The following is a 537,510-nucleotide window of genomic DNA, read 5'->3' as shown; positions in this document are numbered from 1 at the left end:
ACCTCTCCTTCTTACTCCCACCTCAAACTACTTCTTTCTCCTCTCTCGGTTTCCCCTCTCTCCACTGTCCTGGGACAGAGAACACGAATCACCACCAATGCAGCACTTTGCCGCCATTTCTTCATCCAACTCCGCATACCCAGTTGCCCTTCCTCCCAATGCAGCCAGAAAGCACCACATAATGGACCATGATGAATGATGCAGATCGCTGGTCCCATGACAAGCGCCTCTGGTCAGCAAGTGACCAGTCACCTAAAAGGAGAACAGACAATTTTGCTTTCTCTGATGACTTCACCTTAGCAGCCAGGAGCTAAGGAAGCTGTATCCTTGGAGTTATTGTCAGCCCAGCAGGCCAAGCATCTTTGGGGCTTTAGTTGGGACTTTGAGTTGGAGAACACAGGCCAAGAAGCAGTTTCTAATCAGCAGAATGGGGGCACTCTCTGTCCACCAGTTAAAAGGGAGGGGGAGGGGCTTAAACAACACTAATTCTCTCACAGTTCTGGAGTCCAGACATTCAAGACCAAGGATTAGTTTCTTCTGATATCTCTTGTCCCTGTACATGTCTATGTCTAAATTTCCTCTTCTTATGACTCAGACAAGGAAGGACATAGGTCATAATGGGTTAGGGCCCACCTTATGGACTTTGTTTTAACTTAATTATTTCTTTAAAGACTTTATGTCCAGCCCTGGCTGGTGTGGCTCAGTGGATGGAGTGCCAGCCTGCAAATTGAAAGCTTGCTGGTTCAATTCCTAGTCAGGGCACATGCTTGAGTTGTGGGCCAGGTCCCCAGTCCAGGGCATGGGAGAGGCAACCAAATGATGTCTCTCTCTCACATTGATGTTTGTCTCCCTCCCTTCCCCTCTCTATAAAAAATAAATACATAACTTAAAAAAAAAAGACTTTATCTCCAGATACAATCACATTCTGCACTGAGGGTTAGAATTTCAACATATGAATTTTAAGGGGGACACAATTCAGGCCCTCACCTGTGTAGTGAGATACTTATTTGCTCACCTACAATGTGCAGCCATAGAGACAAATAATGTTTGCATGTAATAATAAATGTGAGGGGCACACCATGGCCAACCACCGTATTATGGGCTTCACATGTCATTGAATCTTTATAGCCATCTGTAAGGTAGATAATATTAAGGAAGGTATTTGTACATATGAAGAAACTGAAGCTGAGGGAAGTTAAGGAAGCCATGCTCTACATTAAATGATATTGCAATGAAGCATGGAAAAATTGGAGTTCTATATCCTGCATTCTAGTCCTGCCACTTCCATCTCCTCCTGATTGTAGTATTGGAATTTTAATAGAGTGATCAGATTCTAGTTTACTGATACCATACTCCAAGTGCTTTCTATAGCATCATGCCACTTCTCTGTTAAACCAGACATTAACTGAAAACAATAATGGGACAGACAGTTTGAAGGGGAGGAAGTATTCACTACATGAGTAAGCTGGTTCAGAGCTAATAGGATAAGAAAAACCAACTAGAGGTCAAGTTCTGAGTTACACCTACTAGCCACCTCCCTTCTTCTCCACTCAAGGTTGAATTCTTCCCACAGTTGAAACAGTGCTAGTAGCTTCCAACCTGGTTTGAGGCTGCCTTTCCCACTCTCACTTCTCAACAGTTTCTCCATATTCTATCTGGTACCCTGAGCAGAGACCATTGTTTGTTTCCTGTATTGAAAATAGCCTTGGAAACCTGGGTATGAAATGTATTTACTCCATAGTTTCAGTTGGACTGCAATGCCTCAGTCCCTCCATCTCGCCCTGTCATTCTTGCCCACTCTGATCATCCACATTGTCATTCCAAAATTCACTCCCACTCAGGCTCCCCCTGCTGCTTTCCCAAAGACCCCTTTGACTGAACCCTCCTCCCAAACCAAAGTGCTATAGTCAATAAACTCCCTTAAACCGCAGCCTGTTCAGCAAGCCCTCCCTCCGTTTCCTGCTGTGGCTGAGAAGAAGCTGTGCCCCAGAATACCACTTCCCCCTCAGCTCTCTCTGATGGTGGCTGCTCATTGTCCCATGCACCCACACTTCTACAGGACAGGGTGGGTGGGTAAAGAATTGACAACATACTTGCCCTCATTGCATTAAACCTTGAGTTCTTATTCTCATATTAAAACCACTTGTCATCTGACTGAACCACCACAGGGCCTCCCTTGGTGGTGTAATTAACTCAGCTCCTGGTCTTATGTCTCAGTCCAGGCCTGGCTCCATTACATTATAAATCCTTGAGGGCAAGGCTTTCTGTTGCCTACCATATTACCTGGCAACAAATGTCTAGTCAGGGAAACTAATGGAGTAAATGAATGAATGAGCAAGTTGTATAAACAGTGGGAACTATAAATCGTCCAGTGGAGGTGAAATGATATAGCCTAGGTGAACTTTCAGCTTCTCCAGAGCCCAGATTTTCGAATCAGATGGTCCTGAGTTCAAATCACAGTTCCACAACAGGCTAGCTCTAAATACCTGGGACAAGTCCCTTCACCTACTGCTCAAGGATGTCTTGAGGAGGAAGTTAAATCATATATGTGCATGTTCCTTTGTGCGTGGCATAGAGTAAGTGTCCAATAGTTACTAATTCTCTTCCCTTCCTTCCTTTCCCACAGCTAAAAGCTGCTTGCTCTGCTTTTGCTGTCCCTTGAGAGACAGTGAGCTCAAGATCTCAGCTCAGTACCAGAGAAGGAAATAGAGCTGTCAGGGACTGAGCATGTTTGCACAAATCCTGTGCCTGAGCCACCTGGGGACAGGGACTTGGCTCACCCATCTGGGGGTGAGAGCCAGAACATGCTCAGTGAAGGTTTATGAATGGAACTGAACTTTTCCAATATGTCAATGCTCCCTAGATGGAGCCAAAAGAAGCCTTGTTAGTGGACACTGTGCCAGAAGGCAGGGCTCCAGCCAGCCACCCCACACTGTTTGTGACACTCCAGTGCTGTCTGGGCCACTGGTCTCTGCTGGTGTTTTGACTTCCCTGCCTCTCCTTATACTACTAACTTTCCACAAGTCTGGGACTTAGAAGTCAAGGAGGAACTTCTTTGCAGTTGATCAGCTGGGCCAGGGGCTTTCACTCTTCTTTAGCTGGGGAACCCCTTATTGAAACAAAAATCTTCAATGGGAGCTGAAGTGGAGCCACTCTGGCTGAGGAGGACAGAACTTGCATCGAACACTCCTGAACTAGACCAGTTCTGCCAAGACACACCACCTGGCATCCAAATGGAATTTCTTTCCACCTGTTCCTACTCCATCACCAGCCTTGCTCTTTTGCATTTTTTACTGACATAATTCACATATTATGAAACATATTTTAAAGTGTAAAATTCAGTGGTTTTTAGTGTAGTCATAAAGTTGTGCAATCATCACTACTATCTAATTTCAGAACATTTTTATGACTCCATAAAGAAACTCTGTGCCCGTTAGTAGACATTCCCTATTTCTTCTTCCCCCCAGTCCCTGGCAACCACTAATTTACTTTTTCTATCTCTGGATTTGCCTATTCTGGACATTTCATATACCTGGAATCATACAATATATGGTCTTTTATATCTAGTTTCTTCCAGTTGGTATAATGTTTTCAAGGTTCATCCATGCTGTAGCATGTTTCATTATTTTATTGCTTTTATAATTGAATCATATTTCATTGTATGTATAGACCATATTTTATTTACCCGTTAATTAGTGGATGGACACTAAGTTGTTACCACTTTTTGGTTATAATACTGCTGTTATGAACATTCATGTTCAAGTTTTTGTATGGGTATAAATTTTCAATTTATTTGTGTTTATACCTGTATTTGCTGGGTTATATAGTAACTATGTTTAACTTCTTGAGGAACTGTTTTCACTGTAGTTACATTATTTTATATTCCCATCAGCAATGTATGAGGGTTATAATTTCTCTACACTCTTGCCAATAGTTATTTCCAGATTTATTATAGCTGTCCTCATGGGTGTGATGGGGTATCTCACAGTGAATTTGGTTTGTATTTCCCTATGGACTAATGATGAATCTATTTATATTCCTGTTGGCCATTTGTATATCTTTGGAGAAATGTCTATTCAAATCCTCTGCCCCTTTTTAAATTGGGTAAATTTTATTTCTTATTATTGAGTTGTAAGAGTCCTTTATACCTTGTAGATATTAAGTCCCTTCTCAAAACCATGATTTGCAAAACCTTTCTCCCATATTGTGGGGTGTCATTTCACTTTCTTTATGGTGTTCTTTGAAGCACAAAAACTTTTAATTTAAGAGAAGTGCATTTTTTCTTTGATTACTTGTGCTTTTTTTGGTTATTATAACTAAGAGACCTAATCCAAAGTCATAAAGATTTATTTTTATGTTATCTTCTAAGCATTTTATAGTTTTAGCTCTTACCTTTAGGTTTTTGATCTACTTTGAGTTAACTTTTGTACATGGTGTGAGGGAGAGGTTCAAATTCATTCTTTTACATATGGATACCCAGTTGTCTAAGCACCATTTATTGAAGACCACTCTTTCCCCAAACAAATGGTCCAGCACCCTTGTCAAAATCGATCAGCTGTAAATGTAAGGGTTTAATTCTGGACTCTCAATTCTATTCTGTCAGTCTTGTGTCTGTTGTTATCAGTATCATACTGTCTTGATTATGGTAGCTTTGTAGTAAGTTTGAAATCAGGAAGTGTAAGTCCTCCAACTTTGTTCTTCTTTTTCAAGATTGTTTTGGTTATTCTGGGTCTCTAGAATTTGCATATAAACTTTAGGATCACTTTCTCTATTTCTTCAAAAAAATAAAAAGAAAAAAGGAGGCAGCTGGAATTTTGATAGGAATTGCTTTGAATTAATAGACCAGTTGGGGGAGTGTTGCCATCTTAACATTAAGTATTCAACCCATGAACACAGGATATATTCCATTTAGTTATGTCTTCTTTAATTTATTTTAACAATGTTTTGTAGTTTTCAGAGAACATATCTGACACCTCTTTGGTTAAATTTATTCCTAAGTATTTCATTCTTGGTGCTATTGTAGATAAAATTGTTTTTTAACTTCATTTTGGGATTGTTCAATTCAAATTATTTTTTATATTAATTTTGTTCCTTCAATCTTACTGAATTTGTTTATTACCTCTAGTATTTTAGTTGTATGTGTGTGGATTTTTTAGTGTTTTCTAAATATAAGATTCTGTTATCTGTAAATAGAGATAGTTTTACTCCTTCTTTTCCAGTATGGATGCCTTTTCTTTTATGTCCTCTCTTAATTACCCTCGCTAGAACCTCCAGTACAATGTCGAATACAAGAGGTTTCTTTTGCACTTTGCCAGCAGCTTTCTACATATTCATGGTCTAGGAGCCAGGGATAGAGAGACTTGGCAGCTATGTCTGATTTTGTCATTTCTGTCAATGAGATGGCATGGCCAGCAAGGAGGCTTTGACAAGCAAATCAATTGGTATGTCTGCTTTTACTTTCAGCCTTATTGTATATAGTACACTTTTAAGACAGAACAATTGATTTTTTTTCTCTCTTCTTCAAGACAAAATAAAGGAAATGAATTAGGGAATAAGATAAACCTGGACTCAAATTCCAATTATATATTCAAATTTCAATTATATAGGCCATGTGACATTGAGTAAATAACTTCACCTCCCAGATCCACAGCTCCCTCATCTGTAAAATGGAGATGACACTGATTGCTTCATAGGATTATGGATAAAATCAAAGATAATGAATGAAAAGCATCTACCAGTGCCTGGAACTTAGAAAAGGCTCAAAAAATGCCCAATCCTTTTGACTTTCTCCCCAGCCCTGGACAAATTTCCTTTATCTGTAGGTTGAGGAAAATAACTAAGTAAAAAAAAAAAAAACTTTTAATACTGAGAGTAATTCAGACAAGGAAGGTTCTCAGGAAGTAGTGAGCTCCAGGCTTTGAGAATGTTTGAGATAATGAAAAGGTAAGGTTAGATGACTCTTGTAGTTCCTTGTAATCTATTAAGTTATATGAAAACACTTATTGACTTATGTGTTATTTTATTTAGTCAGCAAGTGTTTATTGAGTACCTACCATGTGCCCAACCCTGTGCTAGATAACGGAGTACAAGAACCCAGAGAAGCAGGGTTCTTGTCTTCACTGAGTTCACAGTCTTTAAGTGAGACTAACAAAAAAGAGAAACTAAACCAAACCAAACCAAACAAAAAAGATAATTACAAATTGTGATGAGAGCTATAGAATAAATAAACAAAATTATGTAGAATACCTAGGGGAAGTAATCTCAGAAAAAGTAGAAAGGTATAGCCTCTCTGATAGAGCGACATTTGTGCTGAGAATTTTTGGTGGTTTCAAAACATGGCCACAAGTTCTTTGACATTTCACCCATTAAGAGGTGAGGTCTATAACCCTTCCCTTTGAATATGAGTAGGCTTGTGATCAATTTGACCAATAGGCAACTGCATAATTGATGCCATGTGATTTCCACAACTAGGTCATAAAAGGTCATGCAGTTTTTACCTTGCTGGCTGAAGCCTTCTCTGTGGGAGCCTAAGATGCCACATAAACAGTCTGACTACCCTGAGGTCACCATTTAGAGTGGCCAGGTGTGGGTACTCCAGATGACTGTCCAGCTAAGACTAGCTTTCCAGCTATTCCTGCTAAAGTGTCAGACTTGAGTAAAAAAGCCTCCAGATGATTCCTGCCACCACCCTTTGGGTCACCCCCATTTTTTTGAGTCTTGCTGAGCAGAGGCAAACCATTTCCACTATTCTTTTTCTGAATTCCTGACCCACAGAATCCATGATAATAATAATAAAATGGTCGTTTCTTTTTTAATTAAGATATAATTGACATATAACATATTAGTTTCATGTGTACATGATTTTGATATTTGTATATATTGTGAAATGATCACTACAATATGTCTAGTCAACATACATTACTACACATAGTTACAAATTTTTTTATTGTGATGAGCACTTTTTTAAAAAAGTTTATTTATTTATTTTTAGAGAGAGGGGAAGGGAGGGAGAAAGGGAGGAAGAGAAACATCAATGTGTGGTTGCCTCTTGTGCTCCCCCAACTGGGGACCTGGCCTGCAACCCAGGCATGTACCTGACTGGGAATCAAACCGGTGACCCTTTGTTTTGCAGGCTGGCACTCAATCCACTGAGCTACACCAGCCAGGGTGTGATGAGAACTTTTAAGATCTACTCTCTTAGCAACTTTCAAATATACAGCACAGTTTTATTAGCTATAGTCACCATGCTGTACGTTCCATCCCTAGGACTTACTTATTTTAGAACTAAAAGTTTTTAACTTTTGACCCCCTTCATTCATTTCACCCACCCCTCCCACCCTGCACCTCTGGTAAGCACCAATCTATTCTTTGTATATATGAGTTTGTTTAAATTCCACATATAAATGAGATCATACAACACTTGTCTTTTTCTGTCTGCCTTATTTTACTTTGCATAATGCATAATTCTCACAAATGGTAAAATTTCCTTCTTTTTAAAAAAATTTATTTTTTATTGTTTTTCTATTATGGTTGTCTCATTTCCCCCCTTTGCCCTCCCCTGCCCCACCCACCTCCCCCCGATTTCCTTCTTTTTAATGGGCTAAATAGCGTGCGTGTGTGTGTGTATGTGTGTGTAATCTCACATTTTATTTATCCATTCATCCATTGATGGACATAGGTTGCTTTAATGTCTTGACGAATATGAGTAATGCTGCAACAAATATAAGTGTGTGTATGCATATAGCTTTTTGAGTTAGTGTTTTTCTTTTCTTTGGCTAAATACCCGGAAGTGGAATTGCTGGATCATATGATAGTTCTTTTTTTAACTTTTTTTTTTTTTTTTAGGAACCTTCATACTGTTTTCTATAGTGGCTGCACCAATTTACATTCTCACCAATAGTGCACAATGTTTCCTTTCTTTTTTTATATTCTTGCCAATGCTCATTACAAAATGGTTGTTTCTTTATGCTGCCCAGCAATAGATAACAACAGATAAGTTTCTTTTCCTTTTCTTTCCCAATTCTTGATCTGCAGTCAAATGCACTACTGCTGAGCTATACCCCCACCTTCTTTCCCAATTCTTAATCTCCCTCCTGCAATTATAAGTGACTGAAGACATGAGTTAAAGATTGTAAAGAGAAGGAGTAAAAAGAAGGCAATGAAGAGAAATTGGAGCAGGTGGAGATGGAAAAGGTGGAGGAAGAGGTAGGTTGAGGAAGAGAACCATGAGAAGGAGAAGGAACAGAAGAAAGAGAAATGAGTTCCCCTGATACCAAATCAATGTGAGGTCTGGGGAGAAGACAATTAGATTCTTATCTCAAAGTTGTAGATAACAGAAAATCTTGAAGGCAGGGACCGTGCCTCATTTATTTCTGTATCCCTGATATTTAGTACCTAGCACAGGACCTTTGTACTTGTAGTCTGAGACAGTTAAGTCAAGCATCTACATTTGGCCTCTTCAGCATGGCAGCCTCAGAGTAATGAGACTTCATACATAGCTGGTCAGAGTTCCCAGAAAGTGTTCCAGTGAGCAAAGTGGAAACTTCATGGGCTTTTATGAGCTAGCCTCAGAGGTCATATTGTACCACTTTCACCATTTTATACTGATAAAAGCAGTAAGAAACCCACCGATATTCAAGGGTAGGGGGATGTGGACACTGCCTTTTAATGAAAGAGATGTCAAAAAAATTATTGCCATATTTTAAAGCCACCACAGTTGCTGTGGTTAAAAAGCTTGGAAGGAGAGAAAGAAGCCTTAAAACTGAATGCTAGGAGATTTGGAGACTTCAGTGCCTAGCTTTTCTTCTGGACAGCTTGTTTGGTAGAGGAAGATATTTTACTGAAGTTAGAGGGAAAGATAAAAAATTCTATTGCGAATCTGTTCAGTTTTAAATGCTTATTAATTATCTGAGAATGGCTGTCAAAGAGGCAATAGTAAGTCTGGAATTAAGAGGCCTTGTCTGGGCTGGAGTTATAAAGTTGGAAGCCAAGTTAAAGAGTATCATTTACTGAACATTTGTTAAAGACACCAGGGCAGATTTTATTCAAGAGTATTGCAACAGGGGAAAGAGCCTGAGTTCAACTCTGAATACAACAAAGGCAGCTGGGAATTTATAGCCAATGAGAAAAGTGAGGGAGTCAATTAAGGGAAAGATACTAAGAAGAGACACCAAGGATGGGGGCTTCTTGCTAAGCTGGCATAACAGGATTCTTGCTAAAGACAAGCCAAGGACTTAGACAACAAGGATGAGAGGACTCTTGCTAACCTGACTTAGAAGGATTTGTGCTGAAACTGACTAAGCAGGTAGAGAACAGGGCCCAAGGATGAAGCCTAGTCCAAAGAGGGTTCAGAGGAGTCTGTCTAAAGTTAGGTCTAGGAGAGAGTCTTTGTCAGCCATCAGGTGTTCAAAACTGCTAGAAGTAGGTGAGATCACCAAAGGAATGAGAAGACAAAAGTGTAGAAAATGGAGTCCTGAGTCACTCCAACATTTGGAGGCTGGCTTGTGAAGAAGCCAGCAAAAGAGACTGAGATGCATCAGTCAATGAAATGGAAAAAAACCAGGAAAGTGGTACACAATAGTCCCTCTCTATATCGCGGTTCACTTACTGCAGCCTCACTGTATCGTGAGATTTTTAAAAATATTATATTTAATTATTTATCGTGAATTTTTCACTCTATCACGGGGGTTTTGCGGTACTGTATACATATGTTGTTAAAGTTACGTAGGTTTAAGAGTGTAGACTATGTTTAAGAACATAAGTAGTGTTTATAAAAGTGTGGAAAAGGTTAATAAGGGAGTGGGAAAGGTTAATAAGGGACTGGGAATGGTTTATAAGTGTGTGGGAAGGGTTTATAAAGCCTTAAAATATATATAAATACTAAAATAAATATAAGGTTCCTACTGTGCAGATTTTCACCTATCGCGGCTGTGTGTGTGTGTGTCTAGAACATTATACCCGTGATAAGTGAGGGAATAATGTATTACTGAAGCTAACAAAATAAAATATTTCAAGAAGGAAGTGGTTAACCATGTTGAAAGTGTCCTAGAGGTCAAATAGATGAGAACAGAGAAGTGAATTTGGCAAGCTAGATGTCAATGGTAGCTTTGACAAGAGTAGTTCAGTGGAGCGAAGAGGTTGAAAGGCTGGTTGGAGCATGCTGAGATGATGCAAAGTTAAGTAGCAGAGAAAACAGATATAGACAATTTTTCCATAAGTTTTACTAAGAATAGGAGTAAGTAAATGGTAGCTGAAGAGAGATGTGTCAAGAAAGGGTTTTGCTTGGGTGTATATGTGTGTTTTAAGATGAGAGATACTAAGGTATGTATGTTTGGTGATGGAAATGATCCAGTAGCAAAGGAGAAATTGATGATGCAGCAGTGAGAAGAAATTCGATCTTTGGAAAGGCAGATGGAGACAGAATATAGTGCAGACCTAGGTAAAAAAGCAGAAAATATGGATTGGGGCGGTTCAGAGAAGTTGATAGATTAAGTGAGAGGAAGATGAATCTGAATGCCTCTATTTTCTCAATGAATTATAAATTAAGGTCATGTCAAAATGAAGTGGAGAAAGTATGTTGGAGCTTTGAAAGGAGAAGAAAGGGTCAGATTGGAAAGTGGGAAACTGAAACTACTGTGGGAGTATAGCAGGATTGCTGGGCAGTAGTGAGTGCTCATTTAAGCTGTGTAGTTGGAAATTTCAGTTAAGAATGTGATTCTCTCCAGCCATGTCCAGCTGCTTAGGTGCAGACACAGACTACTCATTTAATTGGGTGTGGGAGGATTTGGAATTTTGTCAGTGGGTATAATGAAAGGAAAGTGACAAGAGAATTATGAATATTTACAATATAGTGATTATGATGATGATGTACAATGAAATCTAGACCAAGAAGAAAAAATGAGAACACGAGAAGGGTGAGATAATTAGTGAAAAGTGATGATATTGATGGATTAGAGGAACCCATGAGGTTCTGATTCAACAGTAGGAGGTCTATTCATATCATTCCCTACAGTAGCAGAATAAAGGAGGAAAATCACACAATTCTCACTATAGATGCTGAAAAAGCATTCAAGAAAACTGCACATGCACTCTTGTTAACACACGCACACACACACACACACACACACAAATACAACTATTAGTAAGCTAATAGTTGGAAATGTTCTGAGTTAATAAATATAACTAAATGGGTTATATATAAAGTACTTTAACAGTAACTAGCACAAAGTAAATATGTAATAACTTTTGCTATTATTATTTTCATGATCACTATTATTATCATCATCATCATTTTTCCATGATGTGATAAAAAGCATCTACCAAAAACAAAAGGCAAACATTGTACTTATAGTGGAGGTTCCCCATCAAGGATGCCCACACTATGACTCCCATAAAGGCAATGATTCAGAGCTAAATATGTAAAAGTTATATACAGATGTGTTCTATTAAATTAAATATTTTATATTAAATACAGATGCACCCTGTTACATCGAACATGTTACTGTAATATGTATGAGATGTGCTACACATGCAAGGAAGGTGTATAAAGAGTTACTGAGAAAGTATTTGGGTGGCTACTTAGTTTCCATGAAACTCACCTTATATAAACTGTTAACATATTGGTCCCCTGGTCAGAACATTTGTATGGGACCAGGGGAGGTCAGCTACAGAAAATCTCTTCCATAATGTCTTGCTGTCTGCTGAATGAAGCAACTCTAAGAAAACAATTTGTTTAGATAATACATTTATGCTCCTGGTAATTGAGAGCTTATCCATTAAATTACTTGTTACAATAAAAATGGCAAACTACAAACCCCATGAAAATAAAAAACAAGAAAAAGCATGCCAATTATTATTTCTACTGGTCAATATCATATTGGAGTATTTAACTGTTGATGAGAGACAAAACAAGAGCTTATGTACAAATATTGTACCTAACCTGAAGATGAAGGATTGCCCTAGAAAATCTAAGTGAACCAACTGAAAAATTATTTGAATAAATAAGGCAGTTAATAAATTGGTTATATATAAAGTTACAATATTGAAATCAATAGCTTTTCTACAGGCCAGTGATAACTTATTAGAATATGTCATGGAAAAGAATCAATTCACAATTGCTGCAAAATCTATAAAGCAGCAAGAAATAAACTTAACAAGAAACACCAAAGTCCTATATGAATAAAATTATGGCATTTTACTCTAAGACATAAAAGAAGAGACAAATAAATAAAGACATGTGGGAGAACCATTTATTTTAAAGATGTTATTTCTACTCAAATTCATCTATTTTTAAATGAAAATTTGCAAGTTGACCCAAAAATATAAGAATAGCCAAGAATATTGACCAAGTAGGAGGAATGACTTACCCTATCAGATATCAAAATGTGCTCTAGAATACTATTGACCCAAAAATATGTGAGCATTAAAAGAAAAAAACAAAATAGAGAGTCCAAGGTCAGATTCTTTCTCTCTCTCTCCCTCTCATATCTCATCTCTCTCTCTCTATATATATATGTGTGTGTGTGTGTGTGTGTATATTTATATTCTGATATATATCAGATGTATATTCTGATAGATAAATATCTATCTATCAGAATTTAGTACATGAAAAAGGTAACATTTTAAATTAAAGAGAAAAATATGGTTAGAACAAATGTTGCTGAGACAACTGGATATCTATTTGGGAAAAATAATATATTCCAACCCCACAGTATTTGTCTTTCTCTGTCTGACTTGTTTCACTTAGCATAATACCCTCAATGTATCATGAGGTATTATCATAATATCTTCAACTTCTGTGCTGTTGCAAATGTCAAGATTTTGTTCCTTTTTATGGCTGAGTATTGCTTCATTTTGTATATACATATCTTTTTGAATTAGTATTTTCATTTTCTTCAGATAAATATCCAGAAGTGGAATTGCTGGATCATACGGTAGTTCTATTTTTAATTTTTTTGATGAACCTCCATACTGTTTTCCATAGTGGCTGTACCAATTTAGTTTCTCACCAAGAGTGTACAAGGGTTCCCTTTACTCTCATCCTTGTTATCTATTGCCTTTTTGGTGATAGCCATTCTAACAGGTGTGAGGTGATATCTCATTGTGGTTTGGAGTTTATAGGCTTTTCTTTTGACTTGTTCAGTTTTCCCTAGGAAAGATCTTCCAGTCTGCAAACTGGGACATGTAAACTTGGCTGCCAGTATTCTCAAAACTGAGTGAAAAAAGGAGGCAGAAGGTATCACCATTCGGTATACAGACTTCTACTTAATCTTATGTTGGAGCCTAGTTCGTGATAGGATTGCAAGAAACAGTAAGAAGAACAGTAAGCTGAAATTGATTGAATAAGGTGAGGGGTGAGAAATTAAGTCAGAGAGTAGGTGATGGGCATGCTGATAATTAGGCTTTGTAGACCATTTTAAGAACTGGTTCTTTTACTCTGAATGAGTTGGAAAACCATTAAAGGGTACTAAGCTGAAGTAATATAACCTTGAGCTTTAAAAGAATCACAGTAGACTGTGGGGGGGTGAGAGAGTTATGGGTTCAATTGTGTTCTGACTACCCACACAAAAAGATATGTTGAAATCCTAGTCCCCACCCCCAGTATCTCAGATTGTGAGTTTATTTGGAAATAGGGTATTTGCAGATGTAAAGTTAAGAGGAGGTTATTAGGACGACTCCTAATCCAATATGACTGATGTCCTTACAGAAAGGGGAAATTCGGACACACACAAACATGTGTGGAGGAGAGATTGTACAGTGACACAGGGAAAACAACGTGTAAAAATTGGAGTGATGTGTCTACAAGCTCAGGAACATCAAAGGTTGCCCACAAAACACCCAAAGCTAGGAAGAGGCAATGATGGCATCACCTACAGGTTTCAGAGGAACCAGGGCCCTGCTGATACCTTCTGGCCTCCAGAACTGTGAGACAATAAATTTCTGTTGTTTGAAGACACCCAGTTTTTGACACTTTGCTACAGTCACCCTAGGAAACTAATACAGGGAGCAAAGGTAGGAATTGGGAGAACAGGAAATAAGCTATTACAATGATCCAGGTGCATGCTGTTGGTGGCCTGGACAAAGGTAGTAGCTGTGGACTCTGAAAATGTTTTGAAGACAAAATCTGCTGATGGATTGAGTATGAAGATATTTTTTTTAAAAGGAGAGACATTAAAGATAATTCCAAAGTTGCAATGCTGTAACAACACATCCTTATTGGCTGCCTTCTCTCTTAACATTTTTTATTTTTTAATTGATTTGAGAATGGTGAGGGGGGAGAGAGAGAGAGAGAGAGAGAGAGAGAGAGAGAGAGAGAGATTTCGTTGTTCCACTACCTTATGCATTCATTGGTTGATTCTTGTATGTGCCCTGACCAGGAATCGAACCTGTAACCTTGGCATATCGGAGACAATGCTTTAACCAATTGAGCTACCCAGCCAGAGCTGCCTTTTCTTTCATATACAGTATTCCCTCACTTATTGTGGATATTACATTCTAGACGCCCCCCTGCAATAGGTGAACACCCGCGAAGTAGGAACCTTACATTTATTTTAGAATTTACAGTATCCCTCTCTATATCGCAGTTCATTTATCGCGGCTTCACTGTATCGCAGGATTTTTAAAAATATTGTATTTAATATTATTTATCGCGGATTTTTCGCTATATCGTGGGATTTTGTGGTACTGTATATGTATGTTGTTAAAGTTACATGGGTTTAAGAGTGTAGAATATGTTTAAGAACATAAGTAGTGCTTATAAAAGTATGGAAAAGGTTAATAAGTGAGTGGGAAAGCTTAATAAGGGACTGGGAATGGTTTATAAGTGTGTGGGAAGAGTTTCTAAAGCCTTAAAATATATATAAATACTAAAATAAATGTAAGATTCCTACTTCGCGGATTTTCACCTTTCGCGGGAAGGAGGGAGGGGCGTCTAGAACATAATACCCGCGATAAGTGAGGGAATACTGTATATATATTTTAAGGCTTTATAAACCCTTCCCACACACTTATAAACCATACCCAGTCCCTTATTAACCTTTCCCACTGCCTTATTAACCTTTTCCACACTTTTATAAACACTACTTATGTTCTTAAACATATTCTACACTCTTAAACCTATGTAACTTTAACAACATATGTATATAGTACCACATAATCCTGCGATATAGAGAAAAATCTGCAATAAATAATTAAATATAATATTTTTAAAAATCCTGCAATACAGTGAGGCCGCGATAAGTGAACCGCGATACGGAGAGGGACCGCTGTATCACGTCCCCACCCTCCTACTAGTAGCGGCCTCTGCTTCTTTAAAGTAGGCTGCTTGCACCTGAATCTTTATCTCAGAGTCTGCTTTTGGGGAACCCAAACTAATACACAAGGTTCTCAGCTTGAGCAACTGGAAAGACATTCATTAATATTTATTTACTCATTAATTGACATTATTAAGATGTGGAAGACTTTGGCAGGTGCACATTCTTGGGGAGAAGATCAGTAATACATTTTGAACACATTAGTTTTGGAGTACCTGTTAGGTGATCAAATGGAGAGGCTGAATAGGCATAGAGTTATACAGTTTGGAGTCAGGGGAGAGATTAGTATAGAAATATACATCTGAGCATCAAGAGCATACAGATAATATTTAAAGCCATGAGGTGGACAATATCACCAAAGGAGAGAGTGTAGATGAATTAGAAAAGAGGTCCTGGGATTGGTAGCGTCCAGGGCACTGTAACATTTCAAGGTCAAGAAAATGAGGACCATTCAGCAAAGAAGATTGAGAAGGACCGGGCAATGATTTAGGAGGAAATGAGAGTATGTGAAAGGAAGGCAAGTGTTTTGTTAGTCCCTTTTCTTTTTTTTTTGTTTTAGTCTCCCTCATTTATTTTGGAGGCATTCACCAAAAGTCTGGTGATTGTTTTTTGCTCGCTCACATTGAAGAGTTAGGTATTGAAAGGTTGATTTGAATTCTGGATCCATGTGTGGAGTTGTCATTGGTGGCTTTCATAACAGAAGCTACAACTTCAGGTCATTTTTCTGAGGCTCATCAATTTCTCCAGAGAAGAATCCCCCATTTTCATGCCTAGGGAGGGAATAGCCTAGCCACCAAATTAAGAGACTGCAGAATGGCTGAGAGTGGTTAGAGAAGTGTGCTTTCTCTTTGTTCGGCAGACAGACTTCCAATCAATCTCCCTTTTTCTAGTAAGGCACCTCTCTGGCTCCATTGCTCTACAGATTAAAATTCCAGACTCCTGCCAGCGAGTCATAATCCTCTGACAGGTACAAGATTGTAGAGGGGACCTGAAGGTTAATGAAACCTTATAGAGCTTTTTATCCAATCCTCTGTCACCATCCTGTTCTTTTCCCTGGGTCTTTCTTCCTGGGTTTCTGGGTCCTCAAGAAGTTGAGCTTAGCTGGAGTTCTGTGCAGGAAATGGCTTGCTTCTCATTAGCACCACCTCTGCGGACACTTGGTCTGCAGCTTTCTCAGATCTGCACATTTTTCCACTTGGCTTTCCATCTTCTCATCCTCTGGTATGTCCTCTCCCACTCTCTTTATCCTTGTGGGTTCGTTCACTTGCTCTTAATTTTGTGGGACTCCAACAAGGAAAACAGATAAACTTATGTGTTCAAACTACTATATTTCCTTCTCAAAAAATGAAAACAACAACAACAAAAAAAACCATTTTGAGACCACAAAATAATAGCACTATTCTAGGCTCTGGGACCAGAATTTCAGGAGAGATGTAAGTTCTTTGCTTGAGAAGCCACCTTCCTTAGAGTTCTAGGTGCCTCTGATCTTCCAGAGTATCTCCTGTTTTCTTTTTCCCAAAGGCTAGAAATTGGGCCAGCAGTATTTTTGCCTGATCCATCGATCCAATTTGCCAGCTACCTGACTGTGCCGGTTTCTTCTACTTGCCAAGGAATGAACTCAGGTTGACTCCTCCCTCTTGTGAAGCCTTACATGTCCATGATATCCACCCACACAGGAGGATATATGCTAAACTCTATTAAGTAGTTATAAAAAAGAATCTCTAAATTATATGGGAAAAATATTTGGAAACATTTGACTGAGAGTATGTATATGGAGTGGGTAGGGGTGATTTGGACCACCAATTATAATTTCTATCATTTTCCACACTTCCTGGTGTTTCTGAACCTGCCAAAGGTAGTGCTAATAGTAACTGAAAACATTTTAATATTGTTTGTTATGAGCCAGTACTATTCTATATTAATTTATAAAATAAATAATTATATATTAACTATATAATCCTCAGCAACCCTATGAGCTAGGTACTACCATTATCCCCAATTTACCATTAAAGAAACTGAAGCACGAAGGAGTTAAATACAAGGCTAAGATGAAGAGAAGTGAATCTAGGCATTCTAACTCAAGATCCTAAATGCTTAGCCACTAGGTATGCAACCTCTCTTAAAACCAGATTATATTTTGCTTTCTTTAACTCATTAGATGAACACTTTAGGATACCAAGCCTCGGAATCCAATCAAAGTCTTTCCATACTATTTATTTATTTATTATTATTATTACTTCTTGAGAGAGAGAGAGAGAGGCATCAATTAGTTGTTACACTTAGTTACGCATTCATTGGTTGCTCCTTGTATGTGTCCTTACTGGAGACTGAACCCACAACCTTGGTCTACCAGGATGATGCTCTAACCAACTGAGCTACCTGGCCAAGGCCTCCATACCATTTATTTACTATTATGTTTAACACCCAGACCATATCTTGATGGTAATAGCCTCATTGAGTTTATTCTTCTGTTTTAAAATAGAATTCTTCAACCATCTAAATAGTCTTGGACCCCGAGGTGGTATGGCTTCTCTATAATTGGGGTCAGTGATGAGATGCATGCCTGCAACCTTACAACAGAATCTCTGGGTACTGAAGTACTTGGTCTGGGTTGCAGTTCCAACAAGAAGGAAGGTCATTCTAATCATCTTCATTATTTTACCAGGCAGAGTTTGTGGGTCCATAGTGAAATTCAATTACAATTTCCTTTTTTCCTATTTGGGACATAGAGGGAAAATACTTTTATTAACCTATTTATGGATGTGTCCATTAAAATAAAAAGGTGAGCAGGGGCATAGCAGATGTTAATTAAGGATACCATAACCAGTTTGCAAAAGCTGGATCAGGGAAGCAGGGTGGAGAAAGATCTCCCAAGGCATAGAAAATCTGGCGTGAGGTTAAATCTCTAGTAACTTCCAAATCTAGCAGCCAAATTCTAAAGTAGAAAGAGATCTTTCACAGTTTAGAAATCTGGGAACTGGTTTAAAGCATAAAGTGTTTATCAAAATGTTGCTGATGCTCAGCATCCAAGCTCTGCTGAAGGGAAAGTCCTGATCCACCCTCAAAATATTTGAAACCAACGAACCAACCAACCAACCAAACAAACAAAAAACCCATTTGAAACCAGTAGTGAACTGATTCTAACTAGAGCTGCAACAAAGCTCAGACCCCATTCAGTTACAGGGTAGATTGACTAATTTCCACTGCCCTAATGACCTAACAAAAATGGGTTTGCTCTTTTCTATTTATGTTGGTTTCTACAGATCTTTTAACAAAAACATATAATTAAAAATTATGAGACACACAGAGAACTGAGCAAAGAACCATGGTTAAGAGTGGAAGTATTGCTAGAGGTAGATAAAGTGATAGCTCAGATTTAAAATGACCAAACTCTTCTTTCAAATTATTTTAAATTATATATTTATTGATTATACTGTTACAATTGTCCCAGTTTTTTCCTCTTTGCCCCTCTCCACCTGACACCCCCCCCCCAACTCCCTCCTGCAATCCCCATACCATTGTTTATGCCCATGGGTCACACATATAAAATGATCAAACTATTTAAAGCAGCTACGATAAATATGTAAAAGTTCTAGTGGAAAAGGTGAATGAAATGCATGAACAGATGGGAAATTTCTGCAGAGAGGTGGAAACTGTAAAAAAAAATCAAATACAAGTGCTAGGAGTGAAAAATAAAATATAAGAGATGAAGAATGATTTTCAGTGAGCTTAACAGCAGACTGAACCCTGCAGAGGCAGGAATCAGCTGCCTGAAGACAGATCAGTATAAATTATCCAAATTAAAATACAAAGAGAAAAAAAGAGTTAAAAGTGTAAAATAGAGTGTCTAAGAACTGAGACAATATTAAATGCTCTAACATATATTATAATTGGAGTCCCAGATGGAGAAAATCAACAAAAAAAAAGTATTTGAAAAGATAATAGCTGAGAGTTTTCTAAAATAGATGAAAGATAAAATACACAGATCAGGAAGTGTACTATAATCCTGCAAATCGCAAGCAGGATAAATATATATAAAACCATACTTAGATATAACGTTGTCAAACTACTGAAAACCAAAGATAAAGATAAAGATAAAGATAAAATTTTAAAAGCAGCCAACAGCGGAGCAACAATACAGAGGATGGATGACACCAGAAATGAAGGCCGAAGACAACAGATGTCAGCTTTAAAGTGACAGAAGAGAAAAACAAAAACATCCTTCGGAAATGAAGATAAAATAAAAACATTTGCAGGTAGACAAAAGCTGAGAGAATTTGTTTCAGGAAGACCTGCATTATAAGAAATGCTAAAAGAAATTCTAGAAGCTGATGTGAAGTGATACCAGAAGAAAATTCAGATCTGCTGGAAGAAATGAAGAGCACCAGAAATGGTAAATATCTGGATTCAGTATAAAAGACCTTTTCAGAAATGACCTCTAATTGTGTGTTGTTGTTTTTTAAAAATCTCTGGCAATAAAATTATTTTAATGACTGAGTTTTTACAAGTATTTTTTCAAGGTACTTTATTTTAATTTTTAAAAGATTTTATTTATTTATTTTTAGAGAGAGGAAAAGGGAGGGAGAAAGAAAGGGAGAGAAACATCAGTGTGTGGTTGCCTCTCACATGCCCGCCCCCAACTAGGGATCTGGCCTGCAACCCAGGCATGTACCCCGATTGAGAATCAAACCAGCAACCCTTTGATTTGCAGGCCAGCACTCAATCCTCGGAGCCACACAAGCCAGGGCTCTAATTATGTTTATAGATATATATGTTGTGTGTGTGTGTGTAATGTATTGTGGGATTTATAAATAAATAACAAGGATTCAAAGGGCAGAAGTGGGTAAATGAAATTATAATCTTGCAACGTTTTTTACATTATTCATAAATGAGTACAATATTGTTTGAAGATACACTGTGATAGTCATACCTTGATTAATGGTAATAATATATGTCTCATTTGCTTCCACGAGAAGGAAATATCATAGCATTGCTGTGCCAGATGTTTTCTTTTGTGATTTTTCCAAGTATTACTGGCAGCATCTGTCTCATTTATCAAATACATATCCTTATGTTGGGAACTCACATCTAATAGCCTCCTAAAAACTCAGCATTTCTAATAGAGTTGATATCTTTTAAGAAGATAACAAATCACACATATTTAAATATAGAAATGTAACATCCTGGAACAGTGGAAATAGTACTGGACTTGGAGTTAGAGAGACTAGATTTGAGTCCTAGCTAAACTATTAATTGGCTATGTGATCCTGAATATTAAACCCTTTTTCCTTCTTTGGGTCTTAGTTTCCATCTTTTAAAATGGGGATATAATAGTATCAACTTTGTAGGCTTCTTGGTTAATTAAATAATGTATAATAAAGGTCTAGTCTAGTGCCTGGCATACCAGTTCCTTCTCAAAGATAATAGCTGAATCTGATGCCAGCTATTGAGAAAACTAGAGGTAGCTCAGAGGGGGAACACTAAAGTATTAATAGATATAAAAAGAATATTAATTCTAGCCAAGATGGAGGACTAGACAGACATGCTGCATCTCTCCATAACTATGAAGGAATACAACTACCTCAAAACTAGAGACAACCAGAAGTTCCAGAAAATCTAGCTGCATGGAAGTCCAACAAACAAAGACGTAAAGAAGAAATACTCATCCAGACAGGTTGGAGGGGTGGAGCCAGTGTGGAGAGGACACGGTGTGGTGGCGACAGCAACAGCAACAGTGGCAGGCTGGCGAAAAGCATAGTTACACATTTTAAAAAGTTGGGAGGGACACCTGGGGAGCGTTCCCAGCACCAGACCAGACCGCGTAGCTCATGGTCCCAGCGCCAGGGAAAATAAAGCCTCATTGCTTATGACTGTGCAGACCAGCGAGGCTTGGGGTGGAGGAAGAAACTGCCAGTCTCTCAGTAGAGTCTGCTTATTTAAAGAGCCCCCACGGTCCTAGAATATCCACAGACCCACCCACTCTGGGAACGATGGTCAGGGCAACAGCTAGAGAGGTGCCAGCCCCATACGGGAAGTGGGAGAAGTGCCTAGAAAAGGGGCGAGTGCTGAGCAAGTGGCATTGTTCCCTCTCAGATCCCTCCCCCACATACAGCACTACAACATGGTGAAATGGTTGCCCATACTGATGAATACCTAAGACTCTGCCACTTACAATGCAACAGGTGCAACAGCTGTGCCTAAGACACACAGGCAAACAAACACAGGAGCCTGTCAAGATGAGGAGACAGAGAACTATGGCCCAAAAGAGGGAACGGATCAAGGTTCCACTGGGAGAACTAAGCGACGAGGAGATAGCCAACCTAACAGATGAGCAGATAGCTAACCTAACAGATGTAGAGTCCAAAACACTGGTAATAAAGATGCTCACAGGCTTGACAGATATGCTTAAGTACGGCAAAGGCATAAGGGAAAAAGTGAAGTATATGCTAAGTGAAAGGAAGGAAAATCCACACAAAACCAATGGTGAAGGGAAGGAAACCAGTGTTCAAATCAATGATTTGGAACATAAGGGAGAAAAAAAAACAGTCAACCAGTACAGAATGAGGAAACAAGAATTGAAAAAAATGAGGAGAGGCCTAGGAACCTCTGAGAAAACTTTAAATGTGCCAACATCCAAATCATAGGGGTGCCAGAAGGAGAAGAGTAAGAACAAGAAATTGAAAGCTTATTTGAAAAAAAAATGAAAGCAAACTTCCCTAATTTGGCAAAGGAAATAGACATACAAGTCCTAGAAGTACAGAGAGTCACAAACAAGATAGACCCAAAGAGGACCACACCAAGACACATCAGAATTAAGATTCTAAAGGTGAAGAGAGAATCTTGAAAGAAGCAAGAGAAAAGCAGAATATTATCTACAAAGGGGTACCTATAAGACTATCAGCTGATTTCTCAAAAGAAACTTTACAGGAAAGACGGGACTGGGAAGAAGTATTCAATGTGATGAAAAGCAAGGACCTACAACCAAGATTACTCTATCCGGCAAAGCTATCATTTAGAATGGAAGGACAGATAAAGTGCTTCCCAGACAAGGCAAAGCTAAAGGAGTTCATCATCACCAAGCCCTTATTACATGAAATGTTAAAAGGACTTAAGAAAAGAATCAAAATTATGAACATTAAAAGGTCAACAAATGCACAACTATCAACAACTGAATTTAAAAAATAAAAACAAAATCTAATTAAGTAAATCAGAATAGAAACAGAATCATAGATAGGTATGGGGATCATTTAGAGGGTTATCAGCTGGGAGGGGGAAGGGGGAGAAATGGGGAAATGGTGCAGGAATCAAGAGGCATAATTGGTTGGTACAAAATAGACAGGAGGACGTTAAAAATAGTAAAGGAAATGGAGGAGCCAAAGAATTTACATGCACAACCCGTGAACATTAAGGTGGGGTGGGATTGCTGGAGGGAATGGGAGTACTGGGCGGAGGGGAGCAAAGGGAAAATATTGGGACTACTGTAACAACATAACCAATAAAATATACTTAAAAAAAGAATATTAAGACTGGAGGCTCCTTGAAGACAGACATCTTTATTTCTTTGTCATCTCTGTTCTTTGAATATAACTAAATGTTCTGCTTAGAAAAAGTTTGTTGATTTGAAATTATCTTGTCAGGCAGGAAGAGCAAGAGAATTCTAGCAAATTGTAGCCCAAATGTTGCTTCTAGTGTTTGTTGACAGGAAGAGGTTAAGTCCTTGTTTAGGCTTAGACCAGTCTTTCTGCATCCGTTTCATCATTCCATCTACGGTTTAATGGTGGTGAAAGAAATTAGCACTTTTCTAGTGCTTACTGCACGCCAATCAGTGAGGTACCATCTCAATTAACCATTGTTTTGTTTGGGGAAAATTGAATCTGAGAATAGAGAACTGACTTCCCCACAGTTACATGACTGATTAACGGACCTCTCTGGCGCCAGTGCCCCAGCATGTTCCATTGCATCATGTTGCACCTCTGACTTTTGCCTCACCTGGGCAACAATCTCCTCACTGGTGTTCCTGTCTCCAGTGGTTCTCTTCCCAGCCTGTTCTCCAAACTGCAGTAAGCTAACTTCCTAAAACATTGCATTGTCTGCCTTGACTCAACATTGGTTAGCTTCTCTTTTTATTAATGTGGGTGCAAATGATTTGTTTTGCTCTTAAGGGTGGCAACAATCAATATGTTATGTGATCTTAGGAAATTATCTTCTGTTGCAAACTGACCCAAGCCAATTTGCTCATTTGTTAATCACTTATTAATTATTGAGTGGGGGTTTTTGAATTATTTTATTTTATTTTTTCCCATCACCATTTATCCTCTCTATACGCTCTTCCACCCACACCCACACCCACACCTCTCTCCCCCTGCAATCACCACACCGTTGTCCGTGTTCATGAGCTCTTTCTCTTTTTTCCTTTTTGCTCAATCCCTCTTCCCCTCCAGCCCCCACTGAGTGGGTTTTTATTTGGTTGTTGTTATAGCAGGGGTGAGGGGTAGATATCAGCAGCTTCCAAAGTGAGAGATGGGCCACATATTTCTTCCCCGAACCTTACTATCAAGCAGTGTGTTACAATGAAAGCAAGTCCCACACTGAAATCTGCCATATGCTCAAATATTTATGAACAAGCAGGCAAAACCAGTCATACAACTTGTAAGCTCAATGAAGTCCCAGCTCTTGATATTTTTAGACACGTTGCCAAGCACTTTGCATGAAAGGGTTTACTTTAGGTAAATAAGATAATATTCTAGCAGCAGGATTCTAGTCAGTATATTTGTAATGCATGTGCTATTTGGAATCAGGTAACAGGATCCTCCACTAAAGAAAAAGAAAAGGACTGAATAGATTCTAGCCAGAACATCACTCTGAAGAACCTAGTTGCTGGGCTCACTAGATTCTCATCTCTTGGTCAGACAAGGTTGGAGGTACATGCACAACACAATTCTTTTGGCCAAACCACATATCTCGATGCCACTCATTTCACCCATATCTAACATCTAACCATATTTAACAGCTTTCTAGTGTTGACTAGGGATAAAGATAGTTGAAGTTCTTGCTGTAGTTGCTACTGGAATATGGACTACTGATTAGAATTTCTCAGATACTAACAAACCATTCCTAGAGTGTATATTTCTTATTAGGTTACTTTAAACATTAACTAATAGCCTCGAAGGTTTACACTAAAACTAGTTAATAAACACGTATGTAAAACTTTTTAGTCCTACCCTGACCATTGTGGCTCAATTGGTTGGGCGTCATACTGCAAAGCAAAAGGTCCCCGGTTTGATTCCTGGTCAGGGCACATGCCTGGGTTGCAAGTTTGGTCCTGGTTGGTGCATGTGCACAAGGCAACCGATCAATGTCTCTCTCTCACATCAATGTTTTTCTCCCTCTCGTTCTTCTTCCCTTCCACTATCTAAAAATGAATAAATAAAAGCTTAAGAAAATTTTCTAGTCTGAACTATTTTAATATATATGCTTAACATATATTTTTAATATAAAATAATATTTAATATAAGTAAATTATAGACAATGTAACACCTCTCTGAGGTTATTTTATGTGAGGAGATAGGATGAGTTGACTTCTAAAGTTTCTTCCATGATCCTATAAATGGATATTAATTCAATTATAAGAATCTGAGTTAGGATCATGGAAAAACTTACTGATAGTTGCTGGAATGTCATCAAGCATAAAAATCACTTAAAAATATCTAATATTTTCTTTAAATAATTAATTTTTCTAAAATAGAAGCTCTTCTCTTTAGTCTGTAATCACAACTATCATCCTCTAAATTCTCTTTTGAAAGAAACATTTTTAAAATTATTGAGGTGTAGTTGACATATAACATATTAGTTTCAGGTATACAACATAATCACTCATTATTTGTATATATTGTGAAATGATCATTGCAATGTCTAGGTGACATCTGTTACCATATATAGTTACAGAATTTTTTTCTTGTGATGAGAACTTTTAAGATATACTCTCTTAGCAACTTTGAAATATGCAGTACAGTATTATTACTTACAGTCACCATGCTGTACAGTACATCCCCGTGACTTATTTTATAACTGAAAGTTTGTATCTTTTGAACCCCTTCTCCCATTTTGTCCACCCTCTGCCCCCTACCTCTGGCAACATCAATCTCTTTTCTGTGTCTATGTGCTCAGTTTGTTTATTAGATTCCACATATAAGTAAAATCACATGGTATTTGTTTTTATCTGCCCGACTTATTTAGTACAATGCCCTCAAGGTTCACCCCCATTGTTACAAGTGGGCAAGATTTCATTCCTATTTATGGTTGAAAAAATTATATACATATATATATATATGTGTGTATAATCTTCTTTATTCATTCATCTATTGATGAATAATTAGGTTGTTTACATAGCTTGGCTATTGTAAATAATACTGCAATGAACATAGGGGTGCATGTCTTTTCAAGTTAATGTTTTCATTGTCCTCGATAAATACCCAGAGATGAAATTGCTGGATCATGTGGTAGTTCTGTTTTTAGTTTTTTGAGAAACCTCCATACTGTTTTCCATAGTGGCTGTGCCAATTTACATTCCCATCAATGGTACATAAGTGTTCCCTTTTTTCCACCTCCTCACCAACACTTCTTAGTTATTGTCTTTTGATTATAGCCATTTTAACAGGTGTGAGGTGATATCTCATTGTGATTTTGATTTGCATTTTCCTGATGATTAGTGAATTTGAGCACTTTTTCAGGTAGGTACCTACTGACCATCTGTGTGTCTTCTTGGGAAAAAATTTCTGTTCACTTCCTCTACCCATTTTTAAATTAGATTTTATTTTGCTATTGAGTGGTACGAGTTCCTTATATATTTTGGATATTATTTAAAAATACTTTCTCCCATTAAATTGCTTTGCTTTTCATTTTGTTCATGGTTTCCTTCGCTTTGCAGATGCTTTTTAGTTTGATGTAGTTCCATGCATTTATTTTTGCTTTTGTTGCCTTTGCTTTAGGTGTCAGTTCCAAAAAAGCATTGCCAAGACTGATGACAAGGAGTTAACTGCTGGTTTTCTTCTAGGAATTTAATGGTTTCGGGTCTTACGTTCAACTCTTCAATCCATTTTGACTTAACTTTTTGGTAAGTCTTCGATCCATTCTGACTTTTGTTGTTGTTGTTGTTTTAGTGGTACAGTTATATTCTTTTGCATTTAGCTGTCCAGTTTTCCAAGTACTATTTATTGAAAAGACTGTTCTTTTCCCTTTGTATATTCCTAGTTAATTGACCCTCTATATATGAATTTATTTCTGGGCTCTCTATTCATTTTTAAAAAAACATTTATTTTCTTTAAAGAAAAAACCCTCACCCAAGGATATGTTCTTTCTATAATTGATTTTAGAGTGAGAGGAAGAGAGGGAGGGAAACAGTAATGTGAGAGAGAGAAACATTGATTGGTTGCCTCTTGTATGCACCCCAACCAGGGACTGAACCTGCAACCTAGGTATGTGTCCTGACCAAGGATTGGACACACAACCTTTTGGTGTACAGGACAATGCTCAACCAACTGAGCCATCTGGCTAGGGCTGGGCTCTCTATTCCTTTCCATTTATCTATGTGTGTCTTTATGCCAACACCAAACAAATATAGTTTGAAACCAGGGAGTGTTATGCCTCCAGCTTTGGTGTTCTTTCTCAAGATAGCTTTGGTTGTTTGGAGTCTACCCTTTAATCCCTTAACATCCTTTTTTTTTTTTTTCTTCAAAACACTTATCACTACAACATTACTTATTTACTTGCTTATTGTCTATCTTCTGCTACAAGAATATAATCTCCATAAGAGTAGAAACTCTGTTTAAAACCGCATCCTCTATGCCTGATTCATGGTAAGAGTTTGTTTCACTGGTATACTACTGCTTAGCAAACCACACTAAAATGTAGTGGCTCATTCATTTGCCCACAAGCCTATAATTTAGGTAGGCTTAGTTAGTCAGTTCTTCTCTTGGTCTCACCTTTGGTCACTCACATGGCTGCATTCATCTGGAGGCTCAGTGTGGCTGAATAGTCCAAGATGGTCAAGTTTGGCAGTTAGGTGTTGGCTTAAGTGCCTGAATCTCTTCTATGTGGCCTTCTCAACAAGATACCTTGGATTTCTTAAATAGTGGCAGCAGTGTTCTCAGGGTGAAAGCTGCTAAGGTCCATGAGACTTAGCCTCAGAAACTGGATATACAATGTTACTTTCACTGTGTTCTGTTGATCAATGCAAATAACAAGGGCAGCCCAGATTTAAGAGATTGAGAATTAGATGGCAGGTGTAGCAAAATCATAATGAAAATGGGAGAGGACACAGAGAGTTGTGATAATTCTAACAAGCTTTCACAATGTTCAATAAGGGTTTGCAGAGTGAATGTATGACTGTATTATGGGTATATCTTGTCTAAAGTTCCATACTTCATATTCAAGATCTGCTACACTTTTGCTTCCAGAGCATAGATCTTATATCTTTCCTCTAGCACTCATCAAAATCTGCTTTGTAATTTACTTATTTGTGTACATGTTCTCTCTATATATCCCATTACCTAGCAGTTATTCAGGTTCCAAAGAGCCACTGTAGATCCTTACTGAGTTAAATTTAATTGAACAACCTTGACATTTTATCCCCTACCTTCTATTCCATCATTATAAAGCTACTAGTTGAACAATTCCCTGAAAATCTTACCATCACTCATATCTCCATGCCTTTACTCATTTCCTTTTTCTCTGCTTAAAATATGCTCCCTCTTCTTCTGTGCTTATTTCAGTGTTTCTCACTGATGTTTAGCAAACTTGTCCCTGCCCCCTGAATTCCAATAGAGACAGGGTCATTATGACAATTGTGTTATATCCCCTGGTTGAATGCCTACAGTGGGAACAATATTGTTTTGTCTGTCTAGTATCATCTCCTGTTTTAGAAAGTGCTCTTTACCCCACTCCAGCTATACTGTGCTTGAAGAAATTACTGTATTGCTATAAGACTCTGCCCTTCTAGGTACAGCTAAATTATCTGGCATGTCCTGAAGGAGTTCAGGCACTAACATTCAATCAAAAAATTAATACAAAGTAGGAGTGGAGCAGGAATCTTCTGTCCTTTGATAGGATCCCCTGCTCCCAAACATACATACATGGGTAGAGTCTCCCTAGACTGGTTGAGGCATATGTAATTGAGACATAATTGACAAAGTTCTGAGGATGCTAAAATGTCTACATAAAAACCATTAAGTTTCTATAGGGCTTTTGGCAAAGGTTGGGTTATGAAAACATTTGGGTTTTTACAGAAACCAAATCAAAAAGCCTGGAGGGGAAAAAAAATGGAATAAAGCAGGGCAGAAGAAATTCTCTCAAACATTCTTCCCAGGATGTTAGTCAGAAAGGAAAAGGGAATTAAAGATAAAATATACAAATAAAATGTTTAGAGCTGCTAAATGAAAGTTTAGGGTGCTGAACATGTGGCAATTTGGAAATGGAATAGAGATGAGCCAATGCCTGAGAAACAGCTTTTTAGTCACCAGAAGAGCGGAGAGAGTTCCAATTTGGACTACAAGTGGACAGGGTTGAGCTAGGAAGGGAAAAGCTTTTATTCCACATATTAACTTGTACCAAGCTGAAGTGAGTCTGTGTTTGGAATTAGTGACCTATATTCTCAATTTTGGTGAATGGCACCATAACCTGTCATTCAACTAATCCTGAAACCTGAGAGTCACACCAACTCCACTGTTTTTTTGCCCCTCAAGGTGAGTCATCCAACAAACCCTGTCAATTTTGCTTCTTTTTTCCCAATCCATCTCCTCCTCTCCATTGTTACTATCATTGACCGAGTTCAGGTCCTTAAAATCTCCCACCTAGACAACTGGTCTTCCTGCCTCCAGTTTAATCCCTTTCCAAATCCATCCTTCAGATGTTACCAGAATAATCTTTCTCAAACATATATCTAACCATGTTGCTCTTCTTCTTAACAACCCTCCCACCCCCCAGCTGGCCAGTTCATAGTGTCTGAAAACTAAATTCTAAGCATAGTATTCTAGATTTTTTTTTCCTTCCTTGTTTAACATTCAGCCTTCGTTTTGGCCATCCCCACCCCCACCACACACATACACACCCTGTGCTCTAGTCATACTGACCTACTTTTAGTTTCCCAAACACAACATGCTTTATCAAGCCCCTACACATACCTGGAATGCTTTCTCACCCCTGTGCCAGCCAGGAGAACTTCAGTTCATCTTTGAAAATCAGTCCAGGAGTGATCATCTTCTCCTGACTTACCCCAGGCAAAGTCAGTTGCCCCTCTCTTGGGGCTCTGCAGCTACTTGTACACAATTCCACTACTACACAGGTTTACTTGCTTGCCTGTCTCCAGCCAGCAATAGATACCTCCCTGAGACTAAGACTGTATGTATTTATTTTTATATTATTTGTATATAGCATAGGCTTAAGGTTTGTTAAATGAGTGGATAAATATATTCTAGGAACTCTAAGTTACCAAAATCTGCAGTAAAGAAGATTCTGCATACAAGAAACCCACGGTACGTGCGTTGTCATGCCTTGGCAAAAGGCCCTAGTGTTTTTGTTTTTGTTTTTGTTTTTAGGTCATGGTATTTTAACCATTTATTCCACAATTATTTATTAAGTATCTACTATATGTTACGTCCTGTGCCATTTTTAAATGTCAGAGAGTACTACATTAAGCAAGAAAAACAGCCCTGGCCTTCAAGCAGTGCACTCTCCAAAAGAAACTTTATAACTGTACGGAATCACAATATAATTTTTTTAAAGCTCATTCTTGGAGGTGCAATTATTTAACTGTACCAAAAGAAAGTTTAAAGAACTCTTTGAGTAATTTTTAATTTAAAAAAAAAATTTTTTTTTTAAGGATAGGAACTGACATAACCAAACTCTGCCACAGGGTGGCAGTATTTCCCTAGGAATGAAGACTTAGTGGCCTACGACTTAAGAAAAGCAAGTAGTTCTCAAACCTTACTCCAGAGGAATGCTATTTACAAAAGGCTACATGGTAGCCTTTCTCAATTTTCAGAAAAGATGAACTAAAATGTATGATTTAATCAATGTTTTCCCTCCAAACTTTTGTAAGCCTTTGGAATCTGTTTCTGTTTGCCTTCAAGCAGATCTAAATAGAATTTTGGAATGAGCTGAGCATGTTAAGTTACATGCCTTATTATTTCATAGACATGTAACCTCAGAATTGCTTGTTTATATTGATTTTGGATGACATAATTAAAGATCCTACTAGTGAAAATGTTTCCTAATTTATATGACTAGATTGAATGTGTCAGTACTGCAAAGTATTTTCTATAAAGTACCTTACTTCCAGGTGCTCTGCCAACTAAACCCATTTGGAATCATGATCTAATCCAATGTTTTTGAATTTCAAGTGGAGAAAACAAGGCTCTGAGAAGCTAAATGACTTTCCTAAGGTCACAAAGCCATTTATGGGACAGGTTCAGGCTTATCCCTGCAGAGTGAACATTCCAAATCTTTCCCTTGCTGCCATCTATTAACTTCATAAACAGAACTTTCTGGATGATTAACCTTGAGAGTCAAGAGACAGAGAGGAGTCAAGGTGACTCCCAGGTTTCTGAATTGGTGAGTGATGGATTATGGTGCCATTCACCAAAATTGAGCATACAGACTTCTAATTCTAAATACAGACTCCCTTTAGCTTGGCACAAGTTAAAATATAGAATAAAAGGTTTTCCCTTCCTAGCTGACACCTTCCACTCATTGTCCAAATCAGAGCTCTCTCTCTTAGTTTCTCTGGTGACTGAAGAGGTGCTCTGTAAAGAGAGGAAAATGCTAATTACTTCTGAAAATGCTAATATCAGGAGTATTAACCTCCTTTATTCACTTCCAGAGGGGGTTTAAGAAGGATGATATAGTTGTCAAGTGACTGAATTAATTAGTTTGACAAATATTGATTGAATTCTCTATGATGAGCCAAATACGTTCTAAAATGTGGTTCTCAAAGGATAGTCTCCATTGCAGCAGCATTAGCACCACCTGGGGACTTGTTAGACATGAAAACTCTTAGGCCTCACATGAGACATACTGAATCAGAAACTCTGGGAGTGGGGTCCAACAATCTGTTTTTACTAGCCCTTTACATCATTTTGATGCACGCTCAAATCTGAGAAAAATTATTCTAGATAGTAAGAATATAGTGTAAAAGAAGGTGCTTGCCTTCTTGGAGCAAAAATATACAGATAGAAAATTTTAGGTAGAACAGGGGACAGGGAGAATGTCCAGGGTGCTCAGGGAAAGTCTTTCTGAGTAGTATGAGCTCTGGAGTCAGATTGAATATTGACTCCACCAGGTACTAGCCTTTTAAAGGTTTAGTCTCCTCATTTGCTAAAATTGAGATAGTAATATCACTTACCTTACAAAGTTCCTCTGAAGATTAAATAAGATAACGTTTGCAAAATTCTTGCAAGTGTTTCTGTCACAGGACAACTCCCCAATAAATGCAAGCCCTTAAAATATGAGGGAGGAGTGCTATAGATGTATATTTTGGAATCATCATTGTAGAAATTAATAGTAAAATGGGTGAAATGGTGGATAGACTGAGATGTGAAAGAGAAAGGATGACAGGCTCTTGGTGGTGGGGGCAGAAGTGGGTTGAGAAGTGGTGAGGAGATGAAGAAATGTAGGAGGAGAGAGGACTTTTATCTGAACCCAGCTAAAGGAGGAAACTTGGAAGAGGAGGCCATGGATAGGGTGACTAACCATCCTGGTTTGCCTAGGACTGAGAAGATTCCTGGGAGGTGAGTCTTCCAGTGCTAAAACCGAGGAAGTCCTGGGGAGACTGGGATGAGTTGGTCACCCTAACCGTGGATAGGGTCCTGAGGGTGCAGTGGGGTCGCAATACTGTGAACTTCCTTTCTTGGTGCCCTCCTCTCTCCTCCTTGTAAAGAACCTTCCAGTGGCTTGACTCCACTGGAAGCCAGCGGGCCAGGTAGCCCAGGAATGCAGTGGGGGAGAAGTCAGCCTTGCCTAAATAGAGCAAGATGAGGAAAGACAGAACGGACCTGGAGGGGCAAAAAGATAGCAACTAGCGCAGTGACAAGGGAGTAGAATTGTCTGGTATTGGTCTGATTGCTACCTTTTATTCTTTTTCCCTTCTTATCTAAAGAGCCTAGGAGTGGGATGAGTCGGTGTTTTCTGCATCATCGAATTAATCGTAAATAGAATTATAAAGATTATCCGAGGATATTCTTCAGTATCTGAGCTGCCCACAAAGTTTTTCTTTTCTTTTTCTTTTTTTTTTTCTTGATGTTCACTGGTATGTGCCATGTACAAGAAGAAGCAGGTAAGATGTAGCTGCTTCAGGGATGGAGGTCCTGGAGGAAATCCTCCCGGGCACTGGAATCTAGTACAGGACAAGGATGCCCTCTGGTGCTCAGGGGTTTTCTCACAGCTTCTTGCCTGAAGCAGAAACTTCTTAAATTGTTGCTTGATGGAAGCTATAGCGTTATGGCAAGGGTCAAAAGTCAAAGACCATCACTTAAAAGATACCGTCTTTCATGGCCAGAGGGCCCGACACCCCAGCGGCCAGAACACCTCTAGCCTCAAGCAAGTTCAGTTGACAAGAGGAGCCGCGACCCGCCAACCCAAACCACATTACACTTGTTGGACTGGCCGAAGACGCCTTGTGATTGGTAGGACGGCGTGGGGGTGTGGCCCTATGTAGAAAGCCGCTTCTGGATTGGTGCAAATCGTCGAGGGCCGGACCTCCACTCGGGGTAGGCGCGAAAGCTCCAAAGTCGCTGCTGCACTGGAGACGGCGGGAGCAGCTGAGCAGCGGTTGAAAAAACCGAGACGTGTTTCGTCCCGAGAGACGCGCTGGCGAGGCTGGAGTCATGACAGGCGAAGTGGCTTCTGAGGTGAGTTCGTGCACAGGGCTCCATCCGTGGTTGCGGAGGTCGGGCTCCGGGGGGTGAGGTGGGGCAGGGGTTGATCCCCTACTGAATGGGTTTCAGAGAGTCGAGGACTACAGCTCCCGGCATGCACCGGGCGGCTTGGCCTCACGGCTCAGAGAGACAGACCCACCAGCACCAACAACCCCGGCCCCGGGATCTCGCGGTCCAGTCTCAGTACTGGGCTTCCCGCGCCTCGGTCTCCTTAGCCGTCTTGCTCCTGGTTTTTGCGGCGCGCGCAGCGGGCAGACCAGCTCCTCCTCAGCGTGCCCCGCCCGCTCTTTCTTTGGCGCGTTTCCTGCCGTGCGAGTTCTTCCTCTTACAGCTTCCCAAAAGAGAGGAAGGCCCAAGCCAAGCCGGGCTGCTGGGATGCAGGGCAGTATTCTCTGTAAATGGACGGCGGGGTTTAAGGGAGTTCGTAACTGGGTCTGGAAGAGGCCTGTGAGGTCATCGCGTGGGGCCCTGAGAAGGGGATGTACCAGTCTCGGGGCCTCACGGATGGTGGCTTGCTAGGCTAGCTGGCGGAATGGGGCATAGAAACTATAATACTTCTGTTTCCAGCCCAGTGTTCTTGTCTGGGGGGGATAAGTGTGAGATACTTACTCTCCTTGGGAGCATAATTTAGGGAGATGCCAAAAAACTCAGTAATCAAGATGATATTTTAAAGCAACATTTAAAAAATAAAAATTAACACAAACTCCTATCCCCATGACTTGATATTGAATAAAATATCAAACTTTTAACTAAAGACAAGATTTGACCCTGCGGTTGCACTACTTAGCCTCACTCTCCTCACCCAAGTCCTGGCTCTGGTTTCAATAAAACTTTTATTTACAAAAGCAAGCCACTGCCCTCATGAACTTCAGTTTGCCAGTGTGAGTTTTAAGAAAAATATTGCATGTTTTTAAAAAATTATCTTGATTACTAAATATTTTGAGACCTTCTTTTCTCTCCTTGTTCCTGGTCCTGTCTTTTATCTGTTGTTGGTACTGCTGCAAACTGTCTAGAATAAAGTGATTAACAACATCTCGTATTTGAGCTGTGTCATAACCTACATACACTCAGTTTAGGGATCCACGAACAGAACTAATAGCCTTACTGCTTTGGATTGTTGGGAGGACCATCAGCACATACATGATTATCCTCAGCAATTATTCAGTACATGTTATCTTTGATTATTATTTTAATAATTATACCAAGTATTGAAATCAATTTAATAGTTGTTGGAGAAGCTGTTGGCATGAGGCCATGTGCCCTATTACATAACACATGTTAATATTTTCCCCCTTATTAAGTTGAGTCAGAGCCCTAAGAACACCAAGGAGGTTGGAGATCTGGCATCTGAGGCAACTTGGTCACTTAGATGTTTTTACTTGTGACTTTTTTGTTTGGAAATTTTCAAATATACAAATGTAGAAGGGCTGGTGACCCTGGCTGGTTTGGCTCAGTGGATTGAGCGTCGGCCTGCGAGCTAAGTGTCGCTGGTTCGATCTTCCAGTCAGGGCACATCAGAGAAGGAAAACTCTGACTCCAAAAATCCTCCGCTGCCTTGCGGCATACCTCTTCAGGGGAAAGGCTAAGGGAGTAAACCCCGACAGAAAATCCGGAGCCGGAGTCCCTAAGGCGGTTTGACGTTGTAGTCAACACTGGCAACTCCTGCGGCGCACCTGAAGCCAAGCTGTATTGACTCCGTCTTTCCCTTGGACCCTTCAGCTGCGAAGAGAGGGGGGGTCTGCTGCATGGGCAACAGCAGACCCTCCATATCACCCTGTCCAGGCTCTGTAGCTTCAGCTTCACTGGAGAGGACACTCCAGTGTCATCGCAAGATGTCGATTCAACACGGGAGGAGACAGATACCGTGTCACTCCCGAGTCGGACTGCACAGCCATTCTCGGCGGTGCAGATAGACTCTTAAGAAGCTACACCATCGTCTCTCGAGACAGACGGCTGCCGACGACGAGAAGGGCTGGTATAATAAACCCATATCTAACTTCAACATTTTCAAATCATGCCAATCTTATTTCATTTTTACCCCCACCCGTTCCCCCTCACTGGATTATTTGGAAGCAGTTCTAGACATTTCATCCACAAATATTTTATTATGCATCTCTAAAAGGTAATGGCTTTCCATAAAAGATAACCACAATATTATTACAACATCTAAAAAATTCAGAATTATTGTTTAATATTAAAATCTAGTCAGTATGCAGAAGTATTCAGATTTCCTTTACTCGTATATATACTTTCAGTTTGTTTGAATTAAGATCCAAAGAAAGTGTACACATTGCAATTGTTGACATGTGTTTGTATGTATATATCTTAACTTTATAAGTCCCCCTCCCTCTCTTGTTTTCTTCAGATTATTGTTAAAGAAACCACTTAGGGTGGGGACAGATAGAAGAGGGCAAAGGGGAGGGGGATAAATGATGACAGGAGGAGACTTGGCTTTGGGTAGTAACCACAATATTGCACAATATACATATAGTGTTTTACAGAATCGTACATTTGAAACCTACATAATTTTATTAACCAATGTCACTCCAATAAATTCAGTTTAAAAAAGAAACTACATCGGTTGTCTTACAGAGTGTCCCACAACTGTATTGCATCTCTATGATATTATTTAACATGTCATTTGAATACACTGAGTAACAGTTCATACCGAAAAAGAATAATAAATTCTTGATTGTTTTCATTTATTTACCATTACAGAAGTCCCTCCGTGGGTTATCAGCAGGGAAGGGGAAGGGGGAGAAGGGGGGGAAAGTACAGGGATTAAGAAGCCATAATTGGTAGGAACAAAATAGACGGGGATATTAAGAATAGTATAGGAAAGAGTAAAGCCAAAGAACTTCCATGCATGACATTAACTAAGAGAGGTGGGAGTGCTGGAGGGGAGCAAAGAAAAAAATTGGGACAACTGTAACAGTATAATCAATAAAATATACTTTTTAAAAAAGCCCTTCCTTATCTGCAGGGATATGTTCCAAGACCCCCAGTGGATGCTTGAAACTGCATATAGTACCTAACCCTATATATACTCTGTTTTTTCCCTATACATACCTATGATAAAGTTTAATTTATAAGTTATGCATAATAAGAGATTAACAACAACAATAATAAAATAGAACAATTACAACAACATACTATATTAAAAGTCATGTGAATGTGGTCTCTCTCAAAATATCTTACTTAACCAACCCTGGTTATATTGCAACAAATGGCTGGTTGTCACTTGTTTCAAGGGATCCCTTGCTGAAGTCTCCGTATGGGCTCAATGCTTTCTGGCACAACAGATTGCCATCAGTCAGAACACATTTTCTGTTCATGTCTTCCACCCACAAATTTAATGCCTTTTTCATCTTATCTAAGCACTTATGATGCCATGGCCATAACTTTTGCAATTTGAAGTACAACAGCAAAACTAACATGAATTTATTTTTCCTTCTTTGCTATTTCACAGATAGAAGATTCATTTTTACTGTAATCTTAGCAACCTCAGCATATAATTTTTTTCTTTCTCCTTATTAAGCAAAGAACTTTGACCTTTTCACTTAAAGGAAGCACTTTATGGCTCCTCTTTGTCATATCTGAATTGCCAGCATCAATACTCCTATGCCATTAAGTAAAATAAGGGTTACTTGAACCCAAGCATTGTGATACCATGCCAGTTGGTCTGATAACCGAGGCCGCTACTAAATGACTAACAACAGGTGGATAGTATATACAGCATGCATACACTGAGCAAAGGGATGATTCATGTCCTGAGTGTGACAAAGTGGGATGGTGTAAGATTTCATCATGCTACTCAGAATGGCATGCAATTTAAAACTTATGAATTGTTTATTGAATTGTTTACTTCTGGCATTTTCCATTTAATATTTTCTGACCATGGTTCGCCATGGGTAACTAAAATTATGGGAAGTGAAACTGTGGATAAGGGGGAACTACCGTACTCACTATACAGAGTTGGTCCTATAGAATCCTTCAAATGTGAACAATGATTTTTTTTTGTTTTTTGTTGTCCTGGAATTCCTTTTTTTTTCTTTTTTAAATATTTTATTTATTTATTTTTAGAGACGGGGAGAAAAGGAGAAAGAAAGGGAGAGAAATATCAATGTATGAGAAAAACAGATTGGTTGCCTCTCATATGCCCCGATCTGGGGACCTGGCTGGGAATCTAACAAGGGACCCTTCAGTTTGCAGGCCAACGCTCAATCCACTGAGCCACACCAGCCAGGGCTGTCCAGGAATTCTTAATGTCATCCCTTCATTGAACCATTGAATTTATTTTTTTCCTTATTTCAGCCTGATGATCCCATAATGATTTGTGTATCATTATATACTTAGAGCTTGTCACCTGTTGGTTAATGCAAAGTATATTCTTATTTTCTAGATTCACCTAGAAGTCAGTGATCCAAAACTTATCTTACAAGAAGTAGTAGATAGTCCTCCAGAGAGTGGACAGGACAGCTGTGAAACAACTGGGCTCTTGAGTGAAAGAGGTTTGTAATATTACTTTTGTTTTTAGGAATAGAATGTGGGGCCTGGAATGTAAGTAGATTGGATTAATTTCATTATTCTCTTGATTTATTAAATTATTAATGCCCAACTTTATTGTTTGTTTTATTCATTATAAAAGCAAAATAATAGTGCTTGTACCCTTTTGAAAATAATTATTTCTATAATATTATTGAAAGTGTAAAATGTCTAGAAGCTACCACATTGCATGGTTGAATACATTCATTATATAATAAAAGGATGTTTAACACCTGCCAGAAGGATTAAAACAACTTTTCCCACTGTAAAGATACATAATTACATTTCTTAGACATTTTTCCAGAGAAAATGTTTTTCAAATATATTTTTAGATGTGCTTTGCTACAATCAGTTCTTAGTGGTAGTTACATAATTTTCCAGGACATATATTACTTGGATAATCAGATATATTTAGTGGGACTAGGAGAAAGGCCAGATGACAGTGGACCTCTCAAAGACATTGTGTTTCCCTCAGATTCAGATGAGGAGATATTTGGGAGTAAGAAATTGAAAAGCAGGAAGGTGCTACAAGACAGTGATACTGAAAGAGAAGACACAGATGGCTCTCCAGAGAAAACTACCTATGACAGTGTGGAAGAGGAAAATAAAGAGAACTTTTATGCTGGAAGAAATGGGAAAGTCAGAAGGATTTACAAAACTCTGGCAGGCAGTGATGAAAGTGACATCGAGGAATCTTTGTACCAGGAGAATCTTGAAACCCAAGTGACATCTTCCTTAGAGCTGAGCCTCCAGCTTGAAAATTCTGTGGACTTTACAGCTGACAGAAAGATTTACAGAAAACCCATAAGTGATAAAGAAAGAACTGGAGGAAAAGCAAAAGTAAAATCAAAGAGAAGACTTGAGAAAGAGGAAAGAAAGATGGAAAAAATTAGGCGGCTAAAAAAGAAGGAAACAAAAAATGAGGTACATTTTAAAGACCAATTTGCTATTTCTAAGGCAGATTAACATTTTGGAAAAGGCTGATTTTAGTTCTTGAGGTTTTTCTGCACTCAGTATAGCTTTGAGTTGATTGTTTTTGCATTACTAGTAATGAGGTATGTGATTCAAAATTCAGTCTCATTCTCCTTTTCAGATACATGGAGGACACGTCCAAAAACTTGGGTTTCTGGTTTTCTTTGTGAGCATATGGGGTAATTCTCTGCTGCTTCTGATCTGATGAAATTTAAATTTCAAAGAAGGATTTTTCAGTGCCTTCATTAGTCAGAAGTCTTATTTGCTAATTAGAAAAGCCATCCTCAAGTTTTATAAATTAGTTGCTTAATATGTATTTAGTTGACTTTTTAAAAACATTTACTGTCTTTTAGTTAGTTTTGGACAGTTGCATAAAATCACAGCACAGACTTCAAGGGATGACTGTGGGTTAGGAACTAGTGAGTATGTTCTAGAATGTCACATTTGTCTGTTGATGAAACATGGGCTTTTTCTGGCCTGATCCAAATTGCTTTATGATGTTGTGAAATATTGGTTTTTGAAATGATTGTAATTTGCTTTTCCTTTATGGATTATCCAGGAAGAAATGAAACAGCCATTTAATGATAGTGGTTGTCTTCTTGTGGACGAAGACCTTTTTGAAACTGGGTTGGAGGAGGAAAATAACTCTCCATTGGAAGATGAAGAATCGTTAGAATCCATAAGAGCAGCTGTGAAAAACAAAGTAAAAAAGCACAAGGCAAGTAAAAGATTATTGCAATAAAAGCTAACCTGTTGCTCCTAACCTTTGCCTTATTTTCTGATACATTATTGGAACGTTACTTTTTTTTTCAACTGAAAAAAAACACATGTCAATTGATTTAAGTTTTTCAGCTGTTAACTTTGGAATCACAGTACAAGTGACAGACATGCTAGCTTGTTTGGAAACTAGTATTTTGATTGCCTTCTTGGAAATGCTGGGGAAAAAATAAGATACTTTATGTCGTGTAAGAAGAAGATAAATAATGGGGCAGAGATGTAAATTTTATAATCATGTGGCCTCTAAGAAAAGAACCAATAGGGTTTCAGGAAGGTTATCAAAGCATTGTTGTCCTGAGTATTTGGGAGCATAATTATTTTTCCTAAGATTATCTTTAGCTGCCTACTAGTCATTGTCTCTCCTTAGGGAAAGATGTAATACAGAGGTATAAGAAATGAGGGCCCAAACTCCATTTGAGACATCTAATTTGTTTTCTAGGCATTATAGTGTGCTATGTTTAAAATTTTCTATTTGATAATTATTGATATATTATTAATGTAATATGATGTAATGTTGGAGCACAAAAGCCATCTTTGAGTAAGCAACACTCTCTTATTTTAGTTTCATTTTTGTCCATATTAATTAGCTTATAATATTTTTTAGAAAAAGCAACTGTCTTTGGAGAGCGGGGTTTCTACATTTGAAGAAGAAAGTGAGTTATCAAAAGGCACCGGGAGGAAGGTAAGGTAGAGCCCTGTACTGTATAGTTCTCATGTTGGCCTCTCCCTAGGAGATTTTGAATTTCGCAGGGATAAATATTTTATCATGTTTATCATTTTTTCCTGGTACCCAAGATAATGCTTTGTACATAGTAAGGACATAAATATGGATTGGATTGAATTAATTCTATGTGACTTGCAAATACAAGTAAATGAACTCCTTGGGGTTTATATTGTGTTGAGTTTATTTGTGCTTGCTATTACCACTCCATCTTTGTTTGGAGAGAGCAAACTCTCTTTCTGAATATCTATAGCGTTAATGTAGTCTCACTTTTTGTTTTCTTTAAGGAAAGGAAGGCAGCCAAGTTAAGTAAGGAAGCATTAAAAAAACTGCATAGTGAGACTCAGCGCCTTATTCGAGGTAATGCAAATCAGTACAGTAAACTTTAAGGCAAATCACAGTATTTCTTTGTAAGCTCAATTTAGATGTTGGGGATTTTTGTTAACATTCCTAATATGAATTGGGTTATAATATCAAGTTTAAAATTGATCTTGGTTGATGGCTATTGTTCTGAAGCCCCTGGGACATTACTACAAAGTGAAGAAGTTTTCAGAGCTGTAGCAGTGATAAGGAGGGAGGGTTTTGTTTTGTTTTGTTTTAATTGTTTTCTATGAGCCAGCTGCATCAGGATCCCTTTGGGAACTTTACAAATATGTAAATTCTTAGGCTCCACAGAGAATCTGATTCAATAGGCTATTGAATGTGGCCCAAGGATCTGTATTTTTAGATTATTTACTTATTTTTGGAGAGAGGAGAAGGGATGGAGAAAGAAAGGGAGACAAACACCAATGTGTGGTTGCCTCTCATGCGCACCCAACCAGGGATCTGGCCTGCAACCCAGGCACATGCCCTGACTGGGAATTGAACTGGCGACCCTTTTGTTCAGAGGCTGGCACTCAGTCCACTGAGCCACACCAGCCAGGGCAAGAATCTGTATTCTTAAAAAACTTTCTGGACCAGTTTGATTTCACAGCTAGGTTAAAAGCCTCTGGTCTTCAGGGAGTTCTTTTTACATAGATCCTGTCTTTATTAAAGCCAGGATTGCTTTCTGTTTCTGGTGATGGTTTTGGCTGTACTGGTTAGTTAACTGAATATGAAGTGACATTTCAGAATATATAGTATATAGATTTGCTTGTTTTGTCTCATTTTATAGAGTCTGCACTTAATCTTCCATACCATGTGCCTGAGAATAAAACCATTCACGATTTCTACAAACGTAAACCCCGGCCCACTTGCCAGGGAAATGCCATGGCGCTACTGAAGTAAGATCCCTCTTTCCTGTGATTATAATTTTCATAAACATTGCATTTTGTAGTGAACAAGAAGTTCAGATTCCTTAAACTATTAAAACTGATTTAACTGATTTATTCTTTGCTAATGGATGAGACTATTTCCCATTTAGGATAATTTTCAACTCTAGCTCATTTCCCCTTTTCTAGGTCGTCGAAGTATCAGTTAAGCCATCACAAAGAAGTCATAGACACTGCAAAGACAAGTGAGATGAAGAGTGACCGTCACAGCAAAGATTCTGAGCCCACAACAGGTGCAGGATATGAAAGGGAAACTAATGCACTCCCTTCAGTTTCAAAGGAACCCCAGATAACCACTGGGTCAGATGAGTATAGTAGTAAAGATTTGATGGGAAGTGCAGAGCTAGAAGTTCAGGAGAAACACGAGCAGAGTGATGTTAGACTTTTACCTAGGGACAGCTCAGTGGCACAGCAGGAATCCAGCTTCCTTGGGGACAAGGACAATGACGAGCACCAAACTGGAGGGCTTGTGACACCTGAATCTGATGCCCTGGAAGGAGAAGAAGGCCTGCAAAAAACAGAAGAAGCAGATGAGAAGCTGGAAGAGACCAGGCAGCAAACTAAATCAGCAGCAGCTGTGCCATCTGAAAAAATGAGGAAGTTCACTCTGGATAGACTTAAGCAACTGGGAGTAGATGTTTCCGTTAAACCTCGGCTGGGTGCTGATGAAGACTCCTTTGTGATACTTGAAGAACCTGAAACCAACAGAGGTAATCTTTTGAATTGTGGAGAGCCTATCCAGAGTGATTTATTCTGGAAGCTTTCAATTATATGCCACTTTGGAGGACAGGGAACACAGGAAAAACCAATAACCCCACATGATTTATTCTATGGATATACAGGCACACCGCATTTTTTTGCATGTGGCCTTATTGCACTTCAGATGTTACATTTTTTTTTACAAATTGAAGGCAGGGTCCTCCACCAACAAAAAGATTATGACTCATTTTATTGCAACACTTACTATATCCCTGTGGTCTGGAACCAAACCTCACCTATGCCTGTACCAGAGATGGGTAGAATCCCATTTAGGTAAATTTGGCAGTGTGTCAGAATATTTGAAACCTTCTTTAAGATGGAAGCCTATTGATAGGTTAATATACAAAAGGGGTACATTGCTATTATAATGTGGTATGACATTCATAAAAGCATTACTATTCAGTTTTTCACAATTAAAGAGAAATATTTTGGTTCAGGAAATTGCCTGCAAAACTGATTTTATTTTTTTAAACTTATTCAACAAATATTAAACATGCAAGATGCTATATGGCATACCAAGGAAAATCTGACATTTATTCTACACTTAAGCTGCTTACACTGTAGTCGGGAAGATAAGTATGCAAGAGAGAAAGTAGCAAGTGACATCTTTTATAACAAACATTATTACTGATAATTGGAAAAAATTAAATAATGTGAAGAAAAGGGAAACGTTTTCTTTACTGAAAGAAACATTTAGAATGAAGTGCAATTGGAGTTCAGAGGAGGGATAAGTTTCTTCTAATAGGTAGTTAAAGGAAGGCTTGAAGAGAGGTGGATGCAATTTCTTGTTCACTGCCTTCCCCTTTATACTTCGAGTAGGGTCTTCTGGCTTGTTCCCTGCTCTATCCTTAGTGCTTCCACAGTGGATAATACATTGTAGGCATTCATATTTATTGAATGAATGAATGATTCTTCAAAACAGTATTACCACATTAGGTAAACTTCCTGGCTCATAGGATTGGGTGTCACCTCTGCATTGAAGCAGTGTGGAATGATAATTATAGCAAGACTAAAGTCTGAATCTAGATTATGCTACTTACTGTTTAACCTTGAGTATACTGTTGGCCTATCTAAGCCATCTTCAAAAAAATGAAAAAATAGCACTCTCTGGTTCACAAGGCTCTTATAAGGATTTGATGAAATTATGCATACAATTAGGTAGCATAAAGAAGCACTCAAATAGTGCCTGCTACTTTTACTAGTATTATTAGTGAAAATTAATACATCAAGACTTACTAAACAGTTTATGGTTGGCAAGTGCTGTCTGCCACAGTATTTGGTGTGTAAAATACGCTCAGTGAGTCTTTGTTGATTGAATGGGTGGACTTTGGAAGTGGAGAGGACATCTTTGGAAGGCACAGAAAAAATGCTACATATTGGGAGGTTGTGTAAATCAGTTTGACCAGAGCAGATGGTGGGGTGGAAAATTTGTGTAACAGAACTAGCATAGCTTCATTAGCCAAGAAGTGTAGGAATAAGCTGTTGCCTAGAACATGGAGGGAAAGTTTTGTTATGTTGGACTGGAAGTTATCTAAACAGTTCCAGACTAAGAGATGGGAAAGAAATATTTTTTGAGTACTTACTATACTAGACACTGTTAAATTTTGTTGTATGGGACCAGAAGTCAAACTAAACAGTCCTGTACAGGAAAGGAAAGAAACCTATTTTTGAGTATCTAATATGTAGATTTTGTATTAGTTGTCTTTATGCAAGTTGGCTGTGTGGTTCAGGAGCATCCCTATAAGTGGAATTTCCTTTCTCATTGTACTAAGAATAACAGCTTCATCAAAAAACTTTTCCAGGTCTGTTGCTGAGGTACATCACTTACTGGATTGTTATCATTTTCTTTTTTCTATTTTTTAATTTACCTGGCCCATATTTAGTAAGATTTCTAATAAATAAATGTTCAAAATAGGGCATTTTTTGAAGGGAGATTGAAACCAATGAAAAATGAAGCCCTTGAATAATATGAGTTATGGTATATTTTTTTCTGTCATTTGATACTTTTTTTTTAATCCAAAAATATGTTTATTGATGTTTAGTTTTATTTTTTTAGAAAGAGAGGAAAGGAAAGAGAAAAACATTGATGTGAGAGAGAAACATCTATCATTTGCTTCTCGTACATGCCCCTACTGGGGACTGAACCTGCAACCTAGGTATGTGCCCTGACCAGGAATCAAACCCGCAACCTTTTGGTGCACGGGAAGAGGGAAGACGCTCCAACCAACTGAGCCCCCCAGCCAGGGCCATTTGATACTTTTTTATAAAAGAATTGTACATATTTAGAAACTCCAGTTGTAAATTTCTACCCTAAAATGATTTTTAAAGTATATTAAGGAAGAACAGGCAGCAGTTCATTAGTTTGGGTTAAGTTACATAAAATAAAACAGTTGTTCATAGCAAAGGAGTGTTTGGTGTTTCTTTGTGTGTTTTTTTTCTCCCTACAACTTTGTTGAGCTTAAAAAACTTAGCTTATAATTCCTAACTCAAATCTTAAAGGAGAGTTTGAGCATGGCAAACTGACATACTGGTTGCCACTTGGGTTTAGAACTGGAAGCCTTGAAGCAGCGTTTCTGGAAGCATGCTAATCCAGCAGCCAAACCCAGGGCTGATCAGAAGGTAAACGTGAACATTGTCGTGAAAGATGTGGGCACTGATGGAAAGGAAGAGCTGAAGGCTGATGTGGTGCCTGTGACTTTGGCAGCTGAGAAGCTGGATGGAATAAGCCACACAAAACCAGGTATTTGAGTTTACTTTATTATTATTATTATTATTATTATTATTATTATTATTTTGCTTTGCGCTTTGTACTCTGGCAGGTCTTTATGGCTACTCACAACCCAATAGTGAAAGTTAGAGTCATTTTTCTTGGAGACTTTGGAGAGGGGACAGTAGTACCTCTAGTGTGATTCACATGTAACATTGCCTAGAGGTGTGGGATGGGTAAGATGACTTTAGTCCTTAACATAGCCTTTGTCTTATTTTAAAGCTTTTATTTTTATTTTTAGAGAGAGGGAAAGTGAGGTGAAAGAGAGGGAGAGAAACATCAATGTGAGAGAGAAACATTGATTGGTTTCCTCTCACACACCCCCAGCTGGGGACCTGGCCTGCAACCCAGGCATGTGCCCTGACCGGGAATCAAACCGGCCCTTTCAGTTTGCAGGCCAGTGCTCAATCCACTGAGCTGCACCAACAAGGGCCCTTTATCTTATTTGAAAAAGCTAACTATCCATTGTAGAAAATGTATGAAAAAATGAACAAAAACTTCTACAGTCCTCTCTCAAAGATAACTTCTATAACCATATTGTGTATCTGTCCTTTTAAACTCTTCTTACACATACACATGTATATATGTGTATGTTTTTTTTCTAAAGCAAAATAATGTGATTATACCATTCTGCTTTGTAATCTGCTTTTTTGTTTTAACAATGTGTTAGGGACAGGTCTGTTGTTTCCACTCCCACTTTGAAAATATGGGTAATGTGTCACATAGAAAAAATATAAAACACTGAAGAAAGAGTATAAAATGAAAAATTAGTCTTCCCAAGAGCAACTGTTAACAATTTTTTTTTTGTTCTAGAAAAATTCATATGCATATACCATTGTGTGTGTGTGTTAGAGAGAGAGAGAGAGAGACTAATACTTATTCTCTGCCAGGCATTGCTCTAGGTGCTTTAGAGTAAATAGCATTAGTATCCTTATTTCATATATGTGGACATGATATACAAAGCATGTAAATAACTTTCTCAAGTGCTAGAACCATTAACCTAATCCAGACTACCTAACTCCTAAATTCAGATACACAGTTATGTTGCTTTTGAGGGTTTCTTTAACAGCTGCATAATATTTCATTGTATGAGTATAACATGATTTGTTTAACCATACTACTATTAATGTACATATTGTTTGTTCCAGTTTTGGCATTTCATACATTGTACATCCTAGTATGAGATATATGTATGTTGGTATATCTGGTTGCAAAATTCCTTACAGTGGAATCAAGTTTTGATATATATCATTCCATTGTTCTTAAAAATAGTTGCACCAATTTATACTCAGTTACAGTGTATAAAAGTTCCTGTTTCCTCCTCTTAATTCATATTATCAAACCTAATCTTTGCCAAATATATCAAAAATGATGTCATTATTTTGATTTGTAGCTCTTTAATTAGAAGTAAGGTTAAATATTTTTAACTTGTTTATTAACAATATATTCAGTCCTGGCTGGTGTGGCTCAGTTGGTTGGAGTGTTGTCCTATGACCAAAAGGTTGCAGGTTTGATTCCTGGTCAGGGCACGTTATCTAGGTTGCTGGTTCGATCTCTGGTCTGGGTGCATCTGGAGGCAATCAATCAATACTTCTCTCTCACATTAATATTTCTCTTTCTCCTTTTCTCTCTCCCTTCCTGTCTCTCTAAAATCAATGAAAAAATGTCCTTGGGTGAGGATGAAAAACAAAAAACCCAATATATTCATTTTTCTGTGAACTCTCAGTTCATATCCTTTGTCCATATTCCTCTTGATTGTTTCTCTTTAAAAATAAAAAATAGATAAATCTATCAATGTTTTCCTTAATGCTTCTGAGCCAGAGATTTTTATTTTTAATTGATTTTTTTTTTAAGAGAAAGAGGAAGGGAGAAAGAAAGAAACATCAATTTGCTGTTCCCCTTATTGGTGCATTCATTGGTTGATTCTTGTATGTGCCCTGACCAGGGATCAAACAGGCAGCCTTGCTGTATCAGCACGATGCTGTAACCAACTGAGCTACTTGGCCAGGGCCTGCCTGGAGATTTTTGAAGTCCAACTCCTGCCCCCTTTTTTTGCCCTTTTAATCATTTTATAATCTCTGTGTGGTATATTATCCCAGGGTGTAGAACATAATTCTGCAAGTTCTTTTTTACACTTGAATTCATAATCCCCATTTGTTCAAGTAACAAAAGCATAGAGTACTAAGGTCTCTGCCTTTCCTTTTGGAATGTGACTAGAACACACTTCCATCATTGTTGTACACTTCCATTACCGTAGTGTGTAGTCAGTCATTCTGTCTAAAGCATGTCTTCATATTTCTGTTCAGGTGAAAAGCTTCAGATACTGAAAGCTAAACTGCAGGAAGCAATGAAACTCCGAAGGTTTGAGGAACGCCAAAAGCGCCTGGCATTGTTTAAATTAGATAATGAAGATGGATTTGAAGAAGAGGAGGAAGAGGAAGAAATGACTGATGAGTCTGAGGAAGATGGAGAAGGGGAGGAAGAGGAAGAAGAGGAGAAAGAGGAAGAAGAGAAAGGAGAAGAAGAGGAAGAGGAGGAAGAAGACAATCAAGAGGTTTCTGGCAATTATGTAATTTTGTTACTTGGGCATGATGAATAAGGCAAGGGCAAGAATCAGATTTGAATAGGAGTATAATAAGCGTGTTCAGTTGTCTAAGAGGTTTTAGTGGCAGAGATGAAAGTCGCTAGTTCATATGTCCCTCTATCTTAGTGCATTCAGTTCAGTTGGCACCATTGAGTACCTGCAGGTCACAGAGCCATGGCTTGTGTTAGTTTACAGAATGTAATATAGTGCTATAATGTGAAATGGCTTTGCATGAACAGGGACTTTTATCTTTGTTGTTTATTAGGTTTCTCTATTCAGAATAAAAAATGGTTTTAACCTTGGCCACGTTGAGACCTGGAATCACCTCTCAGGCAGGCAGAGACCTTCCTGAGTTAATTGCATTCTAAGTTGAGAAGGGTATTTGTAGAGGGGCCTCTTTCCCTTGTTCCGTGGTATTGTTTTCCATGAGGGAACATAGATGGTGATAGGATTTTTTGTATTAGAAAAAAGAAAAGCTTCCTGGTCAAGTGACTTTGCTGGAGTCCCTTGAAAGAGTTAGTTAATATTTAACCTGGGGAAAGAAAAAAATGAAAGCAATGGCTGAATGGGTAGCACGTCACAGTCTGTGGTAGGTTTGAGGTCAGTAGTTGTCCTGCAATCTCAGGCTAATCATTTTAACCTCTTGTTGCCTCAATAAATGATCATTCCAGTTATCTTTCATAGTCTTGTAGCAATTTTGGGAAGGTAAAAAATAAAACAAGTATGAAAGAGCTCTAAAAGTGTCATTGAAAATTATGCTATCAATAATGGTGGGATTGAACTTCCTTTAGGTTTACCTTTTCAGATACAAATTGTGACTAAGCCACCCATGTTTTAGGCTAACAATGTTTTTGCTTGGTGTTTGTTTTTTTTGACATATATTATTTCATTTTGGGGTGGTGTGATTGATAGAGTGCAGAATTCCTTCTCAGTAATGAAGAAATAGAAACTAAAGATGAGAAAGAAATGGACAAAGAAAATAATGATGACAGTAGTGAAATTGGCAAGTCTGTTGTCAAGCCTCTCTCATCAGATTCTTCCGTACTTCTATTTAAAGACAACTCTTCCAGGATGGGGTAAGTAATTCTCTCTAAAAGGGATAAGATACCCTTGGATTTGCCCCCTAGTAAGAAGCAGAGATACTCAAACAATTTACCTTCTTATTTTGTAGTTACTTTCCTAGTGAAGAAAAATCAGAAACAGATGAAAACTCAGGCAGAAGGCCTACCAAACTGGGTAAGTAGTGACTCTTAGGCAGAACTTGACTTTTCTTTGATCTTTCAGCTTTGATCCTTAAGGACTACGATTCTGTAACATTCCATTTTTTGAACCCTAGTGGGCTTTTGCAGTCCTACATGTCGCAATGAAAGCAATTTATGAATTAGTATATTCTACTTGGTCCAGTTTTTAAAAACTTATATGACGTCTCTTTATGGCTGACCATGGACATCTAATAGGTCTGTAGTGAGAATGTGTTGATTGTGTGAACCATGAAACATTTCTATGTAGATCAAAGGGAGATGTATAAGTGATCAGATAATGGAGAGAGTGATCAGAGGCATTAGTAGTGATAAGCCTTGATTATATAATGCTATCTTAGTACTGTAATTTACCTCTACCTTAATGTTCTGGAACATATAATTTGAGAGATTTGCCTATGAATGTTACACCACATCTTCATTCTCAATCTGTTTTTCCTAAACAAATCCACTTTATTTCTGGAATCACACACTTAAAAGTTACTTCTCTTTCTTTAGATGAAGATGATTCATGCTCATTGCTAACAAAGGAGAGCAGCCACAATAGCAGCTTTGAGTTGATTGGCTCCACAATTCCATCCTATCAGCCTTGCAACAGACAAATAGGCCTTGGGACTGGTTTTATCCCTACAGCAACAGGATTCAGATCTCCTTCTCCTGGGCTATTTCGAGCCAGTTTGGTTAGCTCAGCATCTAAGGTAAGATGGTAATGATTTCTGATCTCCTCCTCCTTTTGCTTCCCACAGTGCTAAAGAAAGTGTGTCTAAGCCAACCAACTCCTACCACATTATGGATGTTCAGTTTAAAAATCCATCTCCTTTGTGTATTAAAAACAAGCTTCATCCAATAGTCTTACTTTCTTGGAGATATTGTTCTTTATGCTTCTCTTGGTTATGCATCGTCCTCCTCAATTGCAATTGCCTGAGAGTAGATTAAATATTGCAAATAGTAGCTTCTGTTGTTGTCATGACAGTGAATGACATTTGTAAACTGTTATGTTTTTGTTTGATTTTATTTTGGTGCCAGAGTTCAGGAAAGCTGTCTGAGCCTTCACTTCCCATAGAGGATTCCCAGGATCTGTATAACGCCTCCCCAGAGCCTAAGACGCTTTTCCTAGGAGCAGGAGACTTCCAGTTCTGTTTAGAAGATGACACTCAAAGCCAACTGTTGGATGCAGATGGGTAGGTAGTTTTATGTTTCTGTGGGTGAGATGGTGCTGGGTTCTGCTTAATTTTGTTTAAAAATAAAGTGAGCTTCTGTCACTCCATCTGTGCTTTCTCTTCTGAGAAAGAAAAGGTGTACAGACCATTAGTATCACATTCTACAACTTTGAACCAAGTCTCTTCAGAAAATAAAATATAAATAGCCCTTGTTTATATCCTTCGATCTTTACCTTATTTGAAATGCATATGAGGGGGGACCCAAAAAAATTGAGTTTATTTATAAAAAGTGTGTATTCTTACATATTTAAACCTCAGTCACCTTTGAAGTACTTTCCATTTGATGTAAAACACCTATCTAGATGTTTTTTCCACTGTTCAAAACAGTTTTTGAACTTGCTGGTTTTGATGCCTTTTAGTGCTTCTGCCATGTTTTGTTTCACCTCTTTCACATCAGCAAAATGTTTCCCTTTAAGGACTTTTTCCATCCAGGGAAACAAAAAAAAAAGTCGCTCAGAGTGAGATCAGGTGAATAGGGAGGGTGGGACATGGGGTTCATGCTGTTTTTGGTCAAAAACTGCTGAGCTCTCAGAGTGGTGGGGGCAGATGTGTTCGTAAATCACCCATCATGAAATGGGCAAACACTTAAAGAGTCTTCAAAAAAAGTTCACTGAAGCTGAACACAGCTTCTCACAACACCACCAGTTGGTACACTGATAGAGATTGGTTTCCTAGAACACTCACCTAGTTGGGGAAGCCTGTACCACGAGAGGCCTTCCCTCAAGAAGATAATTCCGGTTTTTTGGGGGGTCCCCCCTTATAGCTCTTGTAAAAGCATCAAATTTCCATATATTCCTCCTTCTATGTTATGATTGTTGGGTGGAATTGAGAATTGACAGGCCTATCCTGGCTGGGTAGCTCAGTTGGTTAGAGCATCATCCTGATATGCCAGGGTTACAAGTTCAATCTCCAGCTAGGGCACATACAAGAATCAACCAATGAATGTATAAATAAGTGGAACAATAAATTGGCGTTTCTTTTTCTTTCTCTCTCTCAAACCGATAAATAAATTAAAAGAAAAAGAATCGATAGACCCATGGCACATTACATGGGACATAACACCAAGCCCTACTCTAGCTTCATCTGAAACCAAAATTATCCTTTACCTTTTACCTTTATTTATTTATTTTTTTAAAGAGAGTAAAGATTTTATTTACTCTCCATAAAGGAGAGGGGCATGGTTTGGAGAGATACACCAGCATTGAGGGGTGGGGGCTTTGAGCTCTTGTTAAATTATAATTGAATTATAAAAGGCTGGGGGGATGCTGTGGTGAGGCCCCTGGGCTGTTGGGGGTGTTATGTTATCTTCTGTCTGTGGCAGTAGGGGGTGGTTAGTCACATTCTCTTCTTGCTTTCAAGTAATTTCCAATCACATTGTTCTAGGGAAAAAAACAAGTTTTCTTATATCGATCATTGGCCATGCAGTGCGGTAAGGGGGATGCTATCCACAGAGTCTAGAGAGATGGAAAAGGATTAGAATCCTCTCTCCAAACCTCACAGAGACAGGGTTGGGGAGTTAAGCCTGGGTCAAGCTTCTGCTTCCCACTGCTCCCCTAGTTGCAAGTCTCGAGAGGCAGAGGAGAGGGAGAAATACAGAATGTCCCCATACGGGCCACCAAAATGTTAGGGTGGTTGGTGATGTGGGCTGTGAAAGAATTCACAAAGAGAAGAAAGTGTAGAGAGGAAAGATTTTATTCACTCTCCAAGAAAGGAGAGCGACATAGTGTGGAGAGATAAGACCAGCCTACCTTTTTTAAAAATTGAATTTATTGGGGTGAAATAGGTTAATAAAATCATATTGGTTTCTGGTATATAGTTCTGGAATACATCATCTGTATATTGTATTGTGTTCACCACCCCAAATCAAGTGTCCTTCCATCACCATTTATCCCCTCTTTACCCTGTTCTACTTCCCCCCACCCCCCTTTACCCTTTACCTTTTGAATTACATTAATTCTTTCGTAAAACCTCCCCCTCCCTCTTTAGATTATCACAAGGCAAAAGGTTGAATCTTTTTTCTTCTGGTTTGGGATTCAGCTTCTAACTTTGGTATTGGAAATGAGTTGAGTTTTCCCCTGACTACTTTCTTTTTTTCCCTAGAGCGTTTCTTACACTCTTTACTGTGCTTATAGGTTCTTAAATGTTAGAAACCACAGGAATCAGTACCAGGCTTTGAAGCCTCGATTGCCATTGGCCAGTATGGATGAGAATGCCATGGATGCCAACATGGATGAGCTGCTGGATTTGTGTACTGGGAAATTCACATCTCAGGCTGAGAAAGCTCTGCCCAGGAAAAGCGACAAGAAAGAGAACATGGAGGAACTTCTGAATCTTTGTTCAGGAAAATTCACCTCTCAGGGTAAATGTCCAACAAAGTGCATTAGGCTCACCACAGCCACATAAGTCAGTATCCTTGAAAAGAAGCCCCTTACTCTTGGGGGAAAAGTTTACAAAGAACAGGGTGTGATGGATTCTTGCATGTAGATTGAATTCACTGCTTAGTTCCCTGACATTTAGAGCCCTTACTTTCTTGGGGCGGTCAAGTGTCGACTTAAGATTGCTCTTAATATTTGTGCAAAGCTTTGAAAAATGTCTGGTGTGTAGTAAATTTCATGTAAGTGTTAATTTATTATTCCTACCTGTATACCCCCTCTCTTCCCTGAAACTCCTGCTAGAATGTAAGCTCTGTGGGAGTTGGGTTCTTTGTTTTGTTCACTGCTGTATCCCTGGCACATAGTAAGCACTCAGTAAGGATTTGTTGAATGAATGAATAGCTGGTGAGTTCTTTTTGGCAAGTGTACCTTAGAACTGTATGAAACTGGTATGTCTTTATTTTACTTTTTAAATAGTTTTAAAACTTTATTTTTAGAGGGGAAGGGAAGGGGAGAGAGAGGGAGAGAAACATCCATGTGTGAGACCAACATCAATTGGTTGCCCTTTGAACGCCCCCCGACTGGGGACTTGGCCCTCAATCCAGGCATGTGCCCTGACCCTTTGGTCTATGGAGCACCGCCCAACCCACTGAGTCACACTAGTGAGGGCAAGCTGGCATGTCTTTAGGTGGCTGGGAAAAGAGGATAAAGCCGTTACTTCTTCGTGACAAGTCTTTTTCTTTGTTGTGATGTAGATGACTCCATTCCGGCACCATCAGAGTTAAATAAGCAGGAGAAGGAGAGCAGTGTGGGTGATCCAATGGAAGAAGCGCTTGCTCTTTGTTCAGGTTCTTTCCCAACAGACCGGTAAGTCTCGGTGATTGGTGGAAACTTGGGAAGACCTGGTCTTCTGATAAAATTTTGGAGTCAGGTTCTCTGGGCTTAGCAATAACGGGCCGTCTTAGGGGCTTCATATCCTGTCTGAGAGCATTGCAATGGGCCTGAGTCTCATATTAGCATGTAAGTAAACTATCATTCTTTCATTTAGTTGGTGGGGAATAGGGTAAAAAAAAAAAAAAAAAGCCAAATATTAGCACATGAGAGTGCTCAGCATCACTAATAATTAGGGAAGTGCAAATCAAAATCACAATAAGATACTACTCCACACCCATTATAATGGCTACTATCGGTAACAGGAGCTACAGCTCTACCTGGGACGCAGAGGCAACCAAACACAGGAGCCTGTCAGAATGAGGAGACAGAAGTATGGCCCAAAATGGGGAACGGATCAAGGTTCCAGTGGGAGAACTAAGCGACGAGGAGATAGCCAACCTAACATACGCAGAATTCAAAACACTGGTGATAAAGATGATCACAGGCTTGACAGATATGCTTGGGTACGGCAAACGCATAAGGGAAGAAGTGAAGGCTATGCTAAGTGAAACAAAGGAAAATCCACACAAAACCAATGGTAAAGGGAAGGAAAGTGGGGTTCAAATCAATGATTTGGAACATAAAGAAGAAAAAAACAGTCAACCAATGCAGAATGAGGAAGCAAGAATTGAAAAAAATGAGGAAAACCTCCCAAATTTTGTGAAGGAGATGGACATACAGGTCCGGGAGGGACAGAGGGTCCCAGGCAAGCTGGACCCAGAGGGGACAACACCAGGACGCATCATGATTGAGATGCCAAAGGTGAAAGATAAAGAGAGAGTCCTGGGGGCAGCAAGAGAGAGGTGGAGAGTTACCTACAGGGGGGGTGCCTATAGGACTATCAGCTGATTTCTCAGAGGACACTTTGCAGACAGAAAGGGACTGGCAAGCAGTATTCAGTGTGATGAAAGGCAAAACCTGCAACCAGGATTACTCTATCCAGCAAAGCTATCATTTGGAATGGAAGAGCAGATGAAGTGCTTCCCAGACAAGGTGAAGCTAAAGGAGTTCATCATCACCAAGCCATTATTATATGAAATGTCAAAGTGACTTACTTAAGAAAAAGAAGATCAAAACTATGAACACTAAAATGACAACAAACTCACAACTATCAACAACTTAATCTAAAAAGTAAAAACAAAATCCAACTAAGCAAACCAGAATAGGAACAGAATCATAGGTATGGGGATCATTTGGAGGGTTACCAGCTGGGAGTGGAGAGGGAGAGAAATGAGGATATATGGTGCAGGGACTAAGAAGCATAATTGGTACATACAAAATAGACAGGGAAAAGTTAAGAAAATAAAGGAAAGGATGAAGCCGAAGAACTTATATGCGCGACCCATGGATATGAACTAAGGGGGATGGTATTGCTGGAGGGAAGGGGGGTACTGGGCAGAGGGGAGCAAAGGGGAAAAAATTGGAACTACTGTAACAACATAATAAAATATACTTAAAAAAAAGATTGGCTACTATCAAAAAAACAAAATAACAAGTGTTGGTGGGGATCTAGAGAAACTGGAATCTTTGTGCTTTGTTTGTAGGAATGTAAAAATAAGGTGCTATGGAAAACAAAATGGCAGTTTCTCAAAAAAATTCAAAACAATATGATTCAGCAGTTCCACTTTTGGTTTTATATACAAAGAAGGTAAAAACAGGGACTCAGATATTTGTATCCCATGTTCATCGCAGCATTATTTTTAATAGTCAAAAGATGGAAGCAACCCAAGTAGATACAAAATGTGTTGTCTATATGTATATCTACATACACCACGGAATATTATTCAGCCTTAAAAAGGAAGGAAATTGTGATAAATGCTAGAACATGAGGACATTGTGCCAAGTGAACTAAGCCAATCACAAAAATACAACTACTCCATGATTCCAGTGATATGAGGTACTTAGCACAGTAAAATTCATAGAGACAGAAAGTATAATAGAATGATGGTTGCCAGGGGCTGGGGGTAGGGAGGAATGAGGAGTCATTGTTTAAAGGATATAGAGTTTCAGTTTTGCGAGATGAAAAGAATTCTGGAGGTTAGTTGCACAGCAATGTGAATATATTTAGCACTAGTGAACTGTACTCTTAAAAATGGTTAATATGGTAAATTTTATGTTCTGTGTATTGTATCACAATTAAAAATTTTTTTTAAAGGCACGGTATCTTGTTTCCTGTTTCTTAAAGAGATTGTTGGTACAAATGAGATATTTCCAATTCCTGTAGCTTGTTTGCAACACCTTATCTATTGATTTGTGGATTTGTATTTAAGGGAAGAAGAAGGTGAAGAGGAGGAATTTGGAGACTTTCAGCTTGTCCAAAATGATGAGTTTGACAGCGATGAGGTGAGTTTGAAGGGAACAGAGTAATCATCACTGAACTTTGTGACTTGTTACTTTATGTTTTGTTTTCCTAGTTTGAGTTCTTGAAAATTTTAAGTTTGGCATCTTATCAAAAGCAGTTTCCTAGAATGAGATGTTTGGGCAGAAGTTTATAAATCCTGCTTTAATTGAGGACACAGTTTTATTCTGCTTAACTTTGGGCATGACCCTGTATGATTTTGCAGGGCGAACACAGTGATTCTGATAATGAACATGATATGCCGGAAGATCACGAAGATGATGATGAAGAAGAGCTCCTGAGGCAGTCTGAGAAGTTGAAAAGGCAAATGTAGGTGTTATGTCCATTCCTTCAGTTGCTAGAAAGTTCTGACAGTTGCATTGTAGCTTGTTACCTTTTTACCTAAATATGCTGGTTGTGGTTTTGCTTTCTGTGGTTAGCATGTATTAAATAAAATCCATTCACATGTTATCTCTTGAATATTCAGAGATGGTCATGTCCTCCTTAAGTGATTTCTATATTGAACATTTCTAGGTCTTTTTGCTGCAACCCACATGACATTGTTTCCATACTCCTCACATACTGGATATTCTCTTTACCTTCAGGTGTGGTCTGACTATTGCTGTATGTAGTGATGCAACCGTGTTCCTTGTTCTGGATGCATAACATACTACTTAGAATGTAGCCAAAGGTCATAAGAGCTGAGCCACTGTAGATCCTGAGTATCTAGTAGTCAACTACAATTCCCTGGATCTTTTTTCCTATGAATTACCGTCATTCCTGTTTTTATTTCATCCTAGTTTTGGGAAAAAGACCCCCATTTATTTTTAGTTGTATTTTTTTAATCTTTACCTGTTTATTATTTTAGAGAGAGGGGAGTCGGGAGAGAGAAACATCAATTGGCTGCCTCCTGTATGCACCCTGACTGGGGATCGAACCCACAACCATTTGGTGTACAGGACAATGCTCCAGCCAACTGAGCTACCCAGCCAGGGCCCCATTTACTTTTTTCAGTATTTCCTTGTACTGATAATGAAAGTGAACCACTTATTTTAGAATATTTAAAATAATATAGAAAGATTAAATTAAAAGTCATCTATGTTCATCATCCAGAATGTATGAAAGTGTTGGTGGTGGTTATTGCCTCATCATCTTTTTTATGCATATATTTTTATATATTTGGAATCTGTACAATTTTCTATATGTACAGTTTTGCTTTCTTTCCCACTTAGCATATCCATAACCAGTTTCCCATGATATTACAAGTTTTATTAAGAACATTTTAATAGATATTCAATATTATATTGTATGTGGGTGACTTTTGGAATTCACATATAGGACATTGTATTGATCCCTATTAGATTTATATTATTGTTTTTATCCTATTATTTATTCAATTAAAATCAATTTGGGGTTCTAATTTATCACCTGTCCAATTAACTATCTCATACAGTTTTTTTCTTTTTTAAGATTTTATTTATTTATTTTTAGAGAAAGGAGAAGGGAGAGAAAAATCTTTGATCAGTTGCCTCTCACATACTTCCAACCAGGAACCAGCCCACAACCCTGGCACATGCCCAGACTGGAAATCAACCAGTGACCTTCCAGTTTGTGGATGATGCCTAACCCACTGAGCCACACTAATCTGGGCTATCTCATACAGCTTTGGGTCATCTATAGATTTTTCTAAGGCAGTGGTTCTTAAACCTTATTTAACTACAGAGTCCAAATGAAATCTTATAAGGAATGACAGCTCAAGATTGAACTCCTCCAAGAGGGTGGATGGGAAGATTGGGAAACTTAGTGGCTAATACTCCCTGAAGGAATTCCCCATAAACCCTAGGATTTAGAGAAACTCAACTTTAAAAAAATAATATAAATCTTTGATAAAAATCAGCCTTTAAAAAAACATCCAACTTCTGCCACTTATGGCCATAGATATTAGGGCTTTGAACCCAGAGTGACAGCAGATTTGTTCTCCATTGGAAGTGAAGTCAGAAAAACTAGCAGTAATTTTGATTACCAGTAGCTCTGAGATTCAGTCATGCCTATAACTTGGGGGTCAAGATTTGGTGGACTATAAGGGATCCAAGTATTTTCTTTCTATATCATTCTGTCTCCTAAAGCTAATGAGCTTAAATACAAAACAAGATAGATTCAACCTTCTAGCAGGTATATCTCAAATGTATAGAGAAGATTGAGAATTCTGGCTTTGAAGTCATCAACCTAATTGAATTCAGTCTCTGCTACCTTCTAGCTGTGTGACCTTGGGTGAATTGTTTACTTTCTGCATCTCAGTTCCTTCAACTATAAATCGACTAGAATAATAGTGCCCCCTCCTGAGATAATCCAATGATGTCTGTAAAGAACAATTACTGGCACACAGTATTATGAAATGATAGACTTAGGTATTATCAAAATGTATTACTATAAAGTTAAACTTATTATATGTTCTGCTTTTCTCATTGCTCCCGTATTCTTTTTTGTTTTTATTGATTTTAGATAAAGAAGGGGGGAGGAGAGAAAAACATCAATTTTTTGTTCCACTTATTTATGTATTCATTGGCGGCTTCTTGTATGTACTCTGACTGGAGATCAAACCACAACCTTGGCACATCAGCCATGGTTTATTGGGTCAACATTAACCAATTAAGCTACCCGGCCAGGGCCTCATTGCTTCCATATTCTGTGCGTATATTCATTGTTGCATTTTCTGTTCTTCAAAATTATTTTCCAGGAGATTGAAGAAATACCTGGAGGATGAGGCAGAGGTGTCAGGGAGTGATGTGGGAAGTGAAGACGAGTATGATGGGGAAGAGATTGATGAATATGAAGAGGATGTAATTGATGAAGTACTTCCTTCTGATGAGGAACTACAAAATCAAATCAAGAAAATACACATGTTCGTATTCCAACAAGCCCTTCTGAGCAATGGGGTATGTTTAGGGTGGGCCTTATAACCAGCAAGAGTAGGGCTCGATTTGAACACCATACTTCTCCTGTTGTAGGAAAACAGTGCTGGATGATGATAAGCGACAGCTACGTTTATACCAAGAGAGGTACCTTGCTGATGGGGATCTGCACAGTGATGGTCCTGGACGAGTGAGGAAATTCCGATGGAAAAACATAGGTATCTTGGTTGTTGCCTTTATTATTTATTTATTTAGATTTTATTTATTTATAGTGAAAGGGAAAGGGGGGCAGAAAAGAGAAACATCGATAGCTTGCCTCTCGCACACCCCCAATCGTCACCTGGCCTACAACCCAGGTATGTGCCCTGAACAGGAATTGAATTGGCAACCCTTCACTCTACGGGAGGACAGCCAACCCACTGAGTTACGCTGGCCAGGGTGGTTGTTACCTTTAGAAGCAAATGGTATAATGTGCATGTTTGTCCAGTTTAAAATGACAAGTGGCAATCAAAACCATAGCAGGCTGTTATAGAGGACCTGGTTTTAACCATTATTTTCTATTAGTGGATGGGGAAAGTTTGTGTCAGTATACGGTAAATGATAAGAGCTCACTTGTGCCTGTCCAGGCATCCTCTCCTATGGGAATTGAAGAATGCTCATAGCCTTAACTCTTTGCTTTAGATGATGCTTCCCAGATGGACTTGTTCCACAGAGACTCTGATGATGAACAGATTGAGGAACAGCTTGATGAGACAGAAGCCAAATGGAGGAAGGAGCGAATTCAACGAGAGCAGTGGCTTCGGGACCAGGTAAGAATTTTGCAAGAAATTAATCTCTTTGACCGTAGTGTTGAGGAGAGGACCCAGACACCTATTATGTCACGCTAGTTTCGAAATCTTGGGCAACATATTGCTGTCCCTTTTAATCCTTGAATTTTCTTTGGTGCTTTGAAAAGGTTTACCTTGGGCATTTCTTCATGTTTGTCCAAAATAATTTTTTTTTTTTAATAAAGCAATAAAAGGTTGCAAAAAGGAAAACAAATGATAACCCAGGTTCCTTAGCTTCACAATCCAAGCTATGCCAACTACTTGGGGGATTGTAGACTTCTGTTAATGCTGTCTGATTTTTATTGTTTAGGCACAGCAAGGGAAAACTGCAACTGAAGAAGAAGAAGAAATTGGGGAAGACAGTCAGTTTATGATGCTGGCCAAGAAAGTTACAGCCAAAACGTTGCAGAAAAATGGTGAGCTCTTGGTCCTCCTCAGGGTCTAGTTCGCTAGATTCTTAGTGCTGGAGCCTTGGAGGTGACTCCAGCCTTCAGGGGCTATTGCAGCTTCGTCATGGGCCTGTGTCTAATATTGTCTTAGAGAGGTAGGGAAGGACATTGTTCTTGGATCTTGGTCTATTCGGCTGTGGATATTATGAGTATAGGTAGCTAGTTTTGCTTTATGTTCTAAGACAGTTCAAAGGAGTGAATTCTGTATTTTTTATTTAGTTGCCTAGGATTAAAAACCTAAGTGTTAGAGCTGGAATTTGAAACCAGATATATCTAACTCCAGGGCTGAAGCTCTGAAACAATACTCCACCCTTACACCATTCTTGTTTTTTCTTATTACTGTTAATGATTAGTCAATAAGTTTAACTTGGTTGTCTGTCTTCTTGTAGCCACTTGCTATAGTTTCAAGTCACCATTATAAAATAATCAGAATTCCTGTGGCTTTAGTTTATGGTTTAGTTAAAGGCTTCTTGACTTGTTTAGATTTAAAAGTATTCTACCCAGTTTGCTCAGAACAAGCCTCTCTGTCTTTTTTCTTTTTAGCCAATCGCACTGTGGTTATTCAAGAATCAGTATCTTTCCTCAGAAATCCTTTTGAAGCCATCAGACCGGGAAGCGCCCACCAGGTTGGTTGTAGACATTGTTAGCCTGACATCATGATCTGCAATGTTATAAAGGCCCAGGTCAAGCTAAGGGAATACTCTCGTTGTGGGAGGGGAGTGGCTGCAGGAAATGGAAGTAGATGGCAAAGGACCCTGCTATTTCTCTTCTACTCATGGGGTGGCACTATGTCCCCTCAGTACCTGGGGAGGCCGGGAGAGACCGACTTCGCATTCTTTCTTTGGCAATTAGAATTTGACACCAGATGACTCTTTCCTCAGCTGAAGACAGGCTCACTGCTAAACCAGCCCAAAGCTGTACTTCAGAAACTAGCTGCCCTCTCTGACCTCAACCCCAGTGCTCCCCGGAATTCAAGAAACTTTGTCTTCCATACACTTTCTCCTGTCAAGGCTGAGCCAGCAAAGGAATCTTCTCAGCCTCAGGTAGGGAATTTGAGAACTGATTCAATGGCTTTCCAAAGCAGAATTTATTTATTTATTTATGAATTTATTTATTTATTTATTTATTTTAAAAATATGTATTTCCGGCTTAAAGGCTTATGCTGCAGTGTTAATCTTGCACTCCTCAATAAGGCACAAGGGGATTGCTACCCCCAATAGGTAACTAGTTTTGAAACTTGCCTGGAAAGTTTCCATTTCTGTCTTCTCTTTTTTCTGACATGAATTGTCTGTGATTTAACTTTGAGTTGCTGAGGAGCTCATTGAAAGTAAGCACTTGTATGGGGTCTTGATCTGGCCTGACTCTCTCTCTCTGCTCTCTAGGTGAGGAGAAAGGGTCCATCTGTCATGAGAACTCCATCACCTAAGCGCCTCAAAACAGGTGATCGCACTTCAGAATTGAAGGAAAGCATCTTCAGATACCTGGAAAGCTAACTCCATCAGGGGTGCTAGCAGCTACTTTGAGTACTTCCAGCGCTGAAACTTGGAGTTGATGCTCGTGTGGATGGATCTTCCCGTCCTTCATAATCAATGCATTAAGATTGCCAACAGAGATTCCAGTTCTTTCCACTTCCTGGCTCTGGACATCTCTTTCCTTTCCCAGTATTATTTCCTGGGTGGACCACTAACCTTAACTCTGCAGTATTTACAACACTGAATCATGGGACACTTGGGTGAAGACTTTCTTCCCTCATGAAATACTTGGTATTTTATCCTAGCACCTTGCTGGGTTGATACCTCTTTGTGAAAGGAGTGGATAGAGGAGGAGGAGGAAAAAGGGTGGCATTACAGAAAGCGGTGAATGTCAATACCAGCATGACTCCTTCACACCCCTCAGATCTGTACCAGGGTGACCAGGGCTCAGTGAAAGGGATACCTAAGAGGGCCTAGGAGGCAAACAGTTGGTCTGTTCATTAGTCTTGCCCCTTCCATTTCCCTGTATGCCTCTTCCCAAGACAGCCCCAAGTGTCCAGTTAATCTTTACTTCCTTTATAGTAAGGACTCCAGCTGGAACCCAAGTTAGAAAGACCTTGGTCCCAATTTTCTGGTATATGAGGATGAAGCTAAAGGGTTACACCCAGTGCCTGTTCACATGACATATCCCGTGGAACAGGGAGAGCTGTCTCCTGGGACTAAATTCTCAAATTTGAAACACTGTTGCTCAAGGGTCTCCCTTCTCATCCTGACAAAAAGAAATGTAACCATGAGTTATTACATTCAACTGGATGGAGTGGGTTATCCAATCAGAGGGTAATTTAATACTTCATTACTTATTTTCAGAGAAGACCATCATGAATTTTAATCAAAATATTGTTAAGAGAATTGCCATCACTCCTGAGTTCCCCTAAACTACCATGAAGCACTCTCATTTTAGACAGATTTTTTTCAAAACTGAGCATCATTGCTGCTTTGGGAAAAACATTCCATATGAGTAATGTGGTTGCAGTTTCAGGAGCTGGGCTTGGGACGTTGGATGAATTGTGCCAGTGCTTTATTAACAGGTGGGGAACATGTGGCTTTCTCCAGTTGTTTCTAATACACAAGATGCTGACTTTGACAGAATTTATGTTTGTATATTTGTAATCTTGTAATGGGGAAAAGGTATGTAAAGATATTTTAATATGTATGTCATTTTCCAATAAATCTCAATGCCTTGAAGGCAGGATTTTCTGTCCAGATTGAATGCTCATTTTTAGGTCAGTGCCTGTCCGATGTTGAGGAGCATTTTGTTTTCAGGGTGTCTCCAAGGGAAGCCCTCTGGGTCTAGAGTGAGAGCCGCTGCACTTGTCCCTCACTGGCCTCTCAACCCCAGTGAATTGGTCAAATTAACTTGCCAAATGGTTTGGGTTCAGGGCAGGTGAGGAGAGTTGACATAAATGGTACCTCTTGTTACAGCCCTTTGATTGGCAGCCATAGGTCCAAGGTGAGAGTTATTACCGGTCCCTTTCAGATCCTCCATTTATAGCTCTAAAGTGAGGATGGTAATTCATGCTTGTCTGAGTTGCTGTGAAGCTTAAGTTGGAAAATGGATGTGAATTGCCAATGTCACAGCTGCAGCATGTTTTGCAGATCACTCCTTAAAGGTCTGTTGTCTCATACGATTCTCAAACTTAACATCTTTAAAAATGTGATTTTTTTCCTCTCCCTAAAAACCTGCTCTGTCTCCGTGTTTTCCATTTCAGTAAAAGGTACCTCCACACACCCAGTCACTCAGGCTGGAAACCTGAAGGCCATTCTTTTTTATTTCATTTTATTTCTTCAGATCTGAATTGAAAAGATTTCCTTTATTATTGTTGTTGAGGTATAACATTATATTAGTTTCAGGTGTATAACATAATGATTTGATATTTGTATATATTGTGGAATGAATGATCACCACAATAAGTCTAGATAACATCTGTGACCAGACTTAGTTACAACTTTTAAGATTACTCCATTAGCGACTTTTTTATAAAAAGATTTTATTCATTTTTTAGAGAGAGGGGAAGGGAGGGAGAAAGAGTGGGAAAGGAACATCAATCAGTTGCCTTGGGGACCTGGCCTGCAACCCAGGTGTGTGCCCTGACCAGGAATCAAACTACAACCTTTGGGTTCGCAAGCTGGCACTCAGTCCACTGATCCACACCAGCCAGGGCATGCTACTTGGAAATTACCATAGCGTATTATTAACTATAGTTGCCATGCTATATATTAGATCCCCATCACTTATTTATTTTATATCTGAAGGCATTCCTTTTTTTTTTTTTTTAATCCTCACCCGAGGACATACTTTCAATGCTTTTAGAGAGAGGAAGAGAGAGAGAAAAACATTGGTGTGAGAAACATTGTTGAGTTGACTCCTGTATGCAGACCGGGATTGTTCACACCCAGACCAGGATTGAACCTGCAACCTAAGTATGTGTCCTAACCAGGAATCGAACCCACAACCCTTTGGTTATGGGACTATGCCCCAACCAACTGAGCCACACCTGTCAGGGCTGAAAGGTATTCTTGACAACTCCTTGCTTAGTCTCATAATCAATCTCTTAAGTCCTGTTATTTGTACTTTCAAATTACACATTATTATTATTATTATTATTATTATTATTATTATTATTTAGAGTGAGGTGAAGGGAGGGAGAAAGAGAGGGAGAGAAACATCGATGTGCAAGGGAGACATCAATCACCCCCTCCCTCACACCCCCAACCAGGGACCTGGCCTTGCAACCCAGGCATGTGCCCTGACCGGGAATCAACCAGTGACCCACCTTGGTTTGCTGGACAATGCCCAATCAACTGAGCTACACCAGTAAAGGCTCAAATTACATCTTAAATCAGCTCACTTCTTCCAGCTCTACAGTCACTGCCCTTCTCCAAGATTCCATAACTTCTTGCCAGGATACTATAGTAGCCTCCAGATCTCCTCATACCTGTTTTTGCTTCCTTTCTGTACAATCTATGCACAGCTGCTAGAGGGTGACCTTTGTATGAACATAAATAAGAGGATGCCATTCCCCCACTTTAAAACCTTCCAATGTCTTCCATTGTGCTCAAAATTAAGTTCAAACTCCTCAATACCTACAAGGCCCTCTACAGTAGAGCTCTGCCTTTTAACCTCCTATCCACTCTTTCCGCTTACATTACACTCAGTTTTAGGGCCTTCCAGAGGGTCCTTTGTTTTCCTGGAATCCATTCTCCACTCTCCTTTGTCTGGCTAATGCGTACTTCCCCAGGTGTTAGCTTAGATCTAAGTTCCTCTAGATGACTTACTGCCATTACCACCCCTTTCTTAGCTAGGTCACCTATGTTAGTTTACTATTACTTTTTTTTAAATCACCATTTGCCACCTTAATGTTTGGTTATAGGTCTTTCTTCCCCATAAGACTTAATTCTGTGAAAGCAGAGATCATACCTATTTTGTTAAAAAATATATGCTTTGGGTAGTGCCATGCCTGGCACATAGCCAAATAAGTATTTATTGAGCAATGAGTGACCTGAAGCCTGAAAGAGCGAATAGTGAAAAGCTTGGAGCTGAATGGCCTACAAAGCAGTTTTCTTGTGTGAGATAGAATAGAGGTTGTTGCTGTGTGAGACCTTGCTCTGCAACATTCAAGTGACAGGACCGAGATGAGTCATTCTCTTTGGACTTCTTTCCTGAACTGGAAAACAAGGCTAACGGGAAATGGCTGGGTTTAGCTCACAGGGGTATGGTTAGGATCAAAGGAACAAACCAGTGTGAAATGATTGAGGCTGAGCCAATGCTGGCTAACCCACTGCCGGGGAAGGGTTGGTGCTGATGCCTCCTTGTGGACTGGCTCAGTGGGAAGGAGCGGCCGAGCCTCACCAGTCTCCACACCTGCCAGCCCATGGACCTACGTCAGGACCCGTGATGGCTAGCTAAGTGCTGGTGTTACAGAAGCCCTGGGCTGCTCCAATTGAAAATAAACCCACGGGCTCTTTAGTTAGGGGCCCGATTGCCCGTCGCCAAAATTATAACTCTCAATACCAGAGTTTAGTGAAAAGAAAAAGAATTGTTTATTTAACAGTTATATAGATTTAGTTATTTGCGGATTTCTGTTGTTAAGTTTTATATTCTTAAAAACACTCATAAACACATATCCTTGCCTCCCCTCTACCAAACCAGGCTAGTTTTAGAAAAGTCAGAGAAACCCTTTCCCTACTTTCCAAACATAGTTCAGCTTTACCAGTAGCTGCCAATCATTAAATCCTGATTGGGGAGACCTCGTCTGTGTTATGGGGTCCACCAGCTTTTAATCCAGAACCTCATGGATTCTCAGCCTCCTTGTAAACTGCATAGTTAGTCCTTTTGTAATCCACATGGTCAGTCTGTTCCTTTTCAAAGCAGCAAGGTATGTCCCTTCCTTAAAACTGCATCATCAGTCCCAGTTAAATTCACATAGTCAGCCTCAGCCTCAGTCAAATCCGCACAGTCAGCCTGGCTAAAATGTCTGCCGCTTATTTTTAAATCCCTGACTACGTCCTCTGATGCAGTGGGTGCGGTAACCAGTTCTGACCATTCACAGAACCTCACGCAGGATCTGTGTGCTTTCTCCATACCATCCCCCTGGTCCAAGTCCCCTCCCATCTACCTGAGGCTTTGGATGCATTAAAGCCATTTTGCATAAAAAAAAGACACTAGCCACCAGCCTCAGGCATGTGGAGGCATTCTAAAAGCTGCTTCCTTCTCCCCATCCCCCAGCCGCAAACTCTGGAGTTTTTTGGAACACCCCTGTTTCTGTAATACTGGGACTTCTGAGAGTGGTCAGGCTGGAGGACTGCTTGTGTGTACTGTGAGCTGGGGAGATAAGTGCAGCCTTATATATGGCTGATGTCACCTGGGATTTTACCTTTTGATACCTAGGTGCCAGATCTCTCTGTCCCTAGTAGTTGTATTGTCTTGGCCTATACTCTCCATGTCCTTTCCATTCTCCCTTTCTGTACTCTCTTCTCTCACCTTAAAGGTTTTTCATTTTCAGTTTATTGATCTACTTCCTCCCTGTGGTGGGATACCTAATGGAAAAGGGGATTTGAAGTAGCTACAGCCTAAGGGTGATTGGCAGAAACTATGGAGCTGGATGCCTGGGTTCTTTCCCTTTATTTTAGAAGGAGTCACAATCTAGCATTCTTGATGGCTGGCTGATGGGCTAGAGGTGAGGGGGAAGAGGGGACTCCCAGCTCCGGGCTGGAGAGTCAATGGGCCCTGTCAAGGGTGGAAAGTGCTGGGGCAGGATTGTTTGGGAATGAGTCATGATGCAGATTTTTTTATCCCCTGTCTCTTTTTCTCAGAGGCTGAGGGAAGGAAAAAAGCTGACTGCCCACCCCTCTCTTTGTTTGTCTTGTCTAATTTAACTTATGTTATTTATCAAATAGACAGGTTATTTGGAAACCAGATGGACCCAGGCAAAAAAATCATCTGGGTTTTCCAAATGTGAAAAATTAGGTCCTGGGGGCCTAGGAGGAAAGGCGCGGGTGGGGGGGGGGAGTTGGGGTTGAGAGGGGGTGAGGAGTATTGAGGGTACTTTATGTCTCTCTAGTCAGACCCAGAAATTGCTCCATGATATTCAAGCTTCCCCTCTCCTTTTTCCTTCAAGTTCTTTATGATTAAAATCTAAATGAGAAAACTAAAAACTTTATGCTGGTGGCTGGGAGTGCTGAAAGGTTTAATTGGCCAAGAATAAGAACACATCAGGGCTATAACAGAACAGCAGCAGACAGCTCTCTCTCTCCATCTCGCCTTCTACAGAACCAGTGCGTTAGCAAGAGGAGCAAGGTACAGAGAGGTTTCTGGAGCAAAACCTTCACCTCCGTCCCTTAAATGTTATCCCAAAATGACTGCAGCAATTATGGAGGTTACGCATTAGGGGAAGAACTTACCATTCTATAACTTTCTCGTGATCAGATGGCTAAAGAACACTGGGGATTCAGGATTGTCTTTCCCTTAAATATCCAGTGAAGGAGTTAGCTGTGTAGTTACAACCAGAAAGGTTTAAAGCCTGTGGTCCTGTTAACTCTGGGCAGCAACATTATTAGGAAGGAACTGAAGCAGGAGGCTGTGGAGGTACGACTCTTGGCTGCAAGAGAGGAAATGTTCTGGCTTAAAGCAGAGAAAGACCCATCTACATACACAGGCACACACAGAACAGAGCCAAGACCCTTTCTGGCCCGAGGAATCTGGAAGCAGCCATAGTACTTGTCCCATTGTGTCATTTCTTTTTAAAGTGTCATTGGACTGTGAAAGCCACTTAATAACTTGATCTCATCTGAATAATCTGAGTTAATACTAGCTCCACAGTGGTGAGGATTAAGTAAAAAAGAATTGTAAAGTGACTGCCTCCAGGCCTAGCACATAGTAAACCTTAATGAGTGCTTGCTGAATGAAAGGACCAGTTCCAAAGGTCGGTGTATAACAGCTTGAATAACCGAGACTTATGGGCTGTCTCATTGAGCCTGGAGCCTGAGACGTGATCTTACCCTACTGTTCATTTAACAGATGTTGAATGAGTATCTGTGCTGTGTGGGGTAGATCCGGAGTTATGCCGCCCATCCCCCTTGGATGAAGGCCTTGTTGACCCAGCTACTGGGAGCACTTTCTGCAGACAGCCTTCAGTAGTCAGCCCCTTTGGGGATTGCCTCAGCCACAGAGAATGCCTTGCCCAAGGTTTCCAGACAATTCAGATGGGCCATTCTAGCTTCAGAGCTCCCTTGAGGGTTCACCAAGGGTATCATGGGCCTGTCCCCTCCCTTCCACAAATATTGATCCAAAAGGCACTTCTTAATAAACATCCTGCATGCTAATCTGTCTGAGTCTGCTTCCCGGGGAATCCAGCCTGCAAGTGTGCTAGTCCTGGTGGCAAAGCCTTTAGGACAGGAAAGGACAGAGATCCCTTTGCAGTTTCCAATATTTGTTTCCAACACAGCAGGTGTTGGTGATGTCTTTTTGTGTCCACCAGAGGGCAGCAGTATCAAAGCAACTTGCTCTCCTGAGGCTCAGCAGACTGGGCTGGGGCCTTTTCCCGTCCCCAGTCATTTCCCTCCACCAGTATCAGTATTAGGCAGGCTGACCTCCCTTGGGGCTGTCCACCTTCCTAAGGGAAAAAGACTTTCTGAAACTGTCTAGGCCTTAGTTTTGTCAGTCTAGACCCCCTCCACCTGCAGCACCGAAGGCCAATCTGTCTTCTTACTGCAACCCCCTTCCCTCCCTTCAGCTGGGCAAACTCCTTACCCAGACTCTCCCCGCCCACCACACTTACCACCCACAATAGATTTGTTTTCTGTGTGACAAGGTAATTATAAGCTTGGGGCCAGGAGGCCCAGGGGCCAGTCGGAGGATAGTCACTTCAATCTGGTTCTCCCTGTTCTACTAACATTATTGATTTTTAGTTTTATTTATTACGATGATTTTTTTTGTGTGATCTGGCCCTGGTGACATGAGGTATGGAGGCAAGAGGGCAAAACACATTTATTCTTGTCACAATTCAGCTTCTTGAAACCACCTCCTCACCCGACATTTTTCTTTTAATCTGCGGGTTGTGGTACCTTCGTTTACCTGTCTTCGTTTTCTCCCCTAGTCCCAAAGTTCTCCCAAAGATTCCCCCAGAAGTTGGAGCCAGATGTGAGGACAACAAACTTGGCACCTTCTGTTAGCAGCCATGAAGCCAGCTAGCAAGACTTTACTGCATTCCAATTACCTGCCAGTTATTTCCAGGCTAAGTTCCCCAGCTCCCTGCTTTTCTCATTCCTTCCCCCAGGTAGTCCTGAGACAGGCCAAGCTCTGTCTCTCTCTCTCTTTTTTTTTTAAATATCAGTTTCCCTGGCTGTGAAATGGATGAGAGAAAAGCCTGATAAGGAAGCTTTCAGAGAGAGCGGGACTGAGAAGGGATGGACTCAATTTAAAGTTTGCCTGCCTGACCTTCAGGCTACTAAAGGCCTCCCATAATGTACTCCTACTTATGGGGAAGAGGAAGGGCAGGCTTTAGGCAATAAGTTACAAGTAGGAGGGGGCACTCTTAACTGGGATGTTTGCCATGGGAATCAGCTGAGGCCAAGGGCAATTTGTGGGGCCATGTTCCCCCAGCCTGTGTTCTCTGTGTGTGCCAGGAGAATGAATAAATCATTGTTCAGGGGCGGGATGCAGCTGCTGGGCTCCTCCCCTCGGCACATGCCCAGACTCCAGCTCCTCCATTGAAAGCTACTGGAGCAAAGCGGTTTATACACCCAGCTCCCCAAATCCTATTGAGGCCTTCCCCTCTGCACGAGCCACGGGCTCCAAGCCCATTCAGGCTGGCCCTTTGTGCTAGAGGTTAAATGGTTAAGTGTGAGGGGCACCCAGAAAGGACCTGTCAGGCCCTGAAATGCTGTGCTGATACTGAGCCCTCCTACTGATGAATGGGGTGGGTGGAGGAGAGGTGGGCGGTCAGAGGATGGGGTGGGGGGAGGGCATGGGGATTATGGAGCCCACAGAGGCAGCTGTTAGGAAGGGGGTGGAACAGGCACCCCTTCTCTCATTTCTCCTTCAGATCAGGTTTTCTATCTAGCTCACTCCCTTTGCTGTGGGCTCTGGGTGCTCACACAGCCTGGGGACATTGGATTTGGCTTTTCTGGTCTGGTGGAAGAGAGGTTTGGGAGACACCAGAAGCTCCAAAACACCACTCAGTTTCCCCTTTCTCCTTTCAGGAATGGGAGGGAAAGATTGGGGCAGGATTCATTTCCTAGGATCTAGTGGTGTAGTGTATCTGAACCTGTGTCCCACTAAGCTTTAAAAAGCTTCCTGGGAGCCCCCTCAGGAGCTATTTAGTGTGGAGGGTTTGGTAGAGAGGAGATCGCAAACTGGGCATATTGGAAATATTTGCCTGAAAATAAAAGATTCCAAGCCTTTAAAAAATTTTCTTTTAACTTCAAATTTGATGTTTCCTCATTTTATAGCTGAGGAAACAGCCATATTGGTGGTGGAGAATGGACGTCTTACCTAACATGATCACATAGCAATTTCTTGATAGACTAGAGTTGCACTTTACCTTTAAGAAGCAGAGGAGAAGGATGAACAAAACTATTAGGTCACCAGCTTTGTAGGCCTTTCTTCCCCAAGATGAGCAAATAATTCTAGGGAATGATCTTTCTAATCTGCCTTAAGGGCTCTCTGGTACATCAAAGGTCCTCCAGGGCTATGCCTGTTCTTGGGAGCCCAACTGAGGATGTTCACGTTATAATATTATTTAACAATGTTCAAAGCATATTATCTTTATTTAACCTAAAGAGGTTAAAATGATTTGATTTGCCTAAGTTCCCAAAGCCATGTTAGGAGGTTGACAGATGATATGAACTTAGGAAAAGAGAATAAAGCAGGTAGCAATGTGGCTTGTACTCCAGGATTAGGAGCCTGTGATTTGTTCTGATGCGGAACCTTTACGGGCTTCCTGTTATTTCTCTGCTGCCCCCAGATCCTGGGAATGGTGATCAAGACCTTTCACCTCTTGGCCCACTTTATCCTTCAGCTTCATCTCCTTCCTCTGTTGCTGCCCCTGTACCAGTCACACTGGCCTTGCCTGTGTTGTCACAACACACTAAACACACACACCATCTCCTCGGCCTTATGCTTTCTCTTATTCACCCCTCAAAGCCTGGCTCAAATATCACCTCAATAAAGCCTTCCTTCTTTACCCTATTTTGTGCTTATTACTTTTCCTCCTAGCCCTGTCGTAGGGCCCGTCCCATGGTGAGTTCCCCAAGGCCACCACCAGTTCTGATTCTGCCCCAGATCCCCAACACAGCACCTGGCACAGAGTAAGCATGCCATAACTGTGTCCTGGATGTGACTGAATGAATGGGAAGGGGCAAGTCTTTGATGTTGAAACACCTTGATCCTGCCTACCCCTTTCTTCCTGGGAGTCGTCGGCAGCCGTCCGTCTCGAGAGACGATGGTGTAGCTTCTTAAGAGTCTATCTGCACCGCCGAGAATGGCTGCGCAGTCTGACTCGGGAGTGACACGGTATCTGTCTCCTCCCGTGTTGAATCGACATCTTGCAATGACGCTGGAGTGTCCTCTCTAGTGAAGCTGAAGCTACAGAGCCTGGGCAGGGTGATATGGAGGGTCTGCTGTTGCCCATGCAGCAGACCCCCCCTCTCTTCGCAGCTGAAGGGTCCAAGGGAAAGACGGAGTCAATACAGCTTGGCTTCAGGTGCGCCGCAGGAGTTGCCGGTGTTGACTACAACGTCAAACCGCCTTAGGGACTCCGGCTCCGGATTTTCTGTCGGGTTTACTCCCTTAGCCTTTCCCCTGAAGAGGTATGCCGCAAGGCAGCGGAGGTTTTTTGGAGTCAGAGTTTTCCTTCTCTGATTCCTGGGAGTACTGACATTGAAAAATCACCCACCTGTGGAGGAACTCATGCCTGTCCTATTTCCTGGAGTAGAAATTCCTTTCATCTTCCCTTTCTCATTGCCTGACACCACAGGTCCCCAGGGCCTGGAGTTGGCTACTCGCTGCTAGCTTCTCTTGGTTTTGGCATCTGTCTGCTTGACAGGATATCTACTCACTGCCCACTGCTGGATCTTCGTGGTGGGCTGGCCTGCCACAGAGCCCTGTTCAGGCTGGTACTGACCATCTCCAGTGATTTCAGTGTCCCTGCCAATTAAATCCCTTCAATCTAAGTAGCTACAGATACCCCTTTCACCTAAGGTGACTGATTCCCTGACAAAGGATGCTTCTGGTGAATGAATAAGAAACATCTATACATTTGCTTTTTTGTGGTCATATAGACATGGATGCCTCTGCCTTCCTGGGTTCTTTTGTCCTCCAGGTTCACAGCTGTCTGAAAATTATGGAGTCCACAGGACCCTGTCTGAGTATTTACTGCATTAATTATACAGTGCTAGAGTATCCCATAAAGCATTGCCCTTGACTAAGAAAATAGGCTGAGCCCTGGCTGGTGTGGGTCAGTGAATTGAGTGCTGGCTTGTGAACCAAGGCATCGCCGGTTTGATTCCTGGTTGGGGCGCATGCCTGGATTGTGGGCCAGGTGCCCGGCTTGGGGCATGCAAGAGGCAATCACATATTGATGTTTCCCTCCCTCTCTTTCTCCCTCCTGTCCCTTCTCTCTAAAAATAAATAAATAAAATCTTAAAAAAAGAAAAAAGGCTGAGGCTAGCCCTTGTTGGTATGGCTCAGTTGGTTGGAGCATCATTCCATACACTAAAAGACTGGGGGTTCAATTCCCAGTTGGAGCACATACCTAGGTTACAGGTTCAATCCCTAGTCAGGTTGGGGCATGTATGTAACTGATCAATGTTTCTCTCTCATATTGATGTTTCTCTCTCTCTCAAATTAATAAACATATTTTTTAAAAATGAATAGACAATTTAAAAAGAAAGGAGAAGCTGCAGTCTGATGCCCTTGGAATTCACTTGACTGAACAGGTATCATGTTATTTATTTTACTTTTTTATCCTCACCCAAGGACATTTTTTTCATTGCTTTTGGAGAGAGAGCTTTTGGTTGCTTTCTCATATGCATCCCGATCAGGGATCAAATCCACAACCTGGGTATATGCCCTGACTGGGAATCAAACCTGTGACCTTTTGGTCTATGGGACAACACTCTGATCAACTGAACAACACCAGCTAGGGCTGAACAGGTATTATGTTGTTTAGAACAATTAGCTTTATAGAACAATGAAATGAACAATTGATGACTCAGCTATGCCAGGTTGGGTGCGCCTCTGCTGAGTACAATACAGACTCTAAATCGATAATCAATCTATAATTCTTTGTCTTTTGTAGCAAGACCACAAATAAAGAGATAGAGGTAGGTGTGGCACCTTACATGATTGTACCTAATGACTTTCTCAAAGAGTTTACTTCCCTGACATTCTAATTTCTGCAGATCAGGGAGGAATGTTTCAAACCAGGGACTACAAAGTTGATTCTACTGCATTTCAAACTCCTCATAATAGTAGAGTAATAGAAGAAAGGAGGTTACCATGTAGGTTGGACTGATAATGGCCATCAAGGGTAAATAGAGTTGCTACTATTTAATGAGGACTGAGAGGTGCATGAGTGGGACCCCGGGATGCTCTATCAATCATGGTTCTTTTGATTGCCAGAGAAAGAAATTCCACTTGGCAAAACAAGGGCCTTCTTGGAAGTTATACAAAGGCCTCAGGAAATGGGGGCTGGAACATCACCAGGACTCTGTCTTTTGTCTCCCCTTCTGTGTGTCAGCATCATTTTCTCCTCCTACAAACTGACTCTCACTTGCCAGGGAATGTGATTGCTACAGCCCTAGGCTCACATCTTCCCTGCTTTGTCTTGCTTTAATTTGATTTCAGAAAGTCCCAGAGAAGAACTCTGACTGACTCACCTGGAGTGGGCAGTCTTATCCTTGGACTCAGTAGGCTCCCGTTTAATCCACGTGGTTAGAGCTGGGGGAGACAGAGCTGAAGGAAAGGTGGGGAGGAGCTGTCCTGGGCCCACCAAACAATCAGATGACATTATGGCTGAATAGCATGGGAAGATCTGCATAATTCCAGACCACCAAATCTCAGAGCCTTTAGAAGTGAGAATTGGGTCACCTCATAAGAAAGAAAACTCTGTGGCTGAAGGCAAGGGGAGCTTGCAGTAGACAAAGAAAAAAGGAGGACCAATTTAGCCCAGGACGTGGTGTGCAATAGAAATGGGGCTGAGGTCTCTACCTATATATTCTAATCTGGGGGAGTAGCCCAGGTCTGAGTTACTTTTGTCTTCTCCCTTTATTTCCTTTGCCCTCTTAAAATAGGAGTTGTTGTAATCATAAAATGGCATTTTTTTCCTCTTCCATTTCCCTTATTTTTGTATATAGGATTGATTGGTGTGATTTAATTTGTATTTAGTCTCTAGGTTGCAGAATGGTGAGTTGGAATCAAGTTGAAACTGGAAGAGGATGCCCCAGCATGAAGATCACAGACTTAAATTCTTCCTCATTAAAAAAAGAAAAAGTCATGAAGGAAAGATAAGGTCTTTTAAATGTATCATGATTTGACAATGAATCCATGTTAGTTTAGTTTTGAAATGGAGGAAGGTGTAGCCAATTGAATAGCTTGTTCAGTAAAATGGGGGTGTGGAAGGGACAACTTATTTTAAGAAGCCTTAAGGTAACACCAGCCAGTGATTTTTTTATTTTATCATGAAAGCCAACAATTCCTCTGTTCTCTGTGACAACAAATTGTGCCCCCAAACCCTAGGTTTCCCTCAAGGAGGAAGGGAGTGAAGGGATCAGGCTTCAGCAAGTAAAAACTGAAGAGCTTGCTGCACTGGCCCCATGAGGTGTTTGTTCTCTGTCCTGTGGAAAGCCACCTGGGCCTGGCAGTAGCCCCATGCCTGTCCCAGAGCAGATTTTCTTTCTTCTCTTAAAAACATAGCCTTTATAAGTGACTTTAATAAATAAACACAAAATGAACACATAATTTTGGCCCTGGCCTGGTAATTCAATTGGTTAATGCACTGTCATCCCAATTAGACAATGTTGTGGTTTCCATCGCAGGTCAGGGCACATAAAAGAAGCAATTTAAAAAATGCATAAATAAGTGGAACAACAAATTGATGCTTCTCTCTTCTCTTCCTCTCTTAAAAAAATCAATTAAAAAAATTAATACATTATTTCAAACTGTGATAGAGGCTATGAAGAAAAGGAACAAAGTGTCCAGGGGTAATATAGAGGGGGTCAGAGAAGCTGATCTGAGAAGAGACCTAAAATAGGGGAGGGGAAAGGCACCGTTAGGCAGAGGGAACAGTGTGCAAACGCAGCGTGGCAGAGAGGAGCGCCGGCCCGACTGCAGAGATGGGGCGCAAAGGCTGCAGCAGGGGACAGAGCAGGATGCTCGGAGCCCTAAGGCTGTGGCCTCAAGGATTTACCCTGTAATGGGGAAGTCATTGGGAAGTCTGAGGCAGGAGGGTGGGGACATGATCAGAGTTTCATTTTGAAAATGTCACTGTATCTGCAGTGAGGCAAGCAGATTGGAGGGGCGCAGTGAAATGCAGTTAGGAAATAAAACTGGACCTGCAAGGCCTCGGTCAAGGCTGCAGAGGCCGGAAGGCAAAGGCAGGCGGGGCGGTTCCGGCGCGGGGTGCGGCGCGCCGCTCCTCCGAAAACCTAACCGGCCCACGTGGGCCAGGCCGCCACGCCCCACGCGCAGACGCCACTGGGCTCCGCAGTCGGCGCCGGGGGGCAAGGAGATCAGCTCCGGAGCCCCGCATCTCACGCCCCGGCCCGCGTGGACTCCCAGGCCAAGAGACCCTTCACCCAGCCCGGAGGGTCGAGGTTCTGCCGTGGGGCCCGTGGAACCAGAGCCGCGCCGGGGCGGGCGCCTCCAGGCCGTGAGTCGGGCCGTAGCGGGAGGGGTTGGGGCTCAGCCGCAGGGCTTTCATGGGCCTTGGGGGGAAATCGCAGCCTCCCGACAACTGCCTCCTATGGGGAGATTAGTGAAGGCTGGTCTCGAGCCTGTCCTGGGGGGGAGTCTCCCTCTCCCGCAAGGCTAGGCAGGAAGGGAGGCCGACTCCCTCCCACCCCCAAGCCCCGGAAGATTGCGGATTAACTTGGAGAGAAACCCCACCCTGGGGAGTTCCCATTTTACCGTCTCTGAGAACCCCGTGATTCGTAACAGCACCCGCACCCCATCCCAGCTCCCTTCACGGCCCCACCCAAGTTTATGTAAAAGAAAACATTTGGGCAGCGAAGATCGCCTGGCATACTGCGTAGTGGGGTTTGTAGGTTATAAAGGGACTGTCCACACACCATCCCCGACCCGCTGCCCGGACTTCTGCCCACTACTGAATGTGGGGAGGGTCCCTATCTCTTACACTCTCCCTTTGTCTTACTGATACCAGAGTTTTCTAATTCTAGTAATATGTGGTGAGTTGAAACCTCTTGTCAGTTGAACCCCTAATTTTGCTAGAAGCCAGTTATTGAGGAGGAAAGAGTTGTATTGTATGCCCTCCCTCCAGGACATCAAGATGGAGCAAACTAGGGGCAGGGACACGAGACAGTCTAATAAGTATGCGGAAGGGTGTAAGGGCATCTCTGGGCAGAGGAAGGAGCTGAAGCCGGCTCTTCCAGCCCTGGGCAGTCAGCACTAGCCTCCTGCTACTCTTCCTGAGCATAGATATCCCGCTGGAGCCTCCTTCCTCTCCCCTATTGACTACCCAGGTGCAGGTATGGACTGACACCTGCTAGTGCCCAGCTTCATGCTGGCTCCTGGGAAGATCATAGAGGATATATAGAGAAGGTTCACATTTAGTTAATGACCAAGCTTTATCAGCTGCTAGTACAAGAGAGTTTTTTAAAAAATTGAGTAGACGTTTACTGACCATCAGTTCTGTGCCAGGAACAAGAAACGAACATGAATTAGATAGTGTGTACCCAGGATAGTGTGGACCCAGAGAAAGCGGAGCTGTGTATGTTTGTGTATATTGAGGCAGCAGGGAGAATATCAAAATGGTTTTAGAGAAGCAGGGGGATATTAGAGCTAAGTTTTGAAGTATAAAAAGGAATTTGATAGGTGGAGAAGGGAGGACCTTACAGGGGAGAGGAGAGGAAGGGGATCATAGGCCAAGGGAATTGTATGAGGAGAATAGAGCACATTTCTGAGATCTCTGAGCAGTTTGGTGTGGCAGGAGGGGCAGAGGGGCAAGAAGCAAGTCTGGAGGTGTGAGCAGGGGCCAGGTGAAACACAGCCTTGTAGGCTATGTAGCAGTTTAGCAGGAGTTTAGGGACCTGTGATGAATTAAATTTTAATTTGTAAGTGGAGGCAGAGAGATCAGTGAAAAGGCTGTGGCTGTTAGTAATCCAGGTAAGAAATGACTTATATGTTCATGCACAGGTTTTTAAGAGGAAGAATTGTCAGAATTTGGTGGCCAATGCGATGGGGGAAGGAAGCAGAGTGAGCAGTCTAGGAGGGTCTCAGGTTTCTGACTTGAGTGACTGAATGGAGAGTGGGGCCATTTTGCTGAGGCCACTGAAGAGGGAGAGCTGGTTTGGACACGTACAATTTGTGGAGCCCGTGGTTGGTCGCAGAGTTAGATAGCAGTTGGATCTGGGCTGCAGGCAGCACTGAGAATTACCAACACGTGATGCTCCTTGAAGCTGCAGCAGAGGATGATGAGATCATCTGGGGAGAGGTGCAGAGAATGAGAGGACAGCCTGCCTCGGAGGGTGGAGGGAAAACCTGTGCAGGAGACTGAGAAGCAACAGACAGAAAGGGAGGAGGGAAACCATAAGGGAGGTGTTACCCAAGTGCAGGGAAAGAGACTGAGAAGGAGCAGCCAGGCTGGTACTTACAGCCTTGTCCCTGCAGCGATGTTGCCTCAACTCTGTCAGGGCACCCCCCCCCCTCTTCCTGCTCTGACTCATTCTTCTGCTTCCCCTTTACAGACCAGATGTTTGCCATCCAGCCAGGGATAGCCGAGGGGGGCCAGTTCCTGGGAGGCCCACCTCCTGGAATATGTCAGCCTGAGTTCCAATCAGACAGCAACTCCAACTTCATGGCGGGTGCCAAGGACGCCAATGAGAATTGGCATGGGATGCCAGACCAAGTGGAGCCCATGTTGATGAGGAGCTCCTCCAAGTTGCCCTCTGACAACCAGGCATTCCAGGCCGCTGGACTCCACGAAGGAGAGGTCCGCAGCCCACCAGAGGGGGCAGAGATCCCCAGAGCTGAGCCTGAGAAGATGGGTAGTGCCAGCACAGTGTGCTCCCCTCTGGAGGACAATGGCTATGCCAGCAGCTCCCTAAGCATTGACAGCCCTTGCAGCAGCCCGGAGCCTGCCTGTGGGACCCCTCCAGGCCCTGGCCCTTCAGATTCCCTTCTGCCCTCAGTGGCCCAAGCAGTGCAAAAATTGCACGCTCAAGAGCGCTACAAGGAGCAGGAGAAGGAGAAGCACCATGTGCACTTGGTGATGTATCGCCGCCTGGCCCTGCTCCAGTGGATCCGAGGCCTGCAGCACCAGCTGGTTGACCAGCAGGCCCGCCTGCAGGAGAGCTATGACACCATCCTAGACAACAGAAAGGAGCTTATCCGCTGTTTCCAACAGAGGGCAGCACCGTCCAGGCCCCAGGACCAGGGCTAAGAGTGTGCCTCTGGGGTGTATATATTTGCAGGCATGTGTGTGGTTGTACTCAAGTATATATTAACTGGTATGAGTGCAGGCAAGCATAAGTGAGTATGTATGTGCTAACATGTGCCAAGCATGTGTGAATCAGCACCTGTGCATCAGCTAGTGTGTGCTATGTGTACACAGGCTAACTTATGTGCAGGACTATGTGTGAGTGTGTCCATCTGTATGTATGGCATGTATGTAGGAGGGAGTAAATTTGTACATGCATACATGAACAGGTACCTGATAGTGTATGTATATGTGCACGAATGTATATGTGCAATAGCTGACCCTTGAACAACACAGGTTTAAACTGCACATGTCCCCTTATATGTGGGTTGTTTTTTTTTCAGTAAATATGTACAGTTCTGTAAATGTGTCTTCTCTTCCTTAAGGTTTTCTTAACATTTTCTTTAGCTTATTTATTGTAAGAATACAGTATATAATACATATAGTATACAAAATATGTGTTAATCGACTGTTTATGTTATCATTAAGGCTTCCAGTCAGCAGCAGGCTGTTAGTAGTTAAGTTTTTGGAGAGTAAAAAGTTAGACATGGATTTTTTACTATTTCAGGGGTTGTCACCCCTAACCCCTGCATTGTTCAAGGAGCAACTGTACATGCAAAAGATGTGTATACCTATGAGTGAGTTTGAATATGCAGGCTTATGTCAGGTGTATGTGAGTGAGCTCTTGTGTGTGTAGCCCTATAGGTAGGGGTGCCTGTGTGCAGGTGCAGGCATGGGAAGTGTATATTAGGAACATGTGTATTTGTAGGCAGATTCCCAATCAAGTGTGTGCAAATATATATTCAATTGCACATGTGGGGCATCCATCCACACCCTATATTACCCATGACCTGCTGTAGCCTCTTTTCTCCACAGGGTCCCACTGCTTCCTGGAAAGAGGGCTGCCTGCTGTCATTTATCTGAGGAAATTATTATCAGGGAGGGGAGCTGAGGATGGTGATGAACATTTGAACTCTGCCCCTGGGCACATGGGAGGTGGGGATGGAGAGATGATGATTGCAGAACCCTGTGAAGAATAGGAGTTTCGAATTCTGGAAAACCAGTTCCAAACAAACCACAAATCATCTCTCCTTTGCAAAGGAGCTCTTGCAGACCATGTTGATTTAAGCTTCTGGAGAACAAGAATGTGTGCTTGTAAGCTTACTGTTGGGTAAATCTCACTTCCCTCTCTGTGCCTCTACTTGCCATGCCTCTCTGGCTTTAGTGGCACTGGATGTTGAATTAGTTTGTTTCCCTGAAATCAGACTGTCTGTGCCAGGAGGAACCACAGTTCTGTTTTCAAGGGTGGGCAGGGGACAGTGTCAGCCCTGCCTCTGTAAACTCTTAGGATGCTGAGTCATATCCCCTTCCATCACGGAATGGCCCTTTAAATGTTGACAGGCTCCAGCGGAAGCATCTCTAGGAAGTGGAGAGCCAAGCTCTCTGTTTTGCTTCTGGGAGCCCACAGGTGGCAAGATCCTGATGGGTGAGCAGGGCCATACAGGTCACTGACGCTGTCTCTGGCCCTGAGTCTTCCTACCTGCAAAATGTGGGGGTTCTTTCTGACTATCCCTAAAGAGTTCCATCCATAATGGGTGGATGGGTGAAAGCAGTAGGGAGTGAGGCTGAAACAGTGACCCTGGGTCCTTTTGCATGTTGAGTGTGAACCAAGATGAATAAACTGGGGCACAGAAATGCATTTCTTGAGTTTCTGTTTCTATTCCATGGGTCATCTGGTGGCCTCTCTGCCATATTGTCTGAACTCCCCTTTTGAACAGGACGCTGAGCTGGGGTGTGGGGATGGGGGAAGGCCCTGGGGAGGAGGAATCCAGCCTGCTATGGTGGACACTCTGATGTAGGGTAGAGAGGTCTCTTCTCAGGGGCCTCTCAGATTGACAGGGGTGACTTGGGCTCTGTGAGAGCCCTGTTTGGGATTGTCTTTATCGTAAGGCACTTTTGGACCTGAAAGGGGGGGGGCACTGATTGCGAGGGACCCTCCCCCTCAACATATGCAAACACATTCTCAACCCTGCTCTAGAGCCACCACTTCCCTGAAAGCCCAACAGCAAAAGATTGGGGGGTCCTTAGATGGTTCTGACACAGGTGTTACAATGCTGTGCATCAGGGGTCTCCAACCCAATCTCTTCCTCCCAAGCCACACAGCAAATGGTGAGCGGGGGCAAGCGAGCAAAGCATCCTGGGGCTGCTCCCCATTGCTCCCAACACTGCCTGAGCTCCTTCCCATCCCGCTTCCATGGAAAAAAGAAAAATTGTATCTCACAAAACTGGTCCCTGGTGCCAAAAGAATTGGGGACCGCTGCTGTGCATGACTTCAGATATTTGTTGATGCCAATCAAATTAGATCTTCTATTTTATATTAGTTTGATGATCTATTGGTGTCTCAAAAATTCATGACTTTTATAAAGAAAGTATATTAATTACCTATTGCTGCATAACAAATTACCCTAAAACTTAGTGACTTAAAATAATACACATTTATCATCTCACCATTCCGTAGGTCAGGAATCTCTCTCAAGGCTGCAGTCAAGGCTGAATCAAGGCTGAGTCAGTCCAGGGTCTATGGTCTCACTTATTGGGAGCATTCAATTCTTCAAAGGCTGTTTGTTGGCTGGAGGTCACCTTCAGTTTCTTCTATTGTAGGCCCTTACAGCATGGCAGCTCAGTCCATCAAAGCATGAAAGCCAAGAAAGTTATAGAGTACTAGCAAGACAGAAGTCACAGTTTTCTGCAATCTAATCGTAGAAGTGTCATCCCCACTATGTTGTGATATTCTGTTGGTTAGAAGTACGTTACTCAAAGGGAGGATATTACACAAGGGTCTGAGTACCGGGAGGTGGGAAGCATCAGGGAGCATCTTAGAGGCTGCCTACCACAGACGGCATATTTTGATTGATTATATAAATCAAATATTGTATTGATTATTTTAAAATTACACAAAAATTATATTTCACTTACAAAAATGGAAACATTTTGATTTTTTCATTTAGGGAAAGAGAAATATCAGTTTGTTCCATTTATTTATGGATTTATCGGTTGATTTTTGTATGTGCCCTGACCAAGGATTGAACCCAAAACCTTGGCATATTGCAACACTGCTCTACCAACTGAGCGATCCAGCCAGGGCAAAACTGAAACATTTTAGAGAAATATAATGTCCGCTTTTACAATGATCCCAACAAGATACATATTTTTTAAATGTTACACAGTGTACCGCTCTGAAAGAGTGACTTAAGATATTAATAATTCTTGTCATCTTTACATTTGACATTTAGACAGAAACAGTATTGAACTAGTTTTGACAAATTTTACTTACTAAGATATGTTGTTCTAGCAAAGGACTATAGATAAATTTGAATAAGTTTAACCATGGGGATTTCTAACAATGAGATAACATCAAGCCTTCAGCCCACAAGAAGGAGAATTTTCAGAGGGTACCCCTTTCCCAAGTGTGTGAAGGCTCTTCTGAGCGCCACCAGCATTTAAGAGCACAGATTGTGAAGCAGACCCCTGGATTTGGATGTTAGCACCATTGCTCTCTGTCTCTGTGACCTTGGGCAAGTTAACTAACTTCCCTATACCTCAATATGCTCATCTTAAAATGGAGACAATAGTAGTATTTATTTCATAGGGTTGTCTCAAGGGTTAAATGAATATATAGCATGCAAAATACTTATAGCTCTCCCTGGCACATAGTAAACTACATTAATAAGAATTATGAATACTATTGTAAATAGTGCTTTTGTAAGGCGCACTTCACTTTTCCATAGGAAGAATTCAAATATTGTCTTTAGAAATTTGAATCTAAAATGAAATTCATCTTTAAAAAAAAGCTTTTTAAAGATAAAGTTGATTAATATTCCTTTCCATAAAAGAGCTTTCTGAGCTGAGAAAAAAATGAAAGCCAGACCAAGGAACCAATGTGGTGAATTGTTTACATACAGGACCCCTGCCAATCATCAAGGGTCTCAGGACAGGCCCAGCCCCTGGTGTGATGGTGGGTGAGGGAAGTAGTCGAGCAAGATCAGGGAGTCAGAGCCACAGCCAGGCCAGCCATTTAGGGCAGGGAAACTGGAGCAGGACTCTAGTGGATGAACCAACCCAGCCAAGAAATGCTGTTTCCCATCAGGTGCGCTGGCCATCGGGCCTGATCATGGGAAGAACTGAGGCCACTGCTGTACTTTCTGTGTGGGACAGACTTGTTCCTGGACTGTCTAGGCTGCCTCCACCTGTGGCAATTGCACAGGCTGAATGAGGAAATAGACCTGAAGATGCATTGTACGCATTAAAACAGATTGAGCACCTCCACACAAGGTCCTGCAGAGCCCGCCCTTGCCCTTGAGCAGGTCTTGCCTGCACCGATAGATGAGACTTTCATCCAAAAGATTAATGCACAGGCCACTCTGAGCCTAAGAGAGGGGAAGCTGGTCCTAGCCCTCTGTGTGGATCTCTGCCTGAGACTGGGTAACTTAGGAAGTTATTTTAAAGTCACCTGGTGGGAATTTATTAGTCTCTGGGACAGTAAGGGAAGTAGGGAAGGTTCATTTGCTGGACAGGGGGAATTAGCCAGTTAGCCACCTTTCCCTTCCTTCCAGAATGAAATCCCATGATCAGAAGCAGGGAAATCTAACTCAAGTTTCTGGGGCTAACTGAGGAGTCTTGCTTAGTAGGAGGAATGAGGAACGCTGTTGGGGCTGAGACCCAGAGACCCACAGGGGCAGGGCACACAGCAGGAGCCTGAACACACCCCAAGGACAGGACTGAAGCATGGAAGGGATTGGCAGGGAGGTCGTGCAGGGCTGGGTCCATGGAAAACTTTCTCTCCAGAGACCCCAAATAGGTCAGTTCCATCAAGCATGGTCTGAGGGGATGGCTTAAAGCCTGGCGTGCAGGGTGTGAACTGGGAACTGAGGAAGAAAGTAAAGAGTCAGGGGGATAAGGAGACTTCAGAATATGGTGGGCGGGCTCCCCAGGCTGGGGCCTGGAACATCAGGATTCTATGTAGATTGAATGCCCCCTGGTGGCAGTCTATGACCTGTCTACCAGCCTGTTTCCTACAAGCCTCACCCAAAACCCAGTGTTATTGTCTCCTAATCACAGCACGAACAAGTGACAGCAACAGGAAGCAACGAGATCACCTGTTCAGGGAGGGCTTCCTGGAGGAGTAGGAGCCTAGAGCATGAGTTGAAGTTAAGGCACTAAAGGATAACGATTTCAAATGTATTGGGGGTAATTGGTTCTTCTCTCATAGGGTTATGTGATAGTTTGCACATGCATGGACTTAAGACCTCAGCCTGACACAGTAAGTAGTGCATAAATGTTATTATCTGACTAGGAGAGGAGGCCGAGGCCATCAGAGGTAGGAGATGCCCTCGGGCAGTTGTGCTATATATTAAAAAGCGTTGCTAAAGGGCCTTGAGTCCCAGACTCATGGGTTTAATGGAAGTTGGTGGTGAGAAGAGCAGCGTGAGATGGGGATGCTCTGGGGTCTGAGCCAGGCCTCAAAGCCACACTCGTATACATGCCCACACCCGCCAGGCACCCACAGACAGGGGCGCCGGACACCACAGCTCTGCATGTGTGCACGCGCACACACACGCGCTCACACTCCTGGGCCCAGACCTGAGCGCGTGCTCCCTCCTCTCCCCCACCCCTCTCAGAAATACGACCGCACCTAGCTTGGGGAGGTTTTCACACCCCAGCAGCCCCCTGAGATTCTCGCAGCCCCAGCACGGCACAGCCAAATACGTGTCTGTGTCTCCTCTCCATGCCTGAAGGCTTCTTGTCCTGCCTGCACTCCTCTCCTCCACTCTGAGGGAGGTGGCGCGGGGTCAGGGCCGGGGAAGGGGCTAGGTCCCTGAGGGCCTGCATCCCCCACCCACCCGGGATGAAGGAGGTCTCGGGCCGTGGGATGGGAGCAGTAGGATGGGCTCCGGGCCGGGGACCGTGACCCTGACCCCATAAGGGAGCGCAAGGTGGAGCTCCAGTGCTCCCCGCCGGGAAGAAGAGGGCTGGATGGAGGCCGACGTTCAGCTGGTGTTCAGCGGTCTCTGGGCGGGGCTCGGCCCACGAAAGGCGCAGACAAAGGGGCGACCTCCTCGGAGCCGTGCGGACTGGGGGCTCCTCACAAAGCGGGGGCTGGGCGGGGCCGAGCCCGCCCCACGCGCCGGCGCGCCCCGGACTGCTGATCCGCAGGATTGTGAGCGACATTTCCTGAGCCTAATCCCAACAAGCATGAAAACGGCTCGGGGCGGTCCGCCAGCAGGCCCTTTGTACCGGCCCATGGCGGGACAGCTGCAGCCGGGATCCCTACCCCCCGTTTTGTGTTTCCTCCCCCAGTCCCTTGCGGCCCTCCCCACCTCAGCTGCTTGGAAGGCCAGCAGCTTCCCAGGGCTTTCGCCTCAGGCCCTTGCGCGCACAAAGGGAGGCAGCGCCCCTAATCTGTGGGCGGGCGGCGGGGGGTGGGGGGGGTGGGGATGGGGCGATTAACCCTAGGGTCTCCAGGGAGGGGTGGAGCCACAGAGGGAAGAGCAAAAGAGGGCTGCGGGGTGCGCCCTCCGCTGCGAGGGTAGGGGTGTGTGGGGTGCGCAGGTGAGGTGGGCCTGCAAGTGAGAATACAGATGTAGGACTGGACCTGTGGGTGCCCGTCTGAGTGGGTGCCAGTTAGCGCGCCGAGGGAACTCAGGTGGTTTCGCATGCTTTTGGGACTTCTCTAGGCAGCCCCTCACATCCAGTGTTCAGGCAGCTCTCGATAGGCCTTGACACTCCGGTGGCTGGCCTGGGACCTCTTCTCTCCACCCTCCTTCTGGGATCGCCTCCACTCTGTGCCTTTAGTCCCCTTTGTACTCAGGACCCCCCAGCCTCTGTCTCTAGCAGGGTCTCTGCCTCCCACCCCCACTGCATATCCACCCAGGTGACCCACAGCAACTCAAACTTCCCATGTCCGAAACTGAGCTCACATTCTCCCCACCCAGGAACCGGGTCATTTCACTCAGTCATTTGGGGTATGAGGTTCAGCCCTCCTAGTCACTCACTCCTCATGGCACTCAGTCACCAACTCCAGGCCCTTGCATCCCGAGAACTTTTCCACCTCATGTCTTCCCCTCTAATTCAATTCTCCCACCTTGGTTCAGGCCCTCATCATCTCTCACCCTGACATCTGGAAGGGCTCCTGGTCTGGCTCCCTCCCTTCCATTCACCACACTGCTCCAGAGCGGGCTCCTGTAACACCCCTCCAACTTAAGAGCGACCTTTCCAAGGCTTTGCAGTGGCTCTACTTGCTTTAGCTTTGCCTGCAAGACCTTCTCTGACTGGTTCCTGCATCTCACTGGGGTCTAGTGTTCCACACTTTTCTGTCGAGTCCACAAAGACCTTCCTTGAGACCTCTAGTGGAGATTTTCGCTTCTCAGGAAAGGAATGAAATATCTATCTGGCTGTGTTCCTCACAGAGCTGTCCTTCAGGACCCCAAGGTCCAGGGAACTACAGGGCAGTGGATGATTCATGGAAGCAAGACCCACCAAAGGTGGCGTGCCCTGGCCCAGCCTTGCCTACACTATGCCCGCCACATATAGGACAGCTGGGTTCCTCCCAGATTGGTAAGGTCCTGCCCTTCCTTGGACTCCCTTGGTCCATTGTGGCTACAGAGACCACTCCAGTGTCCTGAATCCCCTGGGATGCTGGACACCCTTGTCTGTCCTAAATCCCTCCAGATGGGCCACATCCCCAGAGGGCCCAGAACCACACAGTCTGCATGTATGTCTGTGTCACCCTCTTCCTATCACCATTGTCACCAGACACCTCCTCCCAGGCACTGCCAGGAAACTGTCACCAAGGTGCTCTTCACATTCTCATCTTCGTCACAGACAGGACTAAAACAGGATTATTTGTTCTTGCATCCAACAAATATTTATTATTGTCTACCATGTGCCAGACCCTTGGCTAGGCACTGAGGACCCAGATGAATCAAACAGTTCCAGCCTTAGACACTTCACAGTCTATCCAGGAAGACAGACCCAGACATGGGTAAAGAGAGCTTAATAAGTGCTGCTGGAAGTCTGTACATGGGCTATGGAAGCGCTTTCCAAAGCATGTTTCAATAGGTGGGAAGTAAAAGAGCTCCATGATCAAAGGGGCTTGGGAAACACGGGGTTTCAGGATGTTAACTGGACTTCTTTACCGCAGGACTCCTCAGGGCCTTTCTTGGGCCTGTCTGTGTTGTGAGTTCCTGCAAGGAGGGCAGAGTATGAATAGGGCTTCTCAAACCTGTCTGAGCATGTAACCCTCTTTTGAGGGTTCCAGGGATCACATTTAGGAAACACATTGCTGTGGGAACCTGAAGAATGGAGAGACTAATTCTATGTTTGGGGTAGGAACAGGAGTGAGGGAGGTGAGGGGCAATCAAGAAAGAGTTCACAGAGGTGCTGGTGTTGACCTGGAGAATGAGTAAAAGTAGGTGAGGAAAAGCACATACTAACCATGGCTGAGTAGCTCAGTTGGTGAGAGCATCATCCGGGAACAACAAATGAATGTTTCTCTCTCTCCTCAAGGTCAGTAAAAAGAGCATCTTAGGAAAAGTGAAGGGCACTTGCCCTGGAACCAGGGGTCTCCGAGGACTCAGAAGCAGGGCACTGTCCCAGAGACAGTCTTTTTGGAGCCAGCAACTGCAGTGGGGAGAGGGGCCTTAGATAAGATATTCAACCATTATGAATACTCTCTCTCATGAACTTGACCTGAAACATCACATCACTTCCTGGGATACTGGACAGTGTACTAAGGTCAGTAAAATGTCTTACTTGCCTGTGAACCAGACATACCTCTGTCTTTAGGTACATCCAGGACCCCCTTAGGAGCCAGTCTTCTGAAGAGAGGGGTTCTGTACTAGGACTTCATTATGGGAGCCAACGAGACTCCCTCAAAAGGCCTTTCTTGCTTTATGTCAGTTGACTTTGGTTCTTCGGTTCTTCAGGAACCATCATCATGCAGATGTATGCAGGTGTATAAGTGTGTGTGCAGACCCCTGTGAAGAAGTCCAAAGCTTCTTTCCTCTGGTGGGTTTCAGAACCATGCTCACTCCCATTTGTTATTCCTGTCCCCTCGGCCGGCCATCCTCTTCCCATCCTCAATACCATCTTCCCCAACTCCCGTCTCCATCTCCGCTGTAGCCCCTACCATCTCCCTAACACACCACCAGAGGAGAAGGAGAAGGAGCAGAGGGGGAGTGGGAGGAGAAGAGCTCGCCCACAGAATGCTTACTTCATGCAGGGCAGGCACTGTTCTTGGTGCTCAGCATGTGTTAACCTGTGCCTGCTTCCTGTGCCTGGAGTGCCTGACATCCTCATACACTCTCCTAGGCCTCACAAACCACTTTCTCCCTGAATTCACTCCTACCCCCAAACCCTTCTAAGTGATTGCCTAGCTCCCTGATTCCCCAATTTGTCTCAGGTACAATCACCACCTTGCTCTCTGTAATGAAATTGATTTGACATGAGCCACTTAGATCCTCCCCTAATCCTAATGAGATCTTCTAGTTTGTCTGTGTGTGCATGTGTGCATGTGTGCGTGCATGTGCGTATATGAGTCTTGGGGATGGGCAGTCAGAATGGTTATGCATGCACCTAACAGATGAGAAGAGGGAAGCAGGGAGAGGAGAAGGGAGATCTTTCTGGCTAATCTGGATATGACAGATCACCTTATAGTGTTCTAGTATCTTGCCTTTTCGTAATATGTAACATTTTCTGAATCACTTCCAGTTCTGTTATGTGGCTATAGAACTGGTGCAATCAACCCCATTTTTCAGTGGAGAAACTATAGTCACAGTCAAGCAGCGTTAACTGTGGAAGTTGATTTTGTGACTATGAGCCGCTCACCCAGTGAGGCAGGAATGATTAGGGTCTCCATGGCCTTATAAATCTTACCCAGGGAAGAACAATTTTAGAAGTCCCATAATAAATTGCTCTCCTCCCCATTATAATATCAAGGTGTGTGCTCACACTTTTCTTCTATTTTCCCATTGCTTTCTCTGATCACTCTGGGGTGTCGGCTCCAGTGTGCCTTTTTATAGAAGAGGAAATGGAGCTCAGAGAGGTTAAATGACCTGTACTTGTGATGGAGCAAGAACCTCATTTACCAACTAACTACATACTGAACCATGTAGGTCTCACCCAAGTCACTATTGAATCCCAGGACTGTAGTGTGGCAGGACTTAAAGGGAAGACTTGCACGTGCTTACAGGGAGGGTTGCTGGCTCAATGGGAGTGCCTTAGGCATTTGGCTAATTCTTTGAGTGGGACTGTCCTAGGCAATGCAGGGTCCCCATGTAGCATCCCTTTCCCCTAGACAGGAAATACCAATAGCCCTACCTACCCAATTATTGAGAAAACCAAAAGATCTCTCTCATTGTTTAAAAGCCCCCTATAGGGGTGGTATCTCCCCACACTCACCTCTCCACTCCCAGTTAGAAACACGAGGCTAGGGTCTCAGCTTTGGGCACTGGTTCCCTTTCTATTATCCCTGTTTCAAGAACTCTCTCTCTTGGGCTCTTTCAGAAAGAAAGTGTCAGGACTTATTGAGGCTTGAACCCCAACCTGAGGCCTGAAAGAGCTGGTCCTTTAAGGAGGCTGGTTCCCAGGACTGAGGGAGGGTGACAGGGAGGAGGGGGTTGGGGTGCAATGGTAGAAGGAAAGGAGGGAAAGGACCCTATCCCTAACCCCCTGCAGGCCTCACCTAATCGCCGCACTCTGCATTATTACCGACCTAATGTGGCATGCTTTTAAATAAAATATGCAAAGATTTCCCTCTCAAATTATCTCCCCAGGCAAACTAGCTCAACTCCAGCTTGTAAATGGAAAAAATGCAAATAGGCCCTCCTACCTCTCTCCCCCAGCCCCTAGGTTATGGGCTGCTAATGTGATTTCTTTCTTTTTGGGAATTTATGTTTCCATTTAAACCATTTTTTAGGGGGGCAGAAGTGGGTGTGTTTCCCAGGTGCCTTCCAAAGGGAGAGTCTTAGAAGGAGAGGGAACAGCTCAGGTAGATGTTTGAAAACAAACAAAAAAATCAATCTTATGGAGCCTGTCCCTTTCTGGGCCTCGTTTTCCTCATCTGGGTTCTGCACTAGTCCTTCCCAGGACTGCTGTGAGGCTGAGCGGAGGGCAAGGTACGGAGCCCAGCCCTGCGCAGCGCGCCTTTGCCGTTTACACCTGCTATGCTTGGCGGATGCAGAGATGGAGGAAACAGACTGGCTTCTGCCCTCATGAAGCTCACAGTCTAGATGGAAAAACCAGGTAATTTTAAAATTTAAAGCAATTATAGGACACCTTAATTAGCAATCAAAATCACTATCATCACAGACAAACAGCCATCTACTTCCTGGTGTGAAGCCCTGAGGATGCACTATCCTGCGGAAGAGGCAGCAGGACCTGAGGAATGCAGAACTGGGCTGGGGGTAGGGGGGCTGCCAGACAAACCTAAATTCAGGGTCAGCCTAAGGAACAGTGGCAGGGGCTCTTCAGAAATATTAATGTCATAAAAGAAGAATGAACTCTGCCAGACTAAAAGAGGTAAAGAGACAAGACGACAAAATGCAATGCCTGATTCTGAATCAGATACTGGATTGAAAAAAATTTCTGGAAAGGACAGCATTGGGACATTTGGCAAAATGTGACTGTGGATTGCTTTGTAGGTATTTTATTGTATCTATCTTAAATTTCCTGAATATGGTCATCATATTATGGTTACATAAAAAAAACCTCCTTGTTTTGGGGGAATTTATGTGGAAAGGCTTAGGAGTAAAAGATTATATTTGCAGCTTAGCCTCGGCTGGTTCAGAGAACCAATGTGGCAAATATTAACAACTGATGAATGAGGTGAGAAATTTAGTGCTGTTTGATGAATTAGTTTTGCAACTTTTTCATGGGTTTAAAGATACAAAGTTGAAAAAACACACAAACCCCAGACTGGCGTTGTAAAGCATGATAATGCTATTGTAACTATGTTGGGACATTTAAAAAATGTCATTTTTCAGAAAAACAATGACAAGAAAAGTGATGAGCGTCAGGAGAGAAGTACAGGTCCAGCAGGGAAACCCAATCCAGCTGAAGAGTTTGGTGCAGGCTTCTTAGAAGAGAGGTGTGGTTAAGCAGAGACTTAGAATGGGGCCAAAGTGGGGTAGGTAGGGCTGAGGTAAGAAAGTGCTCTCCAGGCCAAAGGTCCAACAGGTACAAGAGTGAGACAGCATGGTGAGGTTTGGAAGATCTGAATGTTAAGTGGCAAGGAGAGTGACGGGAACTAGAGAGGATGCCATGCCAGGTATGGGCCTGGGGGTTTTATACTGAGGGCAACAGAGCTTTAAGCAGGGAAGTGACAGGATCAGATTTGCATTTAAGGAAAGACCACCCCCTGCTTTGGCGGTTAACAGGAAGGTGCTTGGCTGAGGACAGTTAGAAGCTTCTGTCCTGTGTGTTGGATCTGAATTGTTTCCCTCTCCGGAGGCTTCCTGACTGACTGCTCACTCTCCCTCCCCACTCAGGGGTGGAGCTTGAGTGCCTGATTTCAAACATGAGAACAGCCCAACCCAAAGCCCTGAAGGCTGTCATCCCATCGCCAGTCCCTTTTGCCTCCATCATCACAGGGAAGCAAAAAAGCTGGAGGTTAAGTTTCAGAGCCTGGAACCAGGCTACCTGCATTTGGTTTCCACCTCTGCCCCTTACTAGCTGATGACCTTGAACAAATCTCTTTCTCCTTTTTTTATTTTACAGTTTATATTCAATATTATTTTGTATTAGTTTCAGGTGTACAGCATAGTGGTTAGACAATCATATACTTTACAAAGCGTCCCCCGTATATTTCCAGGACCTACCTGACACCATACACAGTTATTAGAATATCATTTAAAAATACTTATTTATTTAATTTTTTAGAGAGAGGGGGAGGGAGGGAGACAGAGAGGGAGAGAAAAATATCAATCCATTGCCTTTCACTCATGCCCTGATGGGAGTCCGCTGTAACCTAGGCACTTGCCCTAATCAAGATTGAACTGGTGCCTTTTTGGTTCATGGGCTGACACTCAACCAACTGAGCCACGCTGACCAGGCCAGAATATTATTGACTATATTTCCTGTGCGGCACTTTACATCCCCATGACTAGTTTGTAACTACCAATTTGTATTTCTTAATTCCATCGCCTTTTTCATCCAGTCCTTTAACCTCCCTCCCTTTTAGCAACCACCAATTTGACAAATTTTTTTACTTTAACGTTCTCATCTATAAAATAGGGATAATAATAATGATGATGATGATGATGATGACGATGATGATAATACATCACAGGGAAGTTGTGAGGATTAAATGCATTGATAAGCACCACGTGGTTAGAACAATGCCTGGCCCGTAAGGACTTAATAAGTCTACTCCGTACCAAGCACTATCTTGGAAGGATGTAGATGGATGGAAAGGGAGGAGAAGACAGGTTCTTCATCTTCAAAAATGTCAGCATGACTGGACAGATGGAACACAGAATCAAAAAGAGCAATATCAGAGCACTATATTATTGCGTCATTTACAATATTAAATACAGCTGGAAACAACCAAGTATCCATCAATAGGGGAATGGCTAAGGAAATTGTTACATCCAGTAATATTTAGAAAGAGGTTGGGAAAATTCCCATTTTATCATATTAGGTGAAAAGGCCAGAAGCAAAATTGCAAACATCATACAACTTCAGTCATATTTTTGAAAGAATAAGAAAAAAATTCAAGGGAAACACACGGAAATATTTACAGTGGTTACCTCTAGATGGTGCTATTTGGGTGTGGTTTAAATAAAATAATAAAAAAATAGACTGTTTCCAAAATATCTACTAATGATCATGGAAACCTTTCAACCTTACTTCACTTGTTTTTGGTTACAAATGAATAATGGGGAATATCACTAGCCATCAGGAAAATACAAATCAAACCATAGTGAGATACTGCTTCACACCTGCGAGGACGGCTATCACCAAACAACAGATAATAAGTGTTGGTGAGGATGTGGAGAAACTGTAATCTTCATGACCTGCTGGTGGGAATGTAAAATAATACAGCTGCTTGAGAAAACAATCTGGCAGTTTCTCAAAAGGTTAAATGTAGAGTTAGCATAATTCCACAACCGAGCAATTTCAGTCCTAGTACATATATACCCAAGCGAATTGAAAACATATATTCACACAAAGACTTGTGCATGAGTGTTAATAGTAGCCAAAAAATGGAAACAACCCAAATGTCTATCAAATGATAAATGGATAAACAAAATGTGGTATATCCATATAATGAAATATTACTTAAAAATAAAGAGCAATGAAGTACTGCTGCATTTTAATTTATTATACTATAATTATATTCCATACATATCATACTATAAAAGTAGCAAGGCTACCAACTGCAACTTTGAAAAATAGGGTGTGGGCTGGTGGTGACTCCATAATTATTGTGTAAGAGGGACTTGAGATAGCAATCTCATGGAAGGGGGTGGATCTTGAAGTGCATTTCCATAGCCTTTACAAACTAAGAAAATCAAGGAATGAGGGAAGCGGTTATGGTTGAGGGAGAGGGGCTAAATAGACCTGGGATGACTTCTTTTCTCTAATAAAAGGACTCTGAGCATGCTGGTGTATTTCCTTTGAGATTGTTTTCCCTGATCAAACTTTTTACATAGTTACAACTGTAATGCATAAGTGTGATGACTCTGAATGTTTTGACTTAATAATCATTTTCCATGCTTTTACATAGACTTTCTGACAATTTAAAAAATTATTTTATGTTACATAGAACAAACTACAGTGTACTTATTCATCCCCTATTGTTATATATTTAAGTTGCTTCTAAATGAATAATGCTATAATTAACATGTTTGTTCATATATTTCCTTATATTTTAAACTGTTTGGGGTAGATTCTTAGAATTAGAATTCTTGCAGCAAAGAGTCTCTATGGTTCTTGAGAATTATTGTAAAATCATTTTAAAAATACATCCTTGCAAATTTAATAAATACCAAATCAATTATTAGATATAATGAATATATAACAATTAACAAAGTATACTATATATTGTTACAGAGAATATTACAATGAACTATATATTATTAAAACTGTTATATTAATTTTCTTTGCTTGTTTGTTCGATCCTTCCTTCTTTCCCTTCTTCTTTTTTCCTTCTTTCTGATTTCTAATGAGGCTAAGTATATCTTTCTTTTTTTTTTTTTAAACAATACCCCAATAAACCTTTGTGTAACACCTATTCTGTGGTAAGTGGCTCTTTCTGTTGTGAACCAGTTGGGAGGTAATTAAAGTACGATGCCATAACAAGATTGTGAGGGCCTGAGCCAGGTCAGGTCAGTGTTGATGGGAAGGAAGCAAGGGGGATGCATTCAAGAAACTTCAGGCAAAGTCTAATACCCTCTATGGGATGAGGAATTAGTTGGATATAGGGTAAAGTAGAGGGAAGATAAATAACTCGGACTTAACAAGCCCAGCAGTTTGCTCATAACACTATTGAACTCACAAAAGGAACAGGTTTGGTTCAGTCTGAGGCATATTGAGTTTGAGACACCCAAGGACATCCTAGTGGTGCCTGGTTTAGTGGATACTGTAGTATAGCACTCAGACCCCTCTTTCAGGGCCAAAACACTCATTCTCTCATTTCTGGAAGTGTTAGTGGCTGAGAGCTCTCAGCTGAGGCCCTCATTGTGGTTGCCCTCAGCTGAAGAGTGGCCCAGGGTCACACTGCCTTCCCAGGCAGCCAAGATCCAAGACTGACCAAAATGGGCATATAAAGGCCAGGCACCTTTGCTGAAGGCAGGACAAATCTGAAAGCCATCCAGATTCCAGAGCTCACTATGAGGTTGGTTTTGGCTTTGGTTTTGACCCTTTATTCCTTCATTGGTCCAATTCTATCTCCTCTCTTCTTTCACTGATGTTGACCTCAGGAGAGCTCCGCAATAAACTTTCTGCCTGAAGAGCTCCATTTCAGAGTCTGTTACCAAAGAACCAATTTTAGACAGTTGGAAATACATATCTGGGTTTCAGAGAATAGTTTGTTTGAGAGACAGGGATTTGGGGACAGTTTGTCATACAGGCATGGTGAAGGTGCCGTGGTGTGTGATATGATGGGATTTGAGGGGCCAGAGAGCAGACATGGCATCTTAGGGAAGGAAGGCCTACACTGAAGGGGTGGAAAGAAGAAGAATAGACAGAGAAGGGAGCAGAGGTATGACAATGTAAGGTTGAGAAGGGTCTTTTCAGGAAGGACAGCCAGTCAGGGCCTCTCAGAGGCTGACAGAATCCAGGCTACTTTTGTTTATTTGAGGGTCAAAGGTACACTAAAAAAACAGTGTGCTTTTAAGTGTGCTACAGTTTAAACACTTTCATTAATAAATTATTTTAATCATGATACAAAAATACAAAGAATCTATGTACAATTTCATTGGAAATAAAAGTACAAATTTTAGGCTCTTTATGCAGAGGAAGCCTAGGCCAAAACTCTCTCCTGGCCACTGATTGTCCTGCCTTCCCCTGCATGAAGTCACTGCAGCCAGCAGGTACTGATCTGGTCAAAATTTGGAAAATAAAAGCTAACAACAACAACAAAATAACAAATGTTGGCGAGGATGTGGAAAAATTGGAACCTTTGTGCATTGCTGGCAGGAATGTAAAATGGGGCAGCTGCTGTGGAAAACCACATGGCAATTCCTCAAAAATTAAATGTAACTCTGGCTGGGTAGCTCAGCTGGTTAGAGCATCGTACTGATACACCCAGGTTGTGGGTTGGATCCCCACTCAGGGCACATACAGGAATCAACCAATGAATTCGTAAATAAGTGGAACAACAAATCTCTCTCCCTCTCTCAAATCAATAAATAAAAATAATTAAGTATAGATTCACCATACACTCCAGAGACTTCACTTCTGGGTAAATACCCCAAAGAATTGAAAGCCGGGACTCAAACACATTCATAGTCATATTATTCACAGTAGCCAAAAGATGGAAGCAACCCCAGTGTCCATCCATGATGAATGGATAAGCAAATGTGACATATATTCAGCCTTAAAAAAGAAGGAAATTCTAAAACATGCTACAACATGGAGGAATCCTGAGGACATTATGCCAAGTGAAATAAGCCAATCACAAAAGGACAAATTTTGTATGATTGCACTTATACGACAGACCTAGAACAGTCAAATTAAGAAAGACAGAAAGGAGAATGGTGGTTGCCAGGGACTGGGGGTGGGGAGGAAAGAATGAGGAATTATTGTTTAACAGGTACAGAGTCTCAGTTTTGCAAGATGAAAAGGGATCGCCACAGGCCCTGCTCTTGTGAGACTGCATCCATCACTGACTCGCCTGGACCATTGAGACCCAAGTGACTTCACGTAATCCACCCTCAGCAGCAGCAGCAGCGAGTAGCACACAAGTGACACCAGCCATTGGAGCCTTAGGAACTAAACCAAGTCCTTAGGTGATGTGGTGTTTTATACGTTGTAATTGAAAAATGAATTACTTGCTGTTGGTGACTAATAAAATAATTAGCTTAAACCCACTGCAAAAAAAATTGTTTACAAGAAACAAGCGCAGACAGCTTGAATCAGGTGTTGAAAAATAATTCAGATTCTGATTTTGGAAAGATTCACCTCTTTGACTTGAGTAATCTGTGCCTTTTGGAAAAAAAGAGAACTTGAAGGCACGTCAGTGGGTTTGATATCCATGATGACTGGATAGAAATACAAAGATGGTTATATTATCATCATGGTCTGTGTGAATGGTACCCTAGAGATGTACAGTCTACAACCTGCACAACCACACAGAGCTCCCTGGGTGGCAAGCAGTGAGTTAGAGGAACATGTAAACACCTCCTAGGATCTTCAGAAATACATGGGGGGCGGGGGGCTTCTGTGGTGACCAAAAACTATTGCTATTTGAGTATAGTCTCAAAGACACATTAAGGAGTCTCCGGTTTCTGTGTGGGCAGATGTGTGTTTACTGGACACGAAGGTCACCCCATCATAAGCAGGTGAGTCCAGAGAAAAGGCTTTCTTCTTAGTGGCTGGAGCTGGGTGCGATGACCTTGACTGTGACCATGGCATTAGTGTAACTCCCATAGATGTGAATTACTGTGGGCTGTGAGGGTTGAAATTGGGTCCTGAGATGCTGACCTTAGAGAGAGCCCAGCCCCTCCTGGCTCAGTGGTCCATCTTGGCTCTGCTCCCACTATCCCAATTCTAGAGTCGGGAAAGAGGACCCAGCACAGGAGTTAAGGGCTGTGGGCTTAGTGAGGGTCCTGTGACCCTAATGTGTTGGGGTAGGGGTAGGGGGCACTGAGAAACCCTTCCAGACCACAGTTATGCCTCTTCTGAGGGGTGAAGCTGGGGCTCTTGAGGCTTGGGGTTCCAGCCAAGTGCCTGCTCCAGTGCTGGACACCAATTCAGCCTCAAAACTATTCTTGGTTTTCCAATTCCACACCACTCCGCCCCTAGTGCATCAAAGACATGGCTGGCTGGGTCTCAACCAAGGCAGGTGTATAGAGAGTGGCAAAGCCCAAAGGAGAAAGCAATCCCATTCCTTCCCCAGGACCCTGTTTGCCCCTATTTACAATCCCTTCCACAGGGGTTCCTTTGTGGAAATGGAGTGAGAGCCAGAACTGAGAAACCATGTGGCTCTTAATTAAAGGTGTGTGTGTGTGGCCCTGGTCAGTGTGGTTTGGTTGGTTAGAGCATTGTCCGAAAGATGAAAGGTTATGGGTTTGATTCCCAATGAGGGCACATGCCTGGGTTACAGGTTCAGTCCCTGGGTCGGGAAGCATACAAGAGGCTACTGATAGATGTTTCTCTTCCTCTCTTTCTCTCTCTCTCCTCCTCTTCCTAAAATCAGTGAGCCTGTTCTTCAGTGAGGATAAAATAATAATAATAATAATAATAATAATAATAATAAAGGGGTGTGTGTGTGGAGAGAGAGAGAGAGAGGGAGAAAGTGTGCTGAAAAATGAACATGTCCCTTTTCCAATTTTCCCACAGCTCCCCTCTCCCAGGCCTGCTCATCTGTGCAGGTGGACTCCGGGCTTTTCATTAAGTCTCTGTCTCTGACACCTCTGCAGCTTCCATGCCTGGGGCACCTCTGCATCTCCATCCCCCACCCCTCCCCCTCTCAGCTTCAGCTGCATTCTGCCACCTAGCATCCCTGAAGCTGCTGCATCTCACCCCAGTGCCCTACCCCAGTGCCAGCCCTCAGAACCAGCCCTTCACAAAACAACGCCCCTCTCCAACTAGAAAGCTAGAGAAGGAGACAGAGAAAAGAAAAAGAGGAGGAATAAAAAGAACATACTGAGTGTAGAAAGATCAAGTTTAGGAAAGAGTCAGTCAGTCCAGCTATTTCATGCTCATCTATTCACTTAGCCATCTGCCCACTGCTTGTCTCCCTGACCTCTCTCTTTGTGTTTTCCTTTGACCTATTATTTATCACTCATTCATTCATTCATTCATTTATTCTTTATTTACTGATCAAGTCCCAATCAAATAGAACTACTGTACAAAGAAATATACATATAAGAAAAGTTTTCGAGGCTCTACTTTTGGGAACTTTTACCCAGTACTCCTTGCCTAAGGATGGTTTGTACCTAACCCCCTTTGAAACTTTACTTCACCCAGGAGCAGTTGTGGCAGCTCTACCTTCTCACTAGCACCCAAATCCCCTTACCCCAGGCCTCCTGCAGCACTTAATTTGACTGAAATCTACTTCAGGCGGAGTTATGGGAGGGATTCCCATAGCTTTTCTTGCCCAGAGGTCACTTGGTGATGCTCCCTCTCCTATGCCCACATCATCCCAAATGCTCAGACCTCCCCCACACCCCTACCTGTTCTGTTATTCCTTATCCTCTCAACCATGGCCAAGCTACTGACTCCATCTAGCCATGGATGTGAAACCCCTTCATTCGTCCCCTGACTCCAACTCAAATGGGGTTGGGATCTAAGCCTTGAGGCTGGCCTTTTAAACTAGATGCTGAGGTATGAGTCAAGAATACAGGCTGGAACTGTGCTCCCTGCATAAAGCTGGAGGCAGGAAAGGGCTGTGCTGTATGTTAATTTGGACTTAACAAAACTCTCTACCTGCCCATTATCTGGATGATATAGTCAGAGGTGGAAATGGACCACTTGGTCCAGAATAGGAGTGATATTAGTGTCAATCCTGAGAAACATGAACCCTTGGCCTGAGCAGTTTGTGATTAGAGGGCTACAATTCTGCATTATCTCCATGATATGGAAACCCCAACCTCAAAACAGCATCAGCCCAAGAAAAAAATGGACCCAGGGTCAATGAACCACATTGGTCAGACACAATCTACAACCTACTGCACAACCCAGGATTTTTCTAGAATTCTGTGGAAGAAAATTTCCCAGAAGGCATGTTCACAAATAAAAATTACAAGACAAGAAAGGAGGTCAAATATCATAAGATATAGTCTGCATAGATTATAATCTAATAAGGTTTTAATTGTTCAAAGAGAGAAAGAAAAGAAAATACACAAAGCAGAAATAAGACCTTAGAAAAATTAACAGGTGAATTTGAAATACATTCTAAAAATAAAAGTTTTAGTCTTCATAATATAATTCAATGAATGAGTTAAACATTGACTAGACATAACCGAAGAGAGAATTAATAAATTCTAACATAATGGTCAGTGGAAATAACCCAGGATGTAGCACAACAAGATAAATATTCAGGGGGAAAAAGTTAAGAGACTCAGATAATAGGATGGTATGCTTCAAAATACATCTAATAGGAATTCCAGAAGGAGAAAATGAGGGAAAGAAAGTTTAGGGGAGATAATGGCTAACAATTCTTTAGAACTGATAAATGATATAAATTATCAAATAGAAAATAATCTTGGGTTGAGGTCTATCCCGATGGGGCTTTTTCTGTAGACCCACATCATTGGAAACACCTTGTAGAGTAAATATGTTGCTTCCTTTATTCACAGAACTATGTATTAGATCTGTGGGAAGGAACTACAAGACAGAGTTGCTAAAATTGTGAAAGAGCCTAACAATCTAATTTATTTTTATCTTAGGTTTTTGTATATTCTGAAGTTCTGTACTATTCTTGAGAATGATAGCTTAGGACTGAATATGATTTGAGCTTACTAATGTTTAGAGGCTGTCAGAAACTGAGAAACCAGGCAGATTCATCTACTCTGACCCTAACTGTGGCCATAAAGTAAATTGCTAGAAGAAATTCTGCCCCAATGATTACAGGTGGGGAATTTTTGAAGTATGTCCATATTCAAGTGGAGATAAAAGAAGCTCAACTAAAAGAACTGAACTGACTGTCATGGCAGCTGGATTGAGCGAAAAAGGGATTAAGGCCCAATTTAGGAGGAACTAAGGACTCAGAACATGTGAAATTCTTTAAATAAAAATGTATTAACTTTAAATAATTGTGCCTATGTTACATATAATAAAAAACTCTACACTTTTTGTAAAAAAAAAAAAGAAAGAAAGAAAATAAAATAATCATGGTGTCCCAACCTGGATCAATCAATGGAGTGTCACACTCAGTACATTACAGTGAAACTACAAAATATTAAGGAAAAATAGAAAATCTTAAAAGCTACCAAGAAGAGGAGATAAGATATATTACATAAAAAGGAATGGCAATCAGACCATCAGTAGACTTCTTAACAGCAGCAATAGTTACTAGAAGGCAATGGAACAATGTCATCAAAGTGTGCGAGAAAATAACTATCTACTTAGAGTTCCATATATGGCTGAACTAGCACAGAGAGATGAGGACAACATAAAGTTATTTCAGTCACATGAAAACAAAGGCAGATCCTGCTAAAAGAATTATTAAAGGATGGACCTCAGTAAGAAAGACATTAAATCCAGAATGGATTGTTGAATGCAAGAATCAACAATGTTAAAAATGTATCCAAACATCAAAAAAAAAATTTTCTTTACAGGTTTTTTATTCTCTAGTCACCCCCTAAATATTGTTTTTCCCTTGAATTTTGTCCTCTTTTTTTCCTGACTCTATGTAGGCAATCATATCTATACAAATGCTTTCCACTACATTTCATAAACTGATGCCTCAAAAGACTCTTGACTTTGGGCTCATACATGTAACTATCTGATGGACTTCTCTATTAGAATGCCTCAAAGACAACACATCACGCTCAAACTAAATGTACCACCTTCTTTAAGCTCACTCCTCTTCCAGGTTCCCTCTCACAATAAATGGCACTAGTAGCTACCTACTCAGGCACTCAAGCTACACTTCTCTTTTTAAAAAATATTTTATTTATTTTTAGAGAGAGGGGAAGGGAGGGAGAAAGAGAGGAAGAGAAACACCAATGTGTGGTTGCCTCTGATGCACCCCCAGCTGGGGACCTGGCCTGCAACCCAGGCACGTGTCCTGACTGGGAATCAAACTGGCGACTCTTTGGTTCGCAGGCCAGTGCTCAGTCCACTGCGCCACACCAGCCAGGGCCCAAACTATACTTCTGATCATCATGCTCAACTCAGTCCCCTTGAATCCAATCAGCTACTGACTCCTAAACCGTTTCTTAAATCCATCTCTTCTTCCCTAAGCCATTGCTTTGATTTAGGCCACCATCATCCCTAGCCTTGACTACAGAGGCGAATAAGTTTTCACTTGTAAGTTTTGACTTAAACAAGGCAAGACAATTGGCACAGTGCCTGGCAGATGGTAACTGTTTAATAAATGATAGGTATTTAGGCTTTTAAAAATTAGATGAGCACAAACACTTCGTGAAGTAGGTTATTTTAGAGTTGAGGAAACTGATGCTCAGGGAAACTGTCACTTATCCAAAGCCACATAGCTTTCTGATTGAAGATCTTACTTAAGCTCTTAACCATTGTGCTGCACTGCTTCACTTACCACATGCTTTTTCCCCAGATATTTTATTTATTTATTTTTAGAGAGAGGGGAAAGGGGGGAGAAAGAGAGGGAGAGAAACACTGATAGGTTGCCTCCTGATGCCACCAACTGGGGGGCCTACCCGCAACCCAAGCATGTGCCCTGACCAGGAACAAAACTGGCAACCTTTTGGTCCGTAGGCTGGTGCTTGACCCACTGAACCACACCAGTGAAGGCCCACATGCTGTTTTAATCATAGACAGAGGTGTCTATTTCCCCCCAAAGATCAGGAGCTGTTTGAGGTCAGAGACTAGACTGAACTTGTTTCTGTGTTAATACATACTTGCTGGATTGAATCTGATTGAGATCTTTAAGGATGGAGTTGGCATTGGTGGGGGGTGCCCACAAGGATCAATGGTAGAGTTAGTGAAGACATTAGCAGGCAGGGAGTGGTGATTGTGGGCAAGAGGTACTTTGGGGGACTTATGGAAAGAGGGGCTTGATGAGTGAAGCCACTGAAGGACACTGTCTGGGAATTTGAGTGTCTGGCCCTATAGCTATTCCTCCTTGATGGTCCCCTGGCTTTATTTGGGGGGTTGGGCAAGGTAGGAATGCAGGGGGGCTGTGCTGGTGATGAAGGGGTCACATTGCAAGCATCCAAACTCTTCATTGATCCTCTCAATGAAGAAGAAAGAAATTTAGGGCTCATCTCCCAGGGAGAAAAAACTGCCTGATTTAAGTCCGGGTATAAAAAATTAGTTTCTTAGTTTTGGCAAATGTGCCATGATAATATGAAATGTTAACAATGGGGAAATTGAGTGAAAGATATACAGGAACTCTCTGTACTATCTTTGTAAATTTAAAGTTATTCCAAAAAAAATAAATTATTAAAAGCAGAAAAGAAAGTTATAGCTGAACCCTCGGCTGGAATCCCAGAAGAGCACAGTCTCTGAACAGAGGAAGGAAAACATCCCTTGTCCTTAGACAAGCTACTTTGCTGCTGTGAACTTCAGTTTGTTCTTCTGTGTAATGGAGGAATCTCCTTTGGCAGTGAACTTGCTGGGAATATTGGGCTAATGAAATGAGCAAGGGGACAGGAAAGAGGTCAGGATCCCAGCAGAACAGTGAGATTCAGGACCAGTAGAGAAACAATCCCAAGCCATGGGCAGGGGCAGTGATGGGGTTGGGTTCAGTTCATTCCAATACAGTGATACTGAGGCCGGCTAATTCAAGGCTCCTGCCCTGGGAGACAAGGCAGGGGTCTGCGCGATGGAGCAGGGGCAGCCAGAGACTAACACTTCCTCAGAGATGATGCCCAAAGCCCTGGGCCCTGGACGGCTTATCTCTGGCTCCTGTCCTCCTGGATCTCCTGGGAGAGATAGATAGTTCAGAGGAGGTTGAGGAGGCCAGAGCCCAGTAAGAGTAGTAGCCCAGGTTTTGGCCCCAGAGGACAGGTCCTCCCTTTCCCATCCACGGAGGTAGGCAGGCAGGTAGAAGCTCATGGTCTGAGGGACAAAGTGGCAAATTTGGGCTGGGGGCAATGAGAGGAGCTGGGCTCTGGCAGGTATAGGCTGAGCATTCTTGCTTGCCTGGGCCCTCCTTTGCGTTAATTACCCACGACGTGGTTTATGTGCTGTTCTCCGTTTGTGCTATTTTAATTAACAGAGATCTCCTCCGAGCAAACCAGCTGCTGTGTAAATTGTCAAACTGTGAGCACAGAGGACTGGTGCCACGGAAACTTGAAGAGTGGGAACCACCGATGGGTTCCCCATTCCCTGGGGCATTTGAACCTCCGCTAAACCCACCCCAGTAGTAATGATGGGCAGAAGGTTGTCAGTACCAGGAACTTGACTTTGGGTTCAGATAGACTTAGGTTTCAACTTTGACTCTAATTGGCTGTGAGAATTTGGGCAGATTACTTAACCTTTCTGAATCTTACTTTCCTCATCTGCAAAATGGGAATAATAATGCATATTTTATCATAAGGATCGTGGTAGATAATATGTATTACCTACTTCACCTTGTGCCTATAGTGCCCAATAAATATGGCTTTCTACGTCTATTTTTCTCATCACTATAGAGTTTTTCCTACAGGCCCTTTATAAGTTCATAATGACCACAGAGAAACTTTTAACTAAAACATACATGGAGAAATCCCGTAGTTCTTATTACTGACTTTCTATTTTTCTAGGTGCTGCCATTTTATGTTCAGAGAAACCTTGTTTTCCCTGTAGCTTTGCCTCCCCTCAAATCATTAGGACCTTATAATCCCCTCCTTCCAGTTTTTCTCTCTTCCCTAGCAGGTCCATGAGTGGACTGAGCATTCTCCTTGAGGCTCTTAAATTTTACATGCAACTACCCTCCCTGAATAACTGGAAAAATAAATAAATAGATGGATGCAAGCAGGAGTCTTTAAGGAGGAGCCTTGGCCAACTTGAGCCCTGAGGGACAAGTTATTTAGGTGAGAGGATGGATTGAGGGTGGGGGGGGTGTTGTAGGCAGAGAACATACTATGTTCAGGTGCCCAAAGGCAAGAGATAGCATGCTGTGTTTGAGGAGCTGAAAAGGGTTGAGTGGAACAGAAAAGGCATGTCGAAGGCAAGGGGGTAGCTGTGAGAGATGAGACCACAGAGGAAGGTGGGATCTGGACACGGAGGACCTTGTTAAGTCCTCTTTCAGAATTTGGATTTTATCCTATTGGCAATGAGAGGCCAATGAGGAATTTCGTGCAGCGGACAGATATAATCAGATGTGTATTTAAAAGGACCACTTAGATAACGTGTAGAGGATAAGTTAGAAAAGGCAGGAGAGGATCCGGAGCACCCAGTTAGGGTGGTGTAATCTGAATTCAGGTTAAAGCTGAGAGTGTCATAGGAGGATGAGAACTAGAGCTCTTTTCCTTTAGGAGATCTTTAGGAGGCAGAAGCTATGAAACTGCTATTGCTTGGACACGGGAAGTCAAAGAACAGGGCAGAGAAAAGAGGAGACCATACAGGGTGATCAGAGAGGTAAGAGGGAGACATGAAAGAGTCAAAACTTGCCAAGAAAGAAGCCCACCAAGGGGAGAGTTCCAAGGAGGGAATGGTCCGCAATAGCCAATGCTGCTCAGAGGTCCCAACTACAGGGACTGGGAACTGGACAAGGGGTTAGCTCAACAGAGGTGGCTGGTGCGGTCGGCGGGCAGCTGCGTACGGCTGGGCTGAAGTGCAGGAAACACAGCAGTGATTCGGGAAACGAAGGATTGGTAAGAAGAGGAGAGAATGAGTGAAGACAACTCTTTTAAGAAAACTGTCAATGAATGAAAAGAGAGAGACATAGTGGAAGATGGAAGGAAATGTAGAGAGTAATAATTTATTTTTAAGATGGAAGAGATTTGAGTATATTTACATGTGAAGGAAGGGTAGAGTAGAGAGTAACTGAGGATACAGGAAATGGGTGATAGTTAATGGAGGAAGGTTCTGGAAGAGGTGGGAGTGGTGGGATACAGAACACCAGTAAGAAACCAGCTGTGGACGGTCCTGAGATGGGAGGAGGTATGGCTGAGAACAAATGGAAGTAGGTTTCTTTTGTGGGGGGCAGGAAGGGTCTGCTTTTGATGACCCCTATTTTTTCATGTTCTCTGGAAAAAAGTGAGCTTATTATGTGTTGAGGGTGAAGCCTGGAGGTGGCGGAGATGTGGGCTTGGCAAGAGGAACTGACGCCGCTGTTTGGAGAAGGGCCAGCAGGGAACTGATCAGGAGTTCGTAAAAGGCCTGTGTGGGAGGCTGAGGCGCTGATGAAAGAAGAACCACGTGCTGCTCCTCAGATGTGGTTCCACAATGTTGTGTATATTTCCCTTAAGTACCTTCACATTGTTGCATAATCATCACCATCAACCAGCTCCAGAACTCTTTTTATCTTGAAAAAACATCTCTGTATCCATTAAACACTAATTTCCCATTCCCTACTCCTTCAGCCCCTGGCCACCACCATTCTACTCTCTTTCTCTATGGATCTGATGACTCTATGTATCTCATACAAGAAGAATTATACGGCCTTTTGTGACTGGCTTCTTTCACTTAGAACAGTGTCTTCAGGGTTGGTCTGTGCGGAATCATATGTCAGAATTTCCTCCCTTTGATTGGTTGAATAACATTCCATTGTATGAACATACTAAATGCACCTTATGTCTTATATTCTTACTTAATCTGCAAAACTCTATGCCATGGGGATTATTGTCCTCATTTTCCAAGTGAGGAAATTAAAATTTAGAAGGGATTTGGCCTGCCCTAAAGGCGGAATAGTGCTAGAACCCGGGTCCCCCCTCTTTCTCTCCTCACCTCTTATTATATGACAAGGTCGCCAGGTACAGGCCTCATGCTCACCTGTGACTGAGATTCTCTGATAGCTCACGGTGAGAAGTGTGCCCCATGTCCCTTCAACATGCAGGTTGCCATAGCTAGACTTTGTTATGTAGACAGACCAAGACAGGGCCTCACACCCCATACAGACCTCCACGGACAGAACAGGGAGAGTCCTTGGCTGTAGGTGAGGAAGGGGCTTGTTAGTCAGAGTCACTGGCTCTCGCAGAAGGTAGTATGACCTCGCTTTTACCTTAGGGATGAGATCCTCAAATAGAGGTGGAGTTTTTGGCATGGAATAGACGAGAAGAGAGGGTTTTGTACCATTGGGGCAGGAGGTTCCCTAGACATTTTCCAGACAGGCTAGCAAGATGCTCAGTTGCATTCCTCTGAAGCAAACTGTTCCAGATGGAACTTCAAAGGTGGGCGGGAGTAGGAGGAGGGACACACATAGAGAATAGTGTTCCATAGCCAAGCCTAGTGCGGTTAGGTGCAGGTGCGTGTGAGGGTGGACTCAGGTATGAACTACATGCCGGAAAGTGCAATGCCTTGTGCAGGGTCATACCCAAGTCCAGAGACGGGGAGGGGAGTCCCAAACCATCTCAGCCACTGGGCAAGGACTCTGTGTCTACTCCTACCCCCACCCCGGGCCCTGTGGAAGGAAGGCATCAAGAGGACAGATCACATCACGTTAGAACCTGGCCTGGCTTGGCTTGTGGCATCTTCCGGCTTGTCTCGCCCTGGTGTAGGTTGTCATAGAAGCCCTCTGGATGTTGCCTGGTGCCTCATCAATGGCATTGCCATGCTCATTAATTTGATCTTTCTCCTCTCCTTGGTCTCCCAGCTCTGAGCTGTTGCCTCAGTCACTCCCAACCTAGGGCAGGGTTAACCTTTGGTGGCTCCCACACAGAGGATTCTTTAGAGGTTGGGTTGCAATTGGTCCCATGACACAGATTCAGAAAGACTGACCAGCGCTCCCTTAGGGGGAAGATTATTTTGCTAGGGCTACTGTTACTAACTATCACAAGCTTCAACAACAGAATATTCTCTCACATGCCTGGAGGCTAGAAGTCTGAGATCCAGGTGTGGACAGGGTTGGTTCCTCCCAGGAACTGTGAGGGAGAATCTGTTCCAGACCTTCCCCCCAGCTCCTGGCGGGATGCTGTCAATCTGACGTTCCTTGGCTTGTCCAAGCATCTGCCCCATCTCTGCCTTCAGCTTCACATGGTATCCCCCTGTGTGTGTGTGTCTGCGTCTAAATTTCCCATTTTTATAAAGAATTAGTCTTATTGGATTCAGACCTACCCTAATGACCTCATTCTAACTTGATTACCTCTCTAAAGACCCCACCTCAAGAAAGGTGACATGGTGGCTAGGATTCCAACATATCTTTTTTGGGGAACAGAATTCAACCCATAACAGAGGACAGTTTTTTGCCTTTTGCTACCCCTCCTTCTAAACACCATGCGTCTTTAGGAAATCCCTAAGCCTTGGCATCCAGAATGACATGAACTACACTCAGAGATAACTTGCTAATAGGACATAGTGATAGGCAAGTCCAGAGCTGAGGGGAGAGAAGGCAGAGGCAGAAGAGGAGATAGAGGAGTAGAGGGAACAGAGGGAAAAAGTCACATCCTAACTTCTTTCAGGACAATACAAATAAGAAAGAAAATCTCTCTCGGACTGGAGTTTAATTTCTCAGCTGGACCCAAGCCAAAGCCTTGGCCAGGGAATGTCATTTGTAGTAAAGAACTTTTCCTCTGACAAAGTGTCGACTGAAAGACGTCACACATAAAAGAGGACAGGCACTATAGTTCCATTTAGATGTGAAGACTAGACAAAACAAATCTATGGTGACAGAGGTCAGAAGTGGTAACCTTGGGGAGGAAGTGGTTGGGAGGGCGCACATGGGAGTCTCTAAGGTACCTTGTTCTAAGTGGGTGACACCACTGAACTTTATATTTAAGATGATCTCACATTACTATAAATGACGCTATAGACAAATAAGTAAATTAACCCATTCTTTCCTTTTCTGCTCACCAGGCATCACCCTAGGCCACTGTCAGCTCTCAGGCTGTTCTCAGGCTCTTCGCGCTCACCCGTGCTCACCCGTGCTCACAAATGGGAAATGAGGTAAACATTCAGCATTGCGCCCAGCGCACAATAGGCACTCACAAAATACTAGTCACGTCGTGCTCCGTGCACATCACGATCTAGGGATACAGAAGGCGCAGTGTCCAGAGAAAATCTGGGCTCCCTCCTCACCTCCCATCCATGGAGCGTGGTTCTAGGTGCTGGAGAGGAAGGCGTTCAGGCCTTGGTGGTAGACTAGTAAAAAATCATGTCCTCTCTTCCCAGGAACAGAACGCAGCCCAGCAGAAACCCCAAATCATAATTAAAAGATGCCCTGCAACTCTCAGCAGCATACATTTTGAAGATGAAAGTAAATGATTAAAATAATTAAACACTTCAAGCTGACAAGCTGGAGCAGAATCTTGCCAGCGGACATTTGTCAGTAATTAGCTAATTAATCCTGGCGCAGATTATAAGTCGTAACAAACCAGTCAGGCTGAACAGAGCCGGCTGCTCAGAATTAGATTTTTTAAAAAGAGAGGAAGGGTGGCGGGGTGGGAGCAGGGTGGGGGAGTTGGGTGGATAAGCAGGAAGGAGGAAAAATAAGAAAAAGACACTGCATTTGTGGCCACCTGTCCTTAGCCTAGCTGGTAGAGTGGGCCCAGCCTCTGGGGGCCTTCCTGGAGAGTTCTGAGCCTGCATCTAAGCCTGTGCTGGGACTTTAAGCAGAATGGATACTGGGAAGGAGAAGAGGGAGTGCTCTGCCCCCACACCAGAAAGAACAGTGGGAAGAAGTCCGGGTAGGAGGTGATGTCCACATCAGGTGGGTACAGCATTATTCCACTCATTATTTTATTCAGCAACGAACCTCTACAGGGACAAGGATTCCATTTCTGTGAGGAAAACATGACAAGATCCAAGCAGGGGATCAGGGCCTAGCCAAGCAGTCTAGGATCTGGATAGGCTGTAGGCTAAAAATATAATGTGAGCCACAAATGTAATTAAATGATATAAAAAGAAACAGATGGAATTAATTTTAATAATGTATTTATTTTACCCAATATATCCCAAGGCTATCATTTCAGTATATATTAATAAAAAACATTTTTTTAGGTGATATTTTACTTTTGGTGGAGAGGGTACTAAATCTTTAAATTCTGTTACGTATTTTGTAATGGTAGCTCTCACCTCAATTTAGACTAGTCATAATTCAAGTGCTCAATAAGCCACATGTGGCCAGTGCTCCCACACTAAATGACAGCTCTAGACATAAAAAGAAGTTGGAAAGTGGGATCCCAAGCGCTGGGACAATCTGCAGCAGGACGGAGGCAGACCAGAGGGACATGACCTCCTCATTGTCTGTCTTTCTCTCCTTGGCTCTTCTCCTCCCTAGCTGCTCCTGCTGGCTATTTCCAGCCACATCAGCCTCAGTTTTAAGGGTCTCCAGGATGAAGGGTCTGGAAAGTATAGAGAAGAATACAGAGGGACTCGGTTTCGGCCCTGGTGCACACACACGGGATGCACACACACGGGACAGGGCGATGCTCCCACTGCACATAGAGTGGGGCCCCGCAGTCCTGGGGTGCGAATATGTCTGTGCACCACGTGTTTCAGAGGCGCTCCAATCCGTGAGTGAGCACTGACCTGCAGAAAGCTCCCTGCAGCTTCAGTCATTGGTTAAAGCTCAGATTCCTTCATAATAATCACATCAGCCAGGGGACAAGAAATGGCACATTTCTCCCTAGCAGAATGTTCTGTAAAGACTGTCAGATGGAATCTGTCTCTTGGATAATAATCAGGATCTTTATCCCCCAATTTTTTTTTTATTGTGGTAAAACACACATGACATAAAATTTACCAGCTTAACTAGTTTAAAATGTAGAGTTAAGGGGTATTAAGTCCATTCATATTGTTGTGCAACCATCACTACCACCCATTTTTCAAGAACCTTTTCATCTTGCAAAACTGAAACTCTGTACTCATTAGTTAATAACGCTCCATTTCCCCTGCCCCTGGCAACCACCATTCTACTTTCTGTATTTATGGATTTGACTCCTCTAGGTATTTTATATACATAAAATCATACAGATTTTGTCTTTTTTGTGACTGGCTTATTTTACTTAGCATAATGTCCTTCATTCATTCATGTTGTAGCATGTCAGAATTTCCTTCCTTTTTAAGGCTGAATAATGTTCCATTGTATGTGTATAGCACATTCTGCTTATCCGTTCATTGTCAATGGACATGTGACTTGTTTACACAGTTTAGCTGTTATGAATAATAGCCAATCAGTATCTTCTTGAGGTGGTGATCTACTGCTTCTAGCCAGAGACCAGGCCATTTTCCACCACCATCTTGGCTGAAGCTCTGTGTGGACATGAATTGAATCTCTCAGAACCCGGATCAAAGCTCTGGTAAGAGTGAGGGAGTGAACTGGTGGCACAGACCTGTGGGGGCAGCCACGTCACTGCCCCCACTGCCTGGAGAAGGGGTCTGGAGAGAGGAGAGGAGGCAAGAGGGGGGAGTTCAGAATGGGGGATAACAGAAGCCACTTTAACTCCTAAACTTACCACCAAAGAAACACAACACTCTTTCTCCTGTTCCCCAAACCTCATCCTTGTTTAGCCAAATATGTGTCTCCTGCCTGTAGGAGGAAGGAGGAAAGCTCCCTCACTGTTCACTGAAAGACCCACATTTGACTGTGCATCTCAGCCATGCTCCGTGCCTGCAATAGAATAAAGCAGCGTTGCTTAGGGTCAAGGGGGTATGCACAGAGAGCCCTGAGATGGCTCAAAGCTCAGGACCATCCCAAGTAGCTCGGTTGATCAGGAAGGCCTCTGAGGGGGAGATAAGCTTGAGCTGGACCTTGGAGATGGGTAGAATCAGAGAGCAGAGAGGAGGAAGGAGGGCACTTTGATAGGGGAATTTAACATAGACCCTCCCATTCACACAGCTCTTTCAAGTTAACAAAGTATGTTCACATGTGTAATCTCATTTCATCCTCCTTGGGCTGAAGGGTCCCAGAGGTACTGTCTCATTTGAGAGGCAATATAGCATAGCAGTGAAGAGTGAAGTCTTTGGATTTCTGGTTCAATGTGGCAGATGGAATGCATGAATTTATATCTTCTCCCTCTACAAACCTCACTAAAATAAAAGTAAAGGAATATAAAAGAGGCAACGGTGGACCACAGATGTCAACACATTTTTAGAAGACGGCAAGTGAATGGAGTTGGCAGAGTTGGGATAGCTGCCTACCAAGTGCTATAGCAAAGCATGCCAGAGAGGAGTCAGCCAACTGGAGACCCAGGACCAGGGAGAGAACAGATAGTGGAGACAGCAGTTACTGCAGAAGGTGCGAGTGAAGCATGGGGCAAAGAACAAAGTTGAAAATTTACATGAGAAGCAGCTCCCTTCCCTATGACACGTGGACAGCTGGCTACATCTTCATTACCCTGGCATGGACTGGAGGTTTTATTCCATTGAAAAAGTAAACCAGAAAGTCTCCAGCCAGGAATACTGAACCCAGTGGAAATCATGGTAGAATGTCGTAATGTAAGGAGGGGCATTAACAGAGATTCTGAAGAGGAGTTTCTAGGACCCCTGAGACATGGTTTCTAGAATGAATACCCATCCCCTCAGGAGGAGACTGGCGGATTCTTCACTGGAGCAACTGAGCAGAGAAAGTATTTTTGGATATAGAAAGAGCTATCAGATAAACTGGAGAGAAGAGATTCACAGGAATAATAGAATAAAATTAAGTTCCCAAAGGTGTGATGAATATAATAAATGAAAATAGGCCCATCCTAAATCTTATTAACATAAAATTTTAGATGGCCAGACATACAGATAAAAATCTTTTTCCACGTAACAGGGATAGGATACATGCAAAGAATAACACAGAATCAGGAATCACAAAAGATTCAACAGCCATACTAAAGCAATACCTTCAAAATTCTAAAGAATAAAAAATTTTCTGAAATTTGAGATTCCAAAAATATTACTTCTCATATATTCTTTCTCAGGAGCTTACTGAAGGATGTGTGCCATCAAAATGAAGAATTAAGCCAAGAAATATAAAGATGTGGGTCTAGGAAAAGGGGATCCATCCCAGGAAAATCATGAAAGAAATCCCCTGAACAACTGCTGCTCAGAAGGCCCAGAGGTAAGTACACACTGAAGGCTCCAAGAGGGAGGGCTGCAGAGGGAAAAAGTGAATTAATGAATTACCTGATGTGTTTCACCACATAGAAATTACTATTCTGAAGGTTTTTTCACTATGTTAAGGTGTTTGGGAGGAATTCATGTTATGGATATAGAAAACTTAAGAAAATAGGGGAAAGAGAGAAAAAAAGAACAAGGCCACTAACACAAGGAGAGACAAAAAATATGTACTGGAAAGGTAATGCAATATTAGTTTCAGCAGTGACCATGTGTGCAAAGTCAATAAAGGCAAACCCTAAATATTAATTTAACCAAAAATTGTGATACAATTACAATAGAATGATGCACAAGGGAGAGTTGTGGGGATGGAGTTCCATAGAATATTAAATTATCATCTTTCATAATAGATTAAGAACTAGCATAAAAGCATAATAGTTAGAGATAAATACCAGTAGACACAGCTAAAATGATTTTAAGTGGTTGTTGTGAGAAGTGAGACTTGGGGATGGGGTTTATATTATTGTTTGTGTGTGTGTGTGTGTGATAAAACTTATAGTACTAGTTGACTTTTTAAAACCATGTATGCATATTAATTTGCTTATAAAAAAGAATTATAAAATGGAATATTATTCATCCTTTATAAAGAAGAAAATTCAGACAATGCTACAATATGAATGAACCTTGAGGACATTATCCCAAGTGAAATAAGCCAGTTACAAAACAAACAAGCACTGTGTAATTTCACTTAGATGAGGTACCTAAAGTAGTCAAATTTAGAGAGACAGAAAGTAACAATGGTGGCTTCCAGGGGCTGGGGGAAGGAGAGAATGGGAATTATTGTTTAATGGGGATAGAATTTTAGTTTTGCAAGATAAAAAGAGTTCTAGGGATGGATGGTAGTGATGGTTACCTACCAATGTGAATGTACTTGTATAAATTACCCATAGACATGGACAACAGGGTGCGGATTGACTGTGAGAGCGGGGGTGTGCATTCCAAAACATAAACGAATGATTTAAAAATTGGTTAATATGGTAAATTTTGTCATATGAATGCCATCAAATTTAAACTTTTTAAATTAAAAAAACAAATGCAGCCTATGATTCAGATTTCTGGAAGATTAAATGTAGGGTTAGAACATAGGAATTGAATGTAGACTCCAAGAGGGCAGGAAGTTTTGCTGTCTGCTCATCATTACATCCCTGAAGTCTAGCATAGTAGTCACTAAACAAACATAGTGAGCACTCAATGAATGTTATCTATTATTATTCTTTGCATATGTCTTCAGGGTACATTCCTTCATGCTGGGGCATCAGCATTGTTTCTCACTGTGCATGTGCACATGTGTACACACATGCACACAAGTATGCAGGTAAACCTCAGGGTATATTCCTTCAGATACTTGCTGAATGAATTAAGGATGACTCTGCAAGGTAAGTATTATTACCCACTTTTCAGGTAAAGAGAGTGAGGCCATATAGTTGCAAGTCTGGTGTTTTTTTCTCAGCAGATGAAGAGTTGTACATGCACAGAGCTGATAAGTCAGGTAGATTTTATGGGAATAACAAATGGACCTGCTTGCCTGGAAAAGATTTGTGCAGGGGAGGAGTGGGTGATGACTCAGAAATGTGCATGCTTGTCACATGACTGGGGGCAGGGAAGCATCTTGAATGTCAGGGGAAGGGGTCTAGAAATTATTCAAAAGCTATGTAGATCCATTGAGAGTCTTCATATGAAACAGGCCTTTTAGGAAGCTTGACTTGGCAGCAGAATGCAGGGAGTACTGGAGTGGGAGGCTGGGGGGCATGTTCTTAAGCGGCTGCCACAATGAAATGATCATTTTCTAAAGGGGCACAATGGAGGCAGTGGCAAAAATACTGAAAAATCAATGAAATTTATAAACCTCTAGTCAGACTAATCAGAAAAAAAAAAAATGGAGAGAGTAGATAACATTACCAATATCAATATCAGGACCTGGAGGGGCATTATGACTACAGATCCTGCAAAATTTAAAAGAATAATAAGGGAATACCATGAACAACCTTACACCCATAAACTTGATAACTTGGATAAAAATACAAAGTTCTTAAATTACACAAAATAGATAAATTGAATAGCCCTACATTTGTTAAAGAAACCACATCTTGTTTTAAGGTAAAGGGGGTTACACCTCTAATTTCCCATTGCTCATTTCACCAAGTCTCGGCGTTCAGTGCCACCAAAAGCCCTATCTCATCTGATTCATCCAAGAGTAAGTTAGGCTAGTTTGAAGTAGGTTTTCCTCTGTTGGAGTCAGAAGAATCTTGACTAATCCAGGGTCTTAAAGACTGAACAGAGATAAGACAGCCCGTAGTGTCTGTCCATGGTGCTGACTCTGTGCCCCCATTCACTGCTTCAGTGTGGAGTCAGGGCCACTGAATACAGCCTCAGCCCCAGGCACGGGGTCCCCTGTGGGTTCTGTCCATGGTTCTGACCACAATCCTCTGCCGCAACAGCCCTAGGGGTTGCTATCAGAAGGTGCTCCCCTTTGGCCATGACATCAGAGAACTTCAATGGTCACACTGCCCAACTCAGGAGAAAAAACCGAGGAAGCCTGCCGTATAGACTATGTACAATTCAGGTAATGGAAGAGGTCACTGTTGGGCAGGCACAAGAATGTCCAGGGCATCCCTAGATACCATGTGACAAGCTTAGGAAAGAAACTCTAATGAGATTCTGATGAATCTGAGCCTGTCTGGTTCCTTTGCTGTAAACAGGCAGTTCACTCTCCCAAAGGCAACCCAATTCTATGGGCTGAGCTTCCTTGGAAGCAGAACTTCTCCAGGTCAGAGGAAACACTGCGGGTCTTGCTGCCACTTGCACATGACATTCAAATAATAAAAGAGAGATAGAAGTGGGATCTGCCTAGGAGGGCTCCCCAGAGTTTGGGTGCTTCTTGAGGAGAGTGGAGAGTCAATTTCCAACTAACATTTTTAGTTCTTACTGTGTGCCAGGGACTGCAAAAATACTCTTACACACACTTCCTTATTTAATCCAAACAATCCAGTGGGAAAGCTATTTTTAATTTCATGTGTATTAATCAAGTTTCTCCAGAGAACAGAACCACTATATATATACATATATAAGAGGAGACTTATTATAGTAATTGGCTCATGTGGTTATGGAGACTGAGAAGTACCACAACGTGCCATCTGCAAGCTAGAGAACCAGGAAACTGGTGGTGTAATTCAGCCCAAGTCTGAAGACCTGAGAACAAGAAGCTTTGATGTCCTGTGGCAGGAGAAAAATGAATGTCCCAGTTCAAGAAGAGAGAGAAAGAACTCACCCTTCCTCTGTCTTTTTGTTCTATTTGGACCCATCAACAGATTGAATGATGTCCACCCACACTGGTAAGGTGGATCATCTATACCTAGTCTACTGATTCATATGGTAATCTCTTCCTGAAACACCCTCACAGACATACTCAGGTATATTTTACCAGTTATCTGGTTATCCCGTAGCCCAGTCAAGTTGACACATAAAATTAACCATCACACATACACATAAGGAAACTGGAGCCCGGAGGGGCAAATGATTTGCCCAGTGTTACATAGGCAATATGGGTCAGAGCTCTTATTATTTTTCATTGCATGCTCTAAGCTCCAAGCTAAATCCTGTACTCACTTAGTCACCCTGGACCCTGCAAGCAGGCAGTGCCTTTCACAAAGGTCATATTTCCTTCTACCATCTGCACCTAGCATAGCTGAATGAGGGTACCCACTATGCCGTCCTCTCTTGGTCAGGAGCAGCGAGAGGAATTTTGAGTGCCCATTAGGCCTGGAAGTTGGAGGAGGTTTGAAGACTTCAGCTGGTAAGAAGGGAGAGAAAACCTCTTTGGAGGGAGGAAGCTGGTAGGGATGGAGGCGGGAGAGGGCAGGCTCCCTGCTGCTCCCAGAATGATTCTCACCTGTCAGTCGATGGCTGGAGACTCACGCAAGTGCTAATCAGCTCCATTGGCGCGTGCAGGCTGGGGCTACAATCCATTTTCACATGAAATGGCAGATCGATTCCTCATTCTCTATGTCCCAAACCCAGCCTCATCTTTGAGGGGCTGAGAAGCTGGTTAACTCTGCACCTCCAGCCACCTGCAAGCGCTGGTCTTCTCTGTATTCTCCCCAGATACAATCTTGCTTCCCAAACCATTGCCAGGCAGAGCAGTACAGTGGAACTCTGGGCTGGGTTCCAGTCTCAGATCAGCATCTAACTTTGTGAACTTGGACAAGTCACTTCATCGCTTCTAACCTCAATTTTCTCATTTGTGTTATGGAGATAAAAATTTCAGCTGTCTCTGCAAGGATCCCAATTACACATAGTAAATATAAAATTAGGAAATACTGCAAAATGTAGCTAATATAAAGCACAGACTGCTGCTCCTAGAAGAATAGGTTCTCTCCCCAAACCTGGTCCTCCCCTTTTACCTCAAACCCTATCCTTGAGGTCTGACAATCTGGGAGGGAAGTTCTGTTGACATAGGCCTAGGAGAGATTTTCTCCTCTCTTCAGTTATATTAAGTAGCCAAAACAATTTGAGTTTTGTTCTCCTGAGATGATCAGGCCTTTTGGAGAAGGCCTCTGGGTTCTGGAAACTGATCTCAGAAGCAGCAGAAACCAGGCAGGCAGGAGCTGGGCTCAGCCGAGCCAGGTGGAGTGTCCAGGGAAAGGGTGTTTCTAGGGCTCTGGGTAAATTTCTAGGCTTATTTCCTACTCTTATCCCACGTTGACAGATACTTGTACTTGTCGGTTTTGTTTAATTTCAGGAAAAAGGACCACGTTCTAGAGATGCCCCTCTTATTCTTCCAAAGGATATCCTCTTCCAAAAGGAGGAGTCCTCTGTATCCCTCAGTCCTACCTCCTGGTCATAGGTGATTAGACAGGGGTAGGGAACATTTGTCCTAGGCTGGGCCAATCAGATAATTTCTAACTTCATGTGCAAGGGGGCAGCCTTGATAGTATATGAATAGTATACGTGAGAACAGAGGAAGCCAGTGTGATGAGAGAAAAATGGAGCAGTCATGCAGAAAAACATAAAGGCTAATAATAATAATAATAATAATAATAATAATAATAATAATAACAATAACAGACAGCAAGGAGGAAATGCTGCCTGATGATTTTCTAGTTCCAAAACATATTGACACCATTTGTTGAGTGGGGTTCAGTGAGTTTCTCCTGTGTCCTTTCAATATCAATAATGTTTTGTTAAGGTGGCTTGGATGCATGTCTGTTCCTTGCTGCCAAATAACCCTCTACCTAGAACAAACTTCAAATGCACAACTGCTACTTTAACTTTTATTTTAAAACAAAACACCTAGTGTTAATATTGATATGTTAAGTGGGACAATTACCAAACACTGAATTAGAAGCTGTTTGGTCATGGGACAGGCCTTTCAAAGTGTTTCTGAATTAGCATCTGCATACTGCACATATCCTTGAGTTGGAATACCACTCATTCATTTATTCAAAAAACATTCAGTAAATATCAATTAATACTGTGTCCCAGGTACCATACTCTGTATAAGGATACAAAGGAACAATACAAACAAAGTCTGCTTATATGAGGCTTGCGTTCTATTGGGCTAACTTTTTCTCATATATAAAATAGACATAATAGTAGTATTAAATAATTAAAACAGATTTGATTTAAACACATTTATCGCATGGTTTAAGTACATAAATAAGACCTGATATGTCTTAGGAGCTGTTATACACTCTATCTATTAATGAATGTTTATTTACTACATCATTCTTATGAGGCAGACTATTATTATCTTTGTTTTATAGATTAGAAAATTGAGGCACAGAGAAGGTAATTAACCTGCCCAAGGTTACACAGTTGTTAAGTGGTAGAGCTGGAATTTGAGCCCAGGCTGTCTGGTGCCATTAATAACATCCTAAATCAGGGATGAATCTGCATCAGTTGCCTGATTTCATCTGGGCCTATTTTCCCAGGTGAGGGTCAGATCTAAATAGTTTTATCAAACACTTAGGTGGTACTATGTGTTACTATAGTGTTAGTGCTATATTCAAAGCATGTTACAAATAATAACGCATATAATTTTTATACAACAACCCCAGAAAACAACCCCAGAAGGGAAGTACTATTAACTTATTTTGTAGGCGGGGGAACTGAGGCATCAAGAAGTTAAGTAACATGACCAAAACCACACAGAGTTGATATTCAAACCCAGGCACTCTGGAAATAGACTCCATGCTCTTAGCCAGTACACGTTGCTGACTTTTCAGGTTTCAGAATACATCTCAAATGTGTCACTTCCTCTGGAAGCCTTCCTTGATGTCTTTTCCACATCGTTACTCTTTTCCCCACTCTGAGACCCCATAGCTTTTTGTTTGTTAATTAATTAATTAATTAATTCAATATTTATGAAAATATATTAATTGAGCACTCATTATGGCACACCGTTTCATAGGCACTGGGAATCTATCCATCTACAACAGTCTGTAGAATCCTATTTTAGAATTATTTGCTGCTCTTTCTCTCTCCCTGTGGTCTACTCCTTGAAGGTGTTAAACTTTGTCATTCCTTCAGAATCTTGCACAGAACCTGGCGTGCACTTTGTCCTCAATAAATGTGTTTTGCAGAATTAAATGAATAGTTAACAAGAATGGTGATGACAGTAATGATAACGTCAACCATTCAGATGAATCTGGTGTGCAACTGAGACAGTGTGGGCCAGGGGCCAGGTACATCGTCATAGTCAAGTCCCAGGCCAGGAAGCTCCTGGAGAGATGACAAGTACCTTCTGCATGTAGACCAAGCCGTTGTTGTCACTATTAGTGTTGGTGTTATGCTACAGTGTGGCAGGTGCCAGCAGAAAGCTGGCCCGCCACACTTCCTCGTGGCAGGAAAAGCATCAGGGAAGCAAATGCATTTAGAGGATGAGCAGCAAGGAGGACCAGGCTCAGGATGGGCTTTCCGCCTGGAGTCTCAGCATCCAAACATCAATTCTGAGTAGTGGGTCAGGACACATTTGCATTTTACTCCTGTCTCTAGGTATATCAGAGAGTGGGGATATAGTGGAGGAGTGTTAAGGAGCAGGAACCACTAGGTTAAAGGGCCCTAAGCCAGAGGACTCATCAGCTTTTTATTTATTTTTTGGATCAAAGCCTGAATGGGTAATGGTGTAATCAGGGGTGGTTTCAGGTGAAAATTGGATTTGGGGTGAGAATGGGAGGAGGACTGATAGGCAGGGCTTAACATGGTCCTGAATTTCTTTATAGTCCCAAGCCTTGGGAGGAGGCACACCAGGCTTCTTGGTTCTGTATAATCTCCTGAGGAACCAGAAGTCAAATGGCACAAATAATACTTCTGATGTTTTTGTAGGATTCTCCTAAGTCCTCCATGACTTTTCCTAAAGGACCCCAGAATCACTATCTTAAATTATCACAGGTTTCTTGGGCCACTGGAATTCTCTAAAGTCATTAGGTCCATTCCCCTGCCTCTGGGCAAGAGGTTAAGACAATTATAGATGGAAAATAGCAATTGTTTGCCAGTGATGTGCTTGGTGCTGTCCATTTCAGATGGTACAAGGCAGCAACAGATTTCTGATCATGGACCACTTCAGTTCTACTGGGGCTGAGTCAGCTGCTGTGGGACCTACGGGCAGAGTTGTGTTTTTGGCCATCAGCAGATGCAACAGCTCTATTCCCTGCGGGTAATGCAAGGAGCAGGAAGGTGTCATTTATCTGATAGTCTCTGAGATGCTAGAGCCTGCTGCTGAAGGCACCAGCCAGCCCTGGTGCCTGTGTTTTAGGCCAACCACACACCCAGGGATGATGGGGGTTAGGGGGATGGGAGATTTTCCACGGGGCAGTTTTCCTTTCCAGATGGAGAAATTAAATGCTGGAGTGCAAGACCCAGCCACAGAGTTTGTCTAATTTCTAAGTCCTGGTTTCAATGTTAACCTCTTCCCCAGGTTTGACTCCTTTCTAAAGCCTTCTAACTGAAAGCCAAACTTTTTCTCCTAGGTCAGTAGTGGGGAAGCACGAGAGAAAATCTGAAATTTGAGAAGGTTATTATCTGTCCTGGCTCTTTTTCTCTACTTCAGTTTCTATCACTTCAGGTATCTTGGGGCAGGAAGACTATTGCCTTTCAGGGTGTTTATTCCAAATTAGCACAGTTTACCCATCTGTACTTTAATCTCATCCATCCCTCACCTTCTTTCTTGCCCTGCCCCTTCATTGAGGCTTTGATGGGCTGGCTGCCTTCCCCCTTCCACACTTTGGTTTCGTACCCGGTGTTCTGTCCGGCCTAGTTCCCCTCTGGCTCAGCCTCTCCTGTACTGAACTTCCTTGTGGTACGGCCCTGGTACATCTACCTTCCACAGTGGTGGATGGCTGTGAGGGACACTTCTTACTGGGCATTGATTGGCCCTTTGCATAACTACTGGAAGGTAACTAATAATAATAAGAACAACAACAAGATCATTTATTATATGCACACTGTGTGATCTTGGATGGAGACTAGCTTTAGACTGACCCATGGGAAAACTCTAGAAGACAAACTATAGCATTTTAAGTTAAGGGAAATGACTTTTTACCCTGTGTCAATCCGGCATTGGCTGAGGGTGGCTATAGGTACGTGGTTGAGAGAAATTCTTTGATGAAAGAATTATTGACCTATTTATAACAGTTGGGGGATAGCAGCTATCACAGGTATGTAAAAGGGATATGGGCAAGGCATCAACTCTACCCATTAACATTCCTGAATATTTAGGGATGAACCTCTGATCTCCGGTTTAACACTGTCTCAGCCCTACTGTCTAAGCTCACAGGGTCTTGTGAGTGTGGGCTGCGCTTCCATGTCATGCTTGAGTTTGGGAGTCGTGACAAAGCTCCCATATTATGGCCATGTTCCTTAGATACACTACAGTCATTCTTCTTTAAGATGCTTTCAAACTCCCCAGAGTTCATGAAGGATTAGGATATGGTTCCTTATACTCACAAAACCAACCAAGAGAAATATAAAGCAAATCTCTCTTCTGAAAGTCCCTTTTATAAATAAGGGAATTGAGGCTTAATGGATTTTATACCAAGATTAGAAAAGGTAGAGCCAGAACTGAGTTAGGTGTTGAATTGCAGGCTTCCTACTACATTAGGGGTCAGCAAACAATAGCCCATGGACCAAATCCATCTCTCCCCTCCTCCCTCACCTGCTTTTGTTTTATTAGAACATAGCAATGATCGCTTGTTTATACTGGCTTTGGTTGCTTTTTCACTACAATGGCACCATTGGGTAGTTGTGACAGACATTGCATGGCCTGAAAAGCCAAAAATATGGCCCTTTACGGAAAAAGTTGGCTGTACCGTGCTGTTACTGGAACCTCCACAGATACTTTTTCTAATCCAAAGACTCAGTGATTTTAAGACTTTAAGTGGAAGAGGAATTCTCCCTGACTCCTAGTGAGATAGCACCAGTTCGGTCTTGAAAACCCGTTTTCTTCTATATTAACAAGAAGTTAAGAGAATCTCCAGTGTGACTTAGCTAGAGGGGATTTCAAAAAAAGTCCTAAAGAAGAAGAGGGAAGAACTAGCTTAAAAGATCCTTGGGTTCTTTTTTAAAAGATTGTGGATCTTCCAATTCAGAATTCTGCAGCCTTTGTGAATGACTGAATGAATATTGGTATGTTTGATGGGGAAAATGGTCTGGAAGGATCCAGATATCTGATGAGTGGTTACCTTTGGTGGAAGGAGGGGTATTGAACTCTTCAGTTCTGTGTTATTTGTATGTGTGTGTGTATAGTATAACTATGTACTCCTTGCAATAAAAAGAAATACAAACACACAATGACAGAGAAAGAGGGGGGCGGGGGGGCTTGAGAGACTTCTTTCCCATTGGTGTTTAAGAAAAGGATTTCTAAGATGATGGATGCATCTGTGTTCATAGTGGGATGGTTGACTTAATGACCTCCTTGCCCTTGGCATCCAACCTGTGATAGATGGGCTGTCCCAAACTCCTCAGGGTCTATGTTTCTTCGTGGGCAGAGAGTTGGAGGAAACATTCAGAATAGAGTAAGGACTGCAAATTTCTGCAGAAGCAAATGAATTGTGTAGTTGCATTTGAGATATAATTGCAACTGTGTTGGAAGCTAATAGGGTTAGTATGAAGACTGCATTGTGGATGTCAGAAACTAGTCGTGGAATATTTCAGCTCTTTCAGAATGGTTGCCAGATATAAAGAGGTGGCTGTGCATTTTCTAATTAAAAAAAAAAGAGTAATTCATAAACATTTTAAAACATTCAAAACAATACAGCTGTGTATAAAGTAAAAAGTGAAAGCCCTCCCTTTTAATCATTTTTACCAGAGGTAACAACTGCATGTAATGAGGTTGAAACATCTTTAATATACCTTCCCATTCATATTCATATATAAGTGGGGTTTAAAAAATGACATCATGCTACACATAGGAATGCATTTTCTTTTTTTAATTATATTTTATTGATTATGCTGTTACAGTTGTCCTGATTTTTTCCCCCTTTGCCCCCCTCCACCCAGCACTCCCCACTCCCTCAGGCAGTCCCCCCACCATTGTTCATGTCCATGGGTCATGTGTATAAGTTCTTCGGATGCTCCATTTCCTATACTGTACTTTACATTCCCATGGTTATTCTTTAACTACTTATTTGTACTTCTTTTTTTTTTTTTTTTTTTTTTTTTTGCTTTGGGTAACTTTTTTTTTTAATTTTATTTTTTGGTTATTCAATTATTTGTACTTCTTACTCCACCCACCTCTTACCATTCTCCCACAACCTCCTCCCATCTGGCAACCATCAGAATGTTTTCTGTACTCATGATTCTTTTTCTGTTCTTGTTTGCTTAGTTTATTTTTAGATTAAATTGTTGATAGATAATGTGTTTTTTTTGCCATTTTATTGTTCATAGTTTTGATCTTTTTTAAAAATAAGTCCCTTTAACATTTCATATAATAATGGTTTGGTGATGATGAATGCCTTTAGTTTTTTTTTTTGTTTTTTTTTTCTGGGAATCTTTTTATCTGCCCTTTGACTGTAAATGACAGCTTTGTTGGGTAGAGCAATCTTGGCTGTAAGTCCCTGCTTTTCATAACTTTGAATATTTCTAGCTAATCCCTTCTAGTCTGCAAGTTTCTTTTGAGAAATCAGCTGACCCTCTTATGGGAACTCCAATGTATGTAACTAACTTCTTTTCTCTTACTGCTTTTAAGATCTTTTCTTTATCTTTAACATTTAGCATTTTAATTATGGTGTATCTTGGAGAGGGCCTCTTTGCATCCATCTTGTTTGGGACTCTCTGTGCTTCCTGGACTTGCAGGTCTATTTCCTTCACCAAATTATGGAAGTTTTCTTTCACTATTTTTTCAAGTAGATTCCCAATTTCTTACTCTTTCTCTTCTTCTGGCACTCCATATGATGGGAATGTTGGACCTCTTGAAGTTGTCCCAGAGACTGCTTATACTAACCTCATTTTTTGTGGATTCTTTTTTCTTCTTGTTGTCTTGATTGATTGTTTTCTGCTTCCTTATGTTCCAAATCATTGATTTGATTCTCAGCTTCATCCACTCTACTGTTGTTTCCTTGTAAATTGTTCTTTATTTCAATTACTGTATCCTTCATTTCTAACTATGTTACAGAAACAGGGGTGTCCAAAAAGAAACCCCAGAGTTTGCGGCTGGGGGATGGGGAAAAGGAAGCAGCTTTTAAGACGCCTTTGCATGCATGGGGCTAGTTGCTAACGTCTTTGTTATGCAAAATGGCTTTGATACTTCCCAGGCCCAAGAAGACGGAAGGAGCCTACAGAGTCTGCATAGGGTTCTGTGAATGGTCAGAACTGGTTGCAACACCCACTGTGTCAGAGGACGTAGTCAGGGATCTATAAGCAGCTGCGGACATTTTAGCTAGCTCTTGCACTCTCCCTCTCTCTCGCTCTCACTCGCTCTCTTTCTCTCACTTGCTCTCTCTCTCTCTCTCTCGCGCCCCCTCCATGCAGCTTGGTGAAGGGGCCTTCTCCATGCGGATTAAAGAAGCTGAGTTCTCCATGTGGTTTTGAGAAGGCTCTCCAGGCTGCTTTAAGAGGCTCTTGTCATGCAGTTTTGAGAAGAGGAGATCCATGAGGTTTGCAGGAAGAAGGCAGTTTACAAGGAGGCTGAGAATCCAGGCGGTTCTGCATTGAGAGCTGGAGGGCACCACAGCACAGAAAGGACCTCTGCAATCAGATTTGAGTGATTGGCAGCTACTAGTAAAGCTGAACTGTGCCTAGGAAGTAGGGAAACAGTGTTTCCGACTTTTCTAAGGCTGGCCTGGTTTGGTAGGGGGAGGCAGAACTATGTGTTTGTGGGTGTTTTAAGGAAAATAAGACCTAACGGCAGAAATCCGCAAATAATCTAAATCTATTTAACTGTTAAATAAACAGTTCTTTTTCTTTTCACTAAACTCTAGTACTGAGAGTTGTAATTCTGGGGGCCAGCAATCAGGCCTGTGGGTTCTGTTTCAATCGGAGCAGCCCAGAGGTTCTGTTACAACTATATCTTTTTTATGCTATTGAGGTCCTCACTAAGTTCCCTGAACATCATTATAACCTGTGTTTTGAACTCTGCATCTGATAGATTGCTTATCTCCATTTTATTGAGTTCTTTTTCTGAGTTTTGATCTGTTTTTACATTTGGGCCATATTTCTTTGTCTCCTCATTTTAACAGCCTCCCTGTGTTTGCTTCTATGTATTAGATAGAGCTGCTTTGACTCTGTGTCTTGGTAGTGTGGCCTAATGTAATAGGTGTCCTGTAGGGTCCAGTGGCACAGCCTCCCCTATCACTCAAGCTGGGTACTAGAGGTGCACCCTTTGTGTGAGCTGAGCATACCCTCCTCTTGTAGTTGAGCCTTGGTTGCTGTGGCAGATCAATGGGTGGGATTTACCCAGGCCAGTCAGCTGCACAAGGACTGGCTGTGACCACTGACCATGAACCTCCACCCTCCCTGGAGGATCAGCTGTGCAGGGGCAGAATGGTGGGCTCCAACATGGTCTGTAGCTTTCCACTGGGTGCATTGGCCCTGGGGTTTCCCAGGTGGTGCAGGCCAAGTTCAACCCCTACTTGTGTTTGCCAGGGGCACCTTGCCTGAGCTATAGAGCAATCTGAGATGGCTGCTACTTGTGCTGGGCTTGGAGATCCCAGGTGAAGCCAAGATGTGAATCTAAACTGGCTGCTACTAGTGCCAGGCCTGAGGCTCACTGAAGCCAGCTGTTACTTGAGAGGATTTAGGAAATTGTGAAGCATGAGCCAAGACCAGCCATTCATATGGTAAAGCAGCTTGGTGGGCTTGGGTTGAGTGGAGTCTGGGGATCTCCAAGGCAGATCAAACAGTTTTAGCCAGGTTGATGGAGTTTCAGATATAGAACCAGCTCACAGGCTCTGGGTGAGGAGGGAGGGTTTAGAAAATGGACAATGGCCTCTGCTCACCTTGATGCTAGACACTTAAGTTTCTCCTTGTATGCCACTGGTGCCTTCCAAGCTGCTACCGTCATGCTGGAGCTCAGAGGGAGTGAGTCTGAGTAGGTGAGTCCATGTGTGGGTTCTTTAAGAGGAACTGCTTAGGGCTGTAGCAGTTTCTTCCATTGACTCAATCCCTGCTGGTTTTTGCAACCAGAAGTTATGGGGACTTATCTTCCTCGCACTCGAAACCTGGGCTGGGGGGCCTAGTGTGGGGGCTGGGACTCTTGCTCCCGAAGTATCCCTCCTGAATTTCTGTCCACCACACATAGGTGTGAGACGAGCCCATTCTGCATCTGTGCCCTTCCTACCGGTCTGGATGGATGTGGTTTCTTTAATTCCATAGTTGTCACACTTCCATTCAAGTGGATTTTGTATTTGTCAGACTTCCATTCAACTTGATTTCTGCCGGTTGCTCTATATTTTAGTTGTAATTTTGACATGGTTGTGGAAAGAGGTGAGCCATGGCTGCCTATGCTGCCATCTTTACCAGAAGTCAGGAATGCATTTTCCTTTTCATTTACTATACCTGGGCCATATGGAATATATAGTATATTTAGATTGATATTGTTCTTTTTGTTTGTTTTTGTTTTTATTTTTATTTATTGATTTTAGAGAGAAACATTGATTTGCTGCTCTACTTATTCATACATTCACTGGTTGCTTCTTGTACATGCCCTGACGGGGGATTGAACCCACAACCTTGGCATATTGAGATGATGTTCTAACCAATTGAGCTACCCAGCCAGGGCTATTGTTTTTTTAATGGCTGCATAATAATATTCCACTACATTAGTGCACAAAATTTATATAACAACTTCTTCACTTAAGGACATTTCAGTTGGTCCCTACCCCCTCTTTTTGCTGTTGCTGTGCTGCAATGAATATCTCTGCATTTAACTATCTGGGTATTTGTGCATACATTTGTTTAGGACACATAAAAATTTATGTAAATTTAAATTTTAATACATATCCAATTGTCCTCTATAAAAAGGTCTTTATAATCTTACCAATATTTTATAGTGTCTCGGTGTTTATTTCTCATATTCCTACTTAGCACTGAGGTTGCCAATCTTTTCATGTTTCTTGGCTATTTGTATTGCTTCTTTTGTGAATTGCTATTTAAAAACTGTGTTATCATTCCTCCATTGATTTGTAAGAATGTAAGTTACAGATATGAACTATTTTATATATTGAAACATATTCTCAATTTATACCCATGTTTGAACATTGTAACGACTTTCATCATCTTTTCCTGTGTTTCTGGGTACCCTGTCATGCTTAGAAACACAAAACCCTTCCAAGGATTATCAAATTATTCTTTTTCCTCCATTGTTTTTATGATTTTAGTCTTCATGCTTATACTTTTAACTTGACCATATTTTATTTTCGTGAAACAATTAAAATGGGCTCTTGCCAAGTTTATTTTTCTGCTACCTGGAGAGAAGGGGCTTGGGGAGATATTTTACGGAGCAACAGCCATCTAGGAACACAACTTTTTGACATTCACATGTGCTCGGCACTTTACCTATATTCTTGATTTCATCCTTAGGCGAGGTTTAAGCGCTCGATTGAGAGATAAAGAAACTGGGCATCACATAACAGGTAACGCCTGTTTGATGGGGGATTGGTTTGAGCCCAGTTTGACAGCCCGATCCCACGCCCACTTTCCAACCTCTCGCGACAGTTCACGTCATCAGCGAGCGCCGTTGGCCGGGGCAGTCGCGCTGCTTGCGTGAAGCGGAACTGCGGTCGGCGGTGCTGTCTCACCGGTGAGGTAGTGAAGCCGGCAGTCGCGCGCCCTGTCCGGCCTGCAGCCCCCGGCGTCCCGGCAGCATGGAGTACCTCATCGGCATTCAGGGCCCCGACTTTGTCCTCGTTGCCTCCGACCGGGTGGCCGCTAGCAATATTGTCCAGATGAAGGACGGTGAGAGGAAGCAGGGGGGGCCCTGCCGGGCCTGCGTTGTAGGGACAGCCCGGAGAAAGTTCGTGGGGCTTGGGTGAATACCTGGGAGGTCGGGGAGGTAGAACCAAGCTGGCCCTGATCGGCACTTGCTTACCTTTTTAGAATTAGGAGACTAATTTAGGGCCTTAACATTCGCTCTTCCCAGGCCGCCCAGGCCCGTGCTCCGCTCTGGCCTTCGCTAAACGCGTTCTTTGGGGAGTAGCCTAAGGGAATTCAGTTTTCAGTGTTTAAGCAGCTGCCACGCACCAGGCTCCCTAGACGCAGAATCTGATGAATTTCCTGATGTCGCTCGCTGCTAATGAGGTTACTTTGCTGGCAGCATAAGGTGGGATCCCGGGGAGAGTAAGGCTGGGGAACTAGAAACTCGGCGTTTCTCTTCCGCTGCCTGTAGCCTCCTTTGTCTCAGCTCTGACCCTCCGTTTCCAGTTTTCCAGGGCACTGGCTGTCGCGTTTTTCTTATATTTAAGCAGTTGGTGGAATTCGGAGACTAGAGCCTTGTCACTTATTTTGCTTTATGACTCTGTAAAAATTATTTCATACTGCCCCAATTTTCCTCATCTGTTACATCTGGGAGCATTTGAGGTCTTGCTTGCTGGCAATTGCCGTCAGTTAGGCTCAAATAAACTCATAAAAATTCTCTTTAAAAAATCTGTTAAATCACAAGCTTGTTGGGAGAGTTGAGTGAAAAACTTTTATGCAAATACATAGCATAGTTGCAAATATTAAGTAATAATACCAAGCACTTATGTATCAGGTGTCATTTTAAGCAATTTACATTCATCCTTTTAACCTTTTGAGATAAGCACTGTCCTATCGTCATTTTTCAAATGTTAGTTTTGAAGCTTAGAGGTTGAAAAATTTGCCTAAGACAGCAATCGCCGGAACCCAGGTTTGGACCTATGCAGTTTGATTCAATATCTTTTGCCCGTAACTACTACACATACTGTCTTCCTGTAGTCATGACTGACCGTAGACATGTTACTGTTGAAAAAGTATTATGCTTTTGCTCAGGTGATTTAATGTTCACTTGACAAATAGATTTTGGGCACCTCTCTGCCCTTTACAGTGCTAAGTACTGAAGGGATGCGAAGAGGAATAAGATGTGACCCCTATCTAAAAAAAGTTACAGTTTAACAACAGAGGACTCAGATATGTGTACAAACAATTAGAGCACAGGAAAAGTATGTTGCCTAAGAAAAGTACAATCAAACTTCTGAGGTAGTGCAGAGATAGAAGAGATTGTTTTTAGGTAATCCAGAGGAAGAAGAGATTCTTTCTGGTTGTAGAGATTAGGGAAAGCTTTGAGGGCAGATGGTAGTTTCTCTTGAGTTTAAAGAAAGAAAAATGATTGCATCTGGGGTTTCCTGTAGTGTGTGAACAAAGGGAAAAAAGTGTCCACCACTGCTTTTGTAAGTGACAGGCATCTGATGGTCAGGCTGTCATCACTGGGGGATATGGAAAGAACTCTGAGGGACTCTGCTTGATTTTTGTGCTCTCTGAAGAAGGAGAGACCTGAAAGTGGTGTGTCAAACATCTATGGTATAGCCAAATTACTATATGGAATTGCATAATTGGTTTGAAGTTCTACTTGTAAACCATGCCTCCCAAAGGAGTAAATTTATTTGGAGAGTAAATCTGTTCACTATTTCGACTACTAAGACCTTTGACATGCAAGTGATTCAGCATGAAGTAGTACCTAAATAGAGCAATAACGAAGTCAGCACCTTCAGAGGTTTGTTTCTTGTATGTTAAATCACTTTGAAAAGTAGAATGTGCTTTAACTACTTATGTATACAGTACTTCTAGGTGTTATAGGGGATGCGCCGTATTAGATATAATCCACAGAGTGGTCTAAGACATTGAGAAAACAAGGCAATAAATACTGCAAGGTGATTTTGTATGATAAAAGCAGTATCACTAATAAGTATTAGGTTAGTTTTTAAATTGACAATTTGGGGAATAAGTCTTAAGTGTATTCAGAGAAAAGAAAGATCACTATGGTGTGGAAGAGAAATGTATTTGAGTTCTTGAAAAATGCTTGGAAATAATTGCAGTCAACTCAGTGTCTAATTTTCCCTGTAGTCTTTTCTGGTATAAAAATTTTTGTGATAGGAGCTTTGGAATTGCACGAGAACCTTTTTCTACCTTTCATTTTGTGAAGGAACTTGGGTAGGCAAGAATGCCAAAAATGAGTGACCTTTTGGGATTATTTTTCTCCAGGAATAAAATGAGAATGATATTTCCATTCTTTTTTTTTTTTTTTTTTTTTGGATTTGTTATTTTGTAAGATTTCGGTACTTTAGAGAAGATAACCTCCCAGAGACTGCTTGCTTATTTAAGGGGCCAAACTCTTCAGTTTGGTTATAGGCCACATTTCACATCTGTCTCTTGGCCTTTATAGAATTGTTCAGAGTACTCCAATCCACACAGAATGTCTTTTTTTCCCCTCTCTGAATTCCTATAGCTTATGTAATCTGAAATACATTGTGTAACACTGGATCTAATATTGTACATATACAGTTTTTCCACCTATCAGTTAGGTAGCAGTAAGTGGTAGTATTACCATTTTATGTGTTTGGAAACGGGCTTAGAGAGTGCCAATCATTTGCCCAAACTCAGAGTGCTGAGCCCAGACTATAACTAAGGGCACTTGGGTTCTAGTCCGGTTTCCTTTCCACAGAATTGTACTTGATGATCATTTTTTGCCCATTTGTTTCTTGTATGTGGCTCTTGTAAGTTCTTGGATCAGAAATTCCCTAGTGCTACATAGACTGTTTCCTGCACAGCTCAGGAAACATGTATCACTTTTGTTTTTATTTCGCCCTTCACTGCTCACTGGACATGCAATAGATATTTAAAAAACAATTTTAGCCTTGTAGTAAGTTCATTTCAGAGTTGAACAGCTTGAGTATTAGCATTTCTTCGAAATATGACATAAATTCTTTGTAAACAAGCTGCCCTCCCCCCAAAATAAGAACAGCTTTTTTTCTCATTTTGAAAATAATGCAAACTTATAAGTAATGTTTTCTTACAATAATGATGCATGTTATATATAAACATTAGGAAATGCTGATAAGCAGAAAGAAGGAAATAAAAATTGCCCGTACTTTTGCCACTGGCAAGAACTTAGATCCTTTCTCTTTGCATAGATAATATAGCTATAGGTGAAATTTTTTTCTTTCTTAAAGAAGTTTGCAAACTAGCAGTCTTTAAATCTCCTGTAGTGTGTAACAAATGCAAATGTATTTGTTTAGGAGTTTCAAGTCAATTTGATACTATGTACAAGGGGTTGAGAGAGGGGGGGCGGGGAGAGAGAGAGAGAGAGAGATCGATCCACAACTCCCAAATACTTGTGAAGTATTTGACTGTAACATTTTGTTCTTTAAATCCTATTAAGGGATTTAGACATTTCAGAAGCTTTCAAACAGGAAACATGTCTCCCAGGGAAGATTATTCAGCACTATTTGAAAAATGAAAAGTGAAAGTGAGAGTAAGATAGGGAGATTTAAGCTTTTTCTGGAGCTGCAGACTGAATATCGGGTTTTCTTCCTAGGGCACTAATTGCTATCTGAACATTTATTTATCACTAATCTGAATGAGTCTGGTTCAGCTAGATAAGATTAGAGTATTGGGATTTTGAGGTGTTTTTAAATAGCTTAGTGTTGCAATATTCCTTAGCATTTTTGCTTTGGCAATCATTTTAATTTTCCCTTTGCTTTGGAAATGGAGGTGGTTTACTTTTTAAGGTGACTTGTATTTTCAGTTTATTATTTTCTTGAGATGGTTCCTTTGATTGTAGCACCAGTCCTTTTCATATATGCTTTTGTATGTATATAAATATAATGACTAACATTTGTGTTTGTGGAGACATTTCAGGGCTTTGTAATCATGAGCCTAAAGATAAATGTCCCTTGGCTTGGTTCCTTTTAGTTTCTTTTGATTGGTGCTGTTCTTTTCATTTCAAATGCCTTTAAATGTTTTTAGTTGTATTTTCAATTGCCAGCTTTCATATATGCTCTCCAACTGAAACTGACATTAATAAAATATGCTGATGGTTGTAACATGGAGAGGGAAAGATTAATTAATTAATACAGTTGCCCATTAAAGTCTTCTAAAAAGTGATTAGTCAAATTATTCAATGTAGTAATTGATAAATGGTTATAGTTGCCTATATAATAGTAAATTTGTGACAATGTAATTTCTGATATTGTGTTTTTTGTTTGTTTTTGTTTGTTTTTTGAGCAGATCATGACAAGATGTTTAAGATGAGTGAAAAAATCTTGCTCCTATGTGTTGGAGAGGCTGGAGACACTGTACAGTTTGCAGAATATATTCAGAAAAATGTGCAACTTTATAAGATGCGAAATGGTGGGTAATACTTAGAATGTAGCTTGGTTGGTTTGTTTTTAACTTTGAACTGAAAAAGAATATTTCCTACTGGCAGTTCTACCCTTAAGCACTCCAATATGGTCATATTTTTAATTGGGTCTTCCTATTCTTGAAACCTTACCTAAACCCCTCATCTGATTGTAAAGATTTTCTATAAAAATTCAGAAAAGAAGACCTGTTGTAACACCAATACTTGAGAGATAAAACTAATACCATTTTGGAGATGGGCATGGTAATATCAGACTTTTCAGGTAAGATATTTCAGAGGATGTGATTTGAGCTAAAGTATATCTGAATCTCAGAGTTAAAAGACCTAAGTGAAACTTGGTTTACTATTTTGTATGTGACAAATCATTTATCCTCTCTGGGCCTTTTGTTTTCCTTATCTCTAAAATGGAATTATAATATTAATGAATATGTATGAAAATGCTTTGTAAACTTAAAGCTCTGGGTAATTTTAGGAGATTTACTATGCCTTGCTTCTCCAGTATGTTCTTATCTAGGAAGATAATTAGGTTAAAACTGCCCTTTAAACCCCTTAAATGACATGTCAAGTATAGTTTTGTGTATTTAACCTTACACAGTAATTCGTATGCATATTAAAGTTTAAGAACTAAGCTAAAATAAGGGAAAGAGAAAAGTCTGTATGCAGATGGTCAGCCATCAGATAACTATCTGCCTTTAAGATAACTATCAAATCCTTAATTTTGTTTAGGAGATTAGATGGAGAATTGGAAAGCATTCCTGCTTGTCTAGAGTTGCTTCCATTATGATTTAATATGTACTAATAGACTTGTTCTGAGAATGAAATTTATTAATATATGTGAAAGCACCTAGTATAGACCCTGAAACATAACTGTTCAATAAATATTTGGTAGAATTTTAATCTAAATCTTATCTGATATGACACTGGTGCTTAAAATTTTGTAGGGAATAACTTAACTATGTTGTCTTTGCAAACTGGCATTTTCTGTGTGGGTCTGCTGAGTTGTCAGTCATTCTTGTCTCTTTTGGTACTAGTGCCGTTTTACTAGGGGTTAAGTTCCAAAGTGAGTGCACTGTTAAATGCACACCTGATGCCATTCCTCTGGGCTGTACTTTTATTGCATTACAGCCTTTTTTAAAGGTTTTATGCTTGAGATATTCTTTTAAAAATTGTTGTAGATAGCGATGGAAACATTTTCCCCCCTGTGACTTATACTTTTGAAAACCATATTATAGTTCTCAATAAAGTTACTTTTTAAAAAGAGAAAATCTCGTGAAGTATAACTGAGGCTCTTCTAACTCTCAGCCCCTCTTTCCCCAATAGCCTTTAAAAATAAACAAAAAATTGACATTTCAAGACCTCTTTCTTGGTTTTTTTTTTAACACCTGTATACTTGTATTTCTTTCTTTCTATAGAGGAAACCACAGTCTGTTGATGAATAAATAGCTTAAGCAAGGCTGTTAATTTTATTTCACCATAGAATAGTTAAATCTCACCTTGGTTTTGTTTTGTGGCCAGGAGCTACTGTCAGCACTAACTAGCTATTTCACAACCGTTAGATGGGGAAAGGGACAAGAAATAAGATTGTACTCCTTATTCTGTGTACTTTATATGCTCTTCAGTATACAAAGGGTGGTAGCCTGTAAGAATAGCAGTAGTGGAATGATTTGAGGTACTGCTATTCCTTCCGCTTTACTTTAAGCATGACATTTATCTCTTGTACCAGGTTATGAATTGTCTCCCACAGCAGCAGCTAATTTCACGCGCCGAAACCTGGCTGACTGTCTTCGAAGTCGGGTAAGCAATATAGTAGGCAGCCTTGGGTAAGAGCAAAAAAATCTTCTGTGCTGCTTTTATATTCCATTATACGTGAGTAGTATTTTTTCCATTTTTTGGCTTACCTGAGCCCTTCCCATTGGTACTTGGTCGTTATTTAGTCTCTTTGGGTTTGTTTTCTCTTTCTGTGTGGTTGCTAATTAAAGCCTGAAAGGCAAATATAGCCCTGAGAATTTGGATGGGCCACACCAACATGAAGGCCTGTGATAGCCTTAAAAAATTATTCTCAAAGTGTTTTCATAGAAAATCATGTTTTTTAACATTAGTGGTTGTGAAATCTTGAAAATAATAATGGAAATTTCATCTTGAGATTATCTGTGTTTTTCTATGGCTGTTCAAAGCACACAGAATTGTTCCTCCTCACTTATTCTGGTCTTGTGGCTGTTTTAGAGCTGTCTTTTTTCCATCAACAGCATGTTAAAAGATGCAACATTAAGTTAGGGATTGAATGTGTTAAAGATTGCAGGATGTGCCAAGAAAGTTCATATGATAGCTAAAGGTGTGTATTATTCCATTCTCACAGGGACTAAGGAAATGGAGCCTTACCATGTGACCTTACCCTTTGTGCGTCTTTACTCATCTATGAAATCAGGATAACTTCCTAATCCCACAAGAGTGCAAGGAAAACGAATGCTTGTAAATCATAATGTTTAACATTCATATGACTTTTGCCCAAAGTGTTTTGCTAAATAATTTAATCTACTCACTGTTCCCCTTGAGATACATAGTGGTTAATTCTCTATCACTGATGTACAGTGAAAGGCACCAAGTGGCAAAGGGACTAGCTCTAGGTTACATAGCCAGTCAGGCAAAGGCACGCTGATGGTGCCATAATTATTTGACTATTCTGCCTTATATTAGTTCCTTGGTTTTTCAGTAGTGTTCCTAGAACATTGGTGCTAATTGTATATTTTTATTATGGTTTTAGTTTCATCTGTACTTGCTTAAGCTGAAGTATGTCAAATCTAAACACATACTGATTTTTTTAAAGTTATTACAGATCTTTAAAGCAATTTATTTTCTAGTGCCTAATAATACTGGATTGAGAACTTCTCAATAAATAGAATCTCTCTTCTCAGTACTAGCTTTGACCAAGGGGCTTGTGTAATGTGAAGGATCACGAAGTATAAAGAGAAGCCAGAGACATGATGGATTGGGAGGAGGAGACAATTTTATATATTTCGTTTTATCTGGGTAAAAGGTCAATGGCCTTTTCTTGTTCACTCCTTCATGAGAGAAAAATGGGTCAGATATGACCTTTCTTGCTACCCAGAAGTTCCTATGGAATTCAGTAAAGATTATGCTATGGCTTTCAGTGTAAAATATTTCTCTGACTTGTCAGGCAAAACTGGAATAAGGAGTCCAGCTTTGGGCACAATAAATACTTTTTCATAAATCCTGCATTTTAAAGGAATTAAGCTCCTTTTAGAATTAAGACAAGAGTGACAGTGTGCTTCATGCAAATGTAGTGAATCCAGTTAATCTAGTGGAATTGTTTGATGTCTTAACAAATAAATATCCCATATAGACAGTGACATGGAACTCTAGTAGATATTGACTACCTCTGCCTTGTGTTTCTAGGTCCAGCCCCTGCTCCCCTACTCTTTTATCAAAATATGTTCTTAGTTCTAAAATATGAATTTACATTTTAGTAATATTATTCTGAGGATAAGTTTTTCAGTCTTCCTGGTAAGTGCAAAGTCACTAGATTTGGTACATTTATTTATGCAGTCACACCAGCTAGGTCATGAGATATATTCTGGGTTAACATGCCTAACTTTGGTTCTATGGCTCAAACTGTTTGTTTGCCAGTTAGCTCTGTGTGTGTGGATTGTGTCTGGTGGTGGTGTTTGGTTGGAAGGATATTATTTATTGCAGAGTACATAATCTTATGTAAACTGGTTCTTTAAGGTGAAGACAGGTTAGCATGGTGACTTAGTACAGTCTCTGGAATTGGACTGCCTGGGTTTAAATCTTTCCTCACTGACTTGCTAGTTGTGTGTCTTTGGACCAATTCTCAGCTTAATTTCCCTACTTAGAAAATAAGAGCACCTACTTCATAGAATTATTATAAAGATTAAATGAAGTAATCATGCAGAGCTGTTAATATAGTGTATAACATATACAGCCAGTTAATAAATCACTTGTTTTTATGCTGCTATTGCTATTTGGGTGATGAAGCTATTTAATAGCTATGAGTTAGTTCCCTATGGGAGATTCTTTGTTGTACTATTTTAGTTGAATGGATCTGCTCATAAAGGGGGTAATATAAAAAATTACTGACATTGATAGGGAAAGGATAAATAAACCAACATTGATCACTGTTTGTGGCAGGCTTTGTTCTAGATCAACACAGTCCAGTATGGTAGCCGTTAGTCATATGTGATTATTTAAATTTGAAATAATTAAAGTTAAACAAAATTTATAATTCAGTTCCTTGGTGAGGGTCTCTTGGATTTTGAATGAGAGGTAAAATGTTGTTTCAATAAAAAAAATTTGCTTCTTCAGTTATGTTAGCCATTTTTCAAGCCCAGTAGTCACATGTGGCTAATGGCTACCATTGTTGGATGTTGAAAACGTATAACATTTTTATCATTCTCTTAGTGCTATTCTAGATAGTTATATATGTGACCTTATTTAATGCTTATTATGACACCATAAAATGAATGTTATTCCCATTTTACTTACAAGGATACTAAGTCTGGTTAATAGAGGGGTTAAGTATTTCTCTTATGTGTCCAAGTATAACGAAGATACATACTGTATATAGCCTGTAAAAGGCTGAGGTAAGAGTCTAATTTTAAATACCATACTCTTTTATATTTTATTTTATATTATTTACTGGACTAATATACAAGTTTGTGCATTTGGGGAAGCATGAAATGTTCAGTTCTATTAAAATGCCAAACTTTCCACATAGGATTATATAGATAATGTACAAATATGTACCCATTATAGGTGTTTAATAAATTTGCTGAATAACTGTCATCCAATTAGTCCACATATACCACTGAAAATATTATTGTGCATTGATACACTGGAAGGGAATTTTATTAATGTGTTCTTAAGGAATGGATGTTACTTCTCCATGTAATAAAGATATGAGATCAGCAGGAAGAGATGAAAAAGACATAGATTGGGGTGGAGGGTATCAAGAGCCTTCAATTTAGTTTCTTTTAAATGCATGTGTACATGTAAGTTGCTGTGCTCCTGGTTAGACCCCAAAAGGCAGAAAAAAGGGCTTATTACCCTTTTGACTCCCCAATTTTGACTATTTATGAGGCTTTTTTGACCACAAGTTTTAAAGGCAAATATACCAGAGTTCTAGTCTGTTCTCTGATATGCACTGTTTGTATGATCTTGAATAATTACGTTTGCTGAACCTCACTTTTTTTGTCTGTTAAAAAGGAAGGAGTGATCAAATGTGGCGAATTAGAGAACTGAGAATTAACCATTGGTTTAATAAAATATATGTGGAATGAGTGAATGATACCTCCCTGGAAAGTAGTAGGTATTTAATAAGTGACTCCATCATTTAGGAACTGCTATTTTGATTTTTAACAGGATTTTGAGAATTTCGTGATGACTTACAGGTATAGTTCACGTGATGCTTGTTTAAATTGTCCTTATGATTTTATTAATGGGCTATAAAAGGGAGAGTAATAAGCAACAGGGCTATTTCCTGCTTGAAATGAATTATGTGGCCCCTCTGAATGCTCTTAAGGTTTTCTGTTATTCTCTGCCGAGATTTCTATTTTACATATGTGGAGACTGAGATATGAGCCAGTGAAATCCGATACCCTTAAGGACTGTTGAGCTGTGGCAAGGCTTAGAGCAGTGATTCGCAACCTTCTTCATCTCATGCACATAAACTAATTACTAAAATTCTGTGGCACAACAAAAAATATATTTTTTGCCAAGCTGACAAAAAAATAGGTATAATTTTGATTCATTCATACTGGATGGCTGTTGTTGTGTTGACTGTTGTCATTTTTTTTTTTTTTTTTTGACAACTAAGGGAAAGAAGTCATTGTCCCTGACTAAATAGTCAGGTACTGCATATTTTAAAAATTCTGACGGTACACGGGCTGAAAATCTCTGGCTTAGAGCAGAATACTGGCCTCCATGGTGTGTGATCTTCAGGACTTTACTACTGCTACTTCCTGGCCCAAGTATTTTCATAGCACTTTCTCTGAAGTGCTTGGTGAGTGCTAATTTTTTTTTTTTTTTTTTTGGACCTGGACATCTTGACAGAGCTCAGCAGTTAAATAATAGAAATAATAAGTTGGGAAAATAATCTAACCTGGTATAGTGGTTTTCAAACTTGATGCCAAGAAGCTGCCTCAGGAAACTCACTGAGGAAGGCCGGTGTGGCAAACCTTTAGCTCTGCTTAATATAGGTCAGCTCAACTTTTATCTAATTTATATACTAGGATTCTGTTTATGATTTTATTTGAAGAAGTAGCTGTACTGTCATCTCCTTCCCACCAAAGGTTGAAAACTAGTGGCACAGTTGAAAGAGCCCTGTTCTAGGTCAGTGTTAGCTCTCCTGCAAGCTAGAGGAAAGCTTTGGGGGAAAAAAAGAATTTTATTAAATAATATTTTATGATTTCTTCTACCCACTTCCCCAAACAGTATGATTTAAAGACCTGCTGTCAAGACCATAATCAAACCTGAATTTGTCTTTTTACTGAAAAGTAAAGAACATGTAGGGAAGAATTTTAAGTATAAGTCATTTCCAGAAGTGACCGTGACTTGTCCAGGACTCTGGCCTGAATTTGAGTATGTTTGGTATAGTTAATAGGCATGTGCAGTGTGCCCCTGTCCTAGAAGAATCCTGTTGCTTTGAGTCTTCTGTTCTGACCACTAATTATTGTCCTCTTGCCTTTGGTGGCTGGCACAAAGACATCATCTGTTTATATCGGTATTAGTGAGGTCATGTGACTTTATGAACAGATGGCCCAGGTGAGACCTTGACTTTTTGCAGCTCTTGTCCCCTAAACATGGCCAACCATTTGTTACATGTGATTAAAATATTTCTAACAAGGGTAATTTCACATGCGGTTTGGCAAATGTGGTTAGCAGGATGTGACATGACACAGCACTGCCTTCTTCCTCCATGTGCCATCTCCCTGGAGGCCTTATCTCCCCTGCTCGCCCTTGTCTCACCCATGCCCAAGCTTGCCTTCCAGCTCACCTGCTCCAGATGGGCGGCACAGTGGGAGGACACTGGCAAAGGCAGATGTGTTTATTTTCCGGAGACAAAAATGTTGTGCTGTCGCAGATGGCATTGCCTTGGAGCAAATGGCAGCCTTTGACACTGCTGCCACCAGCCTGGGCATCTTGACAGACAGAGCTGGCTTACTTTTGGTGATGGGGAAATTGAAAAAAGAAAATCAAGATGTTCATCATAAACTCATGGAATTTAGTATAAGTAGCATTTCTTTTAGTTCAGGAGAGCAGTTTTCTTTCCCACCAGATTGCAGTCAGCTAACTGGATTTTCACAATGGGCCGAACATTGTATGTCTGTTAATTTTTTGTCCCCTGGCCCTCATAGGACATAAAGTAAAAACTGGAAACATATGGCTGCATTTAGATGGATATTCGATGGTATTGCAAAACACATGTGTGTCCCGGGTCACATCTCACAGGAGTCTCTTAGGATTGGGGGTGGGTCATGTCTGCCCCATTGGAGATACTGTTCTATTTTTAGTGGTCATTTTGATTATCCAAAGGCGCAGAGACAGATGTGCCTTGAAATTGAGATGCCATAATTAAAATGACTATATTTTGTGCTTATACTGTTTTTCTATCAAGAATAGGAAGAATTCTGGCAGCTGCCCTTTTAAGCAGTTTGCTTATACTGTCATTAGGGCTTGACTGAGTCCATTAGAAAGACAAAGACTTAGATATTGAATCATTAAACTTACTAGTCTCCTAAGAAAAAAATGGCTTAAGAAGATTCTTCTTTGAAAGTTACAGGCTTTATTAGGAAACCTTTTATTTCCTTCTTTTTAAAAAATATGTGCTGTTTTTCCCAGCCCTAGTGCTGATAGAGTTAGGAGTTTGCAGGTGTAAAGTTCTCCCCCCTCCCCTTCCCCATCTCTCTCCAGGGGGTTGTATGTGAGAAGGTGTTGCTTTCTCACTCAGAGAGCATATATGTGCTACCCTGTTGGATGCCTGCTGTGAGCAGAGAGAACCCCTGTTCTGGTTGAGTGGAATGAGGCTATTGGATGGCTGGGGTTGTGCAACCCGTAATGCCAAGTTTTCACTTAAAGCATCTTTCTGATCCGTAATTAGGATGGAGCAATATACGTAATTGGTCTAAATGTGTATTCTTTTGAAACTTTGTCTTGAAAACTATGTGGTTTCCTGTCAAAGTTTGGTTTAAGCCAGGAGCAGCAGAGTACTGTGCCTGCTTAGTAAATACATGCTTTTATTTTCAAAATGTTTACCATTAGAAGTGCCCATTTACCCCAACTTTTAAAATTGCTTTATGCCAGTGCCCTGGCCTGTGTGGGCATGCCTTCACACACACTCACAGATACAAATACACATATGCTCTTCCATCTTGGTGCCTCTTTATCTGTCCTGGGACCCAGGATCATGCAGGGATATGAAGCCAAGGGCTAATCCTAGAAATTCTGCGAGATATTTTTCTTTATTCTCTCAAAAATAAAAGAAACCAATTATATAAAATGGAGGACAGTGCGAAGTCTTTGGATGGGGAAAGAGTTGACCTGTTTCTTGACCTGGGAAGTAGTTACATGCATATTCATTGTTTTTCATTAAGTTGTACATGTATATGCATGTGTTATTCTTAAAAAAATAAGTTTAATAAAAAGGAAGGGTAAAATGGCAGGAAAGCACAACATATTTTTTGAAAAAGTTAAAAATGGGAAAAGTAAGTTCATGGAATAATACTTGGCCATAAACCTTTTGTGACAGCATGGATGGACCTGGAAATTATTATGCTAAGTGAAATAAGCCAGTCAGAGAAAGACAAATGTCATATGATTTCGCATATATGTGGAATCTAATCAACAAAATAATTTTACCAACAAAAGAGAAACAGAGCATAGATACATAGAACAGATTGACAGCTGTCAGAGGGGATGGGGGTTGTGAGGCTGGGTGAAAAAGGTGAAGGGATTAAGCAAAAAATATACATATGTGACAGATAGACACAGACAACAGCGTGATGATAGCCAGAGGGAAAGGGGGGGGCGGGGAGAGGTGGAAGTGTGCAAAGGGGGATAAATGGGGACAGAAAGAGACTTTGGGTGGTGAGTGCATGATGCAGGGTGTAGGTAGGGTTTTATTGAGTTGTACACTTGAAACCTGTATGGTTTTATGAACCTGCGTCACTCCAATATATTCAATTAAAAATATTACATTTAATTAATGAAAAGAAAGGTAACACTTAAGTTTAGATTTACCATTACTTTTGAGTGTAGACAATAGAGCAAATAGGATTAACTAGACTGGAAAGAAAAAGGAAAGGGAGAGGAAATAATAATTTCTGATTCTTTTAAAATTGAAACAACCAGCCAGAATTTCATGTTTCCCTTTCTGATGCCTCCTAATATATGCCATTTCCAATAACTGAGAAGTTCCATAGGCGCTGATATTCGTTCATTCATTCAGCAGATCTACAGTCTGCATCTTCTTTAGGGCTGAGGAAGCAGAGGTGCAAAGTGCAGTTTGTGCCTTCAGTTGGGGAAATGGAGAAGTAAAGTCAAGCGCACTCCAGAGTGACGAGCGCTACAATAGCCAGACAGATAGAGCCTAACCTGAGCCTTGACAGATCAGCGGTCATTAAGGCAAAGTTGCAACAAAAGGGAAAACTGGAAGTGCAGACCAAGTAGAGAGTGTGTTAGGTTAGACACAGTGGGTTTCTAATGATGTTCAGGGCAGAAACAAATAGTTCTTCTCTGAGCCTAATTTTTATCTGTTTTAACTGGTGGGGTACTGTACACAAATTAGGACTTTACCAGTTGAATAACAAATATAAATAAATCTCTTTGTATAGCTTTTGCTACATACCTAAAATCCACAATCTAAAGTAGTTTAATTGCAGCTGAGGTTTTTAGGAGAATGGTAAGAGATTGAAATTAGAGAGGTAGTCCATATTATGAAAACTTTAATGAAAAAGCTTTATGCTAAAAGCAATGGGACTCTGGAAGCTTGTTGGCTAAGAGGGGTTAATATGATCAGATAAAATTTGTTGAGACCATTGGCTGCTCTTCGGTAGAGCGTCTGGAAAAGAAGCAAGGAGACTAATGAGGAGCTTCCCTGTCTACTGAACTGGCAGGAATAAGTTGTGTTGAACCAAGGCTGCTAATGGGAAGCACTGTGTTCTAAGAGAAGGGTTCCTACAGAGCTTTCTCCCCAGGATTCCCGTAGTACTCTATCTAGTTGCCATGGACATCCAAAAACATATACAGTCATACATAATCCTGTTCGTTTTTGTGTTTGTTTTTTTTTTCAGCAGATTTATTTATTAACTCAGGGAGATGCATCAGCTCTGATGTTCAACATTAATAGATACTCATGGGCATGTTTAGGATATATAACTTAATATATGCCTTGTGTACAAAGCATGGCTTCTGCACTTGAATTGTTGAGAACTGACTTAAAGATATATAGAGTCTTAAATTTTTCCTGGAAACTGCCAGTTCATTAAAAAAAAGATTCAAGTAGTCTTGTTGCAGACATGGTGTTGTTGGTTTTACCATTGCACAATCAGCAATTTTATTTTAATGTCATTTGGAGACGGCAGTATTTTTGATTAGCAAGTAAAATTAATGTAGAAAACAAATACTGTGTTAACTAGTTGGTATAATAAGGCATCTGTGCCATGTTGCATTTCAACTCATTAAATTTCTAAACTTCTAATTACGGTAAGATTACAACTTTAATAGGAGAACCATTCAAACTTGGGGTTAGTCATGGCTTTAGAGAAGTAAAATTTAGAGATATTTTGGAATTATTGAAGGGGAACTTTAAGATCTGGTTTTGCTAAAAGTTGAAATATATACAGTATTTATTTATTGATTAATTGATTTTTGTTCCTAAAATTTAGATTCCATTGACAATTATTGGGCACCTACTACTTAGTAGGACATCTTCCAGGAAACTAAACACAGTGAGCACTTTTCATTCCTCACAGCTGTCAGGCACGCAGTGCTATCCCTTCTATTCAGGTGGGGTGAGGTTCCAAGGCCAAGTGACTATCTCAGGTCACACAAACATAAAGCGATGAAGGCACATTTCATCTCAGGTCTTCATTACTTTTTTCACAAAAACATGTGCCTATACGGCATTTAGAATTATAATTTTTTCAAACAATAATTTAAAGGGTGCTTTAACTTTAAAGTTTGAAATGTTGGTTGTGAATGCAGGAACATTTCTGAGCTTAAGTTCAGAAACTTCAGCTATTATAAGAATTTTTGCCAGTGTGCTAAACAAAAACATTTGAACATAAGCTAATCATTATTAAAGGCAAATGTTTATATTATGATTTTTGCATCTGCCATCATCAAACAGGTATGCCAAATACACTGAGAGAATGACCTCAGGCAGGGAAAAGAAAAGGGAAAACTCGGTTAGACAGTCACTTTCAGAGTAATGTTCTTTTTTCTTGGGCTTCTGAAAATTAAAAGGTTTGCTTCATTTGAGGCACATTTGCTTCCTCTTTTTCTCAATTTAATGTGAGAATTTATAAACATGGCCCGGTTTGGCTTTTAGTTCTGCAAAATGTACCTGAAATGGGAGAGAAAGAGAAGTCAGGCAGTTTAATTTAACTTCCTTGTTGTGAAATTCAGCATAGTATTCCAATTTTGATCAGTTTAAACTCACAGTTTTTTTCCAGCCACAGGATTAATTGAAAACTGTTTTTACCTTCCAACTTCATAGCTCCTTTTTTTCCCCTCTGGCAGTTGTAGATGACAGAACTAGTCACATTTTGTAGTCATGAAGGAGAAAAAGTCCAGTTTCTTCTCAGCTCTCCACAACTGCTTCCTTAAACTTACAAGTTCACAGCCTTAGAGATCAGGCTCTGTGTTTCATCTGTCTTCTTTCACTTTGTCACCTGCTCTCTCTCCGGACCTTCCTCACCCTTTTTTCACTCACCTTCTTCTCTTCATTCAGAATCACTTGCACTTCCCTTACCTGCTGTGGTTCTCTCTTGCATTTCTGCCTTGCCCATTCCACCACTTTGCTGATCAGTCTCCTCTGAATGTACTTCCACATCCCCAAATGGCTAGCTCTTAATTGCTAGTTAGACTCAGTTCAGCATTCTTCCGGGAAACTCTTTGTACTTCCCCACACACATACATCACCTCAGCTTCTTTGTGCTCTCATGGCAGCCTAAGAATACCTCTGCCATGGTGTGCTGTTGTCACTGTTTTCTCTATTGCCGTCCACACGTAAATGTAGGAATGTGTGTTGATGTAAAGAAAGCCTTCTAATTGGGTGGCTCTTCATTCATTCTCAGATTTCAGCTGTACAGTGTATTCTTTCTCCAGCTGCCTCTGGACAGCCCAACTTAAGCTCACTGGGTCGAAATTGAGGTTTTTACATTTGCTCTACCACCTTTCCCCTTACTGAGATTCCTTTCTCCCTCATCCTCTAGTCTAGTAGTTATTAATTCCTGTCAGTTCTGCCTTCTAGATATTCCATATCGTCCCCTCTACTGCTTCTGCAAGGCTCTGAGACATGAAAAAGCTTTGGATTGGCAGGAGAGTGGGAGTAGTTTTCACTGACTCCTCCATGGATTATATACTGAAGTTTGTATTCTTTATTTATTTATTTATTTGCTCCTCAGCTGAAGACATGTTTATTGATTTTAGAGAGGGAGAGGGAGAGAAACATCGATCTGTTGCCTCTCACACACACCCTGACAAGGACTGAATCTGCAACCCAGGCATGTGCCCTGCCTGAGAATCAAACTCACGACCTTTCGGTTTACGGGACAGTGGAACCAACTGAGCCACCGGCCAGGGCTGAAGTTCATATTCTTTAGGAAGCCAATGACAGTATTCATCCCAGTTCCTGTGGTTCCACTTCCTTTCCGCTTGCTGCTGAAATCACCTAACTCATTAGGCATATATACATGTCCCATATCCACCACTAGCTAGACACTCCTTGTTCTTCTGTGTTTATTTGCCTTCACAAATGCTGTTTCCTCCATCCGGAATCCTTTGTACCCCTGTCTGCCTTGTGAGCTCCTTCCCGATTGAGGATTCCATCTTTATCACCTGGCATAATGCTTCTCACAGAGTAAATGCCAAATAACATTTATTGAATCTATAATATATTCACATTCCAAATGCAAAGTGAACTTGACGGGGACATCTATCCATTTCATAATTATCCTGTGTTATTGTCTTGGAGAATTCTCACAGTACTTGGTTAAAACTTTTATAAACTTTGTACATTTATAGTTAAGGCATGGCCATCATTGTTATTAGAAAAAAAATTAATGGATTTCCTTAAAAAATACTGTGCAGGCAGAGAAAGTGCTTCCAGGACAAAGTAAAACTGAAGGAGTTCATCAGATCCAAACCACTGTTATATGAGATGTTAAAGGGACTTGTTTAGGAGAAGGAGGATCAAAACTATGAACATTAAAATAAAAACTGTATCGCAACAACCAACAACAGAAGCTAGGGAATCAAAACAAAGGCAAACTAAGTAAGCAACGAGAGCGGAAAAAGAATTATAGGTACGGGGAACATATTGGGGGGAGGTCAGTGGGGAGAGGGAAGGGGGAAAAGGAGGGAGATGGTGCAGGAATTAAGAAGCATAGTAGGAGGGAGTGGAGTAGATAGGAAGATGTTGAGAAGAATTATATGCACAACCAATGGGCATGGACTAAGGGTGGGGGGACAGCTGGAGGGAAGGGGGTCACTGAGTGGAGGGGAGCAGAGGGAAAAGAGATCGGGACAACTGTAACAGCATAATCAATAAAACATATTTTTTTAAAAAATACTGTGTCAAAGAGGACCCAAGCCAGGATACAAATAATTCTATATTGCTTAGGCATTAGATTAGATAAGATCTTCCCCAGCTCCATCCCCATCCCCATCCATAGAACTATAATCTTTTAGATCATGAGGACAATTGGAAGTTGCTGAAATCTTTGTGGTATTTTTTGTTTGAAATAGTGAATATTGCAAGTTATACCACCAAACCTACCTAAACCAAGTAGCTAGTAAATTCTGTTGGTTATTGGAAAGAAGCTCTTTATTCAGAGCTCAGAGCACCAGTGTGAGAAAATAATTTTATTTGTTAACGAAGTTGAAAATTTGGGCATTGGCAAAGCAGTTAGGGTGTTAGTATCTATTTATTGTGTTTATTGAGTACCTACTATATGTCTTACATAGTTTAAGACTCTTTAGAGAAGCCATAATGGTCTGATGTTAAACCTGCCCTTTTAAAACTTAAAATATTATTGGTCATATGATATGTGATACATGAACTAGAGAACAATAGAGGCTGGTATGCAAAATAATACGTTATAAAATATTTGAGTGTGAAACTGACATTTACATATTGAATCATTTTCACATTAATTTCCATTTTGTGGAGGCAGCATGGTTTCCTAGAAAAGCACACAAGACTTGGACTCAGGAAGCCTGAATTCTGGTCCTGACTCGAACACTAATTAGCTGTGTGGTTTAGGGCAAGTCACTGCCTCCTCTTTGAACTGAGTCCCCACATTTGTGAAAGAGATGTTGGGTAAAGTAATTGAGCTTTTAGATCCCTTCTAACTCTATAGACTGCATTTTGGTGAAGTACTCTCAGTGGCAAAGATGGAATTTTATTTAGGCAGCTTTAACAATTGGTCGCACTAAAAGAAATAACAGGCACATCCCAGTTTTTGTTTAATGTATTTAGAGGTCTGTATTAAAACATTGTCATTACTAGACAAACTCCTTTATCCCACTGATGGTCTTGCATTGTCTTCCAAATTACTGACCCTCCACTGACCCTCCAGGAATGGAAGTATGCTTCACACACTGCTTAACGTTCCAAGATGCAGCACATTGCAAGACTGCACCGTCCTCCGAGGCACCTCTCATAGCCACGTTGTCCTATTCAATTAGAGGTGGCAAAGGCTGGCCAGGCTCCAAAGGGAGACTGTCAATTCCTCTCTTTTTCTGTGTCCACGCTCTGCAGGAAGCTTCCTCACGCCCACCTCTCTCCCCCTTGCTGTGACTTTGGCTTCCGCCAGATGTCACACTGCTGCTTGTCACCGCCCAAACTCATCACCGATTTTGTTGTTTCAGTGTATTTATCACAACTGTTTTGTTTAGCTGTAAAATTTATGGAATTTCACACTCCTAGTCACTACAGTGTTTCTTTTTCATGAGAGAGGAAATATACAAGGAGTTGCATGCACCAGAGTTGGAGGGAAGGAAATGTTCTACCTAACTTAAGGAAAGTTTGCATGTGTGTGCCATGTATACCTTCCATTCCTGAGTGTACAAGGGAATTGAGCTCAAGTGTACAAAGTAGAACTGAGCTCAGTTCTGCAGAGCTCAGAGGTACTTGGGAGGTCTATTTCAATCCCAGGGAGAAGTACATAAAAGATGTACTTGCCCTTGTCAGTTAGTTGGAGTGTCATCCTATACACCAAAAGGTTGTGGGATTGATTCCCGGTCGGGGCACATACCTAGCTTGCAGGTTCCATCCCTGGTCGGGGTGCATCCTGGTCAGTGGGGGGACCAGCTGGTCAATGTTTCTTAATCGGTGTTTCTCTCTCTCTCTCTCAAATCAGTATACATACCTTGGATGAAGATGGGGAAAAAAAAAAAGAAAAGACGTGTTTATTGCCTGATTTCCTCGGCTTAAATCTCATCCCTTTTAGCACCCAAAAAAGGTGGATAATTTTTTCGGCTCTCTGCGGAACATCTTCATAATATTTTTTTTAAGTTATTATTTTTGTAATCTTCACCTGAGGGTATGTTTATTGATTTGAGAGAGAGAGAGAGAAAGAGAAATACATCAATGTGAGAAAGAAACATCTACAAGGTGCCTCTCCTCTGCACCCCAACCAGGGATCAGACCTGCAACCTAGGTATGTGCCCAGACCTGGAATCACATCCGCAGCCTTTTGGTGCATGGGATGATGTTCCTACCAATTGAGCCACCCAGCCAGGGCCTTCATAATTTTTTTATTGTCTACTCAGATCTGTTAAATAATGTAATAAGATACTAAAAATGATAGTGGTGGTAGTAAATGATGGTGATAGTAACTAATCGGTATTATTAGAATGTAACAGGCATTACATTGAGTACTTTACATTTATTTAAACCTTGCCACCACCCTATAATGATGTACAGTGTTTTCTTTTTCTGTGTTTTACTGATTACTGATTGAATTTCATTAGTAGTTATCTGTTCAGATTTTCTGTTCTCTTATGATTTAGTCTTCGAAGATTGTATGTTTCTAGGAATTTATTCATTTCTTCCAGGTTGTCCAAGTTGTTGGCATATAATTTTTTTAATTTTATTTTTCTATTAAAGTTTACATTCAGTATTACAATATTTTGTATTAGTTTCAGATATACAGTATAGCGGTTAGACAGTCATATACTTTACATGGTGATCCCCCTGCTATTTCCAGTGCCCACCTGGCACCGTACAGAGTTATCACAATATCATTGACTATATTCCCTGTGCTGTACTTTACATCACCATGACTGTTTTGTAACTGCCCATTTGTACTTCTTAATCCCTTCACCTTTTTCACACATCCTTCCAACCCCTCTCCTTCTGGCTGTCATCTGATGTACCCTGTTTTTATCTTGTGTAGCTGAGGAAATCTCAAAATGACTTAAAGCTCACCACTTTTAAAATAAGTTTATGTTGTATATTTTTTTAAGAGAGGAAAAGATACCATGTTTGTCTAGGTCATCCCGCCTCCCCCCACACACACACACACCCACATGTAAAAAAAAAGAAAAGAGTCAAAATTTTGGTGATACCTTATTTTAGAAGCTAAAATTCATTTTTAGTTCCCGGATGGTTCTTTAAAAAAATTTTTTTTCTTAGTGTGTTAGCTAGATATTGCTTTAAGCATGTTGATGTTTGCACTGCCCATTGCATTGGACAGCATGTCTCAACTAAATGTTTGGATTTATTTACTGGCCATTTGGATGTTTAGGTTAGATCACAATTCTATATACTATTCAGCCCTGGCCTTTGTTGTAGAAGATGCTTAGACATGTAAGATACATTATAAGATAGAGTTTCTCCCCTTGGGGACTTAATAACTTTTTTTTATTACCTGTATTTGCTATCTAAACGATTAGAATAGTGGAGACAGGCAAAGACTAAATTATATCATGCACAGAATAAGGAATGCTTTGTAAAAGGGGATTTGGCAATTCGGTCATGATTAATTAGTGTTCCCATCTCCTGAATAATTGGCCAAGTCTCACATAATACTGATCAAGGGGAAGAAGGGGTCTGGCTAAAAAGTAGATACAAAGTGAGGCTCAGCACTCAGGATGAACATACCTATAAGGACATAGCTGTGAGGACAGAAACAGCATGAAGGTACTTAGTAAATGGTAATTTACTCTCCAAATCTGGATGTAGAATGTTTTTGGTTTTGTTTTTTTCAAAAAGGCTTCCAGAAAATCTGTGTCTCTCCATGCCTGTGCCAATTTCAAGATAGGTTAGGGTAGGTTGACTATAAAGCAGATGTGCTGTAAGTATTAATGCATGTGAATGTTTTTGACAATAAACACCTTAAGGTTGCTGAAAAGAAGGAAAATATGGAAAGTTATTTACTGCATTTACTACGTTTTGGGCATAGTAAAAGTGCTAGGCACTTTTAAAAATTTTTTTAATGATTTTGCTATTACAGTTGTCCCAATTTTCCCCACTTTGCCCTACTCTGCGGAGTACCCCCATTCCTTCCAGCAATCCCCCCTGCCTTTAGTTCGTGTCCATAGATTGTGCATTATAAGTTCTTTGGCTTCACATTTCCTTTACTAGTCTTAATGTCCACCTGTCTATTTTGTACCTACCAATTATGCTTCTTGATCCCTGCACCTTCCCCCCCCCCGTCCTTCCCCTTCCCCCTCCCAGCTGATAACCCTTCAAATGATCCCCATATCTATGATTCTGTTCCTGTTTTGGTTGTTTGCTTGTTGTTGTTGTGTTTTTTTTTTTCAGATTCAGTTGTTGATGTAATAGTTGTGAATTTGTTGCCATTTTAATGTTCATAGTTTTGATCTTTTTCTTAAATAAGTCCCTTTAATATAATCGCTTGGTGATAATGAACTCCATAGCTTTACCTTGTCTGGGAAGCACTATATCTGCCCTTCCATTCTAAATGATAGCTTTGCTGGACAGAGTAATCTAGGTTGTGGATCCTTGCTTGTCATCACTTTGAATACTTCTTGCCAGTCCCCTCTTGCCTGCAAAGTTTCTTTTGAGAAACCAGCTGACAGTCTTATGGGAACTCCTTTCCAGATAACGCTCCTCTTTTCTCTTGCTGCTTTTAACACACTCTTCACCACTGGTTTCGTGCGGCTTTTCTTTCATTTCACTTAGCATAGCCTTCATTTCTTCACTTATGCATTTGTCATACTTAACCTTGTCTGTCAAGTCTGAGCATCATTATCACCAGTGTTTTGAACTCTGCATGTTAGGTTGGCTATCTTCTCGTCACTCAGTTCTCCTACTAGAATCTTGATCTGCTCCCTCTTTTGGGCCATTCTTCTCTGTCTCCTCTACCTGACAACCTTCTGTGTTTTACCTGTGTGTCTTAGGTGGAGCTCTTGCACCTGTCTGGATGAATACTTCTTCTTTATTTCTTTGTTGGAGTTCTATGTAGTTCCATATTCTGGTACTTCTGGTTATTTTTAAAATTTTTAGGTAGTTGTATTCCTTCTTAATTGTGGAGGGAGACGTAGCATGTCTAACTATGCCTCCATCCTGGCCAGTGAATATAGCTTCTTTATATCCTTGGTTGTCAAGACTTCCATACAGCTCAATTTTCTGATGGTTCTGGGTGATATATTTTTTATAGTCTAGGTGTAATTTTTTATGTAGTTGTGCAAGAAGGCAAAGCATGTTTACCTACACCTCCATCTTCTCAATGGACATTTAGATTGCTTCCATTTTTTTTTTTTTCATTATAAAAGTAGTTGCCCTAATGAATATTATTGTATGTAATTTGGGGGGCTTATGTATGAAGATTTTATTTAAGTCAAAGGTCTCCAGAGTAGAACATATGTAATTCAGGGAGTGTATCATTTGGTCTGCTCTTTTTAAGCATTTTTCTCCTGTCTTTGGCCTCCTTCTACCATCTTCTCTGATTTTCTGGTGTCTCCTCTAAGTAGGTTACTGTTTCTCTCTTAAGGAGAGATTACAGTCCAATATAAGGGAGATGAAACATAGAATGACTACAACAGAACCTAGGCCTTTTTTGTAAACATCTCTCCATATCCCTTCATGAAGACATATGAGGAATTTATCTTGTATTTCAGTACCAGGAGTAGATGTGATTCTCCTGAGTACATGGACACTGTGAACTTCACAGATGATTGTGTTTCCCCAGTAGTAATTTTACCATTTTTTGAGCCTTTACCGTTTTCGGCACTATGCTTTTCATTTATATTCATTATCTGTTTGAATCTTTACCACAGCCCTTTTGTAGTAGATATTTTTCCATGTTCTTAATGAAAATACTAAACATAAGAGAGGTTAAGTGACTAACTTTTCTAAAACCATATATCTGGTAATAGAGTCAAATTTCAAGCTCAGGATTGTTAATTCTGCAGAGTAGCCCAACTATATCTTCTGAGATATTTATTTATGTGCTTGTTTAATTATAAATGCCTTACCTGTATCCTAAATTTTTCTTTACTTAGCCCATGTCTAAAGGGAGATAGAAACAGAAGACCTGGGAGTCTAGTAAAAAGCAACAACATATATGTATTCAGAGAGGGGCTGGCAGTTGATTTAAACTTGAACTAGTTCTCAGAAGTAGGACCTGTCACTTTCTGACCTTTGTTTAGTGGTTTTCTTAATCTTTCCTCTTGTGATAGTAGGCATTAGCTTCATACATATATTAGAACATATGTAATGCATTCTGGTATGATTATTATTCGTTCAACAAATATTTATTGAGTATATACATCATTGAACAAGCCAGATAGAGTGTTGACTTCATGGAGCTTATAACTGGTATAGGTCGGTTGTATCAAGTATTTCCTAAACATACCACAAGTGGTTACACATATGTGTGCTGTAAGACTGGCACAAAATTGAATGGTTTTGAATTTGTCTCATTCCAAGAAAACACTAATGAATCATGAATATGAAGGAATGTAACAGTCAAGAAACCCGTAACTATGGCTTAGTCACTTTAAATGCCATGATTCTTAGAGGAGCGAGAGAGTAACAGTACACAAAACTTTATTTGAAATTTTAAAAAACTAGTGTGAACCAGAGATCTTTGATGGAGCATTGTCAGAATTTCAGAAACTGCAAGTTGTTACACAGATGTATTGATTTAATTAGTCTAGATAACACCATTTATTTATGCTTAAGCATCTCACACATGTGAAAGTTGGTAATCTGAAGTCACACAATCATCTGTGAGTTGTCTTCTGTGCCACGTGTTGTAGCTTCTGACTCCCAACTTTGACAAGTGTGTGTGTTGTCAGATGTTTAAGCATAAATAAGAGATATTATATAGAGCAATTAAGCAATACAGTTTGCTTTTGTAATTCTGTTGACATAGTTTCATGTAAAATCTTTTGGTGGTGGCTTTTAAAATGATGTTAATTGTTTTAAACACAGTTTAATCTTATTGTATGGGCAAGATCCTCATTGGAGACAGAGCATATCTGGGCTCTGCTGGTTAGGCCTCTTTGAATATCTGGGTGGATTCTTAATGTACCATTGCAACTTGATAAAATTGTTCTGGTTAACCATACAGTGGATCTTTTGGTCAATGAATGAAGAAGAGTTATTTTCTTAGCAAAAAGATGAATTATCTTGTGATAGGTAAGAGACTGTGGTATTGAATGTCTTAAGGAAGTGCCAAGGAGGCAAACTTGTTAGAATCCCCATTTTTTTCTCTCTCTCCCTTTCTCTTTCTCTTTTTAACGATAAGAACACCAAGGTATTTTGCCTCATTTTACAGTACTGTTTGCACATTTTAAAAAATCTATCAAAAGGAGACAAGAGTGTAGCTAATGTACTAGGAGTTTAGGTAGCATCTTTTCTTCCAGAGTTTGGGATGCCTCACCTCTATTACTTTTTCTCACCATACTCCCTAGAAGATAGAAGGGGGAAGGATTAACTAACCCAGTTTTACACATAAGGAAGCAGAAGCTCATAGGGGTTAAGTGTCTTGCCTAAGATCAGACATACGAAGAACGTAGTCACAGAATGCAGCAGAGAATCCCAGAGCCTGGCAGAGTGTAGCATACTACCCACTGAGAAATGTGATAGGCAGGTAATTATTTTCTCAGAAGACTTGACTACTGCTGGTCAATTCTTATTCCTTGGAGTCTATCAACCATGTTATCCCCAAGGCAGAAACTTGTTTGCAGGTTAAATCTACTGTGTAATCTTGGGCAGATGTTACCTAGCACAGCAGACTTGGAATTTCAAGTGCGTATATAATATATTTTCATGTGTTCTAATATGGGTTTCTTCAGGGTGCCAAGTGCCCATGTTAACCAGTGTTCAAAGAATGTAGGATGTCACTTTTATGACCATTAGCTGTTATTACTTCATGCTGTATAATAGGGGGCATAAAGGTACTCAGTTTCATTTAATGTGCACTTAATTAAATATATAAATTTAGGGATGCACACATAACTTTGGGCAAGGCCTGCTTACCACCTGATTACTGAGGCAATGCAAGAGGAAAAACACATTTTACAGAGAAAAAGGAAGCCATATAAGATGGGACTCTTGCTGCTAATTCCTGGGGGCAAAGACAGACTGAATTTAATGTGGAAAGTGGCCCAGCTGGTGTAGAATAAAATATAATTGTTTGGACATGAAGAACAAGGCAGACTTAGGGTTCTCTGTAGGAACTTGCATTCTTAGACTTGCAGGTAAAACAAAGAAAGGACACCTGTAAATCCAAGTTATAATTATTTTTTATTTGTCTCATTGATAAAAATTACTTCTTGGTTATCTTAGGGGAACCTTGTTATATTAGAAAAATGTTAGCATTTCACCTCAATCTATAGTTCTTCTATGTTTGTTTTTTTAAATTTTATGGCCTTCCATTATTGTTGTCTATATTAAAAGTTTTCTGATTTGACTTAAATAGTTGAGATCTAATATCTTTCCCCAGCCCAAGAATTATTTAATAGTGGGACATATAGTTAACCACATAAAATTTTGTTTCAGGTGCTCAGCCTGAGCCTGTTTATTTAGGATGATGTGGTTGGTGCCTCTGCTTTCTTTAGTCTGTAGCTTGATAGTCTCAAAATTGTGTTTGTTGATTTCAGCAATTAGGAGAGACACAAGGACACCCATGCTTTACCTTTGAAATGCTTTTATAATAGGTTCTGCTCCATAGGCTTTAAGAAGAAAGCATCTTTTTCATGCACCTTAAAGTTCATTAAAGTGCTCCAAATGTTCTTCTATTCAAAGAAAATAGGCTGACCTCCCCTAAATTCTTACCACAATCAAAGTTCTTTAAATTTCTCTAATTTTTACTTTAATTATGATTTACTTAGTTGCTGCTATTTTTTTATTCATCAAGAGATAGAATGTTCCCATTTGCCATGGGAAGCGATGTCGGTGTTACTGTTTTGACAATCACTTTGCTGTGTCTTTCTTTTGTAGACCCCGTATCATGTCAACCTCCTCCTGGCTGGCTATGATGAGCATGAGGGTCCGGCACTCTACTACATGGACTACCTGGCAGCCTTGGCCAAGGCCCCGTTCGCAGCCCATGGCTATGGTGCCTTCCTGACTCTCAGTATCCTGGACCGGTACTACACACCAAGTAAGTTCCAGCAATCCAGGTGGGGAAAAGTAGCAGAGCTCCTTCCTCAGCTGCTTCGTGGTTTTGTGCACTACCACTGGGCGTTGGGCGTCCAGGGCTTGAGTGGAGCAGGGATTCTAAGAAGCACATTCAGGTACCCCTGGAAGCTGCTTCCTTCTGTGGGTCAGTAGGGTTATTGAGAAGTTGATAGAAGTCCCTCTTTTACCAGATAAAATGAGATATTGCATGTGTCCAGAGCTGGGGTTTGATTTGTTTTAAAGAGGGGTCGGAGTAGTGAATAAAACTATAATTCTTCAGTTACAAAAGTTTGTTTTTTTCACTCATTTTGCCCTGCCTAGATGATTATTAGTATCAAAGCTATAGAGAATGAGCAAATAAACCAAGTGGTCTGGGTTTGTTTTGAGCTTGTGAGGATGTTCATCCAGCATGACAACTAAGGATTTCTTTGCTTAAATGTCAAAGCTTTTGAAGGCCACAAGTCTGGGCCCTTCCCTTGGTTTTTATCACCTAATGGCTACCCGCTCCTGCAAGATAAAGCTGGCTCTCTACTTGTCAAGAAACTGTCAGCTTGGCAAAGCCTTCGGCACAGGGATGCTTTTGTGCCAAGTTCTGTCTTCTGACCCCAATTCCAACTTTGACATTAGCCACTATGAGCAATAGACACTTGGGGGTCATAGCTTTAACAGGCTATAGAGGCAGCACAGATAACCACCTCTCTCCTTACATTCTATTCTTCCCTGTAGGTGTTATAAGAATCTGGCTTATTCATTCTTTTTTGGTGCTGCCCTCTCACTCACCCTCAGCTTTGCCAGAGCTCCAGGCCACATCCTGAAAATAATTAGCCTGGCCTTCTAGTGACCGTTTCTGGATTTGGCATCTGTCAGTAATACAGCTGATTTGCTCACCAAAATAACCACCAACCACCCCTGAAGCCTAACTGCATAATATGTCATCCCAGTTTGACATGCCCATGGACAGTTCCTTTGGCTCCCATTTTATGAGTCTTGGCCCCATCCTATGAATTCTCTTTCCATTGTTAAACTGAGACCCAGCTGGGAAAGGGAGGCTAAAACTCTGGCCTTGTCTTCCCTTTCCCTGATTTGCAGCTGGCTAGGGCAGATGGAACTGGTTTAAGCCCTGGTCTAAAGGGGGTTTGGGAGTGAGGTGGGGGGGGTGGGCTATAGAAAAAGAGGCAGGCCGCTGGACTTCTCTAGAGGCAGGCCCCGGCATGGGAGGCAGAATTCCGTCATGCTTACCCTTCTCTGTAGCAAATCAATTTGCAATGGCTTGTGGCTGCCAGAGCATTGGGTCTGGGGCACCCTCTACTGCATATGGAATATGTTTGTTGCTAGCTGGAAGGCTAGGGCTTTTTTTCTTTTTTTCTCCTTTTCCGTTTATGTGACACGTTGACCTGAAAAAGTTGGGAATTTAATCAAAAGTTGCAGCGGAAAGTTGGATTTAATGGCAGTACCTTGAGCGCTTGGCCTCTGTGTTCTCTTTCAGCTCTCTCACGTGAGATGGCAGTGGAGCTTCTTAGGAAATGTCTAGAGGAGGTGAGTGGCTCCCTTGGGATTCTGAAAGGACTGAAAAGAATGTTTTGTCTCTCTCTTTGCCAGTACTGTTCTTGTTCTTCAGTTACATTTTTTCTGACTCTTGCCAGAAGGTGTAATAAGTACCCATTAACTAGATGTGAACTTGCTGCCAGAGATAGAGTTTGGTGGGTAATCTTATTTTTTTCCTCTTATGGGTCATTTTCTCATTGATGTTAGTTTTACAATTTAATTACTTTTCTTTTTTGTTTATCCAGACCGGTGGTCCTCAAATTTTAGCATGTATAAAAATCATCTGAGGAACTTGTTTTTAAAAATCAAACAGATTTGCCCCACCCCTACCCCCTCTGATTCACTTGTCCTGGTGTAGAGCCTGAGAATAGTTGAACTAGCAGTCCCGGGTGATTTTGCTGGGCCATACTTTTAAGAACTGCTGCCACCTGGAGTTGCCATACTATCTGCTCCCTTTTAACAGTGCACGAGTCCCGAGTCCTGGAGAGATGCCTCCCCTGAGAATTCAGGGGACCGAAGAAAGCAACTAGGAAGCTTTGGGCAGAAGAGGGGAGCAGCCTTTAGTTTATGAGGTCAGGAACATGGACCTGCCACCCAATCTAGTACTACTCCCAAGAGTTGGAGGCTTTGGGGTATGAATGGAGGATGAGGAGTAAAGGAAAGCAGTTCCCTTAGGCTTTTTCATTCTTTTACTGTTCTTGTGGCCTAAGGATTAATTTGAATTCATAGTCTAGTGAGAGAGTGGGAGGATGAGAAAAAGGGGCTGGAGGGCCTCTTAACACAGCCTGTCATTTTCAGTCCATTGTACCCCCTTCTTCCTCTTGTTTGTAAATCCCTGTTCCAACACAGAAGCTGAGAATAAACTCATGTACTTTTCTTACCTATTCAGCTGAGAGCCCATATTAGTCTGGCAGCCCCAAGTGTTGCAAGGGGCTGCCAGGAAGAAGCTACTGGAATATTAAGTGCTTTGAGACTTTATTCCTCATAGATCCAAAAGATGATCATAGTAGAAATCCACATTTCCTTGTTGTCACCTTTTCTCAGTCTTGAATCTTGTTTCTGGATAATAGGAATCATCAGCCAGAGCGGACTCTGAAAGTGAATTGATAGTTGCTTCCCAGTTCTCAGCACTGAAGGAAATGGGAGACATTGAGGGAGAGATAGCCTAGGCCTGGGAGGGTGGACCTTTCTGGGATATGCTCCTAAGGAAACAGGTAGAGAGCTTTGTGTCTTTTCTCTGGAGACTCTTAAGTGAGGTGTCCAGGAAGGGTAGCCACAGGAGCAAAACTTTCTTCCAGCTGTGTCCCTCGGTGATCTCCAGCCAGGTTATTGGGCTGTTTACTTCCATGCGGCTCCTTAGGAACAGCCTCCTCAGCAGAGTCTTAGGAGAGTGCAGAGATGTTACTGTGATGGTGGGTCAGCTTGTATTGGAGGAGACAGAAGCAGAGTTCGTTCCAAGAGCAGTTCTCCTGACATCCTCCCACCATCCCTCCAGTTACACACACAAACACACTCACACGTACCAGGTCCTGATAATATGGTGGGTGACTGTAGAGAGCTCTTTGGTCTGAAACTTAATTCTAAGGGCAATCACTCTTTTGTTGGCTTATCACCTTGAGACATTTTAAAAGAGGAGTCTGTTTACCAGGCTGATTGGTAGAAGACGGGGAACAGAGCATTGGATTGTCTCATTTTTTCATCAGCTGACTGACCAGAGGCAAGCTCCCAGCTGCAACTCCCAGTTCTTGCTCACTACCTTCCAGTCAGCTTTCAGCTGTAGTTTGGGCTTTCTTCACTCTTGTAGCACCAGTGACCCCCAATAGGATATAAGCTCCACAAAAGCGGAGATTTTTATCTGCTTGTACGCCCGGTGTCTCGATCAGCAGGCCCATAGATAGTGCTCATAAATATTTGTTGACTGCTTTCCTTCATGTCTCTGCAGCTCCAGAAACGGTTCATCCTGAATCTGCCAACCTTCAGTGTTCGAGTCATTGACAAAAACGGCATCCATGACCTGGACAACATTTCTTTCCCTAAACAGGGCTCCTAATGTCATGTGTCTCTCCCACGTGCCAGGGAACTTTTTGATGGGCTTTATTTTTTTCTACTCTTTTGATGTGCACTCTAAATAGATGGTTAATTCAGAATAAAGCTGAATATGGATAAATTGAGCTCTGTGGTTTGAGTTTCCTTTACGTGGCATCACCTCAGAAAGGAAGTGGAAAAAGGATTATTTGATTGGACTTTTTGGCCAAGTCTGTCTTTCGTCCTGCCCCTTTCCCTTCATTCATGCACTAACTGCCTGTTAGCCGCTGACAGCCCCACATTCTATTTCACTGCCCCGTTTCCTTCCCATCTAGCTCATTCACATATCATGCTTGCTAATGTCTCACTCCCCCAAAGCAGTGATTCTTTCCCCACTAAGCTAAAAAAATTTTAATTAATGTGAATAGGTATCACCTGCACTTAGTAAAAAATGCGCACAGTACAAAGACACATAGTAAAAAAATGTTTCTCCTCTCCCTATAATTTGATCACCTGCTTTCCCTCCCAGAGGAAACTTAAGCTGCTGATTTCTTATCGATCCTTTAAGAGACGTGCTGTTCCAGCTCTCCCTACCAGAGTGGCTCAGCTGGCTGGGTGTCGTACCGCAAAGCGAAGGGTTGCTGGTTTGATTCAGTTGGAATGCATGCAGGAGGCAACCCACTGATGTGTCTCTCACACACCAATGTTACTCTTCCTCTCTTTCTCCCTTCCCCTCTCTCTAAAAATAAATAATTAACAAAACAGATATGCTGTTCCTCTGTAAAATGTGCACACATACATCCCCTTTTAAAAATGTCTGCACTCATTCCCAGATTTCAACTAAATAGGTTTGGGACATAAGAATATTTCTTAAAGTTTCCCAGGTAATCCTTATCGTCAGTCTTGATAGAGAACCACCGGATTGAAGTTTCTTTGAAGCAGTGATCCTCAAACTTCGGCATGCATCCCAATCCTCTGGAGAGCTTATTGAAACTAAGCTTGCTGGGTCCTACTTCTAGTTTCTGCATGTTGGGGTGCAGCCTGAGATTTTGCATTTCTACCATTTCCAATTGTAAGATGAACCCTACTTTATCCAGTTCTGTGCTACTCAGTACTACATAAAGATAGGTTTCTGGTTTGTCTGAAGTGAAATATCTCTTAAGATACGACCTACAGATCAGAACATGTGTACTAATGGTGTTAACATCAGATTTAAATGTCATACACTTTAATACAACAATGATAAATGCTTTATATCCTAAGAAGAAAGTTAATTATTGGATAAACAAGGGAAAAGAGATGATTCGTACACTATAGCTGGTTCAACCACCAGTACAGTGAATATGTGTAGGTTTGGGCTTTTGACTAGATTCCTGAGTGTCTCTAAGGCATCTATTTTTAAAGCTCCACAGGTGATTAAGATACATGACCTAGCTGAGTACCACTGCTTCATAATTTTCTTATCTGTAAAAAAAGTCAAAATTGTACATTTTCCATGAGGCAATATAAAGCATATAGAACAGGGCCTGGCGTGCGGTAAGTGCTCAGTAGGTATATAATCGTTGGTAAGCTTGTTATTCTGCACCCAGGCCTAACCAAGAATGAAATGGTTCTCTGCCTTTGAATGTAAGTGTTCCTGGGGCAATCTAGGCAAGCCCACCAGCCCACCCTGACTGCCAGTCTCTTTTCTCCAACCCAGATCTCTTTCCGAGTTCCAGATCAATTTAAGTATCTCGCCCTCCAGCCACAGGAACATCGTATTCAACATGTCTAAAGCTGAGCATTAGCATCTGCCCCTGCTCTAACCCTCCTCTACAGCATTCCATCTTTGAGAATCAGAGCCACCTGGCTCCCAAGTGCCCAGGCCAAAATCCTAGACATTTATTTTTAATAAACTTGTTTTGGAGTAAATTTGGTTTTACAGAAAAGCTGCAAAGATAATAGTTTTCTTACACCCCTCACATAAGTTCCCCTTAACGTTAACATCTTACATAGCCACAGTACATTTGTCAAAACTAAGAAACCAATGTCAATTGGTAAATTAGTATTAACTAAACTCCAGCTTTTATTCAGATTTCACTAGTTTTCCCACTAACATCCTTTTTTCTGTTCTAGGATACAATCCAAGATACCACATTGCATTTAGCTAGATACCATTTTTGATGCCACCTTTTCCCCGTTCACACAGGCACCAAGCTCTGGCAGTTTAACTTCCTAAACCTCTTTCAATAAAAAATCTTCATTCCTACCATTCTGATTTATCTCCCACATTTCTTGGACTATTATAATAGCCCCCTAATTTCTCTACTTTCTTGTTCTTTCTTTGTACTCCAACAAACAAATTTGATAGTCCTTAAAACTCTTCTAATTTAAAATTTTCTGATGTTCCCATTGCTTAAAGAATAAAGCCCAATTCTTGGGTTTGATATGCTAGGCATTTCATAGTCCTCTCCCAACCAACCTCCTCACTTTTCCCCCTCTTCTATACCTCATGAAGCTCTTGCTCCAACTGAATTTTTCTGGTCTCAGCAAGCATTTATGTCCTCACACCTATATACCTACTGTAAGAAGGGTAAGCATTGTTTCATGGAACTTCCTTCTAGATATGTATATATGTGTGATTGAGTCATGATGCAGTACACTGATATTTTCTAATCTGTTCTACCGAATTTTATTTAATGCCAGCTATGATCTAAATTGATTTCCTGGAGTTTGATAAACACTGGGCATATACTGATTCTCTTAACACTCCTAGCTAACCAGAATAGTCTCAGTTTGTTCTCATCTGCTTTCAGGTTGTTAGTACACAGAAGGCAATTTATTCCTCCCAGCCTTGGGGTGAGAGGGAATAGGTTGGGGAGGCTGATAGGGAACTTCTAAGTGAGGTGGAAGAGGGCACTGAAATAGCTTGAGCTCTGTTGGCCAGCTGAACATCAGTGGCTGAATCTGCTCTGCCCGAATCCTGGTTAATGCCTTCGGCCCAGAGTCCTTTCGTTGTCTGTCTCCTTGTCTAGGCTCGTTGAGGAGCAGTTGTGCCCAAAAAGGAGAAGGAGAGACCGTTGGGATCCTTTCTAGACGTGTGCTGCTCACTTAGGTCCTGTGTGAGAGTTACAAGTACGTGTTTGGGAGGATAAAGGCCTGCATCTCAGCCTCACTCGCCTTTATGGGTTTGAAGGAGGTGTGGTTTTCAGTGGCTGCCCTTATTCCTCCTGAAGCACTATGATCCTTTAAAAGAAAATGGTGAAGCCTTTTCTTTAAATGAGTATAAACTCCAAAAATCGTGATGCTTACCTAGTCTAAATACTCTCCATTTAATGCATAGCTACTTGCTTTGCAAAGGAAGCCATGTAAAACCATCTGTATATACTTTTTCTTTCATCATCATCTACATTTCCTTAGGAGCAAACCCAGTTAGAGGCTAAAACACTTTTGCTATGGGGGAAAAAAGCAACAACCCACCCTACTGGAAAGAACCAAATGCTGAGACCTAATTAGAAGTTTCTTATGCTACTTAGGGCCTCCACACTGTATTGTTGCTTCTGCAGGACCTTGACCTTACACTGGAGGAGCAGAACCTTGGGGCCTGACAGGCTGGGAAGATCTACTTCCCCTTGCTGGGCTCTGGCCTGTGAGCCTCTGCAGGGGGCCTTGGGGTTCAACGGTACCGAAAGGACAGGCAGTGGATCAGAGAGATCTGTGTGAGTCCCCCTTACTCTGTGACTTTGGGCGAGTTGCTCTGAGTTATCATATCCTTCTCTCTAAAATAGAACCTGGTGAGGACTACATGGTTAACAGGGAATATTGTCCAGCACTGAAAAGTTTGTGATAAGCTAGTTTCTTCTTTGTTCACTGTTGAGATATTTACAACCTTTTATTGATTTGTTAGTATGTGCTGGGCATTGTTTAAGTGCTATAAGGTCTGTTATCTCATTTAATGCCCCCAATTTCCCATAGTCTAAGATAATTTTAGTGGTTAAATATCTTTCCAGGCCCAGGGCTTTTGTTAAAGCAGAGCATACTTCCAGCATTTCCTCCATTTTTTTCTTTCATATGGGTGGGTTGAGGCAATGAAGTTTTTTGAGAAAATAAATCACATCTTTGTACCTTTACCCTGGAAGATGATGCTTAGACCCTATGTTCCCTTCACTTGTGCTAAACATTCAACATGTGTCTCTGATAATACACATTATCTGCAAAGAACTCGGGGAAGAGCATTTTAGGCAAAGAATACAGTGAGTGCAATGGCCTCGATGCATAAAGAGTGGTAATTTGAGGAACAGAACGGAAACCAGTGTGGCTGGAGCAGAAAGTGATGGAAGGAATAGTTTACAGTAAGGATGAAGGAGGCAAAGTAGATCCTTAAAGGGCTTTGGTATGAAGGAGTACCAGTGAAAACAGGGAGAGGAGTTAGAAGACTTGCAGTGGTCCAGAGGCCTAGGCTGGTAGCAGAAGAGGTAAAAGAGGATAGACTTTCTGACGGAAAGAGGGTAGGGAAAGAATCAGATATGATTCCCCAGTTTCTGGCTTAAGTAACTGGGTTGAGGGTAGTGCTTTTTACTGAGAGGGCAAGTGCGGAGGAGATCGTGATTGGAGTACTTGAGTCAAGTACGTACTCCATTTCAGACATAGGTTTGGGATGCCTGTTAGAAGATCCAATGGAGACATCAGGCAGACAGTTGTGCATCCAAACCTAGAGTTCAGGGAGAAGGCCCCAAGGAAGGCCCACAGTTAGAGGCCAAGTCGAGAAGTAGCAAAAGTTGGAACCAGTGAGATTAGGAAACCAAAAGAAGTTGGGAGCCACAGAGAAGAGGGTTTAGAAAAGAGTAAGTAAGTGATCAAATATGTCAAATGCTGCCCTGACTGGTGTGGCTCAGTTGGTTGGGTGTCTTCCAGGAAAGTGAAAGATCCCCAGTTCAATTTCCAGTCAGGGCATGTGCTTGAGTTGCAGGTTCAGTTTGGGCTCATACAAGAGGCAACTGATCAATGTTTCTCTCCCTCCCTTCCCCTCGCTCTAAAAATAAATGAATAAAATCTTTTTAAAAATGGGCCAGATGCTGCTAAGTCCAGAAAAGGGGCCTTTGGATTTGACATTGTGGCCATCGATGACCTTGCTGAGTGGATTTCATAGACTGGTGGGATAGAAGCCAGATTGAAATGGGTTGAAGGGGGAGTTGGGGGTGAGGAAGTGAGGTTAGGGGTGTGACAATCTTTCAAAAACTTTACCACAAGGGAAATATATGGGGAAAGGATATATGTTCTGTAAGGTAAGAGGTCCTAGAAGATGTGCACTTTGAGGAGTGATTTAGCAAATTATTCAGTAAGAGAGGGAAAGATGCCTGAAGAGTGAAATCTTCAAGAAGGTAAGAGAGCTGGATGAGCTTTGGCTGAAAGCACAGTCACCAGCATTCACACTGACATACACAGACCCAACACCTATGACTGACACATTCACAAGTCATAATATACATACAGACCCAGGAGTCACTTCATGCACTCACACAGAACTAAAGCCACACTGACAAGCCGACAGACCCACCATCCGTACCTCCCCTCACACAGGTGCCCACAGCTCCGTCCTGTGACTCCCCCGTAGAGGCCCCTTCCCATTGCAACCCCTCTTTCTAAATCCTAGGGCCTCTTGGGAGGAAAATTCAGGCCTGGGCTGAAGAAGGACAGGGGAGGGCTTCACATCCAATGAAAAAGTTTTATTGTATTAAGAGAATGAGAAAGTATACTGAGAGTTGGGGAGGTACATTGGTCGGCAGGGTCAAGAGAAACAACGGCAAATACAAAACCCTAGTGACAACTTCAGGGTCCCTGACATATCCTTCTTCCCTCCTGATCCCCTACCCCCACCCCCTAATAGCCCTTTGCATCCTGGTTTGGCTGGACATCTTGGTGCGTAAGCAGAAAACAGTGAAGCTAGAGCCTCAACTTGTTGGGATAAATAAGTTGCACTGGACAGTTTTAAACTTTCAGGTTTAATTACAACACACATGAATAAATAGGGCAGGCAATGACAGAGCTGTGAGGTGCACCCTGGATTCCAGCTCTGCAATTTGTGCTTTGTCTTCTTTGTTCCTTGAGGGCCCCTCCTGTCTACTTCTTTCTGAGATGGGAGGGGTCCAAAGAGCCCATTGGGGTTTTCCTGCCAGCACCCATTTTTTGGGGGGGCGGGTAGCAATTCTGGGATGAAGGGTGCCGACTCCTCAGTAGCACCTCTGGTTTGTTACCAGTGTTTCTCCTGCCATCAGTAAAAACAGCCAAGCCTTGGACCCTAGGAGCACCTACCACTGCCAAGCCCCCTAATAGGCAGGGCTCAGCCCCCAGAACCAGGCTTTTCCAGGCCAAGTTCCTATTCAAGCACCTCTCAGCAATCCAGGGCCCAAAAATGGCAGACAACTGGACCCTCATCAACACACCGCTGCGAAGAGGCCACCCCCGCCCTTTCCAACCTAGGCCCCTAACTCAGGGGTTTCTGGATGAATGTTCTCTCCTGGCCTGACTCCAACCCCACCTTTTAATCCTTTCAGGTCCACCCCAGGAGCTAAGGCCTTCTTTCAGGGAGCCCCTTAGGGATGGGGCTGGGGAAGAGGTTATTTCCGATGCTTGGCCTCCTTCTCTGAAGCCTTGGTATCACCATGCCCACCGCCCGCACTGCTTAGAAACATCTTGTCCAGCCCCTTGAGTGACTCCAGCAAGTAGTTCTGGAAGGCTGTGAGGGCAGCACAGATGGCTGGCCCGCCGAAGCCGTGGGTGATGAGGCTGAAGTGTGTCAGGCAACTCTGCACTCCAGGCTCCAGGATGAGTGCAGGGCGGCTGTTTCCCAGTGGAGAGCGGTCCTGAGCCATCAAGTCTGCAAATTCCTTGCAGATCTGCCTGGTGAGGGAAGGAGAGTCAGAGGTTAGAGGTCAAAGGTCTGAGCTCAGAGAAGGACCCGCCACGTGCTGGGCACTATATATATATATTATATTTATGGTTGCTGAACCTGCCAATAGTCTGTAAATGATGATCATGCCCATTTTACAGAAAGGGAAACTAAGGTTCAGAGACATTAACTGAGTTCTCCCATATAACACAGCTAGTAAACAGAATATGTGCATATTCAAAGTCTAGCTCTACTACCAGAAAACTTTCCTTGATCAAAGCCTCTCCCAATCCTCTACCCGCACTCGAAATACCAGTGGCTCACAGAGATTTGTCTTTAAAATTATTAGGGAACAATCCAGAATCTGCCTTGAATAGCTGAAACAATAGCTTGAACATGAATTCAGGCCTAAATGCTGTGGCAAGTGTATCATCCAACTTAATCCTCACAACAAATCTATACTAGTATTACTGTAGTCCCTTGCTATATTGTGGTTCACTTATCATGGCCTCACTGTATCATGGGATTTTAAAAAATATATTTATTTATCGCAGATTTTTCGCTATATTGTGAGATTTTGCAGTACTGTATATGCATGTTGTTAAAGTTACGTAGGTTTAAGAGTGTAGAATAAATGTAAGGTTCCTATTTCGCGGGGGGGTCTGGAATGTAATACTCGCAATAAGTGAGGGAATACTGTATCCCCATCATATGATGAGGAAACTGGTTTCAAATAGGTTTGAGGATCTGCCCAAGTGGCTAAGCTCAGATTTGAATCCAACTCTATTTTGCAGCTATTTTATTTTAGAAAATTTTTTCAAAGATTTTATTTTTATTTATTTGTTTATTTATTTATTTATAAAGAGAGAGGGGAAGGGAGGGAGAAAGAGAGGGAGAGAGACATCAATGTGTGATGGTCTCTTGTGCATCCCCAACTGGGGACCTGGCCTGCAACCTAGGTATGTGCCCTGACCTGGAATTGAACTGGCGACCCTCTGGTTCACAAGCTGGCACTCAATCCACTGAGCCACAACAGCCAGGGCACGGCCATTTTTTGTTTCTTTGTATATCTGGTGTGTGGCTTGGGCAGGAAAATCCCTTATGTTTCACCTTGGTATCACCATGGAACACAGTCAGCATTTTAGACATGAGTCGGACCCAGGAAGTGCTTAATGAGTTAGCTGGTTAAGGAGTGAGGTGAGCCTTGCCCTAGATGTTTCTCCAGCTACAATATGAGCAGCCTCACAGGTTCCATGAGTCACAAAAGTCCCTTGAGTCTGTGATTCCACTTCTGCCTAGGGCACTCAAGAAAGACTCAAAGAGGGGAGCGTGGAGTTGCAATTTCAAAGACTGCATTTAGATGGGGGTACTGAATGCGTGTTCTAAGCATGACAGCAAGCCTGAGGATGGGCGGGGAGGGCAGGAGAGAGAGCAAGAAAGGTTTGTATGGGCCAGATTGTGGGGCCCTCAAAGGAGTCTGGACTTTACCCTACAGATTGGTGGTTTTTAATTTTTAATTTTTTTACTCCTTTCCTCTCTCTTTCCGTCTCACTCTGTCTCTTCTTGCAATGAGATTCTTCCTAAAAACTAAAATCTTAATGGAATACCAGTTCATTAAACAGACCCTGAAGCATCGCCACAGAACCTAGTTTGAAAACCAAGGCAGTGGCAGTGGGAGCCATTGAAGGTTCTTGGGCAGGGGAGCAGTGCTTGTGCAGGGAGTCTGAGGGGAGCAGTGCTTGTGCTGGAGTGAAGGAGACCAGAGCTGAGGTGGCAGCATGTGAACGGTGGTGAAGGAGGCACCAACAGGCGCTGCAGAGGGGCTAAATGTGAAGTAAGGACAAGGGGTGACCAACCTGGGGCTGGGGTGAGCATTGGTGCTCTCATGAAGTCACTGGAACAGAGGGGCTGATCGGTAAGCTCTCAAGCAGAGGGAGCAGACCACAGAACCTCAGCCCCACGATGGGACTAGGGCTGCTGGCGGCATGGGGCAGTGTAAGGGGCTGTGGCACAGACTGTGGAAGCCTGTCTGTGACACCACTTTTGCTGATTCGAACAACCTGGATTTGTTCACATATGCCCACGTGTGTGCTCTGTAGCATGCACAGCATTGAGTCTAGGTGTGCCGTGTGTGGTGCCACTTTTGCCCATGCTTGGTGTCCATGCATTGCACCTACATGTCCCTGCTCATGGCACCCATGACAGCCTGCACTTGGTGTCCAAAAGTGCCCATGCTGCACCCTCACTCACTTGGCAGCTAGCAGCATGTTCTTGTGGCTGTGCAGGTCCCCAGCGTCAGCGTGCTGTCGGCACAGGTGCTCCGCAGCCGCCCTGGCTGGGAACTCGGTCTCACAGATGTAGCCGAAGTCTCGGGCCAGGTGTACGGCCTCTCCTGGGGGCAGGAGAGGCAGACAGATGAGCTGTCCTTACAGTCAGGTGTACCTTTGAGCCTAGAGCACCACCTTGAACCTCTGACCCCTGGCCTGGGCACATCCTGCCCCATCTTGCTTCTGTAGATATCATCCTCTAATTTCCCACTCCAGCCTCCATCCCATTCCCCTCCCTAGGGGCCACCAGGGATGGGCGCCAAGTTCAGGGATGGGAGCCTGAGCTTGAGATGACTGAGCCCAGAGCCACCAACCTCCAGGGAAAGGACTCCAATCCCCCCATCCCTTTACCTCATCCAAACACTGGCTGCTCCTCCCCGCCACACAAACATGCACACACACATACATACACATATTCTCTACTGCATGGGTACGTACATGTGTGCATGCACATACACATAGAACATACAAAGACTATACGCATATCATACACAGCACTTACATATGACAAAGAGAACAAACACATGACTAAACACACACTCCTGCATTAGAGACAGTCACACATAGTCACACTGGGTGACACAGGTCCCCTCATGTTCACACTAATGCCCACCCTCAGGCCTCACTCACCCTCCACCAGCGAAGTTAGCAGTGTCACGTTGGCAGCCTTGCGACGGCCAGCCGGCAAGTTGAGCCCAATCTTCTCCAGCCGTTCCCGCAGGCACCGGCCTCCATTCTTGGACTTGGCCCTTCACGTGCACAGAGAGACACACACACACACATTATGAAGACAAGAGAGAAGCATGCAGGCTGTGACCTTGCTGTCTCCACCAACCCCTGCTGAGGGTATGGTCTGTCCCTGGGGACACGCTGGGGCCTCTTTCAGCCTGGTCTCAACCTCTTTCTAACCTCATTGGCTTTGTAGCCAAGAGGGAGGGTAGGAAGCCCAACATCCAGCTCCAGGAGCCCCTATTGCTCCCTAATCCTCTCAATAGCAGGACAGCCACGGTGGGGCAGGATAGGCCTTTTTCCCAAACTTAGCATGCCAGCCAAGCCATACACAGCTACCTAGGGACACCACGACCTTTATGCAGAGATACACTGGGACAAGCAGACACACACAGGTACACACAGACACATACACAGATGAGCACACACTGAGGGCCAAGAAGAACAACCCCCCCCCCAACATAGACAGACATATACAGAGACATGGAGACTCAGATACCCAGGGACACGTAGGGACACAGACAAATGTTCACACCAAGTCAGGACCCAGGGACATATGTAAAGACACTCACAGATTCACACAAGCCCCTCTTGGATGCTCAAAGAGACCAGGAATAAGGAGATAGCCCACACCTGCACAAATGCAGCCCCCACACAGAGGTATAGACATCTAAGCACACATATGTCTAGTCCCAGATGTACAGGCAACCACATACATACAGGGCAGGACACACTCTAGTCAACACATCCCACTGAAAGTAACACAAGAAACTCACATTCATGAAAACATATCCTCCTGGCCATCCCCTACACCACACACACACACACAAACATGCACTCATGCATGCACACACATGCACACACCATCCTCAGACACACCAAAACTCATAATCCTAAAGCACAAATACCCTATCCAGGCACAAAGATGTGCACAAAGAGAGACAGACACACAAGTAGAAGACGCCCCAAACACGCACACCAGAGAGGCCTATGCTCCACAGGCTTTGGGTCCTGGGGTCCGTTTCCTAGAGGAGGGGGTGAAGATGGCACTCGCTCCTCCCCAGACCCAGCCTTGTTCATCCTGCCCAGTTAGGGTGAGCCCTGTAAGCCTTGTCTGTGCCTAGGCTTCTTCCTCCACACCCCACCCCCAGGGCCACAGACCTGTGGTTGCTGCTGGGGACCTGGGCCCGCCCTAGGGCAGCACAATCCCCCAGGGAGACTGAGGTATAGATGGCCCTGTGGCTTGGGGTGAGGCAGGTCCCTGTCTGATCCCCTGAGGCGGTCTGAAATGACCAGGGATTTTGGCCCAGGCACTGTGCAGGGAGCTATGGGCTGGCCTTCCTACCTGCGAAGGACACCACCCAGGAGAGAGGCGTTGAGGCACTCGGGAGGTGAGAGTCGCCGCTGGACCTCCCCCACTGTCACCTTGTACTTGGATGTCGAGCTGAGCAGTGACAGCCGGCCTGGCACGGAGCAGAAGACCTCACTGGGGTTCGTGATGCCGCCAACCAGGCTGTCCTTGGCCAGTGAGAGAGCGGAGAGGCTGCTGGCTTTGGAGGAGATTGGGACTGTGGAGCAGAAGCAAGAGCAAGGAAGAGAGACAACACTGAGCCAGGAACCGCAGGACAGCAGGCCGCTGTGGAGTGAGTGCTCTGATGAAGCACCCGCTGTGTGCTGGGCACCATGCTGCATGCTGTGCACTCACAGGCACATCTAAGTGTCCCAGCATCTTTCAGAGGAAGGTTCTACGGAGGAAGAAGCTAAGGCATGTTGAGTTTCTGTGAGTCAACCAAGTTCACTCAACTAATGGGTGGTGGAAATTGAACCCAGAACTGTCTGGTTCTTGAACCTGTGTTCCTTTCACTAAGCCAGGCTGGATCCCTGTTAAAACTTAAACAGGTCCAGCCCTGGCTGGTCTGGCTCAGTGGACTGAGTGCTGGCCTGCAAACCAACAGGTTGCCAGTTCAATTCCCGGTCAGGGCACATGCCTGCATTGTGGGTAGGGTCACCAGTTGGGGGCATGCGAGAGGCAACTGATCCATGTTTCTCTTGCATATTGCTTCCCTCCCTCCCCCCTCTCTATAAATAAAAAAATTTTAAAGAAAAAACACACCCTCTAGCCACCTCTAATTATCTACTAATATCTATGAAGGGCACCGAAAGGAATCTGAGGTGATTTTCTAAAACACACTTGGATACCCTTGGCTGTAAAAGAAAGTTCTTCCTGCAGTCTAACCATCTTCAGGGGGAAGGGAGAATAACTGAGGCATTTATTTCCCCTGGAGCTTATCTTCTTTCAAAGAAGTGAGACCCTTGGTAGAGAAGGCAGGTCTTATGTGTGTGTTGGGTGCGGGGGATCAAGTGGGGAGTTCTGGGGCCAACAGTTACAGGACACTCACTATGTCATGTGCTTACACAGAACACCTCACTGAATCCTCGGAACAACCCACAAGGGGGCTGTGTTTATTATTCCCATTTTACAGATGAGAAAACTGAAGCCCAGAGAGGTGAAACATTGTGCCTAACATCACACAGCAGCAAGCCCTGGACTGTAGTCTCAAAGACAGCATGCTTAGCCCTCCAGCCATTCAGCAAATATTTGCTGAGAGTCTGTGTGTCAGGAGCTGTGCTAGGCCTCAGGACAAGGATGAGCAGGCCCTGGCCTGGCAGAACCCCTCCAGCTTTTCCCTCTTTGGATGAGTGCTTTCCCCTCCCGCACCTTCCCCAGCCAGAAACCTCAGTGATCTCTGCACACTACCATCTCCTGCCACATTCCATCCATCACCAGGTCCTATGATTTTCATTTCTCCACGTGCCCTGAATGTGGCCACTTCTCCACGTCTGCACAGACACTAACTTCCCGCCTGAATTTCAGCACAGCTCCTGTTCTGGTCCCCCTGCCCTGCTCCAGGGGGATCTTTCTGAAACATGCATTACTCTCCAGCCTAAAACCAGTCAGTGCCTGGTCAGTTCCCTGAGAAACAAATTCCAGCTCCATAGCTGAGCAAAATGATGTTGCCCACCCTTCAGGGAGTACCAACTCTATACCCAGTGCTTTACATTAACAGCTCTGTTGGGTGGATGACATTATCCATCTCCATTTCAAAATGAAGAAACTAAAAGTTTTGGCACTGCAATAAGGAGCATGAACTCTGACCATGGACTCCAGAATTCACATCCTTAACCATCATCATGTTTACTTCACCCTCCTCTGTGGTCTGGCCATGCCTACCCCTCTTGCCTGGTCCCCCCCTGAACCTTTAGTCTCTCAGCTCACACTGACCAACAGAAATATACTGTGGGCCATGTATATAAATTTACAGTTTCTTGTAGCCCCATTTAAAAAAAAGTAAAAAGAAACATGTACGATTAATTTTAATATATTTCATTTACCCCAATATATCAAAAGTATTATCATTAAAACATAGTCAGTGTTTTTAAAATTATTATGAGCTACTTTACATCATTTTCTTATACTTGGTCTTCAAAATTCAATGCATATTCTACACTGATGGCCTATCTTAATTCAGACTAGCCTCATTTCAAGTCCCCGGTAGCCCCAGGTGGCTAGTGGCTCCCACCTGGGACAGCACAGCTCCAGACTCCAGAGCGGGAAGCACAACAGGTAATGTGAGTCAGTGAGATGTGGGAGAAAGGTGACTAACAGTGCCCTGGGCAAGGCTGTTACTCGCTATACCACGCCGGACATACCAACGTGCCAGACATCCTGGTTTGTGTTTTGCTGGTGAGACGGGATTCTGGATTTCCATGTGAAAGCAATCTCTATTTTTAAACATTGGCAACTGATTCAAACACTTAAAAATCTTGCCCAGGCCAAATAGAACCCATGTGACGTGCCCCCCTGGGATGTGGGGACCCCAGCGTGTGAGAGCTTTGAGCCCCACAGAACTGCTCACTGTTGTCTCGGGAGCTCTTCCCCACTTCAGTGAAGCAGGGCCCCTCCTTCCCAAGCTTCATCAGTTGAGGCACCATCCCCGGTGCAAAACGTCCTGGGCCCTCCACCCCTGCTGCCTCTCCTTACACACTGAACTTTGTGTCCTTCCAGCTCCATCTTCCCACCAAGTAGGGGTGCCTGGAGGGAGGAGTCTTCGCACAAGTGGCTGTCAGTGAATGAGGAATAAATGAGTGAAGCAAGGGCCTTTGGAACCCGAAATAGGAAAAGGAATGAAGAGGGACGCTGGGGGCGCCCATTCCTTTGTTAGCACCAGACAGTAAAACTGCCCTTCCTCCTTGGGTCCCCATTCAGGCACCAGGGCGGGGCCCAAAGGTCACAGATGGGGGTAAGTGAGTGAAGCTGAGAGCTGGGGATTGGAGACAACAAGCAGCACACACACCCTGCCCCCAGGCCAGTCTCCTGTCCCCAGATCTGGACCAAAACTAGGGTGAGGTAAGAGAGGCACTCGCTTCGTGTGCAAAATTTAAGGAGGCACCAAAACTCCAGTAATCAAGATAAATAGTATTTTAATGCAATGTTTAAAATAATAAAATTAGTGAAAAAGTCCATGATGACCAATATCAACATTTTAATGAGATGGAGCTCTGATCTTGCTGTTGCTTGATCCGCCTCACTCACCTCACCTTAACTGCAGCCCTCTCCCAGAGTGAAGAGCAAAGATGTCCTGTCCGGACACACACTGACAGGTGACATGCAATAGGAGCCATCCCCACCTCTCACCCCAGTGTCTCCCAGGCCTGTGCAGGGCTTCCCTCTTCACCTGTGTCCCTCTGACTTGAGGGGACTTTTTAGGGTGATGGAACTATTCTATATCTTAATTCTTTTAATGGTTATAAGACTACATGTTTACATTTGTCAAAATTCATAGAAATGCATACCTAGAAAGGGTAAACTGTACTGTATGTAAATTATACCTCAAGTTTGACTTTCAAAAATAAAATGACAAATTGATAAATTAAAAATAAGCCCTGGCTGGTGTTGCTCAGTGGGTTGAGCATCAGCCTGTGATCCAAAGGGTCTCTGGTTTCATTTTCCTGGTCAGGGCACACGCTGGGCTGTGGGCCAGGTCCCCAGTTGGGGGTGCACAAGAGGCAACCAATCAATGTTTCTCTCCGTCTCTTTCTTCCTCCCTTCTCCTCTCTCTAAAATATAAAATAAAAATCTTAAAAAAATAAAAATAAGACTGTCCTTCCTCCCATGATGCCTAGCCAGAGGGAGTGGTCAAAGGAACAGAAAATTTTTCTGCCCTCCAGCAACCTCTCTCATCCAACTTCTGTTCAAACCTGGGCCACCCTATGGCCAGACCCTGTGAGAGGGGAGAGAGACCGAAGTTGCATGAGGCTATTTGTACATGTGCAAACAGGGACACAGTGACCACGTGTGTCTCAAAAATGACTGTGTACAAAATTATATTCCCCGTCATAGATAGAACAATGAGGGTGAGATTGCGCATGGGCATGTTTACCCATTCAGCAAATACTGCAGCCCAGTTGTACACAGACATAGTCTCTACCTTCCTGGAGTGTTGCAGGAATGTGGCATGCATATGGCTATCTGCAAGTGCTTTTGTTCCTGTTGATATAGTTAAACATAGTGTATCCTGGATTTATGGAAACAGATGCAGCGGAGTGTAGGTGCAGGACAGATGGATATGTGTGTATACGAATGAGAGACTTTGCTGCTTTTCCTACTTTCCTTCCCTTTTTCCTCAGAGCATCTTCCTTCCCAAATGTCAAGAGGGATGGAACCCAAGGCAAGGGAAGCAGGCAGCCTGGGAAAGGGAGAGTCATAGAGGTGGGAATTATGCTTGCACAGATTGCTAAGCAGGGACACACCACAGTGACTCCTGAGGCTGAAGTATTCTACTCATGGTGTCCTTGGTCATGCAAGCAGAAGCCATTCACAGTCCTACAGACTCCTACAGACACAAGAGCTCCTAGTTATTCATCCAGTCAGACAAGACTCGCATCTGTGTACACATTTTATCCACAGCTGGCAGAAAATGGTCTGATCACTGAATCTGGGGCATATGCAACAGATCATCCCAGAAAGCTGGTTAAAATGGAAATTCCCTCCAGAGGAAACACAGGAGGAAAATCTTTATAACCTTGGGTTGGGCAGAGTTCCTAGGTACAATATCAAAAGCATGATCCATAAACGAAAATAATGATAAATTGGACTCATCAAATGACAAGTTTTTGCAACTCAAAAGATATTACTATGAAAATTAAAAGACAAACCACAAACTTGAAGAAAATATCGGCAAATCATATATCTGATCAAGGAGGTGCATCCAAAATATATAAAGAACTCATATAACTCAAAGATAAGATAAATAACCCAATTAGAAAATGGTCAAAATATGTGAATAGACATTTCACTAGAAATGATATATGAATGGCTCATAAGCACATGGAAGAGTGATCAACATCCTTAGTCATTAGGAAATGCAAATTAAAACTATACTGAGATACTGCTAGGGTGGCTATAATAAAAATGATAGACAATATCAAGTGCAAGTGAGGATGTGGAGAAACTGGAACCCTTTCCCTTAACTAGTGGGAATATAAAGTAGAACAGCCACCTTAGAAAACAGCTTGGCATTTTCTTTAAAAATTAAACACAAACTTACCATAAATTCCAGCATTTCCACTCCTAGGAATTTACCTAAGAGCAATGAAAACATATGTCCACACAAAGACATGTATGTGAATGATTATAGCAGCATTATTCATAACAGCCAAAAAGTGGAAACACCAAGTGTTCTTCAACTAATGAATGATTAAACAAAATGTGTTACATCCATATAATCAAGTACTTACTCAGCAATAAAAAAAAAAGAACTACTTATATATACATATTACAACACAATGAGCCTCAAAACATTATGCTAAGGAAAAGAAGCTAGATGCAGAAGTCCACATATTTATATATTCCCTTTATATAACATCTAAAACATGCAAATTTATAGACAGAAAGCTGATCAGTTGTTGTCTAAGGCTTGGGGTGGGAACTGGGGATTAAGTACAAATGGGAATGAAGGAATTTTGGGGGGTGATGAAAATGCTGAAAACTGGATGTGGTTATGATTATACAACTATAAATTTATAATAATCATCAAATTATATAGTGGTGCAATGGGTGAATTTTAGGTATGTAAATTTTACTTCAATAAACTGGTAAAAAATGCAAGTTCCAGGGTGTTCCAGGGAGTCGCATTCGTAGATGTGGGGTGGTGCCCTGGAAATCTGCATTTTTAAACAAGTGCCCCAACAGGATTCTGATGCAGTACTTCCTTAGACCACACTTAGAGTCCCGCTGTCCAAAGCCTGAGGCGGGTGACAGCTGGAGGAAGGCTGACAGGAGGGGTAGTGACCCTCCTCCCCGCCCACCCAAGTTTTCTTATCTCCTCCAGCAGAACCTGCTGGTTAAGTTTCCTTCTCACCCACTGCCAGAGGGTTTGGCTCCTACCCTTCACTCCTCTGCTCTACACCGCCCTCAGCTTCCCTCCAAACGTTCTGCTTGGGTACTGGTTTGTCGGTCTCTTTTGGGGGCAGGCAGTGTCCTGTCTGGCAGGCAAGTGAGGCAGGGGTGTGCTAGTGCAGGGTCAGAGCCTGTCTTTGTTATGTAAAATGTTGATATTTTGCATTAGTTTTATTTTAAAATATTGCATTAAAATATATTATGTATCTAAATCTTGCCTCAGAGATGAGTACCTCACCCTAGGCCTGGCCCTGCCTGGGATTCTTTTGGAAGCCCAGACCTTCCCCATCTCCCATTTCCTTCCCCAGAGCCAAGGGGAACAGAGGAGAGGGTGACTATGGAGACCTCCTGAGATTGGACAATGGAGCCCAGCAGAGGGCGGGGTTCCCCACCCCCAACTAGACAACCCATTCTCTTCCTCTCTGGAGGGAAGGAGGACTATCTCAGTTCTCATCACCAAACCACTCCCCTCCAGCTGTGACTGTATAAACTGAAACCCACGAGACAGTTAACCTTTTTACCTTTTTAACAGAAAGGGCATCTGCACATGTGCTTCGTGCAGTGGAAGGAGCTGGGCCCTTTCTAAAGCTCCTCTCCCTATGCACTCAGACCTCAACATCCACCAATCATTCATTCAACAAACACAATCAGGTGCTTAGGGAGCTCCACCCTGATGCCTCCTCCAGGAAGCCTCCCAACCTCAGGCACTCACCACTCCTCTTCTGAGCTCCCACTGTGACCTGTCCAGGCCCTCTCACTGCCTTTCTCAGCTGGAAAGTATTCCTGTCCAGGTCTGTCTTCCTCGCTAGTCCTGCCTGCTTTCTTTTGTGTGTGTGTGTGTGTGTGGTTGCCTCTCACTCGTGTCCCCAACTGGGAACCTGACATGCAACCTAGTAATGTGCCCTGACTGGGAATCGAACCAGCGACACTTGGCTCGCAGGCCGATGCTCAATCCACTGAGCCACAGCAGCCAGGGCTGCTTTCTGTGCCCTTAGGATAGGTGGCAACACTGGAGGGGACAAAGGTGGGCAGAAAATGGAGGGCTCCCTTTTCCCCTCCAGTTGGACTGGGGCCCATGTGCCATCCTCTAACGCACAAGGAGTGTGTGGTGCGGTGGGGCTTAGCCCCCCCCCCCTTTCCAGGACAAGAGCCTGGAGTAGATAAGATTTTACAACCAAGGTCTGGGCCCAGAGGACTTCCAGGCTCTCCTCCCCGGAGGCACCTCACGGTGGGAAGATTGTAGGGCTTCTAGGATAGGGCGGCCTCCCTTCCGCACCCAGGACTCCAACAGGCTTCTGCTTAGTCGCCCCTCCCACCAGGGCCGGGAGAAGATGGAGGAACTGGATGCTTCGGCTAGCTAAGCATGACTTTACATAAATCCAGGGCCCAGGCCGGAATGAGGCCCCCACAGCTGCTGGCAAGTGCCAGAGGACTACAGGACTCGACCGGGGATCCTGATGTCCTTGGAAAGGCCTGAGGGCTAAGAAGGGAGCTAATTCACTGCCCCCAAGGAGCTGGTGGCCTGACTGGAGTCCCGCAGGGATAGCGGAGAACCCCTGCGAAAACTGCGCCTTGCGAGCAGGGCTCCAACCGAACCACCTGTTTAGCCAAAGCAATTCCGCTCCATCGCCCACCACACACACCCCGAGGTCGGGACCTTCGGGGACCAACAAGGCCTCGGCATTTGCAAAGTCTGAATGCACCCGCACTGCCTCTCCTCCACCAAAGGCCCGTTGGGCCAGTAGAAGGCCACGTTCTCGGCTCGGGAACCAGGCACTTCCTTTCTGCAGGGAGCTCTGGTTCTCAGACGTCCAGGGTGGGGTGCTCAGGGGACAGTACCCAGCTCAGGTCGCCCGCGCTCCACCTCTCTGCCGCTGCCGCCACTGCTGCCTCATTCACCCACCGACCCACTGACACCGCGGTCAGCGGCTGTGCACGCCTGCCCCCGCAACACCCTGCGCTCGCAGCAAAACCACATCTGCCTCCCCGCCCAACACTCTCCAACGACCCCCAGTACAGCAGGACTCCGGGCAGTGCTCGCCACACTCGCCGTGGTCTTGGGACTGCCTTTGGGGATTGCGGCGCATAGCTAGGACCCGGGATTTATGGAAGCTGAAGTCCCTTGAGAAGAACCAACTCCAGGGCAATTCCAGCCCCTCCTCACAGCCAGTACTCCTGTCCTTGCTCTGGTCTGGGGATTGGGGTTTAAGGTACTCAGAGTACCAGTTGATCTTCCTACTCTTCTCCAGGGCAGAGGTCCCTAAGCCCCTTCCCAAAATACAGGGGGCTGGCATCCTCCAAGAGTCAGTGAGCCTAGCTAGGGCCAGCCCCAGGAGGAGCCAGAATCTGGAAACTTCGGCCATGGGCCATGATCATATCTCCCCATTGACTGAGGCCTCCCTTCCAATGGGTTCAAAAAAAGCCCACTCAGCAAACGCAGCTCCTGCCCCAAAGAGCTGGGTGCGCAGCTCCATCCTGACTTCAGGCAGTGGGGTACTCAGGGTCCTCCCAAACTCCAGCTCCAGGTGACACAGCCCCAATACCTGGAGCCCTCCTCCCCCAAGTTCCAGGAAGCCTGTCCCCTCAGCTTCCCGTACACACTTTAGGAGGTCCAGCTAACTTTTAGCCCCTGGTAACACAGCCCCAGCTCCTGAAAGTCCAGCTCCCATCCCCACCTCCAGGTTCACCCCCAGCTTCTGCTGGGAACAAGTGGAGGGCAAACGGAGCCCAGCTTGAATTCACTAGTCAAGGAACAGGTATAAATGACCCATGAACATGGACAACAGGGTGGGGATTGACTGCGGGGTGGGGGGGGCAGGGGAGAGCAATGGGGGAAAATTGGGACAACTGTAATAGGACAACAATTAAAAAATGCAGAAAAGAATAAGAAAAACAACTCCAGTCAAATCCCACTGGAGTAGTGCCTGCCTCAGGCACCTCGGATTTGTCTGCAACTCCAGGTTCCTGCCCCGCATCTGCCCCAAATCTAAGGAGCCAGCCAGTCCAAAGCCTGGACCCCTCAGAATCTGTCTGTCATTCTCTGTCTCTTTCTCACCTTCTCCTGGCACGGCCAGACCTCAGTCCTCAAGCTGGAAAATCCACTCGAGTGCAGGTCTTAACCTCCTGGCTTTTACTAGAATAGAGACACAAACACGTCCCCAAAATACACAGGAATTGACCCTCGCATGCTTAGAGATCCTCATTACCAAAGATCAAGTTCTGGGACACAATAGAGACCCTGATACACATATAGAGACCCCCCCAACACACAGAAATGCACAACAATTTAATAGAAATGCATTATACACAGCAACAGAAACACGTACACCAAGAAAATACCAGAAAGGTGCCTAGGAAAGGAATATACAGACATGTACAGGACCCAAACTCACAGAGATACCCAGGAGCAGGCAGGCTCTCATCCTACTGCACACAGCCTAACATACGATAGTCACACTCTAGCTTCCCTGATCCTTAATGCCAAAAGAGGCTCCCGCATGGAGAGAAAATTTCTCAGGGGAACCCAAGATTCCCACCCCTATAGCCAATCATCCGCCAAGGCCCTGCTGGGAAGGAAGGGGCAGAAAACACTTACCAGGCTAGCAACTGGTAGTTTCTGTAATGTGGAAATCACTTAACAAAAGTCCTGGGAATAACACCCCCATTCTCACCTCTTAGGAAACAGGGAAGTGGTTTAACTTGTTCTGCAAATTAACTCCAGATACACAAGAGCGCCCTCCCTTCAGTGGTAGAGAGGGGCCAGGCTCTTATGTGGCTGGACAGGCCGGGGAGGCCAGGTGAGCGCTGATGGACTGGGCTCACCCTAGGTCGCAGGCTCTGGGGCCAACTTACCAACCTGCACTGCTGCCCAAGCTCTGGCCAGGCCCCCCATCCTCCACTGTCCCTATACTGGGCCAGGGAGAGTGCTCCGTGGTAACGGAGCCCGGTGACGCACAGGAGGCACGCTCCATAGGGGAAGAAAATGCGTCTGTGCGCTCAGGACCTGCACCATCTCACCCGGTTCCGTCCTGACAGACGCACGCCATTCCTTACCTTTCTTGATCACAGACTGGTCCAGGAGGCTCATTCCCGACTCATCCATGGCCTGAAAATAGGAGATGCAGCAGTAAGGGTGCTTATGGATCTAGTGTCCTGTGGCCCATGCCTCCTGCCCTGTCCGCTTCTCCCAACACGCACCGCGGTCCGTCCCCTGAGGCGGCCACGGGGCGGGACCAGTATTCTCCTAGGCTCAGCACCATCTGTGCGCCGATCTGGGCCACAGGTACCTTACCGTGCCCTAAGGAAATTTTGAATCTTACGCAACTCCTCGGCCTCTCTTCGCTCCAGGCACAGTCTGCCCCATCAGATCGGGACTGGGCATAGATGCCCTACACGGCCCAGCCAAGAGGGAGAGGAGTGGCTCAGTCCCTTCCTATTCACTCCGTTGAGGGTTGCCACCATCCAGGCACCGCGCACAGACTCAGTGCCAGGCTGCCTTATTGGCCAGGCAGCGTCTAACCCAGGCCGTGGGACGCATAATCGGAATCATGAGGAAGAAGTGGCAGGCTGGGAGAAGAGTCGGGTTCCTGTATTCGCCATTCTGTCTCCAGCCAGAGTCCTAAATCCTGGCCCATCCCGAACCGTTCCGGCCTCACCTGCAGGTCCTCCAGGCCAGGCGGCGCCACCAGCCCCGGAAGGCCAAGGGGCGCGTCCGCCAGGCTGTGCGCACCGTCGGTCAGGCTGTGCAGGAGCCGGGGCACCGTGGCGGCGTAGTCCCGGCGAGGGTCTAGGCTCAGGGCGCGGGCCGGCGGCGCCAACAAACCCGGCGGCTCGTCGTGGGCGCGGGCGGCAGCACGGGGCGCGGCCCAGGCGGCCTGTGGAGGCTGCGGCTGTGCCAGGGGCGCCAGACCGCCGTACGGGTCGCTGGCCAGGTGGGGAAAGGCGGTGGTGGCGTCGGGCGCCTGGCCGTAGGGCAGCGGCGGCTGCGGGTAGGGCGGAGGGAAGTAGGGCGGCTGGAAGTCGTTGGCGGCTGCGGCGGCCGGCGTGTGGCAGAGCGGCTGCGCTGGCCCGTAGGCCGCCGGAGGCAGAGATGACAGGCGGGCCCCTGCAGCCGCCGCACCCAGCCCGTCGGGGCGCTCCTGGGGAAGGAGAAGGGCGCGTTAGGTGACCCACCGGCAGCTGAAAGGAGTTCAGCCCTAGAGGACCTTCCTCCAGGACACCTCGCAAGGGTCCAGCTGCCGTCCTGCCCGCTTCCCGGAGCCGGAGGTTTATCTCTGAGTGGCCCGCGGGCGCAGGACCACGGTCTCCTCTGCTCACCGCTCTTAGCTGGAGGGGTCCCTGTGGCCCTCTCCCTCCGAGATTTCGTTGGAGGAGGAGGTTCGGAAGGTCCAGCGCTCAGGCGTACTGCTCTCCCCGCGCTCCCGGACCCGAGACTACTCACCATGGGGGAGTAAGTGTGCAGCAGCATGGGGCCGGCACCGTGGGCGCGAGGCGTGGCGGCGGCGGGGCCCTCGCCCGACGGCCAGCGCTGTGGGCAGCGGTGCGGGAACCTGCCCACTCCGCGGAGGTCACTTGACGGCGGCGGGGTGCAACCACGCGCGGAACCCAGCGGGCGTCGAGTCCTCAATTGTGGGCGCACCCGGGAGAGTCCATAGGGGCGGGACGTGGGCGGGATGGGCTCTGATCGCACTTGGAAAAGTCGGTGAACGGGTGCCCAGCACCCGCCCTTCTTCCTCTCAACGCTGCCTGCTCCATGCACTCCAGTTATAGTGGCGGGGGCGCGCCGGGCCTCCGGGGGCGCGCATTAAAGAGACACGCTGTGGCCGCTTTCTCCTTCTCACCAGGGACCGCTGTAGGGGAGGCGTGGCTTTGGTGCGCCCCTATGGGGTGGGTAACGGGGCATGAATCCAACTCCCGCCGGTCTCCCAGCTGCTGGGAAACAGAAAGATTCGAGGCTGGGACGTAGGGGCCCTAGGTTTCCATCTCGGCTTTATTGCTTCTTTGACTTGAAGCAAAGCTCCGCTCTTCCTCGACCTCAGCCTCCTTGTCTGTAAAACGGGTACCAGTCTTTTCTCTAACCTCCTCGCTGGACGATGGTTGAAGTGGGCGATTGTGAATGTGGAAGAAGTTTGTGAGACTCAAGCCCACTGGCTCATGTGCATACACGTGTCAGTGTGTGTGTGTCGGGGCCCAACGCAGTCTCTCTGAATGTTTCCAGATCAAAGGGCCTCTGAGGGCACACACTTACCTCAGGCTTCCCTGGAGTGGTAATTCCCAGCGCTAAGCCAGAATCTGTGGAGACACAATTTCAGCAGACAATTGCCTGGGACTGGGGCTGGGCATGAGTTCCACCTGAGAAGGGCTCAAGATGTTTCTGAGGCCAGGAGGCCATAGGCTGATTGATGGTGGGCCTGTTGAGTGAATCTGTGTATAACTGACGCTGTGCAGAGGGTGTGTGATCCTCACACTAGCATTTGAGCAGGCTGTGTTACCATGGCAGGCACTGACTGACTCTCAAGCATGTTCCAGTCTCTGAGGTCACTCCATCTTTCTCTTTCCCAAATCCCAATCCTGCCTTCCTGAGACAACAGGGACAGGGATTAAAGAAAGGGAAATGAGAGGACTGCTAAGGGGAATGAGAAGGAAGAAAGCAGAAGGAAGGCGTTTTTAAAAAGCTGAAAGATGTTCAGACCAGGGCATAGTAGAAATAGTCACAGCAAACACTTACTACAGAATGTGCCAGGCTCTGTGTTAAGTACCTGATGAATACTGAGCTGTTTAACCCTCACACAACAGCTCTGTGAGATAGAGAGCCTTATCGTCCTCATTCTCAGGTGAGGAAAATGAGGCACAGAAAAGTGAACTGACTTGGCCAAGGTCAAGCAGCTAGTTAAGTGGCAGAGCCGGGGTGGTTGGCCCCTAGCCCCTCTCTGTGCTCAGAAGCCCTATTCTGTGTTGTGTGAGACTCAGGTGCCTAGAATTTAGTCCTGACTTCAACTGACCTGTGATCCTGGGCAAATCTTTTTGCCTCGCTGATCTCAGTTTCTGCAATTTCAACAACAGCAGCGACAATAAAGTGGGGGAGGGCGGAGAGGACTAGATGTTTCCTTAGGTATCTTTCTAGTGAAGTGGAAGACGAGAATGTAAAGGTAAAATTACTGAGGTAGATTAGAGGAGAGGGGACGTAGAGGAGACACCATGGACCCATGAAATGCATGTGGAGACTTGAGGGGAGTATCCCGGGAGGTGTATGGTAGGTACAGAGCTTAGGTCTGGGCCATCTCAACCTGGGGTGGGGGTGGGGGGCTGTGGGGAAGGAGGAGGCTAACAGCAGTTGAAGATTCATCATTAAGAACTTTCCAGAGGTTGGAACCACCAGTTAGAATGATGGATAAAGTAGAATTGGGTAGCTCTGCCACCTTCATGCCTAGGACAGGTCAGAGGTCAGGAGTATGTTTGTGTATGTGTGTCTGTATATGTGGGTGTGAGTCTGTGGTGAGACCACGTCTACCCCCATCCTCAACAGCAGAGGACATTAGAAGTCAGGCTCCAGGACAGGTGTGTTGTGTCAGTGTGGGGCATGCAGGTTGGTGGACCCCTTTGGGAGAAGTCCAGCGCAGCAAGGCTGACAATGCCCCTGCCCAGCCGTGAGGATCCGCTGCTCTCTCCAGAAGAAAAGGTCAGAATGACTAGACGGGCTGGCTGCCTGTCCAGTGGTGTCCTTGGGTTTTTCCACTCAACTTCTCTGCAGCTTAAGACACTCCCTTTTTGCCTTATTCTCCTTTCTTCTCTGGCCACTTCTCAGTCTTCTTTTCTAGTTCCTCTTTTCACCCACACCCTTAATATCAGTTATTTATCCTCAGAATTGAAGCTTCTGCCTTTTCTTCCTATCTACAGTCTTCATGAGTGAGTTCATCCCCTCAAAACTTTAATGACTACCTGTCTGCCGTCATCGCCCAGCCTTGTTATCTCCAGTCTGTATCGCTCACTAGAAATCCAGGCCCATAGATGCAGCTGACAATGGGGTGTTTCCTCCAGACATGTTGTTGCTGCCATCTGAAACTTGCCAAGTCTGAAACTTGCCAAGTCTGAAACTGAACTCAACACCTCCTCCTCCCACCAGTAACCCCTACCTGCTTATCCTACTGAGTCTCCTAGTTCCATAAGTGGCACCACCATCCTTTGAATTAAAAATAGAATCATCCCAGGCTCTGACCTCCCCCGCACTCCCTAAGCTACTCCTCATAGTGTGTTCTCATTTCTAACCCTAAACAGATCTCTCTGTCCCTCTGGCAGCACCTTAAGCTGCCATACTCTATCTCATAGACCAGTTATTCTCAAAGTGTGGTCCCTGGACCCCAGCATCACCTGGGAAAGTGTGAGAAGTGCCAGTTCTTGGCTCCCACCCCAAACATTACTCTGGGGTGGGGCCTGGCAATCTGTGTTTTAATAAGCCCGCCAGGTGACTCAGAAGCTCAGTAAAGTCTGAGAACCACTGCCTAGACCATTGCAGACCCGATAACTGGTCTCCTGCCTTCAGCCATATCTCTTCTGATCCAATTTCAATTTCATTTAGCAACAAGAGTGACTAGACCATGTAGCCTCCCTACTGAAAACTCTGCTGGAGCTCCCTCCCCATGGCCCACCATCAGGGAAAGAAGTGTCAACACTCGAACCAGCATTCCAGGCTCTTCGCAGCTGCAACTAATGTTCCTTTCCTGCCTCATGAATTACTTCACAAGGTGAAAGGAGAAACAGAAAATGTCTCCTGCACTGGATTTGGCGAATGGCAGGTGCCCCATGAATGATAAAGAAACAATAAATGAACGGATGGGTGAGTTTATGAATCCTTCTGTCTATTGAGCATTCCTGTAGGAAGCCTCCATGTGAGCATGACCCTGGATGGCTATACATAGAACGCAGGTATGAGGAAGTCATCTGATAACAAATGATTTTGCCTGTGGCTGCTGAGGAGAGGAATGTTCTCCATCCTCTGCTACTAATTTGGCCGGGGGCTGGGGGTGGGGCGGGCTCCTAAAACCTGAAGGGTCCTATGGCTGCAGACTCTTTCAGGGCCAAGGGACTGCTCACTCTCTGAGGCATGGAGGGGGGACCTTGCTGGTTGCTTACTCCCTGAGATATGTGCACACATGTGGAGACCTGGGATATGCATGGGGCACACACGCAGACACCGCTAGGCAGATGGGACACAACATGCACAGAGACACTCATGGGAAAAGCACATACAACATAGGAACGCAGGACATGCGAGTATATTGACATATGGGTACACACATCCAAACATACAGACTCTTATTTTGCATATTTAACGTATTGCTCTTCCCCCAGGCTCAAAATTTTCCCTCTCTTTTCAAAAAGTGAGCTTACACTTGGACATTTATGTGAGGAAAACACGCTGGCCTGCCTCCTTTATCGTTGACACAGCCACCCTCTTCCCAGCCTTTCATAACCACCTGCTCTGGGCCTGGCTGAGTGCGGGGTGGGGGAAATCTGATACAAGGAGATGCTTAGGCTCCACCTTGTGGTAAAATCTTACAACCGCAGCTCAGGGCTCCCTTTCTCCTTGGAAGCTGAATTGCCAGGAGCAAGGTTGGCCTCTCCAAGTAAGACTAACCCTCTTCCTGTTCCGGAGCCCAGAATTCTCTGACCATCCCTCACTAAAGTACAGATTGAGCAGAGTCTGCTTTGTATTATGAGACTTTCTCCAACATTTGGCTCCCCCCACTGCATGAGTGCAGAGACCATGAGTGGTTGCCACTTGCTTTGGGGCCCTTCTCTTTGCCCCTCCCCAGATGATCTCGATGATCTCAATCACTCTTGTGGCTTTTAGGGCCCTCTCTAGTGACAACTTACATATCTTGCTCACCCAGGCCTGTCTCAACTCCAGAGTGCAGAAAGCAACTGCCCCCTGGATATACCACAAGTAGTACAAATGCACCATTTACATTTAGAGTGTATATTGTGTACAAATCTGTTTCCCAGTGTTTCCCATGACAGTGAATGGCCTTATCCACTCAGCCCAGATCAGGAATCTGGAAGTCATCCTTGGCTCTTCATCACTTTTCACTTCCAATTAATCACCAAGACCTAGTATATAATTCCTACCTATGTTTCCTTCATCCTCACTGTCACTGGCTAAGTTCAGACTTACTCTCTCCTCTCTGAGCTTTGTGCCTCAGTTGCCCCTCTTGCAGCCAGAACCATCTTGCTTAAATGCAAACTAGGTCACATTCAATCTGCTCAGAAGTCTGTGGTCTCTTCATGATCCCACACCTAAGCTTCTTAGCACAGCACACCAGGACTTGTAAGATCTGGCCTATGTCCACCGGTCTAACCTCACCTTCCACACTTCCTACTCATATTCCCCACGTAGCATTAATGACGTACGTGCAATTCCCAAGCTTGCATGCCTTTATACTTGCTGTTCCTCTGCTTGTCTAGCTGGCAAACCCTCTTCACTCTCAGGTTTCAGAGCAAACACATTTCCTGGACTTATTCAGCCAGGCTGAGGGGCTCTCAGGCTCCAGCCATACTTCGTTCAGGCCCCCTTAGGAGCAACTATTTATACCTTTATTGTTTATACCTTGTTGCTTTGTCTGTTTTCCCTCTAGATTTTAAGCTGCTTGAGGGCAGGGTATGTCTTTTCCTCTTTTTCAGGGATTTCAGGGAATCTATGCTGATAGCATGCCTTTCAGTAGATCCAATAAATAAGTGAATATTCCTCTCTTTCTGTGCATAGCCACCCATAAGTTGGCACTTAAGACACGCTCAGTGAATGCTCGTAGGCTTGAGGGCCCAGGTGGAGAAAAGTCTGCACAAAATGTGGGCCTGGGGCTGGTCTGGCTCGTCTGACAGCTTTGGTTCAGATCTGGTGAGGTAGTGGGTGCTCTCTGCTCATCTTCTGCTTAAGACTCTGGCCCTCCCCCTTCTCACTTGGAATAGATGTAGTCATTTAATTTAAAAAAATCATCAACATTTGAAAATCAGATTTCACATAAAAATTAGAATTTCTGGCCCTGGCTGGTGTGGCTCAGTGAATTGAATACCAGCCTGTGAACTGAAGGGTCATCGGTTTGATTCCCAGTCAGGGCACATGCCTGGGTTGTGGGCCAGGTCTCCAGTTGGGGGGGTGTGGAAGGCAACCGATTGATGCATCTCTTGCACATCACTTTATTTCCCTCTTTCTCCCTCCCTTCCCCTCTCTAAAGATAAATATATTTAAAAAAATTAGGATTTCTGAATTCTCTTTAAAAATTGGAGGATGTGGCAGTGCCACTTTGGCAACTACCTGCTGACATGGAGGGGCAGCACTTCATTTGTACAGAAGAGCACCTGGGGCCCCCATCAGGTCTGGTCATGTCAACGTGAGTTTGCAGCCCTGCTCTAGCGATGAAGGGTGTGGACCAAGAAGTTGGATGGCCTGTGTGGAGTCTTGGCTCTGGCACTTCCTAGCTGTTAACACTTTGAGAAAATCACCTACCCATGGCTAAGTTTCTTCACCTGTAAAATCAGGATAATAATGCTTGCTTCCTAGGATTCGTGGGTGGGCTGCATAACACTTGTGAAGTGTGGTTGACAAGGCTTGTGTTCAGCAAATGGTAGTTGTGAGCTGCTGGGGCCTTGGAGAGAGAAGGTGCTGGACAGACCATACAGGAGCCGTCTTCACCAATGAACATTTATTGAGTGTCCACATGTGCACAGCTTTGAACTTGGCGATCACAGAACATAACGGGGGAGGGGAGGGAGAAAAGAGGGGGAAGGGAAGCAAGGAATCAGATATGTGTGTGGGGAGGCCCCCTGGGTTCATAAGAATGGTAGTCCCTGCTGGAGCCGCCAGTCGCGTCTCTCTGCAGAGGAGTCATAAGCAGGGGTGGGATTTAAAGCCAGGCACCACGATGCGATGGGGTGCAATCACTAGGGAAACATGCGGTTTCTGGGAAAGTGTCCCTCCTGTTCCTGGCTCCAGCCAGGCCAGATGGCACCAGGAGTACAGAAATTAGATGCTCAGGTGTCCAAGCAGGGGTAAGGACTGGCAAAATAAATACCCCTCCCCCCAACCCTCATCGTCACTCTGCTGTAACACGACACAAAATCTTAGAGACCAGGGCCCAAGGGCTTCTGGGTCCCCTCAAGGAAGCTCAGGTGGAAGGTTCCTCCCACCCCACTGGGCCTGTCCGTCCCAGGTTCCCCTGGATGGATGGAGCATTTCAGACCCTGGGTCACTGAAGCTGATAGAAAGAACTGTGATGTCAATGGCCTGAGCCTGCTCTCTGCTCAAGAAGGCCAAGGACAAGAATCATGGCCAATTTAAAGGAAGCGGACCTGGAAGGCCAGAGGGGCACCACAGCCTAGGGGAGCCCACACCCTGGCCGGCAGGGCATATGGGCTGAAGCAGCCAGCTCCTGCCAGCTCTGTCCCACCCTGGGGACTCCCTCCTGTACGGGAGCCAGACATTGGCCACAATGACACTTAAAAGCCCCCCTCCCTGGGGGCTACTCCAATCTCCCCCGACCTGGCGGGGACAGCCATATTGATTTCCAAGACAATCCTTGCCCTGAGCAGCCCCAGGGGGCGGGACATAGTTCCTTACACTTGAAGGGTGGGCACCATGCCCTTGCTCTTGAATAAAGCCAGAAAGCTGGGGTGTTTGGGGGGTTGTTGGGGAGGGGGATCCAGTTTGGGGGCTTCAGGGAAGATGCCTCCTCCCTCCTTCCCTCAACTGCCCACCCCCGGGTCTGTCCCCAGTGGACAACCCCTCAGGGCTCCGACAGGCATTGCTCCAGAGCAGCCATGCGGTAGTGGCTGGCTGTCTCCTCACCTGCCTGCAGCCTCATGGCCTCCCGGCACAGCCGGTTGGCCCGTGCAAGCTCCACCAGGACACCCTGATAGGCGGCTACCATCTCAGGCTTGACAGAGTTGGGGCTGACGCTGCCTAGCAGCTGGAGCAGCTCCTGCGGCCAGCGGGAACGCAGGGCGGCAGGGGCCAGCCAGGGGAGCAGTGGCACGCAGCCTGTGAAGGCCTGCATGCCCAGGAACCAGAGCTCCTGCAGATCAGCCCAGATGCCCTCGTAGTCAGGGGACAGGGCCAGCACGGCCTGCTCGGTGCCGGGCGTGGCCCGCGCCACATGGGACTGCGACAGGAAGAGGATGGCGGCCGCAAAGAAACCTCTGGATGCTGGTGTTCCCTGAAGAGCTGGAAAGCAAGAAGGCAGTGGGTGCATGAACCAGATGGGTCAGCTGCTTTGCCAGGCCCTTATTTTCCCTTCCTGGGTGGGCCCCCAGGGGGCCGAAGCAGAGCCTGGAATCAGCCTTCCTGGGTTTACACCCCGCCTCTGATTTCATTGCGTCACCATGGGTATTTTCTGGGTCTCGTCTCTTCACTTAAAACAGGGCCTATAATAGTGCTATAATCTTAGAAATCTGCTATGAGAATAAAATGTAATAATCTCGGTACACTCAGCTTCATGGTTAGACCTTCCTATATAGTCCGAGTGGTGAGGGGAGCCCCTGCTGGGCCTAGGACTCCTCAACAGGCTGAGGAGGTTGCACCAATTTGATTCTTAGGCCAGAAGAGGGCGCCAGAGGGGACCTGGAGCTGGTGACCTAGCTTTGCTTAACCTACTGGGCTGGGGGTCACCCCTGCAATGCAAACTCACTCTCTCCTGGAGGCTGTTAAGCTAACCTGTTGGGATTTGTGGGTGAAACAGCACTGGAGTGCTACTCAGGACCTTTGGTAATGTTACTTGGGACTGAGGAAGTTTGGGGGCTAGAGAGCAGAGGTGCTCCTCTTCCTGCTGCTGGGTACTCCCCTGGGATCCTTAAAGGGAACAGAGGCAACTGAGGGTATGGGCTGTTACACCCTGTTCCCAGGCATCTGCTCACCAACTCCAACATGACAGATGGGGCAGAGGGAACAGGTGGGGACAGAGGGACCCAAGCAGACACCCATGGCCGAAGTGGGAGACACAAAGGGCTGGCAGGGGTGGGAGGGGACACCCCTCCCTCCTGCACACAGCTAGAGTAAAGCAGGGCTGGGGAGAGGGTTTGTGCAGAGGAGCTCCAAGCACTGAAGCCTGTCACAAGGGAGGTAAGGTGCTGAGCAGAGAAAAACCTCAATGGAGAGAAGTAAGGTTTCTGACTCAAGGCTGGGGGTGGCCCCACCTTGAAAACACTGGATTCAGATTCCTTGGGCTGCTGGATTTCCAGATGCCTGTGCCTGTGCTTCTGAGTAGGCCTGTACTTACACCCACCAGGCCTTGCCTTAGAAATCTTCAGGAGGAAGAGAATAATATAATTTGGGGAAGAAGGGTAGGGTGGGGTGGAAGATGGAGACATACTTCAGAGGGTTCCTCTGGGATCGGAATATTCTGTTAAACCATTTTCTGAAAATGGTGACATGCCCAGTGGCCAGCAGGTCACCCAAACTGTCTGCCCCCAGACATTAGGACTGGGTCCCCAGGGCTTACCTGGAGAGGTGCTAAGGAGCCGGGCCATGAGGAGGCCCAGGGTGGCCACGTTGGCAGCTAGAAGCAGCCTCCCCTGCTGCTGCACTAGTGCGGGCAGTGACGTCATCAAGGTGTTCATAAGAGATGTGAAGCATGCATCTCGCCTGGGGAGAAAGGGAGGTAAAGATGGGAGAAGGTGGGTGGAGGGGGTTGATAGAGCCACACCAAGCCCTGGGAAAACTGAAGATCCCGGGCTCCCAGCTTCATCCAGGCCTGGATTTGGCAAGTTAGGCAGCAGGGTGGAGAGTTAATTTTGGGCCCCACTCATGGCCTCTGGGGAGCAGAGACTGGGTTATGACTGGAACAGGGAGATGTGCCCAGAGGGGTCCCAAAGATGAGGGTGGTTCTGTCTAGTCTGTGACACTTTCACTCTAACACTAACAGGAACCCATGCGCACAGGGCAACAAAGCAGATGGATATTTGGGGCAACTATGAGCAGCACCCCCTTGCTTCCTCCAGCCTCCTCCCCAGCCTCACTTGATCAACCCTGGTGCAGTGACCACAAGGTTGAGGAAGATGTGGCAGCAGGTCTGCAGGCCGATCTCCACGCTGTCGGGCAGCACTGAAGTGTCATGGCCGGGAGAAGTGAGCTCCCACTGCTGGAGAAAATACTTGCACAGAAGTGAAGGTGCCCCCTCCTTGATCAGGATCTCCCGGGGCCCATCTTCGACTGTCAGGTGGCACCAGCCGGGCAGAAGGAGCCTGGAGGTGTGGAAGGGACAGATGTGTGAGGAGTGGGGAGAGGTTCACTTTTGGGGGGTGCACCACCTAAGAGAAATGGAAGTAGGGGAGGAGGCCACATCTTCAGGAAAAGTACAGCCCTAGGCTCAGACGTGGGCTCTGCCACATGGTGGGAGTGTGGGCACTCCCCTAGTCTCACTTTTCTCATCCTGAAGACAGGAGTGAGACTTGCATCACAGATTTGCTGTGTGGACCTAATGAGATCGTTTTGGTAAAGGGTATACAAAAATGCCTGGCATGGTATTCGATAAGCATGAGTTTTCTCACAGAGAAATCCGGGGTTGGCAGCCCAGGAGTCCTCTGGGAACAAGCCCTCCCAAACAAAAATAATTCTCAAGGCAATCTCATGCCCTAGTCAGGAAGTCTGACACAGCTCAGTTTTGAGCAGAGGAGGTATTTCTGGCTTACACTTTTCTTTAAAACAGTCTAACTGGACAGCCTGTAACTATAAACTCACCGGAGAGCATCCCCTGGCCAGGTGGGCCCTGGGGTTGTGGGGGAGATGGCCAGGGTGGCCACCTGCTGAGACAGGTCATTGGCTTCCTCAGCTTCCTCATAGAGGGTCTTGGCATAGCGAACGAGGAAGGGTAGCAGTTGGCAGACCTCCTTGCGCAGGGATGAGGTCTCTTCGGCCAGCCAAGCACCCAGGATTCGCACCGAAGCAAACACGAAGGGTTCCTTCTGCTTCTCTGGCCCCACCTGTTGCCACAGGACTCTACTGAGATGGAGCAGGACCAGAGCCCCTCCCCAGCCTAGACAGCACGCTGACCAGCCTTGGAATAAGAACTAGAAGGGAGTTCTGGCCTGGGAGCTCTTCAAAGGTAGGTCCTCAAGGCATGTCTGCTGAGCCAACTGAACTTCAGATGTCATGCCCCTGCAGCTGCTGGGACTCAACTAGGATTTCCTGTCCCACCACCTCTAAAGTATCTCAGGGTTAAAAGGAAACGCGGAGGTCTAGAGCTAAGTAAACAGTCCCTCTACAGCAGGTCTGACCTGGGAGGAGTTAGCTGAACCTCTACAGAGGCAGCTCTGCTCCTTTTCCCTACAGGGTTACAAGTTTGTATGCATATGTGTGTAAAACAATGCTATAGATTGAGCAGAACAGACAGCTTCGATTGTGTGTGTGTGTGTGTGTGTGCTGGGGGGAGGGATGTGAGTGGGAGATTATTGTGTTGTGTGCGCGTGTACGTACTGTGATATGAGTGCACATATGGTGTGTGGTATGGAGCTTGTGTGGAGGCACAAGGAGGAAGGGTGAGGGGGGCTGGGTCACACTCTGCTCCCAGGAGTGCTGCAGGATCAGTCCTCAGCAAGGGCATCTTCACTGTCTCCCCATCACACAGAGGTGCGGGAGTTTTACTTCTCCCTTCCCCTTGCCTTCTGACTCTCCCACCCTGGATCTCCCCTGTGCACCACTGCACCCTCACCTGCTGCAGGTAGTGGATGACAGCCCCGATGGCCTCCTTCATGATGCTCACAAGCTGCACCTTCTGCGGCTCCTTAAGCAGTGACTGCTCACAGCGGGTGCATTCCTGGATCCCCAACTCCATAAGGGCATAGCAGGCAGTCACCACATCCTCTTTTACCTCTGTGCCTGTCTCCTCCAGTGCCAGCCGTACCTCCACGCATGCCAGATTCACCAGCAGGGCCAGGAACTTGCTCCCAGAGCTGCCCGCCGGGATCCAGTTGGAGCCACAGGCGTGCGCCAGGCGGGCTGCCAGCTTTAGTGCGGGGTTGCGCTGCCAGGAGCTCAGCTTGCTGCCGAGGATGCGTGCCAGCCCGGCCTGCAGATCCCGGAGGCATTCAGAGGGCACAGTTGCCGGGGGCAGAAAGAGAGGCAGCAGCTGGCAGAGCTCAAACTTGCTGGCATCCTCAGCTTTCTGGAAATCTTCACTGAGGCCCCGCAACACGGCCAGCAGGTCAGGCTCTGCTTCCTTCCAGCACTGTGTTTCGGCAGCAGCCAGCAGCCCCACCAGAAGTGCTAGGGCCTGGTCAAAGCCATAGCCATGCCCCAGGTATGCCTGACACAGGGCAGACACAGTGCCACAAGCAATGAGGTGCCGGGGCCCGCGGGGTGTACCTGCCACAGCCGTCAGGCATTGGTAGGTGTCATCGATCATGGAACGGCGGGCAGCATCATCAGGGTCCCCCCGGGCTGTGAGGAAGGTGTTAAGGATGGGGACCTTGTTCAGGACCTGGGGATGGGCGGCCAGTTCAGGGTCACTGCAGAAGCAGGCCAGCAGGGCCACACCCAGGGCTCGGAGAACGTGGTCAGGGCAGCCATCCGGCGCCTCCTTGGTGGTCAGGAGACGATTGGGGAAGGTGAAGCCCACGGCATCAAAGATCCGCCGCCGAGTTTTGGCATCAATATCACCTGCTTTGACTGCTTTGGTCACCTGAAGGGGAGTATGTGCTATCAGCAGGATGAAAGGTGGCAAAGACTGTCCCTTGCACCCTGGGGCGTTGACTCTAGCAGGATTAGGTTATGTAATGGGACTCACTCTAGGGTCAGAAAGCTTCCCAGAGGTCATTTCATCCAGCTCTTTCCTTCTCCCTGGAGACAGATAGGTGTGACCTCTAGGATCCCTCATCCATGATTTTCTCTGGGGAAGGGAGGTCCAGACCTCCTCAACTACTCATTCTGCTGTTTCATCACCTGGTCAGTTGGGAAGTTCTTCCTGATGTCTAACTTACATGCCCACAACCTGGGATGGAAGGGGCTTAGAACTCAGTGTTTAAAATCCTCCAAGGACTTAAGGGTCCCTTCCTAATTGCTCCCTGCAGAGAAGTCTCTGATCCATTCCTGCCACCTTCTCAGGGGAAATGGCTCCTGTGTCTCGCTGCTCTGCCTGTCAAAACATTTCCCCTTACATTTCACCTAAACACATCCTCTGCTGCAGTGAGCCCTTGACTCCAGAGCCTTCTCCCTGTTGCCATGGCAAACAAGCAGCAGGCTGTACTCCCTCCTCCCTTCACCCCCACACACCAACACCCCCCCCCCCCCAGCACTGCAGCTTTTGCTCTGCTGTCCCCAGCTTGGGTTCCTCCAACAGGGTTAAGTCCAGAACCAGTTCCCTTACACCCAACCTACCTACTGCCATCCTGGTCATTCCCTGGGACCCCTTCCCAGTCACTTTCAGTCCTGCTATTCTTTCCACCCCCAGAACAACCCCAGAACAATCATCCCTGGCCTTCAAGTACTCTGCGCTAGTTACTACCTGCTGCTGTTACCCTATGAGTCAGCTCCCATCTGCTCTGGGACACCCCAGAGAGCAGACCCAGACAGTCTCCTCCAAGGCTCCTAGGGCCACAAGCATTATTCATCCCCATTCTCCCCTTTACCCCTATACTCAGGCCTGAGGTGTCTTGGGCCTACTTTGCTGACTCCAGGGTTGCCAGCACCACCTATATCCCTGGGGACTTGTTGACCCCATTCCTATGGGGCCGAACCACCCAGCCCCTCCCACCTCCCAATTTTCAGTCAGCTCCTTACTAGCAGCAGGGCTGCAAACTGCTCACTGTCATTCTTGGCCTCACGGAGGGCTCCCAGGTAGCGCTCCAGGGTGGGGTTTCGGCCCTCTGCCTGGTTCAGAGCTGGCTCACAATCCGAGGCCATGATGCCAGTCTTGCCCAACTGTGAACACAAGAGGGACTGAGCATCCCTCTGCAGAGGAGGGGCGGGGGTGGGGGTGGGAGTGGAAGATGGAAGGAGGGATTAGCACAAAGGGAGGGGAGGATCAGGAGGGATGGGCTCCTCAGGACTGACCTCCCTTTAAGGGGCTAGACCTTCAAATCTTTAGGGATGAAGGTACCCTGGCCCAAGGTCACCTCTAGAAAGTGAGAACCAAAGGACCATGCACACTGCTGCTCAGCTGGACAGGTCTCCTCACCAATCTCCTGGGGGCGGGAGAGGGCTGGCCCCACTGTTCAGCAGCCCCCTTGCACCAGAAGCCTAATTTTAACTCCCTCCACTAAGGCACACGGGGAGGGAGTGGTGAGGACAGACAGGTGGGAATGGAGACATACAGGGTGAAGTTCGATTATCCGCACACAGGCTGATACGAGGGAAAAGGGCATTCTAGGATTCCTTTCCCCTCCCCTCTTCAGAAGAGGCAGGACACAAGCCTCGGTCGAAGTGAGGATGCAGGGCACTGACCAGGAAAGGCTTGGAGGCCCCTCTGGGGACCCCACCTCTCCAGCCAGGGCTCTCAGTCGCCCCCGCAGCCTCCTGCCTCCTCTCCTTTCCCTCCCTTGGGCAGAAGCTGCAGCAGGAGCAGCAGCAGCAGCAGCAGCAGCAGCAGTAGAAGGAGCAGCAGAATTAACCCCTTGCTCTCCCTCTCCTTGCCCTCCTCGCCTCGCCACCAGCTTGTGGATGCAGGCAGGGGCTGGAGAAGCAAGAAAGGGTCCCGGGTAAGTCCCAGGACAACGGAGATTCCAAAAGCCGGATAATCGAAGCGGGGCTGCAGAGATGGGGAGATGAGAAAGGGAGGAGGGTTCCTGGCGGTCACCACCTGTCCCGCCGCGGCCAAGTCACAACACGACATTGATGAAGTCACGACAGGGCGGCGATGAGATCACACTTCACGATGGCGCGGTGATGTCACGGAGAGATCACGGCAAAATCACGACATGGGACAGCCCCAAAGATGACAGGGCATATTTAAAAAAAAAAAAAGGTGTATGTTGAGAAGAGCTGTGACAAAAATGGAGTCTCGACACGGCACGATGATGTCGCGATATGGCGCGATGGAGTCACGATAGGGTCCCCGGGGTGTGTCGGCGTCGATCAGCGCCGTCTCGGAGAGGCCCAGGCCGGGATGCAGGGGAGGGCCTCAAGGGGGCTGAGCTCACCAGGCTGCGGCCCCAAGCTGCGAGGTCTTCTCTGAGCGCGATGCTGCGGGAGCCTGAGGCCGCTGCTCACTCCGCTTTGCCCACTCCGGGCTCCGGGCTGCTTCAGCTCCACCCCCACCCCCGCAGCACTCTCGACCAATCCTGGGCGGCTTCACTCCAGGCTCTGGCCAATGACACGGCGGGGCGCTAAGCCACAGGGGGTGCTGCCGTTATCGCCATCTTGCTTGTGGGTATTGCCTGAGTCTGGGGCCCAAGGCTGGCGCAGGGCAGGCAGACTGCCTCTGGAGAGAGGGAGGCGACAGCCTGGAGGCTCAGGTTCCTTTGCCCGTAGGTAGTTCTGCTTCCCAGCACTGCCCCCCACCCCCCTTGTACTCGTGGCTGGAATTGAGCTTCCGGGGTGGTGGGGCAGGAGGGCTTCCTTAGCACGAAGAGCGTATTTCCGGGTTGAGCCCAGGGAGGTGGGAGGAGGCGGCGTTTCCGGCTGCTGTCGCTGTCCAGGGAGGCTGAGGCGAGAGGGAGCTGCCGGGTGGGAAATCCGCTCTACCTTCTTCTTCCTCCTCCTCCTCTTCCTCCTCCACGTGAGGGGAGTGGAGATTGGGGCCCTGACCCCATGGACCGGGAGGCGGAGACTCCCGACAGCCGGGGCCCTGCTGTGTGGCCCTGAGCCCCGGTAGGTGGCCGGAGGCGGCTGGCTGCCTGGCCGAGGACCACGAACTCAGGGGAGGGGCAAGCGGGACGGGCTATTTTGGGGGGTGCGCTGGCCGGGTGTTGGGACCCGGAGGTGGCGCTTCTGGCCCGGCTAGGGCAGTCAGCTACTTCTGGCTTTACAGGTGCGAAGCTCGAGTCCCAGGCTGTACCCCGCTTCTTTCAGGCCGGCACCTGGTCCAGCCGCTCCCTCCGTCCCCTGACAGACAGACAGACAGACCGGCTGGGATGCCGCTGTCTTGACTCCCCCGACTTCTGCAGCCTCGCCCTCAGCTGCCGTCTCGGCTGTTTAGTGTTTCCACCAAGATGAAAAGTTGATGCAGATTAAGGAGGGCGGGGCTGAGCACAAGGTGTAAATTACAGTGCGAAACCCGCCTCATCCAGTACTGGGAAAATTATGCTCCCCAGAGGGGTCCTGTGGTGGCTGCAGGGAGCACAAAGGTGACATGGAGGGAGCCAAAAGAGGACACTTAGGTGGGATTCCAGGACAGCTTTGCCTTCTCTCACCTCATGTTGGTTGTGCCCAGCCGACAGTAGATGCAGTAGGTGAAGAGCACTAGCTGACTCTTGTGCTTTCTAATGTGATTAACAGACTGGAAGCCAGGAACAAATTGGAAAGACGACCCCCCCCCCCATTCCCCGAACAATCTGTTCATTTTTCTAGCTATTTGGAAAACAGTGTCTGCAAATATAAGCAAAGCTACTCATGGCAGTCTGTTCTGTAACTTTCCCAAATATGAGACTTTTTTTTAAAGGGAGTTTTATTCTTGATTACTCACACCCTGTGAATAGGCTGTTTCAGACCTGCTCTGTCGTTGTTCAAACATCTTAACGCTGTGTACATAAATGGAGTTCCACGTATGCAGCTGACAGACTGAACTGTGATACATTCCCCGTCAACCTGAAATATTAAGTAAACACTACCCCCTGTCCTGTCTGAACAGCTGCCGCAACCGGGAGTGCTTTTGTTTCGGGTATACTTGTAACGCCCCAAATGCCAGAACTATTGCAAGCTTTCCTAGATTTTCATTTGTCAAGTATTGTGGGGGTGTGTGTTCTTTCACTGGGCTGTTGCCTTTGATTCTGTAACCACCCATTTGCATCTGGGTGATGTGTTGTTATTCCTGCCCTGGTCAGCAAGCCTTTGACTTGACCCTAGCAGTGATTTGTGCCCTTGGGCAGTTGTAGGTTTCATAGGACTGACTGGTTGGGTGTTCACAGGAAAATAGGTCTGCCTCTCTCTTATGCATGGTTTATAAGATATTGTACTTCTAATCAGTTTGCTAATCCAATGATGTTTATTACTCCCATTTTCAAAACCTATTCATTTCTTTAATGCTTCTATCGCCCACCTGCCACGCTGCTTATGACAGGTACTGAGTCACCTTGCATTTAAAATCCTTTTGTGGTAGAAATGTGTTGGGTAAGATCCATTCACACACACACGCATACGCACATACACATGCATGCTCACCCGTTATCTGAGAGGCTAGAGAAGTTGCCGGATGTACTTTCTAACTTAGGCTTTGTTTATTAATCTCTTCAGCATGTCTTAGCCCACACACTCTTCTACCCCCTGTTCCCTAACATACAACTACAGAACAACTAGAAACAGGAATGGGTGGAAGTGAATGAGAAAGATGAAGTCCTTCAGCTTCTTAAGGCTCAATGAAAGCCTTTTCTTGGTTGGGCAGTATCTCAGTTTTACAGCTTTGTGTGTGTGTGTGTTTCCTGGTATTAGTATTGATATCCAACCCATGCAATGCCAATCTCCCTGTATGTTAGCTGGTGGTGGTGGTTGTAAGTCTGTGCCATTTGCCAGATGTGTGGATGATAGGTGCACATTTAGGGCAGAAGATGTTGAATTGCTTCTTCAGAACTAGATCAACCCTCCTAGTGTTGCCAAGATTTATGTAATTATAAAATATATGGAAGTTGTATAAGAGAGAAGAAACTGATAGAAAATCATTCTTCATTTTGGAAGGATGTAAATCAAACAGCCCATAGATTCTAGATTAGCTCACACTTGTCTAGCACATAGTAGGGGCTGGGTAAATATTTGTTAAATGTATGTATGAATTCAAGTCAGGAATTACAAATGATTCTAGGGGTTAGGGAGGTGACATCAAAGTAGAGATTGAATAAATTTTTAAGCTAATAATGGTAGGGACAGTACCAAACTGGAGAGTGTATGCCCTGCCTAAAGACAATCACATTCTATTGAAAAGAAACAAAAAACAAAAACAAAACAAAACATGGCTACACAAAGCCTTCAGTTCCAAGCCTTTCTTTTCATAGCTAAGAAGGTGTGTTTGTTTAAAGTCACAAAGCTGTTAGCAGAACTGGAACTGAAACTCAGATATTTTTTTCCAGGCTGGTATTCTTTCCATTCTTCCACATAGATGATTTACTGTTAGACTAGAACATAATGGAATATAAGGTGTTTCGGTTTTATAGTGGATTCATTTCACATCCCTTGCTATGTTTTTATCCTGATAATTACAGGCTATGTCAAAGCTCAGGTTTAAAATTTATCGGCAGAGATGAGCAGTGAAAGACAAACTGGAAATTTTTCTTTCCCCTAATTTATCATGTTCTCTACTTAGCATGCCACATTTCTAGGAATCAATTATTAATTACTTGGCACATAATTTCTTCTCTTTCTCTCTTCCTAGTGGACTGATTGTGCCTATCTGGAAGGCCATGGAGAAGAGGCTGGGAGTCAAGCCAAGCTCTGCTTCCTGGATTTTATCAGGATTTTGTTGGCAGACATCTGTGAAGTGGTTGAGGAGCCTGTATCTGTTTTGTACTTATTTCTCCTTCAGTGTGCTGTGGTTGTCAACAGGTACCATTTGCTTTATAGATTGAAGATTTTTAAAAAGGGCATTTTGTGTGGGTCCTTCCATTCATTTTAAAGACTAGTAGGAGGCAGAAAAGCAGTGTGCTGAGTGACAGAAACAGGCTGTTGGTGGACACTTAGTTCAAATTACTTGTTTGTTTTGTTTTAGAACTAAAAAATTGAGTTCTTTCTCATATGGGAAAATTGGCATGATCATTTTGAGATTTGCTGAAGGTGTAATGAAAAGAGAAAGGTTTCAAAGTTGGACAGACATGGAACCTTGACCCGGAGCTGGCTGTTTCCACTTAATAATAATAAAACCTTGAGCAGGGAATGGGGTGGGCGCGGGGGGGTGGGGGAGAGCTGGGTGGAAGTGGGCAAAGTGTCAACAATAAAAGTAAAAAAAAAGAAAAACCTTGAGGAAATGGATTTGAGAAATGAGATGATCAAATAGTGTAGTACAGCACTCTGAACATAGTTGCTTAATAAATGATACTTTGCTTCCTTTCCTTTCCTAAAGGAATCAACATTACAGGGAGAACATGTGCCTTGCTTCTTCCATAGAAAGGGCTTATGCCGATAGATTTCATAAAGTATGTTTTCCTCCTAGAGATTATTTCACCGTGCTAGAGCCTCTTGCCAGAAAAGAGTGCCAAGAAGGCTAGATTTCAAAGAACAGACTTCCTTTCTGTCGTTTTTCCCTCCTTTCAGTTCTTTTGTTGACATTGTTTCTTTCAGAGTATCAAATGTGAAGAAACAGCAATTTGAGAAAGGCTTCTGAGTTTGCTATCATTCTGGGCAGTGACCGAAAGCCTTCTGTTGTAGAGACCACTGTCTGGGATAACTGATCAGCCTCTTGCTCCTATAATTACAAAGGTTTCTGTTGCTTTCCTGAAGGAATTGGCGGTCATGATCTTAAGACTCAATTACTGTATTTAGCAATTTTATTAACATCCGCTTTAGGGTTTTTGTTGTCTTGCAGTGGTGGTTGATGATTGCATAATTATAGCAGTGGAAATTGCAGTTGACAGAAAGTTGACCTAAATGTTTCTTACTCAGATGATGCTTTGCTGGGACAGCTATTTCAGGCCAAGATTTTATGTAAGATCACTTGAATTAAATAAGTTACTGATTTAGCACCATCAGAATAGGAAAACCACATTTTGTGAAGTGCACCTATAGCATACCAGACCCCTGGTTATAAACATTACATATCTTATCTCATTTATTTCTCATGATAAACTTAAAACAGATAGTTTTATTCTCAGAGGGGCAAAATGACTTGACCAAGGTCACATAAGAAGAACATGAGAGAGCCAGGTTTCTAAACCCAGGTTTGTCCGCTCTCAAGCTCTGCTATGCTGCCTTCCAGCCACAGGTGATCTTTGGGAGGACTGAAGACAGTGTTTGACCCTGAACCATGATAAGCAGCTTATTATTTGAGGTACCCCACGTACAGGGGAGGAAGAAGCATTTCCAAGTTTTTCCTGTTTTTTCAGCCTAACACTTGATTATACATAACACTGTGGGTTCATGGGGCTAGTCTTCGTATTCCTTGAGCTTGTTGCTTAAAAGCAGCATCCTAGTGAGCAGGTTGAGTCTAAAGGTGGAAAGGTGGTATTCTTAAGAGTTGGTTCTGGTAGAGATTAGATTGTACCATTTCTGTTTTAGGAGATTTTGGAGCTTTTACCGGGGGAGAACTGAGAGCTAGTTGTGTTACAACTGAGGGAGCATGACAAGCAACACATGACAGATTTGTTATATATTTTAGTTGATTAGCTCTCTTTCTCATCAGTTTCTTAAAAAACAATATTCTGATAGAAAAAATGAATAAAGGACATAAACAGAGAGTGCCATAAATAAGAAATTAAAATGATTTATAAATATTTTTAAAATGTGCATTCTCATTACTAACCAAAGAACTACAGATTAAAATGAGAAATCCTTTTTAATCCATCTTATTGATTAAGATTAATGTAAAAATGTCTAGTGCTGCCAAAGAGTGATGTGGTTGCTCTCATATTGTGCTGGGGAGTTTGAACAGAGAGCTCTTTGGCATAAATATCAAGATGTTTAAAAAGTTCGAGTTCTTTGACTTAGTAATTCCCCTTTTAGGAACTTATCTCAAGGACACATTTAGAAGGAGGGCATTATCAACGTTCACTTATTCTATTTTGCAAAATATTGCTACAACTTCCCTACAGATGAGGGTGGCGATTGTTGGGCAGTTGTATCCTCTGGCAACAGAGTGCAAGAACAAAGGCCCAAAAGTATGAAACAGCCTGGTATATAGTGGAAATTCTACAAGCAGTTTAGTGTTGCTGGAATATAAAGAGCACAGTTGGAATGGCAGCTCCTGAAGAGTAGAGAGTGGCCAGGTCACGAGGATCTTATACGCCATGCAAAGAAGCTTTGATTTTAGTCTTTTTAGTTAGGTGATCTACAAATATTCTTGCTTATGCTCTCTACTCCATAAAAAAAGTTGAGGATATATCCTAATATATATTTATTCATACATTATAACACGTACCATTGTGCTAATGTCTTATGTATATAGGAGATGCCAAAAACAAAAACTTAAAGGGATCAACTGAAAAACATACAAATAAGTGCTAATATTTCCTTTCCATACTCCAGTGATTTGTTTTGTGCACCTCTTATAAGCAAGCACTCTGGAGATAGGGAGCTATTGAAAATTTTAAGCAGAAGAATAATACTGGTAAATTTCTAGATAATTTGCCGGTAGAGATGAGAGTAAGGTGAAAAGGGGAGGCTTGTCAGGGGTAGAGGAGGATATCTATTAGAAAGTGAATACACAGAGAAGGACACAGAGGAACTGGAACCCTCATACATTGCTGGTGGAAATGTAAAATAGTGCAGCTACAAAAACAAAACGTTAAAGAGTTCTCATGTGATCCAACAATTCCACTCCTAGGTATTAAACGATATGTGGTACATCCATACAACAGAACATTATTTGGCTATAAAAAGGGATGAAGTACTGTTACATGGTTCAATATGAATGAATGTTGAAAACATTATGCTAAGTGAAAGAAGCCAGGCACAAAGGATCACATATTGTATAACTCCATTTATATGAAATGTTCAGAATAGACAAATCCAGAGTCAGAAAGTAGATTAGTGGTCTCCAAAAGCTAGTAGGGGAGAGGAATAGGGAATGACTGCTAATTAGAACACGGTTTCTTTTCGGTTGGGGAGTATTGGACAAGAAAAATGTTCTGAAATTAGATAGTTGTATTATATCTCAATTAAATAAGAATAACCTCCTCTAATCTCTTACTACAGAACTCCTAAATTCTACCCATTTATTTAGCACTACTTTGCACTGAGTGAAATTACTCCCTTCAGTGACAGAGAGATGCCTTGAAAACAGCATCATCAATTTTCTCCTGGACTGCTTCACTTTCTAATAGATATCCTCCTATACACCTGACAAGTCTCCCCTTTTCACCTTACTCCCATCTCCACCAGCAAAATTACCTAGAAATTTACCAGTATTATTCTTCTGCTTAAAATTTTCAATAGCTCCCAATCTCCAGAGTGCTTGCTTATAAGAGGTGCACAAAACAAATCACTGGAGTATGAAAAGGAAATATTAGCGCTGTTTATATGTTTTTCAGTTGTTATTGTCTGTCTTTTTTATTATAATAGAGGAGGTTTTTGGAGTTTAGAAAAATCAAGGAGGGCTTTGTGGAGAAAATGAAACATGGCTTATGCACAACACATATCCAATTTGCAGATAGACAAACACAGTAAAAAACAAGGACTGGTAAAACAACCAGATGGGTACAAATCATTCATGTCTTTATTTTCTTTTTAATTACATATTCATTCAGCAAATATTTATTGAGCCATGCATGTTCTTTGTGAGGACTCTCTAGCCAGGCTCCTGACTTAGTCTTCCCAGCCAGTGAAGCTTTCTGAGAGAGCAAACCATATGTGCTGTCCCCATTCTCCCACCTCTGTCCTCCTCTGAATCCAGAGAGGTCGGGCTTGTGCCCCAGGTAATCAGTGACCTTCCTAATTGGAGACCTTTAGTTTTTACCTTACTTAACATCTCTGCTGCGTTGGGTACCTTTGCATACTTCTTTCTTAAGACCCTTTCCACAGTTGCCTTAAGTTACACCAGGCTTTACTTTGTTCTCTTTCCTGCTGATTCATTAAGCTTTCTAATTATTCTTCATCATTCTCTTCTTAGCTTGTCCCTTAAATGTTTTGTTCTTCAGGGTTCTGTTTCTGTTCTTTTTTGTCTTGTGTGCCGTCTCTGGGCAATCTCATTTCCCCCCCATAATTACAGCTTGTGTGCCCAGTACTCCCATATCTATAACTGTTCATTCGCTTCTCTTTGGGTTAAAAACCACGTACCCACCTCTATGTTATACATCTTCAACTGGATGTCTCACAACTACTTCTAATTTAATATATCAGAAACGAACCCATCACTTCCAGCCAAGACACACTGCGTCTCTCTCCACAACTAAGAAGGAATACAACTACCTCAAAACTAGAGACAACTAGAAGTTCCAGAAAATCAAGCAGCATGAAGTCCAACAAACAAAGATATAAAGAAGAAATACTCATCCAGACAGGTAGGAGGGGCGGAGAGGACACAGGGTGGAGAGGACACGGTGTGGTGGCGGCAGTGGCGGCGGCAGTAGCAGGCCGGCGGAAAGCGCAGTCACACGTGTTAAAAACTAGGGAGGGACACCTGGGGAGTGTTCCCAGCCCCAGACCAGACCGCACAGCTCACAGTCCCAGCGCTGGGAAAAATAAAGCCTCATTGCTTCTGACTGTGCAAATCAGTGGGGGTTGGGGTGGAGGAAGAAACTGCCGATCTCTCAGCAGAGCCTGCTTGTTTAAAGGGCCCCCACGGTCCTAGAACGTCCGCAGACCAACCCACTCTCGGAACGATGGCCTGCACAACAGCTAGAGAGGTGCCAGTCTCATACGGAAAGGGGAGAAGTGCCTGGAAAGGTGCAAGTGCTGAGCAAGCAGCATTGTCCCCTCAGACCCCTCCCCCAATATAGCACCACAATGTGGTGAAACGGGTTGCCCGTACTGACTAATACCTAAGGTTCTGCCCCTTACAACATAATAGGAGCGACAGCTCTACCTAAGACACAGAGGCAGACAAACACAGGAGCCTGTCAAGATGAGGAGACAGAGAAGTATGCCCCAAAAGAGGGAACGGATCAAGGTTCCAGTGGGAAAACTAAGTGACGGGGAGATAGCCAAACTAATAAACGAGGAGATAGCTAACCTAACATACACAAGTTCAAAACATTGGTGATAAAGATGCTCACAGGCTTGACAGATATGCTTGAGAATGTAAATGCATAAGGGAAGAAGTGAAGGCTATGCTAAGTGAAACAAAGGAAAAGCCACACAAAACCAATGGTGAAAGGAAGGAAACCAGGGTTTCAATCACTGATTTGGAATATAAGGAAGAAAAAAAACAGTGAACCAATACAGAATGAGGAAACAAGAACTGAAAAAAATGAGAGGCTTAGGAACTTCTGGGACAACTTTAGATGTGCCAACATCTGAATCATAAGGGTGCCAGAAGGAGAAGAGGAAGAGCAAGAAATTGAAAGCTTATGTGAAAAAATAATGAAGGAAAACTTCCCAAATTTAGCGAAAGAAATAGATGTACAAGTCCAGGAAGCACAGAGAGTCCCAAACAAGTAATATCCAAAGAGGACCACACCAAGACTCATCATTATTAAAATGCCAAAGGTTAAGGATAAAGAGAGAATCTTAAAAGCAGCAAGAGAAAAGATGAGAGTTACCTACAAAGGGGTGCCTATAAGACTGTCAGCTGGTTTCTCAAAAGAAACTTTGCAGGCAAGAAGGGACTGGCAAGAAGTATTCAAAGTGATGAAAAGAAAGGACCTACAACCAAGTTTATTCTATCCAGCAAAGCTATCATTTGGAATGGAAGGGCAGATAAAGTGCTTCCCAGACAAGGTAAAGCTAAAGGAGTTCTTTATCGCCACACCATTATTGTATGAAATGTTAAAGGGACTTATTTAAGAAAAAAGATCAAAACTATGCACACTAAAATGACAAGCTCACAACTATCAACAACTGAATCTAAAAAAGAAGAACAAAATCCAACTAAGCACACCAGAATAGGAACAGAATCATAGGTATGGGGATCATTTGGAGGGTTATCAGCTGGGAGAGGGAAGAGGGAGAAATGAGGAAATGGTTCAGGGACTAAGAAGCATAATTGGTTGGTACAACATAGACAGGGGGAAGTTAAGAATGATATAGGAAAGGGTGAAGCCAAAGAACTTATATGCACGACCCATGGACATGAACTAAGTGGGGTGAGATTGCTGGAGGGAAGGGGGGTACTGGGCAGAGGGGAGCAAAGGGAAAAGAAATTGGGACTACTGTAACAACATAATCAATTAAATATACTAAAAAATAAAATAAATGCATGATCTTTTACCCCTGTTCCTCCTCTTTTAACCCTTATAATCATGAAAAAGACCACCTCCGCTCATATTCTGAGGTAGAGTCCCTGAGTCATTGTATACTCCTTTCTCTCCTCCACATTCTGATCACTGTGGGGTGCTAGCTATCTCAGGTTTCCAGGCAGAGTGCTCAAGTCCTCTTCATATGCTGTTACCATTCTACCTGATGTACTCTGGATCAGGTAAACATAAGCTCCTCTGTAACGCTTTCCCTGAGTCCCCTGATGTGAACCTGTTGTTCTTTAATGTTCTCATAGTGTCTATACATCTCCTTATTATTACACCCAATTATAATACTGTGGGGTTGGAGGCTTTGTGAGGAGAGGTTCTGAGTAGGACTTGCTCTAGAGTGTGACCTACTCTAAGGTGAAGCCTTTCTGGTGTTTGCTGATCTGCAGTGTTAAAGTGATCTTTCTGCTCTTGCAGAGGGGGAATTCCAAAATGCTCCTTCCCCCAGCACTGTTTGACCTCTGGTGATTTGTTTTTCTCTCAGCCTTGTAGCATCCACTACCTAATAAACCTCAGGCGGTCTTGCCCTGTGCCTTTATATCCTATCCCTCAGCCTGGCAGGGGATCCTCCCAATAGGCTTCTGGGGCTCTGCCCCCTCTTTTCACAGCTCCTTCCTCTTCAGTGTCCACCCAGATTTTAGCCAGACTCAGATCTCTGTTTCTCAGGCTCAGTGAGGCCCCTCTGTCCTGTTTGGGTTCCAGCTTTCTGTGCCCTGGCTGGGCAGCAGTTCAAGTTTCCTTTCTCTCAGGGGTTGTAGCCTTGCACTGCCTCTTAGTTCCTAAAAACAGTTGTCTTGTATATGCTGTCAAGTTTTATAGTTTTATAGCAGATGGTGAGTCTGGTACCTGTTACTCCATCATGGCTGGGAGCAGAAGTCTAATGTGATTACTTGCTTATGCGTCTGCTTCATGGAACTGTCTTACTCATAGTTATATACCTCGCATCTGGCACATAGTAGGTGACAGGAAAGGTTTGTTGAGTTAACCTAAAGATAATGCTGGAAATAGCACCGTGTTGGAATATACATGTTAGAGAAAATCGTTCTTTCCTACTCTGGTTTTCAATCTTACCCCATTAATGGGCACCCGACTTCCCAGGAGGGAATAATCTTTGGAAGGAAGTTTTTGCTCTGTTTTCCACCTTCACTCTGACTCTCTTCATGAATGGAGGACTGGTTTTTCTGATTGGTGAGGCTGGAAAAGGATCCTGTAGTGTGGAATGGCCAGTCTTCAGGACCTGCATGTGTTCTCTCCCTGCTGTGCTCTCACTGGTCTGCCCCTGCTAGGGCAGCCTGCAATTGTCCAGTTGGGGAAGTTTCATTCAGCACAGGAAAGTATTAGAAAGCCCATTTTGATTGTACATCTAAGCTATGTTCTCTAGTCACCTTATTGCTTCTTATAGATAATTTTTTGATCTCCACTTACCTCTAACTGCCATGTTTTATTTATTTATTTAATTAGTCCCACCCTCTGGGTAGGAGAGATTAATTATCACCCTTAAACCCCACAGAGACTATATATGGGGCCAAGACAGCTCCTGGTTGGGCAAGAGGTCTTTCCCCTACTATTCATTCTCTTTCTGATCTTATCAAAATACAACTGTTTGTATTTGCCCCTGGCAGACAGAAGGCACCGAACTTACTTTCCTCCATTGCCCTTACCCTTTGCTTGTACTTTGAGGTCTGTAGTCCCTCTTGTACCAGTCAGACGAAGTGGGACCTTATTCCTTTAAGAGAATGTATTTTGAACATGCATAGATCTTATCTTCAGGAGAAAAGCATTTTCAGGAGACTTTTTAGGTGGCATTGTATCCCTGCTCTTCTTGTATCTGCTGGGCACCTAATTTAAGGTGGATGACTAATGAAATATATCTCATAGCAATGAGCCTTCAGCAGGAACTTTCTCCTGCCAGACTGTCCTATATTCTTAACTACATTGCAGTACAGGAAGGTAATACATTATTAATCCTAAATCTGTCTCCTTGGATTATAGGACAGTGACTTGAGTACATGACAGCTGGGGGAAGGTAGAGTGTTCTGGCTGTTAACATAACCATGCAGGCTTTTTTATTCTAAAATTCAGCTAACATTGAGCAAGTCTGTGGTATCTTGTTATATCACAATTTAATTGAGCTAAAATAAAGCAATCAGAATCCTCTAAGTTAGCCTCTCTCCCAGTTCGTTGAAATAATTGTCTCTTGCTTACACACCTTTTAGAAAAATATAATCATCTTAAGTCCTTCTCTCTAACTTAGAAAACTATAATTTTGGTGGGTTCTTTTTGCCTTTTAGAAACATTATGCAAACAGTAACATTTCCTAACAAAGTGAAAAGGGATAAGAAAATGGCATAATTGGTTAAGAAATCCAGTTCAATTTAAAACTTCCTTAAACTGACTTTCCTCAGGAATTTCTCAAGGGAGGGAATAATAAGATAGTGGAGGAGTTTATAAAAACAAAATAACAGTGGCAGGGCCAAAGCAAGGCCTTTTGGCTTATTTTGGAGACTGTATAAAAATCTTACTAATTAGGCCCTAGTTGGTATGGCTCAGTTGATTGAGTTCCAGCCTGTGAACTGAAGGGTTGCTGGTTCGATTCCTGGTCAGGGCACATGCCTGGGTTGCAGGCAGGGTCCCAGTGGGAGGTGTGCTAGAGGCAACCCAATAAATGTTTTTCTCCCTCTCTCTTTCCTTTCTCCTCTCTCTGAAAATAACTAAATAAAATCTTTATAAAAAGACCTGGCTGGTGTGGCGCAGTGGATTGAATGCTGGCCTGCGAACCAAAGGGTCGCTGGTTTGATTCCCAGTCAGGGCACATGCCTGGGTTGTGGGCCAGGTCCACAGCTGGGGGCGTTCAAGAGGCCACCACACATCGATGTTTCTCTCCCTTTCTTTCTCCCTCCCTTTCCCTCTCTGTAAAAATAAATAACTAAAATCTTTTTTAAAAATCTTACTAATTGGAACAGCTTCCAATTCAAGCAAAGACAGTATGTGGAATTGGAAAGAATGTGACCAAGAACTATGTGTGTGCTTAGTGTTTGGACATTTTTTTTTTTTTTTTTTTTTAAAGATGAGTAGTATTGAAGAATTTGAGTCAAAATGCGTAGCTCTTAGTTTAAGGGGCTGCATTTTGAATTTTCTTTCTGATCCTTTACCCAAGAGCTTCCTTAAAAAACATCAGCCCATGTGGTTAAGATCCTTTAGGCACTTTTGGTTCCAGACAGTGCTGTTTTAAATTTTAGAGAGGAGTTAAGACTGAGTCTTGATCACCTGCCTACTCACCAAGTGAGCAGGAGACAGAAGGCAGAGTGGCCCAGTATACAGAGCATGCACCCGGGAGTCAGACAAGCCTGAATCTGAGTCCTGGTTCTAGTATAAACTGGTTGGTGTTCCTGAATCCCACCTTTCATCAGGTTCCTCATCTACAAAATGGGAAAGACAGGCGCTCTCATGGGATTGTTGTAAGGATTAAATAAAATATTCACGCAAAGTGCTTAACCTACTTCCAGGTGCATAAATAACAGTTCAGGAAATGTTAGCAATAGTCATTATAATATGATAACGTAAAATTCTGTTTGGTTAAACTCCTGTCTAATTCCAAGGTGACCCAGTGGGCAGCAGGTTTGAGGTCTTTGCTGGCTTCTTTAAAGTTTTGTCTAGTTGGGATATCAATCCCTACATTAAAAAAACATTTTATTTATTTATTTTTAGCGAGAAGGGAAGGGAGGGAGAGAGGGAGAGAAACATCGATATGTGAAACATCGATCTGTTGCCTCTCACACGTGCTGACTGGAGACCAAACCCACCATCCAGGCACGTGTCCTGACCAGGAATCCCATGGGCGACCTTGTGCTTTGTGGCACTGTGCCCAAACAACAGAGCCACACTGAGCCACAGAGGTCAGGACTGTCCCTACATTTTTTAAGTATAAGGTAGGTAACCTGGCCTTTCTGCATTGTCAGGAAAAGTAGACTCCATTCATACAGCTTTATAGGCCTGAGGTTCGTTGAAGCCCACAACAGGATGAGCTGTATTGTGCATTTTCCATGATTGTAACATGCCACTAAGGAGCTTGACTGGCTACGTGTTCCTCCTTCAGCCAAGGATACTTTTCCTCTGGGAGAGGGCTCTGTCCTGCTGCTAGGACACCACCTGGCCCTCAGCCCTGGCTCATTTCCTGCAACACTGATGATGTGCCCATGCCTGGCAAGTTCTCGTGCTTGGCCAGGTCAGCTCTGTCTTTTGGTCAGAACAGTATTTTGACTGAAGTTGATTCAATAACATTTTGGGGTTTTCTGTCAGAAGTAGCTTGCAGAGTTAGTCCCTTCCTTCCTTCCTTCAAAACATATTTATTGGATACTTACAATCATGGAGCTGGTAGTCTTTGATTCCTTTGTCATTCCTAGGGAACAGAAGTTCTCCCTGAGGGAGATGATCCTACTGGTATCAAGATTTCCTCCAAAGAGGCTGAGGCCTCTCTAGAGCCCCAAGGTAATTCAACAGCGGAGATCCTCCTTCCTTGCAGAAGCCTAGAAATGTGGAGACTAGGCAATTTGATGTCTCAAGCTGGTCTCACCCGAGTAACCTTCTGTTAAATATGTAGGTGAAGGCCTTGTCTACAGTATAGTATCTCTTCAGCTTTCCTTTCAATCCAGCCCACTCTCTCCACCACCAATAACCCAAATTCCTGAGTAAGCAGTGAGAGTGGTTATCTGAGATTTGGAAAAAGTGCTACAGCTGCAGCCTTTTGCCCCCATTTTGGAAGTATGTGTCCTCTGTTGACTTCATGGGTATTAGATCTATCCAGGCAGTCAGTTCTTGAAAATCTTTTCTGCATCAGTGTGCTCCTGCCTTTTTGGTATCAGGTTTGCCACTCAGGCCCTCAGGTGAACAGTTCCAATGCTTAGCATCTGGCACACACCAAATTATATAAATCCTGAACTCCTCTGGTCAGTCACAAAAGGAAACTGTAAAATACCCTAAGATAAGAAAGAATTATAATGTTCCTGAATGGTGCATTAACCATCACAGGCACTATCTTAGGAGATACAGAAGCAGAGAACAGTGCTGGCCAAGGCGTATCTGAAACTCCAACTGCAGACTCTGCCCCTAAAGACGGGTGCACAGTGCAGCTCACTCCAATTTCCCCCTTTAAACTCTCCCAGCAAATGACAGGATTTTAAAGAATGCTCTCTTTCTTCCACCTGGCTTAACATTGTGCTTTGATTCTAAACCAGGTAGCACATTTGAGTTTGAAATACATGTATGTTCATGGATTTTCTTTTTTAGGTAATGAGGGGAATGACTAGTATTATCAGACCTGGGAGATGGGGAGTTGATATTGGCTTTACTTCTGTAGGTCTAATTTGAACTTCAGGTTTAAAAATTTAAAGGACTGCTATTCTGCCTGTTAAGAAATGGCTTCTCTCCTCTCTCTCTCTTCCTCTCTCTCTCTCTCTCTTCTCTGTGTGTGTGTGTCTCTCTCTCTTTTTGATAACAGTGTTTATTTTTCTTAACTAAAGGGCAACCTGAGTCAGCTGGAGGCTTATGGAAGTGGGCTTGTATTATAGAATGAGTGAGTCTTAATCAGAACAAATGAGTAGAGAGAAGGTATGGAGTCATATTCCATTTCAGAAAGCTGAGTAATCTATATCCTGCTGGGTCAGTATGTGGCTTTTGGCCTGAATCTAAACAGCCCCCAGTGCAGAAGCAGTGCAGGCTTTTCTTCTCCCTGTGCTTTCCACTTCATCGGTCTTTTAACTGCTTGTTTTCTAAATCTCTCTCAGCTCAGCTCTCCAGAGTGTGCTTCTAAGCTGCACCCTGACATTTCTCACAGTGCATTGTTCAGATAACTGGGTGCATTTTCATATTACCCATTTGTGAAAGGTCGAAGGTTGGTGCTTGGCCTCTAAGCTCAGGTAAGCACACCTCAGACAGGGTTATTTGCCCAGGATGATCAAGGCAGAAACAAAAGTTTTCTGGCCTTTCCTGGAGACTTTGCTGACAAGCTTACCCTCCTTCCCTTTCCCAAGCTGTTTCAATTGAGCTGTTTCACCGCCACTCTCATATTTCACGTGGGGGCTGCTGCCTCAGCAGCATGGCTGTTTCTGTTCTTGGGGAGGAAGAGGTAAAGAGTGAAGGCCTTCTGCGCATTGATATGTTTTCGGGGCGATTTCTCTGTGCATACGGGGAGTGTGTGTGTGTGTGTGTGTGTGTGTGTGAGAGAGGCGCGTGCGTGCACCCGCACACACACACACCAAGACACCTTTCGATATCCTTATGTTCTGCCTATAATTAATGTCACTTTTGAAGCAGCAGAGAAATATTGCCATTTTATAGACAAGGATAAGGAAAGGCCAGTTTCTGTGTGGTTAGGAAGAGTCTATACCAGGTAATTTGATAGTCTGAAGTATTGACTATTTTGCCCAAATTTTTATTCCTGTCAGCAGAATGTGTGAATTACAATCCACTTGAAAATGGAGCTATAAAAGATAGCATATAGGTACCTGTCATAAAAATGAAGTCTACTAAAAGCCACACATCTGTAGTAAAGGAACCAAACAATACCTACCAGATTATCTGAATGCCAGTGCTGCAGTATATCAATGACTTTAGAGTACACATTTCTAATCGTGATCCCTTGTTCTTTATATGTGTTGTCTTACATTCAGTGCCTTAAAATATGCTTACTGAATTTTAATACCTTCTTTAGGATGCTTAATTCAAATCACTTAATGATAGATAGTTAATATGTAGGTGTTATGCACACATGGTAGATACATTCAATTCAGGTCAGCAAACCCTGTTCCCATCTAAATGAAACCTAGTTCCTGCCATCTGAGAGTTCACACTATGGAGGCAGAGGAAGATGTAAAAAACATAAAGTAGCAGGATAAATTCCCAGAAGCGCTACGGGAGCACGAAGAGTGGGGCAGGGCGGAGCTGAGCCCTGTTCTGTAGCAGTCTGGTGAGACAAGGGATATTCTTATCCCTTTGAACTTCCTTCTCCCAGATTTATTTGAAACAGTTTTTAACTGGCAGAGCTCTTTTCACTTCTGTAACTCAGAGGGAGGGGTAGAGGGGAGAGAATGTACATCTCTGTAAAGACTAGAGAATAAAAGCCCTAAAAATATTATTTCTGTATAGATACAGATTGACTTTGATTTCATTTAAATAAGCTGGCTCCCAAAAATGCTAAGAATACTAACTACTCACGCAGTTTTGCTTTCATTTACACACAGATGAGAGAGCATCTGTAGCTCTGCATTTTATTTGCTATAAGCAAAAAGTTGTTTGAGATATTTAAGTATTCGAAGCTTGGTTGTATTGAGTCCTCACATGTCCCAGTTCAGCCCACAGCAGGTTTTTTTTTTTTTTAATGACACTTACATAATGCTCCAAAAAGAGAGATTTTTAATGGATAAACTGACATAAACTTTTCCTCTGTTGGCCATATCTGCTGAAATAACATGTTATGATTTGCTGTATTACTTCTTCCCAATCTTACTTCTGTTTTATTTAATGTACATTATCTGCTGCAGCCCTCTAAGTGGCTGTATCTTTAGAAACAACAAAATCAGTCAGAAAAAAATAAAAGGAAAGAAAGAAAACCTTTGCAAAAGACAAAACAGCACTCTGATTCAAGGTTCACTGTGTGACAGGTTTCAAAAGAAGGTTGATATGATTGTGGTGAATGCAAATGATTTATTAGGCCTGCAGTCAGAGACAGCGATCAACTGCAGGTTGATAACTGTCACATCTACAGGGAGTTGTACAGGGAACTGCGAGATTCATGACATTATATCTAGATGCTTTTCTCTTTAGGAAAAAAGAATTTCTTTTTAGAACCATTTTTATGTACGGGCCAAAGTTTATCTGTTATCATTTGATACCTGTGATTTTTGAAATACAAAGAGTGTGACATAGAAAGCTGTGGGTTCCTTCCTACTGTGGCTTGGAGGCGTGCTCTCCTTGCTGACAGCATTCTCCGGAGCCTTTTAGTCATAGGTGGTGGGAGAAATAGCGGAGCAGGAGATTCTGAGTATGTCACATGTAGCAATGTAACCCCTAGTTACAGTTTTTTAAAAAAGTACATGGTTAAGTCATTTGCCTTCAATCTGGCTTTAAATATTATAAAGCCCTTGATGACTGGATCATTTCTGAGCAGGTGACTTTATGGTAGGAGAGCTATTTTCAGCTGTACCAGTGTTTTGATTAATATTCTCACTTATAACTCAGTTGTGAAAATGGCTTTGGACTAAACCTTAATAGATACGTCTTTTGAAACTTAACAGCAACTATATCCAGTTAATGCAAACTTTTGGCTAATATGTATCAATCAGGTAGATGCTAAGGGCATTGGAATTATGGTAGACTGGTTTCCATTTTGTCACGTAGGTGACTAGCATTTTGAGGGGTTTTTTTTTTTTTTTTTGGTCCCTTTTCCTTCTCCTCATTCATTACTCAGGAGAGGGAAACTGAATGGATGTAGATGTCATCAGTGATGGGTGAGTGATGGATGGCTCTTTGCTTAGGTGCAGTGGGAAGCTGTTCTCCACCCATCGTTGCATTGTTCTATGATGAAAGCCCATCTTGCTTGTGAGTGAAGTTGAGTGATCTGAAATAGATAGCTCAGGGAACCGAAATTTGGTTGGTCCTTTCTTGAGGGAAGATTGCTTTGAGATTTGAAAGGATTTTCGGTTTAATGTTTAGGCAGGAAAGGCTTTTTCCTAGCTGGTTACATTATTCAACTATCTCCTCTGAATCCACTTAGCTTTTCTTCAGTTTCTCTCGTTGCTCAACTCTCATCATACCTCCCATTCAGTACTCTCTGCAATATAATTTGAAAATAATTTTTTAGTGAACTGAGAACTTTGCTTTTCTCTCCTGTCCCTTCCTTCTTTTATTCAAATAAATTAATTAACATTAAGGATCTGACTCAGATGACTAAAATTCAAACAATTTCATATTGGAACTGACATCTTTTGTTAGAGTTTGTTAGTTAAAAAAAGGAATAATAACATAGCCCTGGCTGGGTGGCTCAGTTGGTCGGAGCGTTGGCCTGTACACCAAAAGGTTGCGGGTTTGATCCCCTGTCAGGGCACATATCTAGGCTGCAGTTCAATCCCTGGATTCAGTCACCCGGTTGGGGCGCATATGGGAGGCAACTGATCAATATTTCCCTCTCACGTTGATGTTTCTTTCCTTTTCCCTTCCTCTCTCAAAAATCAACTTAAAAATATCCTTTGATGAGATTAAAAGGAATTAACAAAAAATAACAAATGCATTTAAATATTGGATAAACTTTTAAAATTTACAAATAATTCTTTCAATGCCTACTCTGTGCTAGGTGTTTTGGTGGGCTTACCAATGCAGAAATGCAAGATACAACCCCAGCATTTAAGGAGGGCGGAGTGTGTGAAGTAGACAAATATGATCCAGTGAGAGAATACTATGGTAGAAACATATGTAAAATATACAGAAGAGAGGAATCTAGGGATGAAGGTTTTATTAAGGAAAACTTTGTGGAGGAAGTGGTGCCTGAGGTGAAATGAACTGTCATAACACAAAAGTAATGGCAGCTAATATTTACTGAGCTTTTACTACATACCAGTCATAGTGTTAAGCACTTTGCATAGCTTATCTCTTTTTTTTTCAAAGTATATTTTCTTATTTATGTTGTTATAGTTGTCCCAATTTTTTTTCCCTTTGCTCCGCTCCACCCAGTACCCCGATTCCCTCCAGCAATACCACCCCCTTTAGTTCATGTCCATGGGTCGTGCATGTAAGTTCTCTGGCTTCACCCTTTCCTATATTATTCTTAACTTCCCCCTGTCTATTTTGTACCAACTGATTATGCTTCTTAATCCCTGCATGTTTCCTCATTTCTCCCTCTTCCCCCTCCCAGCTGATAACCCTGCAAATGATCCCCATACCTATGATTCTGTTCCTATTCTGATTTACTTAGTTGGATTTTGTTTTTATTTTTTAGATTCAGTTGTTGATAGTTCTGAATTTGTTGCTATTTTAATGTTTATAGTTTTGATCTTCTTTTTTCTTAAATAAGTCCCTTTAACATTTCATATAATAATGGTTTGATGATGATGAACTTCTTCAGCTTTACCTTGTCTGGGAAGCATTTTATCTACCCTTCTATTCTAAATGATAGCTTTGCTGGATAAAGTAAACTTGGTGTAGGTACTTGCTTTTCATCACATTGAATACTTCTTGCCTAAAAAGTTTCTTTTGAGAAATCAGTTGATAATCTTATAGGCACCCTTTTGTAAGTAACTGTCTGTTTTTCTCTTGTTGGTTTTAAGATTCTCTCTTTATCTTTAACCTTTGGCATTTTAATTATGATGTATCTTGGTGTGGTCCTCTTTGGGTCTTGCTTGTTTGGGATTCTCTGTACTTGTATGTCTGTTTCCTTTGCCAAATTTGGAAAGTTTTTTCACATAAGCTTTCAATTTCTTGCTCTTCCTCTTCTCCTTCTAGCACCCCTATGATTCAGATGTTGGCACGCCTAAAGTTGTCCCAGAGGTTCCTAAGCCTCTCCTCATTTTTTTCAATTCTTGTTTTCTCATTTTGTACTGGTTGACTGTCTTTTCCTTCCTTATGTTTCAAATCATTGATTTGAACCCTGGTTTTCTTCCCTTCACCATTGGTTTTGTGTGGATTTTCCTTCGTTTCATTTAGCATAGCCTTCACTTCTTCCCTTATGTGTTTGCTGTACTTAAGCATATCTGTCAAGCCTGTGAGCGTCTTTATCACCAGTGTTTTGAACTCTACATCTGTTACTTTGGCTATCTTCTCGTCTGTTAGGCTGCTGTCTCCTCGTTGCTTAGTTCTCCCACAGGAACCTTGATTCGTTCCCTCTTTTGGGCCATACTTCTCTGTCTCCTCATCTTGACAGGCTCCTGTGTTTGTTTGCCTCTGTGTCTTAGGTATAGCTGTCACACCTGTTATGTTGTAAGGGGCGGAGCCTTAGGTATTCATCGTATGGGTGACCCGTTTCACCATGTTGTAGTGCTGTATGTGGGGGAAGCATCTGAGAGGGAACAATGCCGTTTTCCCAGCACTTCCCCCTTTTCCAGGCACCTCTCCCACTTCCCATATGGGACTGGCACCCCCTAGCTGTTGCCATGGCCCTGATTCCCAGAGTGGGTGGGTCTATGTATGTTCTAGGACTATGGAGGCCCTTTAAACAAGTGGACTCTACTGAGAGACAGGCAGTTTCTTCCTCCACCCCAACCCCTACTGGTTTGCACAGTCAGAAGCAATGAGTCTTTATTTTCCCCGGTGCTGGAACCATGGGCTCTGTGGTCTGGTCTGGTGCTGGAAGTGCTCCCCAGGTATCCTTCCCTACTTTTTAAAACATGTGACTGCGCTTTCACCAGCCTGCCGCTGCCACCACCACACCGCATCCTCTGCCCCAGCTCCGCCTCTCCTACCTGTCTGGATGAGTATTTCTTCTTTATATCTTTGTTTGTTGGACTTTCACGCAGCTCGATTTTCTGTAACTTCTGATTGTCTCTAATTCTGAGGTAGTTGTAGTCCTTCTTAGTTGTGGAGGGAGACACAGAGTGTCTGTCTAGGCCTCCATCTTGGCCGGAAGTCCCAGCTTATCTCTTTTAATATCTATAATAATCCCATGAGTTAGGTACTGTTTTGGTCACTTCTATGTTTTTACATATGAAGAAACCAGGAAATTTGACCCAAGATGATGCAGTTAGTAAATTGACTGGATGAGATTCAAATCCAGGCAGTCTTACTTCAGGATCCAAAGCCTTAGCCAGACTTGTGGGGTGGAGACCAGAAGATGGAGTAAGGGATTTTCTTTTGGAAACAAAACTGTAAGCTCAGTCTTCTGAAGGTTCTGTATGAATCTCAACTTGGAGACTGCATATATTTTCTCATTAAACCAAGGTTAAGTGAGGATGGTTTTCATAGTTCTTTTAACTGTGGAACTATAGTTATTCTGCCTTAAGTAGATAGATTAAGAGAACATTTCTCTCTTCTTTTGCTTGTAAATATTACCCTCTTTTTAGGAAATCATATTGTACTATTTTTCTCTTCGGCAATTTGCCACAATCTGGTACCTTTGAGTTTTCTTAGTGATAGTCTTATAGGAGAGCGCTTAAATCTTCTAAGTATTCTTAACTGGAGAAGTGCTGCAAGACTCAGGTTTTATGATCATTCATTGGAAGCTTTTTTTCCCATCTATCAGACAATGAAGAGTTAATGTGAATACTGTCTGAGAGGTAGCTGTTGAGCATCTAGTTCCATAGGGAGTTTGTCTTTGATCAGAATGGTTTTTTTGAAATATGGAAACATTACAGTAAAGGGAAAGAAGTCGGACTATGGGTACAAAGCCTACTTATTCTTGCTTATTAGCAAGTTTAGTTTCAGCAAATCACCTACACCATAACATTTAACAAACTGTACTCCCAAAGCTAGGCACACAGGAAGGCAATGAATAGTAATTGTTTTCTTTTGAAAGGACTGCTTTGTGAGGCTGCTGCCACCTTTCAATCTAACCTATGTGCAGTTGAGGAAAAAAGTGTTGGCCCTTTTGAAAAGGAGAGAGGGCAGTGGTTATTACCCTGGCTTTTTCCAAACCTCATAATACCCGATTGTGTGCTTTAAAGGATTTAGTTACCTCCTCTGCCTGGCTTTCTGAATATGCTAACCCCTGCAGGAGAGAATTGGTGCAGAGAGTAATATCGAACCATTTTTGTATTTGTTTATTAGTGGGTGTGCAGGTGACAGACAGGCTGACAGTCAAAAGGAAGGTGAAGGGTGCCCCCTGGGGTGGTTTGTTTTTGAACAGTTCCTGTGAGTTGTTTTGGGGGTTGGTAACATGCCTGCTTGCCTCATTTTCATGTGGCAGCCATCTTGGCCGAGACCTGCTGCTTCTGAGAGAGTGCATGCTTTTGATGATAGGGACAGGGAGACAGATGGGGCGGAGCCATAGTTCAGTCACTGGCTCCACCACATTTAAAGTTTCTGTCCTATTGCTTGATAATTGTTTATTATAGGAAAACTCTGAATGGATTTGTGACCATGTTATAAAATTATGAGATTTCAAGAAAATTTTAGTTTCAATGAATGTTAAAAGTAAGTACACATTTTGCCTATAAAATGTCCTAACCATGTATTGTTTTCCACAGAAAGTCAGTTCCCCATGCTGCACCCCCCGCCCCCGCCCCCTGCCACCCCAGGAAAGAATTTATCGGCTGCTCTTTTTCTTTTGAAATAATCCAGTGGGGCATTCTCTCTACTCTCTTTCCCACCATTTCAGCCCTTCTATTGGGATACAATTTGATGAAGTTGGTTAAAGTGTGAATTCTCAAGGACCTTAACAATATGGCTCCTAAGATAGGGGGCATTCTGTTTCTGCTTTCCTCTTGGTTGCCAGCCAGCACTGTTTCCAATTTAGCTGGAGAAGTCAAGCTTGTTACCTGAGATTTAAGAATGCCAGAGGCAACAGCGCTACTTCTAAATAATTCCAAAGTTTTTCACAACTTTCTAAAAGTATTTGGTGTATTTCCTTCTGGCCATAATTCATATATTCTATAGACTTTCCCACCCTGCTGCTTGGAATTATGAAACTTGGTCTAGATTTTGTGCCAGAGTTATTAGAATTCTGTTTTTTTGAGAGGAGATAATGATAAGTAAGCATTGCTAGTCCAGAGCCTCCTGTTTGGGGGATCCTCCATGTAATACATATGAGAGTCCTGTTGTTACTGGACAGGGTCCCTGGCCCTGAGAGGGTCTGCATAGGACCAGCGGGTAGTGTGTAGGTTCTTGACTGTGTGGGAAAGATTTCACATCATGAGAGGTGACTATGAGAGTACATTTATTAAAGCTGGGGACTGTGAAACAAAGAAGGGCTTGTCATAGAAGAAGAAGCAGGAGAGCCTAGGCTGGGCTGCCTAAGCTCACTGGGAAGTCAGAGAAAGGGGGACCCTGGGGACAGGTTCAGGGTGTTGTCCTGGGTCAAGCTGCCAGCTGCCCATTGCCTTAGAGTTTAGGAAATGTGTGCCTGTGGGGAAATGTGGAGAGCAGGGCTGGACTAAGGTGGCGTCTGTCCTGTCAACTCAGAAGCCATGTTTAGAGCATTCACAGCAGATCAATGACTCCGAGGAATGATGCAACCCCTTGGGCATGCTTAGTACAATGTGGTCAATATATGCCTATCTGAAGGGGAACACCATCCTCTCCGAGCATGTGCAGTAGGGCAACATAACACCACATGTACCTGTCGAGGGTGCACAAAACATGTGTTAGTCAGAAGCTGACTCAACACTGCATCATACCAAGAGAACATAAGCAGAGGACTCTAGACCATGGGCAATGCATCTGGAGAGTGAGTCACCTTGAGACGTGTGGCATGTTCCGCCTCTGGAGAAAGCTCCGCCATGATCCTGTCTTTCTGATTCTGCCTTGAAAGGCGTTGACTGCCCAGATGCTTCCCAGACTCGGACCTAATCTGGACTCTTGGGACCTCGGTTCGTTACTCCCCAATTCTGCTGTGTGATATTGTTACTGGTTGTTTCTGAGTGTTATCATTATTGACTAATTGTCGTTGACTGAGATTGAACCTGCATCAATAAAAGCTGAGTGAATAGCATAGTCACTTTTGTTGGCTCATGGTTATTCCTCGGGGCTGGTGTTGTCTGTAGGGCTGGTGGCCATATAGGTGGCCCAGTGCCTCTGGGTCATGACAAAGGTTGGAGTCTGACTTACAGGAAAGACTCTAGCGAGGACACTCATAAGGTTAGAGTGTTGCTGCTCGTGACAGGAAAGAAGAGGAAAAAGGGAATGGCTCAGGCTGCTCCCCATAGGGAGTTTGTCTTGAGGCTTTTATCTCTCTTGCAGGTCTTAGGTGAGGTGTCAGGGGAGGGTTTCAGTAGAATATTCATCAGTTTTTCAGGTGTGCTCTTTTAGGGATGTGGTCTTGTGGCGTCTGCTGATTGGTCAGTGCCAAGGGGCGATTAGTCATTGCAGTTGGTCCTGGTAACACCCTCCTGGTTTTGCTGCTTTTCTGGGCCTGGTGTTGAAATACAACTAAGGCCTACATGTTATCTCTAGAGAGGGAACCTTCTGTATCTGGCTGTAAATTGCTCAGCCATTGTGTTCAGCTATCTGTCCCAGTTTCCCTATTCTACTTGCCAAGGAATTTTCCTAGCTTCTTACCATCCTGTCTCACTGTAGTTTCTGCTTTGCCATGGTTTTAAAAGGAAAGGGAATGGCTCTGTTCCCTTTTCTCAACCTGGTAAGCTTCCTACTGTACATGCTTCTACCAACAGTGAGTTCCATGCTTTCCCATAGGGTTTTTAATCTAGGACCCACCAACTGTAAGCCCTTTTAATAAGGATTTAATATATATATATATATATTTTTAGACCCTTGGGAACAGAGCCAGATTATGGTGGTGTGGCCAGGGAGAGGAACTGATCTAAAATCGGGGCTTATTTTCATCTTACCTTTTATTCAAGTTACATCTGGAATCCAGTATTGACTCTATGGATTATTCCCTGCTTCCTCCTCTGGTGAACTCTTTTCTCAAGAGTAACAACAATGAAAGCAATGAAAATTAAATCTTGGAGAGGTTAAATTACTTTTCAAAGGTTAAAGTACTAGTAAATGATGGACCTAATCTAGAGCTGAAACTAGAACTTGTGTCCCTTAACTATTTAGGAGGGTTAACCATTTTTTAACCATCTAAAGGAAGAACTATGATTCACTGAATGGATGAAAAAGAACTGTTTTTCCCCCATATTTATATTATTGAACACAGAGTGGAGCAAACATTAAGTAATATTTAATAAAAATAACTCAGTCAAAATCCCACTAACTAAACGTGTGAACCAAGAGATCACAGTACCTCCTTCCCTTATTGTAAACTATTGGGATTAATTTTTTTAGCAGCACTGTAGCCAGCTAACCTCCCCCAGAACTCACAGTTTTTTTACTCCTGGTCATTAAGTACTTCTGACCATTTGTCCTCTCAGGCTCTGTTGTCCTGAGCTAAGACAAAGCATTAAAATTGTCAGATAAGATTCACTTGAGTTAAAGATCTTACCTGTAACTAAACTTTAGTAATAATTTTTAAAATTTTATTTATTTTTACTTTAAAAATCTATTTTATTGATAATGCTATTATAGTTGTCCCAATTTTTCCTCCTTTGCCCCCCTCCATCTGGTACCCACCTTCCCTACAGCAAACTGCCTCCCCCACCCCTTAGTTCATGTCCATGGGTCATGCATATAAATTCTTTGGCTTCACATTTTCTATACTATTCTTAACATCCCCTGTCTATTTTGTATCTACCAATAATGTTTCTTAATCTCTGCACCTTTTCCTCCATTCTCCCTCTTTCCCCTGCCAGCTGATAACCCTCCAAATGATCCCCATATCTCTGATTCTGTTCCTGTTTTTGTTGTTTGTTTGGTTTGTTTTTTTCAGATTCAGTTGTTGATAGTTGTGAATATGTTGCCATTTTAATGTACATAGTTTTGATCTTTTTCTTAAATAAGTCCCTTTAATATTTCATGTAATAATGGCTTGATGATAATGAACTTCTTTAGCTTTACCTTGTCTGGGAAGCACTTTATCTGCCCTTCCATTCTAAATGATAGCTTTGCTGGATAGAGTAATCTTGGTTGTAGGTCCTTGCTTTTCATCACCTTGAATACTTCTTGCCAGCCCCTTCTTGCCTGCAAAGTTTCTTTTGAGAAATCAGCTGACAGTCTTATGGGAACTCCTTTGTAGGTAACTCTCATCTTTCCTCTTATTGCTTATAAGATTCTCTCTTCATCTTTAACCTTTGGCATTTTAATATGATGTGTCTTGGTGTGGTCCTCTTTGGGTCCAACTTGTTTGGGGCTCTCTGTGCTTCCTGGCTTTGTATGCTTATTTCCTTTGCCAGATTAGGGAAATTTTCTTTCATTATTTTTTCAAACAAGTTTTCAATTTGTTGCTCTTCCTCTTTTCCTTCTGGCACTCCTATGATTCAGATGTTGGTACATTTAAGTTGTCCCAGAGGTTCCTAAGCCTCTCCTCATCTTTTTGAATTCTTTTTTCTTCCTGCTGTTCTGATTGAATGCTTTTTGATTCCTCATATTCCAAATTGTTTATTTGATTCTCAGCCTCATCTTCTCCACTCTTGGTTCCCTGTAGATTTTTCTTTATTTCACTTAGTGTAACCTTCCTATTGCTGTACTCAGTGAGTTCTTTGAGAATCCTGAGCACCGTGTTTTGACAGGTTGATGATCTCCATTTCATTTAGTTCTTTTTCTGGGGTTTTGTTCTGTTCTTTCATTTGGGCCATATTTCTTTGTCTCCTCATTTTAGCAGCCTCCCTGTGTTTGATTCAGTGTATTAGGTAGAGTTGCTTTGACTCCCTGTCTTAGAAAAGGCACCTGTAAATGGTGTGGGGTGGAGCCTCAGGTAATTAATTACCTGAGTGGGGCAACCTGCTCCACCACTCTGTGGCTCTGTGTGGGGAAGGGCTCAGAGAATGGACAGTACCACTGCCTGGCTTCTGGAGGTTTCCCGGGCACTCGCCCCATTTCCAGTCACTTCATCCACTTCCCATACATGACTGGCACCCTTCCAGCTGTTGCCCTGGTGGTGAATACCAGAGTGGGTAGGTTTGCATACATTCTAAGTTCGTGCAGGCCCTTTAAATGGACTCCTGAAAATCCGGCAGTTTCTTCCACCATCCCAATCCCCACTGGTGTTTATAGCCAGAAGTTATGGGGATCTGTCTTCCTGGCTCTGGAACCCTGGGCTGTGCAGTCTGGCCTGGGGCTGGGATTGCTCACTCCCAAGATATCCCTCCTGGGTTTTATTCGCACACATGAGTGTGGGACCACCTGTTACACTGCTGCCCCCTCTCCATGCCGCACCGCTTCTCTACACCCCTCTGCCCTCCCACCCGTCTGGATGAACGTGGCTTCTTTAAATCCTCGTTTGTCAGACTTCCATACAGCTCGGTTTTCTTTTTCTTTTTTTTTTTTTAATGTGTTTTATTGATTATAATGTTACATTTGTCCCAATTTCCCTTCCCTCTTCTCCCCTCCACCCGGTGGCCCCCCTCCCTCCAGTTGTCCCCCCCTTTTAGACCATGTCCATTAGTTGTGCATATAGTTCTTCTCAACCTCTCTCTGTCTATTCCATTCCCTCCTACCATACTCCTTAATTCCTATATCATCTCCCTCCCTCTCCCCCTCCCCCCTCCCTGCTGACCTCCCCCCAATATGCTCCCCATACCTATAGTTCTTTTTCCACTCTCGTTGCCTGTTTAGTTTGCCTTTGTTTCAATTCCCTAGCTTCTGCTGTTGGTGCTTGTGATGCAGTTTTCATTTTAGTGTTCATAGTTTTGATCCTCCTTTTTCTAAACAGTCCTTTTGACATCTCATATAACAGTGGTTTGGATCTAACAAACTCTTTCAGTTTTATTTTGTCCTGGAAACACTTGCTCTGCCCTTCTATCCTGAATGACAGCTTCGCTGGATAGAGTAATCGTGGTTGTAGGCTTTTGATTTTCATTATTTTGAATATTTCTTGCCAGTCCCTTCTCGCCTGCAGGGTCTCCCTTGAGAAGTCAGCTGATAGTCTGATTGGGACCCCTTTGTACATGATTCTTTTCTCTCTTGCTGCTTTTAAGATTCTCTCTTTAAGTTTTGACGTTTTGATTATAATGTGTCTTGGAGTGGTTCTCCCTGGGTCCAGTTGTTTTGGAATTCTCTGTGCTTCCTGGACCTGTAAGTCTATTTCCTTCCCCAAGTTTGGGAAGTTCTGCTTTATTATATTTTCACTTAATTTTTCAATTTCTAGTTCATCTTCTTCGCCCTCTGGCATACCAATGATTCTTATGTTGGGCCTTTTATAGCTGTCCCAGAGGTTTCTGATCCTCTCATCATTTTCCGTGCTTCCCGTTTTTTCTCTCTGCACTGGTTGACTGTTTGTTCCTTCTTTGTGTTCTGGTTTGTTGATTTGAATTCTGGATATTATTTCCTCACCATCCGTCTTGTATGTGGTTTTGTTCCTTTCAGTATGAGTGTTTTTCGATTCTTTCTCATCTTTTTCCAGATCTTTTGTTAACTCTGTAAGCCACCTGATAACAATGGCCCTGAACTGAGCCTCTGACAGGTTTCTTATTTGTTCATCTGTCAGATTCTTCATCTGTTGCCTGGTGAGCTGTGCCACCCGGATTTCTATAGTTGTCTGCCTCATTTTGACAGATGCATTTTGTTTTCTTGGGCTGGCTATAGGGGGCAGTGCCTGCGTACTCGTCACAACCCAGCGACCGGCAGCGATCCGCAACCTTTCTCGCCGGTGCTTTGTCCTCACTGCCCAGTGACCAGTGGCGATCCGCAACCTATTTCGCAGCCCTGTGGCGGTTTGTGTGGGGGCGGGGGGTCCAAGATGGATTCACACAGTTATTCTTCTAGGAGACCGGGATCCGTCCTTCCACCCCCTGGGCCTCACTGTTCGAGGCAATGTGGTGGCTGCTTCTGCCAGCGTTGGGGTCGCGAGCCACCGGGGTTTGACTGCAGCTGGGATTGTCCTCCCTGCCGCTGGAATTGTTCTCCCTGCCGCTGTCCCTGGTGCGACCGCAAACAGCACTATCCACTTTCGTTCTTACCTGCCCAAAGAGCACCGCTGGTTTATAACTTCATACGTTGGGCTTCCGTGTAGTTTTATTTTCTGGAATTTCTAGTTATCTTTTGTTTTGAAGTAGTTGTATTCCTCTCTAGTTGTAGAGGGAGGCCGAGCATGTCCGTCTAAGCCTCCATCTTGGCCGGAAGTCCTCCAGCTCGGTTTTCTGGTGGTTCTGGTTGTTATTTGTTTTGAGACATAGTTGTAATTTCCTCTACGATTGTGCGAGGAGGTGAAGCGTGTCTGCCTATGCCACCATCTTGACTGGAAGTCTATTTTTTAGAGAGAGGGAAGGGAGGAAGAAAGAAAGGGAGAGAAACACCAATGTGAGAGAGAAACAGCAATCAGTTGCCTCTCATACATTCGCTCTTCGACTGGGGACTGGACCCGTAACCCAGGCATGTGCCCCAGCTGAGAATCGAACCCAACCAACTAAGCCACTGGTCAGGACTAATAATAATTTTTAACATTACAGCAATCCAGATATACAAGTGAGCGCTGGCTGGTGTGGCTCAGTGGATTGAACACTGGCCTGCAGACTGAAACATCGCTGGTTCAGTTTGTACTCTGGGCATGTGTCTGGGTTGCAGGCCAGGTCCCTGGTTGGGGGCATGCAAGAGGCAACCAAGCAGTGTGCCTTTCGCACATCGATGTTTCTCTCCCCCTCTTCCCCTCTCTCTAAAAGTAAATAAATAAAATCTAAAAAAAATTTTTTTTTAAATAAAAGCAGGTACAAGTGAAGTGGGAGAGTCAGGAGTATGAATCCCCCAGCTCTTCTTTCCCTCACTGGACGTATTCTCTTCAGCCAGCCAGAGTAATGGGTGAGATCACTAACTGAGGCTCCTCCAGGTCACCTGATAAAGCAGGAAGTGTTTGGATTCTGAAGCGTTTCTTTTATACTACCAGGTATTTGTATAGCTTATGTGACATTCTTCAGGGATCCATGGAAGCAAAAGAAGGCTCGTGCAGGACAAACCAGTCTTGTAGCTCCCTGCTTTTATCTCCTTCTCTTTCAAAGATCAGGAGTTAACCAGAGCTATTAGCAACAGCCAGGGAGTTAGAATTTTTTGCTACCTTTCCTTCAGCCTTATAATCCCCATAAATCCCATTGACCATTTTCCCTAATTCTAAATCTGTTCCTTCCAAATTCCATTGTTAAGACATCTGCCGTGATTTGCCTCAAAACTTTCACTATTTTACACGAAAGATGGATAGGCAGCAATCATGTCATCTGTTCCTCACCATATTTTCCCACCCTCCCCTTTTTTCTCGCTATAAAGTACCTTAACCATGATGATCTGTGTGAGTCTGACTTGACATTGCTGTATAACTGTGCTTTTAAACTCACTCTCACTTATCACCTCTCCCTCCCCATCTTCTTCACTGTGACAAGAATCTGTGGAGTTCCTAAATCCCCTGTATACTCAGACTTGTTAGTAAAACGTGAGAGAGGGGAATATGCTGAGACCTGGCTTTTTCTTGGAGAAAGACGCTGTTTTCCCTCTAGCTGCAGGCAGTGGTTGCTCATTCTCCCATACTCCCTGTACCTATGAGTTTGGAGGTGGAGCTGATGTCCTTATTATTCCTTACTGTCACTTCTTGAACATTACTCCTCCACTTTCATGTAAAATTCCTGCTCTTTGAGGTTTTTACCACTAATCATTACTCATCTACCAACTGTCATTCAACCCCGCCCCCCCCCCCCTTGTTTGTTATGGCAAATGGGCCTCATCTCTTTTTAAAGTCTTGTCATCAGTCAGGATATCTTCAGTATGGTTGACCTACGTGATACCTGGTTGCCTGGTTTCGTGACTGTTCATTCTTTTGTTGTTGCATGTCTAAGAGTTTCTTTATTAGCAATAATTGGGTATCATTGCCAGATCATTACAATAGGAAAGAATTAAACAGAGACATTGGGGACTTCATGTAGAACATGGCCACTTCCCAGGTACTCTTCTCTTGGTGAGCAAAAAGATACCATTTTGTTTCTTCTCTCACTGGGATTTTTTTTTTTTTTTTTTCCGTAACCTCTGGAATTCTTCAACACTAACTCCTCTATTGCCATTCTTGTCTAGTTCTTTAAGGAGGTCCCCCAGGGTGCTTAGACCTTTTAGTAAGCTAGGAAATTCATTCTGAATCAGTAGCATCTCTGGCTATGTATTTTTCAAAAATGCCCTTGCCCTGGCCAGGTCTCTGAATTGGTTGGAGCCTTGTCCCCTACACCAAAGGTTGTGGATCTGATTTCAGTCAGGGCACATAGCAAGGTTACAGGTTTGATTCCTGGTTGGGGCATGTACGGGGTGGGGAGGGCATGGGCAACTGATAAATGCTTCTCACATAGATGTTTCTCTCTTTCTCTCCCCTCTCCTCTCTCTCTCAAATCAGTTTAAAAGATATATCCTTGGGTGGGGATTTTTAAAAAGTGAAAAATACTCTTCTGTTCTTTAGAAGACATTTGTTTTTCACTCATTTTGGTGTCCTGGTCGCTGAACCATGAAACAGTTGGCAAGAATAAAATAGGAGTATCTCTTCATTCCTTTAATACTTGATGCATATGCATATATGCCTTTATTTGTGCCTTCATTTGAAAAGACGTTTTGAGCACCTAAAGTCTAATGTGTCAAGTCTTATGCTAGAATCAGAGACACAGTGGTGAGAGGAAAAAAACCACAGACATGGTCCTGTCATCCTGGAGCTTACCGAGTTGTGAGAGTGGGAAAGACTGAACAAATAATTACACAAAGAAATGTTACTTGTATAAGTGTTATACTTGCTTGAAGGAAATATAAGGGGAGTGTGTAAGAGAGAGACCTAACTTAGCATGGAGGTTTCTCTGAGGAAAGGATGGTTGAATGAGACCTCATAATGAGGAGTAACTGGGTAAAGAAGGAAGGCAAAGGAGTTCCACATAGAGGGGACAGCATGCTCAGAGCCTCGCTAGGGGAGGGAGGCTGGTCCAATTAAGGAATGAAAGAGGACTGGTGGGTTGGAATTTAGTGAAGAAGGGAAAGCATCATACAAGATGTGGCCAGAAAAGTAGGCTGGGTCCAGACCATATGAGATCTCTTTAAATTAAGGCTTTTGGTGTTCATTCTAAGAGCCCTGGAAAGCCATAAAAAATCTTGTTTATTTACATTTTTAAAATTTATTTTTCAAAATACAATACATTTTACATTGTACAAATTCAGTAGTGTAAAAGGATACTTAATGAACAAACGAGTCTCTTACTTTAGTCTCCCAGCTTCCTAGTTTCCCTCCTAATGGTAGCCATGCCAATTTCTTGAATATTCTTCTGAGAATAGCCTATGCATAATATTCATAAACATTTTAATCCTTTCTTCCCCAAACACAAATTGTAGCGCACTATAAACACTGTGCTGCACCTTTCTTTTTCAGTGTAGTGTATACTGGATATCATTCCGTATCGGAAGATATAGAATGGTCTTATTCATTCCAGTAACTGTGTGGATCTTCCTTTGTTTAGTCAATTCTCTATTAATGGATGTATAAGTTACACCAAATATTTTTTTTTTGTCTCAAACAACATGCAGTGACTATCTTTGATATTATGTATGATGATATATCTGTTCAATAAATTCCAAATTTAGCTGCCTTTATTCTGTAAAGGCTGAATTTTTTTCCTTCAGACCACTTTAGTTTGCAGTCCTGCATTTATTATTATGCCTATTTCATCTCTATCCCTTCTTCCAAGTCATGAGCTCCATCAAAGCAATGCCTGGCATGAAACAGATGCTCAGTGATACATATTTGTTGAATGGATGAATGAATAAGGAGAAAAGGATAATACCTAGGTGGGAAATAAGGGTGCCTTATTAACTAAACCTTAGAGGTTATCTTTTATACCAGAAAGAAATAATTTACACCTCTATAAAAATTAAAATAATTTGCAAGTTATTAATCTTCTGTAAGTTAACATGTAAATTGAGGCTCTACTCAGTAGTAAATAGTAAGTCAAACTTTCTTAAAAGGCCAGATAGTAAACATTTTAGGCTTTGCCAGTCTTCAGATAACTCTGTTACAGCTACTTAACTCTGCCATCTTAAAGCAAAAGCAGCCCTAAACAATACATGAATAAGTGTGGTAATGTTCCAATAAAACTTTATTTACAATAATAGGCAGCATATGGACAATTCCAGGTAGGCTATAGTTTGCTGCCTCTGGTTTACTGAATCAGTAGTGGTATCCCTTCTTTCATTCCTTATACTGTTAATTTGTGATTACTGTCTTTTTTTCTGTCATCAGATTGACTAGAGCTTTGTCAGTTTCGTTGATCTTTCAAATAACCAGATTTTTGTTTCTGTGTTTACTTTCTGTTTTCTTGATTACTTTTATCTCTATCTTCTCCTTTCTCTACTTACTTTGGGTATAATTTACTCTTCCTTTTCTAGCTTTTAATGATGAAAGCATAGATCATTGATTTTTTAAATTTTTGCTGTTAAAGTTTGGTTTTTATTTTTCCAGATCTTTTGAATGCATATAATATATATGTACAAATAAAAAAGCTTCATTTAAAAATATAAAAATACAAGTAAGATCATAATATGTAAATTTTCTGCAACTTGCTTTTTTAACTTAAGGTATTGTGGAGATCTTTCTATGGCTGTACAGGTTGTGGCAAAAGTAGGTTTACAGTCGTTTTTATGGAAAGTAATACAATAATTAATAAATAATACAAGAATAAACTGTTTCATGTATTCACAACTATATACCTACTTTTACCTCGCCCTGTATATAGAATGCTACATCATTGTTTTTAATTGCACATACTATTCTTTAGTAGTTATTTCTATATTGATAGACATTGAGGTTCTTCAAATGTTTCAACTGTACTATAATAAAATCCTAAGGAGTGACATGTTCTCCAGGATAGAGCTATACAGAATATTTTTGATAAATGTGTAATTTATTTAATGTCTCCTCTTTGATGCTCTGGAAGAATAAACTACCTCTCTATATTTTGCCACACTAACTACAATGAATAGCCCTTTCTTTGTTATGAATTTCTTATGCTGCTTAAGAGCCAAACTTTGGGGAAACATCTTCCCACATCAGTTACATTTTCTCTAGTATGGATTCTCTGATGTTCAACAAGGCTTGAGCTGTACCTGAAGGCTTTCCCACATTTCTTACAGTGATAGAGTTTTTGTCCAGTATGAATTCTCTGATGTCCAATAAGAACTGAGCTCTTCATAAAGGGTTTCCCATTGTCATTACACCAGTAGGGTTTATTTCCACTAAGAGTTTTCTGATGTTCAGCAAAAGATGTATACCTGAAAGATTTTCCACATTTACTACAGAGATAGGGTTTGTCTCCTGTATGCATTCTTTACTGCCATTGAGAGTTGAGCTCTTCCTAAGGGGCCTGATGAAAAAGCTTCTGCCTCAATCCCGGTCCACCTGCCCGCCTGTGTTCTTTAGGATGTGGAGGTAGTGGTATTTTTGAATCAGTCCTGCCTCTTTCTACTTGTGTCTCATTAAACACATCTTTTTTCCCCAAGAGCATCTGTACCGAAATCTTGAGATCTGAGCTGCAGTATCTTAGTGCTACACCCTCAGCCCATTTCTCAAATTTATAAGAGCCTTTTCCTACATTTCCAGTGCCACTGGAGGCCAACTAGCTTCAATTAAAAAAGAAAAGAACTTTTGAAGTAATTCAATGCTGAAAGACTGATTAAACCCATGCTATCTTAAAATTGAAAAAAAAAATAAAAAGGATTTGAGCTCTTCCTAAAGGCTTTTCCACATTCATTATACTAGCATGGATTTTCTGATGTTCTAACACAGTTGAATTATCCCTGAAAGCTTTTCCAAATTCATACATTTAAAAGGCTTATCTGCCCTGACTGGTGTGGCTCAGTGGGTTGGGCATTGTCCCACAACCTAAAAGACCGTGGGTTTGATTCCCAGTCAGGGCACATGCCTGGATTGAGGGCTAGGACCCCATTTGGGGGTGTGCGAGAGGCAACTGATGGTTCTCTCTCAAACTGATGTTTGTCTCCCTCTCTCCTTCCCTTCCTCTCTCTTTAAAAATAAATAAATAAAATCTTAAAAAAAAATTTTTTTTAATAAAGAGCCTTTCTCCACTATGTATTCTCTCATAATGATTAACAGTTGCCTTCTGAGCAAAGGTGTTCCCACAGTGTTTACATTTGTAGAGTTTCTGACTGGTGTGAGTTTTCTGATGACTTAAAAGGGTAGTTCTTTTCAAGAGCTTTTGTCCATTCATTGCATGGGGTTTCTCTTTAGAGTGAATTCTGTGATGATTAGTAATTGCTGGGTGTTTCTTGAGAAACTTCCCACATTCAATATGTCTATTATAATTTTTCTTGTTTATATGAATTTTATGATTAAAAGAAATGAGCTACTAATATAGGCTATCCCACATTCTTTACATTTATGGGACTTCTCACCAGCATGATTTCTCTCATGGCTAATAAAGGAAGAATTCGATTTGAAGACTTACCCACATTATAGTAGTTTTTCTCTGTGGAGCTTCAGTCCTCCCAATCCAGACCAATATCAAACGTGGCACTTTTTGTTCATTCTTCTAGAGAGGATCCTTCAGAAGTATTTTGCTTTAGGACTGACATCTTTGTTTCAAACCAGTACTCCTAGACTGCACAGATACCTGGCAAAACTTCTTGTACCTCTACCCAGGGCTGTGGCCTTCGCTCCAGTTGAGCAATTAATTTTGGTTTGGAAGAGAGAATCCTCACAGACACCAGATTCCCAGAGTTTTCTACCATCATGTCCCTACACATGTCTCCTAAATAGCATCCAGTCATTTCCATCCAATCTGAATAAAGGCCATAGCCACATCCTCAGATGTCACTGGTCCCTGTATCTAGGCTCTTGGAAATCCCAGAACCACCTGTCTCCTGAACTGTTCTCCCAGGCGAGGGCAGAGAATCTTGCATAAGCCAGTAGTTCTGGAGGCTGGAAGTGCAGAATCAAGGTGTTGGCAGCGTCGGTCTTCTGAGACTCTAGATAGAATACTTCCTTGACTCTTCCTGGCTTCTCATGGTCACTGTCAGTCCTTGACATCCCATGGCTTGTAGCTGATTCACTCCAGTCTCTGCCTCTGTCATCACATGGCATTGTCCCTGTATGTCTCTCTAGATTATTGATCTTAGACTTCTTTGCTAAAATAAACATTTAAACCTATAAATGTCCCTCTAAACATTGCTTTAACTGCACCTCTTAAATTTTGATATGTTTTAATTTTTATTCAGTTCAAAATATTTTCTAATTTCACTCATGTAGTTTCAGCCTACACTTGGCATAAATTTGTATTCAATCAAAGACTGAAGGGGACCATTATCCAGATGTCTGGAGCTCTTTCTCTGAGGAGCTTTCTCCTTTCTGGTAGTTTGCTTCAAAATTCTATCACAGTCGCCTTGTTCTCTTTCCTCAGCGAGACCTCTCTTTTGCTTGGGATCTCCTTCCCAAGGTGAAGAAAAAGCCAAGGTGGTCATAGGGTCTGCGTTATTTGTTTCCTTTTTCTTTGTGACCACAGTCCTGGACTACCTGTGGTTCAATGTCTAAAAACAGTTGTTTCATGTATTTGGTCTGGTTTTCTAGCTGCTCATAGTGGGAGGGCAAGTCTTCTGGCAATTTCTCCCTTAAGTGTAGAAGTGGGGGGTCACAGTACATTTTAAAAAGTGAAATAAGATAGTGGCTTACAGAAAGGTGCAAGTTATTTTCATTTATGTGGACCTCTTCATTGTTAAATAGGAGAGAATTTTTCTGAGAAGAATGATGGAAAGTTGATATAAAGATAATACAGTGGTTACAGAACAATTTATTGATTTCAACAAAGTCTGTTGAACACTGTAACCAAGATTCATATCACCGGTTACTGTGTGGGAAGATGGATGAGGAGATGAGGGGTATTTTTTCATAGTTGCTATTTCTTCATTTTTTCATAAGGAATTCCTGTTTTTTATGGCCTTCCAGGTTGCCTTGCCTGATGTTAGGTTGGTGCCAATGTTTCTCTCTTTTCTTTTAAAGAACAATGGCAGGTTGGCTTTGCTAGCACTTGCTCAACTCAGTGACCCAGAGGCCGGCTTTTATTGTCCTCTTAGCTCTCAGTTGACTTGTGTCCACGTTTAGTCTGTTGGACATTTTTTGGGTATTTCCTGGGAGTCGGGTTGGCTTTGGATGATTTTCAGCTTGTTGCTTTAGCTAGTCGTGGCCCTTTTTCAGTTATGTGTACGTGCAGACATGATTATCCGTCTCTTCAATACTTTGGTTCTTATGCATATTTTCTATATGAACTTCTAAAATATACTCTTATGTTGTAACAACATGGCCAGGGCTAGGGTGAAGAAAGAGACACATATGGCACAAAATTTAAGGAGACATTCAATTCTCAAGGGTTGGGTAAACCAACCTTGCGCTTCCGTAACTCTTGCCTCACCCTGGTTCTGACCCTATATAACCCTGACCATAGTTGGTTACAGACACCTATATAACTAAGACCTTAAAATGAACTTTGCATAATAGCTTTTATTGAGAGTATGCTTTGACTTGACTGCATCTAAGAATACAGAAGTGAAAGTCAGTGCCATGCCTGAAGTAATGCAGCAACCCAAAAATTTCTCTATAAACATTAGCCAGAATTTTGGACCATGTTATCTGGGTTAACCACAGTAGGTCACTGTTTTTCCTGATGACATGGCTTGTCATTAAGAAGTTCATTATAGCCCTGGCTGGTGTGGCTCAGTGGATTGGGTGCCAGCCTGCTATCCAAAGGGTCCCCAGTTCGTTTCCCAGTCAGGGCACCTGCCTGGGCTGCAGGCCAGGTCCCTGGTTGGGGGCACGCAAGAAGCAACCACACATTAATGTTTCTCCTTCTCTCTTTCTCCCTCCCTTCCCTTCTCTCTAAATATAGATAAATGAAATCTTTAAGAAAAAGAAAATAAATAAAAATAAAGGCTCTATCCTTAAAAAAAAATAGTTCATTATAGCAGAATCTCTCTCATGATTAAAATTTTTGCTAAACTTGACTACTGCTCTGACAAACATTTGATTAGAACACAATCAACCTGTAACCTGCTAAAAGGCAAGCATTTTGCTCGGGTTGCTGCCAGTTCAGTAGGGGAAATATTCAAGCTTGTTTAGCTGTCTGCTCTCCTGGTCCCATAGTCCTCACACTGTTCCTGAGAAATACCTTAGAGGTGAGTGGGAGATCAGATGGTGGGACTGTGCCCCACTTTCCTCCATATACTGCCACCAGAATAGCTCTTTTAATTGTGGGTTTTTTTTTTTTTTTTCTCTTTCTCTTTCATGAACTGCATAGAGTTCTGTGTAAGAGGTCTACATGGAAGGGCCTTTCTGAGAGGGGAACCAGCCATGCAGGTGGAGCAGTACTCTGCAAGTTAAAATATCCTCAGCTAAAAACACTCTCTTTTGCTTCTTCTGCTCCTCTTACTAGATAGCTTTCTTACCCTCTTAAAAAGCAGTCTTCAAAATAGCCTTAAATATTGGTGTTTAGGGTTCTTTACAGAACAGTAGTCTCTGTTTTTATTTCATCTTAAAAATATTTTCATTCTTTGTTTTTAGATGCCAGTGAGAGCAGGTGCGAACAGGTGAAGACACAGTTTGGAGTTGGCCTGAGATCTGGGGGAGAAAATCACTTCCGGCTTCTTGAAGGAACCCCTTCTCTCCAGTCATGTTGGGATGCCTGCTGCCAGGACTCGGCCTGCCATGCCCTTTGGTGGTTAGAAGGGATGTGCATTCAGGCTGACTGCAGCAGGCCCCAGAGCTGCCAGGCTTTTAGGACAGACTCTTCTAATTCCATGCTGGTTTTTCTAAAAAAATTCCAAACTGCAGATGATTTAGGTTTTACACCTGAAGATGACGCACCACATATTCCGGGGCTAGGTTGGAGCAGGGCATCTGAGAGGAGGCAGAGCCCTCTCAGGGCTCCACTCAGACCCACTGTATCCTTTAGTAACCAGCAGAGCTTAATCCGGAAGCTTCAGAAGAGACAGATTCCCGATGAAGTTAAACCTGCAGTGACACAGCATTCTGAAGTGAATGACTCCAAGGAACTAGGCCATCTGAATGCCAATGGCTCTGAAGAGGTAAGCATATTATGAGTAAGGAGCAGAGAATCCCTTAAATCTGCTTTTCCGTTTGGCACACCTAGGCAATGAAGCAGTGCTCGTAGGCTGAGGAGTGTGTGTATGAAGCTGCTTAGTGTCATCTTCGTGGGTGCCTCCCAGATGGACAAGGGTAATTTGGCCTTAGAGATGTTCACTCCATACAAGGCTGACCATTGTTTTGGTAAAAGCAGAAAGCTGCTCATTATCTAGTCTAAGCTGGTTCTTGTCTATAGGTAAGTGCCATCGTGTGGGTGTTAGTCTCCACCAACGATTCTGCAGTGATTCCTGCCAGATTGCAAAACACTTGATTGATGTGGTTGCAGTCAAGTTCTTCTCTCCTCCTCCCCCACCTCTCGCTTGTAAACACATTCCTTATGAGGTAGTTTCTATTCCAGTCCGAAGTAACCATGTTTGGTACCACAGATTAATACCTCACCTGCTGGGCTAGGGAGCTGGCCATTAGCCAAGAGGCCTCTAGGGTGAATTTTCACCAGGCTTTGTATACCAAGGGAGATACCGCTAGTTGAGTTTATTCCGCTTCTTATGTTTCTTCATTGTTATTCTTCCTGGGCAAATGATTAAAAGGAATGACTCACTCTATGCTCAGTCTCCCTTGATTACTGTGACTTATTTTGGTATTTGTTTTGTCCTAGTTGTTTCTATCAAGTTGAAGTCAGAGTCGGGAGGCAGAACTGCATGCCAGGCACTGTGTGCGCCAATCATTTTACTGTGTCGTTTTGTTTCATTGTCATAGCAATGTCTCCAAGTCTGTGTTTAACCCCTGTTTTACTAGTGGGGAAACTGAGGCCTAAAGAGGTTAATCAGTTTGATCATGCAGCTTGCGAACAGCAAACCTAGAATTGGAACCTAGATTTAATATTAAGAAAAAAAGCCTTTCAGTGCAATATTAGAGGTGCAGTCTTAGGCTTAACATGCCCGTAGACATTTATAGACTCATACTATCAATGTCAGGTTCTTTTCTAAGCACTAGAGATATATAGGTAAACAAGACTTGATTTATACCCTCAGGGAGTTTATTTACAGTCTAGTGGAGGCTCAGGTATGAAGACAGATATTTACAGTAGGGTATAATTATTGGCATTAGTTGAGTTATGTACACAATACAGTAGGATCACAGAGGAAGTGATTCACTTGAGCAGGCATGTGGTGTGCAGGGAAGACTTTACAGAAAATGTTTAACTTACTTCCCGAAGGATGAGTAGAGTTTCACTAAGGGATTGAAGGTAGTAAAGAACATTCTGGAAAGAGGCACAGTGTATGCAAAGGCTCAGTCAGCCAGCAGATATCATTGCACATTGATTAGTACAAGGTGCTACACTAAGCTAGGCACTAGGAGTATTACAGTAAATAAGACGAATGTGATTTCTGCCCTAATAGAGCTTATACTCTGGCAAAGAAAACAGACATTACATTTATAATAATTAAATAATTATAAGTTTGTTGCAGGTTGTGAGAGGATTAGTGCAGAGTTCTGTGGAGCATCCAGAGGGGCCTAATCAAACTCGGGGGTAAGGTTAGACTACCCTAGGGAAGGAAAGTCTAACCTGAGACTTGAAGCAGAAGTAGGCATTAGAGAAAGAAACAGGCCAAGAGTGTTTCAGGCAGAGGGGATAGCAATTTCAAAGTCTGTCAGGTGGCAAGATCAAGAAGTTGGGGGAAAAAAAGTTGAGAGAGACTGGTCTTGTTTGCCAAACAGAACAGGAGAGCTAGTGGTGAAAGAAGAGGTGCTTCAGAGGTGTGCAGAGCCTTGAGGTCTTCTTAAAATACTGGTCTTTCTTTATGCAGGGAATGACATGATTAGATATGTTGCTGTGTGGTGAATAGACTGGAGAAGGGCAAGATTTTCCTCGTAGCAGCTCTTAGCAGCCCTGTCAAGGAAAGGCTGATAGTTTGATTCATCCAAGACTGTAACTTTGCCCATCTTGTTTAAAAGGAAATTGGGGCATGGAAATTGAGGTTGTTGTCAAGACAGTGGATGAAAGAGAGAGTGTAAGAAGATGACAGAGGAAATATGGTATTCAGAGGTTTTGCTGATAGGAAGCAGACATATGGGGCACAGGTAAATGTGAGTCCTGGGAGGATAGGAGATAGTAGTCAGGGATATTTGAAATTCAGTTTTTGGAGGTAAAGAAGTTCCCGTGATTACAGGATCTAGGGTGTAGCTGTGGAAGAAGGTTGCTGAGGTAGAGTGGAGAAGAAATTTATTAACAACAGGGAGCTCCAAGAATATGTTAAATGAGTTATTTGAATTAAACGAGTTAACAAGGTAGACATTGAAATAGACTTTAACAATGGTGATGATAATAGCAACAGCAGCTACTGTTTACTGAGTGAGCACTTACTATGTGCCAGGTACCATTCTGAACCTTTTACATGTATTGACTCTTTTAATCCATACAACAAATACTGTGAAATACTATCACCATCTCTATTTTATAAATGAGGAAGCTCAGGAAAAGAAAGGCTAAGGAGCATGGCCAAGGTAGCACAGCTATTATATGGTAGTATCAAGACTTGAACCCAGGCAGTCTGATTCTTTCCAGAGTCTCTTCTCTTAACTAGGCAAGGACTTGGGGTGAAGAGGAACTTTGAGAGCCAGATGTCAAAGCCATTAGTAAAGTACAAGGAGTAGTAACTAATAAGTTGGGAGACGACATCTATGATGAGAGTTGAAGTTGTAGTGTGGCAAGATGGCAAAGGAGATGGTTTTACAATGAAGAAAGAAGATTAATGGTTTGCAAAGAGCATTGGGAAGGAGAGCAGATAAAATAGCAACCCACCTAGAGTAGGTGGTCAGTGGCTTCATGTGGGTAGCTTGAAATTGGTTATGGTGGTAGTATTTGCACTATGAAATTGGCCAAGTCTACAATTCAGGGCTTGTTTTTGTTTTCTAGGGGGAAACTAGTTGTTAAACATTTACCACACTAAACTGTTATCTCTATATTCATCTATACTTCCTCTCCTGTGAGACTCAGCATCTTTTCTTTCTCCCAAAAATTCCATTGAATTGTCTTGGAATTTCTACGCCATGATCAAAAAGTCACTCATATGCTCAGTCATTTCATGTTTTGTTCCCTATACCTCCTGCAGGACAGGCGACATAATTTACAGGAGCTGGTGCAAAATGAGAGAGATGGGCACAGTCAGCACACTGCAGGATAATTATGATCAATAAAATGAGAAATAAATCAGTAAAATGAAGAGATATGGTATATTTAGGCCTGACAGTCTCCTGGATGATGGTGAAAACTCAAACTCAGACCTCAGAGACTGCAGGGGTGTGCTAGAAGGAAGATCCTGTGGTGGCTGGGGAGTTCTCTTCTTCTCGTTCACCAGCAGAGACCAGTGGCAATAAATTGCTGCCTGTGAATAGGGTATCAAATTTTATGGACTAACATTGAAAATGGGTGGAAGTGGGGGGGTGACATTGAATTTGAGCTCCAAGAGTGGGAGTGGGCCTTTGTGTACAGAGGCATTGTATAGTTTGGCATTACATATTGAGAACTTCAGGTGTTGCTAAAAATGGTGCAAAGTGAAGTCTTCAGATCCAGACTATATTTGATTTTATATTCCATGCTTAGGAAGGCCATGGATAGCTTTGGAAGGGTGGTAGGATCACCTTGTACATTCAGAATGGTTAACTGGTAGGCATTTCTTTTAGGAGAGGACTTGGGAGTTCAAACTTCTGCTTAATCCACTAGAGAAAGGAAGAGAAGTAGTATACACAGCAGATTGTCTCCTTCTAATTAGGAGTGACTGGCTAGCAGCACTAGTTTCTAGTTTGTGCTGTTTTCACTAAGGTAGGTCAAGCAACTCTGCATCCAAAGTGGGAAGAAAGTATATCATAAATTGCTCTTGTCTTGCCTGAAATGCCTGCAGAGCTGCAAAGGCCTTGTGCTGTCAGTGGCATTTTTCATTCTTTTGGAAATATACATACATTGTATACAAGGGCAGGTATTGTGGAGCTTTTGCAATTCCAAAAATGAAAAGGAATATCACCCATTTATTCCCTTTTCTCAGCTGAAAGAAGGAGAAGCTGATACTGCTTAGTTTAATTATTGCATCTGCTCTATGCCCTGAACCTCTGAATTGTTAGCAGGAGGAGCATGAAGGTGTGTTGATTGGGTGCTGGAACATTTGCAGCACTAGCATTTCAGCCACTGGCAGTTAATTGCCGCCAGTCCGCTTTGTGAAAGGAAAAGCAACATTCTCTTTGAGTCCAGGAGATGAAGGTCCAATTAGATATTCCTACATATAAGGTTTGACTTTAGGAAGACTGACGTCCTCCTCTCTCTACTGTCCACCTCCCTGTTTACAGTCAATAATCACAGCTTTTCAACCCCTACAAGCAAGTGGCTTTCTGTGGAACAAATGACTGAGTGGATAAATGAGCCAAGTCCTTGGACGCCTCTCTGCTGCCTTTTTTCACTGAAGAAAACAATTGCGCTGACTCTTCATAAGGCCAGAGCTTATCTCTTAGCAGGGAGATCAGGCATGGGGTGTGGGCTGCTACAGAGAAGAGCCTTGCATAACCAAGGACAGAAGCCTAAGCAGTTCTCTGCTTTTGTTTTGGTTTCGTTTGTTTATCAGGGATTTTTGCTTGGTTGCTTTCTTTTGCTTTTTAAATTTTTCCTTTAATCCTTTAGGCTTATAAAAATTTTGCCAAAGGTTTATTTATTCTTCTGGCTATTATTTCCTGGCAAATTTGGAATCCTTCGGGGCCTAGTTTTTCCTAGATTCTCATCCTTAGTTATCTGAGCAGCAGACACCAAAAACTTTTTAGCCCCAGGCCCCCTTTGGCTCTCTGGCCTATATACCATAAATTCTATGGTTTCTATCCCATCAGTGACCTAGGCCCTCCAGTATTGTCTGTGTGCGTATACTCACTAAGCACTCCCCTCACCCCACCTCCCCTCCCTTGCACTCTTGCCTGAGTGGCTTATTGCAGGGAGGGGAAACCTGGGCACTCTGTTACCTTGCGTAGGGTTGTGCAGAAATTCCTGCTATTGAACTCTTCCTTTTTCTACAGTATTAGTACCTGAACCATATGCCCTTTCTTTAGTTTTTTTTCACCATAGCTGCTCACTTTTTCCTGTATCTCCTAAGTGTTCTTTTTAAAGTATATTTTATTGACTGTGCTGTTACAGTTGTCCCAATTTTTCCCCCTCTGCCCCCCTGCACCTGGTACCCCCTTTCTCTCCAGCAATCCACCCCCATAGTTCATGTCCATGGGTCATGCATATAAGTTCTTTGGCTTCACATTTCCTATATTATTCTTAACATCCCCCTGTCTATTCTGTTCCTACCAATTATGCTTATTGATCCCTGCACCATTTCCCCATTTCTCCCCCTTCCCTCGCCTCTTAGCTGATAACCCTCCAAATGATCCCCAAACCTATGATTCTGTTCCTGTTCTGGTTGTTAGATTCAGTTGTTGATAGTTGTGAATTGATTGCCATTTTAATGTTCATAGTTTTGATCTTCTTTTTCTTAAATAAGTCCCTTTAACATTTCATATAATAAGGGCTTGATGATGATGAACTCCTTTAGCTTTACCTTGTCTGGGAAGCACTTTATCTGCCCTTCCATTCCAAATGATAGCTTTGCTGGATAGAGTAATCTTGGTTATAGGTCCTTGCTTTTCATCACTTTGGATACTTCTTGCCAGCCCCTTCTTGCCTGCAAAGTTTCTTTTGAGAAATCAACTGACAGTCTTATGGGAACTCCTTTGTAGGTAACTCTCATCTTTTCTCTTGCTGCTTTTAAGAAACTGTACTCTCTTCATCTTTAACCTTTGGCATTTTAATATGATGTGTCTTGGTTTGGTCTTCTTTGGGCCCAACTTGTTGGGGACTCTCTGTGCTTCCTGGACTTGTATATCTATTTTCTTCGCCAAATTAGGGAAGTTTTCTTTCAGTATTTTTTCAAATAAGTTTTCAATTTCTTGCTCTTCCTCTTTTCCTTCTGGCACTGCTATGAATCGAATGTTGGTACATTTAAGTTGTCCCAGAGGTTCCTACGCCTGTCTTTGTTTTTTTATTTGTTTTTTTTTTTTTAATTCTTGTTTCTTCTTTCTGTTCTGGTAGAATATTTATTTCTTTTTGTTCCAAATTGTTGATTTGAATCCCAGCTTCCTTCCCTTCACTGTTGGTCCCTTATATATTTTTCTTTATTTCACTTAGTGTATTCTTTTTTCTTTTCCTTTATTTTGTGGCTGTACTCAGTGAGTTCTCTGAGAATCCTGATCACCAGTGTTTTGGACTCTGCTTCTGATAGGTTGGCTATCTCCTATTCCTTTAGTTCTTTTTCTGTGGTTTTGTTCTATTCTTTCATCTGAGCTATATTTCTCTGCCTCCTCAATTTGACATCCTCCCTATGTTTGTTTCTTTGTATTAGGTAGAACTGCTTTTACTCTCTGTCTTAATAGAGTGGCCTATGTAGAAAAAAACTCGTCTGGATGAATGTGGCTTCTTTAAATCCTTGGTATTTGGACTTCCATACAGCTCAATTTCTGATGGTTCTGAGTGTTATTTGTTTTTGAGATCTGGTTGTAATTCTTTCTATGGTTGTGTGAGGAGGCAAAGCATATCTATCTACACCTCCATCTTGACTGGAAGTTCAGTTTATCAGTGCTTTTTTTAATGGATTATGCTTTTGGTGTTGTATCTACGAAAGATTTTCTCCTAAGTTTTCTTCTAAAAGCTTTATAGTTTTAGATTTTAAATTTAGGTCTAAGATTCTTTGTTTAATTTGTACATGGCAGGATCATATGAATATCCAATTGTGCTAGCACCATATATTTTCCATCCCTTCTCCATTGAATTGGTTTTCATTTTTACTGAGAACAAGTTAACTATTTATGAATCTATTTCTGGACTCTATTTGCTTCCATTGATTTATTTGTTTATATTGACACCAACATTACACTGTCTTGATAGCTTTGTAATAAGCCTTTAAATTGGATAATGTGAATTTTACAAGTTTGTATTTTGCTATCAAAAATGTTTTGGCTATTCTACGTCCTTTATATTTTCATATGAATTTTAGAATCATCTTCTAAAATTTCTTTTTAAAAAGCCCTCTGAGATTTTAAATGGGATTATGTTGGGGCTGTAGATCAATTTGGGGAGAACTGATAGCCTAATAGAATAGTGAGTCTACTGATCCATGAACACAGTATATTTTCCCTTTTATTTGTCATCTCTAATTCCTGTCAGCAGTGTGTTATATTTTTTATGGTACAGATTTTATTCTCTTTTATTAGATTTATCCCTAAGTATTTCACATTTTTGATGTTATTATAATTGGTATTTTAAAATTCAGTTTCCATTTGTTCTTAGTGTATAGAAACAGTTACTTTTTATATATTTATCTTGTATTCTGAAACCTTGGTAAATTCACTTATTCATTCTAGTAGCTTTTTTGTAGATTTCATAGAATTTCCTATGTGTGTAATCACATTGTCTGTGCCTACAGACCATTTTACTTCTTTTCCAGTCTGAATGCCTTTTCATTTTCTTGCCTATTGCCCTGGCTAGAACTTTCAATACATGTTGAATGGAAGTGGTGAAAGTGTACATCCTTGCCGTGTTCTTGATCTTAGAGGAAATCAGTCTTTCACCATTACGTATGATGTTAGCTTTAGGTTTTTTAAAGCTGTCTTTTATCAGATGGAGAAAGTTCTTTTCTATTCCTAGTTTGCTGTGAATTCGTAGCAGGAATAAATGTTGGATTTTGTCAAAAAGGTTTTCTACATCTATTGAGATTCATATAGGTCTTTATTTTTAGTGTGTTAATATGGTGAATAACTTGATTGATTTTCGATGTTAACCCACCCTTGCATTCCTGGGATAAACCACATTTAGTCATGATATATTATACTTTTTTTATAATGTCATATTTGATTTATTAAAATTTTGTTACAATTTTTGCATCTGGGTTCATCAGGGATATTAGTTTGTAGTTTTCTTTTATTACTTAAATGTTCAATATAATTCTCTAGAAGAGCCATCTGGACTTAAGAGTCCTCTGTAGGAAAATTTTAAACTCCAAATTCAATTTGTATAATACATATATAGCTATGTAGGTGATCTGTAATAGCTCTTTTTGAATGAGCTTTGACAGATTGTATCTTGCAAGGAATTTGTGTATTTTATCCCAGTAGTCAAATTTATTGGCATAAAGTTCACAATATTCCCTTATTGCCCTTTTAATATCTTACCTCTCTTATTCCTTATATTAGTAATTTGTGTTCTTCCTTTCTCCCTCCATCCCTCCATCTCCTCTCCTCTTGATCAAACTGGCTAGATTTTCTCAAAGACAGTCTTAGTTTCATTCATTTTTCTCTATTGCTTGTCTGTTTTCTATTTCATTGATAACTGCTCTACTCTTTATCATTTCAGTTTTCCTGCTAGTTTGACTTTTATTTGCTCTTCTTTTTCTAGTTTCTTAAATTGTAATCTGAGGTTGTTGATGTGAGACTTCTTTTCTAACATAGGTATTTTTAGTGCTATAAATTTCCCTCTAAATACTGCTTTAGCCACATCTTACAAATTTTGATATTTTGTGTTTAGTTTCATTTAGTTAAAAATGTTTTAAAATTTCCCTTTGAACTACTCCTTTTGACACTTGGGTTATTTAGAAGTATGTTATGTAGTTTTAAAATATTTGGGGGGATTTTCTAGATATTGGTGCATTATTGATTGGTAATTTAATGCCATTGTAGCCAGTGAACATTTTATGATGAATCCTTTTAAATTTATTGAGACCTGTTTTGTGGCTCAGAATATATATATATATTATTTTTGAAAGAGGGGAAGGAAGGGAGAAAGAGGGAGAGAAACATTGATGTGAGAGAAACTGATTGGTTGCCTCTTGTACGTGCCCCAACCGGGGACCAAACCTGCAGCCCAGGCATGTACCCTGACTGGGAATTGAACCAGTAACCTTTTGCTTTATGGGACAGTGCCCAACCAACTGAGTCATGCCAGTCAGGGTTTGTCTGATATTAATATAGCCACTCAGGCTTTCTTTTGGTTAGTATGTATTAGCATAATATATATTTTTTCCATCCTTCCTTCATTTTTCCTTTAGCTTATTTGTGTCTTTATGTTTTAAGTAAATTTCTTACAGGCTGCATGTAGCCAGGTGTTGCTTTTTATTCAGTTTGAAAGCCTCTGCTGGTTAATTGGAGTGATTATTGATATGATTGGATTCAAGTCTACCAATTTAGTATTATTTTGTTTGTCCCATGTGTTCTTTGTTTATTTTGTCTGTATTTTTATGCTTTCATTTGACTTAATTGGGTATTTTTTTATTCCATTTTACCTCCTTTTGTTGATTTCTTAGTTGTGCTAAGGAGAATAATACCCCCTCCCCTCATGGCTGCCAGTTTCCTAATCCAGGAACCTGTGACTGTGTTATGTTATATGGCAAAGAGAAATTAGGGTTGCAGATGGAATAAAAGTTGTTAAACAGCTAACCTTAAAATAGGGAGATTATCCTGCATTTTCCAGGTAGACCCAATTGAATCATAAGGGTTCTTAAAAGTGAAAGAGGAAGATATAACTATGAGAGAAACACACAGAAAGATGTAATGTTGCTTGCTTTGAAAATGGAGAAAGGGGATTATGAGCCAAGGAAAGTGAGTAGCTCCTAGAAACTAAAAAGGAATGGAAACCAACTCTATTGTAAAGCTTTCAGAAAAGGACACAACCCTGCCAACCCTTTGATTTTTAGCCTAGTGAAATTTGTGCTGGATTTCTGTTTTACAGAACTGTGAGATGATACATTTTTGTGGTTATTAGTATTCTAACTCATGCCCCATGAATTATGAAGTTTTATCCTGGCTTTTTGGAATAAGTATTATTCCTGGCCCATGTGAACTCGGGGTACTGTGCCCTGTAATCATTTTGGGTAGTTCTTTGGCCTTTGTCATTTCCACAGACGTGTGAGATGATCAATACTCAGTGGAATACGTTAGGGGGATCCTCTGCCGATCTTTAGCATTCTCTCTCTGTGTGGCTCTCTGCTCTCCCAGACTTCCAGCTACATCTCTTCAACTCAGGATTTCCTCTTCCTGTGTTGTGGCCTAGAAATTTACTCTTGACAGTTGGCTGAGGCAATCATAGGACTCATTTTATTATTATTATTTTTTCATTTCTTAGGAGTTGCTTTTCTTCATTGCCTAATGTCAGTGGCTTGAGTGCTTTTGTTTCATATATTTTGTCTGGCTTTTGAATTGTTGCAGATAGGATGATAAATCTGGTACCTGTTACTCCATCTTGACTGGAAGCAAAAGTCCACCATGTTTTTGTCTTTTTTTTTAATTAATTAATTTTAATTGCATTAATTAGGGTGACATTGGTTAATAAAATTATATAGGTTTCAGATATACAATTCAATAATAGATCATCTTGTCTTTCTTTTTAATTTTAATTTTTTTAGCATTCACCTGCTTAAGTACTACTTATTCTTCAAGACTCATCCCAGACTTTCCTTCTTCTAGGAAGCCTTCCCCGATATTCATTTCCCCAAACTGGGCCCCCATGCTCTCCTAAATGTTTGTGTAATAGCCTATCATTGTCCTTTCAGGCTGAGAACATGGTGCTTATTGTTCAAATTCAGTCCTTCCAAATATATCCTTGATCTTTTCTCCTTGCATCTTTAGTTACTATTACACTGTTCTCTCTTTTCATCCAAAAATTTGAAGGGTAGTCTACATTTGCTTTTCTTCATTTGCTTGTATTTAATCCTCAGCCTTGTGGAATCTTGTTTCCAACCTGCTCTTGCTGGGGTCACTGGTAACCTCACAATTGCCAAGTATAATGGTTTTTTTTTTTGAGTTTTTATCTGATTGAACCTCTCTGCATTATTTCATACAGGTTGCAATAGTCCCTTCCTTCTTGTTATAACACTTCCCTATTTTTCCTTCTCTCTGATTACTCATTTTTAGTCACTTTTGTGGGTCATTTTGTAACAGAACTCCTGGGCTTGTCCGATTGGAACAGAAACCACAGGCTGTTTAGTTAGGGGCCTGATTGCCCACCGCCAGAATTATAACTCTCAATACTAGTTTAGTGAAAAGAAAAAGAACTGTTTATTTAACAGTTACATAGATTTAGATTATTTGTGGATTTCTGCCGTTAGGTCTTATTTTCCTTAAAACACCCACAAACACATATTTCTGCCTCCCCCTCCCAAACCAGACTAGTTTTAGAAAAGTTAGAGATACTGTTTCCCTACTTCCTAGACATCCCCTGGCTGGTTTGGCTCAGTGGATTGAGCGTCGGCCTGCGAGCTAAGTGTCGCTGGTTCGATCTTCCAGTCAGGGCACATCAGAGAAGGAAAACTCTGACTCCAAAAAACCTCCGCTGCCTTGCGGCATACCTCTTCAGGGGAAAGGCTAAGGGAGTAAACCCCGACAGAAAATCCGGAGCCGGAGTCCCTAAGGCGGTTTGACGTTGTAGTCAACACCGGCAACTCCTGCGGCGCACCTGAAGCCAAGCTGTATTGACTCCGTCTTTCCCTTGGACCCTTCAGCTGCGAAGAGAGGGGGGGTCTGCTGCATGGGCAACAGCAGACCCTCCATATCACCCTGCCCAGGCTCTGTAGCTTCAGCTTCCCTGGAGAGGACACTCCAGCGTCATCGCAAGATGTCGATTCAACACGGGAGGAGACAGATACCGTGTCACTCCCGAGTCGGACTGCACAGCCATTCTCGGCGGTGCAGATAGACTCTTAAGAAGCTACACCATCGTCTCTTGAGACGGACGGCTGCCGACGACTTCCTAGACATAGTTCAGCTTTACCAGTAGCTGCCAATCATTCAATTCTGATTGGGGAGGCCTTTCTGTGCTGTGGTGCCTGCCAGCTTTCAATGCAGAACCATGTGGATTCTCAGCCTCCTTATACACTGCCTTCTCAAAGCCACATGGTGTTTCCTTCTCAAAACCGCATGGAGAACTCAGCTTCTTTAATCCACATGGGGAGAGAGAGCACCTTCTTCCTGCAAACTGCGTGGATTTCCTCTCCTCAAAACTGCATGGCGAGAGCCCCCTTCTTAAAGTAGCATGGAGAGCCCCCTCTAAAATGTCTGCAGCTGCTTTTTAAATCCCTGACTGCATCCTCTGACCCAGTGGGTGTGGCAACCAGTTCTGACCATTCAGAGAACCCTATGCAGGAGCTCTTTCAGTACCATCCCACAGTCTAAGACCCTTCCCATCTTCCTGGGCCTTGGAAATTTCAAAGCCATTTGTGCAACAAAGTTACTAGCCACTAGCCCCAGGCATGCAGAGGCATCCTAAAAGCTGCTTCCTTTTCCCTATCCCCCAGCCACAAGCTCTGGGGTTTTTTGGACACCCCCATTCTGTAACAATTTCATCTGCTCACATCTTAAACATTTGTATTTCCACATATTTCCACATGTTCTATTTTAAGCCTGTTTCCTTTATTTATATGTTCTTCTTGTGTAAGCTCATTTATTCCCATGGCTGTAGCTACTATCTTTGAGAACTTGATTCCAACTCTGGGGTCTCTATTTGAATTTCCCAGAGGTATTTCAGATTCAATATGTCTAAAACATAACCTACCTGTTATTTTCTTAGAACCAGTCTATCTTAGTTTTTGACACTGCTATAGTTAGTCCCTCACTCAAGCTAGAAACATGGGAGTCATCTTAAATTCTTTTCACCAAGCTCCAGATGCATTTCAGTTTCACAAATATAGGCCCTCAATATTTTAAAATCCTTCCCTCAGGGAAAATTTTTGGTAATGGTGGCAGAATAAAGTGGTCTCCTGAACCCTCCCACAGATAATAATTATGAAATATGTAAAAATTATATTTAAAGAAACTGGGAAGGATCCAAAAGGAGGCAGAAGCTAGAGGAGAGTTTACTCTTGAAAAACAGCAACTGGATGTGATAAGAATTGTGAATTTGCAGCTTAAAAATTTTTTGCCTGAGGGCATTAACCACCCCCCATAGCAGAGGAAAGTGGCAGTGGAAAACTCAGTCTTACTTTCTTATGGTGGCAAAGAACAGAGTTCAGGATAGAAAAATTACTTGGAAATATAAGGGAGGTGCCCTAGAAGGTAAGAGGGTGAGGCCTGTAACCTGACTATAAGCTCTACTAAAATTCCTGGCTGAACCTCTAAACATGAGGTGATTCCAGAGGGCCTGGTGAAAGAGCAGGCAGGAATCAGAGAGGCAGAGTTCTGGCTTTGAAAGCCTGGGCCCACACCAGGTGAACTCTGTGAGTTTTTTGCTCTTTTAACTGAGTGCATTCCCCAGCCATGTGCAGCTCAGGTGGCAGAAATCTGAAGTCTTACTGATTTGAGGTCCAGAGAACAGTCTAAGACTGAAAAATTAAAGAGCAATCTCCAGAATAAAGAAAGCACAGTGAAATCAGGCACCACCCAAATCTGAGTATAATCTGTGGCCAAAGTTTTAGACAATCATCAGATTATGCAGGAAGACCTGTAGGGAACCAGGGGCTGCACATGGCAGGGGAAGCAAAGTCTTCAGGTTAAATCTAGGTAAATTACTTGCCTACTAGAAAAAAAATACCCCAAACAATCTCAAGGAAAACACAGTAGAATCTAGAGTCACTACATGAATTAGATAGACTTTTCAGTACTCAAACTAAAATTATCAGACATGCAAAGGAATAGGAAAGAGTGACCCATACTCAGGGTAAAAAAAGCAGTCAGTAGGAACTAACTCCAGAATGACTCAGGTGTTTGAGTTAGTTGTCAAAGACTTCAAAGTATGTTCAGAGAACTAAAGGAAAATAGTTTTAGTGCGTGAACAGTTAAAGAATTTCAGGAGAGAAATGTAAACAATTTTTAAAATGGGAAAATAGAAACAAGAGAACATTCACTAAAGGCATCATAAAGGGTTCATAATTATTTCATTGTAAAAAATGTATATAACTGGACAAAATTGTCAAAAACAGATATTTCTTGGCTACTAGAAATATAATGGAGGCAAAAGCAAGTTGAGAAGAGTTTATTCTTGAAAAAGTATTTATTCTTTATTCTTGGTAATGCTTTGAACAAGTACAGTAGGAGTCTTGTCCCATCTGTCTCGACCTCCATCACCTCAGTTCGGGTGACAAGAAAATGTAGTTTTCCTTCTGGCTGCCTGAGCAGCAGCATGGCAGTTGGCAAGAACAAGCACCTTACAAAAGGTGGCAAAAAGGGAGCCAAGAAGAAAGTATTTGGTCCAGTTTCTAAGGAAGATTGATAGGATGTGAAAGCACCAGCTTTCCAATAAGAAATACTGGAAAAACATTATTCAGGAAGGACTCAAGGAACCAAAATCACATCTGATGGTATTATGGATTGTGTTTTTGAAGTGAGCCTAGCTGATCTGCAGAATGAAGAAGTTGCGTTTAGAAAATTCAGGCTAATTACTAGGGATGTTCAGGGTAAAAACCACCTAACTTCTGTGGCATGGATCTTACCTGTTACAAAATGTGCTTGCCCAGTGGTCAAAAAATGGCAGACCATGATTGAAGCTCATGTCAATGTCAAGACTACTGGTGGCTATTTGCTCCATCTATTCCATGTTGGTTTTACTAAAAAATGCAACAATCAAATTCAGAAGACCTCTTATGCTCAGCATCAGTGGGCCTGCCAAATCCAGAAGATGATGGAAATCATGGTCCAAGAAGTTCAAGCAAATTACTTGAAAGAAGTTGTCAATAAGTCAATGACAGATAGAACTGGACAAGGCATAGAAAAGGCTTGCCAGTCTAATTATCTGCTCCATGATGTCTTTGTTAGAAAAGCCAAAATGCTAAAGAAGGCCAAGTCTGAATTTGGAAAACTTGTGGAGCTTCATGGTGAAGGTAGCAGTTCTGGGAAAAGTACTGTGACGAGACAGGCGCTAAAGTTGAACCATCTGATGGATTTGAGGACCCAGTCCAAGAGTCTGTTTAAAACTCAGACATTTAAAAAATCCTATTTGTGATTTAAAAATAAAGAAATGTAGTTTTACCAGTGTGTGGCTGGACATAAAACTAGCAACTTTTCTGCAAGAGGGGGTGGACTTTATTTGGGGCAGAGGGTGAAATTTACAGTTTTGCCAACTAAAATCGGCAAACTTGTGTGGGAATGAATGAAGAGAATCCACAGCTTTGCTAGGCTGAGGTTGCAATGCCTGTTGGGGTGAGTGGAGGGCCTGCCAGAACTTAATGGGAAGATCCTGAAAATAAGAGAGCCATAGAGGGATTGAGATAAGCTCTCCACTTAGCCCTAGCTGACTGAGAAACTATTTGCATGTGTGAAAGAGACCCAAGAGAGCCTGGTAAAAAGTGAAAATCAAGGGAGATTTAAGAATTGGCTGAAATTTATAATGCAGACCTCGAGCAATACACAGATGGAAGGGCAGAGTGAAGCTTTATCGGCTTCAGGTGTTTGAGTGACCTTTACCCGAATCATTGGCTGATTGCTAAACTATGCAGATACAGGGTGATACCTAGGAACCTAAGCTAAAATAAGAATTAAAAAAACTGAGCAGACATCAATGACAACATACTGTGTGTATGTGTGCATGTGTGTCTATATATGAGAGAGAGATTCTCTAGTTTAAGTACAAGGAAGTATCTAAAAATAACAGCCCTTCAGAAAAATAAAACAGAATCCAGAGTTGCTACAATATATTATCTAAAATTTCCAGGTTTCAACCAGATGTTATGAGATATGCAAAAAGTATCAGGAAAATGTGGCTCATGCTCAGGGAAAAATAATAATAATGAACAGAAATGAATTCAGAGTGGACTCACCTGTTAATTTAGCGAATACTTCAAAGCAGCAGTTAAAATATGCTTAAAAAGTAAAGGAATCTATGTTCAAAGATCTAAAGGAAACTGAGATGACAATTACACAGCGAGGAACGGCTCTAACCACTTTATTCAGCATTGTTCTGGAGGCCCGAGCCACTGTTATAAGGCAAGAGAACGAATACAGATTGGAAACAAGCAAAACTGACTTTATTCACAGATGATATAATCATGTACCTAGAAAATTCCAAGGGGTGTACATAAAAGCTACTGGAATTCTTAAGTGAATTTGGCAAGGTTGCAGGATATAAGACCAATATACAAAATCAATTATGTTTGTATAATAGCAATCAATAATTGGGAATTAAAGTTATAAAATGTAGCATTCAAAAACATGAAATAAGGATAAATTTAACAAAATATGTGCAAAAGTTATATACAGGAAACTAGAAAACATTTCTGAGAGAAAATAAAGAATTAAATAAATGGAGAGAGATACCATTGTAAAGGGTTGAATAGTGTACCTCCCAAAATTATGTGCACTTGGAATCTCAGTATATGACCTTATTTGGGAGTAGGTTCTTTGCAGGATCTTGAGGTGAATCATCCTGTATTTAGGGTGGGCCCTAAATCCGATGACTGGCTTCTTTATAAGAAAAAGGAGAGGGAGCCCTGGCCGGGTGTCTTAGCTTGTTGGAGCGTTGTTGGGTACACCAAAAGGTTGCAGGTTTGATTCCCAGTCAGGGCATATGCCAGGGTTGCAGGTTTGATCCTTGGTGGGGGTGAGTGTGGTAGGCAACTGATTGATGTTTCTCTCTCACATCGATGTTTGTCTCTCTCTCTCCCCCTTTCTCCATCTAAAATCAATAACACATCCTGAAGTGAGGATTATTTAAAAAAAAAAAAAAAAAAAGAGGGTGATTTGGACCCACAGAGACAAGAAAGAAGCCTGGGTGCAGATGGAGACAGAGCCTGGCATTATGTTGCCAGAGGCCAAGGAATGCTAAAAGTCTCTGGGAACTGGAAGAGGCACAGAGGGTTCTTACCAGAAACCTTCAGAGGAAATGTGGTCATGCCAATGCCTTGATTTTGTACTTCTGGCCTCTAGAACTGTGAGAAAATAAATTTCCATTGTTTTAAGTCAGGGGTCGCCAACCCCCAGGCCACGGACTGGTACGCAGGCTTGGCCTGGTTCCCCAGGCCACACAGCAGGAGGTGAGCAGCAGGTGAGGGGTGGAAGCTTCATCTGTGCTTAGAGCTGCTCCCCAGTGCTTGCATTACCGTCTGAGCTCTGCCTCCCGTCAGAGTGTGAACTCTGCTGTGAACTGTGCATGTGAGGGATCTAGCCTGCACGCTCCTTGCGAGAATCTAATGCCTGATGATCTGAGATGGGGCTGAGGCTGTGATGCTAGCACTGAGGAGCAGCTGCAAATATAGATTATTACCCCCAGATGGGACCGTCTAGTTGCAGGTAAACAAGCTCAGGGCTCCCACTGATTCTGCATTATGGGGAGTTGTATAATTATTTCATTAGATATTACAAGGTAATAATAATAGAAATAAAGTGCACAATAAATGTAATGCACTTGAATGACCCAGAAACCATCCCCCAACCCCTAGTCCATGGAAAATTGTCTTCTGTGAAACTGGTCCCTGGTACTAAAAAAATTGGGGACTGCTGTTTTAAGTCACAAAGTTTGTGGTAATTTGTTATGGCAGCCCTAAGAAACTAATACAGCTCTGTTCATGGATTGGGACTTAGAACGATCAAAAATGATTTTGAAAATGAACAACAAAATTGGAAGACTTAAGCTGTGTAATTTTAAGGTTTACCATAAAGCTAGTAATGAAAGCAGTGGTATTGGCATAAAGGTAGACTAAATCAATGAAAAAGAATAGAATCCAGAAATAGACTCAACAAATATGGTCAATTCATGTGCCAGACCAATTCAGTGGGGGAAGAAGAGTGTTTTCAATAAATGGTGTTGGAATAATTGGATAGTTATAAGGAAAAAATATGAACCTTGACACCTCATACCATGCATAGAAATTAGCTCAAAGTGGACATAGACCCAAATTTAAGAGCCAAATCTATAAAATTTGTAGAAGAAAACACAGTAGGACATTGTTTTGATCTTGAATGAATAAGTCACTAAAAGCATGACATATAAATCAACGTTTTAACACCAGTTTGGACAGTGAGGTTAGTTTCTTTAATATTTTTGACAGCTGTGTATTAAAAAAAAATGTGCAATTATTTCATGAGACATAACCTAAAAACCAGGCTGTATAACTTTTGCCTACTTAATTGAATTTTTGCATTTCTTTAGGTCCACAAGGCAATTACAATTTCCAACCCCCTAACCACAGATCTGGCTGGGGACATTACTGTTTGGTCAAAGAATGTATCAGTCGAACCTGAGACGTCAGAGGATCTGGGTACTACGCCTAGCACTCAGCAAGTAAAAAGCCTTGGGAAAATCCAGATTGCTACCCCTCCGCCAGTGACTCCCTCCTACACCTATGCCACTCCCACGCCCCACACTTCTTTCCAGAGCACGTCATCACCATATCCAGGTGAGGCCCTTTGCTTGTGCCCATGGAGGTAGGATGGGGGAGTCGAACCTTTCATCAAAATGTTCCGTTTAGTGGAAAGAAAGGAGGGAGGAATGTCTTTTAATTCTGTAGGTAAGAGAAAAAATAATACTGTAAGTGTCCCTGTAATCATAGGATTTGAGGCTCTTCATCCTTTTTTCAACAGGCCCCAAACTATGGGAATTTATGAGGTTCATTTTCCAAGAGCCAGATTCCACTGTGCCTGGGACTAAAAGGCACATATTCAATTAAGTAATGTTCAAGGAATCAAGCAAACAGAGGCCACTGGGAAGAAAGAGTTGGATCTGTGCACCTATTGGCCTTCTGAATGGCTGAATTGTAGGTCAGATATTTATCTCTCTGATTTTCACAGCGTTTTTATTTTTTAAAGCTATCCATAAGAAGGAGATTTATACATATAATATTGCCTTAACAAGTCTGTGCTTCATGAGTGCTCTTCTAAGGTATTAGGAGGAAATGGTTAATCAAGGAAACTAAGTTGATCTTCAACTCCTGAAAAAGTCAACAGGGTTAAGCAAAGCCAGTGAAAATGACTTTTTTGCCAAATTTTAATTTCCAGGTGTCATTTTTTTTGGTGTAATATAACATGAAACTTTAGGGTTTCAATCTTGTGGCGCTAAAATAACTTTTCGTGCAGACAAAATGCCTATAATTTTTGTTGTGATTGAGAAAGTGTTTGACTGTACTGCATTTTTGTCCATTGTACTTTCTCTCTGACTATAGAGGTTTCTTCCTTCCTTCCTTCCTTCCTTCCTTCCTTCCTTCCTTCCTTCCTTCCTTCCTTCCTTCCTTCCTTTCTTTCTTTCTTTCTTTTTCTTTCTTTCTTTCTTTCTTTCTTTCTTTCTTTCTTTCTTTCTTTCTTTCTTTCTTTCTTTCTTTCTTTCTTTCTTTCTTTCTTTCTTTCTCTTTCTTCTTTCTCTCTCTCTTTCTTTCTTTTTTCTTGTTTTTTTTTTTTAAGTCGCTTAAGAGAATTTTTATTCCACCTCCTGGGGTGTCTAAATGGTGACGCTTTCATAATGGATGGTTTTATTTCTCCCCAAGTGCATGCAGTGTTCTTAAGCAAACAGATGAATCTCAAATTTCTTCTTTATCTAGGAAGCTTTCTCACCTCCAGGCTTGAAATGTAGGTGGACTAGCCAGTTGTTTGCTTTAAGTTCTCGAATTCCAAGGTCTCATACCAAATGAACAATTATTGTCAGATTTATATAATCAGTGTTTCTTAACAACCTGCAGACATTTTTGGTTGTTATAGCTATGGAGGAAGGGTGCTACTGACATCTATTGGATAGAGACCAGGAATCCTGCTGAACATCTTAAGAGGACACAACACAGTTTCCTCACAGCAAAGAATTATCTGGTCCAAAGCACCAAGGTTGAAAAACCCTAACATGTATGAAATAGCTCTTGAGTAGTATAAAGACAATATATTGCTATTAGCTGATGTGGTATTCTACTTGAACTACTTTAGCAAGTAGTTCAAGAAGTAGGTCAGGCCCTGACCAGCATGGCTTAGTTGGTTGAGCATCATCCTGCAAAGCAAAAGGGTGCTGGTTTGATTCCTGGTCAGGACACATGCCTGGGCTGTGGCCCGGTTCCTGGTTGGGATGCATGCAAAAGACATTTGTTTGATGTTTCTCTCACATTGCTGTTTCTCCCCCTCTCTTGCCCTCTTTCTAAAAATAAATAAATGAATAAATAATTTTTTAAAAAGTAGACCAGTTTAAATTGAAATGGTCTGGAAAGACTTCTTGGCAAGAAGAGTGGCTTTAAGCTAAAAGCAAAGCACTCTAATTAGGATAAAGAAAGCTCATATCCCAATTGAAGGAAATAGCTTTAGCAAAGTCCCCAAGAGTAGACTTCAATGGGAACACAAGGGGGAATATAACTAAAGACAGAATTGGATAGGAAGGGTGAAATGGTGTGATCAGATTATGGTGGTTCTCTAATAGCAGGTTGTGAGTTTGACCTTGAGTAGGGGAGTCTTGAGTAAGAGAGTAACATGGTGGGTGGGTATTTTAGAAAAACTAATGATGACGGGTGTTTTAGGAAGACAGAATGGATTAGAGTGGGAGAGCTAACAGAGGGAAGAACAATGAAGATTCTTGGAATGATCTACGTCTATGGTTGTAGCAATTGAAATGGAAAGAAAGGATGACCTTGTGATCAACCCTTGCCTTTTCTTCTAGGAACTTCATATATATATATATATTAAAAAAAAGATTTTAGAGGAATAGAGGCAGGTGGGTGGGAGGTGGGGGAGACAGACAGACATACATTGACTTTTGTTGCACTTAATTACACGTTAATTGGTTGATTCTTGTCTGTGCCCTGACTCGGGACTGAACCTGCAACCTTGGTGTATCAGGATGATGCACCAACCAACTGCTGCCTGAGCAGGGCCTTCATATATGCATTTTATTTAGAAAGTTATTTATCAACATGAAGATGATTCTTGAAACAGAGTTGAATTCTGTTTATTGAGCTCTATATAAAGAGAGCTTAAAGATCAACCATAGTGAAAATACAGTGCAGAAAAACTTAGAAAGAAAGAAAAGTAGAATAATATGGTGTCATGATAACCAAAAGTTTTAAGATGGTGGCAGTCAGCAGTGTTAGATGCCACAGAGGTGAAGGATGAGGGTTGAGAAACAGCTGTTAGATTTGCTAAGAAGCAGTTTGTTAATGACCTAAAAAGATCCTTTTCAGTGGAAAGGGGGGGGGGGGCAGAATCAAATTTCAGGTGATCAGAGTGGATGATTAATGAGGAAATGAAGGCAGTCACTGAATATTGTTTATAAAATAAATTTGGCCACAAAAGGAAGGAGATAAATGAGATAGTTTGGATCTAATTTCTTATCGCTTGTGTATTTTCTTTGTTTGCAGTTAAAAAGCAACTGGTGGTATCTGCTGGAGAGAGTGTCCAGATTACCCTGCCCAAGAATGAAGTTCAGTTAAATGCATATGTTCTCCAAGAACCACTTGAAGGTAAAACATCCTGTACATTTGGATAATGTTTTGATTTATAATGATATCTACTACCTTAACTCATTTACTCAATTCCAACAATACTGTGAGAATAGGATATAGCATACAAATGCACAAATATTTATGTGATACAAGAGGTAATATAATGTTTGAGATCATAGGCTTTAATGTCAAGCCTGGGTTCAAAGCCATCATTCAGTCATTAGCTGAATGATGTTAAGAAAGTTATGTAACTTCTCTACGTTTCTATTTCTTTCTCAGTAAAATCAGAATGATTCCTACATAACTATGTTAATTTAAGGGCAAAATGAAATAGTATATATAAGGCACCCACTTCAGTGCCTAGCATATAGCTGATGCTCATTAAATGTAGGTTGTATTTTACCCACTTAAAAGATGAAGAAACTGAGACTCAGGTTTACCTCTTTATCTTGACCAAACAACTAGTAAATAACAGATACAAAATTTGTAGAGAAGTTATTCAAGATTATTGCTACTATAAATTTGTTACTAAAAAAAAAGGACAGGCCCAATGTAATATATAAAACTCAAATTGGCAAACTATAAATTAAGGGATGATTAATTTATTATATAAGAAAACTTTGTAATGTGAGCATCTCTTTCACCTTTCAAGTATGCGTTAATATGCCAAAATTTGACTTATAAACACATACATGTTCTCTTAAGACTATCTGTGACATGTAGTGAAGCATAATTTGATGGAAAATGATTGCATCGGGTCTATATTACTGTCATTTGTAATGTTAGTCAAGTAGAATGTCATACTCAATTTAGGAAGAGGTACTCCCATTTTATTTTTTAAAAAATTTTATATATTAATTTTTAGAGAGAGGGGAAGGGAGAAAGAGAGGGAGAGAAACACTAATGTGTGAGAGAAACATTGATCAGTTGCCTCTCGCATGCCCCCACCCAGGCACATGCCCTGACTGGGAATCAAACCGGCAATATCTTTCTTTGGGGAGCAATGCGCAACCTACTGAGCCACCCTAGGCAGTGCAGAGGTACCTCCATTTTAGGTATACATATTAATGCATACTTGAGAGATGAAAGAGAATCATATTGCAGAAGTTTTCTTCAATAATAAATTAATCATCCCATAATTTATATAGTTTGTAAATTTGAGTTTTATATAGGTATACACATTTCCAATATAATATTGATACTTTCTGGGCCTGATATCAAGTAGTGTATTTATGCAAAAAGTACTTTTCCAGAACCTGAATGCTCTTTCTGTTCTACATTTGTGCCCTCAAATTGTGTTTTCCTTGTCAGTTTATTCCACCTTCCTATAGAGAAGCTTTTTCCTGGTAGGTAAGGAGAATGGATTTCATGGTCTTTGGAGATGGAGGTGAGGGAAGAACAGCGTTGAGCCGCCATCGCTTCCCCTCTTTGGTGAAGGATGTGCTGGGCTCTACTGTAGTGTTTTCCTTTCTAACCCCCGTTCGCATATACATTTTTGTGAGTTCATATCGCCCTGGAGATCGGTGTTCCCAAACACAGTTCAGAAACAGATTCTTTTCAACTCTCCACTCTCCAGGTTCTTCAGCCTTTAATAGATACATGAGGTGGGTGTTTTCAAAACTTTCAAAGGTTGAGGACACTGAGGCAGGACCAGCTCTGCCTGCTTTTCATCCCCCTCATCTCCTCTGCAGCCCCTGAAGCACCCCTCAGGATCCCTCAGGGTTTGGAGGCACAGTTCGAAAACCACTGCCCTAAATCATTAAAACCAGCGTTCTGTCTAACCGGCCTATACTCAAGTCATTCCTACCCTTGGGTAAATTTCTGGCTATAAGACATAATTTATCCCCTGAGCTCTCTGTCCTCGGAATATTGTTCTTTTTGGAAATTTGTGTTGTTAGCCTTGGATATTATAAAATTGTCAGTTCCCAAGCTAGTGTGGATCTGTCTTCTGTGTGAAAAAAATATCCAACTACAGTTGGAAGAAGTGTCATCTCTCAGCACCAGCCCTCCTTGGGCTGCTGCTTTCCTGCCCCTTACCTCATCTGACTCATGTGCGGACATGGGTGGGAGCCGGCCGGAAGAAAACGGGCAGTCTGGAGAGGATGGAGGGATACCGGATCTTGCATCTCAGGCTTATAAGAGAAAATCTGGTTTTAAGATGAAGGCTATCTTGGAATTAGGTTCTATGTGTTAACTTTAACTTTGTTGAACTTGTGAAATAAGAAAAAGATGATCATTCTCTGCTAAGCATTTGAGGTTTCTTACACTTGCTTTTATTTTTTACTTAAACTAAACCTTCCTACCAATCCCCACTCTTCCCTAGCCATACATGCATTTTTTGCTCCCCAAAATTTAAGACCCATTTTACTGGGGGGATTCCATTTAGATAAAGGCATTCTATCCTTGCCTTACCCAGTCATATAGTCTGAGCTACCAGTGAGGACCATTTAATGCTTCATTTGATCTTAATTAATTTCAGTGGGGCCTGTTTTAAGTGGGCCATCCCCACCACCTTCTGCACTGTGTTATTTAGCTCAGCAGGGATGAAGTAGCTCTTTTAACTCACCAGGGTGTGATGACCTCAGTGAGACCAGCATTGTTGGCACTCTGTAAAAAGTTATTTTTGAACCATGTTATTTAGAAGTTATTGCTGTTCTTTGTTGCAAAAGAAGTTTTGCAAGAAAATGGCCCCTGTGCCCAATGAGTTCATCTATAGTGGTTGGTAGCGAGGGCGTGCATTTTCATTGGGATGCCACACCATGAGAAACCTGGTATTTTGAGGGAGGATTGGCCCAGAATCAGGGTTTGGGGCAGGTTTGAGCATTGCTGGGAAAAAGTGGAAGAAGCCCTGACTGTAACTAAGTCAGCAGACTCTACCTTTTCTTTCAACACAATGTCTGGTTCCCTGTAGGTTTTGGGGTGAAATCTTAAGAACTAAGGCTTTGTCAAGATTTAGATGCGATTTCGCCCTGACCAGCATGTTCAGTTGGTTGGCTGTTGTCTCACAAAGCAAAAGGTTGCTGGTTTGATTCCTTGTCAGGGCACATACCTGGGTTGCAGTTGGACAAGAGGCAACCAATGGATGCTTCTTTCTCATATTGATGTTTCTCTTACTCTTTCTCCCTCCCTTCCCCTCTCTCTTAAAAAAAAAGGTTTAGATGAGATTTGTTATTGGCAGGCTGTGTGGCTGCCCTCTTTGTGTGTGGGTGTGTGTTTTGATGATTTTTATAACTGCCATTCTATAGGAGAAACCTACATCTATGACTGGCAGCTGATTACTCATCCTAAAGACTACAGTGGAGAAATGGAAGGGAAATATTCCAAGATCCTCAAACTATCCAAGGTGAATTTGCCTCCTATCATTTGCCAGGGCTGGGGTAGAGGTGTTGATCATTTTTTAAAAATTTATAATATAGAATTATCTGTCCACACTTAAATTGGGAGCAATCTTTTGGAAGTGAATCCTTCAAAAGTCTTGACTGGCTGACATCCAGTATTTGTTAGTGTATGATTCTCAGATTTTCATTTATGATGAGAAGACTGTATAAACATGGTGGTGATAGCTGCAAGTATACACTAAACAGCTTTGAAGGGTAACATAAGGATTTTAGAATTTGGGAGATAAGCTAGGTTATTTGTGGCCACATGACTGTATAAATTGGCTCAGTCTTTTTTTGAGACTCAGTGTAGTTATTAAGAGCCATAAAAATTTACATTTTCTTTGGTCAAGCAGTTAACTTCCTTCCTTCCTTCTTTCCTTCCTCCCTTCCTTCCTGCCTAATAATTGTTGATTGTACACTAGTTATATGGCAGGCATTGGGGATTTACCTGTGAGTTAATCATAATCTTAGCTTTCAAAGACAGTTGAGTCTAGTGGGTGATATTGACCAGAAACAGGTAATTAGAACATGGGATGCACTAGGTCAGCACAGGGGTTATTGAAACCCCGGGAAGTTAGAGTAGATTCCTTAGAATTTGCCTAGATGGGTTGTGAATGGTTGCTAACTTGCGGGGTAAAGGGCAGAGTGATAATACTGGAATCAGGGGAGGTGATATGTCCCCCGGGCCAAATATCAGAGAGAAAACGTGGGCAAAGGGGACTATGTGGGTCAGCCTGACAGACCCTCTGGTATCAGAAGAGCAATGGCACAAGTACGTTGGAGAAGGTGCAGAGGCCAGATTGCACGGAGCATTTGTAAGGACTTTGAATCCAATCTGGAGGGAATATGGAGCCTTTGAAAGGTTTTAAGCAGGAGAAAGACATGTTCAGATTTTCCGTTTAGTAAGATCACCCTGACTGCGGAGTGGAAGAGATTAAGACTCAGACTAGGGAGACCAATGAGGAATCTGTTGACAAAAGTAGGTATGAGATAATAATAACCTGAGTAAATAAAAGCTAAATAAATAAAATAAAACTTAAAAACCACCTATTGAGCTCCTACCATATGCTAGAAACTGTGCTAATTGTTTTATGCAATTATTTTATTTAATCTTCATAACAACCCCAAGATGTAAATATTAATATATGTTTTACAAACGACAAAACTAAAAATTGGAAAAATGAAGTGGTTTAGCCAAAGTTCACAAAGCTATTAAGTGGTAGATTGGAACTGGAATTTTCTGTCTCTAAAGCCTCTCCTATCCCCCGCCCTTGCTTTTAACAACTATGCTGTGATAAAGGGTTAAAAACCATTGTGATGGTAGTGTGAATGGAGAGAACTGATTGGATTAGAGAAATGTTATAGAGGTTGACTTGATGTTAAGACTTGGTGATCAGTTAATTGGCTGAAGGTGTTGAAGAGAAGCCTAGGATAATTCTAGACTTTGGTTTAGGCGCCTGGGTGGACGTTGGTGTGAATGTGGTGGTAGCCATTGAAATGAGGAGCACAGAAAGGGCAACTGGTTTGGGGGAGGTTTGCAGATAATTAATTCATATTTGGACGGAGTGAGTTGGAGGTACCCATGAACATTTGAGTGCAGGAGTCCAGTAAGGGGGAAGGGGGTGGAGATCAGGTTACATACAGGTCTGGGCTAAAGAGATAAATTTGCACACCAACCTTGAACAGATGACAGTTGAAGCTATGGTCATAGATGAGATCATCCAGAGAGAGTGTGTAGAATGAAGAAGTAAATGGGTTGTGATTGAAATCCTGGGGAGCACTGTTGTTAAAGGGAAGAGGAAACTGAAGAAAATAGGAGGGGCAGGGACGTGAAAGCCAAGGAAGGGGAGAGCATTACGGGAAGAAGGAAGTGGTCAAAACCACTACATGCAGTCAACTAGCATTTTCCCGAAGAAGATAGTTCAGAAGCCCAAAGGTGTCATCATAATATTAGTTATAATAGCAAAAATTTGGAAACAATTCAAGTACCCAGCAATGTGGAATGCTTATGAGAATTATGGCACATTTAGTCATATACTATTCTGCAACCATTAAAATAACTATTAAAAAGACTGTTACAATGGGAAAAGTGTTCATGCTAAATGAATGGAAGAAAGAATAATAAAAAGTTTAATACATACTTTGATTTCAGCTAGACCCCAAATACCATTTCCATACAAACTCCTTGAAGGCAGGGATCTTACCTTACTTATCTCCAAACCCCAGGCCGAGGACAGTGGCTGGTGCACAGTTGGTTCTTAGTAATGTTAGTTGAATGGATCAGCTGTTTAAAATGATTTTTTTTGTGCGGTTAATGATTGGGAGGAAATAAGAGAAATATGATTAATTGATGTGTTAGGACAGTGGGATTTTAGGTGATTATTTTTTCTTTTCTATTATGTTTATACAGCTAGTGAAAGTCAGGAGGGAAAAATAGTCAGATATTTGGGAGCTATTTGGTATTTTTACAAATTGTTTTTCTTTGCAGAGATGATTGTTTTAATTTCATAACTGTGAAGCAGGATGCCTGGGCCCTTAATGTTCTTCTTAAATGAAAATGGGAGTACAGAGATATTGAAATCCCTTCTGTTGTTCTGGAGTCAGCTAGTAATAAGGTTCACATTAAAAGCTATGATTTTTTAGTTTATAATTCCTCGTTTCATCTCTTCGGCTAGTTTACTTGCTCCATTTTGAAATAGTGCAAGAAGAGGAGAGTGCCAAGAATCAGCTTGGGAAAGTTCACACAGGTGTGATTTTGTATATAATTGCTGCTCTTTGTGGTTGACTGTGAGATCTTCTGTTCTTTCTGCAGCTCACTCCAGGCCTGTATGAATTCAAAGTGAGTGTAAGTGGTCAGAATTCCCAAGGGGAAGGCTTTGTGAACGTGACTGTAAAACCAGGTATGTTCTCAGCCCTCTGCAGGGTTCCCAGGGAGGTGGAGATCAGACCTTCAGGGTTTTTAATTCCCTTTCTTTATTTGTAATACATTTATTGGGCAATTCCTAATCCAATGTAGCAAAAGGTTAGGGTGGCAAAGTATACTCGTATACTTTGGTTCTAGTTGGAACACTTTGCCGGGCAGGGAACCATTAGTTACTTGACCCACCGTGCAGTGTGACCCGAGCAATAGCCTATCCACCTGAGAACCACTTCTCCAAGTGGATCATGCTGAGAGAGGACCATCTGTTGTAATTGAGAGACACAAGAAAGCCATAAGCCTAGGAGAAGCATGTAAGAGAACCAGCCAAGTGGCTGCCCTTTCTGATCTCTTTCTAGAAATGTGGGCCTTTTTGCAGACTTTCTCACTGAAACCCTGCCAGTTTTCTCTCACCTTGGACACCAAATTCCATCAGTCTTTTAAAGGAGATGGCAGTGCAATAGGAGCTATCTTGTTTTGCATTTTCATAGATTCTTAGGGGAAGTTGGCAAGTGGCACATACATTGGCACAGATTCTTAATACTGTTTTCTGACACAACCAGCTCATGGGTGGTTGAGAAATTACCTGTTATCTTTTCAGCACAGTCTTGTGGCAAGGGATAGTTTGCTTGCCAAGGCCTTTATTGCACAAAGCTTATTCATTGTCTGCCTCCGGTCAGCTTGCCTGAAAGCAGTCACTTGCTGCTTTAGTACTTTCCATGAATTACATAGCCCATGAGCATTGGAAGAATGCACAGGGCATAGTCTTAGGAATAGTCAGGTTTGGAAGAGGCTTTAACACTACCAGGTGTCTTGTGTTAGAATGCCAACCCGGTCTTGTGCCTTTTGGATCTGGTGATGCTTCAGCCACCAGTTATGTAATGGAAACATTTATAATCCAACCAGATATGGCCTGCTCCTCCTATAATTTACAAAGTCCCTCTTTTAATTTCTTCCCGATCGTTTTCTTGCAGAACCCCGTAAGAATCGGCCCCCCATTGCCGTTGTGTCACCACAGTTCCAGGAGATCTCTCTGCCGACCACCTCTACAGTCATCGATGGCAGCCGTGAGTACTTCCCCAGCGTGACGTCGGCGAGGAGCACTCGCCAGCTGCTCTGGCAGCAGGGTTGGCCGGCTACGTCTGCACTCTGTCTGGGCTTCCTGACCATGTTATGGGAAGGCCAGCCATGGGAAGCAACTGATTAGGAAGCAAAAACCAGACAGGCTCTATTTAAGACTCTCAATGTGGTTTGTTTGAAGTAATATTTCTATTTTGAGATAGTAAGAAAGTGGGATTATGTATGTATTTAGCATTATTTTAGTTGAAATTTGCTGGTTTTCAAATTTTCTTAGATGGACTTGCCATCCTCAGGTTTGGAAACAGCTCTTTCCTATCATGGCAAGATAAGCCACTGAGACTCTTAACTGAGGAGCTCTCCACCCAGCCTAGCAAGAACCTTGTCAGTGTTCTCCTGGAGAGATTCACAGAATGTGCTCCACACCACTGCCTGGGCTCACCCACATTTTCCCTTCAGAGGACATGAGAGGATTTCTCGGTCTTTGCCACTGATCCTGGCTGCACGTGTGCAGGAGGTTTCAGGCTGATCATCTCACCAGTACTTGCTTGTTGCTTTAGAAACCCATTAAGGCCCTGTTACCCTGACTGTCTTAGCAGCAATGGTGGTTTTTGGCAGAGGTAGTCCCTGCTTTAGCAGAGGAATCTCTAGTGGTGTTAAACATTTCATGTAGAGAGTTCTGACAAGACCAGGAGGCTAGAAGAATAGCAGGCCAAGAGAGAAGAGACGGATCAGGACGAAGCACTTGTGAGAGCGGTAGAAAGGTTCATACAGTACCATTTTATTTTATATTTTTGAATAGGTCAAAGTTAAATAATATATAAAGGTATACAACAAAAATAATCACTACCATCCCTGTCTTCCAACTTTCCAGTTTTGATCCAGACAATCAATGGTATATTTTATATATCTTTCCAGAGATATCTTATGCATATATAAGAAGAGGCATACCAGTTTTTATGATAAAATGTTATACATACTTATATACAATGCCTGTTTATATATGTTGGAGAATTTTTCTGAATCAATATATGAAATACTTCATTTTTTTTTCTTTTAATGATTACCTCGCCTTCCATTTTATGGATGTATAATTTCATTATTTGAGTATATACTTGTTTTCAATCTATCTCTACTGATCATCATTTAGATTATTTTTGGTCTCTCACTATTATAATGTTACCATGAATAATCTTGTAAGCATGACATTTAACACGTGCAAGGGTATCTGTAGGATAAATTCCTAAAAGAGGAATTTAAAGGTCAAGGGTAAATTTTGCCAAATTGCTCTTGGTTGAGGTATCGATTTATGCTTCCACCATGACTTGTGAAAGGGCCTCTTTCTCCACACCTTTACCCATTTAATGTGTTAATGAAACTTTGGTCATTACCAATCTGACAGGTTTAACGTGGTATCTGAAGTACATGCACTTTTTAAAAATGAGACTGAGTATCTTTTCATGAATTTAAGAGTGTTTGATTTTCCCTTTAGCATTTTAACCAGAGGTTGCCTATGTTGGAGCCCTTGGAAAACTATGCAGTGGAATATTCATAGAGAGGCAGAATGACCCGATATTCCTAGGAAAGAAACACTCTGGAGAGAGAGTCTGTAATTTCATGAAGTTTTCCTAGCCTCAAATCTCTAGGCAGTTGCCCTGGTTTATGTAGACTGGGTAAGTGCTGAGACCAGCGCTCTCATGTTGTAACCGATGTTTCTTTATGGTCAAGAAAGCACTGATGATGATAAAATCGTCAAGTACCATTGGGAAGAACTTAAGGGACCTCTGAGAGAAGAGAAGATTTCTGAAGATACGCCCATATTAAAACTAAGTAAGCTCGTCCCTGGAAACTACACTTTCAGGTAAATTAGGATCCTTCAAATTTACCATTGGCCCTCTTTTGCCCCTTGTGGGTTTTACATTCTTATAGGAGTAACAGACACCAAGTTCATTGTAGAGTTAGTTGAAAATGAAGCCTGTGGTTCCACTGGTTCTCTGAGCCCTGTGGTGATTGTGGTCACAACATTAATAGCTTTTGGGGGCAAAAGCCCTTGCATAAAAGATTAGGATCCACTCCAGTAAGTCTTTTTCAAAGCCTTACCTGGCAGAGCCCAAACTTATTTTTAGGATTTCTGTTTTTAAGTGAAAGGGTTCATCTTTTTTTGCCTTTTCTCAGGAAAAATCTAGACGGAACCTACAACCATCTTATCTCTTCCCTTTGGGAAATGCTTCTTAAACTCATGATATCTCAAAATCTTTACTTTTGACAAGTAGTTTATTTGAACATGAGTTGTAGGATCTTTCTCTACTAGGACTTTTTGGAGAATCTGGTCCTTTTGGGAACTAGTGTCAACATTCTAGAGTACGATTAATAAGTGTGAGGCTGAGTGTAGAGTCATTCTTACATCTGCATAATTCCGTATATGTTACAAAGCACTTGTATCATACAAACACCACGTGTACATGACACTGTCCTCACTTTGTAGCCGAGAAAAATGACACTCGGTGTATTTCCTAATTACTCTGAGGTTACACAGAACTGAAATGCAGATTTCCCAAACCCCGTGTCAGGGCTCATTCTACTCTGTTCCCTCACGTGGCCTGTATGGGTTATGTGATGCTTCCTTGAACGTTCTTCTCAATCTGTTGGAGTCCCGCCTATTCTTAGAACCTGCAGATTTCTCTGAGGCTCTCTGATCCCTCCAGAGATGTTGTACTCAGTGTTCTTATGTGGCACCTGCCAAGGTGCCACAGCTTATTCATGAGTGACTGTCTCTTTCGCTGGATCTGAGATTAATCAATTTTAGACACTACCAGAGACACCGCAATGAATGTCCTAGCACAACACCTACCATATAAATAAATATGCAAGTTCTGACTTACCAGAACTGTCCCTGACTCAAGACTCAGGAGAATGAAAGGTAGTTGCCATTCACTAAGGCTGGAGTCTTCTCATTGGCTTAACATGGAAATGTGAATTCATTTTTACCCTAGATTTCTAAATAAAAATTTTAACATTTATGGAATTTAGCCTGGGCTAGGTTGCTCTTTTTAAAAATAGTAACAATAATAACTGTTGTTTCTTGAACATTTACTATGTGTTTATTACTGTTCTGAGCTCTTTGTGTGCAGTAGCCCATTTAATCCTTGTAACAGGTATTATAATTACTCTTATTTTATAGATTAGGAAATTTAGGCACCAAGAGGTTAAGTAACTTGTCCAAGGTCACACAGGCAGCCTGAACTTTTAACTGTAATGTTAGCCTGCAGCAGTTCGGTTGGATATAGGATATTAGGAAGTGATTCCTTTTCTCTAAGCCTCAGTCTATGAAATGACGGGTTTGGGTTTGTTAGCATTAAGATTCAATCGGATTCCACTTACCTTTTCCTCTCCCCTGCTTTTACATGGCAGCCTCCTCTTTCCCCAGCCCCGTGGCCATCTGCTGTTCGGTTCCAAGATTCTTGCACGAAAGCCAGGGACTGAGGTGAAAGTCAGTAATGCAGAGCTGCCGTTTTGCCACCTGTCTGTAACTTGCTTTTATTCTAAAATAGGAGACAAGTAGTATATATTTAAAAACAAAAACAAACAACTGTGAAAACAACAGGCAAACTAGAAAAAGGAAAACTGTGGATTTTTCTCCTTCTGATGTTTGTTGCTTTGCCCATCTGTGTGTCTGATGTTTCTGTGCCCTTTTTCTCAGGGCTGTAATACCAACAGCCCTTTCAGACCGCAGGAAAAACCCCACAGATGTCTGGCTCTGTCTGTGGCTGGTGGTGAGATTTAAACAAACGACATGTCTTTTCTATGCTTTTCCTCTTTCTGTCAGCAAATGGAAGGAGCCCAAACCTCCTTGCTTGCTTATGCTCACATCTTGAGGTGGCAAGAGCAGCTTTAGGCTGTTCAGCTGGAAGGCATCATTTAGGTAAAAGCCTGTTTTTATAAATGAACGTTTTTTTCCTCTTTCCAATCCTATTTCACACTGGCACAAACTGTGGGACTGTTGCGTAGGAGAATTCATTTCCATCTTGGGCTCGTGTCTTACCACAGCCAGCCCTCCTAGCCCATCCCAGGGGCTGCCTGCCCAGGATGTCCATTCTTGACATGTACACCTCTGACGCAGGATGATGGGAGGAGAGCCTGCTGCTGTCAGAGCTTTAGTTAGCGTAGTGTCTTTGAACCCCACAGGAATAGGGGCCATGACTGTCCCTTCTGAAGACTTGGTTTCTGGGCTTGGGAGTCAGAGATCTGGGCTTGCCTTCTGGCTCCCGAGGGGCCCCGGGCAGGTTACTTAGCCTCTCTAAGCCACCTGTAAAGTGAGAGGGTCAGATCAGACCACGCCTGCACAGGTCCCAGCACACAGACACGTGCAGGCAGCACAGCAAAATGGCTCTGGGGACATGTTGCCTGGATTCAGATCCGACACCTCTGCTTTCAAGTGCGGGCAGGTTAATTGACCTCTCTCTGCCTCAGTCTCCTCATATGTGTAAGGAGTAAAATGGGGATAGGACTTCACAGAGCCATTGTGGGGATTTATTGAGTTCCAAATCACTTGGAACAGTGCCTGACACACAGTAAGCCCTCAGTCAGTGTTAACTTCTAGTATTACTCGGCCTTTCCCAAAGGAATGGTAGGAATCGGTTTCCAGCTGGTAATGCTGCCCCCGTTGTATTTCTTAGCCTTGATTTTCAGTCCTCTCATGTTTATTCCTCTGTACCAAAGCCCACCCCTGACTGCACACCGCTCTTTGCCCTGACAGCTTGACAGTGGTGGACTCCGATGGAGCTACCAACACCACCACAGCCAGCCTGACAGTGAACAAAGCTGTGGATTATCCCCCTGTGGCCAACGCAGGCCCCAACCAAGTGATCACCCTGCCCCAAAACTCCATCACCCTCTTCGGCAACCAGAGCACCGATGATCATGGCATCACCAGCTATGAGTGGTCACTCAGCCCCAGCAGCAAAGGGAAGGTGGTGGAGATGCAGGTAGGAGGGAGGAGTTTCTTTTCTTGCCCGGGGGAGTTAGAGTTGCTGGACTGGATCACCCATCCAAGGCTTATTTTTGCTGTATTTTAATTACTAAAGTCAGATTTGTGCATAGAATATATGAATTTTTTAAAAAATCCAGAAGGCTTAAGGAGCCTTAAATTAATATACTAGCAGAAACTTTATCTTAAATGTTTAGTATCAGAGGAAAAGACCAGGTGAGAAATGGTAGCTGTTCTAGGACGATTCCAGAGAATCAGACTATTTAGAAGCTACATGGTGCGGATCTTACAAACTGGAGTAGACCGCCTGACTAGGTGGTGAGTATCTTCTCTCTGGAGATATTTAAGCAGAAACGAGGTCTGTCACCACACGGGTAACAAAAGTGGATAAAGAAAACTAGATGAGCTGTGGGGAGCCAGAGAACTCCAGCCCAGACCAAAGGGTCAGCTGCTCCTCAGGCGCAGCTGGTTGGTGCCAGATGGAAGTATGGCCCCCGTACTGTTAGCATGTACAACTTCTCCGGAAAATACAGAAATTGAGGTCTTTATGTGAAATTTTACAACTCTTGAGACATACAGGCCAAACAAAATATCTACAAGCTGGACTCAGAGCAGAGGCTGCCAGTTTTTGTCCACTGTTCTCAAATTCCTGCACTGGAAGTTTGTTCTAAGTTATGTATAATGTTCCTTCTGACACTCAAGAGTCTATTGTTTCTAGATCTGAGGCAGGACTTACAGCTCCCATTTCACCTGGATTTAGTCTAAGCAGTATGTTGGGTTTCTCTGCTGTCGCAGAATCTGTACAGACCTGTAAGAGAACAGCATGGCGTTACGTAGCATCCTGAGTTCCCGCCGTGTTTTATGGAGGCAGCTTCGTTAGGGTCAGTGTGTGGCCTTCATAGGAAGAATAGTGTTTTTAAAATTGTGTTATTATATATTCATGGTCTTCTTTCTGCCTTGGGTCGTAGGGACTGATCTTGGTTAACTTTGTGTATTCTCCTGCACTCCTGTCCCTCGTGAGAGCTCCTGATTTTATTTGAAACTGCTGCTGTGTCAGGGATGGTTGTTCCCTGTAAGAGGGAAACTTTTTTCTTTTTAAGGTTTTATTTATTTGTTTTTAGAGAGCGGGGAAGGGAGGGAGAAAGAGGGGGAAAGAAACATCAATGTGTGGTTGCCTCTCATGCACCCCCAAATGGGGACCTGGCTACAACCCAGGCATGTGCCTTGACTGGGAATTGAACTGGTGATCCTTTGGCTCTCAGGCCAGCACTCAGTCCACTGAGCCACACCAGCCAGGGCTAATAGGGAAACTTTTAACAAGATGTTTCACAGCATCTGATCCAGCATTCACTAATTTTGCTGAACTTAGCCCAGTACCAGCTACGTTTAGAAGACTGGGTAGATCTCTTAGACCTGAGCAGGACTTACTGTTTGATATTGTGATTTTGGGATGCTGTTTTTTCACTGTCTGTATTTTTAAATCCAGGGTGTGAGAACACCAATCCTGCAGCTCTCTGCCATGCAAGAAGGAGACTACACTTACCAACTGACAGTGACTGACACAATAGGACAGCAAGCCACCGCTCAAGTGACTGTTATTGTGCAGCCTGGTAAGTTCCAACCTTGAGGTGCAGGCTCTTCAGCTGGCTGGTCCTTTTAACCTTGGGGAAGAAGAGAGTTTGGGCTCTGAGCTGATTGAGGGTCTAAGTGGGAGGCACCAATCCACAGAGCCAGTGGCAGCTTCTCTTGCCCTAGCAACTTCTGTTGTTCATTCCCTAGTGCTTTTTCTTCATAGCTAGAGAGAAAGAGTACTTCACAGCCTCCGCTTACACCGTTGCCCTCGGCTAGTGACAGTGCTGTCGAGGACGGGTAGCAGATAGTCTCTGCCATCCCCAGGCCTGTCATGTGTTCTTTGAGGACCAGCTTCAAGCCTCCTTCCTCAAGAAAGCCCTCTCTTACCACTCAGACACTTCCATTTGCACTCCTATAGCATAATATTTCACACGTACCATGGCATTATAACTTCTTTAAGTTCTGCTGCCATGTTTTTTTCAGAATTGTTATGTTTTAGTCTTACATTGTTCATTGTAAGCTCCCTGACCATACCAGTACATATCTGTCCCACAGTATCTGACAGTTCTGTGGGCGGAGAGGCAGGGTCCTCATGGCTTCCAGAATACATGTCCCCATTGGATCCTTTCCTTTCCCAGCTGCACTGCCTGCTTTTGACCTCCAAGTCTCTGTCTTCTAGAAAACAACAAGCCTCCACAGGCAGATGCAGGCCCAGACAAAGAGCTGACCCTTCCTGTGGATAGCACAACCCTGGATGGTAGCAAAAGCTCAGACGATCAGAAAATTATCTCATATCTCTGGGAAAAAACACAGTGAGTATTTACACAAACCCTTGTTTACGCAAAGGCTCCAGACCTTTGAAGAGCATGGTTTTACTTATTTTTTTAAAGTTTACTTGTTCTTTTTGGCTTATTCAAGGTGTGGGGAAGGGAGTGACTGAGAAAGAAACTTTGCAATGCCAAACTTCAACTCTAAGAAAATAATACAAAATAATTTTTGTAAGACGAAAAAAAATGCTTACCATCAGCTAGTCCCCAGGTAGTACTTTGTGATCCTGGTGCTTTTACAGGTATAATCCATCTGATGAAATGCATAGTTTAATTACACTTGAGAGACAGGATGGAAGGGGTAATGGAGTAGAAAAATACTGTTGCTCAAAATTAACTGGGAAGGCTGGCAGGGGGGATGGGGCAGAGCAGCTATTAAGGAGAATTGAAAATTCATCTATAAAATGAAAGCATTGCTCTGTTACTGTTCCCTTGAACAAGACTGCATTTACCAACTATGTTAGCCAGAGGCAAAGGCAGTAACCAAAATAATTCCAATTAAACTAGAATTATCTAATCAAACCATTCCTGGCTCTCACAGTTCCTTTTGGCTCCTTTAAACCATAACAACTGAAATTCAGATTATATGTGGGACCCCAGAAGCAGTGACAGAATTCCAAGGAAGAGTTAAAAGTTAAAAAGGAGTTAAATTTCTGTTTCCAAAGGTAGCAACCACAGGACAGACTAGCTGTTTTCTTTTTGGTCTCAGCCATTAGAGGATGGTGGGAGAGGGTTGTTTATTGGACTGTAGAAGCCACTTGACTTATGATTGGTGAATTGGATTCTAGAAATTATTTTTCTCGGCCCTGTTTCTATCTTTTTGAGAACCTAATCTTCCTCAGCCCAGGGTGTTGTTTTAGTTATAACTATTGAAGATACTAGTGATGAACCTTTTGGTTGAATAATATTAGTGTTTACAGCAGAAATAATGCTTAGCAAACTTCTTGGAGAATCTGTTTCAGGAGGGGCTACTAGGGTCAGAGGTCATAAATTTAAACAGTGAAACGAAATAAAAGCAGCAGGTCTGCAGATGCCTCTGGGCTTCCTGTAGTTTTAGGGCAAGCTCTGGGGCGTTTTGACTCTTGAGCAGAAGGGCTCTCTGGTGTGTGCAGTGTTGTGCTGGATGTCGGCACAGAGCAGGTGTCCTGCCCAGGTCCTCTGTGGCCCCTACCCAGTGGCTGGAGGGAGCTTTGCTTACAGAGCCGCTAAGAAGAGGATGGTTTGCCCTGAGAACTCCTCTGCAGCTTTGGCCCATTTCCTCCTCTTGACTTTTCAGCAAGAGTGAGTTTGGCATGTGATTAAGGAATGCATTTTGCTTTTTTGCTGGCAAGAGCTGAACCAACTACTGGGCCAGAAATACTTTTCAGAAACATCACTTGGAAGTCATTCTTTTGATCAGAGACCTCCTCAGAGCACTTTCTTCCCTTTACAAACTGGAACAGCAAAGAGTTGGAATGCTCTGGATGCTCATATAAAGGATAAGGCTAGATGTATTTGAAAGCTGGTGAATGGAATTTTCTGGTCAGCAGGTGGCCTGTATTTTGGGGCCAAATGACACCCTGTCCAAATGGAATACTTTAAAACTTGTCCTTTCAAGGGTTGGGAGACAATAGTTCATGTCTTCACAGAGGCAATAATTGTCTGCACCTGCTGAGTCAGGCAGGGCCAGGAGAGCAGCAGATGCAACTCTACCCTCTGGTTTCTCTCTCTGTCCAGGGGACCTGACGGGGTGCAGCTTGAGAACGCTAACAGCAGTGTTGCCACCGTGACCGGGCTGCAGGTGGGAACCTACGTGTTCACCTTGACTGTCAAAGATGAGAGGAACCTGCAAAGCCAGAGCTCTGTGAATGTCATTGTCAAAGAAGGTACCTCCCTGCCTCGGGTTGGTGCAGCCGCCTCTGGGCCAGATAACCAAGGAATTCATCATCTCTTGTTTGGCTGCAGAAATGGATCAGAGATAGGGTGTGGGGAAGAAAGTTGGGAAAGGGCAGCTGTTATTTGCTTTTCGAAAACAACCTTAATTGAGTGACTGTAAGGTGAATTTTAACTTCTTGTGTTCCCCTTCCTTCCTTCCTCCTTTTCTTCCTTCCAGTGACAAGGGAAAGGATTAAGGTTTTTTCTTTCTTTTTTAAAAATATATTTTATTGATTATGCTATTACAGTTGTCCCAATTTTCCCCCCTCTGCCCCCCTCCACCCAGTACCCCCCTTCCCTCGAGCAATCCCCCACTTAGTTCATGTCCATGGGTCGTGTATATAACTTTGGCTTCTCTCTTTCCTATACTATTCTTAACTTCTCCCTGTCTATCTTGTACCAACCAATTATGCTTCTTAATCCCTGCACCTTTTCCCCATTCTCCCTCTTCCGCCTCCCAGCTGCTAACCCTCCAAATGATTCCGATACCTATGATTCTGTTCCTGTTCTTCTTGTTTGCTTAGTTTGCTTTTTTAGATTTAGTTGTTGATAGTTCAAAACTATGAACCTTAAAATGGCAACAAATTCACAACTATCCACAACTGAATCTAAGAATTAAGGCTTTTTCCTTTGCATTTTTATTTTGCCTCTGTGCTGCTAAGACCTGGGGTTTCTGTGATTTTCCCACTAGCTGCAGTGACACCTGCTGTCAGACCTTAGAATGACTGTCCTGCACTGGAGCTTTCTGTGCTCATCCTAGGAACCTGCCTGCTGAAGCCACCGGAGCCAAGAGTAGATAGGCCTTGTTCGGGTTTGCAGGCACAATGATCAGCGATGGCCTCGGCAGAGGGCTATAAGCTGATAGTAGGAAAAAACATCAGCAATGCAGGCGACCTCCATTTGTAGTCTCCTGAGCTCAGCAAACACTGTGGAGAGTACACACCTGAGTAAACAGAGCTGCAGGTGCGGCCCTGGTTAAGAGTGATCTCTCCTTTTTCTCTATTAAAATACTAAGGAAGGAATCAAAAAAGATGTTCAGAGAATAACATTTTAATCCATATTTTTATTTTTTAAAGATTTTATTTGTTTTGGGTTTTTTTTTTTTTTTTGGTTGGTTTTTTTTTTTTTTGAGAGTGGGGGGAGGGAGAGAGAGAGGGAGAGAAACATCAGTCAGCTGCCTCTTGCATGCCCCCAACCAAGGACCTGGCCTGCAACCCAGGCATGTGTCCTGGCCAGGAATCGAGCTGGTGACCTTTTGGTTTGCAGGACGACATCCAAACCACTGAGTCGCACCAGCCAGGGCTTAACCCATATTTTAAATAGAATTTGTGGTGTCAGCTGGATGAAACCTAAATCCCAAGGCTTTAAATCAGTTGTGGGCCTTTGTTCCCAATGATCATGTACCTCCAAAGCACAGAAATGGATTCCTCCTGGGGAGGATGCTATGAGGACACAGGAGGAAACTGTGCTTGTCCCCTTCTTTGTATGGTTTCAGGAGGACGTTTCTGGGTGGGACTGGAGCCTCAGAACTTGTGGCAATGCTGGCTTTAAATCTACACTGTTAGTTGCTGGCATGGAAAAGTGTTTGAACCAGTTCTCCATTTAAGATGTATTTGATGTTTAACTTCCCCATAAATATCATGAAGAAGCATCTATTTTTTCCCCAGAATATATTATTTCAATGATTTCTCTTTGGTTAGAAATGAACAAACCACCTGTAGCCAAGATAAGTGGGAATGTGGTGATAACCTTGCCCACGAACACAGCAGAGCTGGATGGCTCCAAGTCCTCGGATGACAAGGGAATAGTCAGCTACCTCTGGACTCGAGATGAGGGGAGCCCAGCAGCAGGGGTGAGTGTGCCAGGAGCTGGAGAGCGGCACGGGGCCAAGGTGGTGAGGTGGGGAGAGGAGGCTGAGCCAAATATGCTAGTATGTTTTAACCAGGTGGTTTCTTCTATCAGACCTGGATTGCTCTCTGAAATCCAGGGAGGTTAGTGACTTACCGAGGGTCTCTCTGCAAGCCTGTGTGGTACGGGGTGTCTTTCGGCTCCCTGATACTAGCAGCCATGGCTGCAGTGCTGTGACAGGGCAGAAGCTGCCCGGAGTTGAAGAGTCCAGCTCCGAGGGGCATAGTTGCGATGGAAGCAGCAGCTGAGTCCACAGGAGTGTGGTTTTGTTCTGCGACATAGCCATGTTCTTCAACCCCACAGGTGGTATTAAATCACTCTGACCACCAACCTGTCCTCTTTCTCTCCAACCTGGTCGAGGGAACCTACACATTTCATCTGAAAGTGACTGATGCGAAGGGTGAGAGTAACGCAGACCAGACTACAGTGGAGGTGAGACCTGGTGAGTTTGTGGGACGATGAGCCTGAGTGGAATTGCTGGGTCAGCCAGGCAGGACCTCGATCCTTGGAGCCCTCCTCCCCAGCACGGACAGAGCCAGGTGGCATACCCAGCTGTAAAAAAAAAAACCCCTAGAAACCTCAAGCTGAAAAATCCTTAGAGTCTGTTCCAGCATTGCCCCTCCTACCCACACAGGAGTATGGGCCTCCCTTGCTCATCGCAGATGGAGAAACAAACTCAGGGCAGGGCTTGCTCAGCGTCACACAGCACTTGGGTCAGAGCCTGGCCTTTGTGCCCCTACCTGCACTTTCCGTGCTGCACGGGGCTGATGAGAAAGGGCTCAGGGCGCTCTGGGAAGCTGAGCACAGGAATAACTTGAGTCACGATGTCTCATCAGCACCCAGATGCAGAAAACAATTTATTTTTGTAAGTTGAGCCTCAGGCTTTTTCTGACAACCGAGGGAAGGTAAAGTAACTGGTGTCCTTTACATTTGCAGACTTGCTTTGAGGATTATTTGGTTTTAGAAAGGAAGTGAGTGTGGGGTGGGGGAGAGCTTTACAAATTCCTGAGCATCTGATGAGGAGGCATTAACTTTATTATCTGGGCTGAGCTCCTGTGTGATGTCTTAGATGGGAAGGGTCTTGGCAGGTCTTCCAGTCCTTGTCGCATCTCCCTGAGTTTAAAATTGGATCACAGATAGTCCACTAATTATGTAAATTATACATCAGAACAGGCAAATGGTGCATGGAAGGATGTGAATAAGGTATTCTGAATAATCATTGAACTTCCAAGGGCAGAACAGTCTTTAGGATGCAATCAAAAGTAAAGCACAATGACTTCCCTGCTCTAGAGCTGTAAAAACACCGTGTAGCTGTGATGCGGCTCTAAGGAAGTCCTTGCTTCGTGGCTGCCTGGATCTCCTTTCTATTACTGGTGTCAGACCTACAGGGCAGATACATTCACATTATTGATAAGATGATTGAGATGGGCATTTTCCCTCCCGTGTTGTAGACAGCACAGCAAGTCACTGAAAATCAGATGTGGATCAGGAAAGGTGGTTAGATAATGGCTGTCAGGCCTGGAGAGTCCAGCAAAGCCTTTTGGGGAGAGGCTTTTAGAACAAATGTCTCTCTTTCCCACTCCGTTCACTAAACCCTGTTGCCTCCCTAACTCCCAGCACGTGCTTGGTAATTCTCAGGGTGACGTAGGGACCAGGAGTCCTTTCAAAGCTCTCCAGGCCAACCCCAGATGCATTACTAAGAATTCATTATTGTCCTTTTCCATTTGAAGGTCAGTTGCATTTCTGAATGCCTTCATTACTTTCTCTCCTGCGCCCAAGTGCACACACAGTGGCAGGTGTGAGTTAACTCTTCTACTTCTAACGCCATGGCTGACCCACTTGCTTTCCAGATCCCAGGAAAAACCACCTGGTGGAGATCATCTTGGATGTCAACGTTAGTCAGCTCACTGAGAGGCTGAAGGGGATGTTCATCCGCCAGATTGGGGTCCTCCTGGGTGTGCTGGATTCCGACATCATTGTGCAAAGCATTCAGCCGTACACGGAGCAGAGGTAGCTGGGCAGTGAACGGGGCGTGGGGAGGAAAGGAAAGCCCAGGGGCCCCCTGGGCTTCGTGACTGGGCCGAGGAAGTAGTGTGGGGGCTAGAGAAGGGCGGGCTCTCTGACCAGGGGCCCCTCGTGGTGCCCATGTCTTTCATGGACCCTCTCTTCTGGGACAGCCTTCGTGCTCTGTGTCGTGGAGGCGCAGAGGCGAGGGCAATGGAGTTTTCCGGGAGGGTTGGGGGAGGGGATAGTCCAAGGATTTTCCACAAGCAGCAAAGCTTGCACGCACTGGTCAAGCATGGGAGGACTGGGAGGGAATTCAAAATGGGGGCACACTTTGCACAGTGGTCCTGTGGGATGAAAGGACAGCCATCCCTCCAGAAAAGTCACTTGGTTCAGAGAGCTCACTGGGCCGCAGAGCACAGAGGAAGAAAGGACTGGCTGTGCAGACCAAGAACAGTCATATGGAAGCCAAGGAGTTCAGTTTTAATCTTTTGGGTAGGGGGACTCAAGTAGTTTGTTTTGCATGTGTGAGGTTTATGTTTGTTTGTTTAAAGCAAGGAAATTGACATTATTTTTTAAGGGAGTTCAGTCGTATGAAGAAGGTTAGACTGAAATAGGGAGGGACTGAAGGCTGGGAGATTCATCGGGAGTCTTCTGGACTAGACTAGTAAAAAGGTGATAAAACCTGAATTAAGGTAGTGGTGGTGGAAATGGAAGAAGAGGAAAAGAAACTAAAATTCAGAGGTAAATCAATAGTGCTTGGAGACCCTTGGGAATAAGTGAGGTACCAAATACGGGGCTTCCGGTGTGGATGCTGGAATACATGGGGAATGCTGTTAACCGAGATCAGGGACACAGACAGAGCCCATTTCAAGGAAAAGATAATGAGTTCAGTTTTGACTTGTCAGCTTGAGGTGTCTTGGGGTGATGTTTTACCAGATTGTAGCAAATATAGGCTGGAACTTGGGGTGAAGAAAAAGCCAGAGATAGGGAGTCACTGCATGCGAACAGGAGTCAAAGCCACAAGAACAGATGAATCACACTGGGGCGTGTTGAGAGGGCTGAGGACAGAGCTCTGGAGAACACCCGTATTTGGGGAGGAAGCATGGAGAGAAGAGGCGGCAAAGGAAACTAAGACATAGCAGTCAGAGAGGTGGGGGGAAAGCAGGTGGGGCTGGTCTCCTGGAAGTTAAGGGGGTTTGGGCCGCCAAGGGATGCAGATGCTTCGAGAAATGCAGGTGCACAACAGGCTTTGGGGTTTGTGATAGAGAGAGCACTTAACTTAGATGCCAGGGGCAGAGGACAAATTCACTTCATGGTGTGAGGATACAGAGATGGTAAGTATAACACCTCTTTGAAGAGGCTGGTGCTGAAAATAACATGGGGGATAAGATCAAAAGAGCACCTTTTAAAGACAGGAAATACTCGAACATTTTTATAGACTGAGGGGCAGGTGCAGAGGAGAAGCAGGTGGAGGAGATAGAGGGCTGGATCATAAATGGACATAGGTCTGGGTGACTGGCCGTGGGCTGAGCAGGAGCACCACTCCGGAGACAGAGGACAGAAGGGAACATGTGCTAGCATGGCTGACTTCAGAGGTAGGGAGGATGAAATTTAAGACTGTGAGTACCAGCACATCCTGTGTTGTGACTCCGAAGCTGGAGACAAGGTCATCTGCTTTGAGGAGGTGGAGATGAGGTGTGCAGCCTAAGGAAAGTGGGGAAGGTTGGGGCGGAAGCTCCAGGAAAGGGGGCTGGCTTTGGGCAACACAGGAGTCTCAGCCAAGGTTAGAGACATGAGGTGAGATCAGTGGTTCCCGATTCGAGCTGCGTGAGAGAAGCGCCTGGAGCTTTTATGGACCTACCATTACCGGAGCCGCTTGGCTCGATCCGAGCTGGTGGGAGGTGGCCGGATTCGAGCAGTGCTGGTCGGAGCCGTGCGGAAGGGGTTGCTCGAAGACTTGCCGTCACTGCGTCGGCCCGAGGAAGAGGGAAGCATTGCGGTGGCTGGGTTTCTCTGGCTTGGATTGGGTTGGCTTAGTTGAGGAATTCTGGAGGGATTGGATCATTGGAGGAAGATAGTTGATATATTGTAGTGGGAAAAAAACATGGGCCTTCCCCAGACAGGTTACTTCACATCTCCAAACCTGTCACTGGTGAAATTAGTACCCATTTTATAGGGTTGTTATTGAGGTTCCAATAAGACAATGTGTGTATAGCCCTTAACACACACTGAGTGCTCAGGGCATGGTTATTATAAATTTATTTTGAGACATATTGGATTTGAGGTGCCTGTGGAAGTTCTGGGATAGGTATTCTAGCAAGTATTTGGTCATTCAGGAGAGATATGGGGAGAGGAGATAAAAATTTGAGATTTATTGGCATAGAGACAGAAGGCAAAACTGAAAGCAGGGATTAGATTAACTACAAGAAGATAATGAGAAAGGGATCACAAATCATTTATGTGAAGACTTGTTTCTTGGTTTTGGAATTTGTGATACCCATTGTTAGCCTTCTTGTGCAGCCAGCTTCTAGAATGTCTTTTATGCCAGTGCTTTCCCAAAGTTATATGTCATGCCACACAAAGAAAATGACGCTATCTCTATGGCATGCTGGGAATAAATAAACCTATACTGTAAGCAACTGGTCCCACCCAGCTATGCTGTGTGCTGAGGGGGCAATCAGTATCTCGGGCACCCCTATAAACCCCATGTGACCCAGTGGCTGGGAAGGTTTGGGCTGTGAGACTAACATGAAGTCAAGAAGCAGGGTACCCAAAATGGAGGCCAAGCCATAGAGAACAGGTTTAGTGCCACCCAGATGTGAGGTCAAACGTGGTTCACCTTGGACAGAAAGTGACTGTCAGAAAGCAAACAGATTCTCAGGATGGAACAACATAATCTTGCACCGGCCACACCACTGCATAGTCTTCCTTGTTGCTTTCATAGTAACCATCCTTTTGGCTAATTGGTAATTCTTGGATACTGTCTAGTAATTGACATTTTACAAAGTATTGTGGTTTGTCTTACAAGAAACCCAGACACAAAACCAACAGCACCACAGTCTTAGCTGATAAAAGACTGACAGGGTTGTGGTCACAGCCAAATCCCCATTTTCCTGACCTCCAGTTACCTGTTTGGAATGGGTTGTTTTGTGAGCTGGGGCAGCTTAGAGCATTTCTAAAAGCACAGGCTGTGGAATCAAGAGATGTCAGGGCTGGGATCTGGCTCTACCTTAACTCTGTGTGACCTTGGGCCAGTTACTGAGCCTCAGGGTCACGCTCTAAAGTGGAGCTGACGCTGGTACCACCTTTCTCACGGGCTTGCTGGGAGGGAATGCACAGAACTCTCAGCACAGGGTCTGGCACAAGCAGAAACTGCTTAGCTGCTGCTGCTGTTGGCGACAGCTCTGGCTCATTCATACGCACTGTTGCATGTCTCTACAGCACCAAGATGGTATTTTTTGTTCAAAATGAGCCTCCCCACCAGATCCTCAAAGGCTATGAGGTGGCAACGATGCTCAAGAATGAGCTGCGGAAGCAAAAGGCAGACTTTCTGGTATTCAGAGTCCTGGAAATCTACACAGTCAGTGAGTAAATCTGGGGTGTGGGGAACAAGAGCCTACCCAGTGCCCACTCTCACCTGTCAGTCCCCATAATCTTTGGGCTTCTTTCTGTTCCCCAGGAACAGGAAAAGAATCTCTTTCCTCCACTACCATTATCATGTGAGTCCTGACTTGCAGAAGTTCTTAACCTGGGTTCATGGGCCCCTGAGATAGCATTCAGAAAGGAAAAAATTTACATCGTTTTTTCATTAATCCCTAACTGAAATTTATTATTTACCTCAATTATGAAAGTAGGCAACAAACTACTGTTATTAATAGAGCCTGTGACTTTGAGGCAATAGAAATCACAGATGATTTCGTATCACACAACATGATGAAATATTCTTACTCATCATTCCCTCAGTTATCAGTTATTAGGCCCACTTCTAGAACTTGCTATTTTTTTTTTTAAATCCTCATTGGAGGACATGCTTACTGATTTTAGAGAAGGGGTAAAGGAGGGAGGGAGAGAAACATCAGTGGTTGCCCTGGTATGTGCCCTGACTCAGGGACCTAACCCAAAACCTAGGAATGTACCGGCTGGGAATTGAACCTGCAACCTTTCAGTTTATGGAATGATGCTCCAACCAACTGAGCCACACTGACCATGGTGCTGCTTCATATTTTAATAAAAGCACACCCATATTATCTTAAAAAATTATATTCTTAGGTATTTCAGACATGTTCGATGTAATTGCTTTCCTTTGTAATACTATGCATTTTACTTTGGCAGTTATTCAGATGGGGGTCCACGAGACATGAAATGTTAATACCTGCTGATATTAAAAAAAAAAAGTCAAGTGAAAACAGGCTGGAACCATGTTCTGGTGGCCTTTCTAACTGCTCCAGTTTTATTCAGCCATGATGATAATTATGGGCAACGTGCTCCAGCTGTAGCTCTCGGGGCAACTCTTCAGGAAACGTCACCCCAGGCCACTGAACAGGGTGCCTTCCTACCTTTATAGGCACTGGAAGCTGGTTGTCCTCTGGCTCTGACTCCTGTCGCCTTTTGTCTCTTTTCTGCTGTCAGCGTGCCAGCTGAACTGTTCTGACCACGGCCACTGTGATTCATTTACCAAACGCTGCATCTGTGACCCTTTTTGGATGGAGAATTTCATCAAGGTGCAGCTGAGGGATGGAGACAGCAACTGTGGTGAGTTTTCTGCTTGGCACTGTGCTGGCTGGTTTGGCACTGAGCGTGGTTCTGGGTTGAGTGGGTGGGTGTTGGTGTTTCCGAGACAGATGAGCAAGCGAGGAGAACTTTGTGTATTATCTGTTTGCAGAGGATTTTTACTTCTTTCTTCTGCACTTGCTCAGGGTTAGAGGAAAGCTCTGAAGCAGTTGTATAAGAACCAAACTTAAATCACCAACTGTAAATTGCAGCCTGCACCAGACCAGCCACAAGGCTGCCGTCTCTCTGGAGAGCCTCCATGCCACAGCCTCACGGAAGCCTTCTGCTTTCTGTCCCCTCCCTCCCCACTCACTCTGTTAAAGCTGTGAAAGCTCCTTACAGCTTACAGCTGCCCCACTGCCCCAGGGTCTCAGAGAAGAGACTGGAACAACACAAAAGGTTTACAGCTTCAGTTGCCTTCACCTCTGAGGTCACCCCTTCCCTGGGGAGCCCTGTGGTCATTCTTATCTACAGAATGAAGCCATCTCTCGCCTAAGGGGGGGTGCAGCCCAGACCTCCCTCCAGCCTCTCCCCACACCTGACCCTTTTGTTTTTCTTGGCAGAGTGGAGCGTGTTGTATGTTATCATTGCTTGCTTTGTCATTGTCGTTGCCTTGGGAACCCTGTCCTGGACTCTGATCTGTTGTTGTAAGAGGTAAGATGGAGTCTCCTTGGAAATTCATTCGTGCTCCTAGTCATGTAGTCATTCATCAGAGATCCACCCATTCCACACGGGAGACGCACAGTTCTGGCTTCCTCCCTTCCTGCCACTGCTCTAGTGATCTGGCCACGCAAGGCACGCGCAGAAAGGCTTTCCTCGCCCTCGGACGCTGCTGAGGGCAGCAGCACAGTCCTGCAGCCAGTGGCCAGCAGCAACGTGGGAAGCGTGGCCAGGGTGGGAGTGGGTGGCCCTGGGTGTGGGCCTCGCACCTTTAACATTCCAAACCTCAGCCCCACCACCTTAACACGTGAGCGCTCTTCATTTGTTCCCGCCTTCCTTCCTAGTTGGGATTCACGTGTAGACATGCTTTCACAGTTGTAGGCTTAGGTTAGTCATGGTTAAGTGTTATGGGTTTTTTCATTTGGCCTTTATATTTCATTATTAATAAGTATGATTTCTACATTTACTATGTGCCAAGCACCATGATAACATTTTATAGGTAGTATGTTTTAATATGCATGACAACCTTTTCTCATCTTACAAATAGGAAAATGACATCCCCTGTTGATGGACACACAGTAAGTGGCAGAGCTGAGAGTCAACCTGCAGCATAACCAGGCACAAAACTGAGAAAATTCAAAGAATTAAAAAAAATTCCCACCAGCCTAAGACAACCGCTGTTCACAACGTTTTTGGTTTAATGCTTGCCCCTCTCTACCCACACCCGTCAAGCAAAGGATTTTCAGTTTCTTTACATTTTTAACCAATCTGTACCTCAGTGCCACTTTGGACTGGTGAGTCCATGCTGAGCCATTCTATTTCCCTTGCCTCTTCCCAGCACTGGTGAGGGTTGTTTGAAGAACAAATTGCAGTTGCCACCTTCTGTCTCCTGTGGCGGGCCACCTGAATCTCACGGGCGACCTCTTTCCTGAGCTGGGGCGGGGATTGTGTTTTTCAGGCAAAAAGGAAAACCCAAGAGAAAAAGCAAGTACAAGATCCTGGACGCCACGGATCAGGAAAGCCTGGAACTGAAGCCCACCTCCCGAGCAGGTAGTGGCCGTGGGAGTGGGGGTCGGGGGCATCCAGATCTGTGCACACTCCCTGGGGAGAGCCACCATCACTAGTCCCCTCCTAAACGCATCACTAGCCACTGTTCGGGCTGGAAAAGCCTGCTGCCCGAGGAAGGCCAAGGGCCGACTGGGCCCCGTGCTGGTGGACGTGGCCTCGGGACCAGCTGTGATGCCGGGGCTCACTCCTCAGTGGTCCTGTCACTTTGCAGACATGCTAGACCTGCTCCATTCCTTTGCCTGCTCATCCCCCTCAGGATTTTGTCCTGGAGTTTAGCTCTTCGGGCTGCCCCCTGCAGTCAGGCTCAGGGACCACAGTGTCTCTTTTGGGCAACAAGGTGGGGCAGTGTCTGCCATCTGACCTTTCACCTTCTCCCCAGTTATAGATAGACCCACAGGCTCCATCACAGACTTAGAACAGGCAGAGGGCAGGTTCCCTGCTGGATCCAGGGACGAGCCTGGGAGTCAGGCTGGGAGACGGCCTCCCTCCCTCTGCTGGGCTCAGGCATTGGTTCCATCCGTCGTGGATGCCACCGGACAGACATCGTCTGTTTTGGGGGAACTGGAGTCTATGTAGAGCTATTTCTAATGTTTCTGCAAGTGGAGCTATATCTATACCAAGTATTTTATTCAACATTAGGAGAGGCTGTAGGGGGAATATAAGAGTTTTAAGATACACTTCCTCAGAATTTCAGTCAAGTGAGCGAGAAAAAGACTTATCAGAAGATAAATGCTCACAGGCCATCTGGGCTCTGCACCCAGGCAGCTCAGTGAGAGAACGCCGTGGGGCGGGGCGTGGAGGTGACGGGGCTGGTAAACCAGGGACGTGCAGCCAGGACACCCTACCTGCAGACGCTGTGAACGGAGGGCGGAGGTAAGAACGCGCACAAGGCACCCCCCCACGGCAGCCACGGTTGTTCTCATGCTACTCTGACAAGGTTTTTCTGCCCCTTGAAATCCTTCAGTGACTTCCTTTTGGATTGGTGGGCTTGGCCTTGGTGAGTTCCAGCAGTTTGCTTTTCTGAGCTTTTCCTTCTTTCTGATTTCCTTTTTGCTGGTTCCTATCTCTGTCCAGAAAGCTCCTTCTCAACCCTCCCTTAACCTGCTAGTCAAGGTGCTCATCTCTCTCCCACATCTGTTTTGGCATTTGACTGCATTTTATTAATGATGTATTTGTCTCTTTACCAGTCAGTGAAATCCTTGAGGGCAGGGACTGAATCTGTGAAAATGGATCAAGACAGACTGACTCACAAATACACACAAAGGTGATAATGGAAAGTCCTTATAAAGAGTAACAGCCAACCTGAGACCCAAGGGATGAGGAGTTACCCATGTAAGGACTGGGAAATAGCATTTTAGGCAAAGGAGCCATGTCTGTGATCGCTCAGCTGCTGGAAGGAGCAGAGGGCATTTGAGGAAGGGCAAATGGCCTGAGGCTGGACAGGGAGCAGACCTGCTGTGGGTTCCTTCTAAGAGCAATGGGGAGTCACAGATAGTTTTTAAGGGGCAAATGGCGCGGTATGATTTACATTTTAAAAAGACAGCTGTGGCTGCTGTGTGAAGGAATGGAGAGGGGCAGGATTAGGTGAGAGGAGAGTCAATAGAAGCCCTTGTGGGAGAGATGATGAGACAGAGAGGCAGGCAGATTCCAGAGTCTGGGGGAACACTTGATGAGGTTCATGGTATTGCTGGCTGAGGGGTGTGAGAGAAAAGGAAGTAGGGATGGTCCCCAGGCCACTTCTTTGAACACCTGTGAGTCAGGTGATGTTGCTCCCCAAGAGGAGACAGCCTGGAAGAAATGTTGGAGATCAAGCATTTGGTTCAGGACAGTAATGAATGGGGATGAGGGTGGAAGGTCGATGAGGACCATTGTGGAAAGATTTGAATTCCAGCCTAAGGAATTAAGCATTTATTTTTATGGTAATGAGAAGTGACATATTGAAAGTTCTGGCTTAGGAAATTCAGTCAAATGACATTTTAAAAAATCAATTGAAGGGGAGATTACAGGTGGATGCCAGCAAGATTGCTGCAGTGGTCCGAGGAGGAGGTAATGCCAGCTTAAACAGCATAGTGCTCTTGGGCTGGAGGGACAGGCAAGGTCAAGGCCGACTTCCGACCTGAGACAGAGAATGACAGCACTGTTGAAAGAATTAGGACATCTGGGTCAGTGCAGTTTGGGTAAGAGAAGATGAATTAAACTGAATTCAGCAGAACAGTTAGGACTAGAAGTATCACTATAGGAGTCTATACACTGGTGACAGCACCACGGAAGTGCATCAGATCCCTTCTGGGGAGAATGCTGAGGGACGGAGGGCGTCCAGGGCTGAGGAGCCTGAGGAGGGTCCTCGGTGAGGGCGAGGGCATCACTAGTGCATGGTCAGCAGGGTTTGCTGCCGTAGGAACCGACCATGCACTGGAGCAGTTTCTGGTCACCGACAGAGCCCAAGCCGTGGTGGATGACAGCAGAAATAAAAGTGCAGGTTATTTAGGAAGGAAGTAGGTGGTGAGGAAATTTAAAAGTCCTCGTAGAAGTTGAGCAATGAAAAGTGGAGAAGCAGTGGGGTGGGGATTGGAAAGCAAGGCTTACCGGATGGGTTTCTCTGAGGGACCAAGTCTCGGCAGAGATGCCAGGGATCCAGTGAGCTTCCTGAGGATGAAGGGAGGAGGGCAGACACCTCTTCTGAGGCTGGAGGAGGGAAAGCTGGCTGGCAGAGCCAAGAAGTGCCAGGTTGAAAAGGCAAAATGGGAAGGAAGCAGGGGAGGGTGGCAAGGGAGAGCCAGTGGCCCAGTCGCCCGCGTCTTTGTAACCAGGATGAAACTAGATGAGGCTCAGCAGGCCCTTCTCTGGACGGCAGCGTCCAGCGGAGGTAGCCATGGGAGTACTCCTGGATTTGGGGTGGGTCTGACCAGGCCAGAAGCCCTGGCTCTTGTTCTGGGCTCTCTGGATTAGTGGGTGCCACCCAGAGCAGATCACTAGTAGGATGAGGGGAATGGGATTTGAGACCATATTGTACAAGGTGTGGAACCAAGAAGTTCATCAAAGAAGTTGAGTGGGCATGTTGTGGAGGAAGGGGGCGTGTGTGGAAGCGCTGCTGGGAACCAGGGGAGCCTGGATGCGGAGTGGCCGTGCAAACAGAATGGCCCCGGCTGGAGCGAGCTGTTGAGCAGAGGCTGCCAGGTGGACTGGGGGGACGCCCACCTCGGGAGGTGCGGTTTACGTTTGTGCTTTTGTTTTGCTCTTTTGATTTTTTAAAAGCATTCTATTGAAGTACATTAGTTGAACCATGTGAAATTACTGGTATTTGGCCAATAAAAATGGCAGTTTTTTGTGGTTCAACCTAGTATGTACAGAAAACCATACACACAGCTTAATGGATTTTCACAAGTGAACAGGCCCATGTAATCAGCCCCCCAGAAGTGCCTCCTTTGTGCTTCTTTCCAGCCATTGCCCCCCATTTCTGATATTCTGGGGCAGTTTATGTAAATGGAATCAGTGTGTTTTGTTCCTTTCATTCCACATCACATTTATGACATTCACGTGTTGTTAGGCATAGCAGTTCGTTCACTCTCATGGCTGTATAAATTCCACTGTGTGAATATTTTTATTGGTCAGGGGTATTGTTGATAGTCGATTGCTTTCTTTCCATTTCTGGCTGTTAGGAGGAGTACTGCTGTAAATGTTCCTCTTCCATGTCCTTTAGTGGACACACGCATGGATTTCTGCTAGGCACAGAACTAGGAGTGGAACTGCTGAGTGACAGATGTGTCTTTTCAGCTCCCATGGATGTTAGCAGCTTCCCAGCTTATGCTGTTCAGTGGGTGAAGTCCACTCAGTTCTTCAAGCAGAGCAGGAGTCCGCGGTGGAGGGCCCTGGGCCGCGCAATGTACTGCAGAGCCAGGAGCATGTTCCCCCCTCGGAATCATGTCTTCTGCAGCTAAGCCCAAACAGGCTGTGGGGAGGAAGGGAAGCTTCGCGTGGGGACTGGCAGTTCTCCTCCCAGAGGTCAGGGAAGCAGGGGTATTTCCTCTAGACGGGCGAAAGAGGGGTTTCGGGGACCTTGAGCCTCCCCTGGGCCTCGTTCTTGTTGGCCGCTGTTGCCTCCGCATTGGAGAAGCCCTGGATGCTGGCGTTCTTCTTTGGCCCTGCTGCTCTGCCATCCTGCACCTCGGTGGGAGGCGTGGCTCTCTGCAGTCACATCCCAGAACTGTGCCCCCAAGATGGTCTGGAGGGTGTGGCCCCCGATCGATAGATGCAGTCAGTCTGGCTGCCCTCAGCATTCACCGCCTTCAGTTATGTCTGGCCAGGAAGGGGCACAATGGCTGAGAATCATCTCAGGACATTTGTTTTCTGAGGATCTGGGTGACCAGGGGAGGGAGAGTGACTGTCAGATGATGAGGGTTCAAACACACCTCACCTGAGTACTGGTCACCTGTTTAAGAAAGGACGTAGTTAGCTCCTGGGACCTGGGTTCTCGCTGGTGGCGATTCCCATTTCTAGTCCTGGTGCCTCAGCCTGCCTTTTGCTTTATCTGGAACAGTACTGGTACCAGCCAGAGGGCAGCCACCTTGCTGTGGGATGGGATCTGCCCTAAAGCCAGACCACATTGTAGGGTGTGGCCTCTGCAGCCATAGGGGCAGTACTAAAGGTGACCTCCAGGGCTTGCAGGATCTCAGACATCTTTTCTAACCTGAGGTGCTTCTTATGGGTACTTGTTTGTGTGTTCTGATGAGCTGACGGTGGGACTGTCTCTGAGAACCCCTACTTTAATGGGGGTCTCCCAGGAGAGACCTCCCGAGCTCTGTACCTGCTGTCCCACTTCCAGTCCCTGCTCAGTGAAGTCAGAGCAAACATCTCCTTAGAGTGAAGTCATGTCCTCACTCGGTGTCGGGAACTCTGGCGAACACTTCATAGCCACAAAGCTAGGACATGGTGAAAGCTTATTCTCTAGAGCTTCTGTTCTTCTTCGTTGTGATTTCCTAACTCCTAAGAACTCCACTCTATTCATAAAGGGCGATAAAACATTGCACATTTAAGAGAAAGAAAAGAGTATCATTGGATGGCACTAACCAAAGCTACTGGAGATAAACAATCAGCACTGGAACTGTTGGTCTCCAGTTTCCTCTCTCACTTCCTCTATGGGGCTGTTCCAGTGAGCAGGCACTAGCAGGACTCAGAAAGCTACCTTCCCATCCGCCCCTCCCAGCTGGCAGAGGGGAGCATGACTCTGTTCCTTGGCTCCTCTTTGGGCTGGGAGGAGGGTGCGGGGTGTGGCTCAAGCCAGCGAAGGTGTGTGCTCCTGATGCTGGGGTCCCTTATCTTCCTTGCAGGTATCAAACAGAAAGGCCCAGTGCTGAGCAGCAGCCTGATGCACTCCGAGTCGGAGCTGGACAGCGATGATGCCATCTTCACTTGGCCGGACAGAGAGAAGAGCAAGCCCCTGCATGGTCAGAATGGCTCCGTGCCCAATGGACAGACCCCGCTTAAGGCCAGGAGCCCACGGGAGGAGATCCTATAGCCAGCCACCTGGTCTGTCTCCTCAGGGTAGGGTTGGCCGTGCTGGGGTCCAGGCGTTTCCAGGCTGGTTCTCATACCTCCCATTTCAGTGGGCAGCTGTTCTCTCAGCATCTGCTGGTCGCTATCCCTGTCATCTCCAACCAGAGCTGCTGGCACCTGCACCCAGAGAGACGTTCTCCAGGAACCCCTGAACAAAGCTGTGAATGAAGAGGTTTCCTCTTTATACCTGTCTGGTAGCCACCCCCCTCCAAAATATCCTCACCTCAGGGCCTCCTTTTTTGCAAACCCCTCCCTGCTCCAAGGGAGGCACAGCCAGCTCCTGGCCGCCTCCTAGCTCCCACGGCAGTGTCGCTGCCCCCAGGGCACCTGCACAGCGAGGCACAGACTCCAAGGGCCTGCTCCACATTGTCTGTTCTCTTCTTTGGCGTGGAGCGGACTCTCGTGCGAGGTCCAGAGGAAGTGGTGCCCCTTCTCCTCACCACAGATGCCAGGCTGGCAGTGCAGATTGGGGGTGACCTGGCTGTTGTGTCAGAGCAGCTCGGCTGCACACAGGTTGCCTCCCCATCTCCTCCTGAACAGCGCTGGCTGCTTCTGGGCTCAGGCCACCACTCCCTGTGCCCGGAGGAGACAGCCACAGCTAGACTGGAATGTTACGGCATGAGTGCGCATGTGTGCGATTGCCCCACCATGTCCTCCTCCACGTCTGCCTGTGTGTCTTCTAGTCTCTTGCGTGTATGTGCGTGCGCGTGCATCACCTCCTCATAGTGCTCTCGGCTACTCATGAGGCAACCTTGACTTGGAAACTTTCAGCTCCTTGGAACAGAGACTTCCTGACTCCCTCCAGCCATCTCCTCAGCCTTCGTATCTGGGTGTTGAGGGATGGGAGCTTTGGGGGAGTGACTTTAAAAAGAAACTTACAGTTTATACTACTGCCTGTTGTGAGATGATTAAACATGCTATTTAATTGTATACGTGCCTGCCAAGTGTGCCACTTTGTGCTCTATCACTGACCTGTACCATGGGCGCAGCTACATGTGCATCGCTGTGAGGTAATGACCTCCAGCAGGGAAGTCGTGGGCCTGCCATCAGCACTGTGGCTGTTGGAGGAATGCGTCACTCCCGGCCCTGCTGCCAGCTGCTCTGGCTTTCAGGGAGGGGTTTTCTGTCCTTTCTTCCACACCTACAGCTATCCCTCACTCCAGGGCCTAATGCCCAGGCTGCGGGCCCTGCTAGAGGGAATGCCAAATAGAGGGCAGCCTCACATTTCTGGAACCCCACTAGCTACTGTGTGCATAGAGGAAACTTACCGGGAAGCAAAACTCAAAACCCCGAGGGCTGAAGGCTGCAGCCTCGGCCTTCCTGCTTGGAGAAACTGATCCTTGTTCTTCCAGCTTTCCTTTGGCCCATCTGGTCAGTGGAAGGAGTTGAAGGGGTGGTCACACACACAGTTAATCTCTGAAAACAGGTATGGAAAGAAGGTGCATGAAGTCGGGCCATCAGCCCCTGGAAAAGTGTGTTCCAGGAGCATGGATCAGGCCCTGGACTTGTGGAATTTCTGTTGATTGGTTTATGGGCCCCTATGCATTCTTTGGTTAAGTGCAGGCCACTGTTAGAACCCCTTCCACTTACCTAACCCCCCAGTTGTGGCTGGTGTTGGGGGTGGCTACCCAATTTCCAAGATTTCCAGCACCAGGGCTGTGGCTGCCATTCTTGTGCCTCCCCTTCCCCACCTCCAGCCCCGGGAAGGAAGAACTCTGAGTTGCTCAGGTTTGATTTTGAAAGGTACAGTGATACCTCGGCTAACGAGTGACCGTGCTAACAATTTTTCAGCTAATGAAGATTTTTTTCTGCTGTTTTCGGACTCAGGTAACGAATGTTTCAGTGGATGGGCGTGCTAACATAAAGCAGCAAATGTGAATGGTCAGGCCATTCCGGGAGCCTATCTTTCCCGTCTGTATGTGACAAAGAAATGTGCTGACCACATCACACAGGGCAGACCCACCAACCCAACTGGGTTGTTTACATTGGAGACAGTGAGAAGTGTGCCGCATGATAAATAAGCTGCTTCGGGTTTGATGACGATGTCCTATAACGTGTAAAGAGCGTCAGTTTTTCATTCTACTTTCTATTCTCCTTCATCCATTTGGGCAGCTGTTCATCTCAACCTTTGGCGAGTTTTAGCCCTTTTATAGTGTGCTTTTTACTATTTAATAAAACTTATCTTTAAATAGTGGGCAGCATCCAGAATGGATTAAATGATTTTCTATAGAAACCTACGAGAAATCACATTTCTACTAATGAAGATTTCGGCTAACGGATGTGATTCCAGAACAAGTTATCTTCATTAGCCGAGGTATCACTGTATTTATCAGGTGTTTTTGGTCACAAGGCAAAAAAGTAAAGTTACCTCCCATGGGAAGGTCAGGTCTTGCCCAGCTTTCCATCCAATTCACAGTATAGATGCAAAACTGCCCGAGTCTAACCTTCCTAACGACACTTCAGCTCACCCTCCCTCCTCAGTTCTAAACTAACCAACACATTCCTGTGCATCAACACCTGTGCTTCCCATGAGGGCTGCCTGTAAGAATCACCTGGGCAACTTTTAAACCAGGCAGATACCTGGAACCCACACCCAAGAGGTTTTGATTTTTGAATATTTAACTGATCTTTTATTAATTCCTCAGCCAAGTTATGCAGCCACACCATGCCCTTAATGAGGGGGGAATAACCCTTAGCAGCTCAACTCCAAGACTCCCAGGCCAGTTGGGTTTGGTAGACAAAGAGGGAAAGTACCCAGACACCACATACCTCTTAACCACCTCAGGGAGAGGCCCCTGAAGTTGGGTGTGGCAGAGATCAACTGTTCACCAAACCAGGGTCCTTTTCAGGACACACAGCTCATCTACATCTCCAGGCGCCTGCACAATATGGGCAGAACAGAAGTGTTTCATCTTCAGCCCTGGCCCATTACAATTTCTGTGTGACTCCCACTCCCTTCCTCCATCTGCTGGCCAGAGCAGAGATGCTCTCAGGAGACACTGAGGTCAGGTGGAGACACAAGATAGAGGGAGCCTCACCCTGAACCACTATCTGGGCTGCCCTATCAGGATGGCCATTGGATTGTTATGAGAGAAATAAACGTTCTTGTACTAGCCAATGCATTAAAAAAAACAAAAATTTATGTTAAGGTTATGGGCCCAGGCTCTCTTCTGTCACATGCCTCCCTGGTCTCAAGTCCATTACCAGGGTTGACAATGCCGCCTCAGCTCAGGCCCCCACAACAGCGACTTCAGACATCTGCCACCATAAGCAGCAGAGTGCTACTGACAGCCATTGCAGGCAGTGGGGCGGAGTTGTATACAGACTTGCCTCTGTGGCCCCACATATCCCAGCACAGCCTGGGAGAGGCAGTGGAGACACACATCACCCCCCCCCCCCCACACACACACACACAAAAGCAGGGACAGCAGCCGTTAGTGAATAGGAGGTAGCTCTAAAAGCTCACAAAACCCAGTTCTCCACCATCTGCCATGTTCCCCCACCACAGCGGAGATGTCCCATAACAGAGGTGAGTAGGTAAATGTCTCTGTCCTTAACCAAAGCAATGCTGCTCTACTGTGATATCAGAGGCACAAATACTGCAGGTAAAAAACCTCAAAAACTAGTGCTATAACACCATCTACTGGAAAATAAAAGTACCTATCAACCTGCTGAATTGTTGAAAACAAAGCAGTATCTAAACAAGAAAACAGTTCATGACCTCAAATGCACAGATAAGAGAAATGATCCATCAAACACCATGACCAACCAAGGTAACGGGAATACAGAAAGAAAATGAAGTCTCCAGAAACCAAAGTCAAAGTTACGGAAGACCGGAAGACAGTGATTTAAATGTCAGAGAATTTAAGATTGCAGCAATGAAGAAACTCAATAACAAACAACAAAGCTCAGAGAGGCAGCTCAATGAGCTAATGAAGAAAAGGAGTACTTTACTAAAGAGATTGAAACTATACAAAGAAACTCTGGAGCTGAAGAACTCAATAAATGAAACAGAATACATCAGAGAGCACTGGATATAGAGCAGACCAAACGGAAAGAGAAATAGAGAGCTCAGAGACAGCAATCTAGAAATGACCCAGAAGGAAGAAGAGAACTAAGAGTTTAAAATGAAAGAACTCTATGAAAATGATCTGACTACAATAGGAACAGCAAAATAAGGACAACAGGTATACCAGAAGAAGAGACAGAAAGGAACAAAGAGCCTACTCAAAGAAATAACTGAAAACACCACCTTCCAAGCCTATGGAAAGAACTGGGACTTTATATAATAGAGGAAGTAAACATAACACCTACTTATATCAATGAAAAAAGACCTCCATGACACATTTTCTTCAAACTGTCAAAAACCAAGGACACAGAATTCTCAAGGCAGCCAGGGAACAAAGAATAGCCTACAAACGAAACCCCATTAGATTATCAGACTTCACAGTAGAACATTATAAGACAGGAGCTAATGAAAGGAAATATTCAAAATATTGAAAGAGAGGAATCATCAGCCAAGGATAATCTAGCCAGCAAATTATTCTTTCAATATGAAAGAGAAATAAAGGCTTCACCAGGCAAAGGCTGAGAATTTACCACCGTAAGACCTGTATTACACAAATTGTTGAAAGGAGCTCTTTTATTGTAAACAAAGAGAAAAGTATACAAAACTGAGTAAGATGACTAACAGAAACAGGAAACTGGACATCTATGTACTTCAGAATTGGCTATTGAACAATTACAATAAAGGGTAAAGGAGGGGGAAGTGGATGCAGGTATGAAAAATATAATTGTGACTACTACAATTTGGTAATGAAAACACAACATAAAAGAGATAATTTGTGACCACAAAAATTTCATAGAAGGGGAGGGGGGAAATGACTTAAATGGGTATGAAGCATTTTACACAAACCTAATGGTAACCACAAAAAAATCCAGAGCTGAAATTTCAAACATAAAGAGGAAATGGAGAAAAAAAAAATCATAGAAAACCACCAAACTAAGACAGCAGACAGAATCACAAGGAGGAACAAATACAGAGATACAAAAGCGAACAGAAAAAAATGTCTGCAGTTAAGTTTCCTATATCAACAATCAACCTAAATGCAAATGGACTGAACTCACCAATCAAAAGGCACAGAATAGGACATAATAAAAACAAATCTCAATTATATGTTGCTTGCATGAGACAGATCCAAAGACAAACACAGGCTCAAAGTGAAGGGAAAGAAGATGAGACTTCAAGCAAATGGCATCCAGAGAAAAACTGGGTACTGACATCAGACAAAATACATTTCAAGATAAAAAGGTAACAAGAGAGAAAGATGGCTATTCTATTACAATAAAGGGGACAACTCATCAAGAAGACAATAACACATAAATATATATGCACCCAACATGATGACAGCACCAAAATACAAACTAACTTACTCACAGACAAAGGTTAAAGGAAGGAGAAAAACTGATAAAAATTCAATTCTAGCAGGGGACCTGCATACGCACTGACAGCAATGGATAGATCACCCTGACAGAAAGTCAATAAGGAAATATTGACCTTAAATGACACATAAGACCAAACAGTCTAGAACTTTCCCTCTCAAAACGACATTCTCAAGTGCACAAGGAAGTCTCAACATACCACCTTTCAAGGCTGAATCATGAGAAATTGGGAAACCTAAATAGACCAATCACTTGAGTAAGGAAATAGAAACACTAATGAAAAACCTCCCCCCAAAAGCAAAAATCCTGGAACAGATGGCTTCACTGGTGAATTCAACCAAACATTCGAAGATTTAACACCAACCTTCCTCAACTTCTTCTAAAAAAATTGAGGAGGAGGAAAACTTCCTAACTCATTTTACAAGGCCAACATTACCATGATACTAAAACCAGGCAATACAATACCCACCCACAAAAGTTACAGGCAAATATTTCTGATGAACAAGAAGCAAAAATCCTGAATAAAATACTAGCAAGTCAAGAGAGGTATGGATCAAGGTTCCAGTGGGAGAACTAAGTGATAAGGAGATAGCCAACCTTACAGATGTAGAGTTCAAAACACTGGTAATAAAGATGCTCACAGGATTGACAGATATGCTTAAGTATGGCAAATGCATAAGGGAAGAAGTGAAAGCTATGCTAAATGAAATGAAAGAAAATCCACACAAAACCAATGGTGAAGGGAAGGAAACCGGGGTTCAAATAAATGAGCTGGAACATAACGAAGAAAAAAACAGTCAACCAATACAGAATGAGGAAACAAGAACTGAAAAAAAAATGAGGAGAGGCTTAAGAATCTCTGGGACAACTTTAAACATGCCAACATCCTAATCATAGGGATGCCAGAAGGAGAAGAGGAAGAGCAAGAAATTGAAAGTTTATGTGAAAGATAATGAAGTAATACTCCCCAAATTTGGCAAAGGAAATAGACACACAAGTCCAGGAAGCACAGAGTCCCAAACAAGCTACCCAAAGAGGACCAAACCAAGACATATCATAATTAAAATGCCAAAGGTTCAAGATAAAGAGAGAATCTTAAAAGCAGCAAAAGGAAAGCAGAGAGTTACCTACAAAGGGGTGCCTATAAGATACCAGCTGATTTCTCAAAAGAAACTTTGCAGGCAAGAAGGGACTGGCAAGTATTCAATGTGATGAAAAGGAAGGACCTACAATCGAGATTACTATACCCAGCACAGCTATCATTTAAAATGGAAGGGCAGATAAAGTGCTTCCCAGACAAGGTAAAGCTAAAGCAGTTCATCATCACGAAGCCATTATATGAAATGTTAAAGGGACTTAAGAAAAAGAAGATCAAAGCTACAAACATTAAAATGACAACAAACTCAAAACTATAAACAACTGACTCTAAAAAATAAAAACAAAATCCAACTAAGCAAACCAAAATAGGAACAGAATCATAGGTATGGGGATCATTAGGAGGGTTATCAGCTGGGAGGGAAAAGGGGGAGAGAAATGGGGAAATGGTGCAGGAATTAAGAAGCATAATTGGTTGGTATAAAACATACAGGGAGATGTTCAGAATAATATAGGAAAGGGTGAAGCCAAAGAACTTATATGCACGACCCATGGACATGAACTAAGGGGGTGGGATTGCTGGAGGGAAGGTGGGTACTCGGTGGAGGGGAGCAAGGGGCAAAAAAATTGAGACTACCTGTACAGTAAAAACATAATCAATAAAATATACTTTAAAAATAACCCATCAAATACCATACGATATCACCTAATACAGAAAACTAATGAACAACACAAACAAAAGAGCAAAACTGAACCAGATTCATGTAAACGAGGAAGAGACTTAACAGTTACCGGGCGGGGGGGGGGGGGGGGTAGCAGGGAGAAAGAAAAGGCGGGTAAGTAAGGAAGGGTCTAGTCAAGGAACTACTAGTATAAACAACCCATGGCCATGGACAACAGGGTGGGGATTGACTGTGGGAGAGGGGGTGGACTGGGTAGGCGGGGGAAACAATGGGGTTGGGAGGGACCACTGTAATAGAAAAACAAGTAAATAAAAAGAAGAAAAAATACTAGCAAGTCAAATAGAATATATTAAAAGGATCATACATCACAGTAATGAGGGGTTCATTCCAAGGATGCAAATATGATTCATCACCCACAAATCAATGTGATGCACCATTTTAACAAAATAAAAGATAAAACATATGATCATATCAACAGATGCCAAAAAAAAACTTGAAAAGATATAACATCCACTTATGATAAAAACTCAGTAAAACGGGTATAGAAAGTACCTCAACATAATAAAGGTCTTATATGACAGTCCTCTTTTCCATTTATTTCTGATTTTATTACTATTTGTTGTCTCTTTTTCATGATGTTCATTCTTTAAATTATTGAACTGAATGATTGCCTTTTTCATTCTTAAATCTGTTTCCTGAAAATGCTTTCATGAAAATAAAACATGATTTCAAACCTAATTTTTTCACCTCAGTTCTGCTTTAGCTGTGTTCCCAAATTCAGACATAATGATTTTATCATTAGTCCATTGTAGGTGCTTCCTCATTTCCTTTTTTGACCCAAGGGTTAACCATCTTCCCTTTTGTCAAAAATTTTGTCAGTTTTCAGGCTGTTTATGAGCTATAGTAATATCCACATTTATATTTTTAATTCTTTCAGTATGTAATATGCCACTTTTCTTTTTTGCATTAAATCCTTTTTTTAATCAGATACTGTGACTATTCTTCCCCAGCTTTCTCTTAGAATTTGTCTAATGTTTTTATATCATTTTGCCCTTGTTAGATTTTTTAAAAATTTAGACTTTTAAATTTTTTACTCATTTATTTTATCAGCACTAACTCTTGAATTCCTATTTTATTCATTAGTTTATAATCTGATACTCTCGTTATTTATTTTGATACACAAATCCTCCTAGATTTGATCAATGGAAACCTTTCTGGCTGCCTCCTATTTCCTTCTGACATGTCCCCCCATCATTTTTTTTAAGCATTTACATCCTCAAAAGATGTTGCAGGATAATTTTGTACTTTTCCCAGTCTTTGAATCAGCCATAATCCCTAATACCTATCTCTTGGTATACTCATTGTTACTAAGGTAAAATTGTTTCTATACCCTGTCAGTGGACAGAATAAATCAATCCATTAAAGAAAATACATATATTCATATAACTATGTACAACTATGTATCTATCTGTCTGTCTAAACCTATAAATTCATATCAATTCTTCCAATTTCAATTCAACACCTCAGGGTTCTTTCTAGCCTCTTCCCTTTCCACATTCATTAATTCTTTCTCAAACAGTGAGAAATCTGGCTCCCATTATTCTCAATATATGAACTAAATCCCCAATGGTTTAACTTATTTACACAATGTAGCCAGTCTCCTATCCATTCCAGCCACCTACTGCCTCACTTGCTGTGATGCCGGGCTGCGTCACGGTGGCACCTCTCACCAGCGGGTTTCCATGGGCTCCAGGCACACACCAATTCCTCCACGCTTTTACTTCCTCAAACACTAATGCCTCTACGCAGGGAAGGGCAGGTGAAGATGGAAAAAAAGGGTGAGAATCTGTCTTTGGTTAAATTTAAGGTGTTTACATTCATTGTAACTTAGAACTTATTTCTGCTGTTATTTCACAATTTCCATTGAGTAGCAATGGACAATTTTCTTCTACCTGTTTAAAAGATAATACATTCTACTTTTATGTTTTATATGGCTGAGTAGTATTCCATTGTATATATGTACCACGTCTTCTTTAATTACCTGTTGAAAGACAATTTAGGTTCTTTACATGTACTAACTATTGTGAATAATGCTGCAATGAACATAGGGGTACATAAATCTTGATATTTGAAAGCCTACCATGTGCCAGGCACAAATTATAAGTTATTATTATTCTACTTTATGAGAAAACTGAGGCACAGAGAAGCTAAGTAATTTACCTAAAGCTATACAACCAGTAAGTGAAAAGACTAAGGTCCAAAACCTCAGCTCGTCCCACTTTGTAACAATTCCTCTTACTGTTTTTTTCAATGATGGTAATAACATACGATGATAGACAAGAGGAATGGGGGTATTATTGTTTCATTCTTTGTTAAAATTTTAACTCAGTACCATAGGAAACTTTCTATTCACATGAAAAATTAAATTCTGAATTTAATAGAAAATGGATTCCTTTACAAAAATTCATTTTACTTTAGTTTTTGGAAAACTCCTAATTTACAAAATTAGGGCAGGTAGATAAAGTTTATATAGAATTTAAAGGTATATTTGTACAATGTAAAGATAGCTCTAGAATCTAAGGGAAAATTCCACTTAGTCTCATATTCCCAAATTAAATATGTATATATACACTTAAAAATGGCTAGTCTTTGTTCCAATCCCACAGTTTCAAAACTGTGTAAACTGAATGTCATATGCAAGCTTTTTAAATCTCAAAAAAGTTTGCCTTATATGAAATAGAAGTTATATACAGTATACGTGATATTTCTAGTTTTAAGGGCTTTGAATGTAAGTTAATAAATTAACTAAAAATAGGAACAAGTCTTCTGATGGAAGAAAGAAAACAAATGAAAAGGCTGTAATGAAACAATATGCTTACTGGACTAAGTATCAAATAATTTATTTTCTGAAAACTGCTTTCTTTGTTATATACCATCTGTTGGATCATACCAATATGGTCAAACAGAAAAATATTTTAAGTTCTTTCCAGACACAAAGAAAAAGAGTAACTCACCCATCAAATACAAATATACTATTTTATTCTAAGGGAATATTTCTGTGGTTTCTGCAAGGGGAAAACCCAAAGTGGTTAAAAACAAAAAAGAACAGAAAGAATAACTTAAGATGTTTCTCTTGTGTGTTTGATGTTTTTTTTCTCCCCTGGAAAAAAAATGTAATTTTACATAATTTTAAAGAAGTTTTAAATGCAAATAACTGGAGACACATCAACAGCTATGCTTATAGAAAATGACCAGTATTTTCTTATACGAATTAATTTAGGGTCTGGACAACTCTGTAATCTAACACGCAATTTCAATTCTGATACAGTCATTTACTTGTGGTATTGGCTGTTCTCAGTTAAAAGATACAGATTTTTTTCTCTCTCTCCGGTCTTTTGTAACAATTTATCTACTGTGTCAAGAATATTTGTTTTTAATACAACTATAGAAGGGGAAATGTTAGTGTTATACAAAACGTAAAATGAATATAGTGGGGACTATTACACCTGAAGTTTCTGGACAGTTTATTGGCAGACTTATGAAACAATTCAATTGTTTTTCCTCCATAGCAAACAAGGTCTGGAAGTAGTAAGTCTTCCCATCAGAAATGACAAACACAGATGGAATTAAGTCATACAGAATTGGGCAGATTTACTTCTTTCACATAGTTCTCAGTAACAAAAATGAAGTTTGTTACAGGCAGAAGGACAGAACCATCAAGTACACAATGTCAAAAGGTCTATTTTTAAATTTTTATTGTAGTTAAATTATTTAAAAAAAAACAAAAAACAAAAAAACACCTGCCACTCCCATCTAAAAAAATGGGACATACTGAAAAGTCTTTCAAGGCTAAAATTTCTAAGAGGCTTTTGGACTTCTCTCATTTCTATTATAAGGTTAAATTAACCTCTGCTAAAGAAGTTTTACGATTAGCCAACATCATAAAAGCTTCGACTGAAAATTTTGTGGGGAAGAAACTGAGAATGGAGATAAGGGATATGGACTGATATGCCAAATATACCTATTACTTGCAGTCCTCAGAAAACCACTAAAACAGCTAGAGTCTGGAATAATGCTATAAGAAGACCTGCTTGTGAATATGCAAGACAGTCAAAGTCTTTGTATCCTAATCCCAGAAGCCCCATTTTCAAGTTTCTTAGGACAACATGGTCATCTTCCAAATGTTTTATATAGGAACATACTAGGATCTTTCCTACCATGATTCTGATAGCTAAGTAATACTGTGTCTTTGTGGAATCCTCCACAGGTTTGCCAGAGTTCCGGAGAGAGACTACCCTTTTTTAAACAACAAGGGCCTCCAGAAACTGGTGCAAAAGACAAATAAAGAGGAATTATTTAGGAAACAGGAAGATAAAAACAACAAAAGAAAAGCTGCCATTTGGGGATCAAATGAAAACAAAAGGAGAACCCCCATTTCTGTGTACCACAGCTCATGCCATGAGACAGCAGCAAGAAAGGCTGACGCCCACAGAAGTGGGCATTTTAGTGGGTTTTCTAAAAACATTTCAAGACACTTGGGGGTCTATTGGGCTCCACAGATCTTCTGTGTATATAACTGATCTGTAGAGTTCAGCCCCTTTAATTTACCCACATCCAGACCCACAGCTGAGAAGCTAGACCCAGAAAGTAACAGGGACACATTACTGTGTGAACAGCAGTGAAGGCCCTTTTACCTGATGTGAGGGGCCAATGGCAAAAGCACCAGAGGCTTCTATCCTTCACAGAATTGGCTTGGCAGTGAAAATCGAAAGACCACTTCACTCTCTACCTTTTAAGAAAAGCTGAGTATTTTTCTTAGGTCTTCAAGTCTGGGTCCCAGAGTCCTCGTCTGATGTCACACTTAGCTCTGTACTGATCCCCCCTTGACTTTCACACAGGGCTTGCCCAAGGAGCCTACTGCAGCCAAGGTTTCACTCCAAAGCTACCTCTCTAGGTCTAAGGTTACTATGGTAGAGTTTTATATAACAGTTTTCCTTAAAAATATTCCACAATTTGTTATTCCCAAACAAAATAAGATTATGCACCACTCAGAGAAATTGGTTAGTCATTCTGAAGACGTCTAAGAACTAGATCACTGCCAAAGAACATTTCTCAGTTCATATTTTTTCCTTCAGTTTTCATTTGTACATCCACACTGTGGTTCACGAGTCATCTGTTTTCCATTATCGTATAATCAAGTCAAGAGGACTTGGACTTAAACATCGTTTTCCAAAGCTGGATGCATTCACAGTTTGGTGCATACCAATGTGTATGAAAATAGGAACCCCACTTCTGCTTTAATCTGATAATTCAACATCAGAGTCTTCAGATTTGGCTTTAGCAAGTTCTTCGTGTACCTCCCTCACCATGAGAATACGTGTTAACATGGTGTCCAGGGTCCCAGGGTCTATCGGGAATGTGGAGTACCACATGGGGCTATTCGGAACACAGGAGCGCTCAGGTTGAAGGTAAAACACATCATTCCTCTGCTTCACACTTTCAGAACTATCCACAGGAAAAAGAGAAAAAAGAAAGAAAGGAAATTGGGGATCAGAGAGCAGAGGAAATACACAACTAGTCTTTAATGTAATGACTCTCTACTTTGCTCTACTGAAACTAGTATCACAGGTAAGCAATGCACCCACAGAGACACATAAGTTTATAAGCATCCCCCCCCCCCCCCCCGGAGGAGCAACCTATAACTCCACGTCTTTTTTCTCACACTCAGTAAATCATACTGGATTGGAAGTGAGTATAATGTTAACAGAAGACAAAGTGTAAATCCTTCACAAACGTTAGTACTTACAACACTTTTAGGAGCGACAGAAGTTCAACTCACATGTGACACTACGGCCGAGAACCACGTGTCCTCAGCACCCATTATCCGGAATAAACCCCAGAGCACTCAATACACGTTATCAAAGGGCAAACACAGTCATTACAGTTCTTTGAGAAAAAAGGTATTTCAGTGGGGATCTTACAACTCTAAAGTCATAAGAAAAAGACCACTTAAAAATCTTCAATTCCCTAAAAATAAATTGTTTTTATATTTGTAGGTTTGGCAGTATATAACCTCTTCTCTAAATATCTTTTCTATATAAATAATAAAATCACAGCAGTTTAGATATCATATAAAGGTTGAGTAACAGCTGTGCAGATCAAACAATGGCCGGGATTCTTATTCTTGCTTTTGAAGAGATTTTTGGAAAAAGATTAAAATATAAAGCAATCTGGTTTTCTCAGTTCAAAATCCAAGCAGGTACAAGAATGGGGAAATAATGAAATCTGAGGTAAATCCTTGTCTTTAGGCTTTGACTTGAGTCACATGTGAGCTACATTTCTGATATTCAAGCATCTAAAATCCAAAACATGTTAACTACCCTTTGAAGTGTACTACACCCAGTTCACAGGAAGATCACTTACCATTTTGATAGGTAAAACTCATAAAGTCGGACAGGGCATCTCAGTGGGTTCTCAGTATTCTCTGCCATCTCCACCCCCACTGGGACCTCATCATCTTCATTTCGTTTCCTCTTGCCAACACTTAGTTTATCTTGAGGCAGAAAAAAGAGATTATTTTCTTCAAGTCTCAAGACACCCAACAAGCTGCGCTTTCAGTCAGAACTGTCACTCCCTCCCCGTTCCTTTCACTTACTCGTTCAACAAAGATTTACTGACCGCCTACAGAGTGCTAGATATTATGTTAAGTGCAGGGTGAGCCGCCTTGAACACAACATCCCTGTCCTGTAAGTTACGTCCGCTGATCACCACGTGGGGGCAGCACGGCCAAAAGCAGGTTGCTCCAGAGCGGGTCTCGGTTCTCAGCCTGACTTTATGAGGTTTTATTAGGCAGAGGGTTCTTAGGGGTTCATGTGCTCTTCCTCTATGGCAGACACTGAGATGTAAGTTGTCACCTCTTTCTCTAAAAATAGTTCTGCTACGGGGCATCAGTGCCCACTGGGCCTTTGTTCAAGTTTCTTTTACTTGTCATAGTATTATAAGAAATGGAATCTCGGCTGGGAAAAGAAATTCTCAGTAAAGTGACCATTTGATAAGAAGAGAACAAATCCTTTTCCACCAACAGAATTCTGCAGAGGCCAAGGGTGAAGACATGGAGAGTGTGCTCTTTCTTTTACACTTTTCCATTCAATCTTCAAGAGAAGAGTACATGGAACTGAGAACCTGGGGGAAAAGATTTTCTTCTTTTCTTATATCTGTTCTTAACAACTGGTGCAAAACCTTCCCCAGCTTCCTGCAATAGTTATCACTCAAACACAAGTCACCCCAGTTTTCTATTTAGAGGCTATCTAAACAGAAAGACTTTGCTAGTTACTCATTCAGAAAAGCTGAACTTATTATGAATTTTGTTAATAAGCACCTACAATCAGAAAACGGGGAGATGTTACCTGATTGCCTTTCCTTCCCCCCACTAATATCAAGTCAGAGCACGAAGTGAAAGAAACAGGACAGGTGGTGAAAAAGCAAGATAATCTGTATTTTCTAAATTAAAGGAGCAGTTGAGGAAAAAAGCACGAAATTGAACATCACAACTCTACTCTTTAAGATTTTACTTTCAGTAATTTTAAATTCTCACATTCAAAATACATTTTTCACTCTTTTTTTTTTTTTTTTAATGTGTCCCTGGTATGAAACAGCTCTGGCCACCCAACACAGGCAACAAACTAGGATGAACTAAGGACTATACAACTGCTTTGCCCTTGACTGACAGAAGAGCACCACCACCAATCAGGTATGTCCTTGCCCACTGACAGGGGGTCATTTTTCACTCTTATCCCAAGAAAGAAACAACTTTATTTGGTGAATCTCAGAACTTACCATTTTGGTCAAGTATCAAAAAATTTAATTTCTAGTTTCTTAATAACAATATTGACTTTTTTAAACTTAAAAACAAACTATTATTTAATATACTGATTTTGAAATGTAACTGCTGGTATTATTCTACAGTGTACAAAAGCAGTACACACTCTAGGTCAGCTTTTAAGTTCCTTCAGAATTTGACAATTTATGTTAACTAAAAAGAGGTGGTCTAGTCAAAAATTTAGAAACAGTAGATTTAAAAGTTGAACACATTCCTTTTAACTAGCAACAGACCCATCTGTTGTCTTCTAAATCAGTGATTCTCAACCTGGCTATATATTTAAATTCCCTGGGTAGTTTTAAAATGAGGATTACTTGGGCTCTACCAATGAAATCAGAATTTCTAATTTAAAAGCCAGTAAAAGTCTACTAAAGCAAGTGATTTCTCTCATTTTGAGAAAAGCCTTGAACCTAGCCTTGACATAAAGAAAGCATTAAATGTTAAACTAAAGCTACACTCTTCCATGTCTAGAATCTACAATTACCCCCTCTGCAATCAGGTTCTATTTGAATACTAGTAAGACCCCAACAGAAACCTTACAAACTCCAACCGCACACCTGGTTCTGACTCTGGCTTTTGTACATGTGGAAAGAACCTCAGATATGTCATCTTGGTACTGTACTTCAAAATTCTGGTCCGTCTCATCACATGGGCGAAGGAAAGCTTCAAGTGTTCAGCAACATTCTTTAGTTGGAAGTATTTGGTATTGAAGAAAAGGAGGGTGTTCAAGAGGACTATCGGTGAGTAAGCACCCAGCTGTTTGCACTCCCACAGATGCTCTTCTTCAATGCGAGAGAACATGTAACCTGGACCAAAGCAGGGCAGGGGCACAACATTAAACTCTGACAAATAAGATTAATTTCTCAAATTCTGAGACAAGATGTAAAAAAAAAAAAAAAAAAAAGAACTGACTGTTCATGTCCTTCCCCCTTTTCCTTATACAGAAAAACAGAAAAGGATCCGCAACGAAAAGGTCAGGTAATTCCACTGAGGCAGACTCTGAGCACTCTCCTGAAACAGTTTTAATCTATTGTTATTTGAGACTAGGGGTTGGCAAACTTTGTAAAGAGCCATGTGATAAACATTTTAAGCACTGTGGTCCATACAGGCTCTGAACAATTTTGTTGTTGTAAAAGGAGCCATAGACAATATACTAATAGATATGGCTATAATATGCCAATAAAGTTTATTTATAGATATAATTTGAATTTCATATAATTTTCACATGCCACAGAATATATTCTTCTTTACATCTGTTTCCACAAATCATTTAATATCTATTTTAGTTCATGGACTATACATAGAAACAGACAGGTCTGGCCCATGGGTCAAAGTCTGCAGACTCCTATTCAAGATTAATACTCTTAACTGTTTCGGTTTTATTTAGCTAAGATCATTACAAGGCAGAAATACTTTCCCTCCTTCCTACTCCCTCTTATTTTAAATTTATATTGAATGATAAATTTATGATGACTTATCTAGGATTTTTCTTGAAAAGCAGAAGAGGTCTTGTGGAATAATTAAAACAAGTATATCTTTAAATGCACCTTCCCCAAGATACCCCTCAAGTTCAGGTCTTTCCTCATGTTCTCTCCATAATCTTCTCTTTGCTAATCCTGTATTCTATTTTTGGGCGACCAGCTATTCATAAACATGAATTCATTACTTGCATATATATGCCCCTAGTCTCCTCTTGGAATGCTAAGTGCACCAAGCCACCACGCTGCTCAGAGTGCTTCAAAGATGCTCTGTAGCACAGCAGAAGGGGGCACAAATTCCAGAGCATCACATTCAACCTCTCCATTCACAGCCAAGAAGCCTGAGACCAGGAGTGAATTAGCGATTTGTCCAATGACATATGGTCAAAGACAATGCGAGGATGTAGACTTAACTCTCAACACTCAGCTCGGGGCACTTTTTAGAAGTATAATATGTGGCAGTTATGGTGTACAGTGTACGACTTTACCAACACTACAATAATAAAAAGTTTCTAAAGAAGTAAATGGAAACTCCAGTAGTTTTTTTTTTTTTTATTTTCAGCAGTTAGTATGTATACACACACCGTTTGGAAGTTACAGTTTTACTAAAATAATCAATAATAAACCAAAGATTTTTTCCTCAGAAATCCAAATACATTATCAATCAGGACACAAATTAAAAAATGAACAATTTGTCATGATAATCTTACAACTAAAGCAATTTAAGAAGACATATCATGAAAAGAATAAAAATAAAAATAATCATCTTACCGTTAGGAAGTATTGTAGGTTCCCATATTTTCAAGAGTTTGGTAAGTTCAATCATAAATCTGGAATAGGGCTCTGTAAAAATGTTATCTATTCTACCATTTTCAAACAGGTACTACAAGAGAAAAAATGAAAACACATGTTGATACAAAGAAAACACAAGTTTTTAAAGCTGATTTTAAGTGAAAGATATAATGGTGTTAACCGATGACACCCCAATAGATTTTAATTTAAACAAATTTTTAAAATTATTTCAAGAAACTTACCCTTAATTTTTGCCCTTACAACCTTGTGAACCATTTTAAAGATACATATTAAAATATCAGGATTCAAGCTACAGGTCCCTTGAGCACTGAGCTTGCAAGGTAAAGTTTTCTATTTCCTTTGTAAAAACATGGATGATAGAGAAAATCTATAATAAATAGGTAGCTTTCCTCAGTCCATGAAATTAATACACTAAAAATCAGTCCTAAATTTTACTTCCCAAATCACTTTTCTAATTCTCAGTATATATCTGCAGATGTACTCTCAGAAATTGTTTTTCAAGCCTTGTTAGAAGATCACTTCCTGAAATAATACAGTTAGCAGCTAGTGTCAGGTGACCTGAGGAGGCCCAAATTCAAAAACTATTTGGAGCTTTCTAATCACAGCTCTCAACACTCTGCCCCACAACATAGCCTTCAAAAAGTCCAAGTCTAATTGCAGGATATAAAACTGTTAATTATAACCATCAAGAACCGTATCATGGGATAGGAAACAAGCAAGAGCTTGGGTAAAGTATTGTTAAAAAAACATTCTGAGGGTGCAGGTCAGGTCAGATAAAATCACTCAGGGAAATACAAGGAAAATTTACAGAGCAACACAAGGTAGTATATTATTAGATGCTAAAAATCTTTTGGTGTTTTTAAGATTTAGTATTTTAAGTTTTTCTATGGCTATCTTGGTTTTCTGTTTTTTTATCAATGTATGACATGGAGAAAACTTTTATTTCTACTTAAATTTATTCTAGTGAATAAAATTTAAACACCATTTCAATGTGCATTCTCATAGGTCGCCTTAAAGGCAACTGATAACTGTAATGCCACATTACAGTTTTGTTGCAGAAAGTATTATTCTTTTTCTTCTTTTAATAAAGTTGTCTTCCAAACTTAAAAATATATCCTCATTGTAAAAAAAGGTTCAAATACAAAAAAAAAAAAGTGGAAGAAAGACATATTCAAACTAACTATACAGAAAAAATTACCACTATCACTCAGGAGTGTTTCAGTCTTCAAAAAAATTTCCTTTTTAAATACATATGATTGAATTTTATAGATTTACTCAAATGTATGAATATATATAAAATACATGTTTGTCTTTTTTTAAATCGCTTCCCTCCTAGAACAGGAACAAGATAAAAACACCTATTCTTGCCACTTCTATTCAACATTGTAGTGGAAATTCTAACCAAAATGATCAGGCAAGAAAAAGAAGAAACATTCAATAGGAAAGAAAGAAGTAAAATGATCTATATTTGCAGATGACATGATCCAAAAAAACACCTAGTTATTAAAGAGCTCATAAATAAATTCAGTACACTTGCAGGATACAAGCAGCATGAAAATCAGTTGCAATGAACAATGCAAAAAGAAAATTAAGAAAAACAATTCCATTTACAATAGTATTAGAAAGAATAAATAAAAATTTAGGAATAAATTTAACCAAGACACAAATTAGATTTATGGTTGTCAGAGACAGGACGGAAGGGTTAATGAGGAGTCCTAACTGCTTAAATGGTAGGGGTTTTCCACACAGGGTGATAAAATTCTAGAACTAGATAGTGATGATGGTTACACATCATGAATGTACTTAATGCCACTGAATTATACATTTTACTTTATGCGTTTTTTTCCATAATATAAATATTGTGCTACACTTATAACTTTGCAGATTACTTTTACTTTTTATGATGCATGCCTCCAAGTTTCCCACATCAATATCAATCAAAGCAATTCATTCCTTTTTTTAACTATTGTATGGTATTCAATAGTATAGACATATTATTGATTGAAACATCATTCTTTTGATGAATACCTAGGGGGGGGTTCTATTTTTTTTGCTATTAAAAACAATATTACAATGAAAATATTAGTATATGTATCTGTATGCCTTTCTTTGGGGAGAGATAATGATCAATGATTTGTTAATTGAAGAATATATGCATTTAAAGATTTAATAGCCACTGGTAGGTAACTTGCCCTCTGAAAAGAGCCTCTAACAGCACACATATCTTCGCTAATACTTGGTATTATCAAATTTCTCAAATCTTTCAAATTTTCAATCCACCTAATAGATGAAAAATTTCCCTGATTACAGTTGAGCTCCTTCTTATATTAGAGAAGCAGTCCAACACAGTGTTTATAAGCAAAGACCCTGAAGCAGAACAACCTGGGTTCACATCCTGGCCCCCCCACTTACTAACTTTAAGCTCCTCAGCAGAAAATTGTTACGGTAATAATTCTTAAAACTTCACAGGGCCACACTACCAATTAAGTGACATAATATATGAACTGGGCTTATATTTAATAGATAGCATGCATAGAAAATGACTGTCAGGTGTTCCCAGTCCATTCTGTATATTAGCAATCTGTTGATTTTCTTCCATTACTTATTTGTTTCTTTTGCCAATTATCCCCTTCCCAGCTAATGTCAACAGCAGTGGTCAAGGTGTTAATTATAGCTGTGTATTTTTTCTTTGCATCTTTATTTTCAAAATTCTTTATAATTAGCATTATTTTTATAATCAAAATAAAAGAGGACACATATTTGACATGGCAACATAGGTAACCTTTTAAAATTCCTCACAATTAAAGGAAGTGCATTTCTTGTTAAAATAAATAAAAGGTTCATAATATTTACTTCCTATACCAATCATCTGACAATTTGTGAAATTATGGCCTCATTTTTAATAGTATTATATAAAGTCATTTATTAATATCAACAAATAACAGCATAAATATACTAGAAAAAACTTTCACAGGTTTATGATTTGTCTGAGTATTTTATATACAGAAGTGTATATGAAGTGTAAAGTACTCAAATGTTTTTGATTGAAATCATGAATGACCACATATGATCTGAATATATCCAAATTATTAGAATATTATTAACTGCCCCCAAACATGTTACTTTTTGCTATATGCACTGATAAAATTACAAAATGTTCTTTAGATCCAAAATATAAATTCCAAGAGGACAGGAAGCGTGCCAAGCATTTTAACAATTTCTACCTAAGTATAATGTATGGATGGCATACACTCGGTGCTCAATAAAATTTGCTGAGGAACGTATAAAAGTCCTCTCATATGGCAATTTAAAAAATATCATTTACAGTGTAGAAACTATAACAAAGGTGCCATTTCAATTCTATGTAAAAATAAATGCTGCTTGTGTAAGTAGCTACCCATCAGAATGTTACTCATCTAAATATACTTAAAACATGTACAAAAATAAATTTCAGATCCATTAAAGATGTCAATCTAAACAAAAAAAATCAATATTTTAAACAGAAATTTATGAGAATTTACATTTAAATATTCAAGTAGAAAGACTATACTAAGCCACAAGGAAAACCCAGGAACTGTAAAGTGAAATTGGACTATGTAAAAAGGACATATTCTTGCATGGCAAAACATAACATGAACAAAAACTGAAAGACCAAAATGCACTATAAAAATATATTTCAAATACTTATATTAAAGATAATATCCTTAATATAAAAGAGATTCTACAGCCAGAAAAATTCAAATAACCAACAATATAAAAAGACATTCCACTTTACAAAAGTTGGAAAAATATAAATTGGAGTCATTTTTTAAAACTCAGAATGATAAATTAAAAGAAAAGGGCACTCAGCTCTGGCTGATGAGGCTGAGTGGACTGAGTGCCAGCCTGTGAACCAAAGAGTTGCTGGTTCGATGTATAAATGACCCACGGACAAGGACAACCGGTGGGGACTGATGGTGGGCAGGGTGCGGGGAAGCAATAGGGAAAAAAGTGGGACAACTGTAATAGAAAAACGAACAAACAAAAATTTTAGTGGGGAAAAAATGAAAGCAAAATAAATTAATAAACGAGCCAGCAAATCACTGCCCTCCCCCTAAAAAACCTCACATGTAGGAGAGTGAACAAAAGAAAATGTAAAGTATGAAATGCAATTTTAGTGATTAGAAGGACAAGGATTTTCCTTCACACTGTATATTTTTCTCCCTACCTGATCCCTCCAGAATTTGGCTTTGTGAAAAAGTAAGTAATGATATCAGGTTCTTTGCATAAAACTAGTAAGACAAGTTGTTAACAGAGGTTTTGTTGACCATGACTTTGACTGGAATGTCATGCCTAAAGGAGACATGCCTGGGCTCTGGTTGTTACCAAAAAGCCCCGAGGAACTGGGATTGACTTTCGAAGGTAATAAAAGCCCACGAGAAAAAAGGCCTGGTACCTTGGTTGGTTGTGCGGTTCATGGCAATCATTCCAGGGAAGGAACGAAGGTTGCTTTCCTGAAAGATGGCTAGAAGGGACCTTAAGGCACAATGGAAAACCCAAAGGACTTGGAAAAGACAGGTGTTTACAGGCAAGGCTGAATGGCAGGTATGTGGCTCAGCTCCTGTGCCTTGAAGGGCAGACTAAAGGTCACCCTAAATGTTCCTTGTGTAAGTTCCAGCAAAGCAGACGTAAAGATCATATGTGATCATTTGCTGCTCTTGTTGTGTTTATACAAATGAACAGGATAAATTAAAACTGGACTTACTGCAGTCCCTTTAATGACAAGGAGGGTAATCTTGAGAAAAATTGTCATTCAAGAAAACTCACAATGCTCAGTGGTAGACTATAAAGTGGTGCAGTTAACTGTCATTAAAGTTTATTTTCATCTAAAGCTTTTCATTTGAAAGTTAAACTAGGTCTGTGACATCATCAAAGATGCTTAATTTACAGGCAAGAAGAATGTCAAATGCCTTGCAACTGGATGTCCTTCCAATAAGACAGTCTTGCAGATTTAGAGACAGGCTTGTTGGTTATGTTGCATAAATTAACATGTGTGTTCTGTTTTCATAGGGCATAAGTCTATGATCTCATTACCTGAGTGATTGTCTGTACATATAGGCCTCACTTAATCCTGTCTGCATCACTGCCTCCTGAGACTCAAGGGTTTGGCTGAACTAAGTGGCTGTGTTGTTGAAGAATGGGGTGGTCTGTGGGCTTCACTTTAAAACTGGTTTCTCTTTTCTATCCTAATGGCGTAGACAGAAAGGGCGCAGCAGTCTGAGAGAAGGGAAACCTAAAATATTTCCTTCAGCCCAAACTAAGTGTAGTGGACAAAAGGGTTTTGGACAGGTGTAACATGCCTTGTATACCTTCCTCCAAAGAAGCCCTTTTTTCCCCTAATGTGGGACATTGAAAAATTAATCCCTGCCTTTTGTCATCTAGTGGTTATGGATTGAATGATACCTTTTAACCCTGTGGTCAAATATGTTGCCCCCAGAATACAACAAGGATACCAGCCTGTTAAACCAAGCATGCCATGGTCCGGGGACAGCCAGATGACCTGCACTCTGCAAGATCCTTCCCCATGTGGAAAGGCCACCCTCCCCTCACACCCGCACTCTTATTAGAGATTTCTGGACCCAAGAGTAGGTAGGATGACAATCATGTCCAGTTTGAAGCAGCTAGAGGAGCACGAGACCTTTGCCCATTGTCCTTTATAAGATTATAAAGGGTCTTAAATCTGAGAGGGGAGAATTGTTACAGAATGGGGAACCCCCCCAAAATAAATAAAATATAAATAAATAAAATTTTTAAAAAAAGAGTTGCTGGTGCTATTCCTAGTCAGGGCACATGCCTGGGATGCGGGCCAGGTCCCCGGGGGGCAGGGGGGATGTGCAAGAGGCAACCACACATCGATGTTTCCCTTCCTCTATTTCATCCTCCATTTCCCTCTCTCTAAAATCAAATAAATAAAATGTTTAAAAAAAGAAAAAGGAACTCAGACACACTGCTAGTAAAAGTGTAAATTACTATGCCTATCTATGGGGACAAAGCTAACACTGTCTTAGAGCTAATCCACCATCTTGACATCTGGGTGAATCCGAACCCTTGACTTCTTCCCTTTCCCCAGTGTGAGCCCTGGAATATGTATACACAGCTCTGACTGACCACAGGATTTCCATTAGTTCTGTCTGGGATGAGTCACCCTCAACAATATCTCTCTCCTAACTGACTCTGGCACCAGAGCCTTCTGGACCTGATCCCTTTGATCAACCAAACCTTCTCACGGTATTCACGGTTTAGGAGATATAAGCACATGGTCTGGGGGGAGGGGGGTTGGAAGGTGCAGGTATCCATTTTGTCCCACTTCCACCTGAGACTGCATTTCTGTATGTAAGTTCCCTATTAAACTCATTTAACGGACAAGCTGGACTTGTCTGCCTCATTCTTTGACCACTCAGTTGATTCCGTGTTTGGGGGCCCACTTAGCATATATGGACCTTTCACAAAACGCCATTCTGAAAAGTAATCTGAAAATATCTTAAAACCGGAAAAATAACATATATGCTTTAACCTAGAAATAAAAGCACCAACTTATTAGGTACACAAAATATTTACTGAAGCATTATTCATAACAGTAAGGGGAGGGGGACAATCTGAATATATAAAAGAGGAAAGGCTGAATAATTGGTATATTTGTACTCTGCAATATTATGTAGCTTTCCTTTTTAAAGAAAAAGGTTTGATTTACATTCACCTAGAGTGATACACAGATTGAGAAAAGCAAACTGCAAAAATTATTTATGGTATGGGCCCCATTTTGCTAAAAACTAAGCAAAACAAAAACTATTAATAAATATGTATACACACATATAAATGTATCACACAGAAAGCAGAGGACGCTTATGTTGTAACCCTGATCTCCTTGGGGAGTGGGAATAAAGGGAGAGAAAATTTTCTTTATCTGCCTTCACTTACTGTTTTAACAGTTACACTGAGCACATATTAATTATGTAATTAAAAAACAAAACTTTAAGAATTAATGTTGAGATTTCTGGCCAAGATGGAAGCAAAGGTAGACACACTTCACCACCCTCCACAACAATAAGAAATGCAACCACCTCAAAACTAAAAACAACTAGAACTACAAGATACTGAACTGCATGGAAGTCCAACAAACAAAGATATAAAGAAGCAATACTCATCCAGACAGGTAGGAGGGGCAGACAAAAGGCAAAGAGCATGCAGTGTGGCAGCAGAAGAGGCAGCACCAGTGGCAGCAACAGGAAGACAGTAGCTGTGGCTGGCTGGCAGAAAGCGCAGTCACACGTTATAAAATTTGGGAGGGACATCCGGGGAGTGGTCCCAGCACCAGATGAGGCCATGTAGCTCACAGCTCCAATGCCAAGGAAAATAAAGCCTTATTGCTTCTGACCACAAAATCAGAGGGGGTTGGGGTGAAGGAAGAGTTCCATTTGTTTTAGAGGGCCCCCAAGGTCGCAGAACATCCATCTGCAAACCCACCCACTCTGGGAACCACCACCAGGGCAACAGATAGAGGGGCACCAGTCCCATATGAGAAGTAGAAGTGCCTGGAAAAGGGGTGAGTGCTAAGCAAGTGGTATTGTTCCCTCTCTGACCCCTCCCCCACATCTAGCACCACAACGTGGTGAAATAGGTCACCTGTAAGGCTCCACCCCTTACAACGTAACAGGTGCAACAGCTCTACCTAACACACAGAGGGAAACACAAGAGGTGGTCAAGTTGAGGAGACAGAGAAGTATGGTCCAAAAGAGGGAGCAGATCTATGTTCCAGTGGGAGAACTAAGCGATGAGGAGATAGCCAACCTATCATATGAAGAGTTCAAAACACTGGTGGTAACGATGCTCGCAGACTTGACAGACAAGATTAAGTACAACAAACGCATAAGGGAAGAAATGAAGGCTATGCTAACTGAAACAAAGGAAAACCCACATGAAATCAATGGTGAAGGGAAGGAAGCCGGGGTTCAAAACAACAATTTGAAACATAAGGAAGAAATCAACACTCAACCAGTACAGAATGAAAAAACAAGAACTGAAAAAAAAAATGAGGAGAGGCGTAGGAACCTCTGGGACAACTTTAAATGTGCCAACATCCTAATCATAGGGGTGCCAGAAGGAGAAGAGGAAGAACAAGAAATCGAAAGTTTATGTGAAAGATAATGAAGTAATACTTCCCAAATTTGGCGAAGGAAACAGACACACAAGTCCAAGATGCACAGAGAGTCCCAAACAAGCTACCCAAAGAGGACCACACCAAGACACACCCAAAGAGGACCACACCAAGACACATCATAATTAAAATGTCAAAGGTTAAAGATAAAAAGAGAATCTTAAAAGTAGCAAGAGAAAAGAAAGTTACCTATAAAGGGGTCCCTATAACACTATCAGCTTATTTCTCCAAAGAAAATTTGCAGGCAAGAAGGGACTGGCAAGAAGTATTCAATGTGATGAAAAGCAAGGACCTACAGCCTAGATTACTCTATCCAGCAAAGCTATCATTTAGAATGAAGAGCAGATAAAGTGTTTCCCAGACAAGGTAAAGCTAAAAGAGTTCATCATCACCAAGCCATTATTATACGAAATGTTAAAACGATTTAAGAAAAAGAAGATCATAACTATGAACATTAAAATGATGACAAACTCACAACTATCAACAACTGAATCTAAAAAATAAAAACAAGCCCTGGCTGCTGTGGCTCAGTGGATTGAGTGTCAGCCTGAGAGCCAAGTATCGCTGGTTTGATTCCTAGTCAGGGCACATGACTAGGGTCCACGTCAGGTCCCCAGTTGGGGGCGTGAGTGAGAGGCAACCACACAGTGATGTTTCTCTTCCTCTCTTTCTCCTTTCCCCTCTCTCTAAAATTAAAATAAATAAACAAATAAATTACTTAAAAAGAATTTATAAAATTTAAAAAATAAAAATAAATAAAAACAAAATCTAACTAAGCAAACCAGAACAGGACCAGTATCATAGGTATGGGGATCATTTGGAGGGTTATCAGCTGGGAGGTGAAAGGGGAAGAAATGGGGAAATAGTGCAGGGATTAAGAAGCCTAATTGGTAGAAACAAAATAGAGAGGGGGATATTAAGAGTAATATAGGAAAGGGAGAAATCAAAGAACACAGAGGCATGTCCCATGGACATGAACTAAGGGTGGGTGGGGTTGCTGGAGAAAAGCAGGGTACTGGGTAGAGGGGAGCAAAAGGAAAAAAAATTGGGACAACTGTAACAGCATAATTAATAAAATAGAATTTTAAAAAAGGAATTCATGTTTAAAAAAAATAACACCCCCCCCATACATGTGGAGGAAAGTTTGGTGAATAAAGAAAAGAAAAAATCAACAACATCCAGAGTTCTACCACCCCTGGAAGACAGCCATTATAAACATTTTTGATGCATTTCATTTTGTTACGTCTTTATTGTGACTGGTTTTTAAAGCAGTATTATGTTAATATACGTGATACACATTAAATTTGTACTCTTGTTCATTTTAATTCTTTAATATTAATATTTTTACATCATTAGAAGTTACTTTGTAAAAAAATTTTATTGGCTACATAATATACAATTTTATAAATATATCGTAAAAAACCATTACACTTTGGTGGACACTGAAGTTATTTCTAACTTTGTGCAATGGCATCTGAGTATTATTTGACAAGACTTCCAAAAGTGAATTACTGGCAAAAAGAGTATGAACATTCAAAAATACTCCCGTAACATATGCTCAAATCTGCTCTGTAGAAAGTATGTACTAATTACCAACAGCTATGAAGGTGACAGAAGTCATATCAACAAGGAGTTATAATTTTTTGATTTCTGTTAATGTGATAGGCAAATAATGGTGTAACTATTATTTTAATTAGCATTTTAAAAATATGTATATGTACAGTCTCCTGTGTCACTTCTTTTGTAAACTGCTATTTTGTCTTTTGCATTCATTTAACAATAAAATGCAGTGTCATCAATTTCTGCTATTCCAACACTCTCAATTTAGTTTCCAAAAGGCTATATGATCAAGGTTTTAAAATCAAGGTAAGTGGCTCACTAATAAGAGAGCATAAGAAATTATCAGGGCTGATACGCTGGGAAGTATATGATTGTCTAACCACCATGTTACACATCTGAAACAAATAAAAAATAATATTAAATGTAAACTGTAGTTGAAAAATATTTTTTAAGATTTAAAAAAACAAATTTAAAAAAAAGAGAAGAGTACAGGAACAACCAACATACACTACAATTTTCCATCTTAATTAACAAGTTCTATCAGAATTATTAAAAATGCAATATTTTATAACAATTATTGAATTTGATACCTGCTGAATTCCAAGGCACAAGTATAAGATACTGTCTGAATCATATTTTTCACCATTTGGTCTCCGCACCTCTTGAATAAACTGGCATAAGCCCAAACTCAACTCAGCAAAAGTGCAGGACAGAATATCTTCCTTCAGCTTGATAGTGCGGACTGTGGAAAGGAAGAAAACATCTGAATATTAACTTATAAGATATATAGTAATATCTACTTGATTCACTAAAATAAACACTGACTATTGTGCCCCAGACATTGTGGTGGACATTGGTAATAAATGGATTAAAGGCAGATCTTGATCTCAAGGCTTTTTTAGTGAAAGAAATAAAGACAATGCAGTACACATGGTTTAACAGGTGTTATGCCAGATGTTTATTTAAACAGGATTCTATGAAAGCAAACGAAGGACATATAATAAACAGAGAAGGGTCAGGTTAGATTCTGGAGGATGGGACACTAATGCTAGACCTTGAAAGAAGAGTTAAACAGGTAAATAAAAAATTTGAGCCACTTGTAAAGTATAAAGAAAAAAATTCCTTATATCAGCATAATAAACTCATAATCAGAAGATACAAACTTTATTTATAACAAACCTTTAAAACTGGTAGTATACCAATTTTTCTTTTAAAAATAACTGAAATTTCTAAATAATTTTAAATATCTCATTTATAATTTGAAATGAACAATGATATTACCAGTGCACACAAGGGGAAGAATGTGTTTTACCTCCACAGCCTGGCTCTGAGGACTCTTGGGAGAGTGCATGGTCCTGAGCACTTCCTAAGGGGTCAGAACATGGACTAGATGAGGCATGTTCAACTCCTAATGGAAGAAAAATGAGCAGTTTAAATAAAAATGGGGGAAATTTTGCCCTAGCTGGGCAGCACAGCTGGTTAAAACATCATCCTGAAATGCCATGGCTGTGAGTTTGATCCCCAGTCAGAGCACATACAAGGAGCAACCAATGAATGCATAGATAAATGGAACAACGAATTAATGTTTCTCTCCCTCTCTCTTCCCCCCTTCCTTTCTCTTTAAAACTTAATAAACAGTTTTTAAAAATGGGAAAAAAACAAGCAAAGCAAAAACCAAAGTTTTATAAGATTTTTGATCTAGTACTTATTCTTTTTAAGTAGACTCATAACTTTACTTATTTTTAAATATTTTATTTATTTATTTTTAGAGAGAGCAGAAGGGAGGGAGAGGGAGAGAAACATTAATGTGTGGTTGTCTCTTGTATGCCCCCAACCAGGAACCTGACCCACAACCCAGGCATGTGCCCTGACTGGTAATAGAGCCGGTGAACTTTTGGTTCACAAGCCGGCACTCAATCCACTGAGCCACACCAGCCAGGGTCATAGCTATTTATATTCCCCTTTCCCCTTAAGTCAAAACACAAATTCATTCTGTGTATTTACCGCCACATTTCAGATCCCCCTGCTCTTCCTTGGCATTTTTCCACTGAACCCAGTTCTTCCAGGCATTTACCCCATACATGTATTTCAGTGTCGTCCCAGACACTGAGCACCCTTGCAAGGCTCCTTGAATAAGACTCCTGGGCTCCACAGCCACTACAGACTTCTTCCGTCCCTGTTAGAATTCCAAAAATACAGAATATAAAGTTTAGTTTTGGATCTTTAAGAATCAGGTTTCTCAAAGCTATAACAGAAAAGGCATACATTTACAGAGTATGAAAATTAGTATTAGATCTGAAAGATTCAGAGTTCTTAGAATTGAAAAGACCTTTAGAGATTACAGTAGTCCCTCTCTACAGCGCGATTCACTTATCACGGCCTCACTATATCGCAGGATTTTAAAAAATACTGTATTTAATTAGTTATTGTGGATTTTTCGCTATATTGCGGGATTTTGCGGTACTGTATATATATGTTGTTAAAGTTACGTAGGTTTAAGAGTGCAGAATAAATGTAAGGTTCCTACTTTGCGGGGAGTCTAGAATGTAATACCTGTGATAAGTGAGGGAATACTGTATTTAATCCAATCCATACAAGAAATAAAAAAAAAAAAAGTTGAAATGCAGGAGATCATAAGTGATAATTACTAGCATTTCAGTATTTACTATGATCCAGTATCTGGCACCCCCCAATGTGGCATGAATAACAGTTATTACGACTATTTAATGGAACACAGGAACATAACATATTCTCAGTAAATTCTCTAACAGCAATGGAATTAAACTACAAACCAATAATAGAACAATGGTAAGAAAATACTCAAAAACTGGAAATTAAACAGCACATTTATAAATACCACATGGGTCAAAGAAGAAACCACAAATGCAGTTAGAAAAATATTTTGAACTTAAGTAAAAATGTAAACAAAGCTATCAAAATTTTTGTGATGGTGCTCAAGCAGTGCTTACAGGGACAGTTACACTATTAAAATGACTTATGAGAAATGAAAAAGTCTAAAATCAATAATTTAAGCTTCTATCTTAAGAAACCAGAAAAAGAAGACCACAATGAAACCCAAAGTAAGGGAATGAAGAACATAATAAAAATAAGAGCAAAAATCAAGAAAAAGAAAAAAAATCAGTAAAACTAAAATGAGGTTCTTTCAGAAGATAATTGATAAATCTTGAGCTATAATTATTTTTAAAAAGAGAATATACAAATTACTAATACCTAATCCTACAGACATTAAAAGAATAATAAAAGAACATCATTATGCCATTATTATGCCAATAAATTTGACATCTTAGATTAAAAAAAACAAGTTTCTTGGAAGACAAACTAACAAAGCTTGTTCTAGAAGAAATAGATAACCAAAATAGCCATAGAAATTGAATTAATAGTTTAAAAGCTTCCTACAGAAAAAAACCCAGACCCAACAGTTAAAACAATTATATAAATTGTACTTCAGAAAACAGATGAGGAGGAAGCACCAACTCACTTTATGATGACACTATTACCCTTATAGCAAAGCCAGAATCATTACAAGAAAACTACAGATCAATATTTCTCTCAAACAGAGACACTTAAAACCTTAACAAAATATGTACAAACTGAATTCAGAAATATACATGGGGGCAAAAAGTAGGTTTACAGCTGTGAATATGCAAGGTTATTCTTGTATTTTTATTTATTAATTATTGTATTATTTTTTGTACAGCTGTAAACCCATTTTTGTCCCACCCTATATAAAAGAATAAATATATCATTAAGTAAGTAGGGTTCATCCAATAATTACAAGGTTAGTTTATCCTTTGAAAGAATGGATTTTTACCCTTTTAATAGACAAAAAACAAAACAAAAATCATCCTAACAGATGCAAGAGATCAGTCTGATAAAGTTCAACACATCATGATTAAGACTTTCCAGCAAATTAGCAACAGATTACTTCCTCAGCCTGATAGAGGACATCGATGAAAAACCTACCGGTAACACCAGATCTAACGAGGCAAGACTGAACACTTGAGCTAAGATTCGGAACTAGCATGAAAGTCTGCTCTCACCACCAATATTCAATATTGTATTGAAGATCCTAACTAGTGCAATAAATCAAGCAAAAGAAAGAAAATATATTAGATTTCAAAAGAAAAAGTAAAACTATCTTTATTTATAGATAATATGCTTGTCTACGTAGAAAGTCCTAAGGGTTTTAGTTGTGCAAAACTACAGTGCATAAAGTCAATATACAAAAACTATCTTCATTTCTTTACACCAATGAAGAATACTAGAAAATAAAATTTTAAAATAGCACTATTCACAACAGGATCAAAAAAATTTTAAATGCTTATTAGATAAATTTAACAAGTATAAGACTTGTACGATGAAACATATAAAAGATTGTTGAGAGAACTTAAAGAAGATACCATTTTCATGGATTGGATGGCTCAAAATTGCTAAGATTTCAACTCTGTGCCAATTGAGCTTAGATACAGAACAGCCCCAGCAGGCCTTTTTGTAGAAATTAACAAGCTGATTCTAAAATTTATATGGAAATGCAAACGACAACTTGATAAAGAACAAAGAGGACTTAACACTCCTTATTTCAAGATTCACTGTAAAGCTACAATAATGGAAACAGTTGGTACTAGTATTAAAATAGACATAAATCAATGGACCAAAACAGAGTGTTTCAGAAATACACTAACACATATGAGTGTATAGGCGATTGACTTTTAACAAAGGTGCCAATGTAATTCAATAGGAAAAGGTAGTCTTTCAAGAGCAATACTGGAACTGGATATCCATACAAAAAAAATTAACATCGATACTTGCCTCAACTCATACATTACAAATTATCTCAAAATTGATTACAAACAAACACAAAAGTTAAAACTAAAAAACAAGAAGAAAATGTAAGAGAATATCTTTAATTATCAAATGTTAATAATCAAAGAATTTTTAGACAGATAGTAAAAGAATAAAAATTGATAAAAGTAGATAATCTCAAAATAAAAGTTTTGTTCACCAAAGAAAATAAAAAAGGGAATCACAGAATAGAAGCAAAAGTCATATTTGATAAAAGAATTATATCCATAATAGAGAGCACTTATCAACTCAGTAAGATTATAACAACTCAATTTTTAAAAATGTTCAATAGTTTTGAATAGTCTCGACAAATATAAAGGACGCCCAACATCATTAGTGATTAGGAAAATACAAATTAAAACCACGAGGTAACACTACACATTCACCAAAATGGCCAAAATTAAAAACCAACAATACCAAGTGCTGACAAGGTCATGGAGCAAATGGGACTCACATTGCTGGTGAGAATTCAAAATGTTACATCCACTTTAGAAAAAGTTCAGTAGCTTCTTTCAAACTTAAACATACCATTAGACCTAGCAATCTCACCCCTAGATATTCTTCCTCAAAAGAAAACATGTTAACACACAAATTTATAATAGAAGTTTCATAGCAGCTTTTAAAAAAATAGTCACAAACTGGAAACAACCCAAATTTCCATCTTCTGTTAAACAGTTAAACAAATTTCATTTGTCCATACAATGAAATACTACTCAGAAATAAAAAGGAATGAACTGCTGATAACGTGAAACAAATGGATGACTCTCTAAAACATTATGCTAAGTGAAGGTAGCCAGACACAGAAGACTACAAATTATATGAAAGTTTAGAAAAGGCAAAGCAGTACTATTATGCATAGATCTGCAAAGCAAATTGGTGATTATCAGGAGTTGGAGATGAAGACCGGTTACAAAAGGTCACAAGGAGACCTTCTGTGGCAGTTCAAGTGTTATGATTGTGATGGTAGTCCATAGTGAATGCATTCAAAGCTCACCAAATTGTAGACTTAAAATGTATAAAATTTTAAATATAATTGTAAAAATAGAGCTAAAAAGAAATAAGGCTATTATTCTCTTAATTTTGGTATGGGAAAGCCCTGTCAATATAAAAAACAGTCCATGTGGACTTCATTATTATACTCTATTATATATATGCTAGTGAGCCTCATTATAAAAAGCTTTTTAAATTAAACAACAACAAAAAAAACCCTTGATTACAGAAACAAAATTTAAAAGTCCTTGCTGAAAGAAATGTAAAATGTAAGATACAATTCGTTCTTTCTTTCTTTTTGGGGGGTGGGGAAGGGGGGGTAAGAGTTATAGTTGATCCCAAACTGACAATAGTTACAAGGAAGCCAAATCTCAAAGGCTCCCCAAGATATGGTTCTTGACTTTAAGAAACAAAAACAAAAGCACACACAGACACAAATAAAAACACTGGGCTGTAAAACAATGTATGTAAGTCTCCGATCCTAGCTGATACAGAATTTTGTAAACTGCAGGTACTAATCAACACTTACAGAATGAAGTAACAAAAATAAAAATTAAGCTTATTGCTTACTCTTCGTCTGGGCTGAGGGAAGCCATCTCTGTGTCGTCTTCTTGTTCGGGAACGTGCCTGGATTCCTTGTCCTTTATTCAATGGGTCAAAGGATTCTATAATAATCAGCACAAAGCATAATATGAGATAACTCACAGACTTAAAGACTAAGATTGAGGAAGAAAATAGCTGGTAACAGTCACTACACTGATTATTTTGTTTGTGTTAACAAGAATTTTACTTATATACTTAAAGAGAAATAATGGCTCAAATTTGCCATTAAATTAAGAGTTCATTAACAATCAAGAAAAACTCATTTATGGTTCCTGTGGAAAAGCTTTAAAAAAGACAACAAATTAACTACTTATAAATTAACACCTTCAAAGGCAGTGACCATTTATGCCCTAGATTATTATCACACCTTATAACTGCTTCATAATATCAACTGACAGTTGTATCAATCTTCTAAAACAAAGGACTTTCAGTAGACAAGTTATATTTCACAAACCTGATGGAAAATCTGCTTCCAGGTCCTGTTCAGTTTCCCCTTTTGAAAATTGCTTCAATTCTGAATCAGCTTCTTGCACAGCATTTGACTTTAAGGCATAATGATTCAATTCTTCCTCCCAGCTATGTGGAGTAGATACTGCCTCTGATTCAAGATCACCACTGTATGTGCTTCCTTGGTCTGAAATAGTTAGAAAATACAGCCACAAAATTAAACAGACTCTTAACATAGCCAGAAACCTTCCTGAAACACCAAAACACCAAAAACAGATAAGGTTGCTGGACAATTACCTAGGTATATTTAAGAATGAAGTAACCTAATTACTGGTCTCACAGAACTGGATTCATATTCTTGGTATGCACTTTAAAGTATTACCTCAATTAATCCTTAAAATCAATATTTGAGGTAACTTTTATTATTCTCATTACAAATCAGCACACAAACCATAGACATCCGGTGCCCCTACAAATAGCTAAAATTGCAAATATTTAATTCAAGGATGCTAATACTTTATGGGTCTGTATTACTAACAGAGGACAGTACATATTTCTAAGATCAAAAATATATTTTCAATTACAAACCTTTTTCAAATATCTTGGTGTCTAGAAAGAGTTCCTGTTCAGAAGTTTGGGATCCTAAAGAAAAATACATAATAAAACATTTTATAAGTATACACAAAGCAAACTACATCTCAAATAAAATGACTGCACTATAAATACATGAATTACATGAGGGAGTTCTAAGTAAACAGCCTTCATATGCAGAAAGAATGTTTCATTAATAGCCCTGGCTGGATAGTTCAATTAGTTAGAGCATCGTCCCAATATTCCCAGTTAGGGCAAACATAAGAAGTAACCAATAAACGCATGAATGAGTAAAACAACAAATCAATGTCTCTCTCTTTCCAACCCCCTCCCCTCCCTCTCTCTGAGATAAATTTTTTCTTTTAAAAAGAATGTTTCATTAATAAAAGTAGGCATTAGCAGTAAATGCACTTAAATTACGACATAACAGTGCTTACACGTCTAGATAGCAGTATGAAAGCAGTCATGGCAAGAGACACCTTGATTTTGGATTTTGCACTCCTGTGCTACCTGAAATTCATTTTTTGCCCATCACACACAGACACACACACATTTATTCAGACTGACAAATCTGTTTTAAATTGCTTTCGGCCCCCTAAAATATAATATGCTTAAGCACTGCATTGTAAAGCCAACAGACTCAGAACATAAATTACATGAGCAACCTACACATGGAACTAAACAGAACACAGTTCTATCAATTACAAACTGCTTCAAAAGTAAGAAACGTAAAGCGTCAAAGTATTAAAAACCATTTTTTAAAAACCCAAGAAAACGGCTTCTTTCCCTAATATCAAAGTTAGCCATATTCCTTCAGTTGAAATTCATTTTTCTCTCCTTTATGTTTTTAAACTATTAGATTTTACACTATAGTGACTATAACTATCTGTATTGAAGCTTAGTTTTGAAAGGTTTTCTGTCTGATTCAATTGTTTGCTAAGGCAAAGTCACAATATTTGTACAGAGAATGAACTGGATAAATGTTAACTATTAATGTGAACATAGAAGCCAATTAAAAAAAAAATGTATCATCAGTAATAGCTTGAACTTCCAAACTAAATATAGTATCAGAAAGTTAGAAGATCAAGCTAGGGACAATATTCCAGAACATTAAAATCCACATATAAGGGGTCAGAATTATGACACCATATACTGAAGATCAAAATGAGACCAGAAACACTGGAATAACAAAATTTTTACCCATCATTCAGAATATGTATGATTTAAAAATTTACTGGCAACAGAACAGGAAAGTTGACAGTTTTTCAAATGCTACAGTGTTCAAAAAACCACCTATCATTTATTATGCAAAATCAAATCCCAATGGTTGGCTTTGTAAGAGCTGACACTGAAAAAAAGAAAAACTTGTCAGGAAAGAATATTTTCTTGGCTCATCAATGATAAATGAAAAGGCCTTTGTGAATATTCACTGATATATTTCAACTACCTTAAACACCATTCTCTCTCTCTCTCTTTTTATCATTATATCTCAGCTTATATCCAAAAATCAGGGAGCTGCTAATTAAGGCTAGAAATCTTTTGGAAATATTTATTACTGAATTCTGGTTAAGATCATGTATTATTTGCTTTGGAGTTAGACACACCTGGATTCAACTTCTGGTTTATTTACTTCGTGATTGCATAACCTGGGAAGTAAAACATCCTATTTGCCAAATGAGGAATCTAAAGTAAACAGTAACCAACCCTCAAGAAGGTTGTTGTGATGATTAAATGAGGTGATGTACATAGTGTATTTGAAACAATGCCTAGAATATAGTAAGCACATAAATGTTAACTATTCTCCTTATTATTCTACACTCATAGAATGGGATTTATCTATAGGTTACTTAGAGCCAAATAGTTTTCCCTCCTTCTACCACCATTCTGATTATTACACAACAGGAATTCTTATATGGGGAACATGGCTTTGAATACAAGAATAAAATCAGAAAATGATCACGAAACTTGGATTTATAGGTTTTCTGGAATCATTAACATTAAAGACTGTATTGAATATCAGTACAAGTTTAACAAACCCAACCAACTAGACTTAGTATTTAAACACAATAAAGCGTTTAGAAACACCTTGACTGCCCAATACTTAAAATTACTTGAGCTACCTAAAAATGTGGGGGGTGGGGGGGCTGTTTTCCCTTTAATTTACTTTAAAATTATACCAACCTCCCTGGGATAGTGTCTTCTCCTTCTCTTCATCTTCTGCAATAATTTCTGCCATCTCAAGGAGATCAGCTTCAAATGGATGTGAAGGAAGCTTTTCCTTAATGTCTTCAATACTCTCAGTGGCTTTATCTTCGTTATCCATTGAGGATGGAATAAGCATAGGGACAGGCATCTGCAAGATCAAGGATGGACTGAAGAGTTTCTTCCACAATAGGTTCATCAAAAGTATTGTTTGTGAGATGATTTAAGTACTAAAATAATAAACAAATTCAATGCTGATAATTAAGTCTTGCTACATTGTTTTTATAAAAATACAGCCATTTAAATAAAATTCAGTAAGAGCTTTACTGCAAACTCAACAAAACGTGTCAATGAATTCTCCAAAAGGATAATTATCTAATGCACCATTGTTTTGCTTTTGATTATATTTCTTGCTTAACATTTTTACACAACTGTTAACCTTAAGAATTCAGTACTGAGGAAAAATAATTTCCGAATTTTAAAAAAATCAATACATTTGTCTTTAATAAAAGGTTCATGTAAATCACAGTATTCGTCTTTCACCCTTTCTAGAATCTCGTGTTCTACCACACACACATACACACACAGAGTTTCTGATCTTTTACTATCTGAGTCGTCTTACTGTTGCATGAAACATTATGAAAAAACCACCTCACAGTCTTCTCTCAGAAGGCAAGGTACAAACAGACGTTCTGTAGGTACTCCGTATTAAGTCATACAGTAATATGATAATAGCCAAGCAGAGTTGAGTATACTTTACCAACAAGTGAAATTTTTAATAAAACTATAAAATTTTAGTCCAGGAAGATGTGTACTAACTTAATCTTAGTCTCTGTGCGATTACTCACTGGAACTGGAATGCCGAATGGGACCGGTGCGTACTGCGTGTACAGGTGAAGAGGCACGGGCACGAACACTGGCACAGGGACCGGCACCACAACGACCTGGGGCGGGCTCAGAGTGTCTTCTAATGGAAGCGCCACCAAAAAAAGGGGATGAGAAAGGACATTTTAGTAAAATAACACTTTTAAAAAGCATACAGAGATTTATAGTTCAAAAGAACTGTAATTAGCTCTGGCTGGTGTGCTCAGTGAGTTGAATGCCGGCCTGTGAACTGAAAGGTTGCTGGTTCGATTCCCAGTCAGGGCATGTGCCTGGGTTGCAGGCCAGATCCCCAGTTGGGGGCATGTAAGAGGCAACCAATTGATGTCTCTCTCACTTTCTTTCTCCCTCCCTTCTCGTCTCTATAAAAAATAAAAATAAAATCTTAAAGAAAAAAAAGAACTGTAATCTATGATAATAGGAGTTCACAGAAAAGAAAGGTTTGAGAATAGCAATAACAAAAAAAGTAGGTAAAACAACGACTGTCAATGATATGAGGATAAAATTAATGAAAGATGTAATCTGGATAAATGAAGGGAGGAACTGAAACATTGATCTTAGATGAGGGGTATGGAAGGCTGTTAACATGAATAAGTATGTTAGAGCGAACAGGTAGAAGGTCCATTTTTGTCAAACTAAATCATTTCTAGTACATAGTGGGGAGCTTCTACAGATTCTTCAACAGAGAGTAATGTGATGAAAATAGCATTAAAAAGATTAATTTGGCCGCCATCTTAGCACAGAATAAAAGCATATAAAGTAGGAGGCAATTACAATATGTAGTGCTGACACGACAAAACCCTAAACCAGGGGTGACTGCAATACCTACAAAAAAGAATAAATATGGACCTTGGAAACTAATTCAGATATGAGTAGGAAAAAAGTGGGAACGGTGGAGGATTCATTCAATTATTTAACAAGTATCTACAGAGTCCTTTCTATGTGCCAGAAAAATATGCTAGATTACCATAAAATCAGGAATGTAGGAGAAAAGTAAGCTAGTCACAAAAAGTGGAAAGCTGATCATTTGAGTAGTTAGAGGTAGGAAATAACACAGGATCAATTTTGTCATGATGCAGCGGATGTAAAAAAGGTTACCAGACATAAAGATGTCTGATAACTAAGCTACATAATTAATACAAAATAAGTCATTATTGATACAATAAAAACATAAGACTAAGTCATTTATAGCCTTGCTATCCATTGTGGTCCATGGACCAGCAGTACTGATATTACACCGGAGCTTGTGAGAAATGTAAAGCCTTAGGACCCAATGAATCAGAATATACTTAATAAAACCCCCACATAATTAATATGCATACTAATGTTTTAAGAAACACTGGCCTACAGCATAACCTTCTAGATCTAGAAATCTAGGATTCCCTTCTAGTTTAAAAATTCTGGGGCTTTCATTTGGCAGGAGGAGGAGCTCCAGACTGATTCCCTAGTGAAACAAGCAAAGTGGTGAAAACTGTAAAAAACAACCATTTAAATTATTTGGAAACTGTAAATGGAGAAACATTTCCTCAGAGAAGTCTACTAAAATACAGTAAGAACAGTGGGAGTCTATGACAGGTGATCCACCACCTGCTTTATATTCCCAGCTCAGCCAGTTCTATGGACAGAAGCTGCACTCTGGGTATGTGTGGTCAGGAAGAATGGCTTCTCTTCAGTCGGCTCCCAATCAAGGAGACACAGGCCACCATCATTTCTCATCCCCTCCAAACAAAAGTTTAAGAGTTTAATTTCCTGGTGAGTGCACATAACAGGCAGAGGGACTCCCTTCCTCTACTCAGCTCCTACCCACAGGATAGAGGCCCTACCACAGGAATGGTAGACTAAGAATAGTGGGGACCAAATCACCCTCACCCCAGATCACTTGTAAGGCAGAGATTCCACGCCAGGAGAGGCAAACTGAGAAGATCAAAGACTAGCACCTGGCCCAACATTCAGAGAAGTGGCTCAGATTATGCCGGGATGGTGGGTGGAGGTGGGGTAAGGGGGTGGGAGAGGTAGTTCATAAGAAGCCCTGAAGCTCTCCTCAAAGGAACTGATTTATTTTTAAACAGAATATGTTCAAACTGAAGGGTAAAACCATAGTTCCTCTTAATTAAGACCATGTCTATATAATTCTAAAGCCTATACTTACTCCATAATATTACACTGTCATTAATTTTTAAGAAAACTAAATGAAATATTCACAGTAAGTTATGATCAATTAACTTATCTTCTCTTTGCCATAACTTCTTAAGTCTCAGATGTGAAAATACCTAACTCACAGGGATGTTTTGATAACTAAATTGAACAATGTATATAAGCAACCAAAGACAATGCCTAGGAAATAGCAGGTACTCAATGAATATAGGCAGATCCTACATTCCTTTCCCCTAAAAAAATTTAAATGAAGAAAATGCAAGAAATGTACCTGTCTGGCATTCTTTGTTTTGGGTATGTGGTTTGCATGAGGTGGCTTTAGTCTGTGTAATAGGTTTGCACAATAAAGCTTTATTCTTCAAAAGTCTTGGAGGCTGGGAAGGTGGCAGTTTCAGGGCATCTGTTTGTGTACTTGCCTAGTTAAAAACAAAAATCAAAAGAAGGAAATAATAAATCAATTAAACCAAAGAGATTTTCAAAAGCTTATCATTAATTACAGAAAATACTATAATTTCTAAAGAAATATATTGGAATTACATGGAAGATCTAGCACATAAATATTCAACTAAGGAATATATAATATTTGTAAAATAGCAATACAACAATAATTTGATAACTAGATATTGATTCTAAATATATCTAATTATCAGTTCTGTTACCAAGAAAAATGCTATTTCAATTGTAAGCCACTGCTGATCAAGAACAAAGTTAGCAGAGTTTAAAATGAGAACTACAATATTTCTACTTGACTAAGTTAAGTCTTTTAAAAGCCTTAGTTTCAAGATAACTAGAAATAAAAGAATCACTTATGATCATCCCAGGGACTTGAAAAAAAGATGATACGAATGTTACCCCAGAGACCAGGAAACACTTTAGAAATGCCACTGTTTTAGTCTTAAGTTTTTCTCAATATTTATTTTCTTCTTTTAAGAGAAAAGCAAAAAATGTTGAGTAAAAAAAAAAAAGGAATGCTTATATGCTTATTTGGGGCATAATCTGCACCAGGTAGAAAACAAACTACATTTTATAAGTATCTTATTTATGACTACATTACAAATGCCTCCAAAACATTTTGGGCCTGAATTCTGTACAATTAACTTTATAAATCTGTACAGTTAAAAAAAAAAAAAAAAAAAAAAAAAACTTCATTAACTACACAGATAGCAAGCATTCAAAAAAATTAAAGTATATAAAAGACCTAATTAAGTTACCAGAAAATCCTGAACAAAGATTAAATGAGCTCATGAAATTTATTTTATATAATAAACAAAAAAGGGCAAAGTAGCTTAGACATACTTATACTACATAAAGCAAAATAAATACATAGGCAATATCAATGAAAATAACTTACATCCCCAATGATTTTTGCCGTTACTGTTGGAACTGCACCTGGTATAAATTAAAATACATGTTTAGGATCTTATACAATCAAACATTTGCATTAAGAGGTCATTATTGGACAATAAACACAAAGTCTCTCATAATAAAAACATGTATTATCTTAATTTAATTCAGGAAAAGACTTAACATCTAAAGTATGAGAAAAAAAATCTGGAAATTATGAAAACATTAATGCCCTAGCAGCCCACAGGGAGCCACCATTCTTTATATGAATGTATCAAACATATGATAATGATCACTGACAGTAAAAAGATAGAGAACCACTATGTTCACCTCAAAAAGGCTAGATAAATGCTTTCAAATCAAGCCATACCTTGTAAAACGCTGTTAGAATTCACTGTGGGCTGAGCAGCAGGAGCACTTGCTAATGAGACTACATTAGCTATAACTGGAGTTGAATCTTTTCTTAGTGATGGGGGCCCAGCTGAAGTAGCTGACACCATGGAAATACTTGCTGATTAAAATAAACAAAAAATTTTAAAACCTTATATAATATATATGTACATACATCCATAAAAACCAACTTCTCAAGGAAGTTAAACAATGCTTTTAAGTTAGAGTAAATTCTGTTGAAGCAGAGTCACTTCAGGACTAACAAGGTATTTCTTCTATTTTTTAATTAATGAAACTAAAAGGTATTCCATGTATTTTATCTTGTGTAACTATGCAGATATTTTAAGAGGCCATGTGATATAGGCTATATGTCCTTTTTATAGTCTCAACTCCTTTTATAAGGAAGTCAAGGTGTATATATCCAACAACAATACATTAACTGCCATTCTTTCCCATAAAGTTCTTGAAGAGTTTGATTCAATATGCTCAGAGAAAAGTAAAAAACTCCCATTTTTACTGGGCTTTAATCTCAGGTGTTAAACAAAAAGGGATCTAAATGTTAATGTCATGTGAATAGAATGAAATTTATGTTTCATGACATTATTGACAATTGTTTAATGTTCCCAATTTGTAGAAGTAGTTAGTCCCCCACACTGATCAAAGACTCAAGTTTAATTCTACCTGCATTGTTCTGTGAAGGTGGGTCACACATACTTTGCTGATTACAGAACATCAAGATACAAAGCAGGTTACAGAAATGTTTCATTTCTCCTCGCCATTTCAAGGACTCACTGAGTTTACCCTGTCGCTTACAACCATCACATTTGGCCATCTGAAAAACAAATGGAAGACAGTAAAGGTGTAAGAAACAAATTACCTGTGGTCTGACAGAATAAAATCAGTATACATATAACAAGTGAGAAAACTGCCTTAGAATTTATGTCACAAAAATGAAGGTTAACTATCCTAAAGTGGTAAAAATACTTATTTATCTATCAATGATTTCATACAAAATGTAAAAAAGTCATATTATTGAGATGCCAATAAATATCTTATAGTAATTAAAAAACATAGCAAAATGAAATAAGACCTATCTTCCTTAAAGACTTCAGAAGACAAATTCATTTTAGTTAAATAATAAATGAATAAAATTATAACTTTAAATGCCTTAATGTCTTGAGACTATCACATCTTCTCCAAGGAAATTAAAAACAAAAGAAATGTAACTTCAGAGACATTAAAGTCTTCCAAAATCTTATTTTAATGCCAGAGAAGAACATAATACATTTAATTTTAAAATTTTAAATGGTTAAATTGTCCTTCATACTTCATCAAAGACTTAATGTATGCCCTAACTTGAAAAACCCCTAAACGTGAATTCTATTTACCTGATAGAACAAAACTGTATATTTGGACATGCATTCTTCACAGCAGAACTCTTCCACCTTTCCCCCCAAATTATTCTGTACCAATTTGGGAGATGTCTGTAAACAATAACTGCACATTTTACAGTGATTTCCCCAGAGTTTTGCTAAGTCATGTTTATAAAGCAATTTGCAACCTAAAAAAATCAGGAAAGATAAAATTAACATTAGGTAGAAATATTAAGTATCTCTATCTTTAATTTAAATGCTCTACAACAAAGTTTCCACACTTGGATCGTCACCAATTAAATCAAGAGATCAACACTGAGGATCAATGCTATCATTTAAAAAATATTACAGTGCATCACATATAGTAAAATTTGTTTAGTAAAACTTTTGTTTTGTTTGGGTATGTGATATCACAATGTAAAATGTATTTCTTTTTTCTGTGTTGGGGTCAAAAGGTTTGAAATCCACTAGTCTAGGAGGCTAATCTTGTGCAGTTTTAGAATAAGACAAAACACTGTAAATATGTAAGATAGTCATTTAAATAAAGAAGAAAGTCTACCTCATACTGATTTCTAAATTCAAATCATTTATATTCAGAAACATAATCGCTGTTTAAAACAATAAAAGCAGTATAATCTTAGGATGTTATCAAATTTAAGGACTTCTCCTTTAGAAGTGCTAGAACTAAAAGATCCCTGTCAACCTAATATCATTATATGTTTTTCACATTACCACCATCTTCTGCAACATACTTTGAGGATCTTTTCCTTCATTTTAACATTTATATAATACGAAGGATTATAGCAAAAATATTCAAACCAAGTATAAACAAAGCAAAAGGGTTTGGTGTTATATATAAAGGATAAAGTAGATAAATTTACACAGTAACAGCTTAAACGTTTGAGTGCCATGCGTAATTGCTAAAATTCGTGTGAGAAATGCCAAGCTATTTTACTGAGAAATGCAGTGTTTATGAAAAATGTCTATAAAAAAATTATTATTCATTTCATTGTTATTTACATTTATAGCCATCGAAAAAAGAGTCACTGGGAGCGACACTGGCACTTTTGGGAAAATCGGTCAGCGTCGCTCACAGCTACATTGGCACTCAAAGGGTTAAATCATGAACTACTTTGGAAACAATCAACATGCTCATTAGGTACAATAATCTTGTCTTTACCTTCACTACAGAATGACTTGTCAGCACCTGAGAATCTTACAGTCTCCTTTACAATTTTCTCAATTTTACAATATTCACACATTGCCATCACATGATTTATTTTCTTATATTCATCAGAACAATTCTTGCCACAGAACTGAAACATTTTACCCTGTAAAGAAATAATCATTAAGTACTAATTAAACATTTGGTTTATCTTATGGAAATCCTTACCCTTCTTACTTTCAAAACAAACAGTGTACTTTTGATATAAAAAGCCAAAAACAATTTTACAGATAGACCAGTTTATACTCAAACCCTTTATCATGATCCCAGACTTTACCTTATAGTCAAGAAGTTCTGGTTTTGTCCCAAAAAGACGGTTACAGTGCTGACACTTAAGTTTCACAACACTTCGTGCAAACCCAACATGCTGAGATTGGGCAGCAAGGCGCTGGAGACCAGCAGCAGCAGAGCTACTGATGGAGGTGGGAGAAACAGCAGAGGTGTTACTTCCTCCTGCTGACACTGTTGAACCTCTAGGGATGCTTACGATTACTTGGCCCTGAGACAAGGGCACTACTGAAGAATTCATTCCTGTTGGTTTGTTAAACAAATTCTGGGGGTAAAAAAAAAATCAATCTCATCATTTGTTCAAACAAGGAAGTACTGACTGTCTAAGTATACCAAGCACAACTCTAGGCACCTAAGATACATTTGAGAACAGACAAACATCCCTACCTTTGAGTGGCTTATACAGTATTCCCTCACTTATCATGGGTATTATGTTCTAGACGCCCGCCCCCCGCAAAGCAGGAACCTTACATTTATTCTACACTCAAACCTATGTAACTTTAACAGCATAGGTATACAGTACCGCAAAATCCCGCGATATAGCAGAAAATCCATGATAAATAATTAAATATAATATTTTTAAAAATCCCATGATACAGTGAGGCCGCCATAAGTGAACCGCAATATAGAAAGGGACTACTGTACTTAAATGGGGGGAGTGTCATTTATAGCCAAAAACTAAAATAATTTAACTAATAATTTTCAAAAACAGTATCTTTCCAATAGATAATCGAGGTCAGTGATTTTCTACCTTTTTCATCTCATGGCACACATAAACTAATTACTAAAATTCTGCAGCATACCAAAAAGTATATTTTTTGCTGATATAACAAAAAAAGATATAATTTTGATTCAGTCACCCTAGATGGCTATTGTTATGGTTGGTTGTTGTCATTTTTTAAATTTAACAATCTAAGGGAAAAGAGGGAAGTCAGTGTCCTTGACTAAATAGTCAGGTATTGCATGCTTTAAAAATTCTTGTGGCACACCTGCTGAAAATCGCTGATTTAGGTAATAACAGTACTATTTAATTTTACAGAAGGCAGTCTCCAAATACAGGATGAACCAAAGAATCCATGTTTAATAGAACTGAGATAGAAATTTAAGTAATCCGGGCACTAGCAAACAACATTACTACAGCAGGTGATTCACTAACCGGAGAAAGATCACTGAAGCCATACCTGGAAAGCTACCACACAGCTGTAGCTGCAGAAGTTGCGTATACTTCCATCTGACATGGCTAGGTGATACTGAGGGATTGCTGAGGTTTTACAACTGTTACACTGAACCTGTACACCTTAACAAATCAAAATAAAAACTAATGAGTAATATACACAAATGTACTTGAAGATAAATAAGTATTATATTAAGATACGAAAATTCACAGTCAGGGCAAGCTGTAGGAACTGAAACTAAATCACATCACATACACACAGAAACTAACTTAACGTTAAAAAGATTTTTAAGTTGGGACAACTAACAGCATAATCAACAGAGCATATTTAAAAAAATAAAAAAATAAAAAAACTAAGAAAAAATAAAAAAAAATAAAATAAAATAAAAAAAAAAGATTTTTAAGTTGTCAGTCTATCCTGAAACTAAGATGAATAAGTCTTGAAATACGTCAGGTGTGGATAAAGAAAATACATTAAAGAAGTCATATAAAATTCTTTTGGTAAGGACAAATGCACTAGTAATCAAGCAAGTAAACAAACATAAAATAAGCTATCAGGTAACAGCTGATGTTTTACAACACAGATATGAAATATTTTAAATTTGCCTTAGAAGTCAACTAAATTTGAACAAAAACCTGTACTTAAAAGCAAAGCAATAACCATAGTTTTTTCCAATGATTATATTTATATAGTTTACAAAACCAATATTACCTGCAGAAGTAACCATTTTAACTCTGTACGCAGATAAGCAATTAACAGAACAGAAAAGCTCTGTCTTTCCCAAGCTATTGGTATTTTCAATCATTTCTGCTGAGGATCTCAGAGATTTGCAAAGTGCACATGGTGTAATTTTGGCTGATTTCTATTAAGAGAATAAAATAACATTCATTTTTACCAATATACAAGTTAAAGATTAATTCTTTCAAATGTTTATACTTAACACCATTGAAATACTTTAAATTAGTGGCTTTCAAATTTTTGATTACAATCCTCGGAAATAAATTTTACAGAGACCCAGTACACACATATTTCTGAGGTTTTGTGTTTATGTTTTATACAATGTGTCAGGTTCTATACTAGGTGCCCTCTTGTTCTTACTTCATATAAACCCCAAAACATCGCAGGGACATAGATAGTATAATGCCCATTTACAGACAGAAAATGGACTCAAGGAGTTTTAACTGCTTTCCCCAAAGTAAAATTCTATTTGAAAAGAAAGTCTGGCAATCAAACTGCAATCTACCTTACTTCTAAATCCAATTTATTTTTCTACACTACAATATATATTAGTATGTGAGAAATTTAACAGGTATTGACTAAATTATAATAAAATAACTTGAAATTAATATGTTTCAGCCTATTGCACCTTCTCTTGTAGAATACTGAACCCAAGTAACTTTTAGTACTTGACATAATATCAGGAAGAAATTTAGATAAAGACAAAACATATGAAGATACTGTTAGGATTTTTTCCCATGAGAGCAAAAACAAGATGCTCCTAAAGGAAGCTAAGCCCTTTTAATGTATTTGTATACTAATCAGAAATAAATGGAAACACTATATGTTTAAAATTCCATAACCACTGAAAAATTTTAAGAACAAATTATCAAATTTCGGTTGACTGTATAAAAATTCACTATTTTTAGAAAAGAATCATCAGCAAATGTACTGAAACAGGAAGTGATTGTAAAACTTAAAATGTAAAAGGTTCTTACAATTCCTTTGAGTTTATCAATTTTAAAATCTTTTGATCAAAATTTACTAGCAAAATATAAATTGAGTACAAAACTGCATTAGACATCTGTCATACAAGAGTTCATTCAATTCATTCTCTACAAACCTCAAATTCACAAAATAATATATAACCCACATTTATTTTTTCTTATTTCATGAAGAGAAGAAAAAATCTTTTAACCAATTAATGGTGAGATTTTTATTTTCTGAATTGCAATTTCAATCATATGGACCTGATTTCAAAAATACACATGCATTGGGCCTTACCCTATCAAATAAAAAAGTGTGTGTATACAAATGTAAACCAAAATACATTTCAAAGACTAGAGGCTAATAACACCAAAAGGATAGAACTTGGGTATCTCTGAAAGATGTATTATGTTTCTTCTTTGTGCTCTTCTACATTTTCAAATTATTGTTCAAAAACATGAATCATAATATGAAATTAAAAAGTCATACCTAAAAACACGTATTTCAAATGCATAAACAGAAACATATGCTACATCTAAAACTCTTGTTATAAAGTTTTTAACAGGCATTATTTTGACAACTATTTATACGTAAACATACTAATTAAGCTAATAAGGTCTTAATATTTTGTGACATTTTCATAAATAATTACCACCCCAAAATTTAGATACTCTCTCAATAAGGATTAAATATGGTCATGTACCTGCTTATATGCTGTGACACATGTCGAGCTACAAAACTTCTTGGACTGTCCCTCTATCTGAAGCATGTGGCATTGTCCAGAGCCACTGTAACAGTAACCCCCACAGTTCTCACAACAGTTCATGGTGAGGTTGTTAGCAGAGCGAAACTTAGAGAAGCAGGCATCACTGCAAAGTTTATGTACCACATTTTGGTAATTAACTTCATGTCGAATCTAGGAATTCAAAAATAAAAATATACAAACAAGCAGAAACCATCAAAATGCTGCTCTTTAAGTACAAACATTAGACTCCCCCCGCTAATAAAGTAAGAAGATAACTTACAACAGCATTCTTCTGACACATGCTGCATTTGGTTGAAATGCTATTAGCATTTATGGTAACCACAGGTTTTCTTTTCAGTTCATATGTTGACAAACATGACTGACTGCAAAAATCTTTACTAACGGTGGTATTTTCAAACTGGGCACTGATCACATCCTTCGGATTTAAAATGTCTCTAAAAATGATAAAGATAAAATAAGCCACAGTGTAATTCATTTTTTTTCCTTTTTGTAAGCTAAGTAAAATAAAAGAGGCATTTACAGTATAGGAAAAGATCACTGATAATTTAAAATCAGAAAACCTGAGTTTTCTTGGATAAACTAATAGATCGCTTTGATCCTTCAGTTCTGTTCTATAAAATGGACCTAATAGAGACTTACTTTATAAAACTGTTGAGAGAATCAGTATACTAAGTTTCCAGATTAAAAGGATATATGCACCAGTTATCATTCATTACCTCTAGTAGGTAAAATTTTAGGAGATATTTTAATTTTCTTCTTTAGGCTCTTCTGTATTTTCAAAATATTCTTTAAAAATACTTTGAAAAAATTTGAAAACCACTACCGTTTAGTAGTAAAAACACATTTCAAACTAAAGTGTATATTGTAGCATGATTATATAAAATTGAACATTTCCATATCTAAATAATTACTTTGCAGGCATCAGCAGCAAAGGCAATAAAGATTAAAATCCTATTGATTAAGGCTCCTTACCACCCACCCATTATATCACCACAAACTAGTCTTTCTACATAGTAGTTTATCAGATAGTTTAAGTGCAAAGCATTTTAAAAACCAAATTTTAAAAATATCTTGATGAAATTTTCTAGATAGTGTCTTTTCCCATGAGTACACACTCACATATTAGTAAATAAATTGTGTTCTGCACTGACTGGTGGGTCTCAGTGGGTTGGGCATTGTCCTTCAAAGTAAAAGGTCACCAGTTCAATTACCAGTCAGGGCACATGCCTGGGTTGTGGGTCAGGTCCCCACTTGAGGACCTGCAAGAGGCAGCCAACTGATGTCTCTCCAACATCAATGTTTCTCTCCCTCTCCTTCTCCCTCCCTCTCTCTCTAAAACATAAATAAATTTTTAAAAAATTTTAACTGTGCTCTATTCAATCCTGAATCTTTATAGACTATATTAATAAAGTACTTTTTAGAAAGGATTACAATATCTCTGCTTCAATCGAAGATAATAGTAAACATAATGGGAATCCTCACAAGAAGCACCAGATACTACACTATGCTGTAGTACACAACTTCTTACTTCATCTTCTATACTTCCAGACTACGTTGCATTTTTTTTGTCTTTAAAATTTTATTTCAAATTAAGTTTTACTGTATTTCATTTATAGGGATATTTATCGAGCAGTTGTATTAAGTAGGAACTAGCTAAACTCTGTCAAGATATGATGCAATCATGCATTCAAGGAACTCTACTATATTGGGACAAATAGACAAATGATATATAAAATAATGTAGCAGAAGCATTCTTAAAATATAATAGTATAACATTTTTGAAAAGATATGTATAATGTACTATACAGAAACAGAAATAAAGAAACAGTTATTTCAGACAGTATGTATCATGAAAGGCCACCCAAAAGGTGACATTTGAGCTGGACCTTAAATAGAAATTTTCTAAAAGGTTAAGGAGATAATAAATGGGAAACAGTATGAATCAAGGCAACGAAAGTATAAAACATAACAAAAAAAAGGAAATTACTTTTCACTGCTCTCTAGTATGCTTAGCATCCAATTACATTACATCTTAATTATAGATTACATGTTATGCCAGAATGAGGAGCAAGCTCATTCAGACAGTAAAAATTCAGAAGTGGTATGGACAATCCCAAAACAGTTATTTCTTTGAGCACCATTATATCAAGAAATCTTAGCTTAACAGTATTACAAGATTACCCTACAATTTACTTTTATGTAGGATTTAAAATATATTTTCAAAAAATCATTAGGTCCCTATGACTAAGAAAACCTAAAAATTAATGATTAGCCAAAATATATTCAGTTTAGGTTAAATCCAAGGTGTTAAGAGATATGGTTAATAAAAATAAAAATGTTATTCCAAATGACTAATGAGTTTCTTTCAATTTAAGTGTGGCTGCTATAAAAACAGCAGTAACAGGAAGAAAATCTTTTCTATCTCCATTTATTCAAATTAAATTGAAATTCTTCTTAAAGGGATGGACTTACAAATTAAATTTGTTTAACTATATGGATTATTGAGGGGGGCGGGGACACGAAGGTGGTGCACATGCCAAAATTAATCAGCTATTTGACACTGAGCAAATCTTTCAAATTCTTTGAATAAAATTTCCTTATATTTAGGATACAATCCAATTCAACAAGTTTATAATCAGATAACCAGATTATCCCAAACTGTTGTAACAACTGTGTAAATAAGAAAGAAACAAAGGTAAAGTGGTGAAAAGGAGATGAAGGAGCAGTAGTTCAGGAACTGAAATGACATACAAAGAAAAACAAGAGTGATCAATGGTTGAGAACTGAGGCTTAGAAAAAGGTATTCTGTAAAATGAGAAGGGGAAAAGAAAGAAAGAGAAATGAAGAAAAGGCTGAGGCAATAGGCAGGTAGAGAACACCTGAACAAAGAAGTCAAAGGGGCAAATTAAAAAGAGTAAGGGATTTATAAAAAAGCATAAATGAGTAAGAGTCAAAGAATGATAGGTTGAAAAAACCGAAAAATGTAAGGATAAGACTAAACAACAAAAAACCAAAAATGTTATCTTAAAGAATAATTAATTATATAACATCAAGACAGATATGACACATATAGGTAAAAATGACCTGTCTCCAGATAACACTAGGCGAACACTGCAGATCCAAGGGTTATAATAAACTTAGATGAAAATAATATACAGGATAAGGCAAAAGTAGGTTTACAGTTGTGAGCATGAGAAACAAAGTTTATTTTTGTATTGTTATTTATTATTTTCCATACAAACTGTAAACCTACTTTTGCCCCACCCTACATGTAGTCAAGAAATAAGAAAACAAAAAAAAGAGGGCAAACATTTTAAAATTTCTCTGAGTTTTCTACGGTCATTTTGGAATTCACTCATAAATCTTTGATAAAAGTATCTAAGACTATTATTATAAAAAGAGGAATACTGTTGAAATTTTAGAAAGTGCTGATTCATAAAGAATTAAAGAAACACGAAAGTTATTATGTGAAATTATCTCATTGCAAAATAAGAAACAGAAAGAAAACTATAAAAATTATAATTTTCAAGTTGATTTAATTTTAGAATCAGATGATTAATATACCAGAATATAGATATTAGATATGTGGTATATTAAGTAGTCATTTTTAAAAGCATGCTTCATAATTCAAACAGTATAAAGAAATAAGCCTATTTTTCCTAAACTGTAAACATAAAGAGATGTGCATATGACTAACTTCCAGGAAAACACCTAACCATATTCAAGCTTCTTTTAAGCCTCTTGTCTATATGCTTTTTTCCAATTAAACCAGAAGAGGGAGCATCTTTTTCCCTTTCCAGACAGAGAAAAAGGGCTGCATCCATGGGAGGAACTATATACACAAATATCTAAACTAATAAATTATGGTTTGTGTAGCTTAATAATAGAAGTCAGAGTGTTTCAGAACAAGAGCATTACTCTTTTTATAACTTAAAGTTTCTATAAATTACCTTACAAAATTAGCCAAAATTAGTTCATATTATTCAAACACATCAGAATGGTCTTATTAGGTCTAAGTCATACATACATTTTTGTTGTTAAACACTGAGATGGAACCTCTGAGGTATTTTAGAGATATTGAAAAGATAAATATTTATATTTATATTTGAAGTATACACACACACACACACTTGAATCCATTTAAAAAGTATTAAATGAATTCAAATTACATAATAGTAAACATAAGTATTTGTTGGATTTAAGTATCTATTGCCTAAGTTACAGCCAAAATATTGTGGCCACATAATATACCTAAAATGTATAGTTTTTGTTTTATAAAGCATCTACCTAACACGGATGTAAAGACTGGTTTCAGAAACATTCCTAATATGTATATATAAAAGGCACATTATTTAAAGTTAAAAGAAAGCAGAGTACCTGGCATCCAGAAACACTGAAAGCAGCCAGTTATTTATTGGTACTAAATACTGTGATATTTCTCAAAAAAACATGAAAATGTAGAAAATTGAACAATATACAGATAAGAATGAAGTATCTTAGAAGAAAAAGGTAAAAAGAAGGTAATTTAGAATTCTGCTATACTTAGAGCAACTTGAACAAGTTTTCTTGGTGGGAGGAGGCAGTGGGCGGGCAGATGGAACCGTATATCCAGTGAGGCACAGTGTGGAGCAGAAAAGCTGTGTAGACCCTTTCCTCTGATAAGCAGTCTGCCCCTTCTGGAGGATTTTTTTACAACCAGAACAGGAAACTCGAACAGCTGTGGCTGGGACTGAAGGAAGCATTTTATTCATGCCAGATGATGCCAGAGGAGGCTGAAAGCCAGTAGTCAACTGTGGAGCTTAAAAAAAAAAAAATTGCAAGAAAAATGTTTTACTTTTACCATGAATTTTAAGGATGCATCTTTCTTTCTCTTCTAGAACTAGTCTTGAAATCAATACTAATTATGCAATACACAGTTAAAGCCATTGTAATAGGGCAGAGAGAACTGCCTAGTGTATTAATACAAGCAGATACTTCTTCTCACTCGTACTGGTCAGAATAAATAAATATAATTCATTCAGTTCTGTTTCTTACCGAGAGGACTGCCACTGACTGAAAACACAGCACTAATTTTCAGTTCCCCCTCTTGAGTTTTTTGCGGTTGGCCATGACTAAACTCCTTAAAAAAAATAAAAGAAAAGAAATAAGTAAGAAGAAGAAAGAATAAATACAATGTATCCAAAGAAGTCCAGATACTGAAGACTTTACTACAGCTATATAGGGGTGGAAAATGTTTATTTGCTACATTAACATTAATAAAAAATAACAGCAACAAAGTATAATTATAATAAGAGAATAAGTTCAAGGCAGCTAACTAATTAGCCTGTAGTACTACCAGATATTTACAAATTATTTTTAAAAATTCTTAATATTATTACAGCATTTTAAGTGGCTGGTTACCTATTATAAAAGTAATACACACTATATAAAATTTAGACGAGAAGAAATAAGAAAAACATTCTAATTATATTTCTTTCACCGCAAAACCACCACTGCTATTCTTTTGGTATATTTCTTTCCAATCTCTTCCCGTCCTGTATTCAGAGGTTTTATTTCTTTACACGGTTGTAATTATACTAAATATACTACTCTTATAAAATGATTTTTGGTCACTTTAATCAACCGAGCATTTGCATATTATTAAATATTACTCCAAAATAACTTCTAGTAGCTAAATATCAGTGTTTTTTAAACTGGAGTCCAAGAGTCCTTGAGGTCTATACAGATCCTGTAGGGAGTCTGAGAATTCTAAAAGGATATTTTAAAAAACTGTGTCTTTATTTCAATGACATGTTTAGTAAATTTAAACATATTTTAAATCATAAATAATCACATAAACTGAGTTATACTACAAGTTTTCAGTGCTGTTGTTTGCTTCAACACTTAATATTATTGCACTGTGAAACCCCAAAGTGGTAGATTAATTCACTGTTTATCACAACGAAATTTGCAAAACCCTGATATACTTCTTATTCTTGTAATTCGCAGGTTAACTCCAACATATCCCCTTTCCTTGTGGTGAGGGGTGTCTGCACATTACTCAAGTTCGAGAAATACTGATATATTTTAATAGACATAGCAGATTACACAGGAGAGAGACTGGGGTGAAGTGATTGAGGCATTTGCCTCAGGCATAAAATTAAAGCACTAAAAATCTCAGTAATCAAGATAAAAGAGTATGTTAATGCAATATTTTTAAAATCAAAAATGCAAAAATCCATGATGAACATAATACCAAAACTTCAAATAAATAAGGACAGAATCAATATTACTGATTTTTCCTTTGGACTCTGGCTTCATCCAATTTGATGGCCCTGTATGGCACTGAGATTATATAACCCCAACCCAATGTTGGTCCATTTGTTTCCATACATTTGATATAATCAGTAATTGCATGAAAAACATATTTGTGAATACTCATATTCACATTTTTAGGATTAACTCCTAAAGAAATGATCCTTATAGTGGAATTATTAGGTAAACAGGTACGCAGTAAAGATTCTTGATACACAGTAACAGACTGTTATTTTAAAAAAACTTAATTATATTTATTCTAGTAATTTATGAAAAAAGTCATTTAAGTCTTTTGCCCACTGGTGTTTCAATTTGCAATTCTTTTTTACTATCCATTTACAAAAAGGTATTATAATGTAACAATATCAGCCCTCTGTAATATGTTATCAACATTTTCTCAATATGTACTTTGAGTTAAAATTTTATGTACTCAAATATACATTTTCATGTCAAAAAGCTGACATTTTTACCTTTGTGATTCCATCTATTTCTAACAAAGTTCTCCTTACACAATAAAACAGTAAGACCATGGTTTCATTGTTTACAGTATAGTCCTTTAATCCAGAGGCCAACAAACTATCTGCAAAGGGCAGGATGTTAAATATTTTCAACTTTTCAGGCCATACTATCAGAATCACACCACTCTGCCCTAATAGAGCAAAAGCATCCAGAGATAATACATGTATGAATGAATTTGGCAGTGCTCCAATAAAATTTTACCTACAAAAACTGTGCAAAACAGACAAAAACAAACAAACAAACCCAGAAACACAAAGGGCAGGCTGGATTTGACCCATTACTGATATTTTGCCAAACCCTGCTTTAACTCCATCTGGGATTTATTTATTTTGATGTATAATAGGCATTTTCCTTTTTACTTCTCCAAATATAATAGCTGGTGAATTCCTTCCATTCACCAATAATATATCAAATTCCTTTAAAAATGTCTCTTTTGTGGCAATCTCTTTTGTATCATTAGTCTGACTAACCTTATGAAACCATACTATTCTAATGAAAATAACTGTGGGATGTTTAACCAATTAATAGAATATGCCTATTACTCAGCCTTTTATTTATTTATTTATTTATTTTTTTTTTTTTTACAATAAAAACCGGGACACAGGACTTGAGCAGTAAAGCGAGGCCTTTATTCACGAGTCTGCAGAGCAGGGCGCACCCTCACAGCCAGGAGAATGTGCACTAATCAGCCTATTTTTTATAACATATGTATAAGATGTGTTTCCATGCCTATTTATTCTTTTTCAAAACATGAGAACCTATTGATAATCTCATCAAAATTATATGAAAACCATACCTTAGTTAGGAAGTAACTGATATCTTTTTAAAAAAGTCTTACCATTCATTCAAATTATCTTTTATTTGACATAGTACATTTTAGTTGTCTTACTGTAGGAAACAGTGTATCTTCTCATCATATTATCTAATTGGGAAACAACTGATTTACAGAATATCGCTATCTTTTATTTAATTAACATTCAACTAACATTCAACTAGCTACTTCACTAAACTTTCATGAATTCTACCAATTCTCTAATAAAGATCCTTACCAGCAAATGATGATAATTTTGTCTCCCCTTTTCCATTATTTCTTCTAATTTCTTTAACATGTATTGGGTCGAAATCCAACAAGAGTTAAATAATAATGCAGAATCAGTAATTTGTGTTCTTTTAGTAATGATAAATAGTAGATTTCCATCATTTTAGTTTTAAGTTCAATGACTGTTATTGATCTGAAGTAGATATTTCCTTACCATGATCAAGAGAGTATCTATTATAAGAAATGCATAGTGAATTACATGAGATGTCTTCTGGCATCTATATATCTATGTATAATATTACTTGACCTGTTGGTGAAGCTATATATTAAAAGATTCTCTAATATTAACCAGTCCTGACATTCCTACGTTATATAGTATAATGCAAACTTAAAGTAAAAAAAAACGTTTTTTATCTCAGAAAAAAAATGGTATGCTTTAATGGTCTCCCATCAGCTCTCTTGCTCACTGTCAGTGACAATTATTCCAAACTTCTGATACATTCCTTAAGCATCAAGAATGTATTACTTACGTAAGATAGTAAAATAACTATACACCTTAGTACTCTGTTTATACACCCTACAATGCTTTCAAGGCAAAATCATGTTTATTAAGAATCCCCTGACAATAAGTTTACAAACATTAATAACAAATCAATGACTAATAATTTGAGAAGTGAAAATCTGATGACCCAAAAGCTTTCAGAAGCAGAAAAACAGGAGTCAAAACAAAACAAAAACTCTTTTACCAATATCTTTAACTTCCTTTTGTTTACCAAAAAGGAAGATCCATATCAGTTTCTCAAGAAAGTATTTTAGAAATGAAGGACCCAGTTCCTATAGCCAAGTAAACTTGGTTATGACTACAAATAGTCCCAACATTTAATTACTGCGTTCTGATTTCGAAAACTATATAACTTACTACTGTGACAATTAGCTTGCTTTCCCATTCTAATCCATTAATTGCAATGAAAGGTTGTAGATTAGCTCTTTTATTATGAGCAAAAAGAAAAGAAAAAATCATGATAGTAATGTAACATTTACTGAATTTCCAACTTTTAGAATGTATCAAAAAAGGGAAAAGGATAAATAAGTTATCTGACTCTTTGAAGTTTCTATTTTAAAAACTCCTCTAGGCTTTTTAGAAAAAATCAAACAACTTTTATTTACAGAAAGATTAGTAGACTAATAACAGTAAGAACTCGATTATGGCTCCAGACTGGCTCCTTGAGTCACTAACTTAAATTAACCTCTATGAACCTCGGTTTCATCCTCTACAAATGGAGTTAGTATCATCTACTCTGGCCTTCTGAAGAGGATGAAACAACATAGTTCACATAAAAGCACCTGTAACTGTAAAAGCACTACAGAAAATACTATGGTGACACGCAATGTGATTTGAATGAAGCAATGAAACTGGGAGGCCAAATGTTACGTCAGTAACAGAGACAGGAGGATGACAACTGACAAATTCAGAAAATCTTAATAGGAGAAATAATCAAGAGCAAATAAGTAGTGAAATTTATATACACACATTTCAGCACTTTAGTGATTTATACAGGAAAGTAAAGAAATTAAACCTAAAATGAATCGTGTAAGGAGAATTAGGGAGTGAGCTGAAAGCAAAACTACAAGTTAAAGAAAAAAGCCAAGACAAGTTTTTGATTCAGTGCCATGAGCTAAAGCTATGATCTTATTAAACCACAAGAAAAGCTACTACTAGTAATCAATGGTCAAAAGCAAAATCAATCTATTAGTATTTTATGAGCTTTAGGTTAATAGTACTGTTTTACTGTAAGAAAATAATACATGGGAACTCCTTTTCCAGTCTATGGGAAATGAATGAGTGGTAAAGTATTAGACAGTACTGAAAAGCAAGGAATAAAGATTTCCAATGGTCATGGGGAAGAAGTACCTAAAAGAACAAGACAATGAAGAAGGGAAAGGGAGGAGGGAAGAACAGGGAGAAGTGGGGAAGTAGAGAAGAGAAGGGGAGGAAAAGAAAAGAACCGTAGTTTAACATGAGGTCTCCTGAGAGATTTCTAGAAGAATTATCAAAGGTCAGTCCTACAGGATTGGTGTAGCTGATAGAGAGGACTTCTCAGAGAAAAAAGCTTTACCCACTCACATGCTGGGATGCCTTATGTAGGGTCAGGGTAAAGAATGCTTCTGGACCTTCTGTCCAGGACCTACACACATTCCTCCTTGGTTCTCAAGAGTCCAATCAATTAGGTGGTGAAAGCCTTTGGGGAAATTCTTTCCCATAATCATGATGAAATTTCATATTCAATGTTTCATAACACAGTATTACATTCTGAATAGAGTATAAATATGTAGGTGTTTCTTTGTCCTGACAGTTCCATCTTACAGTAGTCACCAGCCACCAAACCTCTGATTATTTTAATAGTAGTACAAATAATTCCTCCTGATGTCCTCTTCCCCAATGTATTAGCTCTTTGCTATAACTGTCTTTTCATCCCAAGAGCAGTGTCATTGACTCATGTACAGCGAAAACAGGATGCCTTTGGTACCCCACCATCATTATGTTTTCTTATGGATTTTCCATGTCCACACCAGGGTGTGCAAAGAGACAGAAGATGTGTCCTGTGTACATGTGTGGTTGTACTTTCCTGAGGCATACACTCCCACATACATTTTCTCTAGGTGTCAGGACATTTCTTTTTACTTAATTCAGATATCCAAGATCTCCATTTTGCCTGCTTTAGTTAAATATGCTTTCAATCTATCTTCTACTCAAATATTTTAATGTTCCTTCTCTACCGTCTTCTTTGTAGCCCTTTACAATCATACCTGTCCAGCTTCTACAACTTTATCACCACTATTCTATACAGCTACCTTCCACTGGGCATCATGAAATTCTTGCTTAAATGAGCAACAATCTAACCCTATAAATCACCTACATCTATAAATAAGCTATTCTTCTATCTCCTTAGTTTAAAACAGTGGCTCTCAATAACAGATGTTTCTCCTCCCACAAGGGACATTTGGTAACATCTAGAGACACTTGGAAGGGGATGGGGGGTAGGGGGAGTTGGGGTTTGCTACAGGCATCTAGTTAGAGGCCAAAGATATTGCTAAACATCCTGCACTGCACAGGACAGCTTCTCACAACAAAGAATTATCTGGTCCAAAATGTAATAGTGCTGAAGCTAAGAAACCCTGCTCAAATACAACTGAATGAAAAAAAAAATCTCTTACACAGAAGTCACATTCTCAAACCCTCTAGTATAACAGGAAGCTATGGAAAGACAAGCTTTCTCTGTATCAACTGCCATTTCAGAGAAATAGCTAATTCATATCATCTTTACATTCTCAGGCTCTGAATTAATGCAATCTGTATAAAACATAGATCACCCTCAAATAATTAATGCTACCATATATTCAACCCTTGTTCCCCTTCTTACACAAAAGTATTGATTTCAATACCTGATTTAATTTTTTTCTTCCATCTCAACTACTGTAACATCATTAACTGCATGAATAACTTCGCTGACTTACAGGATCTCTGACTTTTACATAGAGAGCTACACTAAAATAGCAGAGGTCTACCCTTACCTTTATTACTCATAGATCTCAAATTTGGTATCCCTATCATCCATCAAAGCCTCCTTTAACCTTCTACTCACTAACCCAATGAAGTGGTTCTTCAATCAATTAACCCTTCAAAAGATAATCTGTCCATTACTCCCTCCTGAAAAACACTTAAATCCATACATAGCCTGTATTTCATTAACACTAACTGCAAAGGCTTATTACCTTATATAAACTCAGTCACACCATAAACTCATAAACCTTCAGCCATGTCTTCTGTATCAAGCTCTAATACTTGAAGACTCACACCTTCCCTAATTCTGCACTGAAATTGTAAAAATCAGAGAACAATGGCATTTAGGAACAAAGTGGATTAAAAGCCTTAATTACTACTCAGAAAACATTTAATGTAACTCCTGTTGATTCCTTAGCATTATTCTCACAAGGTAATTCAAATTGCCTCAACCTTCATTAACAGTCTCCTCTCACCCTGTCAACAAATGACTTCACTTCTTAATCAACAACTTCCGCTCTCAAATGAGTAATTCATGTGTGAAAGGAAAAGAAGGGGAGAAAAAAAAGGTGAAATGTTTACTTGAGCATTGTCAGGTTCATCTTTAATTTTGTCTAGTAGTCCCTGCTGTGGTGCCATTGCTTTGTCATACTCATCATCCAAAGGTTCTTCTTTAATTCTAATATTTGATGCAAAGGAATTCCCCAGTTCCGAACCAATGGATTCTTTATTGGCAAATGGATAGCTGGAATCCTAAAACACAATATAAAGGATTAATAAATATTCAGATCTTAAAATTATTCCTCTTCAGGTTCAACACCCAAAGAAAAACTCACTGGAAATTAAGAATTCTACGGACAGTCATTAGAGTCCCTATGCCTAAAAGTAAATGTGAAATATGTCTAAATATCAAATACAAATAGAATCTAAAAGACTTCTTTGAACATCTCCAAAGATGTCCTTTCCAAATTAATAAAGTAAATTTAAAAAAAGATCAGCGCTCTTCCTACCACATATAGTTACAGTTTAGAAAGTGACATAAAGAAAATTTTGACACTTGCCACAGTTACAGCATTCTACATACACACTGAAAACTTACCCTAAAGTTTGTTTCTGGGGTTTGTGGTAAATGAGTATGTAATGTTTCTTCAACTTGATTAGCTATTGAAAGAAAAACAAAACAAAACAAACACATGTATATGAATAATAAATCTTATAAAGAGTGACCTAAAAAGCTATCATTTGATAATCACCTCTTTTCCAACAAAGATGCTCATTAGCATGAGATGGGTCCCCAAAAAACAATCTAAGGTACTTTCATTCAAACTAAACTATCCAGCCCCATCTAACTTTTAGCCTCACCTCACACTTTTCCTTGCTCAAACATAAATAAAGTGGTTACTTTACTCCCTATGCTCTGAAAATTACTTGCGTTGGTTATTCCCCATTCCTGCTTGTATCATTGCAAGTCCCCTCTATCTATCCTCATTTTTATAAAGTATTCCAGACTCAGCTCAGTTAAAAATTCACCTCTCCTCTATAAAATCATTTGTGGCCAGTAAGTTAAAAATCATCTCTAAGAATACTTAAAACACTGTTTGTTATTTGAAGGAAATCTTCATGTATTGACTTAGGACAAACTCTCCCACCACTGTCTTTAATTATAAATTAAATCTTAGCTATTCAACTGGTCACTGATACTTGTAATACTTGACTTGTCCTGTCCCTTCTATTACTAAGACATTATGATCCTTGAGGATAAGTACCCTCATAATAGTCAATATCCCTATAGAGAATACTAAAAATGTATACTTAATAATATAGTATACCCTTGCACAGCCTTCTACATAATGGATGCTTAAATTAATTGTTTTTAACAATACTGATTTGTTCTTTCTACTCTATTTTTTCCTGGTATTGTCAGAAGAAATTTAAGGGTTGGTAAATTACACCTTACTTTCCCTCACATGTACAGAACATTTATTGAAACATTACTATTTTCACTATACCCAAGAATACAAAGATGAATCAGATACAATCTGACCCTCAATAAACTCCTACACCAGTATATAAGGCAGAAACAAATACAGAACTATAATACTGTGTGATATGGACTATAAATAATGAGTTATGGACAAAATGCTATGGAAATACAGCTAAGGAAACAATTCATTCTTGATGTAGAAAGGTTAGGGATGATTGCAGAATAGAAGAGGTTTGAGTTAGGCATTGCTGGATAAAAAGTACTTTTACAGGCATATTCCAAAGAGAGGAAATGGCATGCAGGTAAATGGAACACTAAGAGGAAAAGGAGAAATGAGGAAAATATATGATACATTCAAGAATGGAACTAGAGCTAAAGTATAGGGTACACTGAGCAAAGAGGCTCAGGAACAGCCTCAAGAAACTTCTAAAACATCAAATAGAAATGTTATCAAAAAGAAAAATCCTCCCTAATTTGGTGGGGCAGCAGTTTGAATTAGTGTTTACAGCACGAAGAAGTTAAATTCAACTTCAGGTTCCAATGTTCAACCAAAGAAAATGAACAGGTGATGTTGAGTATCTTGCCTTCTCATCAAAATATTGCAGCCAGGGGAGGGAGAAATGAGGTTTAGAGCTATTTTTCAACCATTTATACCATTACCAAAAATTACGGGGAGAACTTCACTCCTCAAAGAACAAGGATACAAGAAAAATGACAAGCTTACAACGAATGTAATTGTTCCTACTTTGCTTAGCATCAGAAGTAATAAAAGCTGTATTATAAGTATGTTATTTATTGTTTTATTGCTCTATTCCAACAATTATTACCTGCTTTATCAAAAAAACTGCTTTTCAACCTCGAATCCAATTCTTTATGGGGTTTGTCCAACTGTTTTTCACGTTCATAAGTTAGGTCTCTATTTTTCTCCTTTCCAGAAAATGTCTCCTTGCTGTTTTCTCTTACTAGACTAAAATCTTTCGGTATTGATTTAAAGACAGAAACCTGATCAAACTGTTTGGGAAAGTCTTTTTTTAATTTATTTTGAATCTGTATTTCATTTTCATTGTCTGATTCATGCTGTGTGACTCTTCTCTCTACTTCCAAGCTATCATCAGTATGAACTGAAGAAACAAGATTGTCCTTTGAACTAAAATCCTGTTCATCCTCATTGTCACTACCAACGACTGGAATTCCTGCAAGATCCCCAGAGTTCAAAAAATAATCATCTTCATCCAGCAATGAATTTTCAGATCCTGTTTGATTCGGCATTCCATAAGACATGCTGTCAAGGGTAGGAGTTAAGTTGTGGTCTATATCTTCAGACATTTCTGTATCCATGATACCACCACCTTAAAAAGTAAAATACTGTTTAGACAAATGATAATGCTAAAGTTGACCATATTTATAAGGCCTGTCTGGTATTTAAACAAATATTTATACTTTTCTTTCCAAATAAAATATAGATAATATCGCAATATTCAGTTAACAGTTTGAGATAGGTGTGACAGATCTGACTATCCCTATTTGATAGATAAGGAAACAGGGACCTAAAACTTAAGAAATTATTTTTAGTTAGAAAGAAAGGCAATATGATATAGAAAATAGTACCTACTTCAGAATCAAACATACCAGTGTTAGAATCACAGCATGACCACTGAAAATCTGTGATTCCGAGAAGTAAACTCTCAGGTTTCTTAATCTATAAAGCAGTATAATACTGAGCCTGGAAATTAGTTTATGGTGAGGATTACTGATAGTGTATATATATGAAGGACCTACTAGCACAGTGACACATAAATGGGGATATAAAAGTGGTAGTTATAATTACTATAGTGATTATTCTAGGGACCTGATATTGGAACCCAGGTCTTTGGTCTGAGTCCCAATTTTTCTACATAAACTCTAATAAACACAGCAGTTAATGTTTACAATAACAATACTTAAACATGAAAATAAAATTTAACCAAGCTAGAATAAACTTAAAAACCTGTTTACTGTTTAAAACTATGTGCTCAAGTCGCTCTCATTCCAAAATATTCTTCTTATATTTCCCTCACTTGATTAACAGTATCACTAAGCCAGAAGTTTGATCAAGACAGAAAAAGAAAAGCACTCCAATTCTCCTTCCCCTTGGACAAATTCTCTAAACCATCTCCTCCATTTGGCATTATTTGAACACCCCACATCTCTTTCTGTTCACACTGTACTAAATCCATAGTTATCCAAGAAGCAACCATATTCTTACAAACCCTAATCCTGAACCACATTGAACTGGTCCACGAGCAGCCAAATTGGGACTGATACAAACAGTGAAAGGGAGGAAGCTGGAATTCAAATCAATGATTTGGAACAAAAGGAAGAATTCACCTGCAACAGAAAGAAGGCACAAGAATTGAAAAAAAAATGAGAAGATTAGGAAGCTCTGGGACAACTTTAAATGCACCAACATCTGAATCACAGAGGTGCCAGAAGGAGAAGAGGAAGAGCAATAAACTGCAAACTTATTTGAAAAAATAATGAAAGAAAACTTCCTTAATCTGGCGAAGGAAATAGACCTACAAGTCCAGGAAGCACAGCGTCCCAAACAAGATTGACACAAAGAGGACCACACCAAGACACATCACAATTAAAATGCCAAAGGTTAAAGATAAAGAGAATCTTAAAACCAGCAAGAGAAAAGAAGTGAGTTACCTACAAAGTTCCCATAAGACTGTCAGCTGATTTCTCAAAAGAAACTTTGCAGGCAAGAAGAGACTAGCAAGAAGTATTCAAAGTGATTAACAGCAAGACGCTATAACCTAGATTACTCTATCCAGCAAAGCTATCATTTAGAATGGAAGGGCAGATAAAGTGCTTCCCAAACAAGATAAAGCTAAAGGAATTCATCATCATCACCAAGCCCTTATTATATGACTGTTAAAGGGACTTATTTAAGAAAAAGAAGATCAAAACTATGAACATTAAAATGACAACAGACTCACAACTATCAACTGAATCTAAAAAATAAAAACAGAAACAAAAACAAACTAAGAAAACAAGCAGAACAGGAACAGAATCATAGATATGGCAATCATTTGGAGGGTTATCAGCTGGAAGGGGGAAGGGGAGAATTGGGGAAATGTTGCAGGGATTAAGAAGCATAATAAAAATTTTTAAAAAGAAACATAATTAGCAGAAACCCTCTGGGCGGTGTTGCTCAGTGTGATTCAGGGCCAGTCTGTGAACTGAAACGTTGCCAGTTCAAGTCTCAGGGCACATGCCTGAGTTGCGGGCTAGGTCCCCAGCTGGTGGCATGTGAGAGGCAACCAATCGATGTACCTCTCGCACATCAATGTTTCTCTCCCTCGCTTTCTCCCTCCCTTTCCCTCTCTCTAAAAATAAATAAAAATTTTTTAAGATAAAAGAGTAGTATAGGAAAGGGAGGAGCTAAAGAACTTACACATGCAACCCATAGACATGAACTAAGGGAGGGGTGGGATTCCTGGAGGAAAGGCAAGGTACCAGACAGAGGGCGGAAAAGGAGAAATAACTGGGACAACTGTAACAGCATAATTAATAAAATATACTTAAAAAGAAGAAGAGATGCTCAATATCACTAATTCTCAGGCAAATGCAAATTAAAACCACAATGAGATATCACTTCATACCTGTCAGAATGGCTATCATCAATAAATAACAAGTAACAAGTGCTGATGAAGATGTGGAGAAAAGGAAACCCTCATATATTATTGGTGGGATTGTAAATTTGTGCAGCCACTGTGGAAACCAGTATGGAAATTCCTCAATTAAAAATACACCTGCCCTACAATACAGGAATTACAATTCTGGATATTTATCCAAAGAAAACAAAAACACTAATTCAAAAAGATATATGCAGAGATCCAAGATGGCAGAGGAGTAAGTGGAAGAGAAACTAACCTCCTCCCAGGATCAATCTGGAATTACAACTTAATTGTGGAGAAATCATCCAGAATAACCAACTGAACACTAGCTGGAAAGAAGCCTTATAATCAAGGACAGACAGAAGAAACCTCTCCATCACAATGTGACTGGTACGGAGGGCAGAGGAGACCCAAGAGGGCCGGCTGGGCTCCCACAGGCAGCAGCTGGAGGTATGGGGAAATATTTCAGCAGCCGGCGGTTCCCTGTGAGAAGTGTGGGGTCTAAATTTGAAACTGGGCCCCCTAGCCTACAGTATCAGACCCAAGAGTAAAACAGATAACATCTGGCTGTGAAAAGCAAAAAGCTACAGGTTTGTCTTTTTATTTTTTGCTGACCTGAGAGAGATGACTGGAGGCACAGAAAGGTTCTTAAGAGGGGAAAATGCACAAAATTTCACGGGCTTCCACTTACCCTGGACTCCAGCAGAGGGAAGGCAGAGTGGACCAGTGACACTTGAGGAGAGTTTGGGGTGGTGGCTTTGGGGAGAGAGCTGAGGGAGCAGCCGACGGGACCCCAGTACTGACTCATCCCCCATACTGCAGGCACCGTCCTGCTCAGGCTGATCACTGTTCTGCCAGTGGCACCAGCCTGAGGGGAAGCTTTAGCCTCGCCTGCAGGAACTACCCCCCAATGAGCCGCGCTGAAGCTTGACTGCCGATTACAGACCGACGAGATTAAGAACCGAAGGAGACCGCCACAGACGGGAATCGCTGATAGTCTGGAACAGGACGCACAGGCCCAGACTGGGACACAATGTGATGTCACCAGAAGCAGATCCAGAAAGAGAATAAAGTGGTAAAAACCAGATTCTACTGAGACAAATTCCACCACAGGTCTTAATGCAGTAGTTCTCAACCTTCCTTAAGTCGCAACCCTTTAATACAGTTCCTCATGTTGTGGTGACCCCCAACCATAACTAAAGCATAGTGATTAATCACAAAAACAATACGTAATTATATATGTGTTTTCCGATGGTCCTAGGCGACCCTGTGAAAGGGTCGTTCGACCCCCATAGGGGTAGCGACCCACAGGTTGAGAACTGCTGTCTTAATGAGTTATTTTCTCTCCTGCATAGCTTTTTAACATTCTTTTCCTACCAGTTTGTGCATTTTAAGTCACTAATTTTTATATTATAGTTTATTTCAAATCTCAAATTTTGCTCCTCCCTTCTATCACTCCATTTTACCATCTTATTTCCTCTTATTTTAGTTTTAAATTCTATCTGCTTTCTTGATATTCTAAGCAATGAAAAGCGAAGGCCTAAAACTAAGACTACTCTACCCAGCAAGGCTCTCATTCAAAATGGAAGGTGAAATAAGGAGTTTCCCAGACAAAAGAAGGCTAAAAGAATACATCTCTACCACACAGGCACTGCAACAGAGGGGGAGTCTGGCTCACGGCCAGGGTTACAATTCCCAAAACACAAGGAGCGGTTCCCCACACTCACTGTAGGGGATTTTAACACTTCACTGTCAGCAATGGACAGACAGTTCTTCCAAGCAAAGAAACAACAAGGATATCGTTGCATTGAACAACACTCTAGATCAAGTGAATTTAATTGATATATAGAGAACCTTTCACCACAAAGAACATTTTCAAAGATAGCCTCAACAAATTCAAGAAAACTGAAATTATATCAAGCATCTCCTCAGATCACAACAGCTTGAAACTAGAAACCAACATCAAGGAAAAAGCTCAAAAACATTCAAATTCATGAAGACTGAATAACATGCTATTAAATAATAAATGGGTTAACAATGAGATCAAGGAAGGAATCAAAAAGTTTCTGGAAACAAATGAAAACAAACACACAATAGTCCAAAACCTAATAACACAGCGAAGGCAGTCCTGAGAGGGAAGTTCATAGCAATACAGGCCTACCTAAAAAGGATAGAAAATTTTCAAATAAACAACCTAACCCTACATCTACAAGAACTAAAGGAACAACAACAAACAAAGCCCAGAGCGAGTAGAACAAAGGAAATAATCAAGATCTGAGCAGAATTAAATGACACAGACTAAAAAAACAATTCAAAGAATCAAAAAACCCAGGAGTTGGTTCTTTGAAAAGATAAACAAAATCAACAAGCCTTTAACTAGACTCATCAAGATAAAAAGAGAGGACCCAAATAAATAAAATCAGAAATGAAAGAGGAGAAATCACAACCGATACCACAAAAATACAAAGGATTGTAAGAAATTACTATGAACAACTATATGGCAAGAAATTTGACAACCTGGATGAAATGGACAAATTTCTGAAAACATAATATTCTAAAACTGAAACAAGAAAAAGCAGAAAGCCTGACTAAACTGATAACAACTAGTGAAATTAAAGCAATAATCAAAAAACTCCTGGCACACAAAAGCCCTGGACCAGATGGCTTCCCAGGTGAATTTTACCAAACAGTTAGGGAAGAACTAACTCCTATCCTTCTCAAACTATTCCAAAAAACTCAAGAAGAGGGGAGGCTCCCAAACTCCTTCTATGAGGCCAATATTGTCCTAATTCCAAAATCAGGTCAAGACACAACAAAGAAAGAAAATTACAGGCCAATATTGTTGATGAACATAGATGCTAAAATCCTCAACAAAATATTGTCAAACTGGATCCAGCAACACATTAAAAAGATCATACAGCATGATCAAGTGGGATTCATCCCAGGGATGCAAAGACCGCATAATATTCGCAAATCAATAACCATAATATACCACATAAACAAAATATAAGACAAAACCCACATGATCATATCAATAATGATAAAAAATCATTTGATAAAGTACAGTGCCCATTTATGATAAAAACGCTCAGCAAAGTGGGAATAAAGAGAGCATACCTCAACATAACAAAGGCCATATACAAGAAACCTACAGCTAACATCATACTCAATGCACAAAAAACTAGAAGCTTTCCCCCTAAGATCAGGAATAAGACACGGGTGTCCATTTTCTCCGCTTCTGTTCAACATGTTTTTTTGGAAGTTCTAGCCACAACTATCAAACAAGAAAAAGAAATAAAAGGCATCCAAATTGGAAAGGAGGAAGTAAAACTGTCATTATTTGCAGATGACATGATAGTGTACATAGAAAACCCTATAAGCTCCACCAAAAAATTACCTGACCTCATAAGTGAATTTGACAAAATAGTGGGATACAAAGTCAATATTCAGAAACTGAAGGCATTTTTGTACACCAGCAATGAAATACCAGAGATTGAAACTAGGAAGAAAAATAAAAACCCATATACTATAGCAACAAGAAAAAGAAAGTACCTAGCAATAAACTTGACCAAGGAAGTAAAACACCTGTACTCGGAAAACTACAAAACACTGAAGAAAGATATTAAGGAAGATACAAATAATTGGAGGCATATACTGAGTTCATGGATTGGAGAATTAACACCATTAAAATGTCCATACTACCCAAGGCAATTTATAGATTCAAAGCAATCCCTATTAAAATACCAATAACCTACTTCACAGATCTAGAACACATATTTCAAAAATTTATATGGAACCAAAAACAACCCCAAATAGCCTCAGCAATCTTGAGAAAGAAAGTAGGGGGAATCACAGCACCTGATAACAAACTGTTCTACAAGGCCACTGTAATCAAAACAGCCTGGTACTGGCATAAAAACAGACACATAGATCAATGGCACAGTATAGAGAGCCCTGAAATAAACCCATGTCTCTATGTTCAACTAATGGGGGCAGGAGCATAAAAGGAGTAAAAATAGCTTCTTCAATACATGGTGTTGGGGGAACTGGACAGGGACATGCAAAAAAAAAATGACACTAGAACACCAACTTATACCACACACCAGAATAAACTCAAGATGGATAAAAGACTTAAATGTAAGCCGCGACACCATTAAAGTCCTAGAGGAAAACATAGGCAGTAAAAATTTAGTTAGCCTACATGGCAATATTTTCACCACTATATCTCCTAGGGCAAGGGAAGTAAAGGAAAGAATAAACAAATGGGACTACATCAAACTAAAAAGTTTCTGCTCAGCTAAAGAAAACATCAGCAAAATGAAAAGGGAACCATCTGTATGGGAAAACATATTTGCCAATGATACCTCGGACAAGGGTTTGATCTCCAAAATATATAAAGAACTTATACAACTCAACCCCAGAAAGACAAATAATCCAATTAAAAAATGGCCAAAGGAACTGAACAAAGACTTCTCCAAAGATGACATACAGAAGGTCCATAGGCACAAGAAAGGAAGCTCAACATCACTAGCCATCAGAGAGATGTGAATTAAAACCACAATGAGATACCACCTCACACCAGAGAGAATGGCCATCATCAACAAATCTACAAACAACCAGTGCTGGTGAGGATGTGGAGAAATGGGAGCCCTGGTGCACTGTTGGTGGGAATGCAGACTGGTGCAGCCACTGCGGAAAACAGTAGTGAACTTCCTCAAAAAACTAAAAATGCAACTGCCTTGTGATCCAGCAATTTTCCTGCTGGGATTATACCCAAAGAAATCTGAAACACCAATTCAAAAGAACCTATGTACCCTTATGTTCACAGAAGCATTGTTTACAATAGCAAAGTGCTAGAAACAGCATAAGTGCCCATCAGTAGATGAGTGGATCAAAAACATGTGGTACATTTAAACAATGGAATACTATGCAGCAGAAAGAAAGAAGGAACTGCTATCTTTTGCAACAGCATGGATGGAACTGGAGAGTATTATGCTTAGTGAAATACACCAGGCAGCGAAAGATAAATACCATATGATTTCACCTAATACAAGAACCTAATGAAAAGAACAAAACAAACAATCAAGCAGAACAGAACCAGAGGCATGGAAACAGGAACAGACTAATAGTGACTGGAGGGGAGTAGGGGAGGGGGACAAGGGCAGGGAAGAAGGGGAAGGGTCTAGTCAAGGAACTAGTATAAATGATCCATGGACATGGACAACCAGGACAGGGATTGGCTGTGGGAATTGGGGGTGGGTGGGGGGTGGAGGCGGGGCAGGGCAGTGGAGAGCTACAAGGGAAAAATTGGGATAACTATAATAGAACAACAATAAAAAATGAAAAAAAAAATATATATATACACCCCTATGTTCAGTACAGCTTTCTAATAATAGTCACGATACTGAAGCAACCTAATGTCCATCAATACATGAATCGATAAACAAGAGGTGGTATTCAATTATACATTGGAATATTATTCAGCAATTTAAAAAAATGAAATCTTACCATGTGGGACAACATGGGTGAACCTAGAGGGTATTATCTAAGTGAAATAAGTCAGACAAAGACAAAGACAAATACCATATGATTTCACTTCTATGTGTAATCTGAAAAATAACAAATGAATGAACAAAAAAATATACAAACAGACACACATACAGAGAACAAGCTGATGGTTGACCAAGGGAAGGGGATGAGGATGGAAATGAAAAAAACGAACAAACAAATCAAAACAAATAAAAACACACAAAAATATTAATTGTTCTTCTAAATATTTAACTGGATGTTGCAAACTCCTAATGTTTATAAAAATCAATGGGGTTGAATGTCTTCGAATTTCACAAATACTTGTAGAGAACAGAACTATCTCATCTCTGTATTCCCATCAAATAGTACAGTGCCTGGCATACTGTAGGCAGTCTATACATGCTTGTTGAATTAAACTGGAGAAGTTACTTCAAGCATTAAAACTTGAAACGGAATATTAAACTATGAAAAATAAAAAAATATATCTGGGCGCATAAATTACAAAAACAAAGCAACATGAAATATCTGATTTATGATTTTCATGTACTGCTATTTCCCTATTTAAAAAAAAGACAGAATTAATAAAAAGGATGCTAATAGTGAAAAGAAAATTCAAGCCCTGGGTGACTCAGCTGATTGGAGCATCACCCCATACACCAAAAGGCTGTGGGTTCAATCCCTAGTCAAGGTGCGCATGGGAGGCAACTAATCAATGTTTCTTTCTCACATCATTGTTTCTCTCAGTCTCTTTCTCTCTTCCTCTCTTTCTAAAATCAATAAACATATCCATGAGTGATTAAAAAAAACTAAAAATTAAAATTGAAAGATATAAAACAAATAATGTTTTATCACAAAGGATTTATCCTATGAATGCACGACTGTTCTTTCTGACTGATTTACCTTGATAATCAATTATCATCTGTATGTTTGGGTCTATTTCTGGATTCATTCTGTTCCATGGATCTATATGTCTATCAATGTTACTGCACCATCATAATTAGTTTTATATTAAATCAGATACTCTACATCACATTTTTCAAAGTTGCTTTGCTATTCTAGAGCTTTTGTATTTGCAATTTCTAAAAGGAGCTTGTCAATTTCAACCAAAAAGCTTCCTAGGGTTTTGACTGGGATTGTGTTGGGTCTATAGATTGTTTGTGGAGAACTCGTCGTCGGCAGCCGTCCGTCTCGAGAGACGATGGTGTAGCTTCTTAAGAGTCTATATGCACCGCCGAGAATGGCTGTGCAGTCCGACTCGGGGAGTGACACGGTATCTGTCTCCTCCCGTGTTGAATCGACATCTTGTGATGACGCTGAAGCTACAGAGCCTGGGCAGGGTGACATGGAGGGTCTGCTGTTGCCCATGCAGCAGACCCCCCCTCTCTTCGCAGCTGAAGGGTCCAAGGGAAAGACGGAGTCGATACAGCTTGGGTTCAGGTGCGCCGCAGGAGTTGCCGGTGTTGACTACAACGTCAAACCGCCTTAGGGACTCCGGCTCCGGATTTTCTGTCGGGGTTTACTCCCTTAGCCTTTCCCCTGAAGAGGTATGCCGCAAGGCAGCGGAGGTTTTTTGGAGTCAGAGTTTTCCTTCTCTGATGTACCCTGACTGGAAGATCGAACCAGCGACACTTAGCTCGCAGGCCGACGCTCAATCCACTGAGCTAAACCAGCCAGGGCTGTGGAGAACTAACATCTATAAAAGGTCAATGGAAATTTAACAATAATTTAGAAATTATTTGGAGGTTTAAAGTGGGACAAAATTAAAAATATACCATGCTCATGGATATGACGACTCAATATACTTAAAATGTTATTCTCCCCAAAATTAATCTACAGATTTAATCAATTTCAACCAAAGTCCCAGTGGCTTAGTTGTATAATTTAAACAATTTTCCTAAATTGTAGGTGTAAATGCAAAGGACCTGAGTACACAAAACAATTTTTAAGATTAATAAAATTGGATAGCTTACACTAAATTCATTTTATAAGTCTGTATTTTGCAAAAATTTTCCCACTTAAGTGGTCTTTTGTTTTTTTGAATTCATTATTTTAGTGGGAAGGACAGTGGAAAGTGGTTTTAACTTGCATTTTCCAGCTAACTAATGATGTTAAAATCATGTGTGTGTTGATCATTCTTTTTCTTTTGTAAAGCATCTGTTCAAATCTTTGCCCATTTTAAAAATTGTCTTTTTATTATTAAGTTGTAAGGATTATTCATATATTCTGGATACAAATCTTCTGTTGTATAGATCAACACATAGAAATAGATGAGGATATCTCTATATTTTCACTATCTGTATCTATGTATATTTTTCTTTCCATACCTATCCGTCTACCCATCCATCTATTCATATATTCATCCATCCATTTATTCTCTTGGTTTGCCTTTTATTTATCTTAGCGATGTCCTTTGAAAATCACAGGTTTTTAATTTTGATGAAGTTCCATTTTTTTACCATTCTATTTTTATGATCTGTGTTCTTTGTGTTCTAAAAAATTTTTCCCAAGATCATGAGTATTTTCACTTGCTTTTTCTTAGAAACTTTAGTTTTAGCCTTAGCTTTAAGATTAGGTTTATCATCCATCTCGTTATTTTTTGTAAATAGTGTAAGAGTTCAAGTAAATAATTTTTGTATTGAGATATCTAATTGTACCAGCAACACTTATTGAAAATAAAACTTAAATACAGTAAATTTTATTACCCATACATTATACCTCAAATTTAATTTTTGAATTTCATTTATAATTGCATAATTTAAAATATGTAGGGATAACAAAATATGTACAAGACCTGTATTCTGAAAATTGCAAAACATTGCTAAGAAAAATGAAAGAAAAACTAAATAAATTGAAAGACATTTCCAATAATATATACAAATAAAATCAATGGTACTGATATAGAAATAAATATATCTTGTATTAAGACATACACATAAATATATAAATTAATAGAATGTAACAGAAATTCCAAAAAGAGATTCCCACATATACAGAACTTAAATATATCTCAGTGGTGCCAATTTGGTGATGAAAACACCTATTATTTAAAAAGATTAATTATTTAACATGGTAGCACAATCAGCTATTCATCTTAAAAAAAAAAATTAGAACCCAATCTTATCCTAACTCCAAAAACATATTTCAAATTAAATACAACTTGAAGCTAAAATATAAAATAAAAAGCTTAGATTATAAAATTTTATTGAAAGGAATTAAATATCTAAATGAATGAAAAGACACACCAAGTTCATAGAGAGAAAAACTCAATGTCATAAACATGCCAATTCTCTTTCTTGATTTACAGATTCAAGACTCCAGTCAAATGCCCAACAAGATTTTGTTGTTAGGGACTTGGCGAAGTATTTCTAAAAATGAATAATGGCAAGAATAGGCAAAACATTCCTGAAGAACTTACAGAGATGTGAATCATCAGATTATCAAGATTTATTACGTAACGAAATTAAATAAGACAACATGGTACTGGCAGAGGAATAAACAAATAGTTCAATGAAACATCAACTGAGATCACAGAGGAAAAGACCACAGATAAAACTTTGTAGCTCGCTAGTAAAAGAAAGTAGTATTTGATAAATGGTAGTGAGACAATGGTAGCATTATGAAAAGAAATAAAATTAGTTTCTTAACCTAACCCATAAAATAGTCAAATCAAGGATAATTCAAGACTACATGTAAAATGTAAAACCAATAAACATTTTAGGAAATAGTATCAGGGGTCTTTCTGACCAACCTCAGCCTAGGAAAGATTTTCCTAAATATAATGGGAAAAAGAAAGCAAACCATAAAAGGAAAAGACTGATGTATTTTTTCAACACTCAACTACATTAATTTCTGCTTATGCAAAGACTTTATAAAAGCAAATCATAAATTAGAAGTTATTTTCAATATCTATAACTGACAAGTTCACTCTTCATAATTTAGAATTCCAACAATTAAGAGAAGACCAACAAACCAACAGTAAGTGGGCAACAGATTTAACTGAACAGTCATTTTTCAAAAGAGGAATGTGAAATGGCCAATAAACATAAAAATGTATTCAACTAAATCCAATTTTTAAAAAAAATGAATTCCATGTTCTACCTACCATATTCACAAAGTTTATAAGTCAAATAATATCAAATGTTGGCCAAATGCACAGTGATCAAAACTCTAACCAATGGTACAAGTATAAATGAAAAAAAATATTTAGAAAAGTAAGTTTTGTGTTTCTAGTAGAATGTAGACTCCCTAGGCCTGAGCAATCAGCTTCCCAAATATGGCAGTCCCTCTCTATATCGCGGTTCACTTATTGCGGTCTCACTGTTTTTGCGGGATTTTTTAAAATATTATATTTAATTATTTATCGCGGATTTTTCACTATATCGTGGGAATATGTATGTTGTTAAAGTGATGTAGGTTTAAGAGTGCAGAATATGTTTAAGAACATAAGTAGTGTTTATAAAAGTGTGGAAGAGGTTAATAAGGGAGTGGGAAAGGTTCATAAGGGACTGGGAACGGTTTATAAGTATGTGGGAAGGGTTTATAAAGCCTTAATATATATATAAATACTAAAAATAAATGTAAGGTTCCTACTTTGCGGATTTTCACCTATCGTGGGGGGCAGGGGTGTCTAGAACATAATGCCTGCGATACGTCAGGGAATACTGTATACTCAATATACCATCTAGATCAGGAACGGATAAACTATGTCTGCACACCAAACCCAGAAGCCAGCTGTTATTTTTGTATAAGCCATGCGCAAGGAGTAATTTTCACATTTTAAATGGTTTCAAAAAATCGAAATTTAGCCTCCATATAGTTTTACTGGAAAAATACACGTTAATCTCTTCAGGTATTGTCTATGGCTGCTTTCATGCTAAAAAAGCAGAGTTGAGCTGTTGCAACAGAGACAGTATGATCCAGAAAGCCTAACATATTTACTATCTGTCCAGAAAAAGGTTGCCAATCCCTGTCTTAAGCAATAGACTTGTTTTTTGACAAAGACCAGCCATAAAAATAGATTTTACAATATGCGTGGTACTTTCTTGTATGTATTAAAAAACAAAATGTTCATAGAGGAAAAGATCTGTAATAGAGAAACTAGAAACATCAGGAAGTACATAGACAGTAAAATAAAATTTTTAATTGTGATATATTTTTAAAATAAGGCCTAAAACTATAGGGGAAAGCTTCATGATATTGATTTTGGAAATGGTTTCTTGGATATTACTTCAAAAGCACAGGCAACAAAACAAATGGGACTACATTACATTTTTTAAAATGTGCATCAAAAGAATTCATCAACATAATGAAAAGGCAACATACAAAATAGGAGAAAATGCTCCAACAAAGGTTTAATATCCAAAATAAACAGAGAACTCATAAAACTCAACACCAAACAAACAATCAAATTTAAAACTGGGCAGAGGACCTGAATAGACACCTCTTCCAAGAAAAGATACAAATGGAAGCACATACATGAGAAGATGTTCAACCTCACTAGCTTTTAGGGAGATGCAAATCAAAACTACAATGAGATACCATTTCACACCTATTAAAATGGCTATCGTCAACAAGACACGTATCAACAAGTATTGGAGAGGTTGTAGAGAAAAGGGAACCCTCACTCACTGCTGGGAATGCAGACTGGTATGGCCACTATGGAAAACAGTCTGGCGGTTCTTCAAAAGATTAAGAATAGAGTTACCACATGACCCAGTAATCCCTCTCCTAGTTATCTAGATAAAATGTTTGAAAACACACAGTCGCAAAGATTTATATACCCCTATGTTCAGCAGCAATACTCACAGTGGCCAAGACATGAAGACAACCAAAGTGTCATTGGATAGAAGATTGGATAAAGAAGATGTAATATGTACACACAATGGAATAAGACTAAATACTGCCATTTGTGACAACACGGATAGGCCTTGAGAACATTATGCTAAGTGAAATAAGTCAGTCAGGAAAAGCTAAGAACCATATGATTTCACTCATGTGGAATATAAAACTGAAACTTGTGGACATAGACAGAAATGTGGTGATTGCCAGAGGGTTAGGGTTAGTGGGGTGGAGGGCGTGGGAGGTGCCTAACATATGGTGGTTGAAGATGGTCTGACTTTAGGTGGTGGGCACAAAGTGCAATATACACATCTAGTATTGTGGAGATAATACAGTGGAAACTTATATGATCCTACTGACCGCTGTCACCCCAATAAATTTAATAAAAATTATTTTTTTTAAAAAGACGTTATAAAGTAAAATCAAGCAAGCGAGCAAGCAAGCTATTGTTGGGTTTCCAAGAAGGGGGAAAATGGGAGAAAATACTTGTAAATCAACAACAAAAAACAAATAACCCAATTCAAAAACGGGCAAAGGACTAGAATATACATTTGTCCAAAGAAGATATACAAATGGTCAATAATTAAAAGATGCTCAACATCAGTAATCATTACAAAAATGCAAATCAAAACTACAATGAGATATCACCTCACCCCCATTAGAATGGCTATTATTAAAAACAAAGAAAGTAACAAGTGTTAGCAAGGACGTGGGCATCTTGGAATCCTTGTGCACTGCTGGTATGACGTAAAATGACGCAACTGCTACTGAAACATTATGGCATTCCTCAAGTTCTTCAAAAGATTTAAAATAGAATTACTATATGTACCATTTCTGGGTATATAGCAAGGACAAATGAAGTCTGGATCCTGAAGAGATACTTCTATGTTCACTGCAGCATTCTAAACAACAGCAAAGATGCAAAACCAACTAAAATGCCCATCAAGGGATAAATGGATAAACAAAATGTGGTATATCGACACAATAGAATATTATTCAGCAATAAGAAGTAAGGAGATTCTGACACGTTATAATATGGAAGAACCTTGAAGGGAATGTGAAATTTTGTCCAATGTGTATAGAAATTTCAGTTCTGCAAGATAAAAATGTTCTAGAGATCTGTTGTACAACAATGTAAATGTACTTAACACTAAAGACAGTTAAATGGTAAATTTTACATTATTGCTTTTACCACAATTTAAAATAAAGAAATAAAAATCGTAATGTTTACATAATAATTACTATATATTTGTGATAAATAAGAGCTACATGTATCACTACAGTTAAATACCAAAAATATATAAGAAAAAGGAAGGTGGTAACACATACAGTATGATTCAAAAAAATACAAAGTCCATAAACAAGGAAAACTAAACAATATATTAATAATGTAAATGTGGTAAAAACTATAAAAAGCAAATAAATAAGCAAAATTCAGTATAAATGCTATTTTTAGAGAAACAAAATTGGACTGAGGAACTGGCATCAAATGCATAATGATAATGTACATCTTTTAAAACCTGGGTGGAGAAGCAAAGGTGTTTTAGTTTTTTAAATATCTCACGTTATAAATATTTTGTTTATTTATAAAAAGTTTTCTAAATAGTCTAAGAAACTCCAAAATAGTATATAATCAAGGTATAAGAAAAACTTTTCCAAGCAAGAATGAAAACCCTGATGTTAAAATATCAAATTTCATGTTAAAAACATTTGTTTGGGAAAACATGACACAAAGAAAAGGAAACAAAGCAAGAGAAATCAAAACCCCTACACTATATTATCAAAAGAACTTTAAGCCCTGGCTGGTGTGGCTCAGTGGATTAAGTGCCAGCCTGTGAACAGAAAGGTTGCCAGTTCAATTCCCAGTCAGGGCACATGCCTGGGTCCCCAGTTGGGGGTATACGAGAGGTAACCTATCAATTTAACTCTCCCATATTGATATTTCTCTCTCTCCCATCCCCTCTCTAAAAGTAAATAAATAAAATCTTTTTTTGTTTTCTTTCTTTCTTTTTTAATGCAGAACTTTAGGTGATGCTATGACCAGTGTGGCTCAGTTGGTTGGGAGTCATCCCACAAAGTGAAGGGTCACCAATTTGATCCTTGCTCAAGGCATATGCCTAGGTTACAGGTTCAGTCCCTGGTTTGGGTGCTTACAAGAAGCAACTGATCTATGTTTATCTCTCACATCTTGTGTCTCTCCTTCTCTTTATCCCTCCCTTTCCCTCTCTTTAAAAATAAAAAAATATTTTTTATAAAGAAGAACTTTAGGCAATGCATCCTAAAAGTTAAATTTTCCTGAATGACCAAGTAATTTCCTATCTTTTTAAATGTATACCTGAATCTTCTTTTAGAATTTATCTTTACCATGCTGTGAATCACCTTAATGATTTATTGCTCTATAAAACACGCCTACAATTTGACATAAAAAATACTTTAAGAAATTGGGAAAGGACATTTATTTATTTATTTATGGCTACACAATACAGGAGCCAGTACAAATGTTAAACTTATTAAAAAGCTGCTTAAATTAAAATTCAATAGGAATTAACAACATGCAAATTAAAGTTAACACTTGTATTTCACATCCATCAGATAGCCAAACATAAAGAGCTACGATATACAGTAATAAGTATAGCTGTCCTTAGTAATTTCTGGTGGAAATGTGAAGTGTTAAAGATTTTTTGAAAAGCAGACCAGCGACACATTAAAATTACACATACCCTTTACTCCACCATCTCCACTTTATGTAACCCATCCACACATATAAAACTACTATATAAAGACACACATTAAAGGATTTTTAACTCATCATTGTTTATCATGGTGGCAAAAAAATTAAAACATGAATGCCTATAAACAAGGCAAAAAATTATTATTGTATATCTCAATCATGGAATGCTACACTGTAAGAGCTGGAGCTACCCCAGCTGAGGTAAGGGGTAATCAAGTACTCTTGAGTGAAAGAAGTGAAGTGGAGAAATGTATGTATATGATAATCTCATTTGTTAAACAAATGAAAAATAAAGACTCTCAAAATCCCTACATATATGCTTGTATATATAAGGATTTCATGACCACTGAAGAAAAACATGGACAGCTAATTACAAAGCTATTGACATGGGTTATGAGGTGCTGTACACAGGATCAATGATATAGAAAAGAGAGGCTAAGCCAAAAGAAAAATTAAAAAGTTCCATATAAAAAAATCATACATGATTCATACAGATTCATACATAAGTATTACAGGAAACAGTTAATGTTGTAAAGATCCAAATACAAACCTATAAAATGATTTTTTTAAAACATTTCTGGTTTAGAAAAAAATGTCCTGTGACAGGATTATATGCTGTGACAGCCGATTTCCAAATATGGCTGCATACCTCCCCCATCCACAGGCTTTTCTACAATGTGAGGTCTCTACCTTCTCCTGAATCTAGGCAGGCCTGGGATTTGCTTGTAGCGGGAAGAATGTGGGAGAGGTAACACTGTGTGGCTTCTAAAGCTAGGTCAAAAAGACGCAGCTTCTACCTTATTCACTGAATTACTCTTTTGCTTTTGAAGTCCTGAGATACCATAAAAAAGTCTGACTACCTGAGTCCACCGTGCTATGAGGAAGGCAAGGCAATAGGGAGACATGCCACCTAGGCCAGGCCAGACATGAGTGAATGAACTTTCAGAATATTCCACACCAAGCCATTAAGCTTTTCAAATCTTCTCTGCCAATACTCAAGACATTGTGAGGCAGTAACAAGGCATCTCCTACATACCACTTCTGAATGTATGAATCACAGAATCCAAGAGCATAATAAAATTGTATTTTTACACCACTAATACTGAGGTAGTTAGGTAAGCAGAGCATACCAGTCATCATAATGCAAATTCAAACTATGTTTTATCTTAAACAATTTAGACAGTAGGCTCTAGAAAGCTATGTTATCTGTCTCAAAACATGAAAACAGTAGGCAGCCCTGGCCAGGTAGCTCCCTTGGTTAGAGCATCCTCCTGATACGCCATTGTTGCAGGTTCAATCCCTGGGCAGTGCACATACAAGAATCAACCAATGTATGCATAATTAAGTGAAACCACAAATCGATGTTTCTCTCTTGATGTTTCTGTTTCTCTTGCGCGCTCTCTCTCACTCTCTCTCTCTCTCAGATCAGTAAATAATAAAAATAAAAATTTTAGTGCCTACAAAGTCACATTTCTAAAATATGCATATTAAGTGCTTAAAATTCTTCTGCAAAATAACTTGAAGAAAAGCAGTATTTCCTAAGTTAACATTATTTCACATAATTATGTTAATAAACAAGTGATCAGTAGACATCTGACTCTCATCCCTGTATCTAAAAGAACATGTCTTCTAGCTGGTAAAAATCTTAGTTTTTAGATCTTTTCATTGGAAAATGGGTGCGCACCCTGTATTTGGAATCATCTTATATTCAAAGATTTGCAATATACTTTCACCCTTTACCAGATTATTATACTACTGATTATCCTAAACTAAAATACACATACAACTTAGATCTTCTTTTCAGTGTCAAATTTTCCCTGCAACCACTCAATTTTAATGAAGATAATCTTAAAAAATATACAACTGCAAATTATTTGCATACCTATATACCTTCAGCAAGAGACAGAGCAAGAATTAGTTTAGTCCATTTCATTAATTCAAAACATTATATAATTTGTTTAATCCAAAAAGATTGTGTTTATTAAACTTAAAAATTATTGAGAAAGTTGAGGTATTTTTACTTAACGTCATCTCAATTTTGTACCTATATATACTCCTAAAGAAGACTTCAGGCTTTGGTTTCAACATTTTCATAAAAATGTTCTTTCACAATTTGGAAGGACCCAAATAATACTCAGCAATAGACCGTGTAAACAGAAATATGTAAGTAGTTCTAGAGTAAAAACAAAACAAAATCAGTGCTCAACTTACAGTTCTTTCAAAACTGAGCTGCATTAACACATTATAATTAAACACAAACTGCCGTTGATACTGAATAAGCAGACACAAAAATGTGTCATGGTAATTTATTTCTAAATTACTTTACCAATTATTCCTTTATTTCTAGCAAATAATTACTCTTAAAAACCTGTGATTCCAGTGAAGTAGGGGGGCAGTTCGGAAATACATAATGAAAGATTTAAAAGGAGGAGCTTTGGAGTTAGGCAAGCCTCCATTAAGATTCTGACTGCGCCACTTGAAAGTTAAAAGACGTCTCTAAGCCTTACTTTCCTCCTTAATAAAACAGACACGGTTGTATCATAGAATCTTCACCTAGAGAGCTGTTATGGAAGAGGCTGTGTACCTAGTAATAATTCTCCCCCTTCTCCTTACCTAGGATTTTATTGTCGGCAACAATGGACTCAGCTAAAGGACTACAATTCCAGTTTTCTTTAAGTCAGGGTAGCTAATAAGAGGTAAATGAAGTACGCAGGTAGAACTGCAAGGAAAGTTTTTTTAAGAGGCCGATTCTGTTGAGAAGTGGTCCTTTTTGCCCTTCTGTCTACCCCACAGCAGGCTGAAGATACAGTAGCCATCCTAAAACACTAGGGGATGCATGCCATGTGCTAATGATGTGGCAAAGAAAGCCAGAAGGCCCCTGGGTTTCTGATAACCAGAGCCATTTCATCATCTGGGCTTCTTTTATATAAAAAATAAGTATCTATTGTGTTTCTGTTACACATAGTTGAACCTGACCCACTACTTAATAAAATTATCGCTAGGAATTTTAAAAGATAATACAAGGAGGGGACCTAAAAACCAGTATTTATTAAAAAATTGTGTATTTATTCTTACATGTTGAAACTTCAGTCACCTTCAAAGTACTCTCAATTTTTTTTAGATTTTATTTATTTTCAGAGAAAGGGGAAGGAAGGGAGAAGGAAGGAGAGAAACATCAACTGGGTGCCTCTCACATGCCTTTAACTGAAAACCTGGCCCACACAACCCAGGCATGTGCCCTGACCAGAAATCGAACCAGCGACCTTTCAGTTTGCAGGCTGGCGCTCAGTCCACTGAGCCACACCAGCCAGGGTCAAAGTACTCTTCATCTGATGCAATACACCTATCGAGATGTTTTTCCACTGCTCCAGACAGTTTTTGAACTCAATGATTTTGATGCTTTTCATGCTTCTGCCATTTTTTGTTTTGCCTCTTCCACATCAGCAAAAGATTTCCCTTTGAGGACTTTTTTCATCCAGGGAAACAAAAAAGTCACTCGGGGTGAGATTGAGTGAATAGGAAGGGTGGGAAGAGGGTCATGTGTTTTTTGGTCAAAAACTGCTGAATATTCAGCATGGTGTGGGCAGGTACACTCATAAATCAGCCATCGTAAAATGGGCAAATGCACTGAATGAGTCTTCGAAAAAAACTCACTGAAGCCAAATGCAGCCTCTCACAACAACACCAGCTGGTACACTGATACAGATGGGTTCCTAGAACAATCACCTAGTGGGGGAAGCCTGTACTACAAGGGGCCTGCCCTCCAGAAGGTAATTCTGAGCTTGTTTGTTTGGTTTTTGTTTTTGTTTTGGAGTCCCCCCTCATACATGCAAAGTTTTCCACAAATAAACTCATACATTGCAAGTAATCAAATGTAAATAATTTAATTCAAATAACTATATTTCAACAAATCAGCAATGCTATTATTTTTCCCTTGAAGTTGTCAAGTCTGTTATGTCCAATGAATTTATTCTACCAGTGAGAAAATTAACCATAGATAAATGACTAGGTAGTTATTTTAGAGCCATTAAATAAATAAAAGTCCTTGATATAAGGAAGCAACTATCTGAATGCATTTAAAATTTTTTCTATTCTATCTGTATTTCTTTCAAACTTCACATTAACTAACAACAGTTAGGGTAACATAAGTTAGGATAATCCACAGTATCAGTCACTTCCTCTATCATCATGTATCTTATAAAATCCACAGCACAAATTCTCTTGACAAATGATGAAGTAGAAGTTGGACTAACCTATTTGACTTGCATAAAATGATGAAGCCTTTTTTCTTTCAAATCCCTTTCACTGAAAACACTACATCTTTGGAAGGTCAACTCAGCTTTTTCATGTTTGAACCAAATTTCCCATATTTCTCACTGATGGGGTTAAGCTCTGTTTCTGTGTGCCAACAATTAGATGATACTATAGTATTTTGCTGAAAATTTTGGAAGGGCTATACCATACGAGTGGTCTTGGATAATGAATACATGGTAGGTCTAATATTATACTAGATATTTTGACATGTTATTTGCCTGAAAGACAGTGAATCTCCTTTTCTCCAGATATAGACTTCAAGACAAAATATTAGGCCTTGAATGGCCATAGGAATACCATGTGTATAGCAGCCTGCCTTCACATCTCCTAAACAGGTCTCTATGTTCCTGAGTCCCCTTCATGGAGAGAGGCCAGTTTCCCCTTCCAAGCTGCCTCCAGAACTTTCAACAGCCCTTTTATGATAATCTACTAGAAAGGGGGAGATACAGGATAATCTTTACCACACTATTGGCACTCAACATTTGGTATAAAATCCCCTGATTGTATATTTCCAACCTAAAAATGTTTGCGGAGTTGTAGCAGAAAAACACGAAGCACTAGAAACACAAACCCCAGTGTTGGGTATTAGGGAACCAAGTACAGCAGCTTGGTTACTGCTACCACTTTAAGTCAGTTGTTATTCAACATCTTTAATAAACAAAGCCTCAAATTAAAACCTTCATTAGAAAGCTATTTGATTAATTTGTTACTAGTATACAGATTTGAGCAAAGGCATGTCCAGAAGAAGGTAATCAAAAAATATTTGATGAAAGTGAGTAGTAGAGGCTAAGGATATTAGGATATTTCATAATAGCCATGTTTTACTTTCTAACTCTATTTTCCCCGACCACAGATGATTGGTTCAAAGACAAACATCATATCTAAACTGGCACAATCATAAGCTTTTTCCTAGGAACTTGAAATTTAAAATGGATCTACAGAAAGAATAAGTCACTGGAGCATAAAGGCTCTCTGGCAGCACAGATAGAGCAGGCCTATCATCTCCTCTCACTGAGTTCCGGGAGGAAATTTGTTATTTACCTCCTCTCTAAATTCTGTGAAATACTCCAATATACTTCTGAAGTTTCTTCTCAATAAGCTAGCTGGAACCTAATTTACATTCTTTCATGCAAGAAAAAAAAATAACTAAATCCACTAAACGTCAGGAGCGCTGGCTACCTCTCAATATATAGTCTAAAAAACTGTTACCACTCAACAGTATTAACTAATTCCAAAGAGAAAGATGGTACTCACATATCCTACTGGGGGAAGTAAAGTTAAAAAACAAAAGAAATGCATATTTTCCCTGACTTAGTAATTCTATATGACAAAATTCATCCTTCAGAAACAAGTACACAAATATCCTGTGATGATTCATCAATTCTATTCTTAGAATTTATCCTACAGAAACATTTCAACAAGTAAACAAAGATGTGTACAGGAACACATACTCAATATTGCTTGTAACAGTGAAAAATCAAAAATAATATATACATATAAAAAGAGGAAACAGGTTAAATTATAATATAGTCATACAATAAAACAGAGTAGCCATTTCAAAGGATGCAATAGGTCCAAACCCACTGACATAGAAAGATGTCTAAGCAGTTGAATGAAAAAGCAAGAGCAGAATTCATAAAATTCCCTACACACATACATAAACCACATCCACATACACTCACAGAAAAAAAAGTTGGGTATCTTTGGAGAATGGTAGAGACAAAGGCTTTTATTTTCAGTTTTACTCATTTTTGTATTGTAAAACTGAATGTATTACTTTTATAATTACAAGAAATAGAGTTGCTTTTGTTTTTGTTTTGTTTTTTAAGAAAATGATGTATCATGGAAAAAATATAAAGAGAAAATTAAGAGACCCTGTAAACAAAGTAGAAACCTTTATTAAGTGGTATATAACACAAAGAATGGCTATATTTCAACCTTAATAACTTGAAAATAAAATATTTACTTAAAAAAAAGAGTAAAATTTAGAATTCAGATTAAATTGCAGAAAATACTTAGAAGGTGTGATGAGATCTAAACTAAATCAAATTGGATCATCACATTAATCTGCCCTGTTATAAATGTTCTATCTAGAATTATGTATTATCTATCTAAATACATGATTGGTTTTTTTCTAAAATGGTACTTACAGTTCTCTACAATTTCATCAAACACTGCACCAGTTTTCTGCTCAAACTGAAAAAAGGAAGAGAAAAGTAACATTATTATCACATTCTTCTAGCATATTTTTGGTAACCCTCCCAACTCCCCCAAGAGCTACAATTTTCCACCCAAAGTATACAAATACACAAAAAAATAAACAATGCCAAATAGGATAAAATAAAATATAGAATGAACAAAAGAAGTTCTCAGGCCAAAATCCACAAACCAAAAATGAAGAGATAAATAATGCCAATTATTTTTTAAAAACTTATTTTTAAAAAATCACTTTTATATTATAAAATATAGAGGATCATATATATTTATAATAATAAAAAACATAGCCAACAAGTGTTCTCAATAAACAATTACTGAGAACTTACTAACATCTCTTGAGGATTATGCAAAACTCTGCATTAAAACTGAACAGAACAATCGGCATCAATAGGTTTTGGTCTTGGGTTAAAACCAGAAATCTGCTGCTGTTTAAAGGAAAGTGAGCCATGCTACAAGGCATAAAAGACAGAAGAGAAGTCAAGTGTTAAATAATTTCAGACCTTTAAAACAGATACAGAGGAGGAAAAAAAGTAAAGCAGAGGCAACTCCACCCAGGAGCTAAAGACACTACCAAGTTCCATTCCTGGTCTTTAAAGGTCTCCTCACTTAGCAAGCTTGAGTCTTCCAACTTCCTGCTTCCCTGCCTACTACTCATCCACGAAGCAAGAACACAAGAAAAGCTGCTTTTTGATAAATCTTGCCTATTATAACCCAGAGTGTGTCCCCATTCAAGGAAGAAACGTTTAGGGGAAAACTACCTACACATCTGCAGAGGAAACAACAGTTATTCATAAGTGGAAAAGATATTTTATACGACATGGAAAACAGAACCAGTAGGTCTAACAGCAATTTCAGAGGCATCCCCTAAGGAAAGAACAATTGGGAGGTGAAATAATATAAGAAAATTTCCCTAAACTAAAAATATTAATATTTGAGATCAAATGGGCTCACCAAAGAGGAAATGGGAAAAAAAAGGATACATCCTGGTGAAATTTCAGAATTCCAAAATAAAACAAAAGAAGGAATAAAGAAAACTGCAGTGCAGATGATTCATAAAACACATTTAATGTAAGTGAATTCAACTATATAAACACTGAAAGGAAAGCAAAGTAAAGAAATAGTAAAGACCATTCTACCTACCAAACCATTCAAAGAGTTATGCTCCAGAAAGAAAGGAAATGGGAGATTAACTCTGCAAGGCCAATAATGAAAGCACTTGCTTGCACTGAGAGGGGTCCAAGTATTTAAAAATAATATACTTTTGTACAATATTGCTCCTAGACACTTTGCATGGTGTTCAACCAAAGAAACTACAATCTTACTCAACGTTTTAGGAGGGGAAATGGTATTGATGATATTACTAAGGGTGGTATGTCAATATAAGTGACTTAAAGAGATTTCCTTAGATAATTTGGACTATGGAACATTTCTTCTTGTGAGCTGATTATAAAACCTAACTCCTGACTAAGATAATACTATGTCCTATAAGAAACAAGAACCAGACTGATACCATACTTCTCTGCAAGCTGGAACACAAAAGATCAACGACTTCCATGTTCTAAAAGAAAAAAAATGATTTGGAATTTAAACCCTCAAATTGTATTATTAAAAATATTTAAGAAAACAAAAATGAAATACATAAAAATTATAATGACTACAACAAATAGGTGCAATGGTTATGACTCAGAAGAAATTAAAAAACCTAGATGAGAAGAATATCAGGCACTAATATATACTTCAGTAGACACTCTTTCAGGTGGCAAAAATTCCACAATTAAATTTCCTTTTAAAGTTTAAAACCAAATCCTGTTTTCCTACCCCACCCACCCTCTCTCTCAAACAGAAAACAAAATACAAAAGACTAAAATGTTGCCTCTTTATGCCAAATCATTTATATGCTTTTTTACAAATAGACACAATATCATCGAGCAAGTCTCTTTTGCTGACACTGGATACACATTTCAAAACCACAGGGACATGCCCTGGCTGGTGTGGCTCAGTGGATTGAGTGCCGGCCTGCGAACCAAAAGGTTGCCAGTTTGATTCCCAGTCAGGGCACATGCCTCGGTTGCAGGCCAGGTTCCCACTTGGGGGCCTGTGAGAGGAAATTGATCGCATCAATGTTTCTCTCCTTCTCTTTCTACCTTCCTTCCCCTCTCTCCAAAAATAAATAAATAAAATCTTTTTAAAAACTAGAATAAGCATTTTAAAAAAAACATAGGGACAAAATAGATTAGTGGCTGCTGACTGCTGGGGGTGGGAGAAAATGATTGCTAAGACACAAATAAATGGATATAGAAATTCTTTTTTTTTTTTAACTTAATGCATCTAGGAAATTTCTCATTATACAACTATCTAATTCACTCTTCATAGTGACTGCATCGTCTTTTATTGTATTGTATTATATTAATGGACACTTACTTCAAGCTTTTATTCAAATTATAGTTATCCTTGTACATATAAGTTGGTTTATATGTCAGTATATGTGTGTGAGCGTGTGTGATCATACATATATGATCAATCCCCAGAAGTGGAATCATGAAATTAAAGAGCATAGGCACTTAAATTTTTGGTAGATATTACCAAAATGCCCACCAAAAGTAATCCTCCAATATATATGTATGTACATATATCTCAATACAGGGAGTTCCTGCTGTTTCTCAAGAATTTCTATACCAATGTGGTATAAAGTTCTTTTTCCATCTTCCTCAATTTGATAAGCAAAAATGCTCATTGTTAAATTTCCATTTTGTTGTTTCATTCTTTAAATTTTGAATAAGAATCTTTCCACATAGTTATTAACCACCTGTGATTCTTAATTTCAATCAACTACCCCACTATGGAACTTTTTAGGTGACGTAAAGCAATGATTCTCAAACAATTATAATTAGAGATTTACACTTATCAAGAACCTTGCCCTCTACCTAGCACTGTTTTCAACTTTTAAACAGATTAAATTCTTTTTAGCCTTCCTAAAGTTTCATCAAGTAAGTACTGTTAACACCTCTACTTCATAAATGAAGAAATGAAGGTATTAAGAGGTTAAAGGGACACACACACACAGAGCTCTGAAAAAGGCTCCCCAGAAAAAAGTGCAAATTTATGACTCTCGAAAATCTGGCCTGTACTGCTTCGTTTCCTGCCTTCAAGTTCCCATTATATACCCATCCCAAAAGCAAACGTTCTAACTAATATGAATGACCTGTATGTAGTTCACCCAGTCTTGCAGGCTGTTTCATGCCTGTGGACCATTGTGCACAGAGCTCAAGCCTTTCCAGTCTTAATTCACTAGTAAACAACTACTCAGATTCTGTTACTGAGCTAGTTACGATGCCACCTCACACAACCTACACAGGCCCAACTTCCTAAACAAGGGAGATTTCACAACTATTTCTCAGCACTACTACAGCAGATGTGTCTATAATAGCCACTATAGAAATTTTATTCCGAAGTTGAGGGTGGTATAAGGCACTGATTTTCAACCTTTTTCATCTTATGGCACACATAAACTAATTACTAAAATTCTGTGGCACATCAAAAAATATTTTTTACTGATCTGACTAAAAAATAGGTATAACTGTGATTCATTGACACCAGACAGCTATTGTTGTTTGGCTGCTGTCATTTATTTGCCAAACTAAGAGGAAAGAGGTCAGTGCCCCTGAATAAATAGTCAGACATTGCATGTTTGAAAAAATTCTTGCAGCACACCCGTCAAATATCTTTAAGGAATCAAGTACCCAAACACATTTCTGAAGATGTACCATGAAATAGCCCATTCTGTTGGTAGATCTATCTCCTAACAAATAACTGGAATTATAAAAACAGACGTTTTAAAAAAATAAATAAAAACATGAAGTTTTAACTCCATTTTGGAGACTATCTAAAAAAGAAATTGGTAAAAAAAAATTTATACAAAAGCCATTAGTTACACAAAAATTAAAAATAATCTAGTTGCTCTCAACAGAACCCTAAGAAAATCAAAACTCTGTAAAGGATTAGAAATTCCATATTTCTCAAAGCAGAAGGCAGGTTAAGGTATATCCAAGTCTTGAGAATTTTCGTTTGCTCCTTATTGCTGCAAGCCTACCTAGTACCTACAACAATGCCCAACACATGACAGAAGTTCAATAAATATTTGCTAAATAGAAGAATTACTAAAATTAGTTAATAATTTAAAACTTGTCTATATTAAAAACTTAATCATCCTTGAGTGTACTTAAAATTTTCCAACAATCTCACCCTGGCTGGGCAGCTCAGTTGGACCGTCATCCAATACCTCAAAAAGGTTGCCGGTTTGATCCCCAGTCGGGGCACATACGAGAGGCAATGGATCGATGCTTCTCTCACATCGATGTTTCCCCGCCCCCCACCCCTTTCTGCTTCTCTCTAAAATCAATAAAAATATCCTTGGGTGAGGATTAAAATAATTTTTTGCAAGAATCTCAAAGATTAAGCAGAAGCTTCAAACAGTTTTAATGCCTGCAACAGACCACACCAAATTGAATATTCAATCCTCTTCCTCAATCCCACAACAGTAATGCTAATCTCTGCCTACTGCTCCTCCCATTCAAACATCCCCTACTCACACTTTCAAATTTATTCATACTAACGATCTTTGTAATCATTTTTATCAGGTTGGAAAATAAAATAAGTTGTTACAGAAAAAAAAATTATTTTATAAAGACAGCACTCACTTTGCACTGTAGTGCAGGGTGATAAAAATGACCTAGAAGCTGAAACTGACAGAGAAAAGCAATCTTAACAATCTAAGGGAAAAAACTGCAATTGTTCTGTGATCTTTAGATTTTTAACAAAACATTTTAAAACTCTTTTACTATCAGTTGTAAGTATATAAGAAAATAAAAATACTGTGTAATATTTTAAGTTTTATAATTAAAAACAAACTTTGAGAACCAAAGTGTTTTATTTCTTTGTAAAATACCTTAAGAGTGCACAGTGCTCGCCACCTTCTTTCCTCAGATAACTTATGATACAGAATTAAGTATCTCTTCCATGCCTTTGCAAACTGTCATAATTCTTTCAAAGTTTGGTTCAGCTTCCAACATTTTACCCTTTGGCCTTTGGATCTATTTCTACATTAGCATTAAAATTTTTGCCAGGAGTCAATTCCTCTAAAACATCTTCAGTCTTTTTGTCACAACCACTTTCCTCATTTATATTGACAAATTCACCTTTACTAGGTTCCTCAGACTTCTTATCTATAACTCTCCCCTTTGTAACTACTTCAGGATCCTATATCTTTCTATTAAAAATTATTGAATTTATTGAGGTGATATTTGATAAAATTATATAGATTTGTAGGTTGTTGTTTTTTTACTCTATATTTCTGCTCTGATATTATTCCTTTTATTCTACTCATTTTGGGCTTATGTTTGTTGGGGTTTTTTTCCTAGTTGTAATTAAGTGTAATTAAGTTGGATTATTTGTGGGGTTTTTGTTTCTTGAGACAGGAATAATGCTATGAATTTCCCTCTCAGGACTGCTTTCACTGTACCTCATAGATTTTGGGTTGTTGTGTTCTCATTTTCATTTGTTTCAAGACATCTTTTGAAAATATTATTCTTGATCTCACTGTTAACCTATTCATTGTTTAATGTTATTTAGCTTCCACATCTTTGTGTTTAATTTTTTTCTTGATTGATTTCTAGTTTCACACCATTAGAATCAGAGAAGATGCTTGATATGATTTCAATCTTATTCAATTTATTGAAACTTGTTTTGTATCCTAATATGTTGTTTATCCTAGATAATGTCCTATGTGCACTTAGGATGAAATGCTCTGAAGATGCCAATTAAATCATTCTGATCTAGTGTGGCCTTTAAAGTTGTTGTTTCCTTGTTGATTTTCTGTCTAGAAGATGCTCCTATGTAGGGTGCATAAATGCTTATAATGGTTATATCCTCTTGTTAGATTGAACCCTTTAGCATTATGTAATGTCCTCCTTTGTCTCGTGGTCTTTTTTTTTTTTTTTTTTTGCAGTCTACTTTGTCTGATACAAGTATTGCTATCCCAGCTTTTTTTTTTTTCTCATTTTCATGAAATATCTTTTCCCATCCCTTGACTTTTAATCTGTATCTTTCGTTCTGAAGTGTGTCTCTTAGACAGCATATATATGTGTCTTGTTTCCTTATACATTCTGCTACCCTAACTATTTTGATAGGGGATTTAAGACATTTGCATTTAAAGTGATTATTGATGGATACATATTTACTCACACTTCATTCTTTATAACTATGTAGCTGTTTTATTTTTTTCTTCTTCTTAAAGAATCTTTAACATTTCTTCTAATACTGGTTTGGTGGTATCAAACTCCTTCAGCTTTCACTTATCTGTGAAGTTCTTCATTTCTCCTTCAATTTTAAATGATAGCCTTACTGGAAAGAGTAGCCTGGACTGTAGGTTCTTGCTTTTCATCACTTGCAATATTTCATGCCAATCCCTTATGGCCTGAAATGTTTCTGTTGAGAAATCAGCTGACAGGCTTATGGGTGCTCCCTTGTAGGAAAGTAGCTGTTAGGATTCTCTCTCTGTATCCATAACCTTTGCCATTTTAATTATAAGGCGTCTTGGTTTAGGCCTATTTAGGTACATACTGTTTGGGACTCTCTGTGCTTCCTGAACTTATGTGTATTTTTTCTTTCACCAGGTTAGGGAAGTTTTCAGTCACTATTTCTTTAAGTAGGTTCTCAGTCCCTTGCTGCCTCTCTTCTTCTTGTACCCACTACGATAAGGATGTTGTTACGCTTCACTAAGTCCCAAAGGACCCTTAAAATGTCCTCATTTATTTATTTGCTGCTCTGATTAGATTTTTCTGCTACCTTGTCCTCCAAAACACTGATTTGATCCTCTCCTTCATTCAACCTGTTGATTCCTTCTACTGTAGTCTTCATTGCAGATAGTCTTCATTTCTGACTCATCCTTTTTATGGTTTCTATGTCCCTTTTCATGCTGTTGAGCATCCTTATAACCATTACTTTGAACTCCACATCTGATAAACTGCTTGCCTCCATTTCATTTAGCTTTTTCTGGAGAGTTCTCCAATTCCTTCATTTGAGACCTATTTATTTGTCTCCCCATTTCTGCTGCCTCTGTGTTTGTTTCTATGTATTATATAGATCTGCTAGGGCTCCCAGTCTTAACAGGGTGGTCCTACATAGTAGGCATCCTGTGAGACTCAGTGGTGCAGTCTCCTTGATCATCTGATCTGGGTGTTCCAGAAATGTCCCTTGTGTAGGTTATGTGGGTTCTCCTGTTGTAACTGAGTCTTCACTGCTATTGGCCCATTCACGTGTGAGGTCGACCCTCACGTTGACTGACTGTAAAAATCACAGTATACAAGCTGATGTGCAGGTGCTGACCTCACAAAGTGAAATTAGCCTCAGCAGGGTCTGGTGCATGCCAAGATTTCCCTTTGGACATGCAGCTTGTGAATACTGCTCTGATGTTGTCTGAAGCTGGTCACTGGGAGTGTTGGTTCTGGAGCCTCTTGGGAGTGATTATGGTGGAGGCCAACATCAAAGCCTGACTATGACAGGCCCTGGGCAACCTGTTTGAACTACAAAGCAATTCACAGTTTGTGGCTCTCTCTGCTGGGCCTGGGTATGCATGAGAAGGACCAAGCTAGGCCCACCAAGGCAGGCTTTTACCAGCACCAGTCCCAGAGGCAGGTCAGCAAAAGTCCCATGGTACCACAACATCCACCTCTGCCTGTCTCAACCTGTTGGCTGCCTGACAGGCTGTCACTAAAAAGCTTCTGGTGGTAATTGAGCTGCATAAGGTAGGTTCTTAGTGAATCACAAGGTAGGTAGGGGCAAGTGCTATTCACCAGAATGGTACAGGTTCAAATTCAGTTCCAGTGCTTGGTCTAAGGCCACTCAGCTAATGTCCCTGGGTATATCAAGTCTAGCTGCCACTGCCAGGTGCCCACAGACCTTTATGGTGGGGTGAGGTCTCAGGACATTGTCATGGTGAGGGGAGCAGAGTTTATCAGACCCAAAAAGATAAAGATTTGGCCCCGTGAAGGGAGGACTCTACAGTGGTTGAGCGTGCAATGGAAAACTGGCCCCCATCCTAGAGCCATACACAACTCAGTCTGTCCTAGATTCTGCCAGAAGCCCAAGCTCAACAGGACAGGACTGCCAGGGAGTCAGGAGGGTGGGGCTACTGGATCTCCATGAGGGAGAGGTCCCAGTCACAACTAAGTCTGTCCTGGATTCTGACTAGACCCTGGCAGAGCAGGGCCACCAGGAGTTAAGAGGGTGGGGCTAGAGGATTTCTCATGATGGAGAGGCAACAGTCAGGTTCACGAGGAAGTGGAGGGAATGACTCCCACCCGAAAGCCGCATCGCTCAGTCCTGACACCCCCCGTCTGCCCAGATCTCTATACCCCAGCCCAAAGAGCTGACTCATCAGCAGGGCACAAGCTCCACTGGGTGTGGCAACAGGGATTCCACAGGGTAGGTCTATTGCATTCCCCCAGGCTGATGCCATAGGAGAGGAGTGCTCGACTGAAGAAAATGACATCGGGGGTAAGGGAGAGTGACTCAGCTTGAGGGTCCTGGCAGTTAGACCCTCAGCTCTCTCCCCAAAGCCACAAACCCCAGTCTCTCCACATAAGACTCAATTACACTCCACCCTCCCTCCACCAGAACCCAGGGTGAATATCTGTGAACAAGATGTTGTGTGTTGGCCCTTCAAAAGGGCACCTATGTCTCTAGCTGACTTCCTTCTCTCCCTGTCAGACAGAATCCCAACTGATTTTTCTGAGCCAGATGTTATGTGGGCACCTCTTCCAGCTCTGGTGCTCTGGGATGGAAAGCCCAGCATGGGGCTGAGACTTTACACTCCTCAAGGAGAAACTCTACAGCTGAGATACCCCTCTGGAGCCTATCATGAGAGAGGGGCCAGCCCTTTTTGCTTCTCTACCCTTCCTACCAGTCTCAATGTGGCTTCTGTGAATACTTGGTTATAAGACTTCTATTCAACTACTCTTCAGTTGATTATTCACACTGACTGTTCTATATTTTAGCTGTAATTCCAGTTTAGTCCTGGCAGATGAGTATAACATCCACCTTGTCCACCGCCATCTTGGATCTGTCATGATTCTGTCTTTCATCACATAAGTTATGGATGGAATTGCCTTCCAAAACAGACCTAGCTAGCCTACATTAATTAGTTGATGATCATATAATTATTTGCTCAATTAATGTTTGGAATCCGGTGTAAGTTCACAGTAGCATCCCTATCTGCTCTAACAGCTTAATCCGTGGTGATTCTGAAAAAAAACTTTTCCGGTCTCCTTGAAAAAATTTTTTTTTCAATGCAGCAACTAAATTCAATGCTTTGCACAAATGCTAGCCAAACTGAGATCTATTCCTATTACAATTTAAACTAAATAATATTGAAAAGATTTTTCTTGTTTTTTATATTCATCTGACTTTTGTTTTGTTTTGTTTTTTTGTTCTATTACAGCTGTCCCTCATCTGACTTTTCAATACGGGTCAAACCATACCTTCATTTAGGCAAGCCCAGCTCTTGTCCTATCTTCATTTACCTGTGGCTATTTTCAAATCTGTGGCATTCAATTTTTCATATCTAGTTTTATCACTTTTCATTTCTTTGCTACACTTTCATCTTTGTAAGTCAATTCTCCCCTTCGATTACCCTGTTTTGAAAACTGCCACATGAATTTACCATTGGGAGAAAAGGAAGTTAACAAAACTACAGTTTTCTGTCTGTGCAAGAAATGCATAACAGACATATAGTGACCAATCTCCAACAGACTTAGAGAAGTAATTGGTCACTGATCATGTTAAATATCTGTTAATTACATGGTGACTTGTATACTGAAGAGCGAATATTGAAGTACACAGTACACAATCACAGTTAATATATCATGGTAAGTGACATCTGAATTTTGTTGTTTAGTGGACTGATGTGTTATTTAACTAAACTGTGATAACTGAAATTCAAGCATATTAGAAGCCTGCAAAGTGAGAACTGACTGTAAATAGAAAAACATTATGTGGAAAATATTTCCTGTCTAATATGTAATAGGTCTCAAGAAAAACTGTTAACACCAATACTGTTAGATTCTAGTCAATGTTCTGCTCCCAATTCACTCACAGACATGAAGGAAGAATCTTAACTCCTTGGGGGCTCAAATAAAATTAATAAAGTTGGCCTACAAAATTCTAAACCTCCTCTCCAAACTCTCAAACTTCAGGGCTCATGATTCACTTCAAGCTATACATAAACTAAGAATTCAAATTGGTTTAATCAAGACTGAAAACTTAAATAAAAAACTAAAAGAAAAAAAAAGACCAAAAACTTGATAAGGACATTATAAAAGCAGATCTCTTCATTACCTTTTTTTCCTAGCTAAATGGCTTTTAAAGATATTAACAACCCTTCCTTTAAATGGAATCAAATCCATCACCTTTTCACAATTTTATTCACTTCAAAATTTATGTGAAGTTACTTAAACAAAATAATTATTTCCACTGAAATTACTTTGACATGAACTAAAAATTAATAATCTTGATTTCTCCATCAAAACAAGAATGGCTATCCATCAGCTTACTGTAGGTATACTTAGTGTCTGTAATTCATATTTCATGTGCTGTCACACTATTTTATTAGTAATATTTTTTAAATGCTATGTAAAATAAAAAGCAAAGTTCTCACTAGGAACAGTTTAGATGAGTTGGATTGTACAAATCTGTAATTCTATAAAATGAAGCAACTTCATTAAGTTCAGAAGTACACCGAATAAAACCATTAGGAATGTATTATTAAAGACACACAGAAGTGTTAAATTTACATTATATACTACAATGGAAAAAAACTGCTCAAATAGCTACAAAAACCTAATAAACATAATAGAGTCAAAATTTATCACCAAGTGTAGTGTATATATGCTCAACCACTGCTGAGAAAATAGCTTCAAACAAAAATCAGATTCAACTGTGAAGCGACCAACCTAAAATGACTTCTTTTATTACTTTTCACAACAGCTGAAAAAAGAATTAAGCTAACCACACATAAAAATGAAAAAGAAGTCATCTTTGAATACATGGATAATGTTGCCCTTTCAATCTGAATGTGTAGAATGCTATATTTACCCTTAAATGTAAACTAAGAGAAAGAAGGAAAATACATGTTCCCATGATTCTTTAAATATGTTTGGGACTATTAAACTACACTTTTGTCGCCAAGTCTTCCATTCCAAAGTGATGTATAAATCTGGTTACTAGTTTGGAAAATCAGGAACATTTATAATAAATCCATAATGTTCCTTAAGAAAAATATTCTCATTTCTTCCTAAAATCTGTAGCAAATATAAACTGTAAATTATAAAACTTGTAACAAATTAGACTTCTTCCATTATTTAAGAGATGGAGAGAAAACTAGATATATAATCAGGGCCATGTATTCCCAGCCTTAAATGATTTCTGACTTTATCATATGGCTAATGGAAAGCCACTGAAGAATTCTGAAGTAGAGGAGTGAGATGATTCCATTAAAGATTTTAAAAGATCACCCTGGGAAAATGACCTTAGCGTCATCTTCTTAGAAATCCCCACACCATGAGAGCCAAGTGGAGGAAGAAGTAAATGCGCAAAAGAAGAAAGATGAAGCAACGATCCAAGTAAACTGCCTGCTTGTGTCCCCATGGAAGTCACAGGAGCAGAAATAAGGGAAGCCAGAGGCCAGCGACAGTGATGCAAATTGTTGGACTGCATTCCTGCTATCTAGAACTTCTCGGGGGATCTAGAACATACATTGCCATCTGACCATCACAACCACCTTTTGAGAGACCCACCCTGCTCCTAACAACAGCGGTCCCTTTTGGTCCTTTGCCCTTGACCTGTGCCATTCTGGTCTGGTTCTGTTCTCATTTGTGGCTTGGTCTACAAAACTCTAAGTAAACAAACTGATTGATATATTAAAAAGAAAGAAAAGAAACTAGATTAAAGAAGATCCCATGGGCTGAATATGGGATAATTTGGTCATCAAAATAAGTAATAGCAACAATGAATAATAATATACTGATTTAAGAATAAGTAAGGCCACACTGATACTAAAAAATAAGCGCACATAGAAGTAAAATATAAGACAAAGGCCTAAGACAGGGTGAGGGAAAGGAAGGAATTAAATAAAATACAGATTTGCCCAGAAGGTATCTAGCCATGTAATATGAAAAATAGAGACATTTATTTAAGAAGATACAAGATACAAGAAACATTGTACATAGGACAATGACAACTCAGTCCCCTTCAAAGTAAGCACCTGGGGACTCACACAGTTCACCCAAACGCCATTAACTGGCCCATCATATTCTCCTGAATCTCATGGATGGTCTGAAATCTCTTTCCTTTCAAAGGTGATTTTAGTTTTGGCAAAAGGGGTGAAAGGATTGAGAAGTGGAAACTGGTGGTTACAGAATGGTCACAGGAATGAGTACAACATAGGAAATAGAGTAGCCAAAGAACATATATGCATGACCCATGGACATGGACAATGGTGTAGGAATTCCCTGGGGAACTTGGGAGAATGAGTGAACGGGGACAAAGGAGGGAAAACTGCAACAACTGTAATAGCATAATCAATAATTTTTTTTTTTTTTTTTAAGAAATAAGTAGCACTAGCTGGTGTGGCTCAGTGGATTGAGTGCTGGCCTGAGATCCAAAAGGTCATTGGTTCAATTTCCAACAAGGGCACATGCCTGGGTTTTGGGCCAGGTCCCCAATTCGGGACACACGAAAGGCAACTGATTGAAGTGTTGTCTTTCGCACATCAACGTTCCTCTCCCTCTTTTTCTCCCTCCCTTCCTCAAATTCTTTGAAAAGAGTTAAGTAGAGAATATATTCACTGACCTCAGCAGTATTAAACTAAACATAAGTAACAAATAAAAACACCAAAATCTGTACATTAAGCATGCTTCTGAACAAACCATATATAAAATTTCTCTAAATCACAGATCCCTGGCCAGGAACTCAGTTGGTTAAGAGTGTTATCTTGATATGCCTAGGTTGCAAGTTTGATCCCTCGTCAGGGCACATACAAGAATCAACCAGCCCTGGTTGCTGTGGCTCAGTGGATTAAGCGTCGGCCTGTGAGCCACATGTCGCCGGTTTGATTCCCAGTCAGGGCACATGACTAGGTTGCACGTCAGGTCCCCAGTTGGGGGTGCAAATGAGAAGCAACCACACAGTGATGTTTCTCTCCCTCTCTTTTTCCTGTCCCCTCTCTCTAAAAATAAAATAAACAAATTATTTTTTTAAAAAAAGAATCAACCAATGAATACATAAGTGAACAAATCGATGTTTCTCTCTCCCTTCCTCTCTCTCTAAAATCAATTTTTTTTAAAGTTTTAAAAAATCACAAAGAAAATATTTTGAATTAAACGATAATGAAAACAAAAATTACCAAGAGTTCTGGGATACATTAAAAACAGTAATTAGAGATGTTTATAGCTTTACAACACTTGTATTTTCAAAAGGTTATCAAATCAAGAAGCGAGGGAAAGAGCACAGCAATCCCAAAAGAAGTAAGAGAAAATAATAAAGATATTTTAAAAATCAATTAAACAAAAAATGGAAAACAAAAGTTCAGCAAAATCAAAAGTTAATTCTTTCAAAATGTCAATATAATTAAAAAGCCTCTAGCTAGACTGATTAAAGAAAAAAATAAAGTCATAAACTGGCAATATCAGGAATCAAAGAAGGGATGCAAGTACAAATCTACAGGCATTAAAAGGATAAGAGAATATTATAAATAATTCGGACATTAAATTCAACTACCTAAGGTTAAATGAAGAATGCTTAGAAGACATAAAACACACCAAAAATAAAACAAAAAATTAAAATTCTTTATCTATCTTAAAACTCAATTAACTGACCTATCACAAAAAAAATTCCAAGTCTAGATGGGTTTACAGTAGTCCCTCGCTATATCACAGTACACTTATTGTGGCCTCACTGTATCGTGGGATTTTTAAAAATATTATATTTAAATATTTATCGTGGATTTTTTGCGGTACTGTATATGTATGTTGTTAAAGTTACATAGGTTTAAGAGTGTAGAATGTAAGGTTCTTACTTCGCACGGGGGTCTGGAACATAATATTCGCGATAAGTGAGGGAATACTGTACTGGCAAAACTATCCAACACTTTAGAAAGAAATATTTACAAACTCAATTTATAAGGCCAGCATTACCCTGGCAACAAAACCAGAGACAATAAAATAAAACAAAATTTCTAATCAATATTGCAGATGACCATATCTACTGAAAATTCTTATCAAACATTATAAACTTAATACAGGAACATTTGAAAAGTATTACCCATCATAATCATATGGGACTTACTACAGGAATTGATTTAACATTCAAAAAACAAATAAACAGACTGAAAAAGAAGAAACTGTACAATCTTCGCAATACATGCAGTAAAAAAGCATTTGATAAAATGTAACTCAATTATGTTAAAAATAATAAACTCTCAGCAAGCTAATAATAAAAGCGACTATGTAAACCTAAACCTGAGAAATGGAACCTATGAAAATTCTACAACTACCAAAAGCACCCGAAATGGAAAGGAAGAAGTAAAATTTTCTGTTTGCAGAGGATATAATCTTAAATGTGAAAAATGCTAGATTCCACCAAAAAAAAAAAGTTAGAATAAATAAATACAGCAAAGTAGCAGGATACAATGTCAACATAGAAAAATCAGTAATCGGTTGCATTTCTATACACTAGCAATGAACAATCTGAAAAGGAAATTACAAAAAAAATTGCACTTACAAGAGCATCAAAAAGAATAAATACCTAGATACTACTTTAACCAAGGAGGTGAAATACTTGTACAATGAAAACTATAAAACATTTCTGAAAGAAACTGAAGACATAAGTAAATGGAAAATATCCCACATTAATGAACTGGAAGACAATACTGTTAGGATGCCAATTCTACCCAAAGCAATCTACAAATTCAATGCAATCCCTATCAAAATTTGCAGAACTAGAATAACCTATCCTAAAATTCATACAGAATCTCAAGGGACCCTGAATAACCAAACAGGCCTGAAAAAGGATGAAGCTGGAAGGATTCTGACTTCATTTTTTTTTACTGATTTGAGAGAGAGACAGGTGGATAGAGAAACGCTAATTTGTGGTTCTACTTATTTATGCATTCATTGGTTCTTTCTTGCATGTGCCCTGATCATGGATTGAACCCACGACCTTGGCATACTAGGACAACGCTCTAACCAACTGAACAAGCTGGCCAGGGCCAGACTTCTTTATTTTAAAACTTATTAAAAAGGTACAGTAATCAAAAAAGTGCAATACAGGCATTAGGACAGACATACAAACCACTGGAAGAGAAAGTTCATAAAGAAACCTATACATGTATGGTCCAATGATTTTGACAAGGGTGTGCCAAGACCATTCAACAGGGAAAGGACAATCTTTTCAACAAATGATGTTGAAAAAACTGGATATCCACTTGCAAAGGAACAGCACTGGACCCTTATCTCACACCATACAGAAAAATTAACTTAAAAAGAATTAAAGACCTAAAACTATAAAACTCTTAGAAATAAACAAGGTAAAAACTTCATGACAATAGGATTTGGCAATGACTTAATGAATATGACAGCATGCACAGGCAACAAAAAACAGACAAGTTAGCTCTGGCAGGTGGCTCAGCTGGAGCACTGTCCCATGCACCAGAGGTTGTGGATTCGCTCTCAGCCTTCTCTCCCTCTCTCTATAGGAATCAATGAACACATCCTGAGGTGGGGATTTTTAAAAATATTTTTTAATAGACAAGTTAGACTTTATTAAAATGTTGTGCATTGCCCTGACAGGTGTGACTTGGTTGGGTATCATCCACCAAAGAGGTCACCAATTCGATTCCTGGTCAGGGCACATGCCTGGGTTGCGGGGCCTGGTCCTGGGTTGGAGTAGGTGTGAGAGGCAACCAACAGATGTTTCTTACACCTCAATGTCGCTCTCTTTCCCTTCCCCTCGCTCTAAAGATAATAAAATCTTTTTTAAAAAATTTGTGCATCAGAAAACAGTATCATCAGAATAAAAAGGCAACTCACAGAATGGGTTAAAATATTTACAAACCTACATCTGATAAGGGATTAATATCCAGAATATATACAGAACTCCTAAAACTCAACAATAAAAAAGCAATCACCGCAATTCAAAAACGGGGAAAGGACTTGAACAGACATTTCTCCAAAGATATACAAATGGCCAATAAGCACATGAAAAGATGCTCAATATCACTAATTATTCAGGAAACACAAATTAAAATGACAACAGAATACTACTTCATACTCAGTAGGATGGCTAATATCCAAAAAACAGAAAGGCTGTGGAGAAATTTTAAAACTCTTAGGCACCGGTGGTGGGAATGTAAAATAGAGCTGCTGTGGAAACAATATGGCGGTTCCTCAAAAAAATTAAAAATAGAATTACCATTTGATCCAGTAATTCCACTTCTGAGTATATATTCAAAATAACTGAAAACAGAGTCTTGAAGAGATACCTGCACGCCAGTGTTCATAGCAACATTTTTACAATGGCTAGAACAGGAAAGCAACCCAAGGATGCACTGACAGATGAGTAAATAAGCAAAATGTGGTATACACACACAATGGAATATTACCCAGCCTTTAACAGGAAAGGAATTTTGACACATGGTACAATATGGATAAAACTTGAGGACATTATACTAACAGAAATAGAGAAAGTAGAATGGTAGTTGCCAAAGACTGGGAATAGGGAGGAATGGGGAATTTTTATTTAATGGGTATAGTTTCAGTTTTACAAGACGACAAGAGAGCTATGCAGATGAATGGTGGTGATGGGTCCACAACATTATGAACGTATTTAATACCACTGAACTGTACACTTAAAAATGGGTACGATGATAAATTTTATGTGTATATTACTGTTATTCTCTTTTTTTGTAACAAAATTAAGTTTTTTTCAGATTACAAAAGCTGGAAGAATTCTGCAACAGCAGCACACCAGCAGGACAGGAAGTACTAAAGGTAAGTCCTTCAGGAGAAAGTAAAATTAGACACCACACGAGAAATCAGGGTTTACCCAAAGGAATGACAAGTACTAGAAATCTAAACATCTGAGTACCAGTTATAAATGCGTTGCCTCTCAACTCCAAATCAGCTCTTCCCTGACTTGCTTTCTGATAATGGAGCTGGCACCTATAAACATTTCTCTTTTGCCAGCTGGCACAGTGTTAACAACCTTTATCAGCAGATGGCACTAAAGGAGTACTACAGAAGGAAGGGGGTTTTCTTCTCATTAAACTGTGCTCTCAAGTGCTTGCTCCAGTGAAGGCTAGTGGCATGCAAGACAGCCAATGACTCTCTCACCAGGCACCAACTTCCCACAAGTCTCCAATGACACACACACATCCCTATGACTGGTTTCCTAGAAAGTTTTGCCAGCACCCCAGAGGGCAGGAGTCTTCCCAGAGAATTATGCCAGTGCCCAGGCTGTCTGCTTAGCCAGGTTCAGCAAGGGGCTTCCTAATGACTTTTGTCAGCACCCCAGAAGGGAGGTTTTCCACTTGCCAACAAAAATCTGCAGCACTTCAAACTTGTCCAGCACCCAGTGGGATACACTTTCCCCAACAAGATCTGAATCTCAGCCTTCAAGCTGAGAGATGGGGCATCTTTCATATTTGTTCCATCCCTGCTACTCTGCCTCAGCCCTAGAGTTAGTGCATATTCCTTCCACTGGCTATTCTATATACTTTCAAGTTCTCTTTCCCCTTAGGGTTAATTCTCTGTAACTGGTTAATAATTTTTTATATTAAACTTTCTCTATTCAAATCATTCAAATCACTGTGAGGTTTCTGACCTATGACTAATAAAGGACTGGTACTGGCAGTGATCACAATAGATATACCCACAAAGACAGGATTTGAAGATTGGCTTGGTTGTATCCTTGGGCTTAAGCATAGGCCTCAAGCAAGAAATAGGATGCTAACAATCCCTGGCATGCAGTGGCATCAGAGTTAATCAAGCTATCACCTGTAGCTGATTGTGATGAAGTGCCAAGTGAAGCAAGTGCCCTGGGAACCCAAATGGCTGGAGCACTTGACCGTTAAAGCAGTAATGATGACTACAAGATCTCTTATGTGAGATGGATTCTCCAAGTGCTCTTGAGCAGTTACAGAAAAAAAATAAGATCTGGTCCATTAACTCCCAAATTAAATCGCAGTCTGAGAAACAGAGCACTTTCATGACAGTATTTAAAATAATGTTCACCCTGGCCAGGTGGCGCAGTTGGTTGGAGCATCATCCCATGGTTGCAGGTTCCATTCCCGGTCAAGACAAATACCCAGGTTCCAAGTTCAATACCCAGTCATGTTGCATAAAAGAGTCAACTGATAAATGTTTCTCTCTCACATCAGTGTTTCTCTTCCTCTTTCTCTTCTTTCTCTCTCCTCCTCCCTCTCTCTCTAAAATCAATAAACATAACCTCAGGTGAGGACTTTAAAAAATTCTTAATTCTTATAACCTAACCACAGATGGCTATTACAAAATTTAATTGGATAAATAGCTGAATTACATCATTAGATGAATTCATAGTCTCACCAAGTTTCTCATAAGAGAGTAAGAGCAATAACTGGAGAAAAAAAATGGGCTCAAACTTAGAATGGGAATATCTGGTTTAACCAGAATGAAAGGGACAAGTGCAAACCTCCAATGGAAGTTAACTTACCCTTTTGTCTAAAGAGAGTAGCCTTCCTTTGCTTGAAAATCCTGTGATATCCTTATGTGCAGCAAATGACTTGCAGGAGGATATTCATTCTCCTCAAGATTAACCACAACCAAACCTGTTGCCACTAGACCCTTAAGTAAGTTCAAATTATGGCATGTTATAGAGGGATAGGTACAAATATGACTCAAGAGAAAATACTTTACAAACTAAAAAATGCCAGGATTTTGCTAATACATACATAAAAACCCCGGGGGATATGTGTACAATTAGATGCTAAGGGTATTAAAACAAGAAGGTTACAATTCATTGATATAGGTGAGCTTAGTACAGATTCTGAATTTAATGTTTTAGCTCATGCAGCTGAAAAAAACCTCTTAATGGCTCACTTGCTGATTGAAACTTACCGTCAACAATAGCTGATAATCATTAGGGAAATACAAATCAAAGCTACATGAACAGGCCTGGCCGGTGTGGCTCAGCTGGTTGGAGCATCATCCTGTACACCGAAAGGTCACAGGTTCAATTACTAGTCGGGCACATGCCTGGGTTACAGGTTCAGTCCCTGGTCTGGGTGTATGCGAGGCAACGAATTCATGTTTCTCTCTCATAATGGTGCTTCTCTCCCTCTCTCTCTCCTACCCTTCCCCTCTCTAAAATCAATAAGCATGTCCTTGGGTAAGGATTAAAAATAACAAAACACACAAACAATGAACATTTACTAAGGTTTGATAAAACTGAGCCACTAGAGTTTCACTGGCATTCCAAAGGCTTAGGGAGACAGGAATATTGCAGTGGACTTATCCTTCGCAACCTGCATACCAACTACTTTCCCTAAGAAAACCCAGGAGACACTGTATTAGTCCAGGGAGCTCTGCATATCTGAAAAGCCGTGTGGCTGCTCTCTTCTGTACATCAGTTATGACGATAGGGAATGTTATCACTAAGGTGGGCTCTCTGATTTCACGGAGGATAATGGGATCCCAAAGTAGCAGAGGCCAAGTGGCAGCACTTAACCCCAAAGACAAAAGACAAAGGCAGCAGGGACGTACAGGTAATCAGAATGCTTTGGCCCACAGGGATCTTCAGCAGTGGCTAACTGATCATGTTCCTGGGACCGAAACAGATAGGAAGTTTAATCTGTGTAACACGAAAATGCCTAAATCTGGTGGCCAAAAACCAACTTGAGTCATCACAGTGGAAGTCGCATACATTTACCCAGTTTCCAGACCTAGTCAAATCGCAAACCCCTAGCCTTTTGATGGAGGAGAATGGGTCATCCCGAAGGACTCCACACCACTACCACAAAAGTACACACCATATATCTTCCTCTCAGCCTTCCCCAAACGGACAGACACGTCATTTAGAAGAGCAGTGCTTTTCAATGAGGGCCAACTTTGCTCCCCAAATCTAGAAAATTTTGCAATGTTAGGAGGCATTTTTGGTTACGTTGTCGGGGAGTTCCACTGACATCTAGTGAACAGAGGCCAGGACAGAGGTCAACATGTAAAAACAGACAAAACAAAGTATTATCTTGACTTAAATGCCCCCATAGGATCTAGTTATCTCCCTGACCTCCTCTCCTATGACTCACCACCTTCTTGCTCGTTCACCTTCAGCTACCAGATCTTTGCTGTTCATAAAACATGCAGAGCATTCTGCTGCCTCACAACCCTTGTTCCCTCTGCCTTAATGTTCTTCCTCTTAAGATGGTGACATGGAGACTTCCGGCCAAAATGGAGGCATAGACCGACAAGCTCCATCTCCCTCCACAACTAAGAAGGACTATAACTACCGCAATTTCAAAAATAACCAGAAGTTCCAGAAAATAAAGCTACATGGAAGTCCAACATATGAAGTCATAAACATGTGGTGCTCGTCCAGATGAGAAGGAGGGGCAAACCCGCGGCTGAAAGATCGAGCTGTACTGGAGGCGAACAGCGGGACCCGGTAAGCAGACACCCGTATTTGGGGGGAGGAGAGAAGCGCCTGGGAACCAGCACAGGCTGCAGACCAGACCCGTCAGCTTGCGATTTCAACGCCAGGGAAGGCAGACCCCCATTGTCTCGGACTGTGAGGCCCGGAGGGCATGGGGACAGAGGAGGAGGCTACTGGTCTCTCAGCAGAGAGTAACAGCAGGAATCCATCTTGGACCGCCGCCCCCAAGCAAAGCGCCACAGTGCGGTGAGAAAGGTCGCCAGGTTGTGACGAGCACACGGGGCTCCGCCCAATATAGCGTAGGAGGTGTGACAGCGCCCCGCCCAAGAAGTAGAGATAAACAAAACGGTCAGAATGGCAGAATTAATGATTGAAATACCAATCACGCAGCTAACAAAAAAACAAATAAAGGACTCGACCAATGAACAAATAAAGAATCTTTCTGAGGCTCAGTTCAGAGCTATAGTCATAAGGCAGCTTACAGACCTAACAGCGGGGCTGAATCAAGACAGGGAAGGAATGAAGGCTAGTCCTGCTGAAATGAACAAAAATATATACAAGACAAGCGGTGAGGAAGGGAAAGCCAGGGATCAAATCAACAAATCGAAACATAGGGAGGGAACAAACAGTCAACCAGTGCAGAAACAGGAAACAAAAAGTGAGGGATATGAGGAGAGGCTCAGAAACCTCTGGGACAGCTATAATCGAATTATAGGATTTCCAGAGGGTGAAGAAGAAGAACTAGAAATAGAAAAATTATGTGAAAAAATAATGAAACAGAACTTCCCTAACTTGGGGAAGGAAATGAACTTACAGGTCCAGGAAGCACAGAGAGTTCCAGATAAACTGGACCCAGAGAGAACCACACCAAGACACATTATAATCAAATGTCTAAAATTAAAGATAAAGAGAGAATCTTAAAAGCAGCAAGAGAGAAGAAGAGAATTACATACAAAGGAGTCCCAATAAGACTCTCAGCTGATTTCTCAAAAGAAACTCTGCAGGCAAGAAGGGACTGGCAAGAAATATTCAAAGTAATGAAAAGCAAAAACCTACAGCCACGATTACTCTATCCAGCGAAGCTGTCGTTCAGGATAGAATGGCAGAGAAAGCGCTTCCAGGACAAAGTAAAACTGAAGGAGTTTGTTAGATCCAAACCACTGTTATATGAGATGTTAAAGGAACTTGTTTAGAAGGAGGATCAAAACTATGAACATTAAAATGAAAACTGTATCACAACAACCAACAGCAGAAGCTAGGGAATTGAAACAAAGGCAGACTAAGTCGGCAATGAGAGTGGGAAAAGAATTATAGGTACGGGGAACATATTGTGGGGAGGTCAAAGGGGAGGGGGGAGGGAGGAAAGGGAGGGAGATGGTACTGGAATTAAGGAGCACAGTAGCAGGTAGTGGAGTAGACAGGAAAATGCTGAGAAGAACTACATGCACAACCAATGGGCATGGACTAAGGGTGGGCAACTGGAGTGGGGGTGTCACTGGGTGGAGGGGAACAAAGGGAAAAGAAATTGGGACAACTGTAACAGCATAATCAATAAAATTTTTTAAAAAAAGAAGATAGTGACATGTCTCACTTTATTATCTCCTTCAGATTTTGCTTAAATGTTATTATTTAAAATTGCATGTCCTTTCAAACACAGCATATTATAAGTTCTTTTTCTGGTTTCTCTATAGAAAAGTTCCATTTTAGGACTTCCAGCCAAGATGGAGGTGTAGGTAGACACGATGTGCCTCCCTCCACAACTAAGAAGGACTACAACTACCTCAAAACTAGAGACAACCAGAAGTTCCAGAAAATTGAGGTGCATGAAAGTCCAACAAAGATATAAAGAAGAAATACTCATTCAGACAGCTAGGAGGGGTGGAGCTGAGGTGAAGACAAAGCGGTGTGGCACCAGCGGCAGCAGAGGCAGTGGCTGTGGCTGGCCAGCAGAAAACACAATCACACATTAAAGTAGGGAGGGAGGGACACCTGGGGAGTGCTCCCAGTCCCAGACAAGAACACACAGCTCATGGTTCCAACGGTCAGGAAAATAAAGCCCCACTGCTTCTGACTGTGAAAACCAGTGGAGGTTGGGGAAGAGGAAGAAACTGCTGGTCTCTCAGCAGAGTCCACTTCTTTAGAGGTCCCCATGGTCCTAGAATGTCTGCAGACCCACCCATTCTGTGAACCACAGCAACAGCTAGAGGGGCACCAGTCCCATACAGGAAGTGGGCGGAGTGCCTAGAAAAGGAGGCATTGATCCCTCTTGACCCTGCCCCCATATACAGCGCCACAATGTGGTGAAACGAGTCACCCTGTACTGACAAATACCTAAGCCTCCGCCCCTTACAACATAACAGGTGTGACAGCTCTACCTAAGAAACAGAGGTAAACACAGGAGGCTGTCAAGTTGAGGAGACAGAGAAGTATGGCCCAAAACAGGGAGCAGATCAAGGTTCCAGCGGGAGAACTAAGCGATGAGGTGATAGCCAACCTAACAGATACAGAGTTCAAAACACTGGTGATAAAGGTGCTCACAGGCTTGACAGATATGTTTAAGTACAGCAAACACAGAAAGGAGGGAGTGAAGGCTATGCTGTGAAACGAAGGAAAATCCACATAAAACCAATGGTGAAGGGAAGGAAATAGAGGTTCAAATCAATGATTTGGAACATAAGGAAGAAATAAACAGTCAACCAGTACAAAATGAAGAAACAAGAATTGAAAAAGTAAGGAGAGGCTTAGGAACCTCTGGGAAAACTTTAAATGGTCCAACATCCAAATCATAGGGGTGCCAGAAGAAAAAGAGGAAGAGCAGGAAATTGAAAACTTATGTGAAAAAATAATGAAGGAAAACTTCCTAAATTTGGCGAAGGAAATAGACATACAAGTCCAGGAAGCACAGAGAGTCCCAAACAAGCCAGACCCAAAGAGGACCACACCAAGACACATCACAATTAAAATGCCAAAGGTTAAAGATAAAGAGAGAATCTTAAAAGCAGCAAGAGAAAAGAAGTTACCTACAAAAGGGTTCCTATAAGACTATCAGCTGATTTCTCAAAAGAAACTTTACAGGCAAAAAGGGACTGGCAAGAAGTATTCAATGTGATGAAAAGCAAGAACCTACAACCGAGAATACTCTATCCAGCAAAGCTATCATTTAGAATGGAAGGAGAGATGAAATGCTTCCCAGACAAGACAAAGCTAAAGTAGTTCATCATCACCAAGCCATTATTATATGAAATGTTAAAGGAACTTATTTAAGAAAAAGAGGATCAAAACTACGAACATTAAAATGACAACAAACTGACAACTATCAACAATAGAATCTAAAAAAATTAAAACAAACTAAGCAAAAAACCAGAATAGGAACAAAATCATAGGTATGGGGATCATTGGTAGGGTTATCAGCTGGGAGGGGGAAAGGGAAGAAATGGGGAGATGGTGCAGGGACTAAGAAGCATAATTGGTTGGTACAAAATAGACAGGGGGAAGTTAAGAATAATACAGGAAAGGGTGAAGCCAACAAACTTATATGTTTGACCTATGGACATGAACTAAGGGAGGTGGAGTTGCTGGAGGGAAGGGGGGTACTGGGTTGAGGGGAGCAAAGGGAAAAGAAATTGGAACAACTGTAACATCATAATCAATAAAATATACAAAAAGAAAAAGAAAAATGTTCCATTTTAAACCCTCTACATTATTTAACCAGCATTTCTCTCTCCCATCACTAGACCATAAACTCTGTAAGAACAGATTTTCTTCACTTTATCATTCATTACTGTATCCTCAGTACCTACAATGGTTCCTCGGACAGACACTTGAACATTTGAATGAAAGCATGAATGGTGACTAGATGTGGAGCACTGAGGAATTCTAAGATAACTCCTAAAGTGGTTATCTGCTTTTATCTGCACAGTATCCCATTCTTCTGAAAACAATCACTTTGTCAGGTATTTCAAACAGTTTTTCCTTTTTAAAAATGTAATTAATAGCCCTGACCAGTGCAGCTCAGTTGGTTGGGCCTGGGTTGCAGTTTCAGTCTCTGGTTGGGGGGATACATTTGAGAGGCAGCCAATCAATGTTTCTCTCTATGATCTATGTTTCCCTTTCTCTTCCTCCCTTCACCCTCCCTAAAAATAAATAAATAAAATCTTTAAAAATGTGATAATTTTTCAATGTAGTCAAATCTAATCTATAATACTATTGAACTGTTTTTGTTTGTTTTGGTCTACGCTCAGAAAAACATTCCTCATATCAAAATATTTGTATTTTCTTTGGGTACTTTAATAGTTTCATTTTCTTAATTTATATATCCCATCTCTCTAGAATTTGTTTTGGCATCTGGAATAAGAAAAAGATTTAACTTATTTTTGCCCAAATAACTGGCAGATTGTCCAAACACTATTTAATGAATAATTAATAACTATATTTTTATATATAGACAATAACCACTTTATTTATAATAATTTGAGTATTCTTATACAGGTATTATATTCAAGATTCTGTAGATGGTACCTGCCCGCTCCCCTGCTTCTGCGTTCCCCCATTACTCCCCCCCCCAATTACTTTTCTAATTCAAAACTGTGTTGGCTATCTTCCACATATTTATAATTCCTAACGAACTTGATCAGTGTTTTCTCAAATTCTGTCCCCTTCGACCATCAAAATGAAAAACAAAACTCCACTGCAATACTGAAACAGTATTTTGATGGGACATATTTTTATAATATTGGGTTTCCCATCAGAAACATGGTATATCAGTCTATTTTTTTTCAAGAATCATCAAAGTTTAGGGGCTATATTCTCCTTTACACAGCCTGAATGGGTTTCCATCCCATTCTTCCTCATTCTAGCCAGATAAATAACCTTGACAAGGCACTTTTCCTATTACCCTCAGAATATTACAGGGTCATTTTGAGGATTAATGAGTTACAACATATGCTTAAAAAAATGCTCAATTAAAAATTAGTTGTTATGACTATTATTTTATTATCATGTCCTCAGGTAAAGTCTTATCATTTTCTTTAACTCTCACATATTTCTTATTAGGTTTCTGCCAAGGAATTTTAATTTGATTGCCTTGTGAATCAATCTCTTTTAAAAACATGTTTTCTAACTATGTATAGTAAAATTATTGAGCTTTGTGAGATTCTTTTTAAATATTTTTATTTTGTAACTAGGCTTTTTACTGTTCCCTGTTACAATCCTAATATATTTTTTTTTCCTCCAGATTGTTTTCATTTGTGCATTTTTACTTCTTAGCTATAAAATATTTTCTATTGATAAGGTTGAGATATACAGGTAAATTACTGTATCACTGAAAATAGTAATACTGTTCCCCAACTTCACACCTCTTATTTCCTTTTCTTATCTAACTATATTGCCTAGAACTTTCAGAACACTAATAACTAATTATGGTAATAGCAAGCATCCCTCCAAAATTTCTAGGGATGGTTGTTGGATTCTAATACAGATGAAGAAAATAACCCTCTATTCTTAGTTTTATACAATAGAATGTTATCAGAAATAAATACTAAACATACCAAGGTCGTTTCTGGCATCTTTATTTGGAATTTCTCTATTTTGGCAAGTAGGTTTCAAAACATGAAAATGAACTGCTCCTCAAAGGTTTCAATGAAAGAGTAGAAACTTGGCGTGTTGTTCACTGACATCATTTACCATTTCTTAAACAGTTATTGGCCCAGTCAGGTTTTTTACTTCCTGAATCATTCTGGTTAACTTATTTTAGAAAATGTTCCATTTCATCTAATTTATATTTGTATCAGCACTGAGTTAATTATACATAGAGTAGTTCAACATGTTATTCCACTGTATTTATGGTTATGCCTTTTCTTCTCCTTAATAGTTTTTTTTTCAATTAGACTTGTCAGAAACTTGTTTATTGATCTCTTCACACACAAAAAATCAGCTATTATTTTTATCCATCTATAGACTTTCTATTTATTAATTCATTTTTCTAACATTATTTTCAAATTTATTAATTATTCCCTTGTGCTTCCCCTTTCCTCAGGTTTATTTTACTATTCTAACATATAAAGTTGAATATGCAATTTATTTTTTTACACTAAAAGCATTTAATGCTAAATATTTTCTATTGAGTACAGCTCTGTATAGATCCCAAGTTGTGATATGGCATGCTCCCACTGTTATTTTTTTTTTTTTAAGATTTTATTTATTTATTTTTAGAGAGAAGGGCAGGAAGAAAGAGAGGGAAAGAAACATCAATGTGTGAGAGAAACATTGATCACTTGCATGTGCCCCAAGCCAGGCATGTGCCCCCACCAGGAAACGAACCAGTGACCCTTTGCTTTGAGAGCCAATACTCAACCCATTGAGCCATGCCAGCCAGGGCTCTTTTCTTTAAAAAATTAAGGCATAAATGACATGTAACTCATTGTTATATTCCTAAGAGTTTATAATTAAAATTAGTTTCAATTTCTTTAACCCAATAGCTGCTTACAAGTTTTAAAATTTCCAAATGGTTGGGTTGTTTTAATTGACATTTGACTCATTTCAGCTTTATTACATAGTGATCAACGAATGCAATCTCTAAATTTAAAGCCTGTAAAATGAAGTGTAAATTATGATTAATATCTGTAAATGTTCCATGGGAGTAAGAAGAAGGTAATATATTCCCCATAGTGTACCAAGCTCAATTAAACTTAGGTTCCTCTAAACAATTAAAATTTTTGTTTTATATACTTCAGTGTAAGGGTTTTTGGGGGGTCTTTGGGGGGTTATATAATGATTCATAGCAGTTATGACCTCAATGTGATTATATCTTTACAATCATAAAGTCAGAAATTTGTTTGTGGCAGTTAATTACTTTGGCATGAATACTTTTAATATTAAAATTCTAATTTTTCCTATATTGGCTTTATACATATTTGTATTTTTAACTTTCATTAGTTTCATTTTTTCTAAGTTTTTTTTTAATAATTGGTTTTTAGAAAGAAAGATGAAGAGAGAGAAAGAGAAACACAGATATGTTGTTCCACTTATTTATGCATTCATTGGTTGATTCTTGTATGTGCCCTGACCAGGGATCAACCCACAACCCTGGCATATCTGGACAATGTTCTAACCAACTATGCTATCCAGCCAGGGCCTAGTTTCCTTTCATTTTAGATTTCTCTTAAAAACAACAAAGTATAGATTACATTCAATCTAAGAATCTTTGTCACTTTACTTTTTTAAATAGTCTTCAAATGAGTCCAATTATAAACATGCAAAATTCTTAAAACAAGATTCCTACACTGGATAGAAACTTCTAAGAATCCTTCTAAATATAAAATTTTAAATCATATAACTTTAAAAACTTATCAAGTGTACAGTCTCTAAATACCATTTCCCACTAAAAGGAACCAGGGCTCCTGATTTCAGGTGTGGAGTAGGGATTGTAGATGAGCCTGATTCATGTTGCACCAGAAAGCAAGTTACCAAAGATTACAGGCATCATTAATAAAATTATTCAAGAGCTAACTTGAAGAGGTTTTTACTGATCAAAGATGATACAATAAACTGACACAAAATAAATATTTACAAATCCACTTAGAATGCTTTACATGATACTCCTCACATTCCCTGCCCTCCCAAGAAAACCTTCATTAGTCATTTGTGGAGGCTGCCAGGACTCATTCTTTAAAATTACTCCTTTGTATTAACATATTTCAATTAATGAGGAAAACAAATAGTTGGTAAGGAAAAATTCTCTATAAAACATATTTATTTATTTATTTTTAGAGAGAGGGGAAAGGAGAAAGAAGAGGGAGAGAAACATCACTGTGTGGTTCCCTCACACTCGCGCCCCCAACTGAGGACCTGACATGCAACCTAGTCATGTGCCCTGACTGGGAATCAAACCAGCGACACTTGGTTTGCAGGCCAACGCTCAATCCACTGAGCCACAGCAGCCAGGGCTTCTATAAAATATAAAAAGAATACCTAATAGATACTGGAGAAATAAAAGTATTTAGAAACCCATCATCCTTATTTGTTTTCATCTTTTTAAATAATTATCTTTTTGTAAACTGCCTCAAATTCATTGTGCAAAGTTAAATTTGAACAAATATATATAAAGAAATTAAACCTAACATAATAAGCTTTTTTCTTTTAATTCTTTTTTGGGATTAAAGTTTTTTTTTTCCTTTTGTATACTCTGCTTTAAATATTTTTTGAAATGAGTGGACTAAAAACCTGTGGTACATTTACACAATGGAATACTATGCAGCAGATAAAAAGAAGGAACTCCTGCCATTTGCGACAACCTGGATGGAACTAGAGAGAATATGCTTAGCAAAATAAGCCAGGCAATGAAAGGCAAATACCATAAGATATCACCTAATACAGGAAACTAATGAACAACAAAAACAAATGAACAAAATTGAACAAGGAACAGAGTAACAGTTATCAGCGGGGAGGGGGAAGGGAGGGAAGGGGGTAAGTAGGGGAAGGGTTTAGTAAAGGAACTAATATAAATAACTCATGAACATGGACAACAAGGTAGGGACTGACTGTGGGAGAAGGGGTGGGCTGGGTGGGGGGTAGCAATGAGGAAAAAAGTGGGACAATTGTAATAGAAAAACAATAAAAATAAAATTTTAAAAAATAAATAAATATTTTTGGAACTAGAAATTGTTAAAGGTAGTATGTTCTTGCTAAAATAAATACAGTACATTTTTTTAAAACCCTATAGGCAAATGTTTACAATGACTTTATTCAAAATCACCAAAAACTAGAAACAATACATACAATTGTCTTTAAAGTGGCAAAACAGCCCTGGCTGGCGTGGCTCAGTGGATTGAGCACCGGCCTGTGAACCAAGGGGTCGCCGGTTCGACTACCAGTCAGGCACATACCTGGTTTGCGGGCCAGGTACCCAGTGGGGGGTGTACGAGAGGCAATCAATCTTTCTCACATATCAATGTTTCTCTCCTCCCTTCCACTCTCTCTAAAAATAAATATTTAAGAAATAAAGTGGCAAGATGATAAACAAATTGTGGTACATCCATAAGATGGCATATTAGTTACCAATAAATGCAACAACATGAGTAATTTCCAAACAATTTGCCAAGTAAAAGAAGCAAAACTTAAAAGGCTGCATACTTTATAATATCATTTATATGATTTTCTGAAAAAGCAAAATTATAGAAAATAGATCAGGGGCTAGAGGTAGGGGAAAGGCGAAGCTCTAAAGGGACATGAAGGAATCTGGGGGATGATGCAACTGTTCTCTACTTTGACTATAGTGGCAGTTACCAAATTATATGCATTTGTCAAAACTCTGGACAAGTCGTTAGGATATATGGTTGAGTACCACTCATGTAGGTACAATTTTGCACCCCGCCCCCAGTCCCTTCCTCTCAGGAATCATTTGACAATGTCTGGAGATAGTTTTAGTTGTCACAAATAGGGAATCAGTGCTACTGGCACATAGCTGACAGATGGCAAATACGCTGTTAAACACCCACAATGCAAAGGACAACTCATGCCACCCCCAACAAATAATTATCTGGCCCAAAATGTCAATAGTACCAAGATAAAAAAACTCTGATACAGACACTACACTAAAGTCATTACATAATGATCAGCAAATCATATTAGGAGAGTAATCTAAAGTCAAGAAATAATAGTTTCCTCATTCATCTCCACCTCCATTTAATGTGCCACTATTTAGTTTTTGTTTGTTTCTTTTTATCTTCACCCAAAGGCATTTTTCCATTTCTCTTCAGAGAGAGAGGAAGGGAGGGAGTAAGATAGAGAAACATCGATGCAAGAGAGAAGCACTGATTGATTGCCCACCCACCCCACCAGCACCACCCCGTGTACACTAGGACCACCAGGGATCAAACGGCACCTTAGATATGTGCCCTGACTGGAAATCAAACTGGCAACCTTTCAGTTACAGGACAACGTGCCAACCAACCGAGCCACATCAGCCAGGGAAGTATCTAGTTTTTCAAGGTGAGAAACTGGGGGTCAGTGGTGTCCTTTATTTCTCTATAGTCACCAACAAGTCCAATGGACTCCACCTCCAAAATATGTAACAATCAATTCTCACCACTGCCACCTATCCAAACTATGATTATTTCACATGAGGATTACACCAACAGCCTCCTAACTGACCCTGTTTCCCATCTTGTTCTCTGAAGTTTGTCCTGTACACAGAATCAATCTAAAGGAATCTTTTAAATAAATCATATTTTAAAACCACACAATGGCTTCTCAGAGAAATATCTAACATCATTTCTTCCCACTCCAATCACTATCATATTATCGTATGCTATATTATTTTCTTCACTACATGAAATAATTTTACCTATTTATTTTTTACATTGCCCCCACCACTACCACAAACCTTTGTCTTTCTTGTTCATTACTATTTCTCCAGCACCTGAAACCATGCCTGACATGTCCTGAATATTCATTGAATAAACCACTCATACGGCTGAGGTTGGTCTATTTGCTCTATTGGGGCCAAAGAGTGACAAACAATACAACTTTGGAGGAGACAATCTCCTAAAGTCAACTGATATTCAATCAGCCAAAAAATAACACGTTATATGTCAGGACAGTAGATCATTAGAAGAAAGGGCAAAAAATGAATTCTTCCCCCCCCAGATTTTAACCTGTTTCTTAGTTCCAAAGAAAAGATGTCCTCTGCTCACAAGAAGACAGGCTGAAGGTTCAGCAAGTTAATGTTGTCCGTTTCTCTTTGATCAGCCATATGTAAGAGCCAATTATATGTATTTTATAATTCCTTCCTACTATATATTCTAAACTTTTAATAAAGTCTTGTTTAAAAGTCACAGACTGGTCTCAACTGTTCTGGATGGTATTAAGCAAAGATTCTGTCTCTACATTGGGCTGCAGGGCCAAAGTAGAACCCCTACCAAGACTAGCATGACAGTAGCAGAGAAAATCAGAAAGAAACTCTCCTGAAGGAAAAGTAAATTTCTAGGAGGAGAGCGAGAGCTGTGAGGCAACCTGCCTCTTGCCACAGGGAAAGAATACAAACAGTGCCTATCTTGGGGAATTGCAATAGTGGGGTTTTTTTGTGTGTAATGAATACATTTACTTTCCAACTGAAAAAATATAAAATCTTAAAACAATTTAACTACATTTATTCCCCTTGCGACTTTTATGCAATTGTTTTAAATTGTTTACATTTTTTAATTGAGTATATGACAATAACTTTAAATTAAAATACATGACAACAATTTCATAGAAGTCATGAATAAATGGAATTAAAGTGTTCTAAGATTTTTTTATTTTATTGTATTTTATTGCATTTTTTCATTACAATTTATATCCTCTATACCCTCTCCCACCTCCACCCACCCCTCTACCCACCCCCAATCACCACACTGTTGTCCCTAAGAGTTCTTTCTTTTTTCCTTTTTTGCTCAATCCCTCCACCCTCCCAACTACCCCCAGCCCCAAGCTGTCAGCCTGCTCTCTCTGAGTTGAATTGCAATAGTATTAAGGAAGCCAACTTGTTATCTTATAGATGAACAGTTTCTCATTTTCAAATATAAAGCAGTCTCCAGTGTATAAAATGAATGGGGTAGAAAAAACAATAGAAAAAGGAAAGGAAAAAGAAGAGTTGTTAAGGCACGAAAAGTAAGAAGACAAAGCAAGCAAAATGAGTACCAGAACTAGGGTAGCAGCAGTGCAAATCAAGGTTTTAAAATAATCTCTGAAGTAATCTCCACAAGACTTAACAATTAAAACTGAATAGGGGAAGAGGGAAAAGCAAGACTACTCAAGAGTTCCTAACTTGAGTGACTAAGACAATAATTAAAAGAGAGATGACAGAAGGAAAAACAGGTAGAGAAGGAATGGGGCACTATTTGGAAAAGCAAGTACTTAAGTAAGAGTTCAGTTAAAAAATAAATAAAAGGAGTTCCATTTTAGGCATACTGGATTAGTAATACTTGTAAGACATCAACATACAAGTAAAGCACTACTGCTGTAAAAGAGATTACCCGAGAAAAATATAGGCCAAGAAAACAATACTTATCGAGCAGCAAAGAGTCAAAGATGACCTAAAAGAAGCAATTTAAGAGAACCACCATGAAAATGCTATCTTATAAATAAGGGAGTAGTTTCAAGGAAGAAATGGGCAATAGAGTCAGAAATCTAAGAAAGATCAAATAAGAAAAGTTCTGCACTTAGCAGGGTAGCTCAGTTGGTTACAGCCTGCTCCCAATATGCCAAGGTTGTGGGTTTGAATCCCAGTCACCACATGTACAAGAATCAACTAATGACTACATAAGTGGAACAACACATTGATGTTTCTCTTTCTCTTTTCCTGGAAGGAAGGAAGGAAGGGAAAATTAGTTCTGAAAAGCAACTATTAGACTTGGTGATTCTTAGGTCACTTAGGTGATCTTAAGGAGAATTTCAGCGGCAAAACAGGAGAAAAGGGCAGATGTGAGCTGAGGAAAATATGAGAAATACACAACTGATACCATCTCAAAAAGACTAACATCAAAAAGCTTGTCTGAATTCAGATTGAGCTCTCTGCCATTTCCCACTGAAAGGTTCCAGGGCTACTTGGAATTAAATCCAAGCCTGAGATAGTAAGGTACAGGATAAGCCAAAAAGGAAGGAAACTTTCAAGGACTACTGGAGTTCAGGCAATAGGATACAGGAACACAAATGTTTTATTATTTTCCATACTAATATAAATGAAATCAGTTTCTTGATTTCCTCTGGGGATTATTCATTGCTAGTGTATATAAATACAACTAATTTTTTGTGTTGATATTTTAATCCTAAACTTTGCTGAATTTATTAACTCTCACAGGGTTTGGGTTTTTGTGGTTTTTTTGGGTGGATTTCTATGTAGGGTTTTCTACATATGTGATCATGCCATCTGTAACAGAGATAGTTTTACCTCTTTCTTTCCAATTTGGATGCCTTTTATTTCTTTCTTGCCTAACTGCGCTAACTAGAACTTTAAATACTACATTACATATCAGTGCCAAAAACTGACATCCTTGTCTTATTCCTGATCTAAGAGGAAAACTTCCCGTCTTTCACCATCAAATATGATGCTAGCTATGACTTTACATATGTGGCCTTCATCATGTTGAAGAAGTTCCCTTGTTTTCCTAGTTTACTAAGTGCTTTTATAGTATAAGGTTGTTGAATTTTTTTCAAATGCTTTTTCTACATCAACTAAGATGATCGTATGGTTTGTTTTACTCTATTAATCACATCCATTGATACTTAGGAAAAATTTAACCAAGGAGGTACAAGACTTCTACACTGAGAGACTTGTACAAAACATTACTGAAAGAAATTAAAGAACTAAATAAATGAAAAGACATCTCATGTTCATTGATTAGAAGACTTAATAGTGTTAGAATGACAATATTACTCCAGAGATTTACAAACTCGACTCAATCCCTACCAAAATCCCAATGGTATTTATTACTGAAAGGAGAAAAAAATATCCAAAATTTCAAATGGAATCATAAGGGATCCCAAATCCCCAAAAGAGTCTTGAAAAAGAAAAAAAAGTTGAAGGGCTCACGTTTCCTAATTTCAAACTTTTTACAAAGCTACAGTAATCAAAACAGTGTAGTGCTGCCTTGGCTGGTGAGGCTCAATGGATCAAGCGCTGGCCTGTGAACTGAAAGGTCTCTAGTTCAATTCCAGTCAGGGCACAGGCGTGGGCTGCGGGCCAAGTCCCCAGTTGGGGGCACGGGAGAGGCAATCAATTGATGTTTCTCACGCGCTCTTTCTCCCTGCCTTTTACTCTCTCTGAAAAATATACAGTAACAAAAAAGTGTAGTGCTGACACAAGGAGACATACAGACCAATGAATGAAACACAACTGAGAGTCCAGAAATATGTCCAGAGGGTATCCAGCCTTGTAATATGAAAAACAGAGATATTTATGGAAGAAGATACAAGATACAAGAAACATTGTACATAGGAAAATGACGCCTCAGTCCCCTTCAAAGTAGGCATCTCAGGACCCTACACAATTCACCCAATCGCCATCAGCTGCCCCACCTCATTTTCATGAATCTCATCAACAGTCTGAAATCTCTTTCCTTTCAAAGGTGATTTTAGATTTGGGAAAAGTCAGAAGTCGCAGGGTACCAAATGTGGGCTGTATAGGGGCTGAGTCACCTGGATGACTTAATGTTTCACCAAAACTCTGCACGAGACATGATGCATAAGCAGGCACATTGTCGTGATGAAGCTGCCAATCACCAGTTGCCCATAGCTGCAGCCTTCTGAATCATCCAAATAGTTTGTGCAGAGGAATGTGCAAGCTTAATGCAAAATCTGATGCAGATCCATTGCTCTACTAGCTCAGTCATTTTGAATGTGACAGCCACAGAGTACACATGCTCACTCAATGGTGTCTATCGCCCCACTAGTACAGTGAAGTCATCACTGTTCAAAGCGCACATTCAAGTCCACTCTCCCTGACTACCAGGTTACATCAATGTCACACAAACTGTTATATTAACAATGGCTGGAACATTTTTGAACAGACCTCGTATATTGTTGGTATGTCCTGAATGTGTTCCCAAAATTTCTATTTGAAAACTCCAGTATTTGGAGATGGGATCTTTGGAAAGTAAATAGTGTTTCATGAACTCATAGGGTAGGGCTCTCATAATAAGATTAGTACCCGTATTTTAAAAAAGGACACCAGAGAGCTTGCTCTAACACTGAGCACACACAAAAAGATCCTGAGAGCACACAGCAAGACAGGGGCTGCCAACAAGCAAGAGAAGAAGCCTCAGAGTAAAACCTACAACTTGCTAGCACCTTGACCTTGGACTTCTCAGCCTGCAGAACTATGAGAAATTTTTATGGTTTAAATCACCCAGTCTATGGTACTTTGTTATGGCAGCCCAAGCTGATTAATGCAAAGGTCAGCTGATTTTTGACAAGGGTGCTAGGATTATTCAACGGGGAAAAAACAGACTTCAACACTTGGTGCTGAAAAAACTGGGTATCCACATACAAAAGAGCAAAATCATACAATTACCTCATTCCATAAACAAAAATTAACTTAAAATGGATAACAGACCCAATTAAAGAGCTAAACTGTAAAACTCTTAGACGTAAACATATGGGAAAAACTACTGATCCTAGATTTGGCAATGGTTTCTTAAATGCGACAGCAAAATTACAAGCTACAAAAGGAAAACAAGCCCTGGCTGCTGTGGCTCAGTGGATTGAGTGTCAGCCTGCGAGCCAAGTGTCGCTGGTTCGATTCCCAGTCAGGGCACACGACTAGGTTGCACTTCAGGTCCCCAGCTGGGGGCGCAAGTGAGAGGCAACCACACAGTGATGTTTCTCTGCCTCTCTTTCTCCTTTCCCTTATCTCTAAAAATAAATCAATAAATTATTTTTAAAAAGGAAAACAGATAAATTGAACTTCGTCAAAACTGAAAACTAGGGGATCAGAGAACCCTATCAGGAGTAAAAAAAACAACCCACAGAATGGAAGAAAACATTTGCAAATCACATATCTGGTTAAGAATTCAATATCCATAATATATAAAGAATTCCTAAAACAAGACAAACTACACAATTTAAAAATGGGCAAAGGAGCCCTGACTGGTGTGGCTCGGTGGGTCGGGCATTGTCCCCCAAGAATGCCGATTCGATTCCCAGTCAGGGCACACTGCCTGAGTTGCAGGCCAGGTCCTCAGTCAGGGTGTATACAGGAGGCAACCAATCAAAGGTTTCTCCATCACATAAATGTTTCTCTCTCTGCTTTCTTCTCTCTCTCTCTCCCCATTCCTCCCTCTGTAAAATCAATAAACATATCCTCAGGTGAGGATTTAAATAAATAAATAAACAAAAAATGGGAAAAGAATTTAACTTTTTAAAGATTTTATTTATTTTTTTAAGAGAAAAGGGAAGGGAGGGAGAAAGTGAGGGAGAGAACATCAATGTAGGAGAGAAACATCAATCGGTTGTCTCTCGCACACTCGCAGCTCGTTCCCTAGCGCACAACCCAGGCCTGTGCCCTGACCGGGAATTGTACCTGAGACCTTTCGGTTCATATCACAGGCAGACACCCAACCCACTGAGAAACATCAGTTAGGGCAGGGCAAAGAATTTAAATAAACAATCCTCACCCTGGCTGGTGTGGCTCAGTAGACTGAACACTGGCCTGCGAATCAAAGAGTCGCTGGCTTGATCCCCAGTCAGGGCACATGCCTGGGTTGCAAGCCAGGTGCCCAGTTGGGGATGCACAAGAGGCAACCACACATTGGTGCTTCTCTCCTTTTCTTTCTCCCTCCCTCCTCCTCTCTCTAAAATTAAATAAATAGAATCTTTTAAAAAATAAAGTCTTCAAAGTAAAATAAAGACATTTCTCCAATGAAGATATACAAATCACCAATAAGTATAAGAAAACATATTCAATACCACCAGTCATTAAAAAAACATAAATTAAAACGAGGAGATACTACTTTCACATCCATTAGGATAGTTATTACCAAAAAGAGAAAGAAAAGAAAAAAGAGCAGTGCTGGAGAGGATATGGAAAAATCAGAACCCTCCAGCACTGCTCCTGGGGATGGAGACTGGTGCAGCCTCAGTGGAAATTTGGTGATTCCTCAGAAAGATAAACTTAGAACTCCCAGATGACTGTCAATTCCATTTCCAGTTATGCAGCCAAAAAAACCAAACAAAAGGACTCTAGTACTTGTATAGCAAGTTACAGCAGAATTTTTCATAATAGCCAGAGGGTAGAAACAACTCAAGTGTCCAACAACAGATGAATGAATAAATAAAACGTAGTATATACATATGATAGACTATTATTCAGCCATTAAAAGAGATGAATCTTGAAACAGGATGAACCTTGAAAACATTATGCTAAGTGAAAAAGCCCAAGGTCAATGGTCAAATAGTGTATGATTCAGCTTATATGAAATATCTGAATAGGCAAAATCATTGAAGCAGAAAGTAGATTAAAGCACACCAGCATCTGGAGGGAAGGGAAATGGGGAGTTATTCTTAAATGCATACAGAATTTGTTTGGGATTAAATAGACAGTGAGTGGTGATAGTTGCACAACACTGTTAATATACTTAATGCTATTGAATTATACATTTTAAATGGTTAAAATGGTAAATTTTGTGTTATATTTTATACATTAAAAAATTTAAGGTAATTATTTAAGTATAAAATAATAACAATTTTTAAAAAGGATTCAGGTGCTAACCTTAAAGACCCTGTTGAAGGCTGAACTGTGGCCCCCAAAGGGTATGTTCACCTGGAATGTCAGAATGTGACCTTTTTGGAATAAACTTCTTTCCAGATGAGATGAGATCACCCTAGATTACAATGGGCCCTAAATCCAATGAAGACTGTCCTTAGAAGAAACAGAAGAGACAGAGACAGAGAAAAGACCATGTGAACACAGGCAAAGACTGGATTTACACTGCTACAAATCAAGGTACATCTGAGACCACCAAAAGTTGGGAGAGAGAAAGAATTCTCCCTTTGAGCCCTCAAGAGACGGCATGGACCTCTGCACACCTTGATTTTGGACCTCTAACCTCCAGAACTGTGAGCAAATAAATTTCTGCTGTTTTAAGCCACCAAATTTGTGGTGATTTGTTATGGTAGCCTTAGATAGCCAGTGATCAAAAACGTGACAAATTTAAACATTAAAAAAAAAAAAAAAAACTTCCAGCCAAGATGGAGGTATAGGCAGACACTCCGCCTCCTCCCACAACCATAAGAAGGATCACAACTAATCTCAAAACAAAAAACCACCAGAACTGCCAGAGAATAGAACTGTATGGAAGTCTGAAAAAAACCAAGGATTTAAAGGAGAAATATTCATCCAGATGTGAAAGTGGGGTGAAGACGAGGAGCCAGAGCAGAGAGGATGTGACGTGGTGGTGGTGAGGCAGCAGCAGCCAGTGGAAGGGGCAGTCTCACATTCATATGTGGCAGATAAAAGTTGTGGGGGACACCTGGGGAGTGAGCCGAGCCCCAGGCCAGACCTTGCAGTCCAGGGTTCCAACGCCAGGGAAAATAAAGCCTCATAGTTTCTGCCTGTGAAAACCAGTGAGGGTTGGGGCGGCAGAAGAAACTGCCTGTCTCTCAAGAGAATCCATTTAGAGGGCACCACTGTCCTCAAATGCATGCAAACCCACCCACACTGGTAATTACCACCAGGGCAGCAGCTAGAGGGGCACCAGATGAATGTGGGAAGTGAGTGAAGTGACTGGGAAAGGGGTGAGTGCCTAGCAAGTGGTATTGTTTCCACTCTGACCTGTTCCCCGCATACAGCACCACAAAGTGATGAAACGAGTTACCCCACGCTGGGCAATACCTAAGCCTTACCCCTTACAACATAAAAGGTGCACCAAGACTGGGAGTCAAAGTAGCTCTACCTAATACACAGAAACAAACACAGGGAGGCTGCCAAATTGAGGAGACAAAAAAATATGACCCAAATGAAACAACAGTTCAAAACTCCAGAAAAAGAACTAAGCGAAACAGAGAGAGCCAACCTATTAGATGCAGAGTTCAAAAAACTGATAATAAGAATGCTCAGAGAACTCATTGAGTACAGGAAACACATAAGGGAAGAAATGAAGGCTGCACTAAGTGAAATAAGGAAAAATCCAAAGGAAATCAATAGTGAAGGGAAGGAAGTCAGAGTTCAAATCAAGTATCTGGGAAAAAAAAAAAAAGGAAAAAATAAACATCTAACCACAACAGAAAGAAGAAATAAGAATGGGAAGAAAAGCGGGAGAGGCTTAGGAACCTCTGGGACAACTTTAAATGTTCCAATATCCAAATCACAGAGGTGCCAGAAGGAGAAGAGAAAGAGCAAGAAATTGAAAACTTACTTGAAAGAATAATGAGAGAACTTTCCTAAGTTGGAGAAGGAAATAGACATACAAGTCCAGGAAGCATAGACAGTCCCAAACAAGTTGGACCCAAGGAGGAGGAACACACCAAGACACATCATAATTAAAATGCCAAAAGTTAAAGATAAAGAGACATTTTTAAAAGAAGCAAGAGAGTTACCTACAAAGGAGTTCCCATAAGACTGTTAGCTGATTTCTCAAAAGCTTTGCAGGCAAGAAGGGACTGGCAAGTATTCAAAGTAATAAGAAGAAGGACCTAAAACCAAGACTACTCTATCCAGCAAAGCTATCATTTAAATGGAAGGGCAGATAAAGTGCTTCCCAGACAAAGTAAAGCTAAAAGAAATCATCACCACCACCACGTCATTATTATATGAAATGTTAAAGGGACTTATTTAAGAAAAAGAAGACCAAAGCTATGAACAGTAAAATGACGACAAACTCACAACTGTCCACAACTGAATCTAAAAAACAAAACAAAAACAAACTAAGCAAACAACTAGGGCAGGAACAGAATCATAGATATGGATATCATATGGAGGGTTATCGGAGGGATGGAAAAGGGGGAGAATGGGGAAAAGATATAGGGACTAAGAAGCATAACTGGTTGGTACAAAATAGACAGGGGGAAGTTAAGAATAGTAAAGGAAGGGGCAAAACCAAAGAACTTATATGCACGACCCATGGACATGAACTAAGGGCAGTGGGATTGCTGGAGGGAAAGGGGGTACTGGGTGGAGGGGAGCAAAGGGAAAAAAATTGGGACTACTGTTAACAACATAATCAATAAAATATACCTGAAAAAAAAAAGTAAAGGAAATGCAGAAGTCAAAGAACTTACATGCACAACCCACGGACATGAACTAAGGGAGGAGGATTGCTGGAGGGAAGTAGGGTACCAGGCAGAGGGGAGCAAAGGGAAAAAACTGGGACAACTGTAACAGCATAATCAATAAAATAGAGTTAAAAAAAATACTGACAAGCCCTGGCTGGTGTAGGTCAGTGGACTTAGCACCAGCCTGCGAACCAAAGGGTTGCCAGATCAATTCCCAGTCAGGCCAAATGCCTGGGTTACAGGCCAGGTCCCCAGTTGGGAATACACAAGAGGCAATCACACATTGATGTTTCTCTCCCTCCCTACCCCTTCTCTAAAATTAAATAAAATCTTTAAAAAAATTTTTTATATAAGTAAAAATACTGCCAATTAATTTAAATATAACAAATATATTAAAACACATGAGTTCACCATAATATCCCCTCCCAAACATCACCTTTAGGATTTGGTAAGGGATCAATTCACTCTGCTTTTCTTGTACAAATGGTATTACAGGGCAAACAAATAATTGATGAAGGAATTCTTTATGGAAGAATTCCAGTGAATAAATATAGGAGAATACATAGAAAAATCGCTCTTCTAATGAAATAAATGTAGGCAATAATCATCAATGGCTGATAAATTCATTAGGTACAAAGTTAAAAAACTATAGTATCTGGATCCCACTGACACAACCTAAACTGATCAATTTTAATAGCACTAGAAGTGCAACAACCATTTACATATTCCTAGAATGATGCAACAAGAATTCACAATATCATCTAACAGGATAACTATACACCCTAATTTGTCCAGGACAGTCAGTTTATGGCTACTGTCCCAGTGTAATTATTAAATAGCATTCGCTTTCATTCTTAAAATTGTCTGACTGGAAATAAATTATATGTAATCAATCTATTTATGAATTTTTCTTTCTAAAGAAACGGAACCTAAATTTCATCAAGCTCTACTAATTCCTCAACCTTGGTAGCAGACTGAAGTCACTTAGGAAAAAAAGTTTTTTAAACTATCGATGCCTACAATTCACTCCATGAATTCTGATTTAATTGATCTGAGATGTGACCTGACAATCAGGATACTTAAAAGCTTTCTAGGTGCCCTGGCCAGTATGGCTCGGTTGGTTAGAGTGCTGTTCTGTGGACCGAAAGGTCAGTTGTTCAATTCCTAGTCAGGGCACATACCTAGGTTGCGGGTTCAATCCCGTGGTCAAGGCGCGTATGGGAAGGAAGGAAGCAATCGATGTATCTCTCTCACATCGATGTTTCTCTCTCTCTCTTAAAAACAAAACAAAACAAACAAAAAAAACTACTTTATAAAAGCTCTCCAGGTACCACTACTAAAGTTTCAGCCAAAGTTGAGGACTACTGCCCTATATATCTAACTACTACTGTGTGGGGAATATGAAGGGCAATTGAACATGTCTGACACCACAAGAATTCAATCAACCAAATCCAGAATGTGGAAAATTCTCCTGGACAAATGACGTAGTTTTTCCAACAAATAAATAGCATGGGAAAAAGTGCAGGAGGTACAGGATATAAAGTGGGGTGGTTAAAGGTGAGAGAAACATAAGAAACATATAAATCAAATGAGATGGTAAACCTTATAAGGATTGTGATTTAAGCAAACCAAAAGTAAAAAGATATTTAAAGGATCAGAGAAATTTGAACAGATTAGAAAAAAGAAGTCTTAATTTTGTTAGCCATAACAGCATTGTGATTGTATTTTTTTCATTCTTACCTGTTAGAAACACATACAGAAATATTTACAGATTAAGATGATGTGATGCCTGAGATTATTTCAACAACAAAAAAAAAAAAAAAGAGAAAGAAAAAAAAGGAAGGAAAGAATGAATTAGATGAGACAAGAAAGTGGCAAAACGTTGATTCAGTTGACAAAATTGGGCAACAGAAACATGCAGTTTTATTGTACCAATCTATATCTTATATCCTATACTGATAAGGAATTATGAAACATTAAGTTTTTTTTAATTTTTGCCTATAAATGTGTAGCATGTGAGCATACACATAAAACATTTAAATTTATAAGACAGTCCTGGCCAATGTGGCTCAATGGATTGAGTGCTGGCCTGTGAACTGAAAGGTCACCGGTTCCATTCCCGGTCAGGGCACATGCCTGGGTTGAGGGTCGGGTCCCGGTTGGGGGCGCACAAGAGACAACGGATCAATGTTTCTCTCCCTCCCTTTCTCCCTTTCTTCCCTTCTCTCTAAAAATAAATAGATATTTTTTAAACTATATAAGACAACATATTGGGAGATGTAAAGAAAGATAAACACATGTTATCCCTGACCTCAAAGAGCTTATATTAGTAGCCAGTCTATCTGTTGGATAGAAAAGTTTCTTGGGTACTATATTTGGTCGAAGGCAAGAAGACAGCTAGCCCAAGCTCCTGGGAAGCCAGAAAAACAGTAAGAATGAAATTAAAATATTAAGTATTCCTTAAGTATAAGAAAGTATGTAGGGGTGCTACTATCCCAATATTGCTAAATACCAAAGACTGTACCATAACCTGACTTTGAAAAGCCCATGCCCTCCCTGACTGGTGTGGTTCAGTTGGCTGGGATAGTGTGAATTCATTTACAATTAGTTATACCCAATAAAATATGGAATTCAGGAACTTTTTAAGTTAAAAAATATCTTCTAGGCCCTGGCCAGGTAGTTCAGTTAGAGCATTGTCCAGGTGTGCCAAGGTTGTGAGTTTCATCTCTCCCACATACGGGAAGCAAGCAATGAATGTATAAATAAGTGGAACAACAAATCATTATTTTTCTCTCTCCCTCTCTCTCAAATAAATAAGTTTTTTAAAAAATCTTCTAAATATCCACAGAAATTGCAATTTTACATTTATCTAATTTTTTTTTGTAAATAAGAGAATCATTCCATTTTCAAAGGAAGCAACAAATGGTAGCTTTAAAAATCAATCACAGATTTAAAATATTTAATGTATTTTTTATGTTCAATTTTTACATACTTACAATAATAATACAGATAACTTTTGACAGTCTACACTTTCACTACTATACCAGAAAAATTTCTGCAAAATTTTCCCCTTTAATCTCCATTTCCTTTTTCATCCCACCCCTGAAGGTGATCTATGGTAAGAGCCTGACCTGTATCCTCCCCAACTTTCTCCAAATTCATACATACACAGGTATAGACACATACATGGAGAAGGGAGGAAGAACAATTTGTTTTTACAAAAATGGAAGTATACTAGGTATAAATATTCCTTCTCTTTCTTTTAAGCATACCAAATCAAATTTAATATACAGAGTAGTTCAAATACAAAAATAGATACAACTTACTAGACCAGATAATAACATATACATTTACAAAGTTATTATTTTCTACATCATCTTTGAAGACATCGATTTCACAAAAAAGTATGGCCACCAGATTTAGTGAGATCCCATACTTTATAAGTTTATTATAATATCCAAGCATAAAATAATTTCACTACTTACAACAAGCCTACAAATAAATTTTAAAACTTAGTTTACGGCCCTGGCTGGGTAGCTCAGTTGGTTAAGTGTCCTCCTGATACACCAAGGTTTTGGGTTTTATCCCAGTCAGTCCACATGCAAAAAGCAACCATGGAATCCATGGATGGGTGGAACAACAAAATCCAATGTTTCTCCCCCCACCATCTTCCTTTCTCTAAAACAAACAAAAATCAATAAATTTTTAAAAATTAACTTATTTTATAAAATAAATTTGTACAAAATATTCATATCTCAAAAATATCCTGAATTAAATGAAAGAGAATGCAGGAAACTAATGAACAACACAAACAAACAAGCAAAACTGAACCAGAGGCATGTAAACAAGGAACAGACTAACAGTTAGCAAGAAGGAGGAGGGGGGAGGGAGAGAAGCAGGACAGGTAGGGGAAGGGTTTAATAAAGGAACTAATATAAATAACCCATGGACATGTACAATGAGGTGGGGACTGACGGTGGGAGAAGGGGTGGGTTGGGTAGGGGGAACAATGAGGGGAAAAGTGGGACAACTGTAATAGAAAAACAATAAATCAATCAAAAATTTTTAAAAAAGAGAAAGGGTGTGCATATTTGACACCTTCAAGTGAATTTGTTCTTTCTATAGCAGAGATGATAGACAGATATAGTATGATCCACTCATACTCTGCTTCTTCACGTTCACAAATTGAGAGAATGGCATTCAGATGTTGTCTGAGTACAATCATATTAATCTTATCTAATTAATACCTATTATTCTAATTGCCCACAAGCATGAAAATAAGACTTCGGGCAGGTCTACAAAGAACTTTAAGGTTATTAACCCAAAGGTCTTTTTTTTTTTAATTATTTTTTAGAGACACAGAGGAAGGGGGGGGCGAGAAACATCGCTTTGTTGTTCCACTTTATGCATTTGTTGGTTGATTCTTGTATGTGCTCTGACCAGGAACCTTGGCATTATCTGGACGACACTCTACAATCAGCTGAGCCCTCGACCAGGGCACTCCAACAGTTTTAAAATATACTCTCCCAGCCCTGACCGGGTTGCTCTGTTGGTTGGAGCATCATCCCATACACCAAAATATTGTGGGTACAATCCCTGGTCAGGGCACATACCTAAATTGCGGGTTCAATCACCATTCGGGGTACATATGGGAGGCAACCAATCGATGATTCTTACATTGATGTTTTTCCTCTGTTTCTGTTTCTTTCTCTCTCCCTCTCAACTTCTCTCCCTCTCCCCCTCCTCTCTCTCTAAAATCAATAAATATATCCTAGACAGAGGATTAAAAATTATAATAATAAGATAAAATACACTCTCCCACCTAACCATAACCCAGAAAAATCAGAAGATCCCTAAATCTGGATCCACAGAAAAAGAACTTTGGGATGTAGAGGATAAGAAAAATTTACAGAAGCATCCAAAAATACAAAGCAGATAACTTGGTACCCAAGCCATAGAACCTCTACTATAATACATAAACTTTTCTTACCAAAAATCAATGTGTTTTGAGTTTCTATTATGTGAAGGTCATAGGTGTTAAGAGATGGAAAAATGCAAATGAAATTGGCTCTACCATAAAGGAATTCAAAATTTAGCAGGAGTCAGAATATAGTATCCTAAATGATCACAAATACTGTAGCAGAATGCCTAGCATATAGCTCATCAACTACCATGTGTTCAACAACTTTTTGCAATGTGTGATTATAAAGGTCAAAGGTTGTATCATAAATACAATACCATGTCATCGATGCAATTTCAGATTAAATTACATAAAGTTATTATCTATGCCTATTTATTTTAACTTACCTCAAGGCAAACGGTCACATTATTTTTAAAGATACTGTACTACATAGTCCTTACTAATCTCCTTGGAGTATACAAATAAAATCCATGTGGAGTTTATCACGCAGACCCGAGATGGAATCCACATGGAGTTCATCAAGTGCATGCGCGTGCACACACACACAAAGAAAAAACCACACACGTACCACATGTACCATTTGGAACTATACTGAACATTCTAAACAAATATCAAGAACAAAATGGATTATGGAGTCCAAAAGATACTGAATGTAACCTTCCACCACCATGAAACAAGTAAAATGGGGAAACCTATACAAAAGCTGTGTATATTACACGTTGTTAAAAGTTTAGACAACTCTACCAATGTAACACCTTTTAAATGTATTAAAAGAAAGAATATATTTAAAATCTACTTGAATTTGTTACCAAAGTGCATAGATGTTTTCTGGAACATTCTATCTTAGTAGATGAATTCAGAGATCTCCTTAAATGACCATTACACATCTAAAGTAATTTACCCTATTTTAATTGGTGACTATATGTCATATGCCTTCACTCAAGCCTAATGAGGGAGGATCCAGGTAAAACTCAGCTTGAAGAAAAATTTTAAATTTCAAATCATGCATTTCACAACCAATATTTATATTAAATGGACTATTTGGACACACTATTATACAGTTTAACCTGTTCTCTCTATGACTTATTATTGCATGAGGAGGATCTAAAATTTTATAAACCTAAGACTATAAACATTAAAGTTTAATTACTCAAAATACAATGAAATGCAATGATAACCAATGAATGGATAAAGGATAGTTATAAAGATAAACGTGACAAAACAAGTATCGTAAAATGCTAATGGTAAATCTAGGTTGTGAATATACAGAGATGCTCCCTGTAAACTCAATTTTGCTGTGTAGTTGAACATATTTTCCTGGTAAATTGTAAAAAAAAAAAAATACCACTTGACATTTCTTTGATTGTTTATAATTCAAGCTTCTGAGAGGAACATAGACTAAAGAAACTCCTATGTAGCGTCCAGCACAAGCACTGTAGTTGCAACAGACCTGGATTCGAATCTCAGCTCACTGTCCTAACTACCTATCTGATCTTAATTATTAACCCCTCTATGGCTACATTTCCTCATCTGAAAAATGCGTTTTACGTAGAATTAATGTGAAGATAAAATCTTCCCAGAAAGCTCAGTGCTAGGCACATAATAAGCACTCACTCAAAATATGAGCTGTAGTATCATATACGAGATTGCTAATTTTGTGCTAAATCGAAAGGGCATTCTCAATAAAGTACTAATTTTTTCCACCAATGGCTTAAAACTAATTTGATCACTTTGAGACCATTCCTAAAAGGAATATTCCTGATAGGAAACTCACTGCTTAATGTGCTATGCGGGGAGGAAGTAAAAGTCTGGAAAATATTGCTCAATCGATGGTACTTTAATGTTCTGCGTTTGAAAAAAATCATTCAGAATTAAATTTTAAAAGTTTCAAGACAAACTTTAAAAGGCATTCTAAACAGCATTCAACATCTGTATAGAATTGGCTTCACCTCTGCAGGCTGGTTGGGTATATCCTTGTGATAACAAAACTTATCATACTCTCCCATGTTCTTAATTGTTGGTAAAAAGGCTAGACTAGAACATGACGTTTACAGTTGCCAAAATCTTTCTCCTAAATCAGGACATGCCAATGACCCCACTTCTTCACAGGTAACAGCACCACCTCCACCTTGCTCTATAACGGTTATGGGGGAAGGAGGTAAAGGAGGCAGGAAAATGAATTAGCGATGGCGTTACTTAAGAACCTTCTGGTTATCCCTCATGAGACCCCCCCCCGCCCCACGACTTATTCCCGCCACCACCACCCCCACCGGACCTCTCCCCACCTAAACTTCCAGACTCTGCCTTACTAAAGATGTACTTAAGAATCTGACACCTTCCCTCCCCTGACTCAAGTAACCGACCCCCGAGGACTGGAAAAAAATTTAAAAGCAAACAACAGCCCCCGCCCCTCCCCCTCCAAACCAGCAGCAAATCTTTGTCCCACCTGCCGAAGGACCACTCTCCAGCGCGTTTCGGACCCAAGGCTGCCTCAGTCCTGACCGCAACCTTCCCCCCACCGGGACCCGGCGACCCCTCCACGAGCTTGCGCTTGGCCATTCTCGGCCCCAGCCCCGGCCCCGGGACGCAGCTCCCGCCCCGCCCCCCGCCGCCCGAGTTCTGCCTCACCTCACCTACCCTCTTTCGGGGGCCGGACTCCACCTCTCTCTCCGCCATGTTGGGCCCCGCTTGGAACCGCTGTGGCTCCCGGCGCGGTGGCGGTGAAAGCTCTCGGGCCCCCGGCCCCCGCCCACACTGCAGGCACAGCCACCTCGCGGCAGCTTCCCGGGACCCAGCCGAGTCCTACGCTGAAAGTGGGGAGGGGGCGGATGTCGCGCGCTGGGTCGGAGATCTTGAGATCCCACGCGTGCGCGCGTGGGCGTTAGGGCCTGCCCAAGAAAGGGGGGCTGGGACTCGGGGGGTTAATGGCCTCCAAGGGGCCCCGTGAGTAGGATTATTTTCTCTCAGAGAAATTCCTCCGCCTGTGGTTTCTTAAAGGGATCACTAAACCAACCCCTTGCGCGCGCCCCTGGTGCGCAGGCGCACCCTAAGCCCCGCCTTTCTTTCCCACCAAGCCCCCGGTCCTGAGCCTGCGCGGTGACTGGCCCAGTGTAGGCCAAATCCTGCAAGTCTGCTTCCAGCAGCTACTCCCACCACTCAACTATGGCCGCTGCCTTAAAGGGACCATGATGCAGTGATGAAGGAGGAATGAAAGAAATTAGTGAAAGGGCTACCTGGAGAATTGGATGAAATGTTTGTTGAGGGGTCCAGATGACCATCTTGCACCTGTCTGCAGAGATACCATTGTAAAGAGAAAATGATGGTGAACTGAAGTTCTCAGTGGACCTCTGATCATGAAGAATCCCAGCCACTGAGTGAATGGCCAGTCATTTGAAGGAGACACAGCTTTCCTGCCTTTAGACAGCATGGTCTGAAGCACAGGGCGTAAAACATTAAGGGTCAACTCTGATTGCCTAACCTCATAATCAGATCCTTTGTTGATTCTGAAGACTGAACAAACAGCTGCAGATAATTTCCTCAATAGTAATTTGTCCTTAGAATATCTAAATCAAGAGAATTTTGGGAACCATCTACTCCAATGCTCCCAATGGTAAAATTGCAGCCTGGTCAAGGAAAGTATTGAAAGTTGTCCCAAGGAACCTAGAAGCTGGTGTGAAATTAGACTCAAGATTTCAGTGACATTCATCCAGGCTTTTCAATGTACCAAACTATCTTGAAAGCAAAAGATAAATTTTTCATCTAGAAGATTTAAGTTCCATGATACTTTAAGAAAATTGTAATTCTTCACTGAAGACGTGTGATGATTTGCAGATATGTGTCCTCAGTCACCACCATGGAAGCAGTTTTGAGAATTTGACTTAAAGGATAAGCACCTTAATCTCTAAAGCAGAAAACTGGACAATAAATTTGGGTCTATCTTGCCCTGAAATGGAAGCTGAGGGTAACTGAAGAGAATAGGTGCGTGATTGAGTCCTCTTTAGTTATTTATTAAGATTTTATCTATTTATTTTTAGAGAAGAGGGAAGAAAGGGAGAGAAGCATCAATGTGTATTTGCTTCTTGTGTGCTCACAACTGGGGACCTGGCCTGAAACCCAGGCATGTGCCCTGACTGGGAATCAAACTGGTGACCCTTTGGTTTGCAGACTGGTGCTCAATCCACTGAGCCACACCAGCCAGGGCTGAAAGATTCCTCTATCCATTCCAGTCCCCCAGCTTTGGGTGGAGAAAAGTACCCTAATGGAATTCATGATGATAGCTTAGGAAGATCATGTAAGCGAGAAACACACAAAAAAGTTGCCTCTGAAGATCATTTCCCATGATTTAAAAGGAAAAGAAAAGAAAACATTTAAAGCAACTTCCAAAATCACAGAATAATGAGACGTAAACTTCTGTATGTCACTTTAACTTTTGTGTGTCACTAGGTAGTTGTTTTGAAACAGAACTTCATTAACCCATCACATTTTGTTAAAAACTATCTGTGAAATTGCTGGATGTTTCCATGCTGGTTCTTACTTAGGCCTGTTCATCTTTAATTTCATTTCTGGGTAGGAAAGAGGAGAGAAGAACCAAAAGAAAAAATGTATATTTCAGCCAGAATTTTACAAACCTGTCAAGCCCTTTCGTTCCATGTCCAGGACAAGAAGGAAATAAAAAGAGAAGTCAAGAAAAGATAGTTCCAGGGAATGGGTGTACATGAAAAGTCTAGAAGTTTCCACCTGTTTTTTCAGTAGTGGAATATTCCCTTATAATAAAATCTGCTGACTTAAAATGAAGTTTTAAATTTGAAGTGGAAACAGGGTACCCATAAACCTACTCACCAGAACTCCCCCTTGCCCTCTCTCTTCTCCTTTTCATGCCCCCTCCCACCATTAAAGAAATGTTTCATTTTTCAGAACACAGTTTAAAGCCAGGTTTCATCTAATTCCACATTTTAAAGATGGAGACACAGAGGCCCGGAAGGATGTGACTTGCTTGAAATCACCCAAAGGATTAGTAATAGCATCAGGGCTGAAATAGGCATCTTGACCTGCAACCTAAGGCTGTCTCCTATATCAGGTTGTTTCTAGAAGTACCGAGAATGTATTGAGACTTGAACAATTGGCACAATTTGTGCATTCCAGATAATATACAAGCACACTGATTGTTCAGTACAATCATCCATATAGGGAAGGAGAAAAGAGAAAACCAACATTAGTGAACGCTGCAAGGTTAATCATCCTAACTTTTCAGAGGGATTTATATAGATTAAGTGACCAGGCCAAGGTCATTTAGCAGAGAAGCCAAGCCAAAATGCAAAGCCTTTTTCTCCCTGGGCTATTCAAATATATCATAAACTGGATATCACAAATTCATGGCCTTCCAGACAAATCTGTCCCACAGACACGTATTTGGTTTGCACCAAGCATAGTTATGTGATCTTGGTCAATTAACTTCCCCTGTACATCAATTCCCTCAAATGTAAAATGGATTGTTGAGAAATTAGTTAATATCTCTGAATCTCTTAGACCACTTTTGGTTGCTAGCACCATTAAGAGCAAATTGTTTTTTATATATTTTTAAGTTTTTGAATTATATGTCAACATTTAAAATGGGATATTTCACATACAAATCTAATTTTCTGACTTCTATTTTAAAAAGCAGAATATAATGGCATAATGTTTTGCAAATATCAAACTGGATCATCTTAATTTTCTTCTTTAAATCATGTTTCATTATAGATGCTTGTTTGAAATATAGCTTGGAGACTTATTTCCTTATTCAGCAAATAAGTACTAGAACAGGATTCATAGAAAGTGAAAGAATTTGCTCAATTTTCTTAATTCCATTTAACCTATGAAGTTCAGCATACAGTGAGAATCTTATAGAGTTCTGTACTCCAAAGGAGATGCTCTTCCCATCTATCCTTACTCAATTAAAGGGTAGAGGGAAGAAGGAAGAGATAAGAGAAGCAGCAATTGAGAGACGTGTGTCACTATCTTCCCACTCCAGCTCTTCAAAATAGAAAGCAGCCCTGGCCAGGTTAGTTCAGTTGGTTAGAGCCTTGTCCCCATACACTAAGGTTGTGGGTTCAATCCCTGGTCAGGGCACCTATAGGAGTCAACCAATGAGTGCATAAATAAGTAGAACCACAAATCAATGTTTCTCTCTCTCCCCTTTCCTCTCTTTCTTTCTAAAATTAGTAAATAATTTTTTTAAATAGCATTTTTGCTTTGCTTCTGTTTGGAATTCCAAGTAGAGATGACTTGCAGACTATGTATACCCACAACAACAAGCAAACAGTACATATAAGTAAAAGCGATGCCCTGGTATTGTTGAGAAGAAGGAGAAAGCCTGCATTTAGCAACTCAGAGTGTCTTTTAGCACACTCAGAGGGGTGAATCCAAGTTTATGGGTCTTGAGGCTTATGTGATGGGGTGTGGAGGAAGTTTTAAAATACACAGAATGCAAAGTTCACTATTCAAAATTAGCTACAGGATCTTGGAAGGAGTTCTGCAGGTGAGTGGCCCTTAGCTCGGGTGTGATATAAAATCTATTCAGAGGGCTGAATGAAGAGAGCAAGGAGAGTGGCAGAGCGGCCCTGAAGCGACCATGAAGAAATTAGCACAGTGGCTTTGGGTGCTGGCTCTCCTGGGCTCTGGCTGGAAGGCCCCAACCATGGGGACCCTGGACCTGGAGCTGCCTTCATCATGCCAGGAAGTCTTATGGCCGTTGCCCATCTCCTTGCTGGTATGTCATGGCTGCTATGCCCTGGACACTGTGGAGTAATTCATGACCACTTTTCATAGGCTACGGAGCCAGATCCAGGAGGCCAGAGCCAATTCATCCCACAGCGGGATGTGATTCTGACACCCTAACCCCATTCCTGCCCAGACAGCCCTGCCTTACCATCCCCCATTAAAAAGCAAGTTTACTTTAAATCAATCAATCAATCAATAACATGTATCCGAAAGTTTCCACATACCCTGTGGAAGAACAGGAAAGGTAGCCAAGAAAACTGACTGGCAAGTATAAGGGGAAGTAGCTTTGTACAACAGATTTCACTGGGCAGGGAACAAAATGTAGTAACAGCCAAGCTCAGGAAGAGCTGTGGTTGGCTTCTTGGCTCTTAACAAGCTTAGAGAGGCCAGGCTATGAGACAGATACACCACTCACTGACCAACAAATTGCTGAACACCCAGAGAAGTAAAAGAATAGTACAAGGAGACCAAATGTATTCAAGGTCTCAGGCTTCCTCAACACCAAAACACTTCACACACACAGGCACCATCTTAGGCACAAGCACACAGGGAGAGAGCAGCTATATAAGAGTCTTGGCATTTCTTCCCCAAAGAGGTTACTACTTAAAGAAACTATATCCATTAGGTTCAAATGTATTTTAAACAAATGGGACATTTAGATGTATTAGATAAATTCAGAAAATGTTAACAAGAAGAAAGTAACTCAGAGTACTAGGATGAAAAGTGGTTGGAGTAGGGCTACTTTAAACATGGTAGCTAGAATTTTTTTTTTTCTGAGGAGGTGACATTTGAGTTGATAGTTAAATAATTAGCAAGAGGAGCTGTATGCAAATAAATGGAGGAACAGAGTAATCAGCAAGTGTAAAGTTCCTCAACAGGAACAAACTTGAAATGTTCAAGAACAGCAAGGTGCCAATATTACTAGAATTGAATGAGAGGGGCAGGAGATGATATCAGAGATGTAGAGCCTTGGTAAACGCTTTTCATTTTATTTTGTATAAGAGAGAAAACTGCCAAAGACATTTTTTAAAAAGAGTGATATGAACCTTATAGATATCATGTGCAGAATGAATCATAACGGAGCAAGAGTGGGCATAAAAGGCTTTGCAGTAGTCCAGGTGAAAAATGCAATGGTTTGGCCTAGGGCATTTAGAGTCGAAATAGTGAAAAGTAGTTGAATTCAGGATATGTTTTGGAGGTTTAATCAATAGGATTGCTGCTAATAAATTGGATGCTGGGGATGAGTGAAAAAGATGCTGTAAGGATGACTCTTGGCTTTTCAGCCTGAACAACTAGATTAACGGTGTTGTCCATTATCTGCAATTGAAAAGAGCAGAGCAGAAGATTTGAGGGAGTGGGGCAAAGGAGTAAAAATAACGTCTTAGACATGAGATATCTCTTACATGTCCAAGTGAAAACGTCAAATGAGCAGTTGGACATTTGAATCTGAAGCTCAGGACAGATAACAGGGCTAGAGAAAGAAATGTGGAAATCAGTATAAACCATAAGACTGGATAGAATTACCCAGAGAGTATAAATTAAACTGAGCCATGAGGCAGCCTAACATTGTAACTCAGAAAGAGAAAGAAGATCAGCAAAGTAGCAAGAAAACCAGGAGAGAGTACAGTCTCAGAAGATATTTGGGTTGCTTCCACTTTTCAAATATGTGAATAATGCTGTTATAAATACAAATGTACAAAAATGTATTTGAGACCCTGCTTTCAATTCTTTCGGAAATATACTCAGAACTCAATGTTTTAAACAGCTTTACTAAGATGTCACTTACACACCATACATTTAAAGAATACAACTCAATGCTTTTTACTATATTTACAGATATATGCAAGGATCATCAGTCACTTTTAGAACACTTGCATTACCTCAAAAAAATACTCTTTAGCTATCACTCCCTTATCTGCCCCTATCGACCCCCAACACAAACCCTAAACAAATACTAATATTCTTCCTGTCAAGATAGATTTTCCTATTCTGGACATTTCATATGAATGGAATCATATAACATGTATGATCTTTGTGCTGGGCTTCTTTCATTTAGCATACTCTTGTCAAGATTCATCCATGTTATAACATATGAGGTCTGTCCAGAAAGTATACAGCCACGTAATATGAAAAATAGAGACATTTATTGAAGAAGATACAAAAAACATTGTACGTAGGACAATGACACCTCAGTCCCCTTCAAAGTAGGCAATTTGGGACCTCACACAATTCTCTTAATTGCCACCAGCTGCCCCGTTGTATTTTCCTGAATTTCATTGATGGTATGAAATCTCTTCCCTTTCAAAGGTAATTTTAGTTGTGAGAAAAGCCATAAGTCTCAGAGTGCCAAATCTGGGCTGTAGCAGGGCTGAGTCACCTGGGTAGTTTGATGTTTCACCAAAAATTTCTGCATGAGACATGATGCATGAGTGAGCATGTTGCCATGATGAAGCTGCCAATCACCAGTTGCTCGTAGCTGCGGCCTTCTGAGTCATCCAAATAGTTTGTGCAGAGGAATGTGCAAGCTTAATGCAAAATCTGATGCAGATCCATTGCTCTACTTGGTCAGTCATTTTGATTGCAACAGCCCCATAATACACATTCCCCCTCAACAGCGTCTACTGCCCCTACTGACTAGTACTGTGACGTCATCAGTGTGCACATTCCAGTCCATTCTCCTTGGCTGCCAGGTTACATCAATTTCATGCAAACCATATTAACAATGGTTTTTCTGGACAGATTTTGTATATCAGCTATAACTGCTACAGTATTTCATTCTTTTTATGAATGAATAATATACCATTGTATGGATAGACCACAAAATTTCCAGGTATTTGAGTGCTGTCTATTAAGTCAAATAGTTTTAAATTTCCCACATATGTCAACAAGAAGTGCCTGCAAAGCCCCCAGTTTGCAATGTCTCTGTAAGCTACAAATAAATATCACCTAACAACTGTAAAGTGAAGGATAATGATCAGCAGTAAGGGAAGGCGTACAGGCAAATTTTGAAAAAAAAAATTGAAAACACAGAAAGGCACAGACGGACCTGACAGATCAACATAGTTCACTCTCTTTGTAGCCTCACCTGAACAGTAGGAGACACAGCAGGATCCAACTCCTGGGCTGAGAAAGAGGAAATCACATGGGAAGAACATTTATTTTCTCCTAGGCCCTGAATGTCAGTTTTCCTCAGTTTCAATCGTTCTAATCTTGTGCATTTGCCCATGAGATCAATCCTAAAGTGGGCGCTTCCTAGAGTGAAGCAAACAACCAAATGTTATGCAGTTTGTGAAAACTTTAACTAAAGCGAATTGAAAGAGCTTTGGAGCATGCTGGCTTCCACACAGAAAGTCCATGTCACCTGGAAATACTCAATTGGCCCAGAGAGCTAAGTCTTTCTTTTCCTCAACCTCTCACCAGGTGCCCACAGCCAAGACTCATAGAACGGTAATGTCATGGTTAATTGTATGTCAACTTGACTCAGTCATGATGCCCAGATATTTGGTCAAACATTATTCTGAATATTTCTTTGGGAGTGTTTTTTGGATGAGATTAACATTTAAATCAATGGATTATGAGTAAGAAGATTCTCCTCCATAATTTCAGTAGGCTTCATTCAACCAGTCAAAGGCCTTAATAGAACAAAGACAGACACCCCCCTCACCCTGCCCAAAGGAAGAAATTTTGCCAACTGGCAGCCTTGAACTACAACATTGGCTCTTCCTTGGATTTCCAGACTGCTGACCCACCCTGCAGATTTTGGATTTGTCAGCCTCCATAATCCTTAAATTGCATGTGTGTGTATATATATAAATATATATATTTTTTCTATTGATTCTCTTTCTCTGGAGAACTGTAACTAATGCAAGTAATGAACAATTACTTTTCCAAAGGAAGAAACAGTCACTATCTTTTTAAAGCACCTACTGTGTGCCAAGCACTATTTTTTCTAGTTGCTAATAACTTGTAGGCAATAACATATTCCTTAAAGAAAATTTAAGACCCAGACAAGCAAAAAGAAAGAAAATTAAAAGCCAACACATTGCCCAAGTTAATGATCATTGACAAATTTTTGTTGTTCTTTATATCTTTCATATTTAAGTCTAACTTTTTCATTTATATAGCATAAACATATTACCATGCTGATAAAGGTTAACCTACAACATTTTTGACAGCTTCATAGATTTCATTGTGTGGCTATAGGACATATTTTTCTGGGTCTCCCTCCTTTTTGTTTTGTTTTGTTATCAAACAGTTTTTAATTGAAATACTTTCCTTTGTAGTTCTTAACTAGCTGGACATTCCACTGCACCACTCTTGATGTCATCAGTGATGTCACGAGGGCGGTAACCATCAGCATTACAGCCCACAGACTGGGAAGTCCCTAGAATCTCTTTAATGGTTCCAGAAAGTTCACTAGCTAGAGATTGGTGGCACATCTGTTGAGCAATGTTAATCTCATCAAAAATGGTATTTCAAAAAAAAAAAATGGTATTTCAGTGTGCTTAATGTTTTCTTGCTTCTTTCTGCCTTTTGGCAGTTCTTTGAGGACTGTGATGATGAGAGCAGAGGCAGAAGGTACTACCTCACCCTGGGCCTGTCTGTACTGAATGGTCAGTTTCACTGGAATTCTCAGAACCTTCCAACCACTGGTTGCTTTCAGCAAAGTCAATCGTGGGGGCCGGGGCAGATGAGGCTCTGACTTCCTCACTGGTGCACCCCGGGTATGCAACTTTGATCTCGTTGCAGTCGAACTTTGGTGGCATGGTGGATGGAGGTGGCTGGTGTCAGATGGACCCCGATTCAAGACAACCAGAAAAGTTGTACCCAGGCCTCATTCCAAGCTGAAAAGCATGGGTCCCCTTTTATAGGACATTTAGTTGTTTTTCAGTTTTTTGCTGTTAACACCATTATAATAAACAACATTATAGTAAATGTCCTTTACACACAGCTTTGCAAACATCTTAAATATTTCCTTGGGATAAATGCTGAGTCAAATGTTATGGCTTTTGATACTTGCTTCCAGACTGCCTTCCAGAAAGGTATTATTTATACATGCATCAGCAGTGTCAGCTTACTACAAGCAAATAACCTAGGTACTACATTTTTAATAATTAAAATATAACTTACACACAGAAAAGTGTACAAATTATAAGTACTATATTGCTCAATGCTTTTTAAAATTTGTTGTTAAATACATATAATGTAAAACTACTATCTTACCATTTTTAAGTGTGCAATTCATTGGCATCAAGTACATTTACATTGTTCTACAACCATCACAAGCATCCAAGTCAGAAATTCGTTTCATCTTGTAAAACTATAACTCTGTACCAAGTAAACAATAACTCCCCATTGTTTGATGAATTTTTAAAACATAAAACCAGCTCACAGATCAATAAATAAAATATTACCAACTTCCCTAAAGCTTCCTAACTATCTCCTTCTAGTCTCTGAACCCACACACAAAGGGATGAATTCCAGCTGAGTTCTGTTTTTAGCAATGCCAATTTGCTAAAATAATTCTATCTTATTGTTAATTTATTTGAATTATTTAAGGAAGCCGAACTCTTTAAAATATGACTTTGACCATTTGTATTTCTTTTTTAGAAATGTTAAATATTATTTAGCCCTCAAAAACCCAGGAAGAGAAAATCAACAAAACCAAGAGTTGGTTCTTTGAAAAGATCAATAAAATTGACAAAAATTTAGCTAGATTGACAAAGAAAAAAAGAAGATTCAAGTAAAATCAGAAATAAAAATGGGGCCATTACTACCAATTCTATAAAAATAAAAAGGATCATAAGTGATTACTATGAAAAATTATACGCTAACGAATTGGAGAACCTAGATAAAATTGACAAATTCCTAAAGACACATAACCCACAAACACTGAATAATTAAGAATAGAAAATCTGAAGAAATCTAACTAGTAAAGAGATTTAATCAATATTTAAAACTTTCCAACAAAGAAAGGCCCAGGACCAGATGTACTCACTGATGAATTCCACCAAACATTTACAGAATTAACATCAATCCTGCTCAAACTCTCCCAAAAATTGAAGAGTAGAGAATACTTCCTAACTCATTCTAAAAGGTCAACATGACACTATGTCAAAGGCAGACAAGTAAACAACAAGAAAAAACTGTACAGTAGTAACCCTTATCAATATTGAAGCAAAAGTTCTCAATCAAATACTAGCAAAACAAAGTTCAGCAGCATATGAAAAGGATTATTCATATAACCAAGTGAAATTTATTCCTAGAATGCAAGGACGGTTCAACATATAAAAATCAATCTAGGTGATACATTGTATTAACAGAATTAAGGAAAAAAACACCTATTGTCTCAATTGATACAGAAAATAAACATTTGACAAAATATAATACCTTTTCATAATAAAAACAACCAACAATCTAGGGATAGGACACTATCTCAACATAATAGAGGCCACATAAAACCCACAGCAAAGATCATACTCAGTAGTGAAAGACTGAAAGCTTTTTCTTTAAGATCAAGAACAAGGCAAGAATGCCCACTTTCACTACTTATCTACAATGTATTAATGGAAATTCTAGACAGAGCAATTAGGCAAGGGAAAAAAATAAAAGCATCCAAATTAAAAAGGAAGTAGTAAAATTTCTCTGTTTAGAGATGATATGATCTTATTTGTAGAAACCCCTAGAACTGTTAGAACTAATAAATGAGTTCAGCAAAGAAGCAAGATACAGTGCCATCGCACAAAAATTAGTAATCAGTTGCATTTCTACACTATGAAAATCTGAAAACTACAAAAATAATTATATTTACAGTAGCATTGAAAAGAATACAATAGCTCTTGCTAGTGCGGCTCAGTGGGTTGAACACCAGCCTGCCTGCGAACCAAAGGGTTGCTGGTTTGATTCTCAGTCAGGGCACATGTCTAGGTTGTGGGCCAGGTCCCCAGTTGTGGGCATGAGAGAGGCAACCACACATTGATGTCTCTGCTTATCTTTCTCCCTCCCTTCCCCTCTCTCTAAAAATAAATAAATAAAATCTTTTTATAAAAATGATTACAATAAATACCCAGAAATTAATTTAATCAAGAGGTGGAACACTTGTAAATGAAAACTACAAAAATAGTCTGAAACATGGAAACACATTTCACGTTTACGGGTTGGAAGACTTAAAGTTGTTAAGATGTCAATACTACCCAAAGTGATCTACAGATTCAATGCAATCTCTATGAAAATCCTTATGAGGTTGTTTGCAGAACTAGAATAATCCATCCTAAAATTCATATAGAATCTCAAGGGAACCTAAATAGCCAAAACTTCTGAAAAAGAAGAGCAAAGCTACCCTGGCCAGTGTGGTTCACTTGGAGCACTGTCCCATAGCTGAAAGGCTGCAGGTTCAATATTTGGTCAGGGCACATGCCTAGGTTGCTGGTTCCATCCCGTTTGGTGGTGTACAGTCTCTGGTCCTGGCACGTACAGGAGGCAACCAATAGATGGTTTTCTCTCACATTGATGTTTATCTTTCTTCCTCACTGTCTCTAAGGAAAAAAAAAAAGGTAAAACTGAAGGACTCACTTCCTGGTTATAAAAGTTATTACAAAGCTAAAGTTATCAAAACAGTATAGTACTAACATAAAAACAAACATACATAAACAATAAAATATAATTAAAAAAAAGACAAACATACAGACCAATGGAATAGAATAGAGTGTACAGAAAAAATCCCTTGCATATATGGTTAAATGATTTTGACAAGGTTGTGCCAAGGCCATCTAATGAGAAAAGGATAGTCTTTTCAACAAACAGTGTTGGAAAAACTGGATATCTACATGAATAAGAATGAAGTTGGCCCTGGCTGTGTGGCTCAGTTGGTTGGAGCGTCATCCCATACACGAAAAGGTTGCAGGCTTGATCCCTGGTCAGGGCACATAACTAGGTTGTGGGTTCAATCCCCAGTTGGGGAAGGTATGGGAAGCAATTGATTGATGATTCTCTCTCACATTGATGTTTCTCTCTCCTTCTCTCTCTCTCTCTCTCTCTCTCCCTCCCCGCATTCCCTCTCTCTCTCTCATCAATAAATATATCCTTGGGTGAGGATTAAATTTTTTTTAAAGAATGAAGTTGGACCTTAGCTTATACCATATACAAAAATTAACGCAAAATTGTTCAAAGACCCAAACATAAGCTAAAACTATAAAACTCTTAGACAAAAATATAAGGGAAACTTCATGACATTGAATTTTGGCAACCATGTCTTGAATATGACATCAAAAGCATAGACAACAAAAGAAGAAAAAAAGTTGAATTTCATCAAAAATAAAATTCTTGTACACCAAAGGATACTATCACAGAGTGAAAAGATAACCCACAGAAAGAGATAAAATATTAGCAAATTATATATCTGGTAAGAGATTGATATCCAGAATATATAAGGAACTTGTACAACTCAACAACAACAAAAAACAAATAATTAAAAAATAATACCTGACAGGTGTGGCTCAGCAGATTGAGTGCCAATCTGCAACCAAAAGGTTGCCAGTTTGATTCCCTATCAGGGCACATGCCTGGGTTGCTGGCCAGGTCCCCAGTGGGGAGTGTGTGAGAGGCAACCAATGAATGTATCTCTCGTTCATTGATGTTTCTCTCCTTTCCTTTCTCCCTCCTTTCCCTTCTCTCTAAAAGTAAATAAATAAATAAATAAATAAATAAATAAATAATCTTTTAAAATATGAGCAAAGTTTGAATAAACATTTCTCCAGTGAAGACATACAAATGGTTGATAAGCATAAGAAAAGATGCTTAGCATCACTAGTCATTAAGAAAATGCAAATCAAAGCCAAGATAAGATACCACTTCACACACATTAGGATAGCTATTATAAAAAGAGAAGCAAATAAACAGAAAATAACAAATATTGGTGAGCATGTGGAGAAATTGGAACCCAGGTGCATTGTTGGTGGGAATGTAAATGGCGCAGCCACTGTGGAAATGGTATAGCAACTCTTCAAAGTTTGAACATAGAATTACTATATGACTTACCATATCTACTTCTGGATATATACCCAAAATAAGTGAAAGCAGAGACTTGAACAGATATTTGTATACACGTGTGTTTGGCAATATTATTCATAATAAACAAAAGGTGGACATAACCCAAGTGTCAGTCAACAGATGAATGGATAAACAAAATGTGGTATATCCATACAATGGAATATTATTCAACCTTAAAAAATGAATTTTAATACATGGTACAGCATAGGTGAACCTTGAAGAATTATGCTGTGTAAAATAAATCAGTCACAAAAAAAAGACAAATATTGTATTATTCCACTAATAATAAATATCTAGAGTAATCCAATTCACAGTAACAGGAAGCAGAAGCATGGTTGTCAGGGGCTTGGGAAAAAGAGAAATGGAGATTTAGTGTGTAAGGGGTACAAAGTTTCAGTTGGTAAGGTGAAAGGTTTAAGGAGATGGATGATAGTGATGGTTGCAAAACAATAAATGTACTTAATGCCAGAGAACTGTACACTTAAAATGGTTGAAATAGTAAATTTATGTTAAGTGTATTATTCCACAATAAAATAAAATGAGGTAAACAACTTTCCTATTTTGTTGGTAAAAAACAGATTAGGTCTCTAATGAATATGTGACTTTACACAGCTAGTAAGTAGAAATGGTATTCAAGCCCAAAGCTTTTTACACCAACACATGTTCTTTCCACTACATCATTTTTTGTTTATTTGGGGATTTTTAGGTAAAATTTAGAAACAGTGAAATGCATGGATCTAAAGTGTATAATTTAATGAGTTTTGATAAATTTATATGCCCATGTAACCACCACCCCAATCAAGATAAAGCACAAACCAGCCCTGGCCGGGTAGCTCAGTTGGTTAGAATGTTACCCCAATACACCAAGGTTGTGGTTTTGATCCTTGGTCCAGGCACATACAAGAATCAACCAATAAATGCATAAGTAAAGATAAAGCACAGCCCTGGCTGTTGTGGTTCAATGGATTTGAGTGTCAGCCTGCAAACCGGAAGGTCACAGGTTTGATTCTAGTCAGGGCACACACCTGGATTGTGGGCAAGGTCCCCAGTTGAGGGTGGGCAAGAGTCATCCCATACACCAAAAGGTTGCAGGCTTGATCCCTGGTCAGTGCATATATATAGGTTGAGGGTTCCGTCCCTAGTTGGGGTGTGTATGGAAGGCAATTGATTGATGTTTCTCTCACATGTCGATGTTTCTTTCCCCCTCCTTCTCCCTCCCTTCCCATCTCTCTAAAAATAAGTAAAAAAAATATTTTCTAAAAAAGATAAAGCACATATCCATGAATCCAGAAAGTACCCTCATGCCCCCTTTCACTTAATCACTATTACCCTTTAGGCAACTATTATCCTGATTCTATTACAATATATTAGTTTTACCTGTTCTTCAACTGCATATAAATGGAATCATTCAGTTGTACTCTTCTGTGTCTGACCTCTTTGGGTCAACAAAATGTTTTTGATGTTCATTCACATTGATGCTTCTATCAGTAGTTCATTCTTTTATTGCTATTATTTCATTTTGTCAGTATACCACAACTTGTTTATTCTTTATTTTATTGATACACATTTGGATTGTTATCAGTTGTTGGTTCTTTTGAATAAAGCTACTATAAGCATCTTTTTCATAAGTCTTTTTATGGATATATTTTAATTTCTCTTTTCATGCGACTTGCTTCAGCCAATGGAACAGTACCAAACTTGATGTAAGCAATTGAAAAAGTGCTTGTGTGTTTTCTCTTCCTCTTGCTAATTTTGTCACTAACATAAGAATAAACACAGACTAGCCTGCTGGAAAATGAGAGACCATGTGGAGTGGGGCCAAGTCATCTCAGTTGAGGTAATTCTAGACTAGCTAATCCACCAGGTGTTTATGGATTCATAAACAAGTACAAGTGAAATTAGCCTAGACCAGCCCAGGTCAACAGAACTGCCCAGGTGACCCATTTAGTCATGACAAATAATAAATGACAGTTCCTGTAAGCCACTGAGTTTGGGGGTGATTTGTTTTATAGAATTATTGTGGCAATAGATAATTTATACACATTTGTACCCATTTCCTATTGCTGCATAACAAATTGTTAGAAAGGTAGGGGATTAAAAGAACATGAATTTGTTATTTCATAGTTTTTATGGGGCAGATATCTGGGCATGGGTTATGGTTTAGTTGGGATATGGGTTAGTTGGGTCTTCTGCTCTGTTCATATTAAGCTAAAATCAAGATGTTAGCCAGAACTTTGATCTCATCTAAGGCTCAGGGGTCCTCTTCCAAGCTCATTAGTTGTTGGCTAAATTCAATCCCTTCCAGTCCTAGGACTGAAGCCCTCAGTTCCTAAGGGCCGCCTACCATTTTATGCTTCACTGCCCTCTCTACGACATAGCAGATTGCTTTTTTAAGGCCAACGTGTGAGCAAATGTGGTGCTTCAGATTCCTGTAACTTCTTCCATCTCTGACCTCTAGACCCCATTTGAAAATGCCCAGCTGCTGTAAAAAAAAGAAGGAAATCTTACCCTTTGTGACAGTATGGATAGACTTGGAGAACACTATGCTAAATGAAATAAGCCAGTCAGAGAAAGACAATATCATATGATTTCATCATATGTAGAATCTAATGAATAAACTGAACTAATAAGTAGAATAGAGACAGACTCATAGATAGAAAGCAGGATGACAGCTAAGGGGGGCATTTAAGCGTGTGGAAGGATCAAGCAAAAAGAAAAAAGGACTCATGGACATGGACAAGAGTGTGGTGATTGCAGTGGGGGATGAGGTTATAAGGGAAATAAATGGCAACGGAAGAAAATACTATTTTAAAAAAGCCCAGCTGATTAGGTCAGGCCCACATAGGATAATCTCTCTTTTAATTTCCTTAAAGTCAACAGATTAGGGACCTTATTACATCTCCAAAATGCCCTCATTTGTTCCATATAAGATAATCTAATCACAAAATTATATCTCATTATATTTACATGTCCACCTGTGCCTTAAGAAGAAGAGATTTTATAGAGTGCGTACACTAGAGTGTGGAAATCTTGGAAGTCAACTTAGAATCCTTCTTACCACAATGCCAAAATACACAAACAATTTTTAAAAATAAAAAAATGTGTTAGACAATGAAAAGAAATAGAAAACAATAAAAACAGAATTATATAATATATAATGACATAATTATAATATATACCATATTACATATTTTAATTATATATGGTATACATTATATATATAATTATAAATATATGTCATGGTTATATAATGACATATTTAATTATAATATATAATATAATTATAAATATATTATTATATTGTATATTAGATGGTATACATTATATAATGTTACATGATATATAATATAACGAATACATATTATATAACATATGTGATGTATATTATGTAACATACCATATTAGCCTTCAAATAAATAGCTATTTGGAGGTTATTATCTTTTGTATATAACATGTAATTCAATTAGTTTTTAAAACTCATCAAAGGAACAGGAGATGTGTTTCTGAGAGGTGACAAAGAGGTGCAAGGAAGTTGTTCTTTCATTGGCCATTTTCACCAGTTTTTCAATCTTTTAGGGCTTCATGGTTATCTTACAATTAAATGTACTTAAAAATAAATTGTGCCCCAGCCCATGTGGCTCAGTTGGTTGAACGTTATCCCACAAACTGAAAGGTCTCTGGTTTGATTCCTGGTCAGGGCAAGTGCCCCGGTTTTGGGTTTGGTCCCCAGTCAGTGCACATACAGAAGGCAGTTAATCGATGTCTCTCACTTACATTGATGTTTTTCTCCCTCTTTCTCCCTTCCCCTCTCTTTAAAATAAGTAAATAAATAAATAAATACCTTTTAAATATGGAAAACCACCTATAGAGCAAAATAAAGGCTAAATATAAAAGTACTTCAAAAAATGGAAATGACATATACACAGAACTGATAGAAGTCACTTTCTCACTTAGCCTATATATACAAAACAAAACATTTGTGTTCATCTAAATCTAGAGCACAACTCAAATTTGTTCATATGATAGCTTCTGGTTAAAACTCTTGTGCCAGGAAAAGTGTTTGGCTTGCCTAAAACTACAATATTGAAATATTATAAAAATATAGCATATTTTAAATATGTTTTTAAGCAAAAATGTAATGGGGAAAAATGAGTAATTGACTGAAAAAAATGGAACAATTTTTCAAGAGCTATCATGGCAAAAACTGAATGATATTATGTGAGGTAAATCTATACTCCTACCTTAACCCCAAATCTAAAGTTCTTATTTTCAATTTACTGATCTGATGTGTCCCATATATAATCAATATAACAGTTGAGCTGCCAAAGGTTTTAGATGTACCACCTAATTTATTTTTTCAAGTTTTAAATAGATTTTTAGAGAGGGATAGAGAGAGAAAATTATCAATTTGTTGTTCTACCTATTTATGTACTCATTAGTTGATTTTTGTCTGTGTCTAAACCAGGGATAAAACCTGCAACCTTGGTGTATCGGGACAATGTTCTAACCAACTAAGCTACCTGGCCAGGGCCTGTATCATCTCACTTAAATCTTATTACTAGACACTAAAGATGAAAATAAGGTTTAGAACTGGAAATTAACTTGCTCAAGGTCATACAGCTAGAAATTAGCAGAGACAGGATTTGAAACCAAGCTTGTTCAAGTCCAAAGACTGTTCTCTTAGCCTTTTCTTTTGCCAGTCTAATGCCAGTTTGGTATGCAGGTGGGAGGGAGATGTTCTCGAAGAACAAGACCAGCTTTCTTTCGAAAAGGGCTTCTGCCACTTAATAACTGTTCAGGTTTATGCAAGTTTTTAACCTCAATATGGCTATTTTGTCACCTATAAAATGGGGGTAGTAATTCCTACTTTGTATGGTTGTTTTGCTTGTGGGTTTTTTTTTTTCCCTGTATGAATTAAAGAGACTATGTTGAATGTTAGCAGCATTTAGTAAATTATAGGTGCATCCTTCACAACTGGTAGAAATATCTGGGCCTGAAACTCATGATCGCTCATCCCCCTTCCCACCATCATCTGCTCCTCCTTTTGTGTTTCTTTCAGGGTTATGACATCAGCCACTTTGTCTGGAAAACTAATCATCTTTAATTCCTATTTGTCCTTCCTGTTAACCCTATCACCACCTACACTTTCAAAATCAAGTCAGTTATCAAAACCAATCAATTCTATTTTTGCCATGTCCGTAGTATCTGTCTCTGTCTATTTCACTACATCAACCATAGATAAGACCTTCACCAAATGTTGTTGGAAATATTTTACTTTTCTTAATTAAGTAAAAAATTTGAATATAATAGATATAACTGACATGAAATTTTAAAAAGATATAAAGCCCTGGCTGGTGTGGCTCAGTGGATTGAGCGCTGGCCTGCAAACCAAAGGTTCACTGGTTTGATTCCTAGTCAGGACACATGCCTCGGTTGCAGGCCAGGTCCCCACTTAGGGGCTTGCAAGAGGCAGCCACATATTGAAGCTTCTCTCCTTCTTTCTCCTTCCATTCTCCTCTAAAAATAAACAAAATCTTTTTTTTTAAGTTGTTTTAAATAAATAAATAAAAACAGTTATATAGTGAAAAGTAAATCTCCCTTCCATTATTGTCTTGCAGCCATCTAATTCTCCTCCTCAGGGGCAGACACTGTTATTCTTACATAGCTCTCCAGAGGCTACACATCTACAATGCATATTCACTCTCATATATTTTTCATAGAGGGATGGCATCTTATACCTATTATTCTCACCCTTGTGTTTTCACTAACAATATTTTTTGGAGATAATTCTATATTAGTCCCATAAAATTGACTCATTCTTTTCAAAGGCTTCATTCTATGCCATTGTGTGGATAACTTAACTTGTTTAACCTTTCTCTATAAACATTTAGAGTCCATTTTGTTAATATGTATGCATTTATATATATATATGTATATATACATATATATTTAATTCTGAACATTTTTAGTATAAATTCCTAAATGTCGAATTTCTGAGTCTACACACATGCATATTTTAATCATTGATAGATAATAATGTTTAGTAAAGGTCTGTTTATCCATCAGCTATGTATGAAAGTTATTGTTTGTCTGTACCTTCACCAACTAAATATATTACCAGGTTTCTTGAGCATTGCCAGTCACACTTAAAATGGTATTTTTTTGATAGTTTTGAGTATTCTTTTTTCATTGTTTTTTTATTACATTGTCTCATCTTCCTCCCATTGTTCTCCCCTCCCCTGCCCTCCCCCACCCACAGTCAATCCCCACCCTGTTGTCCATATCCCTGGGTGATTTATACTAGTTCCTTGACTAGACTCTTCCCCTTCTTTCCCCCTTTTACCCCCTTTCCCTTCCTCCCTGGTCATAGTTTCTACTGCATTGAAACCTTTTCCCTGTACATTTGCTCTTCTTTCCATCAAGATTATAGACTGTTCATTATAACTACTGTATTCTAATAGCTTCCTCACTGGTTGCCCTACCTCCAATTTTTCACTTTTTCAAGCTTTCCATATACAGTGGTTCCTTTCTATATCGAGGTTCACTTATCATGGCCTCACTGTATCGCGGGATTTTTAAAAATATTGTATTTAATTATTTATAGCGAATTTTTCACTATATCGCAGGATTTTGCGGTACTGTATACATATGTTGTTAAAGTTACGTAGGTTTAAGAGTGTAGAATATGTTTAACAACATAAGAAGTGTTTATAAAAGTGTGGAAAATGTTAATAAGGGAGTGGGGAAGGTTCATAAGGGACTGGGAACGATTTATAAGTATGTGGGAAAGGTTTATAAAGCCTTAAAAAATATATAAATACTAAAATAAATGTAAGGTTCCTACTTCGTAGATTTTCACCTATCGAGGGGGGTGTCTAGGATGTAATACCTGCGATAAGTAAGGGAATACTGTACCATCTTAAGCATTATAATCTTTTTAAAAAAAGATTTTATTTATTTGTTTTTGAGAGATGGGGGGAGAAAGAGAGGAAGAGAAACATTGATGCACGAGAGAAACATCACCTGATTGCCTCTCCTACCTGCCCACAACCCAGGCATGTTCCCTGATTGAGAATCAAATCTGTGACCTTTCACTTTGAGGGATGATGCCCAACCAAGCCATACCATTCAGAGCAGCATTATATTCATAAAACTGTTCTAATCAAGTTGCATTCAGCCTCTAAATCACCGATTCTCAAGCTCTTTGTATCAGGACCCCTTTACACTACTAAGAATGGAACTTCATATATATACATGTATGTACACACACAATATTTAGAATTAAAACAAAGTTTTAAAATATTTAACAATGCACTTAAAATTATAACAATAAACCCATTGTGTACTAATAAAAATAATATATTTTATTAAAAGTAACTATACTGTGCAGAACAAAAAAATTAGTAAAGAAAGTGGAATGTTTTACATTTTTGTAAACCTCTTTTATGTCTGGCTTAATAGAAAACAGCTGGATTCTCATATCTTCTGCATTCAATCTACTGAGATATGCTGTTTTGGTTGAAGTCTGAAGAAAATCTGGCCTCACACAGATTATATAATGGGAAAAAAGAGCAGTATTTTAAAATATACTTTTCTTTGGTATTACACCAATAATCAACATATAGTAGTTTCAATGACTCTGAAACTGTATCAATGAGTTCTGTATTCTGTTACATTAAAATACATTTGTCCATCTTCTACCTTGAATGGATGTTCTCTCTATGATTAATTTTATAGCACCTTGCATTGATCATTTGGAAAATACTGGTACACTATGTTATGCTGATCTTCCAAATACTGACACATTTCATTATAAAATACCAACAATCTCATTCACTAATGTTACCACCAATCTTATCATAAAAGTCTTCAGATACAGTAGTCCCCCATTATGGTGGCTTCAGTTTCCATGTCTTCAGTTACTTGAAGTCAAGTCTGGTTCAAAAATATTGAATGGAAAATTCCAGAAATAAATACTTTATAAGTTTAAAAATATGCGCCATTTTGAGTATTGTGATGAAAGCTCATGCCATCCCGCTCCATCCTACCTGAGAAGTGAATCATCTTTGTCCAGCTCACTTTATCTCATCACATAGGCATCATATTATCTCTATTATCACAGGAAGAAAAAGGGTGAGTACACTACAATAAGATATTTTGAGAGAGACATAGAAACCACATTCACATAACTTTTACTACAGTAGATTATTATAGTTGTTCTGTCTTATTATTAATTATTTTTAATCTCTTACTGTGCCTAATTTATAAATTAAACTTTATCATAGGTATGTATGTATAGAAAAAAACACAGTACTATATATGTGTATATAGGGTTAGGAACTATCTGAGGTTTTAGGCATCCACTGAGGTATTCAGAACATATCCCCCAAATAAGTGGGATCTACTGTATTGGCAGATACAAGGTTTCCAAAATTCTAATTTCACATAAAATCTTGAATTTTATAATTGGCGACAAATACTGTCAATTATTTTCCTTGAAGTAAGAGTCTCATTTCATTCCATTTTGAGAAAACATCTGCCACATACCCAAGTCTGCATAACCATAGTTTGTCAATCATTCTTTCAAGAAAAAAGGTCTTCTGTGAAAACGGCAGCTAAATCTGCTCACAGCGCAAACAACTCCACAAGTGCTTTTCCTTAAAACAGACTTCATAGTTTGAGATATGCAGCTTAACTGCTTTATGGCTTTATCACATTTCATCACACATAATATTAAAAAGATATTTACTGGAGCCCTGGCTGGTGTGGCTCAGTGAATTGAGCACCAGCCTGCAAACTGAAAGGTCGCCAGCTTGATTTCCAGTCAGAGGACATGCCTGGGTTGCAGGTCAGGTCCCCAGTTGGGGTGTGCAAGAGGCAACTGATCAGTGTTTCTTTCACACATCGATGTTTCTCTCACTCTCTTCCTCTATCCCTTTCCCTCTCTCTAAAAATAAAATAAAAAATAAAATAAAATATTTTCTTTTAGAAAGATATGTACTCAGGAGTCAAGATTTAATAAAATTAAAATTAATAATTGTTACTGCTTCATCAAGAACATTTGTTTTACTGTGATTGCGTGGCAGCAAAATATACAGATTCAGTTTGGGGCCACTGGCTATGTGAGAGGAAATTAAAACATTATTGATCTGCAATTTCAATTGAAATGTCAATATAGATAAAGCAAATAACAGAATGTAAAATAGTGAAGCCAGTATGGAAACCAGTATAATGGCCCCTCAAAAAATTAAAAATAGAACTGACATGTTATATATCAACCCCAATTCTAATTATATATCCAAAAGAATTGAAAGTAGAATCTATTTTATTTTATTTTATTTATTTATTTTTAGGGAGAGTGAAAGGGAGGGAGAAAGAGAGGGAGAGAAACATCAATATCCTAAAAATATATCAATTGGTTGCCTCTCGCATGCCCCCAACTGGGAACCTGGTCTGCAACCCAGGCAAGTGCCCTGACTGGGAATTGAATCAGCGACCCTTAGGTTCACAGGCCAGTACTCAATCCACTGAGCCACACAAGCCAGGACCATTTTTAAGTTTATGTTTCAGTAGTGTTAATTATGTTCACATTGTTGTGCTACCATCACCATCATTCATTTCCAGAACTTTTTCATCTGGCAAAACTGAAACTCTGTACCCATTAAACAATAACTCCCCATTTCCCCCTTCTATTAGCCCCTGAAAACTACCATTTTACTTCCTGTTTCTATAAATTGGATATCTTTAGATACCTCTTATAAGTGGACTAATACAGTACCATATTTGTCTTTTTGTTACTGGCCTATTTTACTTAGTGTAATTCTTTCTTTTTTTAAGTATATTTTATTGATTATGTTGTTACAGTAGTTCCAATTTTTCTTCCCTTTGCTCCCCTCTGCCCAGAACCCCCCTTCCCTCCAGCAATCCCACCCCCCTTAGTCAATATCCATGGGTCGTGCATATATGTTCCCTGGCTTCACACTTTCCTATATTATTCTTAACTTCTCCCTGTCTATTCTGCACCTACCAATTATGCTTCTTAATCCCTGCACCATTCCCCCGATTTCTCCTCCTTCCCCCTCCCAGCTGATAACCCTCAAAATGATCCCCATGCTATGATTCTGTTCCTATTCTGGTTTGCTTATTTGGATTTTGTTTTTCTTTTTTAGATTCAGTTGCTGATAGTTGTGAGTTTGTTGTCATTTTAGTGTTCACAATTTTGATCTTCTTTTCCTTAAGTAAGTTCCTTTGACATTCCATATAATAATAGCTTGGTGATGACGAGCTCCTTTAGCTTTACGTTGTCTGGGAAGTACTTCATCTGCCCTTCCATTTTAAATGATAGCTTTGCTGGATAGAGTAATCTTGCTTGTAGGTCCTTGCTTTTCATCACCTTGAATACTTCTTGCCAGTCCCTTCTTGCCTGCAAAGTTTCTTTTGAGAAATCAGCTGAGAGTCTTATGGGAACTCCTTTTTAAGTAACTCTCTGCTTTTCTCTTCTGCTTTTAAGATTCTCCCTTTATCTTTAACCTTTGGCATTTTAATTATTATTTTTTTTTTTTTTTTTTTTTTTTTTTTTTTGGTTGCATTTTTTTTATTACTTCTCCATTATGAATCCATTTATTGTTTTGGCATTTTAATTATGATGTGTCTTGGTGTGGTTCTCCTTGGGCCTAGCTTGTTTGGGACTCCCTGTGCTTCCTGGACTTGTATGTCTATTTCCTTTGCCAAATTTGGGGAGTTTTCCTTCATTATTTTTTCACATAAGTTTTCAATGTCTTCCTCTTCTCCTTTAGGCACCCCTATGATTCAGATGTTGGCATGTTTAAAGTAGTTCCAGAGGTTCCTAAGCCTCTCCTCATTTTTTTCAATTCTTGCTTCCTCATTCTGTACTGGTTGACTGTCTTTTTCTCCCTTATGTTCCAAACCATTGATTGGAACCCTGGTTTTCTTCCCTTCATCATTGGTTTTGTGTGGATTTTCCTTCATTTCATTGATAGCATAGTCTTCGCTTAGTGCCTTAGGTATTTGCCGTATTTAAGCATATCTGTCAAGCCTTCGAGCATCTTTATCACCAGTGTTTTGAACTCTTCATCTGTTAGGTTGTCTATCTCCTCATCAGTTAGGTTGGCTATCTCCTCGTCGCTTAGTTCTCCCACTGGAACCTTAACCCATTCCCTCTTTTGGGCCATACTTCTCTGTCTCCTCATCTTGACGGGCTCCTGTGTTTGTTTGCCTCTGCGTCTTAGGTAGAGCTGTCGCTCCTGTTATGTTTGTAAGGGGACAGAGCCTTAGGTATTCATTGGAACAAGGCAACCCATTTCACCACACTGTGGTGCTGTGTGTGGGGGAGGGGTCTGAGAGCAAACAATGCCACTTGCTCAGCACTCACCCCTTTTCCAGGTACTTCTCCCACTTACATATGGGACTGGTGCCTCTCTAGCTATTGCCCTGGCCATCGTTCCCAGGGTGGGACCCAGAGTGGGTGGGTCTGCAGACATTCTAGGACCATGGGGTCTTTAAACAAGCAGAGTGCTGAGAGACCGGCAGTTTCTTTCTCCACCCCAACCCCCACTGGTTTTCACAGTCAGAAGCAATGAGGTTTTATTATCCCTGGCGCTAGGACTCTGAGCTGTGTGGTCTGGTCTGGTGCCAGGAGCACTCCCCAGGTGTCCCTCCCGACTTTTTAAAACATGTGACTGCGCTTTTTGCTTGCCTGCCGCTGCTGCCACTGCTGCCGCCACCACATCGTGTCCTCTCCGCCCTGGCTCCACCCCTCCTACCTGTCTGGATGAGTATTTCTCCTTTATATTTTTGTTTGTTGGACTTCCATGCAGCTCGGTTTTCTGGAACTCTGGTTCTCTCTAGTTTTGAGGTAGTTGTATCCCTTCTTAGTTTGAAAGGAGACGCAACGTGGCTATCTAGGCCTCCATCTTGGCTGGAAGTCCCTAGTGTAATTCTTTAAGGTTCATTCATGTTATAGCATGTGTCAGAATTTCCTCCCTTTTTAAGACTAAATAAAATTCCATTGTATAGATGTATCACATTTTGTTTATCCATTCATCTATTGATAGACGTTTGGGTTTCTTCCACCTCTTAGCTATTGTGCATAATACTGCTATGAACATGGGTCTTCAAACATCTCTTTAAGATTCTGCCCTGGCTGGTGTGGCTCAGTGGATTGAGCGCCAGCCTGTCAACCAAAGGTTGCTGGGTTTGATTATCAGTCAGGACACATGCCTGGATTGCAGGCCAGATCCTCAGTTGGAGGTATGCAAGAGGCAATCAATGGGTGCTTCACACATCTATGTTTTCATCCCTCTCTTTCTCCCTACCTTCCCCTCTCTCTAAAAATAAATAAATCAAGTCTTTTAAAAAATGATTAAGGAAAAAAAATGATTAAAATAAGAGCTCTTACGTGATTTTTATCACAAAATTTTAAAGGCAAATAACATCATCATCATCATTATCATTACTATTATTATTATTTTGTTTTTAAATAGGTGAATCTGGGCAAGTTAGCTGCCCTCCTAACTTCAGTTTCCACTTCTGTAAAACAGGGATAATGACACCCATCTTGCAAGTTCCTCGGAAGATTCAATAAAGTCACGTCTGTGGATAACTAGCTTAGTGCTGAGCATATTGTAGGCCCTTGATAAATGGAAAGACCCTTTCTTCTTTTAGTGGGTGTTGAATTAACAGGTGAATCAACAGATTTGAAGAGGGGAGTATTGTCAAATTTATAACCAAGGAATTTAGAGAAACATTTTGAATCTTGGTCATAGTTACAGTATTAATAATTAACACTAGGATTATGAAGTCCTAACAATTGTTGTTAGAACACCTGGAGCAAATGCTTTGTTTCGAAGAAAATCTAATCTTCTTCCATGGTACTCTTACTTTTCTCATGCAAGTTTGGGCTCATAATTCTTTTTAGGCTTCCCCAAAGAACCCTGGCCACTCAAAAGTTGGTAGGATGATCTTTTAAGCTATAGCTTGAAATCAGACAAAGTCTATGAGATATTCAAAATTAAATGAGATATCATTTATTTATTTTTAAAAGATTTTATGTATTTACTTTTAGAGAGAGGGGGAGAGAAGGAGAAACAAAGGGACGGAAACATCAATGTGCAAGAGATACACCGATCAGTTGTCTCTTGCACACCCCCAACTGGAAACCTGGCCCACAGCCCAGGCATTGGCCCTGACCAGGAATCAAACCTGTAACCTTTTGGTTCACAGGCTGGTGCTCAATCCACTGAGCCACACCAGGCAGGGTGAGATATCATTTAAAATATTCAAAATAATTAATTGTCTCACTCTAGGAATATGTATGAATGCAAGATTCTTTTTAAAATTATTTTTATTCATTGATTTTAGAGAGAGAAAGAAAGAGGACAGGGGAGAAAGAGAAAGAAACAGAAACATCAACACTGCTCCACCTATTTACACATCCATTGGTTGATTCCTGCGTGTACCATCACCGAGGACTGAACCTTCAATCTTAGCGTATTGGGACAGTGCTCTAACCAATTGAGCTACCCAGCCAGGACGAGAATGCAATATTCTAATATTTCTTCAAGTTCTGAAGTCTTTAAAACTCATAATTTTAAATGGAAGACATTAATATATTCTAGGACCCCATCAAATGTAATGGTTTTAAGAACTAGAAACAATGACATAGACATATCTGAAGAACCAAGAAATACAAAATTCTATCAATTAATTAACATAAATAGACTTGAGAAAAAGTAAAATTTAGAAAACGTGTATATTTAACATGAGCTGTGTTATACTTCACTTGAAGTTAATGTCATTGATATAATTTTAAATGGAGTTCAATATTCTCTGGTCATTCATAATCTCAGCAAACATTTCTCTTCCTGGTCTGCATCTTGTAACTCTGGGAAGCTTTATAATTTAATTGAGAAAAGTTTAAGAGAATTAAATTATATTATTAATGTTTTGTGTTAAGAAGGAATCCATGCACAATTAGTATTTTATATACTTCTATGTTAAGAGAAATTACAGATTGGAAAAGCCTACTAAATTGTCTAACAATAAATGAAAATGTGCTCACCTGAAGGCACATTCTCTTAAAATTACAAAGTACAAAAAGAAAATCCTGGAAGTTTTCAGAGATAGGAAAACCAGATGACATTCTAAAATTAGAATATAACACTGGAAGCTGGAAGACAATGGGGCATTTCCAAATTCTGGGGGGGTGGGGAGTGGAAATGGGTTATCAGCCTAGCTTTCTTCATCCAGCCATACTATTGAGTATCAGAATAGAATTAAGATATCTCCAATCTAGAAGGATTCAGTAGATTTACCTTATATGTCTCCTCAATAGAGAAACTACTGGAGGCTGTACTCCAGTAAAACAAGGTAACAAATATAGAAAGAAAATGAAATATGATGGAAGAAACTAAGACACAACACAGGAAAATAGTGAAAAGGAATCCTGTGGTAATAGCTTATGGCAAACCTAGAAATCCAGCTCTTACTCCAGAGTAGAGCAAGAGAAGGCTCTGGAACAGAGATGTCTGGAGGGGAAATGAAATTGATTGAATATCTGATATTTGACCAGTTGAAAAATAATATTGCAAAACACATAGTAGATCTCATGAAACACATAAGGTTAACTTAATGAATATTGAAAACTAAGCAAATGGACTTCTGGTCAAGATGAAAGAGTAGTTAGACACGCTACACTTTCTTGCACAACCATAAGAAGGATCACAACTAACCTCAAAACAAAAAACACCTAGAATTTCCAGAAAATCGAACTGTATGGAAGTTCAACAACCAACAATTTAAAGAAGCTACATTCATCCAGACAGGTAGGAGGGGTGGATCTGGGGAGCTGGGATGGAAAGGATGTGGTGTGGCAGAGGTGAGGTGGCAGTGGTGACGGCCGGCGGAAAGGGTGGTCCCACATTCACATGTGGTGGATAAAGATTGGGAAGGGTACTTCGGGAGCAAGTGATCCCAACCTCAAGCCAGGCCACACAGCCAAGGGTTCCAGTACTGGGAAAATAAAACCTCATAACTTCTGGCTATAAAAACTAGTGGGAGTTGGGGTGACAGAAGAAACTACCAGTCTCCCAGGGGAGTTCGTTTAAAGGGCCAACAGGGTCCTAGAACTTACGCAAACCCACACACTCTGAGAAACACCACCAGGACTACAGTTAGAAGGGTGCCAGTCGCATATGGAAAAAAGATTAAGTGACTGGAAACAGGGTGAGTGCTGAGTAAGCCTCCAGCAGCCAGGTAGCAGCATAATCCTCTCTCCAACCCCTCCCCCACATTCAAGCCACAAAGCAGTGAAGCAGGTTACCACACCCTGGTGAATACCTAAGTTTCCACCCCACGCAATTTACAGGTGTGCTAAGACAGGGAGTCAAAGCAGCTCTAATTAATACACAGGTACAAACACAAGAAGACTTCCAAATTGAGGAGACAAAGAAATATGGCCCAAATGAAAGAACAGAACAAAATTCCAGAAAAAAAACTAAATGAAACAGAGATAGCCAACCTATCAGATGCAGAGTTCAGAGCATTGGTGATAAGGATGCTCAGAGAACTCACTGAGTACTGCAAAAGCATAAGGGAAGAAATGAAGACTACACTAAGTGAGATAAAGAAAGATCCATAGGGAACCAGTAGTGAAGGGAAAGAAGCTGATGTTCAAATCAACAATTTGAAACACAAGGAAGGAGAAAGCATTCAATCAGAACAACAGAAATGAAAAGGAATTTAAAAAAAAAATTGAGGAGAGGCTTAGGAGCCTTTGGGACTACTTTAAACATACCAAAATCCAGGTGATAGGGGTGCCAAAATGAAAATAGGAAAAGCAAGAAATTTAAAACTTATTTGAAAAAATGAAAGAAAACTTCCCTAATTTGGTCAAGAAAATGGACATACAAGTCCAGGAAGCACAGAGAGTCCCAAACAAGCTAGGCCCAAAGAGGACCACACCAAGACACATCATAATTAAAATGCCAAAGGTTAAAGATAAAGGAAGAATCTTAAAAGCAGAAGAGAAAAGCAGAGAGTTATGTACAAAGGAGTTCCCATAAGACTCTCAGCTGATTTCTCAAAAGAACCTTTGCAGGCAAGAAAGGGCTGGCAAGAAGTATTCCAAGTGATGACAAAGAAGGACCTACAAGCAAGATTACTATATTCAGCAAAGCTATCATTTAGAATGGAAGGGCAGATAAAGTGCTTCCTGACAAGGTAAAACTAAAGGAGTTCATCATCACCAAGACTTTATTATACAAAATGCTAAACGGACTTATTTAAAAAGAAAAAGAAGATAACAATTATGAACAATTAAAATGACAACAAACTCACAACTATCAACAACTGAACCTAAAAAACAAAAACAAACTAAGGAAACAACTAAAACAGAAACAAATCATAGATATGGAGATCATTTGGAGGGTTATCAGCATGGTGGGGGAACGGGGAGAATGGGGGAAAAGATATAGGGACTAAGAAGCATAATTGGTAGGTGCAAAACAGACAAGGGGATGTTAAGGATAGTTTAGGAAATGGAAAAACCAAAGAATTTGTATGCACAACCCATAGACATGAACTCAGCAGTGGGGGGGATTGCTGGAGGGAATGGGGACACCAGGTGGAAGGGGGCAAAGGGCAAAAGTTGGGATAACTGTAATAGCATAATCAATAAAATATACTTAAAAAAAGAAAAAAGAAAACTAAGCAAATGTAAAAGTGAAGCAATAATTGTAGAGAAAACCAACAACAAAATGACAAACACTAAAGTATGATCATAGTATATATTCCACATAACATGTGAATAATGCTTATGAAATCATAATAATGTAAATACTAATTTAACAAACGATTGTAATACTGGTGTAAGGGACAAAGAAGCCAGTGACTCTCAAACCAGTAAGAGATAATTAACAGATGAATCACGGAAAAGGGGTGAGGAAATGACATTCCACAGCTCCTCACACATATCTCTGGGATCAAAAGGAGGAAGATTGTCATCACCAAACACAGAGAAATGGGAAGATGTAGCTAGATAACTTGGCAAATAAATTGTAGATAGACCTATAACTAGATTACCCTGAGTTAAGTAATTAATTGCATTAGATTGTGAACCCAAATTAACCAGTAATGGAGAAACAGGGGAGAAGGAGAGGGGAGCGGGAGCTAATCGCATTAGTATAAAACTAGTTTACTTTGTCTATTTCACGTGCACATGCTCCTGGCTGGCAGTGCACACAACTCTGCAGACTCGTGAATAAATGCCTCGCTTTTCCTGCTCAAGTCCTCTGTCCTCGTGTTTTATTGTGAGCATTTCTCACACTACTAGGAGGATTTTCACTTTTCTCAGCAGAGAACTAGCCTGGCCCATCACTTTACCACCAGGTTGCCACAGCTCCAAATCCAATTTAACAGGAAGTTATTGTTGTTCGCCTCCTGAGTCATTCCTCTGCCATCTATTAGAAACCAAGATTTTGAGTGGGAAGGTTGTTTGATCAAAGAGAAGCCTGAACCAGAAGTTCTATTTTGGTTCTGTTACTGCCTGCCTATCTAGTTTTGAACATATCTTTTTCTCTGGCCTCAGTTTTAGCATCTGTAAAATAAGTAGCTTGCGCCAAAACATTACTTCTTAGCACTTTTACTACTAAGGCCACTCCCTTGTATACCAGTTTTTATCTACTAAACAAATTGCCTTTACTATGGAATTATTAAGCCCTGGCTGGTGTGGCTCAGTGAATTGAGCACCAGCCAGCAAACCAAAGGGTCACCAGTTCAATTCCCAGTCAGGGCACATGCCTGGGTTGCAGGCCAGATCCCCAGTTGGGGGTGTGTGAGAGACAACTATACACTGATGTTTCTCTCCCTCTCTTTCTCCCTTCCTTTCCCTCTCTCTAACAATAAATAAATAGAATTTTTTAAAAAGAAAAAATATTATTTATTCTCTTTTGTGATGTGTATTACTTATACAAGGTGACAGTCAGTAAGAATTTTTGAATACTGTAGCTGGGGAGAGATACCTCTGATAAGATAAGTAAATTAATAAATTCAAGCCAAAACAATTTTGTTATCCAGCTTGCACTGCCAGGCTGAAGTAAATACAGAACTCTGTTGGAATCCTCCCAGGCCCCTTGTTGTTTCCACATTCTCTAAGGTAAATGGGTTGGGATAACTCTCTCAAGCCCCAAAATCCATTTTCTCTCCCTACACACCACCATCATCAGAATTTATTCTGTCAGATTTGTTCCCCACCTAAATCAGTGTACCACCTGACCTTGTGCATATTTACTGAGCTAGGTTACAACAAAGGCAACTGGAGCAAAGATTAGCACTTTGCCCTGTGAGGCAAGAAGGAAGGAAGGAGGATTTATTGTGAAGTTAATGAAGCTTATGTTTCAGGGCCCTTTACAGGGGCCCCTGTGTGAGGTGGGAATTGCTGGAAACTGTAATCTGGGAGCTGAGGAGAGGAAGCAGTTTGCAATCCAGAAACATTTCTGTGTAAGCATTTCTGGAAAACTGCCTCAGTATCTCAGAAAAGGGAGATCTGAGTCTCTGAGTCTTCAATAATTTGTCTTAATTTCTTTTCTTATTCTAAACAAGTGTCCACATTTACACTTAATATTGTACTCAAAATCCTGTATTTTCTTTCTTGAAGAGGGCCTCCAGAATTGTAAAAGCTAAGGTCCTACAAAACCTGGATTTGCTGCGCATATAGACACATTGAACTCCCCAGCAAGATCAAAGCTAGTGACCTGGCTTCTCCACTGGAAGCAGAGGAGAAATGGCTCTCATACTTCTCCATCTTTGACCAGCATATCTGGAGAAGCATATTCCACTCCTATAACTTGAAAGCCCGAGCACACAGGAAACTAGCAACTCCTATGAAGACCCAGATTATCGCAGCTACTTCTCTGGAGACACTGAGAGTCCATGTGAGTGATCTACCAAATACTTTCTCAATTCCTTCTTGACCACTGCTTGCAAATCTCCCTTTCCCAGTTTTATGTTCTCCCTCCTAACACATTTCAAAAGCAATGTATTTGCTTTTCTATGCCTGGCACATTTGAAAGTATGCAATACATAATTGTTATATGAATAATTTGGAAGAATGAATCCTAACATTTCTCTTTCCCAGCCTCTGACAAGAGTGCTAACAAGCTATAAAATTACAAAAGTATGGGCAGTAATTGGGAAGATGACAGCTCTTTTTTTTCTGTTTATTCATTAAACCAGTGATTTACAAACTCAGTATGCTTTGGAGAGTCTTATTTAAAAGGCAGATTCCAGGACTGTGTCCGTGGAGGTTACAAGCAGTAGTTTGGGAAGGAATTTAGAAGGCTACATTTTGATTAAGGCCCCTGATGATTCTGATGTAGGCTGCTTCTTGAGAAACAGCATAAAAAGGACTGAGTCTGTCTGGGAACAGAATTTACCCATCTCCTGCAACCACTATATTGCTAATTTACACACAAGGTCTGTCTAAGGATAGTTACAGAGAAGATTTGGCCCCTTGAGACAGAGGCAATCCTTAACTTTCTTTGCTTCAGGCCAATAGTCACAGCTGCTATTGTGGAAACAGTGCAGATTTCGGAATTCAGACAGATCTGGATTCAAATTGTTACATCTGTCTCAGTCTCAATTTTTCCATAAAATAGGGATTATAGTGTTAGAATTATATGCAAGGTCTGTCCAGAAAAAGACCAACCACTGTTAATATAACAAGAATGGTTTGCACGACATCAGTGTAACCTGGTAGCCAAGGAGAGTGGATTGGAATGCACATGCATGAACAATGAGGACTTCACTGTACTAGTCAGTGAGGGCTGTGGACACATTGAGTGAGCATGTGTACTATGTAGCTGTTACATTCAAAATGACTGAATGAGGAGAGTAATGATCTGCATCAAATTTTGTGTTAAGCTTGAATATTCTTCCATGGAAACTATTTGGATGATTCAGTAGGCTGCAGTTACAGGCAACTGGTGATTGGCAGCTTCATCACAACAAGGCACTTGCTCATGTATCATGTCTCATGCAGAGTGTTTTGGTGAAACATCAAATCATCCAGGTGGTTCAAGCCCCCTACAGCCCAGATTTGACACCCTGAGACTTCTGGCTTTTCTCAAAACTAAAATCACCTTTGAAAGGGAAAGGAAGGGATTTTAGACCATCAATAAGATTCAGGAAAATATGACGGGGCAGCTGATGGCGATTAGAAAAAAAATTGTGTGAGGTCCAGAGATGTGTTTGAAAGGGACTGAGGTATCATTGTCCTATGTACAATGTTTTTTGTCTCTTGTATCTTCTTCAATGAACGTCTTTATTTTTTATAGTGTGTGGATGGATACTTTCTGGACAGACCTCATACACTAACTTATGTAAAAGAATTGAATGCAATTCATTGAGGATGAAGAGTTTCCCCAGAGAAAGATGAGATACTTGAAATTCTCCCATTTATATATTCACATCTTAGGCTTCAACCTCTAGTCCCTGTTAAAATGTAAATGGAGTAACTCTGTGACCCACTGTTGTTTATGCCTTAGTCAAATGTGGTTCATAAATTGTTCAGAGAAAGCAAAGGCAGGAAGATAGCTTGAGAATGACATGAAGGGGGAAAAAAAGGAGAAGACAGGCTAAGGAAAAAAGGGAAGACTGTAGGGAAAAACCAAAGGCACCTGAAAACAAACTTTTCTAATGTTATAATCTTACATGGGGCCAGGGAGTCTGGTGTAAACAATGGTTTTCAGCTTATGTTCCTGGTTCCCATGTGCAGAAATGTTTAAGGAAAGCCATACAGAGGAAAAACTTACCATCTCTGTTAGCGAGAAAGTTGTTCTTGGTGTAAAAGTTCCTGAAATTTTTAATAATTTTTCTAAAGGAAAGTCTATCTTTGGGAGAGTATCTTGCTAATCCTTTTGAAGTAGAAGGTAAACCCTTAGGGGCATGACTGTAGCTAATAAACCACTTCTAGTGAATTGAGTAGTTTGGTTTTGCTCCTGAGAAGAGCAGGAAAGGAGAATGAAATAGAATAGAGAAAAGTGGAAATGGCATGAGGTTAGGGACTCTGTGGAGGGAAAGTGGTTGGTGTAAACTTCTTAGCAGTGGGGTAGCCAAATGACATTAGTGAAAAGAAAAAGTCTGGTGTTCACATTGAAATTTTGATGGTAATATAATAAAGGAAAACTCTGATTCCAAAAAACCTCCGCTGCCTTGCGGCATACCTCTTCAGGAGAAAGGCTAAGGGAGTAAACCCTGACAGAAAATCCGGAGCCGGAGTCCCTAAGGCGGTTTGACATTGTAGTCAACACCGGCAACTCCTGCGGCGCACCTGAAGCCAAGCTGTATTGACTCCGTCTTTCCCTTGGATCCTTCAGCTGCGAAGAGAGGGGGGGGTCTGCTGCATGGGCAACAGCAGACCTTCCATATCACCCTGCCCAGGCTCTGTAGCTTCAGCTTCACTGGAGAGGACACTCCAGCGTCATCGCAAGATGTCGATTCAACACGGGAGGAGACAGATACGGTGTCACTCCCGAGTCGGACTGCACAGCCATTCTCGGCGGTGCAGATAGACTCTTAAGAAGATACACCATCGTCTCTCGAGACGGGCGGCTGCTGACGACGATAATAAAGGTAATGATTAATAGTCATTAAGTGTTGGATTTTCTTTTTTTTCCCTAATCCCCTCCCCTGGATTTTTACCCTAAGGATATTCACATTCCAGCTTTGGCAGAGAATGCTGATCATCTCCCCAAAATCCCAACTTCTCTTCTTTATTTTTTTTCTTTTTTATTGTTGTCCTATTACAGTTGTCCCATTTTCCCCCTGTTGCTCTCCCCTGCCCCACCTACCCCTGCCTCTCTCCCACAGTCAATCCCCACCCTGTTGTCCATGTCCATGGGTCATCTATACTTGCTCCTTGACCAGACCCTTCCCCTTCTTTCCCCCATTCTCCCCTTCTGCCCTCCCCTCTGGTCACTGTCAGTCTGTTCCTTGTTTCCATGCCTCTGGTTCTATTTTGCTCATTTGTTCATGAGGTTCCTGTATTCGATGAGATCATACAATATTTGTCTTTTGCTGTCTGGCTTATTCCACTAAGCATAATACTCTCCAGTTCCATCCATGTTGTCACAAAAGGCAGGATTTCCTTCTTTCTTTCTGCTGCATAGTATTCCATTGTGTACCGGCTCCCCTTCTTTAATTGTTATAGAAGTTTTTAGCTGAGCACAGAACTAGCTACAGTTCCCAGCCTTCCTTGCAGCTAGGTGTGGCCATGTGACTAGTTTCTGGCCAATGGAATATGAGCAGAATGAATGGAATGTGCAGCTTCCAGGTGTGTCTTTATTTTTTTAAAAGATGTTTTTAATTTATTTTCAGACAGAGGGCAAGGGAGGGAGAAAGAGAGGGAAAGAAACATCGATGTGCAAGAGATACATCGATCAGCTGCTTCTTGCATGCCCCCAACTAGGGTCGTGGCCTGCAAACCAGGCATATGCCATGACTAGGAATTGAACTGATGACCATTTGGTTCTCAAATTGGCACTCAATCCACTGAGCCACACCAGCCAGGGCAATAAATTTTTAAAAATGTTTTTAAAAATTAAGGAAATATGGGGAGCCTGCAGTGGCCGAGTATTGGGGGCCCGCGCCGCCGCTGTAGGCCTAGCCATGGCGCGGCAGTTCTCCCGGGAGCAGGGCATCACACTGCGCAGCAGTGCCGAGATCGTGGCCGAGTTCTTCTCGTTTGGCATCAACAGCATCTTATACCAGCGCGGCATCTATCCCTCCGAGACCTTTACTCACGTGCACAAATACGGACTCACCTTGCTCATCACTACTGATCCTGAGCTCACGAAATACCTAAACGTGGTAGAACAACTAAAAGACTGCTTATACAAATGTTCAGTTCAGAAACTGAGAGTGGTGAGGTCCTCAAAAGATGGCAGTTTGATATCGAGTGCAACAAAACTGCAAGATGACAGTACGCCCAGAGAAAAATCCCAGAAAGCCACCCAGGATGAAATCCGCTCAGTGATCAGACAGATCACAGCCACGGTGACATTTCTGCCCCTGCTGGAAGTCTCTTGCTCATTTGACCTGCTGATCTACACAGACAAAGATCTGGTCGTTCCCGAAAAGTGGGAGGAGTTGGGACCACAGTTCATCATCAATTCTGAGCAGGTCCGCCTGCGGTCTTGCACTACAATCCACAAAGTAAACAGCGTGGTGGCCTACAAAGTCCCTGTCCTTGACTGAAGAGGAGCCAGGGACAAACCTAATTCTCACGTGTGTTTCCTGAGTCAGATTGACTATAGCTCGTGATGTATTTCATTGCTGTTTAGTTGGGGAAAAGTTAACATGATACTTTACTGAACTGTGCGTAATTGTCCCATGTTCTGGTACCTGTTTGACTTTCTGTAGAGCTCACCTAGTTTTTTGTATACTGTCTGAAAGGGACCCAACAGGTGACATGAATGCTGTCACATCATTTTCTTTGAAGGTGGTAACGAGATGGGAAAACGTTTGCTATAAAGCTAGACACCTTTGTAATCAGACCTTTAGGTCAAGTTGCATTAGGTCCTTTTGCCCTTTATTTCATTTGTATAGTTTCCATATTGAAAGAAATCACCAATTATTTGATTTAATGTATATAATTTACACTTACAAAGCTATCACTATTTCTACTGTTTAAATTTTGGTGATAGAGAATTTTTGAAGATGCCTTTTTGTGTTTTATAAAATCAAGCTTTAGGTGACAATGATAATAAAGTCGAGTGTGTATGTTAAAAAAAATTAAGGAGATCCGAATAAAGTATGGACTTTCATTCATAATGATATATTAATATTGGCCCATTAATTGTGGCAAAAAACATTAATAATAAAGGAAACTGAGTGTTGGGCATAAGAGAAATATATTTGTTCATTAATTGTGACAAAAAATGTTAATAATGCAGTATACAGAGAGGGTGTTAAGAGAACTCTCTTCTATGTTTATAACTTTTTTGTAATTAAATCTACTCTAAAATAAAAAGTTTATTGGAAAAGTTATAAAAAATAACATACCTCATTTCAGAAAACTTAGAATACAAATTAAAATTAAAAAGCCCCCACCACAAATGCCATCATTAAGCACTTTGCTATATCTATCTGTGTTCATATGTGTGTGTTTAATAAAAACTACCATACTGTATGAGAAGGGACTCCTCAAAAAACAGAATTATCTTCTGGACGGTGGGTCCTTGTGATACAGGCTTCCCCCATGAGGTGAGTTCTTTAGAAACCCATCTGTATCAGTGTACCAGCTGGCATTGTTGTGAGAGGCTGTGTTTGGCTTCAGTGAACTTTTTTTGAAAATTTTTTCAACACATTTGTCCATTTCATGATGACTGATTTATGAGTGCACACACCATGCTGAGTGTCTAGCGGTTTTTTGGTCCAAAAATGGCATGACCCCTATACCCCACCCTCCCTATTCATCCAATCTTGCCCTAAGTGGGTTTTTTTGTTTTTTTTTTTCCCCAGATTTAAAAAAGTCCTCAAAGGGAAACATTTTGCCAATGTGGCAGAGGTGAAACAAACAAACAAAAAAAGGCAGAAGCTCTAAAAGGCATCAATGTCAATGAGTTCAAAAACTGTTTTGAGCAGTGGAAAAAAGGTCTTGATAGGTGTATTGCATCAAATGGAGAGTACTTTGAAGTGACTGAAGTTTAAACGTAATAAAAAATACACAATTTTTAATAAATAAATTCCATTTTGGGGGGTCCCTCCCTTGTATATACAATTTTCTGTCTGAAATATTTTTATTTATCATTAAGCACTTTTACATACATTCATTTTCTAGCCCTTCAAGAGTACGTAAAAGCAATGACACTAAATATATTTGGTTTCTACAGGAAACCAGGGCCCCTTAGAAAAATGACTGATTACAGAGCAGAGACAGAATGAGCCTGTAAATAAATATGTTTTTGTGCCAGAAAATAAGTTGTGCTCAAAGAATGATGGGACATGTCAAAAGGATACATGAACCTGCTTGAAGGGACTCCCATTGGTCAAATCTGGAACAATTTGAGAATCCACACTCATTGATTAATCAATCATTAGAGTAACGAAAAATGACCCATTGAATTAAATAAGAAAATGGTTTTAGCCATGATTGGATACTTCAGTTGGTTAGAGTGTTGCCTCAAAATTCCAAGGTTGCAGGTTTGATCTCTGGTCAGGGAAGATGCAAGAATCAACCAGTGAATGCATATATAAGTGGAACAACAAATTGATGTTTCTCTCTCTCAATATGAATAAATAAAAATTTAAAAAGGAAAAAAAGAAAGTGGTTTTACTGGTTTACTCTATTTCCCCATATCCTTACTATTACTGGATATTAGCAATATTTTACTTTCTGTCAATCTAAAGGGTAAAAAGTAGTGACTCACCGTCGTTATAGTTTTAGGAATTACTCCTTACTAGAGAGAGATATTTATTAACCATATGTGTTTATTTCTTCAATGAATTTTTTATTCATATTCTTTGCCAATATTTTAACTGGATTATCTGTATGATTCTTATTGAAATGTAGAACTAGACTGCATTAGTTCAATTCCAGACTCTATCACTTAATAGCTGTTTGATCTTGAGCAAAGTATTTAATCTCATTGTGCTTCAGTGTCCTTATCTGTAAAAGGGAGATGATAATATCAGTACCTGCATCATAATGATTATTCGGATGTTTGAATCAGTTAAGACATGTAAACTGCTTAGAACAGAAACTGGCACATATAAAATAATTAATAATTATTGTTTATTATTATTCATTAGGCAGAAAAATTTATTTTTATGTAGTCAGATCCATTTGTTTTCTTCATGGCTTTTTGATTTTCTCTCACATTCAGGAAGGTTTTATAGACCCCGAAGAATATAAAAATAATGTTTCCTAGTATTTCCTTTTAGTATTTTCATAGTTTGTTTTCTATGTTAAAATCTATAGCATATCCCAGACATTGTGTTGGTTGCTGAGGATACAAGAATAAGCAAGACCGAGGGCCTATTCCTTGCCCTCCTGGAGCTTACAAGGTAGTGGGATAACAGACAATCACCAAGAAACCAACTAATAAAATGATAAATTAGGTACGTGCCATGAAAGAAACAAAACATTATTAACTTTACTACATAACTATGATCTATTACCTCCTCCCAAGAAAAGTCTCTCCTCCTTGTGATGTGTTATACTTAGCATTAAGAAAACAAATAGAAAAGAAAAAGGGGGGGGAAGTAATCTTTCTTCCAGCAGGTTTTGGTATGGTTGTCCATTTTCCTCTATCTTTTCTACTCTATGTATTCTCTCCACTGTTTTTTTGTTTGTTTGTTTTTTTTAGAGAGAGAGACATAGATTTGTTGTTCCATTTATTTATGCATTCATTGTATATGCCCTGACTGGGGATCAAACCCACAACCTTAGCATATTAAGACAATGCTCTAACCAACTGAGTTACCCGGCCAGGGCCTCAATGTTTCTATTTTATAGTGGAGGCTCCTTGTAGCCTTTTGACTGTACCCTTGCCCCTGTCTCCTGAACATTCCTCTTTGGAGATTGAAGGCTTTGGTGTACAGCCAAGGAAAAATTACCAAGTTTCAATAAGGATTGAGGGCTGAAGCCTGGACTGGCTCAAAGGGTGTCCACATTAGCAACCTTTCAAAGTAAAATTGTAGTTGTGTGCTTGTAACAGGAGCTAAATTTCATGGCATTAAAACTTGTCATCTGCTGTCTATGATTATGGACTCTACTGACCCTTCCAACCCACAGGTTAGTCCCAGATGTCCTTTTTAAAGGCTGCTCTTCCTGCATTCAACTCTGTAAACAATCTTATTTCCATGAGTTGAAATCTCTTTAAACCTAGAAATTGAGCCACTGATGTTTCACCAAAGCAGACTTTCTGACTAGATGGATTCATTTCTCTTTTTTAAAGGATGAAAGTTAATTTATTCTTGTAAGAACAAGCATTCAAATATCCAAGTGGGAGAAAGGTACAAGGTTGAAACATGGTTTGAATGGACTGGGCATTGTGGCTTCTCAGAATGTACCAGGGTGGCTGAGCTGTTAAAGACCTGGGATATAAATTTCAGTTGCATATAGTATTGTACACCTGAAACCTATATAATTTTATTAACCAATGTCATCCCAATAAATTCAGTAATAAAAAAGTGTAAACTCAGGTACCATAGGAAGAAAAAATATAAAATTACAAACATAAAATCAAAGAATTTTTAATATCCTAGGGAAAAGGAGTTATTGGTTTAGATTGTGTGTTTTTCTTTTCTGGTAAGGCAAAACAAATCTTTAGATAATCAATTGTTACAAACCTGAGTTGCTTGTTTCTTTAAACTCAAAGATGCAATAAGTTATATTTAATTTTAAAAATTCCAGTTGCAATTATATATTAAAGCTCAAATCTATATTCTAGTAAAATAATAGCATATGTTTTACAGCAAGTCTCATGTACTAGGTGCTGTTCTATGTGTTTTAAATACTCATTTAATTCTTCTAATGCTAAAAGTAAGTACTGTTATTATCAACCCCGTATTACAAATGAAGACATCTCTCTCAAGGGCCAGAGAGGATAAGGGACTTAGGCAAAGCCATATAACTAGTAAGCGACCAACCCAGGATTCAAACCCAGACATTCTAGTTCTAGAGTCTATGTCCTTCCCAAGAGCTATACTTAACTACCACTCCTCTTGAGAGTGAGATTATCTGTATTTCTTGAAACATTTTTTATTTTGTTGTTGCTGCTTTTACTTTATAAAAAAGAAACTGAGCCCTGGCTGCTATGGCTCAGTGGATTGAGTGTTGGTCTGTGAACCAAAAGGTTGCTGGTTCAATTCCCAGTCAGGGCACATGCCTAGGTTGCAGGCCAGGTCCCAGTTGAATGCAAGAGACAGCCAATCAATGTTTCTCTCCCTCCTTTCCCCTCTCTCTGAAAATAAATAAAATATTTTTTAAAAGAAAGAAACTGATTTAAGACATCTTGGGGTAGAGAGGTAATGCCTTGAAAATTATGAGAGGATCAGAAACATAGCATAAGGCAATTTTCATTGGAGTTGGATAAAACATCCCAAGAAAAGAGGTTGGAGGTGCTAATGTTTTAGAACTGAGGGTTTTGAGCTTTTTCAAAATCATGATTTTAGGCTTATGAGGCAGAGGTAATTTTCCTAAAAATTTTCTTAACTCAGGGAAGACAGTGGAGGCAGAAGAGGTCATTCTTCACCAAGCAGGCCACAGTTGGAAGGCAGTGGGAAAGGGAAAGGAGGCAGAGGGCAGTGGTGAAAGAGTGCTGAATTAAGTCAGAAGGGCTGGGGGTGCGTCATGGATTTAATCCAGTTTGCGAATCTGCTGTTCAGAATTTTAGGCCATTGATTCCTACAGTCATCTTTTGTGTGATCGCAGCTTTTCCTCCCAAATAATTGGGGCCAACTGTAGAACACAGAAGGGGCAGCCTGCCCTGACTTTGCGTTGGATCCCCCAGCTGCTCGAGAAGCATAAGATTTTCATTCCCAGGAGGGCTCTGAAGAAGCAGCATGCACGTGGTTCCTGGTCTAAATGCAGCGAGCAGTGAAAAGGCAGTGGGGGAGGGATGGAGGTGGGTAATCAGGCTTTGGGGGAGGAGCTACCACGCAACCTTGGAATCTGGTTTACGTGGGCCTTGGTAGGAAAATCTCTGTATTTACCCCTTTGGTTTACCTCCGCTTCTCATGGTCTTTTTCCTTCTGTTCAATCGGATTTGTGTTTATTTAAAACCCAACCCCCTCTGTCAGACTCAGTTCCTGCTGTCAGCCATCCACCAGGCCTGATGTATCCCGAGTCATGTTTTTAGCCTTGGTCTGGATTGGGGTGATGCACAAAAGTCCCAGAGGTGGGGGTGGGGAGCACTTAGCAGGATTTATTAGTGTATATGAAGAGGGCTGGGAAAACATGCTGTTGCCCAAAGTGGAGAAGAGGAGCCTGGCCTCCCTGATGAACCCTGCTCCCAACTTTCCCTCCTGTTAGTAGTGTTCCTTGAATTAACCCCAAGGAGAATGTATTTTCCTTCCAGTACTGTAGATATCAAAGAAGACAATTAAGCTTAGGGATAACACATTAGACTTTACCTTCAACTAACACAGCCATTGCTTAGTCAAAGACATCCTAGTACTTTACATTGTTCTCATGTATTCTTACTCCATGAGAATTTTACAAATGAAGGAAACTTAGACCTCAAGAGACTTGTATTATTGGTATAAATTTCTTGAGGGTGAAGGGGACTCATTTCCTGAGCACCAAATTGGCCAGGTCCATGGGCTACATTCTTTCCTACACTAGCCTATTTAATCCTCAAAAATGTTAGGAGTTATTTTCATCCCTGTTTTCAGAGAAGTAAATTGCTAGGGACACAGCTTCAGTACTGAGGTTGGGATTCAAATCTGGGTCTATAAAGATTCCAAAATGCATACTTTTTTCAATGTACTTTGCTTTATTTAACAGTCATGAAACATTAATTAAGCACCAAAGATAGGAATTCACAAAGGATGTGGTCTCTGTCTTCAAAGAACTCACTGCCTTGTGGAGGAAACATGGAAATTAGCAGACAGTAGAAATGTAATGTACTGTGATAAGCACAATGGCAGGCCAAGAACAGGAAATGAGGAGCTCAAAGGAGCAAGTGACAGGCCCTGCTTAAGAAAGCCCAGGGAAGAAGACCAATAATCAACCAATGCTTTCTGCATTCCAGGTCATGTGAAACATGGAGGTACAGAGGAATAACACCCAGTAATTTGTGGTGGGCAATGTCCTAAATATACATTACCTGATTTAAGCTTTACTATGCATTACCTGATTTAAGCTTTACAATCTTGATCCAGAGTTGAACTTTGAAAGATGAGAAAGGGATTTCAAGGTATGCTGCCTCCCATGTTGTGCCCCTATTCCTATGGTACTATGTCCATGAGCCTCTAGGCATGTTATGGGATGATAATGAGAGCCTTGGAGCTTAGGCTCTATTCTGAGCCTGTGAGGGGAGGCAGATGAGACAAAGGCTCTTTTACTGCTCTTGCTGCAGTCCCTGTGATTATTTGGAGGGGATAGTGGAATGCCCAAACAGTCTTTCTTCGTTGTGGTGCTCAGAGTGCAGGAAGCCTATCCCCTTTGTGGTCTGAAGGATATTAAAATTCAATCCAGTTTGGCCCAGATACCCTCCTGCAGGACCGAGCATGCCTACCAAAAACCAACCAACATTGATGATCTTGCCTGCTCTGCCCCGCCAGTCTCAATTGTTTCCTTATGTCCTCTGGGGAAGTGTCACTCAAATTGAGCTTCCATTGTGTGTTTCCTTGCTCAAGCCAGTGAGGTTATTTTCAAATCTTACCCCATCCAACCAGACCCACCACATAAGTGCTCCAGTTGGGTTCCCAGAAATTGAATGCCACAATAATAATAATTATTAACTTTATTTATTTTTTAACATTTTATTTATTTTTAACTTTTAGAGAGAGAGGAAGGGAGGGAGAAAGAGAAATATCGATTGGACCGCAAACCAGGCATGTGGACCGCAAACCAGGCATGTGTCCTGGTTCCCCACCTTTTGGTTCACAGACCGGTGCTCGATCCACTGAGCCACACCAGCTTGGGAATAACTAACTTTAATTGAGAATTTACTAGAAGCCAGACTATGTTAGGTGCTTGATGCCACCCATTTCACTTAATTCTCAAGCCAATACTAGGACGTGTTATTATTTTATTATTTTACAAATGAGGAAAACAAAACTTAGGAAAGTTCAGAAACTTGCCAAGAGACAATGGCCTGAGATGGAGGTGGGATGGAAACCTGAATCTGTTTCATTTCTTAGCCAACCTAAGCTGCTTCCAGTGTCTGAGAATGAAATTAGGAAATGTCAACACTTAATGGATAAGACATCTATAGCTAAACGTCAATATGATTTGTGAATCTATGGCCCAGGAGACTTGGGAACACTTAAGCCCGTTAAAAAGAACTTAAGCCCTGGTTGCTGTGGCTCAGTGGATTGAGCATCAGCCTGAGAGCCAAGTGTTGTGGTTTGATTCCCAGTCAGGGCACATGACTAGGTTGCACATCAGGTCCCCAGTTAGGGGCACAAGTGAGAAGCAACCGCACAGTGATATTTCTCTTTCTCTCTTTCTCCTTTCCCCTCTCTCTAAAAATAAATAAATTAACTAACGAACAAACATAAATAAATAAATCATTTTTTAAAAAAAGAGAGAATTTAATTGATTTGTCCCCGCATAGTATGATTCAGACTGATGATTCTTGAACATACCAGAGTCCCATTTAAGGAGATAATTTAAATTTTGTTCTTCTGAAATGTATAATAAAAAAGTGATTTTTAAAGTTTATTTTAGATTAACATAATTAAAGGTAGCATTATACAGTTGTTTCTATAAATCTTTAATAACAGTCATAAATCTACGTAATTTTTTACATTTCCTTATTTTAATAGTAATGCATATTGTTTAATTTACTTTAATCATGTAAGATAAACATTATTTGTCCACCAACATGTTTAAAACAGATATTTTTATTGTGTGTAGTTGATGTACATTAAAATTTAAACAGAAATATAACCATATATCAGAAAGATACTTATGACTTGATGTTTAGGATTCTTATAGTTTGCTTATTATTTTATAAATTTTTGCATCTTATGTTTTTAAAAAATCAACTATATTTTAAATGTGTTTTGTTTCTAATTAGTGAATTTAAAAGAAGATTTTAAATATTTCTAAGAAATAAAGAGAAATCTTTTGGGGCTATTATTTGTAAACACTTTTCAAATAACGTTCATGAGCATAGGTAATCTTTGTTCCCCATAAATGAAAAACAAGCCCAATTGGTTATAATTGTTCCTATGGGCAGGCTACCTTAGTGTTTAAAGGTCTGGAGATAGACTGTTTGGGTGTGAATCTTGGTTCCATCACTTAATAACAATGCGACTGTAGGTAAGTAACTTAATCTCTCGGTACTTCAATTTTCTTATCTTTTGAGAACAGCGAAGCAAGGCCCTGGCAGGCTAGCTCAGTTGCTCGGAGCACTGACTGGATGTGCTGAGGTTGAGGATTCCATCCCTGGTCAGGGCACATGCAGGAATCAACCAATGAATACATCAATGGGTGAACAACAAATTGATGTTTCTCCCTCTTCCTCCTCACTCTCTCAAATCAATAACTTGAAATGTTTTCAAATTAAAAAACCAGTGAAATTAAAAAAGAAATAATTATAGGGTTATGAAAATGTAATGAGTTAATTCTTATAAAGCCTATATGCATATAAAGTCTATTTTAGAAAATTTGGGAATTATAAAAATATAGAGAGAAAACCAGAAGTCACATACGTTCAGTAACTCCGTGGGCAGTGGTTAATTCCAATGGTGCTTTTGTACAAATTAGAAAAGCTGGCCCTTTCTCAAGACAACTGACTGCCATCAGCCAGAAAATTGTTTTAATAGGGGGCACCATTTAATAATTATTTACACTAGTAATGGGGGACTCAAATGTTGGAAAATTTTAGTTTCAGGTAACAGCTAATAAACTTAGTAATCAATGTATGTAAAAAGCTATTGTTTCAGGAACTGGAGGTATGATCCACCTTGACTCCAGGAAACCATAAGCAGTCCCACCTTTGTGCTCAGGAGGACTGCAAGCAATCAGGATGGTATCTGAGCCATTGTACTCCAGAGCGAGACTGCCCAGGATATAGATAAAGACCACCTGCCAAGGACAGAGAAGAAAGAATGCCGTAGCTTTTATCTGATTAACTTTTTCCCCGAATTCCAAACCCCTTACCTACAAAAAGGGTCTGTTTATAATGGAATTTAAGACGGTCCGTTAGGGTACAAACCCACCATCTTCTCAGATCGCAGACCACCTGAATAAAGCGCCCATAAAGACTCAATCCCTGTCTCTGCTTATTGCGTCTGGTAGATGACAGGCTGCCGGAACACCAGCTTTTCCAATTTCACTAGGACATTGACATAAACCAAGATTGTCTTGAGTAAAATAGGACATTTGGTCACCTTGTCTATGGATGACAATGCAGGAGGTTTTCAACTTGAGGCTATTACTGATTATGTTGAGATGAATAAATTTGTACACAAAGTTTTTTCTGAGCTTAGAGTTTAGGCTAGATTCCAGCACCTAGCAGGCATACAGAGGGTATTTATTGAATGAAAAATGATGAGTGAAAAAGGCGAAGAATGAGTTGAAGGGAGAGGGAGACTAAAAAGGAGGAAGGAGAGAAAGAAAGAGAGAAAAAGAATACATTTACTCAAAGGTATGCTGAATTGTTTTCCAAAAGGGTCATATCAGTAGTGGCTGTTTAAATTTGTGTTAACTTAGATGAAAAATAATTATTTCATTTTATTTTGCATTTCTGAAACTAATAGTGAAAACAAATATTTTTCATATTATATTTATTTTGGTTGTTTATTGGGATCTAGTGATTTTTCTTATAGAATTGTATAAATTTTTTATATGTTAAAGGTATTAACCATTTATAATTTTTCTTTGTAATTATTTTTTTCAGTTTGACTTTTAATTTTTGCTACTGATATTTTGTTTTGTAACTTAAATTAATCTTAGAAATTTCTCTTTCTGACAAAGATCTGATATTCATTTCTATTTTTTTCTCATCCTTTCAGGATTTGATTTAAAATGTATTTATATTTTTAATCCTTCTGGAATTACTTTGATAATTATTTTGATAAACTAGTTATTCTAATATAGTACCATTTGTTGACTATTTATTTTTTATCTCATTGATTTCTGATGTTCCCTTATGGTAAAAATTCATATATGTCCAATCTGTCTTTATGTTATCTTACTCCATTTGGTGATTCTTTAAGTTCTCTTTTTGACCTTTTAAATCAGCTCACGTGGCTAATTTAGCTACAAAGAGTGATAAATGCCTTTAAGACTATATAGTACCAGTGTGGAGAAAGCCTGGAAGGACATTCAGTTAACTGTAGGGGTGAGAGGTGATCAAAATCAGGTAGAACACCATAATCACTTCAGGCTAAGACTCCTCCCCTCCCTTATAAATAAATAGATAAAGATATAATTAAATAAATAAATGTACTACAAACACAGCATCTTATCTCTAAACAAAGGAAAGCAATAACAGTGAGAAACTAAGGTTAATCCAATGTTTCTGTTATTGAGAGAGGCAATGTAGGTACTGATTAGATCTGCTGGAAATTTTGAAACCAACCCTTCGGGAAGGTTATTTGTTTGGAGGCTCAAAACAATGGCGTAATGGAGTGTGTGCAGCTAGCTATTTTCCAAGAAGATGGAGGCAGTGGCATGGCCACTGAGACACCTGGTGGTGCGGATCTTTACTGCACCCTTAGAGTTTGCCAGTTGGGTGGATCTAGGAACTACTTTAAATTAAAGGGCAGTGTGTGCATTTTGGAAGTTTAGGTACCCTCTTTCCTGCTCCCAAACAAAATACTTTGAGGTCTTTATTGTGTACATGAAGCTATAGAGACAAGTGTTGATCGATCTGGAAACTGAACAGTTCCTTCGAGGGTGGAACTATGAAGCAAAATTAACTCAAATTAAATGGAGCAACATGGTTTCTTAGGCCCTGGGATACATTGAAGATGTAAATTTAGTCAGTACAATTAATATTCATTGAGGATTAGCAATATATTTTATCAAGAATATTATCTCCATCCTTTAACCTTCTAGGCCTCATAAAAAGTCAAACCAGAGGATTATTATACTTTTCATTTATTGTAATTATAGTTTTGAATCATAAGTTCATCCAATTCAGAGTGTTGAAGCTAAAGATTGTTCACACATACCACCCAGTATAGCTTACCACACATTTGAACTATGGAGTTGTTTAATATCTGAAATTAGTCATTCATGACTAGGGACATTTTTTAATGGCTCAGAAAATGAAAGATAATGGATTCATTCATTTATTCAAATACCTATTGAGTAACCCAGCACCAGGCTCTGGGGACTTGATGGTTGAAAGAGAATCTCAGTCACTGTCCTCAAGATCTTCCAGTCAAGAGGGTACAATTTAGAAAGTCTCTACAATAAAATGGGATGAGTATTATAAGAGTGAACGTAGGCCCTGGCTGCTGTGGCTCACTGGATTGAGCGTCAGCCTGCAAACCAAGAGTGACCGTAGAGGGTGCCAATCAAATGAAGCAACTTGATCTTTGGGGTCGCAGAAGGCCTTCTGAGAATGGCAGGTATAAGTCAAGTCCTCAAAGATGCATAGGAGCTAACCAAAAAAGTGGAGAGAGGTTAATTTCAGAAGAGTGTAAAATAACTTAAAAGAACCAAAAGGCAGTCAGTGTGACTGCAGCAAAGAATGCAAGAGGGAGAAATAACTGGAGAGGAAAGTGATGGACAGAGAATGGAGGGCCATCTTTATACTTTTCCCCTAAGGGCATTGTGAAGACAACAAGAGGTTTTAAAGAAGATATTATCCCTGGCTGGTGTGGCTCAGTGGATGGAGTGCCGGCCTGCAAACCAAGGAGTTGCCAGTTCTATTCTTAGAGCACATGCCTGGGATGTGGGCTAGGTCCCCAGTTGGGGGTGTGCAAGAGGCAACCACACATTAATGTTTCTTTCCCTCTCTTTCTCCTTCCTTTCCACTCTCTCTAAAAATAAATAAATAAATAAAATCTTAAAAAAATAAAATAAGAGGCATCAGATTTGCTTTTTAAAAAAGATAATTTTGGCCCTCACTGGTGTGGCTCAGTAGATTGAGCGCTGGCCTGCGAACCAAAATTCATTGGTTCAATTCCCACTCAGGGCACATGCCTGGGTTGCAGGCCAGCTCCCCAGTTGGGGGCATGCAAAAGGCGACCAATTGATGTATCTCTCGCACATTGATGCTGTTCTCCCTCTTTTTTCCCCTCCCTTCCCCCTCTCTAAAAAGTAAATATATAAAAATATTTAAAAAACACATTTTAAAAAAACAAATAAAAATAAAAGGATTTTCATTTTGGTACACATATGAAATTTTTAACAATAAGGGAAGAGTGAGTAAAGGAGGTTGGATTTAACTACACAAATGTATTCACTATCTGAATCTTTTACAGAAAACATGTAAGTAGTGTACTACTCATGTAATTTGAAAAAAATGTATAACTAAACCTACAACTGGACCTAAGCATCAACATCTAGAATGGAAGAGGAGAAAGTATAGCAGAATGGTTAAGAGCTTGTAATTTAAAGTCAAAGAGATCTAAATTCAAATTCCAGCTCTATCGTTCATTAACTATGTAACATTAGAAAAGGTTATTAGGTTCTGTAAGCCTGTTTCCACATCTGTAAAATGGGAATAATCATAGTATCTAGTTCATAGCATTGTTGTGAACATTGATTGAGATAATGGGCTGTCTGGTACAAAGTACCAAATGGCCACTAAGTGGCAGCTCTTTCCATTATGTAGAATGGAGGAAATCAGCAATTTTCCATTTCCAGATGCAATTGGTATTATCTGAACATTTTTTCACCCAACAAAATAATAAAGATTTTTAAAAGAAAAATTATCCTCCTGTTCCAAACTAAAAAATTTTTAAACTCAGTGGATGTTGAATTTTATCAAATGCCTTTTGAGATTCTACATGCTTTTTCTTATATTTTTTTCTTTCTTTGATATTTTATTTATTGAGAGAGACAGACAGATAGACAGGGACATCAGCCTGTTGTTCCACTTATTTATGCATTCATTGGTTGATTCCTGTATGTGCCATGATCAGGATGGAACCTGCAACATTGCTGTATTGGGGAAAACACTAACCAACTGAGCTATTTGGCAGAACTCCCTTCTTTGATTTATTGATGGGATGTATTAGCTTAATAATTTTCTTCTAATATCATAATAGCTTTCCTAATATTATAGACATCCTACTATTCCTAAGAAAAACCTACTTAGTTGTGGTGGATCATTCTTTAATCTACTGTTAAATTCAAGGATAGATTTTCTTCTAAAATGCATTTTAAACTTCCTTGCCTCTTCAAGAAGAAAATACTAACCAAACTTTTATTACTTAACTCCATTTGTCTTCTGGGTTCTAACACTCAAGTCCCTTTAGAGGTCTCTGGTTTTTCCATAACAATAAGTAGTATTTACTGAGTAGTTAGTACTAAGCACTTCACACATCATGACTTCCCTAAGGAGTGTGTACCCATTAGGTAGTGTGTCAGAAATGTGAAGGACCTTGGTACAAGGCGCTGGAGATGGAACTAAAAACTGTTCTTCATTGTTATGCTTTCATTCATTCATTTATTCATTCAACACATATTTATTAAGCTTCTCAGGGCTACTCTCCGTATTACGTACCAGTGATGCTGCCTTAAATAAGAACTCAGACAGAATCCCAGTCTAACAAAGGAGACAGACAATAAACAAATGAAGAAATAAACAAGATAAATACAAATTGTAAAAAGAGCTATCATATACCTTACATCACATACAGGGTGGTATGACAGAGAGGAGAGGCTTACTTTAAATGTGGTAATTGGCAGGGAAGGCTTTTTTGAGGTGGCGTTCAAGCTGACACAGACGAATGAAGAAGCAAAAACTGCAGAAAGTTGGGGGGAGAGCACTTTGGACTGAGTAAGCAGCAAGTCCAAGTATGCCAAGGCAAAAAGCATGCAAAGTAACTTCATAAATCCTAAAAATCAGATTGGGGCTTCCTGTGGATATGGTTAGGGAACTTGAGAGAAAAGGTGTCAAAGCAACAGAGGTCAGATTGAGTCAGGTCTTGTAGATCTTGCTTGCTAAGGCGTTCGGATTTTATTCTAAATGGAAGCTACTTTAAATATGGGAGAGAAGTGACATCTGAATTATATATTTTTGAAAGATCACTCTACCTGCCATATGGAAAATGGATTGGAGAGGAGCCAGAAAGAGAGCAAGGAAACAAGTTAAATAATGGCTGCACTAATTTAGGTGAGAGGTGAAGGTGAAAAAGATTAGGTTACAGTGACAGAGATGGAGAGAAGTAAATGGAATCGAGATATACTTTGGAGGTAGAACCAATATTTGGGATTTTATAAAGAGGATGAATCCTTGTTTTATCAAGGAGGTTACACTATTTACTATGCTGAGGAAAAATTAGGGGAAGGAACAGATTAAGTTGACACAATGGAGAGCTCCAGTTTGGACACATTAAATTGATATGCCACTAAAACTCCAAGTGGAGATACCTAATAAGTAGTTAGACACATGAGGTAGGAACTCAAATGAGAGATCTACCCTATCATGAAAATATAACAGTGAAGATTATTAACATTTAGGTGGTATTTGAAGTCTTGAAGATGGCCCAGACATAAGCCCTGAAAGATCCCAGCATTTAGAAGTCTACAAGGGAGGAGTCAGCGGAGAAGACAGATCCCTGAGGCAGGAGGGAAGTTGTGAGAATGTGGTTTCACAGAGGCCAGTGAGAAAAGTGTTTCATGAAAGACCGAGTGCCATCTATGTTGTATGTTGCTGTTGCTAGCAGGTAAAAAGAGGTGAGTATAGAGTTTTTATTGGATTTGGCAACATATAGATCATTGGTATCCTTGACAAGTTTAAAAGCAGGTTAAACAGATTGGGGTGGAAATGGGGACCTATAGTTGTAGACAACTTGTTTTAGTTTTGTTGCAAAGAGGAGTGAAGAAATGAAATAACAGGAAGGTTTTTGTTTATTTTTAAGATAGTAATGATCCAGTAGAAGTAATTGATGATACAAGGAAAAGTCCTAGAAAAGGCAGGAGATGGGTGGGGAGTGCCCTTTGTTAGGGGCAAAGACACATCTTTCACGGTATCAGATGGATAAGAAGATGGGTAGTTGCGGGGGGCAAAGTTTTACCACCCCAAAATGTGTCTTTTGGAATATTGATTTTAAAATGGTTAGTAATAAACAAAAGACAAAAAAACAACAACAAAAAAAACCTTAGCTCTCTCTCCCTTCTGTCTAAAGCAGTGGTTCTCAACCTTCCTAATACCATGACCCTTTAATACAGTTCCTCATGTTGTGGTGACCCCCGACCATAAAATTATTTTCATTGCTACTTCATAACTGTAATTTTGCTACTGTTATGAATCGTAATGTAAATATCTGATATGCAGGATGTATTTTCATTGTTACAAATTGAACATAATTAAAGCATAGTGATTAATCACAAAACAATATGTAATTATATATGTGTTTTCCGATGGTCCCAGGTGACCCCTGTGAAAGGGTCATTCAACCCCCAAAGGGGTCGCGACCTACAGGTTGAGAACTGCTGGTCTAAAGGAATTCAGATAGAAAAACCTGCTTGGAGGAAGTAAGCATCATAACATTAAGTAAATGTGGCAGACAGGGAAAAACCTAGCAAAGCCTGTTTGTTGAACTTCCTTTTGTGTCTCATTATTTCTGGCCCAGAAAGAATTTTACATGTTTGATCTATCAACCTGTGAACTACAACTTTTTCTAAATCCCAGACCCGTGCCCCCTTCTCCTTTGTCCAAAATAACATACAAACCTCAACTGCCCAATGCGTCTTTGGGTCCCTATCTTATGGCACCCCAAAATGTACATCTATAATAAATTTTGGACATTTTCTTCTGTTAATCTATCTCATATTAATTGGATTAGCCCAGTTAGAAGATCTTAGAATGTGGGAGGAAAGTTAATTTTTAAGCCCCACAGTATAAATTATCTCATGACTTTCCAGTTGTTAGGGATAAAAAAGCAAGCCAGTGATTCTCAAACCAGTAGGAGATAATTAACAGATGAATCATGGAAAAGGGGTGAGGAAATGACATTCCGAATTTCCTCACACATATCTCTGGGATCAACAGGAGGAAGATTGTTGTCACCAAACAGAGAAATGGGAAGATGTAGCTAGATAAGTTTGCAAGTAAGTCGGAGATACTGTAGACCTATAACTAGATTACCCTTAAGTGCACCCTGAGTTAAGTAGTTAATCACGTTAGATTGTGAACCTGGGTTAACCAGTAATGGAGAAACGGGAGAGAAGGAGAGGGGAGGGGGAGCTAATTGCATTAGTATAAAACCAGTTTTCTTCGTCTACTTTGCGAGCACATTCTTTGGGCTGGTGGTGTGCCTGACTCTGCAGATTCGTGAATAAACGCCTCGCTTTGCTGCTCAAGTCCTGTGTCCCGGTTTTTATTGTGAACATTTCTCACACAGTTGGATGAGAATGTTCCTCCCTGATGATTTTTGTTCAGATATGAGCAGTCATTAGTTATGGTGAAGTGAAAGAAGAATGTGTAGGAGTTTGAACAGAGAAGGCATGAAATACACTCTCTCTGGAAGTGGGAAAGTGAACTTACTCGGAAAATTCAGTAAGAGTGCCAGGAAAAGGCTTGTGGTCAAGAATTTAAACTGAAAGCCTCAGCCCTTGTTAAAGAAGGTAAATTGTTGGGTCCAACTAGAATGGGGTTTTACCAGGTGATTGTAATGGAGAAAGAGGAAAACAAGAGTTGTGTTTGTAGGTGAACTTAACTTCTAAACTGTGTGACACAAGTTATAAGAATGTGAGAGATATTGAAAAAGTCATATTTAATGGTTTGGAGGTTTTGACGAAGCAAAAGAATCAGTTACTATGATCAAACAGTTGGGTTTTTTAAAAAAAGATTTTTATAATTTTTACTTATTTTTAGCGACAGGGCAGGGAGGAAGAAGGAAGGAGGAGAAACATCAACTGGTTGCCTCTTGCATTTGGGATTCAAACCAGCGGACTTTCCGTTCACAGGCTGACGCTCAAAATCCACTGAGCCACACCAGCCAGGGCAGTTGGGATTCTTGAAATAGATTTTAGAGATGGAATACTTACTGGCAATAACAAACACAGGGATGATCTGTGGGGCAGACATGGGGCTGGAGCAGCTGATATAGGATGGAAGGAAAGTTTGTTGGAGGTGAGGAGGTAAAGAATTAACGAGAGTATTGGGTGGTCACCCACATAGATGTTGAATGATGAACAGAAATAGAGGTGGAAAGGATGACAATAAACCATGAGCTCATATTACTGGAGGGAGGAATGATCCACCAAAAGTTCCATAGATGACAGTAACTAGGATGGGTATTAAGTGTTATGGCTAGTGCACTTCACAGAAGTTGGAGATTTTGAAGAGGATACTGCCTATTGATGCCATATAGATATTTTAACATTATAATTTTAAGGTATCTTAACCTGTTCAAAAATTGAATGGTAGTGGGATTAAAAAAAAGTTGTAGTCCCCATTATTTGTGTTTGTAATGCACTCACTTAAGCCTATTGCGAAGGCTATACTGATAGACAAACCTGTAGTCCAGTGGGGTTCCAAAATGAAATCAGTAAGATCGTGTGTGTGAAATCGACAAGACTTTATTTCTCTAATTTCACTGGCCCCAGTGCAAGGTAGAGTAGATAGCAGGCACTTAATCTATGAATTTGAACCACAGAACGTTATGTTCTTTCTGGGCAAGGACAACAGCCGACTGCTTCAGGAGCAATCAAGAAAGAAAAAGGCTCTTTCATCTGTTTCCCTCGGAACTGATAGAGCCCTTGTAATTCGCTTTCCTGAAAAAAATTGGTCTGGTGAACCCATTCAAATTTCTCCCAGCAAATCACAGCGGCCTACAGCCAACCCCTTTTCCGCTTATTGGCCAACTGGAAACTTCAGCCCCCTCACTCCTCCCGCCTCTCACCCAGGAGCCAATAGAAAAGATTAGCGCTTCGTTACTTAGTGTCATCAAGTACGGCACTTGTAACTGGCTATTGGAGCTACCGATCAAGAAGTGGGCGGGACCAGCCTGCAGGCCTATATAAGAAAAGGACAAAGGCGGCGCGCAGCCTGTGTCATCCGCCATTTTGTGCGAAGCAAGGTGGCATCCACGTTCCCTGAGCGTCTTCTCCGCTTCTGTCTCGACCGCCCCTTGATCACGGACATGTCTCGGGATCGGTTCCGGAGCCGCGGCGGTGGCGGTTTCCATCGGCGAGGAGGAGGCGGTGGCCGTGGCGGCCTCCACGACTTTCGCTCGCCGCCGCCGGGCATGGGCCTCAATCAGAACCGCGGACCCATGGGTCCCGGTCCAGGCCAGGGTGGCCCCAAACCGCCGATCCCGCCACCGCCTCCACACCAACAGCAGCAGCAGCCACCGCCGCAACAGCAGCCGCCACCACAGCAGCCGCCGCCGCCGCCGCTTCAGCAGCCACATCAACAGCCGCCACCGCATCAGCAGCCGCCACCGCCACAGGACTCGTCCAAACCCGTCGTTCCTCAGGGACCCGGCCCCGCTCCTGGAGTAAGCAGCGCTCCGCCGGCCTCTGGCTCGGCACCGCCCGCCACTCCTCCGACCTCTGGGGCCACCACCGGGCCAGGCCCCATTCCGACCCCGCCGCCCGCTGTCACCACGGCGCCGCCCGGGGCGCCCCCGCCTGCGCCGCCGAGCAGCGTGGTCCCCACCACCCCACCTCAGGCTGGGGGTCCGCCGCCTCCACCCACGGGGGTCCCGGTCCCCGGGCCTAAGCAGGGCCCAGGACCCGGCGGCCCCAAAGGCGGCAAAATGCCAGGCGGGCCGAAGCCTGGCGGTGGCCCGGGCCTAACTCCTGGTGGCCACCCCAAGCCGCCGCACCGAGGAGGCGGTGAGCCCCGCGGAGGCCGGCAGCACCACCCACCCTACCACCAGCAGCACCACCAGGGACCCCCGCCCGGTGGGCCTGGCGGCCGCAGCGAAGAAAGGATTTCCGACTCTGAGGTGAGTGTTTCACGGAGGTACGCGTCGGTTTTCCTAAGATGGCCGCGGCCCCCTCCCCGTCCCCTTCCCCCCCCACGCCAGCCTCCATTTTGTCAGAGTCCGGAAAGGCGCCTGCGCGCTAGCGGCGGAGGGCGGGGCTGGCCGCCGGAGCGGGAGGCGACAGTTTGTGTCCGCTGTCCGGCTCGGGGTTTGGTCTCACTGCTGCCAGGGGCAGAGGGAGGGTCGCTGAGAGGAAAGAGGCGCTGAGAAGCCACGAGGGGCCCTGATAAAGCCAGAAGATCCTGAAAATCCGAGTAGAATTCGGGAGATCGGGAGACTTACGGTTTGAAAAGTGCAGGTCCAAGTCCTGTCGGTGACGACGGGATTTTGGTCTTTTTCTTTTTTTCATTTAATATTTGACCATCATTTTAACTTTTGTGTGCTACGAATTAGAATAGGGACGCTCAGCATATAGGAATGACGAGATTGCTGATGGAGTCATCTCTGTAAAGAGTTCTAAATGTCAATTCTCGAGTATTTTTAGTGATTTGGGTCGTTTGATGTTAGGATAGTTATTATGTTGGAAATCCCACAAATATAGTGGGGACCTTCCTTGCTTTGACTTGAAACAAGAGCAACCCAATCGGTAACATCTAGTTTGGGCAAAACAAAAATTAGTGGGTTTCCCTCTTTGCAGAGGTCACTGGTGTCTGAAAATTCCCTTTCTTTTTCATTAGGGTTTTAAAGCTAACTTGTCTCTGTTGAGGAGACCTGGAGAGAAAACTTACACCCAGCGTTGTCGGTTGTTTGTTGGGAATCTACCTGCTGATATTACGGAGGATGAATTCAAAAGACTGTTTGCTAAATATGGAGAACCAGGAGAAGTTTTCATCAACAAAGGCAAAGGATTCGGGTTTATTAAACTTGTGAGTTTGTTGGGTTTTTATGTATAATTGATTTAAAGCCCCCCCCCTTTTTTTTGCAGCTGCAAATGTATTGGTTTTTCAGTGAACAAGAATAAATTGGTCCTTAAAATTTTCATCATTCTTGCAGAAAAGATGCACCTGCTATACAGTGTATAATTGTTGGTATCTAAGACCAGGGAAGTGGGTGGGTAAGGAAGGCATTTTACTATTGTGTGAATGGTGTTAGGGAGACTGCGTGAAGTTACTTTGAGCTGGAGGAAGAACAGGAATGGGAGTTAGGCTTATAACTTTCAGAGTGGGCAGTAGGCTGTTTTTGAGGTCACTAACATGAGTGCGTCTGATACCTTTCAGGAATCTAGAGCATTGGCTGAAATTGCCAAAGCTGAACTTGATGATACACCCATGAGAGGTAGACAGCTTCGGGTTCGCTTTGCCACACATGCTGCTGCCCTTTCTGTTCGGAATCTTTCACCTTATGTTTCCAATGAACTGTTGGAAGAAGCCTTTAGTCAGTTTGGTCCCATTGAAAGGGCCGTGGTAATTGTGGATGATCGTGGAAGATCTACAGGGAAAGGCATTGTTGAATTTGCTTCTAAACCAGCAGCAAGAAAAGCATTTGAAAGATGCAGTGAAGGTGTTTTCTTACTGACAACGTAAGTTCTTGTGCTTATTTTAATAATTTCTGTTTATAATTTTGTATGAGGAAGTGGCAGTAAAACTGGGAAATAAGATGGAACCTTTTTTGTTATTAGAACTCCTCGTCCAGTCATTGTGGAACCACTTGAACAATTAGATGACGAAGATGGTCTTCCTGAAAAACTTGCACAGAAGAATCCAATGTATCAAAAGTAAGATCAATTAAACTTTTGGGCAGCTTTTTTAAGTGTAAGAGATAATGTGTAGTAATTTTTCAGTTTTGTTTAAAATAGGCAAAATTCTAAGTGAACATGCTTAATGAAGACATCAGCCTCAGAAAGCTTGAGGTTTTGAAGCAGTTACTCAGATACCTAGATTTGGTTTCCGAGATAGGTATATTTCACATACAGTCATGTCTTGTTCTTAAAAGAATTGCATGATGTATAAGAATCCTCATTTTTATCATTTATAAATTTTTTTAAAAGATATTTTTTAGAGAGAGGGGGAGGGAAGGAGAGAAACATCAATGTGTGATTGTATTCTGCCCCCCCCTTTCCCCGCAACGGAGGCATGTGCCCTGAGTGGGAATTGAACCAGTGACCCTTTGGTTCGCAGGCCGGCGCCCAGTCCACCGAGCCACACCCGCCAGGGCAGAATCTTCATTTTTTAAAAAACTTTGTGAAATTTTATTTATTTATTTTTTAAGGGTTTGTTTGTTTGTTTATAGAGGGGAAGGGAGGGAGAGAAACCTCAAGGTGTGGTTGCCCCTTGCGCACCCCCAACTAGGGATTTGGCCCGTAACCCTTTGGTTTGCAGGCTGGTGCTCAATCAACTGAGCTGCACCAGTCAGGGTGAATCCTCATTTTTCTTTTAAATTTTTTTTAACATTTTATTTATTTTTTAGAGAGAGGGGAAGGGAGGGAGAAAGAGAGGGAGAGAAACATAATTGTGTGGTTGCCTCTCACATGCCCCCAACTGGAGGCCTGGCCTGCAACCCAGGCATGTGCCCTGACTGGGAATCAAACCATTGACCCTTTGATTCACAGACTGGTACACAATCCACTTAGCTATACCAGCCAGGGCTGAATCTTCATTTTTAAGGATAGGAACATTTTCCTTGAATAGGAATTTGGCTAGAGGAAACAATTAGGAAATAAGGCAGTTAGGATTTATCTTCAATGTCCATGTTCTCTGTTACTGTAGCATTCTGAGACATAACATTGTTTTTGCTGTGAAGATATTTTATATGACCCAAAGTGGTCTTTGCCCCATGGTTTTCCTTGCAAGTGATAGGCCAGGGGGAAAGACCAGTGATTTTAAGGGAGTCAGGTAGTATTTCTTGTGTGCATCCCCAAATTGATTCATATTTAAATATTGTCAGGGAGAGAGAAACCCCTCCTCGTTTTGCTCAGCATGGCACATTTGAGTATGAATATTCTCAGAGATGGAAGTCCTTAGATGAAATGGAGAAACAACAAAGGGAACAAGTTGAAAAAAACATGAAAGATGCAAAAGACAAATTGGAAAGTGAAATGGAAGATGCCTATCATGAACATCAGGCAAATCTTTTGCGTCAAGGTAAATGACCCTCTGAGTTTTGCTGATGGGATTGTTGCTTTTTTGACTTATCAGAATCTCATTAAAGTTATTCTAAAACAATATTTTCCAATGTTCAGATCTGATGAGACGCCAGGAGGAACTAAGGCGAATGGAGGAACTTCACAATCAAGAAATGCAGAAACGTAAAGAAATGCAGTTAAGGTAAAATTTTGTTAAACTTAAGCTTTTTTCTTTCATTAACATTTAGAGAAAAGATGAACCTAAATTTTGCAGGTGAGTCAGATGAAGTACAGAGAGTTAGTGTTGGTTTAACACTTAAATTGGAATTATGTGTAAGATTATTGTAAGTAAATGCTTATTTTCTTTGCCAGAATGCCTCTAGGGCAACTCCCTTTCCCCAGCTTTCTTTTTTTTAATTATTATTTTTTATTGAGTTTAGGGAGAGTGAGTGAGACACATTGACTTTTTGTTCCACCTATTCATACACTTATTGGTTGCTTCTTGTAGGTGCCCTTACTGGGGATCAAATCATCAACCTTGGTATATTGGGGCAATACTCCAACCAATAAACTATTAGTTCTAAAAAACTATCCCCTTTTCCATCTTTTAAAATTCCTCTTCTCTGGGCCCTTAAAAATTAATTAATTAATTAATTAATTTTTTTTTTTTAGAGAGGGGAAGGGAGAAAAAGAGAGGGAGAGAAACATCACTGTGTGGTTGCCTCTCACTCACACCCCCAACTGGGGACCTGACGTGCAACCTAGTCATGTGCCCTCACTGGGAATCAAACCAGTGACACTTGGTTCGCAGGCTGACGCTCAACCCACTAGCCACAGCAGCCAGGGCTCTCTGGGCCTTATGTGTTTGCTCTACTCTTTGTAAAGCTGTTAGGCAAACTACTAGCTTTTTCAAACTGAATTTGAAAAGATGTGCATAACACTTTGGTTTATGAGCTTGATGGACCTTTCCAGGCAAGAGGAGGAACGACGCAGAAGGGAAGAAGAGATGATGATTCGTCAGCGTGAGATGGAAGAACAAATGAGACGCCAAAGAGAGGAAAGTTACAGTCGAATGGGCTACATGGATCCAGTAAGTAAACTTCTAGTGCAATCTAATTGGAGTAGTCTACAAAACTTGTAGGTACCTAGAATGAAATTTTAATCAGTTAAATACAGCATTTCACATTATAACCACTTTTTTTTTTTTAACAAAGGTATTATGATTGATACACTGTAGAATTTGAGTTTTATCTTTTTGGTTTGGCCAAAGATTGGTTGGGAGGAAGCTTTTAGGTCTTTGGATAATTGAGTCTCAGTAACTGGTTTCAGAAATTGATTTTTTAAATTGCCTTAACCCTTTTTTACATGAAAAACAAATTAAGATTGGGGGGTTTTTGGTGCTCTCAAAAATGGTATTGTACAGATGTATGATTTTTTTTCTTTCAGAGAGAAAGAGACATGAGAATGGGTGGTGGAGGAGCAATGAACATGGGAGGTAAGCATGAAAATTAAATTAGCAATACCATTGGAGAGCGATACTATGGTTGAGTTGTAACCAGTATTTTTGTTTTCTAGATCCCTATGGTTCAGGAGGCCAGAAATTTCCACCTCTAGGTGGTGGTGGTGGAATAGGTTATGAAGCTAATCCTGGAGTTCCACCAGCAACCATGAGTGGTTCCATGATGGGAAGCGACATGGTAATGTATCCTGTGGGACGTAGTACAAAGGAAGTTTTCATTTTCACAACTTACGTGTTTGTTTTTTTTTTAAAGTAGGTGACTGGACTTCTTTTAGTTCCCCTATCATGTAAATCATAATACTGAGGAATACTTTGGCAACATAGAAGAATTCAGTGTGTGGTAACCTAAACAGATACGGTTGCCAATGGGAAGTCAATGCTGTTAGTATGTTGGGGTTTCTTTGGCAATAAGTAGACTTAGGAGCTTTCCATTATATTGCTTGTGTACTTTGGCACTCCAGCGCATGGCAAATCCAAATTCTAAGTGTTAGCTAATGTACATGATTATTCTACATCCAAGTGAGAGTAATCAAATGGCAAACTGTTGTTCATTCAGTTGGTATTTGCCATAAGTATGAATTAGACTAGTAGTTTGCAGCTTCTAGGCATGTTTCAGTGATGTGTAGGACTTCTACCTATATTTGGTGTGGCTTCTAGCCGATAAAAGGGAATTGTTTAATGTTTTGACTCGTCGTTTCCCACCTATTGGGCTGTCGTCTATAGGTACACCTTCTAAAATAAACTGACATCCTCTTTTGCTACACAGTAGCAAAAAAATCAATAATTTTAAGCATACTAGTTGTGTGCATTTGAGCTGAACCTTCTTGATGCTATCATATTTCAGCTGTGCAGATAGCCTATCTGAATGCTTTAGAACACTAGTGAATTGGTCTGAGTGGCTGTATTTAGGGCTTCGCAAATTTTTAGAATGATATTGACTTCAGAAGTGGGTTTAGAGAAGAGTGCATTTTCAAAACTGAATTGAATCTGATTAGTTCACCTGTAGGATTTTGGCAAAGAAGGAAGCTTCAGCATGTAACTCCCTAGATAAATTTTACAAATAGGAACATAAGGACTTAGTATGGGACCTCGCCTATTAAAAATCCACTAATGGCTTTTTGGGAACTAGAACCATAAATGGCTGATGAGTTAAATGTGCTATTAGCTTCCTTCAAATTGAATTTTAAAAATAATGTGGGTAACATTTTGGCTTATGTGCTTCCTTAAGGCAGATTGTAGGTATGTAAGCAAATTTGTTAGAAGTCTAACTTGACTTGATGTTCCCACAGTTACGTTTCTATAGTCCATGTATCAGGTAGCTCCTTCGGGTTCTAATATGTTGTAATAACATAATTATGAAACCCCTAACTTTTCCTTTTTAGCTTTTTGAAATATATAGTATAGTGTGCTGAAACCCTAAAATTTTTAGGATTTAAAAAAATAGTTTAAAGGATTGAGATTCAGTATTTTCAAATAGCACCTATAGTATTTTGTAAGAAGCATGTCAAAATTATGGTGTATAGGAACAATTAAACCCTGATGCCATTTTTGTTTTTGTTTACTGTGTTTTTTGGAGTAATACTTAGTAACTGATGTATTTAAAATGGAATTTGAAAGATAGTTCAGGCTGCTGTGCTTGCATATCTATAGGGTCTTTCTGTTTGGGTACATAGCTTTCTAAGACTTAGAAAGTACCTAAAACTAGATGGAATAATGAACTCCTGTTTTATTGCAGTCACTTAAGCTTGGTGTTAGGCTGTTTGGGAGATACCCAAAACATGGAATTGTAGCTAAGTGCCAGTGGACTTTGCAAAGACCTAAGGGAAGAGTTGGGCTGTTATAGGGGTGGGCTGTATATTTAGTCAATTTGCAATAATACAGACTAGTGCTGTGAACATAATTGTCTCTGGTTATATAGTGATGGCTCTGAAAGTGGTATACCTGTGAGAATATGGCAACATGTTTTTTTAATGAAGTTACTGTGCCGGTTAAGTGACTAAATCTACTAGTCTTTTATGCTTTTTTTGTAGTCTGGTAGCATTTTATTAAAACTTTGAACCTTTTAAGGTTTCTGCAACTTAGCAGATGTGTCTTAAGATCTTGAAAAGCTCAAGGTTTCTTATGCAGCACATGCCACTAACTGGTGAGTAGGTCTTTGTCACTTCATTGAGTGAATTGAATCTGTCTGGTTGGGCTTGTTAGGCTTACTTGGAAATCAAATTTCCTGCTAAGACCTTGAAAGTGAGAAGTTCGCAAGCCTTTCAGTGGGTTATTCTGATGTGAAATTTCTTAAACTCATTTTGGAATGGGTTTTCACATCTACACTAATTCTTAAATTTTTTAGCACTACAGGGAAGATCTGTTCTTTGAAACAGGTGTATGAGAATGGCTCAAGTGGGAACATACCACAAGGCATGTATTATCGTAAACTAATTTTCAAATTACCCTTTTTTCCTTTCTATGTTCCCGGTACCTGTGGATCGACTCATTGGTGATTGTATCGACGAACGTTGACTACGGAACCTTCTAAAATATTTACTTAACACACATGGACATCAACTACATATAATGAACTGTTGATTACTGTTCCATAGCGTACTGAGCGCTTTGGGCAGGGAGGTGCGGGACCTGTGGGTGGACAGGGTCCTAGAGGAATGGGGCCTGGAACTCCAGCAGGATATGGTAGAGGGAGAGAAGAGTATGAAGGCCCAAACAAAAAACCCCGATTTTAGATGTGACATCTAGGCTTTCATTCCAGTTTGTTTTTGTCCTTTCTTGTTTAGATACCTATCTTTTAAATTCTTGCATTTTAGTAAGAAAGCTACCTTTTTATGGATGTTAGCAGTTTATTGACCTAATATTTGTAAATGGTCTGTTTGGGCAGGTAAAATTATGTAATGCAGTGTTTTGAAACGGAATTTTTTTTCCTTTTTCCTTTTTTTTTAACTGTATAATGTCCCTCAAGTTATGGCAGTGTACCTTGTGCCACTGAATTTCCAAAGTGTACCATTTTTTTTTTACTGTGCTTCAAATAAATAGATAAAATAGTTATAATATTGACTTTCAACTTTGCCATTCATGCTTCTGTGCACATTAGGCTAGGTATTCCACTTTGAAAGCATGAGAATCTAGACCTTCAAATGGCATATGCCATTTCTTGGAAATGTATTTGTAGGCTAAGTAGTCCTTACTACAGATAAGGACCCCCTTGTTTTAAAAAGAAGAAATGCACATTGAAGTAGTTTTTCATGATTTGATTTGTTTGGCATTATAGGAAGCAAGTGGTGCTAAGTACTTTTAAATGGTTATATAAGCAAAGCTGAATTGTAAATCTTCATTCAGGAATGTCTATTAAGATAATGGAATGGGTGTAAGATTATTGGTAGGGGGAGAAAGTGCGTATGACTAAATGGATCTTTTATGGCCCTATGATCTATCCTTTCCTTGGAAGTTTCTGAAGAAAAAGTGGAAAGATCATTTTGTTGCATTCCTCCATTCTTGTTTTTAAAAGAGTAAGTCCCAAGCCCTACAAATGGCTTGTATTGAACTTTCACATTTGAATTAAAGATTGTTAAACATGAAATCTTTTCATGTATTAATTTAAGCGAGTTACAAAGGTGGGGTTTAGTCTGAAAAATTCAACTTGAAAGTAATAAGTATAGTAACCATAAACTAGGTATAGCTATATATGCTTTTGTACTCTGAACTTTTACATCTCCTTATGCTGCTTACTTGGGCAAAATCTGTAGGACTAAAAATCTACTTGCTCTCTTCTAAGAGTTAGTGGTGACTGTTAACAAAGAGGGTTGCAGATAGCCATTCTTAATTGTAAAATACTTGTTAATATGTTTTTCCATAGTTCCATTTGATGCAGCACTAAATCTGGAGAAGGGTTGCTTACGCTACACAGTACAATTATAAATGTCCCTCCCACCATAAAGCTTTGGAGTGTTTTGATGGTGTTGTCAATTTATTGTCAACTTCATTGAATCTCCTCTCAGAGTAAGATATTTTGACTTAATATTAAAGTACATTGTTACTGTTGTCTGTTAGTACAACAGTGGGAACCTGCTTTCCCAGTGTACATATGTTAGCAGAGGGAACAGCTTCCTAAAAGTAGGCAAAGCAATTGAATGGTTTGGCTTGTTCTTAGTTACGGTTCCCTTCAAATTTGTCCATTATAGAACTCTTACTATGGAATGTGTCTTCCTTTTCACCTCAGTTCTTGGTGCTAATTGGCAAAAGTAAAATTCTAAATCAAATCTTTGTTAAAATGCTGAAGTTTAGAATTGTGCCTGAGTACAAAGGGAAATCCATTGTTGGAACAATTGAGCACTTTTTGCTTGGGAAACTGGGTAGTACTAAAAGTAAAACACGTGGAGTATAAAGGCATGTCACCCAATTCTGTTTGTGTGACTGACAGGTACATAGTGTGCTAATTAAGGGACTCGTTAGAAAATGTTGATTATTTCTCTTCACCAAGACACCTGGAAATGGGTGGTAGTTCTACCATAATTATATCAATGAGGAAGTTTTGTCCCCAGTCAAGTTATGAATTGGTGATATGTATGAGATTTTTCTATATAGAAACCAGGGTCTTGATGTGAAAGGAGTCCATTACAATTTGATTGAATTGTGTGGTAGGGACTCCACTAATAAAATAAGGGGTGTTCATGGGACACCCATGGAGGGTGAACTTGTATGTGTGTGGGTGGGGGCTGGTGGGGAAATGGGAAAATCTGCCTATAAAATTAATGTTTCAGTTTATTTTTCAGATTACATGCCTTTCTTTATAAGGGATGCTGGCACAGACCCCTAAAATAAGCTTTTGGTAGTACTGTACCTTTGAAGAGTGGTGAAGGATGCTAATGGATAATCTGCTGAAAGTTGTGGTTTTGATGGCCTTAACTGTGGGCTGTAGAATTGCTAAACGTTGTTTAGCAAATAATGTTGCTTAGTTTCAACTAAGTTTTTTACTTTTATCACTGAAGTAGCAGTGTACCAAGGGTTGTAAGCTACTCAAATAGACTTTCTGTAAGTCTTGCAATGTATATGATAGTTTTTAGCCAAATGTGAATTTAAGTAATCTTAAAAAGTAGTTGCCTAAAAGCTGATGAAACTTGGGTGGGAAAGGGAAGGTAGTACTTTTGAAGTAGTTAGCCATTTTTCTCATTTAAAGAAATCACCTGGCCCCATTTTCCTCTTCTCTCCTTTCCCTCATAATTTTGTTTTAAGAGGAACACTGATCATTTTTAAACTTACTACTACTAATCTTCAAAAACTGCATTCTCTTAAGAGACCTCAGTATATTTAATAGGTATCTTAAAAGCTTAACCCATTTGGCTCTTATTTAGTGAAATCACAATCCTCTTTTCTTAGAACACTAATTACATTCCTTAAGAAGTACTATAAACCCCACAACTCTATAGATGTATTATACCACTAATATAAACAATATAACTTGGGAAATTGTAATGTTACGCTTGTGCAATTTTTATAAGTGGCATATTATGGCAGATAAAAATTTAGATACTTGGCTTTTCTTGGGCAAGCCACTAAGTTTTGGCGGAATATTTTCTGGTGTTCTTGGACTGCAATTATGCACTATTAAAGTAGTGGCCTGCTACATAACTGCATTTAGCCAGCATTTCTGCAGTGCGTAACTGTGAGGAACGTAGTACCGCAAATGGCAATGGACATTAGGACCCGGATGTAGTATTCCTGCTTGCTCCAAGATTCTCATTGCCGACTGCATACAGGTAGGTAACAAGCAATATAATCTAACTTGGTGACTTGCTATGTACTTTTATTCCGTGGGCATTCTGACATCACACTTCTGACAATGAAATAACAGTGCAGCACCTAACACCTGTACGGTAAAGCTAGCTTATCAAAACTGCGTGGGTTTGGGTTTAGAGCTGTAATTTGTCAGGCAGAATTCAGTGCTGTTGGCAGTTCTCAGATAAGTGCAAACTTGATTCTTTGGTATATGATTCAGTTGTGTGGTCTTTAGTTGCATTGTAACTGAAGATAACATGGAACACATCAGTGCTGTGGGGGAAAGGGAACCAAACCATACTTGGGAGATAGACTGCTTTTAGCATCTTGACAATGGACTGTAGCATGTGATAATTAGTCTCTGTTGAAGCAAACTGACCTGCCCATAGGTCAGCAATATCAATAATTTCAGACTGCAATTTTAGAGGTAATTATTCTGCAGGTTGAGTGAATTAACAAAAATTACAGTTGGTTTTTTTTTTTTTTTTTTTTTTTGGTAATGTGATTTATGTTTTTAAAAAATGAGCTCCATGGAAACACCTTTTAACTAACTTGGGCTTAGATGGGAAACTAATGTGAATAGTTCAAGTTCCGTGATTTTACTCAGTACCTTTATACTCTAAACCTGGGGGATGTTGGTGTGGCACATTGACTTGCCTACAGTTAGTTGAATATATGTTGGGAATCATTTCCCAATCATAAGACTTCGTCGTATTTTGTAGGGAAACTGCAAATGTTCAGAGTAGCTTTTGGAATTTGGTTCCCTTAGCTCTAGGGATGTGATGTTGTAATCCAAAATGTTTTAATTACCAAGAGTCTTCAGAAACACCTTTTGTTGCTTAGGACGTAAGCTTTGCATCAACTATTGTTCCAGACCTCAACTCAACTTTGGTCTCTGAACTGGTTTTTAGCTAGCGTGCATGACAAATAGCTTTCATGTATAATGCTTTCTGCTCTGTAACTGGAAAGTTTGGTTTACTTTTCATAAATGTGTGAAACTGCTTCATGACTAAGACTTTTCTTCCGTTGTATCAAGAAAAAATGGCTTGCTCTTTGGCAAGCAATTCACAAGGTGGGGACAAATTTGTACTTTAATATGTAGTCCATTCAAGCAAATAACTTGACTCCTGCTAGATGAAAGCTCAAATGGTGATTAGTTTAGCTCTCTATGAATATAATGCAAAGCAAACCATGCTAGGTATTAGTGACAAGACTCACTAAATTGGCATACAGTCCTAATGGGGTTTTCCTCTGGCATTATCCATTTAAATCGGTGGCCAACGCTTGCTACCGTGATTTAGGGGTTGTTTAGAAATAAAAGCTCTGGTTCATTTCTTAGCAGTCAATAACAATTTTGAGAGAATGTATTTGTAATATGGACTTCAGGAACATTATTGGGGTGGGGGGTTAATTTTGCTTTATTCTGCTTAAGATGAATAGGCTTTTGCACTTTCAAATGAGAAATCTGTGACTTAGGTCGATTCTTACTAGTTTTGTATATAGCTATAATTTGTGAATCTTAGTGTACAGGGTCTTAAAAAAACCACTCAGTCAAAAAGCTGGGAGTAAATGGGTTTCAGTAATAACACTATTGAGGTGCTTGCATTGTGTTTCATAATCTTTTCTTGCTACAAATGAAAATTATTCTTTTTAATGAGAATGGTGTGATGTTCAGAGGTGTGATGCCAGAATGCATTTTCGTACTGTTAGGCCCTTGGAACAGATACAGGTGCTTTCTGAAAGATGAAAGAAATGCAATGGGTGCTCTTCATACAAGGTGCAAAACCTACAACGAATACATAATAGTCTCACTTTCCCCCAATAGAGATAGATGCGTGTGACTAGTTTTGGACTTTTAACCTTAATGGGGGTTGCATGTCTTCTATTGTTAATCATTGTCAGCTGCAGTGACACGATCCACAGTCCTGCATTTACTGTCTTGCCCTTAATGATTTTGGACAGGTTTTAGAGAGCCGGGATGTTTGTTCTGGACCTTTATTTGGTTTTGGCTTTAGCTGATAATGTTCAGTTCTCTTGTCAGCTAGTGCAGTTCTCAAATGGCTGCCTATTAGGGAAAGAACTCAAGAGGATTTGACTGTTCCTAATCATCTGTCATTGCTGCTAGATAATGATTGGCAATTTTTTAAAGACTCAACTGTGAAAGATCTCACAGTTGTTGGTAAACCATCAACCATAAAAGTGTTGCTTTTTGAACACCAGTGCTGAAGATTTTATTAAAAGGGTGAAAAGGGGGGCTGGATGCAGAATAGGATAATCTGGAGAATGGGAAGAATGCAAAACGATATAGTATCCCTTATGGATGGTACATGTGCAACAGGGAGCTTTCATATACCTTTGGCAGTAAGTGATAATTAGGGAGGAAGGGAGGAAGAAAAACCTGGAACTTGAATTAAGGCTGATCTTTCTGGTTTTTGTGCAGTGGCCCTGCAGGTATATACAATGAAGATGAATGTCTTCTCCCTCCGAAAAAACTCAGGTTCCTTGCTGTCCCGATTAGGCTTAGCTTCCCTGCCCTAACTTAAAACTCAGTGAGGACTTAGAGGGAAAGAGAGGCAAATATGTAGGATTGCAGGATAACAACTGCATAGTTGTGTACTAGGAAATGGGGAGGGGTACTCTTGGAGGACTCCTGCTGAAGGTGGTCAGTCCACCTGAGAATGGAAGGCATACTTGGATGGGGCACAGGGTATGTGCTTTATGAAAAGAGAGCCGATGTTAAAACTCATTTGGTAAGGTAAACGTTGTCACATACCTTCACATAAGGGATAGTATATTTTGGGTTGCAGTCAAACTTTATTGTACTCAGACTGGTGAAAATAGCAGTTAGGCTTTTGTATTTTAAAGAAGATACAGTTTTCATTCTAATTCAGGTGTCTACTTTTATTTTATGTAAGAATAATTTTAGATCTCCCCTCCATGAAGTTTCTTCCTATTTTTTTATGCTGTAACTTGCCCCTAATCTTGGTCTCTGAAGTTAACTAGCATTTTCACACCTTATACCCTTGTCTTTTATAATAACTTTTTCTTATTATTCTTTAGGTACGAATGGTTGATGTTGGCTGATATTGGAGTTCTCATTCACTTGAAGTAAGTGTCCTTATAAATCTTAACCTTAGAAGTAGAGGACTTTGGGATTTGATTTTTCTATTTAATGGTAAAATAATTTGATTTACCTAAGTGGGGTAAAACATGTTTGAATTTTTTTTTCTTAGTGAATTTTACAGAGAGAGATGTCAGTTGGTTGTTCATCTTATGCATTCATTGGTTGATTCTTTTTAGATTTTACTTATTTTTAGAGAGGGGAAGAGGGAGGGAGAAAGAGGGAAAGAAACATAAACATCAATTGGTTGTCTCTCACATACACGCTCCCAACTGGGGGCCTGGCCAGGAATCAACCCCGTCACCTTTTGGTTTGCAGGCCAGTGCTCAATCCACTGAGCTACACCAGCTGGGATCCTTGGTTGATTCTTTTATGTGCCCTGACCAGGGATCAAAACCTGTGCAAACTTTGGCATATTGGAATAATGCTCTAACCACCTGAGCTACCTGGACAGGGCAAGTTGTTTGATTTTTAAGATGTTTGTTTCACTTAGGATAATATTCCTGTATTTTTGTTTTTGAAATAGGTGTGTACATGTCTGTGAGTTGGAAAGTGATGATGGGGAATGTTACAAAAATGTTAAATAGTAGAAGAATTGAAAAAAAAAAACATAGTTATGTAGAGAAAACAATCAGAAGAGTAGAAAAGGCTTGACTTAGTGGAGAAATGCTGTATTTTCGGTGCCTTAAATTCACCTTAGGACCCGTTCAGAATTTCCTTAAGATTCTTTTTCCTTATCCAGTAAGTAGTAGGGGAACAACTGTCTAGTCATTGGTAGGAGGAAAAATTTCTTGTATACTAATGAAAAAGTTTACAGAATATGATATTGGTGTAACAATAATATAGTCAAATAAAACAACCACTGATTGGAACCCAAACATAAAGTACAGCCATTAAATATTAGTTAGAATGTAATATGTTGAGCATTTATTTTAATAAAATTAAAATTTTAAAAACAGGTGGATAATTGTTGTGAAGACATCACACAGCATGAGTCAACCAAGAAGGAAAGCAAGCCAAAACTTGCTAGACTGAGGAAGCGTTGAGGTAAGCTAAGTGATTCTTATTCTGTAAACTGTCTTCAGAAAAAAGGACTCTTGGTACAAAAATAATTACTTATGTGTGACTATCTTGTTTTAATTTCTTCTACCTTAAAACTTTCTTGTAGGAAATAGGTTTTATACTACTTAAATAGTGAATTGTTTTAACGGCCTTCTGAGGTGGTAGGCTTTGTCTCTTGCTTTGGCTCAAGCCTCAGAAAAACAGGGACTTCAATTTTTAATTTTAAAAGAAATGTGTGTATGTATGTATTTACTTCTGCCCGTAGCACTATGCAGAGGAGGGTTTGGAAGTTTTGAAGTTCCCTGTTTTATTTTTCATCTATATAGGTATATGGTGGGGTCCTCTATAGTTGAGAATAGATGGCAAACAAAATGATATAAATGATTTGTTAGAATGGTTGGCAATTTCAAAGGGTAAACTTTTTGTTGTGATAGCTGGAAAGCAATCATAGACAATGTGTAAACAGTGGACATGGGTCTGTCCAATAAAAGTATTTTATGAAAAGGTGGCTGTGGATAGTAGCCTACTATCTCCTCATCTAATGAATTAAATGTATAGATAAGTCTCGCTCAGCTTTAAAGGGCCCTCATAAATTTGAAATTTCAACAATCTCTACATCTAAAGAAACGTTAGACTATTATATATTATTGATACCATGTTCCTTGATTGATATTTCTCTGGTATTAGGAATTTTACTTGGTTGGTGCTAACAGACTTGATAACGGATTTTTACATCTTTTGGGAGTAATTGTTTCCTTTGATTGGCAGGATCAGGTGAACTGTGTCCAGGAAACCAGTGAGGAGGAGGGCAAAGAGGAATGAGCAACCTAATTGTTGTTAATAAAGACATTTTAAAATCAGATTGTCCTTTTAGTCTGTTTTTAAGTAGTGCTCTTTCATTTTCTAGAATTTTCCTATGTCATCAACTTGTTTCTAGGTTACTTTTTAAAAAATACATTCCATATTCTAGACATAGAACAGATTATTCAGGACTTATATTTCTTGAGGTTTTTTTGGTGGAGCTGCTTCAGCCTCTTAATTACTAATCAATTAGATGGCCCATCTTTCCTAACCTGATTTGGACATCAAAATTTTAAAATTGCCTTCACTCTATAGGTTTTTTACCCAAAGTGCTAATTTATGAGCTTGCTGTGATTTCAGGAGATGAAAGTTGGAATTCATAAGAGTTTATTTTAGATTAAAGTATCCACAAAGAAAGAGTTGAAAGTCACAGCAGTCACTGGTGCAGTGGAATTTGCTTTGAAAAACTGTCTAGTCAGTACTAGGGATGGAGACCAAGGTCTCGCTCTTTTCTTCATGACCATAGTCATTCTACTTAATCTGTGGTTGCCATATTTAAAAAAAAAAACTGGGAGGCCAGCCATCCCAAATCAAAGATCTTAGTCCATGTCCTGGTTCAACTTCTCTTACTCCTTTCTGATTGCCAACTGATCTGAAGCTTTTATGGATCTCAAGGCAAAAACAATCTGCAGTGTAATTAATAAGATAGTGAGGAGCATAATGGGGTCTTAACTACTAGAGTACAAGTATTTTGCAATGTGCCCAGCTGCATTATCTAGCAAGTTGCAGTTTGCTTACTGGTAAAATGAACATTACTACCTTCTTAATTGGGTCCCTTGGATAAAAGATGATGCACAAAGCATTTAGCATATTTTCTGGCACAAAAGGGGAGAACATGGTATTTTCAAATATGGTCCATCGGGGTTGACGGTCAACAGGTTGAGGACTCTCTCCCTAGATTATGTAATCAGAAGATCTGATACACAGATTTATATTTGATAGCAGAGTAGAGAAATAATGTTAATTTTGGTAATCTTTTAGACCACAGAGTCTTTAGGAGAAAATAATAGATTTTTTAGTAGTGAAGGGATTGGGGGCCCTGGGCAAGAGCATTTAGCTATAACAAGTTACTAAACCTCAAATGTTAAAATAAGATTAAATAATCCCTGCCTTGCAGGGTTGAGTGTTGACTAGTAGTTGGTTTTAAGTACTTGGCACAATGCCTGACAGATGTCACTGTGAGGACAAAGTGTAGGGGGAGGGCAAGCCTAAGAAGCTCAGAATTTAGGACATGGTGAAGTCCACAAGATTTTAACACATATTTGGGGCATGTAATGTTTTGCACCAAAAATAGGTTGAGCTCCAAACATGCCTGAGGAAAAACATCTGTTCATGGGTTGAAAGAGTTGTTAATGTGGCAGTATTCTCCAAACTGATTTATAGAATCAACATGATCCCAGCTGATTGTAAGATTCATATAGCCCCTTAACTCACACCATGTACAAAAATTTCCAAAAGTGGTCCAGATAACTAAATATAGCAATGAAAACTATGAAACTTGGGAGAAAACAGGTAAATCTTAATGACCTTGAGTTTGGCAAAGGAGTCTTAGAAAAGACCAAAAACATGCAAGAACAAAACAATAGGCAAATTGGAAATAACCAAATTAAAACTTTTGTGCTTCAAAGGACACCAAGCAAGTGTTAAGACCACCCAAAAAAGGAGGGAATATTTGCAAATCATGTAACAAATTAGGGACTTATAACCAGAATATGTAGATGACACAATTTTTTAAAAAAATTAAAAATAGTACATGAGGGCCCTGGCTGGTTAGCTCAGTTGGTGAGTTGTCTTGATACACCAGGGTGAGTTGGATCCCCGGTTCAGTCCATACAAGAAGCAACCAATGAATGCATACAAATAAGTGGTACAACAAGTTGACCTCCCCCACTTTCCAAAATCAATAAATTAAAAAAAAATTAATAAGCCAAGGGTTTGAATAGAAATTTCTTCAGTGAAGATAATGGCCAATAGGACATGAAAAGATGACATTGATCAATAGAGAATTGCAAACCAAAACTATGAGATAGCACTTCAAAACAGCTATAAAATAAAAGGTCTAAGGATCTAACAAATAACATGGTGACTGACTACATTAACAGTGCATTGTAGAATTGAAATTTGCTTAGAACTTGAATGGTCTAAAAAAAAATTTGAGGTGATGGATGCTTTCACAATGTATGTGTACACACATGCCGCCTAATGTTTCATCCAGCAATGGACTGCATGTACAGTGGTCTAGAGCTGAAAACTATCTAGTGACATAACAATGTATATTACCTGCTTGTGGTGATGCTGGTATAAGCAAACCTGCGCTGCCATTTGTATAATAGTATAGAACATACAGTTATGTACGTTGCAAAATATTTCATAATAAATGACTTGCTGGTTTATGCATTTACTTTTTATTGCTATTTTAGAGTACTCTTTCTACTTATAAAAAATGTTTACTGTCAATATGCCATGTTACACCAGCAGCAGCCTCACCTTGTGTTTACTGTGTCTTGAATGCATCATTTTTCTTGTGCTTGATTTAATCTCCTGTTTTGTACAGTAATAGGCTCTACCATCTAGGCTTGGGTAAATACATTGATGTTCGTACAACCGTGGAATCACCTAATGGTGCATTTCTCAGAGTGTGTCCCTGCCATTAAGCAGCATATGACTACATCAAATTATAATGTAGACTTTAAAATACTTCGCAATTATGTCAGTTAAACCTCAGTCAAGCTCAGGGGAGGGGGAAGATAGCCCTCCACACCTACTAGAATATCTACAATCAAAAAAGTTTTGGCAAGGATGCAGATAAATTGGAATCCATCACACGCTACTGGTAGGATTTAAAATGGTGCAGCCACCTTGAGAAAGTCTTAGTAGTTGCTCAAACCATTACCCTGTGACTCAGCAAGTCTAACACCTGAAGAAAAAGCGTTCATACAAAATTTTGTACATGAATGTTTAGCATCATTCATAATAATGAAAACACGGAAGGATAAATTGCTTAAATGGAATATTACTCAGCCATAAAAAAGGGATGAAATAGTCATGTGCTACAACATAGATGAACCTTGAAAAACACTTCAGTGAAGCCAGCTATAAAATACAACCTAGATGATTCTATTGGGTTGGCCCAAAAGACAAGACCAGCCCCACAGCAAAAAATCCTTTGCCCAAAATGTCAATAGTACCAAGAAATCCCACAAACCACTCTTGATACGTTCAATCAATTACCTCCATACACATTGCACAAATCTTTTTGCAGTATGTTTTTACTTTTCATGAAATAAAGCATAATGCACTGAAAATGTTGCGTATCTCCCATCTTCAGTATTAAAATGGCTGCACAAAATTTTCACCAATGTTTTTTGTTTTTAAGTATTTATTGAGAGGGAAAGGGAGGGAGAAGGAAACTGAGGGAAACATCAACGTGTGAGAAATATCAATCGGTTTCCTCTCGCACACCCCCAACCGGGACCTGTCCTGCACCCCAGGCATGTGCTTCAACAGGGTCTCGGTTCACAGCTGGCACTCAATCCACTGAGTCATACCTGCCAGGGCTAATAAACTTTAAAATGCATGCTGGTAATGACAGCTGTCAAAATACAGTCTTAACAAAATTGTTTCTAATGAAGTTGAAGTACTAGAGCCACCGTAAGAAAAAATATTACGGGCTATATTGCCAACCCAATGTTTATATGAAATGGTCAGAATAGGGAATATATAGTAGATTTTGGGTTGTTTAGGACTCGGGGTCGGGATTGAGAAAGGGGAGTATGATGAATAGGGTTGTGATTGCTGAAAGATACAGGGTTTCTTTTTGAGGTAATGGAAGTATTCTGAAGTTAGTGGTGACAGATGTACATATCTAAATATACTAAAAATTATTACATTATATACTTTGGGAGGATTGTTTGTTGTGTGAATTTTCATTAAAAAAAAAAAAAAGACCATGGGAGTTGGGTAATAAGAAGCCAGAAGTCAGATGATGGAGTGCCTAGACTATGTTAAGGATTTTGATCTCTATCCTAAGCTTTCCCTTGTTTTTGATAACCACTTGAACAAGAGGCACTGAAAACACCTAGATTAAAACTGCCTCCTAACTTGCCTTATTCCTTGGCCCCATGATCAATTTTCAGCACAGCAACAATTTGTTATCTAATGCTTGGTAGCTTAGGACAACAAACGGTCCACTGGGCTCAACGAGGCAAATAGAGGCTGGAGCTGGAGACTTCTGAAGACTGTTGGGGTGGATAGATATTGTCTAAGATGGCTGTTTCACTCAAATAGCTGATGGCTTCAGCTGAGATGGTTGGAATATTTATACTGTTTCCATAAAATAATTAAGGAATGTCTATATTTCTAAGAGGAAAAGGGACTGGTGATTTGAGGCCAGTAAGGAAGAGGGGGACTTTGGAGAAGGACTCAGCCTATGGTATGGAGGAAGACACCCAAACGAAAGATGCTGGAGAGTAATCCCAACAGGTTGGAAAGCAGCCCTACCTTGAACAAGGGGGAAGGCGTAGTGTCTCTAAGGGTTTTGGGCCATGGCTGGTGTGGCTCACTTAGTTGGGCATCATCCCAAAAACCAGGTCGTCATCAAATTTACTTCTAAGTCAGGGCACGTACCTGGATTGTGGGTTCAGACCCCAGTTGGGACATGTGTGGGAGACAGAAAACATTGATGTTCTCTCCCTTTCTCCCTTCCCTTAAGTCAATAAGCATTAAAAGATTTAAAAAAGGGGGAATTTGCCCTAGGCAATAATAGACCTAAAGGGATTTCTTTTCATCAAATATTAAATCTTAGAATGGTGAAGTTAACAAAGCAATTGGTAGTACCATAAAGACTGCTATATTTTCATCATTCTTTTCCATTGCTTTGTATTTGAGGATTTTATAGACATACCAGATGTTCTATATTCAGTATGCTTTCTCTTGAATCCTTTTTTCTCTTTTTTTGTATATATTTTATTATTGGGTAACATTGGTTAACTATATAGGTTTCAAGTGTACAATCTTGTAATACATAATCTATATTGTAGTGTTCACCACCCCAAGTCTCCTTCCATCACTTTTTTTTCCCCAAAGATTGTATTCAGTTCTTTAGGGAAGGAAGAGGGAGAGAAACATCTGTGTGGTTGCCTCTTGCATGCCCCCCAGCTGGGGACCTGGTCTGCAGCCCAAACACATGCCCTGACTGGGAATCAGACCGGTGACCCTTTTGTTCACAGGCTGGTGCTCAACCCACTGAGCCACACCAGCCAGGGCTCCTTCCATCACTATCCCCCCTGTACTTTCTACCTCCCCCCACTCACATTTCCCTTGGTAATCACTGTACTGTTCTTATTTTTTGCTTAATCCCTTTAACAATTTCACCAAGCTCTGTAACATCCCCCTCTGACAGCTGTCAGTCTGTTTCTATTTTATCTTGCTCATTAGATTCCACATGAGGGAAATCATAGGGTACATACTACTTGTTCTCTGGCTTAACATAATGCTCGCCACATCATTATATGCTGTTGCAAAGGGTAAGATTTCCTTTATGGCCAAGTAGTATTCCATAAGTCTTTTGACTGAAAACATATTCTTTGTGTCCTCTATGTCTCTAGGGATCAATTGTTTACTCACTTGTGCGTTCCTTGTAGTTTCCAGTGATTTTTATTCCTTTTAATGTCTAACATTTCTTGAATTGTCACTTTTCAAGTCTTTTTATCTATTCATCTGAGTTCTGATTTAATATTGTTTTATAGCTGTCATTGAAATATACATGTTCTGTAAGGACTCACTACTACTGTTCTATATTCTAATTTTGTACTATATTTCACAGTTCTTTTCTGCTGCTCACTCCTATGTGGAATCCACTTTCCTTTTAGGAGGGAGAGAAGAATGTTTCTAGCATCAAGGCTCTTGAAATCCCGTTATCTTTACTGAGTCTGCTTCTTTTGCTTCTCTCCCTCACTTCAATCTGCAGTCTTTCCTTTGTCCCTGTTCACAACTTGGTAATCTACAGCCAGCAGTTTCTCCTTAAATGAATTTTGTTTTAGAATGAAGCTTAGGTTTGTTTCAAGATTCCTAAGGACCTAGCCTACTTGAATATCTTCAGAATTTAGCACAACCCCCTTACACTCACCTGCAAATTGGCATCTTCAGGAGTCTTTCTTGTTTTGGCTGTTTTCAAACTGGCCTGCATGCTTTCCAGTGGGACCCTGTTGATTTTGGAGATCTATTCTCAAGGCCATCAGACATCTCCTTACTTTTTCCTTCATGACCTATACAGATAGCTAATACCATTCAGGTCTTATACCTGCTTTTGAGTTTGTCACTACCTAATCTCATTGTGGGACCACGGATTACTTGGTCAACAAGATTTGTTGTAAATGCCGAACATGCGTTTTTGCTTTTTAAAACCTACACTTTTATTTCTGCCATGTTTATTCTTGAATGCACTTCTGGTAATCTTATAACTAGAAATACCTGTGAAAAGTTTGTATAAAAGGTGGTAGAGCAGAATGATTGAGGGAATGGGCTTTGGAGTCACACTGCCTGGGTATACAAATCATAGATTCACAATAATGAATTGTGACCTATAATATCTGTCTTTGTTTCCTCTATAGAGGAATAAGTTGTGAGAACTAAATGAAATAAAGCACAGAAAAGTACTAGGTCACATAGGTATTCAACAGATACGGCTTTTCCTTTTGTTTCCTTTTTCAGGCCTAGGTCTTATATTACTGACTTTATAGTCTACTAAGGTAAAAAAATTTTTGAAAATTAAAAAAAAAAAAAAAAAGCTTCTTTAACTTAACTCATTCCACAAGATAGAAATGCAACTGTAAATAGCTAGAAAATAAGGAAAATGAGAAAAATACATGGTAGACAACGGTGACTTTAGAGAAAAGTTCTGTTATAATGATACAAAAAAAAAAAATGAAAATACATGCAGTAGGCACTCAGAATTAAAAAAAAAATTTAGAGAGGAAGGGAAATATTGACTTAGCTTTGCACAACTTGGCACATCAGGACAGCACTCTAACCAGTGGAGCTACCTGACCAGGGAAGATTTAACTGCTGTGAGTGTTTTAAAAAATGAAAGTTGAGCCCTGGCTGGTGTGGCTCAGTATATTGAGCGCTGGCCTAAGAATCCAAAGGCCACTGGTTCGATTCCCAGTCAGGGAACATGACAGGGTTGCAGGCCAGGTCCCCAGTTGGGGGCATGTGAGAGGCAACCTACTGATGGCATTTCTCAAATGTGTGTCTCCCTCCATCTCCCTCCTGTTCCCCATAAAAGTAGAAAAACCTTTTTAAAAATAAAGTCTAAATCAATGAATTTTTTAGAAAGAATAAAGTGAGAATACCAAATGTTGGCAAGGATGTGGAATAGATGAGACACTGATACTGTTGGTGGGAAAGAAAAAATGGTATGACTGTGAGGTCTAATTCAAGTGAAAAGATGCATATAGCTTTGGCTGATCAAGTCCACTCCTAGGCAAGCACCCTAGAGCAAATCTTCCAAACTGTTGTGCCAGGGATGAGTGGTTGGGTATGGCCTTAAGATGGCCACATCTTCTAGTCTCTTTTATCCTAGTACAGCATACAAATACTCTCTTCTGTATTATCGTCCATCTACATGAAAATAGGTGGTAAGCAACTTCTTCTAGTATCTTTCTTGTATTTCCATATTAAAAAGCTTAAGTTTCATTGGAGTCAGGTTCTCATTGTATTCTCTGCAGGATCTCCAGCAGCTTGAATAATTCTGCTCTATAGTGTTTCAATAGATACTTGTTGAACGTACAAGTGCAAATGACATATAAAAATGATCCTTGGGGTATTGTAAAAGTGCAAAATCATAACATATTATCCATTTAAATGAAGGATGAACTTGCATACTCATAATGGCTTATTATTCAGCAGTTAAAATAAATGAACAAGAAATCCAAGTAAGTCTCAAAAACATTGAGTAAAAAATGGAAACTCCAGAAAGTTATGTACAACGCAACTTCAAAAGTTTTATGTAAAATTTATAAACGTGGCTGTATACTAAGCATAAAATTATATATCCATGGAATGATGAACACCAAATAATTGCTGTCACTTCTCTAGAGAAAATAGAAATGTTATCAGGAAAATATTTTTAAGGGAGCTTTATATTTTATTCCAGAAATAAAATTTGGGAGCATGGAAAAATGTTAGGGTTTAATAGGACTAAATGTTACCTTTGTTCTTCATATTTGTATGTTAAAATCAACCAGAATTAAGAAAAATAAAGTAGGATTAATAAATCTAAGAATGCATGAAAAACATCACTAGTTGATATAATTAAGAAAGAAAACATGTAAAGAAAGATCAATGAACAAAGTATAAATATATAATAAAAATTATGAGAATACTCTTTACAACTCTAAGCAAATACTTATGAAAGGAAACCTCCATGAAATTGATGGTCTTTTAAGACAAATTGTAGATTATAAAAACTGATGAAAGAAACAGCAAGGGAAAAGTGGCAGAGAAATATTTCCCCAAGAAGGAAAAGAATTCCAGGCCCAGCTATATCTACCACTAAATTCTTTCAGATCTTCAAGGAACAGATTTCTTTTGTTACCTAACTTTTACAAAGTATAAAGGTAGATAGTCTTTTGGGGGTTACTTGAAAAATAGTCATATTTTCATAAAGTAGGTTGAGAAGTCCTATTGTATCATCCGGCTATTGTTTCATGCAAAAACACAGCAATATTTGGTCTTAATGTTTAACTGTTATAATTCACAGTAAAGGATATACAAATGGCTCAAGCAGACACTCATCCTTACTCTTAAGTGTGAAAGTACAAAATTCCCCTGAGATTTAATCTCCATAGAGATCAAAATACCATTATCTAACAGATCAGCAAAAATAAAAATACTTGACTCACATATTGTCGGTGGGACTATAAATTTACACAATCCTTGTAGAAAGCAATGTGCCAATCAAAAATAAAAATGCACAAATCTTTTGACCTAGTAATTCTAACTTAAAATTTTATCTTACTACTGTGCCATATGGCTTATGTGCAAAGTTATTAAATGAAGCATTATTTATACTCGCAAAAAAGAATTTAAATGTTTAGTAGAGATTATCCCACTATATTATGGTATATCCATACAATTAAATCTTATGCAGTTTTATAAAAAAGAATCAAGAAACTATACTGATGTGGGACAGTCTCAAAAATACAATGTAAAGTGAAAAAGGCAAGTTGAAGATAAAAAATTTAAGAGACAAAAATTTGATATAAAAGTTTACATTCCAATAGAAATACAAAATTCTTTCAGGTAAATTCAAATTAACAAGGACTACATTTCTTTCATCTGACTTATAAACTTCTCCATGATTCCATTGAGTCTTTCAGGCTCCAGCAGTTTATTTACCAGTTCCTGCTCAATAGCCATTAGGGCCAAGCCACTAAGCTTCTCTTGTCCCATGGTATGACATAAATATGTTTTAAGACGAGGCAGTATAGAAAATGAGTTTTCAACACTTGCTGAAGTAACCGGCCAAGACAAAGCAATATATAATAGCTTTGATAAGCAAGGAATATTACTATGAAGATCATGCTGAATAAACAAATAGCCAAGATTGATGAAGTTGATATGATCATTATCTATGACAAAGTTGAGCTTTGCATATTGCCGATAAAATCTAAGTTCGGGGATGATGTCTGCATCAAGTTTATAAAATTCTTGGACATGTTTGGCTGTTGCTTCATTTAAGGGTTCATTCCACTTAAATAATAGTTCTGAAATTTGCTTCACTTTGCAGTAATCAAATTCTGAAAAACATAGTTTTAAATTCTGTAATATAGTATCTAATCCTTGGTAATAAATATTAATTTTATACTGTTCTTCTGTTGAGGTAGGAAAAATCATACTGTGTGAATTTCCAAGATCTATGGTTTTCTGAATTTTTCTTCTTTTATGAAAAGAAGGTCTTTCAACTTCAAAACCTTTACAGGTTATTTTTTGACATATTTCTTCTGCTCCATCCCAGACAGTTTTGAAACAGATATCATTTCTTTCAGATGATAAACATTCCAAAATTGCTTCTATTTTTGAAGACAAAGAAAAAATATTTATGGTTTCACTTTGAAGCTCTTTGGAAATAATTCCTATAACACTTAATACTCGATAAAGAAACTTCAAACAAAAGATAAATTCAAATTTGGAAACCAATGTCAACAAATCACTCAATTCATCAGCCAAACTTATGTTAGAAGAATGGCTTGATTCAGCTTCCAGTGTTTCAATAATCTCTGGAAGACCCTCAATCACAGATAGTAATGTATGGTCATGGACCGCCCAACATGCTTGTGACACATGTTTCTTGCATGCTTTATTCTGACTCAGCTTATAAATCTTTTGAAAATTTCCAGACATTTCCCCAGACATATGAATAGTGTTGAACAAAGAACCAAGAGTATTTAGAGCACTTCGGAGTTCTTTTACTTCTTTACAAAACCTAACCACTGCTAAATCCAAAAAATGGGCATAACAATGTATGTATAAAGCTCTTGGTTCTCCTTTCTTGAATTCTGCTGCACTTTCATTGAATATTATCCTCAAATTACTGGTACTGTCATAGGACTGGCCTCGTATTTTATTCAAATCAATTCCAATTTGCTGCAGGTAAGTTGTGATGGTCCTGTGTAAGTTGGTCCCAGTTATCTCTTCAACATCTATGAAACCCAAGAATCGTTCTTTAATTAAGATGGCCTTTGATGTTTTTTGCGGGTACCTTATACAAATTGAAAGCTGTTCTTTACTGGTACTATAAGTTGCCTCATCACATATTAATGAAAAAGCTGAGGCAACATTGATCTCACTCACAATATCATACAACATTTCAGTCTTTATTATTTCAATAATATCATTTTGAATTTGTGTACTATTATAGAAGTCAACTTGTGAACTCATAAGTCTAAATATTTCTTCTTTATCTTTTGCTCTCATTTCTAACAATTCTAAAAAATGGCCTTTATTCACAGATGAAATAGACGGGTCATTTCCTCTTAAGGGTAAACATTGCTTTCCAAGAAATAGAATATTTTCAATTATAAGCTTTAGGTACGTTTTATTTCCTTCGATCTCTTTGGAATGAATAGATGAATTGTCATTGACAGTGTCATTACAAAACTGGTATTCCCTCCAAAATTGCAATGACCTCAAATGCATTTTACTTTTTTCATGCTTTCTGAAATTTTTCAGAGTTTTTTTCCAATTAGAAATTCCTTGGGTTGTAAATGAGTCTCTTCCATAGTTATATTTTTTTTGGCAAAACAACTGGCATGAGTAACAGAATGTTGGATCTCTTTTAACACTGGTTTCTAACTTCTGAAAAGTTGAACACTGAAATTTAATGCTTTTTGATTTACCTTTAACTTTTTGTACTTTAGACATAAGTTTTGGGTGACATAGCCTATCACTTATTTTCAAAGATTTCTTATTGTGTGTAGCATCTTGGTTTGAGACTTGGTCTTTTTGTACTTCGGTACCAGAGCCCGTTGTATGCTGAATGAGTACTGATGGAGATGGCGAGAGGCTTGGCTGCTCCATGCGGTTAGTAACACCACTACATGACTCACTGGGTGAACTCCTAGACACCTTTAGGAGAAAATTAGAAAATCATTTTGTTTTAAGTTTCCAAGTAATCAATTAAAATAGCAAATGCACCTATTCTAATAACACAATAAAGTGAATGGGTGAATTATAGTGTGATCTCCACTAGAGGGAAACATTAACAATTATTTATAATTTATCTCTATTTGCAATCTAGATTCAACATTAATTTTCAAGAGTCTTTTGGTAATTATAATAAAAATACTTTTTATTGCTCAGGTGAGCAGAATTGCTTAATATTAAGAAAAATAATGCAAAGGACAAAGCTATGACTAATACTTCTGTTAAAATATTCTTACTAATAATATAAAGTTGAGATTTGGGAAACTGAATATAAATACCGAAAGGTGTTTATTGCTCTACTCTTTTGAGTTCTAGGATCAAAATAGGAATTAATATAAACAGATACACACATACACATGTTTAATAAAGAAAAGCTTAAGAAATAAAAATAAAAAGCTTACATCTGATAGGACATTTCCACTTTCTGAAGAAACTGTACCTGTTAAAGCATAAATTCAAGATCTTATACCATAATCTATAAAACAGCATCATAAACTATAATTGCTTTTATATCAGGCAACACAAAGAACATTTAGAATATAGATTCATCAAGTATGGCAAAACAGTATAAATGTCAAATATCACAGCAGTTTTTACCTTGTAAGACATCAGAATTCACGACGGGTGGGTCAGCATGCATATCTGCCAATGACATTATATTGCTAATAACTGGAGTTGTATCTTTCTTTGGAGAAAACTGCTTCTCTGGAGAAAGATGCTCCGCAGAAGTATCATGCACCACGGAAATATTTACTAATAAAAATAAAAAGATTTTCTATAAATCAGGCAGAATCAATCATGAATAATGCAAATATCTAATAACTTTAGGCGCTGCTGGGTAGTGGAGTAATTTTTCTTGGGCTTAGTGTATAGTAGGGTTTTTTAGGATAACATCAATAACAATGTTAAACCAATGATTTACATTTCCTATCATTTTATATCTTTTACCTTTGCACACAGTTTTTCAGTCTTTTATATTATTTGCTTGAAATTTCAAGCAGATCTCTATGAAATTACCATGAAGAACAAAAAAGAGACTCCTATAGGATTTCCTAATGGGCATCACTTCTAACTCTTCCAGGATTCACAAACCTCAACACAAATGGAGCTGGGTTGCTATCTAAGCTAGGTTTGTAGAGATTTCTATAATATGTCAGTTTGCAAGTCCCAGAGGCGTCATTCACTGCACTGTATGTAAACAGCACCACTGGCCCTCTATGTGGATCTTTGAGGGAATGTATAGTTGGCCCTGGATTATCTGTGCTTTTCTATTAGTGAACTTCAAATTATTTCCGACTGGCTCTACTTTATGTGAAAATAAAGCAGGGCAAAGTACAGGATTCTATTCTAATACAACAAGCTTTACAAACATTGAATGTCTGGTGAAGTATCCTTCCTTTTATACAAAAATACTGGAAGCCATTTCTTTGCAACAAGTTTTTAATGGTTTTGACTTTTAAATCTAATTTGGAAATGAATCAAGATTATAAGTTAAAGGAAGTAGTAATATTCTTCAGGAGTTACTAACCCTCTGATTACTAAGCAAATATTACCTGTAGAAGATTCCATCTTAGCTTTACTGTAAGCAGAGAAACAATTAACAGAGCAGAAGAGCTCTGTCTTCCCCAGGTCATTGGTAATCTCAATCATTTCATCTGTGGGCTTCAATGATTTGCAAAGACCAGACATAAGTGTTCTGGCTGGTTTCTGTTAGAGATTAAAATAATATATTCCTGGTATATGACAAATTATTAACATGCTATCATAAAAATATACCCAATACCATTGGCTCTACAAATGACAGGGAAGCCACATTTTTACTTTCTTAAAAACCAGAAAAGGCAGCACTGAGTTACAAAGATTAATATGCAGGAAACTGATCAATCTGTTAGATAACTATTTGTATTATTTGTTGGATATATTAATAGCAATTATAATAAATATGCAAGCGATGAAGAAAGTGGTCATAAAATATGTTCACCATGCCAGGTAATCAAACCAATTTTATGAATAAAGAAAAGACTTAAGACTATAGGCTTTTCCTCAATGCCTAGTTAGTTGCACATCAACTCAGGAAAGCCTTCTATTGGTGCTAAGGAGGAGCTAAAAAAGGGCTTAACATACTGTACAAGATGCTGAGGGAGTCACTTTTTCTAGGCAAACTTACATGGTAAAAACTGCAAGCACATTGAAAGGAAGTATACAAGCAGTAAGAGGTATAGAACATACTGTGCTCAATAAGCAGTAAATGTGCAAAGGAAAAGGATAGAAACTGAGATTCATCACCTATTCTAATAAAACAAGAACCATCATTCCTGGATTTAGGAAGTTAACAATGATGGCTTTGGGGGGCATAAAGTACAAAGACAAAACACCCTATACAAATTTTCTTTTTTCTGTGAAAGAACAGGATATTGGCAAAGAAGGGAATAAAAAGCAGAGCATAATTTTGAAAATTTGTACTTTTATCTTATTATAAATTTTTATATTTTGAGAAACCACTAATAATTCACCAGTATTTAGCATTAACCAACAATAGTGGTATAGTTTAAAATTAATTAGTCATATGGGAATACTAATACTTAATATACTCTCAAGAAGACCTAGCCAAGATCATTACATTTCTACCAAACAATCTACTCTTTAAAAAGCCAATCCATTTTTAGATTCAGAGTTGAACATTTTCTAATTCTTGATCATAGTTAACTAATAATTTGGGTTTTCTCTATTAGCACTGTCTTAAATGCTGTGCATAGTATTAGGTGGTACTGTTTAAAAAATAATTTAAAACTTTTTATTTATTGATTTTAGAGAAGAGAGAAACATCTATTTGTTGGTCCACTTACTGATGCATTAATTGGCTGATTTTTGTATGTGCCTTGACCAGGGATGTTACCCACAACCTTGGCATATTGGACAGTGCTCTAACCAACTGAGCTACCCAGCCATAGCCTAGGTGGTGGTGGTGGTGTTTTTTTTCCCAGTGTTTTTAAAAAATCCTCACTAGGGGATGTTTACTGATTATTTTTAGAGAGCAGAAAGGGGTAGGGGAGTGGGGTGGGGAGAGACAGAGACAGAGACATCGATCGGTTGTCTCCCACAACTTTTTGGTGTATGGGATGATGCTCCAACCAACTGAGCTCCCTGGCCAGGGCCACCTAAGTGGTGCTTTTTAACACATCTACCCAAATCAGCCCTGCCCCATCCCACAGGTTGAATAAGTACTCAATACAAGTTCTTAAAAACAGGACAAGGCCTATTTATTGAGTGTGAGGAGTAAAGAAGGAAAACCAGGAATGGCATTCGTTGCCTTTGCAGGAAGGCTTCCAGGCCTTCCACTCTCCTATTTCTAGTCCCAAGACATGATACTCTGGTGTGGGCAGCTGCCATAAAAAGGATGTGGCTCACAAATGACCTATTTGAACTGTGGTTTGTTAAGACTCTCATGTTCAGTTGCTTGATTTTAAGAAAGAATTTATAGGGAGAGAATTGGGTCTCAAAGCATCATCTAAACAAGCAAGATATGTGACAGTCCCACCTCATGAAAGGGGCTCAGACCACTGTGTCATCTCAGTCTACCAAAGCAGGGCCAGCTTCTCTACTCAGAATCACCCACCCTAGGCTCTCCTGGCAACAGTAAGGGATTATTTTTCATTGGTTTATTTCCTCCTATGACTGATTCAGAAAAAATATGACATTCTGAATTCAGGTTAACCATGCTTAGGTGTAAAAAAAGAAATGGAATTAAAAATATAAAAACACTTTTGTGGCTGAGTCTTACCTGTAGACTGCTGCTATTTTTGCTATCTTTATTTGTAGTTTATAAACAAGTTTCTATCTGCTTGCCTTTCTTCAAGGTCAGATGATCACCCCAAGATTCTTTAGGAAGATCACCATATAGCACCTATTAATTATTATACTACAAGGAACTATCAGAAGTCTTTACTTCATCTGCTTTATCATCTTACCAATTAAAACTGTTCCTAATAGTACTAAAATCTGTATTCCCACATTTTCCTAAAGTGAAACCATTCACAAGCCAATTAATGGAAGGAACTCAAATCTTCAATTTTTCATTTGAGTCCTATTTAGTCAATTTGAGATGGAGTGGTCCTCACTTTAGACAACAGACCTTTATTCATACCTGCTTACATGCTGAAATACTCTTTGAACTATTTAAGTAATGGAACTGTCCTTCCATCTGAAGTATATGGAACAGATCAGAGGTAGTGTAACAGTAAGTTCCACAGTTCTCACAACATTTCATGATGAGGTGGTTAGTGGAGTGAAACTTTGAGAAACAGGCATTACTGCAAAGAGTATGTTTCACATTCTGGTATTTTACTTCATACTGAATCTAGGAGAAAAAATATAAAAGATCAAGTAAAAATTCTGTTGTTTAAGCAGAGCAGAGTTCCTAAAGGTTTTTAAAAAAATGCAACTTACAAAAGTAGTCTTCTGACACATGCTGCATTTTGTTGAAATGCTGTCAGTATATAGGATAACAGAGAGTTTTCTTAGACAAGATTGGCCGCAAAAAGTTTTGCTAGAGGTAGTATCTTCCAGCGGGACACTGATCACATCCTTTAGATTTAAAATTTCTCTAATAAAAATAAATAACAAGGGCACCATTAAACACTTTTACCATAATTATAGTTTCTCTTCACAAGCTAAAATTACTCCCTCAATCCTCCCCCCTGTTGTTTCATTCACCTGAAGAACGGTGAAACAGTAATAACATCAGCCTATTTCACATTAAGATGTTATTTGCCTTTTTCACTGTACATTTTACCTGATGATCCAAAAGCAATGGTGGGACCCTGTAATTCCATGTCTAGGTTTGTATTCCAAAGAACTGAAAACAAGTACTTTAAAAAAGTACATGTACAAGCATGTTCATAACAGCACAATTCACTATAGTTAGATTAAAAACAGCCCAAATGTTAATCAATGAATGAAAGGATAAACAAATTGTGGTATATTCATACAGTGGAATATTTAGTTATAAAAATGAACAAAGTACTGATATCCATGCTACAACACGGATGAACCTCAAAAACATGCTAAGGGAAAGAAGCCAGGCACAAAAGGTCACATGCAGGATTCCATTTATATAAACTATCCAGAACAGGTAAAACCCACAGATAGAACACAGGTTGGTGGTTGCCAGGGGCTGAGGGGAAAGGAGAGGGAAATGGGGAGAAACTACTTAATGAATAAAGGCATTTTACTTAGAGGTGGTAGTTGTACACCGCTATCAATGTACTAAATGCTACTGAAATGGCCTTTTGTTATGTGAATTTTACCTCAGTAAGTTGGGAGGAACTTAAAGCAATGGTGGGTAAAACTGCCAGAACCTTAGCACAAATCAAGGCAGTGGCACAAAAATGTGCTAGTACTAGTGTTACTCACTGCCAAGCATTTGCTGTAAAAATTATTCGCTTTATGAAACTTGATCCTTGAATACATCAAATCTTTTTAATATTCTGTGTGATGAAATGGGATATAGGTAAAAAATGTTATCCCTGTGCACCCAAGTATGACGGCTGTCTCAAGAAAAACCACACGTGGGAATGTTGAGTTACAACCTAAGCTACCTACATTTTCCATGAAACACGTTTTTACTGTTAAGACAAACTATTATCAAGAAGTGGACACCTGGCAGGTATTTTCTCAATAATGAATACAGTAAGACTGTTACTTCAAGGAAAACAACTGGCAGTATTCCAACATTGGCAGTATTGCTAATGATAAAATTTGAGCTTTCACTGAAAATAAGAATTCTGGAAAACATTATCTGCTACCTCCAGCTTAAGCGTTCCCTATCACTGTGAGACTTTCTTGATGAGATGAGTGATTTTTTTAAATGTGATTTTAAAAATATTGCATAATGAAATATGTCAACATTTGGAAGACCTGCATAATTCAGTGACCAGTATTTTTCAATGATTGCACATAACAAAAATCATTTGTGGTTAAAAGAACCAAAATACAGATAGACTGATGAATTTTAGTTTACACAGTAGAAAAACTTCATTGCTCTGGTTTCAGATTACACATTACAATTAACAGTTGTTTTCTGATATATCAAAGAAGAGTATCCACAATTATCTGAAAGGCTAGTAGAATAGCCCTCCCTTTTCCAATTACATATTTTGTGAAGGCCAGATTTTCTTTAGACTTCAGCCAAATTATTATTTTTTAACAAACTGCATACAAAAGCAGATATGAAAACCCAGCCAGTTTTGTAAAACTGATAGTCACTAAATTTTTCTTAGAATTTCTCAATAAATTTTAAAAATATGGCTAGTTTCCATAAAAATATATGTCAACATGCACTGAATTTATTATTTTAAATGAGTTAAGTAGTTTTAAAATTTCTCAGTTTAAATTTCTAACACAATATATATTGGTAGATACAACCTATCTGAAACTCTTTGGGTCTTCAATAATTTTCAAGACTGTAAAGAGATCTAGAGACCAGAAAATCTGAGAACTGCTGTTACAAGAAATACCAAGATATCTGGCTACCTAGATAGAACCCCCAGAATACCAATATTTCAGGATAAGAGTTTTTCAGAGGAAAATACCCCTAAAATCAGCGCTATTTTCACACTTTAAGATTTACAAAGTCATAGTGTGCTATGTATGATTTTTCTACTCTTAAACAGTACCAAAATGAACAGGTTCATTTCATTATCACATCATCAGTCATTTTACTGGTTTAAAGTACAGCTCTAAATGCAGTTTGAGTTGTGCTATCCTTGTACTTCATGAAAAAAATTCTAGGATTCACTGTGCCACGCAGTGTTTAGGCCTTGGGGATATAAAGATAATAATAATACAGTCCCTACTATTAAGAAGTTCAGTGTCTAAACTGGACAGTGTGTGTGTGGGTGGGGGGGTAAGGGTAAAGGGAAAAAAACAATAAAATATTTTAAAAATAAATACTTGTTGCTAGGAAAAAAAAACTTGAGTAGTGTCATTCTTTAAAAACATTACTTTTATGACCAATGCTTTGGGAGTTATGAACACTATGAAAACAGACCAGGGAGCAATTAGTCTGGGTGGGTGGAGGATAGTAAAAGAGGAAGGAACGATGTGGGAATAGACAAGAGGTAAAGATATTTGAGGCAGACCTTAAGACACAAAATTGGCCAGATGGGAAAAGAAGCAGATGACAAAGTATGGAACTCTAGAAATGCTTACTGGTTTATGCTATTAGTGTACTACATCGCTGGCTTTTAATCTACCAAGGCCTTATAAGTAAAAACTCAAAAAGTGAATTTTGGCCCTGGCCAATGTGGCTCAGTTGGTTGGAGCATCATCCCATGGACCAAAGGGTTGAGGGTTTGATTCCCAGCCAGGGCACATACCCAGGTTGCGGATGGGTACATGAAGGCAAACAATCGACGTTTCTTTCTCCTCTCAATATATCTTTCTCTCTCTACCCCTTTACTCCCCCACTTCCTCTCTCTGAAAGCAATGAAAAAAAAAAAATCCTCTGGTGAGGATTTAAAAAAAAGTGAATTTTGTTACAAGTGCCAAAATTAGCTTAAACAAACTGAGCATAGGTCTGAACAACTTCCCTACAAATAAGTGTCATCAGCATTAGTACATGGGCTTATTTTGAACTCTACTGATTGCTCTCAGGATCTCTCATTGGTTTCAACTGGGACACTAAAGGGCAGAAATGACACTCCTTACATATATGACTGTCAAAGAGCCTTATTAACACCGTTTAAAATGTCACTTTCAAAGCTATTTTTCATCTATTCATGAAAGAACTTCATAAACTCAGGATTTTAAACCACTGCTACAAAACCTCAACAATAACAATAGTTAGCTAAAATCTTGAGAACTATATACTAATATAAGAGGTTAATGAATGTGGAATAAAAAAAAAGGTTTTGAAAATAGCACAGGTTCCTCTGAACAATGGATGGCCTCTCCTAGCCTAGGCACTACCATCACCTATAAAATAGTATTTTATATCAAAAAAATTTATTCCAAAGGAAGCAAAACTTGTTTCATCTTTTTGCTCATATTCAATTTCTTTCCCTTAGAAAACAACTTACACACTAAATCTTTCCTGCTTCAGCCTTTTCATTTTGTTTGGGAGATCTGCTAAAGATGTATTAATGGACTGGTTGATCTCTAAGGTCCGTTCCAGTTTTATGCTTCTGCAGAAGAAGCAAACAGGCTAGAAAGAGTGCCGTAGAGCCCATAGCAAAAAAGAAAAAAGACAAAGTATAGTATTAAAGTGTTGAAAAAAGACAAGAGAAAGGTACGTCAAGCTCCAGGGAGTAAGACTTGAAGTAATGGATAAGATCTGAAGCAGCAGCAAAATGAGGAACTGAAACAACCATTAAAGAGTTTGTGAGTTAAGAGAATAACAGTGTTACCTGACATTTATGAGTTCTTATTTCATGCCAGTATTGTGCTGATCACAAAGTATATTATTTAATAATCATAATTCTTATGTACATTTAACAAAACAGATCGGACTATTAACAAATTCTTGATACTTTTCAAACTTCAGCATGTATAGCAGTCCCCTCTTAGGCAAGGTTTTGCTTCCTACAGTGTGATTACCCGGGGTCACTGCATCATCACAAGGATGAGTACAGTTCAATAAGATATTTTGAAACACTTTCCATGAATTCATTATGAAATTACTACTACTTTCTTTCTCTGCATCTAAAATGACTTACATATGTAAAAAAAAAGTAACCAATTAAGACCACAACAATAGTTCACAGAAATGCTGAAAAGATTATATCCATCCATCTATGTTTACCTATGGCTATTCAATTTTTAACTTTATTACTGCTGCAAAAGAAACATAATTTTTATATCCTGGAAGATCCAAAATACTTGTTTTATGATTATTTTTTAGTAGGTTGCTCCATACACAGTTAAATGATAAAATAAAGTGGGCATACAATAATCCCACTGATAAGAGAATTCAAATGAATAAGAAAATAAGCTTTGGAGGTCACTTTGTGTTTAAAGTTGAAGAGAAATAGAACTCACTTTTTTTTTTTTTTTACTGTGTGGTTGCCTCTCACTCATGCCCCCAACTGGGGACCTGACGTGCAACCAGAACTCACATTTTTAATTCAGTAAATCTCTCAAACAATAAAAAAAACTATTTCTAAAGAATCTATTAGAGGAACTGAAAGCTAAAGCAGCTTCTTTCCCTAAACCAAAGTGATACTTCTTCAGAATAAAAATGAAGATATACAAAACTATAGTCAGGACTCTAACCAAGATCTAGGTAGAAGAGTGCAAAAGGAGGCATGATTTAGAATTACATACTTTGAGCAGTTAGCACAAGTTCTCTTGGGAAGAGCTGGTGAACTGAGAGATGAAATGTATTTAGTGACACATGGTGTGGAGCAAAAAAGCTGAGAGGACCCTATCCTCTGATAAGCAGTCTGCCCCTTCTGGAGAGCTTTCTTACAACCAGAACAGGAAACCTGAATAGCTGTAGTTGAAACTGAAGGAAGCATTTTATTCATGCCAGATGATGCCAGAGAAGGCTGAGTGTCTGTAGACGACTGTGAAGCTAAAAACACAAAACAAGAAGGAAAAGAATTAGTATTTACATAAAATTAAGTGTTCATTCATTTTATTTTAGAGGTTACTTCTGGACTTAAAACTCAATACAATGAACTATTCAAAGGCATTCTAAAAAAGGAGAATTGGCTATCATATTGGTCAGAATAAATATAATTATCTTAAATAATTCTATTACCACTGTCTGAAAATGCAGTGTTTATTTTTTGTTCATTCTCCTTAGTTTGGGACTGTTGCGCTTGACAATGCTCCTAAAAAAAAAGAAAACAATACAGTGTGTTTTAATCAACTACTTATTTGATCGAAAATGATAAAATTATGTTCAAGTCTATTCAGTGAATTGTATAACTGAATCGAACCATAGTACACAGGTAAGCACTGGTCTTTTGGTGACGTTTTGCTAATAACACCCATCAATTACTACATTACTTTCTATATATCTAAATGGGACTTCGGCCTTGAACATAAAAATTGTTAGATTGGGATGAATAAGTTTTACAAGGGAGGATTTTTTTTTTTTAAAGCAGCAGGCAATCTACCTTAACTTGATCTATGCTTTTGAAAGCGTATGGATTGAAAAAACAACAGATAGTTCCTAGGTGAACAACATTCCACACTATCACCAACTGAAAGGTTGCTGGTTTGATTCCTGGTCAGGGCACATGCCTGGGTTGTGGGCCAGGTCCCGGGGTTGGGGGCATGAGAGAGGCAACGAATAGATGTTTCTCTCACACATCAATGTTTCTCTCCCTCTCTTCCTCCCTACCATTCTCTAAAAAAGAAAGAAAATCTTAAAAAAAAGAAAAAGACTGGTAGAAGGGGCAGAAATGCAGAATGGGCTGTTCCCACATTGTGGCAGATAAAAATCAGAAGGAATATCTTGGCTGCAGAGGTACCCCCTGATGAGTGAGGGCTTCCAGCCCCACACCAGGCCCCCCAGCCCAGGGTTTCAGTGCCAGGAAGAGAAGTCCTCATAACTTCTGGCTGTAAAATCCAACAGAGATTGATGCTGAGGATAATGGAGGGTTACTGAGGTCCCAGGAAGTTCCTTTTTTAAAAAAAATTCTCACCTGAGTACATTTTCATTTGCTTTTTTTAGAGGGAGAGAGGAAGGGACAGAGAGAAACATCGATGTGAGAGAAGCACTGACTAGTTCCCTTCACTTGCACCCAGACTGGGAACCTGCGACAGGACCAGGGGTTGCACATGCCCCCTGCTCAAATGGGGGACGAATCCGCAACCGAGGTATGTAACCTGACCAGAAAAATCGAACCTGCAACCTTTCTGTTATGGGACAATGTTCCAACCACTGAGCCACACCGGCAGGGGCCAGGCAATTCCTCTTAAAGGACTTGCAAACGGACTCACTCCCTCTGAGCTCCAGCACTGAGGCAGTGACTTGAAAGGCACCAGAGACATACTTGGAGGGACTGTATTGTTGGGCAACATTCTCCCACAGAGAAGTGCTGGCAGAGGCCATTGCTCCTTTGAAGAGCCCTCCCTCCACAGAGCTGGCAGACAGGTGGGTGGCCACATATACCAGGTTCACACTGTTTGCCCTGCCCAGGTGATTCCTTGAGGACCTGCCCCACCCAACTTTCAGGCCCACTCAAGCTGTTTCCAGTGTCTTTTCCATATGAGTGGCCTGTTTTGGCTCATGCTTCAGATTTTTCTAAAATCTCCCAAACAAGCAGCATCTGGCCTCAGTGTGCCCTTACCTCTTGCTAAGTGGCCCCACCCTCAGCACTAGCAGCAGCTGGCCTTGGTTTGAAGCCTGGTCTCTCCTCGGTACTTCCAAGCCCGGCACAAGTAAGAGTCACCTGCAGATCACTTTGTAGCTCTGGCCCCAGGCAGAACACAGGCTATGGCTGACCTTGGCCTGCACCTCCTCGTAGGTCCCGAACCATGCACAACCAGTGGACAGCTTCGGACCACACTGAAACATCACCACCCAACCACCTCCACAAGCAACACAGTCAAGGGGCGGATTCAACAGGCACCAGAGCCTGGCTAAAGTAAGTCCTGCTCTGTGGGGTAGGCCCCTGCAGAGCTGATTCTCCACGGTCAGCCAGTCCTTGCAGCTGATAAGCATGGGGGTAAATCCCTCCCACTTACATGCCAACAGCAATCAGGGCTAACTACAAGAGGGTGCACACAGCCCACATAGTGGGGTACACCTCAAGTGCATAGCTTGGGTGATCAGAGAGGCTATGCCACTGGACCCTAAAGGACACCTACTGCATAAGCTGCATAAGGCCACTCCACCAAGCTCAGGAGATGTAGCAGCTTTACCTAATACATATAAACACGGAGGCTGCCAAAATGAGATTAAAAAATATGTCCCAATGGAAAAAAATACTCCAGGAAAAGAACTAGGCACAATGCAGACAAGCAATTATTAAATGCAGCATTCAAAACACTGGCTATAAAGATGCTCGGTGAACTTAGAACTTCAACAGCATGAAAAAATGACCAGTCAGAAATGAAGGATACCCTAACAGAAATGAAGAATAATTTACAGGGACTCAACAGAGTAGAGTAGATGAAGCCAAGAATCAAATCAGTGACGTGGAATATAAGGAAGCTAAAAACAGTGTCCAAAAGTGTCCAAGGGAGCTGGAGGGGAGAACAGAGTGACAGAGAAACTCAGAGGGTGAGGGTCATGGGGGAGACTGTTGGAGGGGGCACAAACGGAGAAAGAAGCTGTGGTGGTGGCTCCTCTTTGCAGAGGGGGAAAGCTCTTAAGGCTAGGAGCAGGAAAGATAGGCTCGCAGCTCAGGCAGCAGCAGATGAATTATGGCATTTGTGGTGATTTATTTGCATTTTAAATTTCTGAAATGAGGCATGTTATTTTTTTATTACTTTTTCAATAAACATAATGGATCGATAATTATATATCATTGTGAATGAAAGCCCATACTTTTTCAGATTTCCTATTTTAAAAAATTTTAAAAAACATTTTATTTAATGATTTTAGAGAGAGAAGGGAGAGAGAGAGATAGAGAGGGAAAATACATTGATTTGTTGTTCCACTTATTCATGTATTCATTCGTTGATTCTTCTATGTGTCCTGACCAGGGATCAAACCTACGACCTTGGTGTAACAGGATGGTACTCTAACTAACTCAGCTACCCAGCCAGGGCCAAAGAGAGAATCTTAAAAGCAGCAAAAGAAAAGTAGTTAGTTACCTACAAGGAAAGTCCCAGAAGACTGTCAGCTGATTTCTCAAAAGAAACTTTGCAGGCTAGAAAGGATTGGCAAGAAATATTCAAAGTGATGAAAAGCAAGGACTTCCAACCAAGATTACTCAGCAAAGCTATCATTTAGAATCAAGTCAGATAAAGAGCTTCCCAGACAAGAAAAAGCTAAGAGTTCATCACCACCAAACCTGTATTATATGAAATGTTAAAGGGTCTTCTTTAAGAAAATAAAAAATATGAATAGAAATGGCAATAAATACATATCTATCAACAACTGAGTTAAAAAAAAAAAAAAAAAACCACAACAGAAACAGATTCGTAGATACAGAGAACATTTTGACAGTTGCCAGAAGGAAGGGGGACCAGGGAGATACGTGAAAAAGGTAAAGAGATTAAGAAGTACAATTGGTGGTGAACAAAATAAACTAATGAGCAAAATAGAATAAGAGGCATAGAAACACAGAACAGACTGGGAGGTGGGGACTGGATGAAAGAGGGTGAAGGGATTAGCCAAATATGTATGCATGGCCCATGGACACAGACAACTATGGGGAGTGCCTGAGGGAGCGGGGGACAGGGTGGAGGGGGGCAAAGGGGAAAAAACTGGAAAAACTAATAGTGCGAACAATAACGTTTAATTTAAAAAACAGAATAAGAAGTATAATTGGTTGTTCAGAGTAGTCATGGGGATGTAAAGCACAGCAGAGGGGCTATAGTCAACAATATTCTACTAATTATGGATGGTGTCAGAGGGGTGCGAGATTTATCAAGATGATCAGTTGCTTAGTAAGTTATGTAATATCTAATCACTGGGATATACACTTGAAACTAATGTAATAATATATGTCAACTGTAATTGAAAAATAAAAAAATAAAAAAACAAAAATGTGTTAACCATATCCTAAGCAATCCTTTTATCAATCCACACACCCAATTCCAAACAGCTCCTTCTTTCAAATCACATTCTTGCATATGCTTGGTTTTGGCACTGAACACTTCATACCTTGTATTATTTGATCAGCTGCTTTGATGTTTAAAATTTTAACAGGATTAAAAATTTTCAACCAATAAACCATCATCTAAATAACTAAAATTTATAATTCAACGATGCTGTAGAAAAAGGACGAGGTACTGTTTTACCTGAGCATTGTCAGGTTCTGTCTTAATTGCGTCCAGCTGCAGCAGCTGTGGTGCTGCTGCCTTGTCACATTTGCCTTCTGTTGGTGAGTCTTTCATTTGAGTATTTGATGTAAAGGAATCCTCCAGTTCCAAACTCATTGTTTTCTTCTTGGGGAACAGTTTTCAGATACCTAAAATAAAATAAAAATTAAGACAAGTTCTGATTTTAAAATTAGTTCCTTTAGACATAATATTTTTCTGGTAGTGTAGAAGGCAATTAGACAGGCATGAGCAGATTAGGAAGGATGGGCCAGGTACAGAGGGTCACCAAGGGGGAGAGCCCTGGGTGTTTAGTAACAGGCAAAACTACCAGCCCTGCATGACCACTCCCTTAAGCATTAACTCCAGTGACATCTAGGGCTCAGCTGCGTTTCAGCTCCAGTCCCAGAAAAGCAGCAAAAGCAGCAACCAGGTGGAGTAACACCATGGCTGACTACTGACCCACTCCCCTGGTGCCCAGCAATCAGTGGAGACCATGACCCTGAGGAGACACACTGGGAAAGCCAGAGAGTATTATATTGAAATCCTCACCTGAGACTTCAGATAAAAGCCCTCAGGAGGGAGGACCCAGCACAAGGTTCTCTCTATGGAGCAACCAGAACCTTTCTTCACCCGCTTGCCCCAGGCGCTGGCGGCTGGCTCTCTCTCTCAAATCAATAAATAAAAAAATTTTTAAAGAGGGAGTTTTATGGAAACTTCACAGGATGATCTGATCATAAATTCCTAACTGGGCAGGTCATGGTGGGTGGTCACACCCCAGGCATATACGGTAACTTTTTAGTAAAAGGTTTATCTTTGTCTTAAGAAAGCACTGTTTGTTGTCTCTGTGCATCTAGTTTAACACACCTTTGAAATGCCCCCTTTTATTTATTTGTTTATAATACAGATAGTTGTTTTTTTTTTTTTAAAGAGAGAAGTGAGGGAGAATGAGGAGGAGAGAAACATCAATGTGCAAGGGAAACATTGATGGGCTGTTGCCTCTTGCACACCCCAAAACTGAGGACCTGGCCCTCAACTCAGGCATGTGCCCCGACCTGGAATCAAAGTGGTGGCCTTTCAGTCTGTGGTTCAACGCTCAATCCGAGCCACACCAGTGAGGGCTGAAATATTCCTTTTAAGACTCCTCTTCCTAAAATGTAACCACCCTCAAGATAGCAAATAATCTTTACTATCCTTAATCCAATCCCACCCTTGCATTCTCTGACCTTCATGTAAGCTTTCTTACATCTCTACCTTGATTTCAAATGTATAAAAAGAAACTTCAAAACTGTTACTCTGCAGAGCATTTGATCATTTTTATCCTCACACAAGGAGAGGCTCACTGATTTTAGAGCGAGGGGAAGGGAGGAGAGGGAGAGAAACATGGTTGACTACTACAGGCACCCTGACTGGGACCAAGCACAACCCAGGCAAGTGCACTGACCAGGAATTGAACCTGCAACCTTTCGATTCACAGAGGATGCTCCAATCAATTGAGCCACAGTGGCCCAGGCTCTCCAGAGCATGTGAGATCTTGCCCACATATGCCATTAGTTTGGCTCATATAAGATCTCTAAAGGTTTGGATGTTTCTTGACGCCCAGGGTTCTTCTTGCTCTAAGGGCACAACCTTGAATTCAGCTGACACCTATAGGCTAATTTCCCTGTACATTCCTGAACTCCAGGCCATATACCTAACTACCTATTAAATACCTCAATTCAATGTTTCACAGGTTCCTCAAATTCAAGAAATTAAAATTATACTTTTATATTATCCCCATTGACCTATTTTACACACGGTCCCTTTCTTGGTAAATGGTATTATCATATATACCTAACTTCCCAAACCAGAAATCTAGGCGTAGTCCTAAATTCCCAAAGTTGCCACATTTAATCACCCAATTGGGTCAAATACCCCTTCTAAAATATGTCTTGAATCTATTTTCCCATCATGCCTATGAAACCCCACTGTTAAATCAAGAAATTCCTTTTTGGTAAATAGATAGCTAAAATCCAAAACCACAAAAGAAAAGATTGTTGCACATTCAGGCTTAAAAAAATTCTATTTTGTACATTTGAGGAACTTCAAGAGAATCTTTTGATTGCTCAGCCCCACATCCTCCCTTTTCAAGGACAGAGTGGTTCCTTGTATTCTTTTTCCTTAACTGCAATCTATTTTCCACTTTTCTGGTAGCTGCCACCTCTGATGCTAAATCCTTTGAAACTCTTGCCCTTCCTGTCACCCTCACTTGTCTGCAGAGTACAAATCTGGATTCCCCTTCCTTGATCACCCCCAAGGCAAACGTACTCTTTTTTGAAAGGGCTTTATAATTTACAATGATGGAGGGCAGGAACTACCTAGAACAGATATGGATAGTTCTTACAGGAGTAATTCCAGGTCTTTGATTTTATTCTTAGCACATGAAAAACCCAAGGAATTTTTCCACTGTCTTTTATTTTGAGGTTGGGACTCAACCACCTACCCTCACCCTGATCTTTAACTCAGCTTCTACTGAAAGCCCTTATCCCAATGTAGAAAATTAAAATAAGGCTTGACTATAGTAGCTTTGCAGAGCTAAAAACAGAGTTGAAATTTAAGCATAGTAAAGGAAACATGGTAAAGACCTGGACTTTCTTTCCTTTTTATACAATTTATTTATTTATTTGTTTGCTTGTTTATTTATTTATTTATTTTTAGAGAGGGGAAAAGAAGAGAGGGAGAGAAACATCACTGTGTGGTTGCCTCACTCACGCCCCCAACTGGGGACCTGACGTGCAACCAAGTCATGTGCCCTGACTGGGAATCGAACCAGCGACAGTTGGCTCACAGGGCGCATTACTCAATCCACTGAGCCACAGCTGCCAGGGCTAAGACCTGGACTTTCAATTGAGACACCAGGGGACCTTGCCCTAGGAAGAAGGGCCTCACCCTAAGGAATGTCTCTTCCCCCAGTAAAAAACTAATAGAATAAAAAAGCTACTAGATCATGTTAATACAAGGTCAATATTCAAAAATTTCACCACTTCTCTTCACCATTGTACCATAGGTTCTATACCAGTCAATAATGCAAGGGAAAATAAAAAGATATAAATCTTGAAAAGGAATAAATAAAAGTCATTATTTATAAATAACATGTTGTCTACACAGAAAATAGAAAAGGATTTCCAAACAACTATTGCAGTTATTAATTTAACAAGGTCAATATTCCAAAGTCAATTATATTTCTTTATACTAGAATAATTAGAAAATGTTTTTAATAACTATTTTCTATAGTATCATAAAATACCAAATACAGGAATAAATCTATGAGATATGTCAAAACCTCTACACTGAAAACAAAACAATGCTGAGATAATTAAGATCCATATAAATGGAGAGAGTATGCTCATTGATTGACTTAATATTATCAAGTCAGTTTTCCCTAAATTGAAGTACACATTCAAATACTAGCAGGAGTTTTTGTGGAACTTGCAAGGTTCTAATGTGTACAGAATGTATACAGAACCTAGAATAGCCAAGACTACCTTAAAAAAGAAAAAGGTGAGTACTTACTATAAAGCTACAATAATTAAGGTGTCCTCTATGGACAAAAGCAAAAATAAAATGACTAATGAGACTCTTGGAAGCAGGTGTACTCCAACCTCTTATTTATTTGTATTACAGCTACTTCTTTATATGTTACACTTTGCAAAAATTTGTTTTATTCAGCTGAGTTCTGCAAGCTCTTTTACTGACTTGATAGGAAGGCTGGAGGCTGAAGACTAAATGGTCTTCAAATTAGAAGTAAAATGTCCATGTCTAGTTTTGTAGGCAACGAGAACCACTATGAAATGCCTCAGTACTGGGGTTGGGACGTCCCTATACTCGTAAAGGTCTGCCTAGCACAGTATGAAAATTGCAGTAATGTTAAGTGGTAAGGGTACACAAGGTACAAAGCATAAATGAGGAAAGAGAAGATGGTCAAAAAGGTCTTTAGAAGGTGAATTTGAGCTAGGTTTGAAAGCAGGTTTCTATGAAGCAATAATGGGGGCTATTCCAGGTTTAGGGGCAACGTGCAAAAGCACACGTGGAACTATAAGGAGTGGAGTTACTGTTGCAGATAAAATGCAGAAGTGGTAGTGGAAGGAAATGAAGCTGGAATAGCAGACAGGGATCATATCAGGAAGGTGTTTGAACAACAAAAAACTTTGAAATTAATCTTGTAAATAGCCTTTGAGGTTCAGCAAACATTTCATTCACGTCTCATTTTTAAATAAAAATTTAACGGAAGTAATAAAGTCACAAGATACACTTTATGTGCTATATACCAAATGTTATTTTTTTGACATATCCAAAGGATTAATTTGTGTTAGATTAACACAGACCTTCAGAAAATGGCTTTTCCTGCCATTTGGGTATAGTTCAATTCCCTGTAGCTATGTCATTGATGAGGCAGGCTAGAGCTTTGTACCTATCCCTTTTCCCAGACAGAAAACCCTAGAAGCAAAGTTACCATTTTAGCAAGGGCATCTGCTCCTCTAGTGCTCTTGACTCAGACCTAGGAGTTAAATTGGGAAAAGTGTTGTAATTGAATTCTTGTTATAAATTTTATAGCTTCTTATAAATTTGTGACGAGGAATACAAAGTAGTTGTCAGGTGCTTTGGCGATCCAACTCTTAAAGAATTCTCCACTTATCTACTTTCCAGCTTTTGTTTTAATTGAAAAGTATGCCCATATTGCTTCCCGAGAAAGCTGAAAAAGTTTCCGTTTGTAAACACTGGTCCATTGCAAACCAACATACTTAATCCTGTACACTAAAGGAAAATACTGAAATAAATAAAGATTGCACCTGCATCTAATCCCATTTCAAGTGTGAATTCATCAAGAGTCAAACTTTCAAGTAATTACTTGGTGTCTTGTATTTTCATTTTTTTAGCTGAGATCCCGTGTAAATTCAATTTGCATAAGGAGTCCCAGGTTTTCAAGGTTGAAAACAATCATTACTTAATGAAGAAGCTACAAGTGTTATCACATGAATGTTTCAGAAACGAAAAGCCGCGGCGAGACCAAAGGCTGAAAGCCCAGTGACGACGCAAAAGCCGTAGGCAGCGAGAAACGCTGGAAGTCGGGGGCAATGAGCCTGACTCTGAGGATATTATTATAAAAGAAACTACAAACACAAACCAGGGCCCTGACCCCGAATTCCCGACCCCCATAACGGCTGAATCCGCGCGCACGGCAGCGCCTCTAGAAACTCTGTCCTACGTGCCGCCTCCTCCTCCTTCCCACAGGCGAAACACTCCGCCCATCCGTAAGACAGAAATAAAAACCAATACGAGACCCACGTACAGAAGCTTACTAACTTCCCTCCGGAAGGTCACCGCACGAGGTTTCTCACAGGAACTTCGACGGGACGGGAAGGTCGCGCCGGCCAAGCCCCTTTCCCGCGGTGCTCTGCGGCCGAGCATGCGCAGTGCAGCCGGCCACCGCGACTCCTGCCCCTATATTGGAAAAGGCGACGCTGGGAGGAGAGCGGAGGCAGGGAAGGGGAAGGGGAGTTAGGGCCTCCGGCAATCTTAACCTTTGAAGCTACACCTAGATGGCCGCCGAAAACCCTGAGGCAGCGTCGATTGACTCAGACCTCTAACAGGGCAATTAGATTTCCTGTACTGGAGAGTTGGCTCTATTGATAACTTCTGTAAATCCCCATTTCTTCATCCTTGAAATGTGGGTAGTTATAGCCCCTATTCATAGGCTTGTGAAGTAAAATTAGTAAAGTGCTAGGTGCACAGTAAATTCCCAGTAAAAAGAATTATTTGCAGAGATAGGAGGTTCAGGCTTCTTCCATTTGGGGGAGCTTTTAGTATTTAAAAAATTAAAATAATCCCAAACAGAGTGGCAAAAATTATGGCAGATTTTAAACGCTATTTAAGAAGTTAACACCCTCAATATCTAAAAAAGTTTAGGGTCAAATGAATGTGCTATTCCTTAAGTCATAATAGAACTATAAGATATATCAGGTTGAACGATTAATTTATTGCAATCCTGTCTTTGACCATACTACTAGAAATACTACGAAAAGTCTAAATATGAGGTCCTTGTCGATGTGATGTCCACGCCAAAAGGACCTCCTGACCCCTATTGCTGTGGTCCCTAAATATCCTCTGCAATTAACCTCAAATTCAGACCCTTTGGTGATGTTGAACAGAGTTAGTCTTCAATATCACGGATAAGTTCTGCAACTTTCAATGAAGCGAAGTATGATGAAGTCAATATAAACAAGAGTTAAATTGCTAAGGCATGCCATCAACTTTATAATGAAACGTTATTTAAGGACCTGTTGTGCTAGACAGCTAACTGAAGTTAATTTCTCAAACAGTTATTCTTACATTCATAATATAGTATATAGAAATTAGGTATACCATTTTATTATCTGTTCTCTATTTTCTTTGTTCCCTTTTCTTGCCACCTTTTGGCTAATTTGAATACATTTTAGTGTTCTATTTTAACTTATCTATTGTGTTTATGATCATATCTCTTTGTATATCATTTTAGTGGCTGCTCTAGGAATCACAATAAAATAAGTAATTTTTCATAGTCCATTTAGAATCAATATTTGACCACTTCACGTGAAGTGTTTATTCCCATGTAAGTCCCTTTATCTTCTCTCTACATTTTGTTATAGTCGTGTGTATTCAAATTGTAAACCCTATCAAATAGTGTTATAATTTTTGCTGTCAACTATCAACTATTCTAAATTAACTCAAGAGGAGAATAGTCTATATGTTTACCCAGATATTCACCATTTCTGTCTTTGATGCTCCAGTTTCCTTCAGGTATCATTTGCCATCTATCTGATGAACTTTCTGTAGCAATTATTTTAGAGCAGGTCTGTTGGCAACAAATTATTTTGGTTTTCCTCCTCTAACAGTGTCTTTATTTTACTTCCATTCCTGAAGGATATTTTCACTGGATACAGAAATGTAGTTCCTGGTGGTTTAGGGGGATGGCGGTGGGGGGGAATCCCAGCAAGCTGCTAACTCTATCAAATGACCACCACTGACCTAATACCTAGGAGATGGAGTACTCAGATTCCATAATGACAGTTTTGACACTTCCCCTCCCTAATCCAGCCATTTGTGATGTCCAACTCTTAAACTTCCAAATTATGTGAGCCAATAGATTCTCTAGTATTTAGCTTACTTTGACTGGGTTTTCTGTCATTCGCAGCTAAAATTCCTGTCTAGTAAATGTACTCATGAGCAGTTCCTCACAGCAAATGTTTCAGTTTATAGGTTAATAAAGTTTGTCTCACTAAGCAAGATAAAGCAGTTGAACCTACAAAATGTGCAGGCTCCTGCTTCTAATAACTGAGTGGTCTTACAAGTTAAAAATGTCAACGAGAGATAAGCCCTAGCTTTTGCATAACTTTAGGAGAACCAGAGCAGTTGGTCCACATGATTTCTTCTGATAACAGGACTAAGTGGTGGTGGTGGGGACAACACTATAAGAAAGACTGAACCCCCCCCCCCACCCCCAAGAAATAAAAATTTAAGAAGAAAAAGAAAGATTGAATCCTGATCTCAGTTACCCAGTTTGGGATATATTAATTTGTATTGTTTGCTGTGTACTTTTCCTGCCTTGCATCCTTGCTTGTATCAAGAACTTGGGTAGGAACAAAATCTCTGGAAGTCAAGAGCTGGTCTTATGTTCTGTAAAAATCAATCTGATTGAAAAAATTATCAAGTGTTCAAGGAGAGAGTGTGGGTTCATGGATGTATGTGCTGTTTGAGGAGTCAGGGAAGTGCTTTAGAAGAGGACCAAGGAAGAAAAGCCAGGAAGATGTTGATGGTCTTTCTAGAGTTGTGTGATTTGAGGGGACCTGCACCATGTTCATTGACAGCACTGGGAGGAGAGGGCTTGACCCTGGGCATGAGAAGTTGTATCCTTGATTTCAGAGTGTCCGGGCACCTGCCCGCTCCTCTCACCGCGTTGCGAGTGCCTGCGCCCCTCCTCTCCTGACTGAAGCCCAAGGGACCAGAGCGAGAAGTCCGGATCATGTTTCCGCGCAAGCAAGCTGACGGCCCTCTGCTATCACAACCCTGACGGCTTCAACTGCAAAGTATCTTACAGATAGATGTTAACTGTCCTTTCAAGATTCGAGGTGGACAAGAAGCAATTGACTGGCTTTTTGGTTTAGTTGCTAGACTTGAATATGGAGACAATACTGAAAAATACAAGGACTCAGTATCTGATATACAAAAAAAAGCTGACAATGCAGAACCGTCGATCAATTTGGATGTTGATATTCCTGATTTTAAGGCTGATGTAATAGCTTTGGTTAACCTTCTTCAGATACAACATCAAGATGATTACCTGGTAATGCTTAAGGCAATTTGCATTTTGGTACAGGAGCACCTGGCAGAGAAGATGTAATTGTAAAGCAAATCAAACAAAATCGGGATTGCCTGTTGCTTTGGACAAGCATATCCTTGGTTTTGACACAGTGGATGCAGTTCTTAATGAAGCTGCTCAACTTCTGTGATTGCTACATATAGTAGAGCTCAGAGAGCTACAGACAAAAATTAATGAAGCCATAGTAGCTGTTCAGGCAATTATTGCCAATCCAAAGACAGACCACAGACTGGGGAAAGTTGGAAGATGAAATTTTAGGATTTCAGCCTCTCATCTACTTAAACCATGTATGCCTTGGTATGTGTTTTAAAATCAAACATCACATTTTCGAGCAAAGAATCCCAGAAAATTGACAATGTTTAGGATTTACCATCATCGCTTTTTGTTTAATAAAGTTTGGGAAAGTGAAAAAATAAAAATGAAAAAGAAGTTGTATACTTGCCCTGGCCAGGTTCGATCCCCAGGTTAGGGCACATACAAGAATCAAGCAATGAATGTATAAATAAGTGGAACATCACAAATCAATGCTTGTTTGTTTTTTCTCTCTCTAAAAATCAGTAAATAAAAATTAAAAGGAAAAAAGAAAAGAAGTTGTATCCTTGCTGAAGATGCTCATGCCCCAAGGTCCTGATGATAACATGCAGACTGGGCAATGGTCATCTCTGAGGTAACCAGATGGTTATTGAGCCAATGGCTGCAGAGCCTCCATGATGAAATGGTAGCAGATGAGACCCACCCTGGGACCTATGCATACCTCTGGTGTCAGTCTTCTTGGGAATGCTAATAGTGACAGGTTAAATTTTCTGCCAATGTAGCAGCATAAGGTCTCAGATTTGGATGTAAATTGATCATGAAAAATTTCCTCCATACCTGAATATGCCCTAAAATTCATACCAGTTATTTTATTTTAGGTTTTAGGAGTATACTTGAAAATAAATATAGGCAAAACTATTAGGACTCTTTTAGTATTGTGTTGGCCAAAAAGTCCATATTTTTTTCCCATAAAATAAAGGACACATTTTTCATTTTCACTAATAACTTGATTGATTTGGATATTCTGAGTATGTTACAGGAGAAACTCAGTTCTTGCCTTACCGACAAATCAAAGAATTAGAGATCAGTAAGTCTATTAGTATGTAGCAAGATTTATTGGTGATATGTCCTCATGGAAGAGAACAGGCCTTGCTGAGGTGGGGGTTAAAGACATAGGTTCAGGGCAGGGCAAGATTAGGGTGGCAAAAGGCAAGGGTGGAAAGAGCATAAGGTCCTTTGTCTTGAGGATTTATATAGTTGGCAGGATGGGGTGAAGAAGTTACATATTGATTGACAGGTAAAGGTGGAGCCAGCTTCCCTGGGGGACAGAGGATGTGAGTACCCAAATGTAGGTGGGGGTCTGTTAGCCCGAATTCTTATCTTGCTCCAGACTATATTTGGTCATCTTGTAAAACAGATATGTGACAGGAGGCAGTTAATTAAAGTTGAGGCAGTTACCCGAAGTTATTTATGGGCTCTGTAAGCACTAGGGACTCCCTCTTAAACACAGATAGTGACCAGAGGCAGGCAATTAACCAAAGTTATTTTATGGGCCCTTCCTTTGACTTCTGTGGACCCTCTCCCACTTTTTCCAGGCCTTGGGATGAGTACACAGTTTCAAAGCCTTTCTTTCCCAGATAGTGGAAATGACACATAGAATTTCAAGGTGTTAGCATGGTGTTCCTTGTGATGCTGGAACGCCTGGCAATATTATTGGACCAGGCTCAGGACTGCTGAGTTAGTGGGTGACACATGCCTCCCTCCTCCTCCCTGCCTTGGTTTACTATAACAAGTATGTCGGCTATCTCCTGTGCATAATGTTGATTTTCCTCAAGTAATGTCTTGATTTGATCACTATCAACTTCAACTGGTCTGCCTGACTGTGGAGCATCATACAGTGAGAAATCTCTAGCTCAAAACTTCACAAACCACTTTCAACACATTCCATCAGTCACAGCACCTTCTCCATACACTGCACAAATCTTTTGTTTTTGCATTTCAGTTGCATTTTTACCTTTCTTGAAATAATAAAGCATAGTATGCCAAAAAGGTTGAGTATTCCATCTTCAGTATTAAAATGGCTATACAAAAATTCACCAATTTTGTTTTTTTTAAGTACACACTGATATGACAGCTGTCACAATACAATCTAACAAAATCACTTCAAATGAAGTTAAAGACAACTAAGTGGTACGAGAGCCATCTTATGGAAGAAACTCGATGAACTTTTTTGCCAACCCAATAGTAGAGGCAAATCTAGAAAAAATATTTTTAAGGTCATGACCTTGTAGTGCTGTTTTCTATTTTAACATGACCATTCTCAGAACTTTGAATCTTGTTCAAGTGACGTTGTGATAGAGACTGTCAAATGTTCACCAAACCCCATCTTTTTATCCTCCTGGACATAAAGGTCAACTATATTTTCCTTCTAGTTAGGGGCAGCCATGTGACTTGAGTTCTTGACAATGGAGTGTAGATGCAAATGATGCCTCACATCTAGGCCTGACTTGTACAAACTTCTCACACATGATCTTTTCCCTCTCTTTTCCCAACCATTAGCTGAAGGGAGAGGACTCCACAGATATAGAACAGAGACATAAGATGTAAGGAATCTGGGTCCTTGAAACACTGCTTGAAGAAGAGCTGCCCAGGAAAGCTACAAGACCAGGAGCATCGATGTTGGACAGAAATAAACTTTCATTGTGTGCCTCTGTAATTTGGGAGGTTCTTCTAGCACTTAGCTTATGCAGACTAAAAGACAGAATGTTTGGCACAGGCTTATTTTAGCAACAGCAGTGACATGGGTCAAGCTATTCTGGCTGACAGATCTTGGGAAGTTCTTGGTTCTGCTCACTGTCTAAACCTTTTCCTTTAGTTCTCAACATTCTGTGAGCCACCAATATCCTTACCACATATTTTCCCTTTTTTGGCTTAAAATAACCAGACCTGGTGTTCTGTTGCTTATAATAAAAAACCTAGACTCCTTCATCAGTTACAAAATTGAGGCCCTGAGTGGTAAGTGATTTGCCCTAGGGCACAACTCATAAGTGGCAGATCTAGGATCACAAACTTGATCTGTATCTCCTGATTCAGTGTTCCTTCCACTAAAGTATTGGGGGTTGTCAGGAGCTCCAGTAATTAGCACTCCTCTTTCCCACTGACTTATAAACCAACTGAGAAATAAGACTCAAGAAATGGCAAATAAAAGTACATATCACCTTATTACTGGAAAAGACTAGGTTGGAGGCTATAGCTTTCTCTCAAGGCAGGCCTGCCTCTCTGAGACTTAAGACAGAGAAAAACCAAAAAAGCAACTAGTGTTCCCTGCTAACAACTTGCTTCCATGTAGAAACAAAAGAGAAAGAGGCTAGACTGCACGGTTTCTCCTTCCAAACGCTCCATTGGGAGAAGTCTCTACCAGGACTGAGGAAGAATGAGAGGGTGGACAGAAGTCAGTACTATAATGCTAATGCCAGACCCTTTACATAAAAAAATGGGAAACAGCATGTATATATCTTATCTACATATATTTTTAGTTGTTGCATCTGAATCATAAACTAATAAAGCTGAAAAAGCCCTTAGAGATTCTTTCTTGTTTAATCCATACAGATTACAGATATACTGGGTATTTGCCATTTTGGCTGAGAGTAATATTTTATTTCTGATAATACATTATTATGTAAAACACTGGAACAAAGTCCTCTAATACTCTACTTATCAAAGATAAGTGTTGTAAATATAGTTTAGTGTGTATCTTTCCTTAGGGACAAGGCTGAAGTTGAGAGTTGTGGTTTTAAAAAATTAAGTTGAAGCACCCAACACTGTTGTAGTGCCTGGTACAGTAGGCACTCATTTGCTTCCTTCTATTTTTTTCTCCTTAGTGCCCTAGAACCTTGTCTAGTTTGAGAATCTATGACCAGTGTTGAGCTAGGCTGCTGTGACCATAGAGTGCTGACAGATGGATATGCTTGCTTGGAATGTCCAAGAGCACTAATTGGAAGCCCAGTTCCATAGCAGGGATGCACGAGGCAAGAGCTTTCAGCCAGATGAGGTCCATGGCTTTTCTTTCCCCACCCCCATGGCCTTTCCTACTCTCTGGCTCAGGATTCCAGATCCCCACTATAGCTAGAGGTTAGAACTGCTTCCTGGGCTAGCACATTGTCCTGTAAGCTCTCTTTGCGAGCTGGGACAAGAATTTCCAGCATCAGGGCCTTTCCCCTCGTCTGGGACTCTCCCACAGGGTCGTCAAGCATAGTTCTGGGCGCCACAGGCAGATGGTTGATTGCTGGGTTCCCCTGGTGGCACGTTCAGCTCTGCCTGTACCTGTGCCTGACCCTGCCCTGGCCTCTGGGATTTCTAAACCTGTTTCCTCTTCTCTGGATTTCTGGGTTTAGCAGAAGAGAAGAGCCCAGAGCTAAGGACACAGCAAGAGAGCATGCAGAGAGAGGATGCAGCACTAACTGCAGAGCTCCCTCTGCTTGCCTTTGTCCTCCCGATTTAGCGCAGGTGTTTTCCTACCTCCAGGAAATCTTTCCGGAAAGCCACCGCTCTTCCCCCAGGCCAAGTTAATCACTCCCTCCTCTGTTCTTGCTGATAATTTGTCCGTGTCTGCCTTCCATCTAAGTCATAGACTTTATTTATTTATTTTTAAAAGACTTTATTTATTTTTAGAGAGAGGGGAAGAGAGGTAGAAAGAGAGGGAGAGAAACATTGATGTGCAAGAGACACATCAATTGGTTGCCCCTCACACACCCCCAAGTGGGGACCTGGCTTGCAACCCAGGCATGTGCCCTGACTGGGAATCGAACTGTCAACCTTTTGGTTCACAGGCTGGTACTCAATCCACTGAACCACATCAGCCATGAACTTTAAAAGCCAAAATTTACTTCATCCATCTATGTGTCTCTAGCGCACAGCACTGGCTCTAGCTGAACAGTATTTGATAACTTTAGGTGCAATGACTGCTAAAAGCCCTAGAGCCGAATTACATAAGTGAGAGTGAGGGCAGAAGAGGGGGAAGAGGAATCCTTTCCCGTGGCTTGGCTTGTGATCAGAATCCTCCTGATGGTAGAGCTGTTCTTTGTGAAAAGAGCTGCCAGTGAGGTGTTAACTCCTTGTCTTGTGGCTGGTTAAATAAGCACGTACAACAAGGTATGATCCATTCTCAATTATTTTTCCTTAGATTACATTTAAATTTAATACATTATAGGTACATTGCATTACTAATCAAATTCTAGAAGTCTGAAAATGTTTTCAGAGAAGATATTAGTTTGTTGCTGCTAAACATTTGCTAGGAAATGTATTTGCCTTAAAATGAAACAGCATTGCTGAAATAGTCTCATTTTTCTCTCCAGCCTCTAGTCCTTTCTTTTTTAAGATTTAATTTTTAAAATAAATTACTTTTAGAGAGAGGGGGAGGGAGGAAGAAAGAGAGGAAAACATCAATCGGTTAGCACCCCCCACCCCCCACCTGCACACCACAACCTGGGACCTGGCCCGCAACCCAGGCATGTGTCCTGACTGGGAACTGAACAGTCACCTCTTGGTTTGCGGGCCAGGGCTCAATCCACTAAGCCACAACAGCCGAGGCCTTGCCTTTTTATTTTTTTAAATAGATTTTGAGAGAGAGAGAGACATTGATTTGTTGTTCCACTTATTTACACATTGTTCTTTTTTTTTTTTAATCCTCATCCAAGGATATGTTTATTGATATGAGAGACAGAGAGAAAAACAGGCTGGGGGGGTGTCAGGGGGGTTGGGGGGTGGAGAGAAACATTGATCGGTTGACTCTCATATGTGCCCCGACCAGGGAAAGAACCCACAACTTTGGTGTATTGGGACACCACTCTAACCAATTGTACTACCTGGCCAGGGCAACTCCTTGCCTTGAAAGGTGCACAAAAAGAGGCTGGAGACTCCTTCTGGAATGCTGCAGCAGGGATTCCACCACTTCACAAGCCTCAGATCATGTAACCACCAAAGTGCCTTCCAACTCTGAAGTCTAAGATGGTGGAAAGGCATGAGGCTGGCTCCAGAGAACCAGAGCATAAAGAAAGCTGCCTATCTCTCTTGTCATGGTCAAGGTTGCCTGAGGCTACTTAGGATAATGTCACAGCCTCATTAATCCCCAGCTCCTTATATCCCATCCTTGTACTAGCACACTCATATTCACAGTAATTTACATCACAGACAACTTACAAAAGTACCTGCCTATATATACATGTTGCTATGAATGTTTATCTTCATATATTCTTTGCAGATAAACATGTTAAAACCTAAACGCATCATTAAATAAAACCCACTGGCCCAAATTTATATGCACTGCTCCACATCAATTAAAACTTCTTCCATTGCCCCCAAGCCCAGGTAAGCTATGGACTTCCCTGTTCTAGGGATTGGCCAGGCAGTCCTGAGAGGGGGAGAGGTAGAGAAGGCTTGGCCTGCTTGTGATGGATAGATTAATCTATCCATCTGGAGAAATGAAATTATTAAATTCATAATCACTCCCCAACTCAGCCAGGCCAATATAGCTGAGGTAGGGAGGGGACTCTGAAGCCCAGACCAATAATCTAGAGGTGGGGGTGGTGGTGCTTGGGCAGGGAAGAACAGACAGAATCCTCTAGGCCAAGGGAGGAACACTGATAGGCAGGCAGGCAGGTAAACAGATGGACAGACAGACAGACATACCTTTCCAGTACTACAGACTTTCTCTTTCCAAATAGAATTGGAACAGCTTTGGAAAGAAAGCCATCCCCCCATCCACTAACACAGGGTGAGAAGAGGATCAAGAGGATCTGGTGTCCTTCCACCCTCTCCAGAGCCCTTCCTGCTCCTTCATGGAGTGCCCTGGGAGCATATGTGGGTGGCGAACAGGATGCACAGACTGCCTGGAACCTTGGCTTTCTTCAGCCATAGGATGAACCTTGGCCCCCTGGCATCCTCACTGCTTCCCATTCATGACAGGCCCATTTCCTGGCATGGGGCAGAACGGCAGGAGATGAGCCCTTCACACATGTTCCCTTGCTTCCCTCAAAAAGCAAATCAGTGAAAAACATTTGGGAGTAGAATTGACAGGACTAAATTCTGATTAAAAATATGGACAACAGTGTGGTGATTGCTGGGGGGTATAAGGGGACTAAATAGAAATGGAAAAAAAATAAAATAAAGATTTTTTAAAAATGTATCTTTTTCCTAAAACTTAAACTGACATTAAAGGAATGAAAAAGGATACATGCAAAGGGCAAAACAGAATGGGAAAGGAAATATTAAAGAACAGAAGAGTTCAACACATTTTAGAAAACTGAAAGCTTATAGAAGGGTGGTAACTTACATAGGTAAGAAACAACTGTATACCTGCAGAGGTGAGGTATCCCCTAGGATGAAGTCAGTTCACTCCAAAGGACTCCGGAAAGGCTCAATGCAGAAGCACCAGGCATCTCAAACGGTGTGTGGTGGCAAAAGAATTGGTGGAAACTCTTAACTTAGAACAGTTAGATCTCCCAGAGCCCTCCCCACATCTGCTGCAGCCAGCCAACTACTCACATGTTCCCCCCACTTCTCCCCCACATAATATACCTGATAATACAGAGACATAAGGACTGATGCAATGGACATTCCTATTCAAAAAGAGAAAGAACAGAAAGCATTGATCCATAGTAATTCATCACCTGGGCACCTGTTGTTGGAGTCTCAGACTCTACAGACAGGCATGTTCTTTGTTTTGGTCTCTGGGAATGATTTCAACACCCCCCCCCAACACCACCCCGCTTTTTTTTTTGGACGTTTTTTGCTTCTCCCCTTGTGACTTTGCTACCCTGGGAAACTTCTCTTTTCCGTAAGAAATGGTTCATATTTGCCATTGAGTAGCTTTATTTTTTTTTATTTATTTTTAAAATGAAGAGAAGGAGGAGAGAAAGAGAGGAAGAGAAACATCAATGTGCAGTTGCCTTCCGCGAGCCCCCACTGGGGACGTGGCCCACAACCCAGGCATGTGCCCTGACTGGGAATCAAACCGACGACCCCCTGGTTTGCAGGTCAGCACTCAATCCACCGAGCCACACCAGCCAGGGCTGCAATTGAGTAGCTTTTTCAGTGTCTCTCTGCCCATAGAAAGCTGGGGACCCAGAGAACCTTTAAATTTCAAGCTGTTATTGCTCCTTATTGTCTAAAATTTTGGTTTTGCCAAAATATTTCCCTTAAAAGCTTTGTGGGTGCTTTATGAATCTTACTGTGATTTATTCCATGTCCCCCAAATCACCCATACTTCCTTCTGAGACAGAGCTCTCTCGACTAGGTGTCAGATTGCTATGGGACAATGCCCTTATGTTTCTTAAAGGCTCCTTTGT

The 537,510-nt window shown here is 40.3% G+C and overlaps 9 protein-coding genes, 2 long non-coding RNA genes, 1 other non-coding gene and 4 pseudogenes across 27 annotated transcripts; 8 read left to right on the top strand and 8 right to left on the bottom strand.

The window, feature by feature from the left end:
• Positions 1-33,108: 33,108 nt before the first annotated feature.
• CLSPN (claspin) lies at positions 33,109-62,712 on the top strand. The gene is made up of 25 exons (XM_090269097.1): positions 33,109-33,211; positions 37,641-37,749; positions 38,259-38,707; positions 39,315-39,473; positions 40,137-40,214; positions 40,541-40,613; positions 41,407-41,515; positions 41,693-42,273; positions 44,871-45,062; positions 47,396-47,643; positions 48,586-48,749; positions 48,845-48,909; positions 49,431-49,630; positions 49,959-50,113; positions 52,285-52,511; positions 53,280-53,391; positions 55,728-55,800; positions 56,022-56,125; positions 58,533-58,697; positions 58,804-58,925; positions 59,389-59,516; positions 59,845-59,950; positions 60,527-60,609; positions 60,865-61,026; positions 61,366-62,712. The coding sequence occupies exons 1-25, from the start codon at positions 33,188-33,190 to the stop codon at positions 61,474-61,476; spliced, it is 3,999 nt and encodes a 1,332-aa protein (XP_090125223.1). The 5' UTR covers positions 33,109-33,187; the 3' UTR covers positions 61,477-62,712.
• A 12,941-nt stretch (positions 62,713-75,653) lies between these two features.
• On the top strand, positions 75,654-79,034 carry CUNH1orf216 (chromosome unknown C1orf216 homolog). The gene is made up of 2 exons (XM_090271549.1): positions 75,654-75,884; positions 77,938-79,034. The coding sequence occupies exon 2, from the start codon at positions 77,943-77,945 to the stop codon at positions 78,630-78,632; it is 690 nt and encodes a 229-aa protein (XP_090127675.1). The 5' UTR covers positions 75,654-75,884; positions 77,938-77,942; the 3' UTR covers positions 78,633-79,034.
• Positions 79,035-99,601: 20,567 nt separating this feature from the next.
• On the top strand, positions 99,602-99,732 carry LOC150014591 (small nucleolar RNA SNORA18). The gene has a single exon (XR_016510329.1). It is a non-coding gene; the product is annotated as a small nucleolar RNA SNORA18 (small nucleolar RNA).
• A 27,669-nt stretch (positions 99,733-127,401) lies between these two features.
• Positions 127,402-158,598, top strand: PSMB2 (proteasome 20S subunit beta 2). Its single transcript, XM_090269096.1, has 6 exons — positions 127,402-127,607; positions 131,892-132,014; positions 133,748-133,818; positions 154,703-154,865; positions 156,369-156,418; positions 158,370-158,598. The coding sequence occupies exons 1-6, from the start codon at positions 127,517-127,519 to the stop codon at positions 158,475-158,477; spliced, it is 606 nt and encodes a 201-aa protein (XP_090125222.1). The 5' UTR covers positions 127,402-127,516; the 3' UTR covers positions 158,478-158,598.
• A 5,816-nt stretch (positions 158,599-164,414) lies between these two features.
• On the bottom strand, positions 164,415-181,855 carry TFAP2E (transcription factor AP-2 epsilon). The gene is made up of 7 exons (XM_090269095.1): positions 181,276-181,855; positions 180,491-180,973; positions 179,889-179,940; positions 169,722-169,944; positions 168,278-168,396; positions 167,571-167,712; positions 164,415-165,331 (listed from the first exon to the last, which is right to left on the bottom strand). The coding sequence occupies exons 1-7, from the start codon at positions 181,300-181,302 to the stop codon at positions 165,049-165,051; spliced, it is 1,329 nt and encodes a 442-aa protein (XP_090125221.1). The 5' UTR covers positions 181,303-181,855; the 3' UTR covers positions 164,415-165,048.
• Positions 173,899-179,009, bottom strand: LOC150014589 (uncharacterized). Its single transcript, XR_016509665.1, has 3 exons — positions 178,891-179,009; positions 174,985-175,019; positions 173,899-173,924 (listed from the first exon to the last, which is right to left on the bottom strand). It is a non-coding gene; the product is annotated as an uncharacterized LOC150014589 (long non-coding RNA).
• Positions 181,856-187,516: 5,661 nt separating the features above from the next.
• NCDN (neurochondrin) lies at positions 187,517-196,069 on the bottom strand. 6 transcript variants are annotated; one of them, XM_090269089.1, is made up of 8 exons: positions 195,954-196,069; positions 195,614-195,681; positions 194,596-194,736; positions 192,530-193,498; positions 191,560-191,801; positions 190,839-191,063; positions 190,322-190,464; positions 187,517-189,048 (listed from the first exon to the last, which is right to left on the bottom strand). In XM_090269089.1, the coding sequence occupies exons 2-8, from the start codon at positions 195,644-195,646 to the stop codon at positions 188,612-188,614; spliced, it is 2,190 nt and encodes a 729-aa protein (XP_090125215.1). In that variant the 5' UTR covers positions 195,647-195,681; positions 195,954-196,069; the 3' UTR covers positions 187,517-188,611. The 6 variants fall into 6 exon arrangements, with proteins under 6 accessions (XP_090125215.1, XP_090125214.1, XP_090125217.1 ...); XM_090269088.1 differs by having other exon boundaries at positions 195,614-196,069; XM_090269091.1 differs by lacking the exon at positions 195,614-195,681 and having other exon boundaries at positions 194,596-194,766; positions 195,954-196,068.
• A 339-nt stretch (positions 196,070-196,408) lies between these two features.
• Positions 196,409-290,765, top strand: KIAA0319L (KIAA0319 like). The gene is made up of 21 exons (XM_090269094.1): positions 196,409-196,623; positions 199,334-199,503; positions 235,264-235,787; positions 253,943-254,189; positions 257,112-257,213; positions 260,441-260,538; positions 263,388-263,475; positions 264,467-264,559; positions 266,298-266,430; positions 269,326-269,554; positions 271,043-271,166; positions 271,808-271,940; positions 273,672-273,820; positions 275,570-275,721; positions 276,081-276,219; positions 277,628-277,787; positions 281,226-281,368; positions 282,414-282,536; positions 283,118-283,208; positions 284,173-284,264; positions 289,610-290,765. Exons 2-21 carry the CDS (start codon positions 199,362-199,364, stop codon positions 289,795-289,797), a joined length of 3,150 nt encoding a protein of 1,049 aa, XP_090125220.1. The 5' UTR covers positions 196,409-196,623; positions 199,334-199,361; the 3' UTR covers positions 289,798-290,765.
• On the bottom strand, positions 230,665-232,289 carry ZNF485 (zinc finger protein 485; annotated as a pseudogene).
• On the bottom strand, positions 279,650-298,878 carry LOC150014584 (uncharacterized). 2 transcript variants are annotated; one of them, XR_016509663.1, is made up of 4 exons: positions 298,738-298,878; positions 292,605-292,714; positions 291,104-291,251; positions 279,650-279,831 (listed from the first exon to the last, which is right to left on the bottom strand). It is a non-coding gene; the product is annotated as an uncharacterized LOC150014584 (long non-coding RNA). The 2 variants fall into 2 exon arrangements; XR_016509664.1 differs by having other exon boundaries at positions 298,746-298,878.
• A 1,684-nt stretch (positions 298,879-300,562) lies between these two features.
• ZMYM4 (zinc finger MYM-type containing 4) lies at positions 300,563-424,053 on the bottom strand. Of its 4 annotated transcripts, none has more exons than XM_090269084.1 (30): positions 423,691-424,053; positions 375,599-375,644; positions 352,202-352,723; positions 350,490-350,551; positions 349,973-350,143; positions 343,011-343,095; positions 342,519-342,774; positions 338,236-338,410; positions 337,914-338,126; positions 336,218-336,368; positions 335,513-335,628; positions 334,321-334,596; positions 333,999-334,149; positions 332,834-333,006; positions 332,127-332,277; positions 331,426-331,566; positions 331,063-331,100; positions 329,983-330,127; positions 327,524-327,642; positions 326,655-326,826; positions 324,471-324,524; positions 323,890-324,069; positions 323,403-323,497; positions 318,984-319,155; positions 318,292-318,387; positions 317,570-317,721; positions 307,184-307,295; positions 305,492-305,740; positions 303,479-303,608; positions 300,563-302,560 (listed from the first exon to the last, which is right to left on the bottom strand). In XM_090269084.1, the coding sequence occupies exons 1-30, from the start codon at positions 423,736-423,738 to the stop codon at positions 302,353-302,355; spliced, it is 4,659 nt and encodes a 1,552-aa protein (XP_090125210.1). In that variant the 5' UTR covers positions 423,739-424,053; the 3' UTR covers positions 300,563-302,352. The 4 variants fall into 4 exon arrangements, with proteins under 4 accessions (XP_090125210.1, XP_090125211.1, XP_090125212.1 ...); XM_090269085.1 differs by having other exon boundaries at positions 423,700-424,053; XM_090269086.1 differs by lacking the exon at positions 423,691-424,053 and adding an exon at positions 423,509-423,634.
• LOC150014583 (small nucleolar RNA SNORA48) lies at positions 304,687-304,832 on the bottom strand (annotated as a pseudogene).
• Positions 424,054-459,552: 35,499 nt separating the features above from the next.
• Positions 459,553-460,225, top strand: LOC150014581 (mitotic spindle assembly checkpoint protein MAD2A pseudogene; annotated as a pseudogene).
• Positions 460,226-478,734: 18,509 nt separating this feature from the next.
• Positions 478,735-519,690, top strand: SFPQ (splicing factor proline and glutamine rich). Of its 3 annotated transcripts, XR_016509660.1 has the most exons (13): positions 478,735-479,649; positions 480,366-480,554; positions 480,906-481,207; positions 481,307-481,402; positions 482,572-482,768; positions 482,867-482,951; positions 483,722-483,839; positions 484,196-484,244; positions 484,325-484,446; positions 493,107-493,154; positions 494,127-494,214; positions 517,478-517,623; positions 518,274-519,690. XR_016509660.1 is itself a non-coding variant. In XM_090269083.1 (10 exons), exons 1-10 carry the CDS (start codon positions 478,840-478,842, stop codon positions 486,998-487,000), a joined length of 2,106 nt encoding a protein of 701 aa, XP_090125209.1. In that variant the 5' UTR covers positions 478,735-478,839; the 3' UTR covers positions 487,001-487,743. The 3 variants fall into 3 exon arrangements, 1 of the variants encoding a protein (XP_090125209.1); XR_016509659.1 differs by lacking the exons at positions 517,478-517,623; positions 518,274-519,690 and adding an exon at positions 494,998-495,089; XM_090269083.1 differs by lacking the exons at positions 493,107-493,154; positions 494,127-494,214; positions 517,478-517,623; positions 518,274-519,690 and adding an exon at positions 486,863-487,743.
• Positions 503,907-526,157, bottom strand: ZMYM1 (zinc finger MYM-type containing 1). Of its 5 annotated transcripts, XM_090269078.1 has the most exons (12): positions 526,067-526,157; positions 525,230-525,274; positions 521,290-521,405; positions 520,720-520,889; positions 516,557-516,629; positions 516,118-516,367; positions 511,243-511,399; positions 510,941-511,153; positions 508,350-508,503; positions 507,394-507,549; positions 507,198-507,235; positions 503,907-506,718 (listed from the first exon to the last, which is right to left on the bottom strand). In XM_090269078.1, exons 4-12 carry the CDS (start codon positions 520,855-520,857, stop codon positions 504,415-504,417), a joined length of 3,483 nt encoding a protein of 1,160 aa, XP_090125204.1. In that variant the 5' UTR covers positions 520,858-520,889; positions 521,290-521,405; positions 525,230-525,274; positions 526,067-526,157; the 3' UTR covers positions 503,907-504,414. The 5 variants fall into 5 exon arrangements, with proteins under 5 accessions (XP_090125204.1, XP_090125206.1, XP_090125207.1 ...); XM_090269080.1 differs by lacking the exon at positions 521,290-521,405; XM_090269081.1 differs by lacking the exons at positions 521,290-521,405; positions 525,230-525,274.
• Positions 525,754-529,705, top strand: LOC150014578 (tRNA-splicing ligase complex subunit RTRAF pseudogene; annotated as a pseudogene).
• The last annotated feature ends 7,805 nt before the right edge of the window (positions 529,706-537,510 follow it).

Source organism: Furipterus horrens, unplaced genomic scaffold, assembly GCF_987537825.1.
Source record: "Furipterus horrens unplaced genomic scaffold, mFurHor1.1.pri manual_scaffold_3, whole genome shotgun sequence".
NCBI lineage: Eukaryota > Metazoa > Chordata > Mammalia > Chiroptera > Furipteridae > Furipterus > Furipterus horrens.
The sequence above is the reverse complement of the archived record's forward strand: the minus strand, read 5'-3'. Positions and strand labels throughout refer to the sequence as shown.

Bases quoted from the DNA above. Each gene is read 5' to 3' on its own strand.
- CLSPN (XM_090269097.1), top strand. From the start codon at position 33,188: ATGACAGGCGAAGTGGCTTCTGAG. The intron at 39,474-40,136 runs GCAAGTAAAAGA...AATATTTTTTAG, and splicing joins ACAAAGTAAAAAAGCACAAG to AAAAAGCAACTGTCTTTGGA. The intron at 58,926-59,388 runs GTATCTTGGTTG...TCTTTGCTTTAG, and splicing joins ATTCCGATGGAAAAACATAG to ATGATGCTTCCCAGATGGAC.
- CUNH1orf216 (XM_090271549.1), top strand. From the start codon at position 77,943: ATGTTTGCCATCCAGCCAGGGATAGCCGAGGGGGGCCAGTTCCTGGGA.
- PSMB2 (XM_090269096.1), top strand. From the start codon at position 127,517: ATGGAGTACCTCATCGGCATTCAGGGCCCCGACTTTGTCCTCGTTGCC. The intron at 133,819-154,702 runs GTAAGCAATATA...TTTCTTTTGTAG, and splicing joins CTGACTGTCTTCGAAGTCGG to ACCCCGTATCATGTCAACCT. The intron at 154,866-156,368 runs GTAAGTTCCAGC...GTTCTCTTTCAG, and splicing joins GGACCGGTACTACACACCAA to CTCTCTCACGTGAGATGGCA.
- TFAP2E (XM_090269095.1), bottom strand. From the start codon at position 181,302: ATGCTGCTGCACACTTACTCCCCCATG. The intron at 169,945-179,888 runs GTAAGGAATGGC...TCTGCTCCACAG, and splicing joins CCAGTCTGTGATCAAGAAAG to TCCCAATCTCCTCCAAAGCC. The intron at 165,332-167,570 runs GTGAGTGAGGGT...TTCCCTCACCAG, and splicing joins AACATGCTGCTAGCTGCCAA to GCAGATCTGCAAGGAATTTG.
- NCDN (XM_090269088.1), bottom strand. From the start codon at position 195,646: ATGTCGTGTTGTGACTTGGCCGCGGCGGGACAG. The intron at 193,499-194,595 runs GTAAGGAGCTGA...ACTCCCCTTCAG, and splicing joins AGTTTGCAGCCCTGCTGCTA to GTGACCAAAGCAGTCAAAGC. The intron at 191,064-191,559 runs GTGAGTTTATAG...CCACACCTCCAG, and splicing joins TGGCCAGGGGATGCTCTCCG to GCTCCTTCTGCCCGGCTGGT.
- KIAA0319L (XM_090269094.1), top strand. From the start codon at position 199,362: ATGGAGAAGAGGCTGGGAGTCAAGCCAAGCTCTGCTTCCTGGATTTTA. The intron at 266,431-269,325 runs GTAAATTAGGAT...TTGCCCTGACAG, and splicing joins CCTGGAAACTACACTTTCAG to CTTGACAGTGGTGGACTCCG. The intron at 271,941-273,671 runs GTGAGTATTTAC...CTCTCTGTCCAG, and splicing joins TATCTCTGGGAAAAAACACA to GGGACCTGACGGGGTGCAGC.
- ZMYM4 (XM_090269084.1), bottom strand. From the start codon at position 423,738: ATGGCGGAGAGAGAGGTGGAGTCCGGCCCCCGAAAGAGGGTAGGTGAG. The intron at 333,007-333,998 runs GTAAAGACAAGA...TGATTTTTTTAG, and splicing joins CAAGTCATTCTGTAGTGAAG to GTTGCAAATTGCTTTATAAA. The intron at 331,567-332,126 runs GTAGAATTAAAC...TATTTTAATCAG, and splicing joins ACCTTCACAGAACAATGCAG to CAAGTATTTCCATGGTGTCA.
- SFPQ (XM_090269083.1), top strand. From the start codon at position 478,840: ATGTCTCGGGATCGGTTCCGGAGCCGCGGCGGTGGCGGTTTCCATCGG. The intron at 480,555-480,905 runs GTGAGTTTGTTG...GATACCTTTCAG, and splicing joins GATTCGGGTTTATTAAACTT to GAATCTAGAGCATTGGCTGA. The intron at 481,403-482,571 runs GTAAGATCAATT...AAATATTGTCAG, and splicing joins AAGAATCCAATGTATCAAAA to GGAGAGAGAAACCCCTCCTC.
- ZMYM1 (XM_090269078.1), bottom strand. From the start codon at position 520,857: ATGAGTTTGGAACTGGAGGATTCCTTTACATCAAATACTCAAATGAAA. The intron at 516,630-520,719 runs GTAAAACAGTAC...CTTTTTTTTTAG, and splicing joins CAGAACCTGACAATGCTCAG to GAGCATTGTCAAGCGCAACA. The intron at 516,368-516,556 runs GTAATAGAATTA...TTGTGTTTTTAG, and splicing joins CACTGCATTTTCAGACAGTG to CTTCACAGTCGTCTACAGAC.